The 576,716-nt window shown below is 40.7% G+C and overlaps 6 protein-coding genes across 6 annotated transcripts; 4 read left to right on the forward strand and 2 right to left on the reverse strand.

Moving 5' to 3' along the window:
* The first annotated feature begins 192,429 nt into the window (after positions 1-192,429).
* Positions 192,430-390,271, forward strand: MYCBP2 (MYC binding protein 2). Its single transcript, XM_074168975.1, has 87 exons — positions 192,430-192,722; positions 219,391-219,466; positions 228,648-228,863; positions 233,256-233,409; positions 234,797-234,993; positions 235,232-235,474; positions 235,754-235,825; positions 238,575-238,671; positions 243,322-243,395; positions 244,572-244,710; positions 245,515-245,591; positions 247,361-247,565; positions 249,848-250,012; positions 250,738-250,896; positions 251,697-251,901; positions 252,616-252,761; positions 254,865-254,966; positions 261,325-261,432; positions 270,004-270,123; positions 270,567-270,648; positions 276,694-276,811; positions 278,849-279,053; positions 279,408-279,561; positions 282,076-282,248; positions 283,373-283,498; positions 283,602-283,729; positions 285,500-285,591; positions 286,643-286,777; positions 286,860-286,943; positions 287,435-287,531; positions 289,397-289,589; positions 290,214-290,488; positions 291,451-291,672; positions 292,510-292,701; positions 293,858-294,064; positions 294,818-294,949; positions 295,483-295,661; positions 298,605-298,747; positions 299,568-299,668; positions 300,638-300,856; positions 302,294-302,519; positions 302,853-302,971; positions 304,397-304,484; positions 308,358-308,410; positions 309,734-309,906; positions 310,679-310,823; positions 311,492-311,704; positions 313,268-313,323; positions 313,862-313,977; positions 315,702-315,799; positions 319,980-320,096; positions 320,852-320,992; positions 327,527-327,601; positions 329,767-329,991; positions 330,869-331,001; positions 335,084-335,209; positions 338,519-338,704; positions 346,138-346,239; positions 349,275-350,918; positions 352,255-352,424; positions 353,297-353,541; positions 354,233-354,410; positions 355,497-355,504; positions 356,084-356,241; positions 356,653-356,852; positions 357,920-358,069; positions 360,303-360,463; positions 361,087-361,243; positions 361,868-362,092; positions 362,727-362,792; positions 365,546-365,785; positions 365,924-366,022; positions 366,977-367,057; positions 368,372-368,638; positions 371,990-372,273; positions 372,584-372,680; positions 375,685-375,804; positions 378,133-378,234; positions 379,913-380,041; positions 382,487-382,619; positions 383,382-383,485; positions 384,656-384,844; positions 385,343-385,450; positions 386,078-386,287; positions 387,882-387,989; positions 388,201-388,366; positions 389,427-390,271. The coding sequence occupies exons 1-87, from the start codon at positions 192,430-192,432 to the stop codon at positions 389,540-389,542; spliced, it is 14,412 nt and encodes a 4,803-aa protein (XP_074025076.1). The 3' UTR covers positions 389,543-390,271.
* A 12,213-nt stretch (positions 390,272-402,484) lies between these two features.
* Positions 402,485-419,635, forward strand: FBXL3 (F-box and leucine rich repeat protein 3). Its single transcript, XM_074148683.1, has 5 exons — positions 402,485-402,648; positions 407,026-407,386; positions 409,806-409,928; positions 412,805-412,976; positions 417,171-419,635. The coding sequence occupies exons 2-5, from the start codon at positions 407,027-407,029 to the stop codon at positions 417,812-417,814; spliced, it is 1,299 nt and encodes a 432-aa protein (XP_074004784.1). The 5' UTR covers positions 402,485-402,648; position 407,026; the 3' UTR covers positions 417,815-419,635.
* Positions 419,636-424,498: 4,863 nt separating this feature from the next.
* On the reverse strand, positions 424,499-432,820 carry CLN5 (CLN5 intracellular trafficking protein). Its single transcript, XM_074156721.1, has 4 exons — positions 432,702-432,820; positions 430,835-431,000; positions 429,437-429,662; positions 424,499-425,666 (listed from the first exon to the last, which is right to left on the reverse strand). The coding sequence occupies exons 1-4, from the start codon at positions 432,818-432,820 to the stop codon at positions 425,155-425,157; spliced, it is 1,023 nt and encodes a 340-aa protein (XP_074012822.1). The 3' UTR covers positions 424,499-425,154.
* A 9,413-nt stretch (positions 432,821-442,233) lies between these two features.
* Positions 442,234-449,205, forward strand: LOC141465295 (glutamine amidotransferase-like class 1 domain-containing protein 3, mitochondrial). The gene is made up of 4 exons (XM_074148646.1): positions 442,234-442,480; positions 443,812-443,983; positions 445,915-446,119; positions 448,338-449,205. The coding sequence occupies exons 1-4, from the start codon at positions 442,373-442,375 to the stop codon at positions 448,528-448,530; spliced, it is 678 nt and encodes a 225-aa protein (XP_074004747.1). The 5' UTR covers positions 442,234-442,372; the 3' UTR covers positions 448,531-449,205.
* An 811-nt stretch (positions 449,206-450,016) lies between these two features.
* Positions 450,017-456,853, reverse strand: ACOD1 (aconitate decarboxylase 1). The gene is made up of 4 exons (XM_074155873.1): positions 456,660-456,853; positions 455,503-455,592; positions 453,289-453,494; positions 450,017-451,256 (listed from the first exon to the last, which is right to left on the reverse strand). Exons 1-4 carry the CDS (start codon positions 456,735-456,737, stop codon positions 450,302-450,304), a joined length of 1,329 nt encoding a protein of 442 aa, XP_074011974.1. The 5' UTR covers positions 456,738-456,853; the 3' UTR covers positions 450,017-450,301.
* A 29,673-nt stretch (positions 456,854-486,526) lies between these two features.
* On the forward strand, positions 486,527-487,531 carry KCTD12 (potassium channel tetramerization domain containing 12). Its single transcript, XM_074151859.1, has one exon. The coding sequence runs from the start codon at positions 486,527-486,529 to the stop codon at positions 487,529-487,531; it is 1,005 nt and encodes a 334-aa protein (XP_074007960.1).
* The last annotated feature ends 89,185 nt before the right edge of the window (positions 487,532-576,716 follow it).

The following is a 576,716-nucleotide window of genomic DNA, read 5'->3' on the forward strand; positions in this document are numbered from 1 at the left end:
GTTGGTGCTCAGGTTTCAGGAAGGACCACATCACAGCTCCGTGGGGGCTCCCTGCCCAGCCCTACTGCCTGGCAAAGGGTCACTGTGCATCTCTGTCAACTTGTCATGCCCCCAGGGTGTGGCAGGTGTTGAGAAGGGGCCAAAGCACGACCATAGTCACTGACAGTAAGGGCTCTCGCTCCTTTGCCAGGAACTACCTCTTTTTTGTTGGACTTCCCAAAACATGGGGGACAAATTCACGCCTGTTCCTGCCTCCATGGTTTCATCAGCACTTTCTGACTCTGTCCTTGCAGGTGACGATTTAGTTTTGCTGCTTGGATTCCCTGGATGAGCTCAAACGCCACGGCCTCAAGGGGCCGCATCATGCAGCCCCAGCACCACCTTAGAAGAGACAAGGAGAGAGGCACCCCTGCCATTCTGCTCTGCCCAGCAGATTCCACTCTTGCACCACTGTCATGGTTTGGGCTGGGCTGGCCACTACACCGAACAACAGATGTCCTCTTTAACCTCTCTCCCTTTCCGTGAAGGAGGGAGAGAAAAGAAGAGAGAGAGATACAGAGAGAGACTTATGACTTCTAAAGAAACTCAACTACTTTAATGAGATATTAATAATAAAATAATAAAAAGAAAAGATAATCATATTAATAATGAAATAATGAAATATATACAACGTATATGACCCATCTCGAGCTTCCAAGATGATGATTGCATCACCTGCAGACACCGGGAAAGTCCCAGACTGGACTCAGTGATGGATGGGAACTGGATTCCCAATCTGGAGTCAGGAACGCACAGATCGAGATCAAAGCCAGACGAACAGACAGAGTCCTCCTCAGATGCCGCCCATTCAAGAGGGTGAGCCCTCATCTCTCAGCTTTTACACTGAGCACGATGCCAGTGGGTTGGGATACTCTGTTGGTCAGGTTTGGGTCACCTGTCCTGTCTGCTCCTCCCCACACATGCCACCCCGCTGTGCTCTTCTGCTTCCGACCCTCCAACTCTGTGCAGAGCAAAGCGAGCTGGCCTTGATGGTTCTAGCAACAAGCGTAAGCAGGAGCCTCTCTGCAGACCATTCCCTGGTACTCACTAGAAACATCAGACCTTCTCTGCTAGGAGCGCACACTGTCTGAAAAATATTCTGTTACTTTCAGGGAGTGAGCGACTTGGAAGAGGCTTAGCTGCAAAGTAAAATTCCTGAAAAGAAAATGGGTTCTGTTTTACCTCAAACCAGGAGAAGCACTGAGTGGGAGCAGCCCTGTACCACCCTCAGACCCATCCCAGCCCTTACAGGAGGCTTTGCTGGCTCACTCACCAGCTCCGTGAGCAAATGCCCACCAGCTGGCACATCTCCCCAGCTGGGGAGCTGGCACATGAACTTCATAGGGAGTGTGTTACGCATTGCAGTTTGTGTCATCTAGGAGGAACGTGATGGACAACATTGATGCTGCACGGCATGTTCCATACTATATAAACCCTCTGGGTTTTATTCACAGCTACTCGTTCTGGGCGGGCAGATGCTGAACTGTGCTTGATACACAAAGGCAGCACCCATTGCAAGTACGGTGCAAGTACTCGTATGCAGCACACAGCAGAATACCCTTTCCAATAATCCTATATTACTATCTATTTTATAAACAAATTTTTGAATATACTTTGTAATTTTTTTGGTTACAGGTTATAGTTGACTTAGCTCTCTTTCCTCCCCTTAAGCCAATGTAGATACTATAATAGGATCTCTGGTTTATTGGTTTTGCAATTTGGAAAGTAATCATTTCACATTCTTTGTGCACGCGCTTCTAGTAATTTCATTTTCATTTTCATTTCTGTTACAGGTGTGTAACAGATTCTGCTGTCCTTTCAAAGCTCTGAACGTTCCGCTCTGAGTAGCGGAAATATTTCTGAGGTGCACAAAGATGGCCCCAGAGCGGAAGCACGCACCTGCCCTTGGGAGAACGTGTACGTCAGGAGAGGCGTAACACCTCAGCCTCGGCAGTTTTCATTTTGCACTTCTTGGTGGTCTGTTTGTGCAAGGCTGAGCAGATCCCCCAGCAAGGTCACAAGGCTCACAATTTGGAGCTCTTTGACCCGCTCCCTACAGAAAGAGGCAAAGTCCCACTTTTCTGCTCACGTCAGCTGGCAATCCTAGCACAGGCTGGTGGTGTCTGAGTCCCAAAGACACAGCAAGGAGCTGTAGACACCGAGATCCTGGCACTTCTTCAAATGCTCCCATTTCACCTGAGATAGCTGAAGGAAGAAAAAAACTCAACCAAACAATACAGCAGAAGTGTGTTTTGCCTTCTAACCTGTGTTTCTAGCAAGGGACAAGGAGGGACGCTGCTGCTCAGGTTTTGGAAAGGACCACATCACAGTTCCTTGGGGGCTCCCTGCCCAGCCCTACTGCCTGGCAAAGGGGCAGTGCACACCTCTGTCAACTTGCTGTGCCCTCAGGGTGTCGCAAGTGTTGGGAAGGGGCCAAAGCAAGATCGTAGATGCTGCCAGTTAGGGCTCTCTCTCCTGTGCCGGGAACTACCCCTTTTTCATTGGACTTCCCAAAGAGCTGGGGACAAAGTCACGCCTGTTCCCACCTCCACGGTTTCATCAGCGCTTTGTGACTCTGTGCTTTCAGGTGCCGATTTGATTTTGCTGCTTGGATCTCCTGGATGAGCTCCAACACCTGGGCTTCGAGGGGCTGCATTGTGCAGCCCCAGCACCACCTCGGCGGAGGCGAGGAGAGAGGCCTCCCCTGCCCTTCTGCTCTGCCCAGCAGATTCCACTCGTGCACCACTGTTGCGGTTTGGACTGGGCTGGCCACTACACTGAACAACAGATGCCCTCTTTAACCTCTCTCCCCTTCCAAGAAGGAAGGAAAGAAGAGAGAAAGAGACTTATGACTTATAAAAACTCAACTACTTTAGTGATATATTAATAATAAAATAATAGAATTAAAAGATAATATTATTAATGAAATATATACAAGATATACGACTCCTTTCAGTAGTACCCAGTGTGATATTATTCATAATTTTTCTAGGTAGTTGAGTTAGACTAACATATCTGTAGTTTCCTGAGTCTTCCCTAAAACCTTCCTTGTAAATAAGAGCAATGCCAGCAAACTTCCAGTCAGTGGGGGACTCTCCAGGTTCTCAAGAGCTTTGGTAGAGGATTGAGAGAGGAGTGGCTGGGGAGGAGCCTTGCAGAAAGGGATCTGGGGGTGCTGGTCCACAGCAGGCTCAATGAGTCAGCAATCTGCCCGGGCAGCCAAGAGGGAAAACCACATCCTGGGGTGCATCAAACACAGTATAACCTTCTGGTCAAAAGAGGTGATTAACCCTCTGTATTTAGTGTTGGTGGGGACTCATCTTGAGCACTGTGTGCAGCTCTGGGCCCCGCAGTGTTAAGGTACTTGAGTGGGTCCAGAGGAGGGCAACAAAGCTGGTGAAAGGGCTGGAAGTTATGTCCTATGAGGTGCAGCTATGAAGTCGTCAGCCAGTTGGACTAGATGATCGTTGTAGGTCCCTTTCAAATGAAATCTCCTCTCCTCTCTTCTCTTCTCCTCTCCTCTCCTATCTCCTCTCTTCTCTGGATTCACAGAGGCTATCACTGCCACACTAGACCACAGTGAGGCAATATTTCCAGTAATGCAAATGAATTAATATTCTGATGGATATTGGAGAAAGCAATGATGAAAGCAATCATTGTAATTGCAGTTAGATTTGAGAGTGACTTTATCTTTAACTGTACTTTGAATCAAACATTTCGTAGAAAGGTAAAGGGAACAAAATCTTGTGTAGCAGTTGCTGTAACAGTGACTATGTATTAAGGGGAAGAAACCTCATTGCTTTGAGGAGTAAAGTTCCTAATGATGGAAATGAGTATTGCAAGTGAAACAAAAATGTGAGGTTAGCCAGAAGATCCATTTCAGGTCATCTTTTCTTTCAGTTCTTCTTAGTCCAAAGTGTCTACAGCTCCTTCTATATTTTTTACTGTTTTTTCACATACCAATAATGCCAAAGTTCTTGTCAAAATGATTTAAATTTGTCATAAATATATATGTGTTTTACTATTCTATCAGAATTTACAGTGAGAGAACTTATTCACAGGAACTATTTAGTGCAGAATTGCTCCTATGGAAAGATAAATAAAGTGATGAAGGCAAATCTTCTTTATATCATTTTAAATAAGGAGGTTTTTTTGCGAAGATAGTACAGCTGTGATAGTACAGCTGTGTTAGGGTGAATTAGACCTATTAGAAAGAACCAAACAGGACACTTTGGATACGGTGCCTGAGCAATTCATTGTGCTGACTATATTGAAGAAGGATTAGAGAGTTCATTAATCTTCTCAAATGGAAAAAAACCAAACTGTCCAGATCTGTTAATATAGTTTGTATAATTGAAAGAAAAAACGAAGCACAATACCAGTTGCCACAAGATGTCACAAAAATACCAACTGTTTATATCCTGCAGACATCTTCGGTACCACTGGTTACCAGTATAGGTTGGACATTGTGTCAGTCTGGTCCAGGAGGGAAGCAAAGCAAAACTTCTGACTTGTTTTTCTTACTTTTAATGCCACTACAAATATATTAGATGTCCAGAGACCCCAAGGTCCTCTCCTTGCTTATCCGAGAATTGAAAACTCTGATCATTTCATGATCACTATGCCCCAGATGGCCTCCAACCCTTACATGCCCCACAAGTGCTTCTCTGTTTACAAACAGCAGGGGCAGCAAGGCCCCTTCCCTAGTTGGCTCCCTCACCAGTTGTGTCAGGAAGTTATCCCCAACACACTCCAGGAACCTTCTAGATTTTTCCCTCATTTTGTGAAGAACAAAGTTGGTGTCAACATTGGATTAAGGGAAAAAAGGCAAAGACGGAGTTCTGTGGAAACTCTGTCTCCGGACTCTGTCACCAGGGTGCATCCTCTTTCTCCCTGTCCCATAACAGGGGAGCGCCTTTCCACTGGGACCCCTGCTGTGGCTGGAGGAAACATGCCCTTCTCACCCTCACGCCAATGGCACAGGTAGACCTGCAGAAAGACGATGGGAACGACTGAGGATGGCACGGGTATGAGCACGAAGCATCCTGGGACACGTCCACACATACTCATTACCAAAAGCAGCCTGACAAAGCTGAAAGCCTGAAAGGAGGCTGTGGAGAAGTAGCCGTCGATCTCTTCTCTCGTGTAACAAGTCATAGGACAAGAGGCAATGGCCTCAAGTTACACCAGGGGAGGTTTAGATTGGATCTTAGGAAAAGTTTCTTCACCAAAAGCATTGTCAAACATTGGAACAGGCTGCCCAGGGAAGTGGTGGAATCGCCATGCCTGGAGGTATTTAAAAGACGGGTAGAGGTGGTGCTTCGGGACACGGCTTAGTGGTGGTTTTGGCAGTGTTGGGTTGATGGCTGGACTCGATGATCTTAAAGATCCCTTCAACCTAGATGATTCCATAAAGCCTATAAAGCTGCTGGAAAGCAGCTCCCCAGTACGAGGGAGACATGGGCACACTGGGGAGAGCCCCCTGGAGCCCCTCCCCCGCCCACGCCCCAGAGCGACTGTTGGCATCACAATGTTGGACCCGACGCTGGCCCACAAAAGGCCCCGGTGCCTGCAGGGCCGTTGCTGTGCCAGCGCAGAGCGTCACTGGGGAGAGTCCGGCTCTTGCCCAGTGTGCTTGTGGCACCGCGTGTCAGTAGCGAGAAGCCCTTGGAGGCCTCCCGTGGACCGGCTGGGAACTCTCCTGAGCTCTACAGCAGTGTCCCACGTGAGGATTCCCTTGATCCCGTGAGGATGGGACAGGTCAACTGCTGCCAGGGCTCCAGGTGAGCTCCCCCCATGGCTCGGGGACACGCCGGCACAGCCGGGCCCCGCAGCAGCCGCCTTGCTCATGCCCGACGCCCTCTGCTCCGCAGGGACGACCCTGAGCCCGGGCAGCCGTGCCTGCTCGTGCCGGCATCACCCGAGCTGCGGGAACAGCAGCGCGTGCGCGTGACCCAGGGCCGGCGGACGAAGAAGAGGGACCTCCTCCTCTTCAGGGACACCTTGGTCATCGCCAAGGCCAAGTAAGACTCGCGGAGCCCGGCTGCCTTTCCTCCCAAGCCCTGGCCCTGGCCCTGGCCCCAGGGCAGGGACACCCCAGGAGCTGCCCCAGGCCCCCGGCACCCTGCTGCTGGATGCGCCCATGGCCGTGCCCGTGGCAGGCAAAGGCTCGAGGGGAGCCACCGGGCTTGGCCACCTCCGGGTCATTGCCTGCCGGTGCTCTTTGCAGACGTGACAGCGCCCCACGCCCAGAGCTCTGCCTGGCCCTGGCCCTGCTGCAGGTGTTCAGCAGCGGGAAGGGGGCAGCCGGCGATGGCGCCAAGGAGGAGGAAGGCAAGGAGGCCAAGTCCCTTGTCTTTGTCTGGCCCTGGGGCTCCTGCATCGTCACGTTCTGGTGAGTCTCAGTGCCTGGTCCCACGGCAGGGCCAGGCAGCGCCTCTGTCCTGCCCCACGGGGCTCTCTCCTGCCCCTGTGGCCGTCCCCACGGGGCAGGGCTGTGCCGCAGCCCACCTCTGCCCGCAGGCTGGGGAGCAGCGGGCACTCAGGGTCTTTCTCTGCTCTTTCTGCAGCTCCCGGGTGGTGAAGGAGCTCTGGCTCAACGCCCTCCTTGGGTAAGCCCTGCCTGGCCGTGCAGCCTGGGGAACCTGTGCTCACAGCACGGGGGGATGCTCCAGGTGTAGCTGTGCCGTGGGGAAACACCGCTCCCCAGCTGGGGAGAGGTGCCCCCGCGGCTGCGGGCAGCTCTCCAGCGTGCAGACCTGGTGCAGCTGCTTCGCCCACCTGTGTCCAGCCAACACCCGCCCAGCCCCGGCCCCACCACTGCCGCTGCTCTGCGCTCCACTGCCGGCCGCTACCCGGCTGCTTCGGGGCAGCTTGGAAGCGCTCCCTGGGCTGGCAGGAGAGGGACAAGGCAGCTCGGGTCTCACACAGCTCCTTCTCGTCCCTTTCCCTATGCACAGGCCACCAGAAGGAGTGGAGGGAGCCCGGGTGACCCGACTGCCCTCCATCAAGCTCCTGCTGAAGGAGCTGAGGCGCCGAAATGCTGTGAGTGTCCCTCCCGTCTCCCCTCTGCCCCCAGAGCCCGCTCCAGCCCGGCATCGGGTGCATGGCTTCTGACCTTCTGCTCTTTTCCCCTTTCCCAGCCGACGACACTAGACGCCAGCAGCCTGGAGAGGCTGGTCAAGCGCCAGGCAGAGGTGAGGATCGCTTGGGCTGCGCTCTCGGCCGTCTCCACCTCTCACACACGGCCAGGGGCTGATGCAGCTCCCCCCCGGGCCCTTTCTGCTGCGGGGCTGCTCGGTGAGCGCAGTGCATTTCTTGCAGGCTGGTCCCAAGCAGCGGCCGCCTCCCGTCCCCTCTTGCAGCCAAGATGGGCTTGGCCGCAAGGATGGTGAGTTTGGAGAACATAGGGACAGGACAGCCCCTCTCCTCTCGCAGGCGGGCCCTCGTGCTGCACCGGGGCTGCTGCTGCCCTTCCCGCAGGGCACGTCCATCCCCATCGCTCTGCGGCCGGAGAGAGCTGAGCCCCCAGGGCCCCTCCTTCCCAAGCAACGCCTCTCCCTTGCTTTCGGTGGTGGGGGGACAGCACCGAGAGGGTCCAGGAGCATTTGCCTGGCGCTTCTCCTTCATGCCTCTTTGCTTTCTTTTCCTTGGCAGCAGGTGGGATTCGCTGGAGGAAGTATCTGCCCTGGCCATTTTCACGGCGAGGGACCTCGGCCGCCGCAGAGGTGACCAGGACATCGGACTCTGGCAGCAGCGGGACTCTCTTTGGTCGGCCCCTGGCAGAACTCTGCAGCCAGGATGGGACACTGCCCCAGCCCATCCAGGTAAGCATGCCTGGCCAGGGGGGGCCCATCCCTCTGGCTCCTCCGGAGAGGCGGTGGCCCTAGCAGAGGGGACCCCACGTGGGGCTCAGGGACAAAGCAGGCTCCTCCCCATGTCACCCACCCCCGTGAGAACTGCGGAGATGCCCACGCTTGCTCCTGCCCCTAAGGCAGGTTCCCCTGCCCCAAAGCCTGTCTCCAGCCCAGCAACTCTCCTCCTCTGTGCCCTGCAGGACCTGCTGGCCCTCCTGCGTGAGCATGGCCCATCCTCGGAGGGCATCTTCCGGCTGGCAGCTGGTGAGCGTGCCTCCCGAGAGCTCAGGGAGGCCCTGGACAGCGGAGCAGAGGTCCACCTCGAAAGCCAGCCTGCGCACCTCCTGGCCGTCGTCTTGAAGGTGTGCCCTGCTGACCTGGGGCCCAGCGGCTCCTGGCTTTCTTGGTGCCAGTGGGCACCCGTGAGAGCAAGAGCCAAAACCCAGCCACGGGCTCCTGAGCCAGAGTGCCAGGGATGCTGCCTGTGCTCCCGGCGGGAGTGCCCAAAGCCTCACGCGCAGCCCTTGGCATTGCAGGACTTCCTCCGCAAGATCCCCTCCAAGCTCCTGCACGCAGAGCTCTTTGAGGAGTGGATGGGTGCTATGCAGATGACCAGCAGGCAGGAGAAGCTGGCGGCACTGAAAGAGTAAGTGTGGCCAGCAGCCTGCCTGCTGCGCAGGGACTGGCAGAGGCGCCTGGACGTGCCTGCAAAGTGAGGGCCTCCTTGAAAAAGCCGTGTTCTCTGCCGGCTGTGGGGTTGGGGTTTGGGATAAAGTGGCACAGAGAAGCATTTCTCTTTTGGAGCACTTCCCAGAGGCATTGGGGATCGCTGCACAAAGGGACCCTTGCCAGAAGGGCAGGGAGAAGGGGGCGGGGGGGAGGTGACCATCCCTCAGCAAAGGCAGTCCCTCTGCTGTAAGCCAGGCATGGCCAGAGAGTCTTCCCTTGGGTGGGCTTGGGTGAGATTGGCCTGGGCTACCTGTATCCACAGCATCTACTTCTTTAACGTTGTGTTCCTGTTCCCTCAGGGTGACCAGCAAGTTGCCCAAAGCCAACTTCCTCCTCCTCAAGCAGTTGCTGTCCCTGCTTCAGAACATCAGCAGAAACGTGGCCACCAGCAGGATGACAGCACAGAACTTGGCCATCTGCGTGGGGCCAAACCTCCTGAGCCCACTGGAGGAGCACACGCTCCCCCTGGACGCGCTGGTGCAGGTGACACAAAAGGTACGCTGTGTTTTCCAGCTGCCTACAGCCTTCTGGGCCCAGCCCAGCTTTGCTGCTCAGAGGTACCTGGCTGCGTCCTCTCTTCAGCAAACGCTGGTGGTCGGGAAGAGCTGCCGGGAAGAGCAGCCCTGTGCAGAGCTGCAGCTTTCTGCGCAGAAGCAAGGGTGCGGACTGGGAGAGGCTGCTTGACCCATTTTGAGCCACCTAGGGAGAAACCAATGGTTTGCTGTCTGCAGGTGACGGAGCTGGTGGAGTTCCTCATTGAACACAACGGGGAACTCTTTGAGGAGGAGGTGGCTGACCTTGCCAGGGCATCGGGTGAGGAGTCACCAGCACAACGGGCAGAAGCAGAAACAGCAGAGGTACGTCAGGGCCACAAACAGCATGAGAACAGAAGCCTCCACCCTCAGAAGGTGGGCCTAGTGCCACAGAGACAAGCAAGGTCATTCAGCAGCCTGCAGCTCTGGAAGGCTGATGCAGGTTGGCCATCGCACTTTGTGTGGTGATCCCAACAGAAGTGGCTCAGCTGAGCTGAGGAAACCCATCCAAGGGATCTGCCTTTCAGAAATGAGGGAGCAATTGGGCAGGTAGGTCCTTGCCACCTGTTAACGGCCACATTTCCATTGCAGGAGCCTCCAGTCGCTCCAGAAGGCGAACACCTGCAGAGCTCGTCCCAGGAGAAAAGGTACAATGAGCCAGCTTTGCTTAAGAGTAGAATTGGTTTAAGTTTATCATGGGTTTAGCTGTCTAACAAGGCGCTTGAATGGAAAGGTTGCCAGGCTCTTCACAAGAAAACAGAAAGAGAAAACCAACCTGCGAAGAAGGGAGTGACGGGCAACCTGAGAGGAAGAAGAGAAAGTTGGAAAAAGAGCTCCCAGGGATGGGCAACTGAGGCCATCCAAGCAGGAAAGAAGAACGAGGAGCCCAGGTGTGTAACAGATTCTGCTGTCCTTTCAAAGCTCTGAACACCGCTCTGAGTAGCGGAAATGTTTCCAGGGTGCACAGAGATGGCCCCAGAGAGGTAGCATGCACCGGCCCTAGGGAGAACGTGTATGTCAGGAGGAACATACCAGCCTAGCCTTGGCAGTTTTCATTTTGCATTTATTGATGCTCTGTTTGCACTGGCTGGTGTTGTCTGAATCCCAAAGACACAGCAAGGAGCTGTGCCAAGGAGCTGTAGACACCGAGATACCGGCACTCCTTAAAAAGCTACCATCTCACCTGAGATAATTGAAGGAAGAATGAAACAACCAAACCAAACAAAAGAAGCGTGTTTTGCCTTCAAACCTGGGTTTCTAGCAAGGGACAGTGAGGGATGTTGGTGCTCAGGTTTCAGGAAGGACCACATCACAGCTCCGTGGGGGCTCCCTGCCCAGCCCTACTGCCTGGCAAAGGGTCACTGTGCATCTCTGTCAACTTGTCATGCCCCCAGGGTGTGGCAGGTGTTGAGAAGGGGCCAAAGCACGACCATAGTCACTGACAGTAAGGGCTCTCGCTCCTTTGCCAGGAACTACCTCTTTTTTGTTGGACTTCCCAAAACATGGGGGACAAATTCACGCCTGTTCCTGCCTCCATGGTTTCATCAGCACTTTCTGACTCTGTCCTTGCAGGTGACGATTTAGTTTTGCTGCTTGGATTCCCTGGATGAGCTCAAACGCCACGGCCTCAAGGGGCCGCATCATGCAGCCCCAGCACCACCTTAGAAGAGACAAGGAGAGAGGCACCCCTGCCATTCTGCTCTGCCCAGCAGATTCCACTCTTGCACCACTGTCATGGTTTGGGCTGGGCTGGCCACTACACCGAACAACAGATGTCCTCTTTAACCTCTCTCCCTTTCCGTGAAGGAGGGAGAGAAAAGAAGAGAGAGAGATACAGAGAGAGACTTATGACTTCTAAAGAGACTCAACTACTTTAATGAGATATTAATAATAAAATAATAAAAAGAAAAGATAATCATATTAATAATGAAATAATGAAATATATACAACGTATATGACCCATCTCGAGCTTCCAAGATGATGATTGCATCACCTGCAGACACTGGGAAAGTCCCAGACTGGACTCAGTGATGGATGGGAACTGGATTCCCAATCTGGAGTCAGGAACGCACAGATCGAGATCAAAGCCAGACGAACAGACAGAGTCCTCCTCAGATGCCGCCCATTCAAGAGGGTGAGTCCTCATCTCTCAGCTTTTACACTGAGCACGATGCCAGTGGGTTGGGATACTCTGTTGGTCAGGTTTGGGTCACCTGTCCTGTCTGCTCCTCCCCACACATGCCACCCCACTGTGCTCTTCTGCTTCCGACCCTCCAACTCTGTGCAGAACAAAGCGAGCTGGCCTTGATGGTTCTAGCAACAAGCATAAGCAGGAGCCCCTCTGCAGACCATTCCCTGGTACTCACTAGAAACATCAGACCTTCTCTGCTAGGAGTGCACACTGTCTGAAAAATATTCTGTTACTTTCAGGGAGTGAGCGACTTGGAAGAGGCTTAGCTGCAAAGTAAAATTCCTGAAAAGAAAATGGGTTCTGTTTTACCTCAAACCAGGAGAAGCACTGAGTGGGAGCAGCCCTGTACCACCCTCAGACCCATCCCAGCCCTTACAGGAGGCTTTGCTGGCTCACTCACCAGCTCCGTGAGCAAATGCCCACCAGCTGGCACATCTCCCCAGCTGGGGAGCTGGCACATGAACTTCATAGGGAGTGTGTTACGCATTGCAGTTTGTGTCATCTAGGAGGAACGTGATGGACAACATTGATGCTGCACGGCATGTTCCATACTATATAAACCCTCTGGGTTTTATTCACAGCTACTCGTTCTGGGCGGGCAGATGCTGAACTGTGCTTGATACACAAAGGCAGCACCCATTGCTGCTCTTTGGTCAGTGCAAGTACTCGTATGCAGCACACAGCAGAATACCCTTTCCAATAATCCTATATTACTATCTATTTTATAAACAAATTTTTGAATATACTTTGTAATTTTTTTGGTTACAGGTTATAGTTGACTTAGCTCTCTTTCCTCCCCTTAAGCCAATGTAGATACTATAATAGGATCTCTGGTTTATTGGTTTTGTAACTTGGAAAGTAATAATTTCACATTCTTTGTGCACGCGCTTCTAGTAATTTCATTTTCATTTTCATTTCTGTTACAGGTGTGTAACAGATTCTGCTGTCCTTTCAAAGCTCTGAATGTTCCGCTCTGAGTAGCGGAAATATTTCTGAGGTGCACAAAGATGGCCCCAGAGCGGAAGCACGCACCTGCCCTTGGGAGAACGTGTACGTCAGGAGAGGCGTAACACCTCAGCCTCGGCAGTTTTCATTTTGCACTTCTTGGTGGTCTGTTTGTGCAAGGCTGAGCAGATCCCCCAGCAAGGTCACAAGACTCACAATTTGGAGCTCTTTGACCCGCTCCCTACAGAAAGAGGCAAAGTCCCACTTTTCTGCTCACGTCAGCTGGCAATCCTAGCACAGGCTGGTGGTGTCTGAGTCCCAAAGACACAGCAAGGAGCTGTAGACACCGAGATCCTGGCACTTCTTCAAATGCTCCCATTTCACCTGAGATAGCTGAAGGAAGAAAAAAACTCAACCAAACAATACAGCAGAAGTGTGTTTTGCCTTCTAACCTGTGTTTCTAGCAAGGGACAAGGAGGGACGCTGCTGCTCAGGTTTTGGAAAGGACCACATCACAGTTCCTTGGGGGCTCCCTGCCCAGCCCTACTGCCTGGCAAAGGGGCAGTGCACACCTCTGTCAACTTGCTGTGCCCTCAGGGTGTCGCAAGTGTTGGGAAGGGGCCAAAGCAAGATCGTAGATGCTGCCAGTTAGGGCTCTCTCTCCTGTGCCGGGAACTACCCCTTTTTCATTGGACTTCCCAAAGAGCTGGGGACAAAGTCACGCCTGTTCCCACCTCCACGGTTTCATCAGCGCTTTGTGACTCTGTGCTTTCAGGTGCCGATTTGATTTTGCTGCTTGGATCTCCTGGATGAGCTCCAACACCTGGGCTTCGAGGGGCTGCATTGTGCAGCCCCAGCACCACCTCGGCGGAGGCGAGGAGAGAGGCCCCCCCTGCCCTTCTGCTCTGCCCAGCAGATTCCACTCGTGCACCACTGTTGCGGTTTGGACTGGGCTGGCCACTACACTGAACAACAGATGCCCTCTTTAACCTCTCTCCCTTTCCAAGAAGGAAGGAAAGAAGAGAGAAAGAGACTTATGACTTATAAAAACTCAACTACTTTAGTGATATATTAATAATAAAATAATAGAATTAAAAGATAATATTATTAATGAAATATATACAAGATATACGACTCCTTTCAGTAGTACCCAGTGTGATATTATTCATAATTTTTCTAGGTAGTTGAGTTAGACTAACATATCTGTAGTTTCCTGAGTCTTCCCTAAAACCTTCCTTGTAAATAAGAGCAATGCCAGCAAACTTCCAGTCAGTGGGGGACTCTCCAGGTTCTCAAGAGCTTTGGTAGAGGATTGAGAGAGGAGTGGCTGGGGAGGAGCCTTGCAGAAAGGGATCTGGGGGTGCTGGTCCACAGCAGGCTCAATGAGTCAGCAATCTGCCCGGGCAGCCAAGAGGGAAAACCACATCCTGGGGTGCATCAAACACAGTATAACCTTCTGGTCAAAAGAGGTGATTAACCCTCTGTATTTAGTGTTGGTGGGGACTCATCTTGAGCACTGTGTGCAGCTCTGGGCCCCGCAGTGTTAAGGTACTTGAGTGGGTCCAGAGGAGGGCAACAAAGCTGGTGAAAGGGCTGGAAGTTATGTCCTATGAGGTGCAGCTATGAAGTCGTCAGCCAGTTGGACTAGATGATCGTTGTAGGTCCCTTTCAAATGAAATCTCCTCTCCTCTCTTCTCTTCTCCTCTCCTCTCCTATCTCCTCTCTTCTCTGGATTCACAGAGGCTATCACTGCCACACTAGACCACAGTGAGGCAATATTTCCAGTAATGCAAATGAATTAATATTCTGATGGATATTGGAGAAAGCAATGATGAAAGCAATCATTGTAATTGCAGTTAGATTTGAGAGTGACTTTATCTTTAACTGTACTTTGAATCAAACATTTCGTAGAAAGGTAAAGGGAACAAAATCTTGTGTAGCAGTTGCTGTAACAGTGACTATGTATTAAGGGGAAGAAACCTCATTGCTTTGAGGAGTAAAGTTCCTAATGATGGAAATGAGTATTGCAAGTGAAACAAAAATGTGAGGTTAGCCAGAAGATCCATTTCAGGTCATCTTTTCTTTCAGTTCTTCTTAGTCCAAAGTGTCTACAGCTCCTTCTATATTTTTTACTGTTTTTTCACATACCAATAATGCCAAAGTTCTTGTCAAAATGATTTAAATTTGTCATAAATATATATGTGTTTTACTATTCTATCAGAATTTACAGTGAGAGAACTTATTCACAGGAACTATTTAGTGCAGAATTGCTCCTATGGAAAGATAAATAAAGTGATGAAGGCAAATCTTCTTTATATCATTTTAAATAAGGAGGTTTTTTTGCGAAGATAGTACAGCTGTGATAGTACAGCTGTGTTAGGGTGAATTAGACCTATTAGAAAGAACCAAACAGGACACTTTGGATACGGTGCCTGAGCAATTCATTGTGCTGACTATATTGAAGAAGGATTAGAGAGTTCATTAATCTTCTCAAATGGAAAAAAACCAAACTGTCCAGATCTGTTAATATAGTTTGTATAATTGAAAGAAAAAACGAAGCACAATACCAGTTGCCACAAGATGTCACAAAAATACCAACTGTTTATATCCTGCAGACATCTTCGGTACCACTGGTTACCAGTATAGGTTGGACATTGTGTCAGTCTGGTCCAGGAGGGAAGCAAAGCAAAACTTCTGACTTGTTTTTCTTACTTTTAATGCCACTACAAATATATTAGATGTCCAGAGACCCCAAGGTCCTCTCCTTGCTTATCCGAGAATTGAAAACTCTGATCATTTCATGATCACTATGCCCCAGATGGCCTCCAACCCTTACATGCCCCACAAGTGCTTCTCTGTTTACAAACAGCAGGGGCAGCAAGGCCCCTTCCCTAGTTGGCTCCCTCACCAGTTGTGTCAGGAAGTTATCCCCAACACACTCCAGGAACCTTCTAGATTTTTCCCTCATTTTGTGAAGAACAAAGTTGGTGTCAACATTGGATTAAGGGAAAAAAGGCAAAGACGGAGTTCTGTGGAAACTCTGTCTCCGGACTCTGTCACCAGGGTGCATCCTCTTTCTCCCTGTCCCATAACAGGGGAGCGCCTTTCCACTGGGACCCCTGCTGTGGCTGGAGGAAACATGCCCTTCTCACCCTCACGCCAATGGCACAGGTAGACCTGCAGAAAGACGATGGGAACGACTGAGGATGGCACGGGTATGAGCACGAAGCATCCTGGGACACGTCCACACATACTCATTACCAAAAGCAGCCTGACAAAGCTGAAAGCCTGAAAGGAGGCTGTGGAGAAGTAGCCGTCGATCTCTTCTCTCGTGTAACAAGTCATAGGACAAGAGGCAATGGCCTCAAGTTACACCAGGGGAGGTTTAGATTGGATCTTAGGAAAAGTTTCTTCACCAAAAGCATTGTCAAACATTGGAACAGGCTGCCCAGGGAAGTGGTGGAATCGCCATGCCTGGAGGTATTTAAAAGACGGGTAGAGGTGGTGCTTCGGGACACGGCTTAGTGGTGGTTTTGGCAGTGTTGGGTTGATGGCTGGACTCGATGATCTTAAAGATCCCTTCAAGCTAGATGACTCTATGAGTCTATAAAGCTGCTGGAAAGCAGCTCCCCAGTACGAGGGAGACATGGGCACACTGGGGAGAGCCCCCTGGAGCCCCTCCCCCGCCCACCCCCCAGAGCGACTGTTGGCATCACAATGTTGGACCCGACGCCGGCCCACAAAAGGCCCCGGTGCCTGCAGGGCCGTTGCTGTGCCAGCGCAGAGCGTCACTGGGGAGAGTCCGGCTCTTGCCCAGTGTGCTTGTGGCACCGCGTGTCAGTAGCGAGAAGCCCTTGGAGGCCTCCCGTGGACCGGCTGGGAACTCTCCTGAGCTCTACAGCAGTGTCCCACGTGAGGATTCCCTTGATCCCGTGAGGATGGGACAGGTCAACTGCTGCCAGGGCTCCAGGTGAGCTCCCCCCATGGCTCGGGGACACGCCGGCACAGCCGGGCCCCGCAGCAGCCGCCTTGCTCATGCCCGACGCCCTCTGCTCCGCAGGGACGACCCTGAGCCCGGGCAGCCGTGCCTGCTCGTGCCGGCATCACCCGAGCTGCGGGAACAGCAGCGCGTGCGCGTGACCCAGGGCCGGCGGACGAAGAAGAGGGACCTCCTCCTCTTCAGGGACACCTTGGTCATCGCCAAGGCCAAGTAAGACTCGCGGAGCCCGGCTGCCTTTCCTCCCAAGCCCTGGCCCTGGCCCTGGCCCCAGGGCAGGGACACCCCAGGAGCTGCCCCAGGCCCCCGGCACCCTGCTGCTGGATGCGCCCATGGCCGTGCCCGTGGCAGGCAAAGGCTCGAGGGGAGCCACCGGGCTTGGCCACCTCCGGGTCATTGTCTGCCGGTCCTCTTTGCAGACGTGACAGCGCCCCACGCCCAGAGCTCTGCCTGGCCCTGGCCCTGCTGCAGGTGTTCAGCAGCGGGAAGGGGGCAGCCGGCGATGGCGCCAAGGAGGAGGAAGGCAAGGAGGCCAAGTCCCTTGTCTTTGTCTGGCCCTGGGGCTCCTGCATCGTCACGTTCTGGTGAGTCTCAGTGCCTGGTCCCACGGCAGGGCCAGGCAGCGCCTCTGTCCTGCCCCACGGGGCTCTCTCCTGCCCCTGTGGCCGTCCCCACGGGGCAGGGCTGTGCCGCAGCCCACCTCTGCCCGCAGGCTGGGGAGCAGCGGGCACTCAGGGTCTTTCTCTGCTCTTTCTGCAGCTCCCGGGTGGTGAAGGAGCTCTGGCTCAACGCCCTCCTTGGGTAAGCCCTGCCTGGCCGTGCAGCCTGGGGAACCTGTGCTCACAGCACGGGGGGATGCTCCAGGTGTAGCTGTGCCGTGGGGAAACACCGCTCCCCAGCTGGGGAGAGGTGCCCCCGCGGCTGCGGGCAGCTCTCCAGCGTGCAGACCTGGTGCAGCTGCTTCGCCCACCTGTGTCCAGCCAACACCCGCCCAGCCCCGGCCCCACCACTGCCGCTGCTCTGCGCTCCACTGCCGGCCGCTACCCGGCTGCTTCGGGGCAGCTTGGAAGCGCTCCCTGGGCTGGCAGGAGAGGGACAAGGCAGCTCAGGCCTCACACAGCTCCTTCTCGTCCCTTTCCCTATGCACAGGCCACCAGAAGGAGTGGAGGGAGCCCGGGTGACCCGACTGCCCTCCATCAAGCTCCTGCTGAAGGAGCTGAGGCGCCGAAATGCTGTGAGTGTCCCTCCCGTCTCCCCTCTGCCCCCAGAGCCCGCTCCAGCCCGGCATCGGGTGCATGGCTTCTGACCTTCTGCTCTTTTCCCCTTTCCCAGCCGACGACACTAGACGCCAGCAGCCTGGAGAGGCTGGTCAAGCGCCAGGCAGAGGTGAGGATCGCTTGGGCTGCGCTCTCGGCCGTCTCCACCTCTCACACACGGCCAGGGGCTGATGCAGCTCCCCCCCGGGCCCTTTCTGCTGCGGGGCTGCTCGGTGAGCGCAGTGCGTTTCTTGCAGGCTGGTCCCAAGCAGCGGCCACCTCCCGTCCCCTCTTGCAGCCAAGATGGGCTTGGCCGCAAGGATGGTGAGTTTGGAGAACATAGGGACAGGACGGCCCCTCTCCTCTCGCAGGCGGGCCCTCGTGCTGCACCGGGGCTGCTGCTGCCCTTCCCGCAGGGCACGTCCATCCCCATCGCTCTGCGGCCGGAGAGAGCTGAGCCCCCAGGGCCCCTCCTTCCCAAGCAACGCCTCTCCCTTGCTTTCGGTGGTGGGGGGACAGCACCGAGAGGGTCCAGGAGCATTTGCCTGGCGCTTCTCCTTCATGCCTCTTTGCTTTCTTTTCCTTGGCAGCAGGTGGGATTCGCTGGAGGAAGTATCTGCCCTGGCCATTTTCACGGCGAGGGACCTCGGCCGCCGCAGAGGTGACCAGGACATCGGACTCTGGCAGCAGCGGGGCTCTCTTTGGTCGGCCCCTGGCAGAACTCTGCAGCCAGGACGGGACACTGCCCCAGCCCATCCAGGTAAGCATGCCTGGCCAGGGGGGGCCCATCCCTCTGGCTCCTCCGGAGAGGCGGTGGCCCTAGCAGAGGGGACCCCACGTGGGGCTCAGGGACAAAGCAGGCTCCTCCCCATGTCACCCACCCCCGTGAGAACTGCGGAGATGCCCACGCTTGCTCCTGCCCCTAAGGCAGGTTCCCCTGCCCCAAAGCCTGTCTCCAGCCCAGCAACTCTCCTCCTCTGTGCCCTGCAGGACCTGCTGGCCCTCCTGCGTGAGCATGGCCCATCCTCGGAGGGCATCTTCCGGCTGGCAGCTGGTGAGCGTGCCTCCCGAGAGCTCAGGGAGGCCCTGGACAGCGGAGCAGAGGTCCACCTCGAAAGCCAGCCTGCGCACCTCCTGGCCGTCGTCTTGAAGGTGTGCCCTGCTGACCTGGGGCCCAGAGGCTCCTGGCTTTCTTGGTGCCAGTGGGCACCCGTGAGAGCAAGAGCCAAAACCCAGCCACGGGCTCCTGAGCCAGAGTGCCGGGGATGCTGCCTGTGCTCCCGGCGGGAGTGCCCAAAGCCTCACGCGCAGCCCTTGGCATTGCAGGACTTCCTCCGCAAGATCCCCTCCAAGCTCCTGCACGCAGAGCTCTTTGAGGAGTGGATGGGTGCTATGCAGATGACCAGCAGGCAGGAGAAGCTGGCGGCACTGAAAGAGTAAGTGTGGCCAGCAGCCTGCCTGCTGCGCAGGGACTGGCAGAGGCGCCTGGACGTGCCTGCAAAGTGAGGGCCTCCTTGAAAAAGCCGTGTTCTCTGCCGGCTGTGGGGTTGGGGTTTGGGATAAAGTGGCACAGAGAAGCATTTCTCTTTTGGAGCACTTCCCAGAGGCATTGGGGATCGCTGCACAAAGGGACCCTTGCCAGAAGGGCAGGGAGAAGGGGGCGGGGGGGAGGTGACCATCCCTCAGCAAAGGCAGTCCCTCTGCTGTAAGCCAGGCATGGCCAGAGAGTCTTCCCTTGGGTGGGCTTGGGTGAGATTGGCCTGGGCTACCTGTATCCACAGCATCTACTTCTTTAACGTTGTGTTCCTGTTCCCTCAGGGTGACCAGCAAGTTGCCCAAAGCCAACTTCCTCCTCCTCAAGCAGTTGCTGTCCCTGCTTCAGAACATCAGCAGAAACGTGGCCACCAGCAGGATGACAGCACAGAACTTGGCCATCTGCGTGGGGCCAAACCTCCTGAGCCCACTGGAGGAGCACACGCTCCCCCTGGACGCGCTGGTGCAGGTGACACAAAAGGTACGCTGTGTTTTCCAGCTGCCTACAGCCTTCTGGGCCCAGCCCAGCTTTGCTGCTCAGAGGTACCTGGCTGCGTCCTCTCTTCAGCAAACGCTGGTGGTCGGGAAGAGCTGCCGGGAAGAGCAGCCCTGTGCAGAGCTGCAGCTTTCTGCGCAGAAGCAAGGGTGCGGAGTGGGAGAGGCTGCTTGACCCATTTTGAGCCACCTAGGGAGAAACCAATGGTTTGCTGTCTGCAGGTGACGGAGCTGGTGGAGTTCCTCATTGAACACAACGGGGAACTCTTTGAGGAGGAGGTGGCTGACCTTGCCAGGGCATCTGGTGAAGAGTTATCAGCACCTCAGGTGGAAGCGGAAACAGCAGAGGTATGTCAGAGGCACAAACAGCATGACAGTAGAAGCCTCCCGCCTCGGAAGGTGGGCCTAGTGCCACAGAGACAAGCAAGGTCATTCAGCAGCCTGCAGCTCTGGAAGGCTGATGCAGGTTGGCCATCGCACTTTGTGTGGTGATCCCAACAGAAGTGGCTCAGCTGAGCTGAGGAAACCCATCCAAGGGATCTGCCTTTCAGAAATGAGGGAGCAATTGGGCAGGTAGGTCCTTGCCACCTGTTAACGGCCACATTTCCATTGCAGGAGCCTCCAGTCGCTCCAGAAGGCGAACACCTGCAGAGCTCGTCCCAGGAGAAAAGGTACAATGAGCCAGCTTTGCTTAAGAGTAGAATTGGTTTAAGTTTATCATGGGTTTAGCTGTCTAACAAGACGCTTGAATGGAAAGGTTGCCAGGCTCTTCACAAGAAAACAGAAAGAGAAAACCAACCTGCGAAGAAGGGAGTGACGGGCAACCTGAGAGGAAGAAGAGAAAGTTGGAAAAAGAGCTCCCAGGGATGGGCAACTGAGGCCATCCAAGCAGGAAAGAAGAACGAGGAGCCCAGGTGTGTAACAGATTCTGCTGTCCTTTCAAAGCTCTGAACACCGCTCTGAGTAGCGGAAATGTTTCCAGGGTGCACAGAGATGGCCCCAGAGAGGTAGCATGCACCGGCCCTAGGGAGAACGTGTATGTCAGGAGGAACATACCAGCCTAGCCTTGGCAGTTTTCATTTTGCATTTATTGATGCTCTGTTTGCACTGGCTGGTGTTGTCTGAATCCCAAAGACACAGCAAGGAGCTGTGCCAAGGAGCTGTAGACACCGAGATACCGGCACTCCTTAAAAAGCTACCATCTCACCTGAGATAATTGAAGGAAGAATGAAACAACCAAACCAAACAAAAGAAGCGTGTTTTGCCTTCAAACCTGGGTTTCTAGCAAGGGACAGTGAGGGATGTTGGTGCTCAGGTTTCAGGAAGGACCACATCACAGCTCCGTGGGGGCTCCCTGCCCAGCCCTACTGCCTGGCAAAGGGTCACTGTGCATCTCTGTCAACTTGTCATGCCCCCAGGGTGTGGCAGGTGTTGAGAAGGGGCCAAAGCACGACCATAGTCACTGACAGTAAGGGCTCTCGCTCCTTTGCCAGGAACTACCTCTTTTTTGTTGGACTTCCCAAAACATGGGGGACAAATTCACGCCTGTTCCTGCCTCCATGGTTTCATCAGCACTTTCTGACTCTGTCCTTGCAGGTGACGATTTAGTTTTGCTGCTTGGATTCCCTGGATGAGCTCCAACGCCACGGCTTCAAGGGGCCGCATCATGCAGCCCCAGCACCACCTTAGAAGAGACAAGGAGAGAGGCACCCCTGCCATTCTGCTCTGCCCAGCAGATTCCACTCTTGCACCACTGTCATGGCTTGGGCTGGGCTGGCCACTACACCGAACAACAGATGTCCTCTTTAACCTCTCTCCCTTTCCGTGAAGGAGGGAGAGAAAAGAAGAGAGAGAGATACAGAGAGAGACTTATTACTTCTAAAGAGACTCAACTACTTTAATGAGATATTAATAATAAAATAATAAAAAGAAAAGATAATCATATTAATAATGAAATAATGAAATATATACAACGTATATGACCCATCTCGAGCTTCCAAGATGATGATTGCATCACCTGCAGACACTGGGAAAGTCCCAGACTGGACTCAGTGATGGATGGGAACTGGATTCCCAATCTGGAGTCAGGAACGCACAGATCGAGATCAAAGCCAGACGAACAGACAGAGTCCTCCTCAGATGCTGCCCATTCAAGAGGGTGAGCCCTCATCTCTCAGCTTTTACACTGAGCACGATGCCAGTGGGTTGGGATACTCTGTTGGTCAGGTTTGGGTCACCTGTCCTGTCTGCTCCTCCCCACACATGCCACCCCGCTGTGCTCTTCTGCTTCCGACCCTCCAACTCTGTGCAGAGCAAAGCGAGCTGGCCTTGATGGTTCTAGCAACAAGCGTAAGCAGGAGCCTCTCTGCAGACCATTCCCTGGTACTCACTAGAAACATCAGACCTTCTCTGCTAGGAGTGCACACTGTCTGAAAAATATTCTGTTACTTTCAGGGAGTGAGCGACTTGGAAGAGGCTTAGCTGCAAAGTAAAATTCCTGAAAAGAAAATGGGTTCTGTTTTACCTCAAACCAGGAGAAGCACTGAGTGGGAGCAGCCCTGTACCACCCTCAGACCCATCCCAGCCCTTACAGGAGGCTTTGCTGGCTCACTCACCAGCTCCGTGAGCAAATGCCCACCAGCTGGCACATCTCCCCAGCTGGGGAGCTGGCACATGAACTTCATAGGGAGTGTGTTACGCATTGCAGTTTGTGTCATCTAGGAGGAACGTGATGGACAACATTGATGCTGCACGGCATGTTCCATACTATATAAACCCTCTGGGTTTTATTCACAGCTACTCGTTCTGGGCGGGCAGATGCTGAACTGTGCTTGATACACAAAGGCAGCACCCATTGCTGCTCTTTGGTCAGTGCAAGTACTCGTATGCAGCACACAGCAGAATACCCTTTCCAATAATCCTATATTACTATCTATTTTATAAACAAATTTTTGAATATACTTTGTAATTTTTTGGTTACAGGTTATAGTTGACTTAGCTCTCTTTCCTCCCCTTAAGCCAATATAGATACTATAATAGGATCTCTGGTTTATTGGTTTTGCAACTTGGAAAGTAATCATTTCACATTCTTTGTGCACGCACTTCTAGTAATTTCATTTTCATTTTCATTTCTGTTACAGGTGTGTAACAGATTCTGCTGTCCTTTCAAAGCTCTGAATGTTCCGCTCTGAGTAGCGGAAATATTTCTGAGGTGCACAAAGATGGCCCCAGAGCGGAAGCACGCACCTGCCCTTGGGAGAACGTGTACGTCAGGAGAGGCGTAACACCTCAGCCTCGGCAGTTTTCATTTTGCACTTCTTGGTGGTCTGTTTGTGCAAGGCTGAGCAGATCCCCCAGCAAGGTCACAAGACTCACAATTTGGAGCTCTTTGACCCGCTACCTACAGAAAGAGGCAAAGTCCCACTTTTCTGCTCACATCAGCTGGCAATCCTAGCACAGGCTGGTGGTGTCTGAGTCCCAAAGACACAGAAGGGAGCTGTAGACACCGAGATCCTGGCACTTCTTCAAATGCTCCCATTTCACCTGAGATAGCTGAAGGAAGGAAGGAAAAAACTCAACCAAACAATACAGCAGAAGCGTGTTTTGCCTTCTATGTCTTCTAACCCGGGTTTCTAGCAAGGGGCAAGGAGGGACGCTGCTGCTCAGGTTTTGGAAAGGGCCACATCACAGTTCCTCAGGGGCTCCCTGCCCAGCCCTACTGCCTGGCAAAGGGGCACTGCACATCTCTGTCAACTTGCTGTGCCCTCAGGGTATCGCAGGTGTTGAGAAGGGGCCAAAGCAAGACCGTAGTCGCTGCCAGTAAGGGCTCTCTCTCCTGTGCCGGGAACTATCCCTTTTTCATTGGACTTCCCAAAGAGCTGAGGACAAAGTCACGCCTGTTCCCACCTCCACGGTTTCATCAGCGCTTTGTGACTCTGTGCTTTCAGGTGCCGATTTGATTTTGCTGCTTGGATCTCCTGGATGAGCTCCGACACCTGGGCTTCGAGGGGCTGCTTCGTGCAGCCCCAGCTCCACCTCGGCGGAGGCGAGGAGAGAGGCCCCCCCGCCTTTGTGCCCTGGCCAACAGATTCCACTCGGGCACCACTGTCGCGGTTTGGGCTGGGCTGGCCACTGAAGTGAACAAAACATGCCCTCTTTAACGTCTCTCCCCTTCCAAGAAGGAAGGAAAGAAGAGAGAAAGAGACTTATGACTTCTAAAAACGCAATTACTTTAGTGAAATATTAATAATACAGTAATCAAATAAAAGCTAATAATATTAATAATGAAATATATACAACATATACCACCCGTCTTGAGCTCCCAGGATGACGATCATGTCAGTGGCAGGCACTGGGAAAGTCCCAGACTGGACTCGGTGAGGGATGGGAACTGGATTCCAGATCTGGAGTCAGGAACGTACGGATCGGGATCAGAGGCAGATAAACAAAGAAGAGTCCTCCTTGGATGACAGCCACTGAAGAAAGAACCTGAGCCCTTTGATCCCTCAGCTTCTCTACTGAGCATGATGCAGTACGGGGGGAATACCCTGTTGGTCAGGGTTGGTCACCTGTCCTGTCTGCTCCTCCCTAGGTGCGACCCTGCTAAGCTTTTCTGCTTCCAACCCTCCAACTTTGTGCAGAACAAAGCGAGCTGCCCCTGGTGGTTCTAGCAAGAAGTATAAGCAGGAGCCTCTCTGCAGGCCATTCCTTGGTACTCACTAGAAACATCAGTCCTTATCTGCTAGAAGCGCACACTGTCTGAAAAGTATGCCGCTGATTTCAGAGAGTGAGTGAGGGAGTGAGTTAGAAGAGGCTTAGCGGCAAAGTAAAACTCCTGAAAGAAAATGGATTCTGTTTTCCCTCAAACCAGGACCACCACCAAGTTGGAGCAGCCCTGTACCCTCTCCAGCTCTCTCTGGACTGATGCAAACACACCCCTTTCTGCCCATCATCACCAGAGCTGTGAAAAGAGCTTTTCCCAAAGCTCCAAATACTTCAATGGCCGCTAGAGTTATTTGAGCCCTGTAATCCAAAGGGAGGTGGTGAGGGACCTGCTCCAACACCTGGATATAAACAAGTCTATGGGGCCAGATGGGACCCACCCGAGGGTACTGAGAGAGCTGGTGGAAGTGCTCGCTGATCCACTTTCCGTCATTTACCAGCAGTCCTGGCAAACTGGGGAGGTCCCACCTGACTGGCGTCTAGCAAATGTGACGCCCACACACGAGAAGGGTTGGAAGGATGATCCGGGGAACTACAGGCCTTTCAGTCTGACCTTGGTGCCTGGGAAGGTCACGGAACAGATCATCCTGAGTGCCATTATGCAGCGCATGAAGGACGCCCAGGCAATCAAGCCCAGCCAGCATGGATTCATGAGGGGCAGGTCCTGCTTGACGAACCTGATCTCCTTCTGTGACAAAGTGACCCGCTTGGTGGATGAGGGAAAGGCTGTGGATGTTGCTTACCTGGACTTCAGTAAGGCCTTTGACAGAGTCTCCCGCAGTATCCTCCTGGAGAAAGTGGGTGCCCATGGCTTGGATGGCCGTACTCTTTGCTGGGTTAAAAACTGGCTGGAGGGCCGGGCCCAGAGAGCGGTGGTGAATGGGGTTAAATCCAGTTGGCGGCCGGTCACGAGTCGTGTCCCCCAGGGCTCGGTATTGGGGCCGGTTCTCTTTAACGTCTTTGTCAATGATCTGGGCGAGGGGATCGAGTGCACCCTCAATAAGTTTGCTGACGACACCAAGTTAGGTGGGAGTGTTGACCTGCTTGAGGGTAGAAAGGCTTTGCAGAGGGATCTGGACAGGCTGGATGGATGGGCCAAGGCCAATGGGATGAGGTTCAATAAGGCCAAGTGCCGGGTCCAGCACTTGGGTCACAACAACCCCACACAGCGCGACAGGCTTGGGGAAGAGTGGCTGGAGAGCTGCCCGGCAGAAAAGGACCTGGGGGTGTTGGTCGACTGTCAGCTGGACATGAGCCAGCAGTGTGCCCAGGTGGCCAAGGCGGCCAACAGCATCCTGGCCTGCCTCAGGAATAGTGTGGCGAGCAGGACGAGGAGAGCGATCATCCTCCTGTCCTCGGCACTGGTGAGGCCCCACCTCGAGTACCGTGTCCAGTTTTGGGCCCCTTACCACAAAGAAGACATTGAGGTGCTGGAGCGGGTCCAGAGAAGGGCAACGAAGCTGGTGAGGGGTCTGGTGAGAGTAAGTCTTATGAGGAGAGGCTGAGGGAGCTGGGGCTGTTCAGCCTAGAGAGAAGGAGGCTGAGGGGAGACCTTCCCACTCTCTACAACTACCTGAAAGGAGGTTGTTGAGAGGCAGGAGTCGGTCTCTTCTCCCAAGTCCCGGGCAATAGGACAAGAGGAAATGGCCTCAAGTTGCGCCAGGGGAGGTTCCGATTGGATATTAGGAAACATTTTTACCCTGAAAGCCTTATTAAGCATTGGAATGGGTTGCCCAGGGAAGTGGTTGAGGCACCATCCCTGGAGGTATTCCGAAGACGGGTTGACATAGTGCTTAGAGACATGGTTCAGTGATGTGGTTTTTCTGTTTTGTCAGAGTTAGGTTGTTGGTTGGACTAGATGACCTTAAAGGTCCCTTCCAACCTAGACCATTCTATGATTCTGTGATGTCTAATGGGGTCAAGGTCCTTTCAGAAGGGAAAACACAAGTGCCAGCCACAACCACGGAAAGAAATTGCTTGGCCGATCTGCAGGTCTTGCAATGACTGTGGGCAGGAGCCATCAGAGCATGGAAACTCTCTCAGGTGCAATTTCAAATGTCAAATCTAGCCAGTCTCAGTATTGGGTGAGCCCTTCCCTTCCCTTCCCTTCCCTTCCCTTCCCTTCCCTTCCCTTCCCTTCCCTTCCCTTCCCTTCCCTTCCCTTCCCTTCCCTTCCCTTCCCTTCCCTTCCCTTCCCTTCCCTTCCCTTCCCTTCCCTTCCCTTCCCTTCCCTTCCCTTCCCTTCCCCTTTAAGCATCAGGCCTGAATCTTACAAATCAGGATGGGTTGTTTCTTTCTAATGAGTCTTCATCGAGAACAACGACTAATTGTACTTTCAAAGAAGCTTGAACATTTGCATTGTTTCCACTGTACATATATATTTGAGAATATAATTTGGTTCACAGAACCTTACCACTGATGAATAAGAAGGAGAAGGTAGAGGGCGAGATGTGGACTTCAAGACTGTTAATAAATGAACTTACAATGTTAAAGTAAAGCTTTTGAAATATCAGATAGGCTGTTTGAGTGTAAAATGCTGAAGATCAAAATGACAGAAGTACAGCTTCTCTCCAGGAAGCTAAATTCCATGATACACATTTTGCCAAGAATCTCAATTTCATCTTGATTTGTCTTCAGAGAACAGTGGCTGTTGACACAGGAAAAAATGCCTTATTTCATAATGACATGAATATACTGGGGAGGTTCAACTAATTCTAGTCATTTTTTTTTTCCTCTGTTTTCTGTCATCTTTAGTTTTGTCTGTCTACATATAGTTGGAGAACCAGATTCAAGAAATCCAGCAGTTTTTGCAATAAAGTGGCAAAAAAAATGTACTATCTTTGTTAGCAACTCCATCATATGGATAACTAAGTGATTTTTACAGTTTGCATATTTTCAGTAAGTATAGGCCAACAGTAAGTTCAGTAAGTAAGTAAAATACTTCAGGAGGTAAAGGCTGAAGGCTTTATGATACTGTAAACTGGTTTAGAAGTCACCATGTTAAAAAAAAAACAGCAATATGCTTGGCATTGGTTATGTGACATATCTAGGAAAAAATAAATATGGAAAAAAACCCTCAGTCCAGCAGTAAGTACATTTCTTGAGAAGGCACGGCTGAACGGCACCAGTGCCATGGTTGAATGAATGTCAAAAGAGCATGGAAAGTTTGCAGTTGCTCGGAAGGTTTTTCATGCATCAGAGTGGGTGTGTAAAATTTTCACATGGGGAATGGTTTCAAAAAACAAGTACCTAAACTTTCACCCAAGTTCAGTTTGATCAAGAAAAATGTTGCCTGCATATCCAGAAATCCCCATGTAATTAATTTTTGTGATTTCTGTTTTTCCCGTCAGATGGTATCTATATAAAAAGCCTGGCACGCAGAAACCTGTCCTTGCACTATCTATAACCCACTCAATCACAAAAGAGCCAATAAAAGGCAAAGATAAGTAGAGGGGAATTTACGTACAGTTGGAAAACCTAAATCCAAACTTGTTTTCCAGACCCTCTCTTCCACATACTATATAACTTGCAGAGTACCTGAGATCTTTCCTGCAATAGATCATGATACCAGCATAAAAACTTTTGCCATTTCCTCCTGCCATTCCAGGTCTCCGGGGTCTGGCTTGTGATGGATTGATCAGTCTTTCTGGTTCTAGGTCCCTTGTGTCCATTGTGCAGGTGTGTCCGACATACCTCTGGAGGCTGGAGGAGAACTGTTCTCTAATCAGCCCTTTCTGGGACAATCTGGAAACAGAAGAAACGTGGAGCAGCAAAGGCATTTCTTGATTACGCTCACTGGATTGGTGAAGGACTTAACGAGTTGTAGCGTTACAAAAAGAGCATATTCTTAGCTAGATTTTTTCCTTGTGTATGTTCCAATTTCTTTACGAGAAGCCAAGTTCCTCCTACCTCCATTCCCCTGTTTCATTTGTGTTCCAACTGAGGAGATCCTGATTCTGAATTAGAAGGCGGGGGGAGTTTTTGAACAGTCCTGGTGATCTCCAAATTAAAAGCCAGAAACCAGACTTCTCAAAGCACGTGCTCTCCTCTGACGGACTATCTGGGATGTCTCACGCTAGAGGGGAAGGGGGAGGAAAAACTCCTGCTCTTTCCCTGGTTTCCTCCTCCAGCTTTCCACACGTGTCATTCATGTCAAAACCGGTACGCTTGCTCCCATGGAGAATTTTGTTGTGAGAAAACCGGTATTTTACTACAAAAGGCTTTACTGTTGCTTTTACTTATCTGTTACTCTGGTAAAAGGAAAAAAGCAATGTTCAAATGTTATCAACTGTATACTTTTGTAGATTTTCCAAATATTAGTGTTTAAAATGTTTGGCTGTTTGAAGTTATAATGCTATAGGTATAGCATCATAGGATAACATAATTTAAAGTTACATGGGTGGGAAGTCCCTAGATGAAGCAAAAGATATGAAGACAGGTCAGCGTTTTCTGGGATATTCATCTTACAGTCAAGTTTGACTGTTGATTTCAAGGGCATCATTATTTATGGCAACGCTATTACTTTTAAAATTCCTACCCCCGGTTTTCAAAATCTCTGATTCCACTTGTCCTTAATTGGCTTCTTTGCATAATGCTTTCATCTCTTTCTTAACCTTTTCTCCTTTATCTGCTTCTTTTGGGTATTTTGACATGTGAACACTATTTTTTTTTTTTTCCCCTATTAGGAAAAACGGCTTGAATGACCGAAAAACTTTGCAATTTCTTTCCAGAAATGATTCTGTTTCCTTTTTTTTCTTCCTGAGCAGGTAGTTTAAATATGTTGGCTGCCCATTGTTTTCACCACAGTAGCCGTCTAAGCTCCCTAAACAGCTGTCTGATGACTGCACAGCAATGCCAAAAACTCAGACAAGTGCTTTTGGCCTGATTAGACTCAGATATTGACTCGAACAGGACAAAACCAACTGGTTTTAAGTCTTGGCGCAGGCTGTGAGACTGAAGCTGTCAATTTATAACTGACACAGTTATAAAAACTCCACAAAAAATAGTAAATTTACAAGCAGCTTGGAGGTGAAATCTGATTTTTTCTTTCTTACTTACTGTTTTTTTTCTCTTCACACTTAGGCAGGTGCAGCAGTACCACCCAGAGGCCACTGCTATGCTGGGCACTGCTCAAACAGAGGGATTTAGTCCCTTGTCCAGAAGAGCTCAGAGACTAGAAAGGCAAAAGAGAGGCTAAGGCTTAGAAAAGATCATCACCCGAAGACATTTCTAGTACTCTCAGATGAAAACCCCCAAAATTCCACTCCCTCGCCATCCTGCTCCAGACAAATCTGAGTGCGGGCAGCTCCTCTGACGTTGCTAGAAAGGAACACGGCATTAACAGAGATAAGCAGACAATCATTCAGGCAGCTTTTAATTATGAATTAAACTGCTCAGATGAGGGGGAGAAGTTCCAGGATCTGGTCCTTGCTCCCAGGACTGTCTCTGTATTTTCTATTCATCAGTCATTCCCGAGGGATCAATAGGCACATAGATAGTGAACGCGCAGGCAGTGCAGCTCCCCTGTCATCCATGAGCCATAAGGATCCATCCTTCTGGTCAGGAAACATGGCAAAAGCATTAACAGGGACATCTCTGTAGGCGAATCTCTTCCACTGTGTTACACCACTTGGTTAAAATCTCTCTCCTCTGTGGGTGAAATTGAACTTGGTGCTCCCGCTTTCACGGCACAGGATCTGTTCAAAGAGGAGAACGCCATCTCCATGACTTTAAAAGGCGGTAGTTACCAGGAGAATTTTGAGGGGGGGTCTGATCTTAGCAGTTTGTGACAAACAGCGTGTTTGGGGAATATCTGCAGGTTCTTCTCCCTGAAATGCAAGGAATGTTTCCAAGTCCCAGTTTTACCGATGCAGGAGATTAGAGCTGGGTTGGTCAGACAAGGCAAAGTGCAAAACAGGAGGGTAGGCCTTTAAAGTCAAAGAAGGAAATACCTCATGAGTTTAAGACCTCAGTGATTCTGCATCCATTAAGCAACTAAGCAGAGCTCTTTTGGTCAACAATTTCAGACATTGGCACATCAAACCTTCCGAAGTATTAATTGTCTTTATCCTTTGTCTTTATGGAATGAAGGGTATCTCTGCTGCTGTGAAGAAAACCGAGGTGTTTTGGTTCATCAGAAGGGAGAAAAGGAGGTTACATTTCTCCCTCGTAGTCTGATGCCAACTTGACTGGAAGCTAAAACCGCCTCCAGGTGTAATAGAGTAGCTACAGCGAGCAACATGCAAGTATGATCAGAAAGAAAAACCAACCCGGAAAGTGGATACTTTGCATCGTAAACAACAGGATTACGTTAAAATATCAAGGAAGGCGGGAGGGGTAGCAGAGTTCTGACCTGTATACATTCTGAGTAAATAAACTGGACACATGAAACTATCCCAACACGACACACATCTCTATGCCAAGGAGCAAGGAATTGACCTACTGAATAAAATCCAGGCCCCTTTGATGTTGATGAGTTCTTCACGAGCCCAGCTAAGGAGGCTCTACGAAGTAACAGAGCATGTCCCGTCAAACCGACAGAGATGTTTATTACAAGAGGAAGAGGATGAGAGGACAATGTTACAGATGTTTGTCACCTCGTGTTAAGCAGTGTTAAGCACTGCTAAGGAAGGGATGCTCAGACTCGGCATTCTCTAAGAACCTACACAGGCTACAACAGATTATAATAATACAGCAAAACAGTTCTTGTGGCATTCCTTGTTCTTATAAATATCAGTAGCTTTGAAGCCATCTACATATTTAAATGCATCAATATGCATTATAGGCATTATTTCAGTCTTTTCCTCTTACTGCTTGATTCTCCCCCCTGTAGAGCTATGCCCCAGCTTTGTAAAATAAAGTATCCATTACACACTGAGAAAATGGGCCTGATGAATCACAAAACCCCACATAATTTAGTACATCATCACTCAATACAGCTTTTCAGTCCAATTTAATGCATTATTGAAGATAACGCGTTCATTAAAACAGCTGCCAGCAAACTGTTCGTTTGGATTGTTTCATGGAAGCACTAGTCAAAGAGAAATAAAACACCACATGCTAATGATATGCAAAAAGGACAAAAAACAATTAAGTTTTGATACATTGGTATTGAGATGTTAATATGATTTTTTTTAATGAGTACTGCCATCCAGGCTTTTATATGGTAAATACCAAGCATCACAAAACCGGTGTTTCCTTTCAGCAAACTTACAACATATTATAAAAAATAACAAAAAAACACATGGCAAAATTACCAGGGCTGTTCAGCAAGGATGAATTAATGAGCACAGAATTATTATTTATTGTTTCTTATTGCTACTTCTCTGTCAGTGGGCCTTTAAGTAGCAGATATTTGGATCCAGAGTTTGCTCCTGGCCTCTGATGGAGTGAACTAAAATCTCTCTCATCCTCTCAAATGCTAGGGAATCCTGGATCCTGATGTGCTGGCTCAAATGAGTATCTAATATCTTCCCTTGTAACTGAGCCTTAGCAATAACCGTTGGTCTCTGAACAGGACTGAATTTGTGACCGTAACATTAAAGCTTCACCACTGATTTTCTTTACCTGTTGTGCAAGTATCATCATTTCCTGGTGCTGCATGGGGTAAAATTGAGTATAGTTTAACTGGAATATGTCATCAAAAGCAATAGACACACACCAGAAAAAATATGTATAATAACAGGTTTATTAAAGCTACTGCCACTAATTCATAACAAATTTTCATAAAAATAACAGAACAATCTGCTGTTTCATGGCTCCTTTACATATCAGTCTGAACATCCCTTAAGCCAGGCAAGACAGATCACATCATGATTCAGCTGCGGGCCCCATGGTTTAAATTATGCAGACATCCATACATCCTGTCTCCACTACTGAATGTGCAGACGAGGAGATGAAGTTTGGCTGGGACAGCCGTTCAACAGCCTAATATTAATCTATGGCTTTGGCACTTTTCACCCTTCTAAGCTCTTGCTCAGGTCCAGCAGCCTCTGAGCACTCTAACTCTGTCATGATCATATCCAAGAAGTCCTTTTCAGCTGAGAGGTAAGAGAGAAAAATCATTTCCGAATGACCAAGATCTAAAACATCTCATGGCAGAGACTAGTAGTCAATATCTTTGTTTGTCCGGTAAACCACTGAAGTACTTATTATTTTAGGCAAATAAGGCAGCTAATATTGAGTGTTGTGGAAATATATTATAACAAAGCACCGACTCTTCTTTCAGTTTCTGTACTTTAATACACATACGCTGTCCAAAAGGAAAAAAAAATACTTTCACTGTAATCACAAAGGAAGGATTTTATCTGGCCTAATGTAGATGTCTAGAAATCTGAACTATTCGCTCCAGGTTCCTTTGCAGACTATGGAAAGTAAGATGTACATTCAGAGCATGGTTAACCTCACGGTAAGATAGATGTTTGCAATCTGACCAATTGAATCACTTCCTAAAAACTATCTACTTCTTTGTATGACTATAAAGACAGAATAGATAAGTAACTTGAAATAGATGTCTACACTGTAGATGTTTGAATTTAGGCAAGATGAATCCATGCAAGGTGTTTAGATAGCTTAATAAAGTAGGAAAGATAAATACAACGTAATGTCATGCAAAGTATGTAGTTTGTGATGTCATAGAAACTATTAAGTGTGGATTTCTTAAAAAAATGCTAATAAAATAGTTACCAGAATTACAAACATGGAGTGGAATATTTCTAACAATTATATAACAATTTTATATTGTTATATATATATAACAATTTTTGTTTAGAATCCCTCTGCAGTAATAAAGATGCCTTTTCCAAAGGTGATTTGTTCCATCTGAGAGTTATCATTTAAGTTACATGGGAAGAATGTTCTTCTGGAGATTGACGTCTCTCCTCGAAGGTACAGAGTGAATCCACCTCACTGTGTATGAAAACAGTAGTTTTCACTGAATAACTGTCTTTGAAGTGACTAATCTTTGATGAGATTAATCTCTTTCATGCTATATAAAGATAACAGATCTTTATGTCTGAGGAGACATGGTTTCAATAAAGAGAATACAGCCCCTTCAAAACATATGCGTAGGTATGTGCTGCTGTTCAGAAAATTTCAATAAATTATCATTAGTTTTACATACAGTTTAGCAGTTTCACAGATCTAATGGATAAACTGAACAATATCTTGTCTTGCTTCCTGGAATGTGTGTATGAAAAGGCATCTAAATTCTCATGGAATTAATTCCTTTGGGAACCATTCAGTAGGACTGCATTTAGAGTAGTTGTTTGTAGCAATAAAAATTAATCATTTTCCATAATGGTTTGAATTAACAAGCCAATACATTTAACTAAACACTAGTGGAACTTCTTTTTCACGCTTTCTGTATGTCAAAATTAGTAGATCCATTTTTCTGCAAGAGAGAAAAGTTTGATCAGAAATTCCAGGCAAAACAGAATTCTCTAAATGTGACACAATGAAACTTTAGATCAATTTATTTTTTTAGAAAGTCTGAAGAGATTCTTAGAAAGTCTGACTGTCCCATCTTGTCATTTGCTGAACCAGGTTATGTCATGATGGATATTATGATGCTTAATATACAGATCCTTGGTATGTCTTTCTACAGTTTTGTAACTCTCACAATGCCATATTGATTTTATAATCTGATTAATTGCAAAATTCACTCTTCCCATCAAATTTTGCTATGGCATAATAACAGAAAGTTTTTTGACAAAACAAGTTGATTAATATAATTTTAGTTAACATGGTCTTATCTCAGAAGAAGTACATAGGTGAACACCAGCTCATCAGAATATTTCATCTAGGTTTCCGTTTGTCTTTATTTGTTGCACAGGTACTGAATTATAGTATTATGGATTAATAATTGCCGTGAACAGAGAAGACTTAAAATCGAGCAACTTCTAGAAAAATTAATAAAACAAAAGCTTCATCATTTTTCACTGCCTTGCACATTTGTTTACTCACTGTGCTCCTCACAAAGGTAAGAATGGTACTCACAGTATAATATTTTCATTAGGATTTAATAGATTTTATATTTTCTCTTTATGACAATATTAGGTGAAAATACCTCTGAACCCTGGCTTATTAATTTCAATAGAACAAACTGATTCTCAGATGGTCTTGCAATTTATTCTTGTGACTTTCTGGGCAAGAAGCCATTGCCTCCCTGTAGGTGTCTCTATTGACTGCACAGGTAGGACTCTACAAATTACAATGAGACCTTAAAAGATCTCCCTCACAGGTACAGAGTAATTATTGTGTCTGGAGCCTGGGATTGGATATCATCCTAAGCAACCCAGTCTTACGGAATGAAATATTTTGAAAAGGTTTAAGTACACAGAAAAGAGTAAAAGAAATAGTTGTTTTGTAATAAATTGAAATTATTTGAATTTCAAATAGTTGTTTTTCTGATGTTCAATATAATACATATTGCATCTTACCTTTAACTTTGGAATAACAAGGCTCACAATGCACAGTTTGTCTGTAAATCCAAATGCTGTCTCCTGCTTTCAGATCTTCCAGTGGTCTTTTGCATACTTCACACTTCAACACACAAGCATAAGTAACATGAAAAATTAAAACAAAACAGATCTCTAAAATTCCTTCCCAACATGCTGTCTTTTAGGGAGTAAGCAACTCAGGCCAGAACAGGGGTTATGAATACTGCAATATCATCAAGTGTGAACTCAGAAAGAGTAGTGTTCATGAACGTTAAATTAGACTTCTGAATATCTCACCTTTAGACATCTAAAAATCAGATACCTAAGTCTTTACTAGTTCCCTAAATTCTCTGTATACTCACCTCCCTTATATACTCACCTCTCTGTATACTTACCTCCCTTAGACATTCCAAAGAATAATTTCTCTGCCTTAGCTTAGAAAGTTATTCTAAAATAATATGAATCACCGTTTTGAGATTCTTTTGTTTCTTCATTGAGTAAAGGAAGCATGATCAGACTGAATCATGCAACTCAGACTAGATCTTAAAGAATCTAAACCTGGTTATTTAAAAATGTTTATGATACTTTATCTTAGCCATTAAATATGTCTCCCATTATTGCAGAATCTGGACGTTGCTTTCAGAAATTTCTCAAAAAGCTAACTTTTGAGATAGAGAAGCATCGCCCATGTTTCACATATGAAAACACACAGATACACACAGAGGCTGACTTCCCAAGACCAAAAGGAAAGCCTACAGTGGGTCAAGGAGCAAAGTAATTCAACCTATAAACCAGAATCTTGACACTGAAATTGACCCTTTTTTAGAAAACTAATAAAAGAATGGAAAATTCTCGTTTCTTAGGATATTTTATCTTCTGTTAAGTGAAAATAAGTATTACTTTTACAGTGCAATTAAGTAATCAAAATGCCAGCCGTCCCAGAAGGGCTGTAAGCCTTTCCTTAATTTTCACAATAGCTGTCTATTCAGATAAATTTGGATTGAAAGTCTTTATTAAAATTAAAAATTAACAGTCTTACCCAGAATATCCTTTTGCAGCTAAATGAATAAAGAAATTGTGTGATGTCAACACCATTGACTTAAAGGCACTGTGAATTATTAGGTCCAGGATCCAGACAATATACAATTGCCTTATGTTACACATGCTCATTAGAGCTAGTATGAAATTGAAACTGAGCACTCAGTATTGATTAGTATAACATGGTAGAGTACTAGAAAACTCTTTTTTTCCCCAGCTTTACAGAAATATGCTTTTTGGATATATTTTCTACATAAGCTGTTGGTATTAAGGTACCATTAAAACAGTCTGCTCCTTTCACTCATTTTATGTTTCCCTGTATAAATCAGCAAAAGGATGGAACGTTTTCAAAGCTTTGATCACCAAGATTAGCTAGCATTTTTATACAGAGAAAAAACCCTACAGTTTGGATTATTTACTCACTGAACTTTTGGTATATACCTTTACAAGGAAACAAAGACCTTATACTGCTGTCAGCCGCATGCAAATCTCTAATGGATATGGGTTATTTGTAAGGAGCTAAATGAATATTAATGATAAGAAATTGCAATGCTTAGCTAAATACATAACCACAAGCATGAACCACAGACTTATATTAATTGTTTAAATTTTTGCCAGTGCTTTCATAAATGTGTAGTTACACAAAACTTAAGCTGAATTTTGCTGGCCAGACAGGTCCCCACTTGGGAATAAGTAGCAAAAAGAACATAATTTAAAAAATAAGCTTAAATACTTAACAAATAATTCAACCAATACCAACATGTTAACACTCCTAGCTGCTTAAAAAGCCCATCCCTCTTTATGGGGGTTGATCCATCTAAAAAGAATGGAAGCAAACCAGAGTTTGTATTAACTTGCAATAACAGATTTGAGGAAGTCTTACACAGTAATTTCCGTGGAAGAAATTGCATTCCTAGTGCTCACAGAGCTCAGAAAGCCCCTATGAGACAACAAGCATATGTAACTTCATACATGTTAAGTACAATCTTACTGCTGTATTCTGGTTTGGGTTACTTTTCATGCAATAACTAGACAAAAAAACTGCTGTCAGAAGCAGAAGCAAAAGCTATGCAAGACTGGGCAGGAAAATGAGGTATGCTAATGCGGTGATTTTGCAAGTATTGTTTGTTAGAACAACAAACTCTGTGTGGAGATGCAAGCAGGATCAAGACAAATGAGGCAGAAAGCAAACAGACCACAGGGCTGAACACTGGTAGGCTTACCCTGAGAAAAGTTTAAGAGCAAATTTTAGGCTGAGGCTTAGGCTTTGGAATGACAAGCAAACAAAAAATTTCTTCTGTGCTTTTATTCTTATTGGAAACAGGAAAAAAGACATGGTTTTTAATAAATAAGACTGAAGGAAAGGCATACCCAATTTTAACACCATTTCATCCTACAGCAAAAACTATCCACATGACCTGAATTTTAACCAATTCTTTGACCCCAATTGGTAAAATGATGTCACCTCTATTGCTTATTTTTAATAACTCTTACTAATGCCTTTGAATGTGGCTTGCCCACAAGCCACGATTTTACATGTCACTTAATCAATTACATTTACAAAACTTCATTAAAAAAAGAAGTAGAATAAAATCTTACAATATGAAGAAATTGTAAGTAGGATATAATTCACTATATCAGACTGGAAGCATGTATAAACACGAAGGTTTATAAATGCATAGGGGATTCAAGATACATTCCACTGCATCCTTTATCCTCTTTGTGGTTGCAACAGAACAGAGAGAAGTAGATGCAGGGAGAGGGAGATTAAATGAAGAGGGAGAGAGAGAAATGGAAAGAAAGAGAAACGGATTGCATAGGGGTGAGAGAGAGAGACTAGTATTTCCCACGTTAATCTTCTTCTTCAGTGTGCAAGCCTTCCTCTTCTCCCAGGTGGAGAAGGCCTAAGGCCTAAATATTCTCTTATCGTATGTGTAATATAATGCAGGTATTACATTCAAGTTATATGTCTTAGTAGCAGGTGAAATCTTCTTACCTTGAAGCAAGTCGAATGACAGCAAATTTGCAAGGCATCTAGGATCATTTTGGCATCTATGCCCAAGGGCTTCCTGCAGTATGTACATATATCTTTTCCAATTATACTCCTGTGTATATAATATAACATCAGCTGTCAGAAAAAGAGCTACCACTGAAATTTCAAGGAGAAAATTGATAAACTTAGTGCGTTACATGGGACATTTTTATACTGTGCAATGGCCATAAATGGAAAAAATGTCATGTGTGTATTCCCTCCTTTCTAGTTGACAGGGGTAATATACATGCTGCTATGATGGGCAAATTGCTAAGCATAATTGCCAAGTAGCAAAAATACCTTGATAGAAAGAATGGTCTTCTTTGGTGAACAGAATGATTTCAAACAGTAATAAGACTATATTAAGCTGCTGAATGTCTGGGAGCATGTATACTAAATGGGAATAAAGTGGAGGGTAGTGATTTTAATATTTTAAACACAAAAGTAAATTGGTAGTTGAATTTAAACTGCCATCGCTTGATCAGTCTGATGATAGAGAATTCTCCTCTGTGTTGCAGAAGTGCCTGAAAAACTTTTTAACTTTCTGCACTGCAGCTGTGACAAGCCTAACATAATAGTAGGCAGCTGAACTGTGATAATGATTTGATGGCAAGATCCCACTGAAAGGGAGCTCTATAAAAAGCTGTCTGATGAGCCTAATGGTGACTTCCAGTGCTCGCTTGTCTGAACACGTGAACACTTATGCAAAATGTCTGTGTCCTTTGATACTCTACAATGTTATTGATGTGTACTTACCGATCAGAAGTAGAGTAGACAGTTTTGATGGTATTTCCAGTTATATTTTCTTCATAGGCACTATATGATGATTTGCTGTGAAGCAGTGAGTGCATAGCATTAACCAAACAGTACTTTTTATTTTTAAATGTTTCACTACAGTAATGACAATATGCAAATTAATGTAACATGCTTGTAAAAAATATCATCATACGTGGTGATAAATTCCTTTTCTGTATTTTCACAATCATCGAGAAAAAATATATTTTATTTAATAAAGCATAAATTAGAAATATAGTGTCCTTAGACTGTGTTCTGTTGTTGAATGATTATTCAGCATTTCAAAATTAAATCCACAAGCCCATTGATCAAAATCTACATGATGGTATTGGCTTTACATGTGCTGATATCCCAGCCTAAATGATACATATCAGGAAATGGTGACACACAGTATTTTTTTTCCTTTTTGTCCCCTTCTTTCTTTAGTCCTCAAAGAGCTGTCAAACAGTCAAATGAAATAACATGTTCCTAGAAGCAGAGTCAGGATCTTTATAATACAAACTATTCAATATGTGATTTGTGTTTACTACAGTAACTGTATTGTTCTTTGCATCACAGTAGGAAGGAATATACTGAATTTAACTATCAGGGGAGTTACATCTTCCTTTCTTAACAGTCCCAGTTCTAGTTGCTTAGCTGTCAGTGTTGTTTGCATGGAAGGGATGAGCATGTATGTGACAGGCAAAGAAGTCATCTTGCCATACATGTTTTGAATATTTGTGAACTGAGTTAATCATCCTATTCCTCCAGAAATTCATAAGGTATATGGTAATTATTACATGTTTCATGTTATTCTTGAATACTGTTTAGCAATGTTAGGAGCAATTTTTTGTAATTGTGTATTTTCCAGAACACGTCTTTTTTTTCAGGGAAAGTATTACAGACTGATAGCATTATTATGTAAGGTGTTACACAGCCCAGACACACTTTTCTACATTGTCTTTTGTAATGTGTATATGTCTTACTTGATTTCTATGCAACACCAGAAATTTATTAAAATTGCACAGTTACTGAGGAGCTTAAATGAGAAATGTTTTGTTTCTGTTTCATAGAATGTAACAATATGCTTGTTATTTAATAGTTACATAGCAAACCTGGGTTTGCTCACCACAGAGAAAGTATCTTCTCGGATGAATACCCAGTGCTCCATTTACATTTCAGGCAAGACAAAAGTAAGCTTACTAAGCAGGAAAGCAAACTGAAGCTAAGTGGTTGCCCTTTGAAAGAATTTTTCTGGCTATTTTTGCCCCAACCAAGCTAGACACACGCACAACACATGTCACAGACTGGAGTATATTGATAGTGCAAGTGCCTAAAGTTGCTTGCTATAGTGAAAAGTGGCATAGGAATATCACCTCTCAGGTATGGGCCTGTCTGTGCTTGTCTTTTGTTGTTAAGCTTGTTTTCCCCAAATCTTTCATTTAACTGATTGTATTTAGCTGCAGCATCTAGTGCTGAGTCAGGTTGACATTTCAAATCATCCAGTTAAATAAGGGTTAAGGTCAGGGCAAAGTGAGTACTGTGCTTTGCACATTCAATGTAATGTGTGTTATTAGATGCAGAATGCCTGAAAATAACACTATTTCTCTTATAGAAAGTTGTATAGGCAAAAATACCTTCCTTGTGTCCTAGTGTAGAGAACAGCATCCCTTGGATTTTACTAACTGGTTAGAGTATTAGGGTTGAAATACACACAAATAGATATAACCACATCTTAAAAAAAATAAAATTGTACTGTATAGAACAAAAAACTATGAAGCTACAGCAAAAATATTTCCTAAGCATCAGTTTATACTCTTGCCAGCTGAAAGTGTGAGGAAACTCGGAACCTTTTCAAATAAATGCGTAGGCTGGCTGCTTGACAAGACACTAAGTTAAAAGTGAGCCACCGTGCAGCCTGAGAACTGCCTATCTGACCAAGTCCCTTCTTTCAGTTCATATCACTCACTCCTTTACCTGCTAAGGTGTGTCTTGTTTATACAGCAAACTACCCAACAACTCTGCAGAACCTATTGCATAAAGCCTGAAAGAATAACCTGCAAAGACCATTCATCAAGTAGGCTTTCATTAATTAAACTGGGATTACAGCTGGGATTACAGGTAGGGGGTATACATTTTGTCGAGTGTAAGGTAACACTACATATTGAAGCACATTCCTTGCCCTGCCATTCTTGTATTATTGTTTTCTATTTTGATTTTCAAAGATAATCAGAATATTACACCTCAGAAGCTCTGTGTCTGCAAAATGTTAATTAATTTTTGTGTTGAATATCCATTTTGAGCCTTAAAATTGTATGCTGTTTGGATTTTCTTTTATTCTTAGCCAGTTTATGGACTTGGCTTTCAAGCTTTCAGAATTCATGACTTTCAACCACACTCCAACATCCTATAGCAAACATAAGAAAATGAGAGATCAAAGACCCTGTGCCTGGTCATACCCACACCAAGGCTCAGGTGTGCGTAAGCTTAAGGATTGGGACATTGGCCATAGTTCCCACAAAGTACCAGGCTGCAACTGTTATTTTCCCTATTAGTAAGGCTCTAGAAGATTTCTCCTCTCCGTTCCAAGTCATCAGTCTTGACTCTGGCAATTCATGACTGCTATACAGCAATACCATACCTTAGATATAGGACTGTCTTTAAAAAGTCCTGTCTATATTAATACTTAAATCCACATAGATGAGTGGGTTGGTACTAAAGAGATGTTTTTCTACTTCAAAAAGGCCCTTTATTCAAGAATTATATATTATGGGTTTTGTCATCATATTTCTTGAAAATACATTTTGACTGTGAAGAAAAATATATTTTTTCCTTTATTTCAATGATTTCCTGTTACCAACAGACCTGGTGTTTAGTTAGTTCTATTAAATAGCCCTATATCACATTTTTCACTCAGATTTGCAGTACATGTGCTTGTAGAGACTGAATCCAGCCAGAGCAAGAGTATTGCAAGAGAAATGGTTTTAAAAATAGTTTGTACTGGGTCAAAAAGTCAGAAATCCACATTGCAGTTTCAGTGACTGGGATAAGAGATGATAGATGGGTTCAGATTCATCCCATGTCATTTTAGGAACTTAACAAGGCACTTGAGTGAAGAGCGTAATGTTTTCCTTACAGCCTTGGAAAGAAAGAAGCTCCCTGAGAGCATGCTGCATCAAACATGCACGAAATGCCTTTCCTCTATTGATTATATAAGAATTTTGGTTTAACTGCTCTCCTAAATTTCATGCCTCAGCTACATCTCTAGAGCTACACAGGGTATGTCGTGTGCTCCCCACCCTGTACACTAGAGCTACGTTTTGTGGGCTTCTGTTTGTGGGGTCCTGGAAGCAGAATTTGGAAGGGGGCTGGCATGATTCCAGAGACCAGTGTGAGGTTTCTAAACATCCCTGAAATGTCTTGCATAAAGATGGTTTCTCTTTCTTTTCTTTTCTTTTCTTTTTTTTTTTTTTTTTTTTTTTTTTTCCAAGAAATGACACTTTAGATATTATGGTTCTCAATTAATTGTCCACAGTACCTGGTCTTTCTTTCACTGTCAGTGGAGCAGTTTATCTCTGGGAGATTATTTGGAGCCCTCGGAGGATTTTCATATGCTTTCTTGGTTGTCCTAAAAAAAAAAAATAACACAAAACCAAACCACAAGAAAAAAAGCACTTTTTAGAAATCATTTTCAGCTGCACAGCTTCCAGTTACGCTTACAGCCACAAATGTGGAAGCTTGAGCTAGTAACAGTAGGCAAGTGAAATTTATCTTTTTCTCACTGTTGTTAAATTGCTGCTTGTGAAATGTAACAGAATCACTGACCTCTGTTTTATGCTGGTACACTTATTCATATCAGAAGCTTCATCTAACTTTAATTGAACTCTAGTTTCCTCAAAGTGCCCACTGAGGTTTTCAACAGTGCAGAAACGTCTCTGGCTGATAGCATTCTGCATTTTTGTGGCTGTACACTATAAAGTTTTATTCTTGTTTTTGCTATATTTTAGTCCCAAATAGTCTTTTTTTTTCTTTTTTTTGGATATACTACAGTGATGTTTTTATTAGAAATGACCAGCTAAACAGATACATAGGATCTTATTTCAAAAAGCAGGATTACGATTCAAGCAACAGAAACCTTGTCTCCTGCAGTTTTCCCTGCCACAAACATGACATGCAACCAAACATAAAAATAAACCTTGTCAGACAAATTATAGGATTTAAGGATTAAATGCTAATAATGTTTTTGATGATTTTATAAAGCAGCTCAGACAAAGGCTGCTCTTGTTTGGTTCTGCCAAAGGTTATATTCTGAAACAACTTGATGATTATAAGCCTTAAGTCTGGATGTTTGGTCTGTAGCTTGATTTATTTCAGTGAGCTTGCCAAGGTCTAAAGCCTTGCTAAAGGAACCTTGCTCAGTGCTGGTCACTGTTTTATATGCAGAGCATGTTGCATGAAGCAGCACCCTTTATTGTGCTTGATTCCTAATCTGGCAGGCCCCCTTTCAGAACTAAAAGAGAAACTCATTCAACGTACGTATTCACTATATGCTTTTTTGGTCAGACTGTCAAGCGAAACTGCTAGGATAAAAATATTTTATATTAAAAAATAGCAGAAGTATTTGTGTATAAAGATAGCTAAGTTCTTCCTTTTCATTTAGATATACAACTAAATGGAAGACTCAAAAGCACACTAGCAGAATGCTACCTGAAAACATAATAATAGCTTCCCTTTAATTGAACAAAATGGACCTTAGTTTTTCCAAATGATGAAACCCAGTAGCAGTGAGTCTTTTAAACTATGAATGCATTTAGTTATATTTCTTTGAGATATTAACGGTTGAGTTCACAAAACACCTAGATAAGCACAAAAATACTTATGAGGATCTTATCACCAGGCATTTTCATTCACTAAAAGAGATTATAAGTTTGAGTCATTACTTCTTATCAAAATACATGCAGCTATATTCTATTTGGTTAATCAGGCATATTTTAGAAATAATACAGATAGGTTATGCAAATTCTGCTTGCTTGTATTAGGAATTCACATTTTCTGGTACCACACTAAACAACTACAACTCTTGATATTAGCTCTTTGAATTTTATAGAGAACTATGAATTGAGTCTCACCGCTTTTTATTTTGATCATCAGCCGCCTTTACTTCAGTGTGATCACCAAGGTCCTGATCTCTGTGAAAGACAGAAAGACCTCAGAATTAATCAAATTATTTGCTTCAACCTAAAAATATTAAATCAGTCAAATTATTTACATTGAATAAGAAGAAAAAAAAATATTCTCATTTCACAAGGAAGATTCCTTACTACATTGAGTGTGTATCACAATTGTTTCATATCGTGTTCAGTTAGTTTTGAAGTAAGAGTTATCAGTCCAAACTTCAATATTTTTCAGTTTCTCTACACTACTAAAGAATGACAAACTACTCAAAAATGCTAAGTTCATTATAGTATTGTAGGATAATTCATGTTGGAATTCGGGGACCTCAGGACGTCTCTAGTCTAACCTCCTGCTCAAAGCTTTAAGGTCAGAGCAGGTTGCTCAGAACTTTTTCTAGCTGGATCTTGAAAACCTCCAACGCAAGAGATGACACAACCTCTTCAGGCAACCAGCTCCACTGCTGGACAGTCCCCCAGTCTGAATCTGTCTTGTTTCAACTTATGACCACTGTTTCACGTTGTATTGCTGTGCCACAGGTGAAGAGCCTGCTGACTAAATCTTCTAAACTGACTATGGCTCTATCATTTCAACTTGATAATATAATTTCATTCAATACAGGCACCAGCACCTGTATGAGCTATGGAAATGGCTGCCAAAATGTGTTATGCTCGTTTTTATCCAGCCCAGATTCCTCTTACAACTGTTGTTATCTAGGGCTATATACAATCTCTAGGACCATATGACCACATTTATACTAGTAACTCGTAAATCACTGGCTGTGAAAAAGCTGATTTTGTATATTAGCATATGTCATCTCTATAACTTATTAATATAATTTTACATTAATATTTTATATTAAATGGTATGTCATTAAAAATAATAATGTTATCCATTGAAGAATTGTTTAGATTAAAAAAGTCCACACTGGTTCTCATTTGAAAATGAATAATGATACTAAGAAAAAAGAGATTTTTAAAAAATTATTTATGATACTCCTCTTTTGTATTTAAAGAACAATTTTTTACTTCGATGGAGCATTTCACGTTAATTGAAAGAACTTTGATGGTCATTCACTGACTATTTAGAGTTCCAATAAGATAATCATAGAATCATAGAATGGTTAGAGTTGGAAGGGACCTTAAAGATCATCGAGGTCCAACCCTCCTGCCATGGGCAGGGCAAGTCAAGTACTACCTGCATTTCTTCCACACTCACTCAATTATTTATATTTACTAGCCTGCATTTAATGAGGAACTTAAAAAAGTTAAAATTCTATGGTTTAAATCAAATAAAAATATTAATTTCAACTCCTCTAATGATTTTTACAGAACAGAACCTATTAATACTAATATCCAACCAACCACAAACATTTTATTAGTATATAAGGGAGAGATTATGACAGCCTTGCCTCTTATGTTTCTGACCAGCAGTATTTATTTCAGTAAAATCCTCAACGTCTTTTCCTCTGAAACAACAAATAACTGTTAAAATAGTCCCCCTATTTGGGAAAAGGTAAAGTGTAGTAAAAGAAAGAAATATATTTATGCACACATTTAAAAGAAAAAAGTAAACTGTTAGTTAGGTTTATGTTCAAAATTTGCAAACACTTATCATCCATGAGTTCTACAATATTTTCTTTAATGCCCCTTCTCTGACTATATTAAATATTTCTTTAATAGCTGTATTAAGGAAGCATATAAAACATGTATGATAGCTTGCCATAGATGTTACTAGTTCAGCTTATAGTGCATGTGGCAGTTATTTGATCTGTATTTTGTATTCACCATTCTGTATAAAGAATGCTACTTATTAATGTATAAACATTTTACAGATTTGCAACATTACCTTTCCTGACATTCTCATAGTTACAAACTACTCACTGCCTTAGAAAAACGGGGCCTGAGAAGCTTTGAAGACTTACTCCTTGTCACTTGTGAAAGAACTTGAATTCACTTTGATGAGGTTATCGAGATCTTGGTTCCTTTAGAGATAGAACAAAAAAGCAGATCACATCACAATTAGTATAGCCAGCTGTCAATTAGCCAAATTAAATACTCACTTAAAAGAAATTATAATTGACATATTCTTTGTGAAAGACAAAATTAAACTGATGAAAAGTTTAAAGCATACAACATTTTAGTAATTAAAAAATATTCATAGACACAGACGTATGCCCCCCCAATCCCCATATGCACATAAGCACGCAGTCTTCCTGGAGTAAGAGGACAAAATTATGTTTTGGATACAGCAAGTTGTACCTATTACTATGTCAAAAGGATAGTTCCCGCCGAACAGGCCTCAGTGACAGCTTCAAAGAGTGCCTGACCTCTAACATTCTGTGATACCTTTACCAAGAATCTTTACCAGATAATACAACCAGCCAAGTATTCCTGATATGTGCATGAATAATTTCTTTCTTAAAAAGTAATTATGGACTAAGTCTTTCTGGCTAAATCAGTCAATAAGTCAAAAATTCTATTTGGTAGGCTATCTGGACCAGCTCCTTACCAATTAAAATCTCCCTTCTCACAGGAAATTTCATGATTAAACTGAGGGATGCCGAGAACTAGTTACATCCACTGATTCTTGAACTTCCATAAAAGAAATAGGATGTGACATTATTATTATTATTACCTGATGTAAGAAAAAAAATAATCTTCCTTGAATCAAGTCAAAACATGGCATGTTGCTTTGACTGCCTCTATTTCTCTTCAAGGGATTGCACTGGTGTTAATGTTTCTATGAAACGTTTCTGGAAATGCATTTTCCATCTGCAAATGCCTATACTGAAAAACTTTCAGCAACTTTACCTGAAAAGTTATTATCTAGTAACCTTAACTCACTACAAAAAATTGCAAGATTGACTCCGATAAGCAAAACAATGGGAAGAGAGTGATGCCCTATGATGGTGTGACAGTGCTCCCCTTGCAGGACCTGTTCTGTAACCTGGTAGTCAGCATCGTTCTATAAGACTCATTACTGACAGTTCATTCTAAACAGTTCTGTCACGAAACAACATCTCAGTGAAAGATAAAGACAGCCTTTTCACATTTCTTCCTGGTCACGTTTTTCAGCTTTGGGGCTCCCTTTGATGAGATTATCAGGATCTCTGTTTGTTTAGGAAGGAAACAAAACCAGTTCAATGCAAGGAAAGTCTATGGGCAGGTAGCTAGAATTCCATACTAGTCAGTAATAAACAAATAATCTACATATGATACCCTTTTGCAAATTATCTTTATATTATCACAGATTTCACACTTTTCAGAGTTTTTCTCCAGAAGCTGGAGTCTTGCAGTTATCAAAAATATCTTTTCCTTTATTAACTGGATGGCAAATTGCTTCCTCAGTACTTGGAGGCAGGAACACTAAAATGGTAATAAGTCTAAGAAGACCTGAAGTAGTTGCTCTTTTAGCTTATATTTTTGCAATTTTTATTAAGAAAAAACCTCCAGCTGTGCATGTGTTTGACTTGAGTAAAATATACATTATTATTCTTGTCTCCTGCATCCTCCATTCCTTTATGTTCTTGGAGGTATTTGAAATATGCATCTCAAGTCCTCTACAAAGCTTACTGAAGCTTTGCAATTGCAGCTACCTCACTTATGAGCTTTATGTGTTAGGTAACTCTCATATATATATATATCAGCCTCTGTGTGGCATATTCACCCAAAACATAGAAAGCAGATTTGGGACTCCTGTTCATTCTGCCTGCAATCATGGGATTATATGCAGTATACTCAGCAGGGTTATCAGTAGCCTTTCTGTTTACTTCTGCTGAATTTCACAGCATGGAGCAACAGAAAGGCTGTGACAGTAGCAAAGCTGTGCCCTGCAGGCCAGTACGCTCCTACGTCTGATTTTCAAAGGAATATAAGCACTTGGGGAACTAAAATTCCAATATGCTTTTTATGAGACTTATCTCTGTAAAACAAATACATTTGAAATTTTTACTCAAGGTATAGATATAAAATATTGTATTTACTTTTTTTACAATTTTCTCTTTCATATTTTTTAATAATTCCTGGGGGTTCTTCTTTCAGAATCAGATATATTAATTGAAGACACCTTCCTACAGAAATAATCAAATACTATGCAGATATATATGGTCCCACCACAAGGCCCAAATACTGTAACTTTTTGTGATAATCTTTGTAAGAGATGTGAAAATATCTTAGTGATTTTGTATCAAATGCTTCATAATTGAATTATTAATATTATAGAAATTGATTGTAGAACACTGGGGGGTTATATCACTTATATACTTGTTCTTTTTGTAGATAAGATTTTTCTGTCAACAAGGAATGAAGAAACTCCCTGAAGACCAGAAGGAAAGATTCTGGCTTTGAAATGCAATATTTTTAAGTTTTCATATGTATTTTAGCACTCTTCCCAGGTAACTTCAGATTTGATTTACCTTAAAATTCTTCATTCGCTGTGGACAGAGTTTTCAAACCAGAAAAGAGGAGTTATCTAAAATAGTTCAACCCTGACCTACGGCTTATTTGAAAATCATGAAAAAAAAGAATAGATTTACAAACTTCCAATAATTTAGGAATCATCCCTTCAGAAATGTGCTTACTAGCCCATATTAATCCTTGGTGCAACTCGAGGGATAAATGAGTTAGTTCCCTTTTGTAGACTTTAAATCATCATGACTTTGCAGCCAACAGCATTTTTTTACTTCCTTGTACATTATTTTCAGTACTTTGAGTATCACTGACTGGCTTGCAAGGAAGATTTTACTTGCTGCCCAAAGGGATAGCAACAAAAGCAATAAAAGTCTAGGCTGCATGTGCACACTGTCAACTAGCAGCTTGATTTATAGAATGCCGACACGGAAGAGTCCCAGTAAGTGAACAGAAACAGTTGTAGCTGCAGATTACAGCACAAAAACACATACTGAGTGACCTGTTCAGCTCTGGTTCCTATGGAACAAAACTTCTGTAAAACACAACCCTTAGAAGATACACTTCTCAAACTTTCACCCTCGTGAAACTTCTGCTTGACATGACTGCAGCCAAGTAATCGGGGCTGACGTCTTGCAAGGTCTTTGCCTTGAGGTGCCCGGCCGTGCAAAGGAGAGGTCATAGGATATGCAGCTTCAAGCTACTGGTTCAAGCATAGTTCAAGTTATTAGCAACTAAAGTTAGAGTCTGAGAGCTGTTATTTGTTAAAGGATAAAATGTAAAGTAGGACATGCTGCAAGACATAGTGGATAAATCAGAATTTACCTGATTAGATTCAGGGCATTCTTTAACTTTTTTTAATCTCTTGTTGTTAGCAAAGCTACATTTACTTTAGCAATAGCACACAGTGGGCACCAGTGTTGACATCACCATATAACACAGTCTCACATTAAAAATTAGAGTGGATGTGCAACACAGAGCCTAAACAGAATTTCAGTTTAGGTTTCGTTTGAGAGTTGTTAGCACACTAAAAATCAGCAATATAACATATCTTTTCTAATACCTCTAAAAGAGATGTCAAGTACTAAAATGGAGAAGAGACTAACCTATATATTCATACATTAAAGAAGCTCATTGACTATCAGAGTATCACACGCAGTGAAAGGCTGTTGTGGAAAAGTCTTTCCACTTGTTGAAATAACTGTCATTTGGAAAAATAATTTTTTTCAGTATCCACAGCTTGCTGAATTGAATTCATTCTTCTTAAATTTGTGAACGATTTTAAAAAATATAGATGATGATGGAAAACAGCAGCATAAAACTTCTACACAAAGCAGTTTAGACAAACTTGGGGAAATATCTTTCAAATATGGTAGGTGACTTGTAACGGAAGATGACATTTTTCATAGCTCATTCCAACAGATGCCACCTCCAAGCATAGCATTTTTAGAGACAGCCATTACATCACTGTGAACATTCTGCCTAGGGTGAGTATTTTTCTAAATGGATGAGAATGAGGCAGGTCAGACAGCCTGCCAGGAGGAGAATATATTGTTTGCTCATAAATTCAAGAAGATTAAATATTTTAATACAGCCTCAGGACATGACTGGAATATTTTTAGGACCACCTAACTCAGGATAACAAAGATAAATTTTTGTGTTCTGTATAAAATTACTTGGACCAGTAATACGGATGATTTTGTATCACATTTTGGCCAAAAGGATGAAGTATTGACAGAATTAATGAATTTATTATAAAATTAAAGAATTAAGATTTAGATTTAGATTAAGACCTAGGCGTGCTTGCTGTCATCACTGAAGTATGGAAGACAATTCTATCGATTCACTTACTCTTCCCTTTGTAAATGACCACTTCCAGAAATACAGTCTATTCTTCTTTTAACATCCCCTTGCAGAAAAATGCTTAAAGTAACACTATGAATCTACAAGAAAGCCCCACTTTGAAGGGCAGAAAAGCCTATGTGCAACTGGACCAACTTGGACCTCATGGTATAAAGCTGTTAACCACTAACTTTGCTGCTGCCGCCTGCTATTTTGCCTCTAGCTGCTTGTGCAAAATAGGATTAGAAATTTGACAACTACTGAAGAGAGTCCAGCAGAATAAAAGGTTAACGAAGAGAAGTAAAGTAGGTTTAGAAAAAGCTGCCAAGGTAGGCTGCATACACAATGTACGGCTTAGTTTAACCAGAAACTCCTATTCTGCCATATCTTGGATGTCTATGCCTCTCAAACACAAACAGAAAGGGAAATTATTTAGGGCTTGTGTGACAATGTGTCCACAAATTAGCTAAATTTCAAAAGCTTAGTATTTCTGACCCTGAATCAATATCCGTAAAAGTTCCTTCATTTACCAAAAACAAAATCTCTTCTGGGTTATCTAATTTTATTCATGTTAGGTATCTAATGTCTTCCTTGATTTAATGCATAAAAGACCTATAGACATAGAATCATAGAATCATAGAATGGTTAGAGTTGGAAAGGACCTTAAAGATCATCGAGTTCCAACTCCCTGCCATGGGCAGGGACACCTCCCACTAGAGCAGGTTGCTCAAAGCCCCATCCAGCCTGGCCTTGAACACTTCCAGGGATGGGGCATCCACACTTCTCTGGGCGACCTGTTCCAGTGTCTCACCACCCTCACAATAAAGAATTTCTTCCTAATATCTAGTCTAAATTTCCCTTCTTTCAGTTTAAAACCCTTACCCCTCGTCCTATTGCTCCACTCCCTGATAAAGAGTCCCTCCTCATTCCTCCTGTAGGCCCCCTTCAGTTATTGGAACTAATCTTTAAAGGTATAAAAATGAATGTATGATGTAATCACAAAGTACGATTTTTTTCCGTTTATGCTCTTAGAGAAATTGAGTTGCCTACATTTTACCTTGACTTTCAGTCTGCATTCTAACCCTCAGTTCACTTGAGATAAAGCTCTAATACTTTTCAGTCCTTCTGCTCTGTCAGATATGTTTGTGCATCTCAGTTATTTCAGTGGATAATAGTTTTGTAATTCTGGTTTAACTGGTGACAAGTCAGATTACCATCAAAAAGAAAAACACAAATGAATCCCATCCAGACATTCAAGCACAGCTAATAGTATGGGTGTTGTCTTGAAAACACTCAGATGAAGCTTCAAATGCAGAGAAACGGGAAACACGTGAACTATGCCTACAAAAAGAGCTTTAGTGATGCCATTGTGTTTTTTGATGAAAGCAAGGAAAAACCTTTCCAATGTTTGCATTTGCAACTCTGAAGGCAATGATGAAAACAATCATCAAAAATAGATTTTAAAAAGTTTGATCACATTATTCTGATTGTTCTTATGCTGAGGCCAAATTGAAGTTGATCCTCGACATGACTGGGAAAGAGAGTGAGAAAAGAAATTTTAAACAGACCCCAGCCATGCTCTGAAACCTCAAGTGTCAGGCAGGAGAGTATGTGACCACATACGGCCTAGTCATTCAGTGAATGCTTACTTAACCTATAAAAGATTTGCTGAGCTTATTTCTGGTTCCAGATGTCCCTAATTCCTGAAGGCATTCCTGTCTTGTTACCTAGGATTTCGTCATCCCTCTTTGCTGGTACACAAACAGTTGACATAATATCCAAGCACCAATATTGTAGGTGTTCTTTTATGGACCAGAAAACTGAAGTACCACACAAATTTCAGATTATTTGCTATAACGTCTTTAATCAGTGGGATACTTCATATCAAATCGCAGCATACTCAGTGAGTTTTCACATCTGCTTACTCTGTTATCATCAGCAATTAAGAGGCAAATCTACTAAAGGAGTCATACACCGTATTTTTAATAGATCTCCATCTGTTTTCTGATTAAAAGCCCTGAGCAGGATTATAAAAACTACTGAGATGATCCTCTATTTCTAATAGATGATATTATAAGACACATATAATACTTCTAAATGTGATACTAAATAAGTTGTACCTGATGTCCTTCTTCAGTGATGTCTCCCAGCTGACCTCCTACAAAGCATTCTGATGAACAGCTTCTTCCTCTGACATGATTGAATATGCAAACACCATACTAACAGAGTCTAGCTAAAACCTTAAGGGCATTTCTGACCTAGTCATGTCAGTATAGAAGAAGACAAAAACAAGCGACTGTCGACTGGCCCTTGCAAATCTGAACTAAAAGAGTTGGTCTAGGATAGTGGGTAACAGTCAATGCTCAATGTTAGTGGACAATGGCTTAATCTCCAAATGGAGATTGTAAACAAGTGGTGTCCCTCAGGGGTCTGTGCTGGAACCAGTACTGTTCAATATCTTCATCAATGACAGACATTGAGATTGAGAGCACCCTCAGCAAGTTTGGAGACAACACCAAGCTGAGTGGTGCAGTTGACACACCTGAGGAATGGGATGCTATCCAGAGGGACCTGGACAGGCTCAAGAAGTGGGCCCATGGGGAACCTCATGAGGTTCAACAAGGCCAAGTGCAAGGTCCTGCACCTGGGTCAGGGCAACCCCTGGTATCAATAGATGCTGAGGGATGAAGGGATTGAGGATAGCCCTGTCGAGAAGGACTTGAGGGCACTGGTGGATGAAAAACTAGACATGAGTTGGCAATGTGCACTCACAGCCCAGAAGGCCAGCCGTATCCTGGGCTGCATCAAAAGAAGCGTGGCCAGCGGGTCAGGGGAGGTCATTTTCACCTTCTACTGCACTCTGGTGAGACCCCAAGTGAAGTATCACATCCAGCTCTGAAGCCCTCAGCACAGGAAAGACATGGACCTGTTGGAACGGGTCCAGAGGAGGGCCACAAAAATGACCAGAGGGATGGAACACTTTTCCTATGAAGAAAGGCTGAGAGAGTTGGTATTGTTCAGCCTGGAGAAGAGAATCATAGAATCATAGAATCATTCAGGTTGGAAAAGACCTTTGGAATCATCGAGTCCAACCATCTACCCTACTCTACAAAGTTTTTCCCTGCACCATATCCCCCAATACCACATCTAAACGACTCTTAAACTCATCCAAGGATGGTGACTCAACCACCTCCCTGGGCAGCCTGTTCCAGTGTCTGATCACTCTTACTGTGAAGAACTTCTTCCTAATGTCTAGTCTAAACCCACCCTGTTGCAACAGGGAAGAAGAGAAGGCTCTGGGGAGACCTTTTTGCGGCCTTTCAGTACTTAAAGCGGGCTTATAAGGAAGATGGGGACAGAATTTTTAGCCATCTTGCACTAGGACTACGGGTAATGGTTTCAAACCAGAAGGGGGAGGGTTTAGAGTAGATATAAGCAAGAAATTTTTTACAATGAGGCTGGTGAAACACTGGAACAGGTTGCCCAAAGAGGTGGTAGATACCCTACCCCTGGAAAAATTCAAGAGCAGGTTGGATGGGGCTCTGAGCAACTTGATCTAGTTGAAGATGTCCCTGCTCCTTGCGGGGGGGTTGGACTAGATGACCTTTAAAGGTCCCTTCCAACGCAAACTATTCTATGATTTTATGATTCTGTGATTCTAATATATTACGTATGCCAGGAATCTCACTGGATAAAGCTTAACATAATGGGCCCATCTGAATTTTGATCTGCCATCCACAGCTGCTTTACTGTCCCTATATAAGACTTCATGATGTATAATTGAGAATCAATAAAGAGGTTCTTTGAGAAAAAAGTGGCATTTATTCTGAAGCAGGGTGCATTTCCTTCCACACCGCTGTGCTCACTAATCAGTGCCAGGAGTCCTCATTCAGACCTTTCATCAATAATAGCCGAGGATGAGGGAACAGAAGAGCTCTGCAGTCAACTGTGAAAGCCAATTTATACTGTGCCAAAACCAGTGTAATGCTTAGCCCAGAGGATTTTGGAGTTAAATGCAGAAGAAGAAGCTGTTGATCAGAATGTTTTATAGGAGGTGGACTGGGAAGGATCACTGAAGAAAGGACAACAACTTACTCAGTTTTGCTTGGAGGATATGTATGACCCTCTAAACACTGCATTAACTTTTCAGTTAGGAATAATATAGGCTTGAATCTCTTCACATAAGCTCTGCAACAGCAAATCATTTATATCAACATGCAGAAAAGCTGTAAACTAGCATTCCACTGAATGCCAATTCTGTCAGAATTGGGAGGCAGAAGGTCTCTGTCACTAGAAAGTAAATTAATATTTTTGCCTTCTGCTGAAATGCAAAAATGTATCATAAAAAATGACTGTATTAATTTGTACTGTCAAAAACAATTTAGAAAGTTTAAAGCCTTTTCACTTTACCGTAAGGAAAAAATTGTCATTGTAGCCAAAGCAAGATCTGTCTGCAGTTACAACTACTGAATTATGGGTATGCCTACATGAGTTCTGTTTTATTATCTGTGCTTCCAACATTTTTTGAGTGACACAGGTGTCCTCCAGAACATTTTGGAGGTCTCCTGAAGGTCTCACTAGAAAGCAAAAGCAAATAAATATACATCACAATGGAAAAGTCACACAGGAATACCTGGTGTGGGAGTCACACCTTCTAGCCGTGGTCATCTAAACTTTAGTCCAGCCTAAAATAATTCTCTACGATGTTTCTAGTGGCTGTTTGGAATTGCCCATCTCTCTCCATAGACCAGATTTCTCTTTTTCATGTAATGGGAACACATAATTGGCCAGTGTCTCGAAATGTTCCTACATTTTCTCTCCATTTTGTGCTCTTTGCAGCTCTATAAAAACACAAGTTTTATCAATAAATGATCATTTAGGATGCTTAACATGTTGGTCTTAATTCCATAAGTTCGGAAAATTTCAAGCCAATACCAATTTACTCACATTTTGTAAAGAATTTGAAAAAAAAATCTGTTATCTTATTTTTTCCACTCTACAAAGTTTCCAAATGTTGGTAGACACAGAAAAATGTGTCCTTGTTGCAAGAGAGAGTTTAAGCACAGGTAATTGATGTGTTGTTCTTTCATGAGCTTTTATAATGAAAACCAGTAATACCATCCCTGGAAACATTCAAAGTCAGGTTGGACGTGGCTCAGAGCTACCTGGTCTAGTTGAAGGTGTCCCTGCTCATTGCAGGGGGGTTGGACGAGATGACCTTTTAAGGTCTCTGCCAACGCAAACTATTCTGTGATTCTATGATCTCAGGCCAAATAGGAATGACATTAAAAAGGAGCATAATACAAACTTATTTACAGCATTGTCTACATTTACTACTATCTGACAGGAGTAATTATAGTGGATTACCCTGTACAATATAGGAAAACCCTGTAGAGAACTAATATTCAGTGTACTGTACTTTATAGAAAATAAAATGCTTCAGAGCCAAGAATATAGTGTCTGCCTAATTTTGTCAGAAAAATGTTCTAGTTCCTTGTTTCTGTTCCCTAGAAATTGCCTCTCTCACCCACATACATAGAAAGACACAGCTGAGACATTTTCTTCAGCTTAACTCTGCTGTAGACAGCACGCCAAAAAGACATGCTTATGTAAAAATTTCTACAATATGCCATGCTCCTACAGACTGATAGTCATTCACTTGTAGCAGACAATCTCACTACGGATGCTTTAAGAGCTGAGTGAGTTCTCCCTCTAAATTCTTACATAGCCCCTGTTACTATCACCTCAAAAGCTTCTCCTCAAGTATGTCTAACACAAATTCTGATATATCTACTCAAAATAAAAGACAAATTCATTACTCTACAATTTATGCAATGTTGAAAATATGGCTTTCTGATTATTCTGCATCTTTTGGTGGTAATATCTTTCTTACTGCACCACTAAATGTGGTCCACTGTGCCAAATACTGTTACTTTCTGTATAGATCATATGCAAGGAAACAGGGTAGTTGAGTACAAGTGAACCCCATATAAAAGCATTTTCTAGAAATACATATTTTTTCTTCCTAATTATAATCATTAATGAAAGATTGACTAAAGCTGTGTTAAACACCCTAAGGATGTTTGAAGTGGTTTAAGGAGGGTGCTCACAGAACATGGTTGTTGAAAAAATGCATTTTTTTAAACACCTGCATTTAGTGGTTGCTACAATTCTCTAATGGAAAAACCCAGAGTAAGAATCTTGGATGTCCTCTGAAATGAAAATAGAACACAAAAAGAACTTGATAAGCAATGAATAAAAGACCCATTGAATAAATCAGTAAATATCTCTGTACGAATCCAGTGCAGTGCTCATATGCTGCTGTATTTGTAACATTCCAAGAGACCTGATTTGAGGAAAACCTATTATCCTCTGAAAAATACACAATTATTAGATAGTGGTTATCTTTACTTTTTCTGGATTCTAGCCTACTTATGTCATCTAGGTTACTTATAGATGCGCTAACTAAGCATGAGATGTCTATTCCATTCTGTTAATCATCTCCAAAAGGTGGAGGTCCATACGTCCATGCTTCCAGATATGCTATATATATTATTGTATACTCTATGTTTTAAGATGCCATATCTAGCTATTGTACTGGAAAACAATGCAAAAAATTGCTTTTTTATGTTAACAGAATCAGTGTTAGGCTTTGCATGGAACAGTACACAGAGAAGCTTACACTTTTAGCCAAAAGAGATAGAATCTGACATCCTTTTCTGGTAAATCCCTTCCAAAAGATTTTCTTTGTATTCCTGTATTTTTGATAGAAAACCAATTGCCATTTTCCACTTATTTTATACTGAAATTAATTCATTATGCCTTTAACAACTCTATCAGAACCCTGAGTGAAAGATGAATAATCAATTAAGTATGACTTTAAAAAGCATGACCTGAAAATCTTTCCATTCTAAGTAAAAATAGAGGAAGTTAAAGGATGTAAGATAAAATTTATTGTAATAAATGTTGGTGTTACTAGAAGTACTTTTCAAGTAACTGTTTACTTCCCTCATGTGGCAAAATGATTTTTACCAAAAGTGTAGTATTTATATGACGTTTAATAGAAAAAAGGTACTTCTGCTGACAGCTGCTTAATGCATTTTTCATTAGCGTAAATTTAACAAAAATCTGTAGTTTTGTGAAGCTGACACAGCAGCAGCAGATGGATGACATCTGAAGCACCAGCCAAATGTAAAGAAATCATAGGAGTAGAGAGGACTGAATTTTGCCCACTAAGATTACAGGCTACTTATAGTTTATATACTGACACAAATAGCTGTAGCAGTGCAACGTTGCCATAGAAACTTGTAGACCAGTAAAATATTCCTCCAGCTCTCCACCAATGGAGGGCTGGGAATAAAAAGCTTGATATGGTAATGAGAGCCACCGGGGGATGATGAATGTGAACTGATTGAGGGTGGGGATTAAGTAAGACCTTAGCAAGCCTTTAGGAGTGAAGAATAGCTGTGACTTCCCTAGTTAATACAGTGGCGTATTTAATTCTCTAAGATATCCCATACTTGTCGACAGGAAAATGTTTCACTGAAACATTGCTTTTTTCCTAGGGATAACACTGTCAGACATCTTTTAGATGTTTTTCTTAATTATTTTGTGCTGGTTTTACATACTGGGGGCTTTGGGGGAGGGGGGTCAATATATAGATATAATATAATATAGACTGTGGCTTCAGACCTCAGAAAACTGTACATTATGAGTAAAAATAAATAAAATTAGATAATTTAAACTAATTTTTGTGTCTGCACCATTTAATATTTCCAGGTAAAGACTGAAAAATGAGCTATTACAATTCTTGGTGCATACCTAGAAATCTATCTCTAGTTCACTGGTTTTTAATTGCATATTCAGGCCTTTTATTCTGGTCAAGGTCATAAAGTCAATTTTTTGCACAGTTATTGATGATTGTTTTGAAAAATATAACATCTCCATTAACAAAGAACCTTACAATTTTCTGGATTCTCAGTTAAAAAAAAAAATAAATTCTATGTCTTTTCCATCAATAGTTTTCATGTTATTCTGTACACTTTCCAAGATATATTGCTACATATGCCATCTAACTCATACCACAAGAACAAGACCATCTGTTTAAACCTACTAATTTTGTCACACTAAATGGTATATGTTGTTTTTGTACTGCTTAAAATGTCAACACTGTAGTGCAAAAGTTGGGAACTTTTATGTATCTAAAACTGTGTAGATACTACCTCTCCCACAATTTATTGAAGCCCAAAGAGAATAGACTGAATAATCCACAATTCTGCAATTCACCTGCTTTCAATCATTTGGAGCAACTGTCTATATGCTGCTCTTAAGATGCAGGCTAGACAGACTGAAAGAATAAAAAATGAAACATCTGCCATAACTTAGCGAGTCAATGAGATGGAACTCAAAGTTTGTACTTATAGACCAATTGTTAGGACTAGATAAATCCTGCGTTTATCACACACCATGTCCAAATGAGCTTTTAAATATGGAAATCAAATAAGTTGAGTACTAAATATCACATTTATCAATGTTTATAAAAAACCCAGTTTTGATTACATCTGCTCCTCTCCGGAGCCTACAGGAGAGCCAGAGAGGGACTCTTTGTCAGGAAATGTAGTGACAGGACAAGGGATAATGGTTTTAAATTGGAAGAGGGGAGATTTAGATTAGATACCAGAAAGAAATTCTTTACTGTGAGGGTGGTGAAGCACTGGAACAGGTTGCCCAGGGAAGTTGTGGGTGCCCCATCCCTGGAAGTGTTTAAGACCAGGCTGGATGGGGCTTTGAGCAACCTGGTCTAGTGAAGGTGTCCCTGCCCATGGCAGGGGGGTTGGAACTCGATGATCTTTAAGGTCCCTTCCAACTCTAACCATTCTATGGTTCTATGATTACATCTGCTTCTTACCTTGTTGTAGTTTGATCATCCACATCAGTCTTTGATTTCTGCGGTGTCAACTGTTCTGATGAAATGGCAGGCCTGCAATATGAATGGTGAAAACATACTTTAGGCACAAGAAGATTTTTGGAAACACGTATCATTTTAATGGGTTATCATTGTAGATATTACATTACTTACGAGTGTAACCACAGTGAGTTTGGATTTTCTTTGAGAAACTTTCTTCTGATTCTTTTTTCTTTACATAGATATATAATATATAAATATATGTAATATATAAAGAATTTGTTTATATAATATATATAAAGAATATAAATATATAAAGAGCTATGTAATACTTTAGTTCATGAGATTACCGCATTCACTGAGCCTGTTGAAAAACAAGTATTCCAAGACTAGCCGTTTTGTTAGTATGGATATAGTAATAAAGTGGAATTTCTTTACTGTTTCGAAAATATGTTAGTAATAAAGGAATTTTTAAATATTTTTCTATGATCTACTAAATAAAATTTGCTTATTTAGTGAAGACTAACATTTTACTTATTTAGCAAAGTACTGATTTTTTAAAAACTAAGTAATTAAACAATTACACTTTCCTGTTTTTTCTTCTTTTTGTGAACAGTCAGATTGGTCACTACACGAATACTAAAATTATAACAAAGTACAAGAAAGGGAGAAGGTGGATGATACAGTTGGATGTGAGATTTACATGCTTCTTTAAAGAACCCGTCTATTAGGACAAGTTTTGTAACTGTCTTAATTAAAAACCGTGAAATTACAGGTTAGTTAAGTAATCTTTTCCTAATTTAGGCCATGTGAAATGTACACTTAGTTAATGATTTAATTTAATAAATTTATTTTCTAAATTAGGGCAACATTTGCAGACATTTAAATAAGTTTGCTTTATGTCAATTCGTCTTATGTTAATGTCTTCTATTACAAGCATTTGCAAGTACACAGCTTTTTAATTTACCACTTTCTTTTTCTTCACTTTGCTCAGGCTCTCTTTTTCACTCTCTCTTTAGAGCACCAGTTTAACGTAAAGGAGTATTTGCATTAGCAACATATATAACTGTGGAAGTAAAATTGTGAAGCAGTTTTTCATTTTTTCTGCAGTTACAGTTGGTTTTTCAATTTGAATAAATATCCAATTAAATGTGCTAAGCTGTGTGAAAATAACTACATTTCTGCAAGGAAGCAAGTTGTCTTCATGTGCTTCTGTGACATTGACTATGGAGAAACACTCCCAGGTAAATTATACAGTCTTTGTATTATAAGTAAATAAAAATAATAAGGTTTGTGCACGAGTGTGTTGCATTTCTAAATCTACGAGGAAGCAAAGTAAGCAAGACGTACGTCGTTGGAGCCTCTGAATTTTCTGAAGTGGTCCTAGAGAAAGGAAAGGATAAACATTTCAGAAACCAAGTAGCAAAATGTTAGTATCGAAGCTCTTTGCAAGATTTTAGTTCAATCAACATCAATTAATTTTACTTTTCCTTCCTTCCAAGATGGTAGTTTCCTTTGTTTCTTAATGTGGAACATCATAACATGTTTAACTCAAGTAACATAATACTAAATTCTAATCATATTCTATACATGTTACTAAGACAATCATTCTTCAATTAAGATTCTCCAGTCAATCACTCTGATCAATAGTGTTTTGTTTTCAGCACACAATTCACAATCAAAAAACTCAATTGCTGTTAGCTGCTTATATTCTTAGCTTCAACTGCAATTTCTTTTAAGTGCTCTGTAAATGCTTAATCAGCTTGGAACTGAGGCAAAGCACTCTAGAAGTTTACGTCATGCTGGACTATAAAAGGCTAGAATCGGGTCTCAGGATCGGAAAAGGTAAGTAAATAATACACCCTGACCAAAAAAAACCCCTCAGACCCATGATTGCTGAACTCCCTTCCTGAGGAAAGCAGAAAAACTGGCCATTCTCATATTTGAAGAAAAGGCACAGCTCTTTGCTCCACCTGTCATTAAGACTGATAGTGACCTTATAAAACTGTGATTAGTATCTATGCATAGCACTTTATTTCCTGAAACTCACAGGCAAGTAAAAGGCTTTGCTTTGGTGAATATTACTAGTTATAGTAATATTCACAATCTGAAATAGCTTTCATATCTTCAAAGCACTTTTAAAGAAAAACAAATTAATCATTTAATGCCCATCACTGTTTAACCAACTGTCCTTTGTGACCCAGGAAGGGTCATGAAAATATATGCCTGTATATATGCCTTCATAAAAAATATGCCTGTATTTTGGTCTTCTCTGGACTATGAGAGTAGAGAACCAACTGGGTAAATAGTGTTGAGAAGGACACAGGAATCCCAACATTTCATTAGAAGCTGCGCAGATGCCATATAGAGGATGCATCCTATCCTATGCTTTCAAGATTACCGTGATCATAGTGAGATATTGAAATAAAGTCAGGTAAGTTCATCACAGTTGACATATTAAAAATATCTAGTAAGCACTGACTTAAAAGAAAATAACTTCAGCCTCTAAGAGCGATCTTTCTGCTGGGTGGTGAGTGACTTTGAACCTTGGCCAAACAGAAGGACAGTGGTAAACACAGAATAAGACTAAAAATAATTGCTAAACTTGGTTTTAAGGATTCATCTTAAAGTCTTCCAGTGACAGAGATTCCATAAACTCCCTAGGCCATGGTCTACCAAGGAATTCTACCTAATACAAGAATGTATCCATTCATTTCTGTTTCATTTAATTTTTGCCATTGATATGTATGAGACTCACGTTGGAACTTTCCCAGACTAAAACTAGGGAAGCACAAGGCCATGCTGCGGCCAATAGGGGACTTAAGCAAAGAATATCATGAAAGTTCATTCTTGAATATTTAAACCATCTATATTCTGCGTTAGATGAGAGCAAAACAAAAGTTCCCTGTTCTCTTTTTGATCTGCCAGAAATCAACCAGAACTTTAGAAATACACAGTAAACATTCTTCTGCAAGTAAAATTTAGCTTGAGCTTTTCTTCTAAACTATTTCTTGGACACCTTCCTGAGAGCTGACTAAGCAGATCTTGAGGTTTTGTCCACATGGTTAACCAAAAGGTCCCAGGGGTTAGCCCCTGGCTGTCAGGCCACATGACACCAACAGATTCCTGCCCTTATGGCTAGTCACTCTATAGCTATTTTTCTTGCGGAGAGATAATTGGAATAGTCCAAAGCAAAACCACGAAGAAAGCATGCAAGCATTGGAGAAAAATTTTGGGAGCGCTTATGTAACCTCAAGTCACTGGCATTTCCCATACTTGGACCTCAGTCAATGCTGGGCATCAAGCTGCTGAGAGCCCAAACAAGTATTTAGGCACGGGATACTTTCTCTTCCCATGCCATCTAACTCATCAGACTCAGTTGCTCAAAGAATTGTCCTATTGGCTCATTCCCCAAATCAGCTGTAGCCGAGAATTAGGAAAGAACTAGTCATCATCGGTACTTACCGTTTGGTTTCCACTGTTTCTGCTGTGGTCTTACTACTCGAAACCGGGGGAGGCATCCAAGATTGCCTGTCAGTGTTAACAAATAAATTCTTTAGTATTAGTTTGATACTATGGGGCTGAACAGCATACTATGAATGTTAGAATGTCAGAAGTGATGTAGAAATACTTGCAACTTAAAAAAAAAAAAATTAATATTTTGAAATACTGCATACTTATGGTCCCTTCCAACTCTAAAAATTCAGTGAAATTCAGTATATGCTCTGGGCAATTCTGCTTCAGCAGGGGAGTTGGACTAGATGATCTTTATGGTCCCTTCCAACTCTAAAAATTCAGTGAAATTCAGTGAAATACAAATATTTTTTAGATAATTTTTTTCCAGACAACTTAATGGAATTGGAAATAATATAGTAATTTTAATTATTGCTGTGGAAAATGTATCCTCTGACTCTAAGTGGTCTTTTCTATAACTTGAATACTACAAATAAATGGATCATTCATGGGAAGGACAACCAGATGTGATGCACAAGGTAAAGGGTGTCAAGTATCAACCCAAGAAACACATTCAGGCTAGTATTAGGGGTCACATAAACATCACAAGCACTTTAAATTCTTCTATTGTTTTTCCCCATCAAAACTATTAATCCAGCAATTGTTTGTGAGGAAAAAGCAATTGCAGTGCAATACAGTGATGGCCTTTCACATCTCCAAAGAGGCTGAAGAGAACTAATGGGCTGAAAACACCATAAACTTCCACTGAACAAGCAGGGCTGTTAATAACAAAATGATGACATTTTCATTTCTACTTTCATAATTCTACTGATCACAATTTTTATGCATGAAATATGGAAAAGAAAATCACAAACAGACAGGATGTAAGGCTGGGAAGAATGCATAAAAAAAACAGCTATCGCCAGCAGTACATTTTAAATTAAAAATGTAGTTTGTTCTACACCCTGTTTTTATTCTCGCCCAGGTAATACTATCTGAAATCCAGATTTTTAAAGCTAGCTGTATATCCTGCAGAAAACCTCATTGTGGTTCATGTGCACTGCAATAGCACAGGGTCAAGTTTGGCATCAGAGATTTCAGCTGGTCACAACTACAGTGAGCTACAGTGCTTTAAATTTAGACACTGAAAAGGTGTACACCAGCTGAGTTAGGGGCTGCGGCAGAGTTAGCATCTGTTGTGCTTTGTCCACCAGGCTCACAAAACTGGCTCTACAGAGGCAACCTTCCAACACAGTACTCCCAAGGAAAAAGCCAGAGCATGTTAGAGATGAATTCTTGAAGCTTGCTGAGGAGTTAGAGCGTGCTAGAGGAAAGAGTTGGTAATGGGGTTTTTTTAATATATATAATTGTGATACATTACTGAGGTTTAATAGAGTGCTATATTTCCTCTGGCAACCAAACAATGGTGGTAATGAATACCTTTTTTTCTTGATTGGAGAAGTCACACCAGCGTTTGTGGATGATGCATTAGGAGTCCAAGATTGTCTGTTATGGAAATATACTTAATTAATTCATTAATCTTCAGTAAGTGTATCATTTTAAACTAAAAAAAAATAAAATGGTAAGAGATCATATTTCTACTATCAGAATGATACAACTGTGTATAGGAAAATGATATGACTAAGTTTATTTACGCCAGCTGAAATTTTGGAATTACCTCCAAGGACACAAGATTTGGGACACTTTAAGGGATTCTGATGCTTAGAGAACAGATGTGTCTTTACTTGACATCCAAAGTAATTTCTGACTCCTTAGAATCTTGGCTTCTGTACCTATACTTCAGTCTCCAACCACTGAAATATTAATATCTTTTCCATACTTTAAATTTTATGTTTCTTACTCAATTTTGTCAATGCTGCTCTGTTTTATGATATGCCTGTAAAAGGAGCTGGTATTCCTCATACTCCTAACTATATCAATTCCAAGCCAGTGATTTTTCTCATAGTTTATCAAAAAGTTATTGTCTTGTCCTCTGCAGTTCTAAATGTAATGAGAATAACTGAAGAGCAGAGCTTTGCAAATCATTGTATTGCTTTCTGGCAGGAAAAAGTATATACCATTTAAGTCTCATTTAAGTCCCACTTCATTTTTCTATTAAAAAATCATGCCTGGACAAAATAACATAAAATCCAATGTATGTGGTGTTTCATGTGTCATCATCACCGTGATTTACAACATAATGGTGTAAAATCATAATTTAAAAGAATGACCTCACTTGAACTTCAAATGCCAGACATACTAATTTGCTCTTCAGAGTAATATCTCAATGCTTTGCAAGATGACATTTAACTGCTGTGCTCAGTCTTCACTAGCAACTACATTCAGTTTAATTTATTACTGATAGAACATTGCTGACATTGACGAAGGCACACAGCAATATATTTGTCCCTTTACATTTATTAGTATGGTGGTTGAGGTCTTCTGACTTTCATTTTTTAAGTAAAAATTTCTATTATGCAAGAGCTAGAAGTTCTATAGAAAACAAATTTTCAGTGTTGTGTAGTCATATTACATATATAAAGTGGCCATGACTGATTCTTAACACCTTTTTAAATAACATGTGAAAGATTTTGTACTAACTTATTTTAAATTTAAAATTGCTTTCAACCTGTTTTAAACAGAAGACTGACATTCTGACAAAAGAAAAGCTTTCCACTGAAAAATTAGTTAACCTGACTATCAGAAAAGTACTTTTATGTTTTGGTACTCCAGTTTTCCATTGGAAATGTTCAATGGCATTTCCCACTGAAAACCTTAATTAGAATTTTTTCATGTAGCCTTTCCTCAGAAATATGTATTATATTTGGTAGAATTCGTGAAGAGAAATGTAGAGCTCTAGAACAGACCCACACTGAACTGTTTACAAAACACTCTTATTCTTTCTTTTTTGTATTTAAAAAACGTGTTTCTTAAATTATTGCTATGCTGATTAAATGTGTAATCTGAGCTGGTCTCTCTTTTAATCTATATGCAGATATAGGCGTTTTAAAGGAAAATTCCTCTTATTCTAAAGAAAGTATCTGAGAGACATCAGGTGAGTTGTCCTCTAAAGACCGTTTTTCTCCTCACTGGCTGTAGAAAGAGTCTGTGATAACCTAGATATGGATGTCTGCATTCCAGATGTCAGGTGGTGAAATAAAACCTACTCTTAGGCCATATGTCATACAAATTATTTCTCTATATATTCTTGGCATGTACATATAGTCAAAAGTTATGACAACATGTAATATTTTGATGATAATGCATGATAAATGATACATGATTAATTATAATATGTAATACTGAGATGATAAAGTTTCCAAAACTCATACCTGTTGCTTTGTTTATTATTCAGAGTTGGAGACTTATTTGTTTTGTCAGTGTCACTTCTGGCTGGAATTCTGCCAAAAACACAGAAATTATTTATAATACACACTCTAGGTCTGTTATAAACTGAAGCTATAGATACAAAATAATTAATCCTGGAACTATAATTGAATATTATGTACAAAATATTTTGTATCTTGCCATCAGCTGAGTATCACTGAATACTGTTGTGTTTAATGAAAAGCCTTCAAGGGAGATATGGGACACAATCCACACCAGGATGTGCTCCATGCCTTTTTCAAATCTTAGATTTAATTGTGCAAATAACTATTTCATATCATGGGCAGATTGTGACTCTAACGGGCAGATACAGTTACTCAAAAGATCACTAGAGGTCTCACTAAACTTGCTAACATTACTAGAGATGCAAACATAAGTGTTTCTTCTAATTCACAACTATCCAATGAACCAGCATTTCTTTCACACTTCATTTCATATTTTCAAAATTTCAGCATAATACTTTAAGTAGTTCTGTATTTGCTCATTTTAAAGACTTAAAGGGTCCATCTGGTATCCTACTCCACCGCTGCCCAATGTAGCAGAAGCTTTGAAAAAAGTGAAAGAAGAAAGGTAAGTATAATGTTAACTTCTCCTTGTACAACTTTTCGGCTTCTGATAAGCAGCGGTCGAAGAATATCTTCTGTTTGCACTCAGAATGCTGTCTCCAACAGACACCTTTGGATCAATGATCCATCTACCCATCTAATGTTTTTCTGAACCAATTTAAATTTCTGACCTCCACAATATCCTGTGGTGGTGACTCCTACAATTAATATATGTGTCAAGGGAAAAACAAGAGTTCTTCTTATTTTTTCCTCCTTTCTTTTCATTTTTCCTCTTTTTTTTTTTAATCATTACCTACCCATTTCATACATTATCTCCTCATTCTTACACTGCAACAAATAGAAAGTATTCCTTCCTTACTCACTTTCCCTATATCACTCATTTCCAAGCTGAGGAAACTTTCTCTCTTCAGACATTCCACGTATGAAAGCTATTCCGTCCCTGTGATCATTCTTTTTCACCTTTCTATTTATTTTTTTCTGGTTCTATTGTAGTTTCTTCACATAAGTGAAATACTGTGAAACAGGTTCATACCATGACTGAACAGCGATTTCTGGTTTGCTTTTAGTTCGTTTTCTAACAATTTATACCATTCCAAAGGATTAGATTATTAATAAAGCAGACAATGAAAGTGACTCATTTGTTTCAGTCCCATCTCTTCAGATCCGATTGCTATAAATGCAGTTAGGATTTACTCTTCCTGGAAGTTATTCTGGACTTAGTACCACTAAGTACTTGGAAAAATAGCATTGTCGCTATTTGATTTTTAAGGTCTCTCTCATCTTTTGTCAAATGTTTAGTTAGTTGCTAACTAAATACAAGAGAGAAATAAATGGATACATGAATTTCTTCCTGCCATCCAGAAAGGCTGTCTGTGATCATCTGCACAATGCAATTGTTGTCTGAGTTATGATACGTAGATCTACACGCCCGTACAAGTATATGTGCACCTACTGCCACCAAGCTAAGGATTTCTGTTAACAACTGCGTTTGGTATTTTCTTGTGCTTGTAGCAAATGGTGCAGTTACATCTACCAAACATCTCTCCCAGGTCCTTAATACTAAAACTGATGTTCATATTTTGTACATATTAGATTAGGTAAAATTCATATCAAACAATACCTTCTTTGAACATGGATATGGCAGTATCCAGGAAGCAAAAAGCTGTACTTCAAATGGCTTTTAGATATGTTTTCACTGTCACATTTACACATGCAATGAAGAACTCAAAATTACTCCTATACTTCTAAGTTTATTTCAGAATTATTTTTATCATTAGAATTTTAATGACATTTTGCCATTTTGAAAACTTGCAGTTGAAGAGACATTCATCCAGATAGATCCAGATTCTTTAAATCCTTGTGTTCTGGGATGTTAGTCATGGCCAGAAGAGATACAAAGCAGAATTCTGGAAAGATGTTCCGATCTCTGGTTTGAAAACAGGTAGGTCCTAAAGATCATTTGCACAAGACTACCACTTTACAGCATCTTAGCTAGACAAAAATTATTTTCCATACAGGCAACATGGCTTAAAATAATTCTGTAAACAGCTCTGAGAGATCTCCTATACAAAGGTAAATCTTCTCAAGAACGGTCTACTAGGAGCAGTCTTTTGAACTTTATTCTACATTCCAGGAACATGCTCCATTTTCAACTCTGCCTTTTAGTTTTGAACAGGAAAAGAACCTGAATGGTTCTTTTTCACACAGGCGACTAAACAATACAGCGGTTCTGCAAACTGATCTGTTTTAGGCTCAAAGACTTCTGTACTGTGGTTATGCTTGCCAGAAATAATTTATAAGAAAATAAGGGAATTGTACCTGGTGGAGAACATCCTTCACAGAGGAAGTGGAAGTATCAAATTTGACTGCAGGCTACAAAACGGTGCTAATAGAAAAGAAATCACCACACCCTTTTATGCCTTAGGCTGTAAGTTTGAGGAGATGCAGAACACGTGCTCATCCTCTACAGAAATGGCTGCTGGCAATGGGTGTGCACAAATTAATTCTGGAATGGCTATATTCCACAGTTTTGAGATCAGTGATGAGTGAGGAAAAATAAACAACTTGACCGCAGCTTCCTCATTGTGATTATTTCAAGATAGAACCATCATTATTCAGTCCATTTATGGACATATTCTGCATTAGTTATCAGAACTGTATATTCACATCTATAATCCTTTCTTTGTATTCTCTCTTATCTCTTGCATATTAAGAACCCTTTATGTTAGATATTTGTGAATAGGAAAGCACAAAGTCAGCTTACAGCCTAAAATAATTCAGACACCTTAATACCTCAGCATAAAGCAAAAAGACATAGAAAGAGTACAAAAAGACAATGCTGTTCAGCGACACTGTAGTAACTGGAATTGTCCTATGACTTCTAAATTAGTAATCTTCTATGCATGGAAATCAACTCTTAAAAATTGTTTTAAGTCAATGAGTATGTGGACAAGAGTGCCATAGCTGATATATTCTACTTGAATTTCCAAAGAACTTCATAGAAATTTGCTTTAAGGACCCTTAAACTGTTCTCCTATGTGGTAATAGAGAAGGTACTTTCATGCATAAATAACTGGTTACAAAGTAGGAAATAAAGGTTTGGAATAAAGGACAATGATTTTTCAGAGTGGAAAGAGGGATCTGTACAAGACCTGTGTTTTTCCATATGTTCACAAATTATCTGAAAAAGAAGGAAAGTGAGATGATGTTGCTTGCCAATGACACTAACTCATGTTAGTCAAAACAAATGCCGACTGGCAAGGCTTTCAGAAGTCATTTGCTAACATGTCAGGTTTCTAAAATGGCAGATGACATTCACTTTCCTTAGATACAAAATAATGCTTGCCAAGAAAAACAATTGATCTCTGAACCAGCTATTATCACTCAGGAAAGAGGTCTTGGAGTTATATAGACAATGTTATGAAAATGAAAGCTCATTTCTCAGCATCGCTCAAAAGAGCAAATTCAATATGGTGAAGTATGAGGGAAAGAATAGCAAATGAACCTCATTGTTATACTCCTCTATATGTACAAGGTGTTGTCCCATCTAAAATACCTGAGTGGAGATTTGGACCCCCAGATCAAAAAGACTAATATGGAAATAGAAAAGATACAGAGAAGAGCAGTAGGTAAAATGAAGCTATAGAATGGCTTCCTCGTGATGAGTGAACAAATAAGGATTCATCAGCCTGTAGAAGAATTGATGTAGTGGTGATATCACAAAGCTCTGTAGCATATTCTGTTCCAGACTTCTACGGTAAGGTAAATTTTACCTAACAATTTTTTGTTGTTTCTTATTACAACAGAAGTAAGGAGCATCAAACAAAACTGCACAGCGCTCAGATCCCACCAAAGAAGTCCACTTTTTCCACACTGTGCATTTAGGTGCTGGTACTCATAGCCTCACCATGTTGCAGATACCAGATGTTAATTGGGGCTGAATTTTGAAGATGTGATGCAGAAAGAATCTGCAAACACTCTCCATGGTAATGTCTTAACTCAACAGTGGTCAAGGCTGAAGAGGACATTCAAATTAAGCACCTGTATGATAAGCATAGGATTCTGATATTCGTACTGATCATGGTATGAAGTGGCAGCAAGGATTTGCAAAGAACTAGGGGTTTGGCCATGTTGTGCTTAACTAATGGAGAAAGGACTTTGTTTTATAGTTTGAAAAGCAGGAAACTGGGGAGGAGTGGATATCAACTACGCAGAGATACTCGATACTTATATTTGTGAGGACAAGAATATACACAGAAATTGATGCAGAAAAAGAAGAGAAAGATGTCAAAAGAACCTTTTCTCAAATCACATTTACATTTGTCTCATTGACAATTCATGCAAAAATCATTCAGTCTTCTACTTAGATGCTTAATAAATTTTTTAAAAAATTTAAAAAACCACTGATTTCATTCATGCTTTAATTTTTTAAGAACTCTCACAGGTATGAGAATCACAAAATACAATAAATGCAGAAAAAAAGCCCTACCTGTCCAAGGTAGTATCAGACCTGTATCGTCCAAGTGCAGCTTTCTGATCTTCCTTTTCATTTGTGCTACTGCTACAAAAAAGGTTAGGAATACCACTTTGGTCACTATTTTTATTAAATAATTCATCACCAATAAAACAATATATAAGTCTTGAATTAAGGTATCAATCAGGATTTCAATCATCAACAGATCCAACCCTGCATCCATTGCAATCATTGACTTAATTGCTGACATTTATCGATATTTACAGTGAAGACATATATGGACTAAAACTGAACAAAGAAAGCTCTTGCTATAAACGGGATATAGTAAAAGGACACTCAGTTTTCTTTAGCAATGTAATTAGAAAGGTGTTCATATATTCTACTGTACCTGTGTAGGCTATCTTGGGATTTGTATTGATTAAGCACAGCCCTTCCATAGTTTTCATCAGCACTGCAAGCAAAAAAAAAGACAATAGGTAGTTAAAATATGAATATTAAAAACAAAAAATTGTTTCTTGGCAAAAGATGTCTGTCCTCAATCAGATTTCACAGCTGTCCAATACCACTGTAAACACACCAGCTACAGGTCTCTGCATTAGATGACTCTAGATACTTTGGAGGAAGAATTGTCTCTTCTCACATGCTGTTCATGGACCAAAGAGTGAGAGCTTGGTCTAAAGGTGGAGTTTCTACTGTAATACAAGTCCTAGTTTGTATTACAGTAAATTTCAACTGATTCTCACTTAAGCTCCTTAAAATAACTTGTCAAGGTTTATAATCCTTATGCTTGTAAAAAGAAAGAGTCAGATCTCATTCTTGCAACCTAAGTACATTAAATGTGGGATTTTTCTCACAGAGCAGAAGCCTGACATCTCATTAATGCTCAGTGTTCAAAAGTCTCAATGAAAAACATAGTCAGTGGAAGTCTAGCAGATTAATACTTTCAAAAGGTAATCAATATCTCATCAAGATAAGCAAATAATAGGCATTTGACGAAAATTATGTAATTCTGGTTGCTACCATTCATGAAAAAAAAGGCATTCCAAGAAAGTGTACATATCACACTGAACTAAATACAGAAGAAATGTATTTCATATCTTTTTTACCTTTCCTCTTCAGGCCTCTTCTTTATCCAGCTGTTATCTTGCAGAAGGGTCCGTCGTTTATTAATATCATGGTTAGCCTGTTGTCTGCTTTTAATTGCAACAGAAGGGCTCTTATTATCTGCAAATGCAGAGAAACATGTCTTGAAAATGAAGGTATGGGATAATTTTGGAAACTTAAAGTATAATTAGAAAGGCTGAAATATGTAAAAGTTTAGCACAGACTGAATCTTCAGCTATCACTCCTGTATGGTGCAGGCCATTTCCTTGAAAAGTTTGCAGCTTAATCCCTTCAACCTTGAAAGGACTGCAGAAGCCCAGTTTACCAAACCAAATTCAGTTTCATCCTTAATATGAAACAGCTTGATATTTTTTTAATGTAAACAAATATCATAGATCTGATAAAGGAATTATGAAATATACAAACAACAGTAACTCCAGGAAAGTCAAACTAATGAATCCTATTTCCTGGGGTGTTGTCTGTGGTTTTTGTATTTTTAGATGTATGACAGGATGCAAATTTTGAACGAAAGCTAATCTTGAGATGATCACATGGTCCTCCACCTACATCCAGCCCAACATGTGTGGATTTTCAGGTTTCTCAGAAGGGTCAGACTCCATCTGAAGCTTTTACTTCAGTGCCTGAATGAAGAGGGTCTCTTCTAACCAGCTACCTAGTTTTACCGAACTTTTAATAGAAGCAATACCTTTAAGGTCTGTATCTTTATGTCGGATTTAACTCAAATTGGTGTATGGTTTCAAAGGGTATTGGGAGGGGCAGACAGATATGAACACCCACATGTTGTATGAACGTGGAAGCCTTATTTAATTATGAAAACAACCTAAAATATCCTTGCCCAACAAAGCTGATATTTATTATATTTAGCAACTAACTAACTAACTAGTTCACTTGATTTGTGAGAATATATATTCCTCACTGTGTTAGAAAGCTCCTTTGGTTTCCCTTTGTGAGGGGGTTGGCACGGAACCAAGCAAAAATATTCAATTACTATTGTCCATTATTGTCAGCTCTTTTTCTTCCTACCTAAGTTTCATGTCATCAGCCTCTCTGAGGGTGAAGGGGAATACTGTTGTGCCATTTTAACTTTCCCTTTTAAAATAGAAGACTAGAAATTGAGCCCAAAGAGAAACTCCATTTTTTTGAATTGTGATATTTGCCCCAAACTTCACCAGAGAAGGTGAAAAACTAAATATGCAAAACCTTTGTCAATAGCATCCAATTAATCAGCAAACTGACTTATGAAGAATACTGAGTTTCTCAGTTTTCCCTTTTAGAGACATTAATGATTTTTTCCATGAATTCCTCACTCCCTGAGCATCTACACAAAAGGAGTTCAACACCACCAGATTTCAGGAGACCTCATTATGTTGTGTTCAGTAAGGACATTTGACCATAAATTTTGTGTATAGAAAGACCACACTTCACAGAAAATACATGCAGTCAGTATTCTGTCATTTGTCAGGGCTGTGTTTTGGCATTCTGCTGTGATTTATAAGAAAATGTAGCTCTTGCTTTTAATCCAAGAACTTCAGCTGTAGTGATAACATGAAAAATGACAAATAGCTACAATGAATGGAAAACCAAATCATAACAAAGCACCAAAACATTTATTATAAGTGACAATGGCCAAGACTGATTTTTAAACACATTTTTCTTATGAAAGAAAAACACTGCAGTACAAAGATATAATTCAGTCTAAAAATGTATATCTGTCTGTAACCCAAACCGTGTCTGCTCTTATCTGTTGCAACTGACTGTAGATATGTCCATACTGCCAAATAAAAGAAGGCCAGTGAAGGAATTAAAGGATTGGACTCATCATTCATGTTTGCCTGGTTGCAAATGTTCTTTGGCTCCATGTTGGACTTGCTCTCTCCAAGACTGAGCTGCTAGAGAAGTGACAAACATTTAAGAAACATGGCTGTGATAGCATGTGTGTTGCTGTCTCTTGATTCTGATGCCAAAGTTTTGCTTTCTTTGCTTTTTTTTGGTTTTTTGGTGTTTTTTTTTTTAAGTAGCATAGATGCAGCCCTTTGAGACCATTAAGAAATGAACAGGCACATCAAAGATGAGATTTGTAAGAATGTGCTGACAATCATGGTAAATTAAGAACAAAAAGAAGTCTGTCCTCACTGCATGATTTCTGCATCAGCCTGTTCACTGCCAATTGAAAATTGCTTTTCTCTTAAAAATATTTACTAAAATCATACTTTAAAGACTTCAAGAAATGAAGACAGCCCAACCTCGCCTGCATAGCTCCAGTGGGTCATTAAAATATCTATTAAAATAAACACTTCTTGCAAACTGAAAAGAGGAAGGACCTCCATCAGTTTAAACAATAGCATTGGCTCATAGTCACTGTCAAGAAGGGAGATAGTCGTAATTAGCCAACAAGACTATACTAAGTGCATTTTGCTCTCGATATTTACTGTTTACTGATATTTACTGTTACTGAATATACTGATAATACTAGCAATGACTGGGATGTAATAGAGACTTGGATGAACATATATAGATAGAAAAAAACTTTGCAACACTCAGTAATCAAGGATTTGAATGAAGACCTAATAGCAAAAACTATACAATTCCATTCTCATAAACATTTAGATATTTTTAATTTGGTGCAATCATTTGCATTGAAAAAAAAAAAGTTAATTTTCAAAAGCAGGAAAAACGTGAGTTCAAGTATATACTTGATAAAACTTCTCTACAGCAAGGGTAGCTGATGGCAACTAAAGGGATGGAAATGAATCCAGCACTCCTTTCATACTAATATTTTTAGCCGAAGATCCTTTCAGCTGTCTGCAATACATTTTAATCTGTGCTCTACTGTCAGCTGTAACCTCCTCTGAATCTTGAAGAAAAACTCTTCAGTGACACAAACATAACATAAACATATCTAGATATTCGAGAAGTACTCAGTATATATCCTTGCATATTCAATATTGGCTTTTTTCCAATAGCATTTTAGGAAAACTCTTAAAATTTACCCCAAAATCACTTGGATTTGACAGAAATCATGGCTTCCTTAATTGCTTAGTGCAAAAAAATGTTTTGGGACATCTCCTTTAAAAGCAGTAGCCAAGGAATATATATTGTGTTTTCTTGTCAAGAAACATCACAAGCAACTTGCTAGTGCATAAGGTCTTGGGTTTGCTGAAGAGTACTCATTTCTGGTCTAATGAATTGTCTCCCAAGTTTCAGCTGAAAAATTAAATATGGATCAGATACAACAGTTCAGGTCACATGAGCACAGGCAGGTGGAGCTTATCCCCCTCTTATTTTGTCAATAAAAAGTTTATGTCCTTAACACGGTAGAGCCAAGCTGCTCCCCACCATGGCTGCACCCATTTTGGTGTACTTAGGCCTGGCACAACCCACCCAAACCAGGTCCTCATGTGCCTCAACACCTTTCAGTCTTTAGAATTATTTTTCATGTTCGAGGCAAATGGAAAATTTCATTATGTTTCCAGTTTGCCTCTGGTCATTTCTCTGCACAGAAAGCAAACTCCAGCCCTCCTCAAGTTTTGTCCCACCAGAGGAACAACCAATCCCATCTCACAATGATTAAATTACTTTTTCTTTCTCCCCTCCCGCTATTCTAATGTTCCTCAGTTTCTCCTCATTTCCTCTGAACGAGTCAAAGAGACAGTGCGGAGGGACATGGATGCTCTGTCTGCCCTCCCAGCCGCCATGCTCCTGGGGGGTTTCCCCAGCAGCCACAGGCCTCAGCGGAGGGAAAGCGCCATCTTGCACCAGGGTGCCCGGCCCCGCTGCTCCGCCACGCTGCACTGCCCAGCGCTGTGTTTCAGCCTGAATCTCTGACAGCGAAGCTTATACACAACACCACTCTCTTCATGGCTGAAGCTGACCCTGCTGTGAATCTAATAACCAGCCTGTCACTGCCCAAAGAGTGGCAGCATGGCCCTGTGAGGGAGCTGAGCAACCGGCATGGCGGTGCTTGGAAAGGAGGGGGGCCGTGGCCCAACCGTGCCCCGTGCCCTGAGAGCAGAAAATGAAGGAGACGCAGTATTACCGCTTTGACTAGGAGACTGTTTTCGTATGCTGAAAGCTGACATTGTGTTCAGTGGGGTGTGCTTCTGCAGGAGTCTAAAAAGAAAACATGGAAAAAAAGAAGAGAGAGTTGGCAGTGAGGTTAGGAATCAATTTGAGTTCGTTTGCCACTTTGATCACCTCCTCACACAAGTTTAGTCTGATAGGATGGAATGACTTAGTGCTAGCTTGCAGCCCTCTCTGAACGGAAGCTCAGGCACGGTGGTGGCTTTTCCGTCCCTGATGATAAGTATGTGGTGCTCCTGCCCTGTGCCTCTGCCTGTCACACCCCCTCTCCCTCCTTTTCCTTGCTGGGAGATCCTTCCCTGAGAACATGTCAGGTGGTGAGAGCCTTCGGAGAAGAAGACAGAGTAGTGAAGGATGGGGTGAGGTGATTAGCTTAATGGGAAGACGATATCAGTGGTGCCTCGAGCACACATGGGCTGACCTGACCCCGCTGACAGGTCTTGCAGCTTTGGTGGCCTGCAGCAAACGTCAGGGTCCGGGACTGAGGTGGTTCTTCTGCCCTGGAGCAGTTTTCCAGTCACTGACGGCTTCCCTTATCTCAAATCAGGTTACAAAAATGAGCCTCCAAGATTGCTGATTTGAGAAAAAAATAATTATTATTTGGGAGTTGCACTGCTCAAAAGATTCCATGGTATGCTTTGAAACTGGATTTTGAATATCAGCCTTCCTAGAGAAGACATGAAGCAGAACATAATAACATTTTAATGGCAAAAAATTCCCCCTTGAGAAAAAAAAAAAAAAAGCAATCCTAACATTGACTTAAGACTGTGGACAAAACCAACCTTCTTAAGCAAAAGGATTCCTTTTTGAAAAGCAGTATTTTCCAATAAAACAATGTTAAGCTGGAAAGCTCCCAACCAGCTCCACTGGTCAGGCTGCTAAAATTTACAGCACCAGAAAACAGGTTTTGTGACAGAAGCAATAATTAAAAATCAGAACATTTCCAGTTATGTGGGTGACACAGTTGTCCTGTTTCTTTGCAGATGTAGAGTGTATTGCTCACTCACCTAAGATAAGAGTGGACTGAGAGACCAGAGCCTGTAGCTGTTTCTTTAGTGATGGAAGGTGAAGACCTTGAATTTTGGCAAAACCTTAGCAAGAATACTAAAAGTAATGCTGACAACGAAGCATATAAAACTAGCGGATACCACAATGAATTGCGCTTAGAGCAGATTTCCATTTTCCATGTTTTTACTGCCAGAGAATCACTAAAAGAGCTTATGATTACCAAGAAAGCAGGAAGCCAAAATCTGGACGTAAACAAATACAGACCTTTTTAGAAAGTAAAGATATAAATACAAAAATAATATCAGAGTCAAAAACTCCACATATATCTTACCTAGTTATGAAATTCCAGATATTTATAAGAGTTTAAAATTCTGCCATGTTGATTGGAATGCTCTGACTCACTCTTCTTTCTTTTAACCTTAGTTGTTGGTATCAAGCATGCGTTGGCACAGTGTGTGTTGAAAACATGTGACTGCTAGATCTGGTTCCCACCCAATAAAAGTTTGCTCAGGGCTATGGTGAGCCTTATTTATTTTGCAGTAAGTTATAAAGTGTCTTTCAATATAGGATATTGGATAACATAAGGATTTAAGAAGATATGCACTGAATTTCCTAGAAACTGATCAGGTAGATTATCAAGCAATCAATTTTAGATAATAACCAATCTTGCTATAAATTTTCCTGAACTGTCACAAGATGATAGGACTGATTTATTTACATTTTCAGCTAAGCAACAGCTAGATGTCTGATACTGGTCTTGGTTTCAGTCAGTCCCAGGATAATAGGAAGCTTGACATTTCAGTATATTTCACAAGCAATGAGTGCTGGCATTTCTTCATCTGGAGAAAAACAGTAGTTTTGTATAGAAAGAACTTAGATTTATTTTCTAATATAGACTTTAAAAGCCATTTCCTATGGGAAATGAATCGTAAAACTTTGAAAACAGAGCCTTTTTTTGTGGAAATTAAATCAAATTTGGTCATTGTAAGGCTTAGAATATCTTGTTAAAAATACACATATTGCAATTTAAATATTTCTCATTAAAAATAACAGGAAACTAATATGTAGACTTCATGCTATACCATAGCCTTGCTTCCAGAGACTGATGATGGGAACTGAAATTTCTCACATAGCTAGCAGGAAATTATCATATGCCTTTGTTAAAAGTAAACAAGAAAGCCTCAGACATTTGTTCTGAAATATAAATGGTCTCCAAAATAAAAAATCCGTACATTTTGAGGCTTGTTTTTAAAATCTACAGAATAATTACAAGTGTGTTAATGACACTGAGACCCTGAAAAGCAACTGTAAAGCACATTTGCAACTCCCACTTGTATCCATGCATGACAAAAGAAATTCCAGCAAAGAACTAAAATCAGCCCAGAGCAAGCGTGTTTCATTCATCCTCCATCATTTAATTGAAACAGTGTTTTGTCGCTTGTCCTGTATTTATATCTTAATGTTTTTAGGGCAAAACAATATTTCTGTTGCACATGTGTACAACATCCAGAATAAACTACTACCTAGTCTCCAAGCCTGAAAGCAATATGCATAAATGAATATAAGCAACAGGCACATTCCCTTTTACAGTCAGCACTGAAAACATGCCAGGTATTCTGAAATTTAAAACGCAGGCATTTTAGTCTTACAGAATACTGGCACATTGTCCTCAAGGTTTACTTCTTGCTTCAGAACTTTTAAGTTGTATATCAAAGATTAATCCATTAAAATTTGAAACGCAAATTAAAAAAAAATGCTACTTTAATCTCTAGCACAGCCAATCAATCATCATAGTAAGATTTAAATTTCAGGATCCTATAAATTAAAAGAATCTTGCATAAAGAGGCAGAATACAACTCATCAAAGCATTTTTTCTTAGTCTTCACTATTGTGAACTAAGTGTGCGTATGTGTATATCTGTGTATGCTGGAAGGAGAATGGACAGGAGACTGTGAAGATCACATTAGTTTAAAAACTTCAGCTTATAAAGATCTGGAGCCATGACATTGTTCACACAGGCCAGTGAACTGTTTATCTTCAGCCCATGGTTCAGGGGAGAGAAAAAAACAGTTTTTAACTTAGTAAACGAAATTGTGAGAAAGAGAAGCTATAGGCTGCTATAGTATAGTAGTAAATTATGTTCAGGCATTCTTAATAAGATCTCAACCACTGAAGCAAAGCAACTCAGGTGGAATGCAAAACAAAAACAAACAGGAATGCAGCTCCAGTGTAATTTGAAATTAAAAACAGCGTCAGGAAACTTTAAAAGAAAATTAAAACTGCCCAAGCCAGTCCAATGAGAAGTTCCCCACAAGTTTGAAGACATGCCAATTCTGGATTCAGACCTTCCCCCATTTTTTGGAAAATCCAAATACAATCCCAAAGAAATCCAGAAAAAACTTCAGACGTGTCTTCTGAGCAAGTCAAATGCCCCTCCAATCTGGTACTAAGTTATTCAGAAAGCAGCATCGGTCTCCAAATCTATTTTTATCACAAATAGCCATATTCACACTTCTACATCTCCTTTCCATGTCCTGTAGTGAATGATCAGCAGAAGACCTCAGGCGTGCCTTAAATTCTCTAAGCTAATTCCAGTTTTCAACTGGTCTGAACACACCCATTCTTCTAACACAGAGTCCTCTTGCCTTCCTTCTTCTGTTTTTGGCTGTAGCTTTCTACATAATTAGGCTTCACGTATATGTATTGCTGTATTTAAAAAAATACATAACAATAATACAAACATTTCCTGTAAGAATCATGTTTTCCACATCAGACTGAACTAGTTGCAACCAAACAAAGTCTTTGTCTTTAGCTTTTGGCTATGACAGTGATTAAGACCTTATTTATAAATATTCAGATTATATGTATTTTGCTTTTAATAAACAATATTGCTTTCCGCAGCTTAGAGGTACTGCATATCATCACGCTGTATAATAAGTAATTCAACATAGTAGATGTTGAGGGACTGTCAAGGGAGGTACACCTTCTTCTCTTTAAAGTCAACACACTTGCTTTTATACTGAAGTTTTTCATATAAAGCATTGCCAAATGTGAATGGCTGAAATATCAAACTTCCTACTATTATTGGGTAATACAAAAAGTTGTAGATGCGCAACTAGTTTAAAACAAAAAAGTTTCAGAATTTTCCCGTCTTCCCACTTCTTGTGCTGTTTTGCTAAAGCAGCCTGGATTGTAGGGAAGCCACAGAGTTTGGCATGTCCACACAAAAAAGCCAGCTGGAACAAACAGGTTTCTTACACATGACTCTATATAGCCACAGCTTGCTGACTACTGTTTGCTATACATCCTTAAGGTTCCAGATTTTCAAAAATGCCTAATATCTGCCATTTGAAAAAGAAAATAAACAGACACTCTGTTCTTTCCTTATCCCAAATATGAAACTTTGCACCAAAATTTCTTCTTGAAGGACCGTTCTGCTCTGAAACAACCTGAACATTCAGTGTCTTGTGAACAATCATAGCTCAAAATTTTAGAATTATTCCAATAGAATTCTAATAAAAGGTTAGGAAATTAATTTTCCACATCCTTTGTGTTTTAACCCATTTGCTTGTTTTCACTGCAGTCCAGAAGAAATTTTGCATGGACTAAGTATTGGTAACGAATGAAACGAAGGCTTACTTCAGCTTTACTTTTTGTTTGGTTTTTTTTCCATTGGAGCTGTTAATGCTAATTCTTTACTACATACATTATCTTTCATTTATATAAGATGAATGTGGAGAATATAATATTTTAAACAAAAGCACATTTGATCCTACTTAATCACAGTTTCAAACCACAGTACAGTAATTCCTTCCTTTCATTTAACAACTTTCATGTCAGGTCATCAAACTTTATTATACTCTCCATTATTTCTCTTGAATATAGTAAGACCTAGATATGTGGGCAAGCAACTGATTTAAGTTATTCTGACTTGATACAGGATAAATATCTCCGGGCCTTAGAAATAAAGCATTGGGGAGACACATCATTGCAGTTGTTCTTCTAGATAGACATCCGTAAGTGTGTGAGGTGAAATCTTGCTGGTAGGGAAATCAACACTAATTTTGCTGTTCTCTACATCCATAATTTCTCCCCTGAAATACCAGAAGCGCTGCGACTGTGCTGTCAGACCTGGCTACCTATACTTCAACTCAGATAAGGATTTGTGTTTCTAAACATTGCTTCTTATCTTGATTGCAGATAAAGGCTGTTTTTCAAATCACCATCACAGCTAGAGCCACCCAAGGCTGTATCATCCTTCACAGTTCCAAACACATGGTCTCCTAAATAGCCTTAAAGGCCCCCTCTGCCAGGTGCAGATCTGTATGTATAACTGGCACTGCACTTTCTTCCCCCCAAAATTGTCATCAGTATCCATTGCCATGGCTCGAGAGTGTAGGTCAGGACATGAAATAGAAAGAATAATGGCGTTGCTAACTCAGCACAGTACCAAGTGTGTAGTCAAACCTTAACAAATAAGCACTTGGGTATCATTTATACTCTTCAAAATTATAAGGAACAAGGTTCTCTTCATTTGGCAATTAGTTAGTCTTTTTGTGCTTTTGCTGAAAACTACATGTAAAAATAACTACATTTATTTTACAGATATTAAAGAACAACAAAAACATGTTCCTAGAATGATTTTTTTTTTTCAGGAGTTACATATCAGAGCAATAGCTGTGTAATACATTTGTAAACTTCTGGAAATAATACCTTGTGTTTAAATAAGTATTTCACTATACAGTTTAGGCCACAGAATTGATATCAACCCTCACAGAGAACAGGAGTAACACGTGTATGTGCGTAAAAGAGAAAACAGGCAAGGTTAGAACAGGCAAGGTAGGACTAGAGAACACGTGAAGGTATGGCAGAAATCATTCATCTATTTGTAGCAGAAAGAGGTCTCCAAACTGGTTTTTCAGGACGTGGGTGGAGGAGATTCTGTTTTGAAATAAATTAAGCTTTGGAATTGTCAGTAATGTAAAATTAGCTGCTAAGTCAGAACCCAAATTTGTATCTATTTTCAAATTAGAAATATATGATCAGTTTTAAATGGAGCTTTTTTTAATACAGCGTAGAAGGGGGGGTGATAATTTTAATTTTTGTTATTCAACTCTTTCCTTTCACTTTGCTAGATTTTAAATGAAGAACCTTCCTGTTTATAAAGGAGTACACTTCATGGTACAGTTAAATCATTGTATCAAAGAAAGAGTATTTCTTGCAATACCTTTTGCAAAGGTGGAAATGAAAGCAAACTGTTGCTCATTTTTTTCCAAAATCATATACTTGAAGCAAATTCAAGTAAATGAGATTTAGTACTCTTAAAATTTTAGATAAAAATTCCAAAGAAAGAATAAAGAAACAATAAAATGAACCAAAGAGCAAAAGTGACATTAAAACAGCCAATCCTGAAAAGTGGTCTGAACAGTGAGTTTGTCATCAGAGAAGTAGCACTAGCATAAAATACAATTAGCAATATAATGTAAATTACAAAGTAACTAGGATAGTACAGCCAAGAGAGGTCCAGGGAATCTGAACACCTAAACTGAGACACTTTAAGACCTGGGTTTTCATAGTCAAGTTCTCCACACTTCTTGAAAATCAGGTGCTTTGAGGTGGAATCCTTAGTTGGAAACCAGGAAATCACAGAGCATCTGAAAATGTAGGACTTTCGATACATGATATATATAAAAACAGAAAAGTAAGCACCCTTACCTAGGTAGGGTAGAAGTTAGTGTCCTGGTGTGGCTCAGTGTGGTAAGTCAACCTGGAGACACCTGGAAGTGAGGTACAATCAAAGCAGACAGCAGAGCCCTGAACTGCCGTTCCCCATCCAGCTGTCTGAAAAGTCAAGAGGTTTCTCCTTCAGAGGCTGAGTCACTTAAGGAGGAGGCAGGAGGTGTGGAAAAGGGTGGCACCTTGTAGAAATACCAGATCAATTAAAAGTACCAGTGAGTTGTTATACTACTGTGCTTGCTGTACTTCTCAAGTGCAGTGGGGTTGGGTTTCACCAAGTGAAATGCTCTCACAGACTTTGAAACAGAAAAACAGGCAATTACTGTTTGGAAAAATATACTACACTCATTTGGATTTCCCAGAGAAGTATATGTCACCGAGCCTCTCAGCTAGAGGGTTTCGGGTATTTGCAGTCGTGAACATGAAGAAACGCCGTATTTCATCAAAGGAGAATTCTGCAGGAGTGTTATGAGGGGAACACACACTGGAATATGAGACGGATTAAGTATCTGCGCTGTTTGAATATGTGGGCAGAGGCAAAAGATCTGTGGGGGAAAACCCTCCCACGTGAGATCTTGTTGCAAGTCCCTCTTATCTGTGCACTTTTGCATTCTCCTTCAGCACAGAGATAATAAATAGAGACATAATAATAGTCTGTAATAAACAGAAAGGAGAGAAGAGGCTGCCTTCACTTCTTTTTCTTTTTTTTTTTTCCCTTTACAATGCCTGCAATACCTTTCTCTGTAGACTAAGAACTGCCTAACTATTAATAAATACAGTAGCAAGGAACATCATAAACTTCCTGATAGGAATGCTGCATACGACCCTATGGTTCTGTTTAAGATAACAGCGTCTGTTTTTAAAGTATCTTATACAAGCCCATGCTTATTTTACATTTGGGGAGCTTTTGTAATGAAATGTGTAAGATGTGATTATACAAGATTTTGAGTAACCTTTAGTTCTATTGTCTTTTGTGAAAATTAAGAATTTCTTTCAATGCAAAAGAAGCAAACTGACACAAAGTAACTTACTAAATGCCTCCTTCACCATATTTCTAGTCCTTAATTTTGCTGATGGTTACCTCTTCATAGGTTTGGTGCCTAGTAGCATGAAGTTATTGTCTAAACATTGGTTATATCTGATGAAATACAGCTGATGAAGCAGCATGGCAGACAAGAAAATGCCAAGTATAAACTACTAACTACCGCAAGCTTCAGAATTAAGGAATACAAACAAGCAAACCTTTCTGAACTTTGTACATCTCATCTTCCGGGTTTCTGCAAGTAAGAAATACTTAGAGCAGTCCTGGCATGTTCGGGTACACCATACTATATGTTTATCTTTTTACGATCAAGAAGAAAACTTTGCGAATGCATTTCTTTACAGTCATATTACGATTTTACTATTTTGAACACACACGCCTCCCTAATGAAACAGATGTCTTTCCTCATAGGCAATGCACAATGCGAATTAGCTTAAAAAAGATATCTACGTACACTTTGAGTTGAAATGGACATAGAGCTTTGATTTATAAAAACAACACTTGAGACTAGGAATATCTTTTTGTTTTGAAGCCTTTTTCTTTCACAATCTAGGTGCTAAACAATATTAATTTATCATTTTATGTTCAACCGGAAGAGTTCTGCTCACATATCAGAGATAAACTTAACCTGTCTCACAGCACTGCCTTCTTTACCCAAATGTTTGAGAAACACAAATAGAGATGCAAACACTAAAGTCTGGAGAAATTAAATTTATATTTTTCTGTATTTATAACCTTTGGACACAGAGAAGAAACTATGGGGCACAACAAGCTGGTTCTGCTACCCAGAGGCTTCTTATAAGACAGTCCTAAATAAATCTTTGGTGGCTGACACACAGAATAGACATTCTAAAGCTAAATGCAAAAATATAAGAAATTCCAACAATGGTACTGACCCCAGCTTAAGAATAGCAGGCCAGCTATCTTTTATTGACTGATCTGCAGCAACCAATAGATTCAACGAATAGTGAATTTTTGATGTTAGCTATGCTGATTACTTAGTATTTCAAAACTGGAAGAAATAAAAAACAAATAAACAAACATTTTTTTCAGATTAAAGCAAATCCAACTTAATACTAAGCATTCTGTCTGTTTTTCTCTATGGTAATGACATACAAGTTTTGTACCTGGGGAATAAAGAATATATGATGCAGTGCCATGTAACAGGAATAGAACATTTTCAACATAGTATGCAGCAAAAGTGTCCCTTAACTATTTTCCATGAACAAGCTCCCCATACTCTGGAGAAATTCAGCTTTCAGAAATTCAGAGGAACAGAAACTTTGCCTCTGGATCTCAGTATAACAAATAAGATGTATCCCAAATCCAGCCATCCCTAGATTGTGTGAACTGTTCTGCAGTCAGGTTCAGAGAACAGTTTTGTTTTCATTCTCTAGTTTAAGGTCCTTATTTAATTGAAGGAGGGACAGAAATATAGTTACGGTGAAATTTAACTGCTCAGACTACATCAGAATTTGAATTATATCTCCCTTATTCCTTTTCTCGCTCATAAGACAATTCCCAAATTCACAAACAGCATTCTCGACACAGATTTTTCAGCAGTGTCAAAAAAAAGGAATGCAAAAAATACAGGCATGTATATGCCTCTGTATTGTCCACCAATGACTTTTAATCAAAGAATGTAATTTATCTAATCTACTTGTTCACCACATTGAACCATGATTTACTATTGATTTAAAAGAATTGAAGGAATTTTTTTTTAGTTCAAACAGTAGAGTGCTTTGGTGACATCAGAAACTAATTTCATATCTACCTATCATCACCATAATTTCTATGTAATCTGCTTGTTGAGAGTTAGGTAAATGGTCTGCATTTGCTTGCCATTCTTGCAAGGAAAAGGGGAAAAAGCTCTGAAAAATAGATGCAAACATAAATGGCCACATCCTTAGCTGATAAAACAGGATATAACTCCACCAAAATCATTTGGACAGCTTGATTTACATTAGCAGAGTGCACGGCCTGACATGATTTATGAGAAAAACCAATTCCTCCCTACATTAACTTTTTTTTTTTTTTAAAAAAAAATGTGTTAAAAACAAGCAATAGGAGCACATCGCTGATTAGTAATCAGAGGTCACTATCTCTTGCTGCTTAGACTGCCAACACATTTTGGAGGCCATTTCTAGCAAGCTCATTTTAAATACCTCATCAACAGTGGAGGCTTCAGCTTATTTGTCATCTAAAGAATTCTTAAAATGTCTCCTGAGAAACTGCCAGTAGGGGATGTTGACTTTTAAAATAGAGTAGCACTGGCAGAAAAGTGAACATAACTAGTTCAGAAATGCCATCGTTTAGATTTGAATGGTTTATTCAGTGTTATTAAAGTCAAATGCATGTAGCTCCCTACAGTGGCAATGCATTATCGTACTTCCCAATTCCTGGCTTTCTCTGAACAAGATGGTTGTGTTCTGTGTACTTAGCTTTAGTTTATACTTTTCTCCAAAGTCTATGTCCCTTGGTTGCTAGTAAGATGCATTTCTTCTACATTATTTTCTTGTCAGTTTTTGTTGAATTTCCATTTTTAAGTCCAAAACATACTGCAAAATATTGTTCTACCTCCACATCCATACTAAGGTGTATAGGATGGCCGTCGTATGAAAATAACATAATGTAGCCTAGCCCTGTTGAGCTTTTATGTAGATTCGCAAAAGAAAGATGGGCATGAGCAATAAATGACTCAGCAGGCAACTTTTTTGACAGATACCATTCTGTGATTCCTCCCAAAAAGGGAGGAATACATTCTGAATGTATATTCATATACATATACTGAGTATATTTTTTTCATACACAGTGCTCGAAAACTCCTGTAATGCTTTAGACTTTCCAAGTAAGACTGGTAAACGACTGTGTTCTGGGTTAGAAGATGTTATTGTTATAACTGGTGTGTCCAAAAGATTTAAAGACATTCTAGCAAGTGCTGTTCAAATTTTATAGTTTCAACATACAGAGATGAAACAGCTACATTTATCCTATTTAGTGAAACATACCAAAGCCCCGTCTCTGGCCTGAGGACAAGTGGCACGGTGTGGTTTGTATCTTTAATGTCAAACTTGCCTTCCAAAAAGAACTGTGTGGCCTCATCCATACTCCTGTTGGAAAGAGTCCGGGGCTTATGCTAGAGAGATTCATGCTCAAGGCTTTTTTCAGAGATAACTAATTGACTGGAACAAAACTATGTCAAGGAGAGTGCATGATAATGGCATGGACAACCAGAGGATATTGCTCAAGCCCAGGTCCTACCCCTCCTTAGTTAACTAGCATGGTCCTACTCATTGGACCTGATTTTTCCGAAGTGAATTAATTGTGTTTGACATAACTTGTGTCAACAGACAACTAAAACTAAACACTCTGTAACATACAGATAGGTGTCGGCAGAGGATGATAGCCAGCATATAGCAGGCAGATACAGCTAATTAATGTAATGTTTATTTGGGAGGTGGGTTGCACATCTGTGCCACCCGCACATTTTTCTTGCTTGAGCTTGGTCTAAGATCACCTATACATGTATGCAACAGTTCTACAGGTTAAGTCAAAAAGGGAAAGGTCGTTTAAGGCAAAAACAACCCAGTGCAGCAAATATAATACTACTTAATATAGAAAAGGAAGTGGCGCTCATGTATAGGGTGACACCTTTTCTTGAAGGTGACTAACACAAGGACTGCTCCTCCCTTAACTCTCAGTCCAGTCCTACATAAAATAAGGGGATGCTTGGGACTTGTGTTGCCTCTGTGTAGAGAGAGACTTGTCACCCCACGTCAAAATAATTAACCAAGGGAACCTATTGCCTGTGGGTACACCCTTACCAAGAGGTATGCATGACTCAGAACCAGGCTAGAAATGGTTGTGTGAATCCCAGTAGCATTCGTGACCTCAACAGAGAGGAGAGGGAGATATAAGGAATATGATTATTTTTTTGTCCAAGGGCGGGCTATTCTATCATTAGAATCCCATGGGATTTCTGTAACTTTCTCCTGAAGATTCTGGTCCTCCTGCTCCTCGACAGACATCTCAAAGTAAAAAAAACAACCGATCTGATGTGAGATGGAAACCCCTTTTCTCCATGGGCATCCTAGCTCATACTAAGATGCACGTTTTAAAGGTAGATAAGCAATGTCCTGGTCAGCCTTTCAAAGGCAGTGCCAAGCACCTGGGGTCCTTTTTAACAGCTTTGTTCCTCCCTTGGTTCTCAGAAAGTCAGAACTCCTCTGCCTAATCCACATGCAAGGCTCACCTCCAAGCATGCTTAACCCTGTGAAAGGACAGGATGAGAAAGCAACAGCCTACCAATTAGAAAAGTCACTGAGCCTATGGCTAAATCCAAGTTCAAATCATTCGTCCTTTTGAGGTACAGACCAGCAGGCTACCTTAACTACTGTATTATAAGATATTTTTCGTGGAAGGGAACACGATTACTGCTGGTTTTCTACCTCCCTACAGTTTAAATATTCACTGGAGAGAGAATAATGCTACAGCCCTTTTACTATGACATACATGTATTGGTCCCACCACTGTCCAAATGAATATATATTACAGATGGAATTCTCCTTTTCTAATATATATTTTACTTTTCAGATTTTTATCACTTAGGTGATGAAAATAGGCAGAGAGAAAAGTAATTTTGTGATATCATGTAGCAACAGCTGTTGTGCAGAAACAGAGCAACTTAAAGCCACTTTCACTAAGCTACGTTAACGTTAAAGTGACTACAACATTTCAGTAAGTCTGGTACGAAACACCAGAATGCACCAGGAGTAATGTTGCATTTTACAGTTTAACTTTTGCCAGCCCAGCTTACATTTCCCACTGCTGTTGCAGGTTGATGTTCGTGGGCAAGACCTTCCAGCTGGTTAGTATAAGGTATGCAGTCTGGTTGTTTAACCACACCTTCCTGAGTACCAGAAGGAGCACTGTCAGAGCTCTTTCATATGTTTTTTTTCAATGCTAAGAAAACCTTAGTGACAAGGCAGATGTATTTGGCAGCCCATTGTTCTCCCAAAAGGTGTGGCAAAGTTTATAAACTAAAGAAGGAAGAAAAAAATGCTATAAATAGTATGCAAAACGTCTAAACCTTTTCACCGCTTCTAGTTGCCACAGAAAATGGCTGAGCAGTCTTCTGTTTTCCTTTCTAAAGGAAAAGGAGATCTTGGCATAGCAAGATGTTAATCATGGCAGGTGCCACCACATTTCATGGAGACACAAAATCTTCAATGTCAGTGGGCTTGATTTTCACATGATTTGAATACCTCTCTACTCTGCAAATGAGTGAAATATCTTGCAAAAGTCCTGGAAAGTCTGGTCCATAGTATGCTAAACTTGTGTCTCTTGATCTTGCACCTCTGCTACCACTACCTTAGCTAAATAACACAGAGTTACTGATAAAATCAGTTATCTAAGGAAAATTATGCTGAAAATCTGGCTAAGTCAAATGACATCTGTGTGGTACTAGCTGAATGGCTGTAACCATACAAAACCAAGTTTTTTAGCTTATGTTATTGATAAATAGCTTATTTGTTAACATGTTACCAACATCTGAATTCACAAAGAAAATTTGTATGGGTGGCTAAAAAAATTAAAATCAGACTCTGACCAATAGACCAATAGTAGTGGGAGTGTGAACATTATGATTAGATGTGCTTTTTTTCATTAAAGAACAAGAAAGACTTTGTAATATCCCTGTTACCTAAAAATCCCCACTGAAAGAGCTCTGGGAAAGAACCAAGAGTGCTGATCTCAGGGAAAGCCATCTTGTTAAAAGATGTTAGAGAAGGAAAAGTTAAGGGGAGGAAAGTTTCTTCCTGCTCCCTGTCTGAAATTTTCTTATAGCAATTAATTGGTCAAGGGCACTGTAAATACATAGGAAACAATCCCCCCAGGCTGTTCTTTTTATGATGCAGATAAGGAGACGCATCTGCCCCATAAAAAGATATCCATGTGAGGAACTTCAAATTACCCTTATCTGATAGACTGGGTTTCTCTCCTTGTCCTGGTATTGTGCTGGGATTATCTGCTAGGGCTAAGCAGCCTTTTCTATTGTAATGATTCTTTCTTTTACTATTTGAGTCAAATCGAGTTGATTGAGAACTTGATAGTCATTCGAAAACCTATATGGAAATTTTATATCAATCAAAAAACCCCAGTGAATGAATATTCCACCTTTTTAATGAAATCTTCATTTGACAGGTGAGTTCCACACTGGTGTTATCAGCACACGTAACTGCTATGCGTGCCAGCCAAATGTAACAGATTGTGATTCTGTTCTCTATCCACATCAAAGCCGAATACAAGCATGGAAGAAAAGTAGGTTTTCTCCCATTCCTGGAAGACACTGGCTGTGGAACAGTTAGCACAGAACAGCTTCTTGTAAAAGAGTTCTTAGAAAATGCATTCCAAAGTCAGGAACTGGAGAAATAAGACAAAGGCTGAAAATGGGAATCAAAAAGGATGGAGTTGAACTGAAAAAGGTTCAGAGAAGGACAAAAAAGTTGATCAAAGACATAAAATTGCTTCTCCACATAAGGAACAAATGCATCAACTAAGACTTTTTTAGTGTGGTGAAGGGATATCTGAAAGCTGGTATAAGTGGTCTAAAAATCACAAACAGTATGAGAAGGGTGTATTTCAATTGTCACCCAGTACAAGAGCTATTTAGCATAAAAATTATGCTGTTATGAAGAAAAAAAAAAAAAAAGAAAGAAAGAGAGGTGTTTCTTCCTACAATATGTATGCAAGTGTCCTTGCTGCAGGAAGCTGTGTTTCCAATAGTTTATGAAATGCAACAATTTATTTATATACGTGTATATCTGTACTTGTGTGTGTATGTGTGTGTATGTATATCAATGCTTATATATGTATTTACGTGTACCCATACATAAAACAGTTCAATAAGAAACAAGACAAGCTCATGGAAGAGAAATCCAATGATGGTTACTAAGTAAACAGAAACTACATTTGGCTAAGAAAGACCATAACATGCAAATAGATGGAGACTGTAAGGGCATTTAGGGAGAGCAACTTATATGCTTTCCCTGTTCTTCCACTCTTCCCTAAGCAACTGCTTTTAGCCACTGTTGGAGACAGAATATTGGACTAAATAGACCTTTGAGCTGGCCAAGGATTGCCACATCTATGTTATGCCCCTGCGGTCAAAATTTGTATAAGGCACATAACTAAAATTGCATTAAAATTGTTTCCTAATTCTTTCATGTTGATGTAAACAATTAGCAATGCAATCAAGGTGATAAATATTTTTGCAGAATGTTGATGCTTTATGTGTTAAAATGTCAGTCTCCTCAGTGAAGAGGCTGTCATTCAGCCTCTCAGCTGAGAGTCATTCAGCACTGTTATTTTAGTTTCTTCAGACTGAATGTCTTCTCTAGTTAGATGACAAATGTGGAGAGTATGTGTATATGTAAATAGGGAGAGCACTCTATTTTGTTAGCACATGTTTAAGACCCTTTCCTTATTCATAAATACCTTTGCAGTCAAATAAAGTTGCTCATCTGTTCAAATAACAGATAAAATAGCATGGCAGATTTATGATGTGTGTTGAAATGTAGGTCATCTGCAAGAGTAAAATAGAAAATGGCATCACAGAAGTGTCATCTTCCCTGCATGTTCCCCTCCCAGCTTCTCTGGAGAAGAATTCAGCTGTCTCATTGTCCTCCCTTGTCCACAGAAGCAGAAGGAATAATACTATTTCCAAGCATATTCCAAGGAATAAACTTCAGGTGCAGATTTCAATCACAAACAGAACTATGAGAAAGAACGGAGAATAAATTTCCTAAATTAACACATCTGCAAGTAGCGCTTCATGGGTTGAGAAGCTGAACAAACAGCCAAGCTCTCTTCTTGCCTTTACAAAATATTTGTCCTTTGATATGAAGTGGCCAATAGACTGTTACAATGGTGAGGAAGTTAGTACATTTTAAATATCAGTTTCTCCTTCCCTTTTATTCTGAGTAAATTATATTCTCCTGAATAATTGTTTTCAAAACTGTGAGTACTTTGAAAAGAATGTTGGCATCTTTTACATGAGTTTTAATGTTCAGTACACAAAGAATTGAGCTGAAGGGGTTTATTTTTTCATTTGTTTTTGTTGCTGCTGTTAAGTACAATAAAAACAAGGCTGGGCTTTAAAACAGGAAGATTTCAAAATAATTTGGGTGATATTACAAAGGAAAGAGTCAGAATAGAATTATTGTAATTATCTGGATGTAATCATGGAGTCCGAGATCATTTCCTGAAGTTCCAGATCCTGCCACGGTACCATAGGAGCATAACATGAAGAACCCGGTAATTTCAAGTGTGGGCTGCTCTGGATCCTCGTGCAGGCTATTAGCCCGAGAAAACTAAGTGCCAATTAATGTCTAAGTAAATAATCTGAATTCTGCTCAATGAAAGGAGAAGCCAAACTGGTGACAGCTATTTTCAAACCCCTCTTTCCTCAGAGCTTGGTGAGACTTTCCATCACAGGCCCTATTTAACAAAAAAGCTAGGCTACATCAAAAGCTAGGCTCCTACCTCTACATTTGTCACTCAAGACACCCTTAATGTAATTCATTTCGCTCTAATGTAGATGACTAAAGTAGGTCAGAGCACTGGGCTCCAGAAGTTACTATTTCTCTCCACTGTCTTGAAAGGGAGCCTAAAATGACAAGACAGATGTAGACATCTACACTGTAAACACCTAGACATGAATCCCACGTAATGGCAGGATTTCAAATAAAATTTTTCCTCTTGCAGAAAGCAAAGACTTATTTCCAAATTAAAAGGAAAAGGAAACAAGCATGCAGCCTTTTTTTTTTTTGTCCCTCTGTGTCTGGCCAAAATTCAAGTCACAAAGCTGATTCTGCAGGCTCAGCAGTACCACCACATCAAAAATGTGTCTCATTCTCAAGCAAACTGCGTGTCCTGCGACGCGTTGTAGAAAGCAGCTTCCCTGCTGCACTGTGGCCACTTACACAAAAAGTGTGACAAGGAAATTATAATCTGGCCATGTGGGAGTCTGACCCACAGAGAATCTGTGAGACAAGAGGAGAGAGAGAACCCAAAAAATCATTGTGTTTTCCTGGCAGTTCCGTCCCTTTCATTCACAGGTACAGAGGAAATATTCCTTCTATATTTAGAAGGAATATGTCAGATCTTTCTGGATTTGAACCCTCTAGCTATAACAAAATCAAGACTTGAATTTTTGGGTTTAGCTGCCTTACTAATACTTTACTGTATTCACTCTGTTCAGACCCCCTGAGCTGCAGAGAAACCAGTATAACCCAGTATAAACGGAGTTCAACGTCTTCTATAGACCTGTGGGGAAAACGTTTTTGTGCCTAAATCACAATCTTTGGATTCTTTATCTTTTCTTAATTTTCATTTTGAAATACGCAATTCTGCTGCAGAATATTCTAAACTCATGAACTCATAGTCCTAAACTCGTTTTAGGTTGAAGCAGAAAGCTCCAAGCTAGCGAGTTATATTGTAGCTTAATTATATGGCCAGGCTGGGTGTGTGAAAATAGCCACCGCACACTGGAGAATAAATTGCTGGGTTTGGTTTTTCTTGATTTACAAGTTGCTGTAAGAGGTGCATGTTCCCAGGGAGTGGTGAAAAGTAGGGGTGTGTTAAACAGGTTTAAGAACATTTTAAAGAGACACCGTCAGGTTTGAGACATAGTAGATTTGGTGTATACTTCCTCCTTCCTTCCAAGTAACATTTTCTCTTTCTGCGGTTACAAACAGCTGAGGTCCACCCTGCCTCTCTGTTTAAGTGATACCACAAAATCTTGTGTAGCAGTTATGTGTCACGCTGGTCGTTCTGTCTTTTTTCTTTTCTTTTCTTTTCTTTTTTTTTTTTTTTTTGCCATCGGCCAGGAAATGAAACTGCTAGAACTGCTGTTCTTCACTCCTTGGAGAACAGAATTCACATGCCATCAAGTCCAGCCAGTTAAAATCTTGTGGTTTTCTGTAAAAATAGCTGTGGTGAGGACAAGCAACACTTGGATCAAAATATTTCTCCACCCAGAGCAGCGCAGAAGTTATTTGCTATTGTTTCTGGGGCCACCACTTTAAGGTCTGAAATTTCCCAATCCAAATTCTGGGCTGCAAATTCCCAGGAACCTTGGAAAAAGCCACATAATTTTGAGCATGACTTTTCTTGTTTCTCAGAGGTTTTGCATGAAGAATGAACATAATTTGAAAACTTTTATAGACATAACATTGGCTTTGAGCCTTGGAGATCTACTGGGTATCCCACTGGAACTAAGGATAATTACAACTGAAAGTGAGAGCAATCTTTCTTAAATGGATTCCACAAGAGGTGACTGGAATATCAATTTCAATCACTTGCTTAGTATAGGAGCATAGAATCAGCAGAGCATGACATACATACAAACTTCAGCCTGCCATTATTGCAAATAATGTTGAAGTCTGTTTGGAAGGATTCAACCTCACTATCTAGGAAACATCTTTAAATCACGTTTTTTTTTCCCCCAGCTGGTAAATATGTTAAAATTTTGGTCTTTCCCATGACATTGCAGATATATAAGTTAGCACTACTTACAGTGCTATCTGACATTCAGTATAATAGGAACATTCTCCTTCTGTGGAGATATTCAAAACCCATCTGGATGTGCTCCTTTCCAGCCTGCTCTAGGTGACCCTGCTTTGTCAAGGAGGTTGGATGAGATGATCTTCGAACGTCCCTTCCAACCCCTACAATTCTGTGATTTAGCACCAAAAGGTCCAGTATTTAGTTATTTGAGAAAATACATATTTTAAATCCTCCTTTCCAAAGGTAGTAAGAGAGCACCATGACACACACAAAAATCATTGTTAGCAAAAACAAAACTTAGTTCATTAAAAGAGCATAGTGGGACATGACATGCAAGTGGTACTGTTTGGAAGTAGCAGAGCAGATGGAGGCTGAAATTTGGAAGTAGGTAGCAGAGTAACTGAAGAGGAGCTGAAATAAAAATGGAGGAGGAAAACGTCAAAGAGAAAATGGAAGCAAGCAGAAAAGGATCTAGGTCAAAGATCAGTCTGATATTATATACTGACTGCAAATCCTAGAGACCTGCTCATGAAGGGTTTCGAGACCTGTACCCTTTTATATGAAGATTAATGTTTCCTACTGGTTTTTAAGCAATGACAGAAGTGATGATAGTATTTATATTAAAAATATAACAACTCTTTCCCCAGGATTCTTACATTTTAGAAAAATTGCATTCAAATAAAGAGAGACAGGACAAGCAGTGATGTTGCATGAGAGCTATGTCATGAACAATGGATGGTATGTCAGCTATTCCTTCCACATGGCTTGTGATTAGGACAGATTAACATCTGAACTATGCTGCAGAAGGAGCAAATAAAGGCAATTACACAAGATGAGAAAGGATCGTTGCTCAGCTGCAGACAAGGGAACCAGGGGAATTGAAGAGGATGCCACAAACAAGCAACACTCGGAGGTTCATGCAGAAGGGCAAGTTCAGTTATAGCCTCTTAGTACTATTTTTCTCAGGGTTTTGTGAGGTCAGCCTCCTAAACAGTCAAAGGTATAACTGCAGGGACTACCCATTCAGGAAACGCCACAGAGATTGTCATGAATCAGTATCTCTGCCTTTTATCTAACTGTACAGTGCGGTGATCCAGTAAACGGGTGTTGACAAAAGGTTTTGCAGTGAACAGCAAGGGTGCGGTTTCATTATCAGTTTAAGCTGATTTATTACCACATTCCCACCAAAAGAAACAGTTCTGCCTTCCCTGTCCTGCCCTTGGCCACGCTCTCCAACTAGTCCCTTAGGTTGTCTTGGTCAGATCAACAAACATCACGATTCAATTCACTGCAAGTCTCACAATTAACAGAACTGAACCAAAGGATATGGAAAATAAAATAAAATAAATACAGGGTAGGGCAAGACCACTTCGTAGTCAAAGTGTGCTGTTAGGTGATTTACACCAGTCAGGAAACCAGCTCTTAAATTAGCATCTTAATTTAGCAACTACTGAAAGAAAAGGACAGTTCACACCTCAAGATCAATATTTTAATCTCTTTGTATATTCAGTCTTATTGATACTAGTGATATCCCTTCACTAGAGTATTTTCCCTGCCCTAACAGCTACAGATTTTTTAATACAAGAGAAGTCTCCACAGGATTTCAGTTGAAAGGACTTGCCAAAACTTAGGAGGAACCAACTGTGGCCTTTCAGAGTATGTCCTAAGTTTCTTGAAGTACTGCATTAGCTTTCCTCTCATCTACAAATCACACCTTGCTCAAATCTCTACATATATACATATGGGAAAAGCTATTAAAAATGTAATTGGGCAATATGGGTGATTTGCCAGTTATTACCCATATATCTTCTTTTCCGTATGGAAGAACTTTTTCTGATCTCAACATTTGTTTTCATATTAGTGGCCTTTGATATCTTTCAAGCACTGCTGGGAAGGGCAAAACTTAAGGATGAGATTTGAGTGACAGGAATCATTAGCACTTCAGATATTAAGGAAGTCGTCTGATCTCCAAAGTACTCAACAACTCAAAAGATAAAAAGCGATACTTTTTTACATTTCTCCACCACTTTGCTTGAAGAGAGACTGGTACTGGTTTTGGCTAAGGGAGAATTAATTTTATTCATAGTAGTTGTATGGTGCTATGTTTTGGGTCTGTGACCAAAACAGCGTTGACAACACAGGGATGTCTTAGATGTTGCTTACACAGGGTCAAGGCCTTTTCAGTTTCTCACGCTACCCCACCAGTGAGTAGGCTGGGGGTGCACAAGAAGTTGGGAGGGACACAGCTGGGACAGCTGACCCCAACTGATCAAAGGAATAACCAATAACATGTGATGTTGTGCTCAACAGTAAAAGCAGGGAGAATGGAGGAAGGGGAGACATTTGGAGTTACGTTGTTTGTCTTCCGAAGTAACCATTATGCATGATGAAGCCCTGCTTTCTTGCAGATGGCTGAACAGCTGCCTGCCAAGGGGAAACAGTGAATTAGTTCCTTATTTCTTTTTGCTTGTGCCACATAGCTTTTGCTTACCTATTAAGCTGTATTTGTCTCAACTCATGAGGTTTCTCACTTTTACCCTTCAGATTCTCTCCCCCATTCCACGATGAGGGGCGTGTGGTATTTAGCAGCATTCTGGGGTTAACCCACAACACACACTTTAATCAAATAATAGGATCAATTCATAGAATCACAGAATCACAGAACTGATGAGGTTGGAAGGGACCTTTCAAGATCTCATGGTCCAATGCTCCTGCTCAAGCACAATCAGCTAGAGTATGTTGCCAGGATGGTGTCTGGTTGGGCTTTGAATATCAGCAAGAATGGAGAATCCACAACCTCTCTGGACAATCTCTTCCAGTGCTTGACCACCACCACAGCAAAGTGTTTTCTTGTGTTCAGGTGGAATTTCATGACTTCTAATTCATGTCCATTGCCTCTTTTCCTGTCAGTGCGCACTATTGGGGAGAGTCAGGCTACCTCTTCTTCATTCCCTCCCTTGATGAGATCCTCCTTAGCCTTCTCTTCTCCAGGCTGAACAGTCCCAGCTCTCTCCACCTCTCCTCATATGCAATGTGCTTCAGTCCCTTAATCATCTTTGTGGCCCTGCACTGGACTTGCTCCAGTAAGACCATATCTTTCCTGTACTGGGGAGACCAGAACTGGACACAGTACTCCAGATGCGGCCTTCCCAGTGCTGAAGAGAAGAATCACCTCCCTTGACCTGCTGGCAATGCTCTTACTCATGTAGTCAAAGAGGCTGCTGGCCTGTTTTGCCATGTGGGTGCATTTCTGGCTCATCTTGTTGCCCACCTCCTGGATAACTTCCACTCCAAGTACCTTCTCAGCAAAGCCACTTTCCAGCCAGTGGGCCCTGAGCATGTACTGGTGCCTGGGGTTATTGCTCCCCAGATGTAAGACCTTGCCTTTATCCTTGCTGAAGTTGATGAGATTCCTTTCTGCCCTGTTCTCCAGCTTGTCAAGGTCCCTCTGAATGGTGGCACAACCACCTAGCACATCAAAAAGTCCATCCAGTTTTGTATCATCTGTGAACCTGCTGAAAGTGCACTGCTCCTTCATCCAGGTCATTAATGAAGATGGTGAACACTGCTGGCCCTAGTATTAAGCCTTAGGATATATCACTGGTGACTTAACCATCTAAAGCATAGACCTTCCTTCTTCTTAGGATGAGTGACAATTTCTCTCTTCCCTAAGCTGTATGTACACTATATAAATTGCTACTTCCCCACATGGAAGACCAAGCCGGAGTTAATAACTTTGAAAAGCAGTCCACACTCACTCTGTAATTACGTGCATCTTCTCTTCACGGGACAGTGCTAACCTGTTTCCTTCCTCTTTTTCCCCCATCCTTGCCACATCCCCTCCCTGACAACCATGGTAGGTAGAAAAGATTAAGGGCTTCCTTGAACTCTTCATTTAATAATGAACAAGAAGGAAGGAGATAATCACCCATACATTGCCAACTCTATAATTATAAAGTCAATGAAATGTAAACTATCTCCACTTCTGCCTTCTAATTAATTTATTGTAATTACTAAAATGTACTGATTTATTTCCATTCTTCTGTTGCAACAGGGATGTCTACTAAAAAGTTTGCAAAAAAGAAAGAATAGTACAAGCCCAAAAACTGAAATTCATATACAGCAGGCTGTTTAAATGTAAATAAAAATTTGTATTAGAAGCCAAGGAGGTGAATGTAATAAATAAGCATATTATATTGCAATGCTCCCACTGAGTCAAATAGTATTTAATCACTTACGGTTTTGTGTGAGTAAGTACTAAAGGTGTTGCTCTGTGATGAACACCCAAGCTAATCTAAATACAGAGACACAGTATCTCATAAGCCATAGTACTATGAAAGGTAAAATACATAACAGCTTTGATATATTCAAAAAGGTACAGAATATGTATTCAGGTAAATATATGACCACACCATAGAAGCAGACATCATAGATAGTATACCAATGAGGGAAACTTTAACCACTACTTTATATATTTTAATTCCACAGTAAATTTCATGTTTGTGAAAAATAAATATTACTTTACTGAGCTTAAATATGGTCGTGTACAAAGTTAATGTTCCAGATGACAAGCTTTCTCTATAGTTGTCATGAGCAGTGTGCCAGCAAAACAGGAGGAAACCCAATCCTGGCCCTGGGCTGCTCATGCAGAGTTTACGAACACAAGGTGGCCATGTGTTCTTTGTATTACTTTCTCCTCAATTTGTGTTTAATGGAGACGTCCTTAGTCAGTACTTTGAAGTAAGGATGGTGGACACCCATCTGGTTTTGGTTCCAGATGGATAGATCTCAGAATAAGACACCTGCAAGCCAAATGTAAGACATCCCCTGCCCTCAATGTTTTTGTATTGACACTCCTAGGTGACTGCACAAAGGGAAAGGGAATTTCAGGTGTCTCCATGTTCAGGGGTTTCTGACTCCATGCATCATTTAAGGCAGGCGGAGATGGCCTGACTCAGGGGCCATTTGCATTCCAGTCTAAGTGACAGACACCTCACTCCAACCTCTGGCTATGTCTGACTTTCCCTGAACTGCTCTAATGGTCTTGTTAAGTCCTCCATAAATTCCCCCCATAAATCCAGCTAGAAACTTGGGACCAAGAATAAGGACAGATGCAAGTTCTGAAATCCTCACAAAACCAGCACAAAACACAAGGGCTTAGATTACTCCCCTGTAACAAACATAAGGAAGGGATATCGCGAGGTTTATGGGTCAGGGGAAGAGTAAAGTCAGGACTCTGAATTTTAGGAAAGCAAACTTGCAGCTCTTCAAGGAGTTAGTCAATGGGACCCCCCGGTAAACTGCCCTCAGGGAGGAGGGAGCAGAACAGAGATGGCAGATCTTTAAGGATCCTTTCCATAGAGCACAAGAGCTCTCGGTCCCCAGGTATAAGAAATCAGGAAAGGAGGGCAAGAGACTGGCATGGCTGAGTCAAGACCTGCTGGCCAAATCAAAGGGCAAGAAAGAGATGCACAGGCAGTGGAAGCAGGAACAGGTATCGTGGGAAGAGTATAGGGACAGTGTTTGGTTGTGTAGAAAAAGGAAGGTCAAAGAAAGCGTACCCCACCCCGATGAGCAAGACTGGCTAATTTCTAACAACGGACAAGGAGAAGGCTGAGGTACGTAACAACTTTTTTGCCCCAGTCTCCACTGACAACCTCTTGCCCCACACCTCTCGAGTGGATGGACTACAAGGCAGGAACTGGGGCAAAAAAATCCCTCCCACTGTAAGAGATCAGGTTTGTGACCCTCTGAGGAACTGGAACATATAGAAATCTAGGGAACCTGATGAGATGCATCCCAGAGTCCAAGGGAATTGGCTGATGTAGTTGCCAACCCACTATTCATGGTATTTGAAAAGTCATGGCAGTCAGGTCAAGTCCCTGATGACTGGAAAAAAGGAAACATCACACCCCTTTTAAAAAAGGTAGAAAGGAGGACCCTGGGAACGGTAATGGTTTTAAACCACAAGAGGAAGGATTTAAACTATATGTAAGGAAGAAATTTTTTACAATGAGGGTGGTGAAACACTGGCACAGGTTGCCCAGGAATGCTCCATCCCTGGAAACATTCAAGGTGAGGCTGGATGGGGCTCTGAGCAGGCTGATCTTAGTTGAAGATGTCCCTGCCCATTGCAGGGGAGGTTGGACTAGATGACCTTTAAAGGTCTCTTCCAACCCAAACTATTCTATGATTCTATTCTATGATTTATTATCTTTGTGCTAAAGGGCGAGCACTGCCCTTACTTCTGACTGCAGGTCCTTGCACCCTCCTCTGAGGCATCTGGCTGTGGGCTCTGTCAGAAACAAATTACTGGCCTGGATGATGTGTAGGTCTAATCTAGTGTGTCCATACCTCTATAATGGAAAACACTAAAAGCAGAAGTGCCCTTCTTGCTACTAGCCTTCACAACAGAAAAGAGTGATTCAAAATATTATATTGGCATTACTATGTTACAAAAATCCAATTCAGGTTCCCCCTCAATTTTAACTGTGATAATTGATTTAATTTTCCACACAATCTCTCAAAAAACATAAATATTTTCATCCAGATATACTCATTAGTCCAAAGATCCTAGGACAGGACAATATACACAAGACTGAAGGGGATACATAATGCTAATTTAATTTAATCACGAGTATTTACATAAATACAATCCTCCAAGGAAATCTGGTTTTATTTTGCCAAGAGCAGTTTCTTGAAGGAAGATAGGGTAAGAAATACGACACATATTATTACAAATAATTACTTACAGGTGAATGTACCAATATTAATTATGTCAGGTAATCTTGAGGCTTTCCATACTTTCAAAAAATCATTTATTCTGCTTGTACTAGTTTATAGTTTTAGATACTGTCAGTATTTTTTTTTCTCCTGTAACCAAGCCCTGTCTTCTACCACCTTGGAAGGACACTGTCCCAGTCCCACTCTGCCTGAAGTAATATAAAGACTCAGATAGTCTTCATCTGACAGGGCAACTGCAGAGAATAAAACAGCCCCTCACCTTACCATGACACAAGACAAGAGCAGCTCTTCCAAGATGGCTGGGACTTTCCCATAGATGTCACATATAGATCCTACTCTCTTCAGAAGCTCCTCTCTGTAGTGCAGAGCTGCATCCACAGCAATCCCTTTCCTAGTTTACATCTCCTGCCCGATGATTTTAAGACTCAAACCAAAGCAAATCTATTCTTCAATGCAAGAAGCTCTCTTTCAGGGACACAGCTCTCAGGTAACAACAGATGATATAATAAAAGAATGCTGTTCACTTCCACCCCTCCATGTGTGCTCCATTAAAAGCACTGTTCAGTTAAGATTATTTCACAAAGAAGGACAATTTGACTGTAAATAAAATTTGATTTTGCTATTCAAGCAAGAAGGTTGGATAATAGAAACTGTTCTAGACTTGAGCCATTCTGTAGCTCAGAGTTCACAGTAATGTTCACAGTGATAAATAATCCAGTATGTTAACAAGGCCGTTCTGCTAGAAAACTGCTGATGTATAGTGTTGACCTATGGACTTAGTCTTTTGAAAGGTTAAACAAATTGTTCTCTAAAATGACATTTAAATCCAAAGCTGTAGCTCTAAAAAACCCCAGCCCATCTCTTGCCTCTCTCTAGAAACACATAAATTCCGTAGGCAGGTCATTGTATTTGGAGTTCTCTAGCCACATACGTGTATGCCTCTGTGTAGGCATCTGCCTGGTTTGGAGCAAGCAATTTGGTGTCCAGCTCACATCTAAACTGGGTGAGGAGTATCCAGAGGTGATACTGCCCCGACAAAGACCTGAAAAGAGTTTGGTGCAAAATATATTTTCAGAGGTTGCCTAACCCAGCAGTCAATGCTGGGCACTTTAAAAAAAACAGCTGCAAATGCTTTTTTACAAAATAAATGTGACTACAGCTGGTGTAGTAGCAAGAGACCTCTCTGTTTCATTCATAGTTCATGACATGCTCTTTCATTTGTGATTGGTGCCCTGTTTGTATCCAGGATAAGAAAGTGGGCACAGCTGTGCTGCCTCCTGCCTAATAAACCAGCAGTAAGTACATTGTCCTGAGCAAAGGACACTGCAGTTTCTTAGTCTGGGCATTAACTCATTTATATTTTACATGTGCTCTAAGAGAGGGCACAAGAGAAAAGGAGGAGCTGAAGCCTTTTTCCTAAAGAAAATGTCCAAACTACAAATTCTGAAGACAGGAGATTCCATCTCCTTACACATCAGGTGCTCAGAGAAATAACCTTCCTGTGTTTTTCAGATGGTGCCTGTGGCGCAACTAAGAGACATTAAGCTCTTTTGCACTATTTACATGAACAGGTAAATAAAGAGAATTGCTGCATCTAGATTTTGCCACAAAAATGCATGAATAAAAACCATCTTTCACTGTCAAAATTATTACCATACTTGCGTTGTACGAAGTGGTGTATGAGATTAGCGATGCCAGTATTTTTTCACTTTTGGTAAGCATATATAACACAAAGTATAAAAGCAATTCATGTTGTATTAGAACATGAAAGAAATTTGAAACATCACTTGTACTGTCTATGTACGCGTGTATCCATCCATAAACCTCCTGCTACATTTCACAAGGTAGATCCATATATTGTGTCTTCTAGCTACACTCTACTCAGCCTCCTGAAAAAAAAAAGCCTAAAAATTCATAGCTCAGCACAAAATGTCTTCTTTTTTCTTCCTGCAACACAACTTAGTTTTTGAACTCTCCATCTCTGTTACTAAAGTGTTATGGTTGTTATGAAGTGTGAAAGGTACTTTATAGGTCAAGAGATGTGGGAAAAGACTGTACAGAGGTGTCCACCTCAAAAATTCCAGGTGGTTTAACTATCTCTTTATAGACTTCGTCCTGAGTGCACACTTGCCTGTGAGAGGAATGACTGCCTCTCAATGGCCATGGTGTGGCCCTCTTTACCTACACGCACTCATTTGTCTTCAGTTAACAACAGAACTCACACAAAAATTACATTCACAAGAGGGATTCTAACATTTAAACCGAATAACTGATAATCTTGTTTCTGAACACATCATGCAGCAAAGACTGTATTAGGTACTTGACAGCCTTTAGTCTGGGAGCTAGTGCAAACACCTTTTTATAAAATAAATATTTAATATTGCTATATCCACTTGCTTATTTGTAATGCAGATTCCCTCAAAACTGAGGCTGACACCGATTTGCAGTTATCGATTCTAGAACATACTTACGATTTAGCGCAATTTGCAGTTGGAGCACTAGGTGGAAACAGAGCAATGAAAATAGGAGCTGTTATCAAATCTTCAGTACAACAAATGGAAGAGCTTTCTCCAGCATGACTGAAATCCCAGAAATGAGAAATGGCAGCTTAATCCTGCTTCATTTTATTGGGGACCACTATCATTCTTGTTTCTTGTGCACAAGCACAAGAAAAAATATTCTCCCTAGACTTCTTAAACTTGACTTTTTTATTTTCTTTCCTGGCTGACTTTAGATTTTGGGCTACATGTATTCAGAGTGCTCAGATATATTTCTGTTGGTTGTTCTTCAAGTATTTCAGTAGAAAGTTAGTATCAGAATTAGACATATAGCAAATTTTTTCCTCTATTTCTTTTGTAGTTTGTAAGACTTTAGGTTGAACAAATACCTAGCCTGAGCTGCTTTTGTCTGCTGCCATTTGCTTGTCATAGATTCTAAACAAATATCATAGTGAAAATAGAAATGTAAGCTTTTCACATAAGTTGTTGCATATGCAACAAGAAAAGCACAGCTAGAAAAGTCACCCTCATTTTACTCCTTCATATAACTGAGTTCTAGGAGCCTCTTTAACACAATTCTAAATTTTTTCAGCTCAAGAAAGAGAACCAAAATGATATTTAGCTTTGGATGATAGCCATCTTGTAGATATCGAGCTGCTTGTGGAAAACTTGGCTCCAGAAAAATCCATATGCAGAATGCAACTGCAGCAAAAGCCACAGAAATAAGCAGGAATGATGGAGCACTTGGTTGGAAACCACAAAGCAGAACTGAGCGGCACAACAGCAGTGCCAGTCCAAGTATGCGTGGTAAGGACGGGACATCCAGGCACTCTCATCCTGCTTCCAGAAAATTACTAATCTTAGTGTAAGACCGTCCATTTGAAAGGATACAGTCATGATTTACACAGCCTCAAAAGAGACTGGCCTAGTCATCCCTCTCCCCTTTCAGTATTGTTTGCAGAGCTTGAAAGGTCTGGGTTAAGATGCTGGTGTAGTAGCAAGGGACATCTCTGGTTTTATGGTTCATGATACACTGTTTCATTTGTGATTGGTACCCTGCTTGTATCCAGAATTAATACATAACAAACCATGAGGTTTCCTGCAATATTTTCACTTCCTCCAAATTCTTCTAAATTTTTTAATTAATATGTTGGTGGTCCCCAATAACTTGCTCTGTTTCATTCTGCATGTTTGGCCAAGTTCTGCCTGTTTGCCTACCTTTTAACACAGTAAGAGTGCAGATACCAGTATCTCGGGCCAGTTTGGCAAATTGAGGTGGATTTCAACTGCCTGGGGTGACTTAGTCAATTGGCTCAGATGCCAGAGCAAGTATTCATACTGGTGGAATGCAAGTCAAAAATCTTAGCTGAAATTGAAACCTGTTGAAGCTTGGGGAATAACTAAGCCTATTGTTCCCGACCCAAGTAAATATAACCTTCTATCTACCGGGTATTTCAATTCAATATGTTAAATTAAGTGATTTTCAGTACAGTTTCTAAACTCTGTAGGAACAAATGCTAAGCTAAACTCAAAGAGCAAGTATCAGGTAGGTGCATAAGACTTACTGTCTGCATTCCTGAAGAAAGTTTGTGTGTGGTGGGTGCAAGGAAGCTTAGATAGGGCAAGATACAAATGCAACTGTGAAGTAAAACCTTCTCTTTTGGAAGGGTTTTGAGGAAGTTAGTATCCCACCTACCTGTGGGATCCTGTATATCTCTTCAAAGTCTTTTGAAAATTAAAAAAAATAAAAAATTCTGTAGCACAAGTAGTGACTAGTCTAGATGGTCATCCCAATCCCTATCCTTAAGGCCATCTTTTAGAGGAAAAGCCACACGTTATGTAGCAGGGGAATCTCCTTGCAATACAATGGAACAGTGTCAGTCATCCTTCACTTACAATTGAAATGTAATGAACTCCTAAATAAAATATAGCAATTGTTAACTGCAAAATGTCGACACATCTTTAAGAAAGCAGGTTCCTGTGTACATTCAGTATCATCTCCACTTGAAACAGTGCTAGAAGATGCTGGCATGACTTCTATTTGTCCTGTTATTCCAACTCTGCTAAATATGTACAAACTGGATTTTATATACATGGGACATTCTAGTACAGTCTAGCTACTTGACTGAACAGTTTCCTGATGCCACCTTAAAAACGTCGTGTATTAGCACAGGGCTGAGAAGAAAAAAGAAGTCTTCATGACAACCAGAGCCCAGATTATATGTCAGGAGCGCAGGGAAAACACTGCTTGTAAATTAAGCACAGGTTATATGGAAAACACTGAAAGTAAAACACAAATGTTCTTAATTTTTTTTTTTTTAATTCATATTAATCCTCATTTCCAAGTTCCACAGGTAAGCTTATTGCTATAACATGGACTTACCAATTTTGACACGGAAGAGTGTAGCTAGGGTCAGCTTTCCAGAGGCAAGAACTTCCACTGCTTATAAAGCCGCTGATTTATTGATCACCGCATAGAGTGAATAGACTCCTAATGTGCCTCCAATTAGTACTTCCTACAGCTAAAACTCCTCTTCCACCAAGATTCAAGCTTCAGGTTAAAGCTGATTGAAAGTTTGTCTCTGCTGTTATCTGCTCATGCTGGCTGGCAGTTGCTGAAAGTGTTACTAGGAGTGGTTTTGACTTTGAATAGGGTAGTTGTGAGTCAACATGTGGGATAAATCCAGACATGCCCAGCTTTCCTCCTGCTCTGTAAACAAAGTGATCTGATACAGAAATCTGTCTTTGATGATCTTTAGATGCAATAAATATATCTGCCTTTCTGACACATAAAGACTGTCTTCATACTGAGCCCAATAGGCATGTGACGCAAACTATTTTTGAGGCACTCTAAATTGCAATGACTTTCTTGCCTGCAAGGTCAAGTATGAGTGATAAGCATCAAGAGTGATATCCTGGCTGCTCTAAAGCCAGGAACAAAGTCCCATCAATCTCAGCAGAGTGATGGCATTGCCCTAAAACACTGCAGACCACTTTGGAGGAGGCTTCCCAAAGAGCCCATTTTCTTCCTCTCCATCTTACTCTTCTGGCCACTTCTTTGCATCTTCTCCCATCTTTGCTTCCAGCCAGTTTCCTCTACCAGAAAACCCCTCACCACAAATTTCCCTGTCCTGTTTCCTCTGTTTTTCTCAAACAGGTTGCCTTTATATTCTAGTTTGTTTTGGTCAAGGTAAATTCCAGCTAACAGCGTAATCTGAAATCTTTACTCACTAAATTTTTTTCCAGGTGAAGAGCTGCATTGAAGCAAGAGCCATTCAGCTAATTGCTTCAGAGCATGTCTCTGTGCTGCATATCACGGTGACAGTAATTTGCTTTCCTGGGTTAATATCACACATCACAAGTCTTGGCAGTGTGGAATATTTTCTGCAGACAGGCAGGACTTTAAACAGGTGACCAACAGGATTCTGTATTCATTCACTGTAGTTGTTAATTGCTACTGTAAAACTGGAATTACATATAAAAAATTTTAAAGGAATATATTCAATAGACAAACTGGAACTGTGCTTTTGCAGCACAGGACGTCAGGAATCTGTGTTTCAGATGTGTAGAAATAAGCTGGGCAGAGACAGAAAAGGACACATACAGCCACAGACTATATCTAAACCTGCTATCTCAAATAAACATAACAAACAGAAATAAACAGAGTTTTCAAAATGTTTGTTAAGAAAATTCAAGGAGAAATTAAGAATATAGAATTAAAGAAATAAGAAGATTGACTCAAGTGAAGTCAGGATTTCACCATGAGTGTTACTTATATCACCTGCTCATTCACTAATGAGTCTGCATTTTTTGCCCTTAAAATACTGGAGAACCATAAATTAGAATCATGAAAGAGAACACTGATCTTCACTCTGACATCTTGTAGAGGCCATTGAACTGCCTTGAATTTTGTTTATACTAGAACATATTTTTTCACATAAAGTGGGTCATAAATTACAGTGCAGTGTATATGCTGCTTTCTCATAGAAAACTGAATCTCTGCACCGATGCTGCAACTGTAACACAGTTATTTGCAGAATCTGTATGCAGGGCATAACCAAATGCGTTTATTACTCAAATTAGGCCATGAAACTAGCAGGCCATGGAAGAATTGGCCATGGAAGGGACCTGGACAGGCTGGAGAGGTGGGCCCAGATGAACCTCATGAGGTTCAACAAAAGCAAGTGCAGGATTCTGCACCTGGGAAGAAACAATCCTCAGTATAAATACAGACTGGGGGATGAGGTATTAGAAAGCAGCCCTGAGGAAAGGGACTTGGGGGTGCTGATTGACGAGAAGCTGGACATGAGCAGGCAATGTGCTCTCGCAGCCCAGAAGGCCAATCACATCCTGGGCTGCATCAAAAGAAGTGTTGCCAGCAGATCCAGAGAGGTGATTCTGCCACTTTACTCTGCTCTGGTGAGACCTCATCTGGAGTACTGTGTGCAGGTCTGGAGCCCTCAATATAGAAAGGACATGGACCTGATGGAGCGGGTCCAGAGGAGGGCCACCAAAATGATCAGGGGGCTGGAGCACCTCTCCTATGAGGACAGACTGAGGGAGCTGGGGTTGTTCAGCTTGGAGAAAAGGGGGCTCCGGGGAGACCTCATAGCGGCCTTCCAGTACCTGAGGGGGGCCTACAGGAAGGCTGGGGAGGGTCTGTTTACAAAGGCCTGCAGTGACAGGACGAGGGGCAATGGTTTTAAGCTGGAGAAGGGGAGATTTAGATTGGATATTAGGAAAAAGTTCTTTACCATGAGGGTGGTGGAACACTGGAACAGGTTGCCCAGGGAGGTGGTTGAGGCCCCTTCCCTTGAGATATTCAAGGTGAAGCTCGACGAGACCCTGGGCAACCTGGTCTAGTAGGAGGTGTCCCTGCTGACTGCGGGGAGGTCGGACTAGATGACCTTTGGAGGTCCCTTCCGGCCTGGACCAATCTATGAATCTATGAATCTATGAATTCTCAAATGGTCCTCAGATCATTTTCCATCATCCTTTAACACTGTAAAATTTATTTGCCATTGGATCCTTGAGTAAACAGCTATAAAGTAATTTCTCCCTTAGTTGTCAAAAAGTTTGACAGCCCTTGATTAAAAAATAAGCATCTTAGATGCAGAGCTGCTGCATGTAAGATACTTTTAGAAATACAAGCCTTATCTAAAGACAGAAGTAGATTATCTGTGTGGTTTGCTTCACTTTTGGGTGCTAGTCCTCATCTTCACAATTAAAAGGTACTGAAAGTAATTCATTATGAGCTCCGTATACACAGATGTACGCATGCATGCACATACTAACTACTCGTGTTTAATTCAGTCTCCACATCAAATCAATTTAAGGTTATTTAAATAGACTGATGGACTGAATGATATTATTATCAGTGAATCTCGGACAGCATAAACTACAACGATTTTGTACAACCAAATAAACCAGTACCTGCCAATACTCAGTGGACAGCGTTGAAAATACCACTTACGCATTAATATGTTAGGTTGACACGATAATTTCCTATCAAAGTAGTTCATAGCTAACAATAACTTGGAATATTTAGCATATTTGATCATCAAATCATACTGAATTATTAAGTAGCAGTTTTAATAGCATTTTAATAAGACAACAGTGTCTATTTAATGTCAGCGATTTTATAGAACATTCACTGCCTATGAGTCTGTGATTCTTGGATAGCAATTCAGGACATGTTAATTTTATAATGTCAGTCCTCTGTCACCCCATCAAAACCTTTGATTCAGTGCCCCTTGCAAAATGGCAGAAGTTCAAGAACATATCAAGGAGTGGAGAGCTTGAAGCACACACAGTTGCTAACAAGTATTATCATGCACTCAGAATAATTGCTACTAAAAAAAGCCAGCAGCTATCAAGCAGCATTTTAATCTTAATTCAGAATAACTACAGTGTATTAAGCCCCCCTCTGCAGTTTCTAACTGGAGATAATTAAAAATATTTTCTTTTCCAGCTGGAATGAAAGGAACTATTGAAGAACTCTTATTGACTGGTGTTTCCTCAAAGTACTAAGGAAATCACAACAGACTTTCAGTTACAGGTAGGCACAATTTGTCTTTTATTGTATAAAACAACAATCTAAAAACAAGTTGGGTTTTGACTGATAACACATCTTCTTATAGCTATGTTTTAAATAGAAGCCTATTTGGCACGTGAAAAATGATATCTAGTCTTCCTATGGACAATATACAGAAGTGTGTGACGTATCTAAAAAATGCTTTCAGTTCATAGTGTTTTGTGTTAACCTACTGTACTGTGTCTTCTATGGCTCTAAAGAAGACTAAACTCACATTATAGGCATGCACACTATACATAAATTTGAATAGAGTGCTTTTTGGTCTTGAATAAAGAACTCACAAACTCAAGTATTCCATTACCATGCAGTATGAACACGTGGTACTTTAATAGAGTAACAGAAAAAATGGAAAATTTGACTTCAGGAGGTGGGATTGTTTTTTTCATAGAAGGTAGCTCAGCAATAAATGCCTGCATCCATTCCTTGGGATTGAAATGACACATCCTAAAAAATTCCAAGCCAAAAAGGGCAAGTGCCAGTCTTAAAGATGGCAAGAAATTCTTGTAACATCTGCTGTGAACAAAGCCAGCCCCAGTAGCTAAAACAGAAGGGAATATAATGTAATTACTTCCAGTGTTCTCAGGGGCCTTGCTCATATTCATAACTGTGAGAATTAAAGCTATGCATCACTCTTCTCATTAACTAAGCTGTTTCTTTCCACAGGTGGGATGTAAGAAGAAATAAAATTTTGGAGGCATGAACTGTCTTCAGGAGGACTGTCACTGAGTCACTTAGTTTCATTGTGCAGAGGGGCTATATGTGAAAGCTGCTTGTTCACAAAGTAGCAGGGAGAACTGTCTCCTCTCTTCTTTTGCTAGTGGAGAGCGTGCAGGCTAGCAGACAAAGAAGTCAGCTGGTCACTTCAGCTTTGCAGAACTGGTGATCTCACCCTCTCCTCCCACTATTGCAGAGTGAAGAGCTGCTACGGTTTGACTGATTGGTTTTTATTTTATTACCTACTGTCCTGACATACGAGAGAAGTTAACGCCCAGCTCTTGGCCACTTAAATTAATTTGGAATTATTGGACGCAAGCCAACTGATGATGACAGTGCTTGGGATTTTCTTCTCCCTATAGAAAAAAGAAAACGGCGCTGGACAGTTACATCAGAGCTTTTTAGCAAGGCATTAATAAATCATGTGAAGATGACTGATACTGATGATTACTCACAAGCAATACTTTAGACCTCATGTTCCTGAAAAGAACCAGGTGCCTAAAAATATGTATTTCAATGGTTTTGCTGTGGGTTGAGAATATTTACCTTCTCTGTACTGTTTGATGATATGAAATTAATTAATCACTTACAGAAATACTGTGAAAAAGTTATTGCTTGATTCAATGTTATTTTTGTATAAAAGCAGAACTAGTATGAATAGAATCTGCTCCATTTTGAGAATTGCTACTTATGAACAGAGTGCCTAGGTTTATTCATTGCTCATTTAATAATGGAGTTTAAATTTGGCTAGCAAGCAAAGAAAAATGTTAGTAAAATAACTTGTTTCTCACTGTCACGGAAAATAGCCACATTATTTTGTCAGTTGGACTGATTATCTACAGAACTGAGAAATAGATGCTGAAAAAAAACTACATACACAAAATCTACATAGGGACTTTGAGAACAAAAATGGGGAGAATGTTGAATAAACTATTTCAGAACTGTGTTACTTGAGCTACCTGGCAATGTTATTTTGCACACTGGCAAACTGCTGAAAAAACATCTTATACAGTTTGGCTCTTCTGTTTCCTCCTGGCTTTGTGGTGCTATATCCAACCCTGGATGTTCTGTCACTCTATTTTTCTCTTGCTTTAAACAAAAGCTGCTGCTTTGATCATCTGTAGCATGTGCCAAAGCACAAGACAGATGCTCCAATGGTGCAGTTGTGAACCCTCAGAAGAAACCTTCTTATTATTGGAGGAAAAATGATCTCTGCACTTGAGATTAAAGAAGGGATTTTCTTTTCCTTTGTTTATTCTCCTGCTCCAGGCAAAGTGCAGCTGCCTCTGAGAATGGCCACATACTTGTAATCAGGAGTGGAGATGTGTGATTAATACAAATGATTGGGCAGGAGAAGATACAGAGTTTTATTCTGATCTGTCATTGTCACCTGAGCAAGTTCCCTAACTGTGAGATGCATTACTTCCACTCTTTAGTGGAACTGAGGATGATAAATCTCCATTTATGAATGAATGTAAACAGAGGCTTTAGAAACAAAATGCAAATTGATTGATTGATTGATTATTTACTGCTTTTAAGGGACATTTTCAAGTAACTTGCAGTCTTCCTGTAGAAACAAAAGGATTTCACGGAATCACGGAATTGTCAGAGTTGGAAGGGACCTCTAAAGATCATCTAGATCCAAAATTTTGCTACTTTATAAAGAAGAACCTATGAGGATGGACAGGAAGAACACTATGGCACACCTAAACTTCTCAGGAGGCAATGCCCATAGCAGGTATCAAGCTACTTGCTAATGGCAGGGGAGGTGGGGAAGGGACTGGAGAATTTCCACTGTTTGCAGAACTGAGAAAATAAAGGCAATGTCACCTGCTTCCCAGCCGTCAGGAAGAAAGTCCCATTAGAGCTGTTACCACACTACAGAATCTGCCTTTGCTGCCAAAGTGTTTTCAAAGGGTAGCCTTACACTAACACGTGCTGGCCAGTGCATCCTGAAGCTATTTTGGGAGGGCTTTTTATCAGCGTGGATTTGCAGTTCATCTATTTATTTATTATTCATTCTCTTACCAGCTTAAGACCAGGCACTGAATTAGTCTCAACAGGTAGGTCCTCACTGCTAAATAAATAGGGATAGGCTGTGGGCTCCTGTTCAGGATCTCCCGCCGCCCGTGCTGCCTAACTTCTCTTTTCTGTGTGGATCCACTGTGGACCACACCAACTAGCTGTCTCCAAGGCAAACCTGTTAGAGAAGTGACAAGCCACAGGCAGCAGGGACATAAGCCAGTCTGTGGCAGTTGACCATGGGGTCAGGAATTGGTCCCTTGCCCTCTCCTTTTAGCAGTGTAGGTGTAGCCAAGGTTTCTGTGTCAAACTATGGCCAAAGGTGTTGTAGTCAGCACAGTCTAACACTGCCTGCATGATCAGCACTGGATTACTTCAACACAAGGAAAAACTTGTAAGATACTTGAGCTTTTGGGTTGCCCAAATGAACTGCAATGCTATGGGATCCATCAGTTGCTGAAAACAGAGTCTTTATTGACAGTGAGAAGAGCACCTTGGTTATCCAGGTTTTAATCTAAACTCTTCTCTGGACACTTTATCTTCCTATGATATTTCTGGGTAACAGCGATTGAGGGACAAGAGGAAATTTTCATCTGAAGTACAAGTTGTGGGAACCGTGCATGTGAAATGACATAACTGACAGATGGCATTAAAGCAAAGAGCTGTTTAGACCTATTGTGAAGCTGTGAGTATTGTTTAAAGGGAGACGGAGATACCACCATTTCACAGCAGCAGTATATAGCACCTTGGTCTAGATGTTGATTGGTAAACAAAGGAAACCTTCTACAAACAGTTCTCAAGAATGCAAAATGTGCGATGAACTCCTCTACATGCAAAAGTGAAATATAGAGCAACACAGATGTGGCAACACTTCTTGAAGAATCAACATAACACAACTAGAAAATATGTACAGCTAAGTGCTAAAACAGCCAGCTTAATAGAAAGACAGATAATAGCATGTATTCACTTTTAAAATTCAGTGAGGAAGGGAAGGGAAGGGAAGGGAAGGGAAGGGAAGGGAAGGGAAGGGAAGGGAAGGGAAGGGAAGGGAAGGGAAGGGAAGGGAAGGGAAGGGAAGGGAAGGGAAGGGAAGGGAAGGGAAGGGAAGGGAAGGGAAGGGAAGGGAAGGGAAGGGAAGGGAAGGGAAGGGAAGGGAAGGGAAGGGAAGGGAAGGGAAGGGAAGGGAAGGGAAGGGAAGGGAAGGGAAGGGAAGGGAAGGGAAGGGAAGGGAAGGGAAGGGAAGGGAAGGGAAGGGAAGGGAAGGGAAGGGAAGGGAAGGGAAGGGAAGGGAGAGAGATGGTGGGAAGGCTTTATATTTTTACTTTCCTGTCAAACTGTATGAGTAAATAAAAAAATCTATATTAGAGCTACACAGAAATTCTAGAAAACAACCTTCACGATTGTCATATTCTGGACTTCTTTTTGTTTTAACAGTTTTTGCTGTAGTAGAAATCTGTGGTCCATCTCCTTTCCATCCACTAAAGAGTTTCTGACATAAGCATCAGGGCTGTGTTAACAATTCAGGAGGACTCAGTTCAGTCATGCTCTTCTGCCAGATCAAACCCAACTGTCTGAAACCAAGCACAGACTCTGTGGTTTCAGTCAGACACTTCAAATATGTACTTATGAAAATAAACATTATGCCTTATTTCCTATGACCAGACAAGAAGGGTCATATCTTAAAGACACTCTTGAAATATTTCTAGGAAAACAAAAACAGTGGTGATTATTGGTCGAAGTCATTCCCCTGTAAAGTATTATCTAGGGAAGTTAGTTTTAATACAATCATAGATTTATACCAGAAATAACATTTATTGAGACACCCATTTTGCTAAATTATATTTTTGTACAAGTGAAATGACTCCATCCAGTGACCATGCATGCAATCTCACTCAAAAAAAAAGAACAAAATGAAAAATAAAACCATTCACTTTTTAATATGGTTTCGTAATCCTTTCTTCTAAATCTCAGACATATTTATGCTTAAACAAGAGTCACAGTTCATCATGTTGTTCCAACTCTACATTTGTAGCAGTACAATGCCATTAGTCATTCCCAGAACCATAGCCATTAGAGATTGAAGTGACCTTTTAATGTCATCACATTCTACCCTGATTCCTACTATCCATGGCAACAGACTAATGCCAAACACACACTTATGCCTCCACTGCAAAATGTAGCAAAGGAGAAGCTAATTTCCAGTTGTAAGCTAAATTTCAGAAGGCAAAGGCCTAGCCTTTGCCACTCAAATGGAAGTTATTTGCATTTCATTTGCAAGTTGTTCAGCAGTCAAGGTATTTCTAACCACCCACTTTGCTTTAGTACTTAAATAAAAAAATTGGCTGTTTACCTTGGGCAGAGGAGGAAAATAAAAACGGCCAAGTCATGGAGAAGTTGGTGTTTGATCCAGGAACCTTCCAAAGCAAGAATAGTTTTTTTGTAAAGATGGTTGCACATTGTTTATCTGCCTTCCTTACTCCCTCTGAAGAGTGAAGGCCCCTGGCTCGTGGGGACAGAGGTATAGACAGGCCTGTGTCCATTTGATATAACATGGACTCCAGCTGCGTGAACTACTTCTCAGCTGTAACCCCCATCCTCCTGGAGGAATCACTCTGCTCCAGATCAGAACATGAAGTAACGTGTCTGCAACACAAGGAACTGGAACCTGGGATAAACACAGGATAACCAACATCACAGTATAAATGCACATTCAGAGATGAGGAATTAGTTTCTATCTGGCTAGGTGTATCTAGGTACATGTATATCTGAAATGCAACACTGAGTAAAGATATTTTGGCTTGATTTAGACTAAATGCTATATAACAGTGTCAAGGTAACACTACATTTATGGTAATTAACCCTTCCTCAGAGGTAGGAATAATTAGTCTGGGCCATTGTCATGCTAATACAGATCTATTGCTTGCAGGACCTGAACTAATCTGTATATAGGGCTATTTACTGAACCATACCTGCTCAGTCCAAGTGCATTGCACTTCACTGAAACTTGCGGGTTTGCATGGTACACACGTATTATTTGTAACATGATGAAAAAAATAATCAACCCTCCTTTATTTGTGGTTAATGGAATCGCTACAGCAAGTTTATTTCGCTCACAAGAAAAATTACATAGGATTTTGAACTCCAAACATAGTCACATCAAGATCACGTATCAGGAATTGAGATGTGTAACTCAATTTCATAGCTGGACCTCTCTCTCTCTAATAGGATTTAAAGGAAAGTTCAGAAAGAATTAAAGACCAATTACAATTATTGCAGGGGTTTAGAATCATAGAATCATAGAAGGTTAGAGTTGGAAGGGACGTTAAAGATCATCGAGTTCCAACTCCCCCTGCCATGGGCAGGGACACCTCCCGCTGGAGCAGGTTGCTCAAAGCCCCATCCAGCCTGGCCTTGAACACCTCCAGGGATGGGACATCCACAGCTTCTCTGGGAAACCAGTTCCAGCGCCTCACCACCCTTACAGAAGAATTTCTTCCTAATATCTAATCTAAATCTCCCCTCTTTCAGTTTAAAACCATTAACCCTCTTCCTATCGCTCCACTCCCTGAGAAAGAGTCCCTCCCCGTTCGTCCTGTAGGCCCTCTTTATGTACTGGAAGGCTGTTATAAGGTCTGCCCAGAACCTTCTCCAGGCTGAGATGAGATGCTTTAGAATCCTAAAGCATCTCATCTCTAGTATAAACTCATAGGCTATTGCAGGCAGAGAGTAATATAGCACTAGGTAAGAGCAAAACGTGCTTAAACAAAGACGTATGAAGGGAAATTATTTTCTAGTGGAAAAGATTCATTTCCCACTGACATTTCAGTAATCAAACACAACAAGAGAGATACATTCTTAGTTTTTAATTTGTGTTTATCCAGAACAATTTATATTGAAATAAAAGACATGATACAATGAATTAGATAATTTCCCTTCAAAAGGACTAAACAGAACTGTGTAAGGACTTACTTAAGGAGTCGGCCCAGAGCTTTGTAAAATGCAGTGTTGGGAAACTGAGCATCTATGGTTTTATATTTCAGGGATGATGCAAGATTTTTCAACCTTTAAATTATAGTTTGTGCAAGCAGTACTCTGTTACTTAGCCCTAAAAGATTTGCGGATGTGTCCATCTCCAAGGTATTGGGCATTGCATTTCTGCCATTCAAAAGGCTGAGATTAAAAATAAAGAATGAATTAATCCCACCATCTCATTCTCTAAAAGCTTCTCAACACTACCTGGAGGGGTTCTAACAGAGATAATAATATATTTTTATACAGATACTCTTTAAAGAGTTCACAGAAAAAGGTAAGAATTATTCATCTCTATTCTAGAAACAAAAGACACAAGAGGGCTTTACTTGAGCCAGTTACACAGGCAATCACTGCCAAAGCTTAGGATAAACCTAGACCAAGGTCTAGGCCTTGCCAACTGTATATACACCCCTCCCCCTCTGCCTACCCATGAAAAAATCCAGTAAAGGAGGACAGATGGACAGAATAAGAAAAGAAGGAAAGAGGAAAGGAAGGGAGAAAAAAAAGGAATATTGGTTCTGGAAATTTAGAATTTATAATATTTTATGAAAAAGTTAGTAGGTATTTTTCTTTGGCTATTGAACATAAGACTTACGAAAAGCTGCATGTGTTTATGACTGATAGTATCTGCGGTGATGCAAGCTAAAATAACAGTTCTTTCTCAGGAATAAAGGCTGAGTTCAATGAAAGGACATAATGTTACGTGTGTACAACCACTGGGAAACACCGACTGGCATTTTCTCTTTTGACCTGACACAACAGTGTCACATTCCAATGGAAAACACTGCCAAGTCTCAGTTCAGCATAAAAACAACACTGGGGAAAATATTCTGTAGCAAACAAACAGAACTAAAAATTGTTTCAATAAAAATAGAGCCAGTCTTGGAGCCAACAACATCTCTGAAAGTCTGTTTATTCTGCTGCCTCAAATCTGACAGGCCCATGATGAATTAAATGAACTACAATTCAAAGAAGTGTTTGGGGTGAACTAGAAACGCTTTGTTTTCTTTTTTCGCACTAGGACTCAGCTGACTTACATATCTCATCACAAGATGCAAGGATGTGACTCTGCCCTTCTTACTGTGTGACAAAAACTTAAAAATAAAGGCCATGATAAAATTAGAAATAGAAATCTTAGAAGCTTGATATTATGCAAGCTACTCCTTAATACAATAAAAAGATTTTTTTTTACACTTCAGCTTCATGATTTGGAGCTTGTGGCTGTCAGATTATGGGAATAAATTGCAAAGGAGAGTCAGGCTTGCGTAGGGCTGAGATAAATTGCTGCCTCAGCTCTCTTAAGGACTTCTTTGCATTGGATTGGGAAGATTTCTGAAATAAAGGAAATAGTATCTCTTACTTGCAACCATGTAAGATTTTACCAGATTTTAAAAGGTGTTAGTTGAAATTAATCTTCTGAAAACAAACCTCTCTGCAGTATTGTTTTCCCCGCTGAGTAAAAATTTTCAGGCTCTCCTACTGCTCCCCCATAAAACTCTGACCCCAGAGAAATTCTTGTTTTCTCAGAAAGGACAGACAATAAACCACTGTTTGTAAAAAAGCACTACTACCCCTATACTGCAAAAAACAGACTTATCTTCCTTTTCCATGGACAGGACAAGGATGCTGAGAAGTGTTTTCCGAGGGGTTTCTTCCTCACTTGTGCTGCCCCTGCCTGGGCTGGGAGGGGAGACATGAAGATTCCCCTCTTGGAGGAGCCCCACCAGCTTCAGAGGAGACTGTGGATCCAGAAGGAGATCCAGGAAAATCCTTAAAAAGAAATCCACCTGGTTACATCTGTTTTGGCAAACTGACAAGCAGCCCCTGACACTGTTATTTTGCCATCTCTACTTGTTAAACACCTAAAACAGGCCCTGGTATGGTTCTGGCCCTGACCAGCCGGCAAGTTCCCAAACAAACCCTCAGCACAGATCCAGAGTTAGGAAAGATGGGAGACCATTTCCCAATGGGTAGCTTGAGTGCAGCAAGCTTGTTTATGAGACTCCAGTAGTATGAGCAAGAGTAGTCCGTGCCAGCTGGCCAGAGGATCAGCATATGGATCCTGGCACTGCTGAATCTACGAGTAGAGGGGTAGCCCTCGTGTCTCGTGTTGATGAGACAAAAGCTGTTACGTTTACTGCTAGGAATGGGATTAAATCAGTGTAAGTCCTAAAATTAATAACACTTGTGGAAGGGCCAGGAGACTTAGAGAGGTGAAAACCCAGCTTATATCTTTTAGTTCAGTAAGGGCTGATGTTGATTTGAGTAGCGATGAATGCAGGTGGAGCGAATGGATGTGCTTTTCTGAGGAGACTGGGGAAACAGGGGGCCCCAGCACATTGTTGATATTTAAAGGCCCAGGGATTTATTTTTTTTTTATCCCACAGTGTTTGCAGTTCTGTTCATGATTTTCAAGAGTCAAGATTTTTTTGGTGTTACTTTCTATTTTGGCCAACTATTTTCCATGGCTTTGGGAGATGTTTGCATTATAACAAGGCAAGGTGGGCTTGCCAAGTTATAGGCTTTTGTTATACATTCAAAACACTGAGTAAACTCCCACAAATTTGCCAGTTTTTTAGACAAATGATTGTGATGTATCAAGGGCTAATCAAGCAGAATGGAACGGGACAACTGCACACCCACAATATCACTTAAATGAAAACAAGAAGGTAAACTGATGTAATTTTAAAAAAGGTGCAAGGTAGTCCTAGCAAAATATATATATACGAAAAGAATAATAATAATTCATCATTGCTACATATTTTCTTTACTCAGAAGATAATATAAAGACCAATTTTTATAAAACTGAGTATCACTCTTTAAAATGGACTTACAGTATGCAGTCAAAATTGACCATCAAGGTCAGTGGCAAAAACAAACCCTCTTTAATAATTTGAATTTGCTGGAAAAGTTCCCCTCCCATGAAGCTGGAGTAAGAAGTCAAATGAAATCCCAAGCAGTTAGGCTGGCAAATTTTAATAATTGCTTTTTCTCTGAGGAGGTAATTTTATATCATTACACCTTTTTTTTTGAGATTATCCAATTGGCCAGGTTAAAACCCTGTTTCCATTCCCTTCAAAAATACTTTGAAACAAATAAGGATTATTTTAATTGCACTTTTAAATTAAAAAAAAACCAAAACCTGAACTTATTTAGACTCATTAGTTTTAAATTCCTTCCTTCTATCATTTTTACCCCAAGTAAGTCAAAAGAGGCAATTAGTCACTGCTCCTTCTTTAGGAATTCATTAAGATAGATGAAATGCTTGGTTTTTTCTCTCATTTAATTAGAAGGTAAATTTAGTTTTGGTACACACTGAATCACTAAAGCATATTAACAGCTATTTCAGCTAGGTGTTAATTTAAGCCCTAAAACAGAAAACATTTTGTATGTCCCTGAGCCAAAACTGATGTGGATATTTTCCTTTTAAACAGAGTGAGCTAAGCTGAAGGTTGATTTTATCCTACATCTACTTTCACTGAAGTTTCTTCATTTCCTGTATGAACCTGTTCTGCAATGGCATTTGTACTAATAAATAACACACTAGATTCTAATGAAAGATAAAAGATCTTAAAACATTTCTTATTGCCACATGAAATAATTGCTTCACCCATAACCTCCTCAGAGCATCTTGATTAAAATGCCACACCCATATAACAACTCATAACGACATTTTAGAGCCCAAAGAATAGACATATTTAGGGAATGTAGGTGCCTCTAAGCAATTTTCGTTTCCAGCAGGAGTCACAAGAAATGGTCAATCTGATAGAGGTATCTTGAATGTGGGTTTAAGGTGGTCAGAGGAGAGAAAAATCTGTGTCCTGATTTGCCAATGCCACTTCACGTGGCACCTGCTGTCTTGGTGTCAGCACTGCTTTTGAACTCATCTCTACAGGGACGCCTTCCCACTGCACTCTGGAGCAGACCAATCCTGACAAGTCTAAATCAACTAATGATGTCATACCACAGGAAGCCAAGGTGTGGAATGATGGCAGACTACAAGGTGCCACGTACCACAGATATGCCAGAGACATGTGTGAAGCAAAAGATGAACAGAGAGACATGCTTTGGAATTAATGACTTTTCTTTCTACGTAAAAAGGGCTGGGGTGGAAGCAGTAATTTGACAGAGTGTGTGCCTCTGTATCCAAAACTGCAACACCAAATCTGCTGCTTGACTGTGGTGGGTTGACCCTGGCTGATCACCACGTGCCACCAAGCCACTCTGTCACCCCCCTCCTCAGCTGAACAGGGAAGAGAAAATACAACAAAAGACTTATAAGTCGAGATAAGGACAGGGAGATGAAAATCACGTAGACTTGCCAGTCGCCTTCTTGTTTGGCTTGATGTCCTTTATAAGGGTTGACCTTTCATACATATCCCAGGTGTCTAACTATATCTATCTATCTATCTATCTATCTATCTATCTATCTATCTATCTATCCACTGACTATAACTTGATACCTTTTGGCTGCCTCATGTCCCCAAAGGTCCCAATACAGTACTTGATCTGAGAAAAAGACCAACTGCAATAAAATGAGCAACTGAACCCTGCAATTTTTCTTCATGTACCCTCTAAGGGTAAAGATGATGATGGAGTTACCCACTCTGTGTCAAATCATATAAAAATTACGGCACTCACCGGGACCTGGGACATAGTTCCACCTCCCTCCTGAAAGTAGCGGAGGCTCAAATCCACATCTCACATCTCTGAGAAGGTTACTTAACCATTGGGCTACGAGTCCTGCAGAGAAATGAACAACTGGCAGTGCTGCACGGTAGCACAGCTCCAAAAACAGCAGGAAGGATTTATCTAGGAGATGGAGACGGTGGATTTGACCTCTGACTCCTTCAGACCTAAAGCAGAGGAGGGACCTGGATCTCAATTTCCAAGTGCTTGGGCATGTGCTGAAATGATAAAAAAAGCAAGAGCCACAGCTCCATGCTATGATTTCAATCTTTAAAATGAAAAAGTGTGTCCAGTCTGAAGGAAAAAACTCTTGTCTACAGGAGGTGAATCTTTGTGGTGGATCACAAGTAGGTAGAAGTACTTATTCCTCAAAGAGCATATACTCCACATGGGAGGACTTTGGGCATACTCCTCTGCCTCTGCTATATGCTGCCTGCTCATATCGCTGGCTACTCTGGATCCTATAGCAAGGCCTTTCACTGTTTAGATAGACTATGCACATAAAATTAAATCCAGCAGTGTGCCTGAAATTCAGGTATTTTGCTGTCTTCATGTCTAAGTTCCTAGGACCTGGATTCACTCTACATCTCTAGGCATTTAACTGATGTGCCTACAGGCTTTTCATAGTCCAAGAGACTCAGCTCTTTTGAGTGTCTCCAAGCTGAATTACTATCTGGAGATGCCCCTGGGAATCCGTTAGAGTTCCCAGGCTTAGGTGGATGCCCAACCTCACACATCCCAGCTCCAAGACAAGCAAGACACCCAAGCGACTGTCTGCCTTGGTTTCCAGACAAATGAGATAACAAGTGCAGAAGCCAGAAGGGAACCACCATGTGCTCCAGCAGCTCTCCCCTATCTGGTCAATCAGGGATACAGGACTGCAGGGCACGCTAGCTCATCTCCCACTGCTGACTACTGAGGTTGCTGACAGCCCTTGATCCTAATTTAGGCACTTGTAAGAGGCCAAAGGGAAATGGCATGAATAGGTGCCTTATCAGATCAGTTTTTATCAGATCTAGTCCTCCACCGCATTGTATCACTCAATTCTGTATCGCTGCAGAATTTTCTGTATTTCCGTGCCTGGTACATGAATAAACATTTCCCTGCCTGGTACATGACTGGTTTTGTTCTTTTGCTTATTTAATATATAATAATTTACATATATACATAGACTTGAGACCCATTCTTTTTGCTTACAAGTTACAATGTGATTTTTAAAAATGCATTAATTTCTTTTTCATTATTATAATCTTGAGTTATATGAGCAAATGAAAAAAATCACTGATTATGTGAAATTAAAAAGTCAATGGTTGCAAACAAGGTTACAGAAATATGCTGCTAACACTTTATTTTTCATTGTTCTCTAAATTCTTATGGCTGGGAAGAGGACTTTCTTAAAACAAAGTTTCTCAACATTTTTTTTCCCCACTGTTATATAAATTATCATGATGTTATTGATGTATTACCAGCTTTGAATTGAACATTCCAAAAGTTATTGCCTTACTAACAGAGAGCTACATTTCGGTCAGAGTTTTGGAAAAATTAGAGGTAATCAGCAAGGCTTCATCTTATAAAAATTAATTGTAATGACGTTCAAAGATGTGAACTTGGACCAGTCAGATGACCTAAACCCACAATTTAAATGACATTCCTGAAGAACAATTCACTTTTAAAGTTCAAAATGACAAGGAACACTAAATAAGTCCTCAGACATCCCACAATGGAGCTAGTGAGAATTTCAGAGTTATAATCAGGTGAATTAATGAGGTTGATGAAATATATGGTAGTATGAATAAGACCACAGTGATATGAAAGGCCTTGCACTGACTTTTTTTATTTATTTCATGGCAGTATTGTTGAGACTTGTGATTCCGGCATCTGCACTACATATTAATCAGTCTTGTCAGTCTTGTTTAAATGCTTGCTCAATGTAGAACCACTATTACCCTTAGGAAAGTAATGTAAAACCTACAGCACCTCAGTTGTCTAGGTAGAGACCTTTGCACAGCTGCAAAGGCACCAAGAAACTCCTGAACCACAGTGCATAGAGGGGTGGTTTTAGTCCGTCCTCTGTTCTCTGCTCCCTCCTAGATTTCCCCCAGCAGAGGCACAAAGAAGGTGCACAGTCTTGTTCTGCCCCTCACCTCTACCTTGATGAACCTTCTGGTAAGCACCTGGGGAACTTGTCCTAGACACAATGCATGTGTTGTTACTACTAGGATCATTTTTCCCTTATCTAATTTAATTCTGCCCTTTAAAGCATAGGTATAATGACACTGAATAATAAGGTAAGGAATATAATATTTTCAACTACTTATTTTTATACTCATATTGAATAGGCATGTTCTGTGTCTGAGTCTTATTAAAAGATTTCTCTACAAGTTTGGTGTATACATATTTACATTCCATAGGCACATGGGAAAACTTTGCAAATATTTATGATCCTTTGGATGAGGAGACCTGAAAATTAGCAGAAAGAGGGTTTCCGGTATTGCAAGGAAGACTGTGAACTCTTGCTTTCCTTGACAAAATGTGCCTATTTTCATTTTGAAGGCTTGCCAGGTGGTAAAAGTGAGTTAAAGTACCTGGCAAACACACGTTCTGGGTACATCTGAGCTGCCAGTTGGGCTTGCTCCTATTGCCCACGTGCACATGCTGAATCCTTCATGGGGTGGAACAACTTGGTATCCACCCAGCTAAAACCTGGAACTGACTCAACAATAAAACTGTCTCAGGGCCTGCTTCAATAAGCGTGGTGGGTGGAAGCAAGCCAGCTCTCACCACCTCCACCTGGCCTAGCCTTCAAACACCATCCTCACACAGGCGGTGAGCTGTCATAATACATAACTCCTTATGCAAACACACCCTTGGCATCACGCACAAATACACTACTGTTAGAGACGCCTGTAAGTGGCTGCAAGGGATAGCTGCTGCCCCCGGGATAGCCAAGTGTTTCGGATAGGGCCAGGCTGATCAAGGGGGAGCACAGCAAGTCGTAGGACCCAATTCACTGGCTGGAGAACTGGGAATCCATCCCTGGAGCAGGTGGTGATACCAGCACAGACACAGCCATCCTTTCCTGGCTGGATACTTACCGACAGAGGTTGTGCACAAGCCAACCCTAGAGAACCTGCAACCGAGAGAAGTCTGGCGATGCCAACCACTGAAGCTTATGTGAAGCCCATTTCCTCCTAAGTCTTATCCTGAGAACTAGTATCAGCTGGTCATGCACTGAATGCCCGGCTTACCTGCTTGCCTTTTTTCTTTTTTTTGGTTTTGTTTTTGTTTTAATCACAGAGGTGGCCCGTGCTGAATGCTGCAGGTCAGGTTTGGTTAACCAGCTTTGCTCCAGGGCTTCATGCTGTCTACAAATTCCTGCAGCGCACAGCCTACTTCTTGTTTGGTGACTCGTCCTTAATTAATTGTCCACTTTCACCCCAATGCCTGTTTCTGTTTTCTGTGCTTTTGTCCAAATGCCTTATTACTTGCTTTTTTCTAGGATCTGAAAACAATTTTGTTATTTTTATCTACTCTTATTATTAACTGTATTTTGCTCTTCTTTATGTCAACTCTGTGATTATCTACAACACCCTAACTCATATAAATACAAACATATTATTCAAAGGTGGTTTTTTTTAGATCATTAACCACTGTATTAAGGTAATAACACTGAAGTCTACAGAAGGCTAGTAGACATCATCTAAATTCAATACATGGTCCCAAACTGGTACTCTTTGTAGTTTTATGAGATATTTTTCAACCTCTGTGACAGAATTTATAGCAAATTGCATTTGGAATAAATATTTAAAATAATAATGGATAATTGCTCAAATAATTTATTAAAATCCCCATAAGAACTATGCCACTTTTTCCCTTTCACCCCGTAATTTGTTCCAGCAAACTTTTTCTTGAGTCATTAGTGTAATATAAACTCAGTGTGCAATACTTTTCTTTCACTTTCTTTTATCTATATATTTTTTTCTATGTACTAGTTCCATTAATACTGGACGTTAAAACAGAATTAATTGAAATTCTTTTCAAAATGTTTTACATCTTTATTTTTTACTGAAAAGTAATCTTTTCTGATTTTTTTAATGAAATAGCGTACCTTTTTGGCCTTTTAATTTAACCCAAATTCATAAGCCCTTCCTGCTTTTACAATATTTGTAAATTTGGGGGGTTTATTTGGAGGCTTTGAGGCAGTTCTTGCCTCTGCCTCAAAACTCTGAGCAGGTCCCTCTAAACTTTTTTGGGTGTCCTTGTCATTTTACAGTGTAGTCCCAGATCTTGGATTTAATGAAGAACTCTTCCAACCACATGCCTTATGTTGTATTCCAGAGGAATTATTTGTGGGGTTTTTTTAATTGGCAATATTTTTCTCCACTCGTAGAACCAGTTAAGTCCCTGACTTACATATTGTTCACCACATTTCTTTGTTCTGTACACTTATCTGTCTCAAAATTTAATGGCCTTCTAATATTATAGTTGGTAAACTATTTTCTTCTTACATTATTAAATATAAGTATTTTGTTATAGGTGGATACTTTTTTTTTCTTTTTTTTTTTCCCACTAATTAGCACTATATAAAGAAGTAGATGAAGATCTTAAGCATTCAATAGATATTTTAATATTTGTATTCTAAAATTGTTTTCTAGTGTATCCTACAAAGCCCATCCATGACATTTTGTTATCCAATGGTGGCCAAACTACCTGAGATTCTCCCACAAGAAAATAATTTTGTTATTAAATCTTTCTTACTCCTAGTGTGCTATAGTCAAAGTCTACTGAAACTTCTCTCATTTCTCATTCATTTTATCTTTCCCTAAACAACTTCCCAGTCAGACTTTACTTTCACTTCACATTTCATCAGTACTGCACATGACCCTACCATTCTTTCTCCTTTCTCTTACATCATTTAGCCAACTGTAATAAAATGTGAAAGCTCTGGAGTGACAACAAGCTATTGATGACCTTCTATACTGGTGGGTTCAAAACCAGGCACTAGTGTTATGGCTGTGAGTTACACATGAGCCAGCAGTGCACCTTGGCAAAAGATGCTAAAGATTGCCAACAGCAGCTGGAGCTGTATTAGCAGGAGTGCAGGCAACATTTGTTAGATCACATGAATAATACTGCATCTATTTTTGGGCCCTCAGTACAGGAGGCATCAATAAACTCGGACACATTCACTAAGGGCCACCAGGATGGTTGGGGCTGGATCACTTGCCCTATGAAGAGAGGCTCAGGGACTGGGGCTTGTTTAGCCAGAAGAGATGGCTCTGGGGGCACCTGACAGCAATCCCCCTTACCTACAGGGCAGGTAAGGAGCAAGGAGATCACAGAATCATAGAATCATTCAGGTTGGAAAGGGCCTTTAAGACCATCAAGTCAATTGTAAACCTAACACTGCCAAGTCCACCACTAAACCATGTCCCTAAGCACCACATCTACCCATCTTTTAAATACCTCCAGGCATGGTGACTCAACCACTTACCTGGACAGCCTGTTCCAATGCTTGATAATCCTTTCGGTGAAGAAATTTTTCCTAATATCCAATCTAAACCTCCCATGGCGCAACTTGAGGCTATTTCCTCTTGTCCTATCACTTGTAACTTGGGAAAAGAGACCAACACCCACCTTGCTACAGCCCTCTTTTGGGTAGATGTAGACAGTGATAAGGTCTCCCCTCAGCCTCTTTTTATCCAGGCTAAACAACCCCGGTTCCTTTGGCCGCTCCTCATAAGAGTTGTGCTTGAGACCTTTCACCAGCTTCTTTGCCCTTCTCTGGACATGCTCCAGAAGCTCAGTATCTTTCTTGTAGTGAGGAGCCCAAAACTGGACAGAGTACTCGAGGTGGGGCCTCACCAGTGCCGAGGACAGGAGGATGATCGCTCTCCTCGTCCTGCTCGCCACACTATTCCTGAGGCAGGCCAGGATGCTGTTGGCCGCCTTGGCCACCTGGGCACACTGCTGGCTCATATTCAGCTGGCTGTCAAGCAAACCCCCCAGGTTCTTTACTGCCAGGCAGCTCTCCAGCCACTCTTCCCCAAGCCTATAGTGCTGCATGGGGTTGTTATGACCCAAGTGCAGGACCCAGTTCTTGGCTTTGTTGAACCTCATCCCATTGGCCTCAGCTCATCGATCCAGCCTGTCCAGATCCCTCTGTAGAGCCGTCCTACCCTCAAGCAGGTCAATGCTTCTGCCGCCTAACTTGGTGTCATCTGCAAACTTACTGACGGTGCACTCAATCCCCTCATCCAGGTTGTTGATAAAGATGTTAGAGAGAACTGGCCCCAATACTGAGCCCTGGGGGACACCGCTCGTGACCAACTGGATTTAACGCCATCTAACCCCACCACTCTTTGGGCGCAGCCATCCAGCCAGTTTTTTACCCAGCAAAGCGTACACCCATCCAAGCCATGGGCAGCCAGTTTCTCCGGGAGAATGCTGCGGGAAATGGTGTTGAAGGCTTTAGTAAAGTCCAGGTAAACAACACCCACAGCCTTTCCCCTGTCCAACAAGTGGGTCACCTTGCCATAGAAAGAGATCAGGTTTGTCAAACAAGACCTGCCTTTCATAACCCCATGCTGACTGGGCCTGATCACCTGATTGTCCTGTATGTGCCACATGATGGCACTCAGGATGATCTGCTCCATAACCTTCCCCGGTACCAAGGTCAGACTGACAGGCCTGTAGTTCCCTGGATCCTCCTTCCAGCCCTTCTTGTGGATGGGCATCACATTTACTAATGTCCAGCCATCTGGGACCTCCACGGTTAGCCAGGACTGCTGATAAATGATTGGAAGTGTCTTGGTGGGCACTTCTGCCAGCTCCCTCAATATCCTTGGGTGGATCCCATCTGGCCTCATAGACTTTTGTGTGTCTATGTACTGTAGCAGGTTCCTCACCACTTCCCCTTGGATTATGGGGGCTTCATTCTACTCCCCATCCCTGTCTTCCAGCTCAGGGGGCCTGGGTACCTGGAGAACCTGGTCTTACTATTAAAGCCTGAGGCAAAGAAGACATTAAGTACCTCGGACTTTTCCTCATCCTTTGTCACTGTTTCCTCATGCATCCATTAAAGGATGGAGATTCTCCTTAGCCCTTCTTTTGTTGTTAATGTATTTACAGAAGAAATTTTTATTGTCTTTTACGGCAGTAGCCAGATAGAGCCAAGTGTTTCACAGTGATGCATGGTGGGAGGATGAGAGGCAGCAGATGTAAATTGAAATAAGATTGGTTTAGACAGGATGTGAGGAAAACCTTTCCCATCTATGAATTCAATTAGGCAGTGGAGCAGGTTTTCCAGAGAAGTTGTCCCACCTCCATTCATGAAGGAGGTGACTGGATAAAGCCCTGAGCATCATGGTCTGACCTCAGAGCTGGCCATGCTTTCAGCAGGAGGTTGACTTAGAGACCTCTGAGGTCCTTCTCACTTGAATTATACTGTAATTCTATGGTTACAAAGATCGCCCACAGAGTAGCATTAAATATCACATAGTACTAGTCTCATAGATCCTCTTATTAAAATTGTTCAGATTTACCATTAACCTGGTTAGCACGAAGACTAAACTTCATCACTAGTAATAGTAATAGTAATAGTTGATGGTGAGATCTGTAGCTCGGGCTCATTTCATATACTCTTTGCTATTGTGTAGAGACACTAGAGCACATTCATGCTCTTGTTCTTTCCCTTCTGTCTCCTAGCAACTCCATCTGCTGCCTTATTTTGTATGTTGGAAGTACAAGTCAGATATTTTTTTTTTTTTTATTTAGGGAAAAGCTGCTCCTTCCCTGCTTCCAACGTAGCTGAACACACAGTTTTATATTTAAGATGCTGGAATCCCTTTTGCACAAGCAAAGTTCATTTCATCCTGTACTTTGTCATGACCAGACCCTCTTTTCCACAGATCTAGGCCAGTCCTTTACTCATGGGTTCTTGGCCACATGGGAATTTCAGTGACTATTAATATTGTCATTTCTCTCCAAGACTGATTAATCCACCTTTGTTTTGAGGGAATGTTTCTGTTGTTTTTTACCCCTATTGTTTGGTCTTTCATGAGCTATAATTAGGCATTCTCTGGCATCCATAATTCTCACAAATCTCTATTACTCATTCCCCAGCACATGACATCTTTTCTTGCCAATATTTGTGGAGCACACTGTGAACTGAGTAGCACTGAGAAGTACGCAATAAAAAGTGCTTACCCTGTACATGCCTGTCAGTTACACACCCATTAAATTTAACCGGTCCAGCTCCACTGTGATATTTGTATCCTTGACTACAAGCAATTAACCATCACAGCAACAGAATCTCTTATCCGTCCAGTGGATAGAACATCATGGTATTGGGTGATGGGTAAGAAAAAAGGAGGGAAAAATTAGTCTGCACTTGGAGGATGTGAAGTGCCTCAAGAGAGCACCAAAATATTATGAAACATTTCACCTTTCTTGAAATATTTAATTATTTATACATGGAAGGGTGACTTTTATCTACAAAGTAACAGACTGAACCCTAAGCCTTCTTTGTAGCCTACAGAAAAATCATGATTAATTTCAAGTATTTTAAATAGAGTTGCAGAGGAACCTTTTGTTTTAGAGGTCACTGGTTCCTTAGTCTGAGTATTCCCCCCTTCGATATCTTCAGTCCTTTCCATAGCGTGTAATTTTTGTGTAATTTAGTTGTCTCTCCAAAGTTCCCTCATCGATCTCTAACCGCTTCAGGCATTGTCTTTGCTGATATCAGCAAAAAATATTGTTGGGCTGCTCATTTCTGGAGCGGAGTTTTGCCTAAAATTTGAAAAGATGGATTGAGAAAGAAAAATAGTCTGTCTTTATTGCATGCAGGTTGGATTGCACCCTAAAACAGAATCTGAACCAGGAAAGCAGCAAGTGCAGCAGCTAGAAAATAAAATTTTTTGGTGAACATTTATGAATTTTCAGCTTTATAAATCATCGTTTCTAGGACTCTCTCTCTTGAGCTATCGGACTGAGTTGTGACACTGAAGGTAAATTGGTGTATGGATTCTAGCAGTTTTAGAACAGATTAAAAGAAAATGTAAACATCAAAGTGCATAATGCTATAGGAAACTTCCTTTATATAACATACAGGCAGTTTAGCTGTAGTCGAGCCAAAAGATTTATTTTGACTCCCGTATATATGACTCCTTACAAGGAAGGGTGAGTTTCAAGAAAACCCACATACTAATGGTGTCCAAAATTTTTATTTTTAAAACATTCCTAAGCAACAGCTAATGGCCAATGGCTAACAGTACAACTGATCACCAGGTTGGTATATAGGTGATGTAATCAACTATAAAAACCCACCTCATTCCAAAATTCCCATGTGGAGACAAGCTGTAATATAGCCAATTGGCCCTCATGTCTTCTTGGGATCCATTGAGGCGGTCACAAACAGAACCAATAATCCCCTCATTTAACAGAGCAAAATTATGACACTGAGTTAATCCTCCCCAAGTGCTTTGCTGATGAGACAGTAAGAACTAGAAAACAAGCATGGAATATGCTGGCTGTTTGTGTTTACTCTTTTTGTAGTTGCCACGGCAACAAGGCCTGCACCAGGTAATAGTGGGTCTAACATCTGAAAGGGTTATTACACTGAAAAGGTTATTAAGCACTGGAATAGGCTGCCCAGGGAAGTTTTTGAGGCACCATCCCTGGAGGTATTCAAAAGATGGGTTGATATAGTGCTTAGTGACATGGTTTAGTGATGGGGCTTTTTTATCAGAGTTAGGTTGATGGTTGGACTAGATGATCTTAAAGGTCTCTTCCAACCTAGAAAATTCTATGATTCTATGAAGACAATTAACACATTAAAAAATATAATAAGATATATATTGATTTTAATTGACAAAGAATATATCATTTTGAAAGTAAACAAACCTAGCAGGAAAAAAGATATAATGAAAAATATGACCTTTTTAAGATTTCTTTTTTAATTTGCACAGCTGCAATCTTCTATCATAGTGAACTAAAAGAACAGTAAATACTAGGCAGCTGACACTTAAATCATTATATATCTTCTAGTTTTCGCCTCAGCATCTGCTGCATCATTTCTCAGACTTGAAAGTGTCTGGGAAGAGAGACCAAGGATAAGAAAAATGCATCTTTTCAACTGAAAGCATATATTTTTCAATGACAAAGGACTACAGGCCATATTCCATTACTATTACACAATAGAAGGGTACTCTGAAACTCTCATTTTAATTTGAAGAAAAAGCTATTTTTACAATAGCAATTTGGGGAGGGGGGTGGGGGTCGTTACAGGAAAAAGCAAGTTGACTAAAACCTGTCAAGTTTTCATGTTCAGTGAAAATGAACATGTCCCTTTTTCCAGAAGAAATAACGTTGTAGTGCAGACAAGCTGTTTCTGAGTCGGAGAACACCCTCAGGTACCTCCAGAAACCAGTTCAGGGAAGCAATTGTCTTTCCTGTGTTGCACTGATTTTCAGTGCTGGAGGAGATTTCTGATTTCAAGGATTTCTTCCTTAAAATGAAAGGGCCTGATTCTTCTCTTACACCTATGCAAATCAGGGGAGAAAGACAACAGAGTAATACCAGCATTAAAGAAAAGAGGATAAGACACAAGAGCTTGAATATCGCTTTATTTATCATCCCTTTCATTAAAAGGAATTAGAGTTAATTAGCTCAGCTTGTAGCGAAATTAGCTATTCCATGCATATCCTATTTAATCTCTCTATTATCTTTTCCTAGGTTTTCTCTGTATTTGTCAGAGCTTCTGTAAAGGAGCATATTAGATGACTTTGGCCCACATCATTAGAAAAATCAATATGTTTTAGTTTAGAATCAGATCAAAAGATTGTAGCTCCAAAAAATCAGAACTGTAAAGCCTTATTTAAAGCCTTTCCTCTGCTAGGGGAAGTTACACATTTTTCAAAGCATTTTTCAGAAGCCTCCATAGTATATTTTAAAAAGACTGAAGAACTGAAATCCTATTGAAGCCACACTGCTAGCCGCTAGACCCCGGCCATCCACGCTGCCTAAGTGATGCCTACTCCCTGCCTCTATTTTTAATGGCTTTAGCCGAAACCATTTTGCCATGGAGAGAGCTAACCCTAAGGAGTATGGGTTTCAGCCACTCTATGCCATTTGACCCCAAGGCCAGCAATAAATCTCCAGATCTCCAGCAATCAGTACTTCACAAAACAGACATATTCAGAGACTAGAACTTAGAGACCGGGACTCAGCCTCAAAATGGGATGAAGTGCTGTAATATATTCCTTTCCTACACAAGTGCTCATGGGATCACCATGGGCATGCACTAGTACGATGTGGTCAGAGTACCAGTTTTCATGGAGTTTTAGGAAAAAATGATGATGTTACTGAGGTAAAAGAATGGGGATGTTTTGTCTTCCTCCAGACTGACTGTTGAAGAAAGAGAAGTGATACCCTTGTTTGGCTGTTCTTCCAGCCAGACAAGGAGAGGTTGGGTCGCAGCTGGAGCAGGTGCCTCTCTCCAGTCAGAATTCATCACCGGGAAGCATTTGCTGATTCCTACAAATGAAAAGGATGTCTCAAAAGTCATTCCTGTTTCTTAAAATACAGCTGGAGGGCAATGAAGCTGTGTCAGGTGATGTTGGCTGCATTCTCCACGTTCCTCAAAATCATTTCCATTTTTTAGACGGTAAGAAGGCTGTCCTGAAAAGAGGGAATACCTTCAATCTTTTGACATGCTGAATCTTTTCTACCTTGAATAAAACGATTAAAATGTGACAGGGAGTGGCAGCCACCACAAAAATAAAGCCTGGCCATTACCCTGGATCTTAGTTTAATGAAAGTACTTCATGTAACCCAGGGTTAAATTACTGTCTTTTTTAAGATGTCTTTCCCCCTCCCCCCCCTTATTTCTTACTGACTAGTTGCAGTAGCTCTTTATTTGGCTTGCTGGGGTTTTATGCTCCCCATTCATAAGCCCTAATTCTACACACTCATGCTGATGTACATGCGCACACAGACACATACACACATAAATACTCTGCTGGTGTGCATGGTAGTCTCACCCCAGAGCTCTACAGAGGGATTTCATGAGGTAGAAATGTCCTTGCAAGGCACGTCTTGTAACAGCACATTTTTCTGTGAATATAGCCCTGGTGTAGGAAGCTAGTTAGGTGTTTGCAAAATGTTAGTCATGTTGCTTGGTTACAACACACAATATTTAAGAACTTAGACACAATAGACCTAAGGAACCTGGTGCAGGAAATCATCTAGAAAGAAAATCCAGTCCAGCCTACAACAGAACCCCTGTTCTGGACCAGTACAGACTAAATTCTACAGAAGGTGGTATTTTCGTCACTAACTTCAATAAAACAAGGTTTTCATGTTACATGTTACAGCCTTGTTGACAATTCATCAGTTTGAAAAGGAAACATGAAAACTCCTTTCTGAAAAAGGTTAATTTGCACATTGATTTAAAAATCATGAAGCACAAAGTTCTTTCCAAGAACATCTGAGTGTTTTTGCTCCCAGTGCAGCAGAACTTACCACTCCTTTTCTTCTGATCTGTGTTCTGCCATTAAAAAAGATGCCTGGGAATCAGAATTCACTTTTGCAGTGCTAAATAAACACCAACACTAAGGAATCTAAGATGATCGGTTTTGACAGCCTATTTTTATAGCATTAATTTACTAGGTTTTCCTTATGAAATATCGATATACTAGGCACTTAACTAGGATGTTCGTAATCATTCAAATATTGATACAAACCTCTGTCTGTTGCTATGATACTGCACTCATTTTATATTCCCATTTAGGTTATAAGAACATTTGCTCTGTTGTTTACTACAGCAAAGGCAAGACAAAAAATGGCTAGTTTTATTTCCTCTCCTATTTAAGGAGAACTTAAACCGACTCATTATACCCCTCACTTTGCCTTTTGTTAGAATTACAGAGCTGGGACACCATGTTGGAAATCAGCATTGGGTGTGCCAGCTTACTGCTTTTAACCTAGTTACTATAACATTGAAAATAATTAAAAAAAATATGTGTAGGCTTATATGATGAGATATACATGTCTGATAGGGAAACAGTGTAGAAATAGTTAATGATGGTTGTAATTTCCTCTTCCACCTGTGCCCAATCTGACAATTAAAAGCAGCTGGTAGAGGGCAGAGTCATGGGGATGGCATGTGTGAAGCTTGTTTTGTAGATATTTTGTTGGCCTTGCAGATTAAGAGGAAAAAATAAAAAGGGGAAAATGACTGAGTAGGGAAGGTAAATAAGGGTCAGATAAGGTGCTGCTTTTTTTCTTCTTCCTTTTTCCCCCTTTTCTTTTTTTTACCATTTCATTTGAAATTTTTGTCCTCTGGTTTGAAATAGGTTCCAGGACTGGTTCTCCTATATGCTATCCTGCAGCCGTTTTTTAGACAGGACGGACTGTTTTCCCTGTTCCCAAGCTGGAGATGGAGCTGTTTAAGCCTGGAAAAGTGTGTCTCTGCCCATGCAGTCTTCTGTTCCTCCTGAGGAGGAAATGTGTAGAGACTATCTACAGCTATATGATGGAGCTCTGGCTTTGCTATGATTGACCTCCTTTCCTTCTTCATTGGGGTAGATTTGTCTCTTTTTTCTACAGTTTGAGAAACTCTGGAGGGTGAGAAGCAGTAGGCAAAATGGTTGTTCAGATCACCACGAGAAAGGTCTGAAAGGGAGCAGTGGCCTTGGAGAGGAATGAGGGAGGCCTGCCTTTTCACAGCATCTCAACCCTCTTTTTTTCTCGGTATCTATTGTCCCTTTAGTTTCCTTAGAGCCCTACAGATCTTCCCCCACCCTGCCTTATCCCCGTGGGACCCCACCAGCTTCCTAGAAAGCCGCTTCTCTGCAAAAATTGTCTGCACTGCCAAAAAGGTTTGAGTTAGTTCTGGTCCTTAGCCAGAAGGGAAGTGGTGGCTTTGGAGATAAGGGAGCAAAGGGCTCTGAGTGGAGAGGTCAAGGCTGACCATATAATTGCCCAGATTATATGGTGGGCATATGCAACTCCAAATTCCCTGTTGGATGGGGATTAATCTGTGAATTACATTGACAGGAGGCATTCTGGGTGCCTGTGATAAGCCCATCTAGAGGAGATCTTGTGGAGATTCTTGGAGCTCTTTGTGTAAACATTAAATTGAGTGTTTCTTCAATGAGAGTGCCAGGCAATATGCAGAAGGACACTTAACTACGTAGGAAATAATCCTGGGCAGGGAGGACTTCTGCAGGCGTAACAGTGCAGCCACCTGCCATATGATCATACTTTCAGAACAAAGGTGCTGTCTAAAACAGAGAAATTTATGGTGGAACTATTCTGGCATAACAGTATTAGCAATGGGTTGTTACACTCGTCTGATTATACGCTCCTATAAATGCAGTAGTGAATTTTCCTGTGCAAACAAGCCTTGTAGAGGAAAGTGCAGTATCTTTTATTGTTCCCTGATGAAAGACCAAAATGTAAAAAGAACAGCGTGCACAGACTGTCCTTTGAAAGGAAAAACAGCAGTTCTGAGTGTCCCTCTTCCTCTCAGGCAGACACAAAGGACCTGAAGGCAAGCCTGTTGTGTGACTGCTGTAGTGCTCTCTGCCCCTCGTTTTAATTAATGCATAGCACTGGGGAGGAACTAAATCCTGCTTGTTTTACCCAAGCAAGTGATCCCATTGACTTGAATTAAACTACCTGCAGGATTAGAAGTAGAAGGATTAAGACTTCAGTGTAGCAAATTCATTTCACTCTTTTTCAAATGCAAATGGTCGTCTCTCGATTGTCAGCTTGATTGTCTGTTGGTTGTTTAGCACAAAGAGGCCCTGATTCTGCTCCCCGATTGTGTCTCCTAGGCTGCTCTGTACCACAAACATACTCAGACTCCACAGAATAATTGGGATGGAAGTGGAAAAATAGGTACCTTAACAATTTTATACGTATACGATATTTAAATATATCTCAACGAAGACAGAAAAACTTTCTCATAGGGAATTCGTTACATTGATTAGTTGAATCCCTGAGCTTCCAGATTGCAATGTGATTTTATACCTATTTTCCCTTTGACGTAGACAACCTTCTGCTCACCTCTCTCCGTGCCCTGTGATGCTGAGAGAGAGATGCTGGTACTTGATATGCAGCATGGGAAGTCTCACATTATTTTACAACTCATGCAACTGTCTTGTGAAATCACTTTATAGCTGCTCTCATTAGAATGTCTCCACCGAGTTAAATAAATTACTCAATGTTAACTCAGCTGTAACTGAGAACATATTTTGATCTGAAATGTCATTTTAATCTGTAACCTATCATTTTAACATACTTAATAGTTATTTTAGGTGGGGGCAGCATTGGCAGGTTATTGTTGATTTTATTTAAATTATTTGAAAAATTCAGCAAAAGAGACTGTTACTATGTTTATCAGAAGTCTTATAGTGTCTTGAAACTCTGCCAAATTATTCCTAATTGTATGATGCATATCTTTTCTTTACCTTTACAGAAAGGCAGAAGCTTTCCAGAACTCCTCTTTGATCATCTGTTTGATCTGCCTCTAAAGATATGTTTTACCTTCCTGCTGAACAAAAAAGCACATTAAGAATTCTCACTAGGTCAATCTTATAACTTCTTTAATTTTGTCAAAAAATATTTAAAATTTACATTTTGTATCACTGAAAATTACTGTGAAAGGAAAAGAGTGGTATGATATGAGGCTATATATCATACCAAGGGGTTGAGTTCCAAACAGAAACTAAAAAATGAGGAAAAGCAAGAAAAAAATGCAACTTAGTAGAGCAAAAATAAGTGTTGAAACCATTTTTTAAGAAAACATAATCTGTTCTTCATCATTTAGAATGTCTCAAAATTATATTTTTAAATAACACTCTTTATTATGAGCAATTCTGGCTTTGTATCTAGGATCACTGGATGAATGTCCACTGCCTATATTAAAACGTTCAACTTTCTGAATCTAGAAATTCTGTGAAAAATGGAGCTCGTTAGAAGCAGCGTATTTTGTTTAACCCTCAGAAACCACAGGTACTCTACAGAGGGTTTGGATGTCAGGTTTACAGCTGTGTTTGCTTACTCTGATCCTCCAAAAGTCAGTACCCCTGGGTATGTGCCATCTATACCTGCACAATTCTAGTTGAAGAGTAAGAACTCAAAATTTGCCATGCTTGTCTGAATCAATACTTCAAGTCTTCTTTCTTGAAGCTTAAACATTGTTGGGTTTTTTAATACCTTGCCAGTACAACCTTCCTGACTTTGGGTTTACCGTTGTGTCATCCCAATTTGGCAGAAAGACTCCTTTGAGGGAACAGAGCCAGTGCACCCTTTAGAAGATAGGAATCTAGGATGCCAAATCTTCATCAAGTCTAATGAAAGAATAGGACAGAACCAATAAATTATCTGGCAACTCTGACTTAGCAGCAAGGAAGGTCCTGGAAAAAAAATTATAGGTCAATTACAAAGTCAAAAATATAATCTGGCTTTAAAACATCAGAATCTTCTGTAAGGAGACATAACAAATATGATGAAATCTAGGGTTGAGTCGTGTGTTTAACATATCAACCTTTAGAAAGACGTTTGACATAGTAATGCAGCACATTAATAAATAGTCAGGTACAAATTAGACATTTGTTTTTACTCTTTATAGCTTGGACCGAAGACAGACGTAGTTAACCACAGTTGTTACAAGGTTGTGGTGCAGACGAAGACTTGCAAATAGGGTACAGTTAAGTGAAAAATAAATTATCGTCCTGTTGATATTTCACTGGGAATACAACAATATCACACATTGCTTGTTAAAACAATAACATCCTTCCTAGTAACTCTGTAAGATACTCAAGCAAGTCTTTACTGTATCACAATAAGCATTTTATAGGTAAAATGCACCGTAAATTAAATATTAGAATCATAGAATCATAGAAAGGTTAGAGTTGGAAGGGACCTTAAAGATCACCGAGTTCCAACCCCCCTGCCATGGGCAGGGACACCTCCACTAGACCAGGTTGCTCAAAGCCCCATCCAGCCTGGCCTTGAACACTTCCAGGGATGGAGCATCTACAACTTCCCTGGGCAACCTATTCCAGTGCTTTACAACCCTCACAGTAAAGACTTTCCTCCTAATATCTAATCTAAATCTCCCCTCTTCCAGTTTAAAACCATTACCCCTTGTCCTGTCACTGCATTTCCTCACAAAGGATCCCTCTCCGGCTCTCCTGTAGATTCCCTTCAGATATTGGAAGGCTGCTATGAGGTCTCCCCGGAGCCTTCTCTTCTCCAGGCTGAACAACCCCAGCTCTCTCAGCCTGTCTTCATAGGGGAGGTGCTCCATCCCTCTGATCATCTTCGTGGCCCTCCGCTGGACCCGTTCCAACAGGTCCATGTCCTTCCTGTGTTGAGGACTCCAAAGCTGGGCACAGTACTCCAGGTGGGTCTCATGAGCGCAGAGTAGAGGGGTAGAATCACCTCCTGCGACCTGCTGGCCACAATTCTTTTGATGCAGCCCAGGATGCCGTTGGCTTTCTGGGCTGCCAGTGCACATTGCCAGCCCATGTTGAGCTTCTCATCCACCAACACCCCCAAGTCCTTCTCCTCAGGGCTGCTCTCTAGCCATTCTCCGCCCAAATTAATTCAAATGCATTAGTTCCTTAATCATAGGATTGTTAGACACCTGGCTCAGAGGTTTAAAAAAGCTGCTGAGCTTAAACAATACTCAGTACAGGCTCAGGCAATTGCCATTATAAATCTACTGCCAACCTGCATTTGATAGTAACTAAAATTTTCTCCATTGGTTCTTGAGTGACCAGCATAAAGCACACCTGACAGAGTTGTGGAGGACACATTGACCATGTTCTCAAACACCTAATGATTATCTTAAGGTCAGAAACCAAATATTTGTGAATAATGGAGCAGAGTGTCCCATGCCCACAAGTGCCTTTTCAGTAGAGAACAGAGCAGGAATGGAATTCATTACTGAGGTCCTCCGATGATGCTTCATTTAGCCCGCAGCTCACCACCTCTGACAGCAGTGTGATTGCACCTCTGCTCAGCACAGGCTGTGTTGACTCATAATATAGCATATGTGTACGTTTTTAGAAGGAGCTGGGATTTTGTCTCTTCGCTTGTCAAATTTAATGATAAAATATACTTGAAATATAATGGCAAAAAGCAATATTGCTCCTTCAGAATGATGCTTAACTTTCCTTTTGCATAAAATCATTCACATAAAAAAGTCAGAGGAGATCAATTCAAGACTAATCCCAAGAAAGAAGTTATATGCCTAAAAGTTATGTGAATAATAAAATGTCTCCTGAGAATGATCTGCATTGTCACTGTACAGGGAGACATCTCAGGATGGAATTGAAAACAACCAGCATGCTAAGCAGGCAAATGTCTAGACTTAACCAAAAGATGTCTGAAATCCCACCACTCTCTAGAGCTCAGGGCCTTTTGATCTGCGTAATGTCCTCTTGAAAATATAGGTTTTTATCCTTTCTTTCAAAAAACTTTGTAGGACTGCAAGTGACTTTTTAAGAGCTGGCAGGTGATGTTACTACTCAAGAAGACTCATACTTACCTGACTGCTAAAAGTAAAATCATGTCAGTCTTGGGGCACAGTAGTCAGATTTTGCATCTCCAGTGATTCTTCTGAGCATTTATATGTTGTAATGTTCCCTTCTCTGCTATTCTCTTGCTTCCCATTACTTTGAACTGCTTTTGGGTTTGACATGGAGCAGTATAGAGCCTGCTGTTAAGACACTGCCCTGAAAATCGGAGATTTGAACCCTTTCAGACACAGCATTGAATCAAGACCACAGGTTGGGCAGATGGTATCCCTTCTGGGTTATGGCAAAAGGAACCACACCTTCCTCTAGTTCTCTTCTAGAGGAAAAGGTGTTTTCAACTAAGTTTTCTGAGGAACCAGATTCATTATGTGTGTTGGAACTGCTCCAAAAGCTCCTTTGGGATTTGAGTTCCTCAAAGGGCTCAGATGCTGAGAGAAATGCCTGGTTGCTGGTTCTCAGTCAGCCCTCAGTGGAGGGAAGCGGCTGAGCTGTTTGGAAAGGGCAGGTCTCAGCAGTGGATTAAATTGTGGTCCTTAAGCTTAAATTGCACCAGTACATGTGGTATATTGCAACTAACAATCATAGATTGTGTGCACAGAGATTTCAGTTGTAGACTGTTGTATTCTTTCAGACTGGTTCAAAAAGCTTTTTCCAAATTCAGAGAGAAACATTTTGCCAGAAGACTTCTGAATGCCACAAGTGACAAATGTGACAAAGACAGGGAGTAAATTTTTGGAGAGACAGAGAGAGACGCCAGAAGTCTATGAAGTCTTGCATTAGTGGATATTCAAAGGACAGGACACCCCACATTTTTAGGCCCCCTGAATTCTGCTCAGCATAATGCATGTCAAAGTTAAACGGAAACTATTTCTAATCAGGTGGTTTGAGGCAAGTCTAGGGAATAAGGAAAAATATGTGTGGGCATTTAGATGTATGCAATAGTACACTTGCATTTAAAAAAAAAAAAAAGTTGGAAGATTTTCCTTGAGACTGATTTATAGTGGAGGGATGTGATACATATTTATCACCAAAACATCTAAGAAGATTTCAATTGTAGTTATTTCTACCAGGGCATTGTGAATGTGATGAAATTTAAAAAAATGATGCAAATGAAAAGAAGAGAAATGCAGGCACACAAACATGCTCATAATGTAAGATTTCTTCTCTGTAGAGCTTACTCCTGATTATGTTGCCCTAGCATTTGCCTAAATTAGTCTCAGTAAAAAAATATAAACATCACATATTTGTACTTATATATACTTTTGCAGTTCATACCAAGAAAATATTCAATACTCATCCAATTTTCCACACTTGACGTTTTCTCATATTAGAGTACAAACACAAGGGGAGAGGAAATTAGAGTTTGATGAGACTATCAAGGTCAGATGGGTTAAAGAGCTCACGTTTTAAATGGTTTCTTGTTTTGAAAGACCCCATTACAACTTTTTACATAATACATGACTGAGTTTTGGTCACAAAACAGACTGCTGGGTTAGTCAAGGTTTGAAAATGGGATAGTAATCAGAATGATTTTCTAAAAGTGAAATTTGTGTTGTAGCTATTGTTTCTCTCTTTTCTACATCTCAAAGCTAATTAAACAAGTGACAATACATATTTTATCATTGTCATTTTAAGAGGCAAAATTTACTGGCTATCTCTTCTCTTTTTTTAATTGCAGCAAGAATATGCATATGCAGTATTTCCAGTTTTTAGAACACAGTTTTGAAGACATGCTCAGAAAAAGACAAGTTGATATTTAATGCCAACCATCATCATCTAGTGCCATTTTAGATGCTTTATGACATATGCTACATCCATGTGGGGCTGGTAGATATGACGCAAGACTTTTGGGAGGCTGCTTGATTTTGAAATGTGCTGGAGGACAGCTTGAATACATACTCTCAGTTTCATACTTTAAAAAGACAGTTCTCCCATGGTTTCAGACCTTTTCAACTAAGAACAAAATCAACAGCGTGGAAAATGGTCATTTTTGTTTTATGACCAAAGGGGCATCACATGTAATTCAGGGGAGGTGCTAGGTAGGGGAAGTTCACTGTGGACATCCTCCTGGTTGACGTGGGTGATAACAGTTTTTACCACCATAATCGTGGCGACTACTCTGGTGCATTTTACACCTGGGAGAGCATTCGCTGGACCAAGGGAGGAAAGCCAGGCTGTACCAGAGCTGTATTCAGCACAGTGCTGTCACATGCATGGTCCGGTTTCCAGAAATACCATACAGCAGTTTCTCTGCTCAGCATGTAGAAGAGCTGATGTTATGTGGCTGATCATGATTTCCTTCCTTGTGTTCGCAGTAGTATGTTGATACTATCATGATTGTCAGTATTTACCATCTGTGGGAAAAAAATAAAATCAAATACCTGGATCATTATTTATTATAATTGTAATTTGTAATGATTTCTGTAATATTTGCAGCTCAGAATTCTTGCTCCAGATTTCTCTTTCTTATGATATGAAATACAGCTATCAGTCATAGCATTTATATACCACTTTTCTCAAAGAAAGTCTTGGGACTGTACTATTATTAGCATTTATAATAATTATAATTTATAAAAATTTCTGTGACAGATATATATGAATGTATATTGACAGCATGAGTAGCAACCTGGGAGAATGACTGAAGTTTTCATAGTTAAATTCTAAAATAAATTCCTCAGTTCCTGTGTCTTCTCCTAACCTGCTTATGTTCATAACCAATAAAACATTTTTTTGATTACTCGATTATTATTTATAATATTTTATATGGGTATACCCTGTGCTTTTGCATTCTTTTTAGCTTGAAACAGCACACTGGTACTTAATGTAGACACCTGATATGATTCATCAGTTTACTTTGTTAAGAAAAGAATAAAGGCTAAGTAATTCATATTACTTTAAAAAAATATATGCTGTAATTAAAAAAACATAAGCAAAAATCTTCATGTGATACTCCCTAAGAAGTTATCTGTGTTTTAAAATAACTTCAAATAAAAATAGAGACCATCTCATTGAACTTCACTGATTTGCAAACAGTCTTTAGGCACTGTGTTACATCCTACACATTAATTTTGTCTTTTAAAATATTCATAGGTCTAAATTAAGTATTTGAAATAATTTCCATTTTGAGTTTTAATATGAATATTAAAATCCCAAGGCAACTTAGAACTTGCATATTTAAAACATATTTTAAATTTACTGGTAAATTCTTAAAAGCATGGTAATCTGTTGAGTTAGAGCTTGGAACTTAAAACATAAACCAACTGTTTAATAGTATGACCCACATTTTAGAAGAAAAATTATGTATAGATGGTTGGTACGCTAATAGATTCATCTTATGAATGTCCTTCTCTCCGAGTTACAATCACAAAGAAGTTCTGCATCTGTCTTACCTATTGTCTGCATTGAATTAAAAAAAAAAAAAAAAGAAAATATTTATTGCATTTTACTTAATTTTTAAATCCAAATTGTTAGCTGAAAATGAGGAGGAATCACTACGTGGGTTTCAACAAGGCCTGCTGAAAATGGGAAAGACAGGGCAAGCTACATGGACCAGTTATGGTATCAAATACAAGTGCACAACAGGTCACTTTTGCAAGAATATCTGCTTTAGCTATCCAGTTCCAAATAACCTCACAGACCCAGCAGTTTTTTACTTCTGTACAGAACATATCAGCTTAGGTTCAAAACTAGTTTTGGCAATCTTGGCATGAAAATATTTTAAATTGGGCACTCAAATGCCTCGAACTTTTGCTGTAGGACAGAATGCAGAGCACTGACAGAAAGACAGCTGCAAGTTTTGAAAGAAATGCTGAAAATAATATGGAAATTATTTATGTGTGCCTTACCCACACACTATCACAATTCAAGGTGATTTTGTTGCACGGACATCATGTCAGAAACTTCCCAGAAATATCTACCATGCAGCATTTGTTTTGTTGCTAATGCTGGAAAACTTTGTTACAAACCTGCAGGGCAAATTCTGACAAACTAGATGAGATTAAAGTGACAATTCATTTCCCTGAGTGACGGGCAGATGAGTTTTTTAGACTGCAATACCTTTCATGAAGATGGATAAGAAGAAGATGTGGCAATTATCTATTTATTAAAATTAGCAAATATGCATATCCATGATTTCTGAAAATCATACCCGACTTTCAAGTGTATTCCATAGTTCTACAGCTATTTTTTGTGAGTCTAAAAAGTTAAAGTAAACTTCAGCCTAGAGGAGTATACTATACTATAACTTTGCTGACTTTGAACACAGAATGCTGAAGGCAAGTAAAAAGATTAATAGATTTTTTTATTTTTTTATGAGCACACCTGTGTGCTGTTCTGGGCATTGCAATCCCAGGTTCAAAAATAGCATGCAGTATAGTAAGACAGCATCAAGTTTGGCACCATTTCTCTTAACCATCCTCCAATGCTATTCCAGTAGGTTTGGAACCCTTTTCTTCCCCTCCACTAACTTTTAGGACTCACTTTTCGTACCTTAGTAAACCATTAAAACACCATATGCTGATGGGCCCCATCATAACCTTCCTGTAGGAACAGGTAGCTTTGAGGAATAACCTGCTTGCAAAGAAACATCTCCTTAGACCAAGTCAGAAGTTCTTTTGGTCTTCCAGAAAAAAAAAAAAAAAAAAAAAAAAACCAAACAAGTCTGCATATTTTGACCCTCCAGAAGTTAGATACCCCAGGATGGATCCAACAAGGCTATGTCTTTTTGTTTTACTTTTTACCCAAAGACCTCATTCCTTGCATTTGTATAGTTTTTTATTAATCAGAATTTAGCAGGTCTCTTTGAAACATCTTACAAATGTTTTGTAATGAATTTGAGCGTGAAAAAGCATCTTGCTTTTTCATTATATCAGAATTACACATTTTGTTATCCTCACACTTGTTCTCTCACCTCCATCTAAGATGCTTAACGGGGTGGCCTCTAGTTGCAAGTTTGAATAAAACACAGATATAGCACGTGTTTATTTACTTATGATCTAAACTTGAATGGACTGTAATGAAGTAATTGCTGACAAATGAGCTCAGTATATAGGGATGTGGGCATGCTCTCTCAGCTAATGTGGTCCACATTATGTGGCCTCAAATAGCAAGGAGTAATAGCCCTTGCAATTTATACTTCCCGTTCTGGCTGGGACGAGGAATTTTGTAGCAATAGTGCCTTCCCAGAGAAAACCATTGATGCTGCAATTTTTATTCATTTGTTTCCAGGATGCTTTCAGGAATCTCCAAGGGAATCATTAACAGACTGCAGAAATCAGCTGACACTTTAAACCATCCTTCTTCCTCTTTTTCTCCTCCATAGGGACCAATACGATGATTTCCATTAAAGAAGATCAGCTTTTAGCTGCACTTTATACAAAATTCTCACTAAAAATAAATGAACAGAAATACCATTCATGAACATAAGTTACTATTTCTTTCCTTTCCTTTTTTTCATTGGATCAGGGGATGCCACATGAAGCAAGTCTTATTTTAATAACATGATTCAGCTTCTTTGTTGAAACTTGGCATCGGATTTTCAGAGATTTGAAACATAAAATGTAAATATATACCATCTTATGTATGTAATTTCTGCATTTTCTGCATTATTAATCTGTTTCCTAAAGGAAGGTACAAGCTACCCTGCTGCTAAGTCATTAATGAAGTTCTCCTATCCAATTAGTCAGAGTAAGTAGCTGTGGGAATGGTGTCCTGTGAAGCTATGAAGGTATACTCTAAAATATGCTCTGTTCCTAAATTTTGGTGTTGACAAGAAACTCTTAATTCAAGTGCAAGTCATTATCCAGCGAGGTAATTTTGACCCAGTGTCAGGGGTGAGATGGCTATGGTGGGATACAGGTCTGCTCGGGTCTTCAAGATGGGTGTTGTGAGTCTTATCCTAAGAGGGGAGATGCGGGGCTGAACTCCCTGAGAGACCCCGCAAATCTCCTGCCTCAGCACTTCAACGCTTTCTCACCCCAGCTGGTTACCTAAGAGCTGCCTCCCACACGTTCTGCTTCTAACTGCTGATGCAGTGATTACTCCAGGAGAATTATTTATGTTATTTCTTAACTCCTGATGTTCCTAGCCCAGCAGGAATATGCCCATACATAGAATAATGAAAAACACACACCTTGAAGAATGATACTGAGTAACTGTATTCTTTTGTCTATTTATCTTAACATTTTTTTTATTGTAGTTTTCTTTAAAATCTCCTTGTACCTAGGAGTTATAAAACTAAAAGCTGAAAGGGAATTATTTAGCAATATTTAGCACAACAAATTATTTAGTAGTAAGGACCACCCCCATATCTAACAAGAAAAGAGTAGAGAAAGAGCACACCTCCAGCTGGATAGACACACGTTTTATAATCTGAGGCTTTCATAGTAACTCATGCAAAAAATTATATCTAAAAAAATATTTAACCAAAGTTTTGACCTTGCTCAGATCCTTGAACATAGGCCTGTCTAGTCGATTCACTCTAATCGGCTACTGAAGAACTGTCTCCTCGTGAGCTCCTTATTAAACCGTAGCCTTATTTACATTTTACAACATTTCTTGCAAATTAGACCCAGCAATAGATACTTGGTTCAGTCAAACATTTTTCAAGCACCTACAAGGTGCTCGTCAACAGATGTTTTGCTCAGTCAAGCTTGCATCTCGTGTTTCAATGTTTACGGTGCTTTCTATGAAGGATTTCTTATTAGAATGGATATTTGTATGTATGACATGTCCTCTAATCACAAGTGCAGTAAAGCATGTGTGAGCAAACTAATTCGTGGGCAGCATCTACTTGTTAATTCTGATTTATAGGTGTCTGAGATATTTAATTAAGAAACAAAAATGACATCATATGATTTGAGTTGCCAATATCATACACGTTCGTGAATAACAAATCAGAAAATTTGGCAGTAGCTTGGCTAACCTTGACTGATACACATATGCAAATTATGATACTTATAAATAAGAAAGAGAAAAAATGACTCAGTTCATCTAAAATTTAATTGCTAAATGATAGTTTAGATAAATCTCATCCCAATCGGTAACAATCAAGAATATCTTAATAAAATAAAACCATTAGAAATAAAATTGGCATTATGTTATGCAACAAAGAATGTTTAACTAAACACACAAACCTTTATTTATAGCAAACAGAAACATCAACTCATTTCACAGTGTGATACTTGGATAATCAGATGTTAATCTGATATCAACATGGCACCTTTCTCCTAACGAACTTTACAAAGCACATATCACACCAGGAATGTGTAAATCATTTCCTGCCAAGAACACCCCAATCTGCTATGGCCCATCTTGTAAAACCTTTATGGAAATTATTCTGAGAGTACTGCGTGAGAGGATTCAAAGCAATTCAGCCTGGATAGAGACAGAATTATTGCAAGTATCACCATATTTTTATGCCTACAGTCTTACAGTCTTTTACCTGCTGTAGTCTCCACAGGATCTTAAAAAATTCCACCTGCTTTGATCAGATTACAAGAGCCAATCATGCCTCCCTGGCATGACACTCCAGTTAGAGTAACTCAATCTCTTATCAATGGAATGTTTCATTTAAACTGATTAAAAAACGTAAGAAAACATTGTTAATTTTAAAGGAAAGAAAATAATGCAACTTCTAGAATACATTAGCCATGATTATTTGGTATTACAGAATGATTCCACAGAAAGTTACCTTGTATTAACTAAAGCTAAAATTCCTCTTTCGAAACTGTAGAGGGGAGAATCAAAGGAAGGCTTATCATGATAGAAGGTGGCAACATGCCATTATTCTTTTGTTGTCATTGGCAAGAACACAATCATGTGCCCTTTAATCTTTGTTATTCAGCCTGCTGCTCATATGGATAACACAATCAACCACTTCTTTCAATCAAAGGAATAGGAACAGAATTGTCTGCACTGGGAGAGGCGCCAGGACTAGACTGAATTTATGAAATCCAACTACGATGCGTCCCAGACTAATATGCAGTTCTAAGCTGCAGAGATAAAAATATTCTGTACTTTGCTGTACACTTAATATCTTCTCGCACATCAGATTGCTTATGAATATGTTGCAAACAGTGGACCAATAGATTAAAATTTAGAGAGATAAAGATTTCTTCATTTGACTTCTTAATTTAAAAGATACGATAGTGTGGCACAAATAAACTTCCTAGGCAATAGCTTTAACTTATTAATATATTTTTTTGCATACCTCACATAGTGCACATGTACTGCATTACTCATGGTAATAATATTACTAGAAATAAAAATGCACTTGATAAATTCCATTTATTCAACTGTGAGTGTAATTGCTGAGTGATCTCCTTGTCCTTATCTTGATCCACAAGCTTTTCGCTATATTTTTCTCTCCCCTGTCCGGCAGAGGAAGGTGAGTGATAGAGCAGCTTTGGTGGGCACCTTGCATCCAGCCAGGGTCAACCCACCACACTCATATAAGGACACACACAAAAAAGGTCTCTTTCACTCTGCAGATTACACAGCTATAGCCACTAAGGACCTGGAATATCTGACTCTTCTTATGAAGTGGGCAACTAATTAGGTAGGTTTTACTCTTAAAGTATGCCAATAAAACTCCTCTTTTTCATTAGAACTTAATGATCAACACAGTTTCCTTTAGATAGATCTTGGATTAAAAAACTGCTCAGGTCCCTCCACATCCTCTCAGCTGAAAACCACAGTCACTGGATGACTGAGTTGTCATCTTCTATACCTCCGTTTTGCATTTGTGGCTGCAATGTATCCTGGTTTCAAGAACAAAAATGGAGACATCAATCCCCAGACAAACTGAGATGCTCTGATAGTAGCGAAGGTGTTCTTATGCAAGGAGATCTGTTCAACTGAATCACTTCAGCCTGCAGAAGATATGAGCTCAGGTTTTCCATTTCCTTCATCCTTGTTGCAGTGGTGAGGCTAGGGTGAAAAAAAGACACTTTTGTGCCCATCCTGTTTTTTGAGAATGAAACCACTGAGTTTGTGCACACCTCAGGGCAATTTGCGTGGGTTAAGTCTGTCTAAAATGCTTGGATGATTAGGTGCCTCTACAGGACTTAGGTAGAGTTTAGCTACCTTACCATCTAGCATCTTGATTAAATACTTAGGGAGTTTAAAGACAGAGACATCTTTTACTTTCTAGGTAGCATGATATTTAAAGAGGTCTTAGATCATCTCTTGATGTGAAGAGTCTAAATTTCACCCGATTCCTGTTAGGGCAAGTCATGGGACAATACACGGTCCTGACTGTCCTTGGCACTGATTATTACTTAAATGTATTATACCTACACATAATAGTTATGTTTATATTTAGAATATTTTCCTTTTAAGGAAACCAAACTTATTTTCTCTTCAGACCTTTCACAATATGCAGTGGCAGAAAGTTCATAAAGAACAAACAAAACAATCAATGGATCACCATTTTCTGTACGTCATATTCTAAAAATCAGAAGAGTCACTGATCTGTCAAATGCGGAACTTGTGCTTCAGAGACTTTACTAATGAAAGTAGTCTCCAGATGATTTGTCAGTTTCCTTGTTTTATTTAGCAGTTTCAACTTTATAGGCAAGCGTCAGACAACCCAGAAAAAAATATCAGTAGCTATACACAGAAGTTAGGTATAAAAAAATAGCAGAATCAAGTCATTGCCATGTTGTGCATATGATCCCACTTAAGATGGCAAGCAAAGTTCTTGTTCATTTAAAAATCTGCCATTGGTAACTTAGTTAAGACAGGTTTTCAAAGAAAATCAATGGAACAAAGCAGATTTCATGCATGCCATTCAATCATAATTTGAAAAGCAACTATTTTACACAATAACCATTCAGTATTTTTCCACTTGGATTAATATGAAATCAAGAAATACTTCCTTATTTAGATAGGCCAGCGTGGTAATCTGTATAATCTAAGAGCCTCAATAAAAGCTAAAACAAAGTAGAGTCCACCTCACTGAATCCTTGTCTAGATTATACTTTGTTTGAATATTCCCACACTGTCTACTACATCTCCCAATACTAAGGCAGTGCAAACATTTCTGAAACGGGTTCAACAGAGTTTCCCAGAGCCTTGTACGAGCATTCATAATCAGGATGGATTATGTAAATACAATCTCTGTTCTAATTAAGAAAATGTGAATACCTCATACCTGCCTTAACACAACTTAAATAATTTGTGTGCAGAGCACCTTCATATTTATGTCATTGCATACAGAGCTAATCACACTCATACTAAATATTTTACACTCCCCAGGCTCTTGTGTGACTCACAGTGGAGTAATCTAATTTTTCCAGGAAGAAATCTCACTAGAACATCAACTCAAGGAGTAAAAATGCTTATGATAGCAGAGGCCTCGCATTTAAATACATGACAACATTCATAGGACCAGGCTTTTAATTTCACAGATAAAAATCTAGCTAAATTTTAAGTTTGCTCATCTGAGATCATAGGCATTCAGTCTTCTTCTGTGAAAGCTCATCTATAATACAAACCTACTTGTGTTCCTTTAATGACAGCTGGGTAACTTCACAGGTCCCTCATACCCTCTCACTAAAGAGTTTTGCCTTACATCTTTATGTGTTTTTAATAATACTCTGTCTAGTCTAATTTAAGAATATCCACTATCTCTACAATGCAGCAGATCTCAATTCCTACGCATTTTTCCAGATAATCTTCCTAAACTTCATTAATTTGCTTAGTGTTTCTAACTAACTCTATAGATTTCAATCAGTTCAGATATTTAGAGATACCCAATTTGTCCGTTTTGATCACTATATATGCCACATATATGAAAATGTAAATACATGTATGCCTAAAACTGTACAAATTTATAAACTATATGAATAATTGCTTAGATATACAGATATTTGTTTATTTATACAAATTTCTTTTAAAGGGGTTGGTCTGGAACTTTATATAGGGGTGGGCCCTGGAGCTGACCTCAAGCAACTGCCTAATTCTTTCCTGTATCTCAAGAAATGATCAGCTAAACCTAATTTATTCCACTACATATCTGAAAAGGGAGTGGCCCCACTATCCTGGAGACAGAAGGTGGTAATATTCGTAGCAGTACTTCAGAAGCGTCATCAGTTAAGCAGCCTGAGGATCAAGTAAACATGGTAGTCATCAACTGGAAATAAACAGGGAGTTGAATTTCTGACCTGTGCTATCTTTCTTGACTGCTGATGGGCCATCCAAGACTAAAAAGACTTTGCTTCATAGTTTTGAAGAAAACATAGCTGAAGCTTATGGTACCCATCCGATGATAAAAGCAGAGATGGACTATCCACTGCTAAATGAGAAAATAGGTACATGGAGAAGAGAAAAGCTACATCTGATTAAAAACCTGGGCACAGGAAGATACCTTTCTCCAACCATGGATATCATCCATCTAATATGATTGCCTTAAAAATTAATGAACAGAAAAAATACAATTTTGAGTTACGTTTGGTTTATAATCAGGAAACTAGTTCCTTCATAGAAAAATTAAGGCCAAGCCAGCCTTCTCCATCTTAGACTTCTGGACTTGATTTTTTTCTGCCAGTGTGTAAAACCTTTCACTTGTCATTATATAATTCAAACATAACTATTTCAGTCTGACTGACTGAGTCCTGTCAGTCAAGATCACTTTGAATTCAAATCCTGTGCCATCCTTAGTGCTTGTAGCCAGATTCATGTCGCTTGCAAACATAGTAAACATCTTCTCAGTTCTTAATACAAGACATTAATGCCAGCACTAAGCAGTGTCCAGCCTAGGGTAGGACTTTGTGCAACCTTTCTTGACATATCCCTGCAGTTTGACAGCAAGCCATTGAAACGATTTTTCCGAACTTGATTTTTGCACCTTAGCTGTGCAGCCACCTTACAGTGGGATCATCTAGACCCCCAGCTTCTGCGTGAAACTGTCATGTGAAATGGTGCCCGAAGCCTTTAAGTGGTCAAAATAAATCATATCTGCTGCTTCTCCTTTATCCATCAGCTTGTTACCCTGTCATAAAGAGAAATAATTGAGTTTGACAGGATCTGTAATGGACAAATTGATGAGAGCTGTTATTTTTCATCTTGCCTTCAATGAGTTCGTTTGTTACAGTACTTTTACAGGAATTTAAGTTAGGCTATATTGTATATGGTTTCCTGGTCTACTTCCTTCCCCCCTGGTTTTCAAGGATTAGTGCTATTTTTGCCCTTTTACAGCCTTTTGGAATGTCACGCATTCTGCATGAGTTCTCAGATAGAAATGCTAATGGCTTTGAGATGGTCTCATTCAGTCTGCTGAATCTCCCACTGTGTATTTTACTTGGCTGAACGGATTTGAAACCGACTCACAAGTCTTTTCCCACTTCTTTTTCTTATACTACGATGATTCTTACCTCTATTTCCATATGCGTTAATTATGTTAACCAATTAGACTATTTAGAGAACAAAAAAAAGAAAAGACATTAAACACCTCAGATTTCTCAGGATATTTCACTATTGGATATCCTTTCCTACTGTGTAGAGATCTCTCTTCACTCTTCTAAATACCAGTAGGCTGTCAGAATATTTTATGCCTCCTAATAACTGTTTCTTATTTTATACTTTAGTGATTTTGTCTCTACAAGTTCAGGTGATTCTTTTATATTCATCCCTAGTATTTTCTGAGTGATTCCTTCTGGTATTTGAGGTTACTGAAGAGTTCATATCCCAGTTAAATTCATTGTTTAGTATACTTCCTACCCTTTCTTTGCACTGCGTTTTAAATTTGTGACCTGAATATGGCTTTTGAGAATCTGTCAGACTTTGTGGTCTTCCTTCCTTTAAATCCACTTTCCATGGGTCCTAAACTATCAGTTCTTTGAGTTTGTTGAAGTCTGCTTTCCTAAAATCAATTCATATAAGTAATTTTCTCCATCTTGTCCTCCTTAGAACATCATCCATAGGCAATGAAGACAAAGTCGCTCTGCTTACAAGTCTGCAGCTGCATGTTTTTATTTAATTTATCTATACCTATCCGGGCTGTTATCAATAGCTAGGGGCACCGAATGGAACGCGAGCTGAGACTTCTCTTTTGCTCCAAGAGCTATGTAGCCACTTACCTGCCTAGGATCACTCCAGGCAGCATCCTTACAGCCTATGACCAATGGTAATCACAGTCACATGGGTGTCATAACCTTTTCCTTAGCTTCACAGGTTCTGTCTCCTGGAAGGCAACACACTTCGTAGCTGTTAAATCAACTGAGTAAATGGATACCTTCAGTATCTTCAAAAGTGTGTCACTGAATACCCCCAATACTTTTCCTCTTGAAAATGGTAAGCTTTAACTTGTAAGCCTTTTGGACATGCAGTTCCTCAGCATCCATGATTGAGGTCAGTTCCTCACTCATTCACAGGGCAGTGGATCGGTTTCTGATCTAGGAAAATGCCTAATTGGTTGATGGACAATGCAGAGAGAACCAGCAACCAGTTTCCACTCCAAAGCCATCCCAATCCATCCGTCTTTGTCAGCACTGCTCCTATCCCTTCTATTCCTTTCTGTATTCTCCACCGTGGGATGTTTCTATATCTATCACATTGATCAAGGCTTCACAATAGCAGATGCACCTTCATCACCGTTCCTAGGAGAGTCTGCAAGTAGATGCATCCACCCTGGCTGCAAGTTCTGCAAATCAAGGCCAGGACTTTGGGCAAATGAATTAATCTGCTTTCCCACCACTATTATTCTGTGGTTCCTGCACATTATCTTCTCCCTTCTTCCTTGCAAAAGTACTATTTCCTACTTAATTTGAAAAATTTTACCTACCTCACTGCTCCATCCCACTCTTAATCTCATCTATTCTCTTCATTTTATCTGATGCACATAAATGTACTCAACATCCCAAATGGGATATAACTTTCCTGTAATGTTATGATTGTAAGCACTCACAGTACATGATTTATTCAAGAACTCTTACCTCAAGATCATGCCTCTTTTTCCCAGCTGATCAAAACTAGCCCTTGATTTTTTTGTGACTTTTTTTCCACAGAATTGCTGGAGTGACATATACTTATTCAGATTTTCAGCTGATGTTCATCAATCTGATTTCTTTAAATTCCCTATTTTTAGAATACTATCTTGTTAATATCATTAGCTAACCCACAAAAAGCTCTCAGGATGACCACATAAATACTCAGTCCAAAGACTGTTATGGTTAGATTTTTGCATGATATTTGTCCATGGCTTTTTCATTTCCTAATGCATTTCTAACAGATCATATCCATTCATATATTGCTAATAAAAAATAATTTAACCCACACACGCATTTAAAAAATAGCATTTCTTGATTGTAATGATGGAAACATGTTTTTATAGAGTTTATTTGTTCAAATCCTTTCAAAACATTTGGTTTTTACAGAGTTTATTTGTCCAACTTCTTTCATTAGCTTTCTCTGGTAGCAACTATGCTAACTATGCTTTTTTTCCCTACTGTATTTTATTATTTATTTTATAGCTCACTTCTTTTATGGCCACAGCCATCCACAATCTTTTCACAAATACAAGACACTCAGAAATTTTTTTGCACTATTGCAGAATTATTTTAATTGGGTTTACACCTCTTACTATGTTATCCAGGTACATGTTCCCAAAGCTGTTGAGGTAACAATCTTAAATAGCAGATCAGTAGCTTTATTACAATATTTTTCTTGCCTCTGCTGTTGCAATATACTGTCATCTGAAAATGTTGTTGAAGGGAGCAAGCAAGAAGATATAAACCAGCAATGGTTCTAGAGGAAGCACAAAAGAAAATTAGTTAGAAAATTAAGAATGAATACATGAAAAATAAAAATATTCAGGAGACAGATTTCTTTCCTTACATGGCTCAACTCTTATTGAGTACATCTGCACTAATACACCTACACAGTCACAGCTTGTAAGCTGTATACACATGAGCAATATTGACACCAAAAAGCAATCAGATACTTCTTGATAACTTTTTAAGAAATGTTAAGAAAAGGAAAATTAGAAAAAAATTAGGAAGGGATAGAAACAAAGAAAGTGAATCATTTCAAAGCTAGTAACTTTTGAATGTTCACCTTTTATATAGTTCCCTGGAAAATGACAGTAAACTCCCCCAAAAGGTCATACAAATTCAAAAGGTGCCTAAATATTTTTTTGTGTTAAGGAAAACACCCACTAAGTGGTAACAAGTTGAGCCTATCTCCATTTGCAAGCATGATTAAGAACAACAGCTGAAACTGAAGAGCAGCAATGACAGTGAATGTCATTCATGTCAAGGAAAGCTCCTTGGTAGCAAATACATGTTGTCCTAATAATTTTATTTGTATTATATAAATAATAAACAAAACAGGCGGCATTAGGCCCAAGGAAATCTCTTAGGCTAGGAAATAAGGTTGCAAGGAAGCCAGGTATAAGCTCCTTCACTTAACACGCTAAAATGTTGCAACATAAAATAGTAAAAAAATGCTCTAATGGACAGTAAAGTATACTAGAAGATTCACCATGAAAGGTCTTTTCCTTCTCTAATTTTTACGAGTGGAGGATCTATAAAACTGACTAATTTCCTGGGGCTGTCACCCCCCCTTCATTCACCAGTAATTTCTATTATCACTGCAAAAATAAAGTGACTAATAAGGAAACCAGTGACATTTTGGTAGTTAACTGTAATTAAAATGCAGATCTTTTATTCTAACGCTGCTAAAATTTCCTAAAAAACCCACTCTGATTTGCATGTAAATTTATCTAAGTAAAAATATCTTGCAATTTCCATGTTTCTCTGTAGAAATAAAAATAGAATTGAAAGTTAATATACTTTATTAGTTTATGTTCTCATCCTAATCTAGTATGAGAATACAGACCTGATGCAATTCTATTTTATGATTAGATTATGTAAGGCCAAATGTCTTCTGTTACATTATTAAAAAACCTAGGGAACATGCTAACTACCAATGGTTCAATATCCCACATTTCTGTGAATGGACTTTATAGCTGCATATACAGTCATTTAGAATTTGAAAGTTTAATTCTATATCTTTGTAGTAAAAAAAAATGAAAACACTGAATATAGGGTTTTTTCAGGCAATTTAATTGCTCATAATAATTTTGATCTAATCTGGGAGGGTTTTTTTAGAGTACTGCTAAAGTTATGCACAACAATATTATTTTTCTATTACCCATTAAAAGAACAAAAATACAGCAGTATGTCAACTTTCCACAAATTGTGAAGAAACCAAATAATTAATTTTGAAATAAATTAAATCTTTGAAGTTGCAGGACAGAGATATCTAAGGCTTACATGTGATACCATTACAAGCTAGTTTCATTCACAATGCGGGTAGAAAAGTGAAAAATAAGTGGGAACATCTATTTTATTCCATACATAAAATCAGCATTTGTTAACTTGAATTTATCAACATATGCACAAGATTTGGTGGGTCTTACTTGGAATGTGAGAAAATATAAAGAATAAGATGAGACTGATGAAAACAGAGGCAACAGAAATTAAAAACTAATTTCCATGTGAAAGTTCAAAAAGACATGCTAGTAATAAAACATCCATTTTAGGTTGTATTCCAATCACAATATTCCAATCATAACTAGCATCTTGTAGAATACCAATTATCAGAAACAAGAACAACTAAAAAGTATTAAAGAGGGTGAAATTTGCTTTTTTGCATAACATTAAGGTTATGTAAGGTTTCTCATCATTCTCCTGAATGCAAACTCTTTCAAGCAGGTCAAATTTTTGTCTGGCTTCACAAACTTTCAAATTAATTTTATAGCTGTGTATCAAATACATAAAATGTTCAAGTCTAAAAGTAACTTTAAGAATTATAAAAATGTAACAAAATAATTTAAAAAGTGATGAAAAATATTTCTTTTCCGTATTGAAATTTCTGTTCTGAAGTTCTCACGGGCACACTTTCTTCTAATTTTCCTTGTTGCACTAAATATCTTTCTTTTAAATATGTCTGTCTAGTGACGTAAAGAATGAGAAAACTATACTTCACCTTGTGTTTTGAGCTTGTTCTTTATCTTCCACCTTTCCCTACCACTGCTGCTGACCACACTCATTCATTGCTATTCTCAGCCAGAAGTTTTATGCTGTACTTTCCCAGTGTCATAGCTTGCTTGTGCTATTGTTTGTATTTTTAATTGTAGGAACTGATCTTGCACACACCAAGGTCATTGGAAGTTTGTACCGAACTGACTAACAATGGAGTCAGGACTTAGAAAACTGGGCAGCAGTCTTGTATTAAAAATTTTAAATGACACTAAACGGTACTCTCTTAAACTCATTTGGAGTCGAGGGGTTGGCAGCGAGACATACATGGTCAAAAATAGGCTCTGAATGGGGAAATGAGACAAGTCAGAAACAGTGATGGAGAGCAAAAAGAAAAAGAAAGAAATCACGAAGCAAGGAAGAAAAGGAAAAAGAGAAAGTAAGTAGAACTGCAGGGAGAAGGAGAAGAAGGAATATAAAGTATTCTATTAAATGAGTTAATACTACAATTAAGCAAGCTGTTTTATTTATAATCAATTCATTTTTAATTTTTTACATTATTGGGTTTAATTAAAATGAAGGAAACCTAAACCAGCAGCCTTAATCAGTTCCAGCCAGTGAAGGAATTTTGAGAAAGAATTTTTTGTTACTTGGTTTTTTTAAGCTGAAATACTGATATTGCTTGCATAAAATGTTCTAATTTGATAATGTTAAGAACTCAAAATTCAGTATCACTGAATTTAATATCAACCATTAAACCCATTTTATAATAAAGGCAAAGTTACCTATCGTATGGAATCTACAATTTTCTGTATTTCTTTTTCTTGACCATTCATATTATTTATCTCATTGTAACCTATGAAGAGCTTACAAAGAACTTGTTAATACTTCTATTCTGGAAAGTATATTGATATTGGTAAACAAAGTGTTGCCAAGGCAGCCAAATTAGCTGTAATGAATGGATCAATCACATTGAATTAAAGTTGAAGAAGGCAGTATTTCCAAACAAAAACAATTATTTTGCCTAATACAAGGGTGGTAGTACAACCAACGAAAAAGATTACTTTCTAATATCTGGATTAGGAGAGATGTTTTGAATAACTTTTTGATATTAACTGTTTGTCACGAGGCAAACCTACAGAAAAAAACTGAATGGTTTAAGAAGTTACAACCTTCAGCTGTCAGTTTAAGGCTACATGAAAATATGCTTGAATTACAGTTTTTTAATTACTTGAGCTAGTCCGCCTTAGTTCACTTTAAGAAATCTTTGGAGAACACACTGCTGTTAATGTGGCTGTCGCTCCATCCCTCTATCTTCTGAATAGCCTGAAAAAGTGAATAAAATAGTGCTTTCTTCCTAAGCAGTACCATCTCCCATCTCAGAAGCCTATTAGACATGCATGAACACCAAGGACTAGCCCACACCTATTTAATACCCGTAAGCAATTCAGGAAGTGGAATACCAGTCTCTGCCCTCCGAGGTCCTAGCCAGTCTGCTACCTTCAAAATCCCTCTTGTATTTATTTCTCAGCAGCATAATGATTCTTGAATTATTTTCTGCCAAGTAGTGCAGCTTTGAAAGAAATGCTTTTTGCCACCATCCTCCTCACATCCTGACAGTGAGGTCACTCTTCAAAAATAGGAGCTCTGGGTTTGAATCAGTGACTCAGTGAACATGAAATCTGAGACAGCAGTGCCAGCTAAGGTGGTGAAATCTGAGGATGATTCTTTAAGACATACACGCCTATAACTTTCGCTCAGATGTGATGATACTAGCTTCTGAATGACTCACCTTCCTATCTGGTGGTAGACAGATATATATATATATCTCTCTATAGATGGATAATGATATAAACAAGTACTTGCAATACAACATAATTTATATATTTCTTGGTGAAGAGATTTATTCTCTAAGTAGAAAACTGAAAAATATTAATGTAATATACCATAAACAAATATCATGATTTTCTCTTTATGACAGTACATTATATGTACTCTAAGGCCTTGCAGTAAGATTCAGCCCCATTTCAAATCTCGCCTACCTTTAATTAAAGTAAATACATCTCCCGTTCTCCAACTAAAATTTGTCTCAGCTTTCTTATCAGAACTAGCTTGGTTTCTAGCTTATAACATAGATTGGTCTTGACTCTTTAGTAGTTTACTTCCAGATGACCCCAAAGAAGCTTTGTTTTGCTGTAAGGTCAGTCTTTTTTATCACTTCCAGATAAACTGGAATTTCTGCTGACTGCAACTGTTCATAGCACACAGCACTTTCTATTTCAAAATGTGTGACTAATGAACAATCCTTTAACAGCATTATATTTCCCCCTAAATGGCAACATATACTTGATAATGAGATTTTGCAGCCTCGCTGACTATGGGAGGATCCTTCCACCCATCTCTTCCTTGCAACACTTCATGTTTTATATTTGAAATAGTTTATTTACCGTTCAGCTTTCTCAACAGATCTTTTACCTTTGTTCAAGTTCCAACAGCATCCCGAATTGGAAGATGATTGCAGATCCAGAAGGGTCCCAGAAAAGCATACCAGGAATTTCTCTTAATGACACCGGATTAGCACTTGGACCATCAGAAGTTCTATAAATTAAATGTCTTCTGCACTCATCTGAAACAGTATATACTTGCTCCTCCTTCTTTGATCAGCCTCTTAGATATGACATGTATCCTCAAAACTACAATTAAAAAGTATCATAAATTGCAAACAACAAAAACAAGAAAAAAAATCAGCATCGTGTCAGCAAGAACATGAATGGTTGTGCATGGATTATAGAAACCACAACTGTGACAACAAAACTGGTACTGTGACATTTGGTTTTCATTTTGGTGGTCACTTCAAAAGCCACACTGTTTTACCACATATAAAAAGATGCTATTTAAGCTATGAAGATAAATCCATCCGACTTACTTAAATTTTTCTGTTTCAACTGGCCTTGGATATCATCACAAATCATGGCTTAAAAGACAATAGAGTGAAATAATTCAGCCTACACCACTCTTTTTACACAGAACATGTCTTTTACTTGATTTTTAGGAAAAAAGTAAGATATTAATTTTGTCTTTTACATGGAATTCAAGTCTATACACTTCTAGCATAAGAAGACATTTCTATGCAGCCTCTGCAGGGCACCAAAGCTTCAGATAAGAGCAGAATTCAGATACAATTATGAATTATAATTTCTAAATGTCTGTTACTCTGTAGTGGCATGCTCCATGAAGTCAGATACGCTGGTTCCCATTTTGAAATTCCAAATTCTTTCCTCTCGCAGTACAAGTCACTAGCCTAGCTTTCCTAAAGAAGCAGAGGCCTAAAAGCATCTAAGACCCCTGACTTTAAACAACTAAGTTGTTTATTGCCAACAACCTTTGCCTGTAACAGCTTTTCCTTTCAAAGTCCTTTCCTTTCCATAGAGCCTTAACATTGTAAGCTGTTCTGTGAGCTTCACATATTACAGTAATCCTGTTTTTCCATTTACTCCTTCAGGAACAGTGCCAACTTTCTTTTCTGGAAACCCACTTGTCTAAGGAAATGTATGTTTTGATTTATATCTTATGTTTTATATTTTCTATTTATATCTTATGTGTTGATGCTGTTAATCAATAGGCTGAGGCTGGTCCTTTCACACTCTCAGGGATTATAGAAAGTACATTAAATCTTGGAAGCTTGCAGAGGTTAGCAGGTCTGCCTCCTGCTACTGTCAGATCTGTTCACCCCAGAAATCAATAAAAGTTTGAAGAACGTCTTTAGCCTGAACACACATGTGCAAGCTTATGAATGAGAAACAGTTCTAATTTAAAACCGTGACTGCAGATAGATGCCATGAATTATTTTTAGTAGTTACGATAACATCTTGGGCAGAGGCCTAAAAAGCACTTACATATAAACTTGTACATATAAATCCAAATCTGAGATTGTCAAAATCTTCCTTCAGTTTCTGCATTAACTGTTTAAACTCTGCAGGTTCCTCACATGTTTTGAGTTTAAACGTGTGCCTACAAGTGCAACAGTCTTAAAGAGCTAAGTAACTTGGCCCAAGTCTGACCATGATCAGCAATTAAGCTCTCCTCCGCCTTCATCCATGACAGGCTCAGTCTCATAGACGGTGTAGATACGTGTAGACACTGCACAAAATGCAGGTGTGGCAGGTCCTGTCTTCTGAAATAGGTCAGTGAAAGTGGCTATTAAATCTCACACCAGGGAATAGCTAATTGATAAAAATACCTGCCCAGTGATAAGTGATGGGATCAGGATCCTCACAAAATGGAATGACATTTTTTGTAAAACAATCTGATGGCCATGTGGTTTTCTCAGGAAGAAACTCAATCACCTTTTTATGGTGCCATAAACTTGCTGCAATATCTGGCACTTCTTAGGGAAATGAAAGAGAAAGCATCTGCTCTCAAAACAGACCATCCGCTGTTTAGGCTGACTGTCTAGAGATATAAATTTGAGCTCCTCAGGGAAAGGATGGTGTTCAACCCAACCACCTATTTTTTTCCCAAATGCTCCAGTAATTACACTAGTGTGTGAATGGGTAACATCGCATGGCACACTCTGCCATAAGAGTAAAGAGAGACATCACTAACAACTCTCTGCCTCTTCAAGGTCCTTCTATAGCATTATGAGAAGGGGTTAATTCTGCTCATGTGTGTTAGACTTGCTCAGGGCAATTGTAACTGATTAGGTCAATGGGGACATTTAACATGCCTGATATTCACAGGTGGGATTCAACCTGCCCAAGCCTACAGTTCTATACTGTAGATGGCCTAAATCTAAAAGAAATTGGAGGGCTTCTGTTACTTCAGTAGAGAGAAAATTCGTCCAGTCAATGGACTCTAGAAAGCTATTAATCTCATCCTGGGGTGGACACTCACATTTCATCGTCTGATTATCTCTCCAGCTCTAGTTAGCTATCTATTATATCTAGCTCTAGACAGAACATAATTAGATCTAAGACACCTAGTTAATACATAGACAACAGGCCTAAAATTAAGAAAGGCTGTATTAAAAATGTATCTGCATTACAATGTAATGTATCTGCACTTAAAAATACGATGGAAAACAGAGAGCCAAACCCATGAGACAGGAGTCACATAAAAACAGGTTCAATATTTCTAGTTGAAAAATATCCCCAGCAGGTGTATATGTCTACAATGATAGAGGCAGAGTATGGAAGCCAGGGAATCAATTGTACCCATTAAGGGAACTCACTAGGTGAAGATCCTGGAATGGAGAATCTTTGATGTCATAGAATTTCACAAGTTAGGAGTCTGGCTCTATTATGTTTGTTTAATGATTACTTACTTGGCTTGGAGAATGGCACCAAATTAAAGGCTAGCCCCTGATTCACCTGACACTGAATTTACTCTGAGTTGATTCAGATAAACTCAGAGCTGTTCACTGGCTTTACATCAATACTTTCCAGCTCTCACTTTCTGTCTGTGAGAAAAAGGTTTTCAAGTTTTCCAGAAGATTGCTGACAACCCTTTTAAGACTTGAAAAACCAGTCAGTGAGTCAAGTTTGGTGTGATGCTAATTAGTAACGATAATTAGTGCTTTATATTGCCTTTTATCTTCAAAGCACTTAAGAAATGCTGACTTAGTTTTAACTCTCACAACATCTTCTCTAACCTTGCTAAGTATACTAACAATTGAGCCGCCGATTTAAAAAAATAAAAAAGAGAGAGAGAGAGCATCTCAGTTTCTAGTTTCTACCATTCCTCTGTAATATTCACAGAGGTATACAACTCCTGGAATTGGTTCCTACTGTGAACAGAAACTGTCCATATCAGAAGTTCAGGCAAAGCTGGACAAATTCCCTAAACTTAAAAAATGATAAACCTGTCATGTACACATTTATGTTGTATATACATTCCACAGTGTGCATCCACACACTGACTTTTATAACTCCCTTTCTTAGGTGCCTGAATACTCCAGAACACCAGACAAAGCATAGGCACCTTATTCACAGGCACAAATTCCAGTATTTCTCAAAGAACCCAACAGCTAGATGCTGCGAAACACAATTTATTTTTTATAGATAGCCTTAAAAGATTCATAGAAGTGAAGCTCTGGAAAGAACCTCAAAGATCTTTCTTGTGTTCCCAGGGAAGATCAGATTTTATGTTTTTAAACCAGAAACAATTTGACCAATTTGTCCTTCTAGAAGTGTTAACAGCAGAGCGAACTTCAAAGCTAGATCAGGTTGCTAGAGCAAACTTCCAAAGATGGAAATTTCATTACCTCTCTTGGCAATCTGTTCCAGTGCTTAACAATTTTCACCCTGAAATTTTCTTCCTTATATTCAGTTACAATTTTCACTGTTGCAACCTGTGACCAATACCTCTTGTCCTTTTGCTGTGCACCTCCTACAAGAGTCTGGCTCTGTAAATCTCTTTCAGGTCACTGAAGACAGCGATTTGATCCCCTTTTAACTTTCTTTTCTCCAGACCAAGTAAATCGAGGTAACTCAGCCTCATACATAATATGCTCCAGCCACTCAACCTTCTTAATGATGCTTTGCTGGACTAACTTTGTCTAGGACTGGGATGCACAAAGCTGGACACAATACACCAGATGTGGCTTTCAGAGTGCCAGGTAAAGGGGAATAAGGACTTTATTTGTCTTGCTGGATGGCTACACTCATTAACGTACCTCGGTATGAGATTGGCCTTCATGACCACCAGGGCACACTGGTGATTTGCATTCATTTTGTTGTGCACCAGCACCCCAAGGTCCTTTTCTGCAATGCTGCTATCTCAGCAGCCTGTACTGCTGCATGCGGTTGTTCTGTCTCAGATGCAGGATTTTGCATTTGGCTTTGCTAAACTCCATGAGGTTCCTGTCAGTCCTCTTCTCCAGGATATCAAGGTTGCTCCAAATGGCAAGCCTTTCCCTTCAGTGTATCGATCAATGTTGCCCTCTTCCCTCACTGCCCTCCCATCCCCTTGCCATTTTGGTGTCATTCACAAACTTGCACTGTTAAAGGTTTCATCATCCACATCATTGATAAAAGTATTAAGTAGAATCAATCCATATACTGGCCCCTGAGGAATATCACTGCTAGTTAGACTTTTATCTGTTGACCACTACCCATTAAGTCTGGTGTTCCAGTCAATTTTTCATCCAGTTTATAGTCCATCCACTCTGTATCTAGGCTACAGGTTAGTTATGGGAGACTATGTCAAAGGTCTTGCTTAATTCAAGGCAAATGACATACACCACTCCCTCCATCAAATACAAAGAGCCGGTAATATCATAGGAGGCAATCAGTCAACCACACTCGGCCTTGGTAAACCCATGTCCAAACATATTCTTGTCCTTCCCATGCTTGAAAATGGCTACCATGAAGTCTTTCTCCATAATCTTCCGAGACCCTGAAGGGAGCTGACTGACCTACAGTTCACTGTATCATTCTTCCTGACCTTTTTGAAATCTATATAATGTCTGCTTTTTCCCAGTCATCAGGGACCTCCTTCAAACACCACAACTGTTCAAAGATAATAAAGAGTGGCCTCGCAGAGGTATCGGTAAGCTCTTCAAACTTTCTTCATAAATAAACTTTTCTAACCCTCTTCTCATTCTTTTGATTTCCTCTTAATTGTTTCCAGTTCATCTAAAGCTCAGAAAAACATAGTGACCAAAAGAGGACATGGCATTCCTACTACTGCATACCAGTACACTCTAAAATGAAAAGCAACATTGTGTTGTTGAAAATGCTGTGGTTTTGGTTCACGATAGCTCCCGCACTTGCTAACTGGAGACCACACTAACGTCTGGTAAGGCAAAACAAAGATATTTCTGATTCATAACATAGCGCTCAGACTACCAGGTAATGCCTTTTTCTCAGGAGAGATTCAGGTTTCTAAGATACTGAGTTCAGTGAGATCTGATAATTTATAGTATCCACCATGATCAGAATGACAAGATTCAGTGTCCTTGGCCACAAATTTTGTGATGCAGAATTATTACAGATAAGCTAAAAAAACCAAAAAATTCACTTGTGTATTAGACTTATTGTATATGTCTGCCCTACCATAAATGTGAAAATATTCTATTTCTTCCCCAAACTAGGTCACAAAAATATTTTAGCAGCTCTTTTTTAGTTAATTTTGCATCTAACATTGAACACTTACTCTGAACTCCAAAGTCTCTCAATTTCTGAAATATAAAATTTAAATGCTTCAACACAAAACAAAACCATACCAATAATTAATGATAATGATCCTTGGACAATAAAACATGAATAAAATTAGCATTGACCATCATAATGATTGCTGAAATACGCATTTAAAAGTAATTTATTTTGACTTGCAACATTGTGGTGGGTTAACCTTGGCTAAGGGCCAAAAACCCTCCCAGTTGCTCACTCACTCCTCCTTCTCAGTGGAACAGTGGGAGAAAGTTGGATGTGAGCACTTGTGGGTCAAGATAGAGATGGGGAGATCACTTACCAGTTAGTCATGGGTAAACCAGACTTGACATGGGGAAAATTAATTTATTGGCAATTAAAATAGATTCAGGTAGTGAATCTCCCTTTCTCAGGCCCAACTTCACTCCCAACACCTCTACCATTCCTCACCCCAAGTTGGGCAGGAGGTGTGGTGAGACGGTCAGTACATGGTGGTTTATCTCTGCTACCCCTTCCCTCTCACATATTTCCCCTAATCCAGTGTGGGCTTTCCATGGACTGCAATCCCTCAGGAATATCCACCTGCTCCACTATGGTCCCCTCATGGCTGAAGGGGAATCTCTGCTCCGGCACCTCCTCCCCTCCTGTGACTTTGGTGTTCCCTCTGTTGTTTCTCACTCTTTTTGTTCCCTTCTCCACCCTCTGTCTTGTGTGTTTTTTGCTTTTTCTTAAACATGTTTTCCCTGAGGCACCACAACCTTGGCTGATGGGCTGCGCCCTGTGGTGGAGCTGGCTGGAACCAACTGTGTCTGACACAGGGTCTCTTCTCACGGAGGCCACACCTGTAATCTGCTGCTGATGATACCTTGCCAGGAACACCCAATACAACTTATACACATTCTGTTAGAAGGAACATTTAAATCTGTCCTATCACTCAGCAGGTGCCTACTTCAGATGTTCATCTGACCATCTAGTTAGAATTTCAATTTCTTTCAGATACATACTATCAATGACAATATATCAAATAAATTATTTTACATGGTCTTTGTACAAGACAACTAAACAAGCAGGCTGTTACAATCTTCAGGAGGAACCTCAAAAGATCATCTGGCCCAAACTTTCATGGGAAATGGAGCCTAAATGAAATTTTCTAGCACTCTGTCCAATTGCATCTTGAAAAGTGTTAAATTTGGGGAGTTAGGTTTTGACTGTTTATTAGTTAGAAATTGTTTCCTGAGCATTTACGAAGAAATTTCAGTGTTTTGACGGTTATTTTTAGTATGACCTACATTGTATTGTAACGAGTTTCATACTAATGTCAGATACTAATAATTTCATGTTTATTTTTAAATGATTGATTTGTAAGTGGACTACTGGTTGCAAACAAAAATGAAACTCAAACAGACCTTCATATTAAATAAAATGATCCTTAGAAAAATCTCTTTATTTAAGATGTAGAAGCAAACTCTACAGTGTACATTCCTCCAACCTTCTATTCTTACACAGTTTCTAAGGCAGTCATATAAGAAACAATCTGTATCATATTTTGTATGATATTGAAGTAGACTGGTATAAGATCTACATTGTTTATCTAGTCTCCCATTTGCAGGTGAGATAAACTCGATAAAGAGCTGTCATCTGAAGGATTGTCTGCATATCTGGAACATCCTGGGTCTATATCCTCCATAATCATATAAAAGCCCATGGTCTAAATAGTTAAAATGCTTTGAAAAGTCTCAAATTTAAATTCTAAATAGTCTCTCCAATATACGCTATTGTGTCTGTCTTTGATAATATCAAAAAGACCTGTAGTATCATGTTATTAGAAATTAGCAAGAACTGGGAACAGTTCTTTCCTCTTACTATTCAACAGCAAATTGGCAAATCCTTTCACATATCCATAGCATAAAATTAGAATCTCTAAACTACAGGTAGATCAGCTTCTGTAGGCAGAAACTGAGGCAACTTAGATCAATAAAAATAGTTAAGTTTTCAAAAAGAAAGGTGGTTTTTTTTGGTTGTGGGGTTTTTTGGGTTGGTTTTTTTTTTTTTGGTAGGGTGTTTTTCATTTATACTAAATCATTTTTCAGCCATAGGTTTACAGTGGGAAGGTTCGGGAACAGAAACAATGATCTCTATAGCCACTGAGTTGACAATGTACACATCCCCTCTCCTGTACAGCACCAAAGTGTCTCTCTGGCTTTGCCAAAGCTGAAAAAATATTTAAAAAAAAACCCCAAAATTATTGCTATGCAGCTACCAACATATTTGGGGCATACACACATACCCTAGTCCTCTCTGTGTCCCAGGGTTGTTTCACTACTTTAAGACGACTCGGAAACACGCCTAATGAGGAAAGTGGAGAGGGGCTGAGTTCTCATTTACATGATGGATGCCTCTGCCCTGCTATGTTGGTCTTTTTTAAAGTCATTTTCTCCTGAGGTCCAGAAGAACTATCTTTACCAGTAAACTGATTTATTCTCTGTGTTTTCTTATTTCTAAACAATGAGTCACAGCAGAACCTGAAAAATTAAGTGATATTTTGTGCTGCTTCATTATTCACAGCTGTGCTTGGTCTTAATATTTAGAATAGTTAGTAATACTGTTTTCTTTGTTTGTAATGTAACTTTTGCTGTATGAAAACAAATATATCACTACTACTATTCCTGGAAGCCTTTCCTGGCAGGGATTGAAGGCAAGAGTCACAGGTAAGTGATAAAAAAATGCATCTTTTCCAGACATGAGAGGGATTCCATTTTTTTGCTCTGTGAAAAAATAGTCAATATATTATCACCATAGCAATGCTCGCTCTGAGCTTAACAGTTTCTGTGAGGAGAGGAAATATGTGCAGTGGTTTGGCGTGGATGAAAAATTACTTCAGATGGGTCCCCTAAGAAATATAGCACCCAATGCTACATCTTTCTTTGTTCCTCATGATATTAACAAGAGAATAGTGGAATTTTGAAACTTGCCAGGGTGCTAAAATTCACTGAAATCTTGTGCATTATTTAAATACCTAAATACTATGAGTGATAACTTCTTCTTTCTCTCTTCATATATTTAGTTTCTCCTTTAACACAGATGGAGGAAATATATCCCTCAGACAATGAATTCACTGAAGAATCTATTCTTTAGGAATTTCTGTGTTCTTTTGTACTGAATGGGAATGAGATGAAGGTTGTTTTAGCAAAGAAAGACAGCCATTTCCTTCATTCCACTACCATCCTCCCGTTCCAAAAGGGCAAAGACCTAACATTTCACCTAGGAACAAGTCTGCATTTTGTGCTCTTGGTACTATGAAAAGCAAAAACCCTTACCAAAAGCAGCATTCCTTCATCAAATTTTCTGAAAAAAATCACTCACTGCAATCTTTAGATGTTCTGTTTAATTAAAACTCACTGGAATCTAGGGCATATAACATGTGTGAATAAAATTGGACTATAATTAAGCAATGTTTGCAACAAACACTCCACTCCCATTGTACGTGATTATATGGACTGCAAAAATACCCTGAAAACATGTTCCTGTTAACTGTTAACATCGTAGCATTGTCAGTGTTGTCTTTTCTAGTTATGAGACAACAATTTTCTTCATAACTATTGACAAGTAGTATGGGACAGATATTACTGACCAATAATCCCACTCTCTTAGCTATTTTGGACCCAAGTTACTGAGTTCTGGACACAGTCTACGGCTTCAAACTGCAAACAACAACAAAGGTTGAAAAGGTTGTGATATTATATGACATTATGTATCTCTTCACTGTAATAGTGAATTTTATGTGCAGGAAGTTCAGATCTTTTGGGTCTCTGAGACTGTATGTTTACTTCCCATAGGCACTGAGATCCATCACAGTTCTCCCTATTTTCCACCCAAGACATGAGACAAAGAGAAAGAAATCAAGAGACTTCTACAGCAAGGGAAATAGAATCATAGAATTTAGAGGCACAGGCAATATGTGCAAAACCCAAAGAATAATTTTTTAGTTAGCTAAACTGTTTCCATAGGTTTAATATCTTCTAGGAATAATTTGGAAAAAAAAAATATCCACAGACTGCCAGGTCTATTAAAAGAGAGATATATAGCATCAGTGAAACCCTCATTAAAGAAAATACAAAAACTATCCTGTGACTTGGACCGTGGTATTCTGCCATAAAAGTGAGTGCCTTACACTCTAGGCTTCAAAATTAAATATCCTTCTGCTATTTTTATGTGGGTCTTAAGAGAGAAATTTCTCTTCAACTTTGAAGAGTATCCCCATATCCAGTCTTTTGATATATTCTCCTGGGAAGTTTTGGTTTACAGCCTTTTCAGCTAGAGGAGGTAATAGGATATAAGTCTCTCATTTCCTTGGCAACTGTGCTAACCATTAGGTTATTCTATGAAAGAAAAGAGTGAGCCCAGCTGAGTTCTCCAAGGAAGAGACTGTTGGTGCTTACTTTCAAGTAAAAGCTTTCTCAGGCACTCTGCGCTGCTCTGTAAGCTTTCAGTCTGCTAAAATACATTTTGCTGCAAGGGGATAAGATGATAAGATAATGGAAACCATAAAAGAAGCCACAATACATATATAATGTATTTGGCCTGGTCACTAACAGAAGAGCATTTAACACCACTGTTAACAGCATTTAAATAAATATATTTAAACAATAACTTGGCCCATACTGTTAACCTGCATAAAGGGCCAGGAAGCCAAGGGCAAATGGCATTAACCATCTCGGATCTGCTCTGCTTAGTGCTGGTGCCTGGATGAACAAATATGCCTTGGATGGAGGTAATCCAAGACAGAGACAGTGACTGAGCTAACATATAAGTAGTATGCTCAAGATCACCCTGTGGCCCTCTTTTATTTCAGCACAGATGTACGAGAACACAGATAAGTTAGAGCTTATGTTTTCTCAAAGCTTTCATTCAAAACCTTATAAAGGCTTCAAAAAATTTTTGAATAAGAGTTAAAGTTAGAAAATTCTTAGACTTTACTTTAATCCCTGTCTTTTTTTTTTTTTGTTTTGAAACCAGCAGTCTCAGCTGGAATAAACTCAGACCATTCTGGTTCATAAAAGGGCTCCACAGTCAAAGGATGACCTTGTAACTGAATACAGCTACACCAAAGACAGCATCAGTTCAAATGTTCCCACAATGATAAGCTAGAAATGTGGTTTTCATCCTGTTCTACTTTCAGAAGCTTAGCCGTTTTTCAGTAGCATATAGAACAATTTAAGCTCACTGACAAATAATCATCCTGCTTTTCTTAAATACCTGGGTGGGGTTCTTTGCAGTCCCTGGAAGTCTAGGTATCACAGGTTAAAACCCATTATGCTGGACAAACATCTCTACATCTCATTCTGCAGTCCTTTCTCATGCACAATTTTCAGTTGCCTTTCTTTTTCATTTAAATGAGAGTTCTGCTTGATGCAGGTTTTGGGTTCAGTTGATCTCCCATTTCCTAATTATTTTTTTTTATGGAGAAGGTGTTTCCTCACAACTTGTTTCCAGATGGTGGCTGAATTTGTCTGTTATTTCCAAGGGAAATACTTTCCTAAAATCTGTAACAGGAAAGCCAGCTGACAGATGTGTATAAGATAAAAGCATTCTTCTCTCACAAACATAGCAAATTAAAATTATACAGGAACCTATATTCATCTACCTTCACTCCACCTTTAAAATATTCTACCTTGCATTTGATTTACTGTCAAGGTAACATAAAATTACAATTACATTTATTCTGAAAAGCAACTGAATAATGAGTCAATGTGAACTACACTGAACTACTCCATGACATTTATTCCATCATTTTCACTAGTTTTAAATCTAATACCGTCTTCAGCATAACAATCTCTTCCCAGTCTTCTTTTAAGAGGAAAAGCTGAGATTTTTCTATGGGTAAGGGATGTCACTTTCACAGGGAAAAGATGTAATAGGCATAATAGGACACAAAATCTGCCTGACAGTTCTTTTAGGGAACAAAGCTGTAAATAAATTTTAAAAATATGAATTGTTCTCCAAAAAAAAAGGTGACAGTGGTTGCTTATTTGTTTTTCTGGGAGGTATTACCAGGGAATCCAGTCATTAAGGAAGATACACTCAGCAGCAGTAATGAATCCCAAAGGGAAACAGGAAAGGGACAAACCCCAAAGAACCTACCATCCTGAGAAACTTGTCCTAAATAAGTTTATCTCCCAACAAACAAGGAATTCTTCTTTGCCTGTACATATAGGACATTTTTATTGTCCTTCTTATCATGCTCAGACTTTGTTTTAAAATTTATTACAAAGTATTGACTTCTAAAAGTCCTTGAAAAGTTATTTGATTTCTGGAGTTTAGGCCAAATCAGAAGTAGAGAGTCAACATTTGACTCCTCACTACAGAAAGAAGAGTCACCTACTGGGCTTCAGCCTGTAATCTACACATATCCTCTAAATTAATTATCCAAGTTTAGGATCAGCTTCTGAATAGAGCTGAGGCTAAGCTAGAAGCACATAGACTGGACTCAAAAGGTGTCTTTCACAGACATTGACATCAACCACCCTGTTGTCTCCTATTTACGTTCTTATGAAGAAATTGGTATTTGGTCCCAGCTTGCTTCCAGCTATCTGGCATTAATTCTGCCTTCCAAGTGGGGCACACAGAATAAGTGCATTGCACAACAGTAGTTTTAGTAGTTTCCTATAGTCTCTCTGCCCTTAATGTTACACGTAGAGCCCAAAGCATTCCTTTTCCGCCTGTTTGCGATGCCCACATAGTCTGACAGCTGTCTCTAACTGTATGTGCAATTCTACGTCCAATACTTGGTATGCTTCCAGTAACAGTCCTAACACCACCTATTAATCTGGTCATTAATGTCCTAATTGCGTTTTGGCATTTCAGGAAAGGGAGAGGTTATTTTGGATGAAAGTTTACATCTTCTTCAGTAGAAAATATTTTACCAAATTTGTTCCCATTTAATGGCTAAACACTCCTTCGGCAAATATTCTCCCTTAAGAACAGCCCCTGACTCATAGATAGATCAGGTGCCCTTCTCCATTAACCTTCTGGGATAACACGTGCTGTTCCTTGTCTCTGAAGTGACTGTCTGTAGGACAAACTCATTTGGAAAGCTACATACAGCTGTGACAGGACAGCATTTCAAAGGTTTTCTAAGACTTTGTTGCAGACTTCCCTCTATATTAATTCCTGAAACTGTCATGGTCAGTCAAAGAAGGAATGGGGATGTAAACACAATCATTTCTTTTATCAAGAGGCTAGTTATGTACTTTTCAAGCCTTTCAGCAGGATCTCCCTTAAGATATGAGTAGAATTGAAAAGTCCAGTGGGATTATTTCAACTTTACCCCTGAGCTGAGCTTCATGGTGTTTGTCTGGGTTAGAGAACAATGCAGATGATTGCCAAGCCAGGAGCAGTTGGCTTCCAGCAGTTGCAAGATGCGTGACTCACTGAGCGTCCTGACTCAGCAGGCAAAGTAGGAATGGGACATTCACCCACGTGACCAAATTAACCCCGGGGCTTTGTGGGGATACGGAGTGAGAAGTCAGTGGTTCCCTTTCTTCTTCACATTCCTAGACAGCTGTTGCACAATTAGAGCTGTGGTGAAATGATCAGATTGACCTTTTCAGCCTGCTAAGTGGAATGAAGATATTGAGTAAACTGTGTTCAGACTAGTAAATCCCACCACTGAGCAGTGCTGAGATCAGTAGTTTCAGACAGCCCCAGGCAGAGTGTCAGAAAATCTGTGTTAAATTTGCATAGGGCTAGACAAAGGGATTCCCCACAAAGGACTGTCACGAGATCATTAGTATCCAAATAGCCTAACCTTTTGGTTTTTAAGTGACCAAAATCCGTTAAAATTGTCTGTTCTGGGACTTCATAGGCAACTGGTGTTTTCCTTTCAACTATGGAGCAACCTGCAGAGCATACAAGTTCATAAGTCAAATTACATTATTAAGGCCTCTTACCTCACACTATGTTATCTGGGATGATAGTTCCAGGGAGAATCACTTGAAGCATAGTTAGCCCAATGCCAGCCACTCAGTCAGACTTCTGCTTCCCCATCTCTGACATATTCTGAATGATCTGCTGGGTCCAGAAAGCATTTCAAGAGACCGTTTCTGCTTATGACAAATGACTGCCTCAGTCTTCACTGGCAACCCCTCTCCTCCTAGCTCTTGTATTGATGGCCCACAAGTTGAGGATCCAGGTGACAAAGTCCATCCCACTATAACTGAAGACATGGTACGTGATCACCTAAGGAATCTAAAGATATACAAGTCCATGGGACCTGATGAAATCCATCCCAGAGTCCTGAAGGAACTGGCTGATGAAGTTGCAAAACCACTTTCCATGATATTCGAAAAGTCATGGCAGTCAGGTGAAGTCCCTGCAGACTGGAAGAAAGGAAACATCACACCCATTTTTAAAAAGGGAAGAAAGGAGGACCCTGGGAACTACCGACCTGTCAGCCTCACCTCTGTGCCTGGGAAGATCATGGAACAGATCCTTCTGGATGCCATGCTTGGGCACATGGAGGACAGGGGGATGATTCAGGACAGCCAACATGGCTTTACTAGGGGCAAGTCCTGCCTGACTAACCTAGTGGCCTTCTATGATGAAGTGACTAGGTCAGTAGACAAGGGGCGACCTATGGATGTAATCTATCTGGATTTCTGTAAGGCCTTTGACACAGTTCCTCACAACATTCTACTTGCCAAATTGGAGGGATACGGATTTGATGGGTGGACGGTTCAGTGGATAAGGAATTGGCTGAATGGTCGCACCCAGAGGGTGGTACTCAATGGCTTTAAGTCCAGATGGAGAGCAGTGACTAGTGGTGTCCCTCAAGGGTCCGTCCTGGGACCAGTACTGTTTAACATTTTTATCAAAGACATAGACAGAGGGATTGAGAGCACCATCAGCAAGTTTGCAGATGACACCAAGCTGTGTGGTGTTGTCGATACACCGGAGGGACGGGATGTCATTCAGAGGGACCTGGACAGGCTGGAGAGGTGGGCCCAGATGAACCTCATGAGGTTCAACAAAAGCAAGTGCAGGATTCTGCACCTGGGAAGAAACAATCCTCAGTATAAATACAGACTGGGGGATGAGGTATTAGAAAGCAGCCCTGAGGAAAGGGACTTGGGGGTGCTGATTGACGAGAAGCTGGACATGAGCAGGCAATGTGCTCTCGCAGCCCAGAAGGCCAATCACATCCTGGGCTGCATCTAAAGAAGTGTTGCCAGCAGATCCAGAGAGGTGATTCTGCCACTTTACTCTGCTCTGGTGAGACCTCACCTGGAGTACTGTGTGCAGGTCTGGAGCCCTCAATATAGAAAGGACATGGACCTGATGGAGCGGGTCCAGAGGAGGGCCACCAAAATGATCAGGGGGCTGGAGCACCTCTCCTATGAGGACAGACTGAGGGAGCTGGGGTTGTTTAGCTTGGAGAAAAGGAGGCTCCGGGGAGACCTCATAGCGGCCTTCCAGTACCTGAGGGGGGCCTACAGGAAGGCTGGGGAGGGTCTGTTTACAAAGGCCTGCAGCGACAGGACGAGGGGCAATGGTTTTAAGCTGGAGAAGAGGAGATTTAGATTGGATATTAGGAAAAAATTCTTTACCGTGAGGGTGGTGGAACACTGGAACAGGTTGCCCAGGGAGGTGGTTGAGGTCCCTTCCCTTGAGATATTCAAGGTGAAGCTCGACGAGGTCCTGGGCAACCTGGTCTAGTTGGGGGTGTCCCTGCTGACTGCGGGGAGGTCGGACTAGATGACCTTTGGAGGTCCCTTCCGGCCTGGACCAATCTATGAATCTATGAATCGATGAAATCTGCTGCGTCAGCCCACTAATTTGAGATCCATCCTGAATGTGTATGCATTTCAATGGCCAACATAGGCCTGATTCAGTTGCCTGAACAAAGGCACCAAGGGTACCTCCCTGCCTCCGGCTGCCACTGAAGAAAGGTGCAGGTCTCTCACAGGACTTACAGAATCATAGAATGGTTAGAGTTGGAAGGGACCTTAAAGATCATCGAGTTCCAACCCCCCTGCCATGGGCAGGAACACCTCCCACTAGACCAGGTTGCTTGTGTCATAACATGTTGGTCCTCTGTATAGGATATCAAAGGCATCCTGAATTCTCTAGGGGATCTCAGATGACACTTATCAGTTATGTTTGGGTGATGTGTTTCTGCCATGAGACCAGAGCTAGATAATTTCACTCCTAGCAAAGGCTGTCAGTTCTTTCAGTACTTTTGCAGTGAAGGGTTGTTCTCCAGTCAGATCTTGAGCCAGTAGCATCTCAGGCTATCACTTAAAACAGCTAAATTAAGATTAACGATGAAACCATGACAAAATCCTAGAGAATGTGTTATGAACAGTATAAAGGAGAATACGAGGATCCAAGCACATTCATTGCTTTATGATTTTGCTGTTTCCTCTTATGTTTCTTACAGAGGGGACACAGCTAGATGAACTCATCCCCTCCTCTCCAAATGGAGCATTAGGCACAAAAAATAGTGCTGGGGAGAATCTGGTCTTTATGACTCAATACAGGACTACAGAATCTAGATCATAGGACTCTCTAGTTGCAACAATTATTGCGTGTTTCAGCAAGAATTCCCCATGTGTATAATCTGTTTTGGAACACAGATTCATCATGCAGATTTCCTCATCAACTCAAACTCTGATTGAAAAGACAGGAATTACAGAATCACAGAATGATATGAGGTTGGAAGGGACCTCTGGAGACCATCTAGTCCAACCCCCCTGCCAAAGCATGTCCACCTAGAACAGGTTGGGCAGGAACGTGTCCAGGCAGGTTTTGAAGGTCTCCAGAGACTCTGCCACCTCTCTGGGCAGCCTGTTCCAGTGTTCTGCCACCCTCAAAGTGAAGAAGTTCCTCCTCATGTCCAGCAAGACGATTTTTGTTGTGATATTAATTAAAAGGTGGCCTCGATTATCAGACCAAAATTTTATCTCTTTACTGTTGAAATGTGAAGATCCTGTAGTCTGAATGACACCAGAAACAGTCTGTGGATTTACCCTATCTAATACCAGGCTTGTAATTTAGGTCTTCATAGCCTCCACTTAAAGACATGGGAGCAGAGATAGAAGACTCAGGCATGTCCTTATGTACTCTCAATAGCACCTCCAGATGGCAAACTAGCCCACCTATCATGTGAGTCAACCACTGACTGTTGAAAATCAAAGGCAATTACATTCCTGATACTGGAACTTCAGTTATTTGCCTAAAATTAATGTGGAAAAATCTGCACTCTAAATTTTTTCAATGTACTGGCTGATTAAACTACTGTTGACTCTTACAGAATGAACTGCAATCTGCAGAGCAGAAAGCAGAGCTGGAAAACCCCCAAAATATCTATATTTCTTCTGTATAAGCAAACCAAATAGTCAGATGAAGCACTGTTTCAAGTTCAGCAGTCCTAAGAAAGTTTTCCATTCTTTTCATCACCACCACCAATCTTAGGATCTCAAAGGATTTTTTTTAACAAAATTGCCTTAGATTTTGCCCAAAGCAGTTGAACTAATCTGGTTTGCGACTAACTCCTTTGGTTAGTTTTATCAGAATGACTGGCTGATCTGTCTTTAATTTGCTAATATTCTTAACATTTTACTAATCCATTGCTCTGTCTCTTCTTATTCATTGTTTCTTGTTGAGTGTCCTTGTTTCTTATTATCTCCTGATAAATTATGTTGCAAGGCATGTTTTCACGGTTTCTAAAAAAATTCTTGCATGCTAGTATTTGTGAGCAGTAGCTGTATGGTTGATACACAAATAAGTCACTTCCTGTTTCATAAACCAACGAGAGGGGGAAAGGGAGTGTGATGAAGGCTTGGTCTCCATAGAATCATAGAATGGGTTGGGTTGGAAGGGACCTTAAAGATCATCTAGTTCCAACCACCTGCCATGGGCAGGGACACCTCCCACTAGACCAGGTTGCTCAAAGCTCCATCCAGCCTGGCCTTGAACACTTCCAGGGATGGGGTATCCACAGCTTCCCTGGGCAACCTGTTCCAGTGTCTCACCACCCTCAGAGTAATTCCTTCCTGATATCTAATCTAAATCTCCCCTCTTTCCGTTTAAAACTGTTACCCCTTGTCCTATCACTCAAGTCCTTGATAAAGAGCTCCTCCCCATCTTTCCTGTAGGCCCCCTTTAGGTACTGGACACGAAGCTGGAATGCAGCTGGAGTTTGTAGCTGAACCCAGACCTTGGGATATGCCCTCACCTTCCACAGTTCAGATTGCCTTAAGTGCTACTACTATAGCAGAAAAGAAGTCAAATAAGAATTTAAAGACTATAAATTTGTTTTTCTTATGAGGCTTCCTGTGACCTACCTTTCCAAATTGCAGTAATGACGGATCCATCTCTTCCCAGAACCAAGGTTTAAAAGTCTAAAATTTTGGCTCTCAGTTCAGATTTTGACTAAATAAGGCTCTGTCAACACTTGTTTCTTTTGCTACACTCATCCTAGGCTAGTCACTTTAGGATTATTAAAGGAAGTTATAGGTTTAATTCAATAGAAATCAAGAATCAAGGTTAAATTTATTTAATTATTAGAATCAAAGCTCCAGCCTGGTTACCTGTTTACGTCTAAAATGACCTGACAGAAAGCATAGCTTCATGCTCATAAAAAGTTATGGGGAACTCTTCAAAGAAATATGTTTCTTTTTTCTTCATACCTTTTAGACATCCTAAACTACACAACATATTAATTTCCAAAGCATTTCTAAAACATTACCTACTATTAGCTACACTCATTTAAACTGAATTTATATTAGCTTCTATTACGAAATTGCCATAGCTAAGTTACTAATATAACAACTTTGAACTTGTGTGCTTTCAAAAACAAATTACTGAGCATCCAAGACAATAAAACTTCATAAAGATATAGCTTTCCTTTCCTTACTAGACATCAAGTAAGATTTTAAAATGGTAACTAGAGTCCTTCTGCTAGTAAATTAACTTCTATTTATCAACATTCTTCATAACTTCTATTTATCAACATGCTTCAGTTCATTTTATCCAAATAAAGCAAACTTCTTAAACCAAGTTTTTCCCTCCTTGCATTTCTGCAAAGCCAAATAGACTTATTATCTTCATCATTGTTTTTATACAGAGCTGTTGCTAAGTAAAAAAAAATAATCAGAAGGTCTTGAATTTTTAAGAGCTATTTCTGGGCTGTTCTTTAATATGCTCACGAGAGGGATCACCTTATCTTCGCATATATCTCAAAATTGCATGGGGCTATATGGCCTGCAGCCTCAGCAAAAATGTGTTAACTGAGGTTCAGACAAGAATAAATTAAGTCCTAGTTTTCTGTTTTTCTCAGAACATGGCAGAAGTAAAATTCTGGAAATTCATGAGGTAAAAAAGATCTAGCAAAAACAAAATTATAAATTTTAGAAGCGAAGAAAACTTGTTGCAGAACTTCCTAAAACTAGGACAAGTTAAGGGATCAGTCAACCCAACAACTTAAAGCAGCAGTCAAAAGCAGTTCCAATATATTAAAATAATGGTTTAAATGCAATGGAAAATTATTAAGATGAGCCGCACCTAAGAGCTTTCTAATAACTAAGATCTGAGGAGTACACTGGGATATAGCTTCACCTAAAGATGAACTGGTATGGAACATAAAATGACAGTAGCTGGTTAGCAAGATTCCTGAACATTGAAATACAACTTTTTCTGTTGTGGAGGTCAAGGAATGAGGTTGGTCAGGCTTGCTGGAAGACCTTCAGTTGAAATGACTGAGCGAGAGTTTAAGGTCTAAAGAGAATGAATATATTTTGATTTTACTTGCTCTTACAAGAGAACAAAGCTATAGCTCACCTATAATCAAAGCAAATGGCTGCCTAGCAGCAGAAATCAAAAGCATGTCTCCCCTCACCCCATTCTAGAAATAATTGCACCATGAGCCATATCTGCTTTCATATTTTGCTACTTTGCATTGCATCAAGATGAGTAAAGAAACTGGAAAAGCATCATAACTGCCTGATTAAAAGATGTCTAAAGCTTCTACGTGCTATTTATCTGTTTCAAGCTCTAATTAAAATATGGTGGACACCTCTGGAGGGCAATTCATTCCAGCATTAAAACAGATGCCCCAGACAGGTGGGATGAATTGCTCTTTGGAGATACTTGTATCTTTTCATTTACTATGGAAAGAGCTTGTCTAGTGTAGGCAACACAGTTAATAAATACATAGGTGGTTAAAATGAGTGAATCCTACCTGGAGGATATTGATTATTAGCTGCTGGTGATAGGTATGAGGTGATATGCTAGTGACAGCTGCTGAGGTATGTTATGTACTTAGTTAAATTTCAAGCCAGATTAGTCTGAGATGCTTAACCTTTAGATGACAAAAATTAGACAAAGTAAGTCTTCCCTTTTTATGACAAGAATGACTACCCTAGAGAAGGGATTGTAAACCATCTTCCAGCTTATTCCAAGTGTGAGTGTGAGCAGGAAATACTTGAAAATTTCATCAAAATCATAGAATTGTAGAATCATAGAATTGTCTAGGTTGGAAGAGATCTTTAAGATCATCTAGTCCAACCATCAACCTAACTGATAAAAAACCGTCACTAAACCATGTCTCTAAGCACTATGTCTACCCGTCTTTTGAATACCTCCAGGGATGGTGCCTCAACCACTTCCCTGGGCAACCCATTCCAATGCTTAATAAGGCTTTCAGGGTAAAAATGTTTCCTAATATCCAATCGGAACCTCCCCTGGAGCAACTTGAGGCCATTTCCTCTTGTCATATCGCCTGTGACTTGGGAGAAGAGACCGACCTCCACCTCTCTGCAACCTCCTTTCAGGTAGTTGTAGAGAGTGAGAAGGTCTCCCCTCAGCCTCCTTTTCTCTAGGCTGAAAAAAAAGCTGAAAATGTAGCTAAGTAAATTTATATTATACTTCATTGCTTTAAAATCATTATTCCAGTAACAGTTTTGAATGGAGGGAGGTGCTAAGAGGCTTGTCAGGTTATCCTAAAATCAAGAGTTACATGTGGCGCTTGCAGGTTATTTCTGAGCACTGTGTTGCAAACAGTTCTAGTCTCACATCACCTGTAAATGGCTCTGGAAGAAAGGAGTGGAGATAGTCCATCTGTATATGACTATTTATTTTGTACATTGCTCCAAATACTGGCTTTATACAGACATAAGGACATAGCATTTACAAAGCTGACAATTCATTTCTAGGTAAAACTTCACTGAATATCATTCTTGTATTTCTGTTCTTTGGGGTTTTTTTAGTTAGTAAATCTGCTACACCAGTTTGAAAAAAAAGGAGAGCATTCAAAATTAAACTAATTGGCTAATAATCCACCTACTCTATAGCTACTCAGTAGTCAATCAATCACAAATCAATAAGTTTGTTTAAAAATATAGAAGAAGAAGATATCACTATTAAACTTTTTAACATAGAAACTCATTCTACTTTTTGCTCTGTAGACTATAAAAATATAGGGTGTGTAAACAGATACAAATGTAACCCAAATCGGTAAGTTTCTACTTAAAAAGCATGGCTGCTCCTTCACCTGATGTCTAATGATTTCTACAACACAGAGTATTAGCCTGGCATTAAATTTATATATCAAGAATGTGATTTAGTGAACACTTTTTCACAGAATATTTGAGAAATCACAATTTTTGATTCCTAATTGCATTAATGGAACAAACATTTTAATGCAGTTCACACAGTTGTTACTTTAAAAGTTGCTATTTTTAAAACCTTAAATTTGATGACTAGAATGTATAGTTGCCCATATTGATGCTTGCTGATGAATCATTTGTTTCTAAATGTTTCTTTAATGTCTTCACAGAAATGTATCAAATATATACATGAATAGTGTTTTTGATATACTGACAAATATACGGTATTATAAGATCCTGCATGTCTTTGCTGACCTTTGGGGTACAGACAATGGATAGGGTCAGATGTATTCCTTGTTCCAGCTAAGCACCTTTGAATTGCAACCTGGAGGATGTTTCTATATTGCTAGTAGGAATCCAAATTTTTTTTTTTCTGGCAATCTAAACTCAGTCACAATTACTTCTACTAACTGCAATGGCAGGAGGAATAAGTATAACTCAACACCATGGTATATAAAGATAGAATCACTTCCTTTCTCCTCCACTTCCCCGTTCTGTAATCAAGGAATACATTAACTCCTTTTTGATACAACGCTGTGCTTAGATGTTGTGGTAACAGAGTATGGATTCTTTAAGGACTCAGGAAAATAAGCCTGCCTGACTTTGTGAAAAAATAGTCCACAGCTGTGAATGAGCTAAGGTATATGATTCCCAGCTGATAACCTTACAGGCAGTCCAAGCTCAGAGAGAGTGATGTTATTGGGGGTGAGAAGAGGATGGAAAAGAAGGTGAGAGATGCTGCGTGAACTGAAAGCTAGCAGTAGGTTGTTGTCTGCTCCATGAACTGAATGGTACTCTCTTTTTGAGTTTGTTTGTAAAATAAAGCTGTCTATTGTGGTAGTTGTACAGGGCTGGAAACTATCACAACTGTACTACTTTTGTGGTCTTGTTTCTCATTTAAAAAAAAAAAAAAAAGGTGTAACAGTGTTAATTAGTATTTTTTTAATATTGGTATTAGAAAGCATATTTTTGTGAAAAAAAAAAACAAACCCTAATAATTAACTTGCAAAAATGAAAACATTGTGTAGCTTTGTGGGTGGTTTTTTTGGTAGTTATTTCTGGTTCATTTTTTTTCTTTCTTGTATAGTATAAGAGTGGAATTGGAATCTGGTCAATCGTAGAAACATCTTTGTGGTAGAAGTAAATTCTATTAAAGGATAAATCACATATACTGATACATTTTAAGAAGTACTTGTTAATCAGCTAGTAATTAGCTTATTTATTTTATGGTCTATATGTTGTTGATATCTGAACTAGAATATTGTGTAGTACTAACCTGGAAGCCTGTACCTATAGTTCTGTTAAAGAAAGAAGATTTATTTAATGAGACCTACTTTTATATAAGAGCATAACTAATGCTATTTCATTTTTGGTTGTCTAGCATTGCAGTCCTTTCTGTTATCTGAGGAGTGACATTAAAATAATTGCAGAGTAATTATTGTTGTCATTCTGTTTGTACTTCTGATACTACCACAAATTTAGTGTTCCAGTTCTCTTCTTTTAAAAGATCTTTAAGTATCAGGACAGTTCTAGGGGAGTGGTGGAAATCATTTAAAAAAAAAATAAATCTTTGACTCTTGAGCTAGGGGTTTTGGAGTTCTTATTGTGGCTCATCTCTATGATCAGTTAGTTTTAAAAAGCTTAGTCCTGTAGATCTTCCTAATGTCTGTCTTCAGTGTTAATGGAATGAAAAGTGCCTGGCTGCTTCAAAGTAATGTAAGTACTCCGAGAAAATAACCTTTTGTAGGTGGGTCAGTGGCATTTGCCATAAGAAATGACAATAGATGCAGACGTTTTTTGAGTGTATGTATACCATTATGCTCTGGTGTGACCTTACTTCTTGTTTGTCATAGCTCTGTTTACTGTACTATAATTTATGCCTTGTGATTTTTATCCACTTGCAGGAGTTTTAGTTTTTCCTTTCCTGTGTCATCCCTCTCTCAGTAGGTTTTTTGATATTATTTTTTTTTCTATCTTCAGGTGTTCCTCCTTCTAAAACAGAAGCTATTTTTAAAGGGATAGTAAAATAGAGGACTGTTTAGTAGGTTGTAACTGGTGTTAGAACACACTCTCAAGAAGTTGTATCTAGTTCTCAGACATCCAAATTAGGATGAATCTTTCCGAAGACTGATCATGTTACTTGTGTGCTTTCATAATTACTCTTTACCTTAACACTCTTAATGACATTTTAAATGCTTATTAAAACATCCATTAGAATTAAGCATGTGTTCCATTCATGTTCAGAGTAACATTTCAGTTGCTGATTATGGCTGTTTCTTGAACAATCCACTTAATTTTTGCAATATCTACAGCTCTGGTCCAAAGAGGATTTTAATATGTTCTAAGAAGATACATGGTTTGTTTAGGGCATCGTCTAAATTTCTTCAATGTGGTTTTTGGTTCTGCCAAATACAGAAGCTCTGTTCAAATGCAGAATGGTGTTTAGGTCTGCTTCTATATGCTCTTCTTCTTGCAAAGGTGTTTCTGTCTGTATTTTTTACTCTTGGTGTATGAATTTCACTTAATCCCTGCATGTATCTTTGTAGTTTGCTGGCTCAATCTGCTGTGATATCACTTCATTTACTTGTCACAGCTTGTAATCTAAAATATAGATGTGCTTGGGTAACTGAAGTCCACGCTTTCCCAAAGTCTGATGGAGAATCTTGACAGTTTTCTTCTGTTTCTTGGTTTCTGATTCACATTACAATCTGGTCCCAAATTAGAGATTTCATGGTCTTCCCAAAACACGTCTGACTGAACTGTCATTTCCTTAATAAAGCCTTCAAAAAATTCTCCCTTGGGTTTCTCATATGAATCTAGTAACTTTCAAAAGCAGCTTTCCTTAAAACGTGACACTTTTCAAATAGATTACCCTGTTCTTCCTCACGAGCAATTTAAGTTGAATGCTTCAGATCATACAATTTTACATCAAAACCAACAAAAAAGTCCAGGTATTCCTTTGATCCTTGGGGGTTTGCATATTTTTTTGTTTGGGTTGGGTAATTTTACTGGTTTTTTCATATTGTTTTATTAGTGTGATACCTATATGACAGTGAATGGAACTAGATTCTTATTTGAATCTCTGCTGTTGTAATAACTTCTAAGACAATTTTAGTTAGATCAGGTTCCCAAACTACTGTCTTATCATCCCTCTCCCCTTTTAAAAATTTTTCCCTCCCCTGTTACAGTACACATCCTTCATATTCTTTTGTTTCGTTCTTTTCTTGTATCACCATAGGGAACTTTTTTGGAATGAACTGATGAGATAAAGGTTTGACAGGTTTTTGGAGGTGAGAAGGGGGAGGTGGTTTCTTTGTTTGCTCATCTGTTGTTCTAAACTCCTGTGGGATTAGAAGGAGAGAAAGACATCTTGGTCTGTTAACTCTGCCTCTGCAAATGATTTCATTAGTCATACTACAACATGCTGAAGTATGGCGTGCCTAGAATTAGTTCAGTGTAGACGTTCCTTCACTGGGGACCTATTAGCCTAGTGATTATAGTATTTTTCCAAATATGAAATACTGAAGGACACTGAAATTCACTCTGATTCAAAGTCTTAGTTTTAACCAAGAGCTTATATTTCTTATATATCTTCAAATAGGTCAATAAAGAGGCTATGGAGGTTTAGTTTGGTTGGGTTTTTTAATCTCCTGCCCTCAGGCGTGGCTATACATTTAAATAGGCGATGAAAAAATAGAACAAATTGAGCACAAAATCAGAGGGGAAAAAACCCGAACAAACATGAAGATAACCTTTCACTTAAGGTGACCAACTAAGAACAATTTCCTGGGAAGTGGGGTATAGGATGCAGATGATCCGTTTTCAAGTTCATCCATAGGGAGCACAAGCATTAAACTAATCTTGCGAGGCTGTACCAGTTTGGGTTTTTTTTATGCTGCTACAAACGACTGGATAACAAGACATTATTTTTGAGTTGAGAATGTAATTCCACGCTTCCCCCCACCCTGCCTATAGAGCTGAGAGAACTTTAAAAATCACCCCCATGTAATGTGAGTGGACTTTTATTCTTGCATAGCTTCTAAACTACAGAGCCACACAGCTCTGCTTTGTGTGTGTGTGCATGCACGTGATGGAGGGAAGTAAATGAAAGATCCTATCGATTTCACTCAGTACTTGGTCCCTTGATTGGATCTACTGATAAGTTGCACGGGTCAATTTAGCTGTATTACCTAGGACTGACTTCCCAATGGAGAGGAATTTTTCTTCAGTGGGCCTAAGCTGGTAGTAAAGAGAGAGGAAGCACTTTCCCAGCGTGGGCTTTAAAGTTAATGTGTTATGAAATGTGACAGTCTTATCGGAGACTGTGCCCTCTTTGCTTTGTAAAAAGGATAGCAAAGATGATGAATAAGGAACGGTGGAGTTATCCTCCATGTCAGAGGCAAAGAAACAGAAGAAAACTCTGACTCAAGAAAACAAATACGCAAGAAAGTAGCATGTTGCTGAGCACTCAGATGACTAGCTTTGAATGCAACTCTTGCAGAGGGAAGGTGACTTTGCAGAGGCTTTCCTGGCATCCTTTGAGAGCTCATGTACCACACTGGCTATTTGAAAACCCATGGGTTTTCTCCCCTAATTTTCCAACTAAAGGAAGAAATCCTGATAATATATCTACAGCAGATGCTATATGTTATAAACAGTTTATGGATCCTACACCTGTAGATGTCAAATTTACACTAAACTGTAAGATCTGAGATTTCAGAGTCTCCAGAAGTTATACCTCTATATAAATCGCGCAAGCTTTAAGAGAAAGTTAATAAAATGAAAGAAGATAAAACATACAACAGCAATAAGACTTGGATTAATTTATAGAAGATGGTGATCTGAAGGAAACTCTTCAAAACCGTTTTAAGCACAGTATCTGATTCTTCTAAATGGAGGTGAGAAAAGCCACTTGTAGCGTAAGAATTTGGGGGAGAAGAGAAGAGAATTACATGGACTACTAATTCTGAGTTAGTGGAAGGGGGAGAAAGGATAGAGGAAGCCAATTGGGTAAGATCCATTCCCTGTTTTATCAGGTTAGTCACAAGCCTCCAGAAAAAAGACCCAGTTCCCAATGTACTGTAGCAGAACTGGCAAAATCCATGCATGGAAAGTGGTGGAGATGGAGAATATCTCACGAATAATGGCCAAGTAGGCTTTGTCCAAATGTTTTGAAAGATATTAAAATCTCAGTAGAATAATAAATTGTGGGTTGCATGCTTGCCTCTTGGTTTAGCTGTTTACTCTATGCTCCTAGAAATATCAGGCACGGTACTTGAACTTCCCATTTCAACTGGTCCCAAGAACCTTTTGGCTGCCCTACTGATACATATTGGTAAGAAAATAATCTGTCAAGTGACTACTGTAGTAGTTCTTAGTAACGATAAGTCTGCAGGGCAAAATAATAAATAAATCCTGCAGGGAATAATGTGGCTAGTGCAGCAACAGGTATATGCGCAGACCTCAGAGTTCAGCAAATGCAATGTGGTGATTCCTGCGGAGAAAGTCTCTCGTATTTGAACTTATGGCTGAGAAAGTTCACTGAGCTATTAATTTAACTGAACTCTGGGACTCTGAATTTTAAAAACAACACAAAGCTTGAAAAGACTTAATTTAATTTACAGCTGCTCAAGAAAACGGCTTTAAGTAACTTGCTTAAGACAGTTTTCTAAACATATGTTACTAACAGTTACTAAAAATATGTCCACGGGTAACTGTGTGGGTTTCTAAGCAGTTGCACTACTTTTTTTCTTTTTTCTTTTTTTTTTTTTTTTCTGTTATCACATCTTCAGTTTCCTAGCTAGACTTTCAAAGCTTTCACTGACAACAAATTTGTCTTAAATATATCTCTGGCATCCTGCTCTGAGTCTGGAATTTGAATTTAAAATTGACCTGTTTTGTCCATTTAAGAAGTCTCAATAATGTGATTTCAGGCTTGTTAAAAACACAGTAGAAACGAAAAAAAAAAAAATCTCATCCCGTTTTTCTTTTTGGGATACACGGGATTATTGCTCACAGATCAGCATGTTTGAACTGCTAGGAGTTTTTTTTCTGCCAAGCCAATTTAGTTTCCAATAGAGTTGAGGTGTTCCATGCCTTGTAAAGGACGCAGGATTTATAGTTCTCATGTATGTTGCATCATTTCTGGCAGAAGACTGGTCTTGATGACTCAAGTGGATTTTTCCAGTCCTGTGTTTCTATGGTAGGACTTCTCAACAGGATTGCATCCTAGAATGTATTTTATTTCTTCATCCTATATGACAATCCAATAAACATTATTCCATATGTTATCTTGGAGAGGACATGAGGTTTCCAAGTTTCAGTCCAGTTCCAGTCCAAGGTCCGGTTTCAAAGCTTACTGGCATATGTAGATTTGAATGTCAAATCACATTATACCTTCCTTCTAACCTAGGTAATATTTTTGAAGAAATAATATCTTATAAAACGTTGCTAATATGTCATCTTTGTGAGTTTATAATATTTTTTTTTCTTTGAAATTTTTTCCACTTCATTCACACACTACAGTGCTGTTGGTTAAAATGTTCTGGGTATCTTTTAGTCCTCTTCAGGGTAATTGCAGATGATGCCTTGGTAATATTTCTTCAACTGTGTTTGTCTTTGCGTAATGCATAGTGGGTTTAGACAAATATATGTAGGAAAAGTCTGAATTTCTACATAAGGGGAAATCTGGTGGAACACTGTTAAATAATCAATAGCTACAATCTTGAAAGGAAAAAGTTACTTATGAATACCACCTTTATTTGAACGTATGCTTGTTTTCATTTATTCTAATGTCAGTCGCATCCCCATGGCAGAAATAAGATGTTGGGGTTTTCTTTGTTGATCTCCCTACTGTAACTAAAAAGTCATGATCTTAACTTGAAGAGCTGATACATATGGCTTAACAGTACAAAATGCCAGAGCTGTAAGCTTTTACTTTTTGTACTTTGAGTTTTTACTTTTTTACTTTTTACTTTGAGTTTGGCTAAGGTAGAATTAAAGTCTAAACATTGACAAAATAGGAAGTATAAAAACAAAAGCAGGTAAAGGAATGCACAGAGGGACCTTTGAGTTAGCAAGCTCTCTGTAATTTGTGACAGCTGGCATAAAAAAATAAAGTGGGGTGGAGGGTTTTTGTTTGCTTTTCCTTTAGTGTGTCTCTACAATTAAAATTGGGAAAACTTGATTGGCAAAAACATGACAAAGCAAATAAATTTGGAGAGGTGAACTTGTTTTTTTTTTTTTTTTAGATTTTATGAATATGTGAGCTTTGTTTTCTTTCATTTGTGCTGTATATAGAAACTAAACATGAGTAAGCATAAGTTGGTGTCACTATTTTACATGAAAAACAATTGGATAGGGAGGAACAAGCATCTCCATTGTAGGAATGGAGAAGAAGGCCTTGTCTCTAATATGGCGGTAGTATAGTGCTTGTCCTTTATTTTTTTTATTGTTAAAGAACTCTTTATAATTGAAAAGTACAGGACAAGAATTATGTTGTCAAGTTTTGCAGATTGTGGTGGTTTTCTGGGTGTTTTGCCCTCCCAATAATATTAAAGTCTCAAAATAAATACTGACAATGTAAAATAAAGATGTATGTACATTACGGAGTAAATATAGACTTCAGCTTTGTTGGAACTATGTAATGAAGAATGATGTCTTTAACTAATCACATTAACTGCTTCACAATACACCTGGACAGTGACAGAAGCTTAGTGACCAAGCGATTATTTTTTTCCCCCATTATTACTGGTTTAAGTCCTATTTGTGGAGAAATGTTAAGAACTAGTTGCTTCAGGTGAACAAATAACTCTAACATCACCTGCTTGTAGTAAATTGCAAGTTTTATCATAGAAGTACTGAATTCTGTGGTTTATAACTCCCTGGCTGCAATATGACATGTAAACTCTTATCTTTTTGAAGTTATCTGATTCCAGACTCCCTGCTTGCTTGTGAAGAAATTACTATATTGGTTTGTATCATATTTTGAAAGCTTAAAAAACCCTAAGGCTTAGAAATGTAATTCAAAAGTGTAAGGGTGAGCTTATGAAATCACGGAACCTTCCCCCTTTATGTGCAGTCATACAGGGTACTGGAACTTCCAAATTACCTGGCAGAAATTCTTGTTCCGCTGTGGGTTTTTTTTTTTTTGGTGGTGTTTTTTTGTTGTTGTTTTTTTTTTTTGTGGTTGGACTCTCTGATCTCAAAGGTCCCTTCCAACCAAGAAGATTCTGTGATTCTGTGAAACTGCTATTTGTACAATGCCAATCCATGTGAGCAGTGACAGTGAACAAGACAGACTGCCAGATTCTGACTCTGGATGACTTCTGAACAATTTGTTCTGCTCAAACTTATTTACAAAGGTGCCAAGTGAACGAACGCAACTGCTGAAAACCCCACCTTAAAGCAAAAGGGAGAGGCTGACTGGCAACGCGCTTCATTCTGTAACAGCAAGCAGATGACAGCAAGCAGGGAAAGAGTTGAGTATTGTCAGAAGTAAGACACGTTCTGGCTGCAAAGCCCTTAGTAGTAGCTTTCAGTTGGCTGAGTTTGTTGTGATGGTATAATAAATCCATCTTTCAAACATGCACTGCTAGATCAAAAACTCTGCAGCTACATAAAGCAAATGGCTAATCTGGTGCAAAAAGAGACTCCAACCGAAAAACAAAACAAAACCAACCACATACAACCAAAAAACCCCAATCTGAACCTCCCATAATTTCATACTAACTACAGAAGTATAGTCAATATCAGACCTAGCATAAGGCTGGTCCAGATGAAATGTGTACTCCTGAGTGTTCTTAGGTGGCACAGTACTGGGATTATTCTTCAGAATCAGTCTTGGTGAAAGAATACGAAATAAGAGTACCACACGTCTTAAAAAAGGAAAAAGAGGCTTCCTCTGAGGACCAAACGAGAAGTGAAGATACAGCCGTGAATAAGGACTGAACATTCAGCTCCCAATTTATGCCATTAACAGCCTCACAAGTTGGAGACTTTGTATTTCAAGTGAAGAGAAAGAGCTTGGGAGTGGACTATAAGAAGGTTTGGAGTTACTCCTTCTTGGCAACCCCTAATTACATTGTCAAACGCTATTGCTCATCACAAGGTGAAGCTCATGGAAGGTGGACCCTGCTTTGTGGACACTTAGCAAGATCCTCTCCAAAAGCAAAAAGACTTGGGATAAAAAGAGATGGGGGGGTGGGGGTGGTGGTAGCAGTTGCAACTTGCAAAGAACAGTGCTCACCACACTGTGTGTGGCTCTGTGCAACACAAGCCCAGGCAAATTCCAGAGTTCAGAGCAATATGCAAGAATTGCAATAAATTGCATCACTTTCACAAAAGTTTGCCAGCACTTAGCTTTTATGGCACACGCATTAAGATGGCTACAACAGCATTAGTACAGAATAATAATTTTGAGATGTGACAGACTGTATCATGCCAGAAGATAGCCCATTTGTCAGGCAGTGTGTGTTTGGTGATGGAAAAGTGACTATTTGGATATAAAGTAGCAGCTTACAACCAAGAACACAAAAATGAGCTAAGAGGTGGATTTTTATGTTGTTTTCTTTTCCCAGTTCTTGCTTGTAGGAATAATTTTAGGTAATCCCTAAAAGAGGAGCTCAACAGACTTATTACTCGGATTCTCAGAGGGGATATAATTTGGAGGTGCTTATCACCCTAAGACATGGCGCTTGGTTTTTTTGTGGCTCTTTTTATGACTGCTGGTTTATTCTTTTCTTTTTCTTTTCCATTATGTAGTTAGTATTTCAAATACTTCTTGGATGGCCTCTGGTCATTCAGACGCATTCAGAAAGTAGCTTTTTCTTCAGTGATGGCCCTAATCTGGCTGTCTTTCTGCTACCTGGACAGCTACCTCCGAGAAAACCTGTATGATTTTATTGGGTTTGACACCCCCAGCTCTCTGTTTAAAGACAAAAAACAATAATAATAAAAAACCCTTGAAATTTGGCTTGAACGCTTAAGCATTGGTGGGCAATGTACAAGCTTAAGATGGATGACAGTTGCGTAGTTCTCTTGTATTTGCTGTTACGCAAAAAGAAATTGTTCACAAAAATATTTATTTGCACTCAGAATCGGTAGAATTCCAAGGTTTATTTAGGCCCTCATTTGGAAGGGAGAAGGAAAAAGAAGAAAACATGACAGCATGCACGTTCATTGGATGACACAGTTTTCTGCAGACTCCATTCCAAACTGCATTTGGTATGCAGAATTCTTTTTTTTTATTAGTAACATGTACTCTGGTTTGTACACCTGAAGTTTTCAGCTGTGTAAAGCAGTAGAAAGTGCAGCAAAACTGCAGGGCTACAATTCTATCTGATAAAAAGCAACTATGTAAGAAAGTAATCTGGGAGGAAGGAGGTAATACAACAAGATATACTGTAAGAGTGTCTACTGCCATGACTCTAAAAGAAGGCAAGATATCCTGGAACCAGCAAAAGTGATTTAAGGAAATCTTGGCCTAATGTGGCAATAGGACTTAATGAACTCCGCATTAAATAAGAAAGAGAGGGTACTTATTGCTCCTTGAAAAGATCCTGTCTGGTGTTACAGAGCACAAGGCATGGGACGTTGGTACACCATGGCTCAGCTGCTGCAGTTGATCATGCCAGACTTCTTGCACCCAAGCCATATGCTGATGCTCTGGCAGAGGGCCTCATGGCGACGCAGCGAGGCTGCAATGGCTGTCCCCACTCAAACCGGGAGTTTCCTCATCTTGTGCAACTACAGTTGGACACCTATCATACCATGCTTAGAGTCAGAAGAGACCTTAAAGATCATCAAGTTCCAACCCCCCCTGCCATGGGCAGGGACACCTCCACTAGACCAGGTTGCTCAAAGCCCCATCCAGCCTGGCCTTGAACACTTCCAGGGATGGGGCATCCACAGCTTCCCTGGGCAACCTGTTCCAGTGTCTCATCACCCCCACAGTAAAGAACTGCTTCCTGATATCTAATCTAAATCTCCCCTCTTTCAGTTTAAAACTGTAACTCCTTTTCCTGTCTCTACACTTCCTGATAAAGAGTCCCTCCCCATCTTTCCTTTAGGTCCTCTTTAGGTACTGGAAGGCTGCTACAAGGTCCCTCTGGTGCCTTCTCTTCTCCAGGCTGAACAACCCCAGCTCTCTCAGCCGATCTTCATAGGAGAGGTGCTCCATCCCTCTGATCATCTTCATGGTCCTCCGCTGGACCCGTTCCAACAGGTCCATGTCCCTCTTATGTTGAGGGCTCCAGAGCTGGATGCAGTACTCCAGGTGAGGTCTCACCAGAGCAGAGTAGAGGGGCAGAATCACCTCCTGCGACCTGCTGGCCACAGTGCTTTTGATGCAGCCCAGGATGCGGTTGGTTTTCTGGGCTGCCAGCACCTATTGCCGGCTGATGTTGAGCTTCTTGTCCATGAGCACTCCCAAGTCCCTGTCCTCAGGGCTGCTCTCATTCCATTCTCCGCCCAACCTGTATTTGTGCCTGGGATTGCTGTGACCCTGGTGCAGGACCTTGCACTTGGCCTGGCTGAACTTCATGATGTTTGTATGGGCCCAACTCTCAAGCCTGTCCAGGTCACTCTGGACGGCATCCCTTCCCTCCAGCGTGTCGACCGCCACCACACAGCTCTGTGTCCTCGGCAAACCTGCAGTGACACCCCCCCCCCCCCGTCCATATCGCCAACAAAGATGTTAAATGGTACCGGTCCCAGTACCAACCCCTGCGGAACGCCACTTGTCACCTAAATGAAGTATGACAGACAGACAGACAGACAGACAGACAGACATCCTCAGCGGGGTGTAAGCGAGGACCTACAGGCCCCCTGAAGCCCGACCCCAGGCGGGCCCCGACGCCGGGTTTCTGCGCGGGTACCTGCGGGCGCAGCAGGTGCGAGCCCCCCTCGGCCCCGGATTTCCCGGGGGGGAGGGGGAAGGGGCGGGGCGGCGCATGCGCCCGGCGGCTCCGGCTGGCGGCGGGAGGGAGGCGGGGTCGGGGCGGCTGCGCGGAGAGAGGGCGGTGGCGCCGCCGCCGTCGCTGAGGAGAAACTCCGGAGGGGAAGCGGCGGCCGCCGGCCCCCGCCCCTGTAGCGGGAAAAGGGGAGCGAAGCGGCCGGGCCACCCCCTTACCCCGCCCCGCCCCGTCCCGGAGCCTACACGGTCCTGCCCAGAGCGCGGCGGCCGGTGCTGCGCCCCGCGGCGGAGGGCGAGGGGCGGGCGGGCGGGCAGCCGGGGGGCCCCGAGCCGCAGCTTGAGGGGAGGAGAGGGGTGCTCCCGCACCCCCCAGCCCCGGCCCGGGTGGATGAGCGGCCTCCGGGAAGGCGGCGGCGGCTTTTGCGGCCTCTCCATGGCTGGGCCCCGGCGCTGAAGGCAGCGGGAGCCGCCTGTGTCCGCGTCGCGCCGGGAGGCAGCGCAGCCACCAGGGGGCGGGCGGGGAGGGGGATGAGCGCCGCAGCCGCCGCCTCCTCTGCAGGAGCCGCCGCCGTCGCCGCCTGCACCGGGGCCGAGGGCGGCTTCTTCTTCTTTTCTAGCGGCTCTGGTCCGGCAGGGCCCATGGGGCCCGAAGAGGGCTCAGCCGGCGGGCTGGGGGGCTTGCCCGGCGCCCTGGCGCCGCCGTCGCTGGGCTGCCGGAGCCGCTACCAGCTGCTGCTCTCTGGGAAGGCCCTGGCCGACAGATACCGGAAGATTTACACGGCGGCGCTGAGCGACCGGGAGCTGGGGAGCCACCCGGGCAGGTAACACGCACTGAGCCTCCCTAGCGGGACAGACGGCTAGCCCCGGCGGCCGCCGCCACCCCTCCTATCGCCGGCTGGGAGCGGCCCTTCCCCCGGCGGCTCCCCTTCTCCCCCCCCCCCCCCCGGGCCCCGTGTGGTGCACCTTCCTCCCGGCGGCACGCCTCCCCTCCCCCGGCCGCCGCCCTCCTCCTCATCCTCGCCCCCTTGTCGGGCCGCCCGGTTTAACCCCCGCCACCTCTGCCGTGTGGCCCCCCCCCCCGGGGGCCGGAGGGGCCGGTGATGTAACCCGGCGGCCGCCCAGGTGCCGCCCGGGCCCTGCCGCTAAAGCTTGGCCGGCGTTACCGTGCAGATGGCGCTGCCACCTCCCCTTCCTGGGGGGCTGGTGGGGGGGAGTTACCTGTCCCCGCTCCCCTCCCCCAGCGCCGAGGCCGGGGGGCTCCGGCACGCCCTTGCGGCGGAGGGTAAAGCCTCCCGCTCCGCCCGGCCTGCCCAGGGCGGGGGATGGAGGGTTTCCACGCGGTGTCCATGTTTGAGATCTCGGGCGGACTTGGCTCCAGCCGGGGCCTGTGGTGCCGCCGAAACGGGGAGAGACCCCCCCGCTGTCTCGACCGGGGCACCCGCGGATCCCGTTGTCGGGGTCGTTCGAGCGAGCGAGGCCCCGGTGCTTTACCGCCTCGTCGGAGCAGCCTTTTAGCTGCCCTGCCTTATTTTTTTTTTTTCCTCCGCCTTCGGTAATCGCCTTGGCGGCGGCCTGGGTGTCTGGAGGGGGGGCTGCGTCCTAGGCAGGGCTTTCCAGGGGGAGCCGGGAGGGGTGCGTGTGTTCCTTAGCCCCCAGCCCCGGAGGGAGGATGGTGCCCCTCGGGGCTGCCTTTGCCGAGGCGGGTCCTGCCCAGCCGGCTCTCGGCCTCGGCAGGGTGCCTGTTGCTCCCGCCGCTTGTCGCCCGGGGGTGCCTCGCCGCCCTCCCGAGCCCGGGTGCCCGCAGGCCGGCTGACAGATGGGGCGGGGGGCTGCCATGAGGGGCGGCGGGTGTCGGGCATTAACCCCCATCCCGGCACCGTCGGTCCCTCCCGGGACGGCGGAGGCGAGGGGCGGGGTGGGCGGCCGGAGCCCCCGCTGTGAGGGGGGTGAGGGGCGGGTTCCCCCCGTGGTCCCCGGGCGCTCCCCATTGTTTCCCTCCCGAGGTGGCTGAGGATGCGGAATGACGCGAAAGCGGCACCTCTCCTGTGTTTCTTAGCTTCTGCTGGCCTTAAGCTGTGGTGTGGGTGGCCCGGTCGGGAGGAGAGCTTCGAGTCACCCTTGTTTTAAGTTGGTAAACGGTTGTAAAGTGCTAAGGTGGTTGGCTGCTTCGGTTTGGGTGGCTTTTTTTTTTTTTTTCAGTCTGACTGGAGCAGTAGGGCTTATTTCTCTCCACAGAAAGGCTGCGTCTGGGAGTGGCATTAACGTAAGAAACTAAGAGAATAACATAACTTTCCCAATTTGCTTACGGGAATTGTGGACTGTTAGAGTTGGCATTTGACATCTTTGCAATTACGGAGCTGTTTTCATATGGCAAGGAACCTCTAGTGCCTTTTTTTCCCCCGCGTAGACCTGTGAGAGTTTTCTTACCCCGTATATTCCTTAATTCAATGCTCATGCTTTTTCCTTTAAATTTTCTCTACCTGCTTTTGAGCTTTGTATCATTTAATCCTTGGACTTCAAGTGCTAAGTGTACGGGAACCTACTAAATGTAGGGAAATCAGCAGTGCAGTTGCTCCATGGTGTTCAGATACTTGTCTGTATTTTGCCTTAGTTTATCTGTATATTTTAGAGCTGTAGTTTTGAACTGGTTGTGTCCTCCCATGTTTTTTTGGTTTTAGGATAATTCAACTGGTCTCTCTTTTGTTTACTATTGTGGAAAATATTAGCTTTAGGTGGGTGCAAATGTTAATGTTTCTTCTGACATTTTAAAAATTATTACTTTTAATTCCAAGATACCGCAGATTGCATTCTTTTGGGTTCTATTTCTTATTGGCAGATTCTTATGAGAATGCCAGTTAAAAGAAACGGTGACAATTTGCAGTTACTGTATGTCTTTATTCTTGAAGGCTAGATTTAGTCAGATATCTTGGCTGGATGGTGTCATTTTAGAGCAAATCAAAGAAGCCAGTACAGAAGAAACAGGTTATATTAGGCTATTGGCAAGTAAATGACAGCAAGTTAATACTGCTAAACAGCCAATGTGTATAGTAGGATTTTTGAGAGGAGGAATATTTAATAATCAGGTAGTTGCCTGCTATCTCTTTGTACTCACTTGCAACATCTCGTGTATCAGACTGATGGCAACCAAGGCACTGCTCATAATCTCCATCTTTTATCCATGCTAGTGTCAAAATATTCCAATTTAAGGTTTGAGAACCTCAACCACCTGGTAGTCTTAAACAAAAATGATCAAAAATGCTTTTTTACAAAAAAAGTAACAATCCCAAACATTTTCTAATGAGATACTTTAAAGTAATTTGTGACTGCATCTAGTTGCTAAGGTAGATAACAGTGCCAGATAAATTAATTGGAGCTTAAGATAATATAGCTTAAAACAAGTGTTTTAACTTGATTTTTATTTATGTGGAAAATTTGAAGTCTTTTAATCTCTCAGTAGGAGTGTTTGTGACGAGAAAGGTATCTTGAAGTAGCTTAAAAAACCCCAAACAAACTGACTTATGAACATTAATAAAATTCTTCCTGAAGACTAATTTGAAGAACGATAGTGCAACCTGCTTGCAATATGTCAGTCTAGAATTTTTGCTTGAACTCTGTACGCTGCAGTTCACGTGGTGTGACCAACCCCTGCCCCAGTGAGTGCTTTTATTCCAAACCTGACTTAAATGTTTATGCAGAACTAGAAAGCAGTATGAAAATGCTTGCGTGTAGACAAAGAAATTAAACATTGTGGAGATTATCTGGAGGGCACAAGTAAGATTAATTTCGTGTTTGCGAGGTGCTTGTGCTGGTTTGTCATCTGAAAGTGATGAACATCACGTGTTGAGTAGGATGCGGTAATTGGCTTTGAAACAGAACTAGCAGTGCTGTGCATTTCCTCGTGTGATACTGGCTGCGGTGTCATGAACACTTCGGTCTCCGGAGGAGAAGGTTCTGTCGCTGTGCTTGTTCCCCCTGCCACGTTGACATAATTATTTATATAGCCTCTTGTGGTAACAGATTAGAGACTCGCTCCGGGTTAAAATTAACTTGGCAAAAATGGGTTGTTGTAATCCAGACTAATTCCCCGATCTGGCTCACCTTGTGATTGTGCTTGTGACAGCATGAGGTGAAGGGTTGCACAAAGATCTATGTACAGAGAGGCAGGAGCAGAGAAACTGCTGGTTTTGTCACTAGTGCCAGCCTAATACTTTTTTCTGTTTCCTTTCGTAAAATTATCTAATCCTGCAATTTAACGTATAACCGTCTCTGCTCACATAACAACGTTAAGAATCTGTTACAGTACTACAAGCAGTGGGAAATCTACTTGTCAAATCAAGATTGGTTTGGAAGATAAATCTACTCTGTGCTTAATTTGTAGTCTCTGCTTTGTCGTGACTGAAATTGACTGGTAATGGCATAATGGCTAGTGTATCCATGAAACCCTGTAAAACACTAGTAGGAAGCATGAGCCTTTTCAGAGGGCAAGTAAAAACTTCAGGTTGTTGGAGCATTATCTCATGTGTTAGGTTCTGAGTGGGTGAAACTGGAATTCTGCTCTCTGTTACTGAAGCAATGTAAGTTGTTAACTGCTTTCAGTCCTGAAGCTTTGTATTTACAAAGGTAGTTTAAAAGTGTTTCTGATTTTCACATTTTTGCTGTTTTCTTTCAGTCCTCACATCCACTTTCTCACACTGTCTTCAAATATACAGGTTTTCTGTTGTGTAACTTAATCCTAACACACATCCCTACCCAGCTGAATTGCTGCGATTATCTCTTGTGCATCTCAGGGTTCTCCCTAAACTGTTAGTCCCCCTCTTTTTTTTTTTTTTTTAACCTAGGTATGTACTACCAGAAGTATCAGTTAGGCTCAGTGTGTTCTTTGAGACTTTTTGTCAGATGTGGATAGATACACAAATTTGCAATGGCTTTAGTGTGACCTGTTTTGTAATGAAGATGTTCACTACATCATTTTGACTAACTAGAAACGTTAATAATACAATGATGGTAAACTCTAAAATGGCAGTAATTTCATACTCCTGTCAAAGTGTTTTTCATCTGTTTTGCAGTTTATCAAGTGATCTTTTCCAGAAAGTTCATCATATCTTTTTTTGTGTGTGTGTGTGTCTGTAGGACATCAACTCAAGCAACTGTAAAAGTAACATAGTGAAGATCCAAGAATCATTTCTGAATAAGTTCTTCTTTGGTTCCATTTACACCTTAAATTACTTGTGAGGACTGTGTCTGGATTTCTGTAGTAACATGAGGTATCGGAGATGCAACAGTATTTATTGAATAATATTCAATATTGAAAGTTTCTTAAGCTCCTTTCTTAAAGGGAGACATCCTGCTGAGCTTGTAAGGTGCTTAATTTGTTTGCTGCATAAAGTTCCATAGAAACATTCTATCAATTAGTTTAAAAACATTAACCATTTGAAAATACAAAAGCTTTTTGGGGGTAACTTGTTTTGTTCATTATTTTGTTGGTAAAGTTGCTTCTTTTAACTTGGATCCTTCAGAGGAGAAATTTTTTATTGTGGGGACGAAAACCCCAAACAAGTCTGATGTTGTGAAAATCAAGGAACGTTTCAGTGATGACTGGAATGCAAGATTCTGCTATTAACCAGAAATCAAATGGCTGTGTTTTCCATCTATTTTGGTTGAAGAAGAGGCAGCCAACTTTCTTTCATTTTATGGGGATTCTTTCTACTGGATGATAAAAGAAATTTTTGGAAATAGGCCAGCTCATCCACACTCGTAAATTATACATTCTCTGGTGACCTTGATCATGAGGTTAGTCTTTAGTCTTTCCAAAGTTGACACAAAGTCTTCCCTTATGCCCCTTCTTATGCCCAGTAATGCGATGCTTGTTTGGCCCTGGGATGTTTTAAGTATATATTTTTCAAAATTTCTTGGAGAAACACTACTGAAACACTTTACCTTTGCACTGCCAAGTTATTCAAGAATTTTTAGAAACCGTGTTTAGTAAATTTAGATATGTGAAATTTGTGTTAATTTGATGGTTGGTACACCAGAATGCGTTAATTTCTTCTGATCTAAAGCCTTTACAAGAGCTGTGAGCTGCTTTTTGTTTGGAACTTGATGCTTTTTAAAAATGAAATTATAATTGCAGAAAGTTTGAAAGCATTCATTCGACTGAAAAAATAAAGGTTATACATAAAGTATATAAATGAACTGACAGTGGTGTTTCTTGTGAAGTATGCCTTCCGTACTACATTTTTCTGCTTAATCCTTTGAAAAGACTTGCTCTGTATGCCCCTTCCAACTGAAATCTCTTCTCTTCTCTTCTCTTCTCTTCTCTTCTCTTCTCTTCTCTTCTCTTCTCTTCTCTTCTCTTCTCTTCTCTTCTCTTCTCTTCTCTTCTCTTCTCTAAAAAAAGGGTTAAAATGGTTTAAGTCCTTACGTAAACGTAAAACTTTATTTAATTGGAAAATTGATGTGCTATTAAGTCTTGCATTAAGCTAACCCGTGCATTAGAAAAGCTGGTAACAGTTGCTGTCTGCTGTAGGGTTTTTAGCTGCAATATAGTAATGTTCTAATACTAGATTGTGCTATTTGTTAATAGGTATTGACTAGCAACTAAAACTGTGTATTTTTACTACTACACGGCAGTTCTTTTAAAAATACTGTAGTAGTTGCTTAATAACAGTGTTTGTGCAGTGTTAGTGTAGAAAACATAATGGAAGCTGGAAAGAAGCTAATAATAATAATATGTTGAGCAGTTTAGGATGTTTATTTTATGTGTGTATATATATAAAAGTAATGTATCGTAATTTATATGAAAGATTTGAGAACTTAACCTGGAATCCGTAAGAATATTCAGGTTTTGCGAGTTGATAGAAATGCATTTCCTATGGACAAACACAGAGGCTGAAAGAGCCCTAGGAGTTCAGTGACGCTAGAAGACACCTTTGTCTTTCGTAGTTGTGCGTCCTTCTGCTTCTTGATTTAGAAGGGGAAGTGTGTAGTTTGGAAAGGAGTTAGTGCATGTGATAGAATCCCATTGTGTGATATTTTTTCCTTTTTTTTTTTTTTGCCCCCCTCGTTTGTTTTGGATTACAAAATAACACTATGTGAAGCTCTTCAGTTAAAAGTTCAATTAATCAATTCAACTGGAATTGACCATAAGTTACAAAAAACTGTTAAGCTATTTTTTGTAGCTCTAAGAGTGTGCTTGTCTGAGAGTGTGTCAAGTAGCAGCAGCTACAGTGTGTGTACTGTTAAATAGTGACATTATGAATGTTCACCTGTGGAGATGATTGACATGTTCTCCACTTGATAATTCGTTGCTGCATCATTTATATTGGGTACCTAACTATTTAGCCATAATATTTCCAGCATTATTGGTTATGCCTTTTTAATGTTCATATGGTAATTGTCTCAGGAGTTGTCTTTTCGTAAGGTTAATAATAATGTCAGCAGGTTCTCACTTCCCTTTCAATTCCAGTTACCTGCTCTTGCGTTTAGGCGTTCTTGTAGATGCTTTTCGAATATAGGTAAGGCCTTGTGTCATATTCCTTTATTGCTAGATTAATTCTTGCTTATGTTTGGCAATCTTTTGGTGTTGTTGCCACCTTTAAGGATCTTGGCTGCTCAACTGTGTTCCAAAATACTATACTTAATGTGTTTTAAGCTTTTAAAATAACTTGTCCTTTCTGAACGTCAGCTTGGGGATTACTGATGAGAATATTTGTGGGCACATGGTTATAGGTTTTGGTATCTACACAGTGGCAAAGTTTTTAACAGTGGCAACATGTCTGGTTCAAGTATTATAATTTTAGTAATTAAATCCATATGAGGTCATTGCATGAATTTTGGGGGAGTATGTGAGGGTGTGTGTCCTGGGGATAATGAAGCCTCTTCCACTTTAAACCAGCAGATGTTACCTGAAAATTCTGCTGAAGTTAACAGAACTTTAGAATTTTCACGTGCAAACATAAGTAAATAAAACTCCTGAGTGGGACATGAGAGGCATCAGCATACTAGATTTGCAACAATTGTGGTTTATTCTGCATAATATTTTAACCAGTGACTGTTGGGGTTTTTTTCCTAATTTATTTCAAAATAGTTACAGCTGGAAATTTGAGGAATAATCAGAGTTATTTGTGCTTAACTGAAATTGGACTTTGCTCCCATTTTTTAAGGGGATGTGAGTTCTGTTGGCAATTTTCATATGAAGTCTGATTTCCTGTTCTTGGTAATCTTCAAATTTTCTAATCTCTGTGTCCCTGGGATTCTTACACGTACTGATTTGAAATTGTCTGTGTGTGTTCTATTTTTTTTTCCTTTTATGTTGGTTTGTGGTGTGGTTTTTTTGGGTGTTCTTTTTTTTTTTTGTTTTTAAACTGAGAGGAACTGCCAGTTAAAGTTTACCCTGGTATTGCATGCTGATGGTCTGTTAGATGGCAAATATAAGCAGTTAAAGTTAGCCTGGAGCTGGAGCAGTTTAAGAAGTTACCATTCCTCACTGCTAGCGGTGTTAACTGTAGTAAATGTGCTTCCTGCATACTTAACTTGATGTTGAATTTGTGTTCCTGCTATGTTAACCGTCAGTTGTGGGGGTTTGGTTTTGGTTTTCCTCCTATATTATCATCTTCCTCCTGGCCAGAGTGTTTCTTTAGTCAATTCTTTTCCTGACATGAGACGAGGTATGTTTCATCAAACCCATAATTTAAAGGCTATTTATGTCTTTACTGATACGTCCTATGTGCTTTCTATAATGCAGTCTTTGGTACTGAAGTACTTCATGCAAACTGTTTTCCACATCCTCTGTTTACTTTGGAAGCTTGATCCATTGCGGCATCTCTTAAATACATGGTTGCATTTTTGTCTTTCTTACCTTGCTTGCCATAAACACTGCTTCACACTAAGGTGCTGGTTGGAATACTAGTGTTGGAATTAGCTAAAGTTTTTATATTGTAAATATAGTTATTTCGCAGCTCATATTTCCCAGTGGTTTTCCCCAGCCAATTCCTACCATTGTGCCCCTCTAAAGGATGAATACTAGAAATTGGCACAGGAGAATGGGCTTCTTGTGCCATAAGTGGCTGCATTAAGGTATATGGTTTCTGTACACTTAGATTGTTTCGTATGTTAGGAAGCATATTAATATACTTAATAAGGTGGTTTTTTTAGTAAGTATTTCATAGTAAATAGCATGTTACAGCTCACTGCCTCCCTTCAGACTGATGAATGTGTTGATGGACTTAATTAGTTTTTATCGTTATAACTGAATGATACTTCTCTCTTTGCATCTAGTATATCTATGACTACTCTGGCCTGAGAATACTGTGAGGATTTTCCTTTTGTTATTCATTTAATAAATCTAGGTCTATACCAGTTGTACACCTTAGAAAAGAAACAAAAATTCAGCTTCCTTGACATAAAAACTGGAGCCATATCCTTAGATTAGTGCCATTCCTTATTTTCATTTTCTTCCCTTAACTTTCCTTGCTTGTGTTCCCAAGCATAATTGTCTAAGGTAGTGGTTTTTGAGCTGAGGTTTTTGAACTCTTGGAAAATACTTTATGGGTTCTCTGAAAGGGTGTTGTGGTTTAACCCCAGCAGACAAAGCACCACACAGCCACTCGCTCGCTCCCCCTGCAGTGGGATGGGGGAGACAGTTGGAGGGATAAAAGTACAAGAACTCTTGGGCTGAGATAAAGACTGTTTAATAGGTAAAGCAAAAGCTGTGTGCATAAGCAAAGCAAAATAAGGAATTAATTTACTGCTTCCCATCAGCAGGCCAAGGTTTAGCCATCTCCAGGAAAGCAGGGCTGCATCTTGCCTAATGGTTACTTGGGAAGACAAGCCCCATAACTGTTAATGTCCCTCCTGCTTCCTCCTCCTTCCCTCTAGCTTTTTTTTTGTTGAGCATGACATCATATGGTATGGGATATCCTGTTGGTAAGTTGAGGTCAGTGTCCCAGCTGTGTCCCCCCCAACTTCTTGTGCACCCCCAGCCTACCTGCTGTTGGGGTGGTGTGAGGAGCAGAAAAGGCCTTGATGCTGTGTAAGTGTTGTTCAGCAACAGCTAAAGCATAGGTGTGTTAACACTATTTCCATCACAAATCCAAAATGTACAAGCTGTTCTGAATAAAATTAACTTTATCGTAGCCAAAGTCAATTCAAAGAGACAGTAAGGTAAGGTCAAAAAGCGTAAGCCTGTTGTTTGTAGTTTAAATTCATTAGAATATCTAAACCGCTACTGAAAAATTTTCTAAGTTTGCAAAAGAAAATAATTGGAAGCCTCTTCTCTAATTTTTGCTGTGTTGCCATAGTACTTAGATTATTTTGATCATGATCTTTGTCAGTCTGGAAAACACTAGCCCAGTGTTTTAACCTTAACAGGATCAAACCTTGAACTCTTAATTTTACTTCTCCAGTCTTATCCTTGTTGCAGTTGATAACATCACTCATCTTTTCCATTGCGCTAATGACTGTCTTTATACAGATCTGCAGACAGTCATTTACATTACATTGAGATGAGCTTGTTCTTAAATAAATACCTCATTCTCCTGTTTGTATTATTTCAGCCTCTCCTTTCTTATTTTGATTGTTTCACCATGAGTTATGTGTATTGTTACTTATGACTCGCCTCTAACCTGGTTTTGCCTTTCCTTTCTCTCCCACTAGCCAATGCATTATTCTTTCGAACAGATGTGCTCATATGTCTTCATTACGCTTGTATGTTTTCAAAGAAGTCATGTCTCTTTTCCATTTCTCTTCAATCAATTCTCTATCCCATTTTATTTCTAGAATACACCATTATACAGGGTAGACCATTGACAGCTGTCAACTGGTGAGTTTTCAGTAGTTCACATTAAGTGGTTGCGTCTTCTGCTATTCAGTGAACACAGTGTAGAATTTATTTGGTTTTCTTGTGATAGTAATCACTCTAAAGATGTTATACTGCCATTAACCACTCCTAATGTGCTTTTTCTTAATCAGTACAGTTTCTCCTAAACTTCATGGAGCATCTTCCCTAAATTAAGATTCTGCTGGTATGACTCTATGTAAGATAGCTTTGTATGCACTTTGATTTTGCTGGTTGTTTTTAGATAGGAAGGTGGCCAAAGGTGGAGATATTGTCATCTTTGCTGTGGTTGAATGACTTTTTTATTAAAAATAAAAATACTGAGTCCTAAAAATGCTTGTTAAGGGCAAGAGATAGAGAAGTACTTTCCTTTACACAACTTGAGGTAGAATATTTTCCTGGCATGTGTTGTTACAGATCTAATTTCATAGATAGCATTGCAGCGAATAAAGAAAAATCAGATAATTGCAAAAAAGAAACTGCAACTGTTGGTGGTTGTACTGAGAGACCATTCTCTTTGTGTGGAGAACACTTCATAGGGATGCTTTCTTGTGTGTTCTCTTTGTTTATATGAGATGGCTTCTGGAGCAGCATATATCTTTTTTAGTTACGAAAAGGATCCAGATACCGTTTTGTACTTTTGCACTTTTATCATGTTTAAATGAAAATCAGGTAAAAAACCTGGTTGTTTAAAAAACTAATGTTGTAGTAAAAATAATGTAGATTGATGTCATAGGCTTGAAAAATAGTTCTGAGTTAGGAAACTGAAGTAACAATTACAAAGATGTGCAATTTCAGCTCACAAACAGTAGCACATTAAACTGAGCAGTCAAGTATTAAGATGGCTTTTTTCTTCTGGATCAAAGTGTGCAGGGAGGAGTTCCAGGCCATAGTAATGTGGCTGTTAGTCTTACCTTACCCATCTTCCACGTTTGATGTCTTAACTATATGTAGCTCTCTATTCCTCCCCAGGCAGTGTTCTCTCAAATCCATCAGTCTCCTTTTGTTTTGAGTTTTCTTAACCTTTTCAGATGCCTTACAAGCCCAATATAGCCTGTCCTACTAGTCCGCCACTGTTTTCCTCTAAGCCTGTCTTAATTGGATTGTGGTTGATGTTCCTTACCCTGATTTACGGATTTAGATGACGGGATTTTAATGATTTTTCCATTTGTGGACATACTGCTTAAGCCCCGACTTTCCTTTTATATTGGCAAGGATGAAAATTCGCATCAGAATGCTTGATTAATAATGCAAAGAAGATAGCACATAAGCTGGTAATGGTTTGGGGGGCATACACGTGGCTGTTAGAATGACAGTTGGGCTGTTGCGCACCTTACTACAAATTTGAGTTCCTGAAGCATTAGATCTTAGGCTTACTAAATGAAGATGACAGTAATAATTTTAAGTAACTCAGGTCATTTGAGGATAATATTGTCACTGACAATCAAAAATACCAGGCTTTTATTATGTGGGGAAAAAACTGATTGTCATCTCTAGTGTTGTTTTGAGATCTGCCTGTCAAGCTGAGCAGTTTTCTTCTTTAGTGATTCTCACTGCTGAGTTCATTAAAAAAATCTGTAGCCCTTGATGAAAAATAATAGTAGTTTTCAGTAACAGTAGGTAATCTACAGGTACCTTCAGGGCAGGGAGAGCAGAGACAGAGTACAGCCCCAGCAAGTTCACAGGTGGTACAAAACTGGGAGGAATTGCTCGTACATCCCATGGTTATGTTTCCATTTGCAGGGACCTGGACGGGATGGAGAATTGGGCTGAGAGGAATCTTACAAAGTGCAACAAGGGGAAATGCAGAATCCTGCATCAGGGGAGGAATAATTCCAGAGGTCTGACAAGCTAGAAGGCAGCTTTGCAGAGGAGTAGCTTGGCATACTGGTGGACAACAAGCTGACCAACAGCCAGCTTGACTGCTGTGGCAAAGAATGCAGGCAGCCTTCTGGACTGGGTTAGGAATAGTGTTGCCAGCAAGTTGAAGGAAGTGCTCTCTACTCAGCACTCATGAGGCTGCATCTGGACTTTTGAGTTCTAGGCTTCCCAGTACAAGAGAAAGACAGACATACTGGAGAGAACCCAGTTCAGGGCCACAAAGGTCATTAAGGGTCTGGAGCATTTCTTCTGTGAGGAAAGCCTGAGAGAGCTGGGACTGTCCACCCTGGAGAAGAGAAGGCTCAGAGGGGATCTTATCAATGTAGGCAGGGAATGAAGAAGAGGGAGCCAGACTCTTCTCAGTAGTGCCCATTGATGGGGGGGAAAAAAGGCAATGGGCACAAATTACAGAATCACAGAATCTTCTTGGTTGGAAGGGACCTTTGAGATCATTGAGTCTGACCAACAAAAAAAAAAAAGAAAAAACCAAACACCAAAACAAAAACAAAACAAACACCCACAACGGCACACCACACCCACCCACAAACAGACACAAACCAACAATCTCAGGCACTAGAGCATGCCCTGAAGTGCCATGTCTACACGTTTCTTAAATACCTCCAGGGATGGCGACTCCACCACCTCCCTGGGCAGGCTGTTCCAGTGCCTGACCACTCTCTCAGTAAAGTAATTCTTCCTAATATCTAATCTAATCCTCCCCTGCTGCAACTTCAGACCATTTCCTCTGGTCCTGTCATTATTCCCTTGGGAGAAGAGGCCAACACCCACCTCACTACAACCTCCTTTCAGGTAGTTGTGAGGTCTGAGCAATGAGGTCCCCCCTCAACCTCCTCTTCTCCAAACTAAACATGCCCAGTTCCCTCAGCCTCTCCCCGTATGACTTGTTCTCTAGACCCCTCACCAGCTTGGTGACTCTCCTCTGGACACGCTCCAGCACTTCAATGTCCTTCCTGTAGTGAGGGGCCCAGAACTGAACACAGTTCTCAAGGTGAGGCCCCACCAGGGCCGAGTACAGAGGCACCATCACTTCCCTGGTCCTGCTGGCCACGCTATTCCTGATACAGGCCAGGATGCCGTTGGCCTTCTTGGTCACCTGGGCACACTGCTGGCTCATGTTAAGCCGGCTGTCCACCAACACTCCCAGGTCCTTTTCTGCCGGGCAGCTTTCCAGCCACTCTTCCCCAAGCCTGTAGTGTTGCTTGGGGTTGTTGTGACCGAAGTATTACAAATACTGAAATTCAATCTGAACGCAGGAAACACTTCTTTACTGTGAGAGTGGTCAAGCACTGGAACAGGTTGTTCAGGGAGGTTGTGAAGTCTCGATCCTTGGAGATACTCAAAATCCAACTGCACGTGGTACTAGGTGATCTACTGTGGCTGGCCCTGCTTGAGCAGGAGGGTTCATAGAATCAGACAATTAACAGAATTCCAACCAATTACAGGTTGGAAGGGACTTCTGGAAGTCATCTGGTCCCCCCCTTTCTGCTCAAGCAGGGTCTTCTAGAGGTGGTTTCCCAGGACAATGTCCAGATGGTTTTTGAATATCACGAAGGATGGAAACTCCATAACCACTCTGGGCAACCCTCATGGTATAAAAAGTGTTACCTCAAGAGATTCCATGATTTTTTTTAATTCCTAGGAAAATAGACCACGAAGAGAAGGGATCTGTATGAGATTTGCCTGTTTGTTTTCTGACAGGAGGTGTCACAGGGAGCAAATACGTGAAATGCTGAACAATCAGTTCTTGCAGTAGAGCTGCGTTGCAAGATGTGGTTATCATGTTACTGGAGACATGTATTGGATCTCCATGCTATCCTTCCGTAGAAATAAAGGAAATATGAGGGGAACTGAAAAGGCCTCAACAGTTGCAGTTTAAAATAAGTTAAAGCTACGTGTTTGTCCTAACATTCTTGTCGATAGAAGGGGATGGTAACAAGACCCAAATGTAAGTCCTTCGTTACTTTAGAGTATTTTTAAGATGTTTTAAGCTCTTTTGTGTATTAGAGCCTTGATGGGGTAGGGGGTGGGTGTCTAGTGGCAATTAGTCCCCGGATTGGGGATATTACTCCAAAAACTCTAGCTTTCCTCTTCTGTAACCTGTCTTCCAATTTTGGGGTTTTTTTGTTTTGTTTTGTTTTGCTAGCAGCTATCATATTCAAACTTCTAATGTATCCCAACAGGCAAAAATACTGTCTGCGAGCCAACTGCCATGCGAGTGAGCTACTTTGGCTGTGATTTTTGGCAGGAGCAGTAACTTATTTTCGCTACCTTGCCTGCAACTCTGCAAAGAGGAAGGGAGGGTCAAGCAACTGCCTCATGGAGGTATTTTTCATGAAGTGGTTCACAGAGCAAGTGTTCTCTTGTCAGAGGTATTCTAAAACCAAGGGATACTAACCAGTGGCCACTGAATTTTGTTTGCAAAAGGCATTTTGTCTAAAGAGTTCTGTAGATTTTGTTGCCAAGTTACGGTGAAAGGATTTAGATGAGCATATTTCTTTCTTCAGAAACGTACATTTTTGGATTTTTTTTTCTATTTCTACTTGTGATTTGTAAGGTAAAATTTTGGGTCGGTTTGTGATGGAAGTATAGGTTGTAATGTATACTGTGTGTGCATATGTATTTCATAAAGCTTGCTAAGACTTAGTTTTGCATTCCACTGAGAGAGTTTATGTGTATTTGTATAATATGTATTTGGGTGACTGGTTTCGGTTTGTGTATGTGTATTTTGTTCCCCATCAACTATTATTATGGCAAGTCCTTTTGCAAACTTGATTGGTATTCTTGTAGGTGATACAAAAAATGAAGCATAAAAAAGCTTTTGGAATATTGTTTGTAAGCAGACCTTTGGTTTATCAAGACAAGAACAGATTTGGTTTGTTGGGTGGCATTTATTTTCCTTCTTTATTTTTGCAGTCTGCTGACACCATCCCCATAGTTGAAAGCATGTTGAATATTTCAGTGGTAGAAGGAATGATGAGCTGTGGCTACTTAGTCATCAAAGGGAGGTATCTGCAAAGGCAAAAAATAAAACATGGGAAGTCTTAGGAAAGTTCAGTTGTAGGGTATTTCAGGACAACCTCTAAACATGATGAAACATCTGCTGTGTCCAGTTGACTTGAAGCAGTTTCACGCTAATTGATAGATATGTGTTGGAGGGACTGAGATGGAGTAACCCACACAAGCGAGCTAAGGACAGAATTAGGAGTTAAGTGATGTAGATTGGACCTAGTACTTGAGCCCTTTTCTGAGCATCTCTGATTTAACAGTTACAGATGTAATCTTAAAGCACCTACTCTGAAGTGACACATTCTCTATGCCAACTTTGTAGAAGGCATGTAGCGTTTCAATTATGTGAGTTGTTTACTTTGAGTTGCTTTATGGGGCATGCTGTAAGGCAGTTTCTCATTGTAGACACTTAGGATTTTTGGCAGCTGAAATAACAGTAGTGCAGAGATCACGTTGAAGTTGGAGAAATCAAAGGAGATTTTCATTGGAAGGACACTTAATGCTTAGATAAATATGGGAAGTTTTGTACATGGAGGCTCTTAAAGGAAGTAATAGCTTTCAGGTGGAAGTAAGGCTGCTGAAGAAATCTTCTAGCTTCTGTAAATGCGTGGATGTACCAAAATTGGATGTATGAAAGACAAGCAGCAACTTTGATATGTTTTACAACAATATTCAGTGTTTGCATTCTATCACTGCTACCTCTTTATGTCCTTGCTGACATCCAGACTCCACGCGCTTTTCTTGCTATTTAGTTCTCTGGTCCATAAAGCCTCTTTTCTCCATCTATTTATTGATTAGGTCATTAAAGCTCTGTCCACTTTGGTTTGTTTAACGTTGTCAACTTCCTCATGTGAGCTATTTCTTGTTTGTCCCAACCTTTAGTTGAACTTTCTCTGTGTGTTTGTTTTTCCTTTGGCTGTATGTTTGCCAGATGCTTTTCAGTTGTTAACAGCAAGTTTGGATGTGCTGTAAAATAAGATTAAAAAGCAACTTATTTCTTGCAATAAGGCAGGAAATATGGTCCCACAATTTTGAGATCTCTTCAGATCTTCTGGTCAGCCTTGAGAACACTTTTTTTCTTTATTATTCCCTTTCCTATATTTTGAAGGCCTTATAGTTGAACGTGGGTAGCAACGAGACAGTGAATAGTAAGTTTCCTGCTGACAAGTGCACTGGTATTTATCAGCTGTGGTTCTCCGTTATTGTATTTGATATTAAGATGCCTTGAAGCTAGATTACAAATTAACAGCTGTTTTGGAGTGCTTTGGAGGATGGAGTAAATGGCATGGGAGATAGGGAAGCCCAGCAGTGGCGGTGATTGTTTTTATGTCTCTCCATAATGGCTTTGCCCTTCATCTGTGTGATCACATGTCAGATAGACTATCTGCTTATAGAAGCTAAGGAAAAAAAAATAATCTCAAAATGCTTGTTCTTGTAGTTCATCAGAAGAGTACCTCCATGGCTGAAAACTCTGATGCAGATCTGATAGAAAAAATAGCTCTGCTATTTGTTAAAACAATATCAATCAGTGATGAAGGCAGAAATAGAGAAAGGACAGGGTAGAAAGTAGTTGTGTATTTTCACAGTTATGTTGAAATTCCCCCTTAGAGTGGTTGGAAAAGCTGGCTGAGGCAATTTCAGAGCTATTGGGAATTACCTTGGAGGATTCATAGAAGATACAAGAGGTTCTAGGAGACTAGTATAACGCAAATTGGTAAACAGTGCCTGACTAACAAATGGATCACGAAGAACTCGAGGTACTCTACAACAGTTGCTGTTGACTACATTTCTAAAAGTACTCAGTACCCTAAAGGAAAAATTGTGTGTTATATAAATGAAGGTGATAAATTAGACACAAAAGGGATTTATGATGAGCCCTGTCTGGGAAATTTAATATTTAGCCACTATCAACAGTTGTCTAAAACTCATTTTTCAAAAAATATGGAAAGTAATTAAAAAATATGGAAAATAATTCAAAAAAATATGATAAGAGTTAGAATTCCACCAAAAGAAATCTTAATTTTAAATGCTAAGCTTGTTCTAAAATCAGATGATGATTGAGTTTGGACCCAGTGCCATTGTAGTCTGTTCTTGAACTCAGAGCTTGCTCAGAACTGAACCAGACCTTAGAAGATCTTGTTATAGCAGATCAGCTAGGAGTGTACCAGAGCTCTACTTGGGCCTGCACCAAGAAGCATGTGCTGATCTTCAAGCAGAGGCAAGTGAGAAAAGCTGCCGTTGCCCCTGTCATCTCGTTGGCTGGACTGTAGCCTTCCTCAAGAGGAATTTTAGGGTGCGTTGCCTTCCACCTGTCAATTTGGCTGTGCCTGTTCTAGATGGAACTACTGTAAGGTGGGTTTAAAACTACACAGATGACGACCACCCTGGAGAGGTGCTGAGGAATGTCTGGTTGTCAAGGTGGGAAGCAGGGGAGAAGAGGTGGTAGAGCCCTTGTTCTGCGTCTGGATCTGTCCTAGGTCCTGAACTGGTCAGTCTCATCACTGACTATTTCAGTGTCGGAATTGAAATTGTAGACGCAAGAGCTCATCGGGGACACACAGCTGGGAAAGATTACAGCTATACTGAAGATAATAACCTCAACAAATGCTTAGTGTCAAGAAAAAAGTCAGTAAGCACAAATGTAAAAACAAGAGTGAATAAAAGTAGAAGTTCCTCATGACAGGTTCTACCTGTTGTATAGAATTATAAAGTGAATGTGATTCAGCAGTGTCGTGCGGTTGGAGTATTTATGTCTGGTTTTTTTTTTTTTCCCCCTCCTCAAAATGCACAAGAGATTCTTTTGTGTAGGAAAACTGAAGTAATTCTTGACCTTTTCTTTGCATTTCAGGATTGTGGGACTTATTTTGTCTCTTTCTCTGTTTTTGTTTTGGTATGTTTTTCTTCTCTCAATCAGAAGGACTAGTTTAGCAGTATGGAAGAAGAGTGAAGTTAGAATTCAGTGATGTAAATGATTTGTGGTTTAGGCTGAAGGAACTGAGACTTCTTAATTGACAGATAACTCTTATTTCTTCTCAGACTTGAAATAAATTCAAGCTAACTGTGGAAAAAGAGGAAAATAAACTGATTTTTCCATAATAAAGATGTAAAAAAAATAGCATTTAATTGCCATATGGGCGATTTAGAAAATATCTCAAAGAGCTTTCTAGCAGGAGTACTTAGGACATGGTGGAAGTGTGAATATTGGGAGTGTTTAATATCTCCATAGGGAAAACACCTGCCTGGAATGAATTGGAATTTGACTATTCCTATGCTGGACCAAGGAATGGAAAGTCTGACCTTTTGGGGTCCTGTCCAGACACTGTAATTAATAATTCTAGAGTGCCTTTCATTTGTCAAACTATATTTTAGATTGCACAAGTTTTCTGTACTGAAGTTTGGAAAAGTCTTGTTAAGGATTCTGTACATAGTGTCCACATTGATTCATCTGCACAGAGAAACACTTGATTGTTGCATGCAAGCATGTTCTTTGTCATGTGCTTCTTAGTATACCCTTGGGCATCAGTTATATCCAAGAAAGTGTGGGTAATTCAAGTGACTGTCTTGTCTTAATACATACATATATTTTAAGTGTGGTAGAGTGGTTCTCATACCTTGTTCTCTTGTTACTTTTGCATAGTATTGTAGGTTTGATTATGCTGACTAATTCCAATAGAAGTCTGCTCTTATGCCTGAATTTACTGTATATTTGCTGATCCAGATGGTGAACAGATGAAAAGCTCAGTATGTCTCTACTTGGAAGCGTAATCAGAAACATGGCATGGCACCAGGAAAAATGCTAAACTCAGAATGAGGAAAGAAAATGTACTCTTTTCACAATGTACAAGCAGATTTATTGTGCAGTCAAATTTTGCTTTGGTATGTAAACAAACAGTGAGGAACACAGAATAGTTGAGATTGGAAGGAACCTCTGGAGACTGTCTAGTCCAACCTTCCTGCTCAAAGTAGGATCAACCAAAGCAGATTACTCTGAACATTGTCCAGTTGAATTTTGAATATCTTTAAGAATAGAGAATCTATAACCTCTAAGGGTGACCTGTTCCAGTGTTTGACCACTCTTACAGTTCTTATGTTTAAATGGAACTTCCTGTATTTCACTTCCTTCCCCATTATCTCTCTGCCTGTCACTGGATATTGCTCAGTGGAGTCTGGCTACATCATTGTTACTCTCTCCCATCGATATTTATCCACATTGAGAAGATCTGCCCCTCCCTTCCCCCATGTTTTCTCTTTTTCCAGCTAAACAATCTCTGTTTGCTCAGTTTTCCCTCATATGACAGATGCTCCAGTCCCTTGAGCATCTTAGCGACCCTTCTTAGGACTTGCTGCGGTAAGCGAGGAGCCCCAAACTGCTCAGACCAGTGCTGTATAGAGCATAAGAGCCGACTCCCTCGGCCTGCCGGCAACACTGTTCCTAACCCAGCCCAGAAGGCTGTGTGCCTTCTTTGCTTCAGGGGCAGTGTTACTGGCTCGTGTTTAGTATGTCCACCATGAGGACTCATAGGTCTTTTTCTGTAAAGCTACTTTCCAGTCAGTTGGCTGACAGTGTGTTCGGGTACCTGAGGGTATTCCTCCCGAGGTGCAGGACTTCGCATTTCCCTTTGTTAAAATTGATGAGATTACTGGTGGCCCATTTTTTCAGTCTGTTGAGGTACCTCCGAATGGTGGCACAACCCTCTGGTTTATCAACTACTCCAAGTTTTGTACTATCTGCAAACTGGCTTGAAGGTGCACTCTGTCCCACCATTCACAACTCTTTGATCAAGCAAAGAGCAATTTGGCCCGTTTTCAGTCCATGTTTATCTATCTTGTACTTCATCAGTTTGTGTATGGGGGTGTTATGACTGACAGTGTCAAAAGCCATACTAAAAGTTGAGATAAATATAATCCACTGTTCTCCAGTCGTGCACTAAGCCTGCGTTCTCATTGTAGAAGGCTACCAGGTTGGTCAAGCATGATTTCCTGTTCATAAGTTCAAGCTGACTGTTTGCTGTCACCATCTTGTCCATTGTATGTTTGGATCCCCCAATCTTCCCTCTTGCCCTTCTTCAAGATAGGAGTGGCGTTTGTTGTCTTCCAGTTCTCAGGGACCTGTGCTAATCGCTGTGACCTTTGAAAGGCTGAGAGTGGCCTTGCAGTATCACCAGCCACCTCCCTCAGCACTTGTGGGTGCTTGCTGTCAGGTCCTGTTGACTTATTTAAATGTTCCCTGACCTGAACTTCGTTCACTGAGGGTAAGTCATCATTACTCAGACTTACCCTCTGGTCTTGGGGACATGGCATTGCTGAAGGCTAGTTTTACCAGTAAACATGTAGGTGACCTATGTCCCTTGTGACCAGGCTCTTGCCTCATTTAGCATTGGGCTTGTATTTTTCCCTAGTCTTCATTTTGCTACTGATACACCTATAGAAGCCAATCTTGTCCTTAGTGTCCCTTGCCAGATTGAACTCCAGGTGGGTTTGGCTTTTATAACCCCATTCCTGAACACTCATACAAGTGTCTCTGTATTTCTCCTGGGTGAGGTGACCCTGCTTCCACCTCTTGTATGCTTCCTTTTTATGCTTGAGTTTTGAGCTCCTTGTTCATGCATGCAGGCCTCCTGTCTCCTTTGCTTTACTTCCTGCATGTGTGAACAGACCATTCTTGAGCTTGGAAGTGTTCCTTGAAAATCAGTCAGCTCTCCTGCATCCGTTTCTCTCCAGAGGACTGTATACTGTGAGAACTCTTCAAAGTAGGCCACTGAACAGGCCAAAGTCTGTTCTTCTGAAGTTTAGGATTGTGATCCTGCTTTTGACTTGCTCCCTTCTTTTAAGTTCATGAACTTCACCTGCATTGTCACTGCATCCATGACTGCCCACAGCCTTCATGCACCTGACCGGTTCTTCCTTAAGTGTTAAGTCCAGCAAAGTGCCTTCCTTTGTTGACTACCTTGATCACCTCTGTCATGAAATTATCATCCATGTGCTCCAGAAAGCTCCTGCATTGGTTGTGTTCTGCTGTGTTCCCTTCCAGCAGATTTTGGGATAGTTAACATGCCCCATAAGGACCAGGGCCTGTGAATGTAAGGTGTCCTGCAGGCCTCATCTACTTTTTCCTGATCAGACTGTGTGTAGCAGACACCCGAAACAATACTGAAAACAATACTGGTCGTATTGGCCTGCTCTCCAGTCTGAACCCTTAAGCTCTCAATTGGCTCACCATCAACTGTTTTATGTTCTGTCTGAATTACAAAAAAGACAAGGACAATCCAGTTGGTGTCTGCAACAGCTATGATAAATGTTCTGGGGAAGTTTGGATGTGGGAAGGTAAAGGAAAATATTCAAACTGGATGGTAGAAAGTGAAAATTACTGTCTTTGCTGCTTTCTTTGAAGTATAATTTATATCTCCCAGAGACTAAAAGAAGAGAATAATTAAGTCATCGTGTTTTCTGGGCAGTCATTCTATGTTGATACAGCTTTGTTTACTCAAAACAGTCTTTTCTTCCTCATCTCCTTTTTGTAGGAGAGTCTTCGAAAAAAATGTGGCAATCAGACATTGTAATACGCTTATTCAAAGCTAAAAATCTCAAAGGTATGTAGACTTACGCAAATCAAATACTGCCCAGTTTGCTGGGTAGAACGTAAGGTGTATAAGATAAGGCACTGTGGCTGGTGTCTTAACTGCTTTGGACCAATTAATCTTCTTGTAGGCCTGCTGTCTTTATGGCAAACAGGATATTCCATCATGTAGTGACAGCCTCTGGATAATGTGTTTTGTAATTTGCAGATCTTTTATAGCAGTAATATACCTGTACAAAGAAAGCTGCTAAACAACACTAGTTATTATATGATTTCTGCATGTAAAAAATGAGTATTGCTGATTTTGCACTAATACTCACTATGGGGCAGCTGAGGAAAATAGTGGAGGAAACATCAGTTCATTACTTTTCAGCCAACGTCTACTCGCATTTCACTGCCCTTTAGTAAAGGCTGTTGGCAGATTTAGAGCTTTTTAAGGAACCCGATGCTGTGAGGAAAGACCCTGAAACATGGTGACTACATGAGTGATAATAGCTTGCAGCTGCAGGCTACTTGACAATTTCAGCTTGGGGTTTCACTTTGGGCTGTTGAGAAGCAAACACTTGTTGCTTCTTATCCAACCAAATTGACCACCAGCAACAATAATTCACCAAGGGGAGGGAACAGAAGAATTATTTGATATCACAAATCTGACAGTGTTTCGTTTCACTGTCACTGAGTGGTTGGTGCCTCTCAAGAGCATTTCCACTAGTCCTTGAATGCGTAAGTTAACTGTGCAAAGTAAGCACCTATGGAAACAAAATAATGCAGTGTATTTGTCATTTGTCTGGACGCAGCATGACTTTGATAGACCTCTCCTGGCAACGTGTCAGCAGTATACCTCTTCCTGAAGATGCTTAGCCATCGAACCAGAGCAGGCAAGTTTAGGCAAAAAGACCAAGTCAAAGTCAGTTGGAAGATTTTAAAATTTTAGCAGGTGCTATTATGCAGCTTAATAAATTCACTATTTTTTCAAAAATGTCCTCAAAGATTTAATCAAGAGTAGAATGGCTGGGTCTAACGCTGTACTGCCTACCGTGACCTTTGGTTACACACTTCAGATAGAAGCAAAGGTTTTAGGTCAGACAGTAGGTGAGTAACACTTTTGTGGTTCCTATTCTGCCTCAGCAGCAGAGACAGAGGAATGATCTTTCCACTTGTCAGTGGCACTTTTAGTATAACATACAGCTTAGAAGAGCGATTAAGGTTGACATAATGTTAACCCATATTGAGTAATTCAGTAACAACGTTGGGGGGGGGCGGGGAGGAAACACTCAACACATAAAGTTTCCTTCTCAGATTTAAGCTTATGAATTGCAGTTCAGGGCTACTGTGACTTTGAGGGAAGATGGCTCTGTTTGCATTTCCTCAGCTCTTTTGAACAGAGTGAGAGCGATGCTGCGGAGACAACTGAGGAGCGTCCCTCCAGTAATGCAGCAAATATTGCAAGTACTAGCTAATGCTGTTTCTGGTTTGAAAACAAAAGAACTTAAGCATGCTTTTATTTCCTTCTGCTATAGGTGCCACAAAGCTGAATAGAAGTTGCAATTGTGATATTTAACAGCTATTTTATCTATTTTAATCCGGCAATCAGTTGCTGCCCCTCTCCCCACTTTGGTTTGTGGCAATTGTTCTGTATTCCAGGGTTGAAAATTGTAGATCTTTGCTTTTATTCTCAACAGGTTTTTCTGTGAAGGCTGTAATAGCACCATTCATTCTTTGGGTACATTTACCACAAGTATTTTCTTGTCAAGGTAGTTTCATGTTCTGCGCTCATTTGACTTACACTTCCTTTGTGGTCCAATTCAAAACTGCTAACTTAGTTTCAAATGTTAGAATGGCTTGAAGCAGTTTGCAGAAAACCTGCCTAAGATTTGCTGATAAATCAGTGTTTGGTTTGGTTTGTGGGAGCTAAATGGTATCAACAGCCAAGTTAAAAGGTAAAGGCTTAAGGCCTTCTGCCACTGAAAGCAGATTGTCAGTGTAGAGTTTCAGGACCTTTACAAATCATGGCTTACAGCAATTTACAGTTGTTAACCAAAACCATAATTAATAATTTAGCTAAAAAGTCCAACCGAGCCATATCGGGTCTTGTTAATCTTCAGGCAGTAGAAGAGTCAGGCTTATAATTAACACATGTGGTTTCCAACAGGAAATTACTCATAATCTCCTTAACGTTGTTTTTCGTGAATATACTTGCTCATATTTTATCCTTTCTATCTGAATATTAAAACCTCCTGGCATAATGATACGTAACAGTAGAACTGTGGATAATAATATATCTTTTTATGTTATATGCAGATACATTTTAAACATATTAGTATTAGAATTTTGCATCGTAATAATAGGTTGCTCAGAACTGTTTCTAAAACTAGTGTTGATGAAGGTTTTTTATTTTTTAATTAATCACTTACTAGTTCTGAACTTCCTTTTGGATACAGGGGCAAAGTATACTTCCCCAAAAAAATGTTGGTATTTCAGTATCCTTGAGGTTTTGTTTTAAGAAAAAATGGGGAGATAAATGTGAATTCTCAACATGGCATTTCTGTTCCCAAGTTGTTTCCATGTGAAAAAATTGCTTGTCTAAAACTTGCTGACGATAATGACCACTACAGCGGAGTGCTGGGAAAAGTTTATACTTGCAGAACTTTTAGTGGTTGATGTATGAATGAGGAAGATCATAGCATCACCAGTTGGAATCTGCAAGAGGAAGTAAGCCCACTGATGATCTTTCCTGCTTGCTAATAGGAGACAACATTACCTAGGTATCACTGACAAATGATGTTAGTCTGCAAAAATGGTGGGGGTTTTGTCACTTTGGAAATGTCCCCAATCTTAGCAAGGGGAAAAAAAGGCTGTGTGTATATACACACACACATATATATATATTACACACACTCAGAGAAATACATACAAAAATACAGGCATTGGTCCTGTGACATATTTACAAGATGAAGAAGTGCTTATAATGTTTGCAGACTGTAAAAAATTTGGAAAGTTCGCAAGGATTTTGGCAGTCAGGATTACATTTGAAATGTCTTGGTGATGTGAGTTAGTGTCCTTTAAAAAAAAAAAAAAAGCAATGCTTATCAAATTGTCTCTGGTAAGTGCAAATTGTACTGTGTTTAAAAGGCATAATTAACAGCACAACTATATAAAGAGTATTGGAAACTCAGTTTGGAGGTTTGCAGGAAAATGTTTTCAAGTTACTCTGGGTTACGTAGGTCTGTCGTGCCATATTGCTGTGAAGCTGCCAAATAATACTTGGAATACCCTTAAAAGTGACCTTGGAGGCATATGAGGCAATTCTTCTTCTCAACAGCAAATAATAAGTACTGTTTTCAGTTTTGGTTAATGTGGTTTACTTGTGGTGTGGACTGAGAGTGCCCAGAAGAAGTCCAAAATAAATCGGGACTTTTACATTTAAAAAAGGTTAAAAGTTTCATAAAAGGTTATTTGGTCCGGAGAAGAAGATGGAGTGGCTACGGAATGGAAGAGATTGTACTGTTCTTTGTATTTGACAGCAGAATAAGAATTAACTGCATTAAAATCTAATAAGGAAGAAAAACTTGTCCAATGTAAGAATAACTAAATAGTGAAACGGACTATGGGGTTTAATTATAGAAATTTGGACATTAAAGGTTCTTTCCCCCTTCTTAAATAGGTTGTATAGTGTTATATATTGAAACTTTACTCTTGAAGGAACCTTAGAGGATTATCTAGGTTCTCTTTGTAAGCTTTAATGTACTGGGGAGGGTGGTTCCCCCTCACTGAATCACTTCCCTTAACTCCAGGAAAACGGTGGTGGCTCCTTGTAAGAAAAGTGGTGTGAGCTGATTTGTTCCTGCAGGAAGTGCCTTGATAAGGAATATACCTCCCTTTTGTTAATAGGTGAAGATGGAAAACTGATTAAGTTTCTAGCAGGCAGCTTTCTTGGGATACTCTGCAGGGATTCTTTGTTTGAACTTGTTTTCTGACTGGTGGCCATTGGTTAGTTTCCAGCTTTTGACTGCTGGGCCGTGGACTTGTATACTCTTGCAGTCTGAATGCTGTACAGGAGAGAATAGTAAGCAATATGGTTTTAGTCTCTCAAAATTTTTATTTATAACAAAGTTGTCTGACTAAAATACTAAGATTCTCCTGATTCTCAATCTCTATCCAGTTTGTTTCCTGAAAGTGAAATTTCTTACTGTGACTTTTTTTCAGGTTCCATAGTTTTATTTTTCCAACTAATCTGAACTGTAAACTATTTGAGTAATTTAAGTGGTACAGAGGAACGTTAGTAGCTTTTGCTTGAAGTCCTGTATAGGATGAGCTGTATGCTGCACAGATAACATCTGCCTTTTCTTGTGGAGAGTTTGTAATCTGGACAGACCAGAGAAATGTAGAATCGGTTAAAAAAGCATGCATCTCAAATGGAATAATCTCGGTGATGGTGGCAAAACAATTGGGTGTGTGTGTATGGTGTCTTTTTTTTTAAGTTTTTTTTTTGTTGTTTCTTTTTTTTTTTTTTTACTGGGTAGTAAAATGGAGGAGAAAAAGAATGTGATAGCAATGAGGTGTGGGCAGAAGAGGATTGGAGGATGTGTGTTAGCTAGAGCTGTATGTAAAGGGATGGAAACAGTCTGTAAGCTGAGGGTGGGACAAGTCCAGACAAAATTAAAAAAAGCTGTGTTCAAAAGTTGCAGTTTCTTCCACCACCTGAATTTTCTGCCAAATGATACAGTTTTAAAGCTTCCTTTTTGTCTTAGGAGGCCTGACTGTGTGGTAAAGACATCACAAAACGTACATGCTCTTTACTAATGGATTGTGTAACTGAAAATAGTCAATAACTCTTGATTCTAGCATTAGTATGGCACTAATGGATTTGTAATAGAAATAGTAGGGTAAACCGGTATAAAATATAGGGATTTTTTTTTTTTGTCTGTCATAGCATATATTCTGCTTGAATTGCTTGAGAGTAAAGGCCCTTAACTGTGGAGCATTAGGAAAGCATCATTTTAAGTTTTTTATATGCTGGTTTATACTCTGAAATTCTGAAATTGGTTCCTTTTGCTTAGATGAAAAAAATTTTAGAGGGTTTCTGACTTTTTCCTCTGCTGGTGCTGCTTTTTTACCATGGGGTGTGGAAGGAAGTTTAATTCTTTTATTCTTTTCTGCTCTTTTTCAGAAGTAAGAAACTTTTTAGCAAGAAAAAATTGAAAAGGAAACAGAAGACTAAATTGAAAGTAAAAACGCGCAACAAGGTAAGTGTGTAACTTGACAAAGTTCTGGCTCAGAAGTGAAAATAATTTCAATTGAGAGAAATATAAGAAAAATAAGTGTAATTAGCAATGTATTTGTTTAGAAAATGTAATACTAGGCCATTATTGTTTGTCAGTTTATTGTATTCTACATTACTGTGATACCAATATTAACTTTATTCAGCCGTGTTTGCTACTGCTGTTTAGCATGAAATACTATGACCAACATTTTTGGTTCTCCAGTTCCTAAAATGTAAATGTAGCTAAACATGCTGGTATTTTAGTATAAATTTAAGAGATGCATGCACAGAGTTCTGACCATATTGGCTAAAGGAAAAAGGGAGCATTCAATGTCTAAGGAATCCAAAGTTACCTTTGAAAATTTTTCCCTAATGGATGATATTTATCTGGTTTTATTGGTATTTTCTCCCTGTGTAACCCCTGCCCTCATCACTTTAGATGCATGGGAACAGTCTAGTGGACTTAATAAAAAAATGTTTACGTGTTTAATTGTTGCAGAGAAGAAATCTAGACAGAACCAACAGTATTTTAAAATACTGCTCTGCTGCATTCATTCTCTATTAGAGAGCAGTTATTTTTCTGTTTAAGCTAGACCCTTAGAGGGATTTTCATGAAGGCTTACTGCAGGCACAAAGGCTTCTTCCTAGGTTCCCATTATAGTCAGTAAACAGAAAGTAGCTCACTTCTGCATGGTTCCGAACCACTGAAACATCCAGTGAAAACACTTTCTAGTCAGTTGAATGCCCTTATAATACAAATACAGTGTAGATCAAATTGGCCATCTTATCCTTATTTGCCAAACCTCATGTAGTTACTCTATCTGAAGACATACGACTTTGGGAGGGTGAAGCAAGCCTTATATCTCTTCATTTGGTATTGCCTTTTTGGATACTTACCAGATGGTTCTGCTTATCTAAAGTAGTGCAGCTCCAGATTATGGTATAGAAGGGGCTTATCTTCACTTCTGTTCTCAGTACTGTACAGTGAAATATTTCTGGTCCAAACTGAATTTTTCAGCCCTTTCTTCAGTTGCTATGGTATTAGAAGTTTTAGCCCTGTTCCCTTCATGATTTTATCAGTCATGGTGCGCAGAAAACCAAGTTAGAAATTTGAAGAAATTTTGCAGGATGTAGTTAGTCTTTGTGTGTTCTGTCTGGTGACAGACTCTTGTGCTTTTAAAATAAGATAACTCTTCAGCTTTGATGGTTGTTATTTAAAGAGAATGATTTCTTTCTGGGTAGTGGTGCCTTAGTTGAACTGCCAAGTAGGAAGCTAATCCAGAGTTTCTGTTTGTCCCAAGCTTGACAGTCAAATGTGCTTCTTGCATTTAGTTGCATTGGATAAATGGATTGGCAGAATCCCTTCTGAATGGCCAAAGGCCACATGAGCATATTAAAGGCTGGTTCTTGTCAGTAGTTATTAATTTGGCACTAACTGATGATCTTTGTACCTCATGTGCAGGGTTGTTTTCAAGATTTTTCTTGGATTTTAAACAGCTTCTGCTTGAAGCATTAAATGAGACTTATGTGCCTTTGAAAGGCATAGTGGGTTTTTGCATGTCTTCTCCTGATGCCTCTATTCTAGACAGTTTTTGAGGCAGGCCAGGGTTGACCAGCAGAGCATTGGTGTTTGTTCTGAGTCACTGAGGTACAGAAAGGCAACCCAGCTTATTCCTGCATGATAGAAGGAAATTGTGTATTTCCTGAAAAATGTAGCTGAAGAGGGAAAGGTGAAATCAGCTTCGTATCTTTAGGTTATCAGACTTTGTTTACTGACAAAATAGGATGGTTTTTGGTTTTTTTGTTGGTTTGTTGTTGTTTTTTTCCCCATATGCTTTTCGATGAATCCCTATGTTTACCAGTGCAGAATAAGCACAATGATCATTTTTGCACTGGAATGCCTGAAAATAGATGTGTGTATTATTGTCAGGAAAATGTGAGTTTCCATTTGAAGCCTTATAATAGAGCAGATTGAAAAGACCATCACTACTGCACATTCTGAGCAGGAGAGCTTGTGTGCATCAGTTTATTTTTTTTTAAGAACCAAGGTATTTTAGTCTGAATGGCCATGGGAGCTTTCTCTTAATGTGTTTGATAGAGGCAGGGAGGGCCTTAAATTAAGAATAAGCTGAAGGAACTCCCAAATTTGTTATTTATACCTTGCACTTACTCAAAATGATAATTGAGTAATTGAAGAGGAGAGAACATTTTAAAAAAAAGTCATTGTTGAGCAACTGGAAGAAAATTACTTCCACCATTTGAGCATTAAATGTTATAACATTTTAAGTATAAAACATTAATTGGCGTTTACTGCAACCCAGTAGTTTGAGCCTTATTCTTTTTCTAAGCTGAGGTCATGCTATGATCACTTCTATTTGAACTACGGTTAACTTTTGATTTTGTGGTTTAGTATCTTTTTTTTTTTTTTTTTTTAAAGAGAGGTATAAAAGTTTTCTGTGTGGGTGCAGTGTGTTTTGGCTTTAGAAATTCACTGCTGAATAGAGTGACTTTAAAATAGAAAACAAATACGTGATTATTAGATGTTGGTGTAGCACCTTGGATTCCTTCCCTTGCCCCTCCCCTGCAAATCCTCCTTTTTTTTTTTTTTCTTTGGCAACTCAGTAGAAAATTGTAGGCTGTGTAACTTATCTCAGCTGTATGAATATTGCTGCTTCCTCTCCCTCCACCCTTTTCACCCCCTAGAGTTTTCCCACTTTCCTGTTAACTGATAAAAGTGCTGCTTAGGGCACTTAGCTGAAAGACTGGATGGAAAGCCAGAGTTCATCATCTTCCGTTCTCATAACGTTACTTGAAGAATACTGAAAAATTGGAGTCAACCAGAGACAGAGAATGTACTTCCAATGATCGACATCCCCCTGTTTAGTTTATGCAGAAGTTTTAAGCTATGACTTATTTAGCTTTGTACAAATGGAAGGAATAAAGCCTTAGGAAAGGACAAATCGCATAGCAGATGAATTTACTGTAAGCTAATGATTAAATGTACAAGGTGGATCAACTGGGTTAAATATTTGTCTCATTAAGAACACACGTAGCTTCTCACGTAATTTGGCAGTGTTTTCAGTGGCTTTTGTATTATTTGGGGTTTCAACCTCAAGAGGGCATCGTTTTCTAAGAGATATTTGAACTGTTCAAAGAATTTGGTGAGGTTCTATGCTCTGTGTTATGCACAGGTTAGATCAGATGGTTATTAAAGCCTTACCTATCTAACAACAGATTAAGTTTCCTCTCCTAGATTGTACTCTTATTTCCATCACATCTGAGAATAAACTAAATGAATAAATTATTGCAGTCATCTGGTTCAAGAGGAAGGAAATACGTTGGTCAGAAAATAAGCTATGTATGGATTTCATCTTTTGGGAAAAAAAGTTTGAGGTGTGAGACAACTGTAAAGGAGACCAGGTTTTGTTTTTCCCACTTCTTTCCTTGAGTTTACTGGAACATTACAAAAGGCTGAGAAGAGCTCTTGTGAGTCTGGTTGCTCTATTTTATGAACCAAACTTGTATTGTTTAACCTCCTACATAATGCATTCTTCCATTTAGCAAGGACTATATGTTTATGTGGACAAATCACACATCAGGGTATGGACATCTGCGCTTCATTCTGTCTCTCATAAGATAGCCTCTTACCTTTTAGAAAAAAAATTAACACCCAAGAAATAAATTTTTATCTACATGTATTAAAGCTATGCTTATGATTTTTTATTTACATTGTTATTGCAATTTCTCAGACTTGCATTTAGATTTCATTATTCAGTAGTTCAGGACTGAATTCTCCTTTCTTCAGTATCTTTTAAAACTTCAAGAGAAGGGCTTTTCTAATTTTATCTTAACTGTTTGGAGAATATCATCTGCTTCTATTTTGTCTACCTAAATTACAGGAAACTTTTGTGAGGAATTTAATAAGGTTTATTGCCTTTACAGATTTTTTTTCTATCTGTTCCTCTGAAAAAGATGCCCTAATCTTTCTGACTGCTGAAATGACCTTTCATCACTGTTACTTCACCTTGTATGGTTTCAGTTGAGAATCTCCGTTTTGAAGTTTAGTATTGCACATTTTGTAAGAATGACACCATGTTTAAAAATTGCTCTTCCCTTGCACCGAAGTTTAATTTTAGATGTTCTCTCTAGCACAAATAAATTTTTCCAGCACTCAAGACAGAAGATGTGATGAATACTGGGTATCTGTTAAATTTAAAGATGTATGTTTCATCATGTGTCTTGATTTGAGAAGGTGCATTTTCAATTTATGATGATACCAAGTGAAACAACAAGGATAAAGACTTCAGAATGTCCCACTTTCTTACAGCTCATACAAAATACACTAAATCAAAAGGCATAATTCTGTTTTCCAGTCTTGAAGATGCACTTTTTTTGAAAGCAATAGCAATTTCATATTCTAAGAGACCAAATGAACCAAATGCTTTGGGAGAAAAAAAAAAAAGTAGACTCTATCATCTCGTCTTCTACTCAGACATCCTAGAAGCTGGACTTCTAGTCATTCTTATACTTAGTGCTTTGCATTGCAATATTACAGTAGTCATCAAGAACAGGACATTTAGAGGTGCAGGAAAAGTGGTTGTTGCTCTTCACCTTACCCACAGTGCCACGAAAAGATGTTTCATATGTCTGTGGATCTTGATGCACTTAACACCAAGTAAACAAGGTATTAGGGTGAGATTTTTTTGTTGAAATAATGTATCCCATAGATCAAGAGAGCAAGATTATTAACAATACCAGATCTGCGCAAAATTAAGAAGTTGCTTCACTGAATTCTTAAAGTTGACTACCATTTTGGCTCTCAAGTTCCACTGTTTTCCTTGGCAATGTAGAAGTATTTTGTGTCAACATGAAATGCAGCATTACTAAGAGAATTGTTGTAGCTTAAAAAACACTTAGTAGTTTGATATAAGAATTACTAAGTGGAGTTCTGTAACCGCAGTTAGTGGTTAGATTGTCATAGCAATCTGTTCTACCTCGAAATCTGTGAGCCGGTAGCAAGATTATAGAGGTGATAGCACAAATCTCATACTACCGGGGAAGTTTGTATGGCTGTGTAGAAAACCGACCCAGTGCCGTGGCTGTCATTAGTTGCAGAAAAGGAAACTTCCAGTTGATGGTGGGATGTGAACTTAAGTTCCCAGTTTCTTAACTTGATCAGTGCTTCTGACCTCAGTGGACTTAGGAATCTGTTGTAATCTGGAAAGGAGAAAACTTGCCTCATACAGAAAAATACTTTTGATGTCGGTTTTGAATGCTTTCTGCTACCACTGTTGAAGAAAACTAACAAAGAAAAAAGAAAAAGAAAAAAAGGGACGGGGAAGCTGCTCATTCAATGAGCATTTGCATTAAAGGAGCAGAAGGTTTTCCTGTCTTTTTGGTGTTTTTTTTTTTTCTTTTTTTCTTTTTAAATCAGCTCCATCTCTACTTTCTGTAACAGAAATCTAAGAAAGTGATTTTTATACAACCTGCTCATATACCTCCACTTTTGAACAGATGTTTTTTTTGAAGATGTGGAAACTATAAATATTATAGTTAAAGCCCCTCAGAGACTTGAGCAAATTGATCCCAAATAAATCCTCATTGGTTTTTACCTAAGTTTGTGGGAGGAGAGAGAGAGAAACCGATGTGATGATCGGAAGTTCCCTTCTTGCTCTCTAACCAGAAACAATGAGTCTTGTCATTCCGTACCTTTCTTTTGCCTTGAGACATGCTAAACATTTGTATGTTTATACATTCAATGGTAGTGCCGTTGAGGGTTTTTTCCCTTCAAATGAAAGTCAGTAAACAGTGAAAGTCATAATTATCTTGAAGTTTTAGCCTGTTCTTACAACCCAACAACTTATTGTTCAAAAAAGGCTTTTATTTAGTACAGTCATAAGGCCAGTGTTCTTAAACTGACAAAACCAGGTGATGAATTTCAAAATTACTCTTAAAGTACATTATTAGGATTGCTACTATATTTGTCAAGTGTATAAGATATGTTGGAATGTAAGATACTTTTAGTTTCAAAGAATTTATATTTCTCAGAGATACGGTATTGTGAAGGGAAACTGGAGGTACAAACTAAGAAATGTAAACTGGGTTAACGTACATCTAGGAATTAAACTCTAGTTCTGAGTCGTATATTCTAGTGCTACACTGTTCAGATAGAGCAGGATTTTCTGGAGAATGTTACGCTGGATTGAAGTCTGGGTAGGAGATTAGTGTGGGCAGTATAACTGTTGTAGAACAGAAAGATAAAATGGTTAAAGTGCTTACTGTTTAAAAGCTAAAGCATTAGGTAAGGGATGTTTTACTAGTTGTAAAGCATTGAGAATAAGGAAGGAGTTTATTTCTGAAAATTAGTCAGCTTATTATTAATAGGCAAGGAAACATACATTGATAATTTATCTAGCACTGTAATGTCTAAAATTATTTGTGCTGGTTAAACAATTTGGCCAACCTATTTCAAAAGAGGACGTGAGCTACAGAACTTGGGCTGTTCTGGAACAAAGACTAAGCTGAACTCCTGACAAAAAAAGAGCTGGAATGGGAACTTCACAGAAGTTACAATTACAATACATGATACTAATTAGATAAGTGAACTTCAGATAGAGATATTTCAGATGATCCAGACGTTTTTCTCTTCCTGTAACTGTCAGTAAGTTAGGAAACACACGGTAAACTTACTGAATAATTTTTTTAGCCTGCGTAGTTCAACTGAGTTAGCTTTAAAGCTGAAAGCTGATATTGTGTGTTTGCCTTAACAGCAGCTGCAAAAACTCTTGGGGTATGTGTATGGATATTTGACATACAGAAGAGTCATATGTTATAACCGTTTAGTTTTCTGGTGCCAAATACAGTTTAAAGTATGTAGTAGCTCATTATCATTGGTATCAGTCCAAATCTATTTTAATGCAGTTTGATACTAGAATAACACAGGACGTTGTGTCTTGTGTTCTAGCACTGATTGATATTGAGGGTTTTCAACAGCAGCTTTATTGTTTTGAAGATACTCATGTTGAACAAGTACTAAACTTAATGTTGTCTTTCAATCCCTCACAGCAGAAGTTCTGTTGTGCTAAAAAAAAAAAAGGAAAACAACCCAAACAAACAAACCAAACTCTCAATATGTATGCAGGGAGCTTTTTCCAGCTTTTTAAAAAATTTTTCTCTATTATCTTTATTTTTGTGCTTACTGTTAACATTGACACAGGTAAGAAAAGTTAACATGCTGTCTGTGTAGGATAAAATAGGCTACAAAATAAAGCATTGCTTCTTAATGTTTTAGCTTGCAATAATTTTGCAAGGAAGGATATATAAATATGTACCAGTACCGTTAAAATAATACTGTAGCCTAATACTACATAATGTCTCCAGAGACGGAGGTGGTGGAGTCTCTGTCTCTGGAGAGATTAAAAACCTGCCTAGACATGTTCCTGTGCAACCTGCTGTAGGTGGACCTGCTTTGGCAGTGGGGTTGGACTAGATGTTCTCCAGAGGTCACTTCCAACCCCATATCATTCTGTCATTCTGTGATAGCCAAAAATAAAAGGATATATGTAAACTATGAAAAATTTTGGCGTTACTTTAAATTTTTTGTTAAGTTTTGGAACATATGGTGTTAAATGGTCTAATTTTGAAGCCTGTGTTATTTCTGGTAATAATGAAAACATAAATGCAGATAAAAATGTCTTGTGAACTGTTGCTGTGTTTTGATGTGCAAAGTTGGGGATACCATATTGTAGAAAAATTAATCACCCCATTAAAACATTATCCAGTTCACTGGTTGTCAAACTTTTTTTCCCCTCTTCTCTGCTAGATTCAAGTCCTCTTTCCCATTGCTGCTCTCAGTTGTACGTGCGTTTCCACTCTGATATGTTCATTGTAATATAATTGACTCTGTACTTTCCTGCCAAATGAACGTGCTCATTCATAGTATCTATCTCCCTTAAATAAAAAGAAAGAAAAAGACAAAAAGCCTCCACCTTGCATGGTCAAGCAAATTCACTGCACTCTTAACGTAGACCTTCTCTCCTTCTGTAGTGTCTGTGCTCTTTGTCTACACCAAGGAGTATAGGGAATGGCTTCCTCCCATGGGCATGAAGTCCAGTTTTTTGTAGCCTGTGCTCAAACCAGCCTACTCCATGTAGTGTGCAACCTAAGAGGAAATATAATCCTGCCCCCCCCTGCCCGGGGATTATTTTTTGTTTGGTTGTGGGGTCTTGTTTGTTTAAGTCTACCGTTCCTCCTGCCGCATCTTACTGTTGCAGAAAGAGGGAGTATGGGGCAGAATGAAAAAGCTGCTTTCCAAAAAATGTTTTTTTCTTAACATTTTTCCAAGTCTGATGACAGCCTTGTGAAGGCTGCTCTGTGTCTTGGCAGTGGCTTACAGTAATATACCAATAGTAGATACCAAGGAAAGGGTGGGGCAGGGTAGCGGTAGGGTAGGGCATGGGTTGTGGTAGCTTCTCAGAACCATTTCCCAACTCTTACTTTGTGGCTGAGGGCTTCTGAAAACAAGACAGGGTCCTGTTACTTCATAGGCCTTTATAGACTTTTTTTTCTTTTTTAATTCAGTAGTTTGTCCACTTATTTCTTTTCTAGTTATACAAAATTACTATCTCAAGATCCTCTCATGGGAGTTTTTGAATTTGCCATCTGTTTACATTTAATGACAAAGTACCTAACGGTATTTTTAATTTCTAATATACATTTAGCAAACAGCTTAAACTTTTACTATTTACCAACAGATTAAAGTTAAGAACTGAAAAAAAGAAATACTGCATTTTAAAATTCAACAATATTAATTTAAAAACCCCAAACAAACTGACCCCTGTAAAGAAGATAAAACCTGAATTCTGCCAGTCTTTTGGCTGTGGCACAGGTTTGAACAATCCTGTAGCCTGCACTGCTTTCATTTTCCATCTCGGAGTCCTCATCAAATTAGGAAAGGTAGAGACTAGAGCCAGATGGAACATATTGAAACTTCTTCCTCGTCTTCCTTTCTCCCCTGCCTGAAATATAAGTGGTATTTCAACAGGAAATTTCAGTCTCCCGTTTGAGGATGATTTGGTTAGCCAAAATTGTTGAGACTATTGAAATTGCTTGTATTGAGCAAAGTTTGAAACTTCTAATAAACCTAAACTAATTTTGTTTTTCAGACTGAAAACCTAGAGAGTACAATAACCATACCAGATATCAGATTACATAGCAACCCTTCAGCTTTTAATGTTTACTGCAATGTCCGCCATTGTGTGTTGGAGTGGCAAAAAAAGGAAGCATCTGTGTCATTGGCTTCAAAGAACAGTGTACAAAGCGGAGATTCGGACAGTGATGAAGAGGAGGAATCCAAAGAGCCACCTATTAAACTTCCAAAGGCAAGTAACTGGATACTGTTTGAAATGTGCCATGTATGTGATCTAAAGATGGTATATTCCTTATGGGGAATAAAGAATAGTGTTATAAGCCAGCTGCTCAGAAAATAGCTATAATTTTATTTGTTGTCCATCTAGTCCAGAATCATCTGATTTGATGAATTAGGAAGATCTATGTACCTGCCCAATAATTAATTTTAAAGTCAATTAAATGTTAGGTAAGCATTCAACTTGTACTCCTTTATAAGTACTGGTACTTGAAAATAATCTATAGCCTCAAAAGTCTACACAGAATGCAAATAAGGCAGCTCTTATATCTGTCAGAGGCTACTAGCTGGTATGATAAAGGGTACTTTCTCTTGCTTTACTGCCAAAAAAGAATAAATCTTTCTGCTATTGGAATTCAGTTGGAGTGTTTTCTAAGATGATTTGCCAGGTATACGTGTAATTGCAGAAACTGTCAATTATTCTTACTACCTTCTTTTTTTAATCTTTCCCCTTTTTTGGCTTTAGTATCTTTTGGCACTGATAACTGTAAGTAGTTAGTAATGCACATTAAGATTTTGGATGTTATAGTTCAACACTTAGGGTAGGTTTTTTTACTATTTACTACTTCTATGCTTGTAGTAGGATTAATGGTGGAAAGTCAGAAATAATCTATATTGGAGTTACTGACTTCATAATTTTTTTACATTTGATGATTCACTTGTTTTTGTATCATGTAACTTCTCTGTGTTTAGTTTTGTTCATTGCTAGCTTATTAATACTATGAGTCCTGCTTCCTTTTGTTATTCTTCTGAGTCTAAAAAGCATATTCAGTGGTTGTATTTGCTCTAAAAACATTACAAATACTGAATTAGGAAGGGTGTTGCAACAGTGATTATGTAGAATGTTCTAGTTGCTTAGAAAATTAGAATTTTATAGATCATTGTCTTTAGTATTATCTGAAGGTAAAGTTGGCATTCTGGAAATAGCGGTGAAGAATTGTAGCGGAACATAAGTCAATAACTGCAACTTGATAACTGAAATTTCACGGTTGATAGTTGTGAAATAATGTGCAGTCAGTAGGAATAAAGTTAGCATTGTTTATGGACTGCATCTGACTCCTGAGGAGTTAATTAAATGAATCAGCAAGTGCTTGTAGATGCTTAATTTGAAATGTTAAGTAAAAGGCAATGTAGCTATTAGCATTTATAAAGAGTGGAATGGAGTTTTAAAGAGAAGTTGATATTAAAAGTGGTTCGGAGAAGGACGAGACTTACCAGCAATATGGACAGAACACTTGCAAGTTGAAACTAAAACATTGGAGAGTGTAATCAAAAGAAGACATGGAAAAGTGGTGCAGTTTAAAAAAGACAGCAGCTTAGAAAAAATGATACAGAAACCATAGGTAGGAAGCTTTACTTTTCCGTTCTCAAAACATAATCAGTGGGCTATTTTGTTACATTTGATACAGCAAATACAAAATTGGAAATCAGTATGCTTTCAAACTATTAATGCAATTTCTATAATAAGATTGAGAACAACTGTTCTTAATAAATGTTGAAAGAGGCACAGAGACACAATTTGCTGGTCTTCATATATTAGTACAATACGTTTTATTTTGGTTGTTTGGTCAGTTTAGTAACTTGCTGCAATAACTTTAAATTTTTGGATTTACATTAAATACTTGCCTGTGCTTGACTGATTTCTTTAGTACCTTTGCCAATGACGGGGAATTCTTTCTGCTTGAAATAAGGCAGATTCAATTCTACTGATTTGATCTGATTTGCAGTTGTTCCCCCCTCAGTATTAAAATTAACACTGAGTTATGGATGATCCACAAAAGGGATCCTGTTCTAAAAGGAACCTGTGTAAAGTATTTTTGTGTGCATATAATATGCATATAAATTAATGTAGAGAATTAAATGTACAGAGTATTATGTATTCTTAAATAAACATAGAAATGCGGGTATTAGAATCATCATAGAACGGCATTGGGCAATTATGAGGGAGAGAAGACAAAGGAAACAGAACAATAGTGTGGATAAGACTGCTTGAAGAAATAGGTTTTTTGGAGGAATTAGTTATGGGTAATTACATCTGCATCCAGGTTAGAATTTTGTGTATCCTCTGTAAGGTTGGCTTACGCTTTTTGTTCTGAAGTCTCAAAGATGTTGTTGCAAAGGGAACGAGAGGATGGCTGCATGGAGAGAGAGCATCAGTATGAGCTGGCAGGCTGTGACATAGACTGCAGGAGTGCTGATTTTGGCTGGAGACCCTTCAGAGAGCAGTGAGAACGAGCTTAAGATGTCTTGAAAAGATCTTTTGCTTATTCTGTCCTTCAGTGCATAGTTTGGAAGAGTTGAGAGACAGAGAGATACCCACATTATGCATCTATATATATGTATGCATGGATAATATGAATGTTTGTTTATTTATTTGAAGGTGAAGAGACCTGTTTTAAGAAGCCTGCCCAGTCTGTTGCTCTCAGTGAAAAAAAAACCAAAACAAACCCAAACCCAAAACCTGTGCAGATCAGGCAAAATCCCAGCGGAACTATCCATTGTCGATTCCTACTGTAGTGGAAGTTCAGGGGGTTGGAGCACCTCTGCTATGAGGACAGGCTGAGGGAGCTGGCGTTGTTCAGCCTGGAGAAGAGGAGGCTCCAGGGAGACCTAATAGCAACCTTCCAGTACCTGAAGGGGGCCTACAGGAAGGCTGGAGACAGTCTGTTTGCAAAGGCCGGCAATGACAGAACAAGGGGGCTTTAAACTGGAAAAAAGCAGATTTAGATTAGACATTAGGAATAAGTTCTTTACCATGAGGGTGGTGGAGCACTGGAATAGGTTGCCAAGGGAGGTGGTTGAGGCCCCTTCCCTGGAGACATTCAAGGTGAGGCTCGACGAGGCCCTGGGCAACCTGGTCTAGTTGGGGGTGTCCCTGCTTACTGGGGTGGGGGGGGTCGGACTAGATGACCTTTGAAGGTCCCTTCCGGCCAGAAGATTCTATGATTCTATGATTCACCAGATTGTTTTCTCCACTGTGTTAGGTTCTCTGCTTTCTCCAGCTGCCTGTCAGCTGCTGTCTGATGATTGGGAAGAATAGAATAAACTTCTCAGTTTCTCCCAGAGATACTATCACTGAAAAGAAAGAGTATTTCTGAAAATTTACTACAGTGTGTTTTAGCCTGCAAGATGATACTGAGTTTTGGATCCTGGAAAAACCATCTGTGCTGTTATTTTGTTGACAGGCTTTTTTCCCCTGTAGATTCCATGCATGTGTTTTCCCTGACTCCACTGAAGATATGAAATGTAAGGTGCAATTCGCAGGAAAAATGCTTTTGCACTTGGAAGACTTGTTTGGTTATGTTTCTATTCTTCCTCCAAAAGTCAAACAGGTTGTAAAAAAACTTCTGAAAGACAGAAATTGAAATAAATTGAATGACAGCAAAGACAGTTACAAGGCATCCAGTAGAACTTAGAGCTGACTGTCAGAATAGACCTGTTTTGAGCATAAGTGGCAGTTCCACTAACAATTTTATTTATTTTCACAGTACAGTCTTTTTCCTTAGATTTTACTCAGAGGTGAATCGATGTTAATCACTCTAAACATTGGGGCTCTGCTTCTAACAGTAGCACGTAGTAAAGTTTTGAAGATCTGGCTGATTATTTGTAATGAGTTAACCCTGTTCATTTTTCTTTCATCCTTCTCATTGTCACATACTGAGTTTGAGAAGGAAGTGACAGGGAACAGTCAGTGAAGAGAAGCATAATTGTAATCTCAGAATATTCACGAATGCTGAAAGGGAGAGTTAGGAGTAGCTGTAACAGCGCGTTTACAGATGTTATATTGCTTGGCATAATTCATGTCTGTGATGAGTACATATGGAGTTTTAGTGACAAGTAATTAATCTTTATTTTTTTCTAATATTGTCACAAGAGCAATCTCAGAGACTTTGGAGGGGAAAGTACTAGTGCTGCCACTATTAGCTGTCAAACGTATCATTACTCAAGTTGGGAAGTCAGGTTGCAAGCCAATTCTAGCTTGCTGTCTCACACTAATGAGCAAGGAAAGGGGAAAAAGAAGTCAGTCAAATGAAATGTGAACTCCAGTAGAAATTACAAGGGCTCAGAGGCACAGTTTGTCTTGCACTGTCCAAAAAATTTTTGGTTTTCTTATATTTTCAGGGAACTATTACGCTGCTTAGATAACACTCTTTCATATAATGATATGATGTAATGATATTACTTACGTGTAATATTTGCTAGCACAGTTGTGTAGATGGGTTCTTGATTCTGATTCTCTTTTGAATTACCATTGTATTCTGTACTATGTCTTTGTTGTTCAAATAACTGTCTTGTTATGTAAAAATATTATACTAACAGATATTCTGAAATATCTGTACTTCTTTAGATCATTGAAGTTGGATTATGTGAAGTCTTTGAACTGATAAAGGAGACGAGATTTTCACATCCATCCTTGTGTCTCAGGAGCCTACAAGCCCTACTTAACGTGCTCCAGGGCCAGCAACCAGAAGGCCTGCAATCAGAGCCTCCTGAAGTCCTAGGTAATATGTCATTTGTTACTGTATTTGTATTAAAATATATCTGTCACTGCATTGGACAGAAGATGATGGTTCCTAGCAAGTGTTTGTGAGATAGTAACATGCTCGTTCTCAGCAGACTGACTTTATTCTGGAGTGCGAACTCCTTATGGTGTATGTAGCCAGTCCTGTTTCAGCATCAATCTTTTGTAGAACAGGAATGTTGGCATGTAAAGGCATATATATATTTAAAAAAAAATAAATCATATTTTGTTGCTGTGTAATGCAGAGTTTCACTGAAACATAGTAAAGCTTACAAATTGTCATTCGTTTGTCTTACTGAAGCTATAGAATACCTGGTCTTAGTGGAAAGAAGGTAGTTCTACAGTGAACTTCTCTTGTGATCTGCTGTTGAAATCTATAGTTTAGATATTTAATTTTGTAATTTGTATAAAGCTGCTAAATGAAGTGTCAGAATTCTTGCTTTTATTTCCTCTGGCCATCCGAAAGTTTCCCTAAAAGTTTGCTTTTAATGATACTGAAGATAAAAGTTGAACTCCCGACGGCTTTGAATGTATGATTGATCATGTCCTTTCAGTTAAAATTCAATTATCTCTTGTTAATTCATAGTTTTTAATGGTTTATATAACTGCAAGGAAGGCTAGGCTGTAGTATCTGTTGTTTAAAAATAATAATAAAAAAAATTATCTTAAGACTGTATATTTTCCTGCGTTATGGTTCAACAGTATTATATTTCCAAAGTTGATAGTGATTTGCTACAGAAAGCTTTTATTTTGTATTGATGCACAGAGTATTAAAAAGCTACAAAGAAGGCTTTGTTTTGATTACTGCCTTACTGATTATTTGTATACACTATAAAAAATTGAGGTGGATTTCTGTTCACGCCTTGATTGTTACAGATTTTCAACTGCTAAACAATGCTTGAAAAGAGACATACGATCAAAATAATTTTCAAGCTTTGATTTGAAAAGCTCGTTTCTGAGAAATGGAATGTGCTTCAACATGGGTAATGGTCATAAAGATTAGACAAGGTTGGTCAAGACCTACACATCATCTCAGTGATGAGGTAGACTGAATAGGCAGGTTAAGTAACTCCTTCTGGACCATTTCTTATTAATATGTTCCACTGTAACAGAAGGACTTAGTTTTTCTTGTTCTCTGGCCATTGTGATTATCAAGAGTCGGTGTTTTCTGGATGAGGAATGAAAAGTTAAGGATGTTGTAGGCCTGTTTAAGCGGGATGTGTTGCTTTCTGTCTGGAAATAGGGCTGAACTTAATGGCTGAGGAAAGATGTATCGTGTATTTTGTAAGTTTAATTTCCCATTGGCTGGCAAATTGCTTGGTATGATTTTGCGATTTGTCCATGTAATTTCTGTGTTTTATCTGCAGAATCCCTGTTCCAGCTTCTTCTGGAGATAACCGTCCGTAGCACAGGAATGAATGACAGCACAGGACAGTCTCTGACAGCACTTTCCTGCGCTTGCCTCTTCAGTTTGGTAGCTGCATGGGGAGAGACGGGAAGAACATTGCAAGCAATCTCTGCTATCCTCACCAATAATGGCAGCCATGCTTGTCAGACTATTCAGGTCTTGCACTAAAACTTCTCTGTATCTGGGAATTTATGTAAATGATGTGTACATGAGTTTTGAGAAGATCTGTTGTGTAAATTCAGTTAACTTTTTTTCCCTCGCTATTTTTGAGAAAAGAGTAGGTATTTCTTTGTCTCTCTTGAGTTGGAGAGAGAACAAAAAATACAACATTTAAAAAACAATTTTTTTTTTTTTTTTTTTTTTTTTTTTACTCACTATTTGTTTTACTGTTTAGGTGCCAACCATTTTAAATTCTCTTCAGCGGAGTGTACAGGCAGTTCTGGTGGGAAAAATCCAAATCCAGGACTGGTTCAGTAATGGGATAAAGAAGGCAGCCTTGATGCACAAATGGCCATTGAAAGAAATATCTGTGGATGAAGATGACCAGTGCCTACTTCAGAGTGATGGCTTTTTCCTCTATCTCTTATGTAAAGATGGACTTTACAAAATCGGCTCTGGATATAGTGGGACAGTGAGGGTAATGTAATTTCTTCTTGTCTGATGAAGATAGTCAATATTTTAACTTAACTTTTATGATGTCCTGTTTCCATTAAGAGTCTTTTGTAGCTTACTAATGTTCAGTTCTCTTACAGCTTGTCAAAATTTTTCTGATGATTTCTGTGAGAATTTTACAGCATTTTCTTAGAATTTTTACTTCTCAATATGATTGAAGACATTGTTAATTAGATAGTAAATGATTATGTGTAAAATTGTCACTCTGATATTTGTTAAAAGATTGGAGTTTTTTGCTTTTCAGGGCCATATATACAATTCTACATCCCGCATCAAAAACAGAAAGGAAAAAAAGTCTTGGTTAGGCTATGCTCAGGTAGGTGAATAATTAAAACATAAAACGTGCACCCCACCCCTCATCTCTCATAAGTAATTTAAGTAGACTTTGGCTTAGAGTAAACTTAAGTGGATATTATATCGTTCGTTTGATTTCAGTTATAAAAATCATTTTTTTGGTACTGACTTCTAAATTGTGGAAGATGAGGGACGTGTGATGGTACTGGCATATAGAGAGGAGTAATGAAGAGTGTCATTGATTTGTGTTGTCACTGTAAAGACTTTAAGAAGTGCCCATCAGTTGACTGTACAATTCATAAATACGGTGGTTTAACACATAAATTTATGAACTGTACAGTCAATTTTTGAACAATACCACTGCAAAGTTAACCATAATTGGATGTTTTGGTTTTTTTAAAGTTAGCTGGAATATCAACTACCTTTTCTTATACCTTTGCCATTCATTATAAAAATAGTGTGTTTTTTTAGAATCCTGTTATTACCACTGAGTGCACTCTCTCTCAAAAAAACAAACCAAAACAAAAAAATCTAATACAAACTGAAAAATTAAATTTCAGATAACAGTTAATTTGCTTCATTTTTTAACTACTGAGCAATTTGTATTGTATATTTACTATTAACTGAGTGATCTCATTGTCCCAGTGTGAAATTTAGTGTATTCTTTGCCATGGTTCTGAAGTGAAATTGTTAATTACAAATATATATCCTATTATTAGTGCTATTTTTTTATATCTATATGAAATCTGGTTTTGTTTGGTATTAAAACAGATCACCAAAAGGTCTACTGGCCCAATACAAATGTGTGCGGATGCATTCATTCAGGAGCCTGTTTTGGAAAGGAATAGGATCCATACAGTATCACGATACAGAGTTACACATTTGGACATTCTGTACATAGCTATAAATATATTTGATATTCTTCTTTGAGTGCTTGTACAGGTATATGCACTCATGTAGTGACTGTACCCAAAGACCCTGCTATTTGGAAAAATGTCGCTCAGGCTATACTTATAGGCAGATAAGTAAGTTGACTGACTGCTATGTATATGTCTTTAGAAGAGGTATGATGTGCCCCCAGTCTCATTTCCCTTCACGTGCTTGATTAAATCAGCTCAAATTCAAGTGATTTTTCTTACTTTATTGTATACGTTATTCTAGACTGAAACTTTTCTATCTGGTTTAATGCTCTTTACTTTTCCTAGTTTGTGTAGGTTTGTTTTTCCTCATTTCACAGACTGATTCATCCAGGAAAATTCAAGTAGTTTAGATGGAAGGAAAAGGGTTGGTTGGATTTTTCTGTTGTTGTTAGGTGATTGTAATTAGAGTTTTTGACTCTTTGACAAATGAAGGTATTCCAAGGTTAAGCCTTAGTGTCCTCCCTGTGAAATGCATCCATTCTTAGATGTGTAGAATGCCCATCTGAGGCCAGTCACGGTTCAAGCAAGTGCACGCCAGTGTCATATCTCCTGCTATGACATTGTGTTGTCAGAATCATTACTTAGTCATTATTCATATTGGCCTCTGCAACCCTCCTGTCAGTGAATGCCTCTTTCCTTGGCCTCAGTCACCTTGAATACGTTCCTGAGTGCCCTTAAGTAATCTTTTTCCTTTCCGGTAGCTGCTTTTTATCACAAGAGCTTTCGAAGTGTGAAAAGTTTCGAAACTGTGTTTGTACCCTGCTCCCTTAAAATCTTTGAAGGATTCATAAGCACTGTAGGATAGAAAAAGATACAAGAGGAAAGTTGCCACATTTGCCTCTCTTACGGGTCTGTGCACATGATGCAAATGCAGGGGCTTATGGAACCTATCTGGTTTAAGCTAAAGCAAAAGTTACTTGACTGTGTTTGTTTAAAAGTGTACTCAAAGTTATAGGTATAAACAATAAACCTTAAATGTGAGTTTCAGATAGGCAGATCTTTTTACTGAGAAACCTTGTAAACTGGTGACTGAATCAAACCTTTAAAAAAAACCAAAAACATATGAACAGAAAGAAGATACTATTTTGATATACCAAAGGGAGACTTGTTGATGTGGGCTACGGACCAGAATAGGTAATTTTGGGGAAATGAAGGTATTCTGCACATGGAGAAACAGAAAGAGGAAGCAATTAGTCCTGAATATCTCTCTTGCCCTAGATCTGGTTATCAGTTGAGAGGTGGGCAGTATAAGAACTCATTGTATGTGACCTTGTGTCATGGCTGCTGTCACCAAAATCACCATGTACTTTGCGGGAATTTCTTTGATGAAGAGCTCAGAAAGAATAAATACATGGAATCTCGTTAGACTGGGAGTCAAACTAGTTGATTAACTTATTTGAAAAATATTCTCATTTTTAATGCACACATTTATTACTTATCACTCTTCTATATAGGGTAACATATACATCTCCTTCCTGGAAATCCTGTGAATCTTTTGTTGATTTGGGGACAGGAACATTGGTTTTGCTGTGGCTTTTAACTGTAATTTTATACACTTATGTAGAATGGAATTACTACATGTGGCTTTAAAAGCTGTATACAAGCTTCAGCATGCTGATCTACAGCATGTAGAAAGTGTGGAAGAAAGGGGTTAAATTTCTGGCTTTTATTGCAGAATTTTATTAGTAGAAAAAAGTTGATTATCAAAATTAAGCCAATTTGAGGTAAAAGGTTTCCAATTTTTTAAACAATGCCTAAAATAGTGATTGCATTTTTGTCACTTTTGACAATATCCTTTCATGGATTTAGGAATATATTCATACCTATATATATATATTCTTCCTTTACCAGGGTTATTTATTATATAGAGATGCGAATAATCACAGTATGACAGCCGTAAGAATAAACCCTGAAACTTTGGAACAAGACGGTACAGTTGCTTTGCCAGGTATGAACCTCCAGATATGAGAAGATGGTTATAGTTTACTGTTTACATGCTATGTATTTTCAGGTAAGCAGAAGAGAAATTGAGACAGATTTTGACATCACAAAGAGACTGCTTTTTTATGACTTTGGTTTGCTGCATTAGGGCAGCTGCACTATTTCATTCAGAGGTCTTGCATCTTACTTCAACTACTGGAATAATATTGCAACATTTTAGAATTTATGGTGATCTTAAGCTCTTGGAATCTTTAACTTCCTTCTTAAAGAAATTTTATTTCTTTCTCTTTTGAACTTCGAGCATTTGGCTCAGATATGACTTTGTTTCCAGTGTCTCCTATATGTAGGTAGTTATGCATTATGATCAAAACTATTTGGTTTTTAATAGAGATACAAATGTATCCAAAAAACAAAGGAGGCTAATGAACATTGATGGACTATGCTTCTGATGTTTAAATTGATGGTGGTTTTTTTGTTTATTTCTTTTGGGATTTTTTTTTTTTGTAGTTTTGTTTTCATTTGGGTTTTTGGCAGAGGAGCCTCATAGTTTTGGTCTCTAGGAAAATTAAGATGTTTCTGTAACATACCTTAATGGCCTCCTGGTGAAACACATCTATTCTTAGCCGCTCGTGTAAACAGTAGAAGGGCACAAGAATATCTTTCGATAGAACAATGATAAGCTTATTCTATAGATCAGAAGAAAGATTTTGTGTTGCATCCTGACGTAAATAAGAAGGCACTGACTGAACACAAACACGTATTTTTGAAACAAACTATGAATGTAGAATCTAATCTATGCAGCTTTCTGCAAGTCCTTTAAATATGGGTGTCTATTTAAGCTGCTTGGTCTTTGTGGGGCTGTATGAGAAATTTGAGTGAGAGCACATTCAAGGACCTGACAGATTGCCTCGTAGGATTGTTTTTCCACTTTCTTCACCTTAAGGCAGCTTCTTCAACCAGTTAGGGTCCTTTGAGGCCCTTAATTATGTTGCCATTAATACACAAATCAGTACCCTTCATGCAAGTCTTGAGAGACACTCGGGCATATTTAAAGTCTACACCTCTGAGCTGTTAGTTTTGTTTTGCAAGTCTCAGTGACAAGTGTCATTCTGCAAGACAGCCTTGTGTTTCTATGATAAAAAGGCACAAATTAAACAAGCATATGACTTCTAAAAAAATATATTCACCTTTTGGTGCAAAAAAGCAAATCTTATTATCTGTGGGAATATCTATTTAGAAATCCCTCAAAACTATTTCACACAAATGCATATCATATGGGTTTGTGCTGATATCAAAGTGGGTGCCACATGTTCTACATAGCATTTTGTATTTCAGCCCTTGAACTTTGCTGGTTTACTTTCTGCACTTCTACACATTTAGCTCAGTGTTATACTGTGAGCAGATAGGGCCTTTGGCTAGGACAACTTCAAAGGGGTTCACTTCTTGTTCTTTCCATTTCTCATTAGAAGGAAAGGAATTAAAGTGGGGGGAGGGCGTGTGACCTATCCTGAGGAAACCTGAGTAGGTACATAACTCTAAATAGTAGTGGCTGCCCTATGTAATCTTAATAATGACTTGCAACATGTTGAAGTTCTGAAAAACCACACCGGATAGAGCTAGAGGGCAGTAACCTTGCTAACAGCTGAACGCTGATATGACTCCAGCTATTTCCTCCTAGTTGGTATGGTATTCAGACGTGGCTCTCTTTGGAGTTAGTCTCTTTCAAATGCCTGGGTTGGTGATAATGCATTTAAGTAAGGTATTTGTATTTATTCCTACAGAGATACGTAGGAGATTAGGAGTTCATTAGGAGATGTGATTACGAGCTGATCCTAGCTAGAAGTCATGTGACCTTAGAAAACTCAGTGGACTATGGAAGATTATCTTCTCCTTTCTCAGACAGTAGGATCCACCAGCTTCTTGAAACCATAAATGTCTGTTTCAAAGGACAATCTTTCCGCCCTGATAGATGATCCAGCGAATCTGACAATGCATCTGGAACTACCAGATTGTGTGTCAACATTCTTGTCTCTGATGCCTTTCCCAGGCTTTATACGCTGTCCTTGAGCTGTGGATCTGTCTTCCCAGTCCAAATATCATAAAAGAATCCCTGAGTTCTGTGAGATTTTCTAGGTGATTGGACCTGAATTTACAGAGGAGATCTTCATCTTGACTGTTTCTTTAACAGTAATGCTTACTACATACCTTAAAAAAAGGTTGCTATGTTCAGCTGAAGTGGGTGAAGTTATGTGGTATATGGTTTCATTGTTCTTTGAAATGACACATGAATATCTTCGAGCTCAGGACTATTCCCTTAGCCTGAAAAGTATTGCTAACTGAGGGTAGCCTGGATGAGCGCAAGAGTACTTACTAGCAGGCACAGGTTTCACTGTAGAAATACAGAAGGTGGTGCTTAACAGTCATCTTCTCTTGAATTCTCGAAGGAGGCTGTGATTAACAGGTGTCTGTAGTTTTGTCCTTTAAGTAAAACATAAGCCCTTTCTGTTTAGTAATCTCCAGACAGAAGTCTTGGATATTTTCGTTCCCAGATTCATTTCCCAAAGTCAGATTGAATAAGACTGCACTTGAGCCAGTACCTAAAGGGGGCCTGCAGGAGACATGGGGAGGGACTCATTATCGGAGAATGTAGTGATAGGACAATGGTTTCAAACTGAAAGAGGGGAGATTTAGATTAGATATTAGGTAGAAATTCTTCACTGTGAGGGTGGTGAAGCACTGGAACAGGTTGCCCAGAGAAGCTGAGGATGCCCCATCCCTGGAAGTGTTTAAGGCCAAGCTGGATAGGTCTTTGAGCAACCTGGTCTAGTGGGAGGTGTCCCTGCCCATGGCAGGGGGGTTGGAACTCAATGATCTTTAAGGTCCCTTCCAACCCAAACCATTTTATGATTCTGTAATTATAAGAGTTCCTTGCTAGCTGAGACTGTCCTACTTCTTGCAGATACTCCGTTTTCTACTTTCTCCATTAATTTGGTATTTAATGCTGGGCCTGGATGTTATCTAATCAAGTGCTAATTTTTAGGAAGCATTCTGAAGAACATATATTTTAAAAAAATAAAATCATCCCTGTTCCAGATTTCCTCTATGAACACACCTGTCAAACATATAAACAACCCCAAAAAATGTTTACTGGGAGGCTCACTTCCTCTTGAAATTACTCAAGAAATAGGCCAAACAATGTAATATGGACCCACTGGTGGCCAGAATATCCTGTTTCCTTGACTGTTATGCTTATGCGAGCATGTAATTTGCAGCCATTCAAGGGATCTTAATACTTACCAACTTCCTGTAACCTTTCAGAAATGTCATTTAGATAATTTTTGGACCTTCTCTTCAAGTTATTGACAAGTCTTTTGTTTTATCACTAATATCACTTTGTAGCATAGAGAATTGGTAACGTGAACTCAACTTTGGTCATTAAATCCGAGATTATTTTTGAGAGCACAGTATTTCAAACTTCAGTTTATCTGCCCTTCTCCATGCTGCTTCCTGCTTACCCTCTTTGTGATTCATACCTGTGTGTGCTCTAAGGGGAAGGTTGTCTACTGTAGGTCTTGTTACTTCAGGATGTGAGAATTAGGGAAGGTCACCTAATGCCTGTTCTGTTCCTGGTGAGATACTGTATTGGACTAGGCAGTGTAGAAGGAAAAAGTAAACCAGTTTACGGGTTTGTGAATACCGTGGGGTTTTTTTCTGCTCTATTTTTAATAAAACACTCCAGCTAGCTAGCAGAAAATAGCAAACTTGCTGGTTATGCTAGAAGGGTATTATGTGTGCTTCATTTAGCGTTAAATTTGTTAGATAAAGTGGCTGATACTGGATCTTTGTTCAGGTTATGAAGCAGATACTTAGAGTGTGAAGTAGCTGTCCTGTAGTATTTTTGGAACAGGTCTCTTTCCTGTGTGTAATCAATGGAACAAACACCTTTCAAGCCATATAATATCAATCTCTTTGTTAGTAGCTCCATCAGCAGAGCAGGAAGGGAAGAAGAGATAGTGTAGGGACATACTTTTAAACTTGTAGAGAAAGTAGTCGTCATCTTTTTTTTCCCTTATATGGGCAGAATTCTTTCCCTATCTTTTTTTTCTTGGAAATAGCTGACCTGTTTTCAATACATGGGTTGTGCATTCAAGTGTGTGCTTTATAATTTTCCAAACCCCCTAGATTTTCAGGTAATAGTTTGGTGAGATTTATAAACAATGGAAAAATGAGATGAATAATGAAAAGTTTGATTCTGTTTCATTTATTTCTGTAGGTTTTATATGCTGGACTTCTAAAAGAAAAGTCTTTGAGGAATGAGAGAGGCTAACACTCCTAGAAACTAAGAATTTAGTTGTGTTATAATATTTTACCCCTCACAGGTGATTATTAAATGCTTTTGCAGTTAAATATTGGGGTAAACCCTTATATTTCATAGAATGGAAAATACTTTAATAACTCTTCAAGGGACAAAGGAGTATTATATGCTTTTGGTGAGAGAGGAGATCCTAGCATAAAATAACGTCATCAGAACAGTGTGATCTCTCTTGAGACAAACTAGATCTCTTACAGGCTGGTTGTAGTGAGAATGAATTAGAGAAGCAGAGAACAGTGTATGTATGTAAATATAAACTGATGCAGTGTACTTCATCTTTCACAGATTGTCATACTGAAGGGCAGAATATCCTTTTCACTGATGGAGAATATATTAATCAAATAGCAGCATCTAGAGATGTAAGTGTTATATATGACGGATAAACCTTTTTTCCTCTCAACTAAATTATTTTATTTTACAATACTTACAGCTTCCTTTCTCCTTAATTTTTGGCTTTTTCTTTGCTAACACAACTAAGAAATCCATGCAGCTGGAGATAATGAGAAACTGCTGTATTTGTGCATAAAGGAGCAGGATTTTGGTATTTATCCACACAATTTTGATTTGTGATGGATTTTTCAGATAAGTTTTAAGAAAAGCTTTGTTGCTTGTTCTGAGGAAAAAATCTTATACATGCAATAATGGCTTTTTAACATGTTATTCTACAGGATCTCTGTGGGATAAGCTTCTTAGAGCTTAATTATATTTTTTTTCTAATTTAATTTCCTGTAATTGCTTTGGTACGTGTTGGGGAATTTCCACCAGACTTAATAGAAGAGGTGTGAAAGATACTACATTCCAATTGATTTTTATATGAAAATTGCCTGTTGGCCAGAGCTGTGGAAACCCAAATAAGTGCTTCTGTTAGGGGCAAAACAGTTATAGCTGTTCTATGTTTTGTTCGGCAGACAGTTAATACACTTTAATTCTGGACTGATCAGGTTTTTTGACAGTGAGAAAGATGTAAAACAGGGATGCGGCAAGGGTGGGGTAAGACAGGACTCGCAAGACATGACAGACATGCAACTATAAGAAAATCAGGATTAATCAATTTTCCTACTAAGGGAACAACTTTTTTTTAACACGGCCAGATGAAAATACTTCATCTGCATTTGTAAACAGAATCCTCTTGTAGCTACTCTTTAAAGCTGCGAGTCTTAAACTGCACACAGGATTTTGGGTTCTGAATCAGCAGAAGTTGAAGGGCGTAAAGGATGTAAATTGTTACAAAAGCAAGATTTCTACAGTAAGATTCAGAGTTAATAATTTCTATAGCAATCCACTATTTTCGTAGTGTTCGTAGTGTTTTCATGGAACTCAATATATGTTTATGGTCATTCAGATGCTTATACTCAGCTCATATTTTTTTGGCACTTTCTTATTTTCTCTTCGGTAACAAATGTAATTTATCAATGTGTCCTCTGCTAATTTATTCAGAAATAGTATTATACTGATACTTTTCATGGCCTAGGTGTAACTAATGCATTTATTTTGCAGTATAAAGTAGATATTTTTTTATTTTTTTTTTATTACAGGATGGCTTTGTAGTGCGAATATTTGCAACAAGTACTGAGCCAGTACTGCAACAGGAGTTGCAGCTTAAGCTTGCACGAAAATGCTTGCATGCCTGTGGCATCTCTTTGTTTGATCTGGAGAAAGACTTGCACATTATCAGTAAGTCCTCTTCTGTGAAGGTTAATAACAAGACTAGTAATTCAAATAATAGAACTGAGACACTGCTTTTCCCTTTGTTTGCTTTTATTATGTGCAGGATGGTATAGATCTATTATAAACACGTGGAAAAGTACAAGGGTTTTGAAACTGCTTAGGTGTTATTTGACTCATAGTAATCCATACATTCATTTTGAAATACCTTTCTGTCTGTGGTTTTCCAGTATTGTCCTCTAGTTGTATAATAAATATATAATGTATAATAATTGTTTGAAGCTTGGACTTCATAATAGTGCTCGTATAACACATAGGTAAGCTATGGAACTCCTTTCTGTGAGTCAGTTAACAAAAGTTAAAAGGACCACTGGCTGGGCTAATGCAAAAGAAATGCATTGAACGATACTAAATATGTGGAAACCACCTTTGCATCAGAATTTGAGATGCAGAATTGTTGGTGTCTACGAAGGTGTTTTGGAGAAATATCACTTGGGTTTTGCTTTGGGTTTTTTTTCTCTGTTAGGTGTCTGCTTTTGGCACTATCGGAACAAAAGCATATTTGACTACGTGGACCTCTTGTCTGACCAAGTGCAGTTGCTCTTATGCTAGTGCTTTTGTCCTCTTTGAATAACTCTGCCAGGTCTAGCCCAGTAAACCTTCGTGTGGCAGCAAAACTTTTTTCCTGTTGCAACTTTCTCAGAACCTTTTTAATGAAAAAAAAACTATCCCTGGCAGAATTAGGTCCGTAAACCGGGCTGTGGAACTGCCCGGTTAAACAACTGTCGTGTTAACGCAGTCTTCCTCGCGCAGGTACGGGGTTTGATGAGGAATCAGCTGTCCTTGGTGCTGGAAGAGAATTTGCACTAATGAAAACTGCCAGTGGCAAGGTACCGAAAATGTTCTCTTTTATTGCATCCATTTATTTCTACCTTTTTTTTTTTTTTTTTTTTTAAATTTAATTATTATTTTCCACAATTCCTTTGTGCCTTTTTAGCGCGTTGGAAGGAAAATTTATGTGACCCTATTTAAATATCTTGTCAGAGCCCGCTTTAAAGGGGAAAAAGGTAAATGGTTATTGGAAAACATAAACAGATGGCGTTGGAGCCGTTGAGAAATCAGTTGCTTGGATTTATAGGAATTTGTACAGTCAATCTTAGAGACAGCCTGGGGCTTTTTAGAGTTGGGGAACAAAATTACCTTTTGTCTACAAATTCCACAAAATTTCACAAAATCTTTTACCTCATAACTTTCCATAAACGGTATGATCATAGTCATTTATTTAAATCCCATCGTGATTTTTATCTGATCCTTCGGAAAATTATTGACTTCCCCTATGCAAATTTTTCAATTGATTTCTTTAGACCTATTTGGTGTTGGTGTTCTGGGAATTTTTGGGTGTGGTTTTTTTTTTGTTTGGTGGGGTTTTTTGTGTTTTTTTTTTTTTTGTCGTTGGTTGGACTCGATGATCTCAAAGGTCCCATCCAACCAAAAATATTCTGTGATTCTGTGATTGTTAATGATTTGATATGTTGGTTCTGCTCAGTGGAGACTGTTTTTCAGAGACATTTGCATGCTCACTGACACTTAGACATAATTTTGCTTACTGTCACTATGGCTTTTTATATTATTTACTGTGTTTCAGTTTGGGAAACTAATGTTACTTTAGTTGTATAAGCATAGTTCTTTGTTTCCCTGCGTTCAGAATTGTGTTGCTTTATTGGAACGAATGCCTTGCTCTGCTTCTATCAAAACAGTGAGAATGGTGAAAATGTTCGTAATAAACTTAACTATTTTTTCCTAATAAAATTAAGTAGTATGAAACACAATTTGGTCAAGCAGAGCTCTTCAGACATTAGAGGAGACAGATCAATTTGATCTTCAGACTAACAAATGACTCTTCAATGTAAAATTAACAAATTTCCTAGTTTGATCTCTATAAAGTTGTGCATTTAGGCATGAAATACACTTTACAACAAAATTAAAGATGGCTTTAGGTGCCCACATAGGTTAACACACCTATTTTTTAGTACTGTTGGGTGGCATGGTTCTAGAGGAAACTTTTTAGTCCATGTCAGTAGTTTTGTCTTTGTTGATGTGAAATATTTTAATCTGTTGTTGTGTATGTATGTGGTGGCCGCTGTGTATTTACTGAAAATAAGTTTCAAAAATGTGTTGAAGCATATTAAAATTTGTAGTAATTTGATATTTTTAATTATTTTTATTGTTTTAATAGCGTCTTGTTTTTACACAGATCAGGCATTTCTCTTAAATGCTTTAAATGCTTCATTTCCTCTAAATATTGTTGCTTGTGTGTTCTTGTGTGTTCTACTCATCTAGTCAAACAATTATATATGAAAACTAACTTTCTGGCACAGCAGAAAGCACATTTCAAAACAAGCAGAATCTAATCAGAAATTTTCCCCCACGTCCTTGTTTCAGCTGAGATAGAGTTAATTTTCATTCTATAGTGGCTTTGTTTTGGATTTAGTGTGATAAAAATGTTGATAATATATATTGTTTTAGTTGTTGCTAAGTAATGTTTGCATTAGTCAAGGACTTTTTCAGCTTCCCATAGAAGCTGAAAGGGAGCATAGACAGGAGAAGCAAGTTTAAAGTGCTATGACATAACTGAAAATGATAAACTGTTTTCTTCTAGATTTATTATACTGGCAAATATCAGAGCCTCGGAATCAAACAAGGTGGTCCCTCAGCAGGAAAGTGGGTTGAACTCCCAATCACAAAATCTCCAAAGATTATTCAGTTCTCTGTTGGACATGATGGCTCCCATGCCTTACTTGTTGCTGAAGATGGAAGCATATTCTTCACAGGTTCTGCTAGTAAAGGAGAGGATGGCGAATCAAGTACGTACTATGCTTGCTTGATCAATGGTTGATAAAAGCATATTAACCATCTTTTAATTTGAAAAAAAGGGTTTTAACACTTTCCAAGAACATGTAAGCATGACATTGGGTTTGAATTTTATGGCAGCCACAGGTCCTGACAACCAATGCCCTGCCACTCCCACCTAGAGATGTTAATCTCAGGTTTAGCACAGTTTGGATTGTGTGATGGGAGCCTATTTTACAGTTTTCCTGAGAAAAGGCAGTCATAAGTTTAGTCAAGAGGCCATGCTGTCTGCCTTGGACTTTGAAGACCTGAAGAAGCAAACTTCTGCCTCTTCGCTGTTATTTTAGAGAACTTTGAAAATGGGTGTCTTTCCAGTGAATGCCTTTCCATAATGGAGAGGTACATTGATTAGAAATTGTAGAAGCACAGTCTTCTGTGCTTGATCAAGCAGAGCTCTTCAGACATTAGAAGAAGACTGATTAATTTGATCTTCAGGCTAACAAATGCCTTTTCAATATAAAATTTACAGATTTCCTAGTTTGGAGCTCTAAAGTTGTGTGTTTAGGTTGAAATATACTTTATAAGACAGTGAAAGATGGCTAAAGCTAAAAAAGCTGTGATCTGCTGTGATATTTAATTATATACTTCACTTTAGGAAACAGACTGCTGTGTTATGTTGTGTTAGATTAATGAAAAAAAAAAGGTAAAGAATGTGTTTTGATAAATAACTAGCTCCTGAGGATGTTAAAGCTGAAACTTTTGAGTTGTCAGCCTTACAATGTGTACTTTTTAATAGGATAATATAATGTATATCCCAGATAGCATTTTCATACAGTATTGAAGCCTAATCTAAATTCAAATTAATCTCTCAATAATGTTCTGTTTTAATAGTGCAGTCTGATGTTACCATTAAAATTAATGTGTTTCTCACAAAGCATGTTTGTGGAAAAGTTTGGTCTGCTAGCCATAGAATTTAAACAGAGTTTTAGTAGGACTGAAATTTTTCTGTCTCAGTGCAGTCAGCTAGAAATGTGATAAACAACTTCCAAATGTTAGTATAAAATCCAAGTCTATAGGTAGTAGTAGATGGTTAGAATTTAATAATTGATTTAAAATGGAATTTAAAAATAGATTTTAAAATCTTGATAAACAGCAGTAATAGAGTCCAGCTATGTCTCAGTCAACTGTGTAAGAATTTAGCCTTTCTAGAATGTTGTCAACAAAAACTTATGTGGGCTGATTATGTGAGATGTGGCAGAACTCATGCAGAAACAAAGGATATTTACCTTATTGTTCCCATGAAAGATTAACTACACTGACAGTATTCCTCAAGAATGTGTGGGTTTTCCCATGTAACATAGCAAAAATAAAGGCAAAAACGTATTTTAAAGTTTGATAATGCTTATGGAGTGGATTCTTGAATGTGTTCACGTGAGAGGAAGTTAATAGTAGTACTCCTGTGTAAAAGTCTGGATGGCTTCTTCTAACTCATTTGGCTCCCTTTGTTACTCTCTAATTTGGCTCAGAGTGAATGTATACAAGTTTTTTTTCCCCCTAATTTCTTTTAAACCTGGGAGGGGAGGCTGGTTTTCTGTCAGCAAGGTGCCTGTGTGTCTTCTCCGTAGAAAGTTGATAATTATCAGTAAGTGAAAGTAGCTGGCAGTTCTCTGACTTGGGGGAAAATTCACAGGCAGTAATAGTAGCTGTTGGTTGGTTTAGCCAGTCTTAGCTGTGTTGGTACCCTTTCGTTTGAACCAGATTGCAAACTGGTTCTAGGTGGGTATTTTGGTTTTGGGGGTTTTTTTAGTACTTTTCTTTTTCCTCTTGTGGGAATCTGTTGTGACTCAAAAGGTTTTCTGAATATGGTTTTAATAAATAGATAATTTAATATTTTTCTTTAAAAAAAATAAACTCATGTAATATTTCTCTGTAAACTTACTGTGCATATATCATCATATATATTCGTCTGAGATGGCAATGAGAGCTTATTTTTACTATGCACTGCTTTGTAAAGTCCATAAAGTTAGTTCAGTGTATATATATAAAAGAAACACTTGAAGAATCTTTACTGAAAGATACCTATCTCATAATGACTTTGCTTGCCATTTAATTTTTTGGGAGAATCCGTTGTAATCCAATAAAAATTAGACCGGGAGATCATATGGATGGATTTTTACTTTATTTTTTTTTTTTTCAGAAGCAGTCTGAAAACTACCCCCTAATTATAAAACAAATGTTATTGTGCATTTGAACATTTTTTGGTAGAGTGACTTGCAATTTATTTATTTATTTAAAGCTAAAAGCAGACGGCAGTCAAAACCATATAAGCCTAAAAAAATTATTAAATTGGAAGGCAAGATTGTCATATCTACAGCGTGCAATAATGGAAGCAGTTCTGTAATTTCAAAAGACGGAGAACTCTACATGTTTGGAAAAGACGCCATTTACTCTGATAGTACAAGTAAGTTAAATATTTGTCTTTTAAGTGATTTCTCAACTAGAATAATTGAAATCAGTCTGGAAGCTGTTAGCATTTGGAAATTATATTTGTGTGGTTTTTTTATTCTCCTAATAGATTTCTGAATTTCTGCTGATTCAGCCAAATATGACAGAAGGATCGAAAGAGAAAACCGTTTCCTTAAGTTCTGTAAAAAATATATAGCAGCACTGGTTACAAATAGCTGAATTAATACTTCCACTAAGGCGAAAAAAAATAAATCATTTGTTGAATTAATCTGACACTAGACAACCACGCAGGGAAAAGTCACAGAAATGAGAAATGTTTTATTAGGAACAAAGGCTGCAAGAAACTGGGCCTTATACATTTCTCTGCTCACAAGACAGCCTGTTTTGAATTTGGAGGTGATCCGGTACATCTCAATTTCAATAAAATATTTAAAAAAATAAACTCCAATGGCATTATGACTTCATAATTGTTTTTCAGAACAAGTGATTTGCAGCAGGGTTTGGTTTGGTTTTGGCTTTCCTTTCTTTGCAGGAGGGATGGCCTAGGCCTAATTCTGCTTTCACTCCTTATTCTAACACTTGTTTTCTATACCTGCTGCTTTTCTCCCTCACTGTTAATTTAAAAATTGTCAGTATACACAAGCAATTTTGTTATATCACTGAAGTTTCCTTCTCAGGTAGAAAGTGCAATTTACCACTCAACTGTTTTATGTCTTACAGGTTTAGTAACAGATTTGAAAGGCCATTTTGTGACTCAGGTAGCCATGGGCAAAGCTCACACTTGTGTGTTAATGAAGAATGGAGAAGTTTGGACATTTGGCGTAAATAATAAGGGACAGTGTGGACGAGACACAGGCTCCATGAGCCAGGGAGGAAAAGGTGAGGGACTTAGGGGTGGTTTGTTTTTTTTTTCCTTTCGTTTTGTGTGCTGGAAGATATCACAAATGAAAACATAACTAAGCATTTTATTATAAAATATAATTCCAATACTAAAGCTTAAGTACATGCAACATGCTTAAAACAAATAACAGGTATGGATGCTTTCACTTCAACTGTCAGGTATTTAGTGTTCTGCACATAAAAAATAAATGTCTCAATTGCTTTTCTTTTGTTGGAGAAAAAGCTTTTCCTTAAAACAAATGAATAAACCCAAACCTCATCACTCATTGTCTTACTACGTGTCATTGTCCTAGTAAGAAAATTTTTTCTACATTTCCTTGTTTGTGTTCAGTCTTGAGGCTGTTGTTTGCCTAAATAGGGCATGAATGCAAATCTGCATCTTTCTCCATGCAACTGGACATTTCCGTTACTCCTAATTATAGGTATGAAAAATCATACTTATTCACCTTTGCTGGATTGGATTATTTTGTACATGACAAGTAAATGACCTGTTACTTCTATACTGAATAGAAATGTTTCATTTCCCTTTCAGTTATGAAACCTAGATATATAGAATCATAGAATGGTTCAGGTTGGAAGGGACCTTAAAGATCAATGAGTTCCAACCCCCGTGCCCCAGTCCATGCTGAGAGAGTGTTCCAAAGTGTCATTGTGCTGGATGAGAGTGCAAATCAGGCATGCCTAGTCATTCCTTTTAAAAGGAGTGTTCTTCAGAACTTCCTCAGTAGCCACTATTGGCCTCAGAAAACAGCTATTTCTTGTTTCAATATCTTCATTAGGTTTTGGAGTTGAGAACATGGCAACAGCAATGGATGAAGACCTAGAAGAGGAGCTGGATGAAAAAGATGAGAAGTCCATGATGTGTCCCCCAGGCATGCATAAATGGAAGCTGGAGCAGTGTATGGTATGCACTGTATGTGGAGATTGCACAGGCTATGGAGCTAGCTGTGTTAGCAGCGGACGTCCTGACCGAGTACCTGGAGGGTAAGCAAACATATAGAAATACACTTGTTATAGGGTGTTGAATGGTGAAAGCATGTGTTGAATGTAAACTGGGTTGATCTGTTCTTAAACTTCAATCTAAGGTAACATTATATCTAAAAGGAGTCTGTGCTTTTAAAATCACAAGTAGATTAAAATTTTCGTAAATACCTTGTGATGGTTGCAGGTGATCTAGTTTTAAATGTGTTTGTTTTTACATTTCTTAGTGTATAGTTCTTTACTAGAAGCTGTTGAATATGAACACTAACATCATCTGTCTCTTGACAGAGCTGCTGGCTTTGGGGTAACCTATATTCGTCCTATGATAGATGTTTTTTATCTTGCTGTTCCAGTTGCTTTTATCTGTTACTTCAGGGTTGACCTGCAGAAATTGTCACTGCTTTACCTATTGCCATTACTATTTCTCCAGCATTGCATGTGCTCAGTGTTTCCTTGTTGATGTTTTCATGGGGTATATGTTTAATTAAATGAAGAAAAGTTGGTGCTGAGAAATCAGTTCAGATATGTATGGTCAGTGTGTGCTCCCTGGTACCGTGCAACAGCACCTAGGATTTAAACTAGCTATACTTACTGTTTATCTCAGGAAAAATTAAACATCCGCAGATAGAACGAACTAATAATATGTGTTTTAATTACCAAGGCATCAGTAATGCACGAAAATAAAAGGTAGTGATAAAGCAACTCTGTTTGCTGCAGAATCTGTGGCTGTGGCTCAGGTGAGTCAGGCTGCGCTGTATGTGGCTGCTGCAAGGCGTGTGCTAGAGAACTGGATGGCCAGGAGGCAAGGCAAAGAGGAATCCTTGATGCTGTAAAAGAGATGATACCTTTAGATCTCTTGCTGGGTAAGTGATATGAAATTAGCAAGATGGCTTTCATTTTTCTTTTTTACTGCACTATTTTTTTTCTTCCTCAATACATTTGTTTGCACTTTTTAATAAACTCAGTCCCACTGCTGACTTTTGAAACTTGAAGTGGAATAACAGGTTAGTTTAGAAATAGGTTTGTTCTTTTCAGTTAATACTTCAGTTAGTATTTGGATTCTTCTAGATGATAAAACTTTTTATCTTAAGTAACGCAGTTCTTTCTTTCCAATCAAATTACTGACCTTCTAAACTTGCAGGACAGTTTTAGTTTAATATTGTTAAAAAGGATAAAATGTTGCTTATCGGGCAGATTTATTTGTTGCTGTTGGTGATACAGCAAAGTGGGATCATGCTGGTAAGTGACCTATTTTCCTATAAACATGTGCCGTTTTGACCTGTGCAATTATGATACTAATGCTGATACTACAAAGTTGTTCTTGTCCTTTTTTGATAGCTTGAAAATTTTTCTATAATCCTTTTATTAGGTTTTTTTTGCAGTCACATTAAAGATAGGGAGTACTGTTTCTTGAAAACTTTTTTCTTTTCTCTCTTAAAAATTTTCAGAGAGATAGAGCTGCCAGGACTGTGGAAATTACTTTAAAAAAATCAAAAGCAACAAAACTCCCACCCCCTTCCCCAAAAATACCCACCTTAAAGCAAAAAAATGCCGACTGCTATGATAAATGGAAAATACAGCTTGGGATCTTGCCTTGTAAGATCTGTTGTCACAGGATGTTTAATATTGTATTCTCTGTACTTCTAATTGGGCAACTACAGGATTCTGAAGATCAGACTTTCAGACTTTCCTTCCTTTTTTTTTTTTTTTTTTTTAATATTTAGATTTACAGAGAGCCCTTAAGCCTGCATGGATATAGTATCTGGTACAGAAAAGGACCATAAAATAATCAGATGCATGACTTAAAATATTTATACATCTCACCAATTTTCTGGGAGGGGTGTGAGTAGTAATAATAGAAAATTATATCCTATACTTTGAGTGCGGGAATCTGTTTTTTTCCCCAAGCAAAAGTTAAATAGAAACTAGAAGTGTTTCTTTTGGTGAGTTAACACTAAGGACTCCAAATAACCTCACTGTGCAGTCCTGATACTTCCATACAGATACTTCTAAATGTAATTTGCTTGTATATGGCTATCACAGAAGCAGGTTTATACTGATGGTGAACGTGGCAGTAGCAGCTCTGCTTCACAGCTCTCTTCTCATGCATGACCAGGGAGGAGTTACAGGTTTTGTGCTAACCTTTGCTTTGCTAACTCCTCTCCTAGCAGGATAGACAACAGCTCTTGGTCCTGTGGGGGCCTTGGCATAGTTTGAGGTGAGGGTGTTGAACTGGTTGACTGCATTTGTCTAAAGAAAAGCGACAGTGCTTCCAGGTGGAGTTTTTCTTTGATGTTGAGGGCAAGGTATATTTTTTTTTATGTTGTTGCAATTTGCTGAAAAAAAAATTTGGAAAAAGGTTGTGCTTATAGTAGTTGTATTGTTGCATTTGTCAAGTCATGTTTCCTGTTTAAAGAAGTGCTTACCAGTTTGTTTCAAATTCCCATTAAACTAGTTAGTTCGGTAAATACATCAGATTTACGTCCAGATGTATACATGCATTAAAAGTAATTTCATGCTTCTTAGTAAGCATGAAACATATAGTGGTAAAGCATTCTTAAACTAGAAAATATCAGATCTACTTAAAACACTTATAAAATTTAAGCAATTTTAAGCTTGTTCTAATAATAATCCTTTCTGAAACTTTTTTTGGGAAAAAAAGAGATAACCATGACAACATATAATTAGATATAAATATGTATATGCTTAACAGAAAGTAAGTTCTAAATGGTATTCAGTCATGTTGGTGTTGTGGCATATTAATGAAAACTGGGAAATTCAGAAATAAGGCCTAAAACTCTTCTGCAAGTTTACTCAACTCCTTTATTTCTATAATATTCTGGTGGAGCCATGTGAAGAGCAGGTAGTAGGTAGGCTTCACTTTTCATTTACTTACCTTCTTCTAGGGTTTATTACCATCATAAAAATTTTAAAGGTAGTTTTACATATTTTATTAATCTATGTAGCTGTCCCCGTTCCTGGAGTTAATATTGAAGAACACCTTCAGTTACGGCAAGAAGAAAAGCGGCAACGTGTAAATAGGAGACACAGATTGGAAGAAGGAAGAGGTAAGTGACTTTCTCATTGATGAGAGCCTTGAATACTTTAAGCAAACTTCTTTGTTTTCGAAGAATGGAAGTTAATTAATTTTGCTCCACTGAGCTAATACAGTAACCAAACAAAAATCAGAACCTAAATACCTAGCTTATGTTATTCAGCATGCTTTTGGAATGTTGTGAAATATCTGTATGTTTATCAATGTCCACTCATAAGAGTCAGAATTTTAATGGTGAAGAGTAGCATTTTATATCACTTTCATAGAGTTAATTTTTGTTTTTTGATGTTTCCTAGTTGAATAATAGCTTTTCGAAATGTAGATCCTAAAACGTTTTTTTATATGAAGAGTTTGTATGCCTTTTTATATGAAAAGTTGAAATAACTGCAAGCCTGTCCAATCCTATTTACCTATAATATGAATTATTTAATCATTGTTATAAATTATTGAATGACTGTTCTATAATAGTGAGCAGAAATTCTTGTTTTATAAAATGAGTGTTTCTGTATTTGAATACATGAAAAAAATTGATATACTGACTGAATTAAAAAACAAAACCAAACACTGAATAATTTCAAAATTTTATTCCCTTATATATTATCTACCTTAGAAATTATTGTTGATTTTCCACACAACCAATATGTATTGTAACAGGTTTTCAGTAGTCTTGTTTTAAAATACCTCAGTGCCCTAATCTGTTAAATAATTAAAGTTGAGAGATTTAGACTGATGTAAATCATAGTATTTTAGCGAAGCACGATGATGTGGTTGGTAAGATTATTGTTTGTTGAGAAGAGGAACAACTTTATTGGAAATTTCTGCTCTTCAAGTTCCTGCTGTGTTAGTAAACACCATTGATTCTCCTTTTAGGAATTAGGTGCTGCTTTTACTCAGATACAAAAAGTGCATTGTGATCAAACTTTGTTTCTAGACCCCGTGCCAGTGAACCTTGTGGGGCAAATTGTGGCTTTATTTCACTTGCATGTAAGAAATTACTGGTCTTACCAGAAATAATGAGCAACAAGGAAGAAAAAGCTTGGAGTTTCCTATGTGTGTGGAAGAGGATGAAATATTTATTTTTCTTTGGCTCTTTGTGGTTAATTTTAGCTGCGAGGTGGAGAGGGGAGAGCCTTTTTTCTTCTTTTGTCTAGGTCATTTTGGAGCTACGTTGCATGGTGCTGGCAAATATTAGATACAGCTAACAATTGTTTTTTTCTTAAATCCTCATTGAATGCCTGGATATTATCGAAAGCTGCTGCTGTTCAGCCCAGAAGGGTAGCGATGACAGAGCTGGGAGGTAGATTTCACTTGGGGAGGGAAAGGAAAAAAGAGCACCAGAGAAACATTTCAGTTTACTTCCATTTCTGTGGTTAGAAGCAGAGCCAGAGCAGCTTCTCCCTTTTGTATGCCATCTGTCTCTTTACAGAGAAACAAAAAAAAAACCGGTTTTGGACCTAACAGAGTCTCAGGTGATCAGTATCAGGGATGTGTTCTTATTGTTGGTTTGATAGGTGTATAGGAGCTGTAGCTAAAAAGATATTGCTGGCCAGCTTGTTGCACACATCCATATTATATTCTGTATCAAAAGAGCATTGAAATTCTGTACCACTGTCACTACTGGAGGTAGTGGGTATGTCTAAGCTGGCAGGCTTGGAGATTTGTCTCCGGTTCATTCAGTTCAGAATGACTTACGTGAGAAAGCTGCAAATAGTGTTTCACAAATACTTGGAGATCTTGATTTACATAATGAGGTATGAAAGCGTGATTTGATAATCAATCTTGATTTATATAATCAGATGAAAAAGTTAGTTTTGTTGCTTCTCCATCCAAATGTTGCATTTTTTCCATGAGTTGATGGAAAGAATAGCACCATTCTGGAGAGCTCTTATGATGCTCTTCTTTTCATGACAGAGACCAAGAACATTTAAATAATCTACTAGAGTTTCATTTTGCTGTGCAAAAGGTTTTGCAGCCTGAAAATCTTACTTATCCTATTGCTAAAAAGAATAGGCAGACTGCTTAGTTTTCCCAAAATGTTCTAGTATTTGTGCATATGTAACTGAACAAATCCTTGCTAATGAAATAGCTATTTAGAGATCTAAAGAAAGGTTTCAACTTTTCACTTCTCTGAAAACATTGCTTAGTTAAAGGCCATATTAGCTCTGCTAAGGTCTTTCCTTCAGGTATGCAGTGTTTTGTTTGTCAGGAATTAAGATTTCTGGGTTGTAGTGTGTTAATGTGTGCCTTTTTGTTCTTTTATGCCCAATCAGTGAGAAACAAAGCATGTGTAGTTTTTGACAGTCAAGAATAGGATCCATCACTGAATGTTGCTGGTCACTCTTTAGTTACAATTGGTGACCTTTATTCAATAGAGATATTTTCAGTAGATCTTGAATGTCTTACATAAACAAGAGGACTCCAAAAGCTTTTTAAGTAAAAACAGGATCTACTAGGGTGATCTGTTAGATAACTGTTTTTCTATATTAGTGGTTTGCCTCCATATTTTAGTATTTAAAATAAAAAAAAAAAACAAACTAGCACCTGCCTGTTTTTTCTCATCCAAGTATTCCAGAAACGAAAAAATAGGCCTTTACAACATGAAGTGCCATCCAGTGTAGGACTTTTTCTGTGCAACCTTAATTTATACTGCTTCTGTACGTTCCTCGTGATACAGTCTTCAATTGTGTGGCCATGTACTATTTTTTCAGGTAGCCTGCTACGTGCAGTGCACTGGTGTAGAAGTCACCGTTTGAGATCATTGATTTCAGTCTTCTGTAATCACAGCTTGCCAAATAGCATTTGTTTAGGGAAAGGTACTAGAAGAAATCAAATTATGTGTAATATAAATTCAAATCAAATAATAAACTCTTTGATAGTTCTGTTGAAGTGCTTAGATGGCCAAGAATGCAAAAGCACATAAATGCATGTTGGGATTGTATTAATTTATTAATTGGGTATGTTTTGCTGTAGTCCACTGCATTATTTAACAAATGCATTTTATCGTGCTAGAAAATGAAATTATTTCTGTGGATAAATGTGTTTGTTTTTTTTCTTTATGCTCTTAATTCACTGCCAGATAAAGTCCATCTTGAAAGGCCTGGATCCTGCAGACCAAGAAAGAAAAGCTAATCTTGATGTTTCCTAGGCTAGGGATATTTAGCCTCGCAGTTTAGCTATGGAAAACCTTCTATAAAAAAATAAAGGGAGAGAGTGAATATCTTACAGCATCTGATTTAAAGTAGCAGCCCTACAGTTTACCAGTGACTCTCCTTTGCTTATCTCTGTAACTTGAGCTACTAAAATAACTGGGAATAGTAATAATTCCTCGAGTAGAGCTATGTTGTAGGCTTCTAGAAGAGTTTTTAAAATAATACTCTGCAGTATTTATTCCTTTTAATTTTTAACAAAATTAAGGAAGCGTCTAATGCATGGCTGAATAGTTTCACCAGAATAATTCATAGTACCTAAACTCTGCTCCCTTTGTACAGGCAACTTCCGATGTAAGTAGAGAGCAGATATAGTCTATGAGTTGTTCTAGTGTTGTGTTTTCTGTGGTATTATTTTGGAGGGAGAGGAGATATTTTACGTTGTGCCAGCCCATGACTGATCATACCTACATTTTGATTACATTATGATGCCTGTATTTCCTACCATATTATGATTGTGTTACAGGTTTAGCATGCATAAAAAGCCAAACAGGGTGACAGACTTGCACGTCCTGTTACATGGACTGGGTACAAGTTATTATGAAATGGAGATATATTGCATTTAACTTTATTTTGGGTTCAAGTTCTTTTACATAATGGGTGGGAATGTAGAGTTTATAGGATTGTCCAGAAGCAAAGATAAATCCTGCTTTGGTCAGAAGGTTAGATGCTGTTACAGAGTTGTCATCTTGACTAGGAAATTATAATTCAGATGAGTGGCTTGGCAACTAAAGGCAGCTGTGTGCTAGCACGCTGGAGCCAACAGCCTTTTGTGCTTCCTAAACATGCTCTGTCTCACAAATCTTTTGTAGTTCTTTAACTCACCCTAATGCACTTCACTTCCTTCTGTCCTGAAATTCTCCCTCTTTTTGCTATCTGTGCTCTGAGCGCTAAAACGCTAAAGGCTGCCTTCAAGGCTGTGTCTCATCCCTCGGGCTGTTTGTTGTGCAGGCGTTTTCTGGAACTTCAGAATTTCTTGCCAAAGTTGTCTAGAGATCACATCTTCTGTTTGATCACCCACAAATATCTTAGATCCACGGGCTTCAAGCAGCACTCTTTGCAGTCCTTAAATCTCTTTTTGCAACTCTAATCTGCACTTCTGTCATATTGCCATGTCCATTCTCTGTTTCTTGGGCTTTTCATTTCATTAGGAACGTCTCAATAAGCAAGCCCAATTACTTTTTTCTTTTTTTTTCTTCCTGTTTTTCATCCAGCTTTCCCCTTTGTCTTCTGTCCTTCAAAGATTTTTAGCTTTCATAACCTGCTTATCTTTCATGTCTCTCTCCTTTCTTGCCTTTTCCTGTTCTGTTCCGGTATACTCCTCAGTATATCCCTTCCAACTTGGAAAGAGGAAAAGCGTGGTATCATTTTTTGTGTAAGTCTAAACACTGGGAAGTAGGTTATTAAGCACAGCAAGTTGCCTGGCAGAAAGTAATCTTTACCAAAAATATATTTATTAAATGGAAGCTCCAATTGAGAGGAGACTGTGAAAAGTGGGAGCACTAGCAAGACAACTAAAGGAAGAGTCTGCAAGATGAAAGTGAAGCAATAGCAAATAAAGATCCTTGATCATCAGAAGGAGTTTTTAATTAACAAGAGGATCTCTTCTGGGATAAAGAGAGTCCAGATAAATCCAGTAGAACCAAAACAAAAAATCTGTGCTGTGTGTAGAAACGTACATGATTAATAAGATTTTTTGGCCATTATATTAGCTAACACATGTATGAATCTCGAAGCCAGGGGGAAAGGCAGTCGTGGATTTTTAAAACATTTTTCATTTTTCCGTTTTTAACTTGACGCTAAAATTTGGGAACTTCTTTGTGTGAAGATGTGTTTCTTCATCTGAAGGTTCTAAAGCTGGATAGACTTGGCCTAACTTCCACTTAAATTTCTTTCCATACTGTTTACTATTAGTGAAGGAACTGATGGCCTAAAGTTGACTGCAGAAAACCTGAGATAATGGGCGTTAATGAAAAGTTTAGCCTACGTTAACATGTCAATAAAATTTAGCTAAGGAAATAGAGCATCAATGATTTTGGGAAGGAGGAGGACTACTTGTTCTCTAACAGCTTGTAAGCTGTTAAAAACATGACACAAAGCCTGATTTGGAGTGTTTGTTTTGGAGGGGTTTTTTGAGCTTTTTTGGTGGTGGTTGTTGTTGGATTGTGTGTTGGTTGGTTTTTGTTGGTGGGTGGTTGTGTTTTTCTTGAAAGTCCATGTAAGGACTGGATCTGGGAATGTGTGGAATGGCAAGAGTGACACTTGGCAGCATTACCATCTCCTGATCCGTTGAATGTGACACTTCTGGACGGAGGAGATGCCTCCAAAGAAATGCTTGGTGGGGTGCTTAACCTTTAAAATAGAAAAAAAAAAAAAAAAAAAAAACAGTTTTGATGAGCAAATTGCTGGTCTGTGATCTACGTATAATCAGCCTCAATTAAACTTAATACAGCATGGCTTGGATCCAGATTTTAAAAAGAAAAAGTAGTCTGGAGAAAATTTTAAATACATACATCATTGCTTTCTTCAAATACAAATCTTCTCTTGAATACTTTTACATAGATGGGAATTATTTTTAAAATAATGTAAATATATTTCAAAATTAGTAAGTAGATAAGAAAAAAAATCCTATGATTTGAATAATTTTCTTCATGAAACGCGTGTTTTGGCTAGCTATTTTCTTTATAAGTGATAACTCTGTATTTTAAGTATGGGAATTATGAGCACTTGTACAGTTATGTTTTTTTAAAATTTAGCATTGATATGATGATGTTGTTCCAAATGAGTACTGTGTATGTAATGTTGTAGGATATAAGCTATGATAATTAATTTTTTTAACTATTAAAGACAGTAATAGGTATTTGCTATCAAATTTTACTCCAGTGTGAGTCTGTTTTATTTCTATTGGTTGGAGTACAGTTGCATACTTACAAGTTCAGGTAAAAGTGTCACTGTGGGATTCGTATTGCTTCTTTGCATAATATTTTGGTCTTATTATCAAAAAATGGCAACTTTCTTTTTATTTAGGGCCTTTTGAGTTTAGGAAAACAAGTTTATTATATAATTATTATTCATTTTTTTCATTGCTTTTAATTTTAATTTTGTTTAACACACTGTTTCCATTTTGTGAGCTTTCCTATGCATGTGCAAAATGTTTCTCCTCAGGCCCCCTTGTATTTCCTGGTCCTATTTTTATGAACCATCGAGAACAGGCTCTAGCCAGAATCAGACCCCATCCAGCACAGCTAAAGCATAAACGGGACAAGCACAAAGGTATTTGGTCTTCCTTCCTGGCTGGGGTGGAAATAAGCCCATCCTCCCAGTCACTTCTTCCATGCGCTGAATCTGTCCTTTCCAAAGAACTGCACAAAATGGGTTCTGCCTTTCCTCTTGTTAGTATCTGGCTACCTGAGGAGAAAGAAAACGCATTTAAATGTTGACTTTTTTTTTTTTAAAGTCTAAATGTTTGGTAGTCTGCATCATCTTTGTTTCATTTCTTCTTTCTTTTTTTTTTTTTTTTTTTACTTTAATGAAGTATGCGTTGTCTCTCTGTGTGTCTCTTCTCATTTCTAATGCTGTCTCATTCCTAAGGTTCTTTAATTTTACTGTAGGAAACGAGCACCTTCCAGTGACTCAGACTGTTGTGTTGCATTTGTGTTGGTTTTTTGAACCTTTGTGTTGTATATCTGGAGTGATTGTTTTTGCATATCAATTTCAGACTTGTTGTCCTAGCATAAAATTCTTCATAGGTATGTTATATTTTAACAAGCTTTTTTTTAGACATGAAATTTTTTAAAATAATGTAAACAACATTTTTTTTTAATAGCTTTGAATGGGGAGAATACAAATCAAAGTACAAGTTTTATGCTGCCATATTCTTGAGTTAAATGTTCTTTTGCAGAATGTAAGTAGGGAGGCATCTTTGATATTTCTGACCTTTTTGTATGTTCGGAAGGCCAATTTGTTATACCTTGAATTTCTAAATATGTAATTTGTTCAGATATAAGTGAATTTTTTTATTATTTTTTTTAGGAAGAGATGGTGTATTACCAGAAATTTAAACTAAATATATTAAAGTTCAGCTTTATCAAATCTGATTGCAGTTTGTGTATATCTGTATCTAGATGTGTATGTACATGTGTATTTATAAATAAAGGATAAGTATGTAAAAGGTAGATTGCAGAACTGATCAAACTAAGTAGAAAGCTCCTAAAATGGTGAGGGCCTGCAACTATTTTTTAAAGAAAGGCACAATATGAACAGAATTGTTAGAATGGCATATCAGTTGAGTCAATGGAAGTTAGTATTTGGCACGCATGGAAACAAATTGTGCGACAGTTTGAAGCCTTTTGGGGTATAATCTCAATGTGTGTAGGTGAGAGGCCTGCTTTTTAGGGAAGTGAAAGCAGAATCTGATCCTTTGTATTTCACTGAATTTCACTGAATTTTTAGAGTTGGAAGGGACCATAAAGATCATCTAGTCCAACTCCCCTGCCGAAGCAGGATTGCCCAGGGCATGTCAGAGCATGTTACTCAGGACGGCATCCAGGCGGGTCTTGAAAATCTCCAGAGAAGGGGACTCCACAACCTCCCTGGGCAGCCTGTTCCAGTGCTCTGTCACCCTCACCGTAAAGAAGTTTCTTCTCATATTTGAGTGGAACCTCCTATGTTCCAGCTTGTGCCCGTTGCCCCTCGTCCTCTCACTGGCAACCACTGAAAAGAGTCTGGCTCCCTCCTCCTTCAACCCACCCTTCAGATACTTATAAGCATCGATAAGGTCTGCCCTCAGCCTTCTCTTCTCCAGGCTAAAGAGTCTGGAGAAGAGCCTCTTCTCCCAGCTCTCTCAGCCTTTCTTCATGAGGGAGATGCTCCAATCCTTGAATCATCCTTGTTGCCCTTTGCTGGACTCTTTCCAGTAGTTCCCTATCCCTCTTGAATTGGGGAGCCCAGAACTGGATGCAGTATTCCAGTTGTGGCCTCACCAGTGCAGAGTAGAGGGGGAGAATGACTTCCCTCGACCTACTAGCCACACTCTTCCCTATGCAGCCCAGGATTCCATTGGCCTTCCTGGCCACAAGAGCACACTGCTTGCTCATTGTCATTTTGCTGTCTACCAGGACCCCCGGATCTTTCTCTTCAGAACTTGACTCCAGCAGGTTCACACCTAACCTGTATTGGTGCCTAAATTTGCATTACATATACTCAATCTATTTGGAAAGCATATCATCTGAGCTTTAAGTCTTTATGGATTAAATAGAATAACCTATCATAATCTTCCTGGGAGAGACTAGATGCTGAAAGACAAAATATACAGGACCTAAATACTGTCATTTGAGTGACAGTTTGCTGATGGCCGGTAGTCTTGAGCTGGATAGTACTGCTAGTTGTACTGCTTGAAAACCCTTGACCTCCTAGGCAAGTGCATAAAGGAGTATGCTCGTCCTACCTATTTCTGTACCTTTTTGGCATGTATTAAGTAGTTGGAGCTCACTTCAGCTTACAAAGAGGTATATTCATTAGTGTGAGTTTGAGGCTTGCATTGCTTCCTGGAGTTGTAAGAATAATGCAAAGGTCTGTATTGTGGTGAAAGATTTTGTCGGATATTCTCTGTAGAACTGAAAGTTTTCCTTGAGGAAGGGCTATATGTGAAGAAATACTCAGTTTCTTGTAGTTGTGTCTCATGCTAAACAGATAAGGAAGATTGTAACATCTTTGAGTAAGTAAACTTTGAGACCCTTCTCTGCCTCAGAAAATTGCTTCTCAAAAGATGACCATAAATTCTACTGGAAACTATAAATGCCCCTTAACTTCTGGAAGAGCTTCCAAGGGAAAAAGGAAAACTGGTGAAGTGGTTTGTTATCAAAGCAATGATGAAGGTGAGAATCATGAAAAAGATAAGAAGTACACCTCATCTTAAAAGGCATGCCTCTTTTACTGTACATAGACTGATTATTGCTTTTACATTCTGAGGCAGGGCTTTTGACTTAAGTAAAAGGACACTATAACACGGAAATCAACACATTCTTTTGTTTTACTTTTGAACATGATGTTTACCAAGCTGGCATTTTTACTTCAGAGGTTTCTTCTAAAGTAGTCCTGTAACTCTTCACACCAACTAGACCTTGAAGATCTTCCTCACTGAGGATCTGAGTAAAAAATATTAATGAAAATCTTTAGGAGTTTCTCAACTGTAGAGATTAACTGAGTAGCAATTAAAAGCAAAGTAAGTTCTTTGAGTCAGTTAAGATTCTGCAAGCAAATGCCACCTTTTTCCTGTGTTTGGGATGAGTGCCAATGAAAAACCTGTATGAAACCAAATACCCTCAAAAGGACAAAGGTTAGATGAAGCTGAACCTGCATGGATGGAGCAAGCTATATATCAGCCATTTTGCAAATGCTAATACAAAATTATCAGATGTTCAAGAAAATTTACTTGCAATTTACTTGGTAAAGTAGTTTGAGGCACTCATTGTAGAAAGACGGCTGGCAATGAAAACCTACATCTAAGACTTAATAGAAGGGAATGATACTGGAGTCTTTGTGTTTCATATTGACGTTTCCATAGTCTGATAGCCTTGTTTTCGTGTGTTAATTTTCCTAAAGAAGTTCGAAACCCAACTGAAGATGTGTTGCTTAAGACTTAATGCTCTTAGCTTAAAAAGATAAAAGTTGCACCAGAACTGTGTCAGAGCCACTTTTTTTCCCACTATGTTTTTACACACTGACATCAATAAGGAGACACTTTAGACAGGGACTTCTTTGGAATTTGAGGCTTGAAGAATGTGAGAGTATGTCAAACCTCACAGGCATACATAATCAGCTGTTGTCATGTTTTATCATGAGACAATAAATATTAATTTGTTAATAACAATTAATAACAAAGTTGACTTTCTTTATACACACCAGTTTTGCTATTATGTTCTGTCTCTTTATTCAGACTTTCTTGTCTTTCATACCAGCCCCTCTCTTCCCCATAATAAGAATGAGAATGAGGTGACTCGTAAATGTATCTTGTGAATTAAAGCTGAATCCCTAAGTTAAGAAGACAGCATTGAAAATAGCTTTCCTGGTTTCTGTCCTCTGTTGGAAAGAGACTAGAGGTGGATCTCTACCCTCCAAAACACGTGTTTCCAGTTGGCAATTTTTCCAGGTCACAGAAAATACCTAAGAATTCACACTCAAATACACTAATTTTGGTTTGTATTCATACAGTGTAGAAAAATAAGTACATGGAGATAATGGATGTGCTTTGCCATTGTTCAGTATTTCACTTTTACTTGCATCCAGGTCAGATAATGGATTAAATGGTTTGGCCAGTAAATTCCTGTTTGCATTTACTTTTTTTGCTGAGCTGAACAGGTACAAAAATTCAGGACACAGTTATTACCTATTTTGTAATTAGAATGAGAGTTTATTGTCATATTATCATAAGCATTATGCATTTGTGATGCTGCATATCAGATTTCACCTACAAGCTCAAGTAAGCTTGGTGGCAACCTCTTAAGCATCCAACAGACTTACTTTTTTTTCCTGCCCTCATAGGATGGGTGATTTTCACAGCCAGAAGTAGGTTTCTTTCCCCCTGCACTGTAGCTATAATACTGGTTACAGATACTTCAGCTGAAGCCTGTGGTGGGCAGCCAAGAAGCTGCAGTCCTAGGCTGATTTTTCAAGTGATGTTGTTTATAAAGCCTGTAAATTATACTAAGGCATTCACAACATCCTGTGAGGGCTGAACACCACAGATACTAACCAGTAACTTGACTGATATGCTGTATTTGGGTACTCAGTGCTAAACAGAACAAGGATTTGTTGGCGAATGATACGGTATAAATTCTTCTAAGAATTTTTTGTGTATGGTCATACTGCATTAAAGTTTTTCTTCTGTGGGGAGAAGAAACATATTAAATATCTTCAGAAGTGCTTTTTACGTCCTGCAAAGATGGTCAGTGATAAATGAAATAACACCCTTATTGCAGCTGAGGAACACTAACAGAACGTTTTTCCTCAGGTCTGAACCAAGGGCCTGAAATTCCATTCTGTAACAATGATGGGGTTTATTTTGCCAGCAGAACTCTCATTTATAGGTTATGACTTCGCTTGCTGTTGGGACTGAATGAGCTTTTTCTTTGTTCCTGAAAAGCAGCACACTTTTTTTTTTTTGGTGGTAGCAATATCAGCCAAGAGAACTTCTGAGCGTGTTTCACAGAGTGAAAAATTTTCTTCAGGGTTTAAGAATTTTCTAATGAAAATGGAGTGGTGGGAGGGGGTTGGTTGGCTGTATTTCCGTTTATCTTGTTTTCCATCCCCAAATGTATAAGATAACCAAGATGAAAACCCATCATTGTGAAGGTGTTCATGGAGCCCACCCCTCAGTGTTAACAGCAGGAAGCACTTGGGAGCTTTTCCTTGGTGCTTTCCTCTCTCTCAGAGAGAGAGAGATAAGAGTCAAATTTCCAGTTCAGAGGTAGTACAGTTGGGTAACACTTGAAGTGCTAACTTGCTCTGTTTACAAGGTTCCGTTCATTTAACCAGAAGAGTCTCTGCTTCTGTAGTCTGTCTTTCTCTTCTTCCTTTTTAGGAACTGGTTTTTTTGATGTTTTTTCTAATGAAATCAATATATGCACAATTGTTTGAAGAAAAGCAGGTGTGTATCTCTATAGTTTCCTTAAGACGTGCAAATAAGCTTTCTGCATCCAATTTTCGCTCGCGTATCTAAAAAATTTTTGACTCACTGAAAGGAAAGGGGATGACCCAGTTTATTTGCAGCCTTATCTTTAAGCTTAAGAGCTTGTACAACTTGGTTCTCCTGGTCAGTGCTGCTAGAAAAATGTGATACACATTGGCTATATAATGGAGTATACAGATAAACAGTATAGCCCAAAAGTATGCTCTAAAGGTAAGTAATGATATTCTGTTTAGTTTAGTGATAATTTTAGTTGAAAGACCTTTTTTTTTCTCCTATAGAAGAATAGCCGAATCTTACTTTTTTTAGTTACAAGGGTTTTGTACTTAGTGTATGTAAATTATTTTAAGAGTGCTTATCAAGTTCTGAAAACCCAGCTGATTCAAAACTCATGAGACAGTTACTAACCACTCAAAGAAGGCCAAGAGGAGTTCCATTTTCAAATTTCCATCTAGTTTGCAGATTTCACACTTAAGCAAAGGAGGTATGTGTGGAAGTCATTGCTTCCATTCTTGCATTCTTAAAGGCTTTGAGAAGTTAGCTCTGGAATTTGAAAATGCCAGCTCTTTTTCCTTTGAAATAAATTTATTTTAAAGGAAAAGGAATTGCAAAATTTGTTTCATGTGAATGTACTTGTCTGTACATCTTGCACAATAGTATTTAGTGTTTCCTTAAGGGTAATACAGTGTTATGCTTTCATTTGCAAGTTTGGAAGAAGTGGGATTACATCTAGAATCATCTTTTCTTTAAAGACAGTATCACACGTTTATCGTTTGAGAAAACAGCAACTAGTTACTAGTAATTGTTGAAGCACTTAAGAACAGTATGTTTTTTTTTATGATGAGGCAGGAAATGCACATGTACCTCACATGTTTGGGTGTCTGCAGATCACTTGATGTGCCACTGGTACATGCCCAGAATACAACTTCTGCTAGATTTTATTAATGTGACTGTGCATAGGTGACGTGGTTTCTGTGTGTTGTTTGTTTCATTGTAGAAAGTGCGTGCAGCCATGAGACGTACTTACAGGACATGTGCATTCCTGGCAGATGACTGTTCATGTGCATTTGCACAGTGGGAGAGCTTACATTTTTCATTACAGTCATCAAGGATTGAGGGAGGGAGGGGAGACAGGGGCCACACATAGGCTTCCAGAACAACTAGCTTTTTCCTGCTTCTGTCCAAAAAGCTTGTGTGAAAGAGGGAAGCAGTAAATAGGCTGCTTGCTGAGTAGATAATTCTGGTGGCAATATTAGCCCTTAGAACCATCTCTTGATTGCTTTTGCATGTAGAGTTTAGTGCAAAAGGAGGCATAAAAAGTTCAAAGATAGTGTATTTGAGAAATAGCTGAATTGTTAAATAAAATACTAGAAGCATATTATGGCAAAATTCTGTGTTTTCAGAGGGTTTTGTTGTGGTTAAATAGTGAATCTCTCTTTGTATTTGCTTTTGTTGTTAATACAAAAAAAAAAGCTGCAGACAGACCTTCAGAAACAATTCTTCTAATGTGAATGCAGTCTGGTAGTACACAACTGATGCTGTTGGAAAAACCTCAAAAATCCCATGGCAATTCTCATAGCCGGATAATTCCATCACCATGTCTCCATTTCACATGTATCCAACATGTAGTGCAAGTGTAATTTTTTTTGATGAAGGGCATCCACATTTTCAAAGGGATTCTTTACCTGTGCTATTAAGCTTAATTCTTCAAAAGCATTACTTAATATTTATATGCACTGTTCCTTTACTGACGTAAACTACATGGATATTCATATGGTTTCTGTACTCAGTCGTCACTAGAAAAAAGCTTTATTTCCAGACAGTAAGATTTGCTAAAACTGTTTTGTAATAGAAGTGCTGAAATGACTTTACTGTATGAACAGTTCAATGCAATAAAAAGGAAATAAAGTTTGATCAATATGTATAAAAACAGAATTGTATTTTAAGTCTAAAAGATTTGTAAGTCTGTAAGTGTAACTCAAGAGTTCAGACTTCACTGATGATCATTCAGGAAAATGTGTAGAAATTATAAATACAGATCTAAATTAACAAGACCTTGAATTCTTTGAGCAGAAATAATTTCCCTCTATCAATTTTGTTAATAAAGAAGTAATCCATCAGAATTATCATGGAAAGAATATGGAATCTCCTTTGTGCAGTTATTTTTTGCGTAATATATTTTCTGCCATTTCTCTGTGCTAAGAGACGTTGTGACTGAAGTAATATACGAAATTTTGCATTATGAAAATGCACTTTCCTTAGAGCTTTCATTGCCCTCTTTCTGCACAGGTGTAGGCGTTTCAGTGGTGAGATGGGCATGTTGTCTTTTTTCTCTCATGTTGGTTTCCTGCTAATATTGTGAAACTGCTTTCCTTTGTGACACTGTGACCATATAGTTTAATTATAGTGTAATTGTTAGATGCTGTAAACATTCTGATTTCTGGAGAAGATAGTGGCTTTCAATAAGTTTATAAATAATACACTTGTTTGTCACTTCAGTGCTTTTATCTGATGCAAGAGAAGTTTGACTTTAGGAACCAATAATGCCCTTCGTATTTACTAAAAGAAATCACAGAAACTATGTGTCTAAATGTCTAAAATGTCTAAAAACATGTCTTAAATGGATAGAAAACAGATGTGCTAGTAGTGAGTATGTTGGCATTGTTAGAAATAAGCTGCGTAAGTAACTGCTAGTTATGTAAAACAAGGGCTATGTGGCCAAGTTGGAGTAAAATCTTTAATGAGTAATAATTAGAAAAAAAAATAGACAGGGCTATGCCTGTTGAATTTAACTACAGTGCTTTCTATCTATATCATAATGCTATTCTATTGAAGAATGAAAGTGCTAGTTACTAAGCAAAACTTCTGAAGTTGTTTGAATTGCCTGTTTTGTCTGCTCTTTGGAAGCTTCTCTTTTAGAGGATGTGATATTATCCAGTGCATAACTTTGTAGTAGGTTGTTTAGAAGTAGGGTTTCTGTCATCTTTCACATCTGCTTTGATGCCACATTTTGAGCTGTCTTTCTTACTCTTCTGTGGGTTCTTTCTCTGACCTTACAAATGGCTGGGTGGGGAGTTATTTACTATTCCTGTTCTATTCATTCTTCTTATACAACGCTTTTGGAAGGCATGAGATATAATTATAAATTTTGTTTATAGACGGAAGCGGAGAAAGAGGGGAGAAGGATGCCAGCAAAATCACAACCTATCCACCAGGGGCTGTCCGCTTTGACTGTGAACTGCGAGCTGTACAAGTCAGCTGTGGATTTCACCATTCAGGTAAAAACAAACAAATCAGTGTTAATTATAGCGTAGAATTTTCATTGTTTTTTTTTACTTAATATTGTTATATGTGTTTTCACTGCTTTGTGTTTAATTTTCAATAAGGATGCATTAAAAGGAGTGTTAAAGGTTGAAAAGGTTGCAGTATTGTTTTGTAGCCTACTACACTGTCCAACAGTGGAAGAGGGCTATAAGTGTCATATATTGAGTTACGTCAGTTTTTAAGAAATTTTTGAGTCATTCAAAAACATCTATATGGCATAGTGCTAGCCATGCATAGAGATGTTAGCTGTGATGGATTGTGGGATCTGGTATAGATCTCTTAGTGTTTCAGTAGGGACCGTTAACTGCGCTGCTCAGAAAGGCTAACCAGCGCTGGTGCAGTACCATGTTAACATGTGCGTGTGTCAGAAAAATATTCTTCTTTCTTTGTTTTTCAGTGGTTTTGATGGAGAGTGGTGATGTTTACACATTTGGATACGGGCAGCATGGGCAACTTGGACACGGTGATGTTAATTCCAGGTGAGCTGGTAATTAAAGGATATGGTTGTGTATTGCTGTACTGCTACATAACAAGTGGCTATATTTCTTTTTCTCTGTAGCTAGTAAGTGTGAAAACTCAAATGTTGTCCAAATGAAGTTGATAAGCTCTTGTTCTGCACTTACTCACCATAACCCTGATATAGATACAATAACAGTACCGTTGTACTGTATAAGTAATTTGTTTAATACGTGAAGACTTCTGTGCATAGTTATTAACATAGCTTTGATAATTGAGTTTGAAATGCTTGTCTCTTCAGTTCTCCCTACATATATGAGAGAATGACATTGAAATCTCCTTAAGAGATCATTATTTCTGTTACGTGTGTAGTAATTCAAATAGTATTATGTTGTAAACCTAGATTAACCTGTTTCTGTTAATCTATAGTTCAGTTGTGATATAATCTCGTTTTTGTTTATTATTAATCTACGTAAGTCACTAAGTTTGGGTCTCAGCTGCATTTTGTAGACACTTATTTTAGATGTCGGCATGAGAGTGCTTTCTTTGTGGTCAATGAAAATAGAGAAGTCAAAAGAGTGTGGAGAGCTATTTGACTAACCACCCACTACTTATGTGCTTTAGGTATGCTCAGTAGCTCTATGAACTTTACGGGTTTGATCTTCATTGACTACAGTGAGAGCATAGAAAATTAAATATTAGGTATCTTTATTGTGAAGTTCAATCTAGCCCTTGGTGTCTCATCCTTAGTATCTTACCTACTCATTAAAGTAAAAAAAAAAAAAATCAGTGTCCTGCCATAAAAAGAAATGTAATAATGTTCTTTGGACATGTACATACACCTTATGTATACACATAAGATGTGGGATTTTGAAGAGTAGGAATCATTGAGGCTTTGTGTATGTCCAGTAATGGCCGATATCCTTATATAAAAGACATACGGAGTGGAGCATCCATGACCTGTCTTCAGTTCTGTCATTTCTCTTGTAGCAGCGAGATGAAAATTACCAAACATCTATCCTCCCAATCTCTTTGGAGACTTCCAAATCACTTCTTTTGTCACATTTCTGAAGAAATCTTCATCTTCTTAAAACTTTCATTGGATTCACTAAACAAAAGGGGGAGAGGGAAGGAAGAAAAAAACTTTACTGGAAGTGTTACTTTGTACTGACTGCTGTGCCTAATGATAGTCTCTGAAGTGTTATCCCTACTAAGTTTGCATTGGACTGGTGAATGCAGCCTGTGTTTCTGCCTATGGTAGAGCCATATCACAGAGAAGTACTCTTTTTTTCGTTCCTGGAAATTCTTGGGTACTTGTTCCAAGCTACAGCTGCTTTAGCTGGCATTTCAAGTCGCTACTAAAATAAGGCCATTTTCTGTCTCAAAGACTGAAGAGGTACAAATAGCAGTGGCATTTGTACTGGTAACTTGTTGTCTCCTATTTCCAACTGATGAAATCGCTTGGATTTCCTGAAGGCATTGGAGCTATCTGCTGAATCAGCCAGGATTTCAGGCAGTAAACCCCACCTCTGTTGCTTATTTAGACAGAAACTGGATGGAGACCAAATGTAGTTCCAAGTGAGGTCTTAGAAGAGAACACGAAACGTCCTGTGCCAAAGGATAGTGCTTGACCAGGCCTAGAAGCTGAGGAGGTACAAGCGACTTGGCACTGACCTTTGTGTCATTCTACAGCAAACCCTAGAGAGTGTCTGAAAAAAGCCTTGAAGAAATTTGGAATATGTCCCATGCATGAGAACTGGCTGTAGTACTATATTGCTATTTAGCACCATCATTCAAATGATAATTTCCTCATTGATGTACTTCTTTTTCCAGCTTTAAGTAGAGATCTCTCCTCTGTCCTCACAGTAAGGGATTCAGAGAAGGAAACAGGGAATCCTTATGCAGAGTTCCACCTCAGTTGGGACGCAGTGGTGCTCAGATGGCCAGCTCCAGCCAGGTCAGTGGTATGTCAGTCATGCAGTGTGTCACATTGCCTGTATTGACCTCAGGAAGACCATCACCTTCTGAATCCAGGAACTGATAATCGACTGTTTTTCCGGGAGAGATAGGGGAGAAAAAAAAAAAGAAGTAATTATTTAGGCAGCCTAGCTAGTATATCTAAATGTGGGGGCCCATGTAAACAAGAAGTGTCAGGGAAAGTGCAGGAGTGCAGGAACTCTCATTTTCATCCGGGAGCGCCATCTTCATTGTCAGATGAAGCAATGATGGAAGTTCCTGGGCAGCGATTGATGACTTACCCTTTCAGAGACTTCTGTCTTGCAATCTAAAGATTTAGTAGTGAGGCTTTATTTTTAAAAGTCTTGAAAATGCTTAACTGTTTTAAATTCTGCACACCTGTCCAGACATGTCTTTCTCTTTAATTAAGGGGATTCTGGACTCCTTTATTAGAGTGTGGTAAACATCAAAGATTCTTCCTCTTACTTCAGCAGGAATGAGGTGTATTACATACTCTAGAAGGACTGCAGACTATTTTTATTTTTTTTTTATGCGCACAAAACAGCAGACGGACGGGATGATGTCATTCTCAATAAATCATTAATAGAACTGAAGTGGTGTGGAGGAACAAGCAATATGCACAAGGTGATGTTATTATTTTCTCCAGCAGCAATGTTAGCCATTCACAGATGGACCACTTTAAAAATGCAAGTGATCTGGTTCCTGGGAGGCCGTTCTTTTCTGTATCAGTATGCTGGAGCCATTAAACTAGTCTGCATAGGCTTTTTGTTGTAAAATCCACAGTGGCAGATGTTGATGAGCTATTCACTACATGAAGGATTTGTCAGTCTCTGCTTATATTCTCCTCAAATTAGATGCTGGTGGGTAGAAACTCAGTGGAAGCAAGAGATGCTTTGCTGTATCTAGTCTTGCATTCAGGTAAGCAAAGGCCTGTTTGCTGCTGATGCTTCTCTCAAAAAGCTGGGACTTAAAAACTCCAAGATCTTTCTGTTGTTGTTCAAAATTTCCCTGCGTTTCTCATACAACCTGCGGACTTGAGCACTGCGTTAGCAAGCACGTGACCTGGAGGTCAAGGTTCAGAAGTGGAACAACTGAAGTAAGACAATGCTGGTACGATTTTTGCTTCCGAAGATTCAACAATAATGGGGAAGAAAACTGAGCAGACAGTCTGTGGACAGCCAGCTGTATTCTATTTGAAGACAAAACATAGAGACTATATCCTATTAATATATCTGGGAAAAAAAAGATAGAAACCAAATGTGTTCCATCATCTCTGTTTGATAGGACCATGTTTCTAGGTGCATTGTCTGATTATGTTACTTCCAACGATGCAGTGCAGGTCTTATTTACGTCTTTTCACCAAACTTCCAGCTACCTCTAAAACCCAAAAATCTCCATTTTCTTTTTAACTCCATACTGACTGACTCTGCCTGGCATTGACAGAAGCTGTTACTGGTTTCCTTTTACCCACTGCACAGCAACAGCCCATGGTGAACCTGAACGGTCAGCACCACGGTCAGCTGCCCCGAGTGACTCCTACGGGACCTGGCAGCCAGCGGTTGGCTGGATAAGTACCATGGACAGCGATTGTTGGAACACTTAATGCAGGAGGAGTTTTCAAAGACCACGTCACCTTCCAGAAAAGCTTTACCCTTCAGCATGCAAGAGGGTTTCAGTGTGGACAGCCAAAATGTATTTGGACCTTCTGCAGGATCATGAGTTAGCTGATGTGTGTATATCTGCTCCTTTTTGTTCAGCAATCTCACATTTTCCCAAGGGATCTCAGGTTACTTTCTGTATAGTTGAGGTTGGTCTTTTGTGATTGACCTGTGTCAAGTTCCTGCGTCATATCCAGAAGCCAAATAATCTGTGAGTCTGACAATGTGTCCTTCAGCTGCCTCCCAGAAGAATACTACTTGCTTTTTCCCATTCAAATGGAGAAACCCTGGTTATCAAAACTTTGTCTGAAGAGTCTCTCAGACTATTAAGTGTCTATGATGAGCTTTTCTGTGTTGAGTTCCAGCGTGATTGGGAAATACTCAATAGTATCACAGGTTTTAAATTCCATTTACATCAGTCTAACTGACTTACTGTATTTTTCCAAATTTCTCCTCCTTTTATGAAATGAAAACTATTTTTCTATAATTTTACTTTCTTTTTTAGAGATGTCATTAAATGTCTTAAGCTTTTTCCTGTTCAGTTCTTTAATTGATACACTGTAGTTGGCCATTACAAAAGCTGGCTGATCTTAATAAAAGAGCTATTTAAGAGGATAACATATTACATATTTCTACATCAGTTGCTTGTCCAGTTTTGCTCAGCTGCAAGGGAATATCATACACAGCATTCAAATAACATTGATGATAGATTCGGTAGGCAAAACAGAAAGATAAATAGTTTTGGTGATAATAGCTTAGCTTTTATGCATCAAAGAGATCAAACGTTCAGTTTCTTTTTTTAACAAGCATAGGATTGATAATTCAGTCCCTGCAGCTATCATAATTTTGAGGGAGAGGAAAAAAAACTTTAATAAAAATATTTCCTTTTACCAGCAGTGCTTTTGGATTAGTTCCTAACTGTGTTTTTAGTTTCTGCTTCAGTGCCTTTTTGAGCTTTCTTAAAGTTAATGGGAGGCAAATGTAATGTTTCTTTTGTTTTTAAAATGTTTCATCATTGGTGCTGCTAAACTTCAATCTGTGTGTCTGTGTATAATCTTACTGATGTCCAAACCCATGTACCTACCTGGGTTCCCCCTCCTTCAGGTCATCAACATATCTTCATGCTACATTCCTCTCTTCCACATTGCCATATGTTCACATCTTCCCCTCTACCCTTTCCCTTTCCCTACTGAACACTCGATGCCTCTCCTTCCTCCTACTTTCTTGACTTCTGTTTTACCTGCAATTCAGCCAAAATCAGAACATGCAGATAACCCATCTTTTGGCACATCAGCTGCTAAACCATAGCTAGGAAACTGTGGGCTGACTCTTTTTTTTTTTTTTTTTTTTTTTAATTCCAGCATAAGACAACCTGTTCTTATTTTAGACTAACCTACTTTTGAAAGTGCATGTTTAAAATTAAGTTAAAATAGTGCTGCTGTTCTGCTGCTTCTCAGCAGTCAGCGTTTCACAACGTTGAGTTATTTGAGAATATCTTGTTCTTCAAATTCAGTCTTTCTAAGTTAACAATAAATTTTAAGTCTGGGAAGACACTCATTATGGCATTCAAAGTCTGGTACAGCTCACGTAGGTTCCTTTTCATTTCGTTGGGATTGAGCTAAAAATTCTAGTTTTAGTATGTCATACTTCTTTCTTTTTATCTTTTCTGCTATTTCTATTCTAAGTCATCACTTCAAGTTTTCTTTCTTTGCTTCTTCTTGATTGTCCTAGTAGGTTTTTTCTCTTCGTTTTTACTGGAATGGGAAATTTATTTTCTTATACCTGTCCATGTTTGGGAGGCACATCGATTAGACTTTTTCAGATCTTTCTGGAAAATAGTTTGGAGAGGTTTGTTCTTTCTTGAGTCTTGAGTTTGATGGAGAGCAGTTTTTTAATGACTTATTCTCCAGTAGAAAGCTGATGGAGGTGGGTAGACCTTCCTATAATTCTCTAGACAGTGATCTCAGGAGGGCCGTATCAATATTGCTTCTGGTAATTGTATTAGGGTAACAACCACATAAGGCTCTGATGGCTTCATAATGCGAACAGTTTTTTTAGGTTCTTAACCAGTTTTTTACTGCTACAGTTCCTTGCAATATTTTTGTATATGTATGTATATACAGGCATGTATTTATTGGTGTAAGTACAGTAATTATATATAAAACTATTTTTATTCTGTACTAATTTGAGTTTAACTGAAGAGAGGGTACTTCATCTGGTTTCCTGTGACAAGAGGGCATAAACTTAAATAACTGGTACAGTCTTTTGAACCTCTGTTCCTTTAATATGTAAGATGTTGCTTGACACTGATTCTGTGTAGCATGTGATCATAGAGAACATATTTCACAGTGATTGAAATCCTTACAGTACTAATGTATGTGTTAAATGTTGCATAAGCATGTATTGATACAAAATTACTTTATTTTGATATAGGGGATGTCCCACTTTGGTGCAAGCATTACCAGGTCCTAGTACACAAGTTACTGCTGGGAGCAACCATACAGCTATTCTCTTAATGGATGGCCAGGTTTTCACGTTTGGAAGTTTCTCAGTAAGGAAATAATAATAATTACTTATGGGAATAAGCTATTAATTAATGTATGGTTCAAAGGCCTTTCAAAACTGCTTATACTTGCTCTTACAGAACTGCTCATAACTTCTGCTTGTCTTTTGTGCCTGTTACCTTTAAAAATGTGGCCTCTAATATTGTTGTGGTTAGAAAAGCATGATGGTAGAAATTCTGGGTGGTTTTTATATTTTAGTGAAGGTGGTGGTTTAAAACTGGGTTATTTTACAAGATGCACCAGTTTGAGAAGACTCTTATTGTTGCAAGCCCGGTTGCAAATAAGTATCTCTTGCATATTCTATTATTTGTCTGTCTGCATTTGTTAGAAAAAATAAGTGTCCTGTTTTCTTTTATAGAAATGGCAATGAGTTGCAGAAGTTATGCTTAGAGTTGAGGAGATATTATTGTTCAGTATAACACAGCATAACTCTGGTACTCTTCTTTCATATCCACATGACATGTATTCTCCTATGTCTATGTGGAATCCATTCTTATATTCACTTAATAAGCACTTCAACATCGTTTAGTTCCCATTCATCCTGACTTTAGGCTTTTGTGCCTCCTTGTCCTCCCCTCCCACTGCAATCTATCCAGAGTCATCTGCTGTTCGTGCTTTCCCACTAATGTTCTTTTGGCAAAAGCTAAACTATAGGTATTGAGCTATTTTTGTATGCTTTAAAAATTATGTACTGCCAAACATAAGAGAAGAGAAATTGCACCTTTTGAAATCTGTCTTTTTACAAAAAAATATAAAAAAAGTTGAAGACTTGAAATTTTAGGAGTGGAAAAAAGTGTTTTGAATTAAGGATGCCACAAGATGGCTATTGGATTAGGTAACATTTTGTTGCTTTTCAGACTTTTAGTAAGAGCTTTGATGTCCCATGTTTTTGTCAAAAATGACTTGGACACATAAAAGTTTAAGCTTTGTTGACTTGCAGTGAAACTTAGCCACTGAGAAACCAAATTCACTCTCAGAAATAGGATTTTACAGCCTGTCTGTTGACTGAGAGTTTTTTCTTCTGAAAGAAAGAAAAAATAAATTTAGACTGTGTTTAGACCACCTGTTCTAAGCGTCTAGTTTTAATATTGTAATGCTTGAAAGTTTGTTGAAAGTTTCATAAAGTCAAGACAAGCTCAAAAGCAAGTGTATTTCTTGAAAATGTCTTAACTAAGTTTACATACAGTACAGTGTCAGGTAGAAAGAGAGATGAGTAACATGCTGGACAGAAGATACTTGCTGTACATGCAAGTTTCTTCTCCCTTACCATTCTAAATAAAAAGTTAGCTTGACTTCATTAGCCTGCAGTGAATCTCCTTTGCTTGAGTGAGATAGGTGGAGTCTGAACAGGTTTATTGCAGCAGTTCTTACTACATACTTAGGTACAGTATAAGAACTGTTGGTCCATCTCTCAGTAACTAGCTGTACATAGGAGATGAGGACCTAGATCTCCAGGTCAGGATGTTAATGAGCGTATGCAGAGGTGCTTGCTTAGACACTTTATGCTCTTTTTAGCTCGAATTTGATGTGCCACTTGATTTCTAGGTACTTTTAAGAGGTATTTGGTGTGTAAGACTTGCAGTTCATATTATTTCAGAATTGAGTGGAATGTAGACTGTCTGAATCTGAATGTACTTTTTTTTTTTTCTTCCTATCAACTCATTCCTTGTTTAGCACTGAAGTTATTCAGATCCTAGGTATTAAAGGAGAATAAAACTTTCATACTTAATCCTGAAGATGGAAAGGAGGGTTATCCATAGTGGAGACTTTGAGTTGCATTAAAAAAAAAAAAGTTCACTCAAAAATCTAACTGAATATGGAGGAGAATATCTGTCAGTAACTTGTTCCTTTTATTTAAAGATGTAATGCTTGACTTACATTAGCCATTGCTTTTTGAAGGTAGTTTTGTGGCAGGCTATCTCTTCCAAATTACTGATTTTGTATGCTGAAACTACTGAAGTAATTTGCTCATCTTTGAGACTTATTGTTACTGTTATTTACTAATTCTTGCATTCTCCCTATAGAAAGGTCAGCTTGGTAGACCAATTCTGGATATGCCCTACTGGAATGCAAAACCAGCACCTATGCCTAATATAGGCTCTAAATATGGACGCAAAGCAACATGGATTGGAGCGAGCGGAGACCAGACTTTTCTCCGGATCGACGAAGCTCTCATTAATTCTCACGTGCTTGCTACATCAGAGATATTTGCAAGCAGGCATATAATAGGCAAGACCTTTTCTATAATATTTTAAATACTTATAGAAGTATTGGAGAAAATAAGTTTCAATCATGCGAACAACAGAGGATCAACACGTCAAAAACATGAATAGAGGGAATTAAAGTATTTTTACTTTCTAGTTATACTGCACGTGGTGATCCTAGCTCCTTTAGAAATTAATTTTATCAAAAGCAAGAATGTAAAAGTCTAAGCTTTTCTTGCACTTAAATCTTACTACAGTTTATTTTTTGCTGTAGCAGCATATCTGTTCTTCCCTACTACATTAATGCTTCATGCATAAAAAATGCCACGTAATGAGTGGAGTCTTCATGTTTTTCTGGTCTTTTTGCTCTCTGATTTAGGTTTGGTACCAGCTTCAATATCAGAACCTCCTCCTTTTAAATGTCTTCTGATAAACAAAGTAGATGGCAGTTGCAAAACATTCAATGATTCTGAGCAGGAAGACCTTCAAGGTTCTGGTGTGTGTCTGGATCCTGTCTATGATGTTATTTGGAGGCAAGTGTGGATTATAGCTATTAAGGTCATAGTATAGAAATCTTTTTAAAATATTTTGGGAGGCTGGAGATTTGATTATGCTCATTTCCCTAGTAAAGAAAAAACAACTTTTAGTCTTCCATATATCTTTTTTCACGTTTTTTGGATGATTTGTTCAAGTAAGCCCAAAACAAACATCTTCTCTTGCCCAATTTTTTTTTTTTTTTTAATTCCTTTTCATTTTTGCATCATTCTCATTCCGGTCTCATGATGTTCAGGAGAGTCGAATCTATTCCACTTACTTACTCTTTTTCTTCTTCCCTTGTTTCCTCCATCTACTTAACACTTCACTGAATAATTTTCTTGCCACACCCAGCTTCCACAATCTTGTGTTTTAAATTTTCATCCTTCTCTCACATATTAGTGATTAAGGTTTAAATAGGAAAAGGGGTGGAGTAATAGTATTCTTTTCAGTTCTGACATTTTGGGAGGTCAAAATATGCCATTTAAGTAAGTGTTTTTAGACATTCAAATTATGATTGTATTTATTTCACAGTCTTCGGGGTGGTTGCTTTCAGTGGAGTCTTTGGGCAGGCGTAGATCATAAGCCCTTGTTCCAAAACAGAATAATAACATCCAATTCTTCTATAATGATGTTATAGAAAGCTATATATAGCTATATACATAAAGCTATGTTAGCCAGGATCTGGGAGAGAAATTTGAACTGTGTCTTGAGTGCAAGTGATGGATGATGTTTAAACTCTTTGAAGACTTAGGCAAAACGAGAATAACCACTCAGAGTAAAGCAGGGAACCAGCTAGTCTGAATTCATCTGGAAAAGACAGTATCTTGTAGGATCATATTGTTAAAAGATCATTATGTCCATAGGCTACTTGCATCCTACTTCGGATGTCTTCATCCAAAATGGAGACTCAAGAACTTAAAGCCACTTAGCAAACATGGATGCTTCAATTTTAGGCATGTTCCTTTATGACATCTGAAGTTCATGGGATGGTTGTACTTCTGCTTTATGCACATCCTCAGGATTTTTTGAATCTAATTAGCTGGGTATCAGTTCTTACTTAAATTATGGTGAGATTTGAAATAAGGAAGAGTAGCACCCACATCCCTTAAAGCTCTCAGTCATGATATTGTCAGCATGATTAAACACACTGAAAGACTCAATTTAAGCAAAATGCAGTTATCAATAGCCATGGGAAAGCAGCAAGTTTCAAGGGAGAAAAGGTGATGACACTCAACTTTAGCACACTAAAATGGTTATTCAGCTTGAGGAAGTTCAGAGTCACATGTTAAGGATATTATGGGTAAACATGGGTTGAGGTGTTTTATTGTCTTGCAAAATTTTGGGGACTTTAAATTTAGAGCTTAAATACTTTAACTGAAGAATGGATTCTTGGAGCCTGCACAAATTTATTTTAGTGTTGTATCCCATTCTTGCTTAATGGAAAATATTAAAACAGTCTAAAGCAGAGACATGTTAATGAATATGCCTATTAGTAGTGAAGTAGTTGGTATATTAATTACTATTCCTGGGCATTTTTACTCATGTCTATTTATATGAAGGTGGGGGAGTTTATCTGTACAGAGACAGCGTTCTTGAATACATAGATTTTAAAGATTAGAAAATCTATGAAGAATCATAGCTTTGTGATTTACTTTTTCAGGTAGTAGTGAAATTCAAAAGGTTAAACTAATTTTGTGTGTGTATAAACTCGCACATTGCTAACTCATTGAAATCCTGAATACATATTGTGTCCTATAATATTTTTAGTTAAAAGTATTTCTTTGTCTATTACTTAGACCATCTTAGCCCCATTTGGATTTTTAGAACAGTGTACCAAGGAAAAGTTACTTTTGTGCTTATTCAGAACGCTCCCATAGGTCTTCTGTTTCTTCCTTTTACATAGTGATATCAAAGACTTCATTTTTTTCATTTTCTTTTTCTCCATGTTAATCTGTAGTGTAGAAAGTCTTTGTATTCCCTTGTTTATGCTACCTTTTTCTATAATCCCTTAAAAACTCATAAGGTGATGCTATCCATTTAAAAAACACCAAACAAAATATGTTGGATTTCTCAAGATCTTTTTACTCTTATTTGAAGGTGAGTAACCCTTTTACTCTCACTTGGCATCTTTATCGTTTTCGAGCACATCTGCTATTATATCTAGTACTTTGCTAGTTACTTCATGCTTCTTAATAGATTATATTGTTTTAATATTTATTAGCTTTGAAAAGTGTCTTAACGTTTTCTGAAACTTGTAAACCTGTAATATGACTGTTTGACTTGAAGTACAATAAGAATGTTTTTGTGACTTTCCATTTGCTAGCGTATTAAGCTAGTAAAGTTTATATGTATTTGGTGTAATGATGTTCAGTTTTAAGAGTTTGTACTAGTAGATCTACATTTTACATAAAATAGCTTATAAAACGTAGTTATCAGTTAGATTTTTTTGTAATTTTTTGGTAGGTGAAAGGTTTATTATTTTTTTTTTACTCTGTTTTGTCTTCCTCTAGGTTTCGACCAAATGCTAGGGAACTGTGGAGTTACAATGCAGTAGTTGCAGATTCCAGACTTCCCTCAGCTCCAGACATGCAATCCCGGTGTAGTATTTTGAGTCCAGAACTTGCTCTACCAACAGGTTCCAAAGCTCTAACCACCAGATCTCACGCAGCTTTGCACATTCTAGGTATACATTTATAGTTGATGAGTCAGGAGCTTATATGAAATAAAGAAACATTACTTAATGTATAAATGAATTGTAATCTAACAGCTTTCTGACTTTTTTGAGTTAGAATTTTACTTTGTAGTCTTTTGTCGTTGCTCTTAATTAACACTTACGGTCTGGCTGATATGCATTAATTTTAATCAAAATAGTTACCTTCTACCATCTTAATGATGCTAGAGAATTTTAGAGTTCTTATGGAACCTGCTACTAGAGGACAACATAATAAAGTAAAAAGACCTTCCTAGATGATCTTTTTGGACAGTTTGCAGAATAAAATTAGTACTGTTAAGTTAACCTGGAGTTTCCAAAAGACAGGAAAAAAAAAGTGCTCTTAAATAAGCTATTTTTTTTTTAGAGTAAATGCAATATCTAAAATAAGAATTTAAGTCTTTGCAGTTTTGTAGAAAGGGGTGCTAGAAGTAATACGATTTTTCTTTTGTAGTCTAAAAAGCCTACCTAAACAAAAAATAATCCCACTGTGTTTGTGTATAAACTGGCCATATGCAACATACCCAATGCTTCAGAGCACAGCTTTGGAATTTATTTTGGCTCATTGCTCACTGATTGTGAGGAGTGATCAGTCCATTGTCCTGCTCCCTTCATTGTGTGTTAGAGATATTTTAACTTGAACAGTACTTTTTTGTGTCTGAGTCAGTAAGGCATGTTAGGTACTCGTGTATATGAAACAAAATACATTTTTGAAGGCTCTCAAATCTGCCCATAATTCAGTTGCTACTTCAACCATTTTTTGATAGTATGCTAAATGTGAAAAGGAAAAAAAAGAAAAGGGTGTTGCTGGCAATTTATTTACCATTGGAAAAGTTGCAAAGTTGATTTAATCACATTTCTTGGTCATTCTGGAAAATGAATAAATTAAATTAAATCGATCTTCAGTAGTGAACCCTGAGATTCTACAGCAGTGTCCCCTGACCTAATCAAAACTATAATGATACTTGGTAGCATACGTGTGGTTTAGGGTCAAAATAGGTTGCTTTGATCTTTTTAACTGGTATTCATTTCCATTTCACTGATTATAAGCAACAGTAAGAAATTTTGAGTTGTTTTTTGGTTTTGCTTTCTTTTAGGTTGTCTTGATACTTTGGCTGCTATGCAGGACTTAAAAATGGGTGTAGCAAATACAGAAGAGGAGACTCAAGCAGTAATGAAAGTTTATTCTAAAGAAGACTATAGTGTTGTTAACAGATTTGAAAGTATGTACACAGTAAAAATTTATAGCACAAGCTAATCAGGCTTGCGGAATGAAAGACTAAAATAGATTAACTGTATTTTTATTGTTTTTTTTTTTTCCTGCAGGTCATGGAGGAGGCTGGGGTTATTCAGCCCACTCAGTAGAAGCTATCCGTTTCTGTGCTGATACAGATATTTTGTTAGGTGGTCTTGGTCTTTTTGGAGGTAGGGGTGAATACACTGCTAAAATAAAGGTAAGTTATTTTGGTTTTGTTTTAAACAATATTAGAACTGTAAACTAGAACTAAAATCAGAACTGTAGGAATGTCACCTAAAACCATGATTAATTTTAGTTCTTGATGGATGAGTGGTTTACTGTATATTAAAAGCATTAGTAATAGAACTAAAAGACAACTTCTCAGTAAGAAGTAATGAACCTTATGCAGGTAAGGAGGGTGGAGTAGAGATCTGAGAATTACTATTCTTAATTGTCAACAATTGACCCATTCTTACCTTCACAAACGTTATGCCGTCTTACAGGCATCTCAAGCAGATATGGTAGTGGGTCGAATGGTTCTGTGATCTATTTACACAAAGCTCAGAGGTCCACCTGCAATAAATTGGTCTTTTTGAGCTTCAAGTTAGAGTCACATCCTATGTCAGGATACATGAGGGGCTGTTTCTCAAAAACTGAGAGTGCTTGTCAGTAGCTGGAATTACTTAGGTGCCAGCTAAGTCCCTGCCACTTCTTTCTCAGACGGCTCTCTGGACAGCTTCTCAGCTGGGATTCTTCAACTGAAAGTGAATGGCACCAAGCATACTTAACTCTGCTTTGTGCCAAACGTAAGGATGATTAGGGCTGGAGAAATTTAAGTAAATAAATGAACCTGGCTTTGGATAGAAAAGCTCACATAAACACACAGTGTGATAACAGAGCTCCAATGTCTGATAAGTAGCTTCTGTTCCTGCATTTAATAAGGATTTCAGTCAGAAACTCCCAGAAAGACTTTGTAAACGAAGGACCTAATATCTGTCTGAGGTTTATATTAGATGTGTATATTTGGAATATGTTATTGTTTTTATTTGTCATTTAGTGGGTTATTGAGTTTTCTTTTACTTTTTTCAGATTACTAGGTATTAAGGTTTGTTTCAGGGAAATGGAGGGCATTATGCTCGGCAGTAACATTTGCATAAGACGAGAAGAGATCCAAAATAAGTACTTGTGCTTTATTCTAGCTTAACACAATGACTGAGAATTGCAAATGATTAAGGAAAGCCAAGAAACATAAAAAAAAAAAAAACACACCAAAAAAACCAACATGGCTAACATTTAAATATTAAAGGCAGTAACCATATGAAAGTACTCTAGTATTATTTTTTCAATTTGTTTCTGGTTGTCTAGGATTAGCATATAGCCAAGATAAGATTTGCCAGTCCTACCACAGATAAACGGTGTATTAACTAGGTATTTGCAAGAGCAGTCATAGCCATGTATCATGGTCCTCTTCCAAAATCATCAAGCTGTAGGAGTGATTTTTTGACTGAGTAAGAAACCCAAGTTCTTGAAAAAGATACCATCTTTCGTCCTACTCACCAACTGTTAGGGCACTATTGACTACCTCTGCTGAAGCAGTCAAGCTGTCCCTTTCCAGAGGAGTTGAGTGTATCTTCCGTGGATGTCAACCTATGACTGAAAGCCTGTGCTTTCGCCCAACTTTGCCTTTTTTAGATGCTCTGCATCTGACTTGCCTGCAAGATTTAGGGAGTTTCTCTACTTTAAAATATATCTGGCCATAAAGCTGGGAGATCAGTGTCAATTGCTATTTTTTAACAATTAATGATATTACCAAATCCTGACTTCCAGATGGGAATTTGCCTGTCAGTGATAGTAACTCATAATTACTTTTGGGAAGAGAAAAGAATAGTAGTAGATGTTTTCCAGAATGCCAGGCATGAAAAAGTGGTAGTATGAGGTTTGTAACACCTAAAATGTATTTTTACCTTTTTTTTTCTTACTCCACCAGTTGTTTGAATTGGGTCCAGATGGGGGAGACCATGAGACTGATGGAGACCTTCTTGCTGAAACAGATGTCTTAGCGTATGATTGTGCTGCTAGGTAAGATGTTTTCCTTGCCTACTTCTATCTACTTCTTGATCTTTGTTTTTACTTTATTCATACACATTTTAAAATCACTTTAAATACAAACAGAGATGATCTACATCATTAGGAGTTTGTAGAAAGTGATGTAAAACGTGCCCAACACACTTTGTTTGAGTGTAAAGTAGTAAAAAACCAAATACCTCACCAAGCCATTATGGTACTAAATTAAAAGAATGAAAAATCATCTCACACTTGCTCTTGTATAAATGAAAGTCAAATCCCATATTCCTGTCTTGAGAAGACAAGACAAAATGTTGCAGCAGCTCTTTTCAATAGTTCTATCAAAGGGATGCTGTCAGGCACAAATGGGCATTTGCATTGAACAACTCCAGCATTAAACTTGCTGCAATATGAAATTATCATAACCAAAAGAAGGGTTATTGTGCTTCAGCTCATTAGAATACAAGAAGTTATTGCTTGAAAGATTTTGTGCGTATGGATAGGGTTAACCATATTTTAGCTGCTTTTTCGTTCCCTGTTATGAAATAATTCAACATTCAAATAATCCATGACTAATTTTTATAGGTTTAGTTCTTAGGTATCAATACTCCTAAATATATATTTCCTAAATATTCATGTGTAATTTCTAAGAATTTATGAATAAGCTCGTCATTTACAAAAAAAAATCTGAAATTTAATTGGAAGAACATAATAAATACTTTATAATTAATGCTTGCAGTATTATATATGAAGTGTAATTGGGTTTGTGTGTGTTAATTTAACTTAATTTCTCCTTACTCTATTTGGCATTTGATATCTGATTGCTTCAAAATGCAAGGTGAAGATGGACTTAGGCATTTGTAGGTCCTTCTGAATTGGTATTTTTTTTAATTACTACAATATTTTTCAATGAAATATTTTAAAAGTTTGACTACATATGGATACTTGAGATTAATAACTTAATTCCATTAATTTTCAGTTTTCTTTTATAAGCAGGGTGTAATTTGTTAAAGAATAATCTAAAAACTAATTCACGTATCTCCTTTTAAATATTTACTTCTCCCAGAGAAAAGTACGCAATGATGTTTGATGAACCGGTACTTCTACAAGCTGGCTGGTGGTATGTAGCCTGGGCAAGAGTGTCAGGACCTAGCAGTGATTGTGGATCTCATGGACAGGCCTCTATTACTACAGATGATGGGTACATTTTTTGTCAATATTTTTTAATGCAAAAGAAGAAGTCTAATATTACTTGAATAATGATTGGATTATTTCTCTTTCAGTGTTGTATTTCAGTTTAAAAGTTCCAAGAAATCAAATAATGGTACAGATGTTAACGCGGGGCAGATCCCGCAGTTACTATACAGGTAATACTTCGACCTCTATTTATAACGATTTATTTACATGTTTTTTAAACAGAAGCCCTGTTAAAGTAAGAATACGTTCCATGAAATTATTGTTGTATTAAGCTAAGGAAATCAGCATCTGAAAATTTTAGGGAAAACTTAGTGTGTTTGAGAAGTAATAAATCCGTTATACCAACGTTTATTTCTTTGCAATTTTTCTCGCAGTCATTCTTCATTTGTTATGTTCTGAGAACTTCATTTAGTTTTGTAGAACCTCATGTTTTCACCTAACATCCTTGAATTTTTTGCTAGTTGGGAAGTATTCCATTTATTAGGCCTCAGTTTAGGAGCAGTATAATATCAAACAGATGATTTTAATGAAAACAAACAACAAATTGTGCTTTACAGTAAGTTACCATAAATTTATTATTCCCATGATAAATGTTATGTAACTATGTTTTAACATAGTAAAAAGTGCAGTTTTCAAGTCAGTTCCTAAATTGTTCTTCTAGGTTGCCAACAAGTGATGGCAGTGCATCCAAAGGAAAGCAGCAAACCAGTGAACCTGTGCATATTTTAAAGAGATCTTTTGCCAGAACTGTCTCAGTGGTGAGTATTATCAAGAATCTTCTCTGTTTTCTGCAAGTTCATTCGTACTTATAAAACTGAAAGAGGTACATGTGGAAATAACTAATGATTTTTTTTCTGCCTACTTTATCAAGCAGAAGTTAGGTACACTGATACATAGAACATGGGTTGTTTTTTTTTTTAACTTTTTCTGTGGATTTCAGATGGAAGCTTAAGTACAAGCTAAGCTTGGTATTGACCTGAGCATGAGAGTCTAGAAATGTGTTTTTTACAAAGTTGAGTTTTGGGGGGTTTTGGGGGGTTGTGGGGTTGAGTTCATATTTATTAGTTGCATTCAATATACAAGCCTTACTCCTTGCCAAGAAATTAATATTAGCAGGTTTTTTAGAGTTTTAAGGGAGCGTTACTATATGCTATCTTCCATGCCTTTTAAACTACTGTCATAAATGAGTCATTGGTGAGATTCATCTTCCTCTTGGATACATTCCAATATACATTGAGGATCAGATGCATTTAATTGAACTTTGATAAACTGAGGTAAGGAATATTAATAGGCTTAGGGAACTGCAACTATTCATAGAAGATAGTCTGCAGTTCTTAACATACAAAGAGTTTAGTCAAATTTTGAGGAATACTGTATTAAGTTGAAATGCAATATTACCATGCAGGATAAGGCTATAATTCAGTCTTCATGTTTTTGAAGTACAGTCCCTTCCTCATCTGTTACAAGCAAGGATTATTTTATTTTCAGTTCCACTATGGTTTATGTTTTATACTATATTACTATCACTATTCTCAACTGATAGTTACATTGAAGTTGTTGCATCCATACGGACACTCACAGTCCAGTTTTTTAACCAGCTTGCTTCCTCTCATTTATGTATTCTCCATTTCTCCAGTATTCTCTAATGATCGGATTAATCTCTTCTTAAAATTTCTTCTAGAAATGTATTGTCTACACAATTTGTATTTTTAGTAATTATATTATTGATGTATTAGTAGCTACTCTGATTATATGTTTGCTTAAAAATATTTGCATTCAGCTATGAACTCATATGGCTTTTAATACTTCACATTGTATCCTCCCTCTTCATTATCTTACTGCTGTTCTCCCTCACTATAGATCTGAATTGGGTTAGGAGGAGAGTTTTTGCTTTCTGGAGCGTTAAGCATTTTATAATTAAATTTGAACAATCAGCTTGATTGTTGCAGCTTGATGGTATTCAATACTAAATACTTGTAGGTTGCCTTCTAAGGTATAACTTTATGAAACTGTCAACCATATATTAAATATGGTTGACAGTTTAGTAGACAATAGTTGACAATAGTAGAGACAAATTTTTGGACAAGGAAAACTTTTTAAATCCTCAAATTTGTTGTGGACTATCATGTGCTTCTATTAATCTTTCAACAGAAAGCATAAATGTGATATTGTTCCCATACATCTGCAGATGTATCTGCTTTTTAAAAACAAAGCAGAGACAGCCCTGAGAAGTCTTTACTGTTATGACAATGTATTATGTTAAAAGTAGGTATTACACTATTCGTACGCAGACAAAGCAAGTAAAATTTATTGAAGAATCTGTGTTACAGGTAAACACAAACAGTTGCGAGTTCTTAAATTACTGAGAGACTTCCAAACACATTATGTTATAAATTGCTTTTAGCATGGTGTTAAAGTGAAGTGTTCCTTACGTTCTCAGTGCTCTTTCTTATTCTCATGCAAATAGGATTTGTGTGTTGTATGGTAGATGTGTATAGACAATATATTTTCATAATAAACATGGATATAGATGGTATTTGCTTTTCATCTTGTACTGCTAAAAGTTCACTTTTTGTTTGTAACACAAAATCGTATCTTCTGTATCCTTTATACCCTGGAATAGGAATGCTTTGAATCTTTATTGAGCATTCTTCACTGGAGCTGGACAACGCTGGTACTGGGAGTTGAAGAACTTCGTGGCCTTAAAGGATTCCAGTACACTGCTACTCTTTTGGATTTAGAAAGGTTGCGTTTTGTGGGCACTTGCTGCCTGAGGTTGCTGAGGGTCTACACCTGTGAAATATATCCAATATCAGGTATTCTTCTTAATTCATTTGCTTTATATTTATCAGTAAATAACCTACAGGGCATCTCAAAATTTGATCTAAGTATTCATGTAGGATATGCTGTAAGATGAAATTGCTTATATATATGGTTTTATTGGAGCAATTAAGAGACTTATTGTCAGAAATACTCTGTTTGCAATTATCTGCATAACCAAGTGTCCAACACCGCACGTTTACACTGTAACTTGCATGTATTTTAAAGTCAATTTCTTGTTTGACTTTATGGTTGAGTTCTTTTGGACTATTTGTATCTTCTTTTTTCCCATTTCTGTACATAGTAGCTGCTTTGGTGGTGAACACAATTTAAATTTGAAAGACAAGTATCTGTTTTTCATGCCTGTAGTTTAACAATGCTCATATTTAAAATGCAGCATGTATTATGAAATACCGGAAAACTGGAAGTTTCTGGTGTTCAGGTTTCTTCAGTGTAGTTTAACAGACTTCAGTGTTTTCCTTTTGAAATTACGTCTCTGAATGTAGATTCATCAATGTTGCTAAATTCTAGTTGTTTTATTTGTATGTAAAACGTGCATTTTAATATGAAAATGTCTCATTTATTGTACATTTAATGCACCTCTTTCTGTAACCTTGTAGCTACAGCTAAGGCAGTTGTAGAAGAAACAAGCAAACTAGCAGATTGCATTGGAAAAACTAGGACCTTGCTGAGAAAAATTTTATCTGAAGGAGTTGATCATTGCATGGTGAAGTTGGACAACGATCCACAAGGATACCTCAGTCAGCCTCTCAGTCTTCTAGAAGCTGTGCTTCAGGAATGCCATAATACGTTCACAGCTTGCTTTCATTCATTTTATCCAACACCAGCTCTCCAGTGGGCTTGTCTCTGTGACTTGTTGAATTGTTTGGACCAGGTATGTTAAAATGGCACGAGTAAATATTACAACTTAGCTTGCCCCTTTGCTCAAAGAGAAGCCAAGCAGTATTTAAAACCTTATTCCTTTTTTGTGTTTATCCTGGTTTGCAACTTGAATTCGGCTGTGGTTTGGGTTTTTTACTAATTGGGTTTTGGTTGTTTTGAATTTTTTTGGTTGTTTTTTTTTTTTTTTTTAAAAAAAAAAGTGTCTGAGTTCAACAAGAGCCTAAGAACGACTGTCTCCCTTAGCAGTAAGATTCTCTCTGCAACAGTGAAGAAAATTTGTGGTGCTGGTAACTGTCAGCACCTGCTTTTTCAGTGTTGAGGCCATGCCTTACATGTGATTACTCTTGCTACACTTTGCTTAGGGAGCATACATGTGGCATTTTTTATACTCATCACTAATACTTGAGTAATTTCTCATTATTAAATGTTACAACAGTGCTCTGATTCAGCAAAGTACATGAGAAACTAGCAATATTATACTTTCTTCTGAGTATCATACTTATTGTTAATAAGCATTCCACATTAAACACTAGTCGCTTGCTTACGTTGATTGCAGTGAGATGTAAACAATTTGCTTATTTGCATGAAAATTCATTTAGCATCTCAAAATTCAAGGAATAATAATAGTTCTTTAATATATTATTCTAATTAAATTGATTAATTAAAAGTACTTCGTCTTCAAAGGTTGCTATTATTTCGAAAGTACTTTTAAATGCATTTATTATTTTCAAATATGTCAACCAAATAATTTGAATTACTCCAATTTGAAAGATCTAAATGGAAGCTTAAGAGAGAAGATAATGTAAAATTCACAGGAAAGCTAACAGTATACGAAATCCTTTCTTTATTTTTATGATCACCATAAAACTGGAAAGTTCCTTTCAAAAGTAGTTTCTCCCTCATTTACTTTGAATGCAATGGTGCCATTCTATTAATTTCTTTTTATGTTTTTAGGACATCCAGGAAGCAAACTTCAAAACCTCCAGTAGCCGGCTTCTTGCTGCTGTTATGTCTGCTCTCTGCCACACTTCTGTAAAACTGACCTCTATTTTTCCGATTGCTTATGATGGAGAAGCGTTGCTGCGGTCCATGGTCAAACAAGTCAGCACTGAGAATGACTCTGCTCTGGCCCATCGTTTCCCTCTTTTGGTTGCACACATGGAAAAGCTTAGCCAGGTTAGGATATATTCCAAAAATTTAACAACTTGCTTTACTTTGTAACAAAAAACAGTCATATAAGTTGAAGTTTTAGCTTTATAAGGATGTAGCTGAACATGCCTGAGTGTTTTCTTTCTAAAAGGCTTGTTTCAGAAACCTATCATTTTATCCAATTTTCATCTTTTAGTCTGAAATATTCCACTTATTTCTTGTTTGGAGAATGTCTGAGCAAAAATTATTCTTACTTATTTTGGAACATTAAATTAGCAGAAATGTAGTTTAAGAGTTTCCTTCTGCTGCACGGTGTTTTCTGCAGTAACACAGTAGATGCCTAAGCTTAGGTTTGTTTCAAGTCTTCATTCAGCAAAGTAACAACTCTTTGCATAAAGCATCCCACCACTGGTTTTATCTTACCTGTTTGCACAGAAGATTCTCTTTGCTAACACCAAAGCCAAAAAGGTTCTGAGTTTCTCTTTAGACAAGGGGGAAGACAGTGATATGAAGAGTTCCACAAGTAGCTGTGTATCTGTTCTATTCTAACTATACATACTATGGCAAGGAGGGCTATAAGAAAAGCTCTCTCCTGAGAAGGACACCAATATTATCTTTCCAATAAAATAAACTAAGTCCATACCACCTCATTCTGGAAATTAGAATATTAATAAGTTTTTTGACAAAGGAATGCATACTATGATAGCTTTGAGAATTTTTCTTATTTTTTTCCCTCTAGACATTTCTTATTTTTAACAAGTCATGGATTTTTCAATTGTCTAATGCTTATACTATGTGAAAATCAATGTGTCTTTCTTTTAAATAAGAACAGTGTCATTTGTCATTTTTCTCTTCATAATGCAGAGTGAAGAAAATGTTTCAGGGATGACAAGCTTTCGGGAAGTGCTGGAAAAGATGTTGGTCATTGTGGTTTTACCAGTACGGAACAGCCTTAGAAGAGAAAATGAACTTTTCTCTTCACACCTGGTTTCTAATACTTGTGGGTTGCTTGCTAGTATTGTGAGTGAGCTTACAGCATCGGCATTAGGATCTGAGGTAAAGCTTCCATGAAATAATTACCAGATGTCTTTCAGGACAAGTATATTATGAATGTGATACAGGCTGTGGTAGGAATTATATAGATGTACAGGTCTTTCACAGGTGCTGGAATTCTCAGTTCTCAACTTTCAAATGTTTAACATAAATTTAAAAGCCTGTATTCAGTGTATTAAGGAAGTACTGTTCATAATTAGCTACTTCATTATGGCAGTAAAGTAGAGCAAGTTATTTACAGAATGGCAATTTTCTTTTGAGTGTCTCTTTGCATGTGTGTCTCTGCATGTATATACTCAAAATACATTTGTTTGGTGCTTACTGGGGACAGTGCCACATACCTGAGTGTCTCTGCCTCTTATGGTATCATGGCTTCCTTGCATATTCTCATCCTATCTGCTTTTGATTGTGGGTCAGAATTCATGTTTTGTTTATGCATTGTATCTTCCTCCTTTAGATGTAAGATACTCCTTATACGCATATTATGTAATATTGAATATATAAAGGAAGATATGTATTATATTTGTCTATACCATTAGACTTCTTCCAGTTTATTTGCTTTGTATTCAAAATTGAGAATGGTACTGAGTTCAACTTCTTTAAAATCCAAAGGTTCATAATCACGCACAGACGTCCCTGTTAGTGAGGCTATAGTGCCGTTAAATGATGGAAATTTATCTGATTTTATTAAAGGGTTGTCACTGTCTCTATACTATCAGCACACTTTTTTTTCACAGAAAGAATGCAGCTTTTGATAACATCTTGATTAAAGATGCTTTTATTATTACATAAGATCTGTATCTGTCCTCTCTTAATCTTCACCTTACTTAAGGCAGAAATACCTAGCTCTTCTTGGAACCCATGTAAACTATATTTTGTGCTAATTTATTCTATAAAATGCATATTTAAATACTTGAAAAAAATTAGGAATCAGATTCCTAATTATTCCTAGTTAATTCCCAGTTACCAGAGATTATTTTATTTTAGTCAACGTTGAATAGAAGCCCCAGTAGTGGCATCTTCTGTGTTTTATCAGTTTTATCAGTAAAATTTACCCAGTTGAAAATCTGGTAATTTAATTCACTTAACTTTGCTTTATTTAAGTGGTCTGACATCTAGCAGTTAACTTTTTTTGGTTCTTGTACTTAACTTTCTACAGGTTGATGGGCTGAACTCTCTCCATTCTGTCAAATCCACCCCAAACCGATTCACTAAAACAAGTCAGGGAAGAAGCTGGAATACTGGGAATGGATCCCCCGATGCAATATGTTTCTCTGTTGACAAACCTGGTGTAGTTGTAGTAGGATTTTCTGTTTATGGTGGAGGAGGAATTCATGAGTATGAGTTGGAGGTATTAGTTGATGATGTAAGTACTACGTTTGAGAAAATAATTTGAACAAAAGTAACCTCAGAGGTTTTCATAATATGTTTTTCAAAGTAATGCTGTAATATTCTTATGCTGTCTAGGCTACTGGTAAAACAGTGCACAGGTAGTAAGATTTTGCTTGTGGTAGTGATTTTTGTGGTATTGCAAGCTACATAGCATATTCAGTAGGGTCCTTATCTTGGTTATGATCTTGAAATCTTCTGTTATTACAAATATTTGGAGTATAGTGTGGGCTTTTTCACTTCCTGGAGCTAAATGTGAATTAGTACCTGTTATCTCTCAGCAAACTGCAAAGGAAAACAAGAAGTAAAGGAGACCAAGTTAAAAGATTTTAAACCAGAAATTGAAGAAAGGGGTAGCCTGCCAGCATGGTCAAGGCTATAGCTACAGATGTTTCATGTGCTGTTGAGGTGCTCTCTTAGAAAAAACATAGAACTGTATGGTGTGTTCTTGTAATGATGTTCTTTTACATACAGTTGTTCACTTTTACCGACTGTTCTAATCGCTTCCAAAGGGCAAGCATAGGTTGCTATGGGAAATTGACCTCTCTGCTGAGTAATTTCCTTTTTGGCAGAAGGGCTTTTGTTGACTCTGAACAGGATTTTCAGCTTTGTTTTATTTGTAATGCTGTGTGTAACAATTTATACAAGCAAGCATAACTTGCACAGTTGGTGTGCGTGTCATGTGTTTACATTATAAATGTATTAAAATGACTTTGTTTCTTTGAATCAGAGTGATCATACTGGAGATTCAACTCATTCTCATAGATGGACATCTTTAGAGTTGGTTAAAGGAACTTACACCACAGATGATTCTCCCAGTGACATAGCTGAAATCAGGCTTGATAAAGTTGTGCCTCTGAAGGTAAATAAAAGAAGTGCACATCTGGAGGTTTCACATGACTTCTTTAGCTAACAAAAATCAGCGTGTTCAACGTAAATTGTTTTTTGTGTACACATTTCCAAATTAATCTTGACATGTTTGCTTTAGAAATTTTCAGTTTCACCCTGTAACTGAAAATTTCAAATCCCAGCAGCAAAAAAAATTGCCTTAATTTTTATAATAGCATAAGATAGATTACAGTTGCTTAGTAATTTAGAACGTTCTTGAATGTGCAACTTTTTTGTATGCAATTTAGCAGCTAATTTTCTTCAGTAGCTGGTCACTCTTCAAGTAATTGAAAGTAATATTTTACTTATGGTTAATAGTTTGGGAACAGAACAGCTTTGGCTTTTGTTAAATGCTGGATCTTTTTCAGTTAATTTCATTTGTCGAGTGCTTTGAAGGACTTCTCAGGCTCTCCAGTATTATAGTGTAAAATAATAGTTTTCATAATACCATGAAGCCTAACTTCTGTGCTCGTTTTATACTGCATACTCTTTTTGGCTCTTTTTAAGGAAAACGTGAAATACGCAGTTCGTTTGAGGAATTATGGAAGCCGGACTGCCAATGGAGATGGAGGAATGACTACAGTTCAGTGTCCAGATGGTGTAACATTTACATTTAGTACATGTAGTCTGAGCAGTAATGGCACAAACCAAACGCGAGGACAGATTCCACAGATTCTTTATTACAGGTTTGTATGTTGTCATGATCATGAATAAAACCATCATAGTGCTGTTATACCACATGCATTTTTGAGAAGTAGCAGAACTAAATACATCTGGAATGTGTTTGAGGAAAGAGCTGGTTTAACAGCAATATTGTGTTCTTCCAGCGTCGTTTCAGATTTAAGTGAAGACAGTCTTCAGGACACCAATTGTACTGGTGCCTCTTCCAGTCTTGTTTTAGCTTCTCTTTTTTTTTTTTTTTTTTTTAACTTGGCAAATAATTTGGTGGTTAAAGCAAAGATGGAATATGGGAGAGTTGTAAGATGCAATACTTCAATCTCCGTTTTTTCTATAACCTAAGAGATTTTTGAGAGACTACTCACTAGAATGTTTATCTCTGGTTTTGTTCAGTTCCTTCCTCTGTTGCCTGAAGGGATTACATGTAGGGGTGCAAGTTCTGTTTATTTAGGAACCATCTCCTCTCTTACTGTAGAGTTCAAAGGTACAGAAAGAGATATTGGAACTGCTGGAAGAAAATCCACTGAAATGTCTGACTGTCCTGCAGGGAAGCTTTATTTTAGCCTTTCAGGATAGTAGTAGGAATTCACTTAAGGTAATGCTTTTGCAGAAAGCATTGCTTTTATTTTTGAGGTGCTTACCCTGATACGCTTGAAGATATGATTTTCAAAATGTGACAGCACTTGAATATATGAATTACTACCATTACCTCCACAGCAAAAAAAATGTCACACCTTTTACTCAAATCTCAATTTTTGTGGTAAAAGGCTGATCAACAGTACATCCAAGGAGTAAAAAGAGAGCAAGGAATAGTAATTTACTGTAATAGTTAGTTATGTGCAAGATATACAAACCTTATAAAAGATGAAGAGGATAAAATAAGTAATGCTACAACAAATGACGTCTTCTGGACTAACAATCACAAGAACATGTTGCTCTTTAAAGTTTTAAAGGAACTAAAATACGAAGAGATAAAGTTGCCAGCAAAATTATAGTAACAGTATATGTGAAGATACAGGATAGTTCTGAAGTCCTGTAAAACATGAAGTTGGCTGTACTCAAAGACCCAGTTTATCAGTGATGGCAGTAATTGCTTATCAAAGAATGCTTATCTTGATACTTGCATTGATGTAGTCTCTTGGAACCTTGGACATCTGTGCTTAGGGAATTCCTCCAGCATTTGGAGGAACTTTATTATGAAGTATTATAATTTTGAAGGATCGTATTATGTAATAATAATGTAAGAAGGAGGAAAGATGACAAGGGAAGCAATTATTCCCACTCCTAGAGTTTCTGCTTTTGTATAAGTAAGAGAGGGAATAAAGGAGAAATAAAAATTTCTTTGATTTCAGAAAAGCAAAGGATATGAAAATTCAGTAAATGGAAGCTTCAAGGCATTCTAACTTAATAATAAGTTAACAAGTGGCAAAGAAAACCACACCAAAGTGCTGTCTTCAGATGAGAACAGACTCAGATTTTTTTTGTTTCAACTGTGATAAAATTCTAAGAAGCGTTTGAAGGACCATAATAGCACAACTCAGAACTCTTACAGAATAAAAGTTTTGTTTGGAAAATTTGCAGACTGCTGCCTGTAATCACAGTGTCCTTTGAAGTTTGTTTGGACAACAGAAACCTAAATGTTATCTGATGAATTACTGTAGTTTTGGACTTAGTTTGAGGACTCCCAGTCTGATACGTAATGACTTGAGGTTTTGATTTCTCTGCATTAGTGTCAACTATTATAGAACAGAGCTTGTAAGATTCACACTTGACTTTCTCTGAAGGTTGCTCAAATACAAATAGAATTATTACTTGTGAAATGCTAAAAAAGGCCATACCGAAAGAAGTGTGCTAATGCACTTCTCATTAGGGTAGAAATGCTTTGGAAGAATTTGTTGGAACTGCATCCTGTTGGAAATGCATCCCATTGGAATTGCACCCACTGTCAGTCACTAATAAATTCAAATTAAAAAGGCTTGAGGCTGACAGCAAAACTACAATTCTAGGACACATTGAACAAAAAAAACCCAACAATATATCTCTTTGTAAGAGTGGTTAATTTAAGTCGTAGAGAAGGATAGGTATCCTTGTTGTGCACTGAACTGCTCCAAGTTTTTGAGCATTCTGAGGTGCCAGCCCTGAAATCTTAATGTTCTGGAATTGCGTTTTGAAAGATGAAATCTTTATGGACAAACATAAGAAATCCAAAAGAGAATGGGAAATTATGCTTTACATGTTGACTAAGTGTTTTTGGTTGTCTATGCCACGGCTGAACCACTGTCATATTTAAGGGCTTGAATTAGTTTATAATTATCATTCAGCTGCTTTGAAAAAGCAAATAAAACCAGATCTTTTATATACCTTATTGAAATAGTATTGTGCCTTTCATTTCATGCAATGAAATGGCACGTTTCATTGTGCCATTTCAAGTAATATTGTTTAGGAGAACCTAATTTGACATACAGAGTGGATTTCAAAGAAAAAACTATTTGTTAAGGGTAAGCCTTAAGACTGTGTTTTAGAACCAAAAGTAATCTTTAAAATGGAGAGGGAGAGTCTTTTTCCCTGTTAAGATGCTACAGAAATATCCATTGCAAGAGTTTTACTGGTTTCTGTGATGCATTTAGTATTACTCTATTTTTACCAAGATAGGTTGTTGGGCTTGGAAGAGCATAGCAATTAATGCATTTCTGTGGTTTGAAAGGCATCTAGTCAAAAGAAACATTTTGAAACATACTTTCATATTTTCTGCCAAATAAAAATAAAATAATTGCAAAGCGCTGAGGAATTGCCTCCAGAATATCCTCTGTGTTAATTCTTTGATTGTTTCCTTTATTGCGTTATCATAAATTAATTGTTTTACTTATCCTATGCCAAAAAATCAGTCATTCATGTTATTTTAATGTAGTTTTGTATTTTGTGAACTTACTTTAACTTAATCCACCATCCAGGAGTGAGTATGATGGAGATCTGCAATCACAGCTTTTGAACAAAGCTAATGAAGAAGACAAAAATTGTAGCAGGGCTCTTTCTGTCGTGAGTGCTGTTGTCCGAGCAGCCAAAGACCTGTTGCACAGGGCTCTTGCTGTAGATGGTAAGGCTTTTAAAAATTGACTTTCAAAATTTAATTTTCAAAACTCTTTCTTTGATAGCAAGATATAATAGTCAAATATCAGTGATACAAAAATTATGATATTTCTCTTTTGCTTTCCAAAGACTGTTTTTCTAATCTGTTATTACTGTAGGTATCAGACTGTGAGTAACTTTCTAAGTCATTGAGTTGCACTTGAGATATCAGAGTGCAACTCTTGTTATAAATGTATAAATTTATAACAATTTGTATTGTATAAATTTGCTCAGCAATTTAGCAAGTATCATGTTAAAGCTGGTAAGGTTATTTCCAGAATAAGTGCTATGATGGGTCAGTTCCAAATTTTATTGCATGTTTTGCACAGTGGTGGATGTAATTCATTTATAAGCACTTATACATCCATTTTTGAGCAATGTAGACAGGAGCCTTAAAACTGCATGGTTTTAAACTACCATCTTCAGCCGTTCTAGTCAAAATGTCCAGAATATTGCATAGTGCTATGAAATTGATTTGTCGGACTGGGAGGAACTTGTGCTAGCTTTTATACCATAGAAAATACAAACACAGTTTCACAAAATGACAAAGAATGCAATAAAATTATGCTCTAAGAGGAGGGAATTCTTTAACGGAGAACTGTATATAATGGCATATTTATCTCAGGTGAACATTGTAGGTTAAGAAATTGCCAATGCCTAGATAATGAAAATAATTTGAAGTAAAAACTATTGTAGAAATTAGAAGTTTAACTCATAAGAAGCAGAAAAATGTGTTTGGAAACATAGTACATCTATTAATACCTGTGTTGTAATTATCTTTTTTTTAGCTGAAGACATTCCAGAACTACTCAGCTCTTCCAGTCTGTTTTCAATGCTGCTTCCCCTCATAATAGCCTACATAGGACCAGTAGCAGCAGCTATTCCCAAGGTATGCTTCTCAACAGGAATTACTAAAGTTAGAAAGATCTGGATGTATGAGTCATTTATAGATGAATATTGGTGGGATGAAATGTTTTTTTATATTCTGTAAATCCAAGTTTTACAATAAATATCCAAAGCAATGGTAGCTGCTCATTAAGATTATTTCTGTCAGTTTTAGAGGTGAGAAGATGTCATTTATATATAAAAAATATCATTACTTTTCACTGGCAGAGCATTGTCCATGTGCCTGGTGTTGGAACACTCTTGAAACTTATTATTAGATTTACAAATGTCGTTAATCCTTAGCTAGTAGAAATTTCTGCTTTTTATTGCTTTTTCATGAACTGTAAACTCTCTTCTAACTTGTTTTTAAAGGGGGAGGAAAGAGGACTGGCCGCTTAAAATCTAGCAGATTCATTTCATTAAAATAATTTCAGATTTTCGTTATCTTGTTACTGTGATAAACTCGAATTTAGAACCAAAGTGTTTTGCATTAGATGTGTTCCTCTCCTTGGAAAATGTCATAAAGATTACTGAGAACAATGTGGTGCTAAATGCCACATGCATTAAAATATGTTGCATATTTGGAAAAAAAAAAATCAATGTTGTTATAAAACAAAGTATAACTGGACTATAACTTCAGTACAGTATTTGCTTTCTCTAAACTCATGCTTATTGTTTAAGGTAACAGCTTTTTAGTGTTAGAGACGGTGTTTTAGTGAAGGTGTCTCACAGATTGTATACAGATTTTTGTTTCAGCTTTGGCAAGTCTCCAAGAGGAGTATTTGAGATTAATGTAGTGGTGCTTTTCCTGTCAGGATTGTGTACAAAGAGAACTGGAAAATGACTGAATGAATTGTGGTAGTGATATTCTGAGCAGATCCAAAACAACCGTTGTAGAGAATTGTAGGGTTTGTAAGTATTGTTTTCACCCAGTCCTAAGTAATATTTTATTGCATGTGGGGTTATGTTACAGGTTGCTGTTGAGGTCTTTGGCCTAGTACAACAGTTACTTCCTTCTGTGGCAGTTCTGAATCAGAAATACGCCCCTCCAGCTTTTAACCCAAATCAGTCTACAGACAGCACCACCGGAAACCAACCGGAGCAAGGGCTTTCAGCTTGTACTACCTCCAATCACTACGCTGTTGTAGAAAGTGAGCATCCCTATAAACCTGCCTGTGTTACGCACTATAAGGTAAGCACCATTTCAAAGTGCGCGGTTTCTGAAAAGCTTTTGACATGTGACATTGTTTTGTCAACATTTACTGTCTGCAAAATTGTTGCCATGGTTGATGATTAATATTGTCTAATATAGGAGACAATTTCCTGTATTATTACTCTCCTGATTTCTGGAGAAACCTCTGTTTGTCCAGTAAGTACAGCGGAAACTAGTGTAGTTTTAACCTCGTAATGCAGGTATCTACTGTAAGTCCCTAAATTTGCTCAGTCTGAGATTTTCCTACTGTCATGCAGTTTATTTGCTTTAACTGTACAGATTGTAGAAATTGGAAGTCTTTATGTATACATTATCTAATCATATCTCAGGCTTTCTTACCTAATGATAAAACAATTCTTTGTAAAAATACCTAATGTCAATTTCAGTCAAATTAATATGCATTCTAGTGTGGGAATCCCTGTGCTGGCTATTGCTGGTCTGCCAATTAAAATTCTTCATTAATTACTTTCACTTGGACCATGATTTGGCATTGCAGAAGTCTCTGAAGTCCTCTTAACTGTGTTGTCACTTTAAATAGGGTTCATTCCGCCTTACATGGGTGACTATTGCAATAAAACTAGGTTTTCCTCAACGTCAATAGAGAAAGGGTGTTTTTTCTACTTGAGTAAAGGGCTGAGGCATAAATTGAGATGAATCTTGTGTTTCAGTTCTTGAAATAGTGAGTTGTGCAGTCATACTGATTCCACTACTGTAAATCCAGAGGGAGCAAACCCGGAGTTGAGTTAAGAGCTGGAGGAGGTCATTAGTTACTGTCCCACTATTCCACTTGCTTGTCCTGTGAGACAGCAAGATATCCACTGCAAAAAACGTAGTTATCATACGATCTTCCTGATGTGATGATGCTTATTATTGTTCTAAAAGTTTATGAAGCTCATCTGAAGCCTAAGGCTTAGTAGTTACTGCTTTTGAATTTCTGTAGCTGTATGCTCTCATGCTGCAGGCCAGTGTTGACAGGCATGATTCTGATGCTTTGTACTTTTCTAGGATTGCACAAAACAGATATTGAATGTGTTTGTTGCAGTTTGTGTTTAAAAAGGTATTTGAGAGTTAAGTGCTTGTACTAGTCTGGGGTTGTTTAGTTTAATGATCCTGTGCAGAGTTCTTAAAAACAATCACAAATGGTATCATAAGCACAAATATTTAATCTGAACATAAATTTTTAATACATGATTACATGATCAGTACGGTGTAAAGCATTTCAGGTATATCTGAATTTCAAAGAATAAATTAGGTTAATGTTAGTCTAAAGCATCTCAAAACAACTGTACAGAATTCCATAAGTGAATAACTTTCATAGCCTATAGAGTTAAAACCGAATGGAAATGAAGAAATAAATGTGAAAAAAACTAACAGCCCTCCAAACTTGCATATAATTAGACTATTGTTTTGTTTTAGGTGACTTTTCCTGAATGTGTCAGGTGGATAACAATAGAGTTTGACACTCAGTGTGGCACTGCTCAATCAGAGGATGTTCTTCGTTTACTAATTCCTGTCAGAATTGCACAGAGTCTGGGATTTGGACCAAAGCATGCGTCTGTTCATGAAAATCTTAATTCATGGATAGAACTGAAAAAATTCTCTGGATCTTCAGGGTGGCCTACCATGGTATTAGTATTGCCAGGTAATAAATAGATACCACAGTAATTTCTAGTAATGTGAATTATTTTAATAATGAAAGTTTGATTTTTCTGCAAAATTATCTTAGATGCTTTTTCAACTTTGTTTTCTTCGTCCAAGCTGGCAAGAGTTCATCATGAACCATTGGTTGTACATCAGTTAATTATATTTATATAAGGTTTCTTGTTTGAAGTGTTGATCTGTGTGTTGTTCGTGGTTTTACCTTACATGTAAGGCCTGGGTTTCATATATGCTCTTTATGTAGAAGAAACGTACAAAAAGAGGAGAAATATTAGGGCTTTTTTTTTAATTTATATGTCCTTTTACTTCCTATAAGGAAATGAAGCTCTGTTTTCTCTGGAGACTGCATCAGACTATGTGAAAGATGAAAAGGCTTGTTTTTATGGTTTCAAATGTTATGCAATTGGATATGAATTTAGTCCAGGATCCGATGAGGTAAGGAAAAAGTGAAATGACAACAATTGCTGCACTTATTCTCTCCTGTAAGGCCAACTTTTTTGGTAAAAATATTTGTATTTCCACTTCTGACTAAAAAACATCAGCAAAACATTATTAAATTAATTTCGTGTAAGTGTTTTCACATCTTTACTTGCTTGCTGTTTCAGAACCTGCTGGTTTGAATCCTAAAGATGCAATTTATCAAGGGTTTAGTTTAAAATGCATTTTGGAGATTTTTCAGTCTCCTTGAGAGTCTCGGAGAATACAAGGCGAGTCCAGGGTTACTACTTTTGAAGGCTTTTTCCAAAAGAAAGATTTTTTTTTTTTTTTTTTTAAACCTACTTTATATATTGCCAGTTTCTGTAAGTCTGCCTAGAAAATCCATTAGATGGAGGTTTCTCATCTCCCCCGCTGTTTTTTGGTGGTGGTTCATTGGGTTTTTCTTCCTCCATGAGAGGCATCTCTGAGGTGGGCTTGAACCACCCGCAGATTTCTTTAAAACTTAAAATTGGTTTTAGTGTCAAGGCCTTTTTGTGAAAAGAGGCCTTGTGGCCTCTCACAAAGAGTGTGGACTCTTTCCAAAATGAAAGAGGTTGTGCCTGCATGTAGCTGGGACAAGGTGAAGGGGAAATAAGTTTTAAAAGTACATACAACCCCCCTAGCCATACTGCTCTCCCCCCATTCCTTGCACTCAGGTTCGTTCCATGTATTTGAAAACTGTATATATGGTCTGTTCTTTTTTTTTTCTTCTTGTGAACAAGGTTGAAAGATACTGATGGAGAGACTCTCATGTGTTTTCAGTGACGAGTCTGGTAGAAGGGAGGAAGAGTCTTCTCATTCCCTAGAACAGCAGCATCAATGGGAATAAAGAGCTTTCCAGCGTGAATAGAAGGGAGAATATGACAAGGGCTTCTCCCAAAATTTGTAATGGAGAAAGGGAAATTATGGAATCTTTTTCTCATCCTTGCCTCTCCAACTAGAGGAAGGGAAGAGGAAAAAAATTCATGAACAGTACTACCTTTAAAGACAGGAATGTGAGCTTATGTGGTATGTACAACTTAGAAGAGGCATTGCTTTGCAATCCGAATATCTGTTGGTAGGTTTTTTGTATTAGGAAGTTGCCTTTCTCTTTAATATTACAGACAAAAGACAATTATTATCTTCAGATGTTCTCACTAGGCTACCAGAAGCATGGTAACCCATTTATTAATACTCTTACCTAGTTGAAATTGTTCTAAAAATTCGGTACTCTGGCCCATGTCACAGGAAAACATGACAGTCTAGCTGTTTGACAGGATCAGTGTCACTGAGAAAGGTCAAACTGGAACACACAATTAAGGTAAAGCAGTGTCAGGGAAACACGTTTATTGTCCTCTTTTCTGAGACACTTACTTTTGTTTTAAAATTTGTTTCAATTTGAAGGGTATTATTCAGCTGGAGAAAGAATTGGCCAATTTAGGAGGATCATGTGCAGCAGCTTTAATGAAGAAAGATCTAGCGCTTCCTATTGGTAAGTCCTATTCAAAGAATATACTTTGTTATTTCGTCGTCGTTTTTCATTCAGTTTGTTCATTGAATGAATACTATCTTTAAGTCTTAATGTTGCTTTCAGTTAGATGATCATGCAAACCTGATTCTTAAAACTGAATTAATCAATTAAGATAATAAAGTGGTGTTGTTTTCTGCTTACACTGTTCCCTTCATGTGTGTATGGGGAGGAGGGAAACCTGGTCATTTAAATCTGAACCAACTCACCCCATCCACAGGTAGTGTATCAGTGTACGAGCTATGTCCTACAGTTTCCTCGTGGTACTTCACAAATGTGCAGGTATCTCATTTGTATTTCTCTTTCACTGTTTTTTTTTCTCCCTGCACTCCACACCTTTCTGAATGAAAAATACCTGCAACATTGAATTGTAGAATTTAAAATTACTCGCTTAAAATTGAAAGTAACCATTGCGTCTGTGGACCTTACATCCTAAAATATTTCTGCTGTAGTTTTCTTTCTTACAATTACAAAAAAAAAATTTACGTACTTCTACAGCAGATTCAGCAAGAAAGTTTACAGTAACATAAATGCAATTTAAAATGTAAGGAAAAATACGAGTTTATGAAAATTATTGGGTACAGAGATTGAATTAGAACTTTCTAATGATGCAGCCATATTCTGTGTAATAACATTTCTCCTTATTAGCGTTCGTGTACAGGAAAGATTTACTTATAATCTATAATAGGATATCTTTTTGATAATTTTAATTTAGGAGCACAAGTGAGAGCTCAAATACTGTTAATGATACTGGAAATGTATATTAATGAGCAGGAGAGCGTTGGTCAGTGTGCAGTTACAACCACAGAACCTGATGTGAATTTTTTAACCCAGTATTTTGCTTGTGTATTTGAATGTGCAGTTTTCTTACTTTGTTGTTAATAGGCACCTCAGTTGCACTGGTAAATCTGTATTTCACTCTCAAAATTACAGGCAATTCTATAGTTTAAATAGTGCCCTCTTCTTTTATCCTCCAAACAGCTGCATTAACTCCTTAGTTTTGTTAACTTCCCTAGCACCCATTTATCCTGCTGTTCTCCTATGCAAAAAAAAAAAAGAAGCTGAAATTGAAATGCTTCTAACTTAATTTCCCAGGTTTTCTTATACTTCATAATTCTCTCTGAAGAGGTTTCTTGTTTTGTTCTAATTTTGAATGCCTAAAACAAGAAGGGAAAGTAGGTGGTACATAGATTGGCTTTATATGCTTTCAGATAGGAGGAACTTGAAATTAAACGTGCAGTTAAGTTACCTATGCAGTCTCAGCCACCTATAAAAGCGGCTGCATATGATCTGCAAGAGGGGAGGGATAGGTGCATTGACTGTAAAGAGTTTCCTGATTACTGCCATAATTACAGTCTATTCATCTGATTGTTTACTTTACACCAACTCAAGGATTTCAGCAAAGTTAGTTGTTAGTGTTGCTGGTAACATTACAAAGCTCATGACAAACAGGCATCATGTGTGTGTATTTTCTCTATAAGAGCACTGGACCCTCTGAATAAACAAAACTGATGAATTATAGGCAGCAGTGGTATGTTTGCAGATATAAACCACTGTGCAGCCTTTTTAAGATGGATTTCAGTTGTCTGTAATTTTGTTTTATTGTTTTGCTTGGTGTTTCAGAAAAACACTGTGGCAGGAAAAGAGGTAAAATGTGGTTTTCTAGAGCAACATTTAAATGGCTTAGGATCAGACCATTTGTCCTTTTTCTGCACTCTACATTATGCATTTTCTACCTTTTGCTGCAAGTTAAACGGTGTCTTAAAAATGCCGTATTACTGCTATTGCTCATCTTATTCTTTCCACGAATTCTTTCCTTTAAGAAAACCCTATATAATCTTATTAAAGACTGTCTTTTAATGGATACACACAAGGCAGCCCTTCATGTTGGGACTTTTTGCACTTTATTTTATAAATTGTACAATTTTACCTTTGTTCCATGTGTGGATGTGTACAGGCTAAAGAAAGTAACCTAAGAAAAAGGCTTACTCCAGAAAAGAATTAGCAACTTCACTTACAATTCCTAAACTCTGGCATTTAGAAGTTAGGCATCTACATCTAAGCTAGTAGCTCTAACCTTCTTTAAGAGTTAATGTGGACATCTTCAGAGGATGGTTCATGTCATCCTAAGATGAAGATGTCAGAAAAATGGAACGAATCATTCCAAGGAGGCCTATTTCTCCGCCATTTGCTGTAAAGGTATCTTACAAGAAGTTCTGAGCTCATAATCTCATTCTTTGCTGCCCAAAAGTAGGGGAAGTAAATGCTGTTTTATTTCCCAGATACTCTTTAGAGCTCTGGATCCAACTAAGTGCTCTTAAAACTGGCCAATTTTAATGAAGACGATAAGAAACTTCATGAATGTGGCAGAATTTTAAGAAAGGGAAGTAGGAAACACATGGTTAAAAATTCTCAGCAGGTACATTTGTGGAAGGTTGTGGAAAGGGCATCATAGGAATAAAAATAAATTTAAAAAAAAAAGACTTGTCTGGAAACTTTCTGTCAAGAAAACTTGAATGATTGAACTGATTTCAAACCAGATTTAATAGTTGTTACTGGCATCCTTGCAGGATCCTTCCATCTTCAACTTTTTTTTGCATGATTTATCTTGGTCTATTGACTTTAAGGAGCTTGTTCTACAGAAATACCTTGCTTTTTAATAATTGTTGTAGTGGATATAGTCTGTATACAAGTAGCCAAATACTTGTATAAGTTTTCCTCTAGAACCACTAGGAAATAAGGTGTTTTAAAAGGACATCAAGAAGCCTTTTAGCCTCTTTTGCTCCAAAGGAAGATGGACCACACAGTGATTCCTTCACGTATTAGGATAACTTTATCTTTGAAAGTACACGCAAATACTATTTAAATTACCATAAAGGTGACACTTTCCATTTCTCCAAGACTCAAATTTAACATACTTCCTCTCAAGAGGAGGTCTCATCTGTGACCAAGATCTAACTTAAATGTCAACGGAATTGATCAATTCATTTAAAATTATTACCTACCAAATTTGAAACAATTAGTAAAAGTTATTTCTGAGAGCAGAGTTTTTATATATCTTTATTTCTTTGAATTTAAAAAAAATGCCTTAAGACTTGATTCTTTTCATTTCTCTTTCTCTCTTCTTACTAGTAGAATTGCCTGACATGTTTTTGAGAGAGAGTAGAAATATGGTAACCTTATCTCGTTCATTTTTCTTTTCTGTTAAAAGACTGTGTTTGGCAATTCTGGTCACCATGGAATCAGACTTTTGAGTTGCATTTGTGCGAAAGAAATACTGTATAATAGAATATAATAAGAATATTATAATATAATAGAGTTTTATGTTTTAGGAGGAATCATAATTTACAAAATTGTGCAGAGTTTATCAGGTTTTCAAATACTGTTGCTATGGTAAGTTCTTAAAAGGGAGCAGCTGGTGCATACTTTTAGGTCCTGCTTCCCAGAAACCATCTCGAACTCCCAAAATCTTTTTCTGGAAGTATCTAGTATCTAGTCACATCCAAAGATTTGCCATACATACTGTCTTGGAGATAAGAAGACAAGTACCAAATTTTTGTTTTGTGTAATGTATATTGTTTATTTGCTTGTGCACTGAGCTACACAGTACTGCATGTTTACTGTGTTACTTGAAAGGAGTAGTCTTTCAACTGCTGGTTAAAAAATGATACACATCATCTGGCAAATTTAAATTTTATTATATAAAAGACTTCACTAAACAGAATTGAATTTTGCGTTCCATCAAATGTAAATTAACATATTGATATGTAAATATCAATATTATTGGTAGGAAAAAAGATTTATTTTTTGTTGTGAACATAAGTTCTATTTTTACAGCAGGTAATGAATTTGAAGAAGATCTTGAGATTCTTGAAGAGGCTGCTTTACAGGTATACTGCTGCTTTGTTTTTTTGTCCATTACAACATACTTCAGCACATAGTTGCATTGAAACTTTTTGACTGCTATGGAAGAAAATAATTTGTAAGGTTTTTATGATAGGGAATCTGACTTGTTATAACACAGTTTAAGAAAGACTTACAGAAGTTTGACGTTTACATTGAAACATTTAAAAAATAAATATGCTTAGAAAAAAACGCATAAAATATCACAGAGGAAGTTAGATGACCAAATATATTTCAAAATATATAGGTGTCTGGCTTAGGTTACATGATTTTACAAATTTTAGATGCTGCCAAAATTAAACCTGCGTGTGTCTTTGTAATTGCAGAAATAAAGTCACTTTTTCAGTTGAATGGTAACATTTATCAAGTCCCAAATAATATGACTGCAGGTGTTCTGGATTGATGATATATTTTATTTGTTGTGGTGGCTGCTAACGCTTGTCAGTAGCTCCCTAATTGTATTCCCCTAGCTGATGATGCATAGTGAAAAAGGACTTTCCACAGTCTTTATCTCTGTCCTAATTATCTTCAGGGCAACTGTTTTGAAATGTAGTTGTCACACTACTTGCTGGAAAAAATGTGTCGGTGCTACAGTATGACACCATTGCATAGGCCTTAGATGACAGAACAGTAAACAGAAGCTGTCTAGGAGGAATCAGATGTTCCTTCAAAAGAAATACTTTTTTCAGCAGTCTGTTCTTGGACCCTCTCTGTTCTAATTCAAAACCTGAGCTAGGAGTGTGCATGCGATAATGGATTCATTTTCACTTTTAGTCCTGTCTGTTAAAGATTTTTCTGCATCTTTCTACCTCCTTTCCTTTCTTGCAAAGAAGGGATTTCTTTTACTTTGTCTCACCCAAAATATCTTTTTTAAGAGATCTTCCATTCTACAAATTATATCTCTAGCTTTTTATTTTCTTTTGGAACATGCTCATTGGTCACATTTTAAGAATTACTTTTTTCATTCATTTCCTGGTCACAGTTCAACAGTTGAGGATACTCTTAACATGGAAGTTCATGTTACCTTAGTCTTTTTTCCAGAAATTCTCTCTCAACGCAAGCTCCTTTAATCTCATATGACATAAATTATTGTTTTATAGACTGACCTGACCTTTCTTTTTAACTTTTCATCAAAGTTTATCCTGTCTTCTACTACTTGCATGGTTTTCCGTGCCCAAAGTATCTGTGCCACTTGTATCATATTATGGGAAAATGTCTACATGTAAGATACTGAAAAACTGTTCTGTCTCTGTCCTTTCATCCCCCACCCCTGCGGAAAAAAAACCAAAACCAACCAAACAAAAAAAAAGGTGTGCAAATCTCACTCCGGCATTCTTGGGAAAGGCTTGGCATTATCTCACTCACCAACCATTTTGGAAGCTCTTGAAGGAAATCTTCCACTGCAGGTACAAAGCAATGAGCAGTCATTTCTGGAGGATTTCATTGCTTGTGTACCAGGATCAAGTGGTGGACGACTTGCAAGGTAAAAAATTGGTGTGCTGCTTGAATAAAACCATTGCTTCATAGTTGTAATGTTTCAGTTTTGCAACAAAATAGAAAATGTTTAGTTGTATGTTAAATGATGATCAGAGGGATGGAGCACCTCCCCTATGAAGACAGGCTGAGAGAGCTGGGGTTGTTCAGCCTGGAGAAGAGAAGGCTCTGGGGAGACCTCGTAGCAGCCTTCCAAGATCTGAAGGGAGCCTACAGGAGAGCCAGAGAGGGACTCTTTGTCAGGAGATGTAGTGACAGGACAAGGGGTAATGGTTTTGAATTGGAAGAGGGGAGATTTAGATTAGATATTAGGAGGAAATTCTTTACAGTGAGGGTGGTGAGGCACTGGAACAGGTTGCCCAGGGAAGTTGTGGATGCCCCATCCCTGGAAGTGTTCGAGGCCAGGCTGGATGGGGCTTTGAGCAACCTGGTCTAGTGGGAGGTGTCCCTGCCCATGGCAGGGGGGTTGGAACTCGATGGTCTTTACGGTCCCTTCCAACTCTAACCATTCTATGAAATTTCAAAACGTGTGCACTGTTACTTGTCTATACAGCTTGCTATAGAACTTTAATAGTTACATCGAATATTAGTTACGTAGAGCTATTTGACTGTATTGTTTCTATTTATATATTAGGTAAAAGCATTTAAGTATTCAGACCTTCTGCGCCCTTGCTTAGCTGGAAGTCATTTTTGTACAGAGTAGGAATTTATCTTTTGGGGGCCTGTAAAAGTGTAATATTAAGTGTTTGTCTTTGCTGTAGGTGGCTTCAGCCAGATTCATATGCTGATCCTCAAAAAACATCATTGATTTTGAATAAGGATGACATTCGATGTGGTTGGCCAACTGTTATTACAGTACAAACAAAAGACCAGTATGGGGATGTTGTTCACGTGCCTAATATGAAGGTAATTATTGTCATCTTGGCTGTTCTTACACTTCATCATGCCTTCTTTTAGTATTTGTTGTAGATATTCCACAGAATACTCCTGTATAGGGCAGAAAATGGCATTTGTAAATTCAGTGTAGTCAGACTTTCTTACCTCTAAATCCATAAAATTCTCAAATTCTGTATGCCATGACATATGCCGACACCATTTCATGCATAAGTCAGATAAAATGTGTTAAATGTACTGATGTACTAGGGTGACAGAACAAGCCAAGATCCAATTTGGCCACTTCTGATCCAGATTGAGCGGGCCCCGATGACTCACTCTGAAACCTGTGCACTTGTTTGGAAGGCCCTCTTCCCTACTTTGAGCATTTTCTGTTGTGGAAGGCTTTGCTAGACATATCGGACTGCGTGCTCCTTCCCAGGGAGTGCTCTGGGATTGGTAGAACTGACACCGGCCTTTACTGATCATGCACAGAGTCGGTTGGGTGCTTCTCTCCTGTACGTCCATGTTTTTCAGAGATGCTGTACTTGGCTTTACAAGGTGTTTAAGTGTAGACAGCTGTCTACATAGTGAGTGCTCTAAGCACTTCTGTCACTGTACATTATCGGATCTAAAAGAATGCGTGTGTGTGTGTGTGTTTCCTCCCTAAATCATCTTCTGTATTCCACGTCTTATTGCAGGTAGAAGTCAAAGCTATTCCTGTTTCTCAGAAAAAAACATCTTTGCAACAAGAACAAGTTAAAAAGGTGCAACGGATACCAGGGAGTCCTGCAACAGCTGCCTCCCCTAACAGTGATATGACCTTTGGGGGACTTCCGTCACCAAAGCTTGACTCCTCCTATGAGCCAATGATAGTAAAAGAAGCTCGATATATTGCTATTACAATGATGAAGGTAAGTTGCTGTCACTTTAGGAATGTAACTATGCAATTCGGCATTCAAAGTGTGTAAAGGTACGCAAAGGAGAAAGAAAAATGTATATTTCAGTTAGGTCACAATCTAAAAATAAATTGTTTACAAATTACTTTCATTATATTTAACTTCAGCAGAAAACTAGGTGCATGAAAAGGGCCAATTGCCTAAACTCTAAAGTAGTTAAAAACTGAATTAGCATTTTAAAAGAAAAATTGTCTTTAATTTTGATTACACTGATTAACAAACCAGTCTGAGTCACTCAGGAACAATGAAAACAGCTATTGAAATGGTGGAGGGGAAGTCAAACCAGTGTTATCCACATAGAGTTGGAGTGTTGCAGTGAATCTGTATTAAAAACTGTTGCTAGTGAACATAGGGAAAAATAAGATCTCAGCATAGTCAAAAGACTGTATGACTGATTTGTGTATCAATGTATGAATATTACACAACATCTGTTGAAGCTGGCCACTGTCAATTGTATCAGTTCAGAGACTTTGCCAGCAGAAACTGGTAAAAGGTAAAAAGTGAACAGTTAGTATTGATCTGAGTATATTTTTAGAACGCACGATACGTTTACATATGCATAACATATTGACCCAGTTAGGAGATGCGGCATGATGTGTATAACTAGCGGTTAGACAACTTAATACGAGATGATTAATCAGGACTTAGGGAAGGATAATACTTAGTATAATCAATATGGACTTATGGGGGGAGAATCAGCAAACTATCATCTTTGACAGTGTACAGGGTTGGTTTTTTTAGAGAGTTTAGCGTTGCAGTAGCTACATGTAAATAGTGCAATTTGGCTACTAAATAGTGTCTTAATGGACCAATGAAGAAGCTATGAAATAAATATGGTGTACAAAAAATAGTTTAAAAACTTGTTAAATCACTTCTGAAAAGATATTTAGAGTAAGGGAGAGTGTATATCAAGTGTGGTGTACTTATTTAGTTGGTTTTTTTACTTGGGGTACTCCGAAGATCGCTTCTTGGCTTGATGCTGCTTGGTATTTTTGCCAGTGACTTGAAGGGGAGCGGGAAATACATTATTAAATCAAAACTGGAAGCCAGATGGGGTTTTTAATAACCATTGTTCACAGGCATCTGCTGCTGCTTTTCCAGTAATTGTTAATAGACTTGCTCACACAGGTGTTACGGTGATAGAACTTGCAACGCATTAGAGACTCTGCAGTAACTGACGGTGGAGCAAGTCAGGGTGTCCAGAAATTAATCTCTAGATTTGATGGACCCTTTGAATGAGGAATGTTTGATGTTAGCTAGCTCACTTGTTAGTAGTAGGTATCTTTATTATCTAAATAATGGCAATTTAAAGGTACTTGTTTCATGTATGTATATATGGATGTGTGTTTCTCTTCCTGTGTTTTGGAATTGGTTTCTGTTTCTGTGCTCAATGCTTCTGCTGCGTGTAAAATTATATTACTAAGTTCTTCGCAAAAATAACTCTGCTTTCTTTATTAGTGACTTTAATGTAATTGATAACTATTGATTTTATGTTTGTTGAAATTCATCTCTTTATAGGCATATGAAAATTATTCTTTTGAAGAACTACGCTTTGCTTCACCAACGCCAAAGAGGTAAATGTTGAAGAATTGCTTTTTAATAGGGACTAAAATTAATATGTCCTGTCACTTCTGCTTACATCTGGAGTCACAAGCCTTGACTGCCGAATAATCTTGTCTAAAGGTGGAAACACTACAAAAATAGTGTTACTTTCGTTTCTTATATTTAGATATTTAATTAAATTTAGAATTTTAAGTTTTATAATTTAGACAATTGAATTTAGATATCTAATTAAATTTAGAATTTTAATTAAATTTAGAGAATTTTCTTAAATTTAGATATTCTGTTTAAAATCTTTCATTCTTAGTTGTTTTAATGTTGATTCCTTATTTGTATTAGCTATTATTTGAATATTTTCTTTAATCATTTGCTATAAATAAATGTGGTATAGAGGTTTATAATTCTAAATAATACGGGATTAGTACATTGAATGGGGAGAAGTGGTATTTCAATGATCTGAAAGAAAAAAAAAAAGTGTTTCCAAGCTATTATCAATTATTTTCAAGATGACAATAATTGTTTAATAATTTTAATTGTTTTGTTTATGCCTAGACCCAGTGAAAACATGTTGATCAGAGTCAATAATGATGGTACCTACTGTGCAAATTGGACTCCTGGAGCTGTTGGTCTCTATACCATCCATGTTACTATAGATGGCATTGAAATAGGTACTTAATTATCACTGTACTTAAGTAGAAGTTTATATTATATCCCGTATGTATACCAATAAATGTCTTGGCATTCGTAAGATTTAGTATTAAAGTTCATAACAAAATGTAGCTCCCAAGTTTTTGTTCAGAAGCCTTCTATCTAATTTCCTCCTCTTTCTCAGAAGAAAAAAGACCATGGCTATTCTCTCCTTGAAATAGGAATATATTTGGCAAATCACGTGTTTATAATGTGGTTGGACTACAAGATCAAAAGAGTTTCGTATTCTCTACTCTGTTCCAAGAAAAATGTCTTGTTTCAGAGACAAGAGAGTGATAGAGATGTATAGTTAAAGGAGAATAAAAAACAACATTGGAGAACCTAGGAAAATGGAAAATTGTTCCTGACCACGCAGGAGTAAATAGTGTCATTTCTTCTGTGGCAAATTGAGAAAGCATGGTGTTAACTGAAACTTAGGATAGAGTTTCATTTATTTATACTAATTTTAAATACGTTGCGTTTCTTGCATCTTTTAGTTGTGTTTTAGCTATCTTGCTGGTCCTAAGGGACTATAAGATATATAAACCGTAGTTAAAATCAGCTGTTGTTATATTTTTACACAGATTCTAACATGTTCATTCATTGCATAGGCTTAACTTTTAGAAATGCTAAATAGAGATTTTAACCGTAGTTATTAAACAGGTGTGAGTATCCTTTAATACTTATCTATGCCATCTTTCTTTGATGCTACTTCTTCTCTAGTTCAGTCATAGTATCTTACTATCTCCTCTCAAGCTTTCATATACCCGTGCTTGACCCATAATTCTCTCCATTTTTAACCACTTAAGTCCTAGAAGCACTTAGTTTCTTCTATGTTTCAAGCCTTTTGCTTTCTTTATACTTACAGATTCCTTCTGTTACTGACACACTTGTTTCAGAGAATAGTAATGAAACCAACAGGTTTATCACTAGGTCTGGTTACCTCTTCTCAAGTTGTTACTCTTCAAAGGGTGACCCTGTAAAATTAAACAAAACTCTAAAAAGATCTGCTATTAAGTTTTTATAGTTTGGTTTTAATGGTGATTGCTGTAACAATTTCTTTTAAGATTATTACTCAAGGTTATAGCTGTCTATTACTTAAGCTTGAACTGCTTCTTTGCAGGTATTTTTGATCATGCTCTGAGAATTTTACTGTGTTGAGATATTTTCCAGCACCTTCTGGTTTTATAACACTGTGGGTAATTAAAGATGCTGGCTCTTTACATTATAGGCCCTTTCTGGTTGTGTAACTTGGATTCAAAAGCTCCGATGAGTTCCTCGCGTTTTGTGATTAGCATCTGCAGCAGTAGAGCATGCATAAGCTGTTGCCACTCCAAGAGCTTTTACTTGCACCCCTCAAACATTTAACTCTTCTGTGTTCACCATTCTTTGAAACGTACCTCTACGAACACTATTAGGATACCAAATTACCTGGCAGTTCTGTGTACACAAGGTATGACAGATACCTATTAACAACATCAAATTATATATCTGTAAATTTCCACATGTGAAGATACAAATGTTGAGAAAGTAATCCTTTGCGCTAGGAAGCAACTGCAGGTGTTGTTTATGGCAGACAGGTAAGCAAGTGGTTATTTTGCCTAGTCTGAGTTCTAGCACAGATAAACTGAAGTTACTGTTTGACTGATATATCACCTTAAGTTTATTTTTTAAAAAAAAAAACTTAATTTTTGTTTGTTTATAGATGCTGGACTAGAAGTGAAAGTAAAAGATCCTCCAAAGGGAATGATACCTCCTGGAACCCAACTTATTAAACCAAAAGCAGAGCCTCAGCCAAACAAGGTTTGGAGAACTGAAAAAAACCCCCAAACATACTTATATTTGGGTGGGATTTTACTGTTGTTTAATGCATACTTAATTGTGTTATAGAGTTGCAGGACTTATGGATAGTTGCAAATCACTTTAATGTGCTGAATGGAATGAAATTGATATACTGGATAATGTGAAAGATACTAATTTCATTTTCTTTCTGTCTATTAATAAAACTGTTAGAAGTTCTACAGAAACTCCCTTAGTCTTGGCTTGTCACACAAACGTTGTGCAGCCATTATGATGAAAGCCACAGATTGTGGTCTGCACTATTATTAGGGTTTTTTTTTTAATTTTACTATGAAATTAATTGTACAAAGGGCTTGACAAAGATTTTGTCTGATTTATGATAAAGACCTTTTTTCAGTCAATATAAAACCCCAAAATCAGTTTCTTTAGTGTTGTCTTCCTTTCTTAAAATATCATGATTTTATTTTTAACAGTTATCCCTTCTGTAGCTTTTGACTTCCTCATTTCACCTTACCATTCCACCCTGAAGGACTAAAGTAGACACAAATAACGGAGGAAAGCTGAAAGGTGATGTGGCAGTGCTATAAGGAAAATGCCCGGATGAGGGAACCATTTTCCACTTTCTCTAAGATACAGAGGGAAAGGATATTAAAGAAGGCCCTGAATCTCTTTTTCATGGAATAAACCTGTATTAATGTGGAATTTTGAAATACCACAAGGTTATCCTTCCTTGTCTTATTACAACTTCAAAGGTGGCTAAGAAATACGTGGTCACAAAAAGGATCAGGTTTTTGCCAACTTTTTACCTGTACAGTGTGTCCTGGTTTATTTGGTTTCCAACTTTCTGAATAATCTAGAGACAGTAACGTTGTTGTACTGTTCCCCAGTCTGTAAATGCATCCAGTGTCTGCTTCTGCCACTAACAGGATTCTTTTCCCTGCACCCACACCTCAAAATAAAAATAATAATTTTACTGTTAGTTTCCACCCAATTTTTTTCTCCCTCATTGCAATTTATTTATTTAAAAAAAAAAAATTTCTCTTGGAAGGAAGACTTCCTCATTACTTCATTATCTTAATTAACAAAACTCCGAGTTCCTACTGGGTGAGATTCATCTCGTAGAACTTGTATGATGATCAGCTTGTTACATTGTGGTGTTTGCTGTCACTGAAGTGGGACACGGATCTGGTCTAAGAGAGAGAAACTGCTGGATGGGAGTGCTGTCTTTCTTTTTAGTTATTACAGTGGGAACTGAGGTGACTGGTTCATACATAGTAGCTATATTTTTGTTAAGTAATAGTCTTCATGCCTGTTAAAAATACTTGACAAAAGTTAAGCCTCTGGTGTTCCGAGGCATTTACCTAGTGTTCAGTCAACTCCCTGTGCTATTCTACTTTCACGTCTTGTTTCTTGTTCCAACCTGTAGTCTGTTTGAAAGAGAAACCGTCTTTCTGTCCCGTATGTAGTGTCTGTAGAGGCTGCTGCAAAAATACACTAGACCTTTCATGGTAAATCATTTTTCAGTCTTCTTTCTTCTATGTTGTAATAAATAACGTAACAAACCAGGTTAGAATAATTCTTTGTGTATGAACAGCGGTATTATAAATAACATAGAAAGGTAATTATTGTACTGCGCTCCATGCTTCTGAAGCCGAGAACAAAGACATGTATCAGTCAGAGACAGTCCAATGTACCAAATCATGCGTCGCTGAGAAAAAGGGCTTAGTTGAGCTCTAGAAGCTGCTGCTGCTTCTTTGTCTGCCTGAAATTTCATACAGTTATAACCAAAGGACACTAGCAGTGTTTTCTCAGTGGTGATCTGTTCTCCACTAGGAACACCAAAATTCATTAGTCAAACATTACTTGAATCGCAAGTTGAAAAACAGGTACTATAATTACGAGTTTTGTATTGATTTCTTCGTTCTCTGTTATTTTAAGTTAGATAAAACTCTGGTTTTCCTGTCCATCCAAGTTGGTAAAGGAGATTATCATCTGTGTTCTGGAGTATACGACCCATAACTGCTGCCTCTTCATTGGCTGTGACACTTAGATTAACTAACTTGCAGGAAATTCCATCCCACATCCTATTGAGGGAAACATTATCTTTCAAGACATGTACATTGCGTAATGTAATTTGGGATAGCTGAACCAACCAGAAGAAATTTAGCTGAGTTGGAAGGGCCAAAACTGGTGCCAGAATGATTGGTCACTAACGTGTTTTGACTGAACAAATAGCTTGCATCAATCGAAGGGAAAAAAAAAAAAAACCAAAACAAAAAAAAAAAAAAAACCAAAAAAACAAACAAACAAACAAAAAAAACCCACAAAACACCAAACCCAAAAGGTCTGAGCAGGGGATGGCTTTTGGCATCCCTTCATAGAAGGTCAACCCCCTTGTTAAGGCTGCTTTATCCTACACAACGCACCTTTCTGTGCTGCCAGGTAAGAAGGCAGAGCATCGAAGCTCTTGAAAACTGCTGGAGAAAAACTAAGGGAGATGTGCATGTTAATTGCTATGGCTTTCTGCATTAGCCACTTCTTTTAGTTGGAGTCCAGTTTGTGTGTGCTCCATGGAGGAGCTGACTCTGGGGGTGTTACAGGATAGAGTTCCTGAGCTGTTGTGCCATAGAGAAATATCCCAAGCAAAGAGGTGCTGTATCAGAAAGAAGACTCAGGCAATTAAGTTTTTCATGATGGTCAGAAATGAGCACAAGAGAACCTTTTATCTCTCTTCTCCTGTATTGTCTGTCAGTGGATCTGACCCCCAAACAGTTTGTAGTTACAGCTTGAAGTTGTCTGTTAACTAGTTAGCTGCTGCAAAGGGGAAAAATGCTCTTTACAGGCCTGTGTGTATCTACATCTTGAGTACGAGTCCTTCTCCCTCTAAATTCAAGTTTTTTATCAAGCTAGCCAGCCCGTCATATGATTTTCTGAAGTAACGTTTTGGGGTAATAATGCAGGGACCCCTAAATTGCAAGGCTTTGTTTATAGGCTTGTTTATGTTGAGAGTGCTCTAAGCAGTGATTCAGCCTTATATTTTTACAAGGACCTTGGAAATCTTTCTTTTGCCTGTTGAGAAAAATCTAAATCCTTGGAGTAACAGGATTGTTAGTAAGCAAAACCTTGCACATTTTGGAGTAAGTTACATTTAAAATTCTTTACATGCTTCTATGGTTTTTTGTTTTTGTTTTTGTTTTTTTTAAATTAGCCTTAAAATGACTACCACTTCTTTAAAATGAATAATTTTTTTAGGGGAAAAAAGCAAACTAATTTATGCACTTAGCTGTTACCTTTCATCACCTACCTATTCCTGAGTTTATTCTTTCCATATCATTCTGTGCTTTACGTTAAGTTAAAGATTGAGTCCATACTTCCGTTGATACTTTTTTTCAATTTTACATGTGGAGTTTGAAAATAACCTTCCAAGAAAAAGGTTTTATACCACATGCATAGAATATATGCACTTCTTAAAACCAGAGACCAAAAGGTTGGCTTACATTTGTTCTCTGTGAGACAGTTGCCTGATAATGTGTTTGAATGGTGAAAAAAATCATAGTGAGTAAAAACTGGAAGATTTTGGAGGCTTGTAATAAATCAAACTGGGAACAAGGAGCATCTGATCTAACTTTTCCTGTGAGAAAGGGAGAAACTATTGAAATAGCTATTTGAAAAATAAAATCAAGTAGAAAGATCTGTTCTTCTTCTATTTTTAAATGGCTATTTAAACTCTTTAGTTAAGGAAAATACCCAAATTTTGGCCAAAAAGCTGACTAAACAGAATGTTATGGTTGCGCAAGTGAGAATCGGTAATCCCAGGTTGATCAGTTACTAGAAATACTCAATTTGAAAAGGCAAAACCCTTGAAATTTGCAAGAGTGGATAAAAGGGGGGTGGGGGCAGTTTAAAGATCGGAGGCTTGTACTGAATATTGTGTGGTATAACAGAGATCTTTCTGAGACTGAATCAGTGCACTTCTAAGATTTTTTTGGAACATTATGATTTTATCGGTTAGGGTAAAGAAGTGCAGTAATACACAGCAGCCATGGGAAACTAGCAACAAACTGTAACTCTAAAACTGCCGTCTCGTCACTAGCATTTCAGAATCTGTTAAACCTATTTCTTTTTACTCTGAGAGCTCTGTTCCAATTTTTTCTTCCTTACTGTCTTCCTTTGCTTCTCTTAGGTTCGCAAATTTGTGGCCAAGGACAGTGCAGGGCTTCGTATCCGTAGCCACCCTTCCCTTCAGAGTGAGCAAATAGGCATAGTGAAAGTCAATGGATCCATCACTTTCATTGACGAGGTAATAAGACATTTCTGTTGAAAATTGGGCTAAGATGTAAAGTTAATTCATGCAAATGTTTTTTTTTTTCATGTTTAGATGTACAACTTAAGAACATGAGTATAAATTGCAAAAATCTAAATATTTACTAATTTAATTTTTCAAGCTGTCATTTCCGTTTAATTTACTGACTTGAAAACCTGTATAACAAACTTTTGAGACTCTTATATGAGGACACAAAATTCCTAGTGTTCATCTTATAATTTCTCTAAGGATTTAGCTGTTCCTGACTTACTATCTCAACTCTACACAAAAATTCAGATGTAGGTGTCATTTTCATTACATCTTTCACTTACACTTCTGAAAGATCACTAGTTATTAGGCTACTATGCATGTATTTTTCTTACAATATAACTTTATATACAAGGAGTATTTTTGCAATTTACTAAGCTGTATCAGCAGTGGAAAAAAGGAAAGTGGGGAGCTTGTGAAGGCTTGGCTTTCTTTCCTCTTTTCTCTCAAAGCAACTCTTACTATTGCATGATCCGATTTAAATTTATCTTTGCACCTTGCCTTCTAAAAAGATATGCCTTCCATTGCTTTGAAATTCTGATTTTGTCAGTATTTCTCTTTACCTGTCCCTACATTTTGTCAGCGTAGTGAAGATCATTACTTCCTTGCTACTATTGTCTGTTTGTCTGAAGTCTGTTAGTCCTTACTAGCTACGGAACAGTTACAGGAGGGCATGGCTCGTTTTTGTTGCTTGTTTCCCATAGATCCACAATGATGATGGTGTTTGGCTGAGGCTGAATGATGAGACAATAAAGAAGTATGTTCCTAACATGAATGGTTACACTGAAGCCTGGTGTCTCTCTTTTAACCAGCATCTTGGCAAGAGCCTTCTGGTACCTGTTGACGTAAGTAAAAGGTGCCTTTGAAAAATATCCAAAAGTACACTCTATCCTCATTACAAGACTTTCTTTAATTAAGGCTGCAAATGAGTCCTGAGGTAAACAATATTTTAATTACCAAATACTACATTGTATGTGTTTGCATTTTTGAGGGCTATTGTGTAATGAGGGTGGAGTGTAGAAAGGTTTTTGAGGCTTTCTATGTTGAAGCCTCTTCTTGTGGAACAGAAACAAAAGTGCAAGGACCTCTATAACAGCGTGCAAAAGTGTAATCATATTAGATTGTGGTCTGCACCAGCTGTTTCTGATGCAATATGTCATCATCCATAAAGTAGCTCGCCGATGTGGTGATTTCAGAAGAGGCTTGCAGCCTGCAGTGAGTCAATGCAATTGAGGCTTTTTTAAAAGTATTTGAAGAGTCCTTTAGGCTCTCTTGGGTCTTGTGTATATTTTTTTGTGAGTTTTACACCTGAATCCTTGAGTTATCAATTTATTAGCGAATGAAAGAGTCCCAGAGCATCAAAACTGAGTAAAAAAAACAATTTATAAGAGTAAGCATAATTTATCTGGATAACTTTAATGGCGATCACCATCACTACAGTTCAAAGGTTGCACTTTTTCTGTAAACAAGATACAGCTTTAAAAAAAAATAAACACAAAGAAAAAAGTACATTGGCTAAACCAGTGTTTCTCAAAAAAAAATCTGTGAAAGTGCAGGCCTTTCTGGCTCATCTGGTTTTGTGCATTCCCCAGAGTGGGAAGTAACTTAGTTTCTTCAGAGCAGAATGTGAGAATCAGATCTACTTGCTAACACAGCTGTTCAGATTTGATTTGCCCTCTTACATGAGCGAGCTGCTGCTGCTGCAGTTGAAGACAGTTAACGAATAGCTGGTCACATTAAACACTGGCAGCCAGTAATGTCACCCTCTTCATGTTTTCCAGTCATAGAATAACTGAGATATTCCCAGTTCCAGTGAAACTGGGCTGTTTTCTAATAGCCAAATCTGGCAATTCATGAACTTGTGGCTGCAGCCTGTGTTCTGGCAAACACTCTTATGTGATGCAACTAGATCTTCTTCCTGTTCGCCTTCTTGACTATAAATTATTTGTTGATATAACTGTGTGGAGATTTTTTCTTATTTTGGGGAAGTACTTTAATATTGCATTTGGCAAGTAAATTATTGCTGTACTCAGTCATCAGTCACTTGAACACTATGATGGCATAATTATCCAGTTTGTTGTAGAAAATAAGAAAAAAATGAAAAAATACAAGCTTTGCTTAAAATCTTACTCGTATTTTTGGCCTTAGAAATTGATACTCATTAGGAAATAGCTATAGTGTACTGTCACAAAACATTAATATATGTATGCAGCAGTATCATAAGCCTGGATGGGTATTATATTTTGTTAGATTTTATTTCATTTTTTCTATTCTTTATTTTTTTTTAACTTGCTGAGGGGAAAAGATTGAGCTTAGTAGTCATGTACCTACTGATTGGCACATTTCAAATGCCTCTAGTATGCACTTCTAGAGAAGAACATAGCCTGTGCTCTCTGAGAAAAGCTTGAAAGGAAATGGCTGTCATAAATAAATAAACTGAGTATTCAGTCTTGATAACATAGTCTTGATAATTCAAAGTTCATTTGAATAGGTCGGGTACAATTAAATTTGAAAATTAGCATTTAATTGTCATACCTTCCACTCTAAATGCTTCTGTAAAGTTCCAATAAAATGTTACAGATCTTTTTTTCTTACACAATGTCTGTGAATTAGTTTTGATACCATTTGAACTATTAGGAGTTGGTAGATACTACTAATTTTCTTTTAACCAGTTATATTGCATCCTTAATGGTGCAAAAGTGAAAGTAATGTGTTTCCTTAGCTTCTAATCAGTAAGCAGCCAGTGGCCAACATAGAAAAAGTCTTACAAAAGCAACTATTATAACAGTGTAGCTATGCATAATAAGATGTGTTTTGAGCTACTTTCAGATGGAAGGTCGCTTTGCATCTCTTTCATATTTTCAAATTTTTGAAAGGACTTAGCCCTGAAGCTGTTCAATGTCATTATGTCCATATTTAAGTATTAAGATTTGTTGGTTTGGTTTATAATAAGAAGAGGGGAAAAAGGGAAAAAAATGTTCTCTAACATTTTCTTTCTTTCTTAAAGGCCACAAAACAAAAGTCAAGGTTCAGTGGCTTACTTTTGAATGCCTTAGTCTTTGATGCTTGCTCTTACGGCATTATGCACCACACGACTTGATGAAATTCAGTAAACTCTTTTGCAAACTCCTGATTTTTGTAACTTAGCTTAAAACTCTCCTGCTAAATCTTGATCACATAAAGTGATGCTGCTTTCTTAGTAGAAAGTTTTAGACTAAAATCTCTTTTGAAGTGATAACTGATTTGAGAATATTCAAAAATATGTCTGTCTGTATCTAAACTGTCCAAGAAAATTATGTCCCTGCTCATTGCAGGGAAGGTTGAACTAGATGACCTTTAAAAGGTCCCTTCTAAGCTAAACTGTTCTATGATTCTATGACAAGAACTATACTTTTATTAAGTTTTCAAAGTTCATCATGCAGTCTTCTAGGGGTGAATGATTTGTGCGGCAAAAGATGTTCAATTAAGCAATAAATGCTAAAGGTTCTGTAGATGAAATTGTGAAATATTCCATATCTGCTCATGCTTTTCTGTTCATTCGGGTAACCGAATGACATGATGAGCAGAATGTAGTAAAAAAAAAAAAAAAAAAAAAAAAATCTGTTAATATACAAGATTTTTGGAATCCAAAGCTCTTCTACCAGTAGTGGTTTCAGAAGAAGGAGACAGACTGGAAAATGTCTCTCATGTGACTGAAAATACAAATGGAAAATCAAGTGGCTGAATTAGTCATTCAGCCAATGCCACACTGTTCAAAGGAATGCCACATTACTTTTATTATATTCAATTTTTATTCAGCTTACAAGTGTGCAGACTTGGCAACTCCGATTATGTTACTTTGTCACATTTAAGCATACAGGCTTTTTCTAATCATTCCTGAAGTAAATAAAATCTCTCGGTAAATTTTGTAAAATATAATTAAGGTATCTTTTTTAAAGAAAGCTTGAAGAATTCTGTTTCATCACTGTAGTAATAGAACAGTGAACACACACAAGAGAAAAAAAGTAGAATTTTTCAGCCTTTCGTCCTCCTGGCATATATATTGTATTTACAGTTTAACCATATATTTTATGATAAAGCAAATATTGAGTATCTTAGATCTCTTAAATATGCTATTTCTCTATGTTTTGATCAAAGCCATTATATTTAAAGAAAAATGATCACAGGAAAGCAGAGATCTATTGTAGCTGCCATACTGTTTATTTGAGCTGTGGTCATTTAACCCTCTTAAGAAAAGCTGTACAGTCAAATCCTTTCATGAGGGGCTGCCGTGTAGCCATTGATCTAACATTGAGCATCCAATCCATTGTAGGTAATACGATTATGAGACTATGAATTTAATAGATGCTGGTTTTTGTATAGGAGTATGAGTCGTGATAGATTGCTGTTTTGGATAAGCTGTTTCCTTCCCTAGTAGTTAATTTTCCTTCTGTCTTGTGACATGAGGAGAGGCTTAGGGGAGACCTTACTGCTCTCTACAGCTGCCTGAAAGGAGGTTGTAGCAAGGTGGGGGTCAGTCTCTTCTGCGAAGTAACAAATGATAGGATGACAGGAAACACCCTAAAGTTGCACCAGGGGAGGTTTAGATTGGATCTTAGGAAAAATTTCTTCACCAAAAGGATTATCAAACATTGGAACTGACCACCTACAGAAGTGGTTGAGTGACCATGCCTGGGGGTGTTTAAAAGACAGGTAGACATGGTGCTTAGGGACATGGTTTTGTGGTGGTTTTGGCAGTGTTAGGTTGATGGTTGGACTCAATGATCTTTAGGTCCCTTCCAACCTAGACAATTGTAAGTTTTTGAAAAAATACTTGTTAAGTTCTGATAGAGGGTGTTACATATAAGGGACAGTTACGTATGCATGATTACACATAGTAGAAAGGTATATACAGCAGAAAACAGTACACACTGGGGAGAAATAGAATTTTACCTTGGCTAAGCTCTGGAACTTGACTTTTTTAAAATAATATTCTGAATATGTTTTTGTTACTTCTTTTTAAATATCAAATTTTATAGGGAATACTGTACCCTACTGCCCAGTTTTACTATTACATTCCCCAACCACCATAGGCAAACATGATTGAGAAACTGCAGATTTTTTTCAGCCACTGTTGCAGTGGAAGAAAGAACCAAAATTAGTATGTAGATTGCAGTGTTTGATCACAGAACCTCACAAAGCTGAATGTTCTGTGGAGGCATTGAAGGACATTCACAATAGATTTCTACCATTGCTTTAGGCATAATGGAAAGCAATTGGAGAGAAATTATGGTGGGTAAAGTGTCAAGATGGTTGTTTTAGGTAAGCCTTAGCTTTGAAAAATAATTAATTGAGATTTTAAATGCTTCTTAATGGTCTGCTAATTTCTGGTCACAAAATGAATTAATTTAGATTTAATTTTTTGATTTCTGAAACTTAACCTTTATTGGAAGAAAGTATGAATTCTTGAAATTATTTTTAGTTTTTTGGAAGGGAAGTCTTGAAAGGAAAAAATGAACCAAACCTACAGATGGTAGTATAAGGTCTCAATATAAAGCTTGTATGTAGTAGTTTCTTCAGAATCAAAACTTAATTCTCAAATGCATGACTGATCTATTCATGTCATCTGGCATACGGTGTGCTAATAGCCAGGGACATCTCAAGTTCCCAGAGCAAAGAAGGGAACTTAGTTTGATCTGCGTGGTATTGCTAAGCCAGCATGGTCCCACTTCACTGCTGTTGGTTTCTTTTTTATGTTTTATACATACAGCTTTAGAGCATACTAAAGCAGATTTTTGAAAATATACTTAAATATTTTAGGTATAGCTGTTTCTCTGTACAGTAGAAGTCCATCACAAAATATGAGATACGCTGCAAAGTAATATCGTTAGTCCATTAAACTCCATTGGATGCCTATGGAGTACGCTCTTATTAGGCAAATGTAGGCTTTTAATAGTTGTCATAGTTTTATGCCAAATTGTTAAGACATCACTCTGCCAATCTTCCTATCTAACACCTTCCCCAATGCCCCAAAACACATCTCACTGTGTGCATTGGTACCTCTTTCAATTTTGGGTAGAGGTACTAAATTCTAAAGAAGTGCTGGTGTTGGGTCATTTCCCTGGTTTTGTCAAAATTGCAGGTTGTTTGTATGACTGAAACTTGATGTAAGCAGAAGTTTTGCGAACAGTATGTAGCTAGATGATTTGCTTCTGTCATGGGATACAAGCACGGTTTTACTTACTCTTAACGTGTTAATGTTTTTTCAAGGAACACAGTGGAGGCGCAGGCCAAGGGTGGTTTTGTACTGTTTCTGCTTAAAGGGGTTCATTGCCTTTTCTTTAACTGCTGTTAAATTTTAATGTGACTGCTGTCCAGGGATTTCACTTGGTTCCCCTGTCAGGATGGGGATAGGAAATGATTTTGATACCTCTCATCATGTGGATAAAATGGTTACTTTGCGAAAGGGATTCTGTTATAAATACCGATTATTAATTCTACTGTATATGTACTATTAATTCTTTCATTTGACAGGAACAGTGAAATGTCTTTGAAATTAGTAGAAACCAGTTTACGGAGAAAATACAGCTTCTTTTTCATGTTTTCCGGTGATTAAAAAATGCTGTCCTAGCTGTTCTGTGAGAGGAGAAAATACACAGAAGAGCAGTGCTCATCTCTATAGTACAGGCAATTGGTTATAGAATTAGTGAAGTCTCTCTGGCAGCTCTGCTTGGTCTGTGATAATTCATAACAAACTAGTAAATGCATTGTTTATTTTATAAAACTAATGAAATCTTAGCGATCGTTCTCCTTACAGCACTCTGTGAAATTTTTGGCTCTGGTAAAGAGTGCGATTTTGATGTGCAAACTGGTGAAATCATTCTGTGCAAGTGAATTGCTTCCCACAATAGTGAGCTTAGCCCTTCTGCATATTGTCAGTTCTGACTTGGTGACTAAAAGTCCATGTGCAGTTGCATTTGCAATAGTTGAAATTATCTTTCAGAACAGCAGACCGTCTTGCTATAAAACCGTGGTTTGTGGTGGGACCAACTACTGTTTCTTTGTAACAGAAGTGTGGGGTTTTTCTGTGCACGATCTCTCAAGCTTTGTAAGAAATGTCTGGCTCTTAATTTCAGTAAATGGCATGACACACTACATCCATTTCGAGCTTTTGACGTACGAATCTGGTTTTGTTTAATGGATGATTTGCCATGGTGAGCAATGGACACAGGTGACTTAATTAGGAAAACAAAACTTTCCCCTTTTGCAAAACATTCTACCAGTAAATTTACTTGTGGAGAAAGTTTGCATTATAGTGCCTCAAGCTTCTTCCTCCAGTGTTTCTTTGTTCCTGTTTCTTTGTTGATATATGTCTTTTTTTTTTAAACTTTGTTGCTCAGAATGTCTTTAATGCTAGCCAAGGAGTAAGGGATTTGGACTTTTTTTCATGGACTTCCAAAGCTTTACCCCCTAAGGTGAGTGTAAGTGACAGGAACAGTCACACTGTATCTCGTGTTTTCAGATTGTACCTTATGACTCAGTTTTACGTTAAATATTCTTTGAAGTCTATTTTACTTTGAATTATTTATACAGGAAATAGCAGATTTGCATAGAATGCTGTATCTGTGTGTCTTCCTTTAGGATGAGAAAAAAAATGCCAGGGCAGATTACTGAATTTTCATTAATTCATTCCCTTTTTTCTTTTTTTTTTAACAAACCAAATTAGAAATTCAGAGAGATGACCTAGTAACATTATAAAGGCTGTCATTCTCTTTCTGATGTAGAATGTACTAGTAATTTTTTTTTTTTTCTGTTAGTGGAGGGTACGCATTAAGTTGCAGCATTTAATAAGATGGTATTTGTATGAATAAAGCAACAAATAATAAATATTTGGCCCGTTCTTAATCTTTTAAAAAAATTATACAGTTATAGGAACAAGTTATGTTATGTGCAGTTAAGCAGTTTAAATTAGCTACAAAAGTGCTTGTCTAAATCTCTTTGCAGCCCTATACATACTGAGACTGAGTGTTTTTTCATTTGAACTTTGTAATGAAGATGACACTCAGTGTTGTGCGTACCGGTTTAGAGATTTAAAAACTTGTTTTTCACCATATCTTTTTCCCCAAAATAGCAAACTTCATTGTTATATTAAGACATAGACAATGTTTAAACTGACCTTAAAACATACAGAATTATTTTTCCTTGAGTCAAGTTTATCTCAGCTTGCGTTAACTTGCTTTGAAAGTTAAATATTTACAGAACACATTCATTTCTGTATAAATGCCTCTTGGAAAGACTGCTGTTTACTCTGGACATTGTGCACAGACTTCAATATGAAAAAGCTGAAAATGGGATAATTAAAGAGATCAGAGGAAATTGCATTAATTAAAAAGGAAATAACATAAGCAGAAGTTTGGTTTTAAACTGATAAAGTATTCTTTTACACAGCAGGACGTGAAGTTGTGGAAGGTTCTGTTACATGAAATTGTGGAGGCAGAATGTATCAGCACATTCAGAAGAAATTAAACAAATTTATAGAAATCAGATTCATAAATAAACACTATAGAAAACAGGGCATACCCTCTAACATCCATAATAAAAATAATTTAAAAGCTGTTGGTATCTAAGGGACAGATCACTAATAAAGACATGAATGCTACTTCTAAACAGCATCTCCTGTTGCCATCGCCGAGGTCAATATACTGGATTAGGGGAACCACTGGCTTCGTCCTGTAGGGCATTACTTAGTTCTTAAATTTCAGGTGTTCTTTTAAAAGCACCTGTGACTTCTATTATAAGCATAATAGAGTTCACTCCTGCTTCTCACTTGCTTTCTTCTGATATAAATGTGCATTACGTTACTCCCATCCCTCGTATTTTTCTGTGCAATAGCCTTTTAATTAAGCTATGGCTGGCTGAAAAATCTATGCTAATACATTTCCTCTTTTTTTAGTAACTACCAATTTTTCTTAGTAGGAAACTCAAAAACTGTTTTCTCATTTCAAATTTGGGTGTATATTTAATCTGTAATTGGTACCAGGTGAAAAAAATTTAGACTGTTTTTATTGTCATAGTGAAAATAATAAATATGCACTAGTATTTACATGTGCATTTAAGAATCTATGGTGTTGCTGTTACTCTTTATCATAATCTTACCTTTACTCTAAATTAAACAATGTATTCTAAATATGAAATCAAAAAAGAAGCATATCATTTGGAAAGAGATAACGTTCGAATTCTTTTTGCATAACCCCAGACTTTTTCACATTTCATAAGTACAGCAGGAAGAATGAGCATGTATCCTGATAAATGTCAGTATGAAACAAGGTTTAGTGAAAACAGTTAGAATAAAGAAACGGGAGATAAGAAATATTCCTTTTATATAAATGGTTACTTTTATAACAGTTTTGTTTCAAGAATAATATGATGACTTTTCAGTTAATGTGCAGCTTACTAGTAGTTAGTTGCTTATCATTGCACGCTAAAATTAGCACTGTAACTAGTATCTCTTTTAGCTCTTAAATTTAGCTATTGTAGTCTTGAAATAAGTATTTATCTAAAGAGTTCAAAGGTCTTATTAATAGGTTTTATTCTGTTTGTTTTGCCTTTTTTGTTTTGTTTTGTTTTTTTAACTTCTCAGGAATCTAGGTCTAATACTGATGATTTTTTCAAAGACCTAAATTCACACTGCCCACAGGAAGCAGTGATGCAAGAACAAGACGTGCCATTCCTTCGAGGCGGACCTGGAGTGTACAAGGTAGTGAAGACTGGCCCGTCAGGTCACAACATCAGAAGCTGCCCTAACCTTAGAGGTATCCCAATTGGAATGTTAGTTCTGGGAAACAAAGTCAAGGCAGTGGGCGAGGTATGGATCCTTGTAGCTTCAGTTCATGTCTTCATAGATACCAGTATATAACAGTAATAATCGCAACAAAAGAACAGGTTTGCTTTTCCAACCTTCATGATAAATACTAACCTTTGAACTTGGTTTATACTATAAATACTAATGCAATTATGTCTTTTGCCTTTTAAATGTGTGCGTTGATTGGAATTATGTTAAAATTGCACTGCAGTTACATATGCTTGCTTATATATTTCTGTTACAGTATTCCTCACAAAATGATGTTTCTTGTTCTGCTTTTTTGTCATGTTCTTTGAAATAATTTTGTTTCATTGAAAAAAAGTTTTTCTAGGACCTAACCAATTAACAAATTATTCTGTTTCTCTGTATTGATTGTATTCATTTGTTCAGTTGCTGAACTGTTGTTACTGTTCCCAGTTGTCCAGCTGTGGTGTTTTATGGTTAAGAAGGGCTTAAGGATGAAGTGTGTCATGCTATTTCCTAAATATAATGTCAGGAACAAAATTAGTACTCGTACAAACTTTTCATATATAACTTGGTATTACAATTCTCCTGTTGCAGCCACCAATAGAAAGGCATATTTTGGTGAATATCTCCTTCAAGCTTGTTTGGATGTTCTAAAGTTGTGGTGTTCGTGTTTTGCTTCTCCTGAACATAAGCAGGTCTAAGATTTTTTGGAAATACACCTAACTGTAAATGTGCCCTGGTCCTTCAGTCTGCCTCAGCCTGTGGCCTTAATTTAAGAAACTTTTTTTTTAACATTTGCTTTGTAATAGATTGGAATGAGTGTGTTTTTCAGATACTATGATAAGATAATAATCATGCTACTGAATTATCTGAAAAGTCATTAAATTGTGTTTTTTTTATCTATGTGCATCAGGTGACTAATTCAGAAGGTACGTGGGTGCAAATGGATAAGAACAGCATGGTAGAGTTCTGTGAAAGTGATGAAGGCGAGGCATGGTCATTAGCTAGAGACAGAGGTGGAAACCAGTACCTCCGACATGAAGATGGCAAGTTGTTTTGTTTTGTTTTTTAAATTAACTTAGAAAAAAATAAGCAATCTAAACAGGACAAATAAATAAAGAAATAACTGAGTTTTAAACAGGTATAACATTCATTTAGAATTTTAATTTGAGTTACTTCACACAGTTGGACTTCAGAGTTGTTCTTTAAGTGTTTTTAAAAGAACAGTTAAAATATTTCCCCATGTTTTCTTCTGTACCACTTATGGATCATATTTCAACCATACATCTGTTAGCTACGGGCATCATTTTTAAATAAGTAATTGTGCATTTTTTTAGCTTTCTTTGGTTTACTTTGTCTCTGACAATCAGAGCAGAATGAATTATTTATGTTCCTTTTGATTTTAAGTTTGTTAATTCTGTAACAGAGCATCCTGTTAAAAACCTGTTACTGTGCTTTTTAGCACCATATTTAAAATTAACATCAAATTAATTAATTATTCTAGTTAGGAAAGTATGATTGCATTCTCTTAAAATGCAAAATTTCTGTCCTGATAATTCATGTTCAGATTGGGTGGGACCTAGAAATAATAAAATAAAACACAAACAAAATGTTAGGACACAGAAGTTTTTTCTTGCCCTGCCCCGCACCCCCAGTCATCCTTCTTGTTGATCTCCCTCTAAACAGGCTATCATTACTGGTCTAAAATATCTTTCTTTCACTCCGAATGCTTCGTATGAACACCTTAAGTTATTCTGAAACTGTTACTTCTTTAACAGATAGCCCATCTGGATGAGTTCTCCTGTGCAAGATTATGGTCCACTTATATTCCCTTAAAAGATGAGACAGGGAGTGATCTGTCAGTATTTATAGTTCTGGAGGAGATCATCCATCCAACTCTCCCTGTCAGTACAGATTTCAGATAGATCAGGTTGCTCAGGCCCTGGTCTAGTCGATTTCTCACTATCTCCAGTCTCTCTGGACAACCTGTACCAGTATTTGACTCACCTTCGAGGTGAAAAGTTTTCCTAATACCTAATCATAGTTGCCTGTGCTGCAACTTTTGTTTTATTTTCTCTTGTCCTATCACTGTGAACCTCCGAGATGAGTCTGGCTTCATCTTCCCTGAACCCTTTGATCTAGGTAGTTGAAGGGAGCAATAAGATCTCATCTTAGGTTTCTCTTTTTAAGGCTGAACAAACCCAGGTCTCTCAGCGTCTCCTTAGACGTTGTGTGCTCTACTGCCCTGACTGTCTTGGTGGCCTCCCCTGACCTCATTTCAGTCTCTCTTCCAATGGGCAGCCTGTAACTGGACACAGCACCCCAGTTGTCCAGTGCGTCCCTCTTGTCTTTCCAATGTCTAGTAAAAGTTACTGTGGATCTTCATTAGCATGATTTTGTTAGAGATATTCTCAGAAAGAAACATTTAAGGTTCTTCCATTGATTATAAAATTTTGGTAGAGCTCCCTAGAGGCTGGTTTGTTGCAACTCATTTGAAGAGTTAGTTTCTTCAAGCCTTCCCTTTTCTTTTTTTCTTCAATATACTTTTCTCTGTTTTCTGAATAATTCTGGACATCCTCAGTTTACAATATTCCCACTCCATTTATGGCATCTAATGCATCCATTTTCCAAAAGATGTCTTCATGGAAAACCTCACCCTCAGCAGTCATATTCTGCTTGTGTTTTTACGTAGTACTTACTGTTAGCCTCTTCTTTGTTCATCATAACACACTTTCTGCCCTCTTTCTGCTTTTGGCATTTTGTGCTGAAAATCATTTCACACCTAGATACTCTGATAATTATCATCACATTACCATATTAAAACAAAGTAATTCCTTGCTAATATGTAAGTATTTGTTGTGGGCTATTGCTGCTTGACTTCAACATATGAAACATTCTGTGAAAAAGGGGAATAACCAAGAGTTTTTCGTAAAATATATAAATTGTGAAGAAAAAAGTGTTTACTACTTAGCACAGCATCTTTTTTGAAGTCACAGAGTCTTCATTTTTAGTTATGTCTGATAATGTCAAGTTCTGAGGTGCTCAAAGAGCCAGAGTAGATTCTAGAAACTAAGTAGTTGTTAATTGGAACAATACCTTACTGTTGAAAGTACACATATTCAGTAATAGGCTTGTTAACTTCATCATTTTCTATCCTAATATGAAGCTGTTTGCTTTTCCAGTAGAAAAGAATTGCTGTAAAGTTAATAAATTAAGCAGTGTGCAAAAATTTCCATTCAAGAATACTTATTTTAAAGAACAGATATAACCTGCATTTAAGTCACTTGACGGTATTTTGTGAACCTTAAATAGTTTTCTCCAGCTTCAGTAATTTATTTATTTCATCCTTTCTATATGGAAAATTATTTGTCAAGGTATATATGTGTTTTAAGACAGAATTCCCAACTTTGGAAGAATTTAAACAAGACCCTTGTCTTGTTTCTTGAAGAAATCTTCAATTTCTTGATACTTAATGTATGGTTACTGAGGCATGTCTTCAAGTATATTGGTGTTCTCACGGAAGAATAGAAACTCAAGCTCCAGGCTTTGAGGACAGAACGCTAGTGGGATTTTTACAATCCAGTGCATTGGGATACCATCTCAGAACTTTCTGATGCAAGTCCTATGCCTTGACATGCCTGGTTTTATTCTTTTCTGTGTTAGCCTCTTTTTAAAAAAAAAAAAAGTAGGATGAAGATAGACGTCTCTTGTGCATCTAGCTAAAACAGTTTCAGTAGTTATTGGTGCAGTTACTGAAATATTTCAATCTATTCAATGTTCCTAGCCCATGTCAGTACGGAGTAAATCTAATGAGCTTAAGCCACATCTGAAAATTATTTAAACTAACTGCTTTTGTCTGCCATGAAATTAATTAGAAATACTCTGTTTTCAGTGTCAGTGCTTTTGCTGGAGGGAAATAATTAGCATTTGGAGGAGCTCCAACTAGATTTGCAACTGTCTATATTTTATCTATAAATAATACCATTTTTCAGATTGCTTTTGTATTTTCATTATTAAATAAAATGATAATTAAATTCTCAGAAAGAAATAGAATTTGTCAGAGACAGAGCAAAAGACATACTGAATGCCCAAGTCTATAGGCAGATATCGAAATACTTCAGCTGAAACACTACAGCAAGATCTAGAGTTGCCTATAATTCGGAAAATTCTAGATTCTTTCTTTTTTTAAAACTGATTTTAACTTTCAAACCTTCTCTCTGATAATGCTGTTTTGTTTTGGTTTTTTTTTTTTTTAATTTGCATATGTGTTCTATAAAAGTTCATACTATGAAACGCAGTTTTGGCCTGAGATACAATTTTCTAAAAATGCCTCTTAGAGGATTTGTAATTTTTTTTAATTGAATCCCCTTTAACTTCAGTACATTTATAAAGGGAAGTGTTCAAGGTGACAACCTGAGCTTTAGCCTGCATTTGGAAGATTTCATGTGATTTATTTCTTGTAACTTATCACTGGGAACGGTGTTTCTGACCGCATTAAGCCAGAAGAATGTCTCCCTAAATCCAAATAGTCAAGTGGATTCTGTGTCTCATTTATCTTGGCTCTTCGGTTGTTAGGGGGGATACTGTGAAAGACCCCAAGTTGGGTTTAGTTGGGAGGTCTTTTTAGTACCATACAGAAAGCAAAATTGTAGTACTCAGTGTAAGATAAGAATAAATCTGTCAGGGGAAAAGCGGTCTTATGTCCTGTGAACTAATTTAGGTGATAGCCAGGATTAAAAGTTTATTGACTCCGAAAACTATCTTTTCTCCACCCTGCTTTGTCAAATGCCTTTAACAGTTGCTGTCCAAAGAATAGGCATTGAATGATGAGATGTTACTGAAAAGCAAAGTGTCAAGCCTCTTCCTAAGTGGCATATGATGGCAAAGCTGGCAGCAACTCAGCCAAACACAAAACAGTCTGCGTGGTTTTAAGTCTTCCGTCTTTTTGTTTAGAGCCTGAGCTCTAAAGAAGGGAGATGTGCTTTTCTTTCTGAAGAAGAATTGAGTAGAGTGGTAGTGTGCTCTCTGTGGAAAAAACAATATTGCTCCTTTGCCTTGTGACTCACCTTTCCAGTATAAAGCAGTTACTAAGATGGTCTAATTCTGAAGTGATGTGCTTTTTTTACAGAGCAAGTCCTCCTAGATCAAAATGTTCAGACTCCTCCCCCAAGTCCTTTTTCAATACAAGCTTTCAGTAAGGGGACAAGCTGTAGTAATGGACAAGGGTTTGATTATGGCCTTGGAAATAACAAAGGTATGTTTTTACACTCACAATTTAAAAAAAAATATGTTTTTCTTAACTTTGCTTATGTTTTTGTTCCTCATTTCCTACTCTTTTAGGCACTGTCAGGTGTCCTCCCAAAGACATAAGCAGTAGTGTGATGAATTGCAAGGGGTTTTACAAAGCGTGTAGTTAATGTTGTAACTGCTTTTTTTTCTCTGCTCTAATTTCACTCAGTCTAAGTACTCTGTTTAATTTGAAGTTACAGTTGAGGCTTTCTGTACTGGTAGGCACACAACTGTAATGCAGAAATGAAAAAGAGATAGTTGTAAAACAAGATAGGAAAATTATTTGATTTAGAAAGCATGGATTTTAAAATGATCGGAAGCATTTATAAACACTTCTCATCTGTCTTGACATTTTTAAGTGCCTTTAATGGGAGGATAAGATACAAAGATACTGTTTTGAGATTTAAGTTGTACACCTGAAGTCACCTTTCAATCACATAAGTACCAGTTACAAATGCTGGGAAATAAATAGAACTTTGTTAATTTCACTGACATAAAATAATTGTTGCTTTTAACTATGATTTATTTTGTTGGCAAGATGTAAATATATATCAGCCATCACAACAAACTCAAACTGCGTGCCTTCTGTTCATTCATTGATTAGAAGATTTAATAATACAGAAGGGACTTCTGCTGAGACAGGTGTCCTTGAGAAGTATTACTGAAACAAGGAGCTTTGTCATTCTACTCTGACATCACTGTACTCTGTCTGTGCTACTACAGACGTGGGCCCTGAGGTGTGCTGTGTGTTTTCAACACCAGTATATATTCTTAGTGGTCTCCTAAATAAAATAACTTGATTTAAGACTTGTTTTAAAGCGGAAGAGACGAGGGGAAAAATATTACTAAATGTTCTAGTTTCTCATTTTAATAACATGAAATAATTTTACATAATTTCACAGCACTTTACTGTAATAAGCAGTTCATGTCCATGTATTGCTATAAAGGAAACCTTTTTTTTTATGTTTTTTGGATAAAGGCTGGAAAAGTTGAAGTGTTTTCCTCTTGTTTTGTAGGGCCTTCTATACAGAACTGCTTTTCGCTGTTTAGCCATATTCATTTTGAAGTAATGTTTGAATCAGAAAAGTGGAAGTGTTTAAGATGTTCAGTGTGTGAGGCAGTATTACAACTTGTCTCTCAATGTCAATTGTGCAATAGTGCAAAAGTATTATCTACTCTTTTTCTGCAGAAGCATATTAGGAAAATATTTTTTTTCCTTTGTTGTCCAAAAATAAAATCTTGGAGATTAATATGCTATATTAACAGGCATCCTAGTTTCTGAAGACGTTGTGATTCTTTTTTCGATATCCCATCTTAAATGGTTTCTAAGGTGCTTCTTTGGGATATTACAGTCACAGAAGGCTTGGAGGCTACACCTGGCATTGGATTCTGTGTTATTTTACATGCATTATTCTCTCGACATACCCTCAAGCTGCGATGTTTAGTGTGAATGAGCAACTCAGCTAGATGACTGTCGACAATGACTTTAGTCATTCTGCGTACTGTAATTCCTTCTGAATTGCCCAATAGTGGAGAGTTGTTGGCAACTGTATTGAAAGAATAATGATACTACTTTCCCCAAAATAGAATTTTTCAGCTGTGTCATTACTTTATGTACAGTCATTTTTTCATTCTCAGGTTTAAGAAGCTTTGAGTTTTGTGAAAAAATAAAAAAAAAAGAAGGCACAAGTATGATCTCTTTGGGGAATTTCAGTTCTTTTGGAGGCGCTTGTTTGTTAAAGGAACTTTTGTAGGGATGCACTAGTTTCAATGAACATTCAGTCACCATCTATGAGTGTTTCAAACTGCTGATCAAATGTAAGGATCCCCATGTAACAGGTCTGTGCTTACAGTATTACTTGCAAGGTGGAAGACATAACTCCCACAATCATTCTGTTTGATTAAGCTATGTCTCCTCTAGTCCATCCTTCTACATTGCAAGCAATATTCCTCGTGAATGGTCCTACCCACCTCCATATTTAATTATTGTGGGCAGATGACTTTCAGCCTCTTCTCAGATGCTCTTCCCTTTAAATTAATTACTCATTTTACGAAATACGCCTGTCATATTTAAGAATAATAGTGGTTTGTCAAACAAGTCAATCACTTCTGGGTTATTAAGGTAGGAATGATTGCTGACCAAGTAGTGATTCCAGGTTTGGTTTTTTTTAGGTATATTACTTCCAAAACAGTGGAATAAAATTGGTTTATTGATACCTGTAGATGCTTATTTAGAAAGGTGTTCCAGCTGTTTTCTGGTATTTTTGGTCTTTCAAATTTTGAACCCAAAATATCAAGACAATAAGTGCAAAATTTAATTTTGCAGTTCTTAGGTAATACAGGGTTGTGTACACCCACTGGTCTTCCTGTAACTGTGAAAAGACAATTGATAATCATCCAAAAATATTGTAAATTTGGCGAGTTGTAGATTCCGTATTAGCTGCTAATTAGTTTTATTAGGATTCCTAGAATGCTATCAAAATTATATGAATTTGCAAAATAAACTGCCGCTGCTAGGATTTGCTTGGTGGTGTTTCAAATCTGAGATGCTCTCAAACTCTCGGTGTTCTCCCAGCTCATAGTGCTAAGTATTCTTCAGGTTATAACATGGTGTGATAAACTCTGCCTTCTTACTGTAGGCTTCCTGTATTTCCAACGCTTAGAGTTTTTTGAGAATTGGCACTCAGAAATTGAAATTCTGTTTTAAACGTGCTAGTCTTTTTGAAGTCCTTCATTTGCCTCACAACAAATATATGTAGTTCAGAAAACTAGTTCCACTTCCGAAGTGGTCCTTATTTTTTAAAATTAGCTTCAATCTGATCTTGAAAAACGGCATGACAGAATACTTTTAAAGATATTTGCAAAAATCAGCAAATATTTACTAAAGCCTTGGCACAGAAACACACTTGCCAAAGCCTAATTACCTGTTATCTTTCCCTTCTCATCAGTTTTTCTGATCTTTTCCTGCATGTTCTGTTGCATGTGTGTATTATTGTAAATGCTAGGGTTTTCTGTTTTTTCTTTGGCTGCTCTTCATTTTTTAGCAAGGCAAATATATATATCTCTCTATTTTGAAATGTTTTAAATAATTGCAGTAAAATATCCATGATCCTTAAAAACCCTGCTTGTACTTTTCAGTAATTTTATTGCCATGCATGGGGTGAGATTTTTATGTTTAGCCACAACCGGAGTTGTATGTGGCTAAATAAGATTCATGATAATTGAGCACCATTTTACTCTGCCTTTCTGGAGAATGACAAGTAACAGGTTGTAGTTTTGACTGTTTTGCCCACTACAGGTGACCAACTGAGTGCCATACTGAATTCCATTCAGTCACGGCCAAATCTCCCAGCTCCTTCCATCTTTGATCAAGCTGCAAAACCTCCCTCTTCCCTAGTCCACAGTCCATTTGTGTTCGGACAGCCCCTTTCCTTCCAGCAGCCTCAGCCACAGCTTCAGAGTAAGTTTGTCAGCCTTACCTGCCTTGTCAGTCCATTTCTGCAGCTTTGACATTGCTCTTCTCAGTTGCTTACCAGCTGCTAATCATCCCTCAGTGCACCTTTCCGGTTTTTGTTTTGTTAAGTTTTTCATGATTCAGAAGCATGTGAGGTAACGCTCCTTAAGAAGTGTACTTGTTCAACTTTAATTTCAGTATTGACAATCTGTTGCTGTTGTACTTGTTCTGCAGTGTAGATAAGTCATGCAAGTGCATTTCCAATATTCTGTGCAACTCTGGGTTTATAATGAAGGTAAACATTTTATATGGTACAAAACGTTGATAATTCTTTCAACATCAAAAATGGACTGCACTAAATTCATAGTTATTAAATTTTCTTGCCTCCTAAATTTCTATTTTTGTCATCACTTCTAATTTTATGGATATAGCTGGAAAGCGGGAACAACTTGGCACTACTCATAGGAAAGGCTTTGGTATTCTTCTGTTGGGTGCTCATAGGGTTGGCATAGATAGGAAAGTTTGCGCCCAGAGGTGATTAGCAGTTAACCTGATTAGTGATGGGAGGACAGGAAACTGTTTAGGTTTTGATTAATGAAAAGTAAGAGCTCAGCATTCACTATGGATAGCAGATATTGCAGTAAATTCTTCCTTATATACAGAACAGGTATAGCGTGGGTCATGAGAATACTAGTCTTCTCCTGTCTCCCATAAACTGTCCCTCAGAAGTGCCTCGGTTCTTTTTTGTGGGACCCTGTCAGGCAGTTCAGCCTCTAAGTCGATGCAGTCCTGGGTCTATCCAGCTCAGTTTATGGAAGTGACATTGAAATGTTTCATGTGAGAACTAGATTAAAAGATGTAATTCACGCTTATAAAGACTGTCAGAAATACTCTGAGGGTGATCTTCTATACTTAGGTTAGACTTAAACCAACATCCTGAAAGCAGAATATTCCAAAACCTACTCAGATAAAACAGCTGATTGCCAGTGGCATCAGTGCACCACCACTGAGAATTTGTTAATTGTCTATTCATTCCCATCACTTTTAGTTTTCTTCTGTTGTTCAGAGTAGTAAAGTCAGAATTTCTTATTCAACTTTGTATCAAAAATAACCCTAATTGTCTTATTTCAAATTTCAGGTTATTTTTCCTTTAGTGTTTAGATCTGTGTTGTATGAAAAGCTGTCAACGTGTTCTGTTGGCTGCCCAACAAGATCTTGCTCAGTGTATTTGTCTGTCCAACAGATGTAGATAAACTGTATTCAGTAAGCTACAGCCATGGTTTGTGTTTTAATAAGGATCCCTGATTCAAAAGGAAGCCTTTTTTGTCAGATAGGGGGAGCACTGGTAGTCTACTAAATATAATTATAATGAAACTGGAAAAATTTTTCAAGCTTGTGTCTGATTTCGGATACTAGCTTTAATGTAAGTTCTCAACCGATATGGTTATTTGCCCTTCCAGCAGGGCAAAAATTGTCAATCAGAACTGGTATACTGTTGCACTAACTGTCATTTGATACAAGGACTTTCTTCCAAACAGTTTATTATTTAATTTAAGATTTTATGCAGATAATGTAAAAAATGCATAAAGGAGAGAAAAATTAACCTTTTTGTTTTCACTATCAAGACTTATATTGGGGAAGTTTTCCTGTTTGAACTTCCTTGGTCTTTTGCAAATTTGTTAATCCTCCATTTGCAAGTTCATCCAAATTCAGAATATTGTCAGGGAGACGTGTAAGACTATATTCATATACTTGTTCATTTAATAGTCAAGTAAATGATGAGGGTTATAAGACTCTAGATTAAACATTTTATTTTAAGCTGTTATTCTATTATTACTAAATGTCTTGAAACTTTACATATTAGAAAGTAACAAAGTAATGTGCAATTTGAGATTAATTAGAATAGTAAGACGTATACAATAAAAATAATTAGACAGAAAAGTTTTATTTGGGTCAAATTCTGCCGTGTGGGTTTTAATCTGTGTTCAACGTTAATGCAGCTTAATAATAGAGCTGTAACAGAAACTCTTCTTACGTATGCAATTTTCATTCATTATTTCCAAAGTACTTTGTGGCCTCCTGTTACCAAACCATGTAATAAGTCAAGTCCACTAAACAGCATATCCCAAGGCTCCGTATCAAGTCATGTGGATTTTAGCTCTAGACATGCTTAGTTTTAGTTTCAAATTAAGTGGTCTGTCCTTTAGTGCTTCCTGCAGTAAAGTTAGATCTAAAAATTAAAATGAATGTTTATTGTCAATCACTGCTATATTAAAGGGACTAATGATAGTCTAATAGTTGAAAAAAGCTGTGCCAGCCTAGATTTCCATGGCTGCAGAGGTTATACTAAATACCAGTCTTGATTGAAAGTCTGCCTAAATTAGTCTACCACTTACATTTTCTGTCCTTTCTCAGATATGTGTCCTCCTGGGAAGAAATTTTATTTGGCAGCATGGTTCTGAGGAAAGTTAAGATCGTGCTGAATGACCATTAGAATTATTTCATTAATTTAGATTTTTATAATAGGAAGAAAAATGTTGGTCTGAATACAAAATATACTCTATGCCAGTGACAGATTGTATTTTTTCTTGAGAAGAGTTTGTATCTAGCTGTTCTTTCTGAGGAATGGTTTGGTTTGGCTTCCAAATTCATTTAAAGAAGAGGGAAAGAGCTTGTCACAACCTCTTATCTTCTGATACACTGCCTGGTTATTTATTTTTTTTGTGGAAATACTACAGTTCTGGACAACCGCTTCCTCAGATATAATGCTTGAAAAAGGGAGAAGTGCCTCTGTTATTCTTTTCATGTCGTAAATAAGTAAACTAACGAGAGTCCTGTGTGTTTCGTCAAAGAATTTGTTAAGGAAGGGATATTATAAGAAAGAAGGGGGAGAACTGTGTTACTCAGTTTTGTGTTGTTTACTAGAACTCTGTGAAGGGCCGATTGTTCTGTCCTACTTAATTCTTTTGCTAATTTTTCACACATGGTCACGCAAGGGGAAAAAAGCTGAGAGATTGTTTTCTTTTTCATGGGGACAGACAAAATTAAGATGCTCTTGTTGTATATTTAATTCCTTATCATTCTTTTATTCACCTAAATTCAAGGAAAAAAGAAAAAAGCTAAAAGAGATGGCATAACCTGCCTGGAGTTCAGGAACAACTGAATTGACTTGGAATCCTAGCAAGGATTTTTTCCAGAAAGAGCAGAAGTTTATGTATGTTTCTTCCTTGATTATTTCAACAAAACAGTCTGTAATTACTCCAGCCCCTGCTTGCTTCTGGGAAGTTTGCAAGATCATCATTAACAGATACAGTCAGGACTGCAACCTCCCATAACCACAAAATTATCACTGGTTGCTTGATTAATTTGTCCCTGAACTTTGTGAAGAGCACAGAAGACTCAAATTTCTGTTTGAATTCTGAGTATAGGTGAAGTGTGGAAACCTAGAACGTCAAGGAAGATGCTGTTTCTCAACCTTCAGCAGTGTGTGCTGGGTCATAAAACTCGTTAAATGTGGCAAGTCAGGCAAACCGGGATCTTGCCATGATGTCCAGCACCATCTGTCAAAATTTCAGGATTGGCTTTTGAGCTCTGAACTTGAGGAGGGAAGTGTGAGACCTTGCAGTCACCGATGTTAGACCTTTGTGCCGTGTTTCTTCACATCTGAGTTGCTATTGCAAACGGAAGAATGGATTTATAGGCTGAAGAGGCTTTGCACCCACCTTACTAGCCTCATTTGGCACATTCTCCCTCTTCCACTGCAGCCCTGGCACCTCCTGTGCAGCGCCGTTACTGTTTCATGACTAATCTCAGTCTGGGCAGAAGCTGCGGTGCTGAACTTGCTGTTAAATACATTCCTAGTGTCCCATCAAGCTGCTTCCTTGCCAATCCACGCTGCAGAACTGCAATCCTAGTCCAGAGTATGATCAGCTCCTACCATTCGTGTCAAGAGTTCCTTGTCCCTTTTTAGGATTTCTTTTCGTTTTGTTCCTTTCCTTTCTAGGTGCTAGTTACAGAGCATCTAGAACCGCTGGCTTTGCCTGCAGTGCTTCTATCCAAGTTTCCTAAACTGTGGAGACCAGTTTAAGAACGCACAAAAGACCAGCACACACTTGGAGTGCATAACCCTTCTCGGTAGTGTTTCAATAAAATGGAGAGAATTTTCTTCACCAAGCATGCTGGTCTTTTCCGTGTCACGCTGAAATGACTTGTCATGCGAAGCAGCCAGAGGGTATTGGTTTAACTGTTTTTTTTCAGATGCTGTGTGTTGCCAAAGCATCATTCCTGGAAATTTGAGCTAATAAGTTAAACAGTTTCATACCCCAGGCTTACGGATTTGATAATCAACGATATCTATGAAGCATACATTTGTCCAGGTTAATCCAAAACCATCCCTGGGGGTCTGGTGTGGTAAAGTTTGGAGGAAGAGTTTGTGTCAAGCTTTTTTTTTTTTTTTTTTTAGAAATAAATTTGGCTTATCGCATCTTCAAAAATTGTAGTTACAAGTCATAAAACTATAGAATTGGTTTTGTCTACCCTTCTAGCACAGGAATGCTTCTTTCCGTTAGTAAAGTTGAGTGGCTCAAGTGCTGGTGCTCCAAAACCTATCTTTGGCTAAGGAACATTGCTAATATTTTCCTAATGAATACTGCATTTCAGCTTTTGCTTTCATTCAGTCACTCATTCCTCTGCTATAACAGTATCTAATACTTTTCTCCTTCTTTAATATTCAAACGTTTGTTGACTTCAGTATATTCTTTTATTGGGGGGGGGGGGGGGGAAGAGTCCTTGTCCAACTGTCACTATGGCATTTGGCATTTTCAGGATGTGAGAAAACATATGTTGATTGCAGTGCTTCAGGAAATTCAGCTAAGAGCCATATTTTAGCTTCCATGTCAGTAGCAGCCAGCAAAAGAGGAATGCGCTCTTTTTTTGAAGAGGCATCCTTTGCTTAGGCAAAAGGGCAAAAGCAGGTCAGTGCTTTCCTTCAGCATCATGCCAAAAAGCAGCAGCACTTTGGAAGAAACTTTTAACTTATCTCCACTCTCCAGAGACATTTTCCCAGTTTGTTTGACTAGTTGGTGGTATATCATGCCTCCTGGATTGGTTTACCAGCGTTTCCTCAGAGGAAGTAGGCATGGCTGTTAGAAGGCTGCATCCTGCCATAGGAATTGAACTCCCTCTTATGTCTCTATATTGTGTAGCTTTATCAAGCTGGAGCTATTTCCATGTTGACGGAAAGAGTGTGACTAAAGATACGCTGTCACATTTGAATGTGACCTCAGATAGAACTTGCCTGCCTTATATTTCAAGCCTTTGTAGCCTTTGTAGCCTTTGAGGGTGATTCAAAAAGAAGGAATCCTGACCAAAAAGCTGGACCCTGTGGCCGCTCGGTTATCCTGGATAGACATACATTGTTTGCTAAGGCAGCAAGGAGATGATGTGGGAAACTCCTTCTCTTCGACCCACAGTCCCCTTGAAATGATTGAGAAGTAGTGCATTGTTGAATGTAAACTAGATGACAGCATTTTAAAATGTAAGTATTCTCAGACATAGAATGAAAGAATGAAGTGTAAATGTGCATTTACACACAAAATGGAAGTGGATTTAGTAAAGATTTTTATTTAGTTACTCATAGAGTGGAATGCTAGTGTTTCAAATATGGTTGGACTTGATGATATTAAGGGTCCCTTCCAACCTAGATGATTTTATAATTCTACAAAATTGACGGGTTTTGGATTGACTCTACTGCTACTTTGTGCTCCTCGTGTTTTTCTGCATTTTACCTTTAAGAGAAGGCTCCGGGGAGACCTCATAGCAGCCTTCCAATATCTGAAGGGACCCTGCCGGAGAGCTGGAGAGGGACTCTTTGTCAGGAGATGTAGTGACAGGACAAGGGGTAACGGTTTTAAATTGGAAGAGGGGAGATTTAGATTAGATATTAGGAGGAAATTCTTTCCTGTGAGGGTGGTGAAGCACTGGAACAGGTTGCCCGGGGAAGTTGTGGATGCCCCATCCCTGGAAGTGTTCAAGGCCAGGCTGGATGGGGCTTTGAGCAACCTGCTGTAGTGGGAGGTGTCCCTGCCCATGGCAGGGGGGTTGGAACTCGATGATCTTTAAGGTCCCTTCCAACTCTAACCATTCTATGATTCTAAAAAATGATGGAGTGACATCCTATATAGTTAGTATTGGCTCTCTCCATTTGTAGGCATCAAAGCAGGTAATACTGTTCTGAAATCTATGCTAATACTGGGGTGAGAAAATAGAAATTATTTTTCTTGTTTTAAAAAATAAAACTCATTTCAAATGTGTGGACACCACCTCATTGTAGAGTTTGTAGAACTGTAGCTCATTGCATGAGATAGGGGTTTTAATATATTTATATGTACAAGTTAATAAATGTAGTACTGGACAAAAAGATGTCTTAAGCAGTGCAGGAATTGAAATCACTTCTTTTCAATACACTTACCTTATTCCATTTGTGCAAAAGGGTCTCTCTAAGATACTCTTTTGAGTATCTTCTAACATACAAATTCTCTTTATAATTATTAATGCAGTAAGAATTTGAGTTACTTTTTTTCTAAAGGAAAGAATAGGAATTGGAATTAAAAACATTATAGGAAAGTGAAACAATAGACTTGAAACCAGAAGTCCCTGCTGTTACCTCACTCCAAGTTTCATTTGGAGCTGTATTTCTAACAGATTCGGTGTCAGTAAAATCTGTTGAAATTATCTTGGATTATATCAGAATTTAACTTTGTTAATTTTGCCTTCAGAATAAAACAATTTTTAAAGGTTGATACAGATTTGTTTTCATGTCTATACTGTTTGATAGAAACTCCTCTACTGCTCATTACGTCTCTTGACAGTATTGAGAAACTACAGTTCATGTTACATATGTGAAGTTTTTCAAGACTTTACATTGTTGAGTTGCATTCAGATTTGAAAACAAATAGTTTTGATGGGTTTAATATCTTTTTCTTCATTCTGTTCAGTGATTAGTGAGACTTTCCAACACAAACATCCAGATGTTTTCTAATTTTCTCAAAAGAATGTGAGAATTGGTCATCTAGAAGGCCATATTACAGTTTTAAGTAATTCATCTCTGAATTTACAGATTAAAAGTTGACGTTTCAAACTGAAGTTCAGTTCAGAGCTAGATGCTGCTGGGTTTTATAACAAGCCATGAATCTCATTGGCTAGTCTATACATATTACACGAATACTGAAATCACAGAAGATCTTTAATTCTTTTAAAATTTAGATCAGGGAAAACATTTTGAAGTAACTGTTTCTCATTTAAAACTAATGTAGGAGTCTAAACAATAAAATTGGAATATTTAACAGAGGAGATGCATATCATTTGAAATGCTTGTTTTTACCTTTACTGCTTTTTCCATTGAATCTGTGCTGCTTCTGTGCAACTGTTTTCCACTGTAGAAACTCCATCCTGCTGCCTTGCTTCTCGTGAGCGTATTTACAAAACTAGTGATGTAGCTGGGCCTGCCTCTGCTATTTCATCTCTCTCTCACAAACTGAAGGGTGGGTATGCATGCTGACATAGCAAGGTTATTCAGATTTTTACATTCAAAATGTGTGTGTTTTTTTCTCCTTCCGTTCATTTTCATTTCATTCGCTTAATAAAATACTGTTTTGAAAGTAAACATCCCAAACGAGTTGGGAGCTCGTTTGATATAACCATTCAGTGTTGCCTGACACTGAATTATAATTTAACTAATTTAATTTAATAATTTAATAATAATTTAATTATTTAATAATTAATAAATTATAATATAACCATTCAGAGTTGCAGCAACTTGCCTGGATGCAGTCCTGAGTAACATGCTCTGACACGCTCTGGGTAATCCTGCTTCGGCAGGGGAGTTGGACTAGATGATCTTTATGGTCCCTTCCAACTCTAAAAATTCAGTGAAATTCAGTGAAACTTCACGATACCGGATCTAGCTATCTCTTTCTGCTTTGTAAACAGGAAGATGACTGTTAATCTAGTCTAATGACACCTGTTTTCAAACAATAGGCAAATGAAATATGGGAAAAGGTGAAAAAATATGTGGGGGGTTTTTTTGTTGACAGATTTTTTGTTTACAGTTTGCTACATGATTATGCATTTTTTCATTTTGGGGATTTTTTTTTTGTGCTGACAGTCTTAGAATGCTAATTTGAATTATTTACCTATATATGTGCAAGTCCAAGCCTTTTTTTTTTTTTAAATTATTATATGTTTTTAATTTCTGGAAGCTGCTGTTAAGCTATGCCTTTCATAAGCAGTTTTCTTCTAGAATGCTTTCCTGCTTCGTATTCACTAGTCATGCATATAATTTGGATCTGATACATTGCTGAATGGCTTGCAGTGTTTTATGTCCTCTAAGAAGATTATTGTCATCTTTCCATTATTTTTTTCTTTGTGAGGAATTCTGTAAAAGGTTCTATCTAGAGTATTTTCTCATCTGGCGGACCATAAATTCATCTTTTTTATTTGTTTGTTTCTGGGAAAATTGGGTATAAAGTAATTATAATTTACATTTCTGAATTCATATATCACAAAGTAGACATCTTAAAATAGCTCATCAGTAAAACTGGTGAACAACAGACCTGGCACGAGCAAAATGCTTGGACTGATATTTAGGAAACTTATTTTCTTTTTTCATTTAGCAAGAACAATCATTTTATAAACCGTGATGTACCATGCTATTTCTTCCTTTCCTCTTTCCCTTCCCTTCTCCCACCACCAAAAAAGTAATTATAGAATTCATAAGAAACAGGAATAAAGACAGATTAGACTCTCAAAATTTATTATGACGAAGTTTGAAATGTTCTCATTATATTCTACTGTTTACATTTGGCATATTGTTCCTGAATATAGACAAAATATTTCTTCTCTGCCGGGAGAAGTATGAACTTCTACCGTGTCCTATGTCTTGGGAAGCCAGGAGAGTACTCTAACCTTCAAGCTTGTTAAATATTCCAGTATAGGTATCCTTCACTTTTTCCTGTTGCTGTTTGTTTTATTATATGCTACTTAAATATGGAGGCAGCAAAATAATAATTGTTTTGTAACCCAAAGAAACATCTGCGTTGCTAGACTTTGCTCCAGAAAATACATTTGTTTTTAGTGTATTGTGAAAGGTAGCAGTAGGAAAAACTGAGATCACTCCATGCTTCTATTTATTTTCTAGCGTAGGGATAAGGCTTCATGATTAAGAACTGGAAGAAGTTGGTTCAGATCCCATAATGCAGAAGGAAGTAAACGCAGATTTCCCATCTTCTAGTACTTAAGGCACTGGCTAAAAGATGACTTCCTATCCTTTCTGTTTCATTAGAAATCAAGGTCCAAATCTGCAAATATTCTCTGATTAATTGAAACTTAGTTTTTTTAGCAAATAGTTGTTTCCCAAAAAAAAACCACGCCCAGACGAGTGGAAGTAACCTTTTAGTGTTAGTTCTAGTAACCTCTAGTTAGTCTAGTAACCTCTAGAGTAAAATAATCCAAAGTACCGTGACCTAATTCTACAAGCTTTACTAGAGCAGCTTCTTCATGTTTAACTAGTAAAACCTATTCAGATGAGAAGCACTTAACTATACGTTCACGACTTTGCAGTGTAATGCTTTTTGGAGAGACAGTTATATTTAATTCACAACTGGTACATTGCTTGCCAGTAGTTTCAATATTGCTTGTCTTAATTTTCAAAATACAATTCTACAAGAGAGACTGAGTGTGTTCACAGAATTAGTAGAAGCAGATTGCTTTAATGAGCTACTTATTTGCATATACTTGTTTTGTGTTTATATTAAGCTACACATAGTTTTTTATAGTTCTGTAGATTAATATATGTACAAATTCAATGTGCGTAGGAACAATAAATTAGTGTATCAAAATAAGAGGACATCATAGACCAGAGTTGATGGTTTAGCTTAGTGGCTGAAAAAGGTGGGGATTTTTTTAGTAGATTGTGTTCTGGAAGCAGAACACTGGTAGTTTCTGGTCTTAAAAAGGTGGATACCTCAGATAATCAATGTGAATAGTTTTCAGCATGTTTGTAAGCCTCTTATCCGATTTGCCTTATAGCTGTATTTACTTCGTACATTTCATGACATTTGAGCATTAAAGAAAATAAATCTGGTAATACATTTGATCTTTTTGCAAGTCTCTTGTTGCAGTCAGGCAGACACACATAGAGATAATAAATAAATAATCCTTGATTTCTGTTGCAACTGCAGTAAACTTAGTTAACTCCTGGCATTTTACATAAGGATGTAAATTGTGCTTCCTTTACTAGTGTTTTGTGGAACTAGTGAACTGAGCCTTTTGATACCTCCATAGTAGTGTTTTCTCTGTAAATATTTCCTAGCACTTGTTTATATGTATCTTTGGGAGAAGAAATGTATTGAAAATATTCTAGGGGAAAAGATTTCCCCTTATATTTCCTTTCATTTTGATGTGAACAGAAGCATGTGTTTGATTTATATCTTGTGTTCAGGTCTTTAATCCTTGTTTTGTGTTATTAAAGGTATCACTGCCAAAATATAATACTTTAATTATAAAATATACTAAACAGGTGACCGAATGAATTTCACGGGAGCTGCTAGACCCGTTTCTCCAGCAGGAAAATCAGACATGTCGTCAAAACACAGAGCTGACAGCAGGTCACCCAAGCTTGATGTGCGAATGAATAGAGCTGCTGCCGACCAGAAGAAACCTAGGAATACTGACGGCTTATCTGCCAGTGAGTCTCTTATGCTAAAATCAGATGCTGCAAAACTGCGATCAGACTCTCACAGCAGGTCTTTGTCTCCAAATCATAACACTTTGCAAACACTAAAAACCGATGGAAGAACGACTACTGGTCTGAGAGCTGAATCTCCAGGGCCAGGAACCCGGTCGTCTTCTCCCAAGACAAAGACACTTACAGCCGTTAGATCTGGTGCTAGTTCTCCACGATCCTCATCACCCCATGACAAAGCTCTACCTCAGAAAGCACCATCCCCTGTAAAAACAAAGCTTGATCCTCCTCGAGAACGCTCCAAATCAGATTCTTACACATTGGATCCAGACACCCTTCGCAAAAAGAAAGTACCGCTAACAGAACCCTTAAGGGGGAGGTCCACTTCTCCCAAACCAAAAATTATTGCAAAAGATGGAAAACCTGTTACAGAAACTGAAAATAGAGCTCCTTCCCCTCATGTAGTACAAGAAAATCTTCACAGTGAGGTAGTTGAAGTATGTACTTCAAGTACTTTAAAGACTAACAGCATTACAGATAGCACCTGTGAAGACAACACAGAATTCAGAACTCTGGATGATGGTTCTAATAAAGTTCATTTCAGCATAGGAAAAGCGCCACTGAAAGATGAGCAGGACATGAGAGCATCTCCAAAAGTGAGCCGTAAATGTGCTGGTAGGCACACAAGACCCAAAAAGGAAAAATCCAGCTTTCTCTTCAAAGGAGATGGCTCCAAGCCTGTAGAGCCTGCCAAGCAAGCGATGTCACCTTCGGTGGCAGAATGTGCTAGAGCTGTATTTGCTGCGTTTCTTTGGCATGAAGGAATAGTTCATGATGCTATGGCTTGTTCATCTTTTTTGAAGTTTAATCCAGAACTGTCCAAAGAGCATGCGCCAATACGAAGCAGTCTTACTCAGCCACCTGCAGAGGAAAAAGAAACCAAGTTGAAAAATAGACATTCATTGGAAATATCGTCTGCTCTTAACATGTTCAACATCTCACCTCATGGACCAGATATATCTAAAATGGGTAGCATCAATAAAAACAAAGTCCTCTCAATGTTAAAGGAACCACCTCTGCATGAAAAGTGCGAGGATGGAAAAACTGAAACTACCTCCTTTGAAACATCCAGTCATCACACGATGAAATCCAAGTCTCCTCTCCCATTAACGCTGCAGCACTTGGTAGCTTTCTGGGAAGATATTTCTTTAGCAACTATTAAAGCAGCTTCCCAAAACATGATTTTTCCAAGTCCGGGTTCTTGTGCGGTGTTAAAGAAGAAGGAAAGTGACAAAGATAACAAGAAAACCAAAAAAGAGAAAAAGAAAAAAGAAAAGGTTGAGACTAGGCCAAGGGGAAATCTTTTTGGCGAGATGGCTCAGCTTGCAGTGGGAGGACCTGAAAAAGACACCATCTGCGAGCTGTGTGGAGAATCCCATCCATATCCAGTGACTTACCACATGAGACAAGCTCATCCAGGTAAGATTACATATTTTTTTAATTGCCTTGTCCATCTGTTAAATATATTGCACACAGACATTTTGGTATTAGTTACTGTTATGAAAATGTTGGGCTGTCTTGTCTTAACATTTTAACACAGTTCACTATATAAGCTAAATTAAAACTTACACACGCTTACTTACAAATTATTTACACATGTGTATGTAATTTTAAGTAGTTACGGATCTAAGCTTTAAAGATGCTGAAGAAAGTTTTTAGAAACAAGGCCAAAATAATGAGCTGACTTTACAGTAGCTCTTCAGAAACATGCTATTTGTTACTCTTCAGGACTTGAAACATTGCTGAGAAAATTGGAAATAAAATAAAAAATACTATATTGGTTAATTAGAGTTTCTCTGTTGCCAAAAGATTTCTATTACTGTTCTACTGTGAAGAGTAGAAAAGTTTTATTTATCTGTTGTGTCAGCACAGGGTATCAGTGAATCTATTTTTTTTTGCTTTAAAATGTGTCTTAAAAAACAAAATCCAGTCCGAGTCTCTAGACAATTTATATTGTAAAATACAACCTGAGTCTGCTATTTTGTCTCTTTTTGGGGGTCCCTGATTTTTTTTTCAGGAGTTTCTTTAATTTTAGGAAAACGAGGTAAACCAGTGCTAGGTAGACATTATTTTAGGTAGTCAACTGAGTTAAAAAAATAGGTAAGTTGCGATTTCTTTAGAAAAGGGATCACTAATAGAAGGGTTTAGCTACAATATAGCTAGTAATAAGTAGCCTTGTTAAAGACAAAATTATTTCTGTGTTTTCTAGCTTGTAAACATAAGTATTTTTCCAGTTAGTGAATTTCAGGCTGATATTGTATGTGCTCATTTTTGCACTATATGTGAAGTTAAAGCAAAATTAAGGAGCCTTATTATTCAGCAGTTATCAATGCCCTGAATCTCTGTGAGAAACAGTAATTGGCAAAGGAATGCACTTCATTCATTTTTAAGCTTTGTTAGACAGGGGGTATGTTTTTTATGTTTGTTAAATTTTAGATAATTCTGGCTAACGTAATACTGACCTTACCGTCACTTAGCTGTCTGAGCAGGGAGCTGTTAATGCTTTGGACAAATTCGTAATAAAAACTTGAAAACTACAGTGTGTTTGGATTCTTGGGGATACTGGCGGGACACGTGGATATGCACCTTGTTTTTTAATCAGTGCAGAGATATACAGAAAAGGAGAAAATTAGGCAAGGAAAAGACAAGCGTCTTCCTTACCCCTCTCCATCTCTCCTTTACAGTAATAAGTAATATAATAATAATCCTTCTTTTGAAATAACTTTTTTTTTTTTCATCTTTTTCCCTGATGTAGGTTGTGGCCGTTATGCCGGTGGCCAAGGTTATAATAGCATTGGGCACTTTTGTGGAGGTTGGGCTGGTAATTGTGGCGATGGTGGTATTGGAGGAAGCACTTGGTATTTGGTTTGTGATCGATGCAGAGAAAAATATCTCCGTGAAAAACAAGCAGCAGCAAGAGAGAAGGTATTTTTATCTGTTCCTCATATGTTTAACTCTCTCTCTTGTTTAATAGTACTGTGTTCACAACTTGAAAATAAGGTAGGGCCAGTTTAAAAAATTTGGCGTTTTGGAATATCCACTTATGTCATTGACAGGTTTAAAACAGTAAGAGAGAAACCTTGCTGATTACTTCTAACCAGGTTTCTTCCCTTCAGAGGGTAGTGTTTTCAAATTTTTAAAGTAATTCTTTTTTTTTTTTTAATCGCAATACAACTGCAGCATTGTAATAGTACGTAATTTTGTTGATATGTCAGTTTATTTAACTTGGAATTCTGTTTTATTTGTTTACTGAAATATGAGTACTGTTTTAACTTTATATGTTTCTTTTCTTTAATCATCTTAATCATCCACATCATTGGATACAGATGCCAAACCCTGGGCAAACTAGAATAATTTTTGATGGGAACAGTACAAAAGAGGGTGTTCGTACATTGGTCTTCCATAACCAGTTTCAGATTCTTGCTTAAAGCATACAAATACGTTGAGGTTTTTAGATAAACAGAACAATGCTAATTTACCTTTATTTTTGAAACTAAATTTGTTGAAAAATTTTTGCACACAAAATTCATCCTGAGGCAAACATCAAAACTTTAAGCTGTTTATTAAAAGATTGCAAAGTTATAATAGAGGTGCCATTTTGCAATAGAAGACTTTTTATAACAGGAAGAATCAAGCAACTTTAGTATATGTGACATTGACAGCTCTTCCTGTATAATTTAGTATAGTTATACAGGTATAATTTAAACTATACCTTTTATAGTATAATTTAGTATTTTTATAGTATAATTTAGTATAATTTAAGTATAATTTAAATGTACCTTTGAAAATTTCTTTAGATTAAACAGTCTAGGAGAAAACCAATGCAAGTTAAGACTCCTCGTGCCTTGCCAACTATGGAAGCTCATCAAGTGATTAAAGCCAATGCACTGTATTTGCTGTCACTGAGTAGTGCTGCTGAGCCTAGTATTCTCTGCTATCACCCTGCAAAAACATTCCAATCTCAACTTCCCAGTGTCAAAGAAGGAATTTCTGAAGACTTTCCCATTAAAATGCCATGTCTCTATCTACAGACTTTAGCAAGGTAATTAAAGGAAGTTTATGAGTATTGATATTAATACTCACCTATTTACAGCGTTGGATAAAAATGTGTGTATAAAGTAAACTAAAACTTACATAGAAAAATACGTATTCTCCTGATTCTTTATTATCTCTGTTCTTATTTCTCTTCCATCTCTATGATCTTGCTCAATTTCTTCGACTGTATTTTCTCCAAGGGTCTAATAAGCCCTGAGTAGCTTTTGGATGCTAAATATTTTTTAACAACAGTTTAGTTTCTGTCCAAAGAATTTAAAATTTCCTGGCAAGTTTAACTTAGTGTGTTAGTAGCAGACATATGTGCTGCTTTTCTCTCTTCACAGTTAAAAATAGTAAGAAGGAAACCAGAGGACTTGTGCTTGCTTGGTATTTCTAAGTAGATTTCACTGCAGTGTCTCATGTTTACGATGGATAGACATTTGGGCCTAAAATACAGAATGAAAATTCCTAATGAAAATATTAAAGCAAAGGGTGATCCCCACTCCCTGTTGGTTGAAAATGCTATTATATTTTCCACTTGTGGAAATATATGCCTTATTATATGCCTAAATGCCTTAGGTAAGGAGTAAATTAATAGCGTTGGCTGGCTAAATGTATTGGCAAAGCGCTGTTGTCTATGTGTGCATTTCAGGAACTTGCAATCCTTAATCCTAATTTTAAGATCTCATCTGATGTAGGCATCATCATGAAAATTTTGTTGGGTACCAGGATGACAACCTCTTCCAGGACGAGATGAGGTACCTGCGCTCAACATCAGTACCTGCACCATACATCTCAGTTACCCCTGATGCAAGCCCTAATGTCTTTGAAGAGCCAGAGAGTAACATGAAATCTATGCCCCCAAGGTACTTCCTTGTAATTCTAAGTACTACAAACAAATCCTAAAGCATTAGCATAACACCAATATTTTTTTTTTAAAAAAAAAAGGAAAATATAGCTGCAGTTAAGTAGCTAAAGTATCAGATCAGCCCAGATCGATCTCTGAAATGGCAGCAAAAAAGCCAAAAACTTACGAAGCTGTAGTTAGAAAAATATCTTCAGTGAATCACGGCATATCAGGTGTATTTTCAGCCATTAGCAATGCAAGTTTGCAAATCGGATTTGAGACTTTTAACTGTATTGCATACCAGTTGCTTCTCTCTAGAAAGGTCTTGGTTTTACAACCTAAATATGAAAAAAAGTTCAGAAACTGATAAGGACTGTTAGCATACCTCAGGGAATTTTATCCATAGTCCTTACTTCAGGCCTGCTTATTTCCCCATAGAGACAAATAGAATTTTTCCAGAATCTGCAGAACTGAAGAAGTGATCTGAAAAGCAATGGTTCGAGGACCGTAGCTGTTGTGAACTCCTTGGAAATGTAGCATTTTTTTCCCCTATTCTTTAACGCAACTGACTAGTGCAGATTGATGGCCTTTTTTGAAAGAAAGTAGCTGTTATCCTGCTTTCAGGATTTCATTCTGAAGGGAAGTTTGAACAAGAGGGAGTTTCATTACCCTACATTTTTTCAAAGCAAATGTTGCTGCTTCTTTCTGTGGGAAGTTAAAGTGTTACTGAAGAAATGACAACTTAATGCTATACAGGACCAAGAGTGCTAGATGATTTCTGTCAGGTTAAACTAGTTTCTTATCTCATTAAGTTTATTATGATCTAAATCAAGGAATTACAGAGGTTTTGTTTTGCCAGTGGAAAAAAAAAAAGACGACTCTTACTGTTACTTAATAATAGTTTGGAATCAGCTTTAGATGCTTGGTGTTTTCAGATGTCAAATAGTGATTCCTCATATTATAATGAGGATGTAATGAAGAGAAAACTTGCTTTTAATCTGTTTTTATTTCAATCTGTTATATTTTATACTGACTGCAAAAACAGTTTATTGGAATACTACAATCTACAATGTAGTCTTTTCAGAAATAGAACTTTTCTAACAAAACTCCTTAAGAGTGCATCGTATTGGTATATTCCTTTATTAAAACTGTGGACACCATGGTCTCCTGAGGCCTATAGGGACAGCATAAGCTCGAAGTTCTTCTCCAGACTGTAAGAAGTCCACTGAAGGTAAGGAGTAAAACCCGTCAGAGGCATAGCCGTAGCAATTGAAAATTGGCTTTAAGGCTAATGATGTTAGAAACTTCTACTTCACCTGAAGTTTGAAATTTCAGTTGGCTTGCATATTAAAAATTCACTCCATAGATGTTTTCACGTGCATTCTCAGGGCAAATTTGGTCTGAAACTTTAATTCAGGCATGATCTGAATGTTTGTATTCTCTCAAAAAAAATACCTAAATTATTGGAACTTTACCATGTACATCATTACATTTGTTTATAAAGCACTTGCATGCTTTTTCACCATATGTAATTCTAATACGTGTTCCTTTTTTTTCCAGCATTTAAACAGTTCTTAGGTACATAAGACAAACTTTCATTGTCATTATGAAATGCATGTGTCGTTATTTAATATTTATGTATAATTCAAGTACTCTCTACATATTCATTAATGGGTCTATAACTTCCCTGATTTCTTTGTAGCTTGGAAACCAGTCCAATAACAGACACAGATCTTGCGAAGCGTACGGTCTTTCAAAGATCATATTCAGTTGTTGCATCAGAATATGACAAACAGCACTCAATTTTGCCAGCGCGTGTGAAGGCAATCCCTAGGAGACGAGTCAATAGTGGGGATGCGGGTAAGAGCACAGACATCAGAAGCAGTGAAAAAATATTCAAGGATATGGCATTGGATTTGCAATCCTTGGAAACTGTAGACAAATATGCATTTTTCTAAATACATGTAATGGCTTTTATTTCTATTTATTAATAAACACTAGCTGTTTGTTAATCCGCACAGTAGACAGCTCAGGAATTACTGCGGTTCCGAAAATTGTGGTGCATCTTTTATGCTTGATTTAAGTGTTAAAGTGGTATTTTCTTTCTCAATTGAAACATCATTTTTCCACATGGCTTATTTTAACACATTTTTCTCATAGAAAAAACAAACAAAAATACAAGTTGCTCTATTGTTTTTTATTTTTACTGTGGCTGTAAAATTAAAAATCACAAAGAATCTAATGCACACGTATTTTTATGCTTTTGAATAGAAGTGGGGTCCTCTCTCCTGAGACATCCATCTCCTGAACTTTCTCGGTTAATCTCCGCCCACAGCTCTCTTTCCAAAGGAGAGAGAAATTTCCAGTGGCCAGTATTGGCATTTGTAATCCAGCATCACGATCTGGAAGGACTTGAAATAGCAATGAAACAAGCCTTACGGAAATCTGCTTGCCGAGTCTTTGCCATGGAGGTATTAATGTACTAATGGATCTTTTATGATTAGAAGACGATGTTTGCAAATTCTGTCTCAGATTTTTTTAAAGAATTTTTATATAGATTAAAAAAAAAAATATTTTGTGACCTGCAGTAAACCTATCCAAAAAATTCACTTGTATTATTAACTCCAGAAGTTATGAATACAAAAGTATTATCTGTAAACCTTCTTCAGTAGTGTATCTGTTGTGTAGAAAATATGATAAAAGAGTATTATTAAGGTTGCAAAAATCAATTATACTGTTTTCTCCTCATTTAATATCTTCCTGGTCTTACTTGCCATTCCTTTTTCAAAGGAAAGGTCAATTGCTTCAAAAGCTGCAAGAGGCATCCTCATTGAGGCCAATTTTTTTTTTTTATTTTGGCTAAGTTTTAGTACAGTTTCTTCTGAACTTGTGTACAGCATAGGTATTTCTCGAGTATTTGTAACGTGAAAATACAGGTGGATTTTTCCAGATAAAATAAAAAACACACCTCTGTTGTTAAGCATCACCCATCAAATTTCCAAACATCAAGGTGCAAAAGTATTGCAGCTTTTAGAAGAATATGAGAATGTTACAATTTTTAAACTTTTTTTTTTTCCCCACTATGTTGACTTTTTTGGAAGCAGTTGAATTGTTTTGATTAATTCAGTCAATGGCAGAGACCAAACAAGGAAACCAAATCTCAGCCTCCCGAGTTCTAAATTCAAAAGAATCTTTACTTCATTAACCAATTTGAATAGTAAGGAGTGCTGCCACCTCATCCTGTAATAATCTCTGAAAATACATAAGAACTTTGCTTTTTCATCCTTAAAGCTTTTCTCAAAGAACTTATTTTTGTGTACGGTGTTCATGAATTACTTCGCTATGTCCCCTGTAATGAAGTTGTCATTTTAATAAACTGTTATAGCTACAGAGCAATGTGTCTTTCTTGAAGACCTCTGCATTATTATTTGCCTGTCCAAAAGCATCAGTGAACCTCCTTACATAAATGGTTTAAGAAATTATTTTACTCCAGGTTTGCTTAACCAACTGATAACTCCTTGTGTGTATTTTATTTTAGGCTTTCAACTGGCTTCTTTGTAATGTCATTCAAACAACTTCTCTTCATGATATTTTGTGGCATTTTGTGGCTTCCCTAACTCCTGCACCTGTAGAGCCCGAAGAAGAGGAGGATGAGGAAAATAAATCAAATAAAGAAAATGCAGAACAAGTAAGTGAGGTTCAGCATTCCTTTTGTAAATTCAGTATCTCTTTTGATTCTGTAGCCAATTTAGAAATATTTTATTATGCATAAAAACAAAAACAAAACTCAAACAAAACAAAAAACCAAAACAACAACAAACCACCTTAATCTTCTCTCTGTGAAACAAGAGCTTAATTATGGAATGAAAATTCTTAGTCTTAAATTGTAGTTGAAATCTTGTGATAGTTATAGATAAATTATTTTTTCTTCTGAAATTGCCAGAATTACAGTCTTTTAATGCATTATTTTTGTAAGTCTTCATGGGAAAGAAGGGGAAAAACAAAAAGCACAAGCACATTGCTAATCCAGTAACAAATAAATTTGCTGTTTGCTTTTTCTTCTTCCTTTGCCTCCCAAAAAGAACAGGGAAAAGAGAAAATATTTTTCAGAGACGTTTTGTTGTTCAGTCTGCTGTGTCTGTCAGTGCTTTAAGAAAAGTCTATAGTTAATTCTGGAAATCTGTAGTTAATTTAAGTAGTTAACTATATCAAAATAATTATGTATATATATATAAAAGTAAATATATATACAGTAAAATAGTTAATTTAGTGATTTTTAAGAAACATCTATAGTTCTGAAAATGTAGCGTGTAAAATGATATAGTCCAACATATCACTCTTCCAGAAGGTATCTTCATACAATCTCTTCTAGGTTTAGCTCTGTTTGTTATCATGTCCACAATGAATAGCTCAAGAAATCAGGCTAGTACTGTTAGTAAATCAGGTGTCCCGGTTTGAAGTAAAACAGAACCAATTTTCTGTTCTGTAATTTTACGTTTTAGCTAGGCCTCTTCTAGCTCTCTGAAATTAACGGCGTATTGTGGAGAAAACTGCTCGTTCTCAGAATGATAAGACCAGGGTAATTTTTATCACTTCAAATTTAATCCAGCTTTGAAATGCAACATTTTGAAATCACTCTTTTCAGCACTGCAGCCCTGGTACATTGCTACAGTTGTTTACTAAACAGCTGTAATCTTATCCTGAATTTTATGTGAGATATCAATTTTTCCATGTTACTGTATCAACATGGAGATCTATAATTCTACTTACTTATTTTCAAGTGTGCCAAATTATTGTATATATACATTAAAGCTGATTTGCAGTAGCTCTGTGCATTGTATTCTGAGTATTCATTCTGTGGTTGGCTCCAACAATTTTCTGCCTTCTAATAACTTCACCTGCTACATCCAAAGCATTGCTAGAGTGACGGAAACGTGTTCCCACTGGTCCTTAGGCTGTTGGTCAGCCTCCAAAATAAGAACCTTTACTATATAAAAGAATAAACAAATATCGTCTCAGCTGTAGTTTGCATAATTACAGACTGAAAGATAAAGCACTTTAGAAAGGAATGTGTTAAAATATGCAACTTCTGCTCTGGTGGGAACGCTACTGCTCTTTTGATATAATGAAGGAAGGACTTAAAAAATTCCCCTTGGTCACTTGGCTACGATGAATAATTTTATGGCCTACAAGAAACTGGCAACGGGTTTTCAGCTAGTTGTTAAATACCATTCAGGTGATGCATACTCAAATCACAACATCTTCGTTTGATTGTTTGATCATATGATAAAAATACTCATGTAAATATACATACACAATGTAATAAATCCAGGGCAGTTTAGTGCTTTTCCACAACTGGGATTCATTTCCTTATGTGAAATATTTTTACATATTCTTTTAATATGCTGGGAGAGGGTGAGAATTCCCAGTGATGAATTCTGTAAAAATAGGGGATGGGGATCTAGAACCGTAAATGTTCTAACGCATAAGATGTATGTTTGAGGGCAATGTCCTTGCTAAAGCAAAACAAAAAGCAAGAATTACTAAACTGCAGAGGAGACGGGTGAAGCAAGTTTGTTATGCCTGGCTTTTGCTTCTCAAAAAAGTTGTTATGAACAGCTGGAATGTGGTTGTGGGTTTTTTTTTTCTATTTTATTTGTTTTCAAATTATTGCAGTGTATAGATTCACATATTTAAATATGTGGTAGTATACAGTATAATTCCCAAATTCCTTGTTTGGTGTTCGCGTGTAACTTGTTACTGTCAAAATTTTCTGACAGGAACTGCTTGAAGTTCACATTCATTATAGGATTGTTGCAGTTATTCTTAAACCAAATATCATAAATGTTTTTATTTCTATTTATTTAACCTTTTTTTCTCTGAAAGTCTGTTAACAACATACAAATGGCTTTACATCTTAGGAAAAAGACACGAGAGTATGTGAACATCCTCTGTCAGATATAGTGATTGCTGGCGAAGCAGCTCACCCATTACCCCACACTTTCCATCGCCTTCTCCAGACAATCTCTGATCTTATGATGTCTCTTCCCAGTGGAAGTGCATTACAGCAAATGGCCTTAAGGTAAGCCCAAATTGAGAAAACTCTGAAAAGGCTGGAAACGTTGTAACGTTATAGATTTAAAAGATTTTTGCAATGTAGATAGGAAGTTTGAAACAATTTTATGTGCCTGTGTGAAAAGGAATGTGTCTGCCCTTATGCATAGGAAAGTTTTATGTTAAACATGTAAGTATGTGTTTATACATATAAATTCTAGTATAAAAAAACTTTGTAGAGAAAAATGTATTTGCTCTTAAATTCTGTACTGCATCCACTGTGGGGAAAAAAAAACCATATTGTTGAATGATACGGTACTATCTGTGTGTATGTGCATGGTAGCGTAATATCTTTTGCTCAGAAATCTGTCACCCGAATATTATCCTTAAGCTGTTTGAAATTTTTCCTGTGTATCTGTCTCGGAGATACAAATTGCGTAATAATGATTCTATTCACTGCTAAAATTCTAAGAAAAGTTTACTCCTGCCTTCCTCAAAATGATACGTAGAAACACTTAAGATCCTCTAAAAATGTTAAGTTAAAGGTTTATAGAAAATACTTTGAGAAGCAAAAATGTGATTAATTCCACTGGTAGATTATGTCTTTTAAAAAATATTCAGAATTTCAAAGTCCATTAAATGTGTTTTCAGGTGCTGGAGTCTCAAATTCAAACAATCTGATCACCAGTTCCTGCACCAGAGCAATGTTTTTCATCATATCAACAATATTTTGTCTAAGTCTGATGATGGGGACAGTGAAGAGAGTTTCAGTATCAGTATTCAGTCTGGTTTTGAAGTCATGAATCAGGCAAGTATTACACCTCTCTTTCAGAAGCAGAGATTGGTTGTGAACAGCCTGTACTTCCTATGATCACTGTGTTGGAATTAAAACATTCTTTATTGCAAAGTCATGCTTCCTTTGTGTATCTCAGTTTGGGATCTTGCTGCTGATATTCAGGTTCTCATATTTAGCTTTAGACGTTCAAATATTGACCCTTGGACTTTATATCAAGTACGATGTTTTGGGGAGGCGAAGGGGCTCTTAAGAGCTCATTTAATTAATTCGTTTGGTTCTTTGAGTTAGTTCCATTTTTAAATGCTGTGTACTTCCAGTTCTTACTTGCTTATTTATCTTTTTTCTTCTGTTATTCTGAGGAGCACAAATTAATGCTCCTGATGAATACCTTTAAAGTGTTTTCTTCCATTTATTAATGCATTTAGGCATTTACTAATATATTCAGCTGCTAGCTGTTAATACTCCCTTCAGTTTAAAGGGCTGAATAATTTGAACTCATAAATTACAGATTTCTTCTTTAATTCAGAGAGCATATTCCTCAGAACAGAAATGTCTGTATGGTTTTACAAATTGTACATAATGCCTGTATTTGGGCTTATTTTCAGATATTTTAAATATTTTGATTTGTTTTCACAGGAACTGTGTATAGTGGTTTGTCTGAAAGACCTAACCAGCATTGTTGACATTAAAACCTCAAGCCGACCTGCCATGATCGGTAGTTTAACAGATGGGTCTACAGAAACGTTCTGGGAGTCAGGAGATGAGGATAAAAACAAAACTAAAAACATCACAATCAACTGTGTGAAAGGAATCAATGCACGTTATGTGTGTGTCCACGTAGACAATTCCAGAGATCTTGGGGTAAGTGGAAGATGAAATGAAATGTCTCTGAACATGCATAGTCAAAATTGTATATGTTTATCAGTCAAGAACCACCATTTCCGTTGTCCAGTTCCAGTTTGTAATTCTAAATCAGAAGCTCACATTTCAGAGGTAAAGTTTCAAATTCCTGTGTTTTGAAAGCAGTACCTGATGTGATCAAACCAGTCCAACTAAATTTGCAGTTTGCATGAACCTAAGAGTGGGAAACTTAATTCTCAGTGGCATGTTCAATTTCAGATGCATTTTCAACCATTTAATTATTTCATAAGTTACTTTTCCTGCACACAATTTCTGTAGAAACATTCAAATAAGGAGCTTTCATAAAATCCAAACTGTTTTCTAGATTTACTATATTCATGCTTATTGGTCTGTACAGTAATGTTACAAATGTAACTTTATTTCCTCTACAGCTTTTAATACAAGCAACAAATTACATTTTTTTGAGAGTTGTGCTTTGGAGTTCTTTGTCCTTGGTTTTGATAATTTTTAAATTTTTTTTTCATAATGAAACAACTTGGCTCTCTTTTATGTATTTATTCTCTTAATGTGTAAGAAATAGTCAGAAAGGTCCTCAGTTGAAGTGTTTTGTTCTTATTTTGCTTGTCTGTTGCAGAACAAAGTGACTTCAATGACCTTCCTAACTGGCAAGGCAGTAGAAGATCTCTGCAGAATAAAGCAGGTAAACATTTTAACAGTTGACATGGAAAAATTGCCATCGTTTTTTGGCTGCGTATATTAGAGATTCTTCCTAAGCAAATAATTTCCATTTCTCTTGGTAGATAAATTATTTTACAAATATCAGGCACCATAATATTCTTGGAAAATACTGCATTATTGATGAAAGAATTCAGTCATATATACTGAATATTGATCAAGTTTTCACTCTTTTAATGAAACAGAGCAGGGTAATATGAAATGTTCCTTAGATATTTTTTTTTAATTACTGCAGCTGAAAAAATAAGTGATCATGTAGAAAGTTTCCAAAAAAGACTGTTCAGGTTGCATTTTAGAAGGTCCAACAAGCTGTTTGATTTCTTTTAGTCTACTTTTATCTAGATATACCTGAAATAATTGCATTAAGTAGCATTATACGTTGTTAGATATTCTGACGCCTGCCTGGCTTTGTAGTGTTGCGCTGTCATTGCCTACTACCTGCTTCATGGAATCGTTTTTCATTAGAGAAATGCAGCTTAAGAGTTAGCAGAAGTAGAATGCCGTGAGAAAGGAGAAAATAAATCCTTCACCCTCAACACAAGGTTTTTCTAGTTAGATGGTCTAATATGCTTTTATAGCACACATTTTGCCCTGTCATTTTAGTTCTCAACTTCAAGTAGCTGGAGACTTCTGTCTGGAGACTCAGGTTCAGAATGGTATTTAGTCTTTGTACTTCTGTTGCCAAGCCAAATGATAGATCCATGTATTTCACACAGAGAACAACGTTTTGTATTTTGACAATGTGACCCGTTGAAGATACTTGAGATTTCAAGCAGGCAGTTACCATTTTGGGCTCAAAAATTTATTATTTGGATTATCGACAGTGGCAAAAATGTTCAAGAAGCAGCACTGTCTTATTTCAGAGAGGTGGTTTCCTTTTCTCTACCTCTTATCCTCAGAGAGCATTTAAGGCAAAGATACAGCTCCAAAAGATGTTACAAGTCTTGAAGAAACAAAACTGTGGTCCAGTGGGCTCATACTAAACAGTGAAGAGTGAGTGTGTATATATGTAGAGAGTTACAAAGTTTGTGTGTGTGTGTGTATTTCTCTGTGAGTCTATATGTAGATAGAAAATACAGATGGACACACACCCTCCTCTTGGAAAATTCTTTTTTTTGTGAGAAGACTGACTTGGTATGCCTGGCTGTCCAGCTAAATAAGGGACGACCACGACAGAGCTCAGGCACTGGGCATGTGATCACCCATACAGCTTGTTAGCTTGCTCCCTGGCCTGGTTTCTGTCCGCTCAAACACAGTGCCCAGGCGTTTTTCCAGGGATGGTTCCCTCCCAGAAGACACGTGGGACTCTTTGCTGAACCATCCTCTGATACTTCTCCAACAGGTTGTTTTGTTTTTTTTTTTTTCAATCTTCAAACACACCCACGTATTATCCCCTAACTCACGCTCAGCCTGTCTCACGGTATTTAAAAAAAAATTAAAAGAAGTCAGTGTTGTCTGCTTTAGCACAGCTCAGTGCAGATGCTGGGAATAAGCGTAGGAATGGGAAAGAAGGAATATTAATTAGCTTGACTATAAATAAGCCTTATGGATATGAGAGAAGGCTCATTCAGCTGAGGGCCAAGTATAACTTAGGCCCACTCAGGCTGCTCTGAGCAGTGATGCAAGCACTGCACCCAAACAGTTCTTGGCTTCCAGAACTGACCTCGCAGTTTAAATCATATAACATTATTTACATTCCTTTTTTTAAACCATATTTATCTTGAAATGAACTTAATTTGATACAGTTCATCTCGTTTTTACGATTATTAAGTCCTACATCTCTACAACTACCTGAAAGGAGGTTGTAGAGAGGTGGGTGTTGGCCTCTTCTCCCAAGGGAATAATGACAGGACCAGAGGAAATGGTCTGAAGTTGGGGCAGGGGAGGTTTCGATTAGATATTAGGAAGAATTACTTTACTGAGAGAGTGGTCAGGCACTGGAACAGCCTGCCCAGGGAGGTGGTGGAGTCACCATCCCTGGAGGTATTGAAGAAACGTGTAGACATGGCACTTCAGGGCATGCTCTAGTGCCCGAGATTGTTGGTTTGTGTCTGTTTGTGGGTGGGGTGGTGTGTGGTTGTGGGCGTTTGTTTTGGTTTGGTTTTGGTGTTGGTGTTCTGGGATTTTTTGGAGTGTGTTGTTTTTGTTTTCTTTCTTTTTTGTTTCTTTTTTTGTTTTTTTTGTTTTTTGTTAGTTGGACTCGATGATCTTCAAAGGTCCCATCCAACCAAAAATATTCTGTGATTCTGTGATCTCTCGATAAGGATATCAGACACTGAATTCCACAGATTTACAATTTCTTTGGCAGGGTTTATGTGAATAGGGATTAAATAACTACTGATAATTGTGTGTTATCATTTCAGTTAAATTATGGCAGCTTTTTTTTTAACTAAAAGTAGTGAGCAAATATTAGTTCAAAGTGGTTTTTTGAATATGTGTAGCGTTGTTTAGAGAATAAAAGAACTATTTCTAATAGGCTTTATGGACAAAAACTAAATAGCTATATGTCATTTCTTTTAAGTTTGAGAATTTTTTTCATCTGAATTCATGAAGTTGAATATTTTTATAATTAAACATGATAGTCTTACTGCTCAGGATTGAAAATTTCATAGGAAACACTGCATTGGTTCCAGTGATATACGACAGGTTTGTTCTAGAGGTACGTGACTTTTTGTTTGATGTACTGTCAGTTCCCATCTTTATATTCCTGTTTAATAGGTAGACTTGGATTCAAGACATATTGGCTGGGTAACAAGTGAACTTCCTGGGGGTGATAATCACATCATCAAAATTGAATTGAAGGGTCCAGAGAACACACTGAGAGTTCGACAAGTGAAAATTCTTGGCTGGAAAGATGGTGAAAGCATTAAAATAGCAGGCCAGATTTCTGCAAGCGTAGCTCAACAAAGAAACTGTGAATCTGAGACGCTGCGAGTGTTCCGACTTATCACATCCCAGGTGGGATTTTAATGATGTGTTCTACGGTGAAAGTTACTCGATATCCTAGACTTGCAGTGCTTTATGTTTCAATGTAAAATGTCGCATCTGCACAAGTTTGTCATTGAAATAAGCTAATTGTCACTGTCTGTCTTCCAGGTATTTGGAAAACTCATCTCCGGAGATGCTGAGCCAACCCCAGAACAAGAAGAAAAAGCACTGTTGTCTTCCCCAGAAGGAGAAGAAAAAGTACACAATGTATTTATTTGTATTCTATCAATAATACTTTGCTGAAAAAATGATCCAGGATGATTTTCAGTATTTGTCCTATGTCTTATGCTGCATAATTTTCAGATCAAAACAGAAGTAAAATTTCACAATTGCTTATTTTTTATAAATTATCATTGATTTTTTTAATTAGTCAATTATAATTGGAGCATATGCGTTTAATGGAAACATCATAGCAATGGTGGCACAGATGATGCCTACGATTACAGACGTATTTAACACCTACATTAATGGTCAACCTGTAAGTCCTTCTTGTCCATCATCTTGTGCCTTAAGAGAGGCTCTGGTGATGTTTAGAGAAAAAAAATATTAAGAAACCGCACTAGTATCCTTTTACCAAGTATACTCTCCTGTCTTCCAGCAAGGATTAGTTTAAGGGAGTGTTCCTGAAAAGGTCACCATAGCTGGACTGTCACGTTTAATAGTCAACACTGAACTGTCCCCAGTGAAAGTCATTTAGTTTTTCATATGATACATGGTTTTGCTCTACCCAATACCTTGTGGCAATAAGTTCCCCAACTGAAATATTGTAAAAGTGTATTTTCTTACGCCTGCAGTGTGGTAACTTAATTGTGTGTTCCCTGTTTCTTTTATCGTGAAATAGAAACTGAAAAGTACATTCTGTGCACTGCTTCACAAAGACTTAGTCAGTGAAGAGTCTGAACCTCTGATAATTATACTTCATTTGTTTTCCTTACTGATTATTTTATTTCATGTTCAAATTTCCTCTTAGAAAGACAGTAAATACATATAAGAGGTATTTATTAACCATAATTAAATTGATCTTGCTTATATCTTGCTTATTTCTCTGTAATGGAAAGCTACAAACTTTTAGAACAAAGTGATATTCCATGTTAATTGCTACAGTAACTAGGAAGTGTTCTTGAAACTCTTGATCTAATACTAAATATGCTTTTTATGAAGGCAACATCAGATGCAGACCTGAAGGAGCACATGGTAGGGATCATATTCAGCCGGAGCAAACTGACAAATTTGCAGAAGCAGGTTTGTTCATTCTGAAATGCTTTCAGGATTAAATGTTTGTGTGTTGTAGTAAGTATAGTCATTTTCAGTGAATATAGTACCTTTTACTTGACAGTGTCACTTCTTCTGTTGTTCTTTATAAACAAATTTTGGGTTACATTTTAAATAGTATGTGTGTGTGTGGTTTATATGAAAAATCTGCTGAAATTGACAGTGGAAAAAAAGCTATTTTAATATGATAAAACCTCTATCCTATTAGACTCAATTTAAAAAGAAAAGTTTTAGAATTGAGTTGTAAATGGTACCTACTTGTGTTTGCTGATAATAATAGCATAATAGTAGATCCTCTCAAATTTCTAGGAGAGGTTTAGTGACAGAGTTTAGATTCTTAGTTTTGCACGTTTTCTCCCCATTTCTGTCATCAAAAAGTATTTAGGTTTGATTAAATTTAATCCTAAAAACGTAATCAGTGCATAGATTCTTAAATTATTCTTTCCTGCGGTCAATGAAAGTTTGGGTTTGTGCTTTTCTTATTTATCTTTGTTTTTCTTAACATAAAGCAGTAGTTAGAGTATGTTTTTTCTTTTGAAGACTTAATTTTTTTTTTAAAAATAAAGATGCAACTAAAGCATCGTTATCTTTCCTACACCTATTATGAGGCAAACATTGCCGTAAATATTTTCATAGTAATACAAGAGGTATTAGATTCATTTTGAAGTTTGTTAGATTAGCAAGTCACGCTGAATCTACTTTTTTGTAACCCATCTTAGCAAACTTTAAAATCTCTTAAATATGCTTTTGAACATGTTAAAATGAAAGTATGGTTTCTAAAATTTTTTAAGTTTCCTGAATAGTGAACTAAACAAGAGACTTAAGTCTTTTAATAAGTCTTTTTCTTTTGTGGGTGTTGAGTAAATGTATTTCTTAGGTGTTTTGTGTGTGTGTTTTAACCTGAATTCTGTGTAAAAAGGCAAATTAAAAGGCAGGAACTACAATAAGAAAATACTTATTTCAATGAAATTTCCAGAATGAAAAGGAGCAAATTCAGTATTAAGTCTAAATCTTAATTCTAAAGATTTTGCCTAATCTTTAAGGAGCAAATTCAGTATTAAACCTAAATCTGAATTCTAAAGAATTTTATGTAATCTTTACTCTAAATTTAAAATCTAAGTTTTATTCCTCATTTGAATTTATGTTGAAAAGTGATTTAAGCACAGGCCAAATTTCAACTGTGGCAACTTGAGTCATGGTTGTGAAGGTACGGTAAGACCCGATCTCTTTCACTGCCTAAAAGCTTTGAAGAGTTTACCGTGTGTCTGGGTTGTGTTTGGATAGGTATGCGCTCACATAGTCCAGGCCATACGCATGGAAGCCACCCGTGTGCGTGAAGAATGGGAACACGCCATCTCTAGCAAAGAGAACGCCAACTCCCAGCCCAGCGACGAGGATGCCGCTTCCGACGCTTACTGCTTTGAGCTGCTGTCCATGGTCCTGGCGCTGAGCGGCTCCAACGTGGGCCGGCAGTACCTGGCACAGCAGCTGACCCTGCTGCAGGATCTCTTCTCACTGCTACACACCGCCTCTCCCAGGGTGCAGAGACAGGTGGGTGCTGGCTGTGCCTTGTCTCTCTTGGTATTCCTAGGAAAAAAAAAAAAAAAAAAAGTAGTAGTCTACAGAACCCTCCCAATCTTGTGCGTGATAGTAGGATATGTATTTGAACTTAATTTTTTTGTGAAGTATAATTTGGTGTTTTCACTTCGAAAATGTTTTCCCAATCATACTCATGTCATCCTACAAAGATGATTAGGGGACTGGAGCATCTCTCTTATGAAGAAAGGCTGAGGGACTTGGGTCTTTTTAATCTGGAGAAGAGAAGACTGAGGGGGGATCTGATCAACACCTATAAATATTTAAAGGGTGGGTGTCAAGAGGATGGGGCCAGTCTTTTTCCAGTGGTGCCCAGTGACAGGACAAGAGGTAACGGGCAGAAACTTGAACATAGAAAGTTCCATCTAAACATGAGGAGGAACTGCTTCACTTTGAGGGTGGCAGAGCACTGGAACAGGCTGCCCAGAGAGGTGGTGGAGTCTCCGTCTCTGGAGACATTCAAAACCTGCCTGGACACATTCCTGTGCAACCTGCTCTAGGTGGACCTGCTTTGGCAGGGGGGTTGGACTAGATGATCTCCAGAGGTCCCTTCCAACCCCTTATCATTCTGTGATCCCTATATTCCACATAGGGAATAATTGTAAATAAAACAAGTTTTTTTTTTTCTTTTTTTTTTTTTTTTAATTGCAGTCATGAGGAGAGGGCAAATAGAAATTTGTGAACATTTAAAAGAAAATTACAGAATTTCCTTTTGGAATTTGTGTCAGTTGTTGCAGTGGTGTTTTTTTCCAGTTCTTGAATGGGATTAAAATTACAAAGTTTGATGTGTTTGATATATAAATACATATATACCGCAGCAGCACTACAATTTGACTGTGTAAAAAGATTTGCAGGAAGTACAAACAGTATTGAAAGCAATGAAGGTTACAGTTATGAAATTAAAATAAACTCACTTTTGAGTAAGTCTTTAATGCTTTGTCTCCAAGAGGTAGAACTGAGGTATAAGGACCCAAAATTGCTTAATTAACACTTACATCATCATGAACCTAAATCAGCAAACTATTCTGAAATGCCTTTGAGGAATACCACTGCTCACCTTTCTTGTCCATATTCTGAAGGATTTTGGATAGGATGGAATAAATTGCTTTCTTAAACCATACATCAAAGGGGCACGTGGTTTGCTTGGCAGGGGTTGTTGCTGAAGTGAAGTAGGATTGCACAAAAGCAATTTTGTGTGTCCTAATAGGGGTCTTTTACATAAGCACACAGCCTGTGTTCCAGAGTAATGTTGCGAAGGATTCTTTAGTGAGTCTGAACTTCACAGTATTCAGTGAATCTTACATCACAGTAACCCATGTTTTCAACAGATTCATCCCTGTTCTCTTATGTATGTTCAGTTTCTGAGGTTTTTTAATTTCTGTCACAATGACTGAGAATTCTCTTCTTTAAAATGTAAGTTCAGGTTCTGAAGTTGGCACTGCCTTGTGGCTGGCAATACTTAAGTTTAGATCAGTGTTACGTTCCAAAAAAGAGACTTCTTAAAGTTCATGTATTGTATTTGTCTACTTTATTTATAAAGGACAGCATCGTCCAGAATTATTACATATAATTGCAAGAACCAGAGCTGCTCCTTTTAAATATAATTTCTCAAATGTATGAAGTTTAAAAGCTGGCTTGCTTATTTATTGCAAATAAGAATTCTGTATAAAAAGCAGTTAAGTTTTCAGGTGTGGAAGGAAGGTAGTGAGGCGATTTGCTTATTTTTTAGTAAGATGTCATGCCACTTCACTGTGGGGAAAAGGTCTGAGAGAGCTGCAGAGTTACCCCCATCTGTATGTGCTGCATATGCTCCACATGTTGCTAAATACTTGCATGATTTGAGGAGGCCATCATTAATTCTTGACCTTTTAATATCGTGTTTGACCTTGAGGCGCAGTGACAGCTGGAATTAGATAACTACTATATATTATATATATAACTATAATTGGATAACTAATCTTGCTAAAACAATCTGTCTTGCTAAAACAGCGTTAACAGATGAAGCAGAGACTTCGATGGTTGAGATTAGACCTTGAAAGAGTAGAGCAGGGTTAAAATGTCTGTCAAACGGAAAGGACCTAAAAATCCAGTGTTGTTTGTGTATTTCATACTATGCATGTATAGTGCCCATATAGCTTGTATAGGTAAAACCAGAGCATTGTAATTAGCAGTATCTGTAATTGGTGTGACATGAGTCCTTAGAATCTTTGTCTTACACTCAGCCAGTGAGTAGTGTGGAACTGGACAATTCCTTTCTACTCTTGTTATTGTCAGACAGGGCTTTAATCTCTGTTTCTTTTTGAACATGAATGTTGTCTGTCTGAGTATTATGTGTATTTATATGCACATAGTATAACATAAATATATAGACATATAAAATATTTGCTTTTTTGCCAGCTGGTATGCCTTCTCTAGGTGATTTTTTTAGTTCCTCTACCAGAAGTTTTTATGATTTACACTCTTTATATTTATTTTTCCAATTTTCTGAACTGTTACAATGTCCCATCTCAACTTGCCGGGAGGCAGATACTGCCTGCTTAGTAATTCTGATATATTGCAGATATGCAAAGTGCTAGCTTTTTTTTCTTAACAGTTTTTCAAGACAACATTGAAGGCTGGAGAAATTAGATATCAAATGTTAACTCCTTAAGCTTTCATACATCCTGATTTGGACGAAACTTTGCATGATGTAGCCAATTTCAACCCCAATTCCACCAGCTGGTAAGGTTGAAGCACATCATTTCAAGTCAGCTCCTGCTAGATCCAGAGCAGTTGGCACAGATTTCCTTTTCAGAAAATTCCAGTTAAAATATTGCAAGGAAAACTAAAAGAGGCGGAAAAGGGTATCATGGAAGATAATCATGATTTTCAGTACCTCGAGGCAAGTACTTTATTTTCAGAAGTCTGAAGTAGGTGTTCTACCACAGAGTTTCTGATGTCTAAAGATTATATGCAAAGCAGGTAACATGTTTGTAATATGCAAGCAAATCAGAGTTGTACGAACATCTGTATTGATGTTACGCTAAGTCCACTTCTAAGCATATTTTTATTATTATACAAAGACTATTTGTTTGAGATTTGGTTCTGGACTCTTCAGCCTTGTCTCACTGAGTATATTAATAAACACCTCAAAGCAAGGTAGAAACCTCACAGAATTTCTTACAGGTGTGATTTAACTACAGGGTACAGAAAGTAGACTCAATCCTTCTTGCTTAAATAACTCGAAGAAAAAAGACTTAATTTGATTTTGCTTGAAAACTCCAGCTGTCTTGGTAAGAATTGTGTTGTTCTGATTTTTTTTTCCAGGTAACGTCATTACTGAGACGTGTTTTGCCTGAGGTAACCCCCAGTCGCCTGGCTAGTATTATAGGAGTGAAGTCTCTTCCACCAGCAGATATAAGTGATATCATTCACTCAACAGAAAAAGGAGATTGGAATAAACTTGGTATCTTAGACATGTTTTTGGGATGCATTGCCAAAGCTCTCACCGTACAGCTAAAAGCCAAAGGAACTACTATAACAGGGACAGCTGGCACTACTGCAGGCAAAGGAGTTACTACAGTCACGCTTCCAATGATCTTCAATTCCAGGTTTGTATAAAAATGTGTATATATTCTCAAGCTAAAGGCAGAAAATAATTGCATTCTTTGAAGTCAGTTATGTTGTCTTTTATAATCTTTGTTTTATAAATGGCAAAAATTGTACAACACTTTGACAGTATGAGTCACAAGTTATTAGTGAGTTTAATCTAACAAAAAACCCAAAACAAAACACCATAAAACCAAAAACCCAGCAACTTACCACACGCTGAATACGTGCACGCTTTCTTTGTGGTGGATTTTGACAAACAGTAACTAATTACTTGAATTGATTTCATGTATTACCATATGTCCTTTGCAGCTACATTCGGCGAGGTGAAAGCCATTGGTGGATGAAGGGTTCAACACCTACACAGATTTCGGAGATCATTATTAAACTCATTAAAGACATGGCAGCAGTAAGTTTCTATCTTTCAAGTGTGTGTGAAATATTCAAATGCAAAGAGTACATTTTTTCGTTATTTTCTGTTAGAGTTAGTATTGGGTGGAGCTGTTAAATGTGAGTTAATCTCAAGAAGAAAAAAGTTATGGTCTACCTGATAGAGTCTAGGGCGAGGAGCAGTAGGAACTGAGTTCTGATTCTGCTAAACAGGAATCCTGTTCTGAAATAAGCCTTTAAATAAGTCGCTTGTACCAGCAATTTAAGTATTAAACAATTGTGTATCATTTTCTACATTATTAACTTAGAAGGCTAACTTTTTTAAGTCTTGAGCACTTAGAACTCCACTTTTAAAAGTTTAAAAGTGTCTGTGGAGTAAGATAATAAAGTTGTCTTCACATAACTGTGTGTAGTTTTTATATGTGGAGTTTCTGGTTAAAACTGCGTGTTAAGATTGACTTATTTCAATCTTACTGAAACCTATTTTTGTAGTGGTTTATGACTGTAACCATCTGGGCTGAAATTTTCCATAGTTGTCTCTGCTTCAGGCAAGTTTTTTGGCAGAAGAATTTGATGAAAAGTGGTTCAGCTATTTCCCAGAAGCAGTATGGGGGGGAGGAGGGAAAGGTTTTGTGTATGTTTGCAGGAAAGGAGTTTTTGTTTTCCTCAATTCTTTACCTATTGCAGTGAGATGTTCTGAATGGCCCAGATTTTCCTTTGTGGTTACCCTTTGAAAGCTGCATTTCAGTATGCTCAGCTTTGGAGTGCTATTTTCCAAACCATTCACTGTGCTTACATTAAGGAGATCCCTTCCCAAAGTTGCTGCAAATGGCTACTGTTGATTCTGGCCACAAGATTTCAGAATCTCACAATTCATCTTTAATTAAGATTTACAGTCAAGGTGTGTCTCATCCCTCAGCAGTGCTGGTCCACGTGTAAAATGATCCCTTAGTCTTTGCTTCAGTTGCTCCAGTGACTAAAGGGGAGAGATCTGTTGTAGGTACCGCTATGATTCCACATGATGGATTTTTGTTTCTGCTTACTTTATCAATGCTTTTGCAAATTGCATGTAAAAACCAGAACCAAAAAAAAAATTTAAAAAAAAAAAGCAGTTGCAAAGATAAGTACTTAGAAGACAGTAAATGCCAGTATTAACATGATGCCCTCTGTATGTATATGCCCGTATGTTTTTCTTGGGCACTTCACTTCTTTCAGTGTATAAGATGCAACATATATTTGGAATTAATTGGGGGGGTGGTAATTTGTTCGAGGTTTTGGGTTGTTTTTTTTTTAAGGGTTGTTGCCAGTAACATTTGTAGCCATCATTGGTAGCTGTGCGGGAAAATATCAGGGAAATAGCGGATTCTCTTCTGCAGCATTTTTAAATAGTCCTGGGCAAGTCTTTTGAAGCAAAGTCTGTGGTTCTTGTTTTGTGGGATTCTGTCTCCCGTGATGATGGACAGCCTGTCCCTTGATGAACAGCTGATGAAAACTAAGCTGATCCCAGAATGAAAGACAGACATTAGTAGAAATAGGAAGTGTCTGGCTGACTAGAAGGAGATGCTTGTATTTTTGTCTAAGCAGCTCCTCTAGCCATTCAAGACCTTCACCCATGAAACTGTTGCATTTGCTAATATCTGGCTCTCCAAAACCATTGCAGGAGTTAGTAGGAGAATTCTTAAAGCTCTGGAGTCAGATATGGCAACTTGGATGCATACCCAGAATATTCTAGGCTCCGTCTCCCACATATCTGATGGCTTTCCAGTAGTGCTGGCTGTTGGATATACTGGTGTGGGTCTTGAATTCTCTTGTTTAAACCATTGTACTTGGAATGAATATATAGTTGTTGATTACAAAAGAGAAAGGGATCAAGTCTGTCAGACAAAATGTAGTCCTCTCAGTTATGGATATAAATCCCTCTTTCAGTAGATTCTGAATTGCATAAAGTATAGCAGCTCCTAAATGAATGATTTGGTCTGAGTTTACTCTAAAGTATTCAGCCGTCAAACAATAAGGACCCTCCTCTCCTCTTATACGAAGAAGAGATCTGAACTTTATTCCCACTCACTCTAGATGAAGGCTGAGGCCATTCAAGGCTGGGAGTTCTAACATGGCTTGATTCTGATTTGTAAAGGACCTTTAGGCACGCTCAAAACACGTTCAGAGGTTCAGCCCTGTTACCCAAAAGAGGGTGGAGGAATAGAAGGGTCCCAGTTTAAAAACTTTTCTTCGAGACTTTTTTAGAGTTTATTAGCAGTAGGGTGACATCAGTCTTATTAGCCACTTTGCAAGAGTTACAAATGGGATTCCTTTTACTTTTTCAACATTTGCAAAATGTAGGTACCTACAGCTGAGTAAGTCACTGTAGTTTCCTTTTTAGAGTCCAGCGAGTCTCAATTATTTCTGTCACCTTTAGCATGAGGCTTAAAAATTTAGAGATTACATTAAGAATTTAAGGATTCGGCAGTCTCTGAGTCGGGAACATTAGGGTATGAGTCAGTGCCGTAGGCTCAGAATCGCTAAGGTTCGTTTGGAAACTTATGCTATAGTTCTGATGTCTCCTGTGTACTCCTCTTTATTTCTTTCAAATACAGAAACTGTGAAGAGTATTCAGGAAGGCTGAGCAAGGCGAGCAAAGCTGATTTCTTTAGGAACCCGCTATAATCTCTGTGTTGTTCACAGTCACTGATTTGTGCTCCAGCTCTGCATCTTTCTTTCTCCAGGATAAGGGTGGTTAAGGAATATGCCCTTTCATTCTTCAAATCATGTGTCCTTCACCTAGTCCAAGTTAGCTGTTCCAATAGTGCCTACCTCAGTCCTAATACCTGAGTATCAAAGAGCTAATTTTTACCAGATCTATCTGATTTGAAAACACCTGATTTGTGTAAGTCATCCTTGACTTCCACTTTTTCTATTCCAACTTGAGATCCCAACCTGATGTTGCTTGTAGCAGCTCTGATTACAGTTTTGATTGTTCTTAGTATTAATAAAAGCTGTAATAAATTGAGTTTCCTCTTTAACAGGGTCATCTGTCAGAAGCTTGGTCCCGTGTGACAAAGAACGCTATTGCTGAAACCATCATAGCTCTGACCAAAATGGAAGAAGAATACAGGTCACCAGTGAGGTGCATTGCAACAACCAGAGTAAGAACTGTACAAAACTTAACGTTAGCTCATTGCAAACGTGCAGTAGGAGCCCATCCAAGCTCCTTTCTACATTTTAGGAAAAAAACTTCCTTTTACAGGTTGTTTCAGGAAACAATGCATACAGTTTATATTCTCCAAATCTGGCTGTGTGCATAATGGACAGGTATCCTAAGGCAATCACTGTCCTAATAAAAGTCTTGCTTTCTATGTGTCACAGCACATACAGAAAAACACCAGTAAAAACTGAAGTTTGATTAAATACGTATCTTGGGTACCTCCAAAGTAATGAAGAATAAGTGTTACACTTAGACATTTGGGGCTTTGTCCTTTATTTCTACTTTAAGTTTGTGATACTTGCCTTTTACTGAATTTATGAGATCATCTGCGTGGGAAATTGCACAATATGTGTCAGTTGTCTTTTTCCAGCTCTCTACACCGTTATTTTAAATGGTTTGACTTCTGGGTCATCAGCTGCCACATCTCAAGGCTATTATGAAAACACTCAGTAACAAACGTTTTCTAGGACAATTAAGCTAAGCTTCACCTGTGTTTTAGGCTCAAAATTAAAAATTATTTTCTGAGCCCTTTATTATTTACCTGGGGTGTCTTTTTTTCGTTGTCTTTCCATGACTTTTGTAGAAAGTTGAATTAACTTAATAGATTGCTTGAAATCCCACAAAAAAACATACTTGTAAATTATGGCATTCCTACCACATGAGGGAGTACAGATTTTGGCATCTTGAGCATAATAATTGCATGTAAAAGAAGAGGTTTGCAATGGTTACATGAGCATACTCATGTTGTTTTTAATCTTAAAAGGCAGTGCCAGTTGTCCTTTCAGTCTGTTTATTCGTATATTCTCTGCCTTTTGGAGGATACTGTCTCAGAGTACCACCAGCTCCTGCTGTCACTGTGTTGGTTTAATCAGAGAATGATTTAGGTTGGAAGGGACCTAAAAGATCATCTAGTTCCAACCCCCCTGCCATGGGCAGGGACACCTCCCACCAGACCAGGTTGCTCAAAGACCCATCCAGCCTGGCCTTGAACACTTCCAGGGATGGGGCATCCACAGCTTCTCTGGGCAACCTGTGCCAGTGCTTCACCACCCTCACAGTAAAGAATTTCTTCCTAGTATCTAATCTAAAACTCCCCTCTTTCAGTTTAAAATCGTTACCCCTCGTCCTATCAGTGAGGTCTTAGAGGAGCCCTGAGCATCGGCCTGGCTCTCCTTGTGCATGAACTTAGTTCTGTCACAGAGGTGTGCGTTTTTGAGGGGTGTCCAGTAGAGTTTTTCAGTTAAAACCCTTTTGTCCAAATCAAACCTTTGCTCAAAAACTATTGCAAAATGCAGCTGTCCAGTGAGTTCCGGTTTGGGTTGCAGGCCTACCCACAGCTTATCCTCATGTAGCTCGTCTCTTCAGGATTGCACTGTAGTCAATGGAGAGGAAGGAGAGAAAAGCTTCCTCTGAAGAACAGTTAGCTCAGGACCCTTTTCTTGGTAATCTCAAATGCCCTGGGCAGCGAGGAGAGAACACAGCAAAACCAGTCTTGTTGAGCTAAGGTTTTGTAGTTCGTGGGGTTTTTTTATTAGTCTATGTCCTTGAATTTCTTCTTCTCTCCCAAAGCCTGCGATGTTTGGGAGTGATATGCAAGTATTTGCCATATTTCTCTATAATATACTCTGGTTGATCTTTCTTCACTGTTTCTGAAGAGCAAGGGGGGATCTGATCAATGTCTATAAATACTTAAAGGGTGGGTGTCAAGAGGATGGGGCCAGTCTTTGTTCAGTGGTGCCCAGTGACAGGACAAGAGGAAACGGGCACAAACATGTACATAAGAAGTTCCATCTAAACACGAGGAGAAACTTCTTCACTTTGAGGGTGGCAGAGCACTGGAACATGCTGCCCGGAGAGGTGGTGGAGTCTCCATCTCTGGAGAGATTGAAAACCCGCCTGGACACATTCCTGTGCAACCTGCTCTGGGTGGCCCTGCTTTGGCAGGGGGGTTGGACTAGATGATCTCCAGAGGTCCCTTCCAACCCCAGATCATTCTGTCTTGTGTGCTGACTACTGTATTTATGAACATAAAGTGACAGACGTTAAAGAAACAAGGAAGTTCCCAAAAGTTCAGTAGGTTCTACTTTGTGCTTGACTTCTTCTCTTGGAAAAGAAAAAGCTTGGCTTTTGTGGGCAGGCTTCAGCTAACGATAACACAGTTTGCCGGTAACAGTGACATTCTTATCTGCCAAAGTTTATATTTTTAGTATTTGGGTTTTTTTTAATTTTGTATTTCTAAAACGTTTAATCCTACCGTTCCTTTCAATAGCTGTGGCTGGCCTTAGCATCCCTCTGTGTACTTGATCAGGATCACGTGGATAGACTATCCTCGGGAAGATGGATGGGGAAGGATGGACAACAGAAACAGATGGTGAGACTGAAAATCATGTCTCTTTGTGTTTATTTTTATTCAGTAGTCAAAGAATTTAGAATAACGACGGAAAGGTAGACTTGGCCTAACCTTTTTCCTCCCTTTTGCTCCCCGTGGAAGTTGTGCATACGCGTTTGAAGCCTTTGCGTTCTAGACAAGCACTGCTCAGAAAACAAAAACTCCAACTTAAATCACTAAGTTAGCGATTATACTGATACTCAGGATGGTGCAAGGCAACACCTATGGGCTGGATTTTTGAGAGTAGATTTGACTCAGTTATACAACACCCTCTGTCAGAGCTTTTTCTTTTTCTTTCTATCCGGATCTCTGTCACGTAATAAAGTCAGCTTTTTTGTGTTCATCAGTAACTTCTCTGGAATTCAGCTTCCTCTCCCCCATCTCAGTGGAGAGTGATTACCCCAAAGAAAAAGAAACTCTTTCTAACTGAATTTCGTAAGCTACCATTTACCCAGAGGTTTTATGAATTTAATACGGAATATGATGGATTGATTGTGTTTCTGTCTATATTTTTCAGTATCACAAAAAGCTTACGATTTTTTTTAATAGGAATCTGGAAAGAGCAAAATAATGAAGCTGGTCTATTTATAACTTGGTTAGGTGGATCCCTGGGGGAGGCAGGGGAAGATCGTGCCTTCCTGCTAGAAACTGAGGGATGCTTTGAGCAAAAGCCGTTTAGTGTAGGTAGAAAGAGAATACAGGAGAGAGAGCTGCAGCAGCAAGGACTAAAACTCTGCTGAGAAGAAAGCAGACCCAAAGGTTTCTGAGGCGAAGAAGAAAGCCAAGGGACTTCTGTAGAGCTTTGGAAATGTCAAAGGAGCAGCCGAGACATAGTCCAGCAGGGATATTAGCTGCTGAACCCAGCCTGAAATTCCCCAGTCCTATTTTATACCAGGATATTCAAATGTTGAGGTGAACTGTGTTCCCCCTCCCAGGACTGCTGTTGAAAAGATTCAAGGTTGTGTGAGCAATCTCATGGAAATCGTGTGTTTTTGGGAGTATGATGGAGCCTCGTTCTCGGACATATGTATAAGCATAACCCAAGTCAGTCATAGAACTCTTTGTACAGACGTTTTGAACTGTAAAACAGAATTGTCTGTATTGAATTTTTTTCCAAAAAAAATGTATATCAACAGAATAAGCTAATTTCATGGTGGATTTTGAAGTTTATTGCTTGGAGTGTATTCTCTCCAATTATAGGTGACCTACAACTTTGATTAGGTGTTTGTTGAACAGAGTACACGTACCGTATCAAAGTAATTAAGGGTAAATGTCTTGCATGTTGACTGACCTGAGTACTCGTATCTCTGGACTTTAATGTTACCGTGCCCATAACCCATTGTTACCACATAAATCTTTTCTCAGATGAGTTGAAAATAATGTCTCAACTGCATGGTGGAAAAATGTAATTTTGCTACATCACGCAAAATGCGAAATAAAGAATACCAGAAGAACTGATGTAGTAAATTGAGGCTTTTTGTGTCCAGGAGTAATTGTTTAGATACTGATTATTCTGAAGATACAAATAATAGTCTAAACAAGCTTTTTATCCCTCCTTATTAATTTGAGGGGGGTGGCTGAGGGAGAATAAAAACAGATGCTGAAAAGAAATGAGGGATTTAATAGAGAATTATTTCATACATTTCCTTAATTTTTTCAGCCCATGTGCGATAACCACGATGATGGTGAAACTGCCGCGATCATTTTATGTAACGTCTGTGGGAATCTGTGTACAGATTGTGACCGCTTCCTTCACCTCCATCGGCGAACAAAAACTCATCAGAGACAGGTAGAGTATACGTGACGTCACGTTGTATACACTGCATACATTGTGTGCGTTTCCCCAATTAATATATAAGCAAAAGGCAGTAGCGAGAACCAAATCTGAAAATGGTATTTTCTTTTATGTTTGAGATGGGATAGAATGAGTTTCCATTTAATTCTTTTAGTTGTTTTAAGTTAAATTCTCCTGTCCGTCATCTTTTGAAGAAGACTGGAAAAATCACAAAGCAGGCCCTAATTCTAATTCTTACGCTACATCAGCTTGCTGCTCTCTTGTTTCAACGTTGTTTAGGAACATTTTGGGGGGAAATCTAGGAATTGTATAGACTATCTTAAGTATACATTGGTTCTTCATTTATGTTAAATTATATCTCCTTCACTACGTCTATCATACGAGTCAGTGCTTGTCAACACCTTCGTTTTTAATGTATATACATTTTTCAATATCCAGGAAGATTACCTGCCAGCAAATATTCCTACTGCTTCCCTTAAGTCAGTCTTCTCCTGTTTTTCAATACTCCTTCAGCTCTCGCTGTCTTGAAAATACCCTGATTTCTTTTGCTTCTGTTTTTAAGACTGAAATGTCTTTCCTCTTTGACTTCCCTAGATGAGTTTTTTACAAATTGCTGTGTACTCTGCTAATTTGTGTTCTTTTTTGTTATTATCCTCTTCATATCTAAACCTGAAACTACATTCTCCGTGGAATATTTCTTTTGTCTCATTGAAATTAATGTTGAAGTTGCCTTTACTTCTAAAACTACTGAACAGTTCCTCTTTCTTGACACTATTTCTCTCTTGTGGGTTTTGTGGCCCTTTATTTTCCCCTTTCCTTTTGACTACTTACATTTGTACAAAGGCTAAAATAATAAACCTCATTAATAAAGGTAAATCAGTGGAAATCATTCCTCTTCTCCCTCTCCTGGAGTGCATCTACATTCAGATTTTAGTTAGGATCAGGAATCCTTATCTCCTTACCCTGCTTTGATTTGTGTTATAGAGCAGCCTTGGAGTGCGTGAACCGGATTCCTTTCAGGTGAAACTAAAAACAGAAATAAAAAGATAGATGGAGGGACACGGTGCTAATGGTCGTTCAGTGCAAGGGATCAGCTGGTCTCGAGCACGCGTGAGGTAAAATTTCAGGTTGTTGGCACCAAGTTTCACTCTCCAGATCTCCTCCTTGGTGCCTCAGCGTTTGCAGCATAGACTCAGCCTGGAAGTTCCACGTGGATACGTTACCTTCTATCTCTTAGCCACAGTCTTTGCAACCCCCTTTGAATTTTTCCTGTTTTGTTATCCTAAGAAGATGATTTTATATGTCTTCTCTTCTGTCACGGCACAGCACAGTCTAGTCTCATTTATTTTTCTGGTTTCTCCTATATAGCCCGTTCAGATTACTGTTGATAAAAAGTAAGTTCATATCTCGTAGAAGTCCTTACATCTCTCCTTTAATCTGTCCAAAATAGCTACTTATCAGATTTTCCTATTTACTTCTAAAAGCATGTTTAAACTTTTTACTCTTTATTCACCACCTTTACCTTTACATCTCTCGTGTTAAGCCCCTCAAATTTTAATTTCTGTCGTGCTCCCTGTCTCCTGTTTTCTGTTACCTTCCTGTTCTTTGTCCAACTTCTGTCATACGCACCTCTTTAATGTATTTTCTCTCCTTCCAAGAAAGGACAGCGTGTAAGTTACCACAACCCGCTTATGCAAATCCTTTGGGAAGCAATTAGAGTTTTTTTCCTGATTCTATTAAGAATGAAAACAAAGTTTAAATTGAGTGTATACATCCATACCCAGGAAAATTCTAACTTCTGTTGCATTGCAGGTGAAATGAATGAAAGCAGAACTGCCTTCAAAACTTAGGAAAGAAGAAAAAGAAGAGACTGCATAAAGTCCGCTAAGGATCTCATGCAGTTTTTTTGATTTTTGCAAAAATTTTAAATTTTCTTCATTGTAGCCAAAACTATCCACTGTGTATTTATGTGAAAGTCAAAAACACTACTATTACACGCTTACAGAATCTCTATTATATAGTCTGTACTATTAAGACCATCGTTATCAATGTTGCTTTGATAAACTCCTAACAGGGTTATGTTATCGTGTGCTTTTAATATACTGCGACCTGTTGGATGAGATGAATCGTAGTTATGAAATCCAAAGCTCCATATTTTTTAAATTAGAAAATATGTTGTGCAGCTCTCTTCTTAGGATTGCTGCATTATTGTTTCCCAACCATGTTAGCTCAGGCGTTAATTTTACATATTTTTACTTTTAAAAACACAAAGCCTTTCTCCATTCCGTGATATGTACAAATTATGGAACGCATAAAAGAGCAATACCTTGCCGTAGACAATCTCGGCTGTATCTATAAAACATCTGATGAAAATCCAAAGACACAGTGACAAAAATAACATAGGGGTGCTATTTATTATCTGTTTGGTCATCCTGGCAGGTATTCAAAGAAGAAGAAGAAGCTATCAAAGTTGATCTTCACGAGGGTTGTGGTAGGACCAAACTTTTCTGGCTGATGGCATTAGCAGATTCCAAAACTATGAAGGCCATGGTGGAGTTCAGAGAACAGACAGGTAAAACACAACTGTTATTACTTGCTTTTTATCCTTATTATTTTTACCTTTTACATGAGCATCTGTCCAAAAAAAAAAAAAATAATCAGTTGGTGTTTCATAGAATCATAGAATGGTTTGGGTTGGAAGGGACCTTAAAGATCACCTGGTCCCAGCCCCGCTGCCATGGGCAGGGACACCTCCCACTAGACCAGGTTGCTCAAAGCCCCATCCAGCCTGGCCTTGAACACTTCCAGGGATGGGGCATCCACAGCTTCCCTGGGCAACCTGTTCCAGTGTCTCACCACCCTCACAGGAAAGAATTTCCTCCTAATATCTAATCTAAATCCCCCCTCTTTCAGTTTAAACCCGTTACCCCTTGTCCTATTGCTCCACTCCCTCATAAAGAGTCCCTCCCCATCTCTCCTGTAGGCTCCCTTCAGGTACTGGAAGGCTGCTATGAGGTCTCCCTGGAGCCTTCTCTTCTCCAGGCCCTAGCTCTCTCAGCCTGTCTTCACAGGAGAGGTGCTCCAGCCCTCTCATCATCTTTGTGGCCCTCTGCTGGACCAGTTCCAACAGGTCCATGTCCTTCCTGTGCTGAAGGTTTCCACCTGCTTTAGGGCAACGCTTTTGATTGTTAATAACAAAAAAATTGTTTAAGTGCATACAAATTGCTGTTTTTCTGGTTGTTTTCTGTGATTGTTGCCTAGATGTCTCTTAGAATATCAATCTCTTATGTTTCATTACAACAATTTTCATTTTTGTTGATTTTTGTGGACTTAGGCAAACCGACCACCAGCAGTTCTGAAGCATGTCGCTTCTGTGGTTGTAGGAGTGGAACAGAGCTATCAGCAGTGGGAAGCGTTTGTTCTGACACAGATTGCCAGGTGTGTATTAACAAATATCATACGAAACGCTTTGAATATTGAATATTGTATTGTAATTCAAATGCTTCTAAGTCATTTATAAACGTGTCATTTAATTACAGGCTACAAACACCAGTAGTCAATGAAAATACTGGGTAGTTTCACCATTGTTTTCAAAAGTATCTTGAGTTTTCACGATAGCATTCCAAGGATAAAGTAAAATATGCTCTGTCAATATAAAGTCCAGTCTACTGGAAAGCTTGATTCAAGTAGTTTGCGTAACAGCCTGTTTATTATGTGAGCATAGAACATTTAAGACTCGGCCGGCTTTGTCAAGTGTATCCACGTGTCCCAAGTGGTTTTGTGCCCTGCAGTACAGATGCAGTTGGCAGAGGGCCAAATCCTAACCAATTTATTATCCCACTTTCTTTTTTTTCCTGTTTGTGTGGCAAATTTGTCTCCTTTTTTTCCTCTCTCAGCCTATTGAACGTATTACATTACTGTTATATTGATCCAGTTCAATTCATTCTTAGCTTCTGGGCAACTTTTAGAAGTTTTCTGCTTACTAGGGATAGGAATTAGAGGTGGTTAAAGTACCGTTTCCATACAGGAGTACTTTATGCTGGTTAATGATCAGCTCATAATGTGTTCTTAAGAGTGGGTTACTTCATACCTTTCCTGAAAGACCCAAATCTGCACATATCTTAAAGGCTGTTAATAAAGGGCAAGCAATGTTTATGCAGGAAGCACTTAAAATAAAAAATACGGATTAAAGACTATTTCTTCAAGGCCAGGCTGGATGGGGCTTTGAGCAACCTGGTCTAGTGGGAGGTGTCCCTGCCCATGGCAGCGGGGTTGGAACTCGATGATCTTTAAGGTCCCTTCCAACTCTAACCATTCTGTGATTCTTTTTATATTAAAATTAAATATTGAAATTTTAAAAATATGGTTTCAATGTGCTGTTGCTATTCAGGAGTTACGTAAGTAAACGAAGGTATCAGTTTTACTTCAAGTACACAAAATGTGCGGTTTTTCCCAGGTGCCTGCTGTAGCAGGAGACGACATGGATGATGATTCTTTCGCCTTAGCTTACTGCACGACCCAGCAGTCCTTCAAAAAGCGCCACTGTATCAAACTGTTCCCTGGAGAGGGGGAAAAAAAAAAAAAAGAATAATTATTTACTTTTAACAGGAGTATGCTAAAATTGCCTGCAGCAAGACACACCCCTGTGGTCACCCGTGCGGCGGCGTTAAGAACGAAGAGCACTGTTTGCCGTGCTTGCACGGTTGCGATAAGAACGCGACAACTCTTAAGCAAGATGCTGATGACATGTGCATGATCTGCTTTACTGAAGCACTTTCAGCAGCACCAGCTATCCAGGTTCATCTTTTTTCTTTTTTTTTTTTTTTTTTAAAAAAGAGATTTATATTATGGTTTTGATGTTAAGTGTGTAAGAAGTTAAAATACTAAGTCCCTCAAATTCTACTTTTTAAAATTCCAAAACAGACACTGTAACAAATACGTAAGTTACTTTAAAAGCTTTCTTTTTGCCTGGTATTACTGCTATTTCAAGAATGCAGATCGCATCACTTTAGCTTCCTGTGTGTACTTTATTCAAAATACATGATATTTTATAAATGAGAAAAACAGCTGAGGGTAATTAATGGATATACTTCCTGTATCCACTGGTGGGTTTGGAATGGAAAGGTTATGATTTTAACGACCATTTTATCTTCTTTCTCTTTGTTAAGAAGAAAATGGGGATCTTCTAGGATTTTAAATAAATTAATTTTGGAATTGATATACGTTGCCACTTAAAAGCAAATGAATACTTGTGGTTTTGTCATTAACATAACTTAGACGCGTTCTTTTCCCTAGCTGGACTGCAGCCACGTTTTCCATTTGCAATGCTGTCAACGAGTACTAGAAAACAGGTGGCTTGGGCCAAGGATAACTTTCGGGTTTATGTCCTGTCCTATTTGCAAGGTAAATGAGCTGTGTGTTTACTGCCTACGTCAAACAAGTTACCGAATCCTGTCTTTGGTTTTCTTTTTTTTTTTTTTTTTTGAATTAGATATTGTTTGTTACAACATAAATTAGTTCTACATCACTTTTTGCCTTAATTACTCAAGAAAGGGTATCATTGATGCATCTTTTTACCTTTCCCTTCACCTTTTTACATTCTTCCTTCATGCTGAATTTGGGTAATTTATGGCAATAGCTTGGGACTATTAAATGATAAAGACCTGGCACAGAGGACTGTCAGTCATCACTCTTAATTGCTGGACAGGAAGTCAAAAAGGACCAAAATTAGAGAAAACAGACAATCAGAATATTCCTGTGCTGTGGTGACTATTTCATGTACCCTTTACTGTCTCTCTGTGGTTGTTACAGTCTGTTGTAAGGGCCGATGATTTCGTATAACAAAAGGCTATAAAAAACTCATTCCTGCTTACTGTTTTTGCAGCAAAGTAAGTGTATCTTGTATCAGCCATTTTTTTGAAATGTCCATTGCTCTTAGGTTTTTATGACGACGTGTTTGACCATAATACAGATTATCACAGCTGTTGTAATAAAGGTGTGAGATGTTTTAATCAGGTTTTTTTATTTCAGAACAAAATCAATCATACAGTATTAAAGGATTTGCTTGACCCAATCAAAGAACTCTACGAAGATGTAAGGAGAAAAGCGCTAATGAGATTGGAGTATGAAGGGTTGCACAAGAGTGAGGCCATCACAACACCAGGTGTTCGATTTTATAATGACCCGGCTGGCTACGCCATGAACAGATACGCTTATTATGTTTGCTACAAGTGCAAAAAGGTATGACGATTAGCACTTTCTCCAATTAAGTGTATGTTATCCTTTCAAAAGTAATTTCTTAAAGAGTGGAACCTATATTTAAAGTATTGTGTATGGAGCAGGAAAGCAGGAAAAGAAATTGTTAAACTGTAATTAAAAAAAGTGTTGAGCAAATTAGATGTATGTAGTGTCTAATCTTGTAAAGATTGAAGACGACAAAAATTATACACAAACAGCCCTTTACTTCCCCATCAGCAGAGAAGAGACAAACATTCTTTATCTGTGGTTAGAGAAATTTTGGATAATCACTGGACCCTCCCATAGCTTCTTTTATCTGAAGCTGATTTTAGTGCCCATCTTGAGCATATCTTTTTCCTTAGGGATGAATAGAATAAGGCATTTTCATGGTAAAATTTTCAATGGAAACCCCAATAATTTTTGTTAAGTGCACAATTTGGAAATAAGAGGAGAAAAGACTGACTTCCCTTCTAGCAGTAATGAATCCCTCTAGCTCATTACTACACAGTTACTCAGTTCACTTTTATTCCTGCCTCCCAGTTAATCAATTTTCATTCCTCATCCTTTAGCAAGTGCCTTTTTGCCTCCCTTACAAAAATACTTTTTATTATCTTGTATATAATTATTATTACTAGTTTTTATTCCAGTCCCTGTTTTTCATTCCAGTAATTAAAATTCTCTTATTTCAGTGTCTTTATTTCCCTCCTTTTTTCCTTCCCTTGTATCTTGTTACTCCCTTTTCATACTGTGTCCGTATGTCTGAACAGTGACATTCAACTATATAATTTCTAACTTTTTTCCTTTCTCCAGCACCTGTTCAACCCCAAAATACTACCTAATTCTTGACACACACATCAAAGCACTCTCCCTTTTCTTTTTAGTCTGCAGAGTCTGGGGGGAAGGTGGGGTGCTTAAGTTTTCCTTCCTCATAGTTGCCTTGAGACCACTTTCCATTTACAGTCACTGCAAAAAGGCAAGAATTGTCGAGAGCGAGAATTTTCTGCGTTGTCTAATTAGTTAATAAGGTGATAAAGACGGAAGTTAGTTACTTGTTGCTTCATCTCAGCACTCCATGTGAAAACACTTTAGTATATGAGGAAATTCATCAGAGTTGGCAGTCTTACTTGGTGTTTTTTTGTGCTTCATGTGTTCTGGTAGAATAAGATGAGGAAGTAGCAGGAATTTGTAGAAAAGAGCAAAATTCCAATTATAAGGGATCCCACATGAGCATAAAAACTGATACTCCTTTTGGCTAGTAGAAATCCCTCCTGGTAGAATGTTTCTCTGCTGCCTTCAGCCCCAGTCCTGTCTTTCTTGCGTACGGTTCATAGAGCATCCAAACACTGTTTCAAAAGCCTTACAGTCACTTGCATAGACCGGAGTACGTTGCACAATTTTTGGTCTTGTTTATCCGAAGGTTGAGAGACATTGTCTTGGTGCCTCAAAAACATGTATCTAGAGTCAGAATCAAGAGATAGCAGAATAGTGGAGATAACAGTAATGACCCTTATTCGTTATTTTTGCCTTACAAATGGTATTTGTTAAAATTAATAGTTGTCTCTGGTTTAATGTCCAATCATTCCTATATGAAATTTAGGCATATTTTGGTGGTGAAGCTCGTTGCGATGCTGAGGCTGGACAAGGAGATGACTATGATCCAAGAGAGCTAATTTGTGGTGCGTGCTCTGATGTTTCAAGGGCTCAGGTAAGCAAAGAACTTTTATTTGTGTTTTTTATTTCATTCTGAAGCTCCCAAGTACCTAAGCGGTACAATAATTCACAGTCATTTGTAATTAAATGTATTCTGTAATATTGTACAATATTAATATATACTACAGAATGTAGAAATCTGTGTTGTTTGGATTGTTACAGCATGGCTGTTTCATTTATCCGCGCTTGTTTTCTTTCTGTTTTAGATGTGTCCCAAACACGGTACGGATTTCTTAGAGTACAAATGCCGCTACTGCTGTTCAGTTGCTGTTTTTTTCTGCTTTGGGACAACGCATTTTTGCAATGCTTGCCATGATGATTTCCAAAGAATGACAAGCATCCCTAAAGAAGAACTCCCACACTGTCCTGCAGGTAGTATTTTTACAAAGCAAATTTACCACACTGAATTCTGAGATTAGTAATTACATTTGATTGATATTCTTATCTTTTCTGGCTGATAATTTTTAGGAAAAAACACAGGATCAGTCATACAAATTCTAAATTCGGTACCTTGAACGATATTAGAATGGGTTTGTTCTATGCATGCTTTAGATGGTTTTTTTGTTTTTGTTTCTCTGGCAATGTCATCACACTGATCACTTAAACATTAGCTACTTCAATACAGAAAGACATTTCAGTTTACCTACACCAATTCAGACTTCAGATGTGGAATGACGTCTTACAATTACATTGGAAAAAATTAACACACTACTATTAAGTTGTATATCCATACTTAGGTACCTGTCATGTGCAAACTGCTGCCCCAATGTCTTAGTTTCTTACTTCATGTGCCGTTGATTCGATCTCAAAAAATCCTATTATTTACCTTGCTGTTGAAAAAAGTGAGATATTTTTGATTAGATATTTACATAAAAGAAGTAAACAAAAAAAATTAAAATTCGCGGTATAACCTTAGAATTATTGTTTACTGCAGAGTGTAATTCTTGTTCATATTGATCGATTTTGCTTTTAGATTGTGCTAATTTCCTCCACAGCATTAATGAGACGAAACTTATTTTAGTGATTCTCCCTTATAAGCTTTTTTCCTTTTCTTCCTTTGAATTTGATTTCTCTTCAGTTACATGGCAGTTTGGGTTTTTTCTTCAATTACCAATTCAGCATTTGACATGACTGTTTTAAGGAGTTAACGGGTTTTGATCACGTTTTCTCAGATCTAATGGACGTTTTTTTCTCTTGGTCTATTAAGCCTTTAGACTTCTTGCTTGAATTTGACCATGTGAAAGAACCTTTCTCTCTGCTGTTTTTTAAGCCTTCGTTTTTGATGCCTTCTAAATTCATCTTATAGATGTATTACCTTTGCTGAGAATGTTTTTGAGGAAATGTAACATATATTCATCATCTGCAAGCATTAATCTTTTCCTCTTTTTTTTTGTCTTCTTTTCTTTTCCCCTCACCCTGAAATTCACTGTAGGTCCCAAAGGTAAACAACTTGAAGGAACAGAATGTCCACTTCATGTTGTCCATCCACCCACCGGTGAAGAATTTGCTCTGGGTTGTGGGGTTTGCAGAAATGCTCACACTTTTTAGACTAGCTTTTTTTTTTTTTTTTTTTTTTTAAACCAGAGCAAAACAGGTGTCCTCATCCCTCAAGTGTCCTGAAAATAAAGTCCAGCTGGGATGAGGACGGGACCATTTCATAACCCAGGTAAAAGGAACAATTTACAGTGCAAGACGGATGCCAAATACCATGTACATAATTCTTGCTGTGAGATATTGACATTTTTTGAACTGAGACATCAAAACTTGTGAGGTGTTTGCATGTGGCCATTACAGTCATCGGCTAGGAAACATTGGACATTTACAAATAAATAATTGCTATTAAAGGATCTGTGTGTCTGTGGACTATGAATGATGCTGGCTTTCAGGAGAAAGGAAAAAAAAAATAACTGATTATTGTATACTGACTTTTTGTAATCTTGTACAATTGTAACGCATCACAAGTGGGGATGGGAAAGAGGAATATTCTGGTTTATTTCCTAGACTGTTATAAAAAAAAAAAATTGTGTTAGGAAGGCATAAATGTAACAAGTATCACACTGTATATAAAGGTATCAATGTTTGTCCTGTATAAGAATTATTAAATTACAACAGCAGTTTCATTTAAACTTCTGGGTTATGTTTGAGCCTGAAATTTTAATGAAGTGCAATACTGAGTGTGCCTCATATCTTGCAGCTGTAAACATAATGGAATGTACATGTCAATAAAGCCACTGTACATTTTTATACAGTGAAAGTCTAATGAATGTGTAAGCCTCCATTTTCAGAAATGTTTTTTTACAACAGGGTGGGGAGGAGGGGAGTGGTTCTTATAATTATTTAAGCAGGTTCTTTTAAAAAGTAGGAAAGTTTATCGGGTAAAGTGGTTATGAAAGTACGTAAGACAAAGAGCAGTGCTTCAGATCTTTAAAAGAGAAGCTGGATAAATGTAGAAGCATTCACATGAAGTACCGTATTTCTATTTCAATTTCCAACAATGTTTTAAAACACAAAAGACGACTGCATTTTAAATTATTTGTATCCGTTATTAAGACTCCTCAGTAAAATATCACCCCCACTTTTTAGGACAAATAGCCTTTTGCTATGAATCCCAAAATGTTCACTTAATGATGTCCCAGGTCCTCTGCTCCTCTACAGTGAAAAGCAAACTATAATTTCAAGTAAAGACATGAAGAACTGCTCTCACAGTTAAGGTATTGGCAGATGGTGTTCAGATAGGTCAGAGCACCTTGATCAGACCACAACCATGACATCCATCTTGCCTGACTTCAGACATCGGTAACGTATATGTCTGTCGTATATGTCTGCACTTTAGAATAGCTGGGGAAAAACACACACCTCTGAAGTACAATTTATCTTATTCACAGTAGCAACGTGGCGGGTGGGAGAGGTTGCAAGCATGGAGACAAAGGTGGTCGAACACAGGGCTTGTGCTAGGCTTGGAAAGAAATATGCGGGTTTTTGAACAACTAACAGTCATCCAAACAACTGAACTTGTGACAGTGAGGAATTTTAACTAGTGGGTATGTATTTGGAAAGATGTATATCAAGGAGATAGGCTACTTGGTAAGTTGTTGGAGTATATTTGAAATTAAGTATGCTATATGACCAGTAGAGAAAGCAATGAAAAGGTAGCTTTACTAGATTTGATTATGGCTGAAAGGCAGTTTAGATGAAAACAACCATGAAGTGACAACTTTAATCATTCTGAAAGGAAAGAGAAAACAAGATAAAGAAATTATATTCAGTTAATTGACAGAAGCCTTGGGTAAGATCCTGTAGGAATCAAGAGTAAAGAAAAAATATTTAGGAGAGTTGACGTTTTCTTTAGAGCAACCAACTATACTAAAATCAGAGCCAGCAGCTGTCCTAGTGCAAACAAAGGATATAACTTGTACTAAGCAGTCAGTTTGGCCAAGTCAGAAATTACAAATTAAAAAAAAAAAAGGAAACAAACTCAAATTACTATATTACTACAGATGAACAGCAGGAGGGGAAAGGTACAAGATAAAATTTAATTTGCAATGGACCTAATGGACCTGAAGAACTAACAAATAGGTGAGAGAAAGATTGGTCCTGTACCTGCAATCACAGAATCACAGAATGATATGGGGTTGGAAGGGACCTCTGGAGATCATCTAGTCCAACCCCCCTGCCAAAGCATGTCCACCTAAAGCGGGTTGCACAGGAACTTGTCCAGGCAGGTTTTGAATGTCTCCAGAGACGGAGACTCCACCACCTCTCTGGGCAGCCTGTTCCAGTGCTCTGCCACCCTCAAAGTGAAGAAGTTCCTCCTCATGTTTAGGTGGAACTTCCTATGTTCAAGTTTCTGCCCGTTTCCTTTTGTCCTGTCACTGGGCACCACTGAAAAAAGACTGGCCCCATCCTCTTGACACCCACCCTTTAACTATTTATAGGCATTGATCAGATCTCCCCTCAGTCTTCTCATCTCCAATGATGGAGCCCTTCATTCCACCAAAAAAATCAACAATTTCAAATTACGTTAAACCCTCTATTTGAATCTTAGGAGGAAGCCAATGTGGTGTTTTTATTCAGCATCTTGAAGAGGTCAAGGTTCTTCCTACATTGTACTTCACTTACAGAAAGAGAGTATGACTCACCTGTCCAGATTATGTCCATACTGTAGATGTTTACCTCAGACGTAGTCATCTTCAGTGGAGAGGGGCAGAAACTTCTGGGATGTGATTCATTTCATCTCAATATAAAACACGAGCCACCCGAATAGCTCAGATGTAGATGACTGCATTTTTCAAGTTATTTAAATTCGTCACAGCCTGCCCTGCGGACTGAAGCAGAAGCAATGTTTTGGACCCATGACACCACAGCCTTCAGCACCAGGGCAGATTTTTTTATTTTTTATTTTTTGAGAGGATATTAAAATATGAAGAGTGAAAAGTCAAAGTTTGAAGTATTCTTCCATGTTTGTGGCTCTGTGTTGGCTGGTTAATAGGGTTTTTTTGTAAACATCATCAGCCTTTCCTCTGGCCTAGTGCTCCACACGTTCTGGTGGGTGAAGGGTAGACATTGTGGCCTGAGGTTTGCCAGTCCATTTTTTAATTTGCCAGGTATTTCCTGGAGACCTACTGTGGACCTTAAAAAGACTAAATGTCTTTATTTGAAAAAGTAACTTCCTTACTCAATACTCGACAATCCTGTGTCTACAACCTGTGAACTCCTATTGGACACTCCCTGAGTCACTTTCTGAATGGTTCTAAGGGCTCTTCAACTCCTCACACAAGAAATGTGCTGTAGGGTTATCAGAATTAATATAGCTATTTAGTTGGGAGGTACTGCAGTAAATTTGGATTATACCAGTGGTTAGAGTACAACAGGGTGTACACAGGACAGAGCCTGGAAGAAAGCAGAGCCCAGTGTGTTTATTAAGGATCTCCCTATCGTACTATTCTCATACATCTCTCCTTCACAACCCAGCCCCCTCCTCACTCTCTACGTCTTACCTACACTCAGAGCCTCATGTTGCTGCCCCCCTGCCTTTCACCAGGACTCTCAGGTGCTGATTTTTATCCTAATCCACTGCAGACGAGACCTTTTTCTCCTTCCATTGCTTTCTGGCTACTGTTTCTCCATTTTCAGAGCCTCTTCCTGCACCCCAGTGTGCAGGAGCAGAGCTGCTGTGTGGAGAGGCAGCAGGAGGAGCAGTGTCCAAGTCAGGCTGGGCACACACAGCCAGAGAAACACACAGCAAAACCTGGAGCTGCCAAATGCAGTGTACAGTGTATGCTGTACCAGTTTAAAGCCAGTATGTGATGTTACAAAGAGAGATTTTTTTTTTTTTCCTGTGTAAGTACACAAAGAGGAACCTTATGTTAAACATTCATGATGCAGGTGTCAACAAGTACATAAGAGGTATTGGGTGCATTTACACCAGGGATTTCGGCACTTCCATGTTCCCAGGTCATGGATGTCTGAAATAGAAAATTTCAGAGAACATTTGGTTTAGAAAAGTCATCTTTCTAATCATAAACTGATTTGATGCGGCATCACTGAAATAAAATACAAAAAGAAAACTTTTGCCCAAAAGGGATGTTGAAGAAAGACAAATTAATTACAGTGGAAGATTAATGTGCATAATTTGAAGTGGGTTTATGCATAGATTCTTGACATAAGTCCCTGTGAGTCTTAAATTATGGAAAGATTAGTTACAGGGAGCAGACAAATTTGCAGTGTCTGACCACTATCCTTTTTAGAAAATTTCTGAGTGTAGCACCGCAGTTATAAATTAATTCTGTGTTTTAGTTTTCCAGCCTTCTCTTTCATTTTAGGTTAATATGAGTATTAATTTAGGAAACTAAGATTACAGTGGGGAAAGGATATGATACCGCTACGTTTAGTTTATTAAGAGGACTGATTGAGGGCTAGGCAGTGTCAGGGAAATGTTTCTCTCACACACGACTAACTATCCGTGATTACTGCTCTAGGGAGATGGCACAGCTGAGCACGAGCACCAGGCTTTTGGGTAGATGCAGCTCCCACGCGTAATGGTTGAATCTCAGACACTCTGCTCCTAGACTGTGTCAGACATTCACGTCACCACATCTCCCCCCGCACCGATCTATAGCCAGATGCCAGCACAGGCCACTAATCAGATCAGTCCACAATAAGATTGCTGTACGCTGTTCCAGCAGTCTCATGTGCTTTTCTGTCAGGTGTTGATCCCCAGCCCACGCAATGGAAATACTCAGTTCTTGTCTGCGCCGCCCTGTTTGCCACAGGTCACCACGCTCTGCTAATTCATACCAAACTCAGCTCCTGGCCAAGGCGAGGCCACAGTACTCCCACTCGGATCATATATCATTAGTTTACAAATAGCTTAAACTTTCACGGGTGTATCCACCCACTGAGCACAAAATGAACAGTAAAAGTTAATAAGGCGCAGACAATTAACCAGTCACCATCAGGGCCCGATAATCTTGGTCCTTACGAAATGTTTTTCATTAATCACATTGTACTTAGTTAGTTTGTTGTGTCACCTACGCAGAAACTAGATCGGGAGCTTCAAGATCACCCAGTTATCCCAGATCTACCTCAAACTTGGTAGGTTTTTGCCACAGCCCCGTCTTTAACCCATGCCAGATGCTGCAGGTGACAGAGCGTGCACTAGTTGTACCACAGATGCTCCATGTCCCTCAGCCCAAGGCATGCCTGAAGGGCTCTGCTGTCACATCCCCTGCTCTCACTGCTGGGGTCTGGTAGGGATGAACTTGCGCTACCAAGCATTCCAGGTGGCATGATCTTCACTGGGTATACCTACACAGATGCAACCAAATACAGAACAACAAACTGACTATAATCAATAGCACAGTAAGCAGGTGTAACAGGGCATCACAAGACATCAATCATCACCCAAAGATGTTCCCTGCCAGCTAGCCAGCGAGTTTTCTCAGGTAATGGCCACCTCTGCAGTGTGTTGGGATTGAGGAGGCACCTGAGATGGTGCTCTGTGCTCTTGCCACAAGATTTCATGTAGGCTGCCTGCCACTAGTTGAAATTCAGTCACTTTGGATGCAATAGTTTCTTCCCCCTAATAGGGGGTTTGGCTACTGAAAGCCTTAAACAGTACTTGAGGCATTGCTTTGGGTTAGCCACTGAGCAGCACACACAGTGCCGTTTGCTACCACCATCATGGCATTGCTTCTACCCTCCCACTCCTTTCTGCAGCCCACTTGGCCACAACCATTTGTGCCATCCTCCCTGGATACTGGTATAATAGCTGTTATACACAAAGCATCATTTCTGTTGGTCACTACTTGCACTTTTTCTCCTACGTAGAGTATATCACCTATCTCTAAGTCAAAAGGGACAATAAACAAGGCTCTACAAGGCGGACAATACCAGAATGACAAATGTAGCATCCATGGGTCAGTTATTTACAGCTCCAGTCTGTTCTGACATCAGTAAAGTCACCAACTCAGGGCTGTGCCCATGGACTTCCTGAATTACACCTGGCAGAGGAGCAAACCAGCCTGCAGGAGCCCCATCTGGCAGGGATGGCAGTGGTGTAGGTAACCCCTGAACCCCTAGCTCTACTTGTGGCCCATTACTGCTCCACCTTACACCACTGAGGGTCAGTTGGGGCTGTGCCCTTTAGCCAAACTGCTTCTTTTTTGCATAAATCCTCCATACAGCTACCTGCTCGTAGCTTGGCTTCTTGCTGTAGCTATTTGCCTGAGTGAGCACCACTCCTTGGTATAGGAGGAGCTCCCTGCTTGGGAGTGGACCACGTGACTTCAGCATCCTTAGCCCATGTTAGCTCTTGGCTAGTATTTCCACCTCTCCTTCTGTTCATTCAGTAATATGCCTTTCCTGAGACAGCATGATGCAGCTCTGTATACAAAACGTTGTGTACAAAGCCCTGCACAGTTTATCCTTTCTGCTCAGTCAGGTGCCCTGGAAAGGATTCACGCTCCATCTATCCACATTGCTAGGTCTCTCCTGTGCCATCCACTCCATCTGAGCAGCCATGAGAAGAGGGAAGGATGGCGTTAAACACACTGGCACATGCAGGGAATGTGAATGGTGAACCTGAACAACCCTTCAAAATCATTTGTCTGGAGGCAGGTCATATCAGTGGACTCTGCCAGGAGCAGTAATAGTACCAGCGATGATGCCAAGGACAGGATAAATACAACTTACCCCCACAGGTTTTGCTGCAATAAACATAATGTAAGATGATACATTGCATCTGTATCCACCTCTATCCCTATTTTCCCCAATACAAAGAGGATTTGAGCAACAACATCCCAAATCAAGACAATGTTACTCACAAGACTATGTATCTACCTTTACACCTTTGGGTTTTCCTATATTCCCAGCGTGGTGTCATACGGCCTGTGTTCATAAATCTTTATTTCCCTCCTAATCACAGAATCACAGAATGATATGGGGTTGGAAGGGACCTCTGGAGATCATCTAGTCCAACCCCCCTGCCAAAGCAGGCCCACCTAGAGCAGGTTGCACAGGAACATATCCAGGCGGGTTTTGAATGTCTCCACAGACGGAGACTCCACCACCTCTCCGGGCAGCCTATTCCAGTGCTCTGCCACCCTCAAAGTGAAGAAGTTCCTCCTCATGTTTAGGTGGAACTTCTTATGTACAAGTTTGTGCCCATTACCTTTTGTCCTGTCACTGGGCACCACTGAAAAAAGACTGGCCCCATCCTCTTGACACCCACCCTTTTAAGTATTTATAGGTGTTGATCAGATCCCCCCTCAGCCTTCTCTTCTCTTCTCTAGACTAAAAAGACCCAAGTCCCTCAGCCTTTCTTCATAAGAGAAATGCTCCAGGCCCCTCATCATCTTTGTGGTCCTCTGCTGGGGGCTGGGCACAACTATGTATGATCCACCAGCGAAATCCTACATTCTGGCAAGACCCAAATGCCTTACTGCTGACTAAGATATTTCCCATGAATAAGTGCCTACTGGCAGGACATTGGATCTGTTCTTCCAGCACACTCATGCATTCAAGGAATTGGTGAAAAATACCTGGAATTTTGCCCCCAGTGCTGGGATACAGGAGTTAGAAACAGGGACCTGGACTCATATTTGAAAACCAGCATTAATGTCTGTGCAAGAGCCATTTCACATGCTACATAAAGGCACCCTTCCTCAGTGCCTTGAAACCAAAGCCAAGCCTAAGACAAATGCCAACCCCCTCTTAGCAATAAGCCTGTTTGGGATTTTAACTTTACTGCTTACCAGCTTGCTAATCATGCTAACTCCTCACCCACCGGCAGAGGCAGCTGAAGCGATTTGCAGGGAGACTTACAGAACACAGAAAAAATTCCTGTAAACCAAAAAGCTTCTCTACCGGGATGTTGTCAGGTCAACCTATCAATGAGATAGCACTTCCCCTTTCCAGTGGTATTGTTCTCCTGTCAGCTGGTGATCCATGGTCCACGCCACGGATATGTTGAGCTCTTCTCTGTGCTGCAGTTTGCACAGCTCAGCACATCCAATAATAATTTGAGGTTCAATAAGGCCAAGTGCTGGGTCCCTCATTTTGGTCACAACAACCCCAAGCAACACTACAGGCTTGGGGAAGAGTGGCTGGAAAGCTGCCCGGCAGAACAGGACCTGGGGGTGTTGGTGGACAGCCGGCTTAACATGAGCCAGCAGTGTGCCCAGGTGGCCAAGAAGGCCAACGGCATCCTGGCCTGTATCAGGAATAGCGTGGCCAGCAGGACCAGGGAAGTGATTGTGCCTCTGTACTCGGCACTGGTGAGGCCTCACCTCAAGTACTGTGTTCAGTTCTGGGCCCCTCACTACAGGAAGGACACTGAAGTGCTGGAGCGTGTCCAGAGGAGAGCCACCAAGCTGCTGAGGGGTCTAGAGAACAAGTCATATGAGGAGAGGCTGAGGGAACTGGGCATGTTTAGTTTGGAGAAGAGGAGGCTGAGGGGAGACCTCATTGCCCTCTACAACTATCTGAAAGGAGAGAGGTGGGTGTTGGCCTCTTCTCCCAAGGGAATAATGACAGGACCAGAGGAAATGGTCTGAAGTTGCAGCAGGGGAGGATTAGATTAGATATTAGGAAGAATTACTTTACTGAGAGAGTGGTCAGGCACCGGAACAGCCTGCCCAGGGAGGTGGCTGAGTCACCATCCCTGGAGGTATTTAAGAAGCGTGTAGATATGGCACTTCAGGGCATGCTCTAGTGACATGCCCTAGCGGCCGAGATTGTGGGGGTCGTTTGTGTGTGTATAGTTGGACCCGGTGATCTCAGAGGTCCTCTCCAACTGTGAAGATTCTGTGATTCTGTTCAGCCCATTTTTATATGGACCTCTTAGACAAAGAGTTCCATACAGGCCCATAATAATGATAATTCTGTATCAGAGATGCTCCAGCAAATGGCAATTTTTGCTACGTTATCTTACCAAATACAGCGCAGTGATACGATAGCGATTACTGACATAGCAACCATCTGAGCCATTCATCTGGGAAGAATCACTATAGACTCTAGAGACAGAAATAATATTTAGACAGTGAGTTTTGAGGAACCTTTTACAGCAATTATCCCCAGCTTATATGGAAGCATGATCGACAATATCAAGTAACCAGCCTGTTGGAGGCAACACTCTACCCTGCTGTCACTCGTCCTTAGTTTTACCTCTTTATTTTTCTGTGGCCAAGGGGCCTTAAGTTGAGGTTCTCTGTTTTAAGAACCATTTTACCTGTGGCTACTTTTTGAAAAACAGGTGAGTTTCAGCTCCTGTTTTATAAGGCCTTGTTTGTGATAGATAAGATACTTATTTTATCAGTCCCTAACATTGTATTCTAACAGTGTAAGCACTTCCCTCCCCCTAGAAAATCTTCCTGTGTAGACATATGAAAAGGATAAAAAAAGGGAAGTTTCCCTAATGATGATATCCATTGCTGAAAAACAGTAACTTAATTTGGCATTGTTAAAGAACAACTTCTATTTTTCTGGTTTTTTTCTTTTTCAGCACAGTCTGCTGAGGAGTAAAATTGTCACAGGCAGCCTAGAACAGGTCCTTCAGCCACTGACTCATCACACAAATCTCCCCATATTTTTCACAGCTTGTATTTTCATTAAATTGGAGTGGGCTACTTGTGCCCTGCAAGCCTCTCATACTTTCATCATAGCTGGATCTGGTCTATTTTATTGTTACTTAACTCTCTTCTAACTGCTTCTATTATTTTTCCCTCTGCATTTTTTTCCTAGCCCTAGGGTGGAGCACAGCTGCTGCGTGACTGTTTCAGAGCTACTTGAATATAGCCAGAAAATCAGCACAGATGAGACTTTCAGCGCTAAAAGCTGTAGCATTTACAACCAAGACCTCGCAATCACAATGTTGCTGCAGGCTTCATCAGGCAAGTGAAAATAGGAAGAAGTGTACCTGTATGACCTCAGCCTGACGTGGTGGGATCTCCCATCAGACGCTATGCTATCCTTCTCTTGGCTTTTATGGAAGGGCCTCTGTGGGCTGTTCCTCATCTCCACATGATCATAGCAAGGGCTGCTTCACATCTCTGTCAGAAGTCAGTGACTCTCCAACCAGAAGGACTGAAACTTCAGAGAGCTGCTCCTTTTCTTCTGGAAAAATAAAAAATTACAAGGCACTTTCCTCAATAGTCTCCTTTCTGCATAGCAGGGCTCAGTACCAAGGCTCATGGACTTTTTCTGGCACTATTGGAAGTATACACAAATAAAAATAATTTCACCTTTATAATTCAAAATACTACTCTCAAAAACTCATCTGCTCTTGGTTAGGTGATAAGTAAGGCAGAGAAACCACCTAATGAAGACATACCTGTTAAAAGATTTCTAACAAGTTACTAACTAACGCTTCAAGGTGCCCTACCACAGCTGGCAACAACATAGCGCTTTCACAGACCAGCCCAGATCTCTGAATGTTGTCTTTGGACCTTTGCTACTTGGGCCTTTCTTAACCTGCTCCCACCTTTCTCAGCTCCAGCTACCTCAGGGTCCAAGAGCTCTACAACAGCATGGCTTTGCCCACCAGCTGAGCCAGAGCCAGCCACAGGGGGTTCACCAAGTGCCTGGAGAGGGTGCCCACACCACCAGCTGCCCGTAGGTTTTTTTCTATTCAATTCTGGTAAACTCCGTGGTTCTCATGCTTTGCCAACAGACACCACAGACACTGTTGGCAGTGCTCTGCACCATGTCCAGGACCTGATTTGCCTCCAAATACAGAGCTGCAGCTGCCTTTCTTGGTGGTTTTGGCTGTTACTGTCCCAAATAATAGTGATGCAGAGAGCTCCTTCTGCACTTGTCTTCTTCTCCTCCTACACTTAGTGTGCCTAAAACATACACAGGCAATTGCAACAAAGCAATTAAGAGCACAGGCATTGAAGCAAAGTTTGTTTACTCCAAATATCAGGCCGCAAAATAAAACCGCAAGGCACTGTAAGAAGTCTTCCCCCGGTAAGTCAATACATCTAAACTCAGATAATGCAGCAGGGATTTTAAAATAATGTTATGCCAAAATAATGAAATTGCAGCCTTGTTACATTTCCTAAGACTCCCACACAGACCTAGAAAAGATCTTTATTGACACAAGATGTTCCTTTTTTTTTTTTTCCTGCAGACATCACAATTTGATCAGAGCCTTAATCTTGGTGAAAAGGTATTTCTACTGACCTCACAAGACATGGATCAGTCACATCACATCATCAGTATAATGCAGCCTGAAAATAAGGGAGGCAACCAGAAGAAGTGGAGGCTGTTTGCTCCCCATTTATTGATAAATAATAGATCCTTCTCCCCAAGTATTGGGCCCAGGTCTGGGTCAACCCTTTGCAGTTCGATTCTACCTTCCTCTCCCACATCTCCAGCAGCTTACAAGTTATATACTCGCAAATATACCTTGCCATTACTAGAAACTGTAAGTGGGGGCTATTATCTTACCACCTTTAGAGAGCTGGAACATGAGGCTGAAAGGAGAATTCATAAACAGCAAGAATGGAAGACACCAAACATTTCCAGGTGGGGACAGGAAAATAGTTATTCCCATTTTCTCAGCAGTATTGGCTTCAGCCATAAACACACCTCAGTATCTACCCAAGTTTGCATAGCTGTTCTGTACAACTGAAAAAGTTACACATATCTGCTATTATGTGCTATTACAAGCATGTCTGAGATGCACATTAATCTGCTCAAGGTGTGGTGATAACTCACCTCTTATTTCCAGATTTTTTTGCCTTTCCTGAAAAGCTGAAGGCTGGATGTAGATTTATAAATGCACATAGAACTATAATGGCTGAGCTGTGGTAAATGTCTCAAGGTGTTTTGAATTGGAGAAAATGAGAATATTCTCTCATAGAAATTCGAAATCAAAATGAACATTTCTCATTGGAAAACATTGCTGCTTCTATGCAAGTCATTTTTTTCTCCACCAATAATCTCAAGGAACTAGACTTAGAACTGAAAGAAAAAAATAAATAATTTTGAACAGGTTTTAAGCATGCAAGAAAATGCTGTTGAATTTTTTTATATAAGGTGCTTCTCAAAGAACTCCGGGATGGCGACATTTGAGAGATCTCTTAAGAAATGTTACCCAGTTTTGAAGCCATTTCAAGAGTGTGGAGAGCATTGGGTCACATCTGGCTGTTTCCAAGAAACTTAATGATGGATATTGGCCTGAAATTAAAAATTCAAACAGTATTTTATTAGACGTCACAAAAAATAAATAAAGTTTGGGGAATCCTAATGACTCAACCTTTCAGTCATGCACAGGACAGAAAAATGAGCTGTATGTGAGGCACCACACATGCAGGGAACACTTCATAACGAGGCATTTGCAACCCAAGGGAATTGTCACACATCACTTTGTCTTCTTTGCCTGGCAATATCCCAAGCACTCTATTCCCAGCACCTGCTGGGCCCACAAAGCATCAATTCTTTGCTAGTTCTCCATCACATTTATTCCTAAGGCTAGCCTGACACGGAGCTTCCAAACCACCGAGAGAATTGGCTCTACCGGTGATGAAGATCCAGCACCTCCGCCAGTATCACCCCCGGTATCTTTTTCTAGACTTCACTCTTCCCTTTCCAGGCCGCCGAGCACCTGGCAGGGAGGCCTCCAGGCAGCCCTGGCCTTGACACCCCGCAGTGCGGTAGCCAGGTGAAGCCCGGTGAGGCGGCGTACACCGAGGCAGGAGGCGCTCGGCAGCCGGGGACGCGGAAAGAGGACGAGCCGGCTGTCCCGTCGCCCCCCGGCAGCGGCGGGACCGGGCGACTGAGGCGGCGGCCCCCGGGCTAACGGCTGCGGGGCGGCCGTTAGGGCGGGCAACCGCCTCCTAACGCCCGGCACGCGCCGCCTCCGCGAGGTGGAGGAGGGGAGGTCGCGCGTCGCCTCCCAGCCCGCCCGCCGCCATTTTGGCTGGTTTGCGTCGCTTCCGCTGCTAGGAAGTAAACAGAGAGAGAGAGGGAGGGAGGGAGGGAGGCAGCGTACGCGGGTGGGACGGAACAGGACAGGACAGGACAGCCGGGCGGAGGAGGAGGCGAAGAAGGCGCTAGGGTCGGCTTCGGTGGAGGGAGCCGATGTGGCCGGAGCGGAGGCGCCAGCGCGGCCCGAGTCCCGGTTAATGCGAAGTGCAGCGGGGAGCCGCCAGGTGAAGGAACTGGAAGGGGGCGGGCGGTGGCGGCGCAGCGGGACCTTCTTCTGGGAGCCCGGCTGCGCTGCCGGTGGAGGGAGGAGAAGGGGGTCCGAGCAGTGGGGGTGGCAGGGGCTTGGGGCCCTGCCCGGGAGCGGAGCCCCGGCCCGGCGGTCTGTCAAGAGCCCCGCGGCGCCGGGCAGGGGCTGGGCCGCAAGGAGCCGACCCTGAGGTGAAGCGTTTCTGGGAGTAGCGAGGCTTAAAGTCGGCCCTCGGTGTTCGCAAAAGTATCGCTGTCTCCTCGTGATAACAGTCGTAAATTGTTAGTCCCTCGTTGTTTTCAGCAGAGCTAGTTGTTCGCGGCCATTCAGGGTTAGGTTTGTGCGTCGCCCCCTCTTTCGGTCCGTGTTCCCCCCCCAATTAGAGCACGCACTCCTTTTGTTTCACGCCATAACTTCAGGTGTGAAACAACACAAGGACCTCAGTTAGGTTTGTTCCTGGGAAAGCGTTATCGGCCGGATGTAAACAGCCATGCATAGTTGTTTGGGTTTGGTTTGTTGTTTTTGGTTGTTTGTTTTTAAACTGCCATTGTGTTCTGTCTGCACCTTGCTCAGCAATAAAAACAATGTTAAGCATGTGCTTTGCTCCTCCTCCTTCTTGGTGACTGAGCTATGTGGTTATGGCCGAACGTGACTGTGTTGCAAACAAGATAGCGTGGGTTGCGCCCAGATGCGGAGTTCAGAACACTGAGTTCAGAACCAAGTTATTATCATCGGTTGAGAAATTGACTTGGAAAATCTTCAGGAGTCAGGCATCCTGATTCCACACATCTTTCTGTCCTGATAAGAGTTGGGGTTTCTTTTTGTTGGGGCATGGTTGGTTTGGCTTTTTTCTCCTTTCTGTCAAGATCTTAGATTTTAAAGCTAAGTTGATTAAAGTAGCAATTTGGAAAAACTGATGAGCAATAAGTGTGTCCTGAATATGCCAGAGAGAGTTAAAAGCAAGATTGATGTGTTGTAAGACTTGATAAGCAATAACAGTTCGAAAAAATAGGTTGCACATATGCAGTAATATGCTAACATGGAATTTTGCATCAGTGTCTTCCTTGCTGAAAGTTATTTCTGTTGGTCTTGGATTTAAAATGGTTAGATCTTTAGACTATCAGATACATAAAACAAAGTGAAGTGCCTAATTGCATTTGCCTGTCCCTGTATTAAATTTGCAGAAAGGTTTACTCTCTTAAGTGGCCTTATTTTTTTTTTTTTTTTAAGTAATTTTTAGATGACTGCAAACTTCTGTAGGCAAATATGCATTCTTTAAATTTTGTATTTGTTTTACTGTTGGGCATGTTAAGAGGCTGAAACCAGTTATGTTTTTAAAAAGTTATTTCAATAAATTCTGAAGATGACAAAACTCAAATGAACAAATTAATTAGAAATTAGGTGACAAACCAGTCATCTGATTCTTAAAATAATTTTTTTTTGATCTTGAGCTTAGATACTTTTTTATCTTTTGAAAAAGTTCAACGAGGAAATATTTTTGAAAACTTATGATTACTCTCTGTTTTCAATTACAGAAGCATCCAAGATGTTGGTAACAAAAAAGTTGCTGGGAAATGTGTTTTACCATCCCATACTTATCAAACCATGGCACTTAGAACACATAGCTTCATATTTTAAAACTTGGAAGACTGTAACCTGAAATTCATCATCAGTATAGCTCTATTAATGGGCATATAGTCTCTTTTCTTCATGGGCTATTTATAAAAACTTCAGATAGTGCCCAGCAACTTCAGGAGTGGGTTTTCATCTGTAACCAGCATTATTAACTACTTAGAACTCATCAAAGTTAGCTCAGAGGTGCAGCTTGTAAGTTGGCTGTTCTTGACCTGCTCTACTTCTATCAGCCGTGTCTCAGAGGTTATTTTTCCAGTTGAAAAATTCATACAGTTTTGTCAGTGGCAGCTTGCTCTTGGTCTTTTCTTCCGGGGGGGAAGTGCCAAATTTAGTGCTTGTGTCTTTGAAAAGATCAGTTATAGTAAATGTGTTGTGTACGTGAATCGACTCCACTGTACATGCACAATAGCCCCTATAATGTGATAAGGGAGAAAATGCACAGCTTGATCCTCTAATGCTGTGATAAAAGTAGCCTACCTAACTAGAAAATGTATGCATGTATATTACCTTATTAGCAAAAGATAAAGCAGGATCTCTATAAAGGAAGGCTTGGAGAGCCAAGTCTAACTTTGTGTAGTTTTTACAGATGAAAAACAGTTGGCTTTGGAAAGATTTAAAGACATCAAACACGCTGTCCCAAATTTGGCAAGTGTATAGCTTGTGTATGGTAGTTGCTTGTTATAACTTAGTTGTTTGGAAGATCTATTTAGCAGCCTAAAGTTTAAAGGAGTATTGCATTTCAGACTAGCTTATTAGAAGTAATATTCTTGGCTTATGCTTAGCAGTTGTCTCAGACACAAACATGACAAGTTTGCAGTGAATTTGATAATCTAATTCTTGATTAGTTTTAAGTTTAATTATTCAGTTTTCACAGTTGCAAAATCCAGTTCCTTCATCTTTTTATTAGTTGCAGATGGTTCTAAGTTGCTATTCAGTTTTCTTGCTTTTCTTCTGTACCAGTGAAGTTAGTGGCTCAGCAACAGAACTGTCTGGGCTGGAAAGCTTTTTTCAGCACAGGAGTGGTGTTTTGAATAGTTTCATAGTCATGAGCTGTGAATCACAGTAAATAGTTCTCAGGAAGCAAGTAGAGATTTTTGCCCAGTAGCATTTTCATCTTACGCTTGCCCTGAAGTGCTACTGGGATAAAAAATGAAGTTGAAAAAAAAATCAAGAGCCAAACTGTGTTCATCAGTCTTTCATGACAGTATGTTCTGGTTTGTTTACATCATTTTATGAATACTACAGACCTTTACTGGTAGCTTGCTTTTGTCATGTGAGTAGGTAGCATTAAAGTGTTTTGAAGATTGGTAAAGAGATGCTGGCTTTGAGAAAATAATCTATGATGCATTGGATGATAAACTATAACTTTTCACTTGTATGTCTACTGTATTACACTTGTTTTTTAAAAAGATTTCTAAACTTTTATTTAGTTGCAGTACATAGCAGAAAAAGTTAATTGGCCGGGTACCAAATGCCCTGGGCATATGATAATCTTATATGTGTAATTGTACTTGAATGTTACTGTGTATAAAGTCCATGTTTATCTTACAGAAATCATGGGGGCCAGGGAGTGCTTATACAAGCCCATCCCACCCCTGGATTCTTCTAGCTTTTTAGAGACTACAGTGTATTGTAGTTTATTGTGAGGTCTCATTCCTAGTCCTTTACATGATATATATTGCATTGAGGCTTTTAAAAATAAATGATTGGATGCTAAGTTCAACTGTAAGCCGGCATGTAAAAAAGAACATGCTTTGATCAAAACCCAATGCTAGATTTATTTCAGATGTATATAGTGGTGGGTTTTTTTTCCTCTTTAATAACGTAATGTAAGGTAGAACATCTGTAAGAGACCACTATGGAAGAAGTATATGCTACTGAGAATGAAATAACATTTTGCCTCAGACTTGCTGAATTTAATATGATTTTGAAGAAAGTTTGCTGACTCTTGTAAGCTTTTTTTGTGGGTTGAAACTTCCAGACTGTTACTGGAAATCTTTCATAATCCCTATTTACTAGTTAGTTGGGAAAAATGAAAGCATGCCAATGTTCTTGATGAAATATGTTTTTAAGGATACTGATTTAAAATAGATGCATATTGAAGTAACCATTTTTAAAATTAAATAAATAAAAGGTTCTTCCTATCTGGGAATAAAAATGAATTGGGTAGATACAATGTCTGCAAGATGCAATGCCTGCAAACATTCATACACTCATTTACTTTCTTGCCTGGCTTTTGCCTTCCACAGTTTCAAACGTTGTTTCTGGTAAATAGGACTGGGGCAGAAATACGCATGTCAGTGTTCACAAAATTGTTTAGAAGAGTATTTTTCCATTAGTAGGAAAGTAGAATGATAATCAACAAAACAGTAAAACAAATTGGGTTCAAAGCGTTCCCAAATGCAAAAATGAAGCACTGAAAGGAGAGTGACTGTTATAAATGGATTGGCACTGTTAATGATTAAAGAAGTAATATTAAAGATTACTATTAAAGATGTCTGTTTAGATGGTAAAGTTACTTTTAGACTGCCACTTCAAATTCATTGTTACTTGTTGTGGGGTTTTTTTTTCCTTCATATAGGGGAGGAAAAAAACCAACTGCAAAAGCGTGTTACAGAAAATGCGCTTTTTCACCTCCACTGTTTTCTGTTAATATTATTCTTCTCTGTTACATTTACAGAATTCATTATAGATATTTTTTTTTTTTCTACTTCTGTAGAATGAAACGAGGACGGAAAACTAATGAGGCCAACAGCAGCTCATCTGAAGAGACAGAAACAGAATCCAAGAGACACAAGGTTATAGACGAGACCACCACAGCTGTGCAGAGTCCTGACTGGGCGAACCTGCTTCAAGACATTATCTTGCAGGTGTTTCAGTACTTGCCCCTTCTGGACCGTGCTCATGCGTCACAGGTCTGCCGAAGCTGGAACCAAGTGTTTCATATGCCTGATCTCTGGAGGTGTTTTGAGTTCGAACTGAATCAACCAGCTACGTCTTACTTGAGGGCGACGCATCCTGAACTAATCAAGCAAATAATAAAGAGGCATTCCAATCACCTGCAGTATGTAAGCTTCAAGGTAGTGTATTTTTGAGGTTTTTTTAAAAGTAATTTTGTAAAAATAAAAGCATCTGTCAAACTTAGTTCTTTTTATTTTTTATTTTTTTTTCATTTTATTCAGAATGTTTTACGGCAATATCCCTGATGCTTTTGAGACAGTTTGGATGGTTCATCTATATAAATATCAAAGCATGAGAAGTATGATTTAATTAACATCAGTAATTGAAATACTGATGATAAGTGGTAATTGACAATTGTGATCAAAACATTTGAACATGCTGAAAATTAAAGAACATCACTAAATGTTAGGAAAGGCTTATGATGTTATTTTTGTGATTAGGATTGTCAGTTATTTAAAAAGAAGTATGGCAGCTCTCTGTGGAAGGCCTTGTTTTCAAGCCTGGTATACTGAAGAAATGGGTTCTCTAAATGGGCATATAGACATAGAGGTTATCTCCTGATTCAGCTATTTATTTGGATATATTTTCAGGACCAAAACTTGGAATACCAGTTCTGAAAATACCTTTTCATTGCCTTAATTCCATTAGGTGGGGATTTTTTTGTTGGATGTTTTTTTTCTTTTTTCTTGTAGCATCTTAGCTGCTTAGAATTATGCCTCAATGAGTGGGCAGAAGTACTTCAGTTCTGATACTGCTGTATGTTTGGGTACCTGCCTCAGAATTAAGTTTTATCAGGATGCATAAACTGAGCATTTCCCCATGTCTCATCCTGTGGGGAGCTGGATCTGATGTTCATGGTTAGAAAACATCTAATGCACAGAGAGTGAATTCGGTACTACTAGTAAGCAACTAGCAGGTTTAGTAGTAAATTATATGGGATTTTACAGGTATGGCATCTACTCTGCACAGCTGAGTTTCAGTTGACTGAAAAAGCATGTGGGATTTGCACAGAATGGTATATCTGCTGATTGTGCCTGGATGAGAAATACCATTTGGCAAGAACTGCCTTTGTTAATGTCACAATTATTTTCAGCAGGTGAAAACATTTAACATTGGCCTACATATCGCTATGTTTTCGAAGAGTGTTGTGAAACAGTCATGGCTGCATATACATCAGCTATGTGACAGATTTGGAAAGGAAATTACTTTGCAGCAAGGTAGACATACTAGTCGTTTGTTTCTGAGATCTGGCAGTTTTTATGTAGGAGTCATCAGAATGTGGGCAACTGGGGTGCCTCTGCCCGATGACGTGTATTGCTACCACTTAATGCGGTATCAGATGTAAATTGGTTATTACAAGGTTTGCAGGATTTTTATCAGTATCTGAATAAAGAAAATTTATAGCAGTGTTGGAATCACCTTCCAGTGTATTATCACCAGCCAGTGTTACTTTGCACCAAATGTTTTTGAAGGATTTCAGATGCTCTTCACTGGTAGGGTGCTACCTGTGTCATTTCTTGCACATGTCCCTTCAGTTGTCCTTCAGGGTTGCAGAATGAACACTAGATCACAGGAAAAGCTAAGTAGCAAGGGTAATCACAAGGAAGTGGATATAACACTGACTGCTGCTCTGTTGAGGCTGAAAACTTTTTTTTTTTTCTTTTTTTGTAGGCAAAGGAAGGTTGCATTGTTGAAAATCGAGGTTTTTTGTCTTGTGTTCGAGCAGAAAATTAACATTCATTGGATTAGATCAGTTGCTGACAAGGTAGCATGGCTTATGGTGGACTTAAACTTGATTCCAAGATCAATTTTTTTACTGTTCTGTAGGTTTGCAAAGCTGTCATGCCTACCGTATATAAGAGGTTATCCAGAAGGCACATCTGAGTGTTGAGCAAAATCCACTGGAGGCACATGAAGTGATTCAGTTGTGTAACAAGCTGACTAATGAAGATTTTTTTCAAAGTATCTGCTGCATGTCTGTTGTGGTATAAATGATGAAGACCCAGTCATATAGGTTCATGTGATAACGCACTTAACTCTCCAGCAGCTCTGTTACGAGCTGAGTCACTGTAAAAGGAGGCAGCTTTTTCACACACTTAAGGGTTTATAGAATTCCCACATTTGCCAACTCTAAAAAAATTCAGTGAAAATTCAGTGAAATTTGGGAAATGAAGAATGTAAACAGGAAGTGAGGCAGGCTCTGGACCCAAATGAACTTCCACTTTCTTATTATTTGATGTGGATTGAATATCTTGGAACAAACTGTTTAGCTGACCCCCTCACCGTGCTAAATTTTACCAAACTGTTTAGGATAGTGGTAAATCTTTAGCAAACTATCATGGATTTTTTGTATGTACTTTTTTGGGGAAAAAGAATTATGTTGGATTCCCAATGCGATGTTTTGTGGTTTTTATTGATGTCACACTTCAGAAGGTAAAGTGAAAAAAAACATTCAAGTGCATCTACTCTACTCTGCTTTTTTATAAAGAGTGTGTTTGATGCAGTATTTTCTGAACAGTAAATCTGTTTTGGTTTAAGGTGGACAGTAGCAAGGAATCTGCAGAAGCTGCTTGTGATATTTTGTCACAGCTTGTGAATTGCTCACTGAAAACACTTGGGCTAATTTCAACTGCCCGGCCAAGCTTCATGGATTTACCAAAGGTATTTTAAGACGTATATTTTTTTTTTTTCTATAGCAAAGTATTGTGGTGGTTCATACAGTATTTCTATAACTTTATGTAAAACTTTTTTGTAAAAATATAAATCTTTGGTAAAGAAAACTTCATTACTGGGTTCTGTTAAAGGGAGGAACTAAGATATACTAAGATGGATAACTGTTTCACTTACTCTCTGCATCATGTGAGAACTTAGTCCTGACCTTGTTCTATTGACCTCGATGTAATACTTGGCAATATGTTGCAAATCAGGAGGCTAGACAATTCCTGTCTGTCTAATTGCACTGTGGGACTGTGGGGGATGTTTAGGAGACAACTATAATGGAATGAATGATAACAGTTTTATCCATGTGGACTTGCTGTACGGATTATATTATCATTGAGCTCTCTTTCAAAGGTGATATGATCATGATTTTCAGTACTTCATGTCACGTAGTCAAGTGCCAAATTCTTGAGGCAAAGAGTTCTGAAACTTTCTGTCAGATTTTCTTACCTTACGTGTATACCAAAAATACATTTTGTTAGAAGGCATCTAATCTAGAAGACAACAAATGTCTTACATGTGCTTCTAAACAAGAATTCCTTCTAATGAGATAGAGATGTGCTATTGTTGAGGAGCAGGAAAGCGATTGGGGTAACCTGGGCTGCTTGTTTTATGGCAGGAAATCTTAGATGTCTTGCAGCCTCAGTTCTTAAATCTAGTCCATGTATATGCGAAGGGCCAGATACAAGTAGACTATTAGCTGGGTCTCAGTGATGTCATTGCTGATGATGGCAACAAGGGCAAGGAAGAAGTAGGGACAGCCTCAGGAAAGGAAGTAGGCTATAGGGTTTAAGCAAGGTTAGCGACAGAAGGATTATCAATTATTATCCTTGACAACTGCGTCATGTAATTCTTTTGAATATGTATTTTTAATCCTTAATTTTCAAAGAGGCTTTTCTGATCTTTAATTAGTTTTTGTATGATTTTTTTCCTTTTTTAACATGCCTATAAGAAAACCTGAACGTATTGGAAAAAATCCACAGTGTCAGTGTATTAGCAATAGTTTGTTATTTCAGCTCTGGCATATTCTTTCATTGCTTAATCTGAATGCTATTTTAGCTCTCTCACTTAATGCTCACTGGAGGGGTATCTTATAGTCCTATTAAGCTTGATGAATAATTTATAATCATTCATACTATGGTCTTATTCAGCTTCAAGTCTTTTAAAATACCAGCTTCTGTGGTGTTTTTTTTTTTTTGTTGTTGTTCCTAACAGGTTTACATGTGGCCTTTAAAAAAATATGTTCAAAATGAGTCAAAATCAACTCTAGGCATAATTTGCCTTTTGACGTTTACCACTCCAATAATATTGTCATCAACATACAGTGCCAGCAATGATTTTTAAATTTTCTTAGACCACTAATGAAGCTAAAGAATTTAATTGGACCGTGAACAAGTTCTTGTGGGCAGCTGTTAGTAACAGGCCTATTGGATGACAAGCAAGTAAGGATTCATGGGTCTGAAAAATGGTTAACACTACACAATTCTTTTTTTTTTTTTTTTTTTTAACTACTTTGCACTATCTTCATCAGCACTCTTCTAATTTCAAGTAACATGCCATCTGGCAAATATTTGTAAATCACGTTTAGCATTGTGTTGCCTAGTCTTTTCACTAAGCACATTCTGCATGAATCTTTTAAAGAATCTTATTATAGGCTACATATGTGGCAATATTGAAAAGGCATTAAATCACCAGCTTCTACATTTTGGGACGTTGCCTGTCTTTCGTTAGCTCTTCAGTCTACAGTTTCAAGTTACCTGTTTTTGTCAACATGGTTAACTTTCTTTGCCTTTCTATTTAACAGCCTTCTTAGTGAAGGGAATTACATTATAAATACAGAGAATTAAAACACAATCCTAACCTTGTAATAGTATTTCCACTCTGTATTCTGAAAGGACCTTTTTTTAGTATGTAACATACATAATTAGCATATTGTCAGTATAATTGGAAGTGGTCCCTAAAGCCAAAATGCCTGATGCTTCTGATTTGAACTTTCTGTTTCCATTTGAGTGAACTGGCTTTGACAGTTTATGTTAATGTGAAAATATTAATTCCTGCTCTAAATCTAACTGTGTATGAGTTTTAGCAAAAACCACAAATATGTGACATAAGGATGAACAAATACTGCTGCCAGGCCTTCTCTCATATAACTGTATTCAGGAGTCTACATGTGCATGTAGCTTAGAGTGAAACAGTATTGAAATCAAAGTAGCAAGTAATTTTATGGGATACTTCATGTAGTGCATGGATTAGGTACTTTTTTTAAAGTCTTCTATTCACTCAATTTTGTAAGAAATCATGAAGATAAGCTAATTATTCAGTTTCTTCATACCACTAGTGATTTCTACAAGCACTGCTGTATCTGCTCCTTAGTCAGTGTTTCTTGAGTTAAGGTGTCCTGGGCTCTGTCTTTACTGCTAAGTTTCAGTGGTTACATAAAAACACTGAGGAACAACCTTCAGCCCTGCACCTATATTGTCTATGCTGCTTAACTTGGTGATTAGTTGATCACCTCCTCCTTGGCCCTGTTTCTAGAAGATGCTTCTTTGGAGTGCAACTTGCAAATTATGCTCAAAATTAGAGCTTCTAGGCTTTCTCTTTGCTTGTGGTCTTTCTGTAGATTTAAGTTTGTGCAGTGGATTGTCCTGTGTCACGTTCTTCGTTTATGTTTAATGTTAGACATTCTGATTTGCCAAATGCTTTTTCCCCAGATGCTGTCAGTAAGTAAAAGAGAACTAGGAGTGCCATGTACAGTGTAAAACCATTGAGATTTCTATTTCAGATAATAAATGTTTAATTTAAACTTTCTTTTTTTCCAGTCTCACTTTATTTCTGCACTGACGGTGGTGTTTGTGAACTCCAAATCCCTCTCTTCACTTAAGATCGACGATACACCAGTAGATGATCCATCTCTCAAAGTGCTAGTGGCTAACAACAGTGACACACTCAAACTGTTAAAAATGAGCAGTTGTCCTCATGTTTCTCCAGCTGGTAAGATACCGTGGTTTGGGTTGTTTTTGGTTTTGTTTTTTTTAATGTATGCATTAAATTCTGTCTGAAACCAGTAAACTCCTGAAAAATAGGGGTGGGGTGAGAGCAAGGATGAATGGGGTATCTACAGCAACTGTCACTGAATCAAATACTAATTCAGCTGGTTGTCGATCCATCCATCCCACCACTTGCAGAGTGACTGAGCTAATAATAAAATGGTGTGTGTCTGTTCTGGATAAATAACTAACCTCTGGTGGAACTTGTATGTATTGACGTGATAGTGCACTACTTCTGCAATGACTGTTTAAGTATTCCAGTATAATTAAGCTTTTTGGAATATTAATTCCTTTTCCACAGCTCATTATGTCTGAGTTTTGAGTCTTGCAATGTCAGGGGTTATGAAGATGCTGGGTTAGTCATTCTGAAAGCAAGCAGTTTAATCTTTTACTGGAGGATAAGCGCAGACAGCATCAACAAAGGGGAGATGAGACTGAGCAGTGCAGAACTTCTGCCATTACCAAATATACTTCATTTGCACTCTAAATGTGTTTGTAGCAAGAATGAAGACAGCTCATATCAGAATGAAAGCACTTGGATTGTTGAAGTTCATAGAATTAGTGTTTGTGGAAGATTGATGCAATGCATAGCAAGTTTGAGATTTTAAGTGTAAAGTTGATGGGCTGTGAATTAGTTTTTCGCTGAGAAATGGAAGAGGAATTATAAATAAATGAAATGCTGGCAACTTAGTTAAATTCCTTTTCTGAGGAAAGTGGAAACTAGTCACCATAGCTTTCTTCCTGCAAGTATATTCCAACTGTAAATATTATGGATGTTATATGTAAGATTCACCAGTGTGGAAAACAATACTGTAGCAGAGGGAATGTTGCAGTAGTGATAACAAACAAAACACAAACTTAATATCTTTTGCAGGTGTTAGCTCTCGGACAAAACCTTGTGTTTGGATTTATATAAAGAGGTCCTGAAAATGCAGGTTTGCTTTGCGGCAGATTTTTCCAGCAAAGTGTTCACCAGCGTGTTAACTGGAATGTTACTTCCTTCAAAGCTTCGTAATCAAAGATAGGGGGTTGTTTAAATTAGCTCGAGTGACTGGTTTTTCTGACTTAATGTTTTGTTTGAGAATCCCTGTGTGTGAGAAGTACAGGAGCTATAATGTGTCTGTCAAGAGGATGTGTCTTGTATGATGTTTTAAATTGAAGGTAAGAAATGGCAACACCCATTTAAGGAACAAGGAGCACAACTAGTATTGTCCTTCATGGAGTGGAGGTGCATAGAATGGCACCAGATGCGTTAGTGACAAAACCAGAGAGTGCTAAGCAAACAGGAGGAGAATTTGATTGCTTAATTCAGGTCTGGGTGTGCCTTGAGATGGAGAAAAAAGTGGAACATAAGAAAGGAGCTGGTATGGGAATAGTTGGCTTTGGAGCAGACAGGCCACAATAATGAGACTTTTGAAGGACAATGAGAAACTTGGAGCTCTGAGACATACCTGGATTTTTTTTTTTTTTTTCCTAAGGGGAATATTGTAATTAGCAGGATGCTATAAATGTGGAAAAAAAACTTTAATTGAACCACAAGAACCATGAGTTATGCAAAACCAATTACTTACAGATGCACTTAAAACTGTATAATATGCCTTCAAATAGGAGTTTGGGGGGTGGGGGAAACGTTCAGTACTAGATCAGTTCTTAAGGATTTTGTTAGTGAAGGTCAGAGAAGAGTCATGCAAGTAGTGCAAGAGAGACTCCACTACTGCGGGGATAAAGGGAAAAGATTGATATAAGACTGAACTGATTCCAGAAGATGCTCTGAATAATCCCAAAGTTACTGTACAAAGATAGAGGCGTGTTTTGGTTTGGGTTTGGGCTGGAGAAACCAAGGCAGTAGCGCGTTTCTAAATTCTGAACAGCTCTGAAGTTTCTTCCGCTTGCTGTTTCCCTTCTGAACTTTAACTTGCATTAGAACTGCAACAGTGCCTTGTAAAACAAAGCAATGGTTATTTTTAAATCCATATTGATGTGCCGTTGATTATTACTTGAAATATTAGCTATTGGAACAGAGGGAACTGACAGCATTTCTGTAAAGGCTGTGTTTTGCTCTGCTTCGAGGGTAGGAGGGTTGCTTCTTTTTGAAGTGGAGGGAGTGGAGGAGAAGAGTGGATGTAGGGTGTGTCTGCATCAGCAGTTTAGTAGAGGGGGTGTTTGATGCAAATCCGTGCTGTATGACATCAGAGCAATTTACTTGTTGGTGCCACAAAAGCAGAGGCATCGCCTAGGGATGTTCTAGGAATGCACTGGGTCCTAGGCCCATAAAAGATTTGTGGCAAGTTGAACCTCACTTCGTCCCTTTTTGCATTACATTAGTGAATAACGTACCCTTAAAGTTAACAAAGGTTATTGTTTGAAGGATGGCAGTCTGGATTATAAACTGGTTTGGATGCTACATTTGTAGCAAGTTCTTTTCTGAAGCTGTGTAGTGGCGAGAAAATGTATCTCGATCTTGAAACTCTGTTTAAAATATTTCCTGCATCAACAGACTGGGGTATAACGAAACAGCATGCCTGGGTCTGTTTAAATGGGGTGATCACAGTAGCTCTTAAGGGAATACTGCTTTAAGAGTAACTTTCTTTGTTATATTTAAGGACAGGAAATGATCTCTGGAATGTGTAGAAGATATTTCTAAGGTTATTCTAATTTTGTCCTCCAATTTAAAAAAAAAATAAAATAAAATCCTGGATTTTCACTTCATCTTTGATACTATACCCTCTACCCTAAATTAAATAATGAGTATGCTTGTATATATAAACTGTTTTTACAGGAAATAGTCCCAATAAGAGTTGGATTAAAATTCTATTTACCTAAATTCTGCTTTTTTAAATTCATTTAACAAACTTTTTGTATTTGAAAGGATGGTATTAGATACAGTTAAAAGAGCTTATGATGCATGTGTTCTTGCAGATCCTCAGGTGGAAAATACATGCTTTTTTGGTATATATGTTCATGCAATGCAGTATTGTATGGTAATTTTTTTAAAAGAATGTGATTTTAGGCTCAATATAGGCTTTTGAGTTTAATAGCTGCATCTTAAAATAACCGCTTTTTTCTATACTACTTCCCACTGCTTCAAAGCTATACTCTATTGAGCTCAGGTTTTTCAGTCACATACTAAATGCTACGTTCTCATCTCCTCTATTAATGGAAAGACCATATCCTGAATTTCACGCAGTTTTCTGGGTCACATGAAATGCAGAGGGCCGTATGCTTTTTTTAGTCCTCTTTTTGTTGGTTTTTTTCTTTGTTGTTTTTTAGCAGTGTTACCAGTGTGGTACCATTGCTTGTATCTAGAAATAGGATGAGTGAAAACCTTATAGACTGAACTGAATTCTCTTTGTTAATGTCTTTGTCTTCCATGAGCAGCAGGTTATATTAACTCATTAGAGGGAGAGTCTAAAAATCACTGTTCTAGGAATTACTGCTCTAAGGTTTTAGTGTTTTTCCTTTTTTTGCCATTGCTTTTCCAAATTTAAGTACTTATACTTTGCTGGAAAGAACAAATACTGGCGGCAGCAAGTTCTGTATTGAATTAAAATCTAGCATTTGTTTTATGTTTGCTTCCCTCAGGTGACAGATTTCATTCATAGCTGCTTTGTCAGCCACAGAGGGACAGCAGTTCTTCCAGAGCAGGCTGGGGAAATACTTTTATTATGAATAAACCCCTTTTACAAAATTGAATTTGTATATATGTGTCCTTACAAGAGGGTAGAACAGCCAGAGTATGCTTTTTATTTATTTGTCACATGAAAGTCAACTCCCCCAGGAAAGTGTACAATGCAATGTGTTAACTTGTTTACGTTTCCTTAGCAAAATACCCATGTAGTCACATAGTATGTGTGTATCTTCAGTACAAGGAAGTCACAAGACCATGCTTATGTGACAAAAGACTCATGCTCTGGCTGTTCAGTATATTTGTTGTGATCTTAGCAAGGGGCTGGAACTGCGATGATCTTTAAGGTCCCTTCTAACCTGAACCATTCTATGATTAGGTCCTGACTGCACGTTGAAATACATAGTCTCTGCACTTCCTTGACATACAGAAACAAATTCAGTTTTGTGTTTCTTTTTCAGTTATTAGTATATTTATCTGTGTAACCCCTTTCATAATGTTCTCTTTTCCCAGGTATCCTTTGCGTGGCCGACCAGTGTCATGGCTTACGTGAATTGGCGCTGAACTACCATCTACTGAGCGACGAGCTCCTGCTTGCTTTGTCTTCTGAAAAACACGTCAGGTTAGAACACTTGCGCATTGATGTTGTCAGTGAAAATCCTGGACAGACTCAGTTCCACACGATTCAGAAGAGCAGCTGGGACGCCTTCATCAAGCATTCTCCTAAAGTAAATTTAGTCATGTACTTTTTCTTGTACGAAGAAGAGTTTGACCCGTTCTTTCGTTACGAAATACCCGTCACTCACCTTTACTTCGGAAGGTCGGTAAGCAAAGACGTACTTGGCCGCGTTGGGATGACTTGTCCTCGGTTAGTTGAACTGGTGGTGTGCGCCAACGGATTGCGGCCGTTGGATGAGGAACTGATCCGGATTGCGGAACGTTGCAAGTATCTGTCAGCCGTTGGCCTAGGAGAGTGTGAAGTCTCTTGCAGTGCCTTTGTCGAGTTTGTGAAGATGTGTGGTGGTCGTCTCTCTCAGCTTTCTATTATGGAGGAAGTTTTGATTCCTGATCAGAAATACAGCTTAGAACAGATCCATTGGGAAGTTTCAAAGCATCTCGGTAGAGTCTGGTTCCCAGACATGATGCCCACATGGTAAAGTCCTTAAGAGACTTCAGGGTGGATGGAATAGCACCTTAAACCCAAGCTTGCCATTTTGTAATTCACTGTATAAGCCTAGTTAATACTATAGTTTTTACTATAAGTTACTTCAGTTTTTGATTAGAAAATTAATTTTTTCATTCAAAAATGGTTTATGAAATGCAGATTGAAAAATAGAAATCATGGATAGCTCCAAAATCCGTTTTCATCCAAACAAAAATCTGGTTTAGATTTGTTTCATTGACAGCAACCTGAAACTTTGATGGAAATAAAAAAATGTATTTAAAATATTGAAATGTACCTGCAAAATATCAGTTTTCATATCTTGTCCTTTTTTGATTTAGATACTAGTATTGAGCACGATCAGATTCAATCTTAAAAACCAAACAGAACTCCACTGGAATTGCATGCTTCTGTTGCAGACTATAGGGTTTCTAAATCTAGTCACCTAGATGACAAGAGTAAGATTGCAAAGAGTATTTAGTAGGCTGTGAAATATACACGTTCTTCTATATAAAAGTCATAAAACGCAAGAGCAATACACAGTAATACAGTTTAGACAATTAAAGTATTAAGTTTGCTACCTTATTCAACAGATTATCAGATCCACCTAAAATGTATTTAGAGCGCAAAGAAATAGTAGTGTGAGCTACCAGAAGCGGTGTGGGTTCCCCCCCGCCATGCATTTTAATATAGTTTGCTTACGGGGGCTCAGATCTGTGTCTTAACCTGTTTTAAGGTATTTTATGTCTAGCTCAGGAAGCGAAAGCATTCTTGGGAAAAATGTAGATACATTGTATTTAAAACCACATTGGAGTTAATGAGCTGTTCTTGCACATTAACTGGTTTTGCAGCATAGGGTTAGATGGAATAATGTATAGTTTGTTAAATGAACCCTGCAGTGTTAAATGTGATGACGTGAATGTGAGACAAGAAAGTTAAAATTTGAACGGTGACCAAGAACGTTTTAACAAAATCTTAAACCATTTGGCTGCTTTCAATTTGAGAGAAATGACAATGTAACAGTTGCTTAAGCTGTATAAACTAATTGTACACTGTAAATCTGTTTCAGAAATGTTTATGTATAAAGTGAATGTTTGATAGATGATCATTTTGTATACCTTTAATCCAGCTAGTTTGTTCGTTTCATAATTATTTAAAACCCTAAAAGCAGTAAACTTGCGTGAAGTAGAGCAGTAGGCAGAAATTTGTTTTGAATATTTGGTAAATGAATTTTATTAAAGGAAGTTTTTAGTCTGTAATCGGTGTAGGCAACGTATTGCCTGTGATCTGGATGTGGCTTGTGACTTCATTTCTTACCGCCAACAGTTAACATTAATTTTCTTTTTTATATTCTTGATTGGTGACACTAAAGTATTCAAGTGACTGCTGAATGTGTTGGAAGGTGTGATCAGCCAGCAGCCAGGCAAAGCTGCTCTGGCTCTGGGCTGTATCCAACTGAGCTGGTGGCTGCTTCTCGTTTTGAGCTGTTCAGCTAGTTCTGGCAATCGGTAGATTTTTCTTCATTTCTGACTTCAGTAATGTTTATCCAAATGTATAGTTCAAGTGTAATACACTTACGAGCGTATTTAAGTTCATAACTATATTTTGAGCATACATTGCTCAGCAGACTGGACATCTTTATAGGGGAGTTGTATGTTTCTGTAGAGCTTTTGATTTAAAAATTGCATTTTATTAAAGACGCATTTTTTGTATTAGAACTTGTTAAATTAATGTAATACTATAATTAGCTTTTATTTGCATAAAAGGTGTCAATATATTTAGTCCGTAACAATAAAAAAGCTCAGTGTTTTTTTATATTCTGATTCTCGGAATTGCCTGCATGAGGAGGGTGGAGTAACAATTCTGAGGTGGGGAAGAGGAGATGTTTTCACTAAGTTAAGGCGCGAAGTAATCTCAAACGCAGCTAAAACCTCTCTGGACCTTGACTGCTGGTGTCCTGATGCTGGTGAGTAGATCTGTTGCCCACTGCTGCGGCAGTGGTAACAACTGAAAGGCAAGACACAGCATAAATACCCAAGTTCCCTCACTTCTGGAGTTCGCGTCCTTGAATCCTAGCGTCCTGCTTCCCACAGGGAGACCTCTGCTGGATCCTGAGGTGGGGAACATCTGAGCAGTTGAAGGTTCTATGCTTAGTTCATAGAATTGTAGAATCATAGAACGATTAGAGTTGGAAGGGACCTTAAAGATCGAGTTCCAACCCCCCTGCCATGGGCAGGGACACCTCCCACTAGAGCAGGTTGCTCAAAGCCCCATCCAGCCTGGCTTTGAACACCTCCAGGGATGGGGCATCCACAACTTCCCTGGGCAACCTGTTCCAGTGCCTCACCACCCTCACAGTAAAGAATTTCCTCCTAATATCTAATCTAAATCTCCCCTCTTCCTATTTAAATCTGTTACCCCTCATCCTATCACTCCACTCCCTGATAGAGTCCCTCCCCATCTCTCCTGTAGGCCCCCTTCAGGTACTGGAGTTGTAGTGAAACTGCTTTCCCCAGCAAGGAAACTGGCTGGCCTCTTCTCAGAAGATCTCTGTCTTGTTGAGGAGACTTCAAAAAGTCCCTCATAGATGCGACACAGTATCATAACGGTTATCAAAATGTTCAAGGACCAGAAAACTACTTCAAAGCAGTTGCGTCTCTCCCTTCCAGTGAAGGTCGTCAGTTTTTATACATCAGACCAATTACAGTTGGAAAAAATGAATAATAAAAAAAAATAAATAAATCCATGACCTGAGTAGTAACAAGAATACCACAGACTGTCATGACGTTCACTAGAAACATGAACATGGGTGTCTTACAGCTGTATAAATTAATTTTCCCTGGGTTCACCTTTATTTCTTGTTGTTTTCAGAAGGAGATAATCCTACCCAATTTGGGGTAGGAGTAGTTAATATGTCCAGCGGCAAATCTTGCCTCAGAATACAAGTGCTACACCACTTCCATTTTGGATATCAAATTACTCTTGAAAGCTGTTGATGCCAACCAGCTGGGGTAATCCTGGCTGGCTGTGCTAGCTTACAGTAAGAAGTTGTGTCAAAAGGGAAAAGGTGAGTGATTCTAAGAGCAGCTGGTTACATTAATTCTGTAATTTCCTGTGATTTGCCCAAATCTAGAAACTTGTGCGTTTCAGTGGTTTTTCTGGAGGGATTTCTAGTCGGAAACTTTCACTAATACCATGCAAAGTGATCTAACTACCTAGGTATAAATTAGCTGTATCTATTCCAATTGTTGTTTGATGTGCTCCAAATTAATTTCCTGTGAATTTAAAGGAGGGTTCGTCTGGGCCTCTGTATTTGGAGTAGGTTTGACTACAACCTCAACTTGGTTGCATTAATTCAGAGAGATCTGTCTTGATCTTCGGCTGGCCTAGTTGGTTGCACGTGGAATGGTAAAAGGAAGTGCTGCTGCTGCACCTAAAACTGGAGCATTCATTTAATAAGGAAATTTGTGAAATCTTGAAGGGACCCAGAACTTCAGTGTCTTCAGATTAAAAACTGTAAATTAATTTTCCTAAAATACAGGTGCTGTAGAAACAAGTTACTTGGAGAGATGGTTGAATAGTATCAAAACAAGGACAGTGAAACCCCGATTAACTTTGGATGTTCTGAACGTTCACCTATTCATCCTTTTCATTAGGTTTGTCTTGTTAGGATCGCATCCACTGCTGGCTGCTGTAGCTCGTGTGCTTTGAAACAGAGACCTTGGCGTGCTTTCTGCTCTGTCTTCCACCTCTGCTTTAACCATGACATGACAGGAGATGATTCTTTTCATTCTAGTCGTGTTTTCCTAGACTGAAAATATGGTGGAAGTTGTGGAAGAGCAGAAGCCTGCCCCGCTTTTCAAGTTATTCCCTAGTCGTGGTGACTTCAAAACCAGAAGAACCTCACCATCGCTGACACTATCCTCAGTTACGGTGCCGAAGGCGGCAGCTCTCCTAATCCTGAACATCTGTGAGTGGGTTTGTGCAGGGAAAGGCAGGAGGCATTTGTGCCAATTATTGGCATTGCATGGCCCTTCGGGGACCAGGAGCCTCGGTGCTCCAATTGACCCTGATGGATGACAAGCCAGGACCTGCCTTGTTTGAGAACCCTCCTGGAGAGAAGTCTGGGTTACAGCCCTGAGCAGCTCAGTGGTGTGAAAACGAAGCAGCTTTGTACGAGCCTGTTGTGCAGACTTATAAATTTTTCTTGTTAGAGTAAGATCGCGTATTTTTTACCCTTAACTACAACACGCGTAAAAGCAGGGAGGTAACTCGTCTAAACACTAGTGAAACTATTTGCAGTGCAATAATCAGTCAGCTCCACCAACTGCACCTCTTCCAGAATTGCAGTTTGTGGTGGTGGGGTTTATCTCCACCCCGCTGTGCATTCCCTCTCAAGTCAAAACCTTAAAATTCTCCAGCTGAGAGAAGCAAAGAAAGCGAGGAGTCCTCTCTCCAAATATTATGCCTATGGAAGGAATAAATGCTGGCCTCAGAAGGAACTCATGTATGTTTAAAAATGGACAACTACTACGTTGATAATTAGTACCTTAAATTGAGGATAGAGATCCTCTTCCTTCCAAAGTGAGGTACAAACTTGTATACACACATGGTTGCATAGAGGAACCGTCAAATGGTCATCAGTATCACCTACTGCAGAATATACTCGGAGAGTTTGTCTTAAACAATTGCTTCTTCCTGCTTCTGACTGGAAGGGATGCGGTGTCCTCGATAAATAACTGTTCAGTTGTCTTCATCTTATCTTTTTTTGGTTGTTGGTGTTGCCTGAAATTTACTGCCCTCTAATTTGTAACTAACGCATGGTAGGATATAACTCTTGTTCCTTGAAGCCACTCCCTGTACCAGCCAGAGTATAAGGGTTACACTAAAACATGCTAAATTAAGCAGATTGTACAGATTAAACGGGAACAGGGAGAAGGGCTGTTATTTACTTCCAAAAAACCCAGGATGTTACAAACTTGTACTGACAGAAGCATAAAGTTGCGTTTCCCGCAGCCATGAAAAGTGGTTACTTCGTTCATATAGACAGCCGCTGGTTTTGATCCAAGTTCTTTAATAATCATGAAGGTTCTACCTCTGTAACCAGTCAGTTATGGCAAGTTGTTCTATAATCTCTCTAGGTATTACTAGTCCACAACCACCCATCTTTTTGTCAGGAGCTGCGCAAGGCAGAAGAAGCTTTGGGGGCTTCTACTGGCTTGGTTCCATGATCCTATGTCCCCTGCAGAGCTTGGGATTCTGGTTTTGAGGTTGAGGCTTTCTTCCTGGGAGGATAAACGCAGACTCAACAACGTTGAGGGAGTTCAAAGTCATAAAAACATGCATCAGGAAGAACGCACCTTCTGTAGACAGGCTTGTTGCTCCCCTTTAATCTTCCCTAGTGCCTCCTAGACTACCTTCTTGGGGGGTAATCTAAAGAATCTGAAGCTCTTACCGCCTCAAGTTGCGCCAGGGGAGGTTCAGATTGCATATTAGGAAAAATTTTTACACTGAAAGGGTTATTAAGCATTGGAATGGGCTGCCCAGGGAAGTGGCTGAGGAACCGTCCCTGGAGGTGTTTAAAAGACGGGTTGACATAGAGCTTAGAGACACGGTTTAGTGATGGTTTTTATCAGAGTTAGGTTGATGGTCGGACTAGATGAACTTAAACCCTTCCAACCTAGACAATTCTATGATTCTGCTGGTTAAAGCACAGGCTTGTGAGTTTGGCTGCAGAGTCTTTCAAGTTGAGGTAGAAGATGAAGTTTCATGTAACAGTGGAACTAATTAGCAGCTTTCCGCTGCAGAACAGAGGTGTTCTTATTGCCCAATTCCTCTCACACTAGCTGCTCTCATGCTCATCCCATGACACGATAATACAATTCGACTAATTAATTTTAGTGACTTTTTCTGCCGTCCTTATGATTTGAATCAAAGCGGTGTGTACTTGCGGTGCGTACTCCCCTCTTTGGCTGCAGCAGGCTATTAATGCAGCTCAAGCCAACTGAAACTGCAGAGCTGGGTGCCTGTGTTACTAATTACTTAGCCACGATGCAGTAACAACCTCTGCAGAAGCGTTCCTCGTTCTGCAACTGGTTTAAAAAAAAAAAACCCACAGTAAGCAGTGTACAACTGGAGATGATTATGCTGCTGCAGGTGTGGGGTTTTTTTTTTTGTCTATAGGCACCTCACTGCTCTCCGGAAAGCCAGTGTTCCCTTGGTGTTGGTCAGTGGGGTTTAAAGGGAACCGGTTGCCAAGCTGCTCTAGGCATAGCCCGGAACAGGACCAAAGGACACCATGGCTGGCACACACCATGGCTGGCACACACCATGGCTGGCACACACCATGGCTGGCACACACCATGGCTGGCACACACCATGGCTGGCACACACCATGACCGCAAGCATCACTGCCAGGAAGAGGCTGCAATCGCTTTTTACAGGCAAATTTGACAAGCACCCATTTTTAACTGTGACTTTGACACCTGACAAACTGTCACTGCTTTTTAAAGAAACCTAAAAGGAATATAAATGTGACTTCTATGAAACTGACCTAATTGAAGCCTCAAGTAGCCTTTTAGACAGGAGACAGCTACAACACTGCGGTTAGGCATCCAAGTTGAGGTGAAACCGGGCTCTTTGCCTTCTATCTGTGCTAGAAAACTCACACGCAAATCTTAGGAAGAGCCATCTGTATTGTGAAGGAAGCAAAATGGTGACAAAATACCACCCGTGCCATCTTCTAATAGATCCACAGCCCCTTCCCACCCCATGGCACGCCTACTTCATGAACCAGAGAAAAGTTCATAGGTCCCTGTTGTACAAACCAAAGAAATACAGAAACACTGACGTAAGGCACATATTGAAGGAGCTGGGCACATCTAGGCACTCAGGTTTGTTAGCTCCAACACACGGATAGCTGAGTTGGTCAGACCAGAAGGTCCTTGTAATGCTTGTGTCCCATCTCTGTTGGTGGCCAGGTGCTATCTGTCACCACGTGGCCATGTATGTGGAGAGGGCCTGAGACCAAGCTTCCCATTCACCCTCAGGCACTGCAGAGTTTAGCCAAGAGGAGCCACATCAGCCTACCTTCGGGCAGCAGTTGTCCATGGTTACACAGAAGGTGGCCAAGTCAGAGATGCTGAAGCGTTCATGAACATATTATGCAGGTAATAAGAAAAAAAGGCATAGTCTTTCATGTGGTCTAGCAAAGCCTTCCCAACACAACTTTGGCAGTTGGCAGTGAAACATACACCACTAATACCATCATGGTAGCGCTCCAAAATCCTTAAGGATGTTCTGGCAGAAGGGCAAGTTCCGTTCTTCAGTAAGCAATTACACACCGAAGGATGTTTTGCTTCCAATAGGTAAAGGGACCTCTTCATAAATTATTTTGAGATAAGGGTACTTCATAGGTAAAAACCAGTATTCCAAGTTGTAGAAGAGGTAAAACTGACGATTCAAGATGACACGATCAATTATTTTAAAAAGATCCACAAAAAACCCTCCGACCGTCCGATGAGGTTTGAAGGGGTAGTAGAAGTCTCTTATAGCTGCTGCCAATGTCTTGTTTCCTAGCGGTCCAAAAATGGATGTTTCATTTCCCAAATAAATCGGTTCTCCGCTGAATAAAATTATGCTCGTGTAGTTTGTTTGTATTTTCCGAAATACAGCTCCTAAGTCAGCCAGCTTCTGGTACGTTCTCAGGATAAATTTAGAGCATTCGTAAGAGTCGAACCACACTACTGATTGTTTGTCGGGACTTGCTTGAACTGTCCAGGTCTCGTAGTAAATGCCAGTCTCGTTGTCATATTTTACCCATTTTGCCATTTCGTTAAACATGGTTCCTGTTAAGAGAGAAAAATAAGTATTACAGAGAAAAGGGAACAAAATCCATCTATGCAGAAGTTTACCTACAACATTACCATAAAAAGACACAAGGCTTAGGTTGGAGGGAGAAGTGCTACCCCACCGAATAAACTATATTTACATGTAAGTTATTTAATTTCTTTTTCTGCCCCATTTCCTGCTGCTACGCCAAAACATCCAAACGTCAGGGAACCATGACACTTCTCGTTCCGTTTCATCCATGTAGACAAACAGGGCAGGTAGTACAGTCTACAAGAGATGCTGACAAAGTGCTCACCGGCGCAACAGGCATTCCTGCACTTCCTCAAGTTGTAACTAAATTCAGGGCAGAAATTTTCATGTCTCGCCACAAAAGAAACCTTAGACTGAGACACCCCGCTGTTTTAGCAGCTCCTCAGCACAGCTGAACTAAGCCAAACGATACGAGTGGGATGCGAGGCCCAGTTAACTTGAAGAACCTTGTGGATTATTTTTTTTTTAATTTAGAATACATGCTTGGAGTGTTTTGGTGGTTTCACAGCTGGAACGAGGAAGACATCTCTAAGTCAGCTCACCCCTCTGGCAGCTCCATACAAGTGATGCATCTGCCTCCCCAAAATAGAGCGGAAAGACAGGACTAATCTTCCTTTTTTTGTTTTTCCTGCAGTCCTAACCTTGCCCTTCCCGCCCTCTCTTTCCACAGGGTACAACCATCTGTGATTCAAATTCATCAAGCACCTTGCATTCATAGCATGGCCAATTTTTGCAGATTCTTGTTGTGCCATACATCAGAAGACACAGTCAGATGACAGCTTGCAGTCGTGACAGCATTCCAAAGCCATGACCTCTCTTTAGCTGCGAGTGTCACTGCCGCAGGTACAGCAACTGGGCTTGGTAGCTGCTGAAAAATAGGGGAGACTGTTGCAAGCCGAGAGACTGGCAGCAGTTACCTCGCAGTTCAGGGGTAGCAGACACCAGGCAGACCTGTGTCACTGGCACCGCCCTGCACACAATGACCAGCCTCTCACATCAAGCCTGAATTCGCTGCAATGTTGCATTCGTCAAGACCAACGCAGACCACTGCACGGCACACATCTCCCTCCCAAACAAACCACGAAGGTCAGACTGCTGGGTCAACTCTTCATCAGAGAGTAAACACATCTCATGCTTACCCTACGATAAAGCACGTGTGCAAGCTGCTACCTCAGAGTAACTTAAGCTCTGCACATTCACCCCATTATAACTGTTCTTCATTCCACATTTGAAAGCTTTTGGGCTTCACATTAAGCATTAACAATCATAGAATCATAGAATGGTTAGAGTTGGAAGGGACCTTAAAGATCATCGAGTTCCAACCCCCCTGCCATGGGCAGGGACACCTCCACTAGACCAGGTTCCTCAAAGCCCCATCCAGCCTGGCCTTGAACATTTCCAGGGACAGGGCATCCACAGCTTCCCTGGGCAACCTGTTCCAGTGTCTCACCACCCTCACAGTAAAGAATTTCCTCCTAATATCTAATCTAAATCTCCCCTCTTCCAATTCAAAACCATTACCCCTTGTCCTGTCACTACATCTCCTGACAAAGAGTCCCTCTCCGGCTCTCCTGTAGGCTCCCTTCAGATATTGGAAGGCTGCTACGAGGTCTCCCCGGAGCCTTCTCTTCTCCAGGCTGAACAACCCCAGCTCTCTCAGCCTGTCTTCACAGGGGAGGTGCTCCATCCCTCTGATCATCTTCGTGGCCCTCCGCTGGACCTGTTCCAACAGGTCCATGTCCTTCCTGTGTTGAGGACTCCAAAGCTGGACACAGTACTCCAGCTGGGGTCTCATGAGTGCAGGGTAGAGGGGCAGAATCACCTCCCGCGACCTGCTGGCAACACTTCTCTTGATGCAGCCCAGGATGCCGTTGGCTTTCTGGGCTGCCAGTACACATTGCTGGCTCATGTTGAGCTTCTCATCCAATCATTCTGTTCAGTGAAAGTGTTGGATACTTTCTTTTTTAATTGCCTGTGATTTGGTTTAATAAAACAGCTAGTGGTTTAAACCCGTATCAAGAACTGTACTTATTATACACTCTAGATGGGGTTGCAGCTCCCCTTTATCTTCTCTAACTCCTACCAGATTAGCTTCCTAGTGTGCATTCTGCAAGGCATGTTATTGAAAAGGATTCATCTCTCCTAACAAGACCAAGATGGACTTAATATGAAGTTCTGGCCTTAACATCATAAACGAAAGTATTACAGGTTAATGCATGGCTCCATGATAATCTGTTGGAAGATGCCTAGAGAGGCAAAATCAGACTTCGGATATTCCTGCCCTATTTCCATAAAAGAAACATACCCTGAAAGTAACATTAACCTGGTTGATGGGCTTTAAAAGAAAATGAGAATGCTTCGATTCTCATCGAGCAGAGAGACACTGCTGACAAAGCATGTTAAGATCATGCAAGGGCAAAGAGGGTCCAGCTGTGTCATGCGTTAAAGCCCTCTCCCACGACGTGGGATGCTTTTTGCCTGCTCTCTGAAGGAAGCAAACTCAGCTCATGACCCTGTCCATCTGTGCTTGCAGCCGTTCACCCTCTTCCACGGGAACTTTCCGATTCCTAGTCAAATTCTGACAATTCGAAACTCTCAGAGATGCCACCTTCCTAAAAGTTCCATGGAAACAGCAAGCGAGAGAGACACAGAGGACCGTAACAATACCTCTACATCCATCCAGCATAACCTCATCCAAACAATCCACAGGGGCAGGAAGCATTACAAGCTCCACAACTGTATGAAAATATTTCACTTGGCATTCATACAAAAGAATACAACCCCTATCGGGCATCAAAGACTTCAGTCGTGAGCTACAAGCTGACAGGAAAGCAGCTCCACTCACTTCATTGCTTAAAGAGCAGCCTAGAATTTCATATCAGCACTGAATAGATTATCTAGAGACTGAGTCCAGCAAAGCTGCTAAAGGTGGAAGCGGGCAAACGTAAAGCACCACATCACCCTCGCTGTTAACTGACTCGCCATTGTGCCTCGCACACTGCGCCGACTTCAGAGAGAAAGTGGGTTTGGTCACAAAAAATGCAACTCTCCGAGTCCTCGGGGGACTCTGTTCACAAGTCATTCACTGTACTACTACATTAATCAGCCGGATTTATTTAAACGACCTTTTTTATTTTAGAATTTCGGTGTTCAGTATATGTATATATACCAGGAAGCTATTCTGCTGATCATCCACTATTTAGAGGTGCAAATCCTGGTTTTGTTCTATGACATATGACAGAGACCTATTACTGAGGACATTTGCACAGTTTTTGTGACACATAATGGGGAAGACGGAAATAGAGATTTATATTTTTTTTATATTTTTGAGACTATTTCTAAATATGCCTTGTTTGCTCAGTAACGTACACATATTCCCCAGTTTTTCTGTCTCAGCAGTCATCTGCCACTTCACAATAGGAGGCTTTGTTTTGGTGAAGCCACGTGAAAAGAGTTCATAATGGTTCTGTATAAGCTGTTTTGCTATTTTTACATTCAAGAGACTCAAGTGGTTTTGCACAGCAACACCAAATGACTCTCATTTAACAGCTCTTCAGTGTGCATACCACTTTCTGTATTAAAGAAAGTGCGGAGATAATATTTGGGTTTGAAATTAGCATCAGTGACTAACATCACGAATAACCTATGAAACATAAATTAAAAGAACCTGCTTTACATAAAGACAAAGCTGGCTCTATGTTTTATATCAGCACCATCAAAAGCATCTGAAATGTACCTGATATTGTGGTCACAAGAACTAAAGTTCCATTTTCCTTCCAGTGTGCGTCATCTATTCCTTCATAAAAGCAGGCAGCTCCCTGGTTACACCAGAACGGCGCATCCATGCCAGGCCGGAGATGTGGAAATGTACAGTTCCCAAGCTGGAAGAGCTCATACCACTCCATTGTATAGTTTTTGCCTGTGAGAGAGCTCTTGAAACCCACAGCATCATGCATAATTTTCTGGAAAAGGAAAAAAAATAAAGCCCCAAGAGCCAAAATTTTAACATAAAACCAATTTCACCTTGGCCTGTACAGAAGATAAGACGCTTGGGAGCTTTTGTGTAACATGGTGAGAAGAGGGAAAGGGATTCTTAGAACATCTTGCATCAGTAGCACTGATGCATAACATACGAGACTGTATCACACACATATTTTTGCCACCAAGTCACACCGTCTCAATGCTTGTCTACCCATCCACTGTAAATTCTGTTACTTGGAGGCAGATAGTCAGTGGGAGCTCATCACCAAAACTCAAGCTTACTTTTGAATCCTTTATCTCACAGGGGTATCAAAGAAATAAAGAGCAGAACCAAGTTACCAAAACCAGATCTTAGTAATGAAGGTCACAAAAGGCATGAGATAAATATTTATTTTAAAAGCTGCACAGTAAATACATAAATTAGACCTTAGTTTAACAACCAAGATAACAACATTTGAAGCCATTTCCATTTTTGACTCTGCGCTTGGTTTTGATGTTGTTATTTCATGTTCACTACTCTTTCCTTATTCAATAGGGATCGTGCTTTGAAGCTTAATTACATATAGATATAAATATTACTAAAGCTGAGATTTTCATATTTGCATGACTCCATGAATGGAGACTTTAATTCAATACTGATCATAACATTCCAGAAAGAACTGTAAAAGCAACCAACTCCCCATGATCCACCATTCTGACCAGCTGGTGTCTACTCCTAACAGATATCCATGTTCATGCAAATATAAAAGTTTTTAACAACAGAAAAGTTAATACACTAAGCAAGCATTTCATCTGACATAAGGGGACAAATAAAGGTTATTTTCTTGATGCAGTGCTAGCACAGAGAAGAAAGACACCCAAAACGTAATGGTTTGTTTATATAAAACACTCCAATTTGCAGCTTGGGGGGGAACACATTCAAATGCACCAACAGCACCGGTCATGCTCTTTTCTTTAGCAGAGCTAAATTCTGTAACTTTTTGTTGGAAACGTACTGCTCTTTGGGTATCTTTCCCCTAGATAGCCTAGCTTGTGTGCTCCAATACTCTTCCATACAAGCATATGCCAGCGTTACAGCTCCCATTTTGGCACCTGCTGTTGAATTTAGCTGAATTTGCCACTATAACTTTGTTAAACAAAAATGCCACCTTACCAAATGTCCTAGTAGGTCCCCATATTTGAATTCCCACACTGGAGCCTGTAATCGATACACTTCAATGACATCCTCTTGTTTCATAACTGGAATGGCAGAGCCAGTAGGACAGAAGGTGTAGCGAGCTTGGCAGTAAGGATCAGTTTTTGGACGGTAATCAAAGCGCCTGTGTTGAGAAAGAGAAGCACAAAGAACCATAAGCCCAGCTTCAGGGCTGGAGTAACTGTCCCATGGCTCCACAGGGGCCTGAGTGGCAAACCTCAAGCGTGCAGCCACCCCCAGAGACAGATTCTGTGATACAGATGCTGCAACACTTGGAATGTTCAAGTTCATAAGGCTGGTGAGGTGCACATCAGCAGAAACAGGACTTAGCTTAGATAAAGAGGCCTAAGAACCTACAATCACTGTTTCCATTCATCACTCCTATTAAACCTCAAAAAGCGCAGACCGAATCCACTTATATATCGCGCTATATACAAACAGCAAAAAACCTTTTTGACAAGTTCTCCTTTCCCAATTTCATTCAAATTCATTCTCTGTATTTCACGTAAAACAAGGTTCCTGTATTCCTGTTACCAAGACAGACTGGTGTCCACAGCTTGCCCAGAACACAGTCTGAGAGTCTAACACACTCAGTTGCCCAGGGCTACTGAATGGCACAAATACCACAGCCGTGAGATGACTCAAGGACACGGGATTTCCTGAGCCATAGTAAGGCCAGTAGCTCTGCTGAGACGCCGCAGATTTTTCCTGTGGGCTTCTTCTCCAAGCTTGTTGGGTACTTCACCATGTCTGCTTTTATTTTGTCTGGGGCCCTGGCGGGAAGGAGGAAGAAAGAGAAAAAGAGAAGAGCGTGGCTGGGAAAAGAACATACAGAAACCAAAGACTTAGGCCAGCCACATATTTAAGATCTGTTTCTAAATTGCATATCTTACATTTTCAATTTCCCCTCACACTGTGCTGTACACGTGACAAGAAGGTAACAAGCACGTTAAGAAGCAATAAAACACCACATTTCTGAGTGTCTCACACTGACAGGCTTGTCCTCCCGATTTTGACCACCCCGAGACCCAGCCCTGCAACTACTGAACTTGCTGGAAAACCCCACGGACAACTCGTGATGGCAAGATCAGCTCCTTCAGGCATCACCTGATAGAAATTGAACTGCTAGCAATTACGCAAGGGGCTTTCAAAACTTCAGGCTTGCATTAGATAGAGAGCAGTTAAACTTCAACACCTCCCTTTACAAACAGCAACCCCACACAAAATACACATGTAAGCGCAGCCCTTTGCCTGAAGAGGCTCATTTCTCTCCTGAAGAGGCTGGTTTCCTCAGCACAACCAAAGCCACCTGCTCCAGCAGAACACGGGAACGGGCACCCTTCTGCTTTCCCCAAACAGCACCAGGCCGCCTTCTACAGCGAAGGCAGCAAAGGGAATTTTACACCATTTCAGCGAAAAGTTCTGAAGTAAATTTCCATCTAAAACATAAAATAAATCGTAGCCTGACTTCCTCATCCCAACTTTTGTGCTAAAAACAGGAATGGAAAGGAGCGTCTTTAGAGCAAGGGCAGACATCCCCCGGGTGCAGCAGAGCCAGCGCGCCTCTAGGCCAGGGACACCCGTACCCTTACACTTGTGAGCTAAATACACCAAATTCACGGTCTTTTTAGTCTAAAAAATTACGCAAACTAACAAAACAAACGGAAAGCTGACGGGCCCTGGACGAGGAGGAGGAGGAAGAGGAGGCGGCGGCGGCGGTCGGTCAGGCACAGGCCGCTGTGCCGCCGGCGGCGTCGGGCAGCCCTGGGGACGCCCCTCTCCCCCCGGCACCGGCCGCCAGGGCCCCGCTCCCCGCCGCACTCACCTGTAAGGCACCGGCCACCGCCGCTCTGGCGAGGGGAGCCCCCCCGAGAAACATGGCCCCCAAACCGCCGCCGCCAGCAGCGGCAGGAGGAGCAGGCAGTAGCGGCGGGCGGCGCCCATGGCGACGGGGCGGCGAGCCGGGCCTCGGCGCTGCGGGCGGGCGGGCGGGGGAGGGAGGGAGGGAAGCGGCGGGGCCGAGGGAGGCCGGGCGGGAAGGAGGCCGCCCCCGCGCCCGCCCACAGGGCCCGGAGCGGCCGGGGGAGGGCCCGGAGCGGCCGGGGGTGAGGCGGGGAGGGCGGCAGCGGGCTACATGCAGGGCCCTGACCAAACCCAGGTTTTTTTTTTTCCTGAGGAAAACCGACCGTGTGCTGAGTCGTCCCTTCAGAACATCCCAGAATCACAGAATGATATGAGGTTGGAAGGGACCTCTGGAGATCATCTAGTCCAACCCCCCTGCCAGAGCAGGTCCTCCTAGAGCAGGTTGCACAGGAACGTGTCCAGGCAGGTTTTGAATGTCTCCAGAGACGGAGACTCCACCACCTCTCTGGGCAGCCTGTTCCTGTGCTCTGCCACCCTCAAAGAAGTTCCTCCTCATGTTTAGATGGAACTTCTATGTTCAAGTTTGTGCCCATTTCCTCTTGTCCTGTCACTGGGCACCACTGGAAAAAGACTGGCCCCATCCTCTTGACACCCACCCTTGATCAGATTCCCCCTCAGTCTTCTCCAGACTAAAAAGACCCAAGTCCCTCAGCCTTTCCTCGTAAGAGAAATTCTCCAGGCCCCTAATCATCTTTGTAGCCCTCTGCTGTACCCTCTCCAGGAGCTCCCTGTCCTTCTTGAACTGGAAAGCCCAGAACTGGACACAGTACTCCAGATGGGACCTCACCAGGGCAGAGTAGAGGGGATGACCTCCCTCAACCTGCTGGCCACACTCTTCTTGATGCCCCCCAGGATGCCATTGGTGTTCTTGGCCACAAGGGCACATTGCTGGCTCACGGTCATTCTGTTGTCCACCAGGACTCCCAGGTCTTTTTTTCACAGCTGCTTTCCAGCAGGTCAGCCCCCAACCTGTACTGGTGCATGGGGTTATTCCTCCCTAGAATTCCATCGCTGGACTGAACTACTATTTCAGTTTTCTGGAGGCCCAGGCAACAGTGCGCTCTTGTAATTTAGCTGAAGTAATTTTTAGCAGCCCAGTGTGTTGTTTCAAGTGTCGCTTCAGAGTCAATTTAAAACAAGACATCAAATGCCCATCCTTACAACCAGAACCCACCAAGAGGGGTGGCCTCTGGGTCTGGACCCCACAGGATGAGGTGAAGCCTCCCCAAATAACTGAAAGGCCTTTGCTGTGATAAACTGAGTAGACCTGAGCCTCTTCTGGTTGCTCAGAAGCCTTTCAGGGCTTCAAGCTAAGTTTCCATATACCTGTCATCCATTTCAGAACACTTTTTCGGGTGGCAACAACTCACATTATAGAGATTATATAGCAGTTTATTCTCTCATTTTTACGACAATAGCGAGAACTGTCTTTAAGGTGAACGCTGGCTAAGAGAAACAGCGAGGACAGGTTTGCCAGCAGCATCCCTGCAATAAACACAGCTTTTTCCAGCTCTGTAGAGTTCAAAATGGACTATGCTGGCATTAGGGTCCAGGAGGTTAAGTTTGGTAGTTGGCAAATACAGGTTGGGTGGACAATGCCTAGAGAGCAGCCCTGAGGAGAAGGACTTGGGGGTGTTGGTGGATGAGAAGCTCAACATGAGCCAGCAATGTGCACTGGCAGCCCAGAAAGCCAACCGCATCCTGGGCTGCATCAAGAGAAGTGTGGCCAGCAGGTCGTGGGAGTTGATTCTGCCCCTCTACCCTGCGCTCATGAGACCCCACCTGGAATACTGTGTCCAGCTTTGGAGTCCTCAACACAGGAAGGACATGGACCTGTTGGAACAGGTCCAGCGGAGGGCCACGAAGATGATCAGAGGGATGGAGCACCTCCCCTGTGAAGACGGGCTGAGAGAGCTGGGATTGTTCAGCCTGGAGAAGAGAAGGCTCCGGGGAGACCTCGTAGCAGCATTCCAATATCTGAAGGGAGCCTACAGGAGAGCCGGAGAGGGACTCTTTGTCAGGAGATGTAGTGACAGGACAAGGGGTAATGGTTTTAAATTGGAAGTGGGGAGATTTAGATTAGATATTAGGAGGAAATTCTTTACTGTGAGGGTGGTGAGGCACTGGAACAGGTTGCCCAGGGAAGTTGTGGATGCCCCATCCCTGGAGGTGTTCAAGGCCAGGCTGGATGGGGCTTTGAGCAACCTGGTCTAGTGGAGGTGTCCCTGCCCATGGCAGGGGGGTTGGAACTCGATGATCTTTAAGGTCCCTTCCAACTCTAACCATTCTATGATCCGCAGGGGAAGCGCTGGTGTGCACCGTAAACTGGGTAGATAATAACTTTTGACAGTCAGGAGCCAGAGAAGCATCTTTGCTCATTGCAGGTAAGCCCCTAAAGAACAATTGGTTCTCCAGTCAGCACTCTGCTAGGCTATATTCAAACAAAATTGGAGGTGGAAACACCTGTGTCCTGCATAAAAATGCAGGATAGGCTGCTGAAGATAAGTTTCAGTAATGCTGGGACTACTAAACGTGTTCAGAAAACCGTTAAGATGGCAGAGCTAATAAAATATTTAATTTAAGCAACATTTATGTATCTCACTTCATTGCTGCCTGATTCTATACTGCTTATCTCTAAAATCCATGCTGTTCAGCACTACACATTAATTTCATGCACGTATACATAAACTATATATACCTATATTTCCATATTTCATTTTAATCTCATGCATGTTATTTGTGTCTGCTTTTGTCCTTTATAAAATAAAGTGTGCTATTACTCATATGTGTTTCCTAGCTTGCGTGTAGTACAAGATGCCAGCTCTTTCATCTGTTAAAAAATTTATGTGTTTTTGTGGAATATAGCCGTAATTCCTAGTTTTAGAGATTTGGATGTGTAACTCTGGAAGTGCTTTATGAAATAAAGGAAGCCTAATTTATCCCTTCTATGAAACCGGGATGCAGGGAAGTAAAATGACATAATGAAGGTGCCATAGCTCCTCGTTAGCCAAACTAGAAATACAGTATGAACTGGTTCTTAGTCCTGGCTCAGCGTATGTTCACAGTTTGGACTATTAAGTCTCCACTCAGGCACTCCTGCGGTTGCTGAAGCTGTTGTGTTAAATGACCAAGATGGCAAAGCTATTCTTTTTTTTTTTTTTTTTTTTTTATTTCAGTAGCGTTTTTGTATCTCACTTCCTTGCATCCTGTAGGAAACTTTTGCAGCACAGTACTCTCTTTTTTCTTCTCATAAAACCTAAGTCATGTCACGAACCATATTTTAACAAAGAAAACAGACAACTAATAAATTTGTGAATAAATATATTTGAGCTAAAAAGCTCACATCAGCAATTTCTGAGTCAGCAGCTGTCTTGTTTATTATCCAGAAACATGCTGAAGTGCCTTTTATAAACCCAGAGAGCGGATCTGCATCTGTGTCCGCTAGCAGGCTTAGAGGAAAGACTGAGACTGGCTACAAAGATCAACTTCTGGAGGTGACAGGATTCCTAAATTTTTCTCATTTCCTGGAGTATTTTCTTTTGATTAGTGAAAACCGAACATTTTCCTGAAATGATGAAGACTACTCTTGGTGATTTCCCACTACAAAACAGTACCTTCTCCGTCTCTGCCCACAGGATGGAAGGAACAGAGAGAGAGGGGAAAACAAACCCTGCTGCTGCAGCCAAAAGTTGTGGTTTTGAACAGCTGGCTTAGTTTTGAACATTCGCACGAGTCACCACACTGTAACAGTCACAGCAAAGAGGCTGTTGAACCTGAAGTAACGGCTCCTATCTCATGAAAATGGGCTTCTCTGGATGGTGCTTCTGCCCTCAGCTGCACATCTGCCAGCCTGATGCCCATCAGTAAGAAAGTTACAGTTATATATATAGACAAAACTACACAGCTGGCAGTTTTACTGGTTTTTTTTTTTTATATATATACACACACTGGCATGTGTTAGCTATTGAGTCAGCTGGATGCGCTCTGAGAAATGCAAACACTACCTGAAGTCACAGTGAAGCCAGTCTGAAAGATTGGAGTTCATCAGTCTGAGGACCACAAAGATGATTAGGGGCCTGGAGCATCTCTCTTATGAGGAAAGGCTGAGGGACTTGGGTCTTTTTAGTCTGGAGAAGAGAAGAGAAGGCTGAGGGGGGATCTGACTAATGCTTATAAATACTTAAAGGGAGGGTGTCAAGAGGATGAGGCTAGTCTTTTTTCAGTGATGCCCAGTGACAGGACAAGAGGTAATGGGCACAGACTTGAATATAAGAAGTTCCATCTAAACGTGAGGAGGAACTGCTTCACTTTGAGGGTGGCAGAGCACTGGAATAAACTGCCCAGAGAGGTGGTGGTGTCTCCATCACTGGAGACATTCAGAACTCGCCTGGACAAGTTCCTGTGCAACCCGCTCTAGGTGGACCTGCTTTGGCAGGGAGGTTGGACTAGATGATCTCCAGAGGTCCCTTCCAACCCCGTATCATTCTGTGATTCTGTGGTTCTGAGGTCCACCCTCCCTGCCCTTGAGGGGTGTGAAAGACATCTTGAGAAAAGGAGACAGATACAGGTCTCCTCTCCACTTGTACTCTGCTACATAGCCCGAGATGCAAACTGAACTGCGTGTTGGGCTGGGAGAAATCCATGTCTTTTTCTATGGCAAATGAGAACGGCCGCGCCTTGTGACTGTGTAAGGTAGGGCTAAGGGTTCCCCCTGCAGTCCTCCTCAACCCTGAGAGCTAGGATGAGGGCTGTGCTCAGGACAGACGTGCTGTTCGGTGAGCATGTGGGACTGCAGGGCAGCCCCTGCTTTGTCTGGCAGCTTAGGGAAATGATTTATTTCCAAGCTGGAATTCCAGAGGGGCTTTGCTGAAACCTGAGAGATAGAACGAGGATGCAGATGAAGTTCATCATGAGTTTTAAGCTGAGAGGGACTCTTGGGGATCTGCTGTAGGTAGGGATAAGTGATTTGATGAGTCAACTGGAGGATGCATTCTGTGAAATACAAAGAGATACCCAAGCCAAATTGCTGTTAGGCAACTAAGGCCCTTCAGAGCAGGATTTCCAGTAGAGAAAACATTTTTTCTCAAATCCTGAGCAGTAGGAAAAGGGTTGAGGTCCAGGACATAGCTGTAATTCAACGAGTTGAAGCCAGAAGGGCACAGTACGTCAAGGCTTAGGGCACGCTCTCCCCTTCAGGTTGTGCAGCTGGTTCCTCAAGGTCCAATAAGAACTGTTGTGAAGAAAGCCAGGAACTGCTCCTGCCTAAGCTCTTCCAAACAACTCTGCTGAGACACCTCAGCAGGGACTCCTCACTCCTTTCCCAGGGAGCTGCTTTTAAGCTGAGGCTCTTGCCTCTCACCTGAGCTACGCTGCAGCCGCCATGCCTGGGTTCAAGCCCTGTACCCCATGGATGCAGACCCAGGCCCAGGCATCTGTCTCCCCAGCTTGACCTTGGATCTGCCTTATCACTGTGGACTTGTCTAGGGATCAGACTCTTGGTGGAACCTCACTCCTACCACCAGAGCTGCCCTGCTCACCTTGCTTGAGGAGCAGCCAGCCCATGCTGCACCATGGCACCCTAACTCTGATGCTGCCACACAGCAAAGCAGTGAATCATAGAATCATAGAATGGTTTGGGTTGGAAGGGACCTTAAAGATCATCGAGTTCCAACCCCCCTGCCATGGGCAGGGACACCTCCCACTAGACCAGGTTGCTCAAAGCCCTATCCAGCCTGGCCTTGAACACTTCCAGGGATGGGGCATCCACAGCTTCCCTGGGCAACCTGTTCCAGTGCTTCACCACCCTCACAGGAAAGAATTTCTTCCTAATGTCTAATCTAAATCTCCCCTCTTTCCGTTTAAAACCGTTACCCCTCATCCTATCACTCCACTCCCTGATAAAGAGTCCCTCCCCATCTCTCCTGTAGGCCCCCTCTATGTACTGGAAGGCTGCTATAAGGTCTCCCCAGAGCCTTCTCTTCTCCAGGCTGAACAACCCCAGCTCTCTCAGCCTTTCTTCATAGGAGAGGTGCTCCAGCCCACTGATGATCTTTGTGGCCCTGAGATGAAGAATCCTCTTCCCCACTCTAAATACATGTTTATCTGAAGTCAGATATCAGCTTTGGTCATTTATTCTAGCTCTAGGAATGTCAGGGAGCAGCTGGAGTAGGGCTGCTTTGCATGGGAGGATAAGCCAGGAGCAGAGGCGACCATGGTGCAGGCAAGGGCAGTGACCTTAATGACCATGGTGTAGTCCTGAAGTTTCTGAATGGGAACAGGTATGTAGTAATGGAGGAAGGAAGGAAGACCAGACCATATGTCAGGACAGCAGGAGAGAGGACTAGACACGCACACCTACAGCATAGCTCAGGTAATGTCTGGATGACCAGGCCTATGTTTACATGGAGCCCATGGGTCAATGGTCAGAGGGTGTGTGGGTGGAGGCCACAGCTGAGGCTGGCCAAGGTAATTAAGGGCTATTAATGCACTCAGGGCCTGGGCAGCAGTTTCTCCTTCCATCGGTATGAGTCCTCACACCTTACAAAGATCTGGCTTCAGAGGTGTACTGTTTGTGAAATGCTTTTGTTGCTATTTGCTCAGGCCAGAGAAGAGTCATCATGTGCTGTTTCAGGGTGATGCAGAGCCAGGGCAGGGACACGTCACGAGCTGGGATGAAAACATGGACCTAAGACAGACGCAGAGAGCCATGACAATGTCATGGAGCTAGGGCACGGATGTAGCATGAGCAAGGTGGAGGCAGACCATGGCACAGAGCCAGGGCAGTTATGGAGTTGGCACAGGGACATGACATGGGAGACCTGAGTGAGATGGGAACATCAAACCCCAATCAAGTCCAAGATCCATCCAGGAGAAAGGACTACCTATAATGCGAGTCTGAGGTCCACTCAAGAGCGCAAGAAACAAGACCGGAGGTAAGGCTACCGACAATTCAGGTCCAGGGTCTATCCAGGAAGATTAGTCAGTAAGTCATGACAGAAAGGAGCAGGGAATTCCAGCTCTGAAGGTGCTCGGTTCCCTAGCTCTAACATTAACCCTGGCTCTAACACAGGAGAGTTTGGGAACCTGCTCATATCTCCAAATGTGCATTGCAGTTAAAACTCCATCTAGACAGCAGCCTCTTCCTAGCTCTCGGGCATGAGGAGGACTCCAGGAGGATTCCATCTCTGGAGACTCTCAGCTCCTTTATCCCCAAACCTAACCAACCTTTCTGCTTTCCTGCAGCTGAGCCAGTCCCGTGCCAATAAGCATGTTGAACTGCCACTCCACTCTAACTAAACATATTTTTCTGGGTTGAGATGGCTCCACTGGAATTTCCCTGGCGTCCTACTCAGCCTGGAGAGTAAGGTAAGGGTTGGGTGCTGTACAGAGTGCTAACTCCACAAGTGTTTTGAGCCGAGACGGATCTCCCAGCGTATGGTTGTGGATTAGGTGGTCAGACAATCGAGGGCTTTCCGAGCTGGAACTGCACTGCAGTCCTGCTCAACCCTGAGAGGCAGAGTGTGGGCTGTGGTGAAGACAGAGCTGTCCTGCACTTATCTGGAGCAAAGCATTGCCCAGCAGATAGCAGTCTGCCATTACACAGGGAGTTTCCCTGTCTTGGCCCTTTCCTGTTCAAGAATCTCCCTATACTGCACATCATCCTGCACAGACTCCTGACCTTGCAGTATAGATCTGAATGCATTTTGCTGCAGAAAGGGACTTTGCTTTCATATGCTGTTTTTGCTCTTCCCAGTTTATGCACTGTTGTGTCCCCTGCAGAACTCCCATACTCCAAATGTTTGGGAGACTCTCGTTTTTCTACAAGATCCACCCTTTCACGCTTCTGGTCCAGTAAAAACATAGATTTTTATTATTAAGCCCAAGTTTCTTATAAGAGAAGCAGCTGATGAAAAATGAAGGACTAAAGAGCCAAGAGACCTTGCTAAAATGAAGTACATCTAGTCCCCAATGTAGCATTTGTGTGCTCAGTTGCAAGGAGGAGACTAGGGATGAACATCTGCTTCGGCCCACAGAAGTCCTTCGGTTCCCTAGGGGATTGCCTTAATGACTAAGCTGGGAGTAGGTAAAGGTAGGTTTGGTTTTCCAAAGAAACTCTTCCTGGTAAAATGGAGCCACTCTCCAGAGCACAATACAAAGGGGTCCATGGGTCTGATGAGTACAAGCACCACTGAAACAAACCCAGCAGTACTACTTGCCTCTACCCAAATTCCACTTTTTTTTTTTTTTTCTTGGCTTTCAAAGCAGAAGCACAGAATCACAGAATAGCAGGGGTTGGAGGGGACCTTCGGAGATCATCCAGTCCAACCCCCCTGCTAAAGCAGGATCACCTAGAGCAGGCTGGACAGGAACCCATTCAGGCAGGTTTTGAGTATCTCCACAAAAGGAGACTCCACAACCTCTCTGGGCAGCCTGTTCCAGAGCTCTGTTGCCCTCAGACACTTGACCTTATGTTCAGATGGAACTTGCGGTGTTCCAGTTTGTGCCCACTGCGCCTTGTCCTGTCACTAGGCACCGAGACGAGTCTGTCCCCATTCTCGAGGCCCACCCTTTTGATACCAATAAGCAGTGATGAGACCCCCTCTAAGTCTTCTCCTCTCCAGGTCAAACAGACCCAGGTCTCTCAGCCTTTCCTCATAGTGAGATGCTCCAGTCCCGTATCATCTTCATAGCCTTCCACTGGACTCTCTCCAGCAGTTGTCTTTCTTGAACTGGGGAGCTCAAAACTGAACTCAGTACTCCAGACGTGGCCGCACCAGGGCAGAGTAGAGGGGGAGGATGACCTCCCTCAACCTGCCTGCCACGTTCTTTTTAATGCACCCTGCGATACCACTGGCCTTCTTGGCCACAAAGGCACATTGCTGGCTCGTGGTCAACTTGTTGTCCACCAGGACTCCCAGGTCCTTCTCCGCAGACCTGCTCTCCAGCAGGTCAACCCCTAACCTGTACTGGTGCAATATATTCATTATATTGTTATAGTCCTACACGCAAAACAAAACAACCCCCGCACACGTATCCCGCTGAGCTTTTGCGAGGTCCTGCTGGAAGGAGAGCAACTTCCAAGCAAGCTACAGGCAGGCAAATGTCTACCAACAGCAAGGGTCGCTGAGCAGCACCGTCCTCTATATCATCACTCTGCTGTGGTAAACAGACCAGAACCAAACGAAACCTAAAATACAGCCGAGCCCATTTCGTGTAAAGCTGAAGGAGCATCTAAAAAAAATTTTTTCCCCCCTCAACGTTTAAAATTCCCCCCACATTTTGTAGGCAGGAGGGAGAGCACCTAGGGATAAAACTGCCAGCCGGGAATGGCGCAGGCAGTGCCAGACCCCCCCGCGCTGGCCGACTCCTTGGAGTGCCGGCTGTGAGGACTGGATCCCGGACCACAAGCCCTGCCAGCCCGCCGCCTACAGGCCGCCACGCCGCGGAGCTGCAAGATGGAGGCCGAGGCGGAGCCCGGCGGCGCAGGCGCAGCAGGAGAAGGAGGGAGAGTGCTGCGAGGCCCGGGTTCCCCGGTTTGAGCAGCTTCTGCCGGCGGCCTGAGGGGCGGGCGCCATGGGCAAGCGGGTGGCCCTGGTTCTCGCCGGCTGCGGCGTCTTCGATGGCAGCGAGATTCACGAGGCCTCGGCGGCCTTGGTGCACCTCAGCCGCGGCGGCGCGGAGGTAGGGGCGGGGTGGGGGGGGGGGGCGGCAGGCCTCGCGGGGCCTGTGTGGAGTCGGGCGGGGAGAGAGGTATGTCTCCCCCGTCTCTTTGCGCCCCTCAGCGGTCGAGGGACCCCCGCCCAAAGCCATTTCAGCCGTAACCCGTCTCCGTATCTGATCTCTCCCTTGCTGTTTTCACCCCGCTCCCCAAAGAGGTAAATGTAACCCCTGCCAGGAGCCAGCGGCTCCTCGCAGGCAGCTGAACCCGGCAGCGAGGAGTGGCAGGAGGCCTCGCCCTGCGCCTCTGTCACAGAAAATCACAGGATGGTAGGGGTTGGAAGATCATCTTCGGAGATAATCTAGTCCAACCCCCCCTGCCAGAGCAGGTTCACCTGGAGCAGGTTGGGCAGGAACGCATCCAGGTGGATTTTGAATATCTCCAGAGAAGGAGGGTCCGCAAACCCTCTGGGCAGCCTGCTCCAGTGCTCTGCTACCCTCAAACTAAAGAAATTTTTCCTCATGATGAGATGACGGAATTTCCTGTGTTTCAGTTTGTGCCCGTCACCCCTTGTTCTGTCACTGGACACCACTGAGAAGAGTCTGGCCCCATCCTCTTGACATCAACCCTATAGATATTTATAAGCATTGATGAGATCCCTCTCAGTCTTCTCTTCTCCAGGCTAAACAGACCCAGATCTCAGCCTTATAAGAGATATGCTCTAGTCCCCTGACCATCTTCGAGCTGTAGATGGGGCCCACTTTAAATTCTTGATCTGCTTTCCAGTCGCTTTTGCAGAGGTCAGGCGCTCGCCCCCGCTGGGATTCGCCTGCCTGTTTTCTGCTAGCTGTTTCTGGGTTTTTTCGGTAACTGGGGTTCCTCGGAGAGTAACTCTAATGTCTGCACTGGAAATGCTTGTAAAGTTTGCACCTTTATCTTTTAAACTTTTTTGTATAACTCTTTTAGCACTTGGATCCCGTAACAGTTAAGAGCAGCTTTTCTGCAGACTCAGCTGCGTGTCCAGTCGAGCTGCTAGTGTAAATTGTGGTGCCCTGTTTGTCCTTGGGGTTATCTACCGAGGGAAGGCAGGCCCTGGCAAAATCAGTAAGCTTAATGTTGGCGTAAGAATGCATTGCTGTCAAAAAGATGCAGGAATAGGATGGCTGGGTTTACCCATCCTAGTATGTTACCTGTTGCTTTAGGTATTTAATGCAATAGATCCATCCTGTGGAATCCGCTTCTCTTGGATAAGAAACTTCAGGAACAAATATGTTTTGATTAAATTATCTTTATTGTGACCAATATGTATGCATTCTGTTTACGTTCACAAAATTGCTTCATCTCTGTATTCTAGGTGAAGATATTTGCCCCCAATATTGAGCAAAGGGATGTAGTCGATCACCTAAAGGGAAGTCCAGTAGAAGAGAAGAGAAACGTGTTAGTTGAAAGTGCCAGATTGGCAAGAGGAAACATTCAGGATTTGGCTGAACTGAAAGCTGGTGAATTCGATGCGGTCATTTTCCCTGGTAAGTGCTTTTAAAAGAAAAGAATTTGTGTTTTTTTCAATTACAAATAATTGCATTGCTTCTGCTACTTTTTTTTTTTTTTAAATCTGTTTAGAGAATAAATTATATTCTTGAATTTGAGAAGTATGTGTTTTTTTTCTTTGTTACTTATTTTCTTTTGGGGATGAGAAAATGTTTTAGCAAGCTCTCATGGGCTGACAAGTCATCTCACTTTATTAATTTATAGTCAATTAATTTAAAATGCCAGAATGTTCTTTTGGTGTTAGGTCATACATCGCACTGTTCCTTCATTCTAAAGATTGTGAAAGCTTTGACACTTACTTGTGGGCAAGAACACTGACCAGAGTAGAAAAGTAAGGCCAAAACTTGAAGTTACGTGGTAATGCTGTATTTTTAGGGCCTCTGAAATTGTTGGCAGAATAGTAGGTTGCCAAGTAAATTATATTCCCTGTCAAATGTGAGTACATTTTGTTTTAATTATGTATGTAGTCTGCTACTGATCAAGTTATACTAAATATGTTTATGGATAATTTTTTATTTATAGACCACAAAATTGCCTTTCAGACGGAGGTAATTGTAATCACTTTAGAAATGAAGAAACCAAAGCGTCATGAGGAAATTATGACTTGCTGAAGATCGCTTTCCAGAATATTCATAGTACTGTTAAATACTGCCTTCACGATTGTGCCCGAGCATTGATTCTGAAGTTGTTACACTGTCTTCTGTTGTAAGGCCAGCAGAGGGAGTGTGTGTAACGCAGAGAAACATACTTCCAGTGCTAAAATGAGTGGTGACATCAGGGCTGATCACGGAGTGGAGGCTAGCAAATATTTTCCACTTTAATTTCATGCTGCTATAACCCAGACTCAGGGGGGTTGCTGTAATAACTATTAGAGGGAAATAAACCTTATTAAGTTTGAAAATTAAAATCTTACCTCAGAGATTCCAGATAACACTCCAAAGTGAGCAAAGAGTGGAAGGAAAAATATTAAAAATGCAAAGCTTCTTGATGTTGTCCCTTGAAATACTTGTGGAAATTCCTGTTTGTTTGTTGCAGAAAAGTTGATGTTCTGCATATTTCATAAGGAATCAAATATAATGGTTGGTTACACTTACTAATAACCTTCTTACTTTGATCATTCTGATGGTTATAAATCCGGCAAATGAAGGCGCTGTAAAGTATAATCTCCTCGTGCAACTAAGTGAAGATTAAATGCCAAGCAAAGGATAGTTGTAGCTAATTTCTAGAAAGCAAACTCAGCATTATTTTTAATAGGAAATTATATTATCATTGGTGTGTTATCATTGGTAGATCAGTTGGTATGTCTCAGTATCAGATGTTATCGTTGCCTTTCTATGTAATATGCATTTTTGGTTTTATTGTGTTAACATTTTTTTTTTTTTTTAAATTAAAAAATAATTCCGGGGAGGAAAACCTCTCCTGTAATTGCTTAAGTATTGAAGCAAAACTTGAGAGTGAATTATTGTAGCGGGTCAAATCACTGTTTGCATTACTCTTGTGAATTACACTCTTCTACTTTTAGCTATCATTGGTCTGTCTTCTGATCCCTCTCTTGCTTATGGAGGGCTGCATGTCAGATAGCGCAGCTTTTTCAGTGACGAGCCAGTGAATGTGAGGTTTCCTCTTTGTCTATTTGTTGCTCATTAGGGCCGAGTTAAGCTTTCTGGCCTCTGTAACATATGTGTTATAAAAAATTTGCAGTTAAACTTTTAACATTGGAAACCCATCATGTTTCATGTTCTGAAAGCTTTCAGTATAGTAACTTAACAGTCCTACATATGCCATGATTATGTTGTAGGAAAAGAACTTCTCCCTGGTATTGATTTCAATGGCTTTTAGCAGGATCTGTGCTTGAGCTTTTGGGTTTCTGTTTTGTTTTGTTTTGGTTTTTTGTTTTTTTTTTTTTCAGGTGGTTTTGGTGTAGCAAAGAACTTGTGTTCCTGGGCTGTAGATGGCAAGAACTGTACTGTCAATGAGCACGTGAACGCCACACTCCAAGCTTTCCACAGTGCGAAAAAACCCATTGGTCTGTGCTGTATATCACCAGTCCTGGCAGCTAAAGTCTTTCCTGGTTGTGAGGTCACGGTCGGCCAAGATAAAAACGTAGATGGAAGGTAAGAAGGAAACAGGTGGAGGTGATTTACATGGGAATTAGGATTAGGAAATGGCCAGTCTTCTGTGCAAAAGTCTGAGGTCTCTGGTACCAATAAACCTTGGGTAACTTATTAGTGACATTTTTCACTTATTTCAAATTTTTACTTGCATAATAATAGTAGGAGCAGAACTCTTGGGGCAGATGGGCTGACTGTATGAGGTCAGGTGACTTGTTGCATGCTACAGTGTTGGAACAATTTATCCCTAAATTCAGAAGTACTTTGGTCTGTGATATGTTCTATGATGTCAACATCCACAGACCCATGATAATTAATAGTCTGAAAACTGTAGCCTTATCTCTTGCCTAAGCTTCCTTAGCCTTATCTCTTGCCTAAGCCATCACTCGATGAGCCACTGAAGGTAACATGGGCTCCTGCAGTGGCTTTACTGCACTTTGTAGCGCAATCAATCACATGGGGTTGGAAGGGACTTCTGAAGATCATCTAGTCCAACCCACCTGCCAAAGCAGGTCCTCCTAGAGCAGGTTGCACAGGAACGTGTCCACGCGGGTTTTGAATGTCTCCAGAGACGGAGACTCCACCACCTCTCTGGGCAGCCTGTTCCAGTGCTCTGCCACCCTCAAAGTGAAGCAGTTCCTCCTCATGTTTAGATGGAACTTCTTATGTACAAGTTTGTGCCCATTTCCTCTTGTCCTGTCACTGGGCACCACTGCAAAAAGACTGGTCCCTTCCTTCCTGGGGCAACGGCCACAAGCTGGAACATAGGAAGTTCCATTTAAATATGAGGAGAAACTTCTTTACGGTGAGGGTGACAGAGCACTGGAACAGGCTGCCCAGGGAGGTCGTGGAGTCCCCTACTCTGGAGATTTTCAAGACCTGCCTTGATGCAGTCCTGAGTAATGTGCTGTAGGCAATCCTGCTTTACCAGGGGAGTTGGACTAGATGTCTCTAGAGGTCCCTTCCAACTCTGACAATTCCATGATTCCTCTTGACACCCTCCCTTTAAGTATTTGTAGGCATTGATCAGATCCCCCCTGAGCCTTCTGTTTTCCAGACTAAAAAGACCCCAAGTCCCTCAGCCTTTCTTCATAAGAGAGATGCTCCAGGCCCCTAATCATCTTTGTAGCCCTCTGCTGTACCCTCTCCAGCAGTTCTCTGTCCTTCTTGAACTGGGGAGCCCAGAACTGGACTAGTCCAGATAGAGCCTCATCAGGGCAGAGTAGAGGGGGAGGATGACCTCCCTCGACCTACTGGTCACACTCTTCCTGATGGTCATGGTTGACGAGTCACTGGATGTAGCATCTGTCAGTCCTAAAAGTGACAGAACAAAGAGACTTTTGCAGAATCCTACCTCTGCAAATATGCAGGTGACCAAGCACGTCAAGTCATTTTTTTCACGTTACATTCATGGTAACTGAGTGATAAATTTTAGCTCATATTAAGTGAGAGACAGTAGTTGCTTACCCGATGCCTTTGAAGGCCGTGATTGGTGTTGCAAATGTGCAAATGAAGAATAGGCGCCTGGCCAGCTGGCATTCAAAAAATTTGGTACTCTGTGGTAATTTGAGCAGCTGTTTTAAATTGCATCTGTGGGGTTTTGTCTGTTCAGAGAATTTTTTTTTTAGTAAAGTTTTTCTGGCGGTAGTGGTTTGGGGGCAGTTTAGGGGAGGAGGTGAGGACAGGGCCTGGCAGAAGTCAGTGCTGCTTCAAGGACTGTCAGCTCCCGATAAAGCTTCGGAATGGAATTCCCTATCAGCAGCAGTAGCGAGGGACTGCCTCCACCCCCTGTTCCTGCCTTGTCCTCATGAAAAAAAAAAAAAAAAAATCTCTGCAGAATCCCAGTGAAAAACCTTATATGGAGGTGTTGGAAAAGGTCTAATGGGTCTGCAAGTTCAGCTGGCATCTCCCACACTTCTGAGGATGTTACGGGTATGCTTGGTATCATCTTGTGAACTTAACAGAAGGATTGTTAAAGAGGGAATTGTACCTTCTGTACTGTGGCTCTGCGTTTCAGGTGTTGTTTTCAAAGAAATCAGATCACTTGTTGTGCCCATAGAGGATGGGAGAACCTGACAGTGGCAGGTTGTTTTACTCCCTTGTCATCATCAGCTAAACGAGTCGCTTAAATATTACTGCGGTTCTCTCATTCAAGTTAGGTTGGTAGAACTTTGTGGCTGTATCATCTCTTTATGTTAATTACAATCTCTTTTATTTACAGATTTCCTGATGCTGAAACGGCATCTGCTATAGCAGAGCTTGGATGTAAGCACGTTTGCAAAAATGTAAATGAATCCCACGTGGATAAAACCAATAAAATAGTTACTACTTGTGCTTTCATGTGCAAGGCTCCTCTGCATGAAATCTTTGACGGAATTGGAACAATGGTACAAGAAGTCCTGAAACTTGCCTGACTGGAAGCGTACAGACTTCTGCAAGGAAATCAAATTAGCTAAGCACAGGCTTTTGGCTTCCTTTCATTGTATTAATAAAATAATGCAATCATTAAACTTCACTGTTCTTTGGTGGTTTGGTTTTTTTTAAAAAAATCTGTAATACATCAAATGGTTATTGCTGACTTTATCCTGTTTATTTCTCTTTTAAAATAGAAAGCAGGGGTTGAAGGTTGTGACTGTGGTGGTTTTTCCCTTTTTTTTTTTTCTCTCTTTCTCATGAATCTGAATGTATTCAGTCTTGATAAGATAATGTAGGATCCCTCCTTGTCCAGTGGGGTTTTGTCACATCACTAATGATGACAGCTGGGTAACACCAAATGGGAATTACTGATAATTACAGATGGAATAGGTGTAAATGAACCCCTATACCTTCAGTATAGGTGAGTAATTCAATTCTACTTTCTAATCAGCAGGGAAAAAGAAAAGAATGTGGTTATTTGGGTTTCTTTTTCCTTCCCTTACAAGTCTCTAAGTGAGTATAGCTAATGGACTTCTGAAATGTTTTGCAGACCCCCCTAGATAAGCCTCTGACTCTTGGTTTATAAAGTCAGTTTAAGTGCAAATGAATACATTGTATTTGGAAAATACACAAGTTTTGCTCTAATAAATGAAATAATTTGAGGTTTAGTTAGTAAAATGAATTAACTTTATTTTGTGATTTCTTTTGCGTACATATTTTAGTGCTCCTAGGAAGGTACATTTTATATATGTGAGAATATGTGCTTTAATCTTACAAATGTGAGCAAAGGTCATCAGCCTTTCTTAGAAGCACGATGTGGCAAGGCTTTGTACTCCTGAAGGAACTGAAAATTCCCAGAATTCATTATGAAGGCAAGTTGATCGTCACTGTGGACGCTTAATTGTCTCGGCATAAGAAACGTTCTGATGCTCACAGGTCTCTGTCAGTCATAAGGAGCGTACCGTGGCCCATGCTTTGCAGTGCCTGAAGTAATCTAAACGTCTCATCACTAATTAGAGCCCATCATGTCTTGTTGAGTGAGCACCTTGTACCTGGAGCGGGAATGCAGCAGGAACAAACCTGTAGCCACCAGGCAGCCGAAAGATGGAACTGGGAAATCGCGCTTTTATGAGGAGGAGTGTGGAGTTGTCCCCTCTTGCTCTGCAGCTGGTGTCAGCAGGAAGGATTTACCTTGTCAGTGCGAGACCAACCTTAACAGCAAGGCTGGATGCGCCACATGATATCGAGTGCTACTCCTCTGCCTGTATGCCGCCTTTATTTTAGCACCGACGTTAAAGCTCTGACGTAGCAGGTGGCCTCTCCAAGGAGGCTTTGGGAGCTAAATCTGCAGAAATAAATAGATAAAGGCTTCAATCCTCTGTCCTTCTCACGGTGACAGCATTTCCATACTCCTCCAGGGTTTGGATTTCCTTTGTGGAGTTATTTAACAGAAGCGGAACAGACTTTTTTTTTTTTTTTTTTTTTCAGAAGAGCAGGGAAATTTTTGCATCGCGCGCAAGCAGTGCTCTGCCTCTAGAGGTATAAAGATAATTGAAGTCGACTGTGCCAGCAGAGGATCTGCTGCTCAGCCCGGCTGAGCTGTGCACGTGGTTGCTAAATTATTTACTTAGTCAAAAACCACAATATTGGAATGAGCGTGGCTCTTGTGTTACAGGAGTCCGATTTAGAAGTGCTCGAGTCACAAAATGAGAGTTTGTCCTGAAGTTTGTGCTTGCCTTAGGAACAGCGTGTAGGTGTCGGTTGGAACGTTCAAAGGAAGTGCATCTTCTCCGACAGCGCTCTGGCCCACTGTCCTGATAAAAACGTACTTAATACAGAACAGTCCTCTACTTTTTCCAGATTGTACACGGTCTCTATGATGCCTTCCATGGCTTCTGCGGGCAGGACGCTGGAGGCGTTGGATTGAAACTTTTTCTCCAAGTCCTCCTTTTTCAGAGGTTTCCTCCAGTGTCCGTAGAACGTGTCGCAGCGGTCGCTGATCGTGCTGCCGTCCCGAAGCGTGACGCTCACTTCGCAGTAAAGACTCTCAAAGCTGGGGGTGTTATCTGGAGGGTGCTCCAGCTGCATTCTGCCGAGGAGCTCCCGTAAGGCCGGCCGGTGAACGTTCTCACTGGTGAAGGACTGGACTGACATGCTGCCATCCAGCAAAGCAGAGCACGCAACAAACTGGAAGGAGTGTCGAGCTTCGTGCTCGGAGGCGGGGCTGGGTCTGTTCACGTATTTGACCTCTGGGACTTTGAGAATGACTTTCTCAATTTTATCAAGGGGGAGCAAGTCGTCGCTGCTCTCCACAAGCTTCCTCCTAACAGAAGATGCTGCATCCGCCACCCAGTGCGTTCCAAGGTGGGCGGGAAAGCGTTTGATGGCCACGTCTTGCTGGTCCAACAGCCAGGGGTAGGACTGCAAGGTTGGCAGAGTCTGTGGATTGTAGTCTGTGTAAAAGGCACCTATCCCCGACTCCATGTCCAAGATCTGTTTGTTCCCTTGAAGGCCCTGGGATGCTAAGCACGCTGCTTCCAGTCCATGCTTGGCAGCGTTGCCAACGTGGAGGGGCTTCGTTTGGGTTGCCGCGTTAGCCAGCGGGGCACCTGCGTAGGAGGCAGCAATAGCCAAGGCGTTTTTACATTTTGGCTGGTCAAGAGCTAGCAGTTTGGCACAAGCTGCTGCACTCCCCATCGTACCAACCACAGTCGGGGGGTGAAACCTGAGAAAACAAAACCTCTTCATTATTATATTTTAAAAAGTCACCTGAATATACACTATATACACTTTCCTTTCACTGCTGTGGAAGATAGATTGGACCATAAAGAAACACACGTTCAGAATTCACGTGAGGTCCTAATGGAAAAAGTTGTCATCTTTACCCAGGAACAAGTTAAACTGGAGTAGTACCACTACAATAGGTCTTATATATAGGTCTTCCCCAGAAAGCAATCGAAACGTTAGGACTACTCCTAGTTGAAGCCATAGTGAACAGGATAATGGCAAAACCATCACAGTTTATAGTAATCTATAAATTATTTGTAAATAATTTATAGTCACCTGTAAATTATACATATTGGGGGAGGCAAGTTGTGTTATTCTGCTCCAGTTTAGCAAAACTGGTGGGACATACAGAAAAGAGCAAGAAGGCATCTAGTCCATCCCGCACTTCAAGGCTTTCCCTCAAGCACAACCCCATCCTCTGAGCCCAGCCCCGGTGACTCCATTCTGCTGAGAGCAAGCCACTGGTTGCACTGATTGTATGTATTCATGAGAGCCCAAGACCCGTGCTGTGAAACGTTGCCTTTTTGCTGCTGGTTTTAATTAATGGGGAGATCATCGCTTCCTTCTTGTGCGCGGATCAATACTCTCAAAAAGAAATCTGTTAGCTAAGTTGTAAGGAGTTACGTAAGTGTATTTTTAGAATCATAGAATCATCCAGGTTGGAAGAGACCCTTGGGATCACCGAGTCCAACCATCTACCCTACTCTACAAAGTTCTCCCCTATACCATATCCCCCAACACCACATCTAAATGTCTCTTAAACACATCCAGGGATGGTGACTCAACCACCTCCCTGGGCAGCCTATTCCAGTGCCCGACCACTCTTTCTGTGAAAAATTCTTTCCTAATGTTCAGTCTAAACCTACCCTGCTGGAGCTTGAAGCCATTCCCTCTCGTTCTGTCATTAGTTACCTGTGCGAAGAGACCAGCACCAACCTCTCTACAGTGTCCTTTCAAGTAGTTGTAGAGAGTGATGAGGTCTCCCCTCAGCCTCCTCTTCCTCATACTAAACAGTCCCAGCTCCTTCAACCGCTCTTCATATGATTTATTCTCCAGGCCCTTCACCAGCTTCGTTGCCCTCCTCTGCACTCGCTCCAGCACCTCGATATCTCTCTTGTATTGAGGTGCCCAAAACTGGACACAATACTCGAGGTGTGGCCTCACCAGTGCTGAGTACAGGGGCACAATCACCTCCCTACTTCTGCTGGTCACGCTATTTCTAATACAAGCCAGGATGCTGTTGGCTTTCTTGGCCACCTGGGCACACTGCCGGCTCATATTCAGCCGCTTGTCAATTAGAACCCCCAGGTCTCTTTCTTCCAGGCAGCTTTCCAGCCACACTTCCCCAAGCCTGTAGCGCTGCTTGGGGTTGTTGTGGCCCAAGTGCAGAACCTGGCACTTGCCCTTGTTGAAACTCATGCCATTGATGTTGGCCCAATGCTCCAATCTATCTAGGTCTCTCTGTAGAGCTTCCCTATTCTCCTGGGAATCAACACTCCTGCTTAACTTGGTGTCATCTGCGAACTTGCTGATGATACACCCTATGTCCTTGTCGAGATCATCAATAAAGACATTAAACAGAAATGGTCCTAACACTGAGCCCTGAGGCACACCACTTGTGACTGGCCGCCAGCTGGATTTAAATCCATTGAGCACCACTCTTTGGGACCTTCCAGTCAGCCATTGCTTGATCCAGCGGATCGTATGCTCATCCAGGCCGTGTGAAGCCAGTTTTTCCACAAGAATTGTATGGGGGACAGTATCGAATGCTTTTCGAAAGTCCAGGTATACAATATCAACAGCCTTTCCCTCATCCAATAATCTGGTTATTTTGTTTAAGAAGAACTTTTCCTAAATTTCCAGACAAGCTACACAGAAAATATGAATAACTGTGCCATTTGTACTTTAACTGGCATTTGATTAAGTATAGTAACACCAAGAAAAAAAAAACGTGAAGCGCTACTACATACCTTTTTGGAATATTCCTGGCTTCGCTGGAGAAGCGCAGCAGCCGGCCTTGCACTTCGATTCCCACGTTGAAAGCTAAGAGCAGATCAAGACCTGAGATTTTTTTCTCCCGAGGAAAGGCCTCAGCGAGCGCGATCACGGCGGGGAGCACAGCCCCGGACGGGTGTGTGGCTGGATGCCATGTGTCATCAAAATCCATCGAGTGCACCTAATGGAAAGAGAAGTCTTATCATCAGAAATAAACTCCGACTTGGCAAGATTGGCTCAGTCAAATTAAACTACTGTAACTGGTATAAAAACAAAAAGACCGAAGAACTAGATTTTCCTTCAAAAGCAAAACTTCAAAAGCCTTTCTTTTGAACACCGTTACTCCCAACATGGATCGGTGAGCAGTGGCAATGCAATAGAAATCTTGCCTCAAAGGAGTATAAGTCTAATTCAAGCGGCACCAGTCTAAAACCAGTATGACGATGATTATTCTTTCCTACGATAGGCTTTTGCTGCTTTGATGAGGCTGGTATAATTAAAGCAGCAGTTCTAGGTCCACCATGTGGATGGTGAACATTCACTTCCCCCAAAACGATACATAAACATAATGGAGTTATTTCCCCAGTTCTGCGCCTGCTGCTGCCACCGATAGGGCTCACACCATTAAAGCTGTAGCAGTTGAATCCATACCGCTAGTTCAAAGTTATATCAGAACAACTTCTCTGGTGCAACCACCCGCAGGCAACAGGCACGAGCCTGCAAATGTAGGTCAGACATTAGCCTGAGTTTTCAGCAACAAGACCAGTCACACGAGGAACCAGACTCCCTGGGGTTGCTGTAGGAGAAAGCTACAGCCTTAAAACTGGGACGAGCTGCTTAGCCCTTGAGAGAATCCAGAGACCCTGTCTCCTCTTTCCCATGCCCCAAGCCCTGGCTGCTTGTTGGAACGCCCCCAAAGTTTTGAGAACCCCCAAGGACTTGAGAGCATCAGGAACGGCATTTTTAATAACATAGTAATTCCTCAGTAGCTGAACTTTCACGCCCAGTCACCCATGTCTTACTTCAGAGCAAACTGGGAAGGTGGTAAGGCTCCCCAGCACTAAGGTCTTGTCCTGTCCCATGATACTGGGAATACGCACTTCTGAGGATTGCATTTCCAAACAGACAGAAGAAAACCCAATCCCTGCCTTGAAAAACTTTGATGCCAGCTGGGAAGATGCCCTGCAGTGCAGGATAAGGACAGTTATGCCAAATACCCAGTAAGCTGCCTTCCTGACGTCTTCAATAAGCGCTTAGAATTGACCTGTGACCAAGATGTAAACCGGAATGATCATATACATGCTATCAGCCAGATTTGAATGTCACGCTGACTGCTAGGAGCTGAGAGGTACCAGATCTCATTTCCAAGGTAATTTTCTCTACATTGGAAATGAGGTGTCAAATTGGACCTCTGATCTTGTTGTCACTCTAATTTAGATAGGCTTAATATCGCCATTTCCTTGGTTGGTCACCTTCTCTAGTTTTGCATAATTGCCAAATTTGTCTACCCCACCTCTTGTACATCTTTCAATTTCAAATGATTTCAGCCTCAATCTGAATTTAGACAAATGCCTGGGGAACTGGTTATTGCTTTAATGACAAAGTATGTGTCCAAAATATATAATTGCCTTTTGCAAACCGCGTAACTGAAGATTAAATTGCCTTGTGACATTATATCACAGAATCATAGAATGGTTAGAGTTGGAAAGGACCTTAAAGATCATCTAGTTCCACCCCCCCTGCCATGGGCAGGGACACTTTCCACTAGTCCAGGTTGTGTGTACGTAAATGTGCACCTGTCTGTATTTCTGTTTTTCTGTAACTGTAATTTGTCAGTTGGCATGAAATTTGGATCCCGGTGAAATCAGTGAGAGCTAGAGTACCTCTTTGTAATGCGGCTATAGCAAGATTGTAACATGCTGCAGAGTTCTGACCTTTGAAAACAGCCCCAAGTCCCACATTAAAGGTAAGGGATGCTGTTGAGTTGGATCAGATATATATTACACCCTGAGCTCGGTCTCATGGGAAGAATGCTGAAGTACATTAGGAGAACAGTCTAGGGAAGTTTTGTAGCAGGCTTCAGGCAGAAGAATAAAGTAAACTGAGGTTTTAGGAGCATTCTGTTCTCTCTAGAGCAAGAATGGCACCAATTAGTGTGATTTAAGAGCAAATAAAAGAGCACCACTTACAGCCACTCCGTTCACAAAAGCTGCGTACAGAGGAGGCAGTCGGAAATCCAAGTGGCCCCAGATGGTACTGGATATATCTGAGCTGTAGATCTGAAACAAATTGACATCAATTAATTCAAAGTCCTGAACGCAAGGATGAACGTGCGCCATACCTCTGATGTAACCGAGATCAGATCATACCCTCTCAGGACCCAACTGTTCCCTTTCGTATGAAAAATATTGTTCTTTCAGAAAGTATGAAAAGAAACTTGGTTTTCTGCTGCCTTGTGTCAAGGCCCTTTTCCTCCAAACAGACCTCAGGGGGCAGACCAACACCATCCAGCTGGCCGTTCAATACCCTCACACAGCCTCTGGCCATTGATGTCCCTTCTCACCATCCATTGGCAGTTCCCTCAGGACTGTCATCGTGTTGTTGGGGAACATCTCCAGTTAAAGTTTCTGGTTTTCTGTATTTTAGTAGGTCCTGGGTAAATGATAAATGGCCTCCTGATGCTGATATCCCCATGACGTTAAAGGGCTCTGCTCTTTTGCTTTTGCTGTGCAGATCTTTCAGCCAGTGAAGAGATCTTTATGGAATTAAATAAAAGTTCAAAGAGACTCATTGGCACACGGAGCTCTGGAACCCAGGTTGGACTGATAAAACAGTGGGCTAAACTCCTCCTCATTGATGTGCTCCTGTGGTGGGGAGGCTTCTCCTCAGGGTCAAGTGCTCCTCTACTAGAGGAGAGCTCTCAAGGAGAGCAAGACCAGAGGAGAAACATGACCAGTGTAACTCAGACAACAATTATGATTTATGGACTGGAAATAACCCACTACTAATTTTCCATCCCTTTAACAGTCCCTCTTTTTTTGAAAGTCTGGTGATAAGTGGTGTTTGCTTTGCTGATGTTTTTAATAAAGAAAGAAAAGGATTTTTAATTAACTGTGTTTGTGGTGGGGGGATCTAAGCATAGAGTCTGAACACAGAACTTTTAACTCCCATCTGGAGTTAAAAGTAACTGGAGCAATGAAGTTTCCCTGTTTCTAGTGGGAAGAACACTTTGTCTCTGTTTCCATCCCCAAAAGAATTTCGCCATGACAAAGTCTCTCCTTATAGCCCAAACTTTCCCTTGCTTTTCTTAAAGCTAAACCTTAGGGTATGCTATGAATGCCAGTACCTTGCTGTACTGTGTCACTTTGTGGCAGACCTCGGTGCTGGTACCCAGAAGCCCCACTCCAAGAGTATCCAGAATCATTCGCTTGCTTCTCTGAATGACTTGGTCTGTCAAGTGGTTTGCATTCAAGCCATGAATTGCATTGGCAAAATTTCCCGTAATTGTCTGAGAAGAAGAAAAAAGAAGTAAATATTTCTCTTCATTTAAATAAAACTTTCCCTCCCCCTTTTCTTCCTTATTTTTCTCTCGCTTTCAGTTTTGGGTTACTGCTTCACATACTGGCTGCTTCTGTCGCCCTGCCCCTGATTACAAGAATTGCATCAGCAAAACTAAGGTTTGCAGTCTTCCTCTTTTTATTCCCAGAAGCGCCACAGTGTTGTTTATATTTTATTTATATATTCATCAGTGTCCTTGTCTGTTCTGCATTTCTGCAACTTTCTCCCTGACTTGAGTTCTTGAGGGTAAGCATTGCAGGTGATGTAACTTTGCAGGATATCTGTATCTATATATCTGTGTCTATACACACACACATATGTATGTGTATATATATATATATATATATAAAAAACACAAATTGAAGCAAAACCCATCTGGCTTTCCATAGCACCTTCTTATTGCTATTAAAATCAGTGGGAAAGCAGCAGTTCAATCCAGTGCAACCACTACCACACAAGGAGGCAAGATTTAATCTCCCTGAGTAGCAGAATTACTATCCCAAATCTTGCTGAGCTTGGAGCTCAGTGGGAGATGGGACTTGGCAACCCTACCCTGCACCCGCCGCTGCTGGCTCCCAGCTCCCATTGAATTCATGCTCAGCTGGACTCCCAGCTTTTCTCCAAGACGCGATCTCACCTCTTTGAAAAGCAGTGGTTCCTTGTTCCTGGCTCCTGCTCATCTGGGAATTATATTTCTAATCTTTTTTTCTCTCCTTTCCTATTGAGCATTGACCCATCATGCAAATTATACTGCTTCTTGGCTGGAGCTGTTAGCTGCTGTTAATATCTCTATTAGAAACTAATCTAGAACTTCCCTTCTCTGACCATTAGAAACTTCTCCCTGTAGAGGTATATATTATTTACAACCAGTCTATACACACACTTGCTTTTTTTTTATATATACTGGCATTACTATATATTGCTCTTCTGTCTCTTTGGAAATTGTCTCCTTTCATTTCCCCTCATCCTTCCCATTCCTCTACTCTCCTGCACACATCCACACAGAGTGATGATATTTCCTTTTGGCCTTCATTTTGCTAAGTTAAACAAACCAAACTCTGCTGCTCTCTCCTTTATAAAACAGACTCACCCCCACTATGCTAATAGCTTTTTATTGCATTGTTTACATTGGATTTCTCTTTTCTGGCTACAGTGACCAGAATTGTACTCATTATTTCAGACAGGTTCTTACTCAGATTTTTAGTAAAACGTTAAGATTATCTTGAGGAACACAAGTCATTTAAAGCAAGTGAACCACATATCCCATGGTGTGAGGTACACCTACTGAAACTTATAGAGTGAGGATACAGAAGCTTAAACAGAAAAGTGCAGCTTACAGCACAAAGAAATGAGACAGTACCTTTGCCCACATCTTGGAGGGATGGTGCGTGGTCCCAGAGAGATGCAGCCAATGAGTATCACCCAGCGAGCAGGGGAAATCACTCTCTCACTATTTATATATGTATGTCTTGGGCGGGGGAAGAAATATTAGGCCTCTTTTCTTGCTCATCTTGTCCTGCCCATTTCCTCCTCTGCCTGGAATTGTTCCTTTTTCTTCACTTCCAACTTTCCTCTGACTAACTGTGCTATAAACTGCTGGGACACGCCTGATGGGACTTTGCCAGTCACATTCACGTGTCATGTAAATTGATGTGTGTGATATTTTATTACTAGATAGAAGCTGATATATTAATTTGAGTGTCTTACGTTTGGTAGCATGGAGAGAAGAGGCCAGCAGGTGTGTCAGGCTGACCTTGGGGAACCACAGTAGTCCATGGAGAACTCTACCAGTTGGAAGAGCAATCAGCCCAACACTAGACTACAGGATGGCAAAGGCCATCCTGTAATAAGTTAAGTATGAACTTAAATAATCTGTTGTTGGTTTGTTTTGGTTTTTAGTTTTCACTATATGTCTCCTCTATAATACCTACTATTCAGACACGGGAAAGTGTGCCATAAGAATTTCAGACCATAAATTGGATTAAGGCAGCTCTTGGCATTTAAAAGTATTTTAACAGCATGAATTGCTATGTGAGGCCATCTTTCCTACTAGCAGGTCTCCTGCATCTTGGGCAAGAGTGTCTTCTTTGAGGAAGGAGGCACTTCTCCCATCACCAGTTTAGGGATTTTGCTTCTGTGGGAAACCCAGACTACTACAAAACAGTGAGTGAGAAACCCCTGCCCATCCCATCAGGAAGGGAGCAGACCCCGGAGGAACATGAGTAGAGGCTGCTGGATAATTCTAAAGTGAAAAAGTAGCGTTATGTCTGAAGTTTGGGAACCTCCTGCATTAGGGAACAAAGTATCAAGTCTTATCAGAATTGCAATCTGCACTGTCCCTCTTGAGCCTTAAAACTTGAGGAATCCCAGCCCTTTACTGAGCCTAGTTTTGTAAAGCATTATCCAACTCCCGAGTGCTTCCAGGTAGAGACCAGCACAGATCTATAGGTGAAGTTAAACACTGATTTGAGTGGCTTTAACTATTACTGAAAGGTCCTCTTTCACACTGCGTCCTCTCTCCGTCTCCTGTCCCTGGACACATAGTCCTCCTCGTTTCACCAGTGATGATGCTGAGCAGACCCCTTTCTGAGCCTGTCCAGCCTGCCTGCAGAGCCAACTCAGAGATTCTGAGCTGTCAGGCAAAACTGAGTTTCATGGCCTCAGACATGCAAAATTAAATCTAGCAGCACAAGCAGAGGGAGAGAGAAGTAGGGCTAGCAGTATTCTGTGAAATTCTGGGAGGGCACAGGCAGGTAAAAAGAGATGGGAGAGGATCAACTGTTCCCCAGGAAGCTCTAACCCAGGCATTTGCCTATTTTGCCTGTGCCTTGAGCCACCTTTTCTTATGGACGTCATCTTCAGGTGCCTAACCTGATGCTGAAAATTGCACTTAACAGAGCTCAGAGGTCACAGAGTGCCTTAAATGATAGAAGCAGTGGTGTATCTTTTCACAGATGTAGCCAAAGAGCCTGAGGCCGAGGACTTCGAAAACCCAGCCCTACGAACACATACATATTTTTGTATGGGCTAACCTGCATTACGTGCAGGCTTCGTTTAAAACCTTGTCCTGTCTTTCTCTTCAATATGAGCAGCTGTTCAGCATGGCTACTAAACCTCTTCCCACAGACATTTCTCTATGAGTATACCACAGCTTCCTCGCTCATGCATGCATAACCTGCATCTACGTTAAACATCCCAGCAGCATTTCCTAGTTCCCGGGTGAGGTGTGCACTTTGGCCAAACCCCGACCCCATGGGGAGGCAGAACCGGAATGTGTATCAGTCCTCCTTCCTTGCCCCCTCATTTCCACACTAAGGAAAACCTCAGAGGTAGCCTGGATGTGCTGAAGAATTACCTTTGGTGCTGATACAATCCAGCCCAGCTAATGGGATTGCTCACGTTGACAAGGTTGGCAACAGTTAGAAAGGTTAATAGAAGTTGATGCTATTAGACTGAAAAGGGGAAGGATTTTGTTAACTTTCACTTTTGTTCTTTTAGCTCATTCTTCCATCCAGAAAAAATGGAAGAAAATACGTACATCACAGAGTGGCTGAGGTTGGAAGGGACCTCCAGAAATCATCTGGTCCAACCCCCTGCTCAAGCACAGCCACGTGGATGAGGTTGCCCAGGAGTGTGTACAGTTGGGTTTTGAATATCCCCAAGGATGGAAACTCCACAGCCTCTCTGAGCAACCTGCAACAGTGTTTGACCACCACAAAATTACATATTAAATAAAAGACATTCAAACCCTGAAGTCAGTGCCATTTCAGTCATCTTTTTCCTTTACCTTTGGGATATCATTTATAATCCCAGCCTGCTTCTCATTTTCCTCTCCCTCCAGTGAGACTGAAGAGAAATTTGCTACTGGATGGCACAAAGGAAACACAACAGTCAGTTAAGGGGAATTTTCCTAACAGAAGCAGCAATGTGGGACCCTTTTCACTTCCCCTGACAACTCCAATGGACGGAACAGTGAATACAGCTGAAAAGTATGAGCAAAGTTTGCAGTAGCACAACTCCTTATTAATCTAATTTATTGCTCTAATGACTGCTGTAATACATATGGCATTGTACTGGAAAGCACATAATCAGAATGGGGCAAAAATGGCCTATAACCCTTTTATTTCTAGAAGGTGTGGTGTAGTGTCAGCCCATGGGACCGCATCCTCAGCCTGCATCGTGCCTCAAAACGAAGCCTATGCAACTGTCAACAGCTTAAAATGTCTTAGTTCCCCCCAAACACTTTGAGACACCTATTACAGGAAAGAAGTGCAGAGCTCCAGCTGCCTTTAATCCCCTGTCGAGACTCCAAAGTGAATTCAGCTGGGAGCCAGAACTTGTGATGCGCCTTGCAATGTGATATGCAGTCACACACTGCTAGCTGATCTCAGATGCACGGTCACTTCCTTCTGTAACCTCAGTTGCAGGATGGATTGCCCCATGCATTGCAATAGTAACATCAGCACAACTTAAGGACTGAACTGAGATATTATAAGAAAGTAACTTTTTTTTTTGAAAAAAAAACAGAAAGAATGAAGTGAAACTGTAAATGCACAAAATTAGAGTGCTTGGGAGATGAATTTCCAAGATGTGGTCTGCAGACCTCAGAGTCAGGTGTACGCTGTGGAGTTTGGGAGAAAAGAAAGCAATATGATTATCACTGCAGGGGGAGGAGGCATCTATAAAAAGTCCTGTACGTCCACAGGAGAATTCGTAGGGCTCTAAACAGAAGAAGGTTGAAAATCAGTGACTGAGAGCTTGGCACAGGCTGTCCACACCGACAAAGGGAGTCTGCTGCTTTCCTCTTCTTTGACACAATATGCATGGTTCAGCAATTTGGGCAGACAATTCGCTAACTAGTGAGCACAATGGAAAGACAAAATGCGTTCATCCAAGTGCCATTTGCAACATCATGCACAGTTACAGTAATGAGCTGTGTTGATTAAAGAACAAGGCTTTAGAAAACCAGTGCCCCACAGAGTCTATTTTCTCCTGCTGACATCACATTTTTAAGCTGCCTTTTTTCTTTCTTTTCCTTCCAATTATTTTAGGCTAAACTCTGCCCACACCTGCAAGCTGCAGGTTTGTAACTGAAAGCAGTTTTGGCCTTAGCGTTATGCTCCTTTTGTTCTAAAGAAATATAAAAAAAAATACGACGAACTGCAGAGGCCAGGCTTCCTTTTCTCTAAGCCAGCTTTTAAGATGTAACTTTGTTCATGGGCTGTGTGGGAAAACAGGAGGCAGGTGCTCTGTTTATAGAGCCTCTGCTATTGCTGAGGGTCTGAAAACACCTTACAAGTGCAGGACCTGCTCCTTTTCCCTCTCCTCGGATATTTTAAGTACAGTAAAGAGGCAAGAATCTTAGCGAATGGTCTGGAATAGGTGGCTTGATCCAAATCCTGTTAACAGCCCTACAGCCATAAATCTTGGGATCCTGTAATTCTGCATCACTACCATTATAGTCCCTGGAGCCTCTTTTTCCCCAAGCCTACCTTCCCATGTTCACCCCAACAACAATTACTAAGCCAGCCAGCAATAATACACAGCAAAAGCAACTGCACCATGAAATGTATAATTCTGGTAATTTCTAGTCTACAGTAGTTCTCTTATTTACTGACTTGCACAACTGGTGATAATGGCAATGCAATCTCTGAGAAGTTACAACACGCTTGCTTCCTTTCTTCAAACTCCCCACAGCAAATCTTGGAAGTGCCAGGCCATATTCTGGTAAAGGTTGCTACGAGTCAATGCACCAGGTCTACATTGCACTGTCCTTCTTGCCTTCATAAATTAGTGGTGCTATTCCTGAAGGCCAGTCCTTGCAGTTGATATTAAACTTGTAACGTAGATACCGATTTGCTCACATGAGCTGAAAGACAGAGGTACCAGACATGGGTGGGGTAATCACACAGGTTCTCATTCAAGACAGATTGATCATTTCAGTATAGACATACTGTGAACAGGGCTCAAGATGCTCCACTAGTAGCAAAAACATGTTTGAAGCCAGAGAGTGTGTATCTGAATGATTAGGTAAGCCCCTTCAACATCATTCATGGAGTAGCATGAAGGGGCCTGGACTATAACAACGGGAGAAGACACCACATTTCCATGAAAATCCTGTTCACCAAGTGTAAATTTTAGGTCTCACCCATACTATAACCTTTATCTGTAATACTTGTGCCAGCATTCAGATGCTGACAGTGCAAGGGGCTACACTGTACTCAGCTACCTTGGGTTCACAGTTCAGGAGGAGGAGGTGTAGAAGAAGGTGACACAGCCAGCCCCAGTCCCCTGTGAACCGCTTCTTCACCCTGGGGTACCACCCCTCCTTCCTGTTCCCAAAGCTTTTCGTCATCCCTCTGTAGCTTCCCATCCTATTTTCTAAAGAAATAAGTTTACCTGGACCAGTAGCAGGTGGCTCCAGGGTTCCAATATGGCATGACCTCCAGTATGAATAATAGTAGCGGGTATAGAAGATCATGTAGGTTTTCTATATGTGCATAGGCTTTGCCATAACTTCTCCTTGTTGATGGTTTTGGGAGCCTGGAGCAGCCTGTAGCACACATTGCTCTCTTCATCAGAGAGCAGTCTTGATGCCTGTATTAAGCAGCCGAAATGCAGCCAGATGTCATTACAGGATGTGTGCCATTTGGGGAGATGATAAAACTTGACTAGCATAAATTCAGAGTTTGATTAGCAGAAACCAAATTAGTGTGAGCTCATGTGAGGGATGTGGCAATTTTAATTAAATTACCAGCAGAACTCTGGTGCTGCAAACAAGGTATTAGTCACTGTGCTGGGCTGCTGCATCCTACACGGAAAGGTACCCAGCAAAGAGACTCTTCTGATAATTTCAGAGCGAGCCCAGATGTCAGGCTGTAATGGGGCCCAGCAAGACCCTGGCAGCGGTCCAGTGGGGAGACGCAGATATCAAGATCTAGTATACCCAAAGCTTCAACATTTATTAAGGGGTTAAAGAGCCTCTCCGAATCTAAGCTATTACTTGGGGATTTTGAGTCCCTAGGAAATTATCCCAGACAACAATACAAACTTTTGTCTCCACTGGAAGGGCTAAAATAACACCTAAACCACACGCAGTAAAACCAGAATGAATAATAAAACATTCTCCTTCAAACAGAAACAAGCTTTGGGTGAAAAATTCACCTAATTTTGTGGGAGTCCATCATTTACCTGTCAGCAGCTGCAGAAGCACTTGAGAGAGGTACTGGGAGACGCTGTGTGAGTTGGCAGAGCTGTTCCTCCGGCTTTCACCACAGATGCTCACTCTCCTCCTCTCAGCTTAGTCCTTCCCAAACATAACCTCCCTGAAAAGATTTAAACAACAAACCATGTTGCAAAAGCCACAGAGTACTTATTGCTAATGGATTGCTCATGCTGCAAGGTTGTGCCACGGGCTGATCTTTTCCCCCTCTTAATTGCTGGATTGCAACATCTGCTCAGACAACATGCTCTCATTGAGGTGCCAGAGGCAGCTTGGGTATCCCACGAGCTACATGCATGTCCCTGCCCTCTAACATCTCTTTTGGGGCACTCCAGTAAGGAGAAAGACTCTTTTTCCTCATCTGTGGTTGTGCGTAGCTAGACCATGCATTTCCCATCCCTACATATTTCAAAAGCGCCAAGAAATATTGTAAAAGAGCCCAAAGTTACACTTTAAATGCGGCAGCCTCTGATTTACGGTGTAATTATAAAACATGCCACGGTAGTTATTAGTCATGAGATTGAATATTACAGGTTTCAGACTGTAAAACATACTGGGCAATTTCTAGCTGTGATTGTATATTCACCTCTAAAGAGAAAATGGGCGTAATTACACCAACATTTATAAAAGGGAGAAATAACAGCTAAAATGGAAGAAAGGTTAAATTTGAAGACAAGAGCTGTGAATACATAAAACATTTGTATTATTACACTTTTCTAATCGAACATTTAAGCAGAAGCTAATGATTTGATTTAAATTGGTCCTTTTTTACATAAGTAGCATTTGAAGAATTTTGGGTTTTAGAATCTATAATGACACTATTTTTTCCCTCACATTACTCATCTTCAGCATAGCAGATTAAGACAGATGCGGGAGGCATTAAAAATCAAGGAAAATAACTACTCTCACAAAATGAGAGGAATGATTCTGCAACCTTTGATCCCCCGTGTTGACTCGTCAGCATCAACGGTATTTAAAACTATTCACATAAAAATGGTACCTACTGTCAGATGTAGTGGACAGTATTTTATTTACCTTTTTCCCCCCATGCAATGGTTGAAGCCTCCTTATGTGACTTTTGGATGTTGCAGGAGCAACAGTTATCTGTAAGGAAAAGAATACGTTGTCTGAGTTATGGCATTTTTTTAATAAAAAAAATAAAAAATTACTAAACGTCATATTCAGTAAGAATGCACGATGTTAGTGGTGCCACCAACTTAGCCTCTCCTACTGACTTGGTAATTGTTCTGCATGGCTCAATGCCAGCACTATGACCATTTTGTGCTTCTGCGTTCTTCTGCAGCTGCTGCTGCCAAAGGAAGGGCTCCTAAGGAGGAACAGGGTGGCTGACACTGAGAAGTTGTTTTTCCCTGCAGCTTCCTGCTGTCTGGCCCTACTGCCCTTGACAACAGGACTCTCCTCCACCTGCCAAGCCAAGCCCAGCCCAGCCCAGCCCAGCCCATCCCAGCCCCTTTTCCTCCTGTGCTAACGAGGCCCAGGCATATTTACCCCTGCTCTTCTACTCCCTGCAAATTTGAGAAACCTATCCAGTCAAAATCAATTAGGGAAGGTGGATGGTTCCTTGAAGAGGGTGAAGGAGGAGAGGAGGGAGAAGATATGTGGCTGTATGGGACTAAAACATGCCCTCTCTCTTAAGGATACTGGAAGAGCACATTTTTGTAGGGCAGGGAAAGGAAAGATTGGGAAGAAAGGAAAAGAAGAACGGGGAGAAAGAGACCCCAAGACCTTATATGTTCCCACTTTCTTAGCTCCTCTGATTCCTCCCCGGTCTCCTCTTCTCAGCTCCCAGAAACGTGCTTCACAGCAACAATAAGTTCTCCTTCTGTTGAGAAACTGGTGTTTATAATGGGAGAGCTCGTGCTAACTTCTCACATCTCCCTCAGCAGCAGCAGGCTGAGGCAGGAGAGATGCCTCTGCTTAACTAACCTCCATGAATTAAAGGGCTCCACAGTAAGGTCCACACCCCCCACCATTGTCCACAAGTGGCTTGCAGTCACTCTGTTGGTGCTGGCCATGGAAGGACACTAACACAGGCCAAGCTGACTGCCCTGCATGTCTCCACGAGCCATGGTTATATGGCTTTTCATCTGCCCTCGTTTTCCCTGCTGGCAGCATTTGACTTGCCTCTTCCTGGTCCTCTGGACAATGGAGAGCAACTCAAAATTCCTATGAGGGCTGTGTCCAGCTGTCTGGCACATCTGGAGCAGGAGCTGCTCAAGAGTGGTGGCAGCAGCAACTTCCCTCTGTTTCCTTGGCCATGCATGTAAGGAGCTAGGGCAGACGTGCCTTGTGCTATCTGTCCTCTGCTCCTCTGACTTCATTTTGTCAGTGCCATCATTTCTGGTCAGAAATGCTGCTTGCCTCTTTCAGAGGCAGTAAGAAGGCTGTCTGTAAGTTGACTTTGTGCCAGAGACTTCTTGACTCAGGGGGTTGATGCAACAGGGGACTTGACCATGTTGAGGACTTCTCTTGAGATGTGGCTGAGAAGAAAAACCCCAAACCAAACCAAAAATCCCAAGCAATGTCATTCCTTCCTAGGATCAGATTGCTCTCACACATTGATTGTACCCATCTTTGCTAGCCAGTACCTCTAAAGTTGCAAATTTGCTCTAAAGTTTGCAATTTTGCATCATGCATCCAAACTCGGCTTTCATTCCTGTATCCCAGGAGGACACGTGTTGTGAAGCCCGCCCTAGGACTGTAGGTCAGCAAAGGGGAAATGTCCGAGAGTCTGGGAGAGGGTGAAAGAGCTTGTGGTGAGACCTCTGCATATTCTCCATATGTTCATGAAAAAGGTGGGAAAGAAACCATGGCTGAGGGAGGGAGGGAGGAAAGTATCTATTCATATGTATTATATGAAATGCAATATCATTTAATGTGATGCTGCGTCCAGATAGAGTGGGAGGTAGAGTGAGCTTACTGACTGACTCCAAGGGAAAAATAGTGGTAGATCTGTGGCTACCCTCAGCATGCTGTGCTATTTATTGCCTGGTATTATATCACTTCTTTACCTGGAGAAATTGTCCACCTTCCCTTTCTCCCTTCCTATCCTATTCTCATAAGTCAGCTGGGAGCATGTGTCATCTGGAATGGGTGCAGGATACCAACTTCCCATAACTTTATGGAAAAAGTCCGCTCCAGTTTACGACCTAGGAGTGGACGCCACACTGATGCTGGAAAACAGTGATCTGTGGTCAGACTGTGTGTGACATGCTGGAATGAGATCATGATGGGGCTGGCAGTCAGTGCTGGAGGTGGCACTTGGAAAGCGGTGAGCCCTCTTCTCCCCCCTGTCCCACAAGTCATCAGCCTGAGTAATCTCCATTAATGTGGGTGCTTCTGACAGAGGACCTGGAGCTTCAGGGACATTCAGGAAAAAAAGTGCAAGGTCGAGGGAAGAAGCTGAATTGGAGAATCTGCTTCTTGGCTGTGACCAAAGTATGGTCAGTCTCCAAGAAATCCCTGTGAGAATATGGAAAGGCTTCAAAAGCTCACTAGGTTCTCACAAAAGGGTGGGCAGCATATAAAGGTGAATGGGGTTCTTTCCTCTGTGTCATCACACCACAAGGATGCCTGTAGTGGAGAAACCCGACCTGAAAGTCCCCATCATCCACACGATCTCTGAGCCTGAAGGGCAGTGTATCCAGGGCCTGCCCATAGGCTCCTGCTGTTCTGTACTCTGAGAGCCACACGGGACCATTCACAGGAAGGACAGGAAAGCCTGGCAATCCCTATCTTCAGATCAAGCATTTCTGAATGTTTCTGAACAAGCCAGCTCATCTCAGACAGGATCTGGTTACACAGGACAGAGCAACTCCTAGGTTACGGCATTCTGTGGTGGGATACAAGTTCAGCCAGACAGTCAGTGATGGAGTCATTATTGGTGCCTCCTTCTCTACAGTGTGGGTCTCGCCCACAGCAGACACCCTAGCACAGGCTCCAACCTCGCAATTGTTTAATAAGCAATGGCATTTAAAAGACCACATATATTTGACACCTTTATTGCTTTCACTTTGCTCTTTCTGTATCCTTAGGCTTCACATTTTCCACATTTTTACAGTGATAAGAGTGAGAAACTATTATAGTAAAAACTTAAATTCTCAGTTGACTACATGACTTCAGGTGGTGATGGCTTTAAAAGAAAGTAACAAACCCTTTAAAACTGTAGATCATGTGTTGAGCGAACAATATGAATATGAATCAGGAGTGAATCCATACTGAGAAATATAAATTATTTATATGTATCTAAAAGACAGAATACAGCAAATCTTATCAGCTTATTCCTATAGATTGTCACAAAATTAAACTTGCATGAAGCCATCAATCCCAAAAGAGTTCAGATTACACGAAAGACTGACTAAGAATCTGTCCCGTGACTACTCTCAATGTAGGTCAGTGTATATGCAGAACAAAACTGAAGGAAACTTAAGGGAAATTATCTTCTCCACCTAGAGAAACTCTTGTCTGAGGTTCTGCTGGGATTTGGATGATGCCTTAAGTTAAAATTAAACATGATGAGGTGGCCACATGAGCAGTGACCACAAAGGGAAGGCTGCAGATCAGAATGGCCTTCCTTAAATTGAAAAAGCATGGCACAGGGTGACACACTTGTGTTTCTCCATCCATCTTGTGAGCGCAATTATTATACAGGTAGGCAAAGTCACAGTAATGGCACACACAAATTAGGCATGGAAAAATGGGCAAAAGTCCATATAAACAACAACAAATCTTCTTAACCTTTCTGATGGCTTGTTCACTTATAACTGAATCATACATTTTAAAATTCTTTGGATACAGAAATGTGTTAAATGCACCATGTATGAAAAAGATACAGAAAAACTGGAAAGGGTTCAGAGGAGTGTAAGAATGATAACAGGCTAAGAAAGCACGGTCTGTGTGTAAGGAGGTTTATTTAGCTTAGAAAAAGAGAAGTTGTGCCATTTCACATCACAGCTAAGCCAGTCCAACCACTAGCAGTTGTCTGATGCCCTCCCCATGGCTTGATTCAGTGAACTAAGTCAGCAGAACACCAATTTTATTAAAGAACTGAAAGTTTCTCCACTTTAGCCTCTGAACTGGTTCATCGCAATCACACAAAGGCTGGCTGAACAGGGAAAAAAAGGTAGGGTGGTTCATTTTGGCAGCAGCTAACCTTCAGACTGGCTTAACTTTAACATGAACGTACACCATATATGGGTACATGATACAGAAATGCAATCTGTATATTTTAGGAAGAACATGATGTTGAACAACTTTGCTGTATCCACTGAGAAAGAAGACAAAAAGAAATCTGCTAAATATTTATCAAAGATGCTTTTTTTATGTGAAAAAAACCCTTTATAACAGGAAAGGTACTGGGTTCTGAAACATTAAAATGCCCTACATAAGAATATGGTGGCATTTCCTTCACTGGAATCATTACCAGTGCATTACGCTGATGTCTGCCAGGATTAGTCCAAGTTCTCTTATCCTGCCTTGGTGGAGAGGCAAATTGGAGGATGATCTCTTGAGATTCCTTCCATCCCTCACTTTTTCTGACTTCAAGATTTATCGAGTTCTGCCTGAATTAGCTTGAACTAAACTCAACACCGCTTGGAAAAATGGCTTTAACATGAAAAGGGTCAGATTCAAATACCACAATTTGGCTGATATATTGCTGAAGAACAGAGCAGCATCTGTGAACGCACTGTCCACAGGCACATTATCAGACATACTACTCATGATCTGTTTTGTATTCTGGAAAACTTCCTAGATTGGCACAGCTGGTCTCTAAATATACCACAAAAATAAGCTCATGAGAATAAGTCATACTTCAGAGGTGATTCCCAGGCTTATGGTTCAGACCACAAATGGGATTGCAACACTTGCAAGTAGTTGCTTAAGCATGACAGAAATCCAGTTGCAAATACTGGAAGTAGTAGGGTCACAAACTGGGAAATGTGTACACTGAGATATTCATTACTATATCAGAAGTATATTTCAATAAAAATGTGCTGGTTTTTATAAGTGATGTTCACATTCAAACTGCAGAAGTGTGAAATTGGAGATAAAATGAAGCAGGGAGATGTGTTGTATTCAGGACTTTTTTTCCCCTCCCCTCTTCTTTTTGGAAAACTTTTCCAGAAATAACAGGTTGCAGAATCAATGAATTAGATTTGGAAAATACTGAGATGCACTTAACCTTCTGTTTCCCCATAGTCAATAAATGCCATTATCAATGATGTTCTCTAGTGAAGTGTTTTGTGGACAAACTAAACACTTCAGCTCTCCCATACAAAACTCTCTGCTCCCTTTACCGTAGGGAAGGTCTGGGAAAAGCTTTGTAGGAAGAATGGAAAAAAAAAAGTTCTTATAGGTATTTATTAAGAAAATATGCCAACTAATTAATAAATCTTTGGTATCTAAAGAACTAGACAAAACAGCTCAAATGTAGCAAGTCTGTGAATTCACCTAGACTTTACAAGTGAGGGATCAAGCTAAGAGGTATGCTTTATGGAATATCTTTTCAAGTCTTTGCAAGTCCTGTCTAATTGAGAGGATCAATAACTGAGGGAGAGCATGTAAGCCCTTCAAAGAAATCTGAGCACAGAACTTGCTGTGTAATCACGCCCACCCTGCCGATGCTGTGCAGCCTCACATGGGAACCACCACTGTGGGACATAGAGCTGCCATCCACGTTTTGAGGAGCGGGCAGCTTTCTTCTTTGACAAGCCCTGCTACCTTTGAAGCTGGGATCTACTTGTTCTAATGGGACTTATTAAAGAGGGAGAGGAAACTTCAAAAGACCTCACTGCCTCTGTGAACTAGCTAGTCAGAAGGCTGCACTGACAACCTCTTGTGACATGTACCATCGTTTATTTTTTAACTTGTTCCTCATTCTGCCCTTCAACATTAGCATGTGAGAATGTTGAGGTCTGCAGACACATCATAAAATAATTTGTTCCTCTACCTTAGATGGGACTCTCCCTTATTTCTCCCTGCTGGGCTTCATGAATTTTTTTGCTCTGAAGTTTTGTTGTCAGTCACACATTTTTAAAACCATTGTGATCCTGATTCAGCAGTGTGATACATGGTTGTGATTGCCTGACTGATGAGAGTCATATTTTTACCACAGGGATAATTCAATAGGAAGGGCAGTAATCACAGAATCATGGCATTGTTAGAGTTGGAAGGGACCTTCTAGAGATCATTGAGTCCAACTCCCCTGCCAAAGCACATTACTCGGGACTGCATCAAGGCGGGTCTTGAAAATCTCCAGAGAAGGGGACTCCACAACCTCCCTGGGCAGCCTGATCCAGTGCTCTGTCACCCTCACCATAAAGAAGTTCTTCCTCATATTTGAGTGGAACCTCCTACATTCCAGCTTGTGCCCGTTGCCCCTCGTCCTGTCGCTGGGAACTACTGAAAAGAGTCTGGCTCCATCCTCCTTCAAGCCGCCCTTTAGATACTTACAAACATTAATAAGGTCTCCCCTCAGCCTTCTCTTCTCCAGGCTGAAGAGTCCCAGCTCTCTCAGTCTTTCCTCATAAGGGAGATGCTCCAATCCCTTAATCATCTTTGTTGCCCTACGCTGGACTCTTTCCAGTAGTTCCCTGTCTCTCTTGAACTGGGGAGCCCAGAACTGGATGCAGTATTCCAGTTGTGGCCTCACCAGTGCAGAGTAGAGGGGCAGAACGACCTCCCTCGACCTACTGGCCACACTCTTCCCTATGCAGCCCAGGATTCCATCGGCCCTCTTGGTGACAAGGGCACATTGCTGGCTCATGGATAGTTTACTATCTACCAGCACCCACAGATCCTTTTCCTCAGAAGTGCTTTCCAGCAGGTCCACACCTAACCTATATTGGTATCTGGCATTCTGACAAATGGAATAGGAAAGAGAAAAATGCTAACAAAATCCTGAAGAGGGGTTTGCAGCTACTCCAGGCGTCTGTGTGTGTTCATTTAATTTAATTTCACTCAGTTAATGCCAATCTGTGCTGATGCTGCCTGTTGCCCCATTGCCAGATGCAGTCCAGCTACTTTGAGTCCAAAACAAGATGATGCACGAGTAATTTCCCTTTTCTCAGTCCTGGCAGTGACCTTTGGGTCAACATCTTCTGCTCATTTCCTTCTCCCACTTCCATCTGCCCTTACAGAAGAAATTAATTCCTCATCTGATTCACCAAAATACCGTTTTTCATCCAAACCCCTTCTGAAAATGGCATTTCATATGGCATTGTTATTAACAGGAATAAATTTTAAAATTCATCCCAGGGGGAACTTCCAAGCGTTTCCAGCTTGATGGGTATGTCTTTTCAGGGTCTAACATTAAAAGGACAGGGATTTTCTTTATTTTGGTGTCATTGCATCAAATATATTGCCCATCAGGTGACTCGGATGTCCCGTTTGAGGTGCCCAAATTAAAGATAAAATCAGATCCACATTTATATAATAAATAAGCTTACAGAAATGCTTTGATGATTATGCAGGCATCTAGTTTTAGCATGTCTTGAAACTATTGACCTCAGTGATTCACATCTCATCCTTCCAAGGAAAAATATTTTACTTCACTTATTCTCCCAGTTTATAGTCATGCCTTTTATCTTACTTACTTTCCTTGAACTCCAGAGGCCTAATTCATTCTTTATGCAAGTCCTCGCAGAGCAACAGAGGCCACACAGATGACATCTCTTGTTTTTACTGGTTCTGCTTTTGTCTTGGTCATTCAAATTAAGGGCAAAAAAAAAGAGAAGGGAAAAAAGAAAGGCTGACACCACTTGATGTATCATCACACTGATCACGAAGGCCTGGTCTTGTGGCTTACTCCACCACGTGTTTGCAAGAAGACATTTTCTCCACCACTCTCCAACAAATCAAGGCAGATGCTGTCACCCTGTCCCTGCTCCCCTCCTCCTCCAGTCCTGCCTCCACTCCTTGCAGGTAGCACATGTCCTATTTGGCCTATCTGTACCGATAAACAGAAGAACATGAGGTGGTGAGCTCTGGTTTTTGAACCCCTGATTATCTACATTGCTTAATCTTTAGTCTTGCGGTTTGGCTCTTTATTTGGAACACTTCAGTTAGCTCTATCCGCAAGACAACCTACTCCCGAGCCATTAGCAGAGTGGACACGAGCCAGCCAGACTCACTTGCCCTCAGAGCCATGGATTGTAAACAGGGTTTGCAGACCTGGAGAAGACAAAGGCATGACTAGGCATCCCATCTGCTGCCTTCCCAATGGACTTTTTGTTACGTGGTGAAGCACTAGCCTTATTGTATTAGTAACATTTGCTCCTGTCAGTGACACTGCTACTGTATTTACTACTGAGAAAAGAGCTGAAATAAAAGTGATTGCTAATTAACTACATGATTCTGGAACAATTTTTTACTTGCACAACAGTGGTACCATTTTTTTTTCTTTATTCTCTCAGAAGAGATGGCAACTGAGCCTGCCAGTGAGGGCTGCCAAGGGCAGCAGTGAAGATGTACAGTTCATTCAACTTTTAGGTAAATAAATCTTGGGTCAAAAATAAAAGTAATGAAAAGCCACTTGTACTCCTTGCTATATATATTTATATATATAAAGTACCTATACTCCTGGCTACGTACACTGGAGCAAACGGTATGTGCTTGACTGGGAGAAATTTCACAAGGAGAATGACTGTTCAGAGTGTAGAGGATAAGTTCACACCACCCTGATGAAGCTAGTTGGCACTGCCCATAAGCAGAAGTGCCTCTCTTTGAAGGAACCTGAACTACTAAAGGTCCCATCCAACCTAGACGATTCTGTTAAAAATTCTTCATGAAATAGCTTCTTCGAGCTGTGGTACCGCAGTGCCTTAAAAACAGAGCAGAGACAGCATTGCCACCTACTGCTCCTGGGGACATGGCTCTCACTCTCACCAGGGCAAACACAAGTAAATTTAAAAAACAAAACAAAACCAACAAAAAACAAACAAACAAGACCACACACACACAAAAACCTAATAAAATTAAATACCAAGTTTCTGCTTCATGAAGCATCAGGAAATAAAATAATCTGTCATTACTCTCCTGTCACAATTCCAAAAAGAAAACAAGCCATCTTGCCACCTGTTTTGCAGCTTAGTCACAGGCTTTAATGCTAGTTAAATGCTAATCTTTGGCTAGTTCAGTGTAAAGAGTTTTATTAGGAATTTACTGAAAGTATAGGCAATCAGCACCTCGCCAGAATAAGGCTTTATATTAACAATGCTGTCCTTAAAGAAAGGTATGATGGACATCAGCCAGAATAATAGAAAAATAGAAACAATAATAATGATAGAAAAAATAACACTGAAGAAAACCAAATTCATATTAAAATGCATGGCCTAAAAGTAATAGTGCATGTATCTTCATTTTTTTCTACATCACCTGTCCTATACACCTGAAATTATTAGCCGGAGTCTTAGAAGTTTTGTCCTTGAGAAACACTACCAGAAATGCGCCTAAAGAGTTACTATTTTAAGAAACTAAATAGAAATAGATAGATTTAGTTAGAAAATAATAGAAACTATGACAACATTTGTAGTGCTAAAATGGTATATTATTGGCAGAAGCTAATAGCTACCACTGATACTGTAAAGCTTTGTGGGAATGGGGCACTGATGTTTGTGGCTAGCAAGACATGCAGTTCATCTAGATTAATTCAGGCAAGATAGACCTGACCAGCACGGGGTAATTCTAACGTCACTATAAAGTCAGTGCTAAAGAAACTATACTGGGGTTTTAAGAGCTAGGCCTGTGACCCTGGAGCTTTCAATGACACTTTATTAAAGAATTTGATTAGAATTTGTGATTTAACTACTGAGTTGCAAACGTTGCCAGAAGCTGCCAAAGGGGTGGTGATTTTGTCGTACAGCAAAGCATATGTAAATTTTGAAGGAAATTCACTGCACTGTTTGGGAAATTAAATTTCAGTTCTCCTCCTAGGAAATGCTTAGATGAAAAAAAGAAGCGTATATAGGAAGGCATGCATACAGTGTGTCCAGTCACACATGCTGGGTGAAATCCTGGCTCAAACCGCAGGGAACTTTGCCACCAAGTTGAGAGAGGCCAAAGTTTCAGCTTCTATATCTACATTTGCATGTAGATTCCAGCAGGAAAGATTTGCTTTCTGGCTTTTGGAGCATCACTTCTTCATGCTAGATGCTAAAGAAAACTTCTTTGTACATTAAAAAAGGCACTTGGCACAGTGAGACATTACAACCTGCTCATACTTTGTCTTCTGATGCTTTGACTCAGCATCATCCTTGCTTATCAAGTCAAGCTGGCTACTGTTTCACTACCCAGTGTATATTAACGCTGCTTTATATGCCCATTCTTTTGTCCCTGTTGGAGTCCTCGCTTATAAATCATTCAAATCCCTGAACCTGAGCCCCGCTCTACTAATGCCTTTAGTAATTTTAGTAATTTTTGTCTGGAAACTCTTCAGGGTGTCAGAAAGAACCTGAGACAAATGTGTGTGAATATACTTCTTTCCTTTTCCGGTGCAAATTCAAAACACGTTAGCTTCTAGCATTTGTGGATTGGACATGAGTGGAGCAAAGGAATATTTCCACAGCCAGACATGACTATCAGCTGTGAGAAAGGGACTAACAGCGTTGCCTCCCAGACAGCCAGGTGCTTGGCATTTCCCAACTGAGGCATATTTGACCAGGTCCTCATTTGGATGCATCAAGCTAGAAGGTTTTCCCAACCAGAGCACTGTGAACGTACTCAGAGTCCTTTCTAAAGAAAATGACTATGAATGACTAACGACAAATTATAACATTGAGCATGATACTCCCAGACTAGTTAAAACATGACATACACACAAAAATAATAATAATAATAAAAAATATCAAGAAATCATCTGAATATAACTTGGGGTAGTAACCTACTATGAAGTTCAAACTTCACAAGGATGGAAAGGAGAACTTAAGAGAAAAAAAATATATGGGGTAAATTAGTACATATTTGCTTATTCATGCAGTGTTAGCAGACAAAACATATCCAGAATTCATGTTCATTTATGGGTATATTGTCTCTCACTCTGATACAGCAGCTGGAAAGAGCACAAAGCTACCTACTGTCTAACTAGCTCAGGTGATAGGTATTTGTGCTTTAGGGGTAGGGATTAATTAACTACGCTTTCCTGCACACCAATTTGCCAGAAGTATGGATGGATGGATAACTTGCATAGTAACAAGGGCTGAGATACTCAACGCTGAGGAAAATAGAATAGAATATTTCAGTTGGAATGATCTAATCCAAGATTTAGCCAAACAGCTCCAATTAATGTAAGTGGGAATTGTGTGGCTAAGACAGCTAATTAGCTTTGTGTCCTCAACCAAGAATCTTTACAGTGTCATAAGTTTTCTTCTAGAACCTAGTATTTGTGCTCCAGATAAGCTGAATATTATATAGAAGAGGAATTGTTTAAATCCTACAAGAAAACTCAAAATAAAGTGCAGGGCCGGTGAATGGAACAAACCAGGTGTTAGCGCAAGCTGGTGTGATCTGTAAGGTTTAAATGCTCAATAAGGTTACTGACAATACCCAGCTGAGATTAGTAAACTGAATTTTATTCTTCAGAGAAAACACAATATCAGCAAAACCATTTTTGCTCAGTGGATGGGAAAAAAAGGTTTCATGCAGAAGAATAAATTATATGAAGCAGAGAAAAAGTACTTGGGCAGTGGTTGTACAATCAGTTTTACAGAGCATCAGTCATTATAATATCTATAGATGAGATCAGCCTGACATTTCCCAAACGGTTTATCAAATATGTATTGCTGGAATGTATCCAGCTCACTTCTGAAGAGCTCCTGAGGGTAATACAATTACTAATACTAAATGTAGTTAAAAGTATTTCTCCTTTGTATAGCTACCAGAAGACCCTCTCCACACCATTCATCTTCTCCTCCAGTCTGTCTTACTCCTGATCCCTGCTCTGGACACGTGATGCATAGTTAATTTGACACTGTTGATAATCTGTCCTCTTGTACCTGCAGAGATGCCAACTCTTAGGGTTGTAGGTAAGCACTTCCTCTAGCTTCCCAAATGTTTTTTTTCTACTACAAAGCACACAAAAAAACCCCACCACACCCAGGAAAAAGCATATTCAAACAGGTGCATTGATTGTATTCACTCCGGATGATGGAGAAAAGCACCGGCACAGTAAAAGGAAGAAGGTAGAGTTTTCTTGGAGAAAGTAATCAGAACATGTCCTACTAGTACATCTCCTGTTGTCAACCAGCAGTGATCCAAACATCATCTTTTTCCACCAGAAATCAAGGGGACAGGAACCTCAGCCCTGACCTGAGGAAGAGGCTGGGAGGGTAAGAAGAGCGGTAACCTGGGTATGTTGCTGATAAATGTTTTACTGTTTAAAGTCAAATGGGTCTGAATAACCACATTTATTATCTGCATACAGCATTAAACACGTGGCTACCAAGCCATATGAAAATATGGCCTTGAGGGCTCATAAAATACAGAAATAATTGTTCTGTACTTATTTAGCTATTCCTTAGCTATACATTTCATTTCTTCCCTTCTCCTCTTCCCTCTTAACAAGCCTTAAGCTTGACAATTTAAATTTATTCCTCTTTCGGACTGTCAGTGACAGACAGTATCTTGATTTACAAAGAGATCTTTTCTTATTCCAGAAGCCTTTTTTGTCACTATGACTGCAGGCTTTACACTTATCTCCTGCCTCTCAGATAAGCTCCCCCTACACTAAGATCCATCCCATAATCTCAACCTATTTCTATGTTATTTAACCCCCTTGCTATGAATAGATTTTTTTTACTTGTTTTATTCGAAAGGATTTTATTTAGGGGACTCAGTTCTGATACAATCTAGACTCATGGCAGGCAGTTAAAAAATACAAACAAGCTTTCCATTTTCTGAGAAAGGCAGTTTGGCAAAAACTGCACATACACAACACACATGAAAAATTAAAAGGTGAAAACAAACAAATAATTTCCTTTGCACAGGCACAATTCTTTCCAGGCTAGCAAAACTTGATGGCATATACTTCTGCCATTTTCTTGTTGCTGATACAAAAAAGATAATTTCTGTGCTTGGTTCATAAGTAATTCATAAATAATCTTTATTTTGTCAACAGCTTGCAGGTATACAAAGAGAGGAGAGCTTCTTGAAAATCTAATTCCTGTATTTTCAAGGGCTTAAAGAATCTGTGGGCTGCTGGAATTAAGCGGTTATGATTTATCTGTGAAGTCAGACACTTGCTTCGTTAAAACTTCATTAAATCTAAACACCTACACTCTTCATACCATATATTTCTTAAATGTCCTGACAGTCTCTCTAACATTTATTCTGTTGATAAGTTCATTTTTAGTAATAATGTATTATTTATATTTACATACACGGCTGAAACCCCCAGACATTGTAGACAGAAGATATGCTACAGGATATCCCTACAAAGCAGAGTGGTAATCCCTCTATGTAAACACTTGAAACAGGAAAGCACATTCAGAATTTTCTAGACGCGTTAATTAAATCCTATTTAGGCCTCTCCAAATAAAAAGCAAAATATATGCACTGAAGTTTTCTAAGAAGGAAGACAGCCATATCGAACTCACCTCCAAATGCACTGCAGCAACTCTCAATTTTTCTTTACCGGTAAGAAGCAGCTGCTTTTTATTACCTTGGGCAGTAATCTCTCATTAGCACAGCACATCAGGAAGCTGGGGAACCATCAGCTACACCTGATGAAGTTGATTCCAAGTTTCTTCAAGCTTGGCTCAGTCCAAGCAGAAAATCAAGTTGGGTTATGCGGCGGATAACAGGTAGGAGAAGTTCTGGAAGCACTGCTGAGGATGAGGGCTGAAGGAAATGTTCTGGCAAACTCAACTTTGGCCCCAGCAGAGGCTGACTTCTGCTGTTTCGCTCCCTAGACAGAGATTTTTGGCAGTTAGGCACCAAATCATTTCCCCCACCAGGTAAGTGAAAAGAAATGTGTTCTCCATGACGTATTAGTTCATGTGGGAGGTCAGGGAGGGTATTAACAAAGAGGAGTTCCAGCATCTTGTTCTGGCATGAGTTGCACAGCTGAGATAGGCTGCCTGCAGGAGCTAAGACTATCTAATTACAGCCTTCATGCACAGATGACCCCGCTGGCATGAACTCTAGTTATAGCCATCAGTGACACATACTTTGGCAAGGTCCTGACAGAATGGATATTTTCCAGGATGCCTAGAGCAGCTAAGAGCTTGTGGAGCTGCACCCTCCAGGCAGGGGTCTCTCTTGTTATGTGTATACAAGTCGTTTTTCATCTTCCAGGTGGGAAGGTGAACGCTGAGTCTCTAATGAGACTTCATTAATTTCATGTCAGTCTGTGTCAAGAGATGATGAAGTTTGGTGGACAGATATTTAACTGTGGAGCCCAGTAGAAAGCTGGAACCACATCTACTGTATTCAAAACATCCTTCAGGACTGGTACCCTGGGGGTACATGAGCAAGCAGGGGACTGTGAAACACTATACAGGCATTGTAAAGCCGTTCATTCCTTGACAGTTTAATATCGCTCATTAGTTTACACGGGCTGTGAAACAAGCAGGTTTTGACACCAAAACAGTCAGTTCTACCATCGAGGATATTGGCTTAGGTCTTGGCAGAGAAAAAAAATTGTGCAAACACGGTTTTCTTAGGCAGCAAATGAAGCTAAGGTAGTAAAAAATCACTTGCCAATTTACCTATATTAGAGAGCCCACTGTGGGCTTTCATCTAGTGGCTTTCACCCACTTCATACTTACACATGCTGTAAGAACTCCTGGTAAGGACTGTGATGTTTCTTCTATTAAACATAACGGGAATTTTAAATTTATTTCGACGGAAGAAGATGCAAAGAGAACAAAGCAGAACATTCAGTTTCTGAGTCTGTCAAAATGAATGATTGCATTTCTTTTGTTTATTTTAATCTTAATTAAAGAGTTAACATTGGTTAAGCACAGCTTGCATTGGTACACAGTGGCAGAAAGCAAAAGCAAATGCATTAATTACAGTTAACTGACCACAGGTATGATTTTCAAAAGTGCTAGATTAGTGAATAGTATACCTCCAATAATCACAGGAAAAGCAGATATATAAATCTGAAACAATCATTAATGTCATTATTATTAGCTATTTTACCTTTGAAGAATCACTCCGTTGAAAAGAATTATTATATCAATACATTTTAAATTCCTTTGTTAAAACACATTTGTGTAAGAAAAGGGTATATGCAAGACCTTTAAATTTTTGAAAATTTCATTAAAAAGCATTTTCTCTTGGATAAGAGTTCCTGCCCAGGAATGATACCACCCTTGTGATTAGCTTGTCAGAGGAACAGACTTAGGGATAATTCTTAACTTGCTCCTCTGCAAACCAATGCTCTTATCTTTTGATTGTAGCTCCCTCCAAAAAAAATGTGCTTTTCCCCACTAAAACCTGCCTGGCCCTACAGGAAGGCAGGTTGATAAGAAGTGGGAGTAGAGGCTGGTTTTGATATCCTAATTAGCTAGATAATGAATTGCATTTTCCCTATTAGGCGAAGCTCTTTTGCTGAATCCTCATACTGTCAAATGCTAAGAGACGGCGTAAGGCTGTTGATCCGCGTTGATGGATAACGTGGAAGATTGATGTAGTTTCCACTCACGTTTGTAAAGGTCCGGTTGTCTTCCTGTTGTTGCTGTGGTAGAAGCTGGGTCAGAATGTTTTTTATTCACAGATAGGAAAATCGCCAAGGGAAGATTTGAAGGTGTGAATGAAACGTTTCACAGAGATACGGAAGATTAATTTCGGAGAGCCAAGGCTCACAAAAAGACCCCTGATTTAAAACTGCTCCATAGGGGTTATGAGTAATTTAGCACAGGAGAAAATCCTCACGTGTTGTGCATGTAAAATTCCGCACCACTACACGTTGCAAAATTACACAGCTTCTGCTTTTTTGGTATCAGACAGAGATGTAACTTCCTGATAATTAACCAAAGCAGGGAAATGGAAAATCAAGCATCACATTTTCCTAGATATCACTAGAAAAGAAGCAGCTGGGGGCGCTTCCACATTTGGCATAAAGCTCATAGCCTCTTTTCTTGTCCCCTCCAATTTCAGTGACGTTCAAGATGCACGTGGAAGGTGTCTCCTCCAAATGCTTTTCTTTATTGAGGAAGAAATGTGTGTCACCATGACATTGAGAGGGTACCTTTTGTCTTCCAATTTTTGCAAAGGTGCTTGAAGGAAATGAATACAGCTCTGAACTTCACTAATTGCTTACTTGATTATGTTTCTCAGCCACACTCTGCAGCTCTGTATTGGCCAAGGACATGGAACACACAGCTAATGGCTGTCCTCCTCCCGCTCCATCCCTCTCCCCCAGGCTCTGCAGAGCACTGCCCTCACAAAATTATTCAGCATAGTGTCTTTATCACACTGGCAGGAGGAAAGTGCTAGAGCACTTGATGACCTCCTGAGGTCCCTTCCAACCTGAATTATTCTACGATTCTTCAATATCACTCATGCTTGAACACGTGCATTTTCATAGCAGCTGGGCTTCCTAGAACATGCAGTTCCATCTAAACATATTCAACTGTATATGCAAACACACAGGCAAAACAATCTCTGTTAACAGATATTATCAGATATAACTTCACAGATAACATTCAGTAAAATTCATGTGAAATATGTAAATCTATGAATTTGTGTATTTGTGTTGTCCAGATATATACAGTATGCGAGACTGAGTTTGCAGAGAGAGAGCACTCTCTTTAGAAGGCGTTGAATGTCTTTGGGTGGAATAATACACAATTCAAGTTTTTGGCAACACTACTTCGTATCACTTGATATAACGCTGTTCCTAGTAATTTCACCCTGCGCAGTGATTCAGAAATGGGAAAGGTTTCATTTAATAGCCATCTATTGACTGTCAAAGTCAAACCTACGGAACTCCACATGTTTTAGAGAGCATGTAAGTCCCAAAAATGTGAAGAGTTCCCAACTCTTAGACAAAAAACTCTGCTCTAGGACTAACCATACTCTTTTTCTTGCATCCTCTAAGCAAGATTGTGAAGCTGAAATGAGCATATTTGAGACTCCAGTTTAGATCACTACCTCCTTTTGTTGGTTTTATGCAGGAGGCTAAATCTTTCACTGAATTCTATATTAAACATTCAAACAACTCATTCATATCTCATTAGGCATTTTCTAAGCCATATGATACCATTTCATACAATATAGACTGAAAGAAGAAATAATAAATGCTAACTGCCACTTTTAGTTCAGAACAGGGATAAAGTGTGTTGTTGCCTTGTAAAGCTTCTCAGGAATAAGTTGAATACAGTAATATAACAGTTTACATCTACTTTTTGTGACTGAAAAGGTATAGTTTTCTCTTTATTATGGCTCTTGGGTCGTGCTGGCAATATTTCGGAGCCCTTTGCCTTTCTTAATTGCAATGTGGGTTTACTCCCACTAGGTGTTGCCCTTCCTCTATGGTTTGTGAAGGAAATCGTCCTCCCGGAATAAACCTCGTCCACCCGTGGGTGGGCTACCCAAACTGTAAAATAAGGGCTCATTCTTCATCCCATCGTGACGGAAACATCTTTCTAAACATTGACGCAACAAAAGATTCCCCCCCAAGCCGCCCCCAAAAAAAGAAAAAAAGGAAATACCCCCAAACCAGTGTAAACAGCTCAAAATATTAAAAGTAGAAAAGCCGTTGGTCCCATCAGATTAAGACAGCATGCACCCAATACGTACCTAGTTCTGGTAGGCAGCTAATAGCAAACACTGAAATACGACTGTCATATCTGAAGGAGCTATTGCTCAGAAATGTCGTGGCACTGCACAGTCAAAGAAATTCAACTACACATTTATTGTCATAAAGCCTAGGCTGTCCATTAGACTATATTTAACATTTAACGCCCTTTATGGGGTGTGTGTGCCTAACGAGACATTCTGTGGCAGCCTTGAATGTTACATGTACTAATATTTCACTGTCTCCCACACAACATAAAATGAAGCACTGAGATTATGACTGTGTTATGCAACCCTGTGACTGACATGTAAGTAAAAATAGTTGATATATCTACCCATTTTAATACCCCCAGATGAAGTCCAGTTCTCCTCACTGGAGACAAATGCATCCAAATGAAAAGAGATAGGAAATGGAGAAGGAACTAATTGAATATTTTGTGAAAAGAGGGGGAAAAATCTGTTAAAGAAGTTAAAATAACCATAACCTTGCAGCCAAGAATAGCATCCTCACTTGCACAAAGCAGCAGTGAGATGCCCATAGAAGACAATTCTGAAGAGCGGTGGCTTCAAACCAGATATTTCAGTGCTGGGCATGTTTTTGAGCCCAGAAAATGACAGCAATCTCGGAGACAAACACTGCAAGCTGGGTCTTTGCCCAGGACTGTTGAACAGGCTGTATGAACAGTATCTTCCCAGGAGAAGGCTCCTCCTTCTCTTTTTGAAGGCAAGTCAGGGGTCAGCTTACCCATTGGCACATTGGACACTGCAGTGGGACGGATCAGTTTGTGCCCCTAAAGAAAGACTTGGGGCAGTGGCCCAAGTGCGAATCTTGCTACAGCTGTGTCCCCTCCATCCCCTATAATTTGCCTGGCTTTGGACATCATATGGTGCTTTCCAGGACCATGGTGGGTCCTTCTCATTTGGCAGGTGGAGATAAAACTCTGGAGAACCGATGTCTGAAGGAGCAGCGTTAACTTACTCGTCTGCAAAGCTTCCGAAAACATGAGCTGGAAGATCCATTAAGTTCAGGTCTTACAAAGTCTGGTCTCAAATCCAACTAAGCTGAAGGCAAGTAAAAAGCTCAAGTCTAATGAATATGTTAGTGCTATTTTTGTTAACCTACATGAATAACTCACCTAATGCCAGAGAAATTACGTTTAACTACCAGATGAATTAAACATTCCATTTTTTTTTTTTTTAATATAGGAGCATTTGTAAGGCTCACCTGCTGGTTGGTACAAAATCTTCCACTGCAAATTCTGCTATGAATAAATACCCGCACGAGCATGATATGATCTCATCTTCTGGGTGCACAGTTTAATCACAGTGCTCTCGATAGAGAGCCCACACTAGGGAAGCGGAGTTTAAAATACGAATCTGTGGGAGGCTCTCGAGGTGGCTTCTTGCTAAGTATGGCCGGGAGCAGGGTGACGTAGGGGGTGATGCCACATTAAGAGACTGAAAGGTAAAAGCAACTCCATGAAGCTGTCACCAGCAAAGCACAATGTGAAAATTCCATGTGCTTTTAGTCTGGTGAATTGACCCTAAAATAGTATAAGGGAAGAAAACAAAGATTCCCTGTGTGCTAGCAGATAAGTCACATTATTTTTCTTCATTATTTTTCTTTCTTTTTTTTTTTTTTTTTCTACATCAACAAACTCAGATGCTTAAATGGGTAGCAAACCAACTTAATTCAGGCTTATTTTACTTTATTTCCCCCGATATTCCAGAACTTCACCTCTCTCCTACTCCCCTCAAAAAAAAAAAAAAAAGAGAGAAACAAGCTGCTAGTTACAAAATCTCAGCAAAACATCAGTATAACCTACTTTGCCATTTTGCTCCCACAAACGAAAATACTTGGTGGTCAAAATCCTGGCAGCTGGCTTTCCCACATGGAAAAAGTAATGTTCCGCATCTCTGCTGCCCTACTCTTAGTCTTGTTCAAAATTAACTCCTGGAACTTCCGAGTGCCCCAAGCTCACTCGATCGTTTTAGACCACAACATCTCCCTGTCAGCTCTCCCTTGACACATCGTGCTTCTTTATCTTCTGTTTTCAAAACTTCTATTTCTCAACTCCCCGTTTTCTTCCTCTTCCTCCTTTTCTTCTTCTTCTTCTCTTGGGCAAACAGCTTGCTTCTTGAGAACTAACTTGCCTTTCCTTCCTCTCCCATTTCTTAATTTTTGAAGGACTTCTTACCCCCTGCCTCTGCATCTTTTGACTTCTACTTCATGGACCCTAATGCATTAGGGACTTTGCAGCAAGGTAGGGCTTCTTTCACCCCTACGAAAGGAAGGCATTGACAGTTGCCTTCATACTCTTCAGGCTTTCCTATCCTTCCAGCTGTCCTCTTGAGGAAGAAATCACAGTCGAACTCCCAGAGGAGAGCAACTGAGTGCATTGAGGCAGCATCTCTTTGCTGCTGCTTGCAGAGGCACAGAAATGTAGATGAAATTCAAGCAAAAGCCTGAAACGTAATTTAAATGCTCTCTGCCAACGCATGTTAAATAGGTGCTTATGTTTCACGCAGATCCCGTTGTACCTAATTAATCCAAATTAAATCTGAGCTGTAAGGGCACCCAATTACACACATATCCACGCAGACACGAGGAGCCAGGCTCTCACGGTAAAGTGCCGTTTGACAGGCGGCTGGAGGGGACCCCATCGGCTCCGGTGTCCCCTTGCCGCCAGGGACCGAGCCCCGACGGCGGGGCACCCCCAACACGGCGCTCCCGCTGCCACTCGGCGGGGGACGGGGATCGGCGGGAGGTTTGCACGGGGTCCTTAAGGGCCTTAAAATCCCGCCTAGCGAGAGTGTCTCTGGAAGCCCAGACGCGGGCAGGCGACCCGGGTGAGGCGGGTGAGGGCTGCACCGCACCATCGCGGTTTCCCGCGTTGTGAAGGCGACAGGAGGGAGGGGGACACTGTTAACTCGCCGAGGGTCTGACTTGGCGAGGGTTTGGACAATCTTTGAAAGATTAGCCGGGGGTCGGCATGGCTCCCTTCGGCGGGGCAGCAGCGTCTCGCCGCTTCCCCGCTCCGGCACTTCGGGACGAATGGAACGGGGTTTCTCGCCTGCCAAAAGACGTCTCGGAGAAACCGGGGAGCGAGCTGAACTGCCGACGTCGGGGCCGGCGGGTCGGTCCCGCAGCGCCCCCCCCCCCCGAGGTTTTACCCCCTCCGGCCGCACGCCGCAGTGTCCGTCCCCGCCGAGGGGAGCGCGGCGGGCGCCCACCGGGCGGGGAGAGGGTTCCCGCCGCAGCCGGGGAAGGAGGACCGGGGTGTTGGAGGGGGTGGGGGGGGAGGAGGTTAACGATGAGGGGGGGACCCTGCGTCAGTGCAGGGCCGTCCCCTTCCCCTCCCCGTGCGCTCGGCTCTGCCTCCCGCCAGCCTCCCCCGCCTCCCGCGAGGTGCGGCCGCGCTACATAAACACGGCTCCGCCGCTGCCGCCGGGGCTTCTCCGCTCGCAGCCCGACGGAGGCGCCTGGCAGGCAGCGGGCAGCGGGGAGCGGAGCGGCTCCGGCGACAGACGGGGCGGGAGGCTCCGGCGGGCAGCGGCGGAGGGCTGCGCGCTCCCCCGCCGGAGCCCAGGCGGCCGGAGGAGGAGAAGGAGGAGGAGGAGGAGGAGGAGGAGGAAGGGCGGCGGCTCCCCGCCGGCGGCGGGCTCCCTCCGGTATGGCCCTGGCGGACAGCGCCCGCGGGCTGCCCAACGGCGGCGGCGTCTCGCCGGCGGCGGCGGCGGCGAGCGGGGCGGCGGGGAGCGGGGCGGCGGCGGGCGGCTGGTCGTCCTTCCCGGAGATCGTGGAGCTGAACGTGGGCGGGCAGGTGTACGTGACGCGGCGCTGCACCGTGGTCTCGGTGCGGGACTCGCTGCTCTGGCGCATGTTCTCGCAGCAGCAGCCCAGCGAGCTGCCCCGGGACAGCAAGGGCCGCTTCTTCCTCGACCGCGACGGCTTCCTTTTCCGCTACATCCTGGACTACTTGCGGGACCTGCAGCTCGTGCTGCCGGAGCACTTCCCCGAGCGCAGCCGCCTCCAGCGGGAAGCCGAGTACTTCCAGCTGCCCGACCTGGCTCGTCGCCTGGCTCAGGCTCGGGTCGCCGCCGCCGCTCGCCCCGCCGCCCTGCACCGCGACGGCTCGCTCTGCGCCGACGAGCCGCCGCCGCCGGCGCTCCTCGGGTACCTGGAGGCCGAGCCGCTGGAAGGGGGCGGCGGGGGAGCTGCCGCCTCCGCCCCGTCGCCCACCGCCAGCCGCAGCCCCTCGGGCGGGCCGCTGCTCACCCCCTCGCAGTCGCTGGACGGGGCGGGCGGACGACGCTCGGGCTACATCACCATCGGTTACCGGGGCTCCTACACCATCGGGCGGGAGGCGCAGGCCGATGCCAAGTTCCGACGGGTGGCCCGCATCACCGTCTGCGGCAAGACGGCGCTGGCCAAGGAGGTCTTCGGGGAGACGCTGAATGAGAGCCGCGACCCCGACCGCCCTCCCGAGCGCTACACTGCCCGCTACTACCTCAAGTTCAACTTCCTCGAGCAAGCCTTTGACCGGCTCTCCGAGGCCGGCTTCCGCATGGCCGCCTGCTCCTCCACCGGCACCTGCGCCTTCGCCCCTGAGCAGGGCGGCCCCGCCGACGACAAGATCTGGACCAGCTACACTGAGTATGTCTTCTGCCGGGACTGAGCATCTGCCCGGCACACGGCGTGGGGATAAGGTGGTGGCCCCTGCACGCCCTTGTGCCCATGGTTGCCTCCCGGCCTGGAGGAAGGAGAACACGGAGGGTGGCTTGTCCTCTTGCACTCTCCTCATCCTGGTGCCTGCCTCCACGCACAAGGCTGGTCAGCCCCCAGCGCAGCCCCCACACCTCCTGCACGCACCTCTTGATGGCCCCGGGGACAGGAGGTCACCATGATGTGCCTCGGCCGCCGTGTCCCTGCTTGGCTGCCACGTCCCTGCTCAGCCACCGTATCCCGGCTCACACCATCATCCCCCACCTCCCACACTTCCCAGTAGCTGTGTTGGTAGCGAGGAAGGAGAGAGGTAGCGGGAGTAGACAAATACCTGCCTCAGAAAGGCTGCGTGTGTGCCCAGCCCCTGCCCCTCTCCACGCACAGAAGCCAAGGGATGGCCCTGTCAGGGAGGGGTGTTTTAAAAACCACCCATTTGGGGGCTGCGGAACTTTTCAGTTGCTTTTCAGCAACTTCTGTTGAAGATGGCATGATAAATGGCTGTCTTTTCTCATCCCCATACTCTCCCCCAAGATTCAGCCTTGTTGGGTGGATCTGTTAGGGTCCATTTTATCCCCCTGTCTCCTCAAAGCGATGCCTCTCAGTGAAGGACTGTCCGCTGGAAGTGATGCCTGACAGCGAGGGGTTGGCACTCCAGTTCATACTTTTCTGTAGAGATGAGCAATTTTGCAGGAGGCATACATGTGGCCCTTCATGACAGGTTGCATCCATTTGCCCTTCTCTGCTCCCTATCTCTCTGAATGTCCTTCTCCAAGTTGTTAAACTGGACCAGGGCCTGCACAGCAGGCACGTAAGGCTGATGTCAAAGGACAGGTTCCCTGGATAACCAACCACTTGAACTATAAAGTGTCCTCAGAGACACGTGTTTATTCCCTCAAGAGGTAAAACAACTACGCTATGAAAAATTAAAGTGCTTGTGAATCGTAACTTTCATGGGTGGTGTGAAGTCCTTATAATTCTTTTGAAGTTACAGTCTATAATATGCATAGAAATCTCTGTGCATATTTCCTTAAACACCCTCAAAAAGACCGGGGCGAGAAGAGGCCAGGCTTGCCAGAGTGAAGGTAGGGCCTGCTGCCTGGGGAGCTGAAATCGTGTACGTTGAATTAATGCGTTCTAGGTGTAATCAAGAGCACCCTGCTTGTTACTTTAAGTTTTGTCATGTTAGTGCTGTAAAACTTTGAAGCCAACAGAATTGATGCTGAAACCACTTTTTTAAGAACCAGTTTCTCGGTTTTCATGGTAGTACTACCAGAGCAGTGACACTGCTGGGAGTTAAGTACCTCTTCCTAGACAAGCTTAGCGCTTCTTAGAAAGTATTAAGCCCGATCCTTACAAAAGCAAGAACGATGCCAACTTTCTTCAGGGGAAATTACCCCTTCTAAGCTGTATTTGGTTTGTGGTGTCTAACAGTATTTCTTTCCCGGAGGAGGTAGCCGTAGCTTGCTTTGGAACAAATGATCCGAGTGGGAGGTTTTACAGTAGGGCAGATTGAGCAGCTCTTTCTGATAAATTCATGAAGATTGGGGTACGAAAGCGCTTTCCCTTAAAACCTGAACTTGTTTTAAAAACCTGTATTGTCCACTCAGACCTTCATGGAAAACTATCCTAAATGTATCAGAAGTTTTGAAGAATTTAGCGGTATGTATTAAAGGCTTGAAGTTACGTTTTTAAAACTCTTGAATAATAAATTGTTCTAACTCCAATTTTAGAAATGCTACTAGCACTTGTATTCTAACCAAAGAATTTCACAGTAGGGTTTTATTTTTAAAACCTTAATTCCTTTGAAAACAGCTACAGCTACATATGTATTGAGTTGAGTTTCAGTGCTCAGCCTCTGTGTTCGCCACTTGGTCTTTCATTAAGTGCATGCACAGCCACATAAAACTGAAAATAACTTGCATCGCCATGGTTTGTTTTCGTGGGTTTTTTTTGTATTAGCAAGGATGTTTATCAATGTGATTAAATTGAAGATGCGCATAAGAAAGCGCTGGGTATTGTTCAGTTGTAGATAGTTGTATAACGGAGTATTTTTAAAAGGAGAGAAATGTATACCTGCCAAATTAGAGGAGCAATAAGATAGAGTGAGAGGCCGATACACCTGAAGACAGAATGAAACCTGTTTGTCCTATGCCTTACTCTGAGATGATTTCTTTGTGCTTAACTTATTTATACCACAAGTGAAAGGACGCTGATCACAGCTACTAGGTCTTTACAATGCCGTTCTCGAGAATAATGACTATCTTTTTCTAGTTTCTGTTAAGTAATTCTGAAGTATGTTTTTTAAGATTTTGTATAAAATCAGTTTTCAGTAAAGTGTTCAAATCCGCTCTAGATAGCTTTCTTTTTTTTTAAGAAGCTGGTAGCTTACTATATCCATCATAGGAGCTATGAATAGGGGCAGTTTTAAATTGAACTTGTGATTTAGTGTATATATATATACAGTATATAAACATTTTACACGAATCATTTAGTTTTTTAATCATTTTAGTGCTACAGAATTTCATAATATATCTAGCTGAGCATTTACATATTACGCTATGTACATAATATGGTAATGTTGTTTTACTGGTTTCCTATACCTGTTTCTATGGAAAAACTGAATATGAATATCAGCTTGTAGAACTGAAATCGATTACATACTTGCTTGAATGTGAATCATAACTAAACTTCCAGGTGGCTGAATGCATCTCTAAAACAAAGATTGCCTGTATTTTGATCAATGATTGCCTATCCATTTGCTGGCAGAAGACCCGGAAATTCTCAGAATTTCAAGTAAAAATGGATGTAATAAAAACATAAACTAATGAGTTTTTAATCTTTGTGTTTGTGCTAAAAACTCTTAAGTGTTATTAGTATTAGGAAATGGGTCCCTTCATGTACTGGTATTTAGGCTTAAAATGATGGTGCCATAAACGTAATAGTCATTTGATGGTTTGCCAGAGAAGACAATATTTTTCTTACACATTACTGAGTACTTTCAGTAAAATTTTTAAAAGGTAAAATGCCCAAGGCAAAGTCACTGAGTTTTGCTGGTCTCTTCTATTGAGTGCTCAAAGAACGGATAATAAACACGATGACTCTGCTAACCTATTGACGTGCAGAAGAACAGAAATCTAAAGGCACACTACTGGAGTCCTGTATACATTTTGTAGCAGCTGTTGTTCACAGTTCATGTACTTAGGAATGAATGCAGTAGCGTTTGCGAGTGCTATTTAAAAAACAAAGGCAGTCTTTAATTAGAAGTTAAGGCATAGGTCTTTTCAGTGATGTGTAACATGAAGGCTGACTTTGCAGATGTTTGATAGGATGTTTATATTTTTATACATGTAGATAATGAGCCACTTATTCATTCTTATTTTCACATGTATAGCATTGAAAATAAAGATCCTCCTAGGGAAACATTGCATACCAAATTAAATTCTTGTTCTTTAAATATTAACTCAGTTGTGTGGTTTATGCTGTCCTTTTTACTCTCAGTAAAGATGTTGTTAGCTTTGCTCTCTCTTCCACAGTATCATATTCATAACTTCAGCAAAGACTCCAAACTAATATGTAAAGCAGAAACATTGAGCAAAGAATATGGTGTGTATAGGGATCCCTAGTAACACCCGTGGCAAGATAAGCAGAAATGTATAATGCCAGACCGCATACTTTCCTTTTAAGTGTCACGGAGAATTTTTGTAGTACTGGTCAGTATAAATCAGTCCTCAGAAAACCATAGTGATCAAACAGCTTAATTTGAATAGCACAGAATAATACTTGAAATAAAATGTTGATTTTTTTTGTGAAGTCAGAGAATAACAACATTTGATACAGTATTCATTTAGTGAAAGAAACATTAATACCTAAAGAAATCAATGATCCAAGAGAAATGCACTTAGAAATTCTGTTAAGGAATGGAGGGATGATCTTGTTAGCTACCCTGTGATCACTAGTGAACTATTATAAACCTGATGGTTTATAACAAACCGGTCAGTTTCATAGGAAATTAGTAACGAATTCCTAGTAAAATCCATGTGGGTGAAGCACCTGTAACTTTCTTGGGTAGTGTGGTTATAGTGCAAAGGAACCAGCTGAAGGAAGTTTAATCAACCATTTTATTTGGTGGCTTGGTAGTATTTGACAGCTTTGTTATCATGCAATAATATAAGAAAGGAGGTTTTTCCACGAGCAACAAAACTTTGAGTCTGTCTTTCTGCAGGCTTAGGTCTCATTTCCTTTATATTGCCACTTCAATTACTCGCCCCCATCCCTTTTATTTCACTTCTGCTAGGCAAAAGGCGGCTCACACATTCTTTGGCGGAGCCAGCTTCTGCTATGATGAAGGTTATGGCTGAATTCTACCTCTCTCCCTCAGGGAACTACAGATTGTTTTCCTCTTGCCTTTACCCAGCCAGCAGTATTCATGGAATTTGTAAGAACATAACATCTGCGAGTTTTTTTAGTTCTTTCGACTGTGGTTGAAATTACCCATCAGCTCAGAATTTGTTAAGGGGGACAGATGTCCACCCAAATGGACAATGCAAGTGTATGAGCCTTATTTCCTTAGGAAACAAGGCTAACAACAAATTACTGTAATTAATGCCTGGCACTGTCTATATAAAACCTTTTGTCAAAGGAGGACACGGTAGCCCGTGTACTAAAACCCTATAGACCAAGGAGGCAAGCGGTCACGCTTACTTTTGCAACGCCGGCCACTCAGCCAAACCAATGGGTGGACTAGAATGGCTTAAAAACATTTCCAGCCTCTAAATTTCTGCAGTGTTCCCAAGTGTAGCTCAAACAGCTTTGAGCCCCGTTACAAACAGCCCTTCTTGGCTGCCTGTCCTAAACCCAGCTGCTGGTACCTTTGCTGGAGAAAATTTCTTTTATGCATATAGAGATTTTAGGACTCCTTCTGCCCTTTTGGCTGTCAGAAATGGATGAAAATGTGCAGAAAATATTTTCCAAAGGCTAGATTTGACTCAGGTTTGGGTTTCTTTTTTTTTTTTTTTTTTTTTAATAGGAAATCTTCAGCATAGTTGTTAATGAAAACTGGGTAGAAATGCCTTATTTATTTAGAAAGTACTAGCATTTAGTTTTATGAAACGGAATGCTAATTTTGTTTTTCGTTAAAATGAGCGGCGTGTGTTTTTCCCCTTGCAGTGAACTGCAAGGCTAAATGTAAGGCTCTGCTGCTAAACAAAACTCTAATATATGATTGCTGAAGTATTAAAACGGCCGTTGCAAGTAGTCTGTTGGAAAAAAGCAGCACAACTGCTGAGACAGTCAAAACCACAGTCGGTCAAATTATCACATTTCTTCCCTGTTCTACTCTCCACTGTGTTCAAACTGGAATAAAATTAAGCTCTGTTATACATTTCTTGCTCTTAAAGTTGTTTAGCACGTACTATGGAATATGTGATTTTTCCATCAAAGCTGTTGGTGACAGAGTCAGGGTTTTGAAGTAGATCTATTTCCTTACGGGGAAATAAGAGCTGGGAAAAGTCCCTGCACAAAGTGGGAGCAGCCTCCTGCAGTTTTGGGGAAACTTCTTGGTATCAAAAGAAATTCAAGATATTTTTGTGTCTAATCCAAATAATACATTCATATGTTACTCCTATCTTGAAACCCCCCCAAACCCCTGAGAAATGAAAGGTTTTTATGTCATTTGTTTGTTCTAGGTCTTAGTTGATATAATCTGGATGAAAGACATTTTTTTCTTCTCCTTTGAAAAAGCTCAATGTTTAGCTGCAGGGAAAAGGCAATGTTAGCAGAACACCTTGCTTAGGGACATGGGGTTACTATTTTATCATCCTTTTTTATTCAACGTACTATAGAAGGTAAGGAAGTTCACACAGAAGTGTGTAGGAATGAGCCGATGTGTCCTGTGATGTCAATTCGCAGATGATGCCCAGCCCCCTATAGCTTCTGACTTGGCTTTTGTAGCGTAACAATTTCCTCAGGCTAGAATTTAATTAAGTGTTAACTTTTCGAAGTTCAGCTAGAGAGGGTGAGAACAGCCTATCTCGACTGCAGTAAAAAAAACAGCTCCATTGATAAAGAGCACTTGATCTATTATTTTCTTTTGTAATTTTGAGGTAAAGTCACAACCTTGGTTAGTTTACTGAGGAGTAGACTGTGATGCAAAAAGACATAATGGAAATGCCGCTTCCCCTGGTCTTCTCCCCATGCACATGTTCTTCAGGAGGGAACACAGTGCTGGTATGATGGAAATAACCCTTCTTTGTGTTTTCAGAGATAACTTCAGTAAACCACAATGCTGCCACCTCCATTTTGGCTGTTTTTCTGGTTGTGGCTGAACTTTGGGGTCACACCAACACTTAATAAATGGTCCTTTGGCAGAGCATATCATAACTGTGTAGACTTCCATAGATTTGGATGTAGTTTGGTTTTGACTCAGATTTTCCGCATACTGTAGTGACAAAACCTCCCCTCATAATACAGCAATGTCTGTGATTATTAGAAGCCTGAAGTTAAAAGTGTTTTCCTTTAAAAGGACAGAGACTGTTCCAGGAATGTGAGTCTTTTTTTTTTTTTTTCTTTTCCTTTAAGTAAAGGATCCCAATTATGGATTTTTCTTTTTCCTTTTTTATTTTTATTTTTTTATCAAATCTGTGGTCTTGTACAAACATTCCTGATTTTCTTCACCTTGGAAAATTCACTTCCACATCTTCCCATGGCTGACAGCTGAAGGCACAGGTATTTCAAAAAGCTGCAAAGACCAGGAGATCTTGCAATGACTCACATGTGGCAAATCCATCCTGCCACGGTCCCTCTTGCAGTCAGAACCAAGCTGGGTGGGCAGCTGGGTCCCAGGCCCTGGGATGACCTGCTGGTCCTCACCGCAGCAGCCCCTTCTGCCTTCCTTCCTTCCCGGCAACAACCGAGGTGGCTTGGTAGTCCCTGAGCCAGCACGGTCCCACTGCTGGTGCCTTGCCTGAATAAAAAGGGGCAGCATTTGTATTCTGGTGCAGCTCCGCACAGCTCAACAGCCACAAATTGGCACTTCTTCTTCGCTAGACTCCTGACCTACTTATTTCCAGGGTTTTGCTTTCACTGTCTGTACGTTATCTGCTGTCTCAGTGTATGGGGTTGGAACATGGGAAAGATTTAGCTGTTTACAGTAGGCTGCCTAATAGCTTATCTGCTGTGGCGCTAAAGGGATAATAAAGACAACTCAGATAAAAATAGTTTTACAGTTCCTTAAAATTTTTTCATCTGAATAACTTGTGAAAAAGTGCTTTATAAACTATAATAAATCTGAATAAAGGCACCTCTTCTTTTATAGGTGAGAATGACGGTTTTATTAGTTTTGCTGGAGGACTAGCGTGTTTGTCCACTTCGGCTTGTTTGTGTTAAGGGCTGGAGAGCACTCAGTTGCAGCTAACTGGACTAAACTGTCTTATTTCTTTAGAAAATGTTAGAGGAAGAGTATATGTATACAAATGCACTAGTGTTTGTATTTCTAAAAGACAAGTTTATAGGTTGCTTGCCGATGATAAGACTGGATGCTCTTCCAACACATCACCTCCTAGGGTTTGAGGGTAGAATGAAACCCCCGTATCATCTAGTCTGCTGCTCTACATAACATAGACTACAGGATTCCCCTGAATACGGTCTTTAAATCAGGCAGTGAAATCTCTTAGACTGTCATCTAATCTCTGCTGGTGAAAAAGAAAACATCACAGTGCTCGATTAATTGTTCGCCGTGAATGTCACAGAATCATAGAATGATATGGGGTTGGAAGGGACCTCTGGAGATCATCTAGTCCAACCCCCCTGCCAAAGCAGGTCCACCTAGAGCAGGTTGCACAGGAATGTGTCCAGGCGGGTTTTCAATATCTCCAGAGACAGAGACTCCACCACCTCTCTGGGCAGCCTGTTCCAGTGCTCTGCCACCCTCAAAATAAAGAAGTTCCTCCTCATGTTTAGATGCAACTTCTTATGTTCAAGTTTGTGCCTGTTACCTCTTGTCCTGTCACCGGGCACCACTGAGAACAGACTGGCCCCATCCTCTTGACACCCACCCTTTAAGTATTTATAGGTGTTGATCAGATCCCCCCTCAGTCTTCTCCAGACTAAAAAGACCCAAGTCCCTCAGCCTTTCCTCGTAAGAGAGATGTTCCAGTCCCCTAATCATCTTTGTGGTCCTCTGCTGAACCCTCTCCAGCAGTTCCCTGTCCTTCTTGAACTGGGGAGCCCAGAACCGGACACAGTACTCCAGACAGGGCCTCACCAGGGCAGAGCAGAGGGGGAGGATGACCTCCCTCAACCTGCAGGCCACACTCTTCTTGATGCACCCCAGGATGCCTTTGGCCTTCTTGGCCACAAGGGCACATTGCTGGCTCATGGTCATTCTGTTGCCCACCAGGACTCCCAGGTCTTTTTCCTCAGAGCTGCTTTCCAGCAGGTCAGCCCCCAACCTGTACTGGTGCATGGGGTTATTCCTCCCCAGGTGCAGCACCCTACACTTGCCCTTGTTGAATTTCATCAGGTTCCTCTCTGCCCAAGTCTCCAGCCTGTCCAGGTCTCGCTGGATGGCAGCATAGCCCTCCAGTGTGTCAACGACCCCTCCCAGTTTTGTGTCATCAGCAAACTTGCTGAGGGCACACTCTATCCGTTCATCCAAGTCATTGACGAATATATTGAACAAGACTGGACCCAGTACCGACTCCTGTGGAACACCACTTGTTATGGACCTCCAATTAGATTCTGTGCCCCTAATCACAACCCTCTGAGCTCTGTCTTTCAACCAGTTTTCAATCCACCTCACTGTCCATTCTTTTAACTCACACTTCCTAAGCTTACCTATGAGGATGCTGTTGGAGACGGTGTCGAAAGCCTTGCTGAAATCAAGGTAGGCAACATCCACTGCCCTCCCCTCATCTATCCATCCGGTCATGCCATCGTAGAAGGCTATCAACTTAGTCAGATGATTTCACCTTGGTGAATCCATGTTACTTCTGATAGTTTTCTTTTCCTTCATATGCTTTGAGATGACACCCAGAAGGAGCTGTTCCATCACCTTTCCAGGGCTGGAGGTGAGGCTGACCGGCCTGTAGTTTCCTGGGTTGTCCTTCTTGCCCTTTTTGAAGACTGGAGTGACATTGGCTTCCAGCCAGAAGGGTCTGTAATGTCTTCTTCACCGACACCATGAGGCTGAAGAGAGGCAGGTATGTAGGTACGTAGGAAGGTGTGTATGGAGGCTGTTCATTTGATCTAAATCTGGGGACGAACTGTCCTGTCTTTTCCTTTGGTTCGCAGCCACCTGTCCCCTGTAACCAGTTTTGTTGACGCTGCTTATGTGGCTGTGGGGAGAACCAGTTCAGAGACCTGGTACAGGTGGAAACCCTAAAAAAGCAAACAGAAAAAGACAAGTTAGCTGTCAGACAAAGCCACTCCCTAAACGGGCTCACGGTACAATCAGGTTACTAATGCCAGGAGAAATGGTCTGATGATTAAACAGAGTGAGCTCCTGTGGTCTGTCAGTACAAGGCATGTTTTTCCAGTCCTTTAGACATCTCATCTCTCTTCTCTAAATCCTCTTCAATTTATCAACATCTTTTGAACTGCTGATTTCAGAGACTGCTCATTCCAGTAAGGGAATGTGCAAATGCAAAGTAAAATTTCTCTCTCCTATGCTTTGCCTTTTTTCCATTCATCTCCCCAAGGTTTGCATTGGCAGTCCCAGGGATTTAAGTGCCACTGGTGTTTACGTTCAGTAAACCACCGCTGTGAGCACCTGTGCTCTGTCGTCCAAATGCCGTCCCAGTTATCAGTCAAAATGCATGGCAGCGTATAAGGTGTTTTCTTATCACACATTAAACCGCTGTTCAATTTCTAACAACTAAATAGCCTTAAAAACCAAAGCAAAACTAATATGAGAGGATCTATGTTCCATATATCAATGCTGATCAACATTACTGTGTGTTCGGCATCATTTGTTACTAGTTACAGCAAATAGGTAGTTTTCATGCCAGATAAATAGATGTCTGAGGATTGATGTCAGGTTGGCAGGCCTGAAGTTCCTAAATTACCCGATTTTTTTTAACCACTGCCTTCAGACACAAACAGTTTATGTTTTTTCCAGTCCTTTGGAGCTTCCCCAGTGTTCTGAGAGTTTCTGAGAAGGGTGCGTTAGTAATTACACAGGCTTGTAAAGACACCAGATGTGAATTGGCCAGACGTGATTAAAAAAAATGCTTGTTGCTCATCTTTTTTTTGGGTTAGTCTGAAGGGAAGTTGTTCATTATTCTCAGCAGACCTGCAGAGCAAAATATTTATACTTTTCCTGAACTAACAAGCTGCCAACTTCCGTCTAGTAATGAATCAATACAATTTTTCATGTAGTTCCTAATAAAATTAAAAAATTTAATTTTTAATCATGCTGACTACTACTTTCTTCGTTTTCTTTTTCCTTAGCTTATTGAATTTATACAATGCAATTAGTACAGCATTTGGAATTTATAGCTTTTGATTTATACAGGTTTTGATAGCTTTCTCTTTCCCTATTAGAGTTTATATCTATGACTTTTTAATAGCAGCTATCTGGATCGTGTCCTTGGATGTACTGGATAACTGTAACTCCTGTTGATGTCAAAAAAAGGTGCCGTCAATGCAGGATGTACATGACAATTTCACAAAACCAGTGTTGTCTCTTTTACATTCAGGACTTTACATTTACATTTATTTGCTGCAAGTGTAACCTGGGATTTAGAAATGGAAATAACGTAGTATTTTTAAAGGTTTGTTTCTTGATATGCAGTTAGTGGGAATTTATGCTTCATTCACTAGTCTTCAATATAACAAATAATCAGCTTAGTCCCTCAAGGATGTAAATTTTGCCAGCAAGCCAAGTTACAGACCTTCCATTGAGATTTCTGTTAGTTCTTAGTATTCTTACTATTTCATTCAAGGAATCTTGCAGGAAACTGCAGAGAACAGAAAAGAATGGCAAACATAGAAATTTGCTCTTCTTTTTAAAGGCAAACATGTTAGAATTTGCCTTGCTTCATTAATGTAAGATCAGAAGCCTTTGTAGAAGTCCCGTCCTTGAGGTAGTGTTTGAAATTTCATTGGACGTATTAACTGAGAGAAAACTTCTCTACTATACTCCTGGTCAGCATTTCTTTTTCAAAAACAAAATTATATGGGCTGGTGGGCATCTCAAGTACCTGAAAACACTACCCTCAACTTTTCTTGAAGCCATTTCTAGCTGTGTCTTTTTTATCACATGCCAATCCACCATTCCTGTATAATATTTCCCAAAAGCTGGAAGATATGTGATATATAAATTTTATGAGTTTTGTACATATGTACATATGAAAATACAATTTTCATAATTATATTCATAGCCAAATCCTTTTTGACCTGTTCAAGACACAAGGATACAGGCTTGTGAAAGGCAGCATGTAAATATCACTGTTGCTGTTGTTACCTTTAACCACAGTACACAATTCAAGTGTCATTTTTTTTGTTTGGAGGCTTGAAAAATGTACAAATAAGAAAGCTTAGGAATATGTTGGAACCTGAAAACCCTGCACCGTAGTATTACTTTATGTTTTGACCATTTAATCTTATTCTATGTATTCTGGTGTACGTCCAAAGAATATCTAGAGGATATACCAGAGGAGTATTTTCTCAGATCTTTCCTAGCCCTTTTTTGACACATCTAAAAGTTGCTTCTTTGTTATATTAAATTATTTATGTCTTTTCCTAAACCCTGTTCACAGGATCACCTATGAACATTGCTGATGTGTATTTTGGAATGCAACATGTGGCACACAGCTCACTCCTTTGCTCTTACCAGGACTTGCACTCACTGGAGTTGGTATTTGCTTTTTTGGGGGCCCTGCTTCCAATATGTTATTCTGATATGTATGAATTGGTATGGAAATCAAAGGGACAACATGGAAACTCAGCTGTGGTAAAAGCATGAGTGTCATCAATGACAACTTCCCAGCTTGTAGAGGCTGCACGCTTTGCCTACCAACCCCACAAACTCATGGAGTGTGGAGGCTGATACTGTCTTGATAAATAATAACCACTTAACATTACAAGTAATAGGTTCTAGTAGCTTTTGCCTTACTATGTGTTCTTCAGATTACTCCTCAAGAGAAGTAAAGCCCTATTGTAGCTTTAAACATGATTTTGGCTACATAACCCGTACAGTAGTATTCACCATTTTCCCCTTGGTAGCCTCTTAAATAGCTCAATGTTCTTCCCACATTTTCATTTGCAAAATTAGATTACAGAAAATTAGAGGAAGAAATGCTGCTTTAAATTAGCATCCTTAGACAATGTGAGATTACTTTTAACCTTAATTTTTATAGCAGCAAATGGGAGTAGAAGAGTCACTGGCTGAAACCAGCAAGTCATTCCCTTTATATGGAATAGCAGAGTATGTAGTTCTGAATAACTTGGTTTAAGTCAAGCAAGAAAGTCTTCCTGAGGTCAGGGTGGCTTTCTTCTGTAATAGCAATTGCATGATACTGAATGTTTTTCCCAAGATGAAGTATCCACCATGCAGACATTTCACAAAACAGAAGAAGGCAGAACACAGGACAATAATTTCAGAATTATAAAATTCTCCATCTCTCCTACCCTTTTCCAAAGACACTGTGACCTTACGAAACTCCTGTGTTTTCCTTCTGACACACCACCAGCTAGGAAACATACTTCACTTTTCCTCTTTACTGAGATACTCTTGTTCTGCAGTATTTTTCATGTTTCCTAAGGTGATGCATTGGCCTTCAGTTTTCCTTTCCAGCTACTGTATTCCTTAACCGGACCTTTACTTTTTCTGAATCTTTTGCAACAGCAGGTACGTGTGAACTTCTAGTAAGTTTGATGTTGTATTCAGTGATTTATGTACTGTTAACTCCTTTAGCTCGTACATTTGCACCTCTTTCATGTGAGAAGGCTTCTGGCTCAGGCGCACGGTTCTGTCTGTGTACATATGTGGCATATGTGGATCTGTGGTATAGTTATGGGAACGTAGGAATTGCCATACCACCTCAGCTAACTGCTTTGCCCAGGCATTTATCCTCTCCCTGATCATGACTGATGGTGGCTGTCTCAAATGAAAATGTGGGCATCTCTGTAAAGCCCACGAACCACCTCAGAGTACTGTGCCGTAAACCCATTTTTAAGTATGTGGCAAAGGATTTTGCTTAGGCATTTAATAAGGAATTGGATGCTGTGAATGTGCTATGTAAAAGCAGTATGCTTTGCTGATTTTCTTTCCCTAAGTAAAGGTCACTAGAAGAAATGCATTTTGAGTGTTATTCTGGTTCACATATGTGGAGAAACCTACACAGTACTGGTGTACCTACACAGTACCTACACTGTACCAGTGTATTATAAATAGAATTGTAGTCCTCTTTCTCCTCAGCTTCATTTGGCTCAGGCTTTGTAAAGAACTTGTGCCTCTTCCATTATACCATATTTTTCCCCTTGCAATAAAGAAGCATTTGCTCTGTGATTTTTAGAGAATGTTTTTATTATTTTGATAAGAAATTGTCCTTTCCCATGGTTATTTTGTACATAAAAGAAAGATTTTTTTTTAGTTTTGTGAAAGCCTTAGTCTTTTCCTCAGGATTTCTCCCCTTTACTGTTACATTATGAATTTAGTGGGTTTGATTGTTATATTTTTAGAAGACTTTTTAAACTTGTTATTAGCTCTCAATCAAATTTCATTAATTTAATAGAGTAATCTTGAGGCTTTTACTGGTCCAGCTAAAACCTGCAGCCTATGTTGGCTTTCTGGGACCAGGCAAATTCAAATGCATACCTAGGTGCATCTACTTCATTCTTTTTTTGTTAAAATTCTCTTTCTCACCATTTTTTTAAGTTTCTCTTTCTGAAATTCTCTCCATCTGTAAAGAGACTGATAGTTACACTAAGGGTTAGCTCTGAGTGGGTGGATGGGGGGCAAATTTTAGTGAATTGCATTGCTGAAAAATGCATTTCACAGACAGCTTTAGGTATGTAAAAACAGAGAGATGAGTAAAACTTACAGTGCCTCTGATTGTGTTAGGTTAGACCAAAGGGCCTAGGGATATCAACTGCAGACCAAGAGTTTCTCTTAGCTGCCTGTCTGAAATCGAATAGAAAACTCGTCTGCCATCTGGGAGCTCAGACTCTCTTCCTCTGATCTGAGCAGAAATCTGTGTGATCCCCTGCAGGTAAGTGCCCAGTCTGGGTTGCTGATGGGTGTCTGCAGTCTTACAATCCACTTTAAAGGGCTGGAAGGACAAGTTCAGCTGTTTTGTGGTGAAAACTCTAACCAGGGCCACTGTACCTCTGTGCAGAGCACGGGTCCTGCATGATCACGAGATGCTTTCTAGCCCAACGCTGCTGGGAAAAGTCTAGTGTTAGGGAACTGCCTAGCAAAGGGCTGAAGTGCCAGAGCTCATCATACAAAATGATACAGCACTGGAAACGGTCCTGTCTCACCAGAGAGAGAGCCAGCGTGCATGTGCTCCTCTCTGCACGAGACCTGTTTTAGGAAACACAACCTACTACAATGGAAAGAGGGTCTCCTGAGTCACTGGAATGGATGGGGCAAGGGGAAGGAGGCTGAATGGACTTGCATAAGCAACACATAAGATCTGTGTTGATGTTGGCTTTGATAATGTGAGCATCCATTTCCCAGATATCGCTCCTCTCTCAGCACGTGGGGAGCAAACACAGATTTCAAGCCAGCAGAAAGAGCAGTGAGTCATGTTTACTAAGTATGTACTTATATTTAGAAATAAAATCTGAATTGCACATTTCATAAGTATGAGTGCATACATAGGCATATATTTCTTAACGTAATTCAGTCGTCCCATTGTAACTGAGTATGACCACCAAGGGGGCATCATGGTCTTATTGGGTGGTCCAAATCAAGCATTCCAGTTTGCTTCAATAGGTAGGAAACATCCACAGAGATGCGGGAACATGTTTCAATTCCCTTGCTGCCCCTGTCTTGTTGCCCCTTGCTGGAGTAAGGACATGGGAACATTAGTTTTACTAAAACTCTTTATTCACAGCATCCTGCACTTTTTTTTTTTTTTTTCCACCCCTGAGGAAGAGGAGGAGTCTTCCCCATCATTGCAGGCTGATAGACAATACATTTAATTCATTAGCTACTTTTTAGATGAAGAAAATTTGAAGTGACTGTCCCCTTGTAACTTACCAGTTCTTTTAATCTTTTCCAGGTAACAAAAACAAACAAACAAACAAACAAACAAAAATCTCCTTTCCATAAACAGAAATCTCTAAATAAACAGACATCTCTCTCATAATCTCTCTCATAAACAGACAATCTCTAAATTATTCTCTTCCTATCAGAGTCTTTGGTATGGCAACATGGCCAAGAGGTTAGGGGCTTTGGCACTGAGCATGAAGAAGGATGGAATAAAAGCACAGCAAGATAGCAGAAATATTGACAAGTTGCCTTCTGTGATAGGTAAAAAAAAGGTGATTTTATTTTCCAGATCAGAGGAAGTAGTAACATACTGGGTTCTTTCCTTGTCAAGACCTTTTCTTGGATGCAAGGGTCTCTTCAGGTTCCCTATGAGAAAAAACAAAGCTCCTGGGAGAAAGAAAAGGCAACCCTTTCATGACAAAGGGAAAGGAAGACACATTCAAATACTGAGACTGGCTAGATATATATTTGACATAGGAAGAAATGCTGAGAACTGCAGATGGTCCATACAATGTATTCCAGCAAAAGCAAGGGGAATATGTACATATCGGTCATTCTGAATTTCACTGAATTTTTTAGAGTTGGAAGGGACCATAAAGATCATCTAGTCCAACTCCCCTGCCGAAGCAGGATTGCCCAGGGCATGTCAGAGCATGTTACTCAGGACGGCATCCAGGCGGGTCTTGAAAATCTCCAGAGAAGGGGACTCCACAACCTCCCTGGGCAGCCTGTTCCAGTGCTCTGTCACCCTCACCGTAAAGAAGTTTCTTCTCATATTTGAGTGGAACTTCCTATGTTCCAGCTTGTGCCCGTTGCCCCTCATCCTCTCACTGGAAACCACTGAAAAGAGTCTGGCTCCCTCCTCCTTCAACCCACCCTTCAGATACTTATAAGCATTGATAAGGTCTCCCCTCAGCCTTCTCTTCTCCAGGCTAAAGAGTCCCAGCTCTCTCAGCCTTTCTTCATAAGGGAGATGCTCCAATCCTTGAATCATCCTTGTTGCCCTTCGCTGGACTCTTTCCAGTAGTTCCCTATCCCTCTTGAATTGGGGAGCCCAGAACTGGATGCAATACTCAAGTTGTGGCTTCACCAGTGCAGAGTAGAGGGGGAGAATGACTTCCCTCGACCTACTAGCCACACTCTTCCCTATGCAGCCCAGGATTCCATTGGCCTTCCTGGCCACAAGAGCACACTGCTTGCTCATTGTCATTTTGCTGTCTACCAGGACCCCCGGATCTTTCTCTTCAGAACTTGACTCCAGCAGGTCCACACCTAACCTGTATTGGTGCCTAATTCTGTCCTGTTACAAACAAGAGAGTCCCTCAGTACTCAGATTGGAGATGGCTTTGTTTGCAGGTGATGCAGGGATGCCTGCTGTCAGTTCCTAATGGCATTTAAATAATCCTTCATTTATAAAGTCTCCCAGTATACAGTGGGACACCAGTGATACAGAAAAGAGAAAGGGCCACAACTTTGTATTCCAATGTGTCAGCTGAGACTCAAAGTCTGTGGAAAGCACTAGCAAATAGGCAGCTGCGTGTACAACAGCCCCATCGACTCCAGTGAGTAACTCTGGAACAAATGCCAATGAATGGCAGGGAAATGGTAAGAAAGACCACAGAAAGGTAGAGATCTGACATTTCTCCCTTTTAAGTGTGTTGGTCTTTGGGTTTTTTTTTCCCAAAAAGGATTTGGTTGGTTTTTTTGCTGTTGTTATTGGTTTGTTTGGTCTTTTTTTTCCTTTTCTTTAAAATCCCTCAGTTTTGCTGTAGTGTGGACCTCCTGGAAGTTCGGAGTGTAATTACTTACGACAGCGATTGCTGAGGGTATCAAGGGAGGCTTTGCCATGAAGAAAAGATGGCATTGCCTCTGAAACACTTCAGATGCCAGCTAGGAGAGTTGCACCTGAGAGAGTTTCCGTGCTCTGATGACTCCTGCCCACAATCATTGCAAGACCTGTAGATCGACCAAGCAATTTCTTTCCCCAGTTGTGGCTGGCACTTGTGTTTTCCCTTCTGAAAGGACCTCGACCCCGTTAGACATCATACAGGGCTCAAATCACTCTAGCGGCTATTGAAGTATTTGGAGCTTTGGGAAAAGTTGGTTTCACAACTCTGGTTATGACCAGCAGAAAAGGGTGTGTTTGCATCAGTCCAGAGAGCTGATCTGCAGGAGAAGCAGCAAGAAAGGAGCGTTGGCTGTAGCTGATCTGGAGTTATTAACCTAATGGAAACTGCAAGCTAGGCGTGTTTGAGCAGAACGACAAGAAAGGGTATTCTGCTGTGTGCTGTGTATGAGTACTTGCACTCGTACTGACTTTGTATACTGACAAAAGAGCAGCAATGGGTGTTGCCTTCATGTATTGAGCAAGTTGGTTCAGCATCTGTCCACCAAGAATGACTAGCTGTAAATAAAAATGCAGTGGAATGATTCAATGTTCTTTTCTGCTGCGTATATGCATTTTCTTTTAGAAATTATCATCTCTTAACTTCCTGACCTTAAGAGGCATATAAGATACGTAGCTGTATTCCAATAGGAGGCCAAAACTTTTCTGGATCTTATTTGTATGTTTTAAAGGTGCAGTGCTTCATTCCTGTACCAAAAAGGCAATGCAGCTCTGTTGGCATTATCCACCTTCTTGACACCCACTCAGAAGAAGTGTCAAGTAAGGTGTGTGACAAGCTACCATTCTTCTTTTGCATTCATAATTATCTTTCTGTCATTTCTTTCCTAATCCATAGACTCCCTCAGAATACTTTCTTTTCCATTTTGCACACTGCAGGATGCGGATGGCAAGGTAGGGGGATATGCCTTTTGCAATTCTTTCTGCTTTTTACCAATATAGCTAAAAAGTCGCTCTAAGACTAGCCTTGTGAAATAAAATGAAATTACTAGAAGCGCGTGCACAAAGAATGTGAAATGATTACTTTCCAAGTTGCAAAACCAATAAACCAGAGATCCTTTTATAGTATCTACATTGGCTTAAGGGGAGGAAAGAGAGCTAAGTCAACTATAACCTGTAACCAAAAAAATTACAAAGTATATTCAAAAATTTGTTTATAAAATAGATAGTAATATAGGATTATTGGAAAGGGTATTCTGCTGTGTGCTGCATACGAGTACTTGCACCGTACTTGCAATGGGTGCTGCCTTTGTGTATCAAGCACAGTTCAGCATCTGCCCGCCCAGAACGAGTAGCTGTGAATAAAACCCAGAGGGTTTATATAGTATGGAACATGCCGTGCAGCATCAATGTTGTCCATCACGTTCCTCCTAGATGACACAAACTGCGATGCGTAACACACTCCCTATGAAGTTCATGTGCCAGCTCCCCAGCTGGGGAGATGTGCCAGCTGGTGGGCATTTGCTCACGGAGCTGGTGAGTGAGCCAGCAAAGCCTCCTGTAAGGGCTGGGATGGGTCTGAGGGTGGTACAGGGCTGCTCCCACTCAGTGGTTCTCCTGGTTTGAGGTAAAACAGAACCCATTTTCTTTTCAGGAATTTTACTTTGCAGCTAAGCCTCTTCCAAGTCGCTCACTCCCTGAAATTAACAGAATATTTTTCAGACAGTGTGCGCTCCTAGCAGAGAAGGTCTGATGTTTCTAGTGAGTACCAGGGAATGGTCTGCAGAGAGGCTCCTGCTTACGCTTGTTGCTAGAACCATCAAGGCCAGCTCGCTTTGTTCTGCACAGAGTTGGAGGGTCGGAAGCAGAAGAGCACAGCGGGGTGGCATGTGTGGGGAGGAGCAGACAGGACAGGTGACCCAAACCTGACCAACAGAGTATCCCAACCCACTGGCATCATGCTCAGTGTAAAAGCTGAGAGATGAGGGCTCACCCTCTTGAATGGGCGGCATCTGAGGAGGACTCTGTCTGTTCGTCTGGCTTTGATCTCGATCTGTGCGTTCCTGACTCCAGATTGGGAATCCAGTTCCCATCCATCACTGAGTCCAGTCTGGGACTTTCCCAGTGTCTGCAGGTGATGCAATCATCATCTTGGAAGCTCGAGATGGGTCATATACATTGTATATATTTCATTATTTCATTATTAATATGATTATCTTTTCTTTTTATTATTTTATTATTAATATCTCATTAAAGTAGTTGAGTCTCTTTAGAAGTAATAAGTCTCTCTCTGTATCTCTCTCTCTTCTTTTCTCTCCCTCCTTCACGGAAAGGGAGAGAGGTTAAAGAGGACATCTGTTGTTCGGTGTAGTGGCCAGCCCAGCCCAAGCCATGACAGTGGTGCAAGAGTGGAATCTGCTGGGCAGAGCAGAATGGCAGGGGTGCCTCTCTCCTTGTCTCTTCTAAGGTGGTGCTGGGGCTGCATGATGCGGCCCCTTGAAGCCGTGGCGTTGGAGCTCATCCAGGGAATCCAAGCAGCAAAACTAAATCGTCACCTGCAAGGACAGAGTCAGAAAGTGCTGATGAAACCATGGAGGCAGGAACAGGCGTGAATTTGTCCCCCATGTTTTGGGAAGTCCAACAAAAAAGAGGTAGTTCCTGGCAAAGGAGCGAGAGCCCTTACTGTCAGTGACTATGGTCGTGCTTTGGCCCCTTCTCAACACCTGCCACACCCTGGGGGCATGACAAGTTGACAGAGATGCACAGTGACCCTTTGCCAGGCAGTAGGGCTGGGCAGGGAGCCCCCACGGAGCTGTGATGTGGTCCTTCCTAAAACCTGAGCACCAACATCCCTCACTGTCCCTTGCTAGAAACCCAGGTTTGAAGGCAAAACACGCTTCTTTTGTTTGGTTTGGTTGTTTCATTCTTCCTTCAATTATCTCAGGTGAGATGGTAGCTTTTTAAGGAGTGCCGGTATCTCGGTGTCTACAGCTCCTTGGCACAGCTCCTTGCTGTGTCTTTGGGATTCAGACAACACCAGCCAGTGCAAACAGAGCATCAATAAATGCAAAATGAAAACTGCCAAGGCTAGGCTGGTATGTTCCTCCTGACATACACGTTCTCCCTAGGGCCGGTGCATGCTACCTCTCTGGGGCCATCTCTGTGCACCCTGGAAATATTTCCGCTACTCAGAGCGGTGTTCAGAGCTTTGAAAGGACAGCAGAATCTGTTACACACCTGGGCTCCTCGTTCTTCTTTCCTGCTTGGATGGCCTCAGTTGCCCATCCCTGGGAGCTCTTTTTCCAACTTTCTCTTCTTCCTCTCAGGTTGCCCGTCACTCCCTTCTTCGCAGGTTGGTTTTCTCTTTCTGTTTTCTTGTGAAGAGCCTGGCAACCTTTCCATTCAAGCGTCTTGTTAGACAGCTAAACCCATGATAAACTTAAACCAATTCTACTCTTAAGCAAAGCTGGCTCATTGTACCTTTTCTCCTGGGACGAGCTCTGCAGGTGTTCGCCTTCTGGAGCGACTGGAGGCTCCTGCAATGGAAATGTGGCCGTTAACAGGTGGCAAGGACCTACCTGCCCAATTGCTCCCTCATTTCTGAAAGGCAGATCCCTTGGATGGGTTTCCTCAGCTCAGCCGAGCCACTTCTGTTGGGATCACCACACAAAGTGCGATGGCCAACCTGCATCAGCCTTCCAGAGCTGCAGGCTGCTGAATGACCTTGCTTGTCTCTGTGGCACTAGGCCCACCTTCTGAGGGTGGAGGCTTCTGTTCTCATGCTGTTTGTGGCCCTGACATACCTCTGCTGTTTCTGCTTCTGCCCGTTGTGCTGGTGACTCCTCACCCGATGCCCTGGCAAGGTCAGCCACCTCCTCCTCAAAGAGTTCCCCGTTGTGTTCAATGAGGAACTCCACCAGCTCCGTCACCTGCAGACAGCAAACCATTGGTTTCTCCCTAGGTGGCTCAAAATGGGTCAAGCAGCCTCTCCCACTCCGCACCCTTGCTTCTGCGCAGAAAGCTGCAGCTCTGCACAGGGCTGCTCTTCCCGGCAGCTCTTCCCGACCACCAGCGTTTGCTGAAGAGAGGACGCAGCCAGGTACCTCTGAGCAGCAAAGCTGGGCTGGGCCCAGAAGACTGTAGGCAGCTGGAAAACACAGCGTACCTTTTGTGTCACCTGCACCAGCGCGTCCAGGGGGAGCGTGTGCTCCTCCAGTGGGCTCAGGAGGTTTGGCCCCACGCAGATGGCTAAGTTGTGTGCTGTCATCCTGCTGGTGGCCACATTTCTGCTGATGTTCTGAAGCAGGGACAGCAACTGCTTGAGGAGGAGGAAGTTGGCTTTGGGCAACTTGCTGGTCACCCTGAGGGAACAGGAACACAACGTTAAAGAAGCAGATGCTGTGGATACAGGTAGCCCAGGCCGATCTCACCCAAGCCCACCCAAGGGAAGACTCTCTGGCCATGCCTGGTTTACAGCAGAGGGACTGCCTTTGCTGAGGGATGGTCACCTCCCCCCCGCCCCCTTCTCCCTGCCCTTCTGGCAAGGGTCCCTTTGTGCAGCGATCCCCAATGCCTGTGGGAAGTGCTCCAAAAGAGAAATGCTTCTCTGTGCCACTTTCCCCCAAACCCCAGTCCTACAGCCGGCAGAGAACACGGCTTTTTCAAGGAGGCCCTCACTTTGCAGGCACGTCCAGGCGCCTCTGCCAGTCCCTGCGCAGCGGGCAGGCTGCTGGCCACACTTACTCTTTCAGTGCCGCCAGCTTCTCCTGCCTGCTGGTCATCTGCATAGCACCCATCCACTCCTCAAAGAGCTCTGCGTGCAGGAGCTTGGAGGGGATCTTGCGGAGGAAGTCCTGCAATGCCAAGGGCTGCGCGTGAGGCTTTGGGCACTCCCGCCGGGAGCACAGGCAGCATCCCCGGCACTCTGGCTCAGGAGCCTGTGGCTGGGTTTTGGCTCTTGCTCTCACGGGTGCCCACTGGCACCAAGAAAGCCAGGAGCCGCTGGGCCCCAGGTCAGCAGGGCTCACCTTCAAGACGACGGCCAGTAGGTGCGCAGGCTGGCTTTCGAGGTGGACCTCTTCTCCGCTGTCCAGGGCCTCCCTGAGCTCTCGGGAGGCACGCTCACCAGCTGCCAGCCGGAAGATACCCTCCGAGGATGGGCCATGCTCACGCAGGAGGGCCAGCAGGTCCTGCAGGGCACAGAGGAGGAGAGTTGCTGGGCTGGAGACAGGCTTTGGGGCAGGGGAACCTGCCTTAGGGGCAGGAGCAAGCGTGGGCATCTCCGCAGCTCTCACGGGGGCGGGGTGCAGGGGTGGGTGACATGGGGAGGAGCCTGCTTTGTCCCCAAGCCCCACGTGGGGTCCCCTCTGCTAGGGCCACCGCCTCTCCGGAGGAGCCAGAGGGATGGGCCCCCCCTGGCCAGGCATGCTTACCTGGATGGGCTGGGGCAGTGTCCCGTCCTGGCTGCAGAGTTCTGCCAGGGGCCGACCAAAGAGAGCCCCGCTGCTGCCAGAGTCCGATGTCCTGGTCACCTCTGCGGCGGCCGAGGTCCCTCGCCGTGAAAATGGCCAGGGCAGATACTTCCTCCAGCGAATCCCACCTGCTGCCAAGGAAAAGAAAGCAAAGAGGCATGAAGGAGAAGCGCCAGGCAAATGCTCCTGGACCCTCTCGGTGCTGTCCCCCCACCACCGAAAGCAAGGGAGAGGCGTTGCTTGGGAAGGAGGGGCCCTGGGGGCTCAGCTCTCTCCGGCCGCAGAGCGATGGGGATGGACGTGCCCTGCGGGAAGGGCAGCAGCAGCCCCGGTGCAGCACGAGGGCCCGCCTGCGAGAGGAGAGGGGCCGTCCTGTCCCTATGTTCTCCAAACTCACCATCCTTGCGGCCAAGCCCATCTTGGCTGCAAGAGGGGACGGGAGGTGGCCGCTGCTTGGGACCAGCCTGCAAGAAACGCACTGCGCTCACCGAGCAGCCCCGCAGCAGAAAGGGCCCGGGGGGGAGCTGCATCAGCCCCTGGCCGTGTGTGAGAGGTGGAGACGGCCGAGAGCGCAGCCCAAGCGATCCCCACCTCTGCCTGGCGCTTGACCAGCCTCTCCAGGCTGCTGGCGTCTAGTGTCGTCGGCTGGGAAAGGGGAAAAGAGCAGAAGGTCAGAAGCCATGCACCCGATGCCGGGCTGGAGCGGGCTCTGGGGGCAGAGGGGAGACGGGAGGGACACTCACAGCATTTCGGCGCCTCAGCTCCTTCAGCAGGAGCTTGATGGAGGGCAGTCGGGTCACCCGGGCTCCCTCCACTCCTTCTGGTGGCCTGTGCATAGGGAAAGGGACGAGAAGGAGCTGTGTGAGGCCCAAGCTGCCTTGTCCCTCTCCTGCCAGCCCAGGGAGCGCTTCCAAGCTGCCCCAAAGCAGCCGGGTAGCGGCCGGCAGTGGAGCGCAGAGCAGCGGCAGTGGTGGGGCCGGGGTTGGGCGGGTGTTGGCTGGACACAGGTGGGCGAAGCAGCTGCACCAGGTCTGCACGCTGGAGAGCTGCCCGCAGCCGTGGGGGCACCTCTCCCCAGCTGGGGAGCGGTGTTTCCCCACGGCACAGCTACACCTGGAGCATCCCCCCGTGCTGTGAGCACGGGTTCCCCAGGCTGCACGGCCAGGCAGGGCTTACCCAAGGAGAGCGCTGAGCCAGAGCTCCTTCACCACCCGGGAGCTGCAGAAAGAGCAGAGAAAGACCCTGAGTGCCCGCTGCTCCCCAGCCTGCGGGCAGAGGTGGGCTGCGGCACAGCCCTGCCCCGTGGGGACGGCCACAGGGGCAGGAGAGAGCCCCGTGGGGCAGGACAGAGGCGCTGCCTGGCCCTGCCGTGGGACCAGGCACTGAGACTCACCAGAACGTGACGATGCAGGAGCCCCAGGGCCAGACAAAGACAAGGGACTTGGCCTCCTTGCCTTCCTCCTCTTTGGCGCCATCGCCGGCTGCCCCCTTCCCGCTGCTGAACACCTGCAGCAGGGCCAGGGCCAGGCAGAGCTCTGGGCGTGGGGCGCTGTCACGTCTGCAAAGAGGACCGGCAGGGAATGACCCGGAGGTGGCCAAGCCCGGTGGCTCCCCTCGAGCCTTTGCCTGCCACGGGCACGGCCATGGGCGCATCCAGCAGCAGGGTGCCGGGGGCCTGGGGCAGCTCCTGGGGTGTCCCTGCCCTGGGGCCAGGGCCAGGGCCAGGGCTTGGGAGGAAAGGCAGCTGGGCTCCGCGAGTCTTACTTGGCCTTGGCGATGACCAAGGTGTCCCTGAAGAGGAGGAGGTCCCTCTTCTTCGTCCGCCGGCCCTGGGTCACCCGCACGCGCTGCTGTTCCCGCAGCTCGGGTGATGCCGGCACGAGCAGGCACGGCTGCCCGGGCTCAGGGTCGTCCCTGCGGAGCAGAGGGCGTCGGGCATGAGCAAGGCGGCTGCTGCGGGGCCCGGCTGTGCCGGCGTGTCCCCGAGCCATGGGGGGAGCTCACCTGGAGCCCTGGCAGCAGTTGACCTGTCCCATCCTCACGGGATCAAGGGAATCCTCACGTGGGACACTGCTGTAGAGCTCAGGAGAGTTCCCAGCCGGTCCACGGGAGGCCTCCAAGGGCTTCTCGCTACTGACACGCGGTGCCACAAGCACACTGGGCAAGAGCCGGACTCTCCCCAGTGACGCTCTGCGCTGGCACAGCAACGGCCCTGCAGGCACCGGGGCCTTTTGTGGGCCGGCGTCGGGTCCAACATTGTGATGCCAACAGTCGCTCTGGGGCGTGGGCGGGGGAGGGGCTCCAGGGGGCTCTCCCCAGTGTGCCCATGTCTCCCTCGTACTGGGGAGCTGCTTTCCAGCAGCTTTATAGACTCATAGAGTCATCTAGCTTGAAGGGATCTTTAAGATCGTCGAGTCCAGCCATCAACCCAACACTGCCAAAACCACCACTAAGCCGTGTCCCGAAGCACCACCTCTACCCGTCTTTTAAATACCTCCAGGCATGGCGATTCCACCACTTCCCTGGGCAGCCTGTTCCAATGTTTGACAACGCTTTTGGTGAAGAAACTTTTCCTAAGATCCAATCTAAACCTCCCCTGGTGTAACTTGAGGCCATTGCCTCTTGTCCTATCGCTTGTTCCCTGGGAGAAGAGGTCGACGGCTACTTCTCCACAACCTCCTTTCAGGCTTTCAGCTTTGTCAGGCTGCCTTTGGTCATGAGTATGTGTGGACTTGTCCCAGGATGCTTTGTGCTCGTACCCGTGCACCCGTGCATCCTCAGTCCGTGCATCCTCAGTCGTTCCCACCGTCTTTCTGCAGGCCTCTCTACACCGCTGCCCTGAGGGTGAGAAGGGCATGTTTCCTCCAGCCCAAGCAGGGGTCCCAGTGGAAAGGCTCTCTCCTGTTATGGGACAGGGAGAAAGAGGATGCACACCGGTGACAGAGTCCAGAGACGGAGTTTCCACAGAGCTCCATCTTTGCCTTTTTTCCCTTACTCCACTGTCGACACCAACTCTGTTCCTCACAAAATGAGGGAACAGTCTAGAAGGTTCCTGGAGTGCACTGGGGATAACTTCCTGAGACAGCTGGTGAGGGAGCCAGCTAGAGAGGGAGCCAACTAGGGAAGGAGCCCTGCTGGACCTCCTGTTTGTAAACAGAGAAGGACTTGTGGGGGATGTGACAGTTGGAGGCTGTCCGGGGCACAGTGATCATGAAATGATAAGAGTTTTCAATTCTCGGATAAGCAAGGAGAGGACCTTGGGCTCTGGACCTTCTTGTCACTCAACAGCTGAGCACAGGGCCAATGGGAAGGCAGAAGAGATCAGAAGCCTAACAAGAGTGTTGAAATCCTGAGCAGAGGGCCCCTGTGATGGGCAATAAAGTAGTGATTTGCTTTCCCACATCAGAGGAAGTAGTAACATACTGGGTTCTTGCCTTGTCAAGACCTCTTCTTGGGCGTAGGTGTCTCCTCAGCTTCCCTATGAGAAAAGACAAAGCTCCTGGGAGAAAGAAAAGGCAACCCTTGCATGAGGGAAGGGAAGGGAAGGGAAGGGAAGGGAAGGGAAGGGAAGGGAAGGGAAGGGAAGGGAAGGGAAGGGAAGGGAAGGGAAGGGAAGGGAAGGGAAGGGAAGGGAAGGGAAGGGAAGGGAAGGGAAGGGAAGGGAAGGGAAGGGAAGGGAAGGGCTCACCCAATACTGAGACTGGCTAGATTTGACATTTGAAATTGCACCTGAGAGAGTTTCCATGCTCTGATGGCTCCTGCCCACAGTCATTGCAAGACCTGCAGATCGGCCGAGCAATTTCTTTCCGTGGTTGTGGCTGGCACTTGTGTTTTCCCTTCTGAAAGGACCTTGACCCCATTAGACGACACAGAATCATAGAGTGGTCTAGGTTGGAAGGGACCTTTAAGGTCATCTAGTCCAACCAACAACCTAACTCTGACAAAACAGAAAAACCACATCACTGAACCATGTCTCTAAGCACTATGTCAACCCGTCTTCGGAATACCTTCAGGGATGGTGCCTCAACCACTTCCCTGGGCAACCCATTCCAATGCTTAATAAGGCTTTCAGGGTAAAAATGTTTCCTAATATCCAATCGGAACCTCCCCTGGTGCAACTTGAGGCCATTTCCTCTTGTCCTATTGCCCGTGACTCGGGAGAAGAGACCGACTCCTGCCTCTCCACAACCTCCTTTCAGGTAGTTGTAGAGAGTGGGAAGGTCTCCTCTCAGCCTCCTTCTCTCTAGGCTGAACAGCCCCAGCTCCCTCAGCCTCTCCTCATAAGACTTACTCTCCAGACCCCTCACCAGCTTCGTTGCCCTTCTCTGGACCCGCTCCAGCACCTCAATGTCTTCTTTGTGGTAAGGGGCCCAAAACTGGACATGGTACTCGAGGTGGGGCCTCACCAGTGCTGAGTACAGGGGGACGATCACCTCCTGGGTCCTACTTACCACGCTGTTCCTGATACAGGCCAAGATGCCGTTGGCCTTCTTGGCCACCTGGGCACACTGCTGGCTCATGTCCAGCTGACAGTCGACCAACACCCCCAGGTCCTTTTCTGCCGGGCAGCTCTCCAGCCACTCTTCCCCAAGCCTGTCGCGCTGCGTGGGGTTGTTGTGACCCAAGTGCTGGACCCGGCACTTGGCCTTATTGAACCTCATCCCATTGGCCTTGGCCCATCCATCCAGCCTGTCCAGATCCCTCTGCAAAGCCTTTCTACCCTCAAGCAGGTCAACACTCCCACCTAACTTGGTGTCGTCAGCAAACTTATTGAGGGTGCACTCGATCCCCTCGCCCAGATCATTGATAAAGACGTTAAAGAGAACCGGCCCCAATACCGAGCCCTGGGGGGCACCACTCGTGACCGGCTGCCAACTGGATTTAACCCCATTCACCACCGCTCTCTGGGCCCGGCCCTCCAGCCAGTTTTTAACCCAGCAAAGAGTACGGCCATCCAAGCCATGGGCACCCACTTTCTCCAGGAGGATACTGCGGGAGACTCTATCAAAGGTCTTACTGAAGTCCAGGTAAGCAACATCCACAGCCTTTCCCTCATCCACCAAGCGGGTCACTTTGTCACAGAAGGAGATCAGGTTCGTCAAGCAGGACCTGCCCCTCATGAATCCATGCTGGCTGGGCTTGATTGCCTGGGCGTCCTTCATGCACTGCATAATGGCACTCAGGATGATCTGTTCCGTGACCTTCCCAGGCACCAAGGTCAGACTGAAAGGCCTGTAGTTCCCCGGATCATCCTTCCAACCCTTCTCGTGTGTGGGCGTCACATTTGCTAGACGCCAGTCAGGTGGGACCTCCCCAGTTTGCCAGGACTGCTGGTAAATGACGGAAAGTGGATCAGCGAGCACTTCCACCAGCTCTCTCAGTACCCTCGGGTGGATCCCATCTGGTCCCATAGACTTGTTTATATCCAGGTGTTGGAGCAGGTCCCTCACCACCTCCCTTTGGATTACAGGGCTCAAATAACTCTAGCGGCCATTGAAGTATTTGGAGCTTTGGGAAAAGCTCTTTTCACAGTTCTGGTGATGATGGGCAGAAAGGGGTGTGTTTGCATCGGTCCAGAGAGAGCTGGAGAGGGTACAGGGCTGCTCCAACTTGGTGGTGGTCCTGGTTTGAGGGAAAACAGAATCCATTTTCTTTCAGGAGTTTTACTTTGCCGCTAAGCCTCTTCTAACTCACTCCCTCACTCACTCTCTGAAATCAGCGGCATACTTTTCAGACAGTGTGCGCTTCTAGCAGATAAGGACTGATGTTTCTAGTGAGTACCAAGGAATGGCCTGCAGAGAGGCTCCTGCTTATACTTCTTGCTAGAACCACCGAGGGCAGCTCGCTTTGTTCTGCACAAAGTTGGAGGGTTGGAAGCAGAAAAGCTTAGCAGGGTCGCACCTAGGGAGGAGCGGACAGGACAGGCGACCCAACCCTGACCAACAGGGTATTCCCCCCGTACTGCATCGTGCTCAGTAGAGAAGCTGAGGGATCAAAGGGCTCAGGCTCTTTCTTCAGTGGCTGTCATCCAAGGAGGACTCTTCTCTGTTTATCTGCCTCTGATCCCGATCCGTACGTTCCTGACTCCAGATCTGGAATCCAGTTCCCGTCCCTCACCGAGTCCAGTCTGGGACTTTCCCAGTGCCTGCCACTGACATGATCGTCATCCTGGGAGCTCAAGACGGGTGGTATATGTTGTATATATTTCATTATTAATATTATTAGCTTTTATTTGATTACTGTATTATTAATATTTCACTAAAGTAATTGCGTTTTTAGAAGTCATAAGTCTCTTTCTCTCTTCTTTCCTTCCTTCTTGGAAGGGGAGAGACGTTAAAGAGGGCATGTTTTGTTCACTTCAGTGGCCAGCCCAGCCCAAACCGCGACAGTGGTGCCCGAGTGGAATCTGTTGGCCAGGGCACAAAGGCAGGGGGGGCCTCTCTCCTCGCCTCCGCCGAGGTGGAGCTGGGGCTGCACGAAGCAGCCCCTCGAAGCCCAGGTGTTGGAGCTCATCCAGGAGATCCAAGCAGCAAAATCAAATTGGCACCTGAAAGCACAGAGTCACAAAGCGCTGATGAAACCGTGGAGGTGGGAACGGGCGTGACTTTGTCCTCAGCTCTTTGGGAAGTCCAATGAAAAAGGGGTAGTTCCCGGCACAGGAGAGAGAGCCCTTACTGGCAGCGACTACGGTCTTGCTTTGGCCCCTTCTCAACACCTGCGATACCCTGAGGGCACAGCAAGTTGACAGAGATGTGCAGTGCCCCTTTGATGAGCAGTAGGGCTGGTTAGGGAGCCCCTGAGGAACTGTGATGTGGTCCTTTCCAAAACCTGAGCAGCAGCGTTCCTCCTTGCCCCTTGCTAGAAACCCAGGTTAGAAGACATAGAAGGCAAAACACACTTCTGCTGTATTGTTTGGTTGAGTTTTTTCCTTCCTTCAGCTATCTCAGGTGAAATGGGAGCATTTGAAGAAGTGCCAGGATCTCGGTGTCTACAGCTCCCTTCTGTGTCTTTGGGACTCAGACACCACCAGCCTGTGCTAGGATTGCCAGCTGACATGAGCAGAAAAGTGGGACTTTGCCTCTTTCTGTAGGGAGCGGGTCAAAGAGCTCCAAATTGTGAGCCTTGTGACCTTGCTGGGGGATCTGCTCAGCCTTGCACAAACAGACCACCAAGAAGTGCAAAATGAAAACTGCCGAGGCTGAGATGTTACGCCTCTCCTGACGTACACGTTCTCCCAAGGGCAGGTGCGTGCTTCCGCTCTGGGGCCATCTTTGTGCACCTCAGAAATATTTCCGCTACTCAGAGCGGAACGTTCAGAGCTTTGAAAGGACAGCAGAATCTGTTACACACCTGTAACAGAAATGAAAATGAAAATGAAATTACTAGAAGCGCGTGCACAAAGAATGTGAAATGATTACTTTCCAAGTTGCAAAACCAATAAACCAGAGATCCTATTATAGTATCTACATTGGCTTAAGGGGAGGAAAGAGAGCTAAGTCAACTATAACCTGTAACCAAAAAAATTACAAAGTATATTCAAAAATTTGTTTATAAAATAGATAGTAATATAGGATTATTGGAAAGGGTATTCTGCTGTGTGCTGCATACGAGTACTTGCACTGACCAAAGAGCAGCAATGGGTGCTGCCTTTGTGTATCAAGCACAGTTCAGCATCTGCCCGCCCAGAACGAGTAGCTGTGAATAAAACCCAGAGGGTTTATATAGTATGGAACATGCCGTGCAGCATCAATGTTGTCCATCACGTTCCTCCTAGATGACACAAACTGCGATGCGTAACACACTCCCTATGAAGTTCATGTGCCAGCTCCCCAGCTGGGGAGATGTGCCAGCTGGTGGGCATTTGCTCACGGAGCTGGTGAGTGAGCCAGCAAAGCCTCCTGTAAGGGCTGGGATGGGTCTGAGGGTGGTACAGGGCTGCTCCCACTCAGTGCTTCTCCTGGTTTGAGGTAAAACAGAACCCATTTTCTTTTCAGGAATTTTACTTTGCAGCTAAGCCTCTTCCAAGTCGCTCACTCCCTGAAATTAACAGAATATTTTTCAGACAGTGTGCGCTCCTAGCAGAGAAGGTCTGATGTTTCTAGTGAGTACCAGGGAATGGTCTGCAGAGAGGCTCCTGCTTATGCTTGTTGCTAGAACCATCAAGGCCAGCTCGCTTTGTTCTGCACAGAGTTGGAGGGTCGGAAGCAGAAGAGCACAGCGGGGTGGCATGTGTGGGGAGGAGCAGACAGGACAGGTGACCCAAACCTGACCAACAGAGTATCCCAACCCACTGGCATCATGCTCAGTGTAAAAGCTGAGAGATGAGGGCTCACCCTCTTGAATGGGCGGCATCTGAGGAGGACTCTGTCTGTTCGTCTGGCTTTGATCTCGATCTGTGCGTTCCTGACTCCAGATTGGGAATCCAGTTCCCATCCATCACTGAGTCCAGTCTGGGACTTTCCCAGTGTCTGCAGGTGATGCAATCATCATCTTGGAAGCTCGAGATGGGTCATATACATTGTATATATTTCATTATTTCATTATTAATATGATTATCTTTTCTTTTTATTATTTTATTATTAATATCTCATTAAAGTAGTTGAGTCTCTTTAGAAGTAATAAGTCTCTCTCTGTATCTCTCTCTCTTCTTTTCTCTCCCTCCTTCACGGAAAGGGAGAGAGGTTAAAGAGGACATCTGTTGTTCGGTGTAGTGGCCAGCCCAGCCCAAGCCATGACAGTGGTGCAAGAGTGGAATCTGCTGGGCAGAGCAGAATGGCAGGGGTGCCTCTCTCCTTGTCTCTTCTAAGGTGGTGCTGGGGCTGCATGATGCGGCCCCTTGAAGCCGTGGCGTTGGAGCTCATCCAGGGAATCCAAGCAGCAAAACTAAATCGTCACCTGCAAGGACAGAGTCAGAAAGTGCTGATGAAACCATGGAGGCAGGAACAGGCGTGAATTTGTCCCCCATGTTTTGGGAAGTCCAACAAAAAAGAGGTAGTTCCTGGCAAAGGAGCGAGAGCCCTTACTGTCAGTGACTATGGTCGTGCTTTGGCCCCTTCTCAACACCTGCCACACCCTGGGGGCATGACAAGTTGACAGAGATGCACAGTGACCCTTTGCCAGGCAGTAGGGCTGGGCAGGGAGCCCCCACGGAGCTGTGATGTGGTCCTTCCTAAAACCTGAGCACCAACATCCCTCACTGTCCCTTGCTAGAAACCCAGGTTTGAAGGCAAAACACGCTTCTTTTGTTTGGTTTGGTTGTTTCATTCTTCCTTCAATTATCTCAGGTGAGATGGTAGCTTTTTAAGGAGTGCCGGTATCTCGGTGTCTACAGCTCCTTGGCACAGCTCCTTGCTGTGTCTTTGGGATTCAGACAACACCAGCCAGTGCAAACAGAACATCAATAAATGCAAAATGAAAACTGCCAAGGCTAGGCTGGTATGTTCCTCCTGACATACACGTTCTCCCTAGGGCCGGTGCATGCTACCTCTCTGGGGCCATCTCTGTGCACCCTGGAAATATTTCCGCTACTCAGAGCGGTGTTCAGAGCTTTGAAAGGACAGCAGAATCTGTTACACACCTGGGCTCCTCGTTCTTCTTTCCTGCTTGGATGGCCTCAGTTGCCCATCCCTGGGAGCTCTTTTTCCAACTTTCTCTTCTTCCTCTCAGGTTGCCCGTCACTCCCTTCTTCGCAGGTTGGTTTTCTCTTTCTGTTTTCTTGTGAAGAGCCTGGCAACCTTTCCATTCAAGCGTCTTGTTAGACAGCTAAACCCATGATAAACTTAAACCAATTCTACTCTTAAGCAAAGCTGGCTCATTGTACCTTTTCTCCTGGGACGAGCTCTGCAGGTGTTCGCCTTCTGGAGCGACTGGAGGCTCCTGCAATGGAAATGTGGCCGTTAACAGGTGGCAAGGACCTACCTGCCCAATTGCTCCCTCATTTCTGAAAGGCAGATCCCTTGGATGGGTTTCCTCAGCTCAGCTGAGCCACTTCTGTTGGGATCACCACACAAAGTGCGATGGCCAACCTGCATCAGCCTTCCAGAGCTGCAGGCTGCTGAATGACCTTGCTTGTCTCTGTGGCACTAGGCCCACCTTCTGAGGGTGGAGGCTTCTGTTCTCATGCTGTTTGTGGCCCTGACATACCTCTGCTGTTTCTGCTTCTGCCCGTTGTGCTGGTGACTCCTCACCCGATGCCCTGGCAAGGTCAGCCACCTCCTCCTCAAAGAGTTCCCCGTTGTGTTCAATGAGGAACTCCACCAGCTCCGTCACCTGCAGACAGCAAACCATTGGTTTCTCCCTAGGTGGCTCAAAATGGGTCAAGCAGCCTCTCCCACTCCGCACCCTTGCTTCTGCGCAGAAAGCTGCAGCTCTGCACAGGGCTGCTCTTCCCGGCAGCTCTTCCCGACCACCAGCGTTTGCTGAAGAGAGGACGCAGCCAGGTACCTCTGAGCAACAAAGCTGGCTGGGCCCAGAAGACTGTAGGCAGCTGGAAAACACAGCGTACCTTTTGTGTCACCTGCACCAGCGCGTCCAGGGGGAGCGTGTGCTCCTCCAGTGGGCTCAGGAGGTTTGGCCCCACGCAGATGGCTAAGTTGTGTGCTGTCATCCTGCTGGTGGCCACATTTCTGCTGATGTTCTGAAGCAGGGACAGCAACTGCTTGAGGAGGAGGAAGTTGGCTTTGGGCAACTTGCTGGTCACCCTGAGGGAACAGGAACACAACGTTAAAGAAGCAGATGCTGTGGATACAGGTAGCCCAGGCCGATCTCACCCAAGCCCACCCAAGGGAAGACTCTCTGGCCATGCCTGGTTTACAGCAGAGGGACTGCCTTTGCTGAGGGATGGTCACCTCCCCCCCGCCCCCTTCTCCCTGCCCTTCTGGCAAGGGTCCCTTTGTGCAGCGATCCCCAATGCCTGTGGGAAGTGCTCCAAAAGAGAAATGCTTCTCTGTGCCACTTTCCCCCAAACCCCAGTCCTACAGCCGGCAGAGAACACGGCTTTTTCAAGGAGGCCCTCACTTTGCAGGCACGTCCAGGCGCCTCTGCCAGTCCCTGCGCAGCGGGCAGGCTGCTGGCCACACTTACTCTTTCAGTGCCGCCAGCTTCTCCTGCCTGCTGGTCATCTGCATAGCACCCATCCACTCCTCAAAGAGCTCTGCGTGCAGGAGCTTGGAGGGGATCTTGCGGAGGAAGTCCTGCAATGCCAAGGGCTGCGCGTGAGGCTTTGGGCACTCCCGCCGGGAGCACAGGCAGCATCCCCGGCACTCTGGCTCAGGAGCCTGTGGCTGGGTTTTGGCTCTTGCTCTCACGGGTGCCCACTGGCACCAAGAAAGCCAGGAGCCGCTGGGCCCCAGGTCAGCAGGGCTCACCTTCAAGACGACGGCCAGTAGGTGCGCAGGCTGGCTTTCGAGGTGGACCTCTTCTCCGCTGTCCAGGGCCTCCCTGAGCTCTCGGGAGGCACGCTCACCAGCTGCCAGCCGGAAGATACCCTCCGAGGATGGGCCATGCTCACGCAGGAGGGCCAGCAGGTCCTGCAGGGCACAGAGGAGGAGAGTTGCTGGGCTGGAGACAGGCTTTGGGGCAGGGGAACCTGCCTTAGGGGCAGGAGCAAGCGTGGGCATCTCCGCAGCTCTCACGGGGGCGGGGTGCAGGGGTGGGTGACATGGGGAGGAGCCTGCTTTGTCCCCAAGCCCCACGTGGGGTCCCCTCTGCTAGGGCCACCGCCTCTCCGGAGGAGCCAGAGGGATGGGCCCCCCCTGGCCAGGCATGCTTACCTGGATGGGCTGGGGCAGTGTCCCGTCCTGGCTGCAGAGTTCTGCCAGGGGCCGACCAAAGAGAGCCCCGCTGCTGCCAGAGTCCGATGTCCTGGTCACCTCTGCGGCGGCCGAGGTCCCTCGCCGTGAAAATGGCCAGGGCAGATACTTCCTCCAGCGAATCCCACCTGCTGCCAAGGAAAAGAAAGCAAAGAGGCATGAAGGAGAAGCGCCAGGCAAATGCTCCTGGACCCTCTCGGTGCTGTCCCCCCACCACCGAAAGCAAGGGAGAGGCGTTGCTTGGGAAGGAGGGGCCCTGGGGGCTCAGCTCTCTCCGGCCGCAGAGCGATGGGGATGGACGTGCCCTGCGGGAAGGGCAGCAGCAGCCCCGGTGCAGCACGAGGGCCCGCCTGCGAGAGGAGAGGGGCCGTCCTGTCCCTATGTTCTCCAAACTCACCATCCTTGCGGCCAAGCCCATCTTGGCTGCAAGAGGGGACGGGAGGTGGCCGCTGCTTGGGACCAGCCTGCAAGAAACGCACTGCGCTCACCGAGCAGCCCCGCAGCAGAAAGGGCCCGGGGGGGAGCTGCATCAGCCCCTGGCCGTGTGTGAGAGGTGGAGACGGCCGAGAGCGCAGCCCAAGCGATCCCCACCTCTGCCTGGCGCTTGACCAGCCTCTCCAGGCTGCTGGCGTCTAGTGTCGTCGGCTGGGAAAGGGGAAAAGAGCAGAAGGTCAGAAGCCATGCACCCGATGCCGGGCTGGAGCGGGCTCTGGGGGCAGAGGGGAGACGGGAGGGACACTCACAGCATTTCGGCGCCTCAGCTCCTTCAGCAGGAGCTTGATGGAGGGCAGTCGGGTCACCCGGGCTCCCTCCACTCCTTCTGGTGGCCTGTGCATAGGGAAAGGGACGAGAAGGAGCTGTGTGAGGCCCAAGCTGCCTTGTCCCTCTCCTGCCAGCCCAGGGAGCGCTTCCAAGCTGCCCCAAAGCAGCCGGGTAGCGGCCGGCAGTGGAGCGCAGAGCAGCGGCAGTGGTGGGGCCGGGGTTGGGCGGGTGTTGGCTGGACACAGGTGGGCGAAGCAGCTGCACCAGGTCTGCACGCTGGAGAGCTGCCCGCAGCCGTGGGGGCACCTCTCCCCAGCTGGGGAGCGGTGTTTCCCCACGGCACAGCTACACCTGGAGCATCCCCCCGTGCTGTGAGCACGGGTTCCCCAGGCTGCACGGCCAGGCAGGGCTTACCCAAGGAGAGCGCTGAGCCAGAGCTCCTTCACCACCCGGGAGCTGCAGAAAGAGCAGAGAAAGACCCTGAGTGCCCGCTGCTCCCCAGCCTGCGGGCAGAGGTGGGCTGCGGCACAGCCCTGCCCCGTGGGGACGGCCACAGGGGCAGGAGAGAGCCCCGTGGGGCAGGACAGAGGCGCTGCCTGGCCCTGCCGTGGGACCAGGCACTGAGACTCACCAGAACGTGACGATGCAGGAGCCCCAGGGCCAGACAAAGACAAGGGACTTGGCCTCCTTGCCTTCCTCCTCTTTGGCGCCATCGCCGGCTGCCCCCTTCCCGCTGCTGAACACCTGCAGCAGGGCCAGGGCCAGGCAGAGCTCTGGGCGTGGGGCGCTGTCACGTCTGCAAAGAGGACCGGCAGGGAATGACCCGGAGGTGGCCAAGCCCGGTGGCTCCCCTCGAGCCTTTGCCTGCCACGGGCACGGCCATGGGCGCATCCAGCAGCAGGGTGCCGGGGGCCTGGGGCAGCTCCTGGGGTGTCCCTGCCCTGGGGCCAGGGCCAGGGCCAGGGCTTGGGAGGAAAGGCAGCTGGGCTCCGCGAGTCTTACTTGGCCTTGGCGATGACCAAGGTGTCCCTGAAGAGGAGGAGGTCCCTCTTCTTCGTCCGCCGGCCCTGGGTCACCCGCACGCGCTGCTGTTCCCGCAGCTCGGGTGATGCCGGCACGAGCAGGCACGGCTGCCCGGGCTCAGGGTCGTCCCTGCGGAGCAGAGGGCGTCGGGCATGAGCAAGGCGGCTGCTGCGGGGCCCGGCTGTGCCGGCGTGTCCCCGAGCCATGGGGGGAGCTCACCTGGAGCCCTGGCAGCAGTTGACCTGTCCCATCCTCACGGGATCAAGGGAATCCTCACGTGGGACACTGCTGTAGAGCTCAGGAGAGTTCCCAGCCGGTCCACGGGAGGCCTCCAAGGGCTTCTCGCTACTGACACGCGGTGCCACAAGCACACTGGGCAAGAGCCGGACTCTCCCCAGTGACGCTCTGCGCTGGCACAGCAACGGCCCTGCAGGCACCGGGGCCTTTTGTGGGCCGGCGTCGGGTCCAACATTGTGATGCCAACAGTCGCTCTGGGGCGTGGGCGGGGGAGGGGCTCCAGGGGGCTCTCCCCAGTGTGCCCATGTCTCCCTCGTACTGGGGAGCTGCTTTCCAGCAGCTTTATAGACTCATAGAGTCATCTAGCTTGAAGGGATCTTTAAGATCGTCGAGTCCAGCCATCAACCCAACACTGCCAAAACCACCACTAAGCCGTGTCCCGAAGCACCACCTCTACCCGTCTTTTAAATACCTCCAGGCATGGCGATTCCACCACTTCCCTGGGCAGCCTGTTCCAATGTTTGACAACGCTTTTGGTGAAGAAACTTTTCCTAAGATCCAATCTAAACCTCCCCTGGTGTAACTTGAGGCCATTGCCTCTTGTCCTATCGCTTGTTCCCTGGGAGAAGAGGTCGACGGCTACTTCTCCACAACCTCCTTTCAGGCTTTCAGCTTTGTCAGGCTGCCTTTGGTCATGAGTATGTGTGGACTTGTCCCAGGATGCTTTGTGCTCGTACCCGTGCACCCGTGCATCCTCAGTCCGTGCATCCTCAGTCGTTCCCACCGTCTTTCTGCAGGCCTCTCTACACCGCTGCCCTGAGGGTGAGAAGGGCATGTTTCCTCCAGCCCAAGCAGGGGTCCCAGTGGAAAGGCTCTCTCCTGTTATGGGACAGGGAGAAAGAGGATGCACACCGGTGACAGAGTCCAGAGACGGAGTTTCCACAGAGCTCCATCTTTGCCTTTTTTCCCTTACTCCACTGTCGACACCAACTCTGTTCCTCACAAAATGAGGGAACAGTCTAGAAGGTTCCTGGAGTGCACTGGGGATAACTTCCTGAGACAGCTGGTGAGGGAGCCAGCTAGAGAGGGAGCCAACTAGGGAAGGAGCCCTGCTGGACCTCCTGTTTGTAAACAGAGAAGGACTTGTGGGGGATGTGACAGTTGGAGGCTGTCCGGGGCACAGTGATCATGAAATGATAAGAGTTTTCAATTCTCGGATAAGCAAGGAGAGGACCTTGGGCTCTGGACCTTCTTGTCACTCAACAGCTGAGCACAGGGCCAATGGGAAGGCAGAAGAGATCAGAAGCCTAACAAGAGTGTTGAAATCCTGAGCAGAGGGCCCCTGTGATGGGCAATAAAGTAGTGATTTGCTTTCCCACATCAGAGGAAGTAGTAACATACTGGGTTCTTGCCTTGTCAAGACCTCTTCTTGGGCGCAGGTGTCTCCTCAGCTTCCCTATGAGAAAAGACAAAGCTCCTGGGAGAAAGAAAAGGCAACCCTTGCATGAGGGAAGGGAAGGGAAGGGAAGGGAAGGGAAGGGAAGGGAAGGGAAGGGAAGGGAAGGGAAGGGAAGGGAAGGGAAGGGAAGGGAAGGGAAGGGAAGGGAAGGGAAGGGAAGGGAAGGGAAGGGAAGGGAAGGGAAGGGAAGGGAAGGGAAGGGCTCACCCAATACTGAGACTGGCTAGATTTGACATTTGAAATTGCACCTGAGAGAGTTTCCATGCTCTGATGGCTCCTGCCCACAGTCATTGCAAGACCTGCAGATCGGCCGAGCAATTTCTTTCCGTGGTTGTGGCTGGCACTTGTGTTTTCCCTTCTGAAAGGACCTTGACCCCATTAGACGACACAGAATCATAGAGTGGTCTAGGTTGGAAGGGACCTTTAAGGTCATCTAGTCCAACCAACAACCTAACTCTGACAAAACAGAAAAACCACATCACTGAACCATGTCTCTAAGCACTATGTCAACCCGTCTTCGGAATACCTTCAGGGATGGTGCCTCAACCACTTCCCTGGGCAACCCATTCCAATGCTTAATAAGGCTTTCAGGGTAAAAATGTTTCCTAATATCCAATCGGAACCTCCCCTGGTGCAACTTGAGGCCATTTCCTCTTGTCCTATTGCCCGTGACTCGGGAGAAGAGACCGACTCCTGCCTCTCCACAACCTCCTTTCAGGTAGTTGTAGAGAGTGGGAAGGTCTCCTCTCAGCCTCCTTCTCTCTAGGCTGAACAGCCCCAGCTCCCTCAGCCTCTCCTCATAAGACTTACTCTCCAGACCCCTCACCAGCTTCGTTGCCCTTCTCTGGACCCGCTCCAGCACCTCAATGTCTTCTTTGTGGTAAGGGGCCCAAAACTGGACATGGTACTCGAGGTGGGGCCTCACCAGTGCTGAGTACAGGGGGACGATCACCTCCTGGGTCCTACTTACCACGCTGTTCCTGATACAGGCCAAGATGCCGTTGGCCTTCTTGGCCACCTGGGCACACTGCTGGCTCATGTCCAGCTGACAGTCGACCAACACCCCCAGGTCCTTTTCTGCCGGGCAGCTCTCCAGCCACTCTTCCCCAAGCCTGTCGCGCTGCGTGGGGTTGTTGTGACCCAAGTGCTGGACCCGGCACTTGGCCTTATTGAACCTCATCCCATTGGCCTTGGCCCATCCATCCAGCCTGTCCAGATCCCTCTGCAAAGCCTTTCTACCCTCAAGCAGGTCAACACTCCCACCTAACTTGGTGTCGTCAGCAAACTTATTGAGGGTGCACTCGATCCCCTCGCCCAGATCATTGATAAAGACGTTAAAGAGAACCGGCCCCAATACCGAGCCCTGGGGGGCACCACTCGTGACCGGCTGCCAACTGGATTTAACCCCATTCACCGCCGCTCTCTGGGCCCGGCCCTCCAGCCAGTTTTTAACCCAGCAAAGAGTACGGCCATCCAAGCCATGGGCACCCACTTTCTCCAGGAGGATACTGCGGGAGACTCTATCAAAGGTCTTACTGAAGTCCAGGTAAGCAACATCCACAGCCTTTCCCTCATCCACCAAGCGGGTCACTTTGTCACAGAAGGAGATCAGGTTCGTCAAGCAGGACCTGCCCCTCATGAATCCATGCTGGCTGGGCTTGATTGCCTGGGCGTCCTTCATGCACTGCATAATGGCACTCAGGATGATCTGTTCCGTGACCTTCCCAGGCACCAAGGTCAGACTGAAAGGCCTGTAGTTCCCCGGATCATCCTTCCAACCCTTCTCGTGTGTGGGCGTCACATTTGCTAGACGCCAGTCAGGTGGGACCTCCCCAGTTTGCCAGGACTGCTGGTAAATGACGGAAAGTGGATCAGCGAGCACTTCCACCAGCTCTCTCAGTACCCTCGGGTGGATCCCATCTGGTCCCATAGACTTGTTTATATCCAGGTGTTGGAGCAGGTCCCTCACCACCTCCCTTTGGATTACAGGGCTCAAATAACTCTAGCGGCCATTGAAGTATTTGGAGCTTTGGGAAAAGCTCTTTTCACAGCTCTGGTGATGATGGGCAGAAAGGGGTGTGTTTGCATCGGTCCAGAGAGAGCTGGAGAGGGTACAGGGCTGCTCCAACTTGGTGGTGGTCCTGGTTTGAGGGAAAACAGAATCCATTTTCTTTCAGGAGTTTTACTTTGCCGCTAAGCCTCTTCTAACTCACTCCCTCACTCACTCTCTGAAATCAGCGGCATACTTTTCAGACAGTGTGCGCTTCTAGCAGATAAGGACTGATGTTTCTAGTGAGTACCAAGGAATGGCCTGCAGAGAGGCTCCTGCTTATACTTCTTGCTAGAACCACCGAGGGCAGCTCGCTTTGTTCTGCACAAAGTTGGAGGGTTGGAAGCAGAAAAGCTTAGCAGGGTCGCACCTAGGGAGGAGCGGACAGGACAGGCGACCCAACCCTGACCAACAGGGTATTCCCCCCGTACTGCATCGTGCTCAGTAGAGAAGCTGAGGGATCAAAGGGCTCAGGCTCTTTCTTCAGTGGCTGTCATCCAAGGAGGACTCTTCTCTGTTTATCTGCCTCTGATCCCGATCCGTACGTTCCTGACTCCAGATCTGGAATCCAGTTCCCGTCCCTCACCGAGTCCAGTCTGGGACTTTCCCAGTGCCTGCCACTGACATGATCGTCATCCTGGGAGCTCAAGACGGGTGGTATATGTTGTATATATTTCATTATTAATATTATTAGCTTTTATTTGATTACTGTATTATTAATATTTCACTAAAGTAATTGCGTTTTTAGAAGTCATAAGTCTCTTTCTCTCTTCTTTCCTTCCTTCTTGGAAGGGGAGAGACGTTAAAGAGGGCATGTTTTGTTCACTTCAGTGGCCAGCCCAGCCCAAACCGCGACAGTGGTGCCCGAGTGGAATCTGTTGGCCAGGGCACAAAGGCAGGGGGGGCCTCTCTCCTCGCCTCCGCCGAGGTGGAGCTGGGGCTGCACGAAGCAGCCCCTCGAAGCCCAGGTGTTGGAGCTCATCCAGGAGATCCAAGCAGCAAAATCAAATTGGCACCTGAAAGCACAGAGTCACAAAGCGCTGATGAAACCGTGGAGGTGGGAACGGGCGTGACTTTGTCCTCAGCTCTTTGGGAAGTCCAATGAAAAAGGGGTAGTTCCCGGCACAGGAGAGAGAGCCCTTACTGGCAGCGACTACGGTCTTGCTTTGGCCCCTTCTCAACACCTGCGATACCCTGAGGGCACAGCAAGTTGACAGAGATGTGCAGTGCCCCTTTGATGAGCAGTAGGGCTGGTTAGGGAGCCCCTGAGGAACTGTGATGTGGTCCTTTCCAAAACCTGAGCAGCAGCGTCCCTCCTTGCCCCTTGCTAGAAACCCAGGTTAGAAGACATAGAAGGCAAAACACACTTCTGCTGTATTGTTTGGTTGAGTTTTTTCCTTCCTTCAGCTATCTCAGGTGAAATGGGAGCATTTGAAGAAGTGCCAGGATCTCGGTGTCTACAGCTCCCTTCTGTGTCTTTGGGACTCAGACACCACCAGCCTGTGCTAGGATTGCCAGCTGACATGAGCAGAAAAGTGGGACTTTGCCTCTTTCTGTAGGGAGCGGGTCAAAGAGCTCCAAATTGTGAGCCTTGTGACCTTGCTGGGGGATCTGCTCAGCCTTGCACAAACAGACCACCAAGAAGTGCAAAATGAAAACTGCCGAGGCTGAGGTGTTACGCCTCTCCTGACGTACACGTTCTCCCAAGGGCAGGTGCGTGCTTCCGCTCTGGGGCCATCTTTGTGCACCTCAGAAATATTTCCGCTACTCAGAGCGGAACGTTCAGAGCTTTGAAAGGACAGCAGAATCTGTTACACACCTGTAACAGAAATGAAAATGAAAATGAAATTACTAGAAGCGCGTGCACAAAGAATGTGAAATGATTACTTTCCAAGTTGCAAAACCAATAAACCAGAGATCCTTTTATAGTATCTACATTGGCTTAAGGGGAGGAAAGAGAGCTAAGTCAACTATAACCTGTAACCAAAAAAATTACAAAGTATATTCAAAAATTTGTTTATAAAATAGATAGTAATATAGGATTATTGGAAAGGGTATTCTGCTGTGTGCTGCATACGAGTACTTGCACTGACCAAAGAGCAGCAATGGGTGCTGCCTTTGTGTATCAAGCACAGTTCAGCATCTGCCCGCCCAGAACGAGTAGCTGTGAATAAAACCCAGAGGGTTTATATAGTATGGAACATGCCGTGCAGCATCAATGTTGTCCATCACGTTCCTCCTAGATGACACAAACTGCGATGCGTAACACACTCCCTATGAAGTTCATGTGCCAGCTCCCCAGCTGGGGAGATGTGCCAGCTGGTGGGCATTTGCTCACGGAGCTGGTGAGTGAGCCAGCAAAGCCTCCTGTAAGGGCTGGGATGGGTCTGAGGGTGGTACAGGGCTGCTCCCACTCAGTGGTTCTCCTGGTTTGAGGTAAAACAGAACCCATTTTCTTTTCAGGAATTTTACTTTGCAGCTAAGCCTCTTCCAAGTCGCTCACTCCCTGAAATTAACAGAATATTTTTCAGACAGTGTGCGCTCCTAGCAGAGAAGGTCTGATGTTTCTAGTGAGTACCAGGGAATGGTCTGCAGAGAGGCTCCTGCTTATGCTTGTTGCTAGAACCATCAAGGCCAGCTCGCTTTGTTCTGCACAGAGTTGGAGGGTCGGAAGCAGAAGAGCACAGCGGGGTGGCATGTGTGGGGAGGAGCAGACAGGACAGGTGACCCAAACCTGACCAACAGAGTATCCCAACCCACTGGCATCATGCTCAGTGTAAAAGCTGAGAGATGAGGGCTCACCCTCTTGAATGGGCGGCATCTGAGGAGGACTCTGTCTGTTCGTCTGGCTTTGATCTCGATCTGTGCGTTCCTGACTCCAGATTGGGAATCCAGTTCCCATCCATCACTGAGTCCAGTCTGGGACTTTCCCAGTGTCTGCAGGTGATGCAATCATCATCTTGGAAGCTCGAGATGGGTCATATACATTGTATATATTTCATTATTTCATTATTAATATGATTATCTTTTCTTTTTATTATTTTATTATTAATATCTCATTAAAGTAGTTGAGTCTCTTTAGAAGTAATAAGTCTCTCTCTGTATCTCTCTCTCTTCTTTTCTCTCCCTCCTTCACGGAAAGGGAGAGAGGTTAAAGAGGACATCTGTTGTTCGGTGTAGTGGCCAGCCCAGCCCAAGCCATGACAGTGGTGCAAGAGTGGAATCTGCTGGGCAGAGCAGAATGGCAGGGGTGCCTCTCTCCTTGTCTCTTCTAAGGTGGTGCTGGGGCTGCATGATGCGGCCCCTTGAAGCCGTGGCGTTGGAGCTCATCCAGGGAATCCAAGCAGCAAAACTAAATCGTCACCTGCAAGGACAGAGTCAGAAAGTGCTGATGAAACCATGGAGGCAGGAACAGGCGTGAATTTGTCCCCCATGTTTTGGGAAGTCCAACAAAAAAGAGGTAGTTCCTGGCAAAGGAGCGAGAGCCCTTACTGTCAGTGACTATGGTCGTGCTTTGGCCCCTTCTCAACACCTGCCACACCCTGGGGGCATGACAAGTTGACAGAGATGCACAGTGACCCTTTGCCAGGCAGTAGGGCTGGGCAGGGAGCCCCCACGGAGCTGTGATGTGGTCCTTCCTAAAACCTGAGCACCAACATCCCTCACTGTCCCTTGCTAGAAACCCAGGTTTGAAGGCAAAACACGCTTCTTTTGTTTGGTTTGGTTGTTTCATTCTTCCTTCAATTATCTCAGGTGAGATGGTAGCTTTTTAAGGAGTGCCGGTATCTCGGTGTCTACAGCTCCTTGGCACAGCTCCTTGCTGTGTCTTTGGGATTCAGACAACACCAGCCAGTGCAAACAGAGCATCAATAAATGCAAAATGAAAACTGCCAAGGCTAGGCTGGTATGTTCCTCCTGACATACACGTTCTCCCTAGGGCCGGTGCATGCTACCTCTCTGGGGCCATCTCTGTGCACCCTGGAAATATTTCCGCTACTCAGAGCGGTGTTCAGAGCTTTGAAAGGACAGCAGAATCTGTTACACACCTGGGCTCCTCGTTCTTCTTTCCTGCTTGGATGGCCTCAGTTGCCCATCCCTGGGAGCTCTTTTTCCAACTTTCTCTTCTTCCTCTCAGGTTGCCCGTCACTCCCTTCTTCGCAGGTTGGTTTTCTCTTTCTGTTTTCTTGTGAAGAGCCTGGCAACCTTTCCATTCAAGCGTCTTGTTAGACAGCTAAACCCATGATAAACTTAAACCAATTCTACTCTTAAGCAAAGCTGGCTCATTGTACCTTTTCTCCTGGGACGAGCTCTGCAGGTGTTCGCCTTCTGGAGCGACTGGAGGCTCCTGCAATGGAAATGTGGCCGTTAACAGGTGGCAAGGACCTACCTGCCCAATTGCTCCCTCATTTCTGAAAGGCAGATCCCTTGGATGGGTTTCCTCAGCTCAGCCGAGCCACTTCTGTTGGGATCACCACACAAAGTGCGATGGCCAACCTGCATCAGCCTTCCAGAGCTGCAGGCTGCTGAATGACCTTGCTTGTCTCTGTGGCACTAGGCCCACCTTCTGAGGGTGGAGGCTTCTGTTCTCATGCTGTTTGTGGCCCTGACATACCTCTGCTGTTTCTGCTTCTGCCCGTTGTGCTGGTGACTCCTCACCCGATGCCCTGGCAAGGTCAGCCACCTCCTCCTCAAAGAGTTCCCCGTTGTGTTCAATGAGGAACTCCACCAGCTCCGTCACCTGCAGACAGCAAACCATTGGTTTCTCCCTAGGTGGCTCAAAATGGGTCAAGCAGCCTCTCCCACTCCGCACCCTTGCTTCTGCGCAGAAAGCTGCAGCTCTGCACAGGGCTGCTCTTCCCGGCAGCTCTTCCCGACCACCAGCGTTTGCTGAAGAGAGGACGCAGCCAGGTACCTCTGAGCAACAAAGCTGGCTGGGCCCAGAAGACTGTAGGCAGCTGGAAAACACAGCGTACCTTTTGTGTCACCTGCACCAGCGCGTCCAGGGGGAGCGTGTGCTCCTCCAGTGGGCTCAGGAGGTTTGGCCCCACGCAGATGGCTAAGTTGTGTGCTGTCATCCTGCTGGTGGCCACATTTCTGCTGATGTTCTGAAGCAGGGACAGCAACTGCTTGAGGAGGAGGAAGTTGGCTTTGGGCAACTTGCTGGTCACCCTGAGGGAACAGGAACACAACGTTAAAGAAGCAGATGCTGTGGATACAGGTAGCCCAGGCCGATCTCACCCAAGCCCACCCAAGGGAAGACTCTCTGGCCATGCCTGGTTTACAGCAGAGGGACTGCCTTTGCTGAGGGATGGTCACCTCCCCCCCGCCCCCTTCTCCCTGCCCTTCTGGCAAGGGTCCCTTTGTGCAGCGATCCCCAATGCCTGTGGGAAGTGCTCCAAAAGAGAAATGCTTCTCTGTGCCACTTTCCCCCAAACCCCAGTCCTACAGCCGGCAGAGAACACGGCTTTTTCAAGGAGGCCCTCACTTTGCAGGCACGTCCAGGCGCCTCTGCCAGTCCCTGCGCAGCGGGCAGGCTGCTGGCCACACTTACTCTTTCAGTGCCGCCAGCTTCTCCTGCCTGCTGGTCATCTGCATAGCACCCATCCACTCCTCAAAGAGCTCTGCGTGCAGGAGCTTGGAGGGGATCTTGCGGAGGAAGTCCTGCAATGCCAAGGGCTGCGCGTGAGGCTTTGGGCACTCCCGCCGGGAGCACAGGCAGCATCCCCGGCACTCTGGCTCAGGAGCCTGTGGCTGGGTTTTGGCTCTTGCTCTCACGGGTGCCCACTGGCACCAAGAAAGCCAGGAGCCGCTGGGCCCCAGGTCAGCAGGGCTCACCTTCAAGACGACGGCCAGTAGGTGCGCAGGCTGGCTTTCGAGGTGGACCTCTTCTCCGCTGTCCAGGGCCTCCCTGAGCTCTCGGGAGGCACGCTCACCAGCTGCCAGCCGGAAGATACCCTCCGAGGATGGGCCATGCTCACGCAGGAGGGCCAGCAGGTCCTGCAGGGCACAGAGGAGGAGAGTTGCTGGGCTGGAGACAGGCTTTGGGGCAGGGGAACCTGCCTTAGGGGCAGGAGCAAGCGTGGGCATCTCCGCAGCTCTCACGGGGGCGGGGTGCAGGGGTGGGTGACATGGGGAGGAGCCTGCTTTGTCCCCAAGCCCCACGTGGGGTCCCCTCTGCTAGGGCCACCGCCTCTCCGGAGGAGCCAGAGGGATGGGCCCCCCCTGGCCAGGCATGCTTACCTGGATGGGCTGGGGCAGTGTCCCGTCCTGGCTGCAGAGTTCTGCCAGGGGCCGACCAAAGAGAGCCCCGCTGCTGCCAGAGTCCGATGTCCTGGTCACCTCTGCGGCGGCCGAGGTCCCTCGCCGTGAAAATGGCCAGGGCAGATACTTCCTCCAGCGAATCCCACCTGCTGCCAAGGAAAAGAAAGCAAAGAGGCATGAAGGAGAAGCGCCAGGCAAATGCTCCTGGACCCTCTCGGTGCTGTCCCCCCACCACCGAAAGCAAGGGAGAGGCGTTGCTTGGGAAGGAGGGGCCCTGGGGGCTCAGCTCTCTCCGGCCGCAGAGCGATGGGGATGGACGTGCCCTGCGGGAAGGGCAGCAGCAGCCCCGGTGCAGCACGAGGGCCCGCCTGCGAGAGGAGAGGGGCCGTCCTGTCCCTATGTTCTCCAAACTCACCATCCTTGTGGCCAAGCCCGCCTTGGCTGCAAGAGGGGACGGGAGGTGGCCGCTGCTTGGGACCAGCCTGCAAGAAATGCACTGCGCTCACCGAGCAGCCCCGCAGCAGAAAGGGCCCGGGGGGGGCTGCATCAGCCCCTGGCCGTGTGTGAGAGGTGGAGACGGCCGAGAGCGCAGCCCAAGCGATCCCCACCTCTGCCTGGCGCTTGACCAGCCTCTCCAGGCTGCTGGCGTCTAGTGTCGTCGGCTGGGAAAGGGGAAAAGAGCAGAAGGTCAGAAGCCATGCACCCGATGCCGGGCTGGAGCGGGCTCTGGGGGCAGAGGGGAGACGGGAGGGACACTCACAGCATTTCGGCGCCTCAGCTCCTTCAGCAGGAGCTTGATGGAGGGCAGTCGGGTCACCCGGGCTCCCTCCACTCCTTCTGGTGGCCTGTGCATAGGGAAAGGGACGAGAAGGAGCTGTGTGAGGCCCAAGCTGCCTTGTCCCTCTCCTGCCAGCCCAGGGAGCGCTTCCAAGCTGCCCCAAAGCAGCCGGGTAGCGGCCGGCAGTGGAGCGCAGAGCAGCGGCAGTGGTGGGGCCGGGGTTGGGCGGGTGTTGGCTGGACACAGGTGGGCGAAGCAGCTGCACCAGGTCTGCACGCTGGAGAGCTGCCCGCAGCCGTGGGGGCACCTCTCCCCAGCTGGGGAGCGGTGTTTCCCCACGGCACAGCTACACCTGGAGCATCCCCCCGTGCTGTGAGCACGGGTTCCCCAGGCTGCACGGCCAGGCAGGGCTTACCCAAGGAGAGCGCTGAGCCAGAGCTCCTTCACCACCCGGGAGCTGCAGAAAGAGCAGAGAAAGACCCTGAGTGCCCGCTGCTCCCCAGCCTGCGGGCAGAGGTGGGCTGCGGCACAGCCCTGCCCTGTGGGGACGGTCACAGGGGCAGGAGAGAGCCCCGTGGGGCAGGACAGAGGCGCTGCCTGGCCCTGCCGTGGGACCAGGCACTGAGACTCACCAGAACGTGACGATGCAGGAGCCCCAGGGCCAGACAAAGACAAGGGACTTGGCCTCCTTGCCTTCCTCCTCTTTGGCGCCATCGCCGGCTGCCCCCTTCCCGCTGCTGAACACCTGCAGCAGGGCCAGGGCCAGGCAGAGCTCTGGGCGTGGGGCGCTGTCACGTCTGCAAAGAGGACCGGCAGGGAATGACCCGGAGGTGGCCAAGCCCGGTGGCTCCCCTCGAGCCTTTGCCTGCCACGGGCACGGCCATGGGCGCATCCAGCAGCAGGGTGCCGGGGGCCTGGGGCAGCTCCTGGGGTGTCCCTGCCCTGGGGCCAGGGCCAGGGCCAGGGCTTGGGAGGAAAGGCAGCTGGGCTCCGCGAGTCTTACTTGGCCTTGGCGATGACCAAGGTGTCCCTGAAGAGGAGGAGGTCCCTCTTCTTCGTCCGCCGGCCCTGGGTCACCCGCACGCGCTGCTGTTCCCGCAGCTCGGGTGATGCCGGCACGAGCAGGCACGGCTGCCCGGGCTCAGGGTCGTCCCTGCGGAGCAGAGGGCGTCGGGCATGAGCAAGGCGGCTGCTGCGGGGCCCGGCTGTGCCGGCGTGTCCCCGAGCCATGGGGGGAGCTCACCTGGAGCCCTGGCAGCAGTTGACCTGTCCCATCCTCACGGGATCAAGGGAATCCTCACGTGGGACACTGCTGTAGAGCTCAGGAGAGTTCCCAGCCGGTCCACGGGAGGCCTCCAAGGGGTTCTCGCTACTGACACGCGGTGCCACAAGCACACTGGGCAAGAGCCGGACTCTCCCCAGTGACGCTCTGCGCTGGCACAGCAACGGCCCTGCAGGCACCGGGGCCTTTTGTGGGCCGGCGTCGGGTCCAACATTGTGATGCCAACAGTCGCTCTGGGGCGTGGGCGGGGGAGGGGCTCCAGGGGGCTCTCCCCAGTGTGCCCATGTCTCCCTCGTACTGGGGAGCTGCTTTCCAGCAGCTTTATAGACTCATAGAGTCATCTAGCTTGAAGGGATCTTTAAGATCGTCGAGTCCAGCCATCAACCCAACACTGCCAAAACCACCACTAAGCCGTGTCCCGAAGCACCACCTCTACCCGTCTTTTAAATACCTCCAGGCATGGCGATTCCACCACTTCCCTGGGCAGCCTGTTCCAATGTTTGACAACGCTTTTGGTGAAGAAACTTTTCCTAAGATCCAATCTAAACCTCCCCTGGTGTAACTTGAGGCCATTGCCTCTTGTCCTATCGCTTGTTCCCTGGGAGAAGAGGTCGACGGCTACTTCTCCACAACCTCCTTTCAGGCTTTCAGCTTTGTCAGGCTGCCTTTGGTCATGAGTATGTGTGGACTTGTCTCAGGATGCTTTGTGCTCGTACCCGTGCACCCGTGCATCCTCAGTCCGTGCATCCTCAGTCGTTCCCACCGTCTTTCTGCAGGCCTCTCTACACCGCTGCCCTGAGGGTGAGAAGGGCATGTTTCCTCCAGCCCAAGCAGGGGTCCCAGTGGAAAGGCTCTCTCCTGTTATGGGACAGGGAGAAAGAGGATGCACACCGGTGACAGAGTCCAGAGACGGAGTTTCCACAGAGCTCCATCTTTGCCTTTTTTCCCTTACTCCACTGTCGACACCAACTCTGTTCCTCACAAAATGAGGGAACAGTCTAGAAGGTTCCTGGAGTGCACTGGGGATAACTTCCTGAGACAGCTGGTGAGGGAGCCAGCTAGAGAGGGAGCCAACTAGGGAAGGAGCCCTGCTGGACCTCCTGTTTGTAAACAGAGAAGGACTTGTGGGGGATGTGACAGTTGGAGGCTGTCCGGGGCACAGTGATCATGAAATGATAAGAGTTTTCAATTCTCGGATAAGCAAGGAGAGGACCTTGGGCTCTGGACCTTCTTGTCACTCAACAGCTGAGCACAGGGCCAATGGGAAGGCAGAAGAGATCAGAAGCCTAACAAGAGTGTTGAAATCCTGAGCAGAGGGCCCCTGTGATGGGCAATAAAGCAGTGATTTGCTTTCCCACATCAGAGGAAGTAGTAACATACTGGGTTCTTGCCTTGTCAAGACCTCTTCTTGGGCGCAGGTGTCTCCTCAGCTTCCCTATGAGAAAAGACAAAGCTCCTGGGAGAAAGAAAAGGCAACCCTTGCATGAGGGAAGGGAAGGGAAGGGAAGGGAAGGGAAGGGAAGGGAAGGGAAGGGAAGGGAAGGGAAGGGAAGGGAAGGGAAGGGAAGGGAAGGGAAGGGAAGGGAAGGGAAGGGCTCACCCAATACTGAGACTGGCTAGATTTGACATTTGAAATTGCACCTGAGAGAGTTTCCATGCTCTGATGGCTCCTGCCCACAGTCATTGCAAGACCTGCAGATCGGCCGAGCAATTTCTTTCCGTGGTTGTGGCTGGCACTTGTGTTTTCCCTTCTGAAAGGACCTTGACCCCATTAGACATCACAGAATCATAGAATGGTCTAGGTTGGAAGGGACCTTGGGAGAAGAGACCGAACCCCACCTCTCAACAACCTCCTTTCAGGTAGTTGTAGAGAGCGAGAAGGTCTCCCCTCAGCCTCTTTTTCTCCAGACTAAAGAAACCGGTTCCTTCATCTGCTCCTCATGACACTTGTGTTCTAGACCCTTCACCAGCTTCATTGCCCTCATCTGCACATGCTCCAAAATCTCCATGTCTCTCTTGTAGTGAGGGGCCCAAAAGTGAACACAGTATTTGAGGTGGGTACTCACCAGTGCCAAGGACAGGCAGGCGATCGCTTCCCGAGTCCTGATCACCACACTCTTCCTGAGGCAGGCCAGGATGCTGTTGGCTGCCTTGGCCACCTGGACACACTGCTGGCTCATATTCAGCTGGCTGTTACCCAACACCCTCAGGTCATTTTCTGCTGGGCAGCTCTCCAGCCACTCTTCCCCAAGCTTGTAATGCCGTATGGGGTTGTTGTGACCCAAGTGCAGGACCCGGTTCTTGGCTGTGTTGAACCATTGGCCTCGGCCCATCGATCCACCCTGTCCAGATCCCTCTGTAGAACCATCCTACCCTCAAGCAGGTCAATGCTCCTGCCACCTAACTTGATGTCATCTGCAAACTTACTGAGGGTACACTCAATCCCCTTGCCCAGGTCGTTGATAAAGATGTTTAAGAGAACCGGCCACAATACTGAGGCCTGGGGAGCACCGCTCGTGACCAACTGGATTTAACTCCATCTAACCCCACCACTCTTTGGGCCAGGCCTTCCAGCTAGTTTTTTACCCAGCAAAGCGTACACCCATCCAAGCCATGGGCAGCCAGTTTCTCTGGGAGAATGCAGCAGGAAATGGTGTTGAAGGCTTTAGTAAAGTCCAAGTAAGCAACTTGCACAGCCTTTCCCTCATCCCCCAAGCAGGTCACCTTGTTATAGAAGGAGATCAGGTTTGTCAAGCAGGACCTGCCTTTCATGAACCCATGCTGACTGGGCCTGATTGCCTGGTTGTGCCAGCATAGTGGCACTCAGGACGATCTGCTCCATAACCTTCCCCAGTGCCGAGGTCAAACTGACAGGCCTGTAGTTCCCCGTATCCTCCTTCCGGCCCTTCTTGTGGATGGGTGTCACATTTTCTAACCTTCAGTCAACAGGGAGCTCCCCGCTTTGCCAGGACTGCTGGTAAATGATGGCAAGTGGCTTGGTGAGCCCTTCTGCCAGGTCCCTCAGTATCCTCGGCTGGACCCCATCTGGCTCCATAGACTTGGGTGTGTCTAAGTGCTGTGGCAGGTCCCTCACCATTTCCCCTTGGATTATGGGGACTTTGTTCTGCTCCCCACGCCTGTCTACTAGCTCAGGGGGCTGGGTACTCAGGGAATAACTGGTCTTGCCCTTAAAGACCGTGGTGAAGTATCACTTTGCAGACTGAGGCAGGGTATCACTTGCTGCTGCCTTTGGGCCAGGGGACCTTTCTGGCTCCTCATCAACCAGGTGTCCAGCAGGGCCCCCGTGGCCTCTTCTGCCATGTTGACTTCCAGCAGCTTTGCCAAGCTGCTTTTTGTCATGACTATGTGATGATGTGTCCTGGGGTGGTCTGTGCCTGCACCGGTGCCATACTCAGTTATTCCCACCCTCTTGGGAGGGATGGAACCACCTCCCCTGTGAAGACAGGTTGAGAGAGCTGGGGTTGTTCAGCCTGGAGAAGAGAAGGCTCCAGGGAGATCTCATAGCAGCCTTCCAAGATCTGAAGGGAGCCTACAGGAGAGTCGGAGAGGGACTCTTTGTCAGGAAGTGTAGGGACAGGACAAGGGGTAATGGTTTTAAATTGGAAGAGGGGAGATTTAGATTAGATATTAGGAGGAAATTCTTTACTGTGAGGGTGGTGAGGCACTGGAACAGGTTGCCCAGGGAAGTTGTGGATGCCCCATCCCTGGAAGTGTTCAAGACCAGGCTGGATGGGTCTTTGAGCAACCTGGTCTAGTGGGAGGTGTCCCTGCCCATGGTAGGGGAGTTGGAACTCGATGATCTTTAAGGTCCCTTCCAACTCTAACCATTCTAGGATTCTATGATGATTCTATGATTCTTCCTGCAGGTCTCCTTGTGCCACTGCCATAAAGTTGAGAAGGGCAGGTTTCTTCCAGGCAAAGCAGGGGTCCAAGTCGAAAAGCACTCTCTCTTATTATGAGATAGGGAGCACCCTGGTGACAGAGTCCGTAGACAGAATTTTCACAGAACTCCACATTTTTTATTTTCCTTAACTCCAACTTGGACTTGCCTCCACCTACATGTCGGAAATGTGTGCAAACATGCTTATTCTCTAAGCTTAGATTTAAAATACGCTTCAGCTTCAGTGGAGGTTTTACATGAGCATAATGAAAGGTGCTTTTGTGAAAACAGTATTCCAAAGACTACCTTGAATAGTAAATGCTTATCAATTTTTAAGATATGCAAAGGTATAAGAAGGAATAACACAGAGGTACTCTGGAGCTTCAAAGCTGAGCATGGACTGAACTGACCTGGAAACTAGGCATGTTTTTATAGCAGGTTTTAGTTCTGGCCTGTCTCTGTTGAAAATGTGTCTACCAGGACATGGAGGATAAGTTGATATTAACCTAATGATCTTATAAGTTAGCCATTCCATGGTTAAGTGCTCTAAATGTGAAGCACATGAAAAACGTGCAGGTGACTGGCTGGTGTCGTGGCTGTTGACCGATGTCCCATGTTACAGTAGATATGTGCACAAAGAGTAACAAGCCTCAAATGCATTAAGAGCATGAGAATAGTGGTTCTGGGTCAGACAAAGGGTCCGTGCTTTTTCTCGCACTCTTTTTGCCACTGCCCAGCTCTCAGCCGGTACACTCATGGGCACAGCCACAACCAGTCCAGCCTCTGTTTTCCAGGGAGCTGATCACTACATATCCAAAAGACAGTAGACAAACCTAGTTCTTTATATGCTTTCTGTTGTTTTACTAGAGCATCTGAAGTTGTATATACCCCCTTTTTTTTTTTGCTTGTCTTTACATCGGCACTTCACAGAATCACAGAATGATATGGGGTTGGAAGGGGCCTCTGGAGATCATCTAGTCCAACTTCATTGGGTCCAGACTAAGTGGAATTTCTCTACCTGACTGCAGCAAAAGTCAGGCTGAGCCCTCAGTTAGTAACCAGCCATTTAGGTTGGAAAAGACCCTCAAGATCACAAAATCCAACCATAAATCTAACACTGTCAAGTCCACTGCAGTTTGCTGTGGTGGAATAGAAAACTTAGACAGCTAGGGACATCAGTGGTATTTTCTGGAAGGAGGTGGAAAATTTTCTAAGGAAAATTTTTAAATAATATTAGCATGAAAGTCATAAGGGTGGCACATGAAAGCCAAGTATCTGTGTTCAGCTAAAGCAATGGAGGATGCACTGGGTTTGTTGCTAAGTTAGAGCAATAGCAGCTACTGCTCTAGGCAAACGGCTTTTTAGAATTAGAAGCTGTTACTGTCTGAAGTGACACATTTAGTAAATGTCTCTACATGAATAATTAGCTCACACAGCAAAGCTGCAGCTACCTGATAGCACACTATTTTTCTCACTTTGCAGTTTTTTTTTAATTTATCTAAAATTTTCCAATGGTTGTCACTGCTAGTTTATTCCCTGTATGATAAATAAGTAGTGAATGAAGGTGTTTTCATATATTGGAACAATCTGCATGTTTACATTTTTTATAGCTGTTGCAAAGATGTAATCGAAACCCTGAAGAGCTTTATACTACTGAAAACCACACTAAACAGATTTTTGCAAGTTTCCATTTTGGAGAACTGCAGAGTAATTATTCAAGTGTTTAGGCAGAACAACAAAAAATAACAATCTTCCTTTAGAGAGAATATTTTTCTGCAGATTTTATTTCTCTCTTTTCTGTTTCATCTTTCTTTTCTCCAGCTCAAAAATATCTGCTTCCTTAGAAATTGTTCTCATTTGATATGGTAGACTATCTTTGTGTAATAGCTGAAAAGGAAATGGACACGTCCTTTGCCAGTCAAATACCGCACTACTCCATAATTTCCATAATGCATGCAGTTTTCCCTTGCTTATTAAAGAAAATTGCAAAACTTTTTGTATTGCTCCCATACAGCTGCTGGGGACTGTGTATCAATCTGAACGTGTATGGCCCAGCATTACTTTTTGCAACTGAGCTAAAAATCTGTACCAAATTGTATCATAACCCAGGAATGAAAATAGTAGGGATGACTTACTTCACATATATTCTCTGCAGATTGTTATGATCAACTGCAAGTAAATGAGCAAAATATAGGTAGATGATATTTCTAATTTAATCTTTGACATCTCAATAAGTCATTTTATTATTAAAATTATTCTCACTATACTTTCTGCATGAAAGGCCAAAATAATCTATGTTTTTAATAGAATTTATGCAGGAAAGCATTGACAAAAAATACTAGAGTACTTTTAGGTTTGCTCCTACATCAACCATGCTGAGATGAGGCTTAAAAGCCCACCAGAGAACTCACATTTGCCTCACTGCTGTTAGTAAAAGCTGTAATTATCTGTATCTTTTGAAAATGCTTAAAATGAAACACAGCCTAATTCTCAGTTACAGAACAATGTAGTGCAGCAAAGACATTATCACCTATTTTTTCATTATAGGATGCGGGTGCATAATCAGGAAGAACACTAACATGATTATTTCTTAGTAAAACTTTACAATATATAACCATTTAGTGGAGCAGTGAAAATCAGAACTTACTCTGACTTTACTTTAGAACACTTCTGTTGTATAGGTAGACAAAGCTTGGCTTTCTGGGATATTTTCACGCTCACAGTCCTGTTTCCTCTCCTTTAATTGTCAGTAACCTCACTACCCAGCCATTTTTGTAGGGGATTAGGGTTAGCCTAATTGCTTTCCCCTTCACTCTTGACACCATTAGTGAGGCTAGCATCTCCATCAGAGTCCCCTGGGCCTTGCTGCTGCTGTTGAATAATGCATGCCAGAGCTCTCTACCCCAGAGCAACTTTTACCCACCCATACTGCAGGGCTGAGCAAAGGAAAACGTGATCCAAACAGAGGCTGAAAGTAGGCTAAAGTAGAAGTAGGCAAAACCAGCAATGACCTAATTAGGAGCCATGGGACTAAGCAGGACCACAGAGTTTCCATGACTAAGCCTAGCCCTTGGTTAAAGATGTCCAGGGTTTTTGCTTGGATTTGTTTTATTGAAATATTAAAGCAGCCACTGACACCTTTCAATTTTTAATCTGTCTGCATCTTTTACAATTCTCTATTTTTTTTACAGCTGAAACCTAACAGCTGAGGAGAAACTTCCAAATGTGTTGTGACAAGGAAGGGCACACTTCTCTTTTTACTTTCTGAAATTTGAAGTGCTTAACTGTTCGATCGTATACACAGTTCAGGGGAAAAGCCATGGGGAGAAATGTCAGCAGAGCGAGGGGATTCTACATAGGAACAAGTATGCCAGGTCAGGTAAAAGGTTCATCTAGTCCAGTATTGTCTTTCTGGAAGTAAGCAATAGGGAAGTTTAGGGAAGGAAGGGAGAAGTAAGAGAAGAATGCAAAGACACATACATGTAAAAAAAATGTAATGGTATTTCCTACTCCCATTCTCAGATTCTAAGATAGTGGTGGTGTTTTTGTGTCTAATAATGCTTGCTTGGATTTCTAGTCCATGACTTTATGTAGCTACTTTTCAAACACCTGTGAACTTCTGATATCTCCAACATCTAGCAGCAGTGAATTCCAAGGCTTAGCTATATCCTGCTAAAGACCTTCATTCCCCTTCTTCTTTTCAATCTGCCACATAATTTTATTTGATGACTGCTAGTTCTTGTATAGGAAAAGAATAACCATTCCTCATTTACCTTCTCCCTGCCATGACCTTTTTTAAGCTCTCAGTCATATTGTCATCACTTTCCCAGGGTAAAGAGTTCTTGTCTAATTGGTCATTCCTTGACATTCCCTGCCTCTGACCAATCTCCTATTTTCATCTTCAGTATTTTCATCTTCAGAACTCCTGTTGTCTTGGTAGCTTGTAGAGCCCACAAATGGAGCTACACTGTTTCCTTCGTACACAGTCCTGGAAGTGGGAAGTTGAACTGGGTCAGAACAAAAGTCTATTTACTGTCCTGTCTCAGAATATCCATTAGTAGGTATCTTAGGGAGTATATAAGACTAGGCTGATGTTCAAGAAGGTTTAAACCTCAGGTTCAGGCACTGCGAGTTGTTTTCTTCTTTCATTTTTTAAACGAAAGATTTAGACTTCTCCAAAAACCATTTTTTAACCCTCCCCCACCCCAGCTTTGACCCTTACTGTCCAGTAATAAAGTAAAAAGGTGGCTCAGTCTGCTGATTGCATGTTCTGTTTCTTGGGAATCTTAAAACCAAGAAAAGATTTTTCTCTCCCAGGCAAAGAGAGATTGCCTGGTATTATAAAAAGTTCTGAAAAGTAGGCAAGCCCAGAATAATAATTCACAACTATTTATTTCAAGGATAAAATTTTTATATTAACCCTGAAAAGTAATTTCCTGGAAAAAAAATCCTTTGAAATCTGAAGCTAGCCTTGCTCCAAATTTGTTCTACAGTAACAAATACAGAATGTTACAAAATGCGATTAACACAACAGATCCTGAACTGATGACTCTCTTAAATATTTGCTGAAGCCTGTTTTGGGGCAATATAATGGTCTGGGCAAACAGACATGTGTCCACTCCCTATAGACCTTCTATTACACCCATAAACCTTCACTGATTAACATTTTGGTGACCTAAGAAATTGATCATATATACACTTAATGACTGTATAAAGGAATGAATCACTTAAAATGCAATTAAAAACTGCTGCTTCAGCGTGGATCTTTTAAGTCAGTTGGAAATAATTAACTTCAGAATGATTTATTGAAGACATTAATCTTTCAGTTAGAATTGGAGTAATCTACATGACCTCTTCTGAAGAATATTGTTTACTGCAGTTCTAATGGGCACAGATGAGCTAAGATAGTGTTACTTGCTTTTGCTACCACCGAGTAGATGTTCTGCCTCAGTACCTTTTGCATATGTAATTTATTTTCACTGGCACATATCTAATTAGTCAGTATCATATTTTGGACACTATATTTCTCGATGCAAGAGTTTTATAAAAGGCAAGCCCTGAAGAATCTCACAGATCAGATATTTCCATCTTTTGCAGCATGCATCGGTGTAATACCAAGCCATAAATTCTTTGTTTGTTTTCAGATTTCCCATTGAAATCGTAAAGCCACAGAAGGTTAAGTAGGCATGCAAGGTCCTATTAATTTCCAATTAACAAAGATAATGTCTACAACCTGTGGATACTGTAGACATAATATTCTCATTTATCTGGGAAACAACTATTTGTTGATTGAACTGATTATATATATAATAATAAATTTGAATCCACATAACATAAAGGATGGTCTTTGTATTAGTTTCTGACTTCACAATTTTTGGCACCCAAATAGGCCTAATTTCTCTGGCAATCAGTAGAAAACTGTTACTTTATATATCTACCCTGAAAAAAAATCAGAGAAATTCTGTGTGCATGTCTCTCCTTTCTTTCTGTGAGTTCTCCCCAGTACAGTTAACTCCCACTTCATCTTAGAAAAGCAGACTGCCTTGCTTATGTCATGATCTCTGACTTTTTATGGGTTTCATCCAGTCTGAGCATAATCCTTAGATTGTTGAAAGCATATTAATCTCCAGTTCTTCCTGGCACCAGCTTTTAGCCTTATAAATAATAAGCTGCGTCATGCCGGAAGGAACCAAGCACTACATTTCCTACATAATTTTTTTGAGGATCCAAATTGGTTTATATTGTTTGATTTCATGTTCCCATTATCAGCCTACTTACATTTCATTCCCAGTGTACAGGAAGGACAGCGAACCAAGGCAGATGAGCTAGTTGCAGAAAAATACCATCAGTTATGCACGACAGTCCCTTCCTCAGAAAACACTTGAGCTTGTGGAGCCCTCTGTTTTGTTTCCATGTCACACATATGTCTCACATAATACATATCAGATAAACATCTTCACTATAGTTGATATATTTGCTTAAGCTAATGAGAGGGAATTTCTGGAATGTCAGCTAGCAGGATGCCTTCCTTAAGGGTCCCTTGTTGTTGCACTTATTTTCAGCATCTTCTGTCAGAGATGTGAAAAAGTACCTCAAGCTTTTCTATTATTAGTAGTTGGCATGACAAAGAAATAGCAAAATGATCGCATGAATTAACCAGAATAGCTTTCTGCTGGAGCGAAGCTAAGCTTTCTACAAACTATGATGCATGTATTTTTAAGCTTCTTTTGCTTGGTCTACTATATTAGCAATGCTAGTTTTATCTGCACCACCCCACCACTTCCTTTTGCTCACAATACATTTCACCACCCACAAGACCATACCTATTCTCTTACTAGCCAAAAAGTCTGGGCAGTCAGCACATGCAGAGCCTGAAGGCAGAGCAGCAGCTGGGGAACTTACAGTGCACACTCTAATTTGGGAATACCAGTCGGTGTATAGACAACTTCCAGTTTAATAATCTTACTTTTCATTTAAACTTGTTTTCTCTTTTTATCAACCAGTAAGTCCTGGCTGCAACAGGAAGGAGCAATCTTGTGGTAATGAGATTTCAAAAGACAAGTTAAATTTTTTCCTGTAGAAAAGGAAGGACATGAGAAGTAGGAAGTACTGAGAACAAAAAATAGGATTATGAGAAGTTTACAGGCTCTAAAAAGCTCTTCTGACACCAGAAGGGCCCCCTTTGCACAACCTCCAAGCCTAGGCTAACACAGAAAACCAGCATGTGACAGAGGGCACCTCTGTCTGTGCCTGTCTTTTGCCGAAAGAAGCTGTTTTTCTCAGATGGTCTAAAAGCCTGGAAGGGAAACTTCCACCCTCCACTTGGTTACTCTCAGAGATCATTACGGCTTTTGCTCTTGGCAAATCCATCCATCTCAGTTTCTAGAGCCATAAGATCCATGGACAAGGAGGTTATTCTCAGTACTACGATGTAGCCTTTGAAGTTTGCCCTTGTCTCCCTTTCTACCTCCAGAAATTGATTTTAAGCTAGGGAAGTTAGTTTACCTACATTTCCTCTGTTGTCAATACAGCAAAACAGTCTCTGTCATGGGTGACACAGAGCACCTTAAACTCTTGCTCTCAGTTGCTGCTGTCCCTCCATGGATTATACAGGAATCCTGAGGTGAGTCTTCTAAGCAAAATTAACATCATGAACACCCTGAGGGCTTCAAGTGACCTATCTGAAAAAGAAAGTTGTATTTAACCCTACTTATATGGAACTTATATAACTGCAGATGAAGAGTGCTGAACTGATAGAGATAAAAATCACTGACCCAGAGTGATAACAGCTCGTTCCTCATGTGGTCTCTTCCTTTGCATGCAAAGGAGAACACTAACTGCAGAGCTAACCCTCAGTATAGCCATGTAATTTTGTGTGCCCTTTATCTAAGACCTGTAATGCCATTTACATTGCAACAGCTGGTCTAGGATTGGAGTCACTGGTTAAGAGATTTGCAGAATCACAGAATGCATGAGGTTGGCAGGCACCTCTGGACACCTCCAACTTGCTGCTAAAAGCGAGGTCATCTAGAGCTGGTTGCCCAGAACCATTTCCAGATGGCTTTTGAGTATCTCCAAGGATGGAGAATCCCCAGCCTTTCTGGGCAACCTATTGCAGTGCTCAACTATCCTCACAGTATAAAAAAATCCTTTCTTATGTTCAGACAGAATTTCATGTGTTTTTAAGTTCTTGCCTACATGTTTCAATTAATTTGTGCCCAAATTGGTAGTTCTGCTTGTAGTGCGGGGTTCATTTCACCTAGAAACTGAATCAGGCAACTTAAAGTAAGTCTCTAAGCTAAATAAAAATGAGCCAGATACAGACCCAGTTGCATCTATACAGTGAGGGACCAGCCCCATCTGTAGCTGGTGTGTCTGAGAGCGAGTTGGAAGCATCCCAAGCAGAGCCAGGGAGTGAGGCGAGGGGTAAGCAGTGTGGGTGGTCAAGGACCAGCGCTTGGTCTTGCTCTCTAGCACTCTCGTCTGCTGCATAGCTGCGCTCTGTAAGGAGCAACATTAATTTCCCCCCTAGAGATGCCCAAGGCATCAGTTATAGTACTTAACATCCTCATCATGCAGAGGGCTTTATGCCATTAATGTAGTATTCCCTTGGCTGATGATTGTATAGCAATCTAATGAGGACACAGAGAGGGAGAGATTTAAAACATGTACTGTCCATGTATTATGGGGTAAATACTGAGAATGTAATTTCTGTCTGCTTATAGAACAAACAACATAGTAATAACACCTAAAAATGACTTTATGTTCCCTATTCTACAGAGTTGTTGGAGGTGAGTAAACTACAGTAGGAGGAGATCCATAAGATTTTAAATCCAGAAGAAACACTGATTATTAGCTGGTCCAACCTACCATATATCAGATAATTTCTGCACCAAATCACAAATTTTAAGGTGTAGAATAAATGTTTTAAGCTCTTATAGAACATTTAGATAAGTTATTGTTAGAGATGTATTTAAGTTATTAAATAGATTTTAAGTTATTAAATAAACAACTTAGTTTATGGGTAACATGGCTAAAAATATGTACCATCCTTTTAGGTCAAAATTTGGCCAGAAGCTCCTATTGCATTTTGCATTAATATTTACTTCTTTGTAGGTATTTTCAGACAGCAGGTCTTTTAATTATTTCATAGATGGTTCTACATGGTCAATCACTTCTTTTTGTTGACTGGGAAACATCTATTTCTTTTCTCAGCTGTCACTAACTTATACACATCCTTCTTGCATTACAGATATCATATTTCTACTTATGACCTCTCCACTGTCAGCTTTAAAAGTGGTACCATTGCTATCCTCCAGCCTGATATTCCAGTATTGGTATGTATGCACTCAAAAAATAATTTTATCTTTTACAGTACTGCCTTGTGACTGATCCAGACTCTTGTAGGTAATGTGTGTCAGGAACAGAAAACCAACTCCACTTCCTAAATATCAGTTCAGCTATTTACTCTCCACAGAATCACTGGAAAATAAATTACAGTGTAATCCAAAGTCTGGAGAAGTTTTCTAATGACTCTCAGGGGCTTTAAAGCCAGGAGTTACTTCATTTTTGGCATTACGTCTATATAGTTGAGTTCAGACCAAGCATTTCTTTACCACTACAGAAACTGCCTCAAGCCACAGTGACTGTTTGTCAGCTCTTCCTTTGCTTGTGTACAGTATCCCGACTAACATATTAGTAGTCTTCTTCTTTTGTACTCCAACACAAAGTTTTGGGAATTTATTAGGAAAAGTTTAGAGCAGTCTCTTACATGGAGATGGGAGAAGAGATGAGAAGTTTTGCAAACCCTCAGACAAATAATATGTAAATACCATCATCTTTAGTAGGGACCTCATTTATCAGTCTTCAATATTGGAAAGGTATTTATTTTACCTTCATTTTTGTTTTCCCACAGATATCATTACTGATAAGAAAGTTTAGAAACAAAGTAATGGAACATTATTTTGCACCACAATGGTGCTAGCTTATTGTTTTCATTTTCTTTTAAAAATTTTCCTTAATTCTGCTTTCCCAAAGGAAGGACAGTGAGTAGAGAGCCATTTGTTTATCTCCAGCACTTGTGTCTTCATCCTAGGTGTCTGGTGATTCTCCCAATATCTCTTACTGTGTAAATAAATTAAAAATTTATTTAATTAATTTTTATAACAAATGAATTAACTTCCTAGCTATAGGAGAAAGATTAGGTGGTTTTGAAGGCCTCCAGAGGGAGATCCATTCCAACTAAAATAAATTATTAATTTAATTCATTAAAGTCAATAACTAAGTGCTTAGTTTTGGTGAATTGAAGCTCTTTTTGGAAATCTTCAAAAGCACGTTCTTCCCTCCATAGCTGATTCATTTACTTGAGGAGGACTGATCCAACAGATAGATACTTTACTGTTAGACACAACCAAATCCCCAAATCCCAAACAAAACAAAGGCAGAATTCTTTTCATATGGGATAGCTCCTTTATTTTTATATCTGAATGTGGTATGACAAATCATATTTATTACATACTTTTGACCATCTGTACTAAAATTGTCTTGGCATTTCAAACATCTCTTATAATTGTTTCTGTTTATGCAAAATCTCATTCTTCTCAGGCTTTAAGACCACATCAGGCACCAAGAAGTCCGTTAATGCTGGAGGGCAGAAGATCAAGTCTTGCTCATGTGCATCAGAGATAAAGCTCTGAGAACAGCATATGATAGTCAGAAAGAATGGAAGAAAATGTTTGATGGTATCATTTTTAATAATAGCCAGACAGCAAGATTTTCCAATGGTATATTACCTGAGGGTAACCCTGGATGGTGCTAAAATATTCCTTCATTCTGTACTGCATGAACCACCTGTGTACAGAATGTTTGTATTATCTGAGATATTAGAAAAGTGTCTGGGGGACATTAAGATTTTTAGTGGACATTTTAACTCTATTTTAAAAGATAAAAAGTATAGACTGTCATTTGGACATTACCTCCCTTCCCCTGTTAAGTTTTGGTGTCTGTTGACCCACCTCAAGCCAAATTGAACTACAGGTTGGGAGTTTCAAAGACAGTTATGCTACCACCCCTGTAATCAATATTGATGTCTGGGTGGAAACGAGGTCCAGGCTAGTGGCCCAGTTAAGAGAAAGCTGAAATATCTGGCTGGTGCCTCAGCTCATGCCTTTATCTAAGGAAACAGCAGCATTGGTGCCTCTTATTTCATTGGGGTGCATTAGGGATGTGGAGAAGTGTTGGGGTTATTATGATGGGTGAGAGTCTGGGGGGATGACTCTCCATCTATAATGGACCTGGGCTTCATTTGATTTCCTGCTTATAGAACAACTATGCTTTTTAAACTCTTTACTTGTAAAATATGCGTGGTTCTGGTATAGGAACGAAAGGATCAATTTGCTTCTTATTCCTTGTCAGGGAAGTATTTTGACATAATGCCTATCCAAGGGACAGCTTGTCACAATACTTTGCTTGCTCACTCATATTCTTCCTTTCCTGTGTTTAACTGGTGTATCTACGGACTATTGCTAAGCATGCTTATTGCTATACATCTTATGGCCTTTTCAGGCAATGCTGCTTGCTATTCCTCTGGGTAGATGACCACATATTGCTCTTTTTCTTTCAACTGTTGCCATTAAAATAAGTTTATTTCATTTTGCTTAAGCCATAATTCCAAAAAGAAAGGTTACTGAGGTGCTTAGGACTGGCAATAGGGATGAGTAGTTTTCAGTGCAGAAGTACAGCAGCTGAAGGAACCTATTCTCAGGAACTAGGGTGTAATTCTGGGAGCTTTCTTTACAAAATCAGCAAGGAGCTGGATATGCTACAAGTGTCTCAAATCATAAACTGTGCTGATAGCAGCACTTTTCAGCACTTTTAGAACCCTTCAATAAGGGCTCAGAATAAAAGAGTGCTCTGTGCTCATGATTAAAATTGGTTCCAAGAGAGAGAATAAAATGTCTAACCAGTACCTATTCTGTGTGACAAAGGGAAAAGAAGAGGCCTCATAATTCATCATGAAGGACTTCTTACCTATTTGATGTAAGGACAACAATTTCACACATCTGTTACATCCCCTGACAATAGGACCAGGGGGTAGTCTATGATGACACGAAAGCAACCCTCACCCCAATAACATATAACTGGCTTTGTAAGTCCCACTGCATTCTCACAGTGCACTCTTCTCACACATACAGTAAAGATAATTATAAATATTTCATTCCCCACTAGTCATTCTGGTAAACCCTAATCTTGCTCTGTGACCATTAGAGTACCGGAAATCAACAGCAGAGACATCAAGCCTCTGTGACGCAGTCGTTAAAAATTTACAGACTTTGCCACATGATACAACACGTAACTAAAGAATAATGCACCACATGAGGAACCAGTGCAATTAAAGGAAGAAGAGTCTTACTGATGGAAAGCATCTTTAGCTAACTTAGTTAATTCTAAGTTAGCTTAACTTTAAAGTTCTTATAAATTCCTGGTGGGACCTGCAAGGAGATTTCTTTGTGTCCAGTACAGAAAGCGACATTTTAGGCTAGAACTTTCTATTATTTTAACACTAAGCTAATCTTTACATCACTAAGACAGGTGCGTATACCTGCTACTTACTGTTGAGCTGGTTTAAGTAATTTCTGGAAAACAGTAGCTCATCTCTTGCAACCTTCCAATTGTTTTGTTTCCTGCCAAGAGTGTTCCCCAAAAGAGTATGCTGGTGAGGCTTCCATGTTTTATGATGCAGGTGGTTATATTGTCTTAAGTTTTATGCCCTTAAAAGTAGCTAGGATTTACAAATCTTCTTCACATAATGTATCCAAAACTTAGAAGTTGAAGGTCAAAAAGATTGATTTACCATTCTTGAAAATAAGACCTTATTATGATATATGAGCTAGCTTGTGCTTTTCAGATCTATTAATTCCAGATCTTTATAGACACAGGTAGAAATCAAGATATTGGTTACATTCAAGTTACATTTTTAAACCTTTTTTTTTTTTTAATAGCATGCCTAAATGCTTCTTTTTAGAATGAAAATTGAAATGTTAAGATACTATCCCAAGCCCTATGCATGATCTGATAGAGAATAAGGCTTATTCTGGGTTCTGTTATAAAACCCACTTGTGCTACATATATAGTAAGAAAAAGAAGACTCTTCATCACTGCATTCTGCTTGAGAGGCATTATTTTCTTCCCTTGAAATGCTTTGTCCATTGGCTCTTTATCCATAGCTCCTTGGTAAGCCTACAATGGGATAATTTCAAATTCAAGCTATTAAACCCCTTACGCTTTATGAAAACCCAATGCTACATCATGTATTCTGTTTATGTCAGTGAAGTCTGCTCAGGATCTAACTTCAGCATGCAAGCTTTACTTTATATCTTTTGTATTATGTTTGGTGAGTGTTTATTTGACTTGAAATGGCAACTTCCAATTTCTGCTTCTGCTGTGGACATTTGGCCTGTATACTGGTACCTGACAAGTATAATCTTGTGAGATTACTGCTTTATTCTTATGCTGTATTTTTATGAACTATAGAAAAACCCCACCTTGTTTAAATAAAGTACATAAGTTTACATTTAGTGTCTTAGCATTACCTTATTTTTACATTGTTCATCTTTTTGTTTCTTTTTCTTTTTTTTTTTTTTTTTTTTAGTGCTCTTTCTGCTCGTAGCACTCAAACTAGCACACCTAGTTTTATAATTTAGGATTTTAATATCAAGAAGTGCCTTGTGTTCCCTGGGGAGGGTCCAGCTGTCTTCAAAAAGGCTTGCATTTTCTGTAGTAGGTCTCCCCACTATTCTCCCTTCTGTGTGATTCAGCCAAGATTATTATGAGTTTAAACAGGACATCCATGAACAGCCAACAGCTTGGCATACTCCTAGATCCACTGATTTCCAGTGTCAAGAGCTTGCTGGCAAACCCCAAATTGACTGTGTACATGGACTATCTAGACTTGCTTGCTGACATATTCGCCCCTGAATGCCATATGCCATATCAGTAGAATCTGAAATGCCCTTACTCACAGGATCTCATGTGCTCTAGGTTATGTTGTCAATGACTGAAGCTATCTTGAAGCTGACCTTTGTATACCTATCAAACAAAACGTGCTAGACAAATTTTCCCGAAACTCAGTCTTTGAATGTAAGATACAGCTTTAAATTGCATCTTATTTCCAAGGTTTGTGGCATAAAGAGAAAAGAACTGAGGGAAAAAATAGTACATGATGTGTTGCAATAGTACATGATATGTTGGGGATAATGAGGAATATCCGCTGGGAAAGAAATACGGTAGACTGCTCAGGAAACCTTTGGATTGCATCAGGGAAAATGTTTCTGATTCAAGAAGAAAAGATGGCAAACAAAGGAGAGATTCTTTTATATTTCTTGGCAATTGTAAGGAATGGATGAGAATTTGAGGCTGTAAGGTCCATTTAGGAGCGGCCATTAGAAAAAAGAATTGTGATCATTCAGGAAAAGAAGGAGGAATAGCAGCTGAGTGATAGAAGGCAGACTTCAATAAATTCACAGAAAGGTTAAGTAAGATCTCATGTAAAGGAAAATGCTGTTAAATGTTTAGTGCATTAAAAAATAATATACACAATAACATAATATCCATCCATAGGTATATACTATCCCACTGTGAAGAAAAGAGAGAAAATGCAGTAAAAGATTTGCTTGATTAAAGCATGAACTGTGCATGAACCTTAAACACAAGAAAGAATCAAGCTGGAAGGAGAAACTAGGTCAGGGTACTGAGGACGAGTGATAAATATAACATGAACATGTAGAAACAAAATTTCAAAACGCCAAAGCTCAAAATAAGAGCATCTGCCAAGAGATATCAATCAATTTAGAAATGTAATTGTAACAGAGGAAAGGTGAAGGAAATGGTGAACTGGTCAGCTGTTCAGCGGAGAGGAAAAGCTATTGCTGGATGATACTCAGAAGGTCAAATTTTGTAATAACTTTTTTGCCTCAGTCCTTGCAAGAATGATCAATTGCAGTTGAAGGGTATTACAGTTCATACCAGTGATAAAAATAAAGACCTTAACTCTGAATGGGAAAGGAAAAATGTAGAGATTAGATTGTTTTTTTTTTTCAAGTCAGCAAGGGATTATGAGTTTCCTAATGAAGAAATTAAAGAGCTTCATGATGAAATGGTAGATACTACTGCTGTACTTGAGAACATGTGATGGACAGGTAATGTCTTGAAAGGTTCAGGAAGGGAAACCTAGTGTCTGTCCTTAAATAAGGAGAAAGGACAATTGGGGTATCATTCAGCCACTAGCTTAATTTCTGCTCTCAGAAAATGTTTGAACAACTGACAAAACAAACTATTTGTTAGCATTGGAAGACAACAAGGATGTGAGTAGGAGCCAATACAAAATTACCAAATCCATATGATTTCCTCCTACAGTAGGACAACAGGATTTGGGAAAATAAATGCCATTTATCTTGACTTTATTAGGGCTTTCTGTATTGTCTTATATAACAAATTGGGAAAATATGATCTATATCTGGGGGTTTGCCTAGATGATCTTCAAAAGTCCCTTCCAACTTGAATAATGCTATGCTATGATTGTATAAAGCACTGACATAGTGTGGATACAGAAGGGTTGGGTGCGTTTCACAAGCCATGAAATCACGATCAGTTATTTGCAACAAAGAGGAAAGCACATATGGTTCCCCAGAGATGTTTCTTCCATCTTTGTTCCGTTTTTTGTTAATAATCTGAAGAATATGCCCATTCAGTTTTGAGGTGACATGGAGCTGGGCGGCATGAGAAGACCATAAAATTCAAAATTACCTTGAAAAATTGACTAAGTAGCTTGAAAACAGTAAGGTGAAATTGAATAGGGACAAGAGTAATGTATTATTCTTGGGCAGGAGTAATCAACTAGACCCATATGGGAAAGGAATATCTAGTTAAATAGCAATACTTCAGAAAAGGAGCTGGGGTCTGCACTGGATCACAAGACACAAATGGAAGATGGAAAAAGCAATTTTTATGTTTTAGGGAATATAGCATGTAGGACATAGAATGGAACTTTCCTCTGCTTGTTACCATCAAGGTTACAGAACAGTATCCAAGTTTGGGGTGTTGCATTTTTATAAAGGCAATTGACAAGTTCAGATAAAAGGATTAAGAGTGATCACAAATACAAAAAATGTGACCTGCATTAAATATTGAAGAATTTATTTAATGATAAAAAGAGGAGGGCTATGAAGATAGTATTCAGATATGTGAAAGTGTTGCAAAGCAAAAGATAATTTGTCCCTTATTTCCATGGTGAATGGGAAAAGGAATAACAAAATTATAGGAGTGAAGATTCCAATTAGTAAGTGAGAAAACTTACTTATGCATTAGGATAGGAAAGAGTTGGCAGAACACTGGTGAGGTTGTATCCCTAAAACTGGAAGCATTGCAGAACAGTTTAGACCAACATGTGTCAAGAAAACTTAAGATATTTTTGATCTAAGTGTAAGGTCAGGCATGGTCTAATGGCTACCTGTAGTCCCTTCTAGCTCTGTGATTTTTAAAGTTAGAAGTCAGTACACATAGGCGCGATGCTTTGTTACAAGATTCCAGCTGCCAGCCTGTCTTTAGGGGTTATAATGTGAAAATATTTGAAACAAAAGGGGAGATGATTTGGAGAGTTAACAGAACATAAAGCCAGAAGACATGCACTGCTTTGTCTAGAACAAATCCAGTGTAAAAGATATATAAGTTCTTTTGGCACATGTGTATGAAATGGAGAAAGTATGAAAATATATGAAAATTGGTGATATTTAGTCATTTACAAAAATAATTGTTTTATGGTTACAACTAGAAAGGCCACAAACTTGCATTAGACAACTCTTTATTAAAAAAATGTTTATATGTGCTTCCCGGAATAAAGTGTGCCCTATATTTGCAGTATAACATTGTATTCAATTGATGTAATTTGAATAAAGGTTTAAAATGAAGACTGCATAAATACATAGAATCATAGAATCATCCAGGTTGGAACAGACCTTTGGGATCATCGAGTCCAACCATCTACCCTACTCTACAAAGTTCTTCCCTATACCATATCCCCCAACACCACATCTAAGCGACTCTTAAACTCATCCAAGGATGGTGGCTCAACCACCTCCCTGGGCAGCCTGTTCCAGTGTCTGATCACTCTTACTGTGAAGAATTTCTTCCTAATGTCCAGTCTAAACCTACCCTGTTGCAGCTTGAATCCATTCCCTCTTGTTCTATTGCTATTTGCTTGTGAGAAGAGATCAGCATTAGGCAATGTTCTCTGCAAAATATTGTAACCTACAGAAATTCAGTCTGTTCTAAAAGCAAAGATTTTGTTCTGCAAAATTAATTTCATTTTCAGTTCAGGTGCTTTAGCAGTATTCAAATAAGACAGCCTTCACAGAGAAGAAAAGTATCCCAGCCTTCACAGAACTAATTAACAGATTTCTAGGGGGCCCCTTGGGTTGTGAATACCTCTACTATAATATCAGAACTGCTCATGAGAGAAAAAAGGAGACAAAATCCCAACATTGGTGAGAATGCAGCTTGTCCTGGTTTGGGGTAAAACAGAACCAATTTTCTGTTCAGTAATTTTACTTTTCAGCTGAGCCTCTTCTAACTAACTGAACTCTGAAATTAACAGCATATTGTTCTCATACTGCTCACTGCTCACTTTCACAGTGATAAAACCTGATTATACCAAGGAATGGTCTGCTGAGAGGCTCTTGCTTATACTTATTGCTATAACAACCAAGGTCAGGTAACTTCCTTATTTGTCCGGTTGGAGGGTCGGAAGCAGAAAAGCGTAGAGGGGTCACAGGAGCTGACAGGACAGGTGACCCAAAACTGACCAACAGGGTATTCCATCCCATCTGCATCAAGCAAAAGGAGCCCCTGTCTCTCTGTGTTGGTCAGGATCAATATAAAAGTTGAGGGATCAAAGGGTCAACTCTCTTTTCTTCTGAGGAGGACCCTGTCTGTTCATCTGCCTTTGATACCGATTCCTGACTCCGGATCCGTAATCCAGCTCCTGTCCATCGCTGAATCCAGTCTGGGACTTTTCCCTGTGCCTGCTGGTGATGTGATCGTCATCTTGGGAGCTCGATACGGTTTCATATATACTGTATACTTTTTTAAAAAATTATTATTATTATTATTTATTATTTCATTATTTATTAATATTTTCATTAAAGCGGCTTAGTTCTTTTTCTGAACTCATAAATCTCTTTATGTCTTCCTCTCCTCTCTTTGGAGAGTGGGGGTGAGGGGACATCTGTCATTCTGATTGGCCAATCCGGCCAAAACCACAACACAGCTCTAGATAACTAAAGGTCTTTCACCACTAATTTTAATATGTGTGAATTGATAAGATTAAGTAAGGAAAAAACCAAAGAAATAGAAAGTGCAGTTTTTATCTCAACTGTCATAATTTGTGAAGAACCTCTTAAAATGTCCTATTGCTAACATAAATTCTTTATATGGCTGTGATTAGAAAGCTGAGGCTTATGCCTGCACATATGTCTTGATTTTGAATAAGATGAGCTGTTCAGGTTGTACTTGGTTTGGGATAGAACTACAGGCCCTCTGAAGTGGATGCACCCTCATGACTGAAGTAATTTTTGTAATATTTTGAAGTCAGTGCATGTTCCAACCCTTCTAAATCATTCATCTGGGGAAGAAGTTTGGGTATTAGAGAAGGCAGCTTAATTTTCCATTGACGAGCTACAGCCCAGTGATGCCTGAAATGCAGGCAAACAAATTGCACAAAAATTAAAAGCAAAGATACTGTAGAATTCAACTGTTTAGAGGTGTTTGTGTTTTGTTAAAACCTGGCTTTTATATACTTTTCTTTTGCATGCTTTAGAAAAATCAATGGAATTTTGTTTAATTTGTATTAAAACTCGTTAGCTTGGCTTGTGAGGATCCTGGTGTATTTAAAGACTCATACTGAAGGATTAAAGAGTGAGTCAGCACCAAGAATAGCAAATAATGCAGACTTTGGACCTTTAGTCCTGATTCTCTTCTCACACCTTCTTTAAAATATTATATCCAATTTGACTGAAATGGAGTTATTTTTTATGTGTACTGGAGTTAAAAAAGATAAAACAGTAGAAGATACATACATGAACAGAGAAATAAAAAATAGGGAAATGGAGAATTCGTCTGTCTAGTGCAGGGCTACCTCCATCCTGACAAATGTAATTACTCCAGACAGTGATTCTCAGTCCACAGGCCAAGTGGGATGTGGTTAGGACTACCCTGCACTTCAATAACCTGACCACATCCACCCTGTAAGACGCTCAGCCCTGGGGCCTGTCGGATGCCCTTGCAGATTTCATTATTATTTTGCGTGTGTTGTTTCTGGCTCAAAGCTCCTGCAGTAGTCTTAGGAGAGTATTGCAGCCTGCCAGATTGTACTCATCAAAAGGAACTACATTTGTCTAGAAGTAGAAAAAAAAAGGTGTATCTCTTCTTCTCATCTGTGCTGGCACTCAAAGAGGCTCATGATGGCTGATGTGATGTCTCTATCAAGCCTCTCCCAAATCCATTCTGCTTCACTAAAATGGGAGATTCCTAAGACCACCTCCAATGCTGGCTGAAAGAGGCACCTATGCCTGGAGGAGCACACAGGACCAAGGACCAACATCCTTTGGCAGTGAGATAAAAGGGAAAGCAGGAACAGACGTAATGCTTTGCAGGAATATCTGTGTATTTGGGGATTTTCCATGAAGAAGCGTGGCAAGGAAGTCAGCTTTTTCTTTAGACTTAAGGCGTATTTTGGAAAATAGCCTCCATGGGTGGGCTTTTGCTTGGTTTAGGGCCAAAAGCTACAGGGTGCTTTGCATTCAGTGGACTGAAAAAGCTCTTGTGCATGTTGTCTGTCTTTCACTCAGCCCTTATCTCTGTACCTGCCAGGACCGCCCGATTTGACGGTGAATCATCCAGTTCCCTTGGTAAGCAAATCATTAAAATTCTTGTGTGGTTTCCAGTTTAGGCACCGATACCAGGCACGGAGACCAAGAGGATACTGTTTTCTGAAGGAGAGCTATGGAATCCCATTTTCTGTCCACAGCTTGTCTGTGCTTTCTGTGGGAAATTTGTAAGGACCTTGCTCTTGCTGGGATTAAGTGTGTGACCCTGCTGACGTGCATCTTGTCTCCCAGCTCATTGCATAGAAAAAAGGCCAATTGAAGGCTATGGAGGAAGACCAGGCCTCTTTGCACTCCCCCTTCTCCTCTGTGCCAGTATGGAGGATGCTACAGAGCAGATGGAGAGAAAGCACTCATGGAGATTCCCACTTTAGAGGGGACACCTGGATCCAGGCTACTTGTTGGGGGACCACAGCTGCTGACAGTGCCCTTTCTCAAAGTTTTGGACGAGCTGGCTGAGTCTGTGGGGTGGCACTGGTTTACCTTGCAGACCTAGCTAGACTGGGTAAAGCTAACAGTCCTCTGCATCCCATGGGTTTCTCCATCCCACACTAATACAAGTTAGCAGATGCCAGCACAGTGGGTTAATTGGATGTGTGCAGTACAGAAAAGCAGCCCTGGGTACAGTTATGGAAAGAAAGTTTCCCAGTCTACACTGAGTGACCAGGAGCATCCATGGTGGTGTGTTGCATAGCTGGGGCATGCACCAGGGTACCCTAAAAATCGACGCACTTCAGGCAGGGCAGTCTGGGCAAGAGGGTTTTCAATAGAGGCTTTTTACTTAAAAATCCACCACAGTGAAAGGAAATGTCCTCCAAGTTACAGTTCATGCCTTTGGAAATATTTTTATTTAAATAGTTGTTATCCCTCATAGCTTTTCAATCTTCAGCCTTCATTTATCTTGAAGTTTAGTTTCCTCCATATGTTTATCATCCACTAAAGAACCAAATCTGATGAGCTGCTTGGAAATGTTTTGTCATGCTGTATATGAGTTTTTTGCTTTGCAGCTGAATGTGTTTATATTTAACTTGCTATCCTTCTGAGAAGAGATGAGTATTCACTGTTAGCACTGTTATTTCATACTTACATAATAGCTATTCATTTGTTCAATGAGTGAATTTTTCCATTAAGGATTTCCAAGCCCCACATCACAGTAGTTTGGAGTTGCAATTGCAATTTGATGCAACCTTGCACATAATTAGTACAAAATGGTGCACGATGCCACTGTCTTCCCTATGATGGAAGCTCTGGCTTAGATGGTGTGGAGCACTTCCATTTGACCTAAACAAAATTGACTCAATTTAGCAAGTCAATCTCACTAAAGAGCATCTTGGGACTTAATAACATGCATGCAGTATGATGAAATGTTTAGTAAGTGCAAGGGTAAACAGGGATCTTATTACTGAAAGCTATTAGATAAATTTGCAAATGGATTTGTTTGTTTATCTACATTTATAAAAATTCTTATGCAATTCTGTAGTTGAATGATCTATAGATATATTTCATGATTATTTTCATTTGAGTTTCAGATTGCATTTGGGATTCTACTATGTAACAATTTTATCAATGAAATCTTGCAAAGTGAAAGCAGAAAGAATTCAAATTCGGACGCGTCAAGCATAATTTAGGATAGGTTTAGCACTCAGTCAATTCTTTTTGTCTGTTGTAAAGTTAGCAGACAACATTTATCAATTTATATCAAAATACTTTAGAAAGGCATGGGAGTAAGAGAAGAAAAGTAGAAACTTACCTTTGGGATTCAGGACTATCATGATGCATACATAGCAGTTTTAGGGTCTATTTTCTGACATATTTTTATTTTTGCACCAAAGACAGTTTGTGCTCCATTAGAAAGGCTATTTCAATAAAGGCATGGCTGTTTGGAAAATAGCAACTGAGACAGCCTTCCAGAAGCCTTCAGTCACCCCTCTACCCTGGAGGAAACCAGGTTTATTTACATTTTTCTAACCACAGTGTCTTATCTATGATTTTGATGAGGTCAGTTGTACTGCCAAGGTAAGCAGAGATTCATCTAGCCATTATGTCTGTATTTGGCCGTTATTTGGCCATTTATTTCTGAAATCCTACAGAATTTATACCACATGAATAGCAGGAGCCCACACTCACTCTAAATAGGTCTAGGGCTGCTATGATATTGCTGCATAGACATAAGAAGTTGCCAGCATATGCTGGGAGATGGCTTGTCCATGGCCAGAGGTGAAGGTAACTGGACACAACATGAGGAACTACGGGACAGGACGTGGGATGTTGCTCAATATATCAAGGAACAGGCTGTGAAGCTGCCAAAAGTGACCAACAGTGTCGTGAGGGATGGTCAGGTCTCACAAGGGCTGAGCAGGGTTATTGGTAACCCCATCTGTGACACCAGACAAGGAAGAGATGACCTTGGTAAAGGCACCAGAAATACTGAATCTGGGCACAGATGTAGCAAAACTGGGACTGTTGGGGGAAAAGTAATTAGTGGAAAGTTGTTTATTTCGGGGGCAACAAGTCAAAAGAAAAGGAGAGGAAGGGAATTAAAAATATAAGAATATGGAGAGCGAGGGGATAAAGGGGGATTGTCTGATCCTTGCACCTAATTACCATCTGATCTCCTGTTTCTCTGTGCTCTCTGTGCTCCGTGTGGGGCACCAGTGAGCTTCAAGCCAAACTAGCTGGTGACCAGGACAAAACATCTAGGTCTAGATACTGGAAGGGCTGTAAATCTAGGGGCTGGTTACTGGAGAGACTGGGGGTTGGGGACCAGACACTGGAGGGGCTATAGGCTTATGCCAGAGAGACACATGTGTGCGTGTGTGTGCCTTTTGGGAATACACATTTACCTTCATGTCTGGACAACTGGAAAGAAAACATCTGGATACCAAAACTGTTGGCTTTGCCTCCCCTTGGCTGACGCAGCACAACAGTTGTACTGATTCTCACAGCCCTTCCCTTCTCTGTTCCTTAATTTCTCATGACCCAACCTACTACCATAATTGAAAATAAATTCTGAAAATTCACATAGGATTTCAGTCTCCACGCTAAGCAAAGAATGTCTGCAGTCCAAAATTTATTACAGCTGTGTCTGAGTTGCTGCTAGGAAGGCAGGCCAGGGAACGTGTTAAAGCACATGATATACATTGTCCCATGTACTAGCGCCTGTGCTTCCATTTGTAGGGAGTGTGGAAAGTTTTAGAGATAGTGTCAAACTATTTTAATTTAAAACTATTTTATAAGATATATTAAATAATGTACATACACATTCAATACTGCAGAAGTTCCCTGCCCTCAAAAATTCCTGAAAGAGTACACTGCTTTTATTTGTTTTATTTTTTTAGAAGATTTCTTTGTGTTTTGTGTATTAAATGTGCTGTATAAATATTTTAAATTCTGATGCACAGAGCACATTATTAGATAATTTTCCTTATTAGCTAATTTTGCTTTCTGCAGAATCCACTTCAAATGTGTGGCTCTATATTGCTGGGATCTTTCTTGCAGAGATATTATTAGCTGTTATTTGAGATGCATTATTATTATTTTAATTCTGTTATTTATTAAAAAAAAAATTACTGAAAACTTTCTATGGAAAACCACCAATCTGTTTTCATAAATGAAAGTGATGACCAAATCATCTGAGTAAGAAGCACAGCAAGCCACAGGATTAATCTTAGCTGCTTTGAAAGTAAAATAACCTGTTGGAAGTCACTATTTGATGAAACAGCACATCAGCCTAGAAAGTTTTTTTAGAACAAGACAAAATATTGGTGGTGATTAGTGTAATGTTTTTTTTGAATGGCAACATAAAGGCATTTTCAGCATTATCTTTAGGACTGTACTACTTTCATAAACCCAGTTGTAACTCATAGAAGTTATGAAAATAACTGTTCAAATGTTTATTAGCACTTCAGGAGCTCCTGCAGCTTGCGTAAGACCCAGCAGGGGTTGTCCTTCTGCTCAGCTGCTGCTGACATAGTCTCTTACCCTGACTGAAAGGGCTCCCCTCTACATGTTGACCAGAAGACCTGGATGACCAGAGTGGGCAAAGAAAATATTGCATCTTATAAAGTGACGTTACAGCTGGTTCTCCTTCCAGTGCAACCGAGGCACTTTGAGGCAGGAGGTTTCTATGCTTTCACCAGGCAACAACAGCAGTGAAACTCCTTGCCTCCAGCTGTGGCTTGTTGTCACGACACGTTGCAGTTTTGTAATCATCATTATCCTCTTACGCTGTTGATCAAAGCTGGAGCTCTCCACTGTGACGGTTCTTCAGTTTGTGACAGTGCTGGTGCCTTCCTTAAGCTGACGACCTGTTTGCTGTCATGACAGTACCAAATGCCGCATTTTATACTCTTGAGCTTTCTAGTGTTTCAAATACCACTTACAAATTAACTGCTGAAATTAATTATAGGTTTTTTTAATCTTTGTCTTTGCTTTTATAATTATTTTATAATTATTCCTTTCTGTTCCTTTGGATTTTTCTGTCTTGTGTCCATAAATCACTCAAAACATTTAAGTCCTCTTTGAGCATTTGCATTTCATTCTTACTTACATTTACTGCTTCTTCTCTTTGTCTCTGACAAACTGCTCTGCCTTTTCTGAGGTTACCCTCATGTGCCAAAAATTGTCTTCTCCTTTTAATATGTTTTATCTGAATATATTGCTTATAAAAAGTGATAGATTAATGACGGCTTGTTTATTGCCTAGAACTGATGCAGACAGAAGCAGTAGCCCCTTCACAGTGAAATCTGTCCTGATCGAGAGTGATCTGCCTTATAGGAGCAGGAGGGCTTGCCCTGCCTGTTGCAAAGCTTGGTAGAAGTGACATACATTGAAAAGGAGCACAACTCATTTCACAGGGGCTACAGGTCAGTGGCAACTCCCTGTTTTTCAAGATGTCCATCTGTTCTAGATCTCAGCGGCTGGCATGCCATGTAAAATGCTCCACTGCCCATTTCTGAACACTTTCTGGCTTAGCAGGACTGTGAATCGCCAGTGATCAAACAAGACCCAACCTGGCCTTCTGCTCCATGTCTAAAATAAAACAGATTTTTCCGTCTCTGTGCTGCGCACCTTTGTCATTCACTGCAGCATCAATTGATACCTGTTCCACAATTAAAAGTTCAACAGTGTCGTAGTGACATGACCGAGTTGCCATAGGCATTATTTGCATCATTTCCCCCTAGGTGAGATTTCCCATCAGCTGCTTCTCCGTGGGGTCAAGGGCTGCAACAGCACTGCTGGGGCATCTGAGAAGCCGACTGCATGCCATGGATCCACTGGGGTATCAAGTGGATGCTGGATGTACTGTCTACTGTTGAAATACCAAGAAGCATAAGGCACCTTTGAAGAGAGTTTTCGGGGAAACCTAGGATTCAGGGGAAGTACGCACAGTGTTGTGAAGTTTGATAGCTGTCCACATTCACATGGGTTTAACATAAAGATCTCTGCAGAAGCTAACAGCTGACACTCAGTAACAATGAACAGTCAGCCCATAAATATTAATATATAACTAAATTAATTTAACCAGTCAACAACACACAACAATCAAACAGGGAGAGCAGATTACCCTCGGAAACTGGTAAACTTAAAATACTCTGGAGGATCTTGTTACCTAAATAGTGCCGTATCACACCCTTATATCCCTGGAGCCCTCATCGGAATCCATATTTCTTAGTCTCAAAACTTGTTACCAATGGATGATGGGTTGGGGGGGAGCGGGGAAAGCAAGATGTGAAAATCTTGTAATAGCATAAAGTTTGGAAATCTTAATGAGAAATTATATGCTTGTAATCAGTACTTTTTTCAGCTGCAGTGTTGGACTAATCACAATACTGTGAAAATTTCTGTTTGCTTCCTGGACTAATGAAATGAGGAACCTCTATAAACCTAGAACATCTACCAAAACCCACCAAACAGACGTGCTGCTTCTTTTTTTAGTAGGGCCAGAGGAGCTTTTGCATAGACACTTCCTAATATTTTCCCCAAAGACATACTGCTTTCGAAAGCAGTACCACAGTTTTTAAAACTTACTTTATATTTTTTGAAATGAGAGGTCTCGTTGTGTGCTTTGAAGGTTGAAATTATTTAATGATGTTTACCAAAGGATGTTTGTAACAAGTACGTTTTGCATGTGAACGGTGCTCTATAATCAATGATAAGAACACACATTTGCAGATATTAGGCTATCTATCTTCCTGACTAAAACCGTGACTAAATCCTTGTGCTTTATCACCAAATCAGATCTAGCATAACTTGACATGCTCAGTGAAAAAGCTTTTGAGAATCTCAACTGTTTTGCCTCCAGTGAATACCAGTCTGTGCATTATTCTGTGGAACATGACTGTCAAACATTTTTGTCGGGTTGATCATGCGTGAAAGATGGAAATCTTTTGCATCAGCAGGAGTGGTCTCTTCAAGATGTTCATGTCATAGTGCTTCCTTTTTCAGGCACGGATTTAGCCTCTCTTCCCCAGGTGAGTCCCTTGAGAGCGAAAAGAGAAATAAGTGCCTTGTAATTTTCTGGCTTGATGTGGTTTTTAAGTACACCTTTTTTCTCTGTTGAGCAGTAAACACCAAAGCACTGTTACAGGCAGTAATTTCTCTTCCCCATCATTAATGAAGATTTTTACAGCTAGTCTTCCCTGTATTTCTAATACAACCTGACAAGTTCAGTATATTAAATCATTAAGCTTCTCTTTACAGTATTGAGCAAAACAGCATAGAAAAGAGATGGCAATCATTTTCATTTTTAGTACAGAAGCTCAAAATTGTCTGGCAAGCTCTGTTACCCCTTGGATAATCCATGGAACAAAAGGTAGAAGAACAAATCTAATTCCCACTACAATTTTAGCAGCTCCTAAATCCTTCAAGGATACTTGTTTTGGCTTCGATTACACTTGGAAAAAATGTAATCCAATTTTATATTACTGTTGTTTATAATTGCTTGCTCTTTGACTAAACGTTATCTCCCATACAGAAATCCCCATGTGATTTGAAAACACTGCCCACATCACTACTATATATGAATGTGTTGCTGCTGGCAGAGAAATGACCATGGAGTTTTTTGAAAAGTTTTTATCAATTATCATTTGCCTATGAAAGTATCTCATATATTTGCGTTATCCTAGGAATACCATAAGTGTGGCCATTACTGAGAGGGCAGGAAGAAGAGTGAGGCATTCTCCTTCTTTTTCTTTTGTATATTTTTAATGCAAGTTTATGCAGAATTCCCAGGACACGTCACATTTGACACAGCAAAAAAATATTCTTGCAAACCTGCACAAAGCCTCTTCTGTATTCAGATTGAATAAAGTCAGCATAATGAAAAAGCAGTGTTGGGCTCCTCCTGAGTCTCTGACAAAGGCACAAGTACTGGCTTCTTATTCTCTGCTTCTCTACTATTCAAATATAATAAAATATCAGTCATGCATTTTTTTAATATGTCTGAATGAGCTCTCTTGGCATTTCAGGCTTGGTGCACAGTGGGCTGGGTACTTGAGTTTTAATTTTCCTGTTCAGCTAAATAATGTAAATTTTCATGGTCCTTCTGCTCCTGGAGCCCTCTTAACAATCTTTGATTTTTATTTTTTTTTTTTACACTTTATGTACATCTTACACTTCAATATTTGTTATACAAATTCTCCACAAGCCACTGGTGACCACTGCCCATGGGCCAATAGGCACATGAGTATCAGCTAGACCGTGAGCAAGGGTGGTTTTGAAGAACCTTAGATATTCCTGCTTGAAACAGCTCTAGGAGCCTAGGATGGATGTTATTTCATTCTCAGCTCTGACCCCAAAGGGGTCCCCAAGGGCAAGCTTCGGTTAGCAATCAGGAACACAGCCGTGTTACTTTGTGCTTGCTGCAAGATGACAAATTCTGTTTTCAGTAGTTAGGAAAGATATTCTTGAAACATTTTTGCCTGTCTCCTACACATGACAAGTGTTTCTGAAATGCTGCATCTTAGTGGTTACACCATAGTATGTACTAGTAGGTCATCTGTTATTATGCTGTTCAGAGGGAAATTATCTTTTTCCTCTTAGACAGGTTGCCAAGACTCCCTCACAAAAAGCTGCTTCTTTTCAACTCCAAATATTTTTCACCGTTTATTTAGTCCTTCAACAAGTGGCTCCACTACATCCATGACACAATTGTTAGAAAAAAGAAAACATGACACAGACTGCACAGGCCACTTGCAGCTCATGGAGAAATTTGTGTGCTTGCTGACTGCCCGAGAAGCATCCTCCCTTCTACCTGCCACGCTGGAGCAGTGACGACTGGGTGACGAGATACTGCTGAGCATCCTGCTAAGCGAGGGCTCCCTGTGCACGTGGAGGGAGCACCGCAGCAGCAGCTGCACTTCTTTCTTTCCCCTTCGAGATCTGGATGTCAATCGTAAGAAATGGATGCACGTGGCAGTCAAAAACCTGCAGAGAGCCAAGGCAGGTGTAATCTCATTTTGGGGTCTGGAAGCAGCAGGATAAATTTAAGCATGGGTTAAACACCACCCTGGCATTCAACCAAGGTCTGGGGCAGATTTCATAGCCTGTGCTAAGTTTTGTGTTGCCATGGCTACTGTGCCCTCACTGGGTGGTTAAGACACAGGGTTTGTCTGAGCGGCAGGACTGCTTTGACTGCATTTAGATGAATTTCGTGTGCTGTCATCTGGGCCAAGGAAACTCTTCACTGACTTGGTTTGTAAGTGTAGCCTCCCTCTACCCCAAAACCTCCTTTGCTGAAGTAGGTTGTGCATTTTTGAATCTACTTTTAAATAAAACCTAAAAATGAAAAGGGAAAACAGAGATTTCAGTGCTAACATTAAAATTTTTTTAATTATTTTAGGGAAATGTAGCACTCATCACTGTTCACTCTACACTGTTTATATGCACAGCTGAGGCTAAACTTGTCTGCATCATATTTTCATACCAAAAATCTAGCTCTGAATAACCATTGCTTTTAGTCTGGTAGTCTCAGGAGACACCCCAAAAGTGAATTGTCTCCTAGCTGTTGGCTTTATTCTGTAAGAATGAAGTCTAATGAAGCAAATTATATTGTCCTTATAAGTCAATTTACTGGTTCTCTTCTTCCATTTTTGGCCTCAGCCAGGTTTCCCCCTCCTGCTAAAGACTGAAAGACTTCAGTCAGATTGCTGTAAGACTACATACAGTGCAAAATAACTATGAAACAAACCTTACCTCTTTTAATCCAAAGTAATTTTCACAGAGACACTGGGATCTGGAAAATTCACAGAAGAGAAGAGTGGCTGAAACAGATATGTACATTTTTATGGAAGACGGATAACACGTTCTTCTTGGCGAGGAAGCTAGAACACTTTTACAAAGCCCAGCAGCCCTCTCTGAATGCTAACAGTATGTGTCTGTTTGTGGAAAAACACCATTCCTGTTTTGCCTCCTCTCTTCTGAGCTGTGTGCACCCACCTTTTTCTTCTTGGATGCCTTTGTGTTGTAAAAGACAGCAGAGCAATTTCCACTTGCCCTTTCAGATAAAATCCATGATGGCTGCTGTGCTCCAGCCTCACTTCTCACCCTGCATGCAGTGCAGGGACTAGCAATGTCAGCTGAGGATTTCCCCATTAAAAGGGAATCATGAGTAATCCAAAGAGTAGAGAAGGAAGAATGAACTCTAGTCCCTGCTTTTCATAGGTACTATCTCTTCTGCAACATTAAATAGGAAAAGGATTGAGTCCTCCTTTTATTTTTGATTCATTAGTTTCTTACAGTGACTTTCAAAATCAACTCTTTCAAAGACCAAGTTTCCAACATTTTGAAGCCACAAAAGCAAAGTTAGATATAGACTTCTTACAATTGCAACAAAGCCAAGACTGAAAAGCTGTGCTGGTATGGAAGTGTAGTGATTCTTATACACATGGGGCTAAATTCAGAGCAGCTGATACTGTAGTGGATTTGACTCCATAGAGGCTGGTATGCCTTGGGCACTGGGAATGTTTGCAATACTCTAGGAGGTTTGTCAGACAGCTTTACGTAGTGTCAGCCTCACCCCATTTTCACTTTGTTTTGCTTTCACTTCCATGGCAGTCTCCAGCCACACTGAAAGCACAGGAGTGAGGTTAAAATCTGGGTACATAAGAGTAGGATCAGGAAATAAACCACCACAGGGTTCCCAGTAACTGGAAGGCAAAACACTGTGCTACATGGCAGGAAATTTTCTCAGCATCTACACAGATAGATAATAGTTATCCACTTATTTGACCTTTATTTTCTGCTTCTTCAAGGCAGTTACACACAACTATACAACTATTTCTGTACCTGGTATGAGAATACTGTGCTGTTGTATCTGTACACACAGCATGTGTGTATTTAACCATGGATATATCACATACAGAAAACTATCACTACATCAGAAAACTCTAAGGCATTTTTTAGTAGGTCCAACCACACTGTTAAAAACTTTAATTCTTGACTTGCAAAACTACCTTACATCTCTCCTTGTCTTTCGGGAAAAAATGAGCTCGTTCTTGTTTTGTGACTGTGGAGGAAAAGAGGAACTGAAAACCAGTTATCTAATGTTTTGTTTTTCCCTCCCCTAAACTCATTTTGTTTTTTACTCCTGACCACTGCTGGTGAGGAAAGAGGTTTTTCATGACATGTCACAAAAAATAGAAAAGAATATTTCTTTAAATTTTTCTATTCCTCTTTCTTTCCGTTTGCCAAATAAACATTTCTACAGAGACATGGATATGTATGCGTCAAAGCACCATGGAAAACACTTTAATCCAAGCATTCCCATTTGAGAACGGAGATAACAAGCAGAAAGGGCCAATGTTGTCTTCTTTTTGCCATGCAGCTGGTGACCTACTAACTCTTGTATCTTATAGGGCCAGATCTTACATTAGGTTCAAGAAACAGAGTGAGGGTCCAAGAAGAGAGCAGAGATAGTACCTAGCCTTTTCATTCTGTTGCATTTAGACATGCTGCATCCCTTCCCTTGGGTGTCAATTGCTACTTGAAGTTATAGCCATTCTCAAAGTTTCGGCTGGAAACCTTTGGAGTTGCCAGAATGTCCGTTCTCGCCTGACCACCCTCTCCTACAAAGAGTTTAACTGCCATCAGAGGGTCAACCCCATCTGGCAGTGTGATACTGGGGCACTTGCACTGCTCCTACCATGCTGAAGGGTGCGGGGATGCTCAGTTCCTGGGTCAAACACGCATCCTGAAATTGAGAAAGCCACAATTTTTAAGCCCTCCTCTGAGTTCCCAGGTGCATAAAAGCAGGGGTATATCTCTATAGGTAGAGTACAGTTGAAAATCTTCAATAAGATTATCACACTGGAGTGATAAGGCCAATATAGGTACTTAAAATAGGAAATGTTTCACGGATGACTAAAAAGTAGAGTGCTGGCCTTTGGGCCAGAGTTTCAAGCTCTGGTTTAATTCCATTTACCCAGGACTGAAATAGAAACAGTTAGAGGGAAAGAGGAAGAGGTAAAGCCCAAAATTCAGAGATTAGCAATACATAGATTGCAGCTCAGCTTGGAGGCAGCTGTTTCCTGAAGCATGGCCAAAGAAAGTAGCCAAGAGAACTAGAGAAAGAACTCACTTTTGTTGGTAAACATTAGTCAGCTTGTGATTAATAATAACTTCTTTTTGTATATGATTTAAAGGCCACCCTCATCTAGGATGTTATGAAAGGGGATGCCCAAGAATGCAAATTTTGGTAGCTAAAAAGCAAACCCAACCACGACAAGGAGTAATATTTTAAAATATTCTATTCTGCAAGGTTTAATAAATACTTTTGAAGACCTTTAAAAAAAAGTTTTAAAAGTTTCTGAAGACTTTTTTCTCCCAAAATTTTGTGATCAAGTTCAAGCACAGAATTACAAAGAAGCTTTTAATTCTTGCTTTAAAGGCATATCTCTCTGTAACCTGAACTGTGGTGCTATGACAGCCTGAGCTCACTGTGAAAACATATTCCATTTCCTTCATTGCCCTTGCATCATTTCCCAATTTTTATTTTATTGTGGTTCATAACTAGTATCCTGTATTCCTCCCTTGCAGAACACAGAGATAACAAAGGATTCCATAGATTCTTTAGACAGGAGCCACCTGTGAAATTTATGTATTTACATTAATAGAAAACAGAGGACTTGAGTGATGCATTTGCAGTTTTACGTGCAGCATAAATCATTTACTTGTTCTCTGTTTGTGACAGTCTGCACTTTAAGCAAATTATTTGCTGACACAAAATGTAACTGGAAGTGTAGGTTCAGAAGCTTTGCTGTGCTCTTTTATCTGCTCCCCTTTCCTCCCAGAGCGTCTTGATCTCCCTTGAAGAAATACTTTGAAACTCAAAGCCACTTTTTTTTGGTATGAGCTGCATTCTGGGTAATAATATGAGGACCATGTTCTAATTGAACAAAAATGGCTTCTCTTGAAAAACAAGAATTTTCGGAGTTCTTCCCTCAGCAGCTAGACTTTTTTTTCCGCTATGAGCACAGAGTGATTTCCTAGTGCCTGCTTCACACTCTTCCTTCCCGCAGGCTGGTCTCCTTCCTTACTAGTATCATGCTGTTTCCTATATGGGCAGTTTTTAGAAAGAGCTGTAAAAAGCACCTTTTAATTTAGGCCTTTCCAGTAAACCGAATGATTAATTCCAAAGCCAGTAGCAGAATGCTCTGATTAGAGCTGTCCCGGCACAGCAGCACTCTGTTTTACGCGGAATATCAATTATTTCACTGCATGTAATGTTATTTTGGCTCCTGCTGGAGCCAGTCTTGATGTGACAGAGAAACTCTAGCCTTCAGAGAGTGGGAAGGGACATCGCAGCATGACTGCCTTCTGCAGGTTCTTACCTCCTGGAGCAAAGAAGTCATTCAGGGCTGCTGCTGGAGACACATGCCTCCCTCCCCTCTTTGCTCAGTGCTCATTTTAGGGGTAGGCAGGAGGAGATGAAGGTCCTGCAATGACAGCTAGATCTTTTCTCTCCTTTCACCTGCGACTTTGGGCTTGGGAAAGACCAGAGGCAAGTTCTTCTGAGTGTCATTGGCAGCATAGTGTCCAGATTTAACATCTAGGGGTGAGATTACAGAATTAAAAAACAGGATTTGCTCAAATCCAGAATGATTCACTGTCCAGAAATAAGTAGCGGGATGACTCAGACATTTGCCTGCTCAGTGGGAATTTATATCCAATGGCCAGTATACTTGGCATCAGAGTCAGGATGTTTCTGGAATATGTAAGTCTCTAGGACCAGCTGTCCAGGCCCGTTCAGTGTGACTCCATGAATCCCCATCCTCCTGCCTCTTTCTACCCTGGCTCCTGGTGTTTCTCCATCTCCTTCCACCCCAGAAGGATAGAAGAAAAAGCCAGACAACCCCAGAAGCCTCCGATACCCCTTACTAACCAACACATGCGAGTGGTAGATAAAGCTGCAATGCATGTGGCAGTTATCGTGCTTCTTAGTCCTCATCTACTGAAATGAGAGTTCAGGGAATAAGTATATTTTCAGTACTTCCCCTTCTCCCTCCTTCCTCTTCTGCTTGATATTACAGCCTACCAATATTTTCTGGCAAAATTAGAGAAGTGTTAGTGTCAGGCAGCTGCACTTCTGGTGCTGGAGAGGACAAACCTCTGGCTTATAGGAAAAAACTCCTTTGGAGTCCTCAACACAGGAAGGACATGGACCTGTTGGAACGGGTCCAGCAGAGGGCCACAAAGATGATCAGAGGGATGGAGCACCTCCCCTATGAAGACAGGCGGAGAGAGCTGGGGTTGTTCAGCCTGGAGAAGAGAAGGCTCCTGGGAGACCTCATAGCAGCCTTCCAATATCTGAAGGGAGCCTACAGGAGAGTCGGAGAGGGACTCTTTGTCAGGAAATGTAGTGACAGGACAAGGGGTAATGGTTTTAAATTGAAAGAGGGGAGATTTAGATTAGATATTAGGAGGAAATTCTTTACTGTGAGGGTGGTGAGGCACTGGAACAGGTTGCCCAGGGAAGTTGTGGATGCCCCATCCCTGGAGGTGTTCAAGGCCAGGCTGGATGGGTCTTTGAGCAACCTGGTCTAGTGGGAGGTGTCCCTGCCCATGGCAGGGGGGTTGGAACTCGATGATCTTTAAGATCCCTTCCAACTCTAACCATTCTATGATTCTATGATTCTATGAAAATGAGGGTGCTGCCATGTCTGCACCCTTTTTGCTTCTAATTGCAGTTCAACCTCCCCCTGGTTTCATCCAGCAACACTAATACTTTTACACCTCTGTTTCTGTCTTGTAGCTTCCTGTAGTATTCCTTGCTCATCAGCTTTTAGGCTCTAACTTCAAAGTGGGCCCTGCTTCATGTGGGATATGGATCAGGTGGCTCCCAGCGGTCTCTTGCAATCTAAATTTTTCCCTGGTTGTATGATTCAGACTTCACGTGCCTGGACAGGCAAATGGAGTCACTTGGGAAAAATTCTGAGGAAAATTACATGACTTCTATGGACAATTATTTAGTTGATTGTACTGAACCCAATATGAAGTCTATTGTGACCCCAGATACCACAACAGAGGGCACTTGGCAAATTAGATTTCCATCTTTTAATGGGATGCTACTTTCAAGGGGCTGTGCCAGACCATGAGGTTGTCTCATTGTACATTTGATTAGAGGACTGAACAGCTAGATCTATTTGAAAGGTAACCTGAACTATAGACTTTGTGCTGTAAACAGGGGTGCCAAACACATGTACCTGTTCACCTACATGTCAGAACTGGAATATAGTTGCCCAAATATAGTGTGTGGGAAACAGATTTGAAAAGCTGACTTAAAATGTGTTTTCCAAAAAAAGAAAGACATCAACAAATATCTTTCCCATGTTAAAGATAAATCTTGAAGATGTACCCACGCCCCAGGTAGAAACAAGATCTGCAGGTTTTGCAGTCAGAAAAGAAAGGAGCTCCCTGGGTGAAGGAGGTAGAGGAAGAACCTAATCTCCCAGGAAACAGTTCAATGGATTATTTTCTTTTTCTTTGTTAATGTTTCTGCGTCTTCTGCAAAAAATAACAGCTATCATACAAAAAGGCATTTTGTCAAGGAGTTTAGCATCCGGTCTATCTAACACTGTTTATAGTGCAGATGTGTCGAGCCTGGGCCCCATCATGATGACAAATGACGTCTCACTGCTCCCTTTGACTGCCCATTTCTATTTGTATCCATTGTATGTCTTTTCTTCTACTTAGATTAATTCAGATTATAAATGCTTTGTGACAGGTGCTGTCTTGGTCCATGTTTAGGAGATACTTAGCGTGATTAGGTGAATATTTGCTGGATCACTGGTTTTTAACCTCATTTGGTGACAACACAGTGTGCAGACCTGCACTTGTGCCATGGACATATGCATCTGGGAATAGTCTGAACCTTGTCTTCATCCAGAGAGGAAGCAGCTGTCCTACTTTAAGTAACAGAGGAGGAAACAGGAGAGCATTGTGAATTTTAAGGTAGCAGAAATCTCTGTGGTCAATGGAAAAAGATGCATCTTCTGGATCTCTCTTGGTGAAAATACAGTGACTGTGACTGCTTTTGTAGTATTTAGATATCATGAGAACAAGCTGTTCTTGTGGCATTTTTGGCTTGGCCATCTGGTATGAAAAACAAGGGATGAGATGGAAGAAAAGGACATAGCAAGAGGACTCTGAGTGTCTGTTCATGTGTGTGTGTACACTCATCAGGTAGGAAGAGGTAGAGAAATAATAGAAGAGGAAAAGTGGGAGGGAAGTAGGCAGAGGAAAAAGAACGTAAAAGGAAGTGGTTTTTATTCTGGTAAAAGACAGAAGGAAAGACCCTGCAGGGAAGGATACAGAAGGGAAAAAAAAAAAAAAAAACAGGAAAAAAAAAAAGAAAGAAAATTAGACATTATTGGGTTACTTCCATCAGTGTTGTCAGAAATTGAATTAAACCCTTTAGCAACCGTGTGTTGTCATCTGACTTTATAGGCATACATATTACTGAACTACCACAGAGTCTTTTTGGTAAATTGTCTCTAGGAAGTCCTCAGGAATCTGAGCTGAGGGAGACACATGAATTTTGTTTTTCTGCTCACACATTTGTCTAGGAGTTTTGAGTATTTTTAGATGTCCATGACCAATGTAGCTACGATTTCCTTTACTATTATGACCAACTATTGAGGCTATCTGAGATAGCAACCAAAGAGAAACTCTGTTAACCTGTTTATAGCTACTACTCTCTCCCTTCTACTTTCTGTCCCATTTCACTATGAATAAGATATTTTAACTATGGACTGACATCTCACAAGCTTCAGATGATGGTGTTGCAGACAGCCTCAGTATTCAGCACTAATGTCAGATCTGCTGGGACAATGCTGGGCAAGCTATGGCTTGTTTGAGACTTCATGCTTGTGTGCAAAGAACAGACTGCTGAGGGACAATGGGCTAGTACAAAGAAGAAATCTCTGCAAATTCTGAGGAGACCATGCTTAGATATGCCCAAGAGAGTATCTCCTCACCCCTCCATGTGAGGTAATCCAGATGTCTGTCTGCCAGGAGTCCCTTGGAGGAGGTGTCTGCCCTGTCTTCCCATGGACCCAGCCAAGGAGGTGTGTGCCATGTAAATGTATAGCTCCTCCGATCATACCAGTATTACACACACTTCAGGGACTAAAATGCATGCAAGGGAGGACAGCCCTGCTCCAGAGCAGAGTAAAGCTGCATGAGGTGGGTGGCTGTATGGCTCATGGCTGAACTGGGACCACCAGGAGAAAAATACCAGGGTCTTCTTGTTCCATTTATCAGCTGTACCCACCATGATCTACTGCTGCAGGTGGAGCTGCTCAATTAATAAATTGCATCTGTTTTTAACTAGAGAAGCTGCACAGCAGGAAGTCGAGCCACAACCAAAAATACCTGTCAGCAGAGAAACCACCACCTGGGCATGGAAATGGAGTCATAGAGAGGATGTAGGGATTTCCAGCAATATTTGAACAATTCTTACTGTGACTGTGGGGACCTGGATTATCCCTGAGACTCATTTGTATCCTTGGAGTAGATGGGATTATCGCTTTCACATACAGTTTTGCATTTGCTTTTTAAATTACCCATTCTATTTCTCATTTTAATGCTTTGATTATTTTCTTTGACATCTGCGTAATTCTAATTAAATAAATTGGCTTTTAATTTTGTCTCAGTGCCTTGGGACCAATCTATTTCTTTCCTGTTGTCATTTTTGTCCATGGCATACAGCTCTGGCTGACATATGTAGCTCTGGCTGTCTAAATATCAAAGGTTTTTAAAAATGGGAGCAAATGAGGAAAATGTCAGAAAGAAACCACCACAGTCTAGCTATGATTTACATGGAAAAACATTTGTAATCTCAGAGCTGATTGCCAAGATGAGTTCGAATGCTGAACTCAGACAGAAGTCCCCATTGCTGATCAAAAGTGGACACTGTTCTCTGAACAAAGCCACCCACACCTAAAAAAGTGGTTTTATCTTGGGAGAAGATGACTGCAATGCAGCTCTCAAAACCTGGATTGTCACCACAGTTCTTCCACTGAACGATGAGGTGACGCACTTCCTGCTTCAGAGGCAGAGCAGGTATTACAAAATCTAATGTGGGTAATACAAAGCTTACCCACATTTC

The sequence above is a fragment of the Numenius arquata genome, chromosome 1 (assembly GCF_964106895.1).
Source record: "Numenius arquata chromosome 1, bNumArq3.hap1.1, whole genome shotgun sequence".
Classification (NCBI taxonomy): Eukaryota; Metazoa; Chordata; class Aves; order Charadriiformes; family Scolopacidae; genus Numenius; species Numenius arquata.

Bases quoted from the DNA above. Each gene is read 5' to 3' on its own strand.
- MYCBP2 (XM_074168975.1), top strand. From the start codon at position 192,430: ATGAGCGCCGCAGCCGCCGCCTCCTCTGCAGGAGCCGCCGCCGTCGCC. The intron at 285,592-286,642 runs GTAAGATGTTTT...TACTTCTCCCAG, and splicing joins GCGTATGATTGTGCTGCTAG to AGAAAAGTACGCAATGATGT. The intron at 378,235-379,912 runs GTGAGACTGAAA...TAATTTTTTCAG, and splicing joins ATGGACAACAGAAACAGATG to CCCATGTGCGATAACCACGA.
- FBXL3 (XM_074148683.1), top strand. From the start codon at position 407,027: ATGAAACGAGGACGGAAAACTAATGAGGCCAACAGCAGCTCATCTGAA. The intron at 409,929-412,804 runs GTATTTTAAGAC...CTTTTTTTCCAG, and splicing joins GCTTCATGGATTTACCAAAG to TCTCACTTTATTTCTGCACT. The intron at 412,977-417,170 runs GTAAGATACCGT...CTCTTTTCCCAG, and splicing joins TCCTCATGTTTCTCCAGCTG to GTATCCTTTGCGTGGCCGAC.
- CLN5 (XM_074156721.1), bottom strand. From the start codon at position 432,820: ATGGGCGCCGCCCGCCGCTACTGCCTGCTCCTCCTGCCGCTGCTGGCG. The intron at 431,001-432,701 runs GTGAGTGCGGCG...TTCTCAACACAG, and splicing joins CGGTGGCCGGTGCCTTACAG to GCGCTTTGATTACCGTCCAA. The intron at 429,663-430,834 runs GTAAGGTGGCAT...TTCCTTTTCCAG, and splicing joins GGGACCTACTAGGACATTTG to AAAATTATGCATGATGCTGT.
- LOC141465295 (XM_074148646.1), top strand. From the start codon at position 442,373: ATGGGCAAGCGGGTGGCCCTGGTTCTCGCCGGCTGCGGCGTCTTCGAT. The intron at 442,481-443,811 runs GTAGGGGCGGGG...TCTGTATTCTAG, and splicing joins TCAGCCGCGGCGGCGCGGAG to GTGAAGATATTTGCCCCCAA. The intron at 446,120-448,337 runs GTAAGAAGGAAA...TTTTATTTACAG, and splicing joins GATAAAAACGTAGATGGAAG to ATTTCCTGATGCTGAAACGG.
- ACOD1 (XM_074155873.1), bottom strand. From the start codon at position 456,737: ATGATTCTGGATACTCTTGGAGTGGGGCTTCTGGGTACCAGCACCGAG. The intron at 455,593-456,659 runs GTACTGGCATTC...AATTTGTTTCAG, and splicing joins AAGTGACACAGTACAGCAAG to ATCTACAGCTCAGATATATC. The intron at 451,257-453,288 runs GTATGTAGTAGC...TTGTTTTCTCAG, and splicing joins GCCAGGAATATTCCAAAAAG to GTTTCACCCCCCGACTGTGG.
- KCTD12 (XM_074151859.1), top strand. From the start codon at position 486,527: ATGGCCCTGGCGGACAGCGCCCGCGGGCTGCCCAACGGCGGCGGCGTC.